At 40.2% G+C, this 519,944-nt stretch overlaps 3 protein-coding genes and 1 long non-coding RNA gene across 9 annotated transcripts; 2 read left to right on the forward strand and 2 right to left on the reverse strand.

Annotated features, from left to right (window-relative positions):
* Window positions 1–11,389: 11,389 nt before the first annotated feature.
* Window positions 11,390–84,763, forward strand: GPR39 (G protein-coupled receptor 39). Its single transcript, XM_085067068.1, has 2 exons — window positions 11,390–12,627; window positions 83,234–84,763. Exons 1-2 carry the CDS (start codon window positions 11,760–11,762, stop codon window positions 83,755–83,757), a joined length of 1,392 nt encoding a protein of 463 aa, XP_084923194.1. The 5' UTR covers window positions 11,390–11,759; the 3' UTR covers window positions 83,758–84,763.
* On the reverse strand, window positions 82,462–98,329 carry LYPD1 (LY6/PLAUR domain containing 1). Its single transcript, XM_085067069.1, has 3 exons — window positions 98,192–98,329; window positions 96,924–97,061; window positions 82,462–84,357 (listed from the first exon to the last, which is right to left on the reverse strand). Exons 1-3 carry the CDS (start codon window positions 98,241–98,243, stop codon window positions 84,122–84,124), a joined length of 426 nt encoding a protein of 141 aa, XP_084923195.1. The 5' UTR covers window positions 98,244–98,329; the 3' UTR covers window positions 82,462–84,121.
* Window positions 98,330–99,580: 1,251 nt separating this feature from the next.
* NCKAP5 (NCK associated protein 5) lies at window positions 99,581–477,161 on the reverse strand. Of its 6 annotated transcripts, XM_085067071.1 has the most exons (21): window positions 450,866–451,024; window positions 450,005–450,120; window positions 430,461–430,589; window positions 332,310–332,383; window positions 293,079–293,142; window positions 270,197–270,330; window positions 228,501–228,591; window positions 214,416–214,565; window positions 192,993–193,061; window positions 186,514–186,552; window positions 181,972–182,091; window positions 162,641–162,745; window positions 158,983–159,171; window positions 154,664–158,502; window positions 153,785–153,962; window positions 149,561–149,639; window positions 130,694–131,008; window positions 128,371–128,507; window positions 126,815–126,944; window positions 124,060–124,247; window positions 99,581–101,197 (listed from the first exon to the last, which is right to left on the reverse strand). In XM_085067071.1, exons 3-21 carry the CDS (start codon window positions 430,527–430,529, stop codon window positions 100,916–100,918), a joined length of 6,252 nt encoding a protein of 2,083 aa, XP_084923197.1. In that variant the 5' UTR covers window positions 430,530–430,589; window positions 450,005–450,120; window positions 450,866–451,024; the 3' UTR covers window positions 99,581–100,915. The 6 variants fall into 6 exon arrangements, with proteins under 6 accessions (XP_084923197.1, XP_084923198.1, XP_084923199.1 ...); XM_085067072.1 differs by lacking the exons at window positions 450,005–450,120; window positions 450,866–451,024 and adding an exon at window positions 477,043–477,161; XM_085067073.1 differs by lacking the exon at window positions 450,866–451,024 and having other exon boundaries at window positions 153,785–153,905; window positions 450,005–450,259.
* LOC146434899 (uncharacterized) lies at window positions 314,446–317,596 on the forward strand. Its single transcript, XR_014853306.1, has 2 exons — window positions 314,446–315,880; window positions 317,183–317,596. It is a non-coding gene; the product is annotated as an uncharacterized LOC146434899 (long non-coding RNA).
* Window positions 477,162–519,944: the final 42,783 nt, after the last annotated feature.

Consider the following 519,944-nt stretch of genomic DNA (forward strand, 5'->3'; position numbering starts at 1 on the left):
TGAAATCCAGCTTTGCAATTTTTGCTTCAGAATTTATACTGACACTTCTTTATCATAAATGAGATACTTACATACCATCCTTTTGGGCATTACAGAATACATCAGGATCAGAGCTGGTGCTGAAAACACAGCCCATGTACCACTAAAACCAACCAGATTTTTCCTAGCACTGTGCTCATGTTAGCTGTTCTGATAAGGTAAAACTGATAACACATTTATTGTGTATTTTGCTAAGTCTGTGCTTCTGATGAAGTGCTCTGGAGTTGCAGCATAAAGGCTGCAGGATTATTTCAGCAGAACATGAAAGTCTTAATCCTTTATTGCTGCAAAAGCAAACAACTCTCCTGATGAGCAGCCTGAGCCAGAACAAGAGAGCACAGAGAAGAATCCTTCCACACAGAGTTACTGCAGTGCTTGGGTAGCACGTTACCCACATGGACCTCAGAATATGTTTATTTCAAAGTAGGAGGAGTTTAGTACCATAAAGTAGAAATCTGACACCTGCAGCCTGCATTTCTCTCTTTGCATTCCTACCAAACCCCAGGAAAACAGATTCACACCTGCCAAAGTACCAAAAAGCATCCAGCACAGCTAATACACAGCTAATACACCAGTTTGCTCAAATTGCAAATGATTCATCTTTTCCACACGCTGGCTTCCTACTGCTTGGTCAGGAATAGTAAGGAGATGTGGGGGAGCTGGAAAGCTCATTTCAACAGCTTTTTTCATTCATAATTCAGTTGGGGTTGGACCCAAACCCGGTGAAGAACTGTTGCAGTTGTTTGCAGTAGGATTGTAGTATCCAGCCATTTACTATGCAGAGAAAAGCAGGGCTTAGAAATTAAACTCAGCCATGTGATGCGATGGAATATTCCAGTCAAATCACAGCCTAGTCCTTCAGACCCTATTCAAATGTTAGGCTGTTTCCAGGTGAAGACAGCAAAATTGTCTGTAGTGGTTCAGAAGTGTTCAATGAAGTTTCTTGGTTAATATCACAGCAGGAAGACTTAAACAGGTTTAAAGCAGCAGACTTAGAAGTCTTGCGCTTTACAAAACTGAAAAGAGGATTTTTGAAAGGGCATCTCTGGCCTTGTGAGGCTCTTTTAAAATCATGAAATGTGGGGTGAAATAGCTAATGTAATAGCATTTTCCAAAGATTTAAAACACTTGACATGAGTAAGAAACGATACTCTTATCCTTACACTGGCAAAATAATGGAAAAATTAATAAGGGATTTAAATGATAGAGATTCAAAGGACAGAAATATAATAAATGTTAATCAGCACCGTTTTTTCTGAAAAATATAGCTTATGCAGCAAACTTGATTTTGAATGAGATTATAAATGTGTTGATAATGGCTGTTGTGTAGATATTGATAATATTTTTCTTATATTCTGAGGAAAAATTTTGCCTTCTGCAGGCCTCAGTGAAACATGCATTAAAAATGAGCTAGCAGATCTCAAAAATGAGATATCATTGGCAATTATTACAGAACTCTTAAAGTGCTCCAGGGAGGTTGGTTGGGGGAACATTAAACAAAATGTAGCAGATCGACTGATCAGCTCTGGCTAATCAGGGGCTGGAGCTGGGCATCCCCTCTGGGAGTCAGGAAAACTTGGAAGTATTTCAAACAGTTCAAACAGCATTGGAAAATACTGAACATTTTCATCAATGATTCAGCTGCAAGTACATGGATTAAGGCTTGGGGCAGTGGTCAGCATGAGGGCAGGATAGCCCAGTTTGCTCTACAGTTTATTTTAGATAATTTGAGCCCATGCACAAAATGGAACCAATAGACAATCTGTAAGGGATGCTTCTGCAGAAGGGAGAATTCCACTTGAAAGATGTTTTAGGAGATTAACTGAAATTCAATGCAATTTTCCAAGGTGACACTGTAGCAGAAAGGAGGAGGAGGAGGAGGAAGAAGGAAATGTTAGCTGAGAAACAGCTGACAAACCTGGGAAGGTGTCTCCCAGGTGTACCACCCTGGTGAGGCTGAAGGCAGCAATGCTTTTCATGGGAAACCCTGACTTGAGAGGTGTAAAAAGTTGGATTCCAGGTGGAAAACAAACAAATGTGACCAGGGCCAGATATCCTGGTAGAAAGAAGAAATAATCAGGAAGACCACACACAGGTGACAATACTGGAATAGACTGTAAGTCCTTACTCAAGGCTTGTTTAATTTAAATTAGAGCCACAACAAGAACTAGAGTCGGCAGGCAGAAACCAAATAAGAAGCTGTACTCCCATTTTAATGAACTACAAAAAGAAATGATGATGCCTCCATCTCTCGAGGTCTGTGGGTGAAGAAGGATGCAGATATCACAGCCAAACAGAAGAGAATTTCCTCACTGCGGGGAGACTGGGGGATTGTCATGGGATCTGACCAGCCTGTTCCCTTCTGATCTTCAGTGTAATGAACCTATGAATGAAAAAGCACAGCTCTTATCGAAGGCAGTTAAATTTTGCCTAAAGTTCTGCAGCATAATTCCAGGTTTTTGAAAACTGAACGAAGTTCTTGGTTCTGAATACAAATCTTGCATTACAGTGTTGCTGTTTGCACACATCACAGAGTTCTTGAGCTATTTAATCCTCATTAGTGAAGCATTATTAATCCACAACACTGAAGGACAGGAGGTATAATTTAGAGAAATCCTTATGGGAAGGATCTCATAGGAGATAAAAAGGAATTAAAGTGTTTCCATGGGCTAGTAACACAAATCATGGCATTCTAATGCAGTTATTCTATTAATGTTGTAAATTTAAAATTCTTCACAAGAGTTTTGGGTTCCGATGGGTGCTATACGGTTAGGGAATAATTTTCATTTTAAACCTGTGTTGTATCTAACCCTGGTCTGTGGAATTCCCATCTTGTTTGCTCCTTAAGGCTCCCAGTAGTAGCAATGAGTTAGAGAACCACTGAACTGTTGAGCTCACTATCTTGGGGTTATTTTCTTTTGTACTCACCAGCAGTTTAACCTGTCAAAAACAATTATTAAGCAATTTGTAACAGAGTAGAGATGTAAATGGTCTCAAAAACTTATGACTGAAAAAAGAGCAACAACTTGCTAGAGCTTGCATACTTGTAGGAATCCATATTAACTTGTTTCCCAAGGGTTAGAATACTTGAAAATATTTTGGAAGGTTAGAATAGTCAGGGATTATCAATCTGGATCAAAGGGGGAAGGCTTTACAGCCATCTGCTCAAGGAGAGAGGGAAATCTCCCTGCACATGCTTCCTGCATTTCACACAGAACCAAGAGGAGTCGTTCTCAGGGATTCATCCCAAATTCCCAGGGAAGGATGTGATGCCCCTCAGTCTGAGAGGCTGGATCTGCCATTTCTTACAGCTTCCATGTGAGAGGTGCAATGCCTTGGAAACAGCAGTCTCCATGAGCAATGCTGCAATCAAAGTGGGAATAAAACAATGGTGTTTTTCGCAGCACAGACATGGAAAGGGTACAGGCATGATACTCAATTCCAAAATGTTTCAGTGTGGGAGGAAAATTATCTCTGCCAGTAACAAAGGGAGCAAATAAAAGAGCTTGTATTTGCACTTAATGAAAGCAAATGGCTGTTTTGACCACATTTAGTGGTTCCTCAGCTCCTTCTCCCTGGATTCACCATGCAGTGGAGTTAAAGACATCAAATACTTAGATTTAAGAGTGACATTTATTTTTATTGCAGCACTTCATAACTTCCAGAGCAGCAGCCTCCAGTCTGGGGCTTCCTACAACCCCTGCAGTCAGCCTTGACCTCAGTGTTGGTAGGAGGAGACTTTGCCATTTCAGGGCAAGTCTGCTGAGCCTAGTCTGAATAAGAGAACAATTCTCCTCTGCACTCACCAAGCCCCAAGCCTGTCTCTTGATTTGCTCACTTCTTATTTCCTCTCCTTTACCAAACTGTAAATATACCCCACACAGGAGGGTAGGATGTTCATGAAACTGCACTATCCTGCCCACTCCAGTTTTCCTGGGGAAAAAGTGCTCTTTGGCTCTGTCTCTCCAAGCATATTCTTGGGTACAGACCCTCTATGAAGAATTTATTTTGGAGATGCATTCTGAAAATTGGGGTGGGATCCAAGTCCTGCACAGGCTCCAGAGCTGCAGTGGAGCTGCAGAGTCCCCGAGTCAGTCATCCACCTGCAGAGTCCTGTGCAAGCCTCACACAGAGTTTGCAAATTCATTTGTAAACTTAGGTTATATTGACATGTAGACAAAACCCAAGACCAACTCTAAAACTTGCAAACACTTCCACACAAAACATTTTCCAGGAGACCTTCCCAACTTATCATCCCTTTAGGATTTTGGTTGATGTTTGACAGTTCCAGTTTTCTTTTTTTTTTCTTTCTTTTGCCCTAGAGAGTCTTTTCTTCCTGTACACAAGTCTGAGTTAAAACTTTGTATTTTCACAAATTCCAGTTCCTTCCTTCTGTGTAGCAACTGGAGAGACCATCTTTCTCAGATAGTGTCTCCACAAAATTTCTGTTCCTTAGCAATTGTTTATTTAGGAGCAAACCAGGCAAGTCCATTCTGGAAGAGTTATTTCCCTTGACCTAGACTCGAGTCCTTTATTCATCTGAATGGATGTCCTGTAAGACCAATGACTCTTGAGCAGTCTGTATTGCTAGCTGGCTTCTGCATGCAGTGATTCTTCCTGATAGCCCTTAAGTCAAAGAGAAGTTAAGACTGGAATCTACAATAACAAAGAAAAGTCACCCAACAGTTGGGCAATCAAAGCAGCATTCACAAAATGTGTGGGATATGTCAGCTGATGCACACACAAAGATTTTTAAGTGCTGTCTCCACACTGTGTTTGTGCTGGGAGCCCTTTTTGTCAGCAGAGAAAAGAGATATTCCTGGGGCAGCAGGAATATTTTATACATCTTCTTCAGGATGGCATCGATCAGACCTTGGTTCCAGTGAGGAAGATCTTCCCTGCCAGCAGGCAATCCTGAGGTGACAGTGTCAGATGTCAGAACAGGCCTTGTGGCAGCAGGTTGGCATTTCCAGCTGTCTAAAGCATATGTTTTCTTAGTAGGAAGAGTGTGCCATGGAACAAAGATAAAAACTATTGTCAAGAGGGGTGGGGATGAGGGGGAGAGAATTAGAGATTCAGAGAGAAAAGAGAAAAAAAGGCATAACTAAAATATTTTCACATTATAGAATTCATGCTTCAAAAAATATATAAAAGCTGTTGGATTCCTACAGACAAAGGAGTTTTTGTATTTTTTTTAAAGAGCTCTACTTACCTGGTATGTGAAATAATAATAATTTATTGATCATAGGTATGTTCTGATAGGTGATCCTGTTGTGCTTAAACAACCACTTGCACAGAATATGGTACCACACAAACACAGCTGAAATAAACAGTTTGGAATCCCATTTCCCATTTTCTCTGTTCAGTTTAAGGATTTAGGTCTGCAGGACAGTGACCAGCCACTTCCCATGTCACTGTTTAATAGAAGCATTTCAGGAAATAAAGGAAGTTACACAGCAAAAGTGAGCCACACTGTGCAGGAGCATCTGAAATAAGCATTGCAAGCAATACAAACCTCAACTCCGAGGTAAAATGTGTGCTCTAAATTTAGATCAGCTCATTTGCACATTTGTTTGTTTTATATATTCCTTGCTTGACTTACATTTATCAATATAGTGCTAAATTGCCAAACAGTCCCATTACACTGCTAATATTTACCTCTGCATTTCAATGACAGCTAAAATGCAGTGAAGAAAAAATGCAATCCTCCATGAGTCAACACTGAGCTGGTAACAAAAAATCCTGGAGCCAAATTCACCTGGTGCTTTTGCTGGGAACAAGAACTGAAGCCCTACATTCTGGTCACATTTCCCTTGTGGCAGAATTTACATGTTTTACTTAGAAACCTAGATGTGGCATCTTCTATAGACATAAATTACTGTATGATATTAATTGTCCTGCTGTATCCAGAGGTGATTGTTGCTACCTGTTGCAGCCCAGATCACAGCAACAGGCAAAAAACAATGAAGTATTAAGAAATCTCGAGATTTTTCAGGAGACCAGGATTAAACCATCAACATCTTCAAAGAAGATTCCCTATTGGTTTGTTAGCAAAAAAAACCCCGAAACAGAAAACCACCAGCTCTGAACTGCAATGTTTTGGTACCTGCATGTGACAACAATTTCCATAGATTATCAACCTTGCAGATTTTTAACAAAAGTTGTGGAGAATTCAGGATGTGAGATGCATTTTTCCAGAAGTTCTGTCTCGTCACTTTCAGCAATTAACTACATTCAGAGAAAGAAATCTCAAGTTTTTTTTCTAGGGCAGTAGCATAGCAGCATCCAAAAGCGTGAACCTCTGTTAAAAGACGAGCTGGAAAAGTACACTGCACAGAAGAATTACACTTAAAATATGGTGTAAGGCACTGACTGTGCTCTCAGATAGGAACTTTGAATTGCATTTTGCAGCCATTAACATCTGTTTGGAGAAGGTGGCAGTTTAGAAGTTTCACAGAGAAAAATGGGATTTGAGTCATTGTGCTGGGGTTGTGCCCCAAGGCTCACAGGGGTGATTTGTTGAACCAAATGTTGTGCTTTGGTGCCACTGTGCTGCAAACAGAAGGGAGTCTGATGGATATTTCAGGATATGGGTTCAATACAGTCGATTTGTGATTATTGAGACACAGGCTTAGTGTATGTGTTGGTTTTGATTTTAAGTGACAGCTCCTTTGTCAGGCCTGGGATATAAATAGACTCATTTCCTCTGGTGCCTCACTCCCAAAGGATGCAGGAAGAACCATCTCATTTCAGGAAGCTTGCTTTGCTCCCAATTTCCAGCCTGTCTGATCAGCTGCTCTCCATTTGGGCCCACAGCTAGTGACCTCTTGGCCTGCTAACACCTATGGCAGTGCCAAGGGACAGAGAAGTGCATCTTTCCTTGCTTAACCCTTTCACTTCCTTGCCAAGCAAAGAGCTCTCCCACCTAATCACAGCAAAGCACAAACCTCCTGGTGCATTTGGTTTATTTCAGACAGAGCTGCAATTGAGTGAAGGCTTTAAAGCTTTAATGTCTTTAATTTACCAGGCAGATCAAACAGCAGGTGGTGTATTGTTCAACAATTCCAGATATGACTGTGTACAATAATTATGTGTTTTGGTGCTGTACTTGTGTTTTAATTATCATGAATTAACATCAGTTAAAGACACCAGAGCAGCCAGTGAAGACCTGTGTAAGTGCATTTATTGCTCAGCAGTCTGGGAGCTGCAGGTTGTGTGAGGAAGTTAGCAGAAATCCAGCATGTTGGTGAGGAGACTCAGGTGTTGCTCAGATTTTCTGTATCTTGGATAAACCATTTGGTCTCACTGTCCCCAGTTTCTTCTTGTGTTGCTTGCCAATTTGTAAAACACATTGCAAGTAGGGAAGTGCTTTCTCCTATTTATTTGGACAGAATGATTTGGAGCAGAGATCTTTTTCACTGTGTGTCCTGGAAGCACTTTTGAAATCCTTTCTCCATCCTCCAAATAAGCAAACACTCACAGTTTTTTCATTATGGTGTTCCAAGAGGATGTCATTACCACAGGTAACACTGCACATTGCTGAATTAAAGATGGCAGCTTTCCACATGCCACCTTTGTGGAGGTAATCTAATGCCATTAGAATTTATTATGGATGTTCAGGTTACAGAGCAGATCCCCTGCCCAGCTTGCATAACCCAATCTCTTATGCTGCCAGAAGAAAAGGAGTCAAGCAGCTAACAGCACAATGCTTGTTCAACAGCTTTGCCCAACCTCAGATTCTTGGGGAAATTAATAAGAAATAAATTTCACAAAGAACTTGTATATATTTATACTATAATCTTCCAAAGAAGAAAAATATAATTCAAGAATAACTCACCAGAAGAATACAAGGGGATCTTAAGGGTAAAGAGGTTTGTTAGATTCCAGAAAACAGAAAGAAGCCTTCAGTTGTCTGACAGCAGTCTTTAATTATTTAAATTTCTAATGAAAAATAATTTTAAAAGCCAACATGAGCTGTCTTGTACAAATTGATTTCTTAAAACATTTAAAATCATTTGGACATTTCACTTTTGTCTGTGTTGCTTCTTCCTTTCATTTCCCCAGCACTTTCCCCTCTGTCTGTGCAGATCAGAGTAGCTGCCTCTGCAGAACAGCAATCTCATTTTGTTTACTTTGTGTTTCAAAGAGAATTGAACAAGCCCAGGATTCGCTTTCTCTAAAAAAACACTGGCAAGACAAAGGTATCACAGCTATTCTGGGGACAAGAGGTTCGTTGAAATGGGGAATGGTAAAGACTGGGAGGAAAAAAACAGTCAATGTGTTTTTATCTGAAAAAAGTTAATCCTTTTCACAGCCTCATTTTCTTTCCTTTCGAGATAGCTCTCCTTTTTCATTTAGGTTTTAGAGTTTTTAAGCTAGGGGAAGCAAGAAACCGAGATATTTTCTTTGTTCCTGTCAAGTAGCTTGAGCAGTTTGAGAACAGAAACCAGTCAGAGCAGTGTGATTAGCGTAGCCAATTAGGGTGGATTTGCATATTCACAACACAGCTATCGAGAAATAATTCTGCAGAGATAACGCAAGTGTGGCAGTGCCTGTCTGCCAATCAGAGCAGCCTGGCACTGTGCTGGATGGTAATTGGGAAATATCCACATATCCACAGGGTGATCCTGCAGAGCTGGCACCTCGAGCAGAGGGGGAAAGGGCGCTGGGAATGTGGGAGCAGCAATGGGAATGTTGGAGCAGCGATGCCCCTGCAAGCTGGGAAAGGTTAATCTGCAGCCCATTTACCCAAAAGCAACAGCATCTGTGAAATTAGTTTGTTTTTCCAGCATTCATTGCAGCTACAGTTTGTGCTACCTGCCAGTTTTGGGGGCCCAGCCTCATCAGGAGTTTGGGAGACCTGGATTTAAGGAGCAGCTGGAGAGGACTGAGTGCCTTGCAGCTCCTCCTGTCCACAGGCACAGCAGGATGGGTGAGCTTTGCAAGGGGTACAAGGTGAGCTTCATGCAGTGGATGGATGGTAAACCTCTGCTTTCTTCTGCCCCAAAAGGCTTTTTGCCAGGGTGTTTTCCAAGGAAAGGCAAGAAAGCAAACAGCCTCCAGGAAACCCTGTACCTTCTGCTGGGGCAGGTGATCACAGCAGCTTTATTATCTCTGAGGGTGAAAAATCACCTCATGCACCACAGCAACAGCAGCCTGTGCTCCATCTCTGCCTTTCTGGCTCCCAGCACTTGCCATCTCTTACCAGCAATGCAGCACTGCAAGGATTTGGGTGAGCATGGCCTGGCCAGGGGAATGGCACTCAGAGCTGCACCCCCTGCCCATGGGATCTGCATCCTCAGGAGGCTCTGCTTTCTTACCAAGGCCCTGACAAGTGATTGGCAGTGTGCAGCATCCGTGTGTGCTGATTTCACACAGAAATACAGTGGCTTCTGTCCTTAATGCTCCTGCCTCCCCTGGGTGCTGGCAGCTGAAGTAGTGGTGTGCAATTGCAGCAAACTGGGTCAGGAGGGACTCCCTGGAGCATTCTCCCAGGTGCAACTGCACAGGCCTCAGTTGCTTTCAAAACTGCTGTTTCAAAACGCAGAAATTAACTCATGGTATTCACTGCTACAGGATTTCAAGGAAAATTTAACAAAATCCCTAGAATGGGACCATTAGACAAATGATAAGTTTATAAATTGGTGTCACATCTACTGGGGTAAAGGCTATGAGCTCTCGACCTCTGTGCCACAAAGAGGCATTAAGCACATTTAGATGTGGAGAAAGGTCTCCCTCCAGAAAAACATATCTTTCCACAATCACCCATGATAGGCATTTTACTCTGGAATACTCACTCCTGGTTTATCTAGTCCAGTAACCTATGTAAGATTTTTTTCTTTTTTAATGCTCTCAGTCTGTGATTATCCTCAATTGTCTCTTTCCTTGCTATCCCTTTTGTGGCACCAGCTCTTTATTAGAAACTTAATAAACTTTGTGTATGTTCTAAAGATAATATTGAAAACGTAAAATTGTGTTCTGCATTTTATAATTGGTGTGGAAAGAAAGGGGGAGATCTAATCCTATTGGGCCTTCTCTTTTGCTCTCTCTCTCTCTCTCTCTCCCTTTTCCCTTTTGATGGTAAGAAGCAAATTTTAATTAGCTTCATTTCCACAATTCAGTCATGCATATGTAATCTTTGTTCACACTTTTATAAAGTAAAATTAAGTGAAAGAAATGGGGTAATAATAGAAAGCTTGTCTGAGCAGAACAAATGTGAATTATCAAACATAAGGAAAGATGACTGGGACTACACAGCTTGAAGTTCTGCAAGGTTTGAGGTGATTTTTCTGAAACGGAAATGCATAAATAATATACAGAAACAGGTGCTGATTATCCCATTTTGGGCATCTTTTGTTCATTATATACTTGGGCTGCTGAGGTACAGTGATAACCACAGAATGTGAGGAGACTGCTTAATAACAACTTCCTAATGTTTCTCTTTTATCACGAGCTGCAAGTGCCACATGAGCTTGTCTGGTTAATAAAAATCACTTTGTGAGCCCACTGTTCTTAGATCTGGTATTGGAGCAGATCACTGTACTGGGCCTCTCTCTATTACAGCTGCAAAGGCTGTACTGCCGCTTTGCATTGTAATTTAAAGGTTTCCTAATCCATATACACACCCTCTAATTAAATGTTTCCAGGGGTTACCTTGGGAGCCTTCAGCGCTATGGTTTGAAACTAAAACTAAAGACCACATTAAATTCTTCCCCCCCGGGGTGAGACACAGGAGGGGGAAGAACATTTGCATCCCTGCTACTCAGATTTTTTGAAAGCATGGGCATGACTGGGATTACTGACTTCATTATTTCTGTACGTAACTTGAGAAGATGGAAATTTGAAGAGAAACAATCCACGTGTCTAAATCTAGAGCTCATCTTGTTTTATAACTTCTGAGAAGCCTTGTCAGAGACTAACCAGTTATTTTAAGAAGCTACCAGTTGACTAGCAGCAGCTGCAAACCAGAGGCTCCTGTTGATGTAAATCACTCTGTGGCTGCACAGGCTCCACAAGCAGCACTGCAGATGCTGAGGTCCTCATTAGAGGAAGTGTGATGTAGTGAAGCATGTGGGCACACACAGTAGTGAAGCCTGAAGCCCAGGGAATGTTAAACTCATGAGGAGATACCTTCTCTTCAGCGCCTTTCACACATTCATCCTGACAACACAACCACAGCTTTAGGAGAAACTCCTCTTCCTGTGACAGGAAGTGAATTTCAGACATGACGGGCTTGCTGTCATTTTTTTCCTCTCGAAACCTGCTGTGCTGTCAGTGACTAAGGATAGCCCAGATTTTGGTTAATGGTTAACAGAGTAGTATAACCTCACAGACTCTGACTTCCTTCTGCTGGGGCCAGGAGCAAAAGCTGCTTTGCTTGCAGGGGACAAGACAGGGGTGGAAGGCAGAGCAGTTCACACCGTGAAGAGCTGGAGAACACAAGCTTCACCATGTGGAGAAAGCAGGAGAAAAATCCAAAAAGAGTAGGAGGTGTTTGCCATAAAGAAAGGTAAGAGCTGAAACACTTTCCTGTTCAGCTTTCTGACTCAGAGGCTGTTGCTCACAAACCTGCAGGTGTGGCTGGTTGAGACACACTCATTACACCTCACTGCTCGGACATGTGTGGCTCAGGGAGAGGGGCAAAGTGAGAAAGGAGCTGTTTGCTGAGAATTGAAAGTTGGACGGGGCAGGAGAGCACCTCCTGCACCCTGGGACTGCTCATGGCAGGACAGACACCCTCTTCAGACTGCTCTCATCTCATTGACCACAGCCACGTCCCAGAGTTTGAGGTGGCTCTGTGGGTCAAGATCACCTTGGCCTTGGTCTATATCTGCATCTTTGTCGCTGGCCTCTTGGGCAACAGCGTCACCATCAAGGCCACCAGGATCCTGCAGAGGAAAGGCTACCTGCAGAAGGAGGTCACAGACCACATGGTGAGCCTGGCCTGCTCCGACCTGCTGGTCATCCTGCTGGGAATGCCCATGGAATTCTACAGTGCCATCTGGAGCCCCTTTTCTGCCCCCAACGGCAACATTGCCTGCAAGCTCTACTACTTCCTCTTTGAAGCCTGCAGCTATGCTACAGTGCTGCACGTGGCCACGCTCAGCTTTGAGAGGTACGTGGCCATCTGCCACCCCTTCAGGTTCAAGGCCCTGTCTGGACCCCGCACGGTGAAGCTGCTCATCGCCTTCAACTGGGGCACCTCTTTCCTGGTGGCTCTGCCCCTGCTCTTCGCCATGGGCACAGAGTATCCCCTGGAGGTCATCGAGGGCTACCAGAGGACGAGTTCCTGCGTCAAACCCACGCCCAGGCACTACCTGCCCGAGCTGAAGCACAACATGACCATCTGCACCAGCCTCTCCTCCAGGTGGGCTCTCTTTCAAGGCAGCATCTTCAGTGCCTTCGCTGTGTACATCATCGTGCTGGCATCTGTCACCTTCATGTGCCACAGCATGATGAAGGCCCTGATGATCCACAAGAAAGGGACTGTGGCAGTGAAGGGGGGACAGAAGCACCAGCAGCAGTACCTGAGGAAAAATGAAAGCTCAGAGGGGAAGAGCTCCAGGAGACAGATCATTTTATTCCTGGGTAAGAGCCCTGTCCCATTCTGCCTTCCCTCCCTCCTCTACCTCCTTTCCACAAGGAAAGAAAGCCCAAAAGCCTCTGGTTTATCTCACTAATCTCTCCCCAAGGGAGAACATGGTACGAAAATGGTACAAAAGAGGGATAATACTTTTGGTTGTGATGATACATTTTAAGAAGCCTGATGTTTCTGTACGTTTTTGATTCTTTTTGTCATTAGAACAGGTAGGAATGAAGGAGAAGAAAAATCCATTTACTGTCTATTCTTTCAGTTTGATTTTATTACGTGCTTACATGCAATAATATGGATGACAGGCTGTTGCAGCTTGACCTTTGGGGTAGCATTAGGCAACAGTTGCCTGGATATAAAGCAGCTCTACTCGGATGTTTTCCTGCTAAATTCCAAATATGAGTGTATTTAGTGAGGCTGCTGATGGAAGGGAAGACAGTCTTGCAAGATCTGAAGCTTGTCTCTGTCTGAAGGCATTTCCCTGTTAATTCAGGATGCTCCTCAGAGAGTTCTTAGTCTCAGCAGTTGTGGCAGTCATGCATCTGAGCATTAAGGAAGCTGGACTGGAGAGCTGATTTGGTCTCACAAATTGCAGTTGCCCTCTTTGATTTTTTTTCTTCTCCTCTGCTTTTATTTGAAGGCCTGTAACCCTGAAATTATGTTTGATTCTGATCTCTCTCACCACATTCATCAGACAGAAAACTAATCAAGCTGTCATTTCACCAACTTGGAATCTTTCTGGGCAGTGATCCGTGCAGTCTCCACGTTTGTTGATGCTCTTAGAGGCACCCTTAATCATGCCCTGGCTGCATTACTGCTGGTTCCTGGTTTGTTGGGCTGCTTATTATGATACAGGATATAATAAACGAACCATCTAGAGAAGGAATGCACAGTAGACCCAAAATTTCTGTGTTGCTTTTTGGTGCTATGATTGATATGGCAGAGAAGGACTTGAAATTTGTGGGTCTGTCCACTTCTACAACTTTAGGCAGATCAGATTTTGTATTACCTTTTTTCCTCTCTTTTAATTTTTGTTTTCCTGAGGATTCTCTGCTTCCTCATCTAGTCCTGCTTTTGCCAAGGTGTATGGCAGGTCATGAAGCTGCTACATTACCACAGCTACATTAAAGCCCAGTCTGAGATCCAAATCCTGGCTAAGTTGAGAGGGGAAGGTAAATTGCCACGACTTTTCTTCCCCTTCTTGATTATTCTTCTTGGAGCTCTAGCATGGAATAGCTGTTTGCAAAAGTGCTGAATAAATTAAAGCAGTTTCTTTGCCCTTTATGATAAGGGAATTTGCCACCCAAATTCCTCTGTACTCTCAGCTCTCTGGAGACAGGAGATACTTGTGTGAATTCCCCAAAATTATTTCAGTGGCAAGACTCTTAATACAAGTCTTGCTAATTTACTTGGCTTGGGGAATAAATTAATAAACTGAGGAGGAAGAAACTCGGGCTTGCATTTCAGGGAACAATGCAAAGCAATTTAATTTGGAGATTTCATAAGAGTGATGCTTTAGGGCAGTTTTAACCCAGAAGAAACGAACGTATAAATTGTTTACAAATAGCTGAATTTAAATTGTGATTTAGAAGTCCTCTTTGTTTTTCATTTAACAGATGGGTCAAATTAAAACCAATACTTGCACATTCGCAACATATTTCACTTTTAATGTGAAATGTAAATGACAGTATATAGCATCATGTCTTTGTACATCTAACAGCAATAAAAACAATTTAGCATTTTCTTCTGGTTGTTAAAAGTGATAAGTTCTATAAAACGGAGATTAAAATCATAAATCTCTGACGACGAGAAAAAGCTAAGTAGAGGATGACACGGGGAGGAACTAATGCTTTTTTAGTGTCATGTTAGTGTGTGGCACTCGAGAACATTCATGAAAATTAATTGTAAATGTTGAAAGGGAAAGATTACTTGCTGTAGATGGTATTGATACTTGCAGGATGGGCTCTGGATGGGGTGACACCACTGCAGAAACTGGGTAGCTGTTATACTTATGAAAACACTTGGCTGGTGGCTCTTTGATGAAACACAAGCTTTTAACAGTATTTAAAACCACATTATATAATTCTATTATAATAATATAAAAACCAGTATTTAATATGCTGACCCAGCCTGACAGGGATCAATTTAGGCTTTGTGGTTATTTGATCTTATCTTTCTCCTATGGCCATGAAGGCAGTGACAACCTAAAAAGTCACCAGGTGCCACTGAGGGCCTCTTGCTGCTCCCACACCTGAGCTGAGGTGAGAGAGCACTGAAGCAGAGAGCTCTTAAGAAAGGGTGAGTTTGGAGAACTGTATGTCTTGTTATTATAAATAATATAGGTGGGTTGTAGGAAACAGAGAATGTAAAGGATGGATTCAGTAAAAGAGAGTTCCAACTGGTGCAATAAGTATAAATATTACAAAAAGAACACACTTCTGTAGCAGAGAGTAGGTTAAAAATCTTTAGGAAGTGCTAACACTGGGCAAGGGCAGCAGTATGGGACAATCCTCCCCACAAGCTGCTGGTGGGAAAGCACCACTGACCGTGGCTACAGCCTTCCTCATCTGGTCGTTATACCAAACCCCATCTGGACAAAAACAGCTGTGTGGTTAGTCAGCACACTGAGTCTGACTCACCTGAACTTGCACTCTACAACAAAGTGAGTTCTGACTATCCCTGCTGAAAAATATATCACTTCTAAAGCTTCTGTGATGTTTCCCTTGGCAGCTTCAGTTTTTCTGCTAAAAGCCTTGATCATTTTGCATGAAGCAGCCTCAAGCCTACCACAGTACAGACATTTAAATAAGAGTCCATTAGCACTGCTACATCCTCTTTCTTTGTATTATACTCTTCCAATCTGCCCTTTGGAGCAACACTCCTCTATTTGCACAGCTCCATTGCATGGGGCTGGGCATGGTGGGTGCTGTGCTGTCTGCCAGTCTGGGCAGCACTTCTTTGTCTCCTGACTGTGATAAACATCGTCCATCCTGAGCTCTTCCATGCAGAATACAGAAATATCAAAGTAATCTGGCTGCTGTGGAAGTGTTGCTGAAGGAGCATTAAAGCCCTGCTGTGGCTGCAGCATTCAGCAGGAGCAAAGCTGATGCTGGACCTGCCTAACTCAGGGTCCTATTGGTACCAGCTTGGCACTGTCAGCTCCCCTGGGACATGGGAGGCAGGAAATTCCCACTGCTTTCTCTTTCCCACCTCTACAGAACTGCAACTTTTCTGCTTTGGGACCATCTGATGTAGGATAAATTTTGCCTGGACAGCAAATATTCTTCAACTCCTTTAATAAGCAGGCTAGGGAACTGCTTATCATATCCTATGGCAGTGCCTCCTTTTGAGAAAGGCAGTGTAGTGGTGTTTTTTGCTTTTTTTTTTGTGTGTGTGTGTTTTAACACCTAAGTATGTCAAATACACTGAGTGTCAACCTGAAGGTAGTGGCAGTGGTGGTTTCCTGTGATGTGGTATGGTACAGACAGCTTCAGGTCTGCTGGTGAGTGCCACAGAAGGAAATAAGAGTCCCTAAATAAATAAAAAAAAATTATAAAAAAAAGAAAAAAGAAAGAAATGGGCAAAGGGTAAGGGATGGAAAAGCCAGGCAGGAGGAAGTCAGACCTGACCAAGGCCATGCCACTTTTTGGGTGGCTGTTGTTAAAACAATGCCAGGCTATTCTATAACAACACCAAAGACTCAGTAAACACCATGAACAGCTGTACCAAGCCATAAGCTGAATCCACATAAAACCTTGACTCAGAACTTAAAAAGATCTCTTAGAACTTAAGATGGAGCACCATTTTCTTCCCATATACTGCTGCTGGCAGTTTAATGCTTTGCTCAGAATAAAGGTATTGTGTGTAGAAATAGCCTTTCCAAAGATCACTAAAGAAGTTTATTTTGTAAGGCACTTGGCAAATTTCAGGAGGCAAATTACTTCAGAGTACTTCAGGTAGTTGTGAAAAATACATGGTTGTCATCTAGATATGACTCAGGCACAGTATAACTTGACAATGGTAGGACTTCTGTTACAGGAAAATTAGATGCTTCTTCATAGGCTGAAATTTGGCTGATTTTTCTCCTTACTGAAAAAGGTAAAGATTAAGGATAGAACAAAAATGGAAAGAATAATCTAATTTATGAGTTTTCAGAACACAACTCCAGCCCATGTTCTTTAAACTCAGTTTCATTGACTCCTCTTGGTTGATTTCTTTAATTATTCCATCGAGCTGCCTTTCTTCAGGCACTTTGTTGGAGACATGTCTGAAGATGAATACACTGCAGGCTGGATATGAGTTTAATTTCTGGTTTTATGATGTTTCCATCCATATGTTTTCCTGAGCAGGGCTTTGAATTACACAAGACAAGTAGGAGACTCAGTGCACTGTGAGGGCAGCAGGGGCAGAGCAGGGAACATGAAACCCTCAGACCAACAGACCAGGGCCTGGCCACTCAGCTGGATGGGGCATCCTCCCTCTGTAACTAGTAAATTTCTTTCTTTTAGGTCTTGCTTCTTGGAAAAATGATAAAAGCAAATTATTTGCCAGCTGGTGTTGGGTAAAATTTGCCTTCCTCTTCTCTGCAGAAGCATTAACCTGGTGTCCACAGCAAACCCAATCAATGCTGGTAGCACAAAACTGAAGCTCAGCTATTCAACAGGTGACAATAGAAAGGCTGCATTGAGGGATAATGGCTTCTCAGGGCAATTGTGTACAAATAATTTCCTCTGCAGAGTGGGGAAACTTCTGTCAGTTAAAAAAAAAATCCCCATACATAGCCACAGTAAAATAGACTCAAGGCAAACTTCCAAAATCCAGACATCTGTATGTTCAGGTTTCCCACACAGCAATTTAAAAAGGAGCACAGGGAGAGCCCAGCATAATTTTCCTCCCTATTGTACAGAAAGCAATTTATCCACTCCTGCTTTTAGCTGGACTCATGTAATAGAAGATTGTGCTTTCGGCATAAGCAGACAGTCCTCCTTTCCTCCTACGCCGAGGGATGGCAAAACAGCACCTAGAGAAATGGAATCGAAGAATGGGGTCTAATTGAGGCCAGCACCCCCAAGGTATTTAAGACTTTTGTAGTTTTAATGGAAAAATCAATGCGTGATTACACTTTGCATTAGAGTACTTAAAAATTGCTTCGGCATGAAAAGTCTGCAGCTTTGAAAACAACCTAACCCTGCAAATACTGTACTCAGAGGACCAGATTCACCACTAGGGTAATCCACTTAATTCCCCATATATGATATCTTGGCAGATGTGGTCTCTGGGGACACCTGAGTGCTGTTTTTGCACAAACCCATGAGGACAATGAGTGCTTTACTGGTGCTTTGTTAAAGTCGTGGCCACACTTCTGTCTTTCAGCTGATGCCTACAAGGAACCTGGTGTTTCACCTGGTCTGTAGGGACCTATAGGTCTTGGTTCTTTGTGCTCCACCATCTGTGCTGCCCAGAGAATAAGTGCACAGCTGAGATTTCTGGCGTAGTTCTATCCTATACTTGCAGCTGCCCGAAGTCTTAAAGCCTCATTAAGGACCATTACCCGTGTTGGCCTTAAACTTAATATTATTAATCTCTCTCTCCTTCTCTCATACAAGCTGCAGGTAATAAACCTAGTGGCCCTTGGCTCTTCTGGCACTGCAAGGTGTGTGCTAAGAGAAGGAATTAGGGAAGTGCAGCCACCATCCCTCACTGTGGCAACGTGAGCAGAGAAACAGGCAGGGAGCTGCTTTTGGGAGCTGAGGACTGGCTGTGTCACCTCAGCTTCTGAAAAACACACTCTGTATCATGGAAAACCCTCCCTAGGACATGTTTTCTTACAAGCAGAAGCCTTGGAAACTGTCTCTTTCCTCAGGGTGGATAAAAAAGCAGGAAGATTTATTTGTATCGAAGTGGAGAAGCACAGATGTTGCTACAGATGTTAAGTGGATTGAGGGAGACAGCCCTCAAACAGAATAGAGCAGCCCTGCTTTAGGGAACCCTGCCCCATCAGTCTTGGTCTACCACTCTTATTCTTTGGTCAAGAGACATTGTCTAAGCATTAATTTTCCAATTTCTCTCTGTTTCCTTGCCATCTCTTGTGAGCAAGATGCCATCTCAAACATAGATTGTTCTTGCAGCTCCTCAGTTTCAGTAGGTAGGAGTTATTTGTGGGAAGTTCACAGAAGATTTAATGGAATCTTCACCTGTGAAAGCTAAATGCATTATCCAATCATCTATTGTTTCATATTCAAATTATACCACATTTCTTGTAATTAAATCTTTTGTTTTCCTCTCTGATGTTGGGACCATTATCTTTTAACAATGATTGCAAGCCTGTGAATTTTAATGGGGAAGAACTTTAGTATCTGAGCATTTGTTAGTAAAGCTTTGTTAGTGAAGCTTTCAATTTTGTTATTTATTATCTTAATTAATGACAGAGAGGGGTCGAGTGCTCCCTCAACACATTTGCAGATGACACCAAGCTGAGAGGTGCTGTTGATATACCTGAAGGACAGGATGACATCCAGAGGGACTTGGACAAGTGTTAAATATTATTTTCTTCTCTTGCATTGTTGCAGGTGAGTTCCTAAACCCCTGAGAAGAAACAGTTAATATTTCAACTTCTATTTGGCACAATGTGCTGTAGCAGTTCTTAGCCTTTTTTTGAGGGCATCATAAAGCTTATGCTGCTTAGATGAGAAAGCAGTTATCCTTCTGATTTCTGTTGGGCATGTGGATGAGTAATATCAAGGTCAGAATATTATGGATTAAATGAGTTTGCTGAGAACACTTTAATCGTATGAATTGTGACTTACAAGGAAAGGTGAAACTGAGAAAGAGGTCTGGTACTGTTATGAGCTAACTTTTCCATGTTTCCTCTTAAGCTGTCTGTAAGACTCTCATTGTCCCATTAACTCTCTCTTCAAAGCATTTTTGTTCTTAGGAATTTTTAGCATAAGGAATTTAAGTTGAAAGTGCAGCATATGAGGTTAGAGTTGGGGATCTGTCAGCAAGTGAGTGCTGTTACAGAAGCATGCAGGGAAAGTGCTCAGAAAACACTTGACAGCCACCTGCAAACAGGTAAATGTGTGTAACAATTACCAGGAAACTAAACTTTAATCATCAATATAAAAAAAACAGGTGTGCATTAGGGAAGATAACATTTCTTAGCTATCCATCCTTGTCCTTGGTGTAAATGGCTTTCTTTTCCCATGTTTGATTAGGCAACATCTGCACAGATATTCAAGATGTTCTGCTCCAATCTCTAGCTGAACCTTGCAAAAGAGCTCAGCCCCTTTCAGAGAGTAGAGGGAATATGTTGTCCCTGTTCATGCAGCATTTCTGCAAATTCTCCTCGATTTGCTCCTCCACGTAATGTTGACAGCTTGCCTTTTGTTCAGTGTAATGATTGTCTTACACAGCCAAAAGAGAGGCCACATCATGCTCAGTCTTTTGTTTTCGTGGTGTGTCTGGTATGGTGCTGCTGAAGGTGATTTTGATTTGAGGAAATATTCGAAGACTTTCTTGATTGCTCCTTCATAACCAAATCCCTGGAGTTCACTGTATATGTATGCCTTCTATTAAATTGCAGTAATTTCAATTATTCTAGTCTGTTTACCATAAGGCCCAAAATTTAAATTGTGAAACTCACTGTTGTGGAGGCCAGATGTAAAAATGAGCTCCTAAAGAGGTTAAATCTAACCTTGAAGGATAGTGCTGCCAAGAATGAAATATAATCCCCCAAAATGTAATAAAAATAAAAACAATATAATATAATTGTTCCTCTTCCTGCAGATGTCTGTGTGGGATCATCGTAGAGAGAAATTAATGGGCAGATTAGTCCTGGGTGTGTCCCAGTATGTCTGCTCTTAATATGAAGCTTTCTGTATGTGCCAAAAAAGGCAAGTAATCTGTCTGCCTTCAGCTAGGTACAGGAACACGAAATTTTTAAGATGGTAAAACAACAATTTTGAGTAGACAAGAAAAAAAGATGGATTGAAATGCTCTCCCTCAAATTTTGGTTACTTTTCCCTACACCTCTCTGCCCCCAGTGCAAAAACTTTTCAAGAGAAATAAGGTATTAATTTCTGGGTGTGTTACTTATCTCTGTTTTGTGTGTGCCAAAATGTGTCTCATTTGGTATGTTGTAGTACTTACTGATTTTTTAATTCCTGTGCCTCACATCCTCTCTGTCTTCAATAAAGACAACTTGTGAGCTCCCTGAGTTTGAAAATAAAGCTGACATTTGTCCCATAGAGGCACTGAGAATGGAGATCCTCACCAGCTGGATCCCTTAGTAATGCTTAAGGATATCTAAAGAAGTGAAGCTCTTGAAACTTCTAAGACTGACCCAAAAATCAGAAAAAAATTTTAAAGGTAGCCAAAGATTGCAGTACATCAGCAACAAAGTACACAGATATTCAAACAGTCTTTCTTGTGAGCACAACTTTTAACATGTCATGGTTTAACCATTAGATAAGAACCAGCCTCGTGTGGTGAAGGTCAAACAGAAGTCAAAAGCAAACATGCTGCTGCTTGCCCTCGTCCTTCAGACGGTGAAATTGCTAAAAGCCTTCTGACTTTCTGTCACAGGTTTACTCAACAAACCTCTCTGATTGCTTCAAAGAAATGCTTGTCTAAAATGGGTGAAATGGGTTGTGTCACAGGTGTTCACAACATGGTATTTGAGGGCTTGTTTTGTCTTGAAAGGAAAAATACTTGAGCTCTAGTGTTTGCAATGATGACATCAACTTCTGCCAAAATGTGTAAAAGCACCTACTGGCATTTTCAGACATACAGATACTTTTGAAACCTTGGATGGTGATTCTAGAGGGCTAACTTACCTACTGAAGCTTAATGGTTTAGAATATATCTGTTTTTAAACTTGAACTTCTGAAAAAAATACAATGTTTAACGACCCATGTTGAGGTTGGAGAAAAAAAGCTATTCAGGTGACTGGAGAATGGGGAGACAAATCTTTAACAGAAGTTAAAATGAGGTTGTATTCTTTAATATAAATGAAGAACACAGCTGGCTCTGAGTTATGGGTAAGTACAGCTGGGGCAGTGAGTGCCAGGGAAAGAGGAAGATCTGGTTTGTGCCCTGGTTTGAAAACCTTGCCAAACAGATTCAGAAACACGTGTCTGCAGAGTGGCTCTGGGCACCATCAGCCTGATCTCAGTGTGCAGGGAGCTGAGCCTGGCACTCCTGCAGCACATGTTCAGACACTGCCCAAGGAGCCCAGCCTGCTTCTGTCAGGTTATGGCAAGCAGTTTGCAATTGCCTGTGGTTGCAGAGCAAGAAATTTCCCTCCAGCAGGCACACATCCTCCTCCTCAGCTTAGAGACCTGAGTCTGAAAGTTGTACTATCCTTGATTAAGTCTGAATTTACAGAGCTTTAAAGCCATGCTGAGTATTAAAAAGAAAAAACAACCAAAAAACAGCAATAGAAGAGCAAAATGAGAGAGTTCTCAAACTGCTGACTGCTGGTCTGGTGGGCACAAAGGGCCATCACCCCTCAGCTGGAGCAGTGTCTGTGCCTGGGGAGGTTAGTGACTCTATCCCTCTTCTTGCCTTCAGTGCTTCTCTAGAGCCCTTTCTTAAAGCATTTTCCCCACCTAGTGTACTTGGAGGCAGCCTTGGGAGTTCATTGTTAAAAGTTAATGGAGTCTGGAGACTGAGGCTTTCCATTGGCTTGATTCCCTTCCCTTTCCTTACCTCCTGCTCATATACACATCTGCAGAATTCTAAAAGGCTTTTTGATAGCGACTTGGAATTCAAATGTCCCCTTTCTATTTGTCTTCTGGCCCAAGCCAACATTTAAATGCATTCTTTTCTATTACAAAGAACATATTGACAATTTAGGAAACATTGTCCTACAGTGCAAACACTCTGATATTACAAAATATTGCCATGTTCTGTGCACTGATCTAAATGAAAGCGTTGGCACAAGAACTAATAGGTCTACAGGGGCCATGAATGAGCACAGAGAGAAATGAGAAAATTTCTAATCATGAGAAGGACATGTTCAGGGACAGTCTTCCCAAGCAGAGAGCTGGACCTAACTTATTCCATTTTTGGGGTATAGAATGTGGTCACTTCCACAAGTCGGTGGTTTGGCTGCCTGTGCTGGAGTGGGGGCATGTCTCTGGCCACAAAGACAAGGCTTCCACTGGGTTGGAAGGAAAAGGTGATGTTTGTTGCTCCTTGGTGTGGCCTGTATGACTGTATCCTCCTTAGAGAGACTGCAGAATGTGCATGGAAGGTGCAGCCAGCCTAAGCAGGCTGAACATTTTCAGATACCTTTCACTTTTCACAAAAATACCTTTTGCCTAAAGGAAACTTCGAGAAAGCTGGCCTGGCACCACACAGGTGGTGCACATCCAGATCCCTGCCTGTAAGTAAAGGATCCTTTCCCTGCTGTTTTGGTCTCTGAATCAAGGGTGAGACATCCCTGTGCTGCTCCTCCTCTTGCTGCCCAGATCCCTCTGCCAGGCTGCCCTGGTGCCCTGCAAGCCCTCGTGGCTGTCAGCCTCCTGTGCCTGCTGACTCCTGTTCAAAACCATGCCTCTGAGCCCCTATCTCCGGGAGAGCATTGCTTTAACCTTATCAAATGGAGGTGAAATTTAAAATGGCTTAATGTTTATTTGCTGACAGGCAGGAATGTCCTCTAAATTGACTGTCACAGCTGGAACACAATGCTGTAGGACCAAACCATAACTTTGTGTTGGCTTTCAATGAAACAATGTTAAGTTTGGGAAGTGGGGATATTATTTTAGTCTCCCTAGATATATAAGGATAGCATTCTCATTTTGAAGTTTTATACAATGAAGCTATATTTGATATTTGCATAATTCAAATAGATGAAATCCTCAAACAGGCACAGAAGACTTGATTTCATTAACTTGGGATGCAGCCATCCCCATCTTTCATGCAAATGGAAAATACCTTTCCTGTAAGTATGCTTTAAAGATTCATTCCTTTCTCTAATCAAGTGGTGAAATCCTACCCACAGGAGCCAGAATTGATTTCTTTTCCCTTCAGACTCGATATCACCTTATTTGGGTTAACTCCTGTCATGAAATGTGAGGTTAACCCTTCTGTGTGCTGCCAGTCATCTCCATGCACTCCTATTTGCTGCTCCAACACGCTGGAAATGCTCGTGGTGCAGTTGTCCTGCAGATGTAGCCATCAGCTCAGGGAAGCTCTGAGACTTCTTGTCAGCAAGGATCTATTTCCCCTGAATCCCTGACCTTGAGAGCTCGTTTCTAAATTTCCTCCTGGGCCTTGGATGCTGTAATTGATTTCAGTTGTTTTGGTTTCAGTCTGTAGCAATCAAGGTGAAGGATTGCTCCCGAATTTGTTAAGATGTCAGGAGGAAGGCAGCTTGCCCACTCTGCATGGACAGTGTCAAGGAGCTGCACTGGGCTCTGCAAGCCTTCCATGGTTCTGGTTGGGAATGGAAATCAGGCAGGAATGCTTCTCTCTCAGAGCTGGCACTTGTGCCAGGGGCCTCCTGGGGCATGAGACAGCTCCACTGCATTAATTCAATTTAATAGGCATCAGTGAAAAATTAAAGGTGTTTGATGTTGGTCCAAGCAGTCTTAGGGAATAGTCCTTCTCATTATGCAGTCTGAGCCCTGGCTGGGACTCCTCTCCATGGCAGGGTTTAGGTGAATTTCCCTCTCTCCTTAAGACTGAATTGCCTGCATATCTTTGTATGCTATTTTCTGGTTCACCTTCTTGGTAATAAAGCTCTGCATATTATTTTCTGTCTTTCAGATACATCACTTTTCACTTGAATTGTCTTATATTAGTTGAAACTGATAGCCTGACCCCTTGGCCACTGTGCTTCATTGAAAGCAGGATGCTCTGCTACATTCTAGTGAAGAACTGCCTTGAAAATAACAAAAAAAACCCCAAACCAAAAACAAATTAAACCAAACCACCCAACCAAAACAAAACACCCCTCTGCCCCCCAAATTAAGAACCACAAAGACAAGAGGAAAATACGTATTTTTCTTGGATGTCTGGGATGCTTAGTTTTCTTGTTCTCTTTGCTTTAGAACACAAAGCAGTCACTGGGAAAGGTTTTTTCTCGCTCTGAAAGTGAATTTATGGTGTGCTCCTTGCCTCTCCTGCCCACCAGTCTGCCCTGCAGAAGAAATCGGTAGGTCAGCTGCTCTGAACGGCTCAAGAGAAGGCAAGATGACCTGGGTTTTCCTTTTGTATTAAAGGAATATTTTACTCTCTGATTGGCACTGATTAGCAAACCCTCCCTTAAATGTACACATGGTGGTTTGACCTTGGCATGCAAGCCCCAGTACCTGGAGCCAGCTCAAAGGAAGGGAGATACACCATCTCTGCTGTCCGCAGGATTCATGTGACACCACAAAATGTGTTTTTTTGACACCAGGGAATGCTGAAATGGTCTAGGTCTACACCCAGAGATGTGTATATAAACACATTTACATTGTAGTATTGACTAATTAGAAGTAGCCACTCTCACCAATCCTCTTGCCACATTGCTGTCACTGAGCAGCAGGGTGGAATTGTGGCTGGTTAGGTTTAGTCTTTAAGCAGAATCATGCACATTTTGGAAAAACACCTGTCCAGCAAAAGCTCCAATAGCCTGGAGTGTGGGGCAAACACCATGCTTGTCAGTGTTCACTGGAGATCATTGCAATGAATTCAATTGGGCTAAAAACATTTCAGACTTTAGGTGACAAAAATATTGCTGGTGAACTCTGCTGAACTCTGCTTTCAAGTCATTTCAGGTCAGGAATAATTGCCATCTTTACATCGCGATTTTCAAATTCTTTATCCCTTGAAGCAGCACTGAGAAAGCCAAGTGTCCCTAAGGTTCAAATCTTCTTGATTTAATTTTCTTACTATGTTAATATATTGATGGTTCTGATAATTTTTTCTCAATGTGGTTTTGTAGAGAAAATTCTGAGGCATGAAAAAATCTGTTTAAAGTGAAACTTCATGCTTTTGATCCAAGGACTGATGTTCTGTGTGAGGAATAGAAACAAAAGTCTCATGATAACCCCTCTGCTTTCCTAAAATAGAAAACCTGCTTAGTTAATGAATATAAATGAATGTACATTCACTTCCTTTTTTTTTGAGGTTACTAAAGCTGATTAGCATTAGGGTACCACAATTTATTTAAAGCAGTTGAGTAATTATTCTGCTTTCTATCGTATGAACATGCAACTTATTTATTAGTAAAAGTTTAGGGCTTTTTAAGTGTATCCTTGAAATAACATTGGGGACATATCTTTGTCATCATCTGGGTTTTAAAATAAGTATTTTACAATAAGTAATTCTGGTATACAGACAAAGAAGGAAAATTGGTCAATGCTATAGATATTCAATAAACTGTGATGCATCGTCTCACAGAAAAAGACCTAAAATCCTTAGGCACGAAATAATGTATCGACAATTTGTGTTTACACAAGTAGAATTCAATATTCAGCATAATTAAATTAGAAATTGATAGCTTGAGCCAAAAAAAAATAGTTTTTCATATAAAATTTAACACGGGTGAAGCCACTTCACTTTAGTGTGACACCAGGTGGATCAGAGTTCTTTGGCTGAGAGTTTTTTCCCAGCAGATCATCACAAAGTGACTTGTGTGCTTTGGCCTTTCCTGTTATGTTGGGCTAATGAGAATTTATTCCCCACTTGCCTGTAGAGACTGCCACAGCTTCTGCTGTGTTGTTAGTAATGCCAAGCAGGTTAAGTTGCTCTCTCTAGGTCCATCCTTGCAAAAATTGCCTCTTTTCTCTCCAACCACCCATCCTCAGGGTGTGGAAAGACAGGCAGAAAAGTGAACTGACTCTGGCTGCAGTCAGAGGTGTCCAGGAGCTGGGCAGGAGTGGAGATTTTTCAGGCTTGTTCCTTGTTGTCCCTTCTTTAAACTTTAATGAGCTGGCTGTTGGACAGAAATACCTTTAACCTGGTTAAAAGTTATTCACTAGGTTTACATAATTTAAGATATAGTTGGAGTCTTCTTTGGGCTGGGAGCTCTTTAATTCCTCATGCTTGGTAGTCTTCCCTAAAAGCATGTAAGATAGTGTGTGGAGGAAAAGAAACAATGAGATTCTTAAGTACAATATTATTATTTTAAATGTAGCAGCACTGTTTTAGATTAACTATCACTTGGGCACGAAAATTCTATTTTGGGATTAATGACTAAATCATGGACACCTCTAGCCAGAACAAACGGAGCTGTTGATGTGAACACCCAGAGTTTCAGTATTGGGTCTGCCTTCCCACAGGAACAAGTTCTATGTAGGTACCACACTGCTTAAAAAACTGGGGGAAAATAAAAAAGAATCTGCTCTGGAAGCTTCCCTGCTAAAGCACTTGAAACTCATCTAAGGAGTATTATGGGACAGGAAAAAAATTCTGCAGCTGGTGAACTTTATGGCAAAGTTGCATTTCATCCTCAGACCAGTTGTAAAAAGACAAGTTAAAATAAATCTTCTACATTTTGCAGATGTGCAGACAATTCATGAATAAAATTTAAATCTGCAAGCAACCTATTATGCTATAATAACGAGTAAAAAAAAATCAAAGCACCCGTATGCTGCTCATTTAGAACCACCAGCTTCTGAAAACAATGACATGAGGCAGCCTCTCCTAACTTTGCAGAGGCAGTTCTGGGTTATAGAAATGTGGGTACTTCAGGGATGTAGTTTATCTATCACGTGGCAGTATTTTGGAGCCCAATCTGAGACCAGGGGCCCACTGTATATCAAAGAACAAATCATTTCTATGTCAAAGCATACAAAATCTACGTAGTTAGAACCAGAAAAACTGGTGAGAAGGAAATTTGACATATAGAGTCAATATTCTCTAACTCTTATTAACAGAGCAGTTATATATTAAGTGCATGTACTAAATACTTTGAAACTAGATAAGAAATGTTTATTTACAGCAGAAAAGTGGCCCAGCTGCTTCTGAGAACCACAGGCTCCATGACAACTGTGTAGCAAGTTTTAGGCAACTCAGTTTTGCATTTCTTGAAAATGCACATGCAAGGATCTTCATTATGAAAACAATTATTTATTTTTTAAGAGCCCAAGATTACCAGGAGCTCCAACATGTGTTGCATTTTTTCAGATATTTATCATGGGCTAGTAGATGAAAATGAGCTGCATTAAGCTGTCAAAGGCAGATGGATTGGAGTAGCAAGAAGTGCTGCTGGTAGACATTCATTGTCAGCCACCTCTGATGCTGGTGTTGGAAGATGAAGAGGATTATTTGCACCAGCTTGTAGCTGCTCAGAGGAAAAATAACTTCTGTGTATTTGCAGATTAGACTAGACAAAGGCTTTGCTTCTCTGAAGAAAACTCCTTAATATAACTTGTGCTGAGGCTCTGAAGTGCAGCCTGTTTGTATTTTTCCCTTGGCAGTGTTACAAAACCTCATCTCTCCCTGATCTGCATTTGAAGAGTCTTCATTTTTATCTCTTTTAGATATGGGACTTTTCTGCTTTAAGCACTTCCTCTCTTTCATTTGAGCATGGAGCTGTTGGGAGGCTTTTTTTTTTCCATCTTGAGGCAGAGCAATAGTCCAACTGTTTGCTTTGGAGTGTCCCTGGCTCGTCATTGATGGGCAGTTGTATTTCCAAATGGACTGACTGCAGCTCTCCTGGGTGAGTCTATTTTGTCTGATTGTGTCTTGGAGTAACTCAGGGACAGCCTGCAGCTTTGTTTGTTCATAGAACTGCACAATCAGACACACTGGTGCATTAAACTTTGTGCTTTTAGGAAGGTAAACATCCCGTGGCACGCGGAGTGTAGGCATTATGGAATCATGGAATCATAGATTATCATGAGCTGGATAATTTCTAACATGTAATTTCACATGAAAAAGAATTATTTGGAACGTGATCAAATTAAAAGAGCAATGAAACTGCCCAGTTTAATTCAGGCACACATCCCTCCACAGGAACAGCCACGTTTGTAAGTGATGTGTCACTTTAATGCTTGCTGCACAACCAAATATTTTTGACACTTGAAAAGACCATCATCTGATGCTAATATTGCAGGCTTTCTGAGCCCATGATATCAAGATGTGAAGAAATGAAGCTAAGACCTCTCCTTTCTTTCCCTTCTTTTCTCTACATCTCCCACCAATTTTGTCAGTTCTAGGTCAACCAGCAATGAACAAACATGTGGGATCTCTAAATGGCATAAATGCATATAGTTTACTCATGGTGCTTGATTTGCGTCCAAAAATGAGTAATTAAACAATTTTTGGATACTGATGTTCCTTTTTGCCCTACCTGCAATCTCTTTCTCCCCAGCTGGTTGAACAGCAGTGTGTGAGTATGTACCTGCAGATAATACAGGAAATTTCTTTGAAGCCTTCCCTGCCTTTAATTTCATAGTTTATTTGTGGAAAATGTGATTATATAGGCTGTGATTTCATAGAATCATGGAATATTTTGGGTTGTAATTGACCTTAAAGACAATCTCTTTTCAACTGCCTGCTATGGGCAGGGCACCCAGTACTCGACCAGCTTACAAAGAAAGCCAAAAATCCTTTGATTTTCTGTGTGCTTCTCTGGAATCTCTCCAAGAACTCCACATCCTTCTTGTGCTGGGGCTCCAGGGCTGGATGCAGTGCTCCAGGTGGGATCTTGTGGGAGTGGATTAGAGGGACAGAACCACCTCCCTTGCCTTGCTGGTCACGTTTCTTCTGACACAGCCCAGGATGCGGTTTGGGCTTTCTGGGCTGGAAGTGCACATTTTTGGGTCATTTTGAGCTTCTCAGCAGCCAGTTGACAACCAACTCAATTTGACAGAGGTTGTTTTCCCCTTGGATGCTCGTAAGACCAAAAGTGATTGCCAAGTGTCCACCACTTTATGCTTCAAAGACAACATCCTCTTTGTAGCTTATAAAACTCTATAAGCCAGGAATGTATTATGTGCATAAAATCTATGGCTTTCTCTTACATCCCAGCCATAATAGGTTTTTTATGGCTCTCATGCTCTTCCTCCAGCAGGCAGGAGAGTTGCCTGAAAACAGCCCCAAGTGTGTTGACCAGAGGTGTGTGCACAGCCTGATTGAAGAAGAGCTAATCTTGTCAGATCTCTTGTTTTGGAGCCCAGCCTAAGAGGACTTTTTAATTCTCTGCTTAGAGAAAGAGATGCCAGCTTCATAAAGCCGTATTACTCCTAAACTGTTGCAGATGACGATAATCTGAAACACAGTAAGTATTAATAACAGAAAGCACTGGACAGGAGAAGATTTCCTCTATGGGAAATTGCCCATCCACAGCATAGTAAAGATTTTATTCCTTTCATAAGTCAGGATTCTGAGTTCAGCTAAAGCTTTTACAACTTCAAATTTTTATCCCCCCGTCCAGCTGCTTCTGTTTCTTTTGGAGAACCAGTGAAGGTTTTTCTTTTTAAAACACTTTTGCCAATGCTTTGGCACCTCACACCAAAGTGTGTGCATATATTTTGCTTTCAATATGGCCAGGCTTATGTATTATTTAACTTGCTTGCAATTAGGGTTCTAAAATGATAGCTACTTTCACCCCTTCACAGTTATGGAGCAAACAGCAATTTTCTCCCTGCTCAGTGGTAGCAAATTCTTTTCCTATTTCTTCCCCCAAATCAAAAGTAAATAGGATTTAATTTCACTCCCCAGCCCCTACCTTAAGTTGTTCTGTCCCAATGGCACCATCACTATGATTATATTTAACAAGTTTCGTTCTTTATACTCTTTGAAATAAACATGTTTGCTAGCAATCACTGCTAAATCTGTAGCCCTTGCACTCAGAGACTTTGCCCTCAGGTTCTCTGTGCTTTTGCCACAGAAAAATTGGACAAGAACTTCAAATGGTGTAGCTGGAAGAAGAAGGAGTACATTCCCAGTATCTTTTTCTTTTCTCTTAAAAAGCAGCAGAAATTATTTCGGTGACATGCAAAAAGATTTGTGTTGCAGAATAGCTGGAAAGCAGGTTTCCCTCCATTTATATTCATGACAGCTTCCATATATTCAACTATCAAAACCTATTATGAAGAGCTGTATTGTAGTGTAGATAGATTTTTATGCTTGTCATAATACAGATCTATAGGTAAATTTGTCAATGATACGTTCACTGTCATATTGCTGTATTTCTTACAGAAAATATTCTTAATGATACCAAGCTATATATCCTTACCAAGTGAAACTGAGTTCGTTTGGTTGCTCGGTTTTAAGAAGACTGTTTTAAATTAACAGGGGTTTTTCAGTTTGGAGCAAATATAGAAACACCACATTTGAACTAAAAGTAATTTGCTGGGCTAGTTACTTTCTACATCCTGTTTTTAATAAGGTGTGCACGGTCCAACAAGCTTCTTTCTGTTACTTCCAGTGCTAGATTTTTCCTTCTTCCCATTTATACATGACTTGTACAACCCATGTTAGCAGCTTATTCTGGAATGAATTTTAACAGGTTGATTTAAAACCCACCCTCCTCAATTCTCATTTGAGCTATAGGTTTGAGCTGAATGACTGTCTTAAAAATCTAAAAAAGAAAAAAAAATCTCTGTGTATTTTTGGTAGAAAATGTCCTGATGAAAGGAGTAACTTCTTCAGTGTTTTAGTTCTCTTCCTGTCCTCCCTCCTGTGTTTCTCCATTCCCTGTTACTAGCTGAAGTGGGGCTGAATGTGGGGTGACCAGGAAGTTATAGGGAGGGAGCAGGAAGAAAGGGAAGGGTGGTGGGGAGGGAGGTCACTCATTTTTTCAAAACTGATGTTCAGATTTGTTTCCTCATCAAACAGCAGATAGCTATACCAATTTTTTCTTTTTAATGACAAAGGTTAAAATACAAATTATTGTTTTCCTTAGTTCAGCATTTGGGAAAATGAAGCCTCAAGTATATAAAGAAGATAAAGCCAAAAGGTATTTTCCCATCTGCAGCATCAACATTTGAGGTGTCGCCAGTCCCTCCCACTCCATAAATAGCAAACCCATCTAGGGCAGAGAGAAGGAAGAACTGAGGGCACAGAGTTGTTTTGGGGCTCTCAGGGCTGTGTCACATCTGTGGTGACACATTTAACTCCCACAAATACACAGTAATGTCACTTCTCACATGCACAAATCCAGAGCTCATCACCTGTGGGTACCACGAATCACTGCTGGTATCCTTGAGCTCTGACTAATTTCCTTTCCAAACATGAAAATGACATCAACCATTGACAAACTGAATGACAAACTTGGTGATGTCAAGAAGGAAAAGAAATCCAAGCTGAAATATGTCTCTCCCTCACGAGGAAAAGCCTGTGAGAGTGCTGGGAATGCCCCAAGCCATACCAGGAAAACTCAGTGCGTGCAAGTGGGACAGCTCAGCCAGCACACAGTCACTGAATGCTGATTTGTCCTTTGGGTGGCTGGGGAGACACCCAAAAAGTGCCTCTGTGTGAGAGGTGAGATGAAGGAAAATGCAGTTCCCATCACACGGGGCTCTCCCAGGGACAGGGGCTGAGCAGAGTGACCTTTCAGTGCAGTGACCTGGCAGACCTGGTTCCAAAAAGCACCTCTTAGTCCCCTTGAACCCCAGGCTCAGTTCTGCTCACTGGATGCTGCCCATACAGACATCAGAGATACCTGTGCAGTGCTGCTAAGAAAAAGGTACTAATCCAGTCAGAGAAGCCTTTTGATTACATTTATCTGGGATTTTTCAGTGTTACTCTTCCCATATTGCCCTGCAGGTTAAACTGCTACCCCATGCCCTCTGTTGTTCAGCTCCAAGTAGAGTGCATACTATAGCAACAGCATTCAAGATGAACCCAAATTAGGTCTGTGTCTGCAAGGGAGACAAAATAAAAAGAGCTAACTAGTTTAATTACTCCCCATTCAGATGTAATTCAGTTGCATTGCACTAAGAAAAATAAACGCTGCTGGGATGTTATGAGACAATTAGCAAGATAATGGAAAATAGTTAATATCCCTCATGTCTGTGAAAGAATCCTCTCCCCCTCTGCTTCAGAGTAGCCTTGAAAGGGTTTTCTGAATTGTATTTTCAAGCGAGAATAGCTTCTCCCTTTGGAAATACTAACAAAATGCAGTCACAGTGCAAAATGGTTATTTACAGTCTGGAAATCACAGAGTTTAGAGAAATCACCTTGGTCCTGAGGCAGCCAGAGGGTGCAGATGCAGGTGCTGTGAGGATGCTCCTCTGCTGGGAATGAGGAGTGGTTGCTGCACTTTCTCACCAGGCAGGTTTGATTCTGCCCCGTGTTCCCTTGCAGGCACATCCAAATGAATTCTTGGCTGCAGTAGCCACTCCAAATATTTCACTCAAAATGCTTCACAAGTATCTTCCTTTTTTATGTTCAAGATTGAGGGCTTTTTCCTCTTCCACTGTCACAGCAAGGTTAGAACAGCAAGTTTGCCAGTAACTTGCCAGTTTATGTTCCCAGCATGTCTTGCCAGCCATAAATGCATTTGCCCCTTGGTTTGGGGTCTGAGACTCAGGCTGTGATCCCAGCTCCTCTGTGGCCCCACTGAGTGACCTTCTTCCAGCTGTGCACTCTCCCCGTGCCTCAGACACTTCTGTTCCATAGAGATAATAATTTCTGACTCTTTGCAAGTATGTTTTATTTGCCACAGTAGAGTCAATTACCCTGGATTTTGCCAGGGTGAATTACCAGCTGCCAGCACCCATGGGCACAGCAGGGTAAGCCTGAGCACTTGTGAGGGCATTAATGCAGATTTCCTCATTTCTCATGTTTTGAAGTCCTTCCCTTGGGGTTAGGACTTTGGGGTTTTTTTAGTCTCTTAGATGTGGAACTCCTATTAAAAGTCAACTGCCCTGTGCAACTTGATAAAAAAAAAATCCTGTTTAATGTGAGATTAGTTTAGGCTTTTGTATCTGGTTTCTTTGGGACTCTAATGGCAGCCTGAAAAAGAAAATCACCCCTGAGAACGTCTGGGTTTCACATAAATGTAATCCAATTACCCCAGTCGAGGCCATGCAGAACTATTTGGTCTGAGGTATACATCAATCTAGAAGAAGTACAATATACTGAGCTGAAAAGAGGGCAGATTGGGCATATTTCTTAATAGCATAACACAATGCAATTGCCAAAGGAAAGGCAGATGCTTCTGTCCCACATTACGCAGAGCCTGGACTGAGTAATTTCGGGGGGAGGCGGGAGAGAGTGAAGTCCTTGCAGGAAGGGATTTTAGAGGTATCTTCCCTGGAGGCCAGTTTTGTAAAGGCATACCATCTGGTGCATTCAAAATGCAAAAAGATTTGTTCTTCAGAAGTCTGAGCCAGGGATAAAAGTCCATCCCTGCCAGGGATGGCTTAGCAGTATCCAGAGAGAGGGATGAGTTTTATCACAAACAACGAGAATCTCCTTTTCCTCCGCCCTTAACCTCCAATTCAAACATCAAATAGACTGATCTGACTGTAGCTGCTGGTTTCTCTAGTGAAAGTTTCTGATGTCCTTGCTTACTGTGAACTGAGCAATGAACTGTTTCATTACTAGTTCTGCTTTGCTTCCAGGCACCTTCATTTTACACAGAGGTCAGAAAGGGGTTAAACACAAACGCTGACATTATACCAGGCAAGGTCTGAGCTGGGACTCAGAGTAGCTGCTCCTCCCTTGCATGCCTTCAGCAGCAGCCAGGCTGAGCACTGTGCTGCAGGAGCTTCTGGCTGCCCTCAGCATCAGCCTCAATCCTGGCATCTCTCAGGCCTGAGCTGCAAGGATTGAGTCTCCTTGCAGAATGAAGCTGTTTCTGCCCTGTGCCTCACAGGGTGGATTCCAAACTGCCTGTTGGAGGAATGGGTGGCTGTTTAGCTTGCCTTGGAGACATTGCTGGAGCTGTTGGAAGCTCTCAGTGCATCCCTGTCACAGCTGCAGCTCTCACAGGGGCTGGGGGCTGCAGGAGCACCCCCTGGCTCATCCCTTCTCTGAGCACGAGCTGTTCTGGGCTACAGCATGCTTAGTGCTCCCTTTGGGTGGGCTCAGGCTGGGCACAAACTGACCAACAGGATGTGCTGAACAAGTAGAAGTTAGGATTTTCCAACAAAAGATGGTGTAATCACTGAGTAAAAAGACATTACTGCTTCATGCCTGAATACAGGGCATGTGATCACAGTCCATGGCTCCTGGCATATCTCATGGCTGCAGGCTGAGTTTCCCTCTGGAAGCTGGGAGACATAAGTCAGCAATATTGAAATACTGAGAAGTTATGCTAATTCCTGGCTATTAGTGCTGTGTACATCTTTGCCTGCACTAAAGCAGCAAAACACACGCTGTGGGCTGCATGTGCTGCAGCTCAGTGGAGCTCCCAGGTCCCAGCTATGCTGTGTGCACAGGGATGTGGTTCCCATGGATGGAGCTGGTGTTTTGGCAGCTCTGTTCCTTGCTGTTCATCTGCAGAGCTTCGAACTTGTCTTTATTTTGTTAACTTTAACATGCAGCCAATCGATGTGCTCGTGAGATCCAAGTGCTGTCAAACCTCTTTCAGATGTGGCTTTTGGGTCTAATCAGGTATGAAAGTAAAACCAACCTCAATCAATTACTTTATTTAAAAACACGTCTTATATTGGCTTTTCTCATCCTGTCTGCCAAGTACAAAGAGCCTGTACAACCTCATCTTCCACAGGTACTTCTGCAGGCAAGAAACTCTGAGAAAATAACTTCTAGACTATTCCTTTTAATTTCTCCTGCTTTTTCTCCAGGTTTATGGACAGACTTTCCTGTGTTTTTGTGGCTTAATAGCTTTAACCTCATTGCAGTCCTCCCTCAATTTGGGCACCTAATGTGTAATATCATGGATCTCAGAAAGCAATAACTCACTGGAAAGTTCTTCCTCACGCCCTGTGGTTAATGGGTGCTTCAGCCTTGAAGGAGCAGGCAGGGTCCTAGTGGTGATGCTTTGCTTTGTGTTCCTTTTATTTGTTCCTTATTGATCTCTGAAATGCATTTGCTGCACTGTTATTGAGTTCTAAAAGCTCCCATATGAAATGTGCTTTTGTCACTAATTTTGTGATGTTTTCTTGGTTAAGAGCTTACCTGGCTATAACTACACTTTCTAACAGTGGCCACAGCTTCTGCTTTGCCCATCTTATTCCTGTCTGTGGAAGAAGGGGCAGCACAGGAGCAAAATCTGTTTTCTTACTGTGATAATTTATGTGATCAGGAGAATTAATGCAAAATAAATGTGTTACATTGGAGCAGTGGTAACAGAGCCCTTGCATTGTCCTTTGTGTGGCTGTTGTGAATAAACCAAATTGTTTAAACTGGGGCTTTCTCCTGGTGACTTGTCCTTTCCTACATTCTCTGTTCTCTCTCTTGCTTGGAGGATCTTTGTGAACTTGCTAGAGCTTGAGAGCTGAGGAAAGCTTGTTCAAATATAACTTGTATGGTCAGGTTAAGGAGTGCTCTTTGCTTTCTCTATGTCTCTGTTCCTCTTCACACCTGCCTCGACTGATAGAGCACTGTGCCAGTGAGGCCAAAGGAGAGTACTCACTATCAAACTTGGAAAAATGTATTAAAGCTCTCTGAAAACCTATTAAAGGTCAGGTTAGAAGCAGTGTTATTCTTCACCTGCCTATTCCTTTTAAGCTGTTTTCTAACAATCCATGTTGTAAATATCTCTGACCCAGAGGAGTGTTTCAGGTGGAAGCCAGAGCAAAAGAAAAAATGTGGCTTCATTTAAAAGTCTCCCAGGGAAAAAATATGTTGACCATTACAGCAAAATGCCAAAGCATCATTAAGTGCTGTAAATATCCTATTAATAAAACACAATTATTTAGAGTGGTCAGCCTTCATTTGCCTTGCTATGGGAAGGACATGTGATTTAAAACTTTCTTTTCCCTCTGTCACCTTGAGTAAAGAGGACCTGGCGAATTAATGGTGAGATGGTGAAGGGGAGAACTGGGGAGAGAGGGTGTTGCTAGAATAAATTACCCTGAACTTCCCACTTTAGAAGTCAGCACTGCTGCTCTTTGCCTTCCTTTTCTGGCACCATTTCCTCCTTAGCACTAAGGAACCCTCCAGAGGTTCAGTGAGGGCTCAGCACAAGGGTAATCTGCTTTTTGCTCCTTTTTTCCCCAGGATCCTTTTGAGGGATACAGGGGCCTTGAGTCATTTCAGCTGCTAGGGTCAAATTTCCCTTTTTTCTCTGGGGTAGAACCCTTCCAGAAGTCACTGAACTGTTGTTGGCAATGAGCAGGAAAGGTGTATGGTGGTGTTGTGAGTAAATGCCAAGGCTGTAATGATAAATCTTCCCTTCTGTCTCATTCCTCCCTGGAAATGCTTGAGACAGGCAGGACATTTCAAGTGTCTGTAATTGAAGGCATTAAGGTTTTACTCGGTTCTGCTTAAATCAGTGGGCTCAAGCATATAGTCTCCTGCAATTATATATTGCTCCATGCTTGATTTTATGGTTCTGCTACCATAAACTTTTGCTAGAGCTTTCTCAGGCATAAGGAAATCTGAAATGTACAGATCATTAGAGGAAGTATTGAACCATTTGCTTGTAGAATAGACATAGATTAACTGGGAATGGATCAGTGCACTTTTATCACGTGGCATCAATAGCAAGAGTGAACATTTCTTTGGGATAAAGAAAAAGAATAACTGTTTGTAGTTGCAAGGAGATGAGGGGCAGCTTGAGAGAGCATGGTGTGAGAGGTACAGCCTGCATCCTCAAAACAGAAGTGAATATTTGAAATATTTCACTTCAGAAGGGAGAAAGAAAGGCACTGAGCTGCACTTTCCCCCTTCACCTGCCCCGGTGCTGGTGACCTCTCTGTCACCAAGTCTCTGTGCCCAGGTTTGGTGCAGGGAGGGAGTTTGCCTCCCCTCCTTCCTCCACACTGCAGGGATCAATTCAGAGGGAGAGTCCTCAGCCCGTGTTTATTGAGCGGGTCAGACCAGGGGATTGTAGCAGCTCGTTCTGCCTTTCTAATCTAATAACCTGCTTTTATCCAGTTACCCTCTGGACTTTATTTTGAGCTACTATTCGATCAGAACACAAACAAATGATAGAAACCCTCAATGACAGCATGCCAGAGGAAACGCTACAGAACCAGAATTAATTGGAAATATATATTCCAAGAGTGAGATATGGACCTTTTTTCTAATAGACTTAGACTTGGATATTATTACTGAAATACTGGCAAATTCACACATCAATGTAAATTGTCTTGCTGCATCTGTCAACAGCCACCTAAAGCAGTAATAAAGGCAGAATAGCTCCTCATAAATATCCAATATCCTAATTATCAGAGCTTGACTTAACCAATGGCAGGGTAATAAAAAATGAGATTTTTTGATCTTTTGCCATGACAAATGCATACTTTATTCTTTGAAGAGTGACTGCAGTGTCACAACTTTTGTGGCAAATAGAGCATGAAGCATATTGTCAAAAATATGGTTAGGGAATATGAAGCCACTAAATATTTTATCTTCCTGGCAATGTACTAGGAGAAAAGTATAAACCTTAAATCTATCAGGTTCCTCCTCCCACCTCCCAAACTGTTTTAATAATATAGAAATTCGAGTTCCTAGAGAAAAGCAATGCATCCATTTTCCAGTGTACTTTGATATAGTGAGCACTATGAATTCTGTAGTATTTGCATTGGGGTTTAAAATGTCATCAGTGTATATCTCAGAGAATTGTTTAGCAGTCACACATTATGAAGGTCTATTTCTTCCCTCTTTACTGATCCGTCACAATGTGCTGGCTGGATGCAAACCTCTCCTGGCTGGGTGTCCAGGGCTGGTGAGGGATGGGGGGCCAGGAGAGGTCCCAGGGAGGGACAAGCAGTCACATCTGCTGTCAGAAAGTGACATCTTTCAGTCTCTGCACACTGTCACTGAGTGAGCCATTACACTTGGAAGAGAGATGGATGGAGGCACTCCAAGGGTAGTGGGATCCATCAATTTTTTTCCCTCCTGTGGCCACTGCTGTGGATGGGAACACATGGCTTGCTCAGTAAATTGGTGACAATCAGTATTCAAACACTGGATCTATACTGAGCACCTGGATAGATGCTGTAGTTCACATTTTAATTTGTTTAATTTATTAAAACAAAGCACCTTTTTACAGTGTAATCAGGATATCATCCCACACTGAGCCCTTGACTGAATCCTGATGTTCACCTGAAGCTTGTGGAAAAGTGCTGATGAGAAAGTGTCAGGGTCATAAAGCAGTTTTCTTCTGTTAATTCCTAGGTAAAGGGAAAAGGGGATGTGTGTGCAGAGCTGTCATGTGAGGGCTCCAGCTAGAATCTCCAACTTTCTGCTCTCCTAGAGAATGGATTTTCTGTTACACCAGTGATGTGGCGACAAATTATTTCAGGGTGCTAAGCCAATTCCTCCTTTATAAGTAGGAATCTTTAGACATAAATGCTGCCTTTTCTCTCCTGGGTTTCCTTGGGACAGCCAAAAGGAAGTGTCCCAGCCTCAGCCCACCTGTGGCTGCAGTCACAGCCTGTGCCAGTGATGGGGAGGAGGGCTGGCCTTCCTCCTGGGGAGGACAGACAGGGCTCAACTGGTGTGTCACTCCAAATGTCCAAATCCTGTGCATCCAGCTATTTCTTGAGGAGACCTGGAAGCAGAAATACACCATATACAGATCTTACTGGTGAACTCTGATCTTCTGGTCTAGAAATCTAAGTGTTTGGCACAATGGTGATGGCATAAAATTACTTCATTCACTACACTCCACGTGGTTTGGAATAAAAAGGACTTCATAAATTATGTTTTGACAACAGTGCTTTTTGGGAGGCTTCCTTACAGGGACTGTTGCTTTTTTGATGACAAAAGCTTACAGATCAACGTGCATGAAGTGGGACAACCCAATTTTTCAAAACTTAGGTAAAAAAAGCTTCCTTCTCCTAACACATCACTCATGGTCCGAGTGCATTCACCTCTCTATTTTAAAGCACAAGAATGCACAACAGGCAGGACAGCACTGAGAGTACATCCTTTAGAAAGGATAGTCTATCATCTTGTCTCTGGCTTTATACTCCCTGTTGAACAAATCTGCCAACATGACACTGGATACTGATGAGCAATTTGTATGGTTATAAAAATATTGGCAGTGTTCCATTGTTTTGCTATTTAATTCTTAATTTACATTTTTAATGTGCTGTGTCCTCATTCATATTATAGGTTTTACTCTTCTGTGTACATCTATAATAGAATGATTTTTTTTCCTAAAAATTAATTATGAATACTAAAGAGCTGTTACAATTGCACTGTGTTTGAATTAAGGACTGTGCCTGTCTTTTAAGATATGCTTCCTTAGAGCAGAGTACATTTGCATGGGACAGGGGAAAATGGAGTAGGTACAGAATAGGTGAATTTTCAAGTGTTCTGCCTGAGCTACAGATTGTCTTCTAGTACTCAAACTGGGAAAAAGTGTAATAAATGATGAGGACTGAAGGCCTAACCTCTGAACGGCCTGTCTCAATGTATTTATCAGTTTTCCCTCCCTCCCTCCTCCTCCTCCCCAGTTTTTGATGAGGAGGATGATGTGGATTTTTGCCAGCCCAAGGAAAAAAAAAGGGCTTAGCAACAGTACCTTCACTCTCTGTATCCAAGCAATGTTTTTAAATTGCTGTGTCCAGTAAAAACTTCTTTACTGGACTATGATTTGTGCTAGAACTGAACTGCTGGTAAATGGTTTGGTTTCCTCCTCCACAACAACTTGCCCACAGAAAGCATCCTAATATGTGTGTATTTTCTGTGCTCTGTTCCCGCAACACATGGGCTATTCAGGGAGGCAGGGAACACCACATCTGCTGGTGGGAACAGGGGCTGAGCAGTGGGAGCTGGGACCACCCTGTCCTGCCCTGTCCTGCACTGGGGAGCTGCAGAGGCATCACCTCCTGCCTGGGAAAGCAGAGCTGCAAACTGCAGGGAGATGTCTGCAGGCATTTCATTCCATTGAACAGGCTGTCATTCCCAGTGATTAATGGCTTATGGAATAGCAATACAGTGAAATCATTGACAGTAGGTTTAAAGTATAGTTTAAGGACTCTGAACCCAGAGAAATAACAGCAATCAAGTTTATGTGGCACAGGCTTATAAACCTGCTGCTGTGAGGAGCTGGTGCAAAACACGGGAAGAGAAAATGAATGTGTGTGCACAGAACACCCCAGTGCTGCTGTGCCAGTGCTATGCTTCCTGTGCCCTCAAAAGCAGTGGGAAGACTTATTTCCAGTGCTCTGCTCCAGCAGAAAGCTTTGCAGTTGCCATGAAAAGTGTGAACTTTCAGGAGTGCTCCCTTTCCCCCAGTGGGGACTCTGTGTGTCCCTGGGTGAGCACAGGCAGCAGCCCAAGAGGGTGCAGCAGGAGCAATTCTTGCTGTGTCATCACAGAGGGACTTGGAGAAATTCACCAAGAGTAGGAATTAGACTGGAAAAAAGTTTTTACATACATGTGCAGACCCAGGCATTTTTATGGGGACTGATGAAATTGGGGTTGAGATAAAAGGGCTACAGGGAATGGGAACCAAGTTGTTCGTTGGAATTAAGACTCTGCATCCTGGGCAACTTTGCTTGGATCACTGGAGATCTGTGATGCATATCTTGGACCCTACATGCTGTTTTTATGGATTTATATTCTTAGCTACTTGTTTAATGTTTTGTTTTCTTTCACAATGAATAGTGACAATGTTGCTAAAAATAGAAGGGTGTGTGGTTTATGTCCAGATTTGGACTTCTCTTTAATCTACCAGCTTTTTGAAGGCAATGGTGGGGAAAGAGCTGGGACATCCCCTAACTCATAAACAAGAGGAATTTGCCTCTTACTTGATGGCACTTTATTTTTATGGTTTTGTGCTAAACATCTGTTTATGAAAAGAAAAAAACCATTATCCAAGAGAAATTACACAAACCCCAGTGGAAGCCTGTCCTCTCCTACATGGTCCCATATAGCCACACTTTTTTTCAGAAACATTAATAGATTGTTTAGGAATTTTTGAACAGTGCCTGTTTCGGTGGTTTTCCTCTTGCAAGCTGTGCAAATGTGCAGTGGGAATTGTGAGTGGGAGAAGAGCTCTTGGCAGACCTGCTGCTTTTGGGGCATTCCCAGCTCTATTTGGGGAGGGATGGGGGGCATTTCCCCTCCTTGCCGGGGTGAGGGTTTGCCAAAGGAGGCGAGGATAAGGAAGCAGGGAAAGCTGAGCAGGCACAGCCGCTGGGAAGGGTGAGCCCAGGATGGCAATTGCCGGCAGAGCTCCCGGGAATGCGATGCTCCTCCCCAGGCAGCGCCTGGAAAGCATCCAGCGCTGAAGGGAGATGCAGTGGGAAGGGTTTATACCTGCTGCTTGTGCTTCCTGCAAGAAAACATATTGGAAACGCCACCCCCGGCTCCCTGGACAAACACACTTTAGCTTCCTCAGAGCTGCATAGGGTGTAATAAACTGTTACTGCAGGAAGTCTACCCAGTGCTTTAGTTTTAATTCAAAAGATGTCTTTAATCTTCCTGTTGCTTTGTGTAAGTTGTAAATTACACAGCCCTGCAGAAAATTATATGTAAAGTAGGATTATGATTCTCATTTTTATTTTGAAGCTGGCTCTGCATGGTAAAAACCGATTCTCATGGTCACTTAATTTTTCATTTACTCTCTGATTTGCATTTCGTGTATTAAATTCCTTAAAATCTGGGCAGATTATTGCAATGTGGATATTCCAAATTTATTTATAAGCAAACTAGCTAAACAGATGCTGTAGACATGAACTCTAAATGACCATGACTGTTGGGCTGGCATGCCAGAGGCTGTTCCTGTGCCTGTGCTGTGCAGAACAAGAGCTGCTGCGGGGCACAGGGTGCTCAGTGCTACAGAGACCACAGAAAGTGGCACCCCCACATCCCCTGGAGAGCTGGGCAGGGTTCAGGGAAGGTTAGGAGTCAGAATTTGAAGCAGCACTGCAGACTTCTGTGGGCAAGCAATACTGTGAGTGAAGAGGGCACAGCAACACAGATGTTCTGAGATGGAGAATCTCAGAAACTTGAAATTGGCTGTAATGCCTGGTGGTGGTGGCACTGCTGGGACAGGGCAGTGGCTTGATAATGTTTGAACTTTATTTGAGTCCTAACTGAGCCCTGAATTCCTCTGCATCCTCAGTGTTTGCTGCTTTGGAGTTTGCAGTGGCTCTGGTGGGGGAAGGAGGATGAGATGAGTGAGCTGAGGGGCAGAGGATTTTCCTAAGTGGTGAACTTGAGGTGGGAGTGGGAGCAGAACACCAAAAATAGGGGAAGGAAAACAAAAAATCCTGAGAGGACATCATCCCTGATGCTCCAGGATCCCTGCAGGCAGCTGTGGGTGGCTTGGGTGGCAGAGATGCTGCACTGGCCAGCAGACACATCCCTCTGGAAAGTTCAGCCTCTCCCTGCTCTTGCTTTCCAGCTAGCATTGGAGTAACAGCACTAACTGGGCTTTTTATTTAAAATGACAGTAAAAACTGTCACCTCCAGGTACTGTGCAGTGCCAGTCAGTTGCCAGCTCTGTTGGACTGCAGACTGGGTGCTGTGGTGCTGTGAGGGGAAGGAGGGGAAATAGGAATAGGAAGGTCTCAGGAGGACACAGGGATAACTCTCAGCAGCAGAGCCAGAGGGTCCCAAACCGCTCATGAGAAATCTGGCAGAGACCATTCCTGAGGTGGGGATGGATCAGGGTGGTTCTGCCTCAGGTGGCAGAGGGAGAGATGACTTTTACATCTGTATCCCAGGAATATGCAGTGGTACGAATGGCAGCGAGGAAAGGAGGAGATACAAGGAGGCTCATTAGGACAGCAGAGGAAGTGGGGGAGATGAAAAGGAAATAACTAATTGCAAGAAGAGGAGAAAATTCAGCATAGCACAAAGAGCACTAGCTCAAGTAATGTGAAGACCTTCAAGTGCTTTCTGAGATTTTAATCTTAAAGTAATATAAAGTAGTGCACTATTTCACTGCTAATGTTGAGTGCACCTTGAATGTTTCCTGACTGTAAGGGATTTCTTTTTTCGCCCCCTCATAGATTTTGTGTTGAGTCTTGTATTGTATTTGAAGGTTTTGTATTTAGTCTTTCCCTACTTTCCTCTCCCTTTTTTTCTTCCTTCCTCAACCCTCCTGCTCTCTCTCTCTCATCTCTCAGTCTCTTTTTCTAATTTAAGCTAAATTGGTTCAGCTGTTTTTGATTTATGCAAGCATGGGGAAAATATGTTTTTCCCATAACTTCAGAATAAAATATGTGCACACTCATAAGTCTAAGCTGGCTGGAACTAGCAGTGTCAAATTAGCTTGTTTATAGCCCTCACTGGGGACTTTCAAGTTTTTGGAGAAAATTGATTCCAAGTTTTTGAGTTCTGTATGCTCTGGAAGTCAGCGTTTCCATGTACACACATTAGGAGGGGTTTGTTTGATTTTTTCCTCCTTCCCCCGAAGCTTTTAACCTGAATCAGCTTTGAGCCTTTAAGCATGCATTGCTGGGAGACTCTTACATTCTGCTGAAGTGCTAAAGCACTTTGGTCACACATGGGTGCAGAGACTAGCACGCTTTTCTCCCTTCTAAATAAACGTGTGCAACAACCAAAATGCAGTGGGGGAATCTTGAATAATGCAAGCCTCGTGTTTCTAATGCATTGTTAACCATGGGAAATGGTGAGTTTTCAGAATGACTGGACTTGTTTCAGAGACTTCCACCCCAGTGTTTCCAGCAGCTGCTAAATGTCGATTCGCTCTGTAGCACACAGCATCAAACAGGTGCACAGTAACCTGTCAGTGCTTTAAACGCAGCCAAGCGTGCCACCCTGTTGTTCCTGCGTGCTTTTGGGGAAGCCCTGTGGGTACCAGCCTCCTGCCTGTCCCTGGGGCTGAATTTGTCACTGCAGGGCCAGCCCTGGCCTCAGCTGCCTGGCCACAGCTCAGACCCTATTGCTCTGCTCTGGCACTTGGGCTCGCTGCTGGTGCAGATCCTGCTTTACACAAGAATTGGCTGATGTTAACTCTGGGAGGGCTAAAAATAACAAGCAAATTAACCTGACCACAAATCCCCTGCACAGCTTTTTAGCAGCTCCTGGCCTCCTTGCTCAAAAAGAGCTGTGCTGGGTGAAGACCCTGTTCCTCCCACCGCTGTGCTGCCAGCAAACAAATGCTGCTGCCCTCCCAGCCAGCTCTGCCTCTTCCAGAGTGATGCTTGTGGGACCACAACCTTCTGAATGTTTGCATTTCCTTATTTATGTCTGCACACATTACTTCCTCCCTCCTCTGCTCAAGCTGATCCCTGCCTGTCTTCAAGAGCAAGCAGGTGGTGGTACAAAATTTAATAGGGACCCCTGTTGACACAAAACTGTTCAGAGCTGTTCTCACTGCAGAGGCAGCAAGCAGAGGAGTTGAAGGCTCTCTCTCTCTTCCTCACCTCACTACTCTGCTCCAGCCATTGAGTGGAAGCCCTGATGAAGCCCCTGCCCCTTTCCTCCCCACAGTCACCCAGGACAGATGAGGCAAGAGGGGAGGATCATTGCTGGCAGAGGAAAGGAAATGTCAGGCTTGAGATAACTGCTGAAAACCCCTGTGAGGGCAAAATCCCTAGGGAGGATGGGGTTCAGGATTTGAGGGCACAGAGGGCATGCAGTGGGTGCTGGACAGCACAGCATGTCCCTGTCCATGCACACTTCAGAGCCTGATCCCAATCCCTGAGGAAACACCTTTATGCTGCAGCCTTTCACTGAAGTGAGGGCATTTCTGTGCCCAGGAAAGGGATCCAATTTTGTACTGAGTTAATGTGCTGCATCTCTAATGTAAAATCTGAGAGCTGAACTGTGGCTTGGAGAGATGTTTCTTGAAGTCGTGCTGGGTGTGTTTGATGCTTTCACATAACAGCAGTTTTTGGTAACATGTCAACATCCCCTGCTTCTGTGCAAAGTGACCAAGGGCAGGTTTAGATTAGACATGGGGGAGAAGTTCTTCTCTGTGAGGGTGGTGAGGCACTGGCACAAGTTCCCAGAGAAGCTGTGGATGCCATCCCTGGCTTCAAGGACAGGTTGGATGAAACTAGGAGCAACCTGGTCTAGAAAAAGGTGCCCTGACAGGGGACTTGGAACAAGATGATCTTTAAGGTCCTTTCCAACCCAAACCATCCTGTGATTCTATGAAATGCATCCAAAATCACTCTCTATCATCGTTAACATTTATCATTGCTAATGAAATTACTTACTTAATCATTTTAACCTTGCTGCTACCCTGGATAAAAGACCTGCGATGTATCTGAAAGGAATAACTACACATTTGATACAGTTGAAAAGATAGCACTAATTTATTTTAGTCTGATTTATGATTAGTGCTGCACTGCATGAAGCACTCTGTGCTGCTCTGTACATCATTTAGGGCCCATAGGATAAATAATTGCTGGGCTCACCATCCCAGAATCTGCGTGTCGGGCACTGTGAGTGGTGTGATTTCAGTTTCCAAAAAATATGGGTGTGCTCCCACCATGGGGAGAAAGTCTGAGAGGGTTGCAGCAGGGTGGGGAGAAGAGACCAAGGGGTTTCTGGAGTGCCAGGTATCAGCTCCACTGGAATGACAGAAAAGGCTCAATCAGGATTTCACACTCTTATTTTCTTTTAAGAGAAGTCACCTCCAAAATCTTTCCCCTTTGGCCACCAGAATGCCTGCTCAGAGCCCAGATTTCCCCCCTAAAGATGCTCAGGATTAAAAACTGCCTTTTTAACTGTGCTGGGCAGTGGTGATGGTGAAATGAGATACGCTGCATTATTTTTGGTTCTTAATTTCAATTTAGGATGGCTTTTTCAGCTATACCTTAATCACGTAGCACGTCTCCAATCTACAGAGAGGACTGGTTCATTAGGATAATTAGCAGCCATTAGGAGTATAGGATAATATCACTATAAAGCTGCGCAGATGTTCTGTATTCTTCAGGTCTCTGTCAAAGGAGGAAATTTAACATATGTCAAGTCCTCTCAGTGATGAGTACTTTATTCTTATAGCATATAGGAAGCTGGGAGGGCTTCATCAAGCTAAACTCAGAATATTTTTTCCTTCCATGTTTTCTAGCAAAAAAGTTTCTTTTCCAAAAATTCAGTGATTTTTCTCTCGCTCCATTAACTGTCCCAGTATTTGGACTCAGAATATAAAACCATGAGTTCTCGCCGGTTGTTATTTCTCACTGAATTCCAACTTGCCTTTTTGTCTCACATTTATTCAGGCTGTGGTCATCAATTCTGCATTACACAAACCTGTCTAACCTGTCATATTTTACTCCAATAAGTGGAAAGGATGGCTCTGTGCAACTGCTCCCATGTGTGATAGCTGTGACACTGGGACTGACCTTGTGCACACACACCTCCAGCCTGGGACAGCTGTCCCCACCACGTGGGCACATTTTGAATGAGACTTATACCTGGGTGACCCCTGATAGTTCTGGATACATCTAGGTCCTGGTGATTTTATTCAACACCTTCAATGCATTTTTTTGGTTTTTTTAAAAAAAATTCATTTTTTAGGAGAGGTATGGCTGCTTTGTCATGTCACAGTACATTGTTTTAGGTTACACTGTGTAGATTTTGCCTCCTTCTCTCAAAGGTGTGTTATGAGGTTGTTGTCAGTTTAGACAGCATCTCTGAAATGGATTTCCAGATGATTTGAATGGATACCAAAAGGCATTTTAAGTCTTAATGTTAGATTTAATTCATATCTTTCACTCACTCTCTCCCTGGCTTGAAAGATGCTTTCAAAATGCAGAGCTCTGGTCCTATATCTGTATGATTGGCACAAAGATTTAATAATCTCTTTTGTCTTTATGGCAGTTCCATTTGTAGCAATTTAAGCATCAGTCTCCAGTGAGCCTGAGTAAAAAACTTTATTTAATATGAGCCAGCTAAATATAATTTCCCATTTCTTTGATCTCCACTATTTTAATTTGCTTCTTATCAGGTACCTGTAGGGCTAATAGATACGGTTGATGGTGTGCTGCTTACAGACAGATCTCATTTGAGCTACATGGATTATTGTTGGTGAGATATTGCAATATTCCTCTCATTATGGCTGTGGTGGTATAGGTTAGAGATGCTGTTGCTAACAAACACCCTGCAGCTGTTGTGGGTTAGGGTTTTGCTTCTGAATGTCATTCCAGAAACTTCTGTAAAATGTAAGGAGAGGATTTGATGAACAACATGTGGAGCCGGTCCCTATTGCTAGGTACCTCATCACCATGATGAGGAAGGTGAGAACATTTTGCCTTTTGCCCTGCAGAAGCAGCTGGGATTGCTGGGTCAGGATCAGCCCTCCCAGGCTGCCCTCTGCCCAGCCCAAGGTGTTGCTGTGCCTCTCTGCAGGGCAGAGCTGCCCCAGGGTTATCCCTGGATATTTGTGGTGCTTAGTCTGAGCTGTGAATTGCAGACAGAGCATCCCTTCTTGAGCAGCAGAAATGAGATAGGAACTGAGTGTGACCATCAGGTATCCTAGCTGCCTGCACTCACCTGCCTGTCTGCTCAGCCAGGGTCACCTTTTGCAAACTGCATCCTGAAACGCCTTTATTGGAGGCAGCTGGAGAAGAAGGGAGTATCGAAGCCCCCAGCTTTTCTTTTCTTTTCTTTTGCTGCATCACTTGTTACTAAGAGCAGCAAGAGGCAAGTAGTGCTGCAAAATCCAGAGAGGAAAGCACCTCAGGAGCAACTGTGAAGAGCAGGGTGGAAGAGGCAGGCTGTCTGGATGTTTTGTGCTATTGTCAGCACCCACTGGAGATTTAACCTGCTGCCTGCATCTCCCTTTGAAGATGAGTGTTGAGAACTGGTGAGGGGAGCTCAGTGCCTGTGTCCTCCTCACCCATGCAAACCACCTGAGCGTGTGTTTGTAGAAAAAAGCAGCCCTTCTTTCATGCTGTGGATTTTGGTGCTTTTGCTCTGTAGTCTGATAAGGACCTCGGTGCTTGTGAAGTAGAGATCAGGTGTGCACATGCACAAGTACATTATACTAATTAGAGCCAATTTGAAAACCAAACTCTTCTGCACTATTTAAAACACAATAAACAGCTTTGCTCCCTACGTGTTAATCATCTCCTGCTGTTCAGCCTCTGAAGCTAAACCCCTCTATTCACTTCAAAACACTCTCAGTAACCAAGTGTGACATTGCAAAAAGGATTTTGAGGACTTCAGTCTGGGAAATAGCAGATGTGTTTAGGAGAATGAAATCACCAAGGTCTTTGGAACTACAAAGAAACTCCAGGCAAGAGGAGAAGAAATAAAAAAAACCCAACCCTAGTCAACACTAGTGGACATGCTCTAAAATTAGCAGGAGGGGAGGGAGAGGAGGTCTGTGCATGCTCAGCCATGTGCCTGTGTCCTTGGGGAGGAAGCTGGGGAGGGAATGGCTGTTGCTTTTCCTCCCAGTCCCAAGGTGAGAGCAGGCACATCATGCTCTGGGTCACTCAGGTGAAAGCTGTGCACTCCCAAGACATTCTGTCACTGCCAGGCAGTGAGTTCTTTGCTGTACAGATGTTCCTGTCCCTGCAGCTGGGGCTGTGGGGAGCTTGGACCCTCCAAGGGGTGAGGCTTGCAGGTGGTTTCCCGAGGCAGAGGGAGCCATGGACTCTCTCCCAGGCTGGCTCCAGCTCTCTGAGCCACTCTGGAGATCAGATTCTGCCACGCCATCAGCGCTGTGAGATGGAGTGTGTTATTAAGCTGAGCCTAGACATAAAGAAAGGGTTGAGAAATTGCTACAATCGCTGACCCATGCATTTATTATAACTGAGTCCATTAGCCTTAATTTTATAATTTCTAAATTAGCTTTTCAGATTTACAAATGGCCTTAATTGCTTCGTGGAGGGAGTTGGGCTTTAACAAAGCTAAATGACTAAAAACTGTATCAGTTGCATCGGAATCAGTGGGTTTGTTCGTAATATAATGCCACCAATTTAGATCAAGCAAATTGTTTAGAAAATGCATTGTTGAAGCATCAAAGTTACTTAAAGCCATTCTAACTAGTAAGAAGAACCCCCAAACCTCAACTGGAAGTTTTCCCAAGCAGATTCCTTCCTATGCTGAAGCCTCTGTGCAGCTTAAGCACCAATTTTAAGCACAATTTTAGTGCTCACAAAATGTGTTAGCATGGAAACCTCATATTATCTCTCCTGACTAATGCTGGCCTCTCTATATAAAAGTTCTCACCCAGAATTTGGGGTCACTCTCTGGATTTTTCATGCCAATCTGTGAAGAAAGTTCAATATGGATATTCCAATCGTCAATGTAGCTTTTTTCTGGACCTGATTGAAGGATGTCCCAGTTTCTATTCCCACATCCTGGTGGGTGAGGGATGTCTAGATGGGAGATGTTTAATCTAGAGATGCATATCAGAGCTTTTGGAAAACATGTTCTTAGGGGACAGTGCTGGACAGTAACCAAACCACTAATGTTTATTTATTTGTAGCAAATCTGGTGCCTAGAAGAAGGTTCCTTCAGTCCATTAAGAGAGGTGAAGTGGTTTCAGAGGGCTGATGGGCTCTGCCATGTGGAGACACCTGTAAGGAACCAGACAATGAAACCTCAGTTGCCTTTCAACTTTTCTTTTTTTAAAAATGCATAGAAATGTAAAAAAAAATAAAAGAACCCAAAAAAACCCCATCACTTTTAAAACCTTACTTTCCTTTGGAGTGTATTGCTGAGCCTTGAATTCAGTCCAGCTGGCACATTGCCTCAACTGTCTGTTGCTGGTGTCCATCTCCTGACAGGAATCTTTTCCCATTTTCTCCTAATTATTGAGAAACGCCAGGCTCCAGCACTGAAATGCCTTTGATGTTAATGACTGCAAGGTGAATATTTTAATGTTTTCACTGAAATTTTGATGTTTGGCCTTCTTCACAGGTGGCATTTCCTGAAGGCACTGTGAAGTGTCACCGACTATTCAGGGTCAGCTGCTTTGGTCACAAAATTCCTGCTGTACTGAACTTCTTAAAGCAAGTTGTCAAGGCTGTGGTTTTACTTCTGAATGCTTTTATTCAAAGTAGGAAGGGATGTGAATTAGAAGTTGTAGTTGTTTCATCTTTATCTAGAGGAAGTAAATTGAGGGGAGTAGAAAAACAAGGGTTGAAACGTAATTTATTCGAAAGAGGAGAGAATTTTGTATATTTGGGGTTATTAATATGCAGCAGTGGTGTCTGTGCTTGAGAAGAAAGTGAACACAGAGACTTCAGCAGACAGCTCTGGTACAACATGTGACATTCTAGTATGTTTGATTGTCAGTAGTACTCTGTGACAGACATCAAATTGGGACAGGCAAGACCAAATTACACATGTTTTTCTGTGAACATTTCTTTTCAGGTCTGGGTGCTTTGATTGAAGCTTAGAAACTGAACTCAGGTCTAAAATAGGCAGCAACAAGAGGTATAGCTAGATTAAATACCTTCTTCCCTTCCACCTTCCATTTCAGAATACCAGTGCTTTTCTCCTCTGCTGCACTATGATGATCTCTCTCCACCTTTGCCCACCTTATAACCTCAAAAGAAAACCTCCTCTATGAATAATTTGATGGTGGAGGTATTGTTGCAGATAAACAGCAGAGCCATGCCTGTGACCTAGTCTGAACTCCCACATTATTGGCTATTTTGAGCTTGAGTCTCTCTGGCTACATCAGAAATTTCCCCTGTGACTGGACAAGCTTTTCCTGGAGAAAGTTTCGTTTAAAACTATACATATATTTCTATAAAAACTTTGATTTAATACACGATTTTTCCAAGGTCAGGAGAGGAGAAAACAAACCTCACATAGAGGATCCTCTGGAGTTCTGGTCCCAGTGGGGCTTAGGTTATTTTCAGAGAATATGGACCTGCTTAATGTGATTTTTATTCTTATCCTCCAAACAACTTATTTTTTTGCCTACTCAGTTAGTTATGAATCTGAAATACCTCTGAGAAAAGAGGGAATATTAAAAAAAAACCCAAAGCCAAAACACCTCAGACAAGTGATGTGTGGATAACAGATAATATTTCAGAGAGTGATGATTTTAAAGGTGTCACCCATGAATTGCAGCATTCATGGGCAGGTGAGCTCTGCTGCCCTTCACATTTGTGGTGCTACATCACTAAAAACAGAGTCAGAGGGAATTGAGGGAATCTTTACAGGAGGAGCTGGCTCTGCTGTCACTGTACCAATTTCCACTGTCTAATCTTTCACCTCCACAGCCTCCATGAAATTCTACAGCCCCCTTAAGTGCAGGATAGCAGCTATTTCCCAGTGTGTAAGGATGTGTCCCAAACCCATTAAATCTTTCAGCTCATTTTTTTCCTGTTTATCTGTTGGCCTGGAGGTTATAGCATAAATTTGTCCCAAGGCTACTGAAGGCCTCTTCAGCTACAAATACTGGAAGGAGTCTGAGAGTCCATTTAAACTGTGCATGACCCTTTTGTCTTGGTCACTGACTTCATTTGGCTTGAGCTTTGTTTTATTTTTGTTAAAGATTGCAGTGGTAGAGGCTATAAATATTAAAGGTTTAGAGAAAAGGGAAAGTGACAGGACACAAAGGGTCTCATTCAGGATCTGTAAAGACCAGAAAGGCAGTTTCCTCCTTTTTTTTTTTTCTTTTTTTCCCCTTTTCCCAGCAGAGAAATGAGCAATAAGAAAAAAAAAAAATCGGTGGACTTCTTGAAGTTTTACAGTACTCCTCCCCTGAGTAAAAAGCATGTGCAGAATTCCAGGAGTCTGAGCTCTGACCTGTGGGCACTATCACGTGAAGATGGGAGAGAAATGAATACAGGTGGTATTCATGACATAGCTGGGAACAGCCTGTTTGATTTGCAAGCAGTGGCAGCACAGATGGTAATGCTCAGATTGGATGCTTTGATGGGATGATTTGTGCTGCATCCTTTGATGTTTGATAACAATCAACACCCTTTTATATCTAATAATATAGAAGCATCAGCCACAAGCTGTGATTGAATCCTGGTGAAGATGAGCCATAGGGCTAAGCCCATCCTTCTCCTCCTCCCTGCAGCTCTCCTGCCCTGCTGAATCTCCTCTTCCCAGCCTGATTTGTGTAGGAATTTGTCAGCTTGGAAGAGCTGGGAGTGTGGGTTTGGTTTCCCCATGGCAGCTCTGTGAGCTGGAAATCTCACAATAAAAGAGGGAATTTTTGTATCCCAGCCAGTCCTAGATCCACTGCACCACCATGCAGAGGAAAAACACCTCAAAAAAATATAGCGTCAGGTTTTTCCAAGTCTCACTGAAGTTCTCAGGTTTTCCAAGTTCTCTTCAGTGAGACTTGGAAAAATCTGACACTGTTTTATGAGGCACCAGGGGTTAGGTGCTCTTTGGTATCCATCATAGAGGTTTTTGGGGAAAGGAAGAGCCCCACCCTGGATGATGAAGGAGCTGAGTCCATGGATATGAGTTCATTTCAGACTGGGGAATCAAAGCCATGGTGCCCCAGTTGATCCCATGCCCTTGGTGATGTCCCTTGGTGTCTCACCACACCAGGGCTGGACACCTGAGCTTGGAGAGGCTTTGCAGCTCCTCTGTGGCACCAGCATCAAGTGTTACAGGCTAGAGAGACCCTCACTTTCAGCTCTCCCAGCTATTTTGGCATAAAAGTCTGCCAACCATAATTTTTGAGATTTTAAAATTTTGGATTTAAATTGAGCACTTGGTTCTTATACTGAGAAAGTAGAGGGGTCCAAGACAAGTATTTCTGCCAGAAACCCATGACTTGTAGAAGACAGAACTGCAGCTAAGCTGCCTGCAGCCTCAGGGGTTTCACCTTCAGGCTTCTGAGTGATGAGGCCAATGTGATCCAAGATGAGTGTTCCTGACAAATTGGGAAAATGGTCACTTTTTGTGGCAGTGGGGTTTTCTCTGGAGTATGGTGGTGACTTTGGGGGCACTCAAGAAAGGGATCCCCATGGAAATGATGTCAGGGTGAACACAGGGATGGTGCAGTTTGGTTACATCAGAGTATCAGGATTGCCTCCATATTTATCCCAGCATAATGAAAGTGGAGAGGGAATGTGAATTGCTGTCTGTAAATACATCGGAGAAGTAAACACCAGGGAGAGAAGGGAAGGAACTAGTTCAGCTAGAGGACAGTGCTGGCACGAGAACAAATTGGTAATAAACTGGCCGTGAATAAATTTCACATGGAAATTAGAAGCAGATTTCTAATCAGTAAAAAGGTGAGGTTCTGGAAAAGCCTTTCCCTGGGATTTTGGGGGCAAAGCCCTAACTATTTTGCAGACAGATCTTAATCAATTTATTAATGTGATTGTGTGATGTGGTTGTCTGTAATATCAAGGAACTGGGCTCCTTGACCCATACATCCCTTTAGTGCTCTATTCCTGCATGTTATATTTAGTAATTCTCTCTGAATTGCCAACGTGCACTGAGCACAGAGGAATGCTGTATTCTTGAGATTCAATTCTATTTTTCAAAAAGCGTATCAGACTGTAAATGCACAGGGATGAGGATAGCACTGGGCACCTTTTTATTTAACCTACTTTAAAATTAAAGCTGGGTGCTAAACGGCTTTAGTCACTCAGAGGATATTGGCCATATCTCTCCACACTCCATTACTAATTTAATTTCTGAAACTTGTGCTTCCGAGAAATATTGGCTGCTTAGGACTGGAAGTGTTAGAGGATATATAATATTCAAGGTTACTGTATGATTAAGGACAGCAAGCTGCCATCACATACTCCAGGTGTTAGCACAGCCCTGTCCACGAAAAGACCAGTAACTAATCATTACTCCTGCTACTTCCCACAGTGGTAGACCCTTCAAGAAATAGAGAGAGCAATCTCTTATTTAGAAATTGTTTTAATGGTTTTCCTTGGAACATCTGGAACCATCACTCTTGGCTCCCTCCCTTCTGATCGACTGATTGACAGGTGCAATGGAAAAAGGAGTTGGCTGCTAAAAAAAGCCCCAGACCCCTCTGTCTAGTTCTGTGCTTGGGAATGTGAGTTTTAGAATGAATCCTGTGAGACTGATTGAATGTGATTGGCATCTGCCACTGGTACAGTGAGGAAAGACCTCCATTCCCCACGGGGAGAAAACCGACACCTTGCAAAAAGCTATTCTTTTCCCTTCATTTGTCATCTCTCAGACTTCTCAACAACAGCTAAATAACAGGAAACAAATTCTGTATTCTGAGTCTGCTTTCTGAAATGCCAAAAAGCAAATCAACTGCCTGGTTCTTCCTAGGGCATGAGGTCTCAGAATTTAAGTCAAGCTATGATGAATATACCATAATGCTGAAATTCCAGCAATGATTACTCTGTAAACATTATAAACAACTAGTCTGAGGGAGTAATTTGTTTTGCATTGAACAGAGTGCTCTTGTTGTGACTGTCAGCAGACTCCAATACTGATCCCAAACCTCATTTTTATTTTAAAAAAGGTGTAATAAGCAGATCAAAGAATGTGAGAGAAGAAAGAAATCTAAATAGAACCACACGCAGGTTCAGAAAATATCCTCTGCACGAAGGATTTCCAGTCATGAAATGCAATTTGTTTATGTAGGCTTTAAAAGATTCTGTGCATCTTACTGACTGTTGCGTGCAGCAAAGCTTTTTGCATTTGATCATTGAATTCTGCTTTGCACCCCAGTGTGGTGGGAAGCACAGAGTGGCAAAGAGCTGCTCCTGCTGGCAGGTGTGAAAGTGCAGGGATAACGTTCATACCAGTCTGTTTTGTGTCTCCAGCTGATAACTGCCTCAAATTTTGACAGAGCTCAGCTCCATCAGGTCTGTGACACGTCTGCCAATTGCCTGTGCAGCACACACAGAGTGCAACTGCTCTGCTCAGGGTGGAGGTTGCTGGGTTGGGGCTGTGCTGGCAGTGGGTGCTCAGAGCACTCTGAATTAGCAGCTCCATTAGCAGGGAGGAAACAGTAATCTACTGTCAAAGTATATTGGCTCAGTCAGTCTCCTGCAACTACTGGGGATTAGCCCCAGATTTCTGTATGTTCTAGTACCTTTAACCAAATTATTGTTTTTTGATGTTGGAGTCTGTTTTTCTTCTAGCCATGGGGAAGTGTTAGGAGGGAAAACCAAATTACATTGTTTTTTGCATGACTTGACATTTGGAGTGCATTTCCATCTGATACTCTTATTCTCTGAACTGTATGAATGACTTCATAAAATTTATTTTGTTAGGCATGATATGCAAATGCCTTTTTTTAAAAGTCTCAATTTTTCCAGCAGAAGAAAGGAAGTACATTGAGATGCACGCTTAGGACTCAAACTGGAAAGCAATCTCTAAAACCATAAACATATCTTTTAATGGAGGCACGACTCATTTCATTACCTGCCAGACCAAATTAATGTGTTGGAGCATTTCTGTTTGGTGATGCTGATACTACTCTTGAGTCCTTCAGTATCTACTCTGTGCCCTTTGCAGCCTGAAGCTCCAGCAGCAGTAAACTGAGCTTGTGTAAGAGCCCAGCTGAGGGATTTTGACACAAGAAGTTATTTCTGAAAAACATGATGTTGAGCTAATCTACCATGGAGCAGTCTCCCGCTGCAATGAATTTTCCCTGTCCCCTGGCAGAGGCTCGTTGGGGAAAGGGAAATAGTGGGTTTCAAAGGGTTGCTTTGAACAGGGGGGAGAGGTGCTGCTGCAGGGGGGGTAGGGAGAGGATCATGGGACCACAGCTCTGCTCTGCCCCACATCTGTAAATTCCCAAGTAAGAGGTCTGCCCTGGAAAATCTTAATGGGCTTTTGATTTTCAGAGGGAGAATAAGCAGAGAGGGGCTGAGATTTCGCTTGGCCCCTGGAAATGAATGCTGGAGGACAGTCAGCAAATGCTGTAAATCATCTGTCCTTGGAGGCTCTGTCCTCTGGGTTGCTGCTGCTCTAGTTAACCCCAGCTCCTTGAAGTACACGGATTCTGTTTTCATTTCAATGGTAACAAGTGGCAGTATTACAAATGTGCAGCACTGAAGCTCACACAGCCCTGGTTGTATAACCAGGTGCCATGTTGTAGGTATAATGATGAATTTTAAAAAGGAATGGAAGCAACCGAATACTGCAGGAATTTCTGTAGGGATTTGAGTGATTTCTGGAGTAAGCTGAGTTCAGTTTTGCAGATGGCAAGTGTGAGGAGACACCTGGGACAGAGCAGGAATAGCTAATTAAAGGCAAGAAGAATATAAGGAAACCTGGTGCAACGGGCAGAGGACATGTGGGCTGCAATGTCTCATTTCCTAGTGAGGAGTCAGTGCTGAGTAGGAACAGACTGCAAACCATGTCCCAGCCTGGCATCTCATCTCAAAATCCCTCCAATCTGGTGTGAGGGAGAAGCAGAGAGGACAGGGGCAAGTTGTTCTTCTCAGCATCTTGGGAAAAAGGTCTGTCAAGCTTTGGAATGGATGCACACACAGCAGAGCAATGTTTGCTGAGGCTGGAGAAGGAACGAGCAGTGTGACCTGCATAATGGGAGCCCAGGTCAGTCACTGCAGTCAGGGAGGGTGAAGCCCAGGCTGAGCAGCCCTGCTGCAGGCAGGACAGGAGGCTGAGCAGGGCCAGGGAGGTGGGCAGTGAGGCAGCAGGGCTGGAAAAGATCAGCAAAAGAAGTGGTGGTGAGAGGGGGACTTCGGTTTTTGCTCCAGCCAAACTGCTCACAAGCTGACAGCTGGACATCCAGGCAGGGATCAGGGAGACAGGCTGAGCCTCTCGCTGGGACTTGCTGAGACAGGTTGGTATTGGAGAGGCAGATTTGAGTTGTCAGCTCTGAAACACAGCTGAATTTGTGCTGGCAGCAGAGGGGGGACCAAGCACCAATCTATGCACCAGCCTATGTGATCCTACAGGAAAGAAGGTGAGGAATTAATTGTTCTGGTGATTAGACAAAGAAAGAAAAAGAATCCAAGAGTCTGATGTAATTGGGGGTGTAGAGTATTTTCCATTTAGCAAAAATCTGTACTATTGAAAATATTAATTTTGCAATTTTTCATGCTTCAGATAACCAACACCCTCACACTTGGTAGAAGAACACAGAATTCAAAAGGAGTGTGCTAACCTGAAAATACACTCTGCCACCAAAGAGCTCTTTTCCATCATCATCAAAACCAATATGGCACAGATAGAAAGGCTGTGGACAGAACTTCAAAACAGACCTGCAGAACAAATGCTTTCAACACACTGATTTATTGACACCAGCTACTGTGATTATTTATCTTCTGCTCACTCGTGCCAGGGTGCCTGCAGCAAACTTGGTGGGCTGTTTATGCAATAATGGAGATTTTCTTTTCATATAGTGGGATCTGGAAAAGTGGAGAAGAGGGAAATAGTGTGGTTGGTGAAACTCCCAACCACTGCTCTACTGCAAGTACTGCAGTCTAACATCAAAGCCCGAGGATGTATTAGCAGGGAGGCAAAGATCACAGAGTGCTGCCAGACCAAATAGCAGCTGCACGCAGGCAGGCAGGCTGCTCCTCTCAAAGCTGTAATCTAAAAACAAGAGAAATGCCCCTGCAATGACAAGAGATATATTTGTCACCATTCTGTGGTGACACGACGAGGCTTTTAGCAGTGGCATGTTGTGCTTGCAGCCCTTCAAAATCCCAAGCCCTGCCTTGCCTCGGGTTATCTCTCCCCATGCCTGTACCCTGAGATCCCTGCTGTGTTTGGCAGCTGGAATGATGGTGGGGAGATGGAGTGTGCTGGGATTCAGGGAAAATTCTGGGTGCTAAACCCTGTGCTTCACTGCCACAGCAGCTGCCAGGCTTGTGTGCTGCAGGGATCCACAGGGAACCAGTGCACAGGATAAAGAGAGGGAGTGCTCCAGTGTCTGTGCAAAGTCCTGCCAGAATTCCCAGAAAAACAGGGCAGATGGGTGATCAGGAATCCTAGGCTGAGCAGGGCTGTGGCAGGATGGCTGGCTGAGCTCTACCTTCCTGATGCTGAGCTACCCAAACCTGAGAGGTTGAAAACTCCATCAAAGGTGGGACAACAGAGACCAAGACTAGCCAGAGGCTGCAAGAGAGTTTTAGGCTAAATGTTATGTCTTTGGAAGCATCATTATCTTCTCAAAGATATTTCTTAGAGCAAGGAATTCACAGAAACCCAGATGTTTGCATACAAATCAGTCTGTCCCAGGAAATCAACAGGAAATAAAAGATTTGTTTAGCATTTTTCCTTCTGACCCTGTTTTTCTGCGCAGGCACGATTGCTTGGAAGGGCTGCAGAGTGCTTAGGTCTCCCTTGCCACAAAACCCAGCATCATTGCCATATAATTAAACAAAAGTACAGCAAAAATGTTGCCAAATTACCTTGTGATCGTTTTGTTTACCGGGGAGGGAGCAGAGAAAAACCTGTGTAAAGCAATCACTTGGGCAGTGCTAAGAACTGTGGGTACGTGCAGAAAATGAATGAAACTGTCATTATTAGCCTAATGGCTGCATGGCTGGAAGATTGCAGGAGTTTTTTCTATAACAATGCCAACTGCTGTCTTTATTTACACTATCTTAATTTTTTTGTACCTCTTGTTATGGTTTCTTTTATAAAGACACATATGAGGCTCCCAGCAGCATTAGCTCAGGGACTGCTTTTTATATTTCCCATATGCAGTTGCAGACTGCCATGGAAACAATTCTGGTCCAATTGGAGTACTTTTTTTTTTTTTTAAATAACTTTCTCCTGGGTCCTCGGGTTATTTTTATTTTAAATATTTTGATGTGTGGGAGAAATATGTATAAAAAGTAGCACCAATTGACTTATGGAATGTAGTTTTAATTAAATTGCAGACACAATATCTGCTACAGTACTAACAAACTATATTATTAAAGTAATAAAAGTGAAAGAAAGAATTTATTGAGGACAAAATAGAGGGAAAAGTGAGCAGGAAGATAGGTAATGAAAGGCAAGTAAGGGCTTGGCAGCCCTCTACAGGGCAGAGTGGAGCTGGCAAAAGTCCAGCTGGAATATGCTCCCCAATTAACCTCAATTCTCCACTTTTAAATTCAGACTGGATCGCAATATGACATTTCTCTGTCATGGGTGTTCCTCTCGCTGAAGGAATCCCAAGCAGGGATTTTACCCTGAACGGCGAGCGTGCAAATAAATAAATAACCCAAAAATAAAATAAATAAATAAATAAATAAACAAACAAACCCAACTGCCACAAACCATCTCGGTTTTCAGGACTACAGGATATGCTTTTAATGCCCGTGTCGGAGCTGGGCGCTCAAGTGCAGGAGCTTCATTAAGGCTCTCATTAGCACTCTCTGATTCAGTGCCGCAGCCTCTCCCGGGGAGCAGCTGCAGGAGGAGCAGCCGGGCTCAGGCAGATGTTAATAACATTAATGTGGGAGCATTTGGTGCTGCTCAGAGAGGGAGATGGTAAAGTAACTGTGCTGTCTCTTGCTGCACTTAAAAAGGAAAAAAAAATAAAGTAAAATGCCAGCGCGACATAAAATAAAGCTATTGGCTCGGAATGTTTATAGTCAGTATTTATGGATTAGTGCAGTAAGTTGGAAAATCAAACACTGCTATGCACACATGCAGACCCATTCAATGAATTATTCAGGAAGATCTATTGTAAAGTGCTCCGCTGACAAGGAAAGCAAACTGATGTTCCAGCGAGTTGAGCTGAACCTGCACCTCCTGACCTGCCAGCCTGGCACCATGGACAGACCTGAATTCTGCTTTCCTGAGTTCTCTGTGCACTGCTGGTGGCACGAAGGAGCTGCAGCTGCACCTTGCGTTGTGCTGGAAATCCTGCCAGGAGTCAGACAAATTGGCACCTTCTCCAGGAGCTAGGGGAATGAGCCAGGCTGCTCTGCTTCAAAACACACCTGCGTGGCTCCACAGGTGTGGATGTGAGAAGCATTTGGTGCATTTGCTGCACTGAGAGAAAGAACCAAAGTCAGCAGGAGAAGCAGCCTGTTCATATCTCAGCAGTGCTGGGGGCGTTCCAGGCTTGTGGATGTGTGTTGGCCCATTCGAATCCAGCTTGCTGTGAATTTCAGCCTTTCTGCTATGAAAGGTAAAACTGATAAGTTTTTAGAATTTTCACCTACTAGGCTTCTTTGCTTTTGTCCTTTTCCTGCGGCTTCAGGAGGTCCACACATGGGTCTCTGGCTGGTGCCTGGTGTTGGGAGAGTTTCTCTGCTCCTGTTTCTCACTCACTAAAATCACACCAATGTGGCATTAGCAAATTGTGCCTTTGGACAGCACAGGACAGCTTTGCCCGCAGTAAATGCTTCTGAAGGGAACAGGACTAACCTACTTGAGTAGTTTAAAAAAGTGTGTTGACTTTTAATAGAAAAGTTTTGTATATGGTGCCTTGTAAATGAAACCAAATTCTGGAGTGGAAGGTGGTCTCAGTGCCTCTGGGCACACGCCAGGGCTGAGATACTGTGTAATGGGCACCTCTGCACTCATAAATAAGTGATACATTAATTTTACATGAACTGCTTAAAGCTAAAATAGGTTTTCACCCCTCCTTGCCTGATTGCAGTATTACCACCTGCCTCCTCTTACTCACATGGGATAAATCTTCACTTCTGGCTTTCTGCGTATGCTTAAACTTGTGAATTTTTCATGCTATTTACTGTGGGGTTGTTTTCCTGCTCATGGTCTCTGCTAAATACTGATACATTTTCAATTATTTTTTAAATCTGATAAAGCTTTCAGCTAATTTTATTTGAGCTAATAAGCAATTCACCCGTCAAAAGTGTGTTTTCAGATCTTTTATCTGGAATGCCAATCTCCATTGCAAATGCTGCTTTCTGCTCACCCGCTGAGGCTTCGCACACCAAGATGATGTGCAGCACAGCTGAGTGACTCCACAATTGTAGACTTGAAAAGTGTTTGGTCCAGCACTGGGCAATTTTTTTCCCCCTCCATATCTTTATATTTCACATTTGAATGTATCACTGTTCTGTGTTGATATCACAGCATCGCTTTGTACCCACAGTCTTTTATTGCTGCAGCTGAAAGGTGCCCTTTGGGTTGTGATGTGGTGACAAAATCCAAGGTTCTCTGCAGTGTGTGAGGAGGACTGGAGAGAGAGAGATGTGGAAAGCCTCAGCTCCTTCCTCCTGATAAATTCACTCTTGATTTGTGCATCACTTTACTTATAACCTGTCAGGAGAGGGCTTGGCCAGAGGCTGCCCTGACTGAGCCAACAGCAAATTCCCCAGTGACATGGATATGCTTGTACTGGCGTGGGGTGAATGAGTTTGTTTAATGAAAATCATGGGTGTTTCCCTACTTACTTTACCAAATAAAGTGCTCTGACCTTCCTCATCACTCTTGCATGGCCACCTTGCCTCGTGCCACAGCTGCAAGAGCAGTTTGAGTGCACCACACACATGGGATCTTTCTCTGACAAAATTTTTTAAAATTTTCTTTTCAGTGTTCTGTAATTGCTGAGTTAAAACAAGGGCCAAGATCCCTTCCTGTGCCCTGGAGCAGTGGGAATATTTGTGTCACCAGGGTGCGCAGGTGGCACAGAGGGGCTGGGCTGGGTTTCACCAGTGTGACTTTGGTGTGTCAGGAATTACCTGCTGCTTCTGACACGTCCAGGGACCCTACAAAGCATCATTGCAGAGAAGATTTTTACTGTTGTACCAAATCCCTTGGAAGCTACTTTCTAATGGAAACGATAATGAAACTTTAATTATGACTGGGCTGCTTGGTTCCCTGAGCGTACACATCCCATTAGATGGTTTCTGCTAAGATAGTGACATCTTTCCAGTTAATTTCCAAGCATATTTAAAAAAAAGAGAAAAACAAAGAAAAATAAAAGATGCTATTACCTGTGACATTACAACTGTTGGTATTTTTTCTGGGTTCATTGAAATTTTGTTGGCATTAATCAGAGGTGTGACCAGAGACTAAGACAGTTACTTGGGTTATAGAATTGAACAGAAATATTTGCATGAACCAGAAACACGCTTTTGACGAAGTTTTGTATTTTTAAGTTGTAAGGAATTTTTCAGTACAGCAGAAGGGCTTGATCATTGTTTGGGCAGCATGCAATCCAGGTTTTATTCAGGTGATTAAGCATATTGTTCCCATGTGACTAGTAAAGGAAAAATACAGTTCAGTCTTTCCTCACTTATATCTGTATCATCATCTCGTGCGATAATTTTGCAAAAAAGGGTATTTAACATATTTTTAATGGATGAGCTGTTCCATTAGCTTCAGTTGCAGGCTCTGTGGGTAGCACTAGCCATTATTGCAACCCAGAAACCTGCAGCTGGTACTAGACTACATTAACCTGTTCATGAAGAAGATTACTTTTAGGGCAACTACAACCCCTCAGATCTTTTCTGCATGAGAAATCGGTTTGATGGTTTGTGGAATGGATGCAGATCATTGTGTGTCTGCAGTGACAAACAACACAGGATAATTCCAGGTGTTGTAATCTGACCTTTCCTGGCACAAAGGGCATATGCTCAGCTGGGTGTCCCCTGGTGACACCTTCTCCTTGGTGGTTTGGACATTGCAGGGCTGTGAGCATGGAGGGAGGAGCTGGCAGAGGCACAGACAGGTCTTGGGAGGAATTCTTCTCTTCCCCTCAGCACTTTGGGGTGTAACCAGCTCTGTAACACAACCAGCAATGCCAAGCAGCTCTCAGACAGACACCTCTGCGCACTGCTGCTGGGATGCAAACAGGCAGGGCAGCCCAAGGCTCTGTCTGCTCCCAGCATGTCTGTCCAGGGAAGAGGATGGCAAAATCCAGGCTTTAGAACTCAAGTCTTTGTCCTTTCCTAGGTGGACTTGAAAAAGAATAATAATAATAAAAAAAAAGATGCACTCTTTCTGAGGCTACTAGCTAAGAGGGACAGGAGAGGCCTTTGCAGCATCACAGCACTGGAAAGTTAGAGATTTTTCCCTGTTGATTTTTGAAAAGGGGAAGAAAAAAGGCAGCCACTCCAGTGCAGGAGAGTGTAAGAAAGGACGTTGTTCTTAGTTTAAAATAGCCCCAGAAAGCAATTACTCTTCTTGTGGGAAGTGCAGGATTCCTGGGTACTTCTTAAGCCTGTCCTGCAGGTACAAATGTGCCTTTTAAAGTTTAACCTGCTCTGTGAATCCTGCTGGGAACTCCGTTTTCTCTCCTTGGCTTTGTTGCTGTATCTCCTGCTTGTCTGTGCGAGCGATGCCAGATTGCAGTAATGAAAAGTTGATATTACAACTCGGAATAAAACCTTCTTCCCTGTGCAACGCAAGGGGCTTGCTTTGTAGAGATGAGGTTAGCACCTTCAGCTCCAGCAGTGCCCCTGAGTTAATGATTATCATATCCCAAATGCAGAGCTTGAGGAGTGAGGATGGTGCCAAGAGGAGAAGATGCTGGAGGGATGCGCAGCCTTTGACATGACAGAATACATCATGAGCTGAGGGCCAAATCTGGGATTTTGTGCCCACAGCAGCCTTGGTGTTACTTTGAGCACTTTCCCTCTGCTTTCATTTCAGGTTTTTATTCCAGCCATTAATTTGTATAAGATGCTGGGATAGGGAGAAGCAAGAAAGTGTAATTCAGCCCAAACACCTGGCTCAGGGGTCAGGCCTTTGCTTCTTGCTGCTAAGCAAAGGGGCAGAGGAGTTAACACATGAGCCATGGGACAAGGCAGATGCAGTGTTTCCAGGTGTGTATTACCTGTTCAGTGCATGCCAAACCCAGCATGTGAACAGTCCAATCTTTCTGTATTCGAAAAATTAAAAAAAAATTTAAAAATTAAAAAAAAGAAGAAAATAAAATTTTAAAAAAGAGAGAGAGAGAGAGGACAAAACCCCTGTGTATGCTGCTCAGGAGAACATTTTAACATTGGCATAGCCAACATGTGTAGATTAGGAAGATGTTCATCATCTTCCTAATCAGCACTTTCCCTAATGAGCTAATTGGTGGCAGCACGAGGTGGCTGTATGGCATTGGTGCAGCAGTGGCTGTATGGCATTGGTGCAGCAGTGGCTGTAGCTGCTGAAATCATCTCCCTGCACAGCCCCACATCCTCTCGTGGTCTCAGAGCCCCTGCTCTGCTCCCTGTCTGTCATGCTGTGTTCCCACAGCTCCATCAGGGCCTCTCTCCTCCCTGCCCCAGGCCCACAAACAGGCAGCTGTCTCCCCTCTGTGCCTCCTGTCTGCACAGGCAGGAGAAAAGTCGATGTCCTTCTAGACAGAAAAAAATAACTCAGTGCCTGACAGTCCATGCACAATGGATTTTATGTCTGCAGCATCTCAGGAGTGTGGGATTTTGTCATCTCTGTCGTTCCTCTGTGAATAGAGCAGGAATTTGGGGAGAAGGGGCAGCTGCAGGCTCACCCTGGGGTGCAGGAAAAGGTGGGGAGGTGCAAAGTGGATCTGCACACACCAGGTTCTTGCATTGCTTGTGCAGAGCCAAACCAGGAGATGAATGAGGTCTAAACAATACCAGATGGGTCCAGAAAGGAGAGACACTAAATCAGAGAGGTTCAGAAGGGGAGAGGCCAATCCCCCCTGCCTGCAATGGGGTTGGTACAGCAGGGACTGTCTCTACAGTGGGCATGCAGGGCCAGGTGGGGATGGGGCAGAAGCTGGAGCACTCCCAGGAGGACTGGTGGCCAGCTCTGAGGGCTTTCAGTGCCCTCAGTCCTCCCCTGTCACCCTGTCAGGGATGGCCCTTCACCCATGGGGCAGTGGGGATGTGCTGGGGGTGCCCCTGAGCAGTGCAGTCCTTGGCACAGAGCCTCTCCTTTGCTCCACCACCACCCCTGGGAACAGAGACTGATCCCAAATGAAAGCACTCTGTTATTTTATATGTATTGGAGGATTTATCATTTAATAATTTTGCCCTTAACATGGTACTGTTCATCTCTATTCATGATCTCTGGATTTCAAATGAATACACCCTACAGAGCACGAATTTACATGGAAATTCTTACAAGTCTGGGGGGAAGTGCACTTTGTGTCTGCAGCTTGAATTTCTACTCCAGAAACTTCCTTCAAACTCCAATCTGTATAATTCCAGTAAAAAATTAGTACCATGACAGATGAATTTTGTTTCAAATTAGACTCTAAGGCCCAAGCTTTAGGATGGAGTCAGCTTAAGATCTATAAGGTCTCACTACCTGATCTTTTGAGCCTAAATCCATATTTAGACATTTACCCCATGCCCTGTCCTGCCCCACACACAAGCACCAGCATTAAAAATGCCTTGGCACCAGCAGCCTTCCTCCTCTTCAGGGAACAGCCTGGAATAGAGAAAATCTCTGCCAAAAAAAGTGCACATTTTATTCTATAACCTCTAAATTGCAATTTGGAAAACAAAGAGCTTCTTCTCTGGCTCCCTAAAGCTACTGTGAAGAGAGATATACTTTGTCTTACCGAGGCATCTAATGTTATCTACAGTGTTCATGTTTTCAATTGCAATGTTAGTATGGGATTAATGGAGAAGAATTCCAGCCTATAGGTTAGGGAGTGAGCAGGGCAAACCCACCCAGCTTTCCAGGGAGGCTCCACAGAGCCTGCAGGAGCCTGATTTTAGAAGTACTGTGAAAGTGAAACCTGATGAACTGGAAGGACAACCAGATTACAATGCAGGGAGGACCAAGATTTTGAATTAAAAGTGTGTATTGGTGCACAAACAGATAAAAATAACCAAAGCCTCTTCATTTGAGAGCTTGCAGAGGAATAATGTCTTTCTAAGGTATGCTTTTATAAGCATTAAACAGTTTTTGGCACTCGTGATAATCACAAGGTCCAAAAAATGAAGGTAGAAAATTGCCTTTTTCTGGGAAAGAGCACTGTTAATATTGAAATCATTAAAGCAGCCAAACTGTGTGAAGGGCATCTTTATTCCCCTTTGGCACATCATGACTTCACTTCGATCTGCACGGTTTTCTTTGTCTAAACCAGCTTTGATCAACTCAATTGCACAAATTTCTCCAGGCTCCTTCAGCGGTAAGGATGTGTGCTCTAGGCTGGTCACTGGCAACCTGTCCTTATCCACATGACCTTTATGATGAAGAAATAAGGTTTAGAAATGAGATTTTTAGGTGAAGAAATAGCATTCAGGTCTCTGTGGATCAGCAAAAGGACGTGGTTGTGAATGCAGCCTGTCACTGGGGCTGCTGAGTTTATTCCAGCCAGCAGCACGGGGTAGCTGCTCCTTCCCCTAGGAAGGTACAAAATGTGGGAAATTCACCCCTTTTGGAGAGGAGATCCATGAAGAAAGGACTGATGGAAGTTCTTTGACTGCGGGCTGAGCAACCCAGGGCAGGAGGGGAGGTGTCAGGATGCTGTTTGGTCCCTGCAGCACCAGCAAAGAGAGCGATGGGTCTGTAATGGGAACAGTGGAGGATTCAAGAGGCACAAAACCCCACCTGCTGTTAAGGGCTGGGTAGAGAGGAGGTTCAGCTTGGTTTTAATCTCCTTGAACTGTTGACTCCTCATTTGCCTCCTTAATTCAGGAGCAGGGTACCTCATGTGTGGGTTGCTGCACCTTTCCCTCCTATCAGCCCAGGGCAAAGCAGAGAGCAAGCAGGGAAGGACACAGGAGACATTAAAAACACTCTGGCATGCACATAGAGTAAATCAGGGTGTTAAACAAAACCTCTGCTCTCAGCTGGCTAATGTTTCAAAGGAAAACATTTCAAACGCTGGGAGAGATTGTGCAGTTAGCCGGTGATGCAATTACATGGCTGTAAGCTGTAGAAACTCTTTCAATGTGGCACATATTAAACCTTTCAGAGGTAGTGCTTTGATTTTTAATTTTACGCTGTTGGCAGGCAATCAGGGTCTTTAATAGTATGGGGGCCAGAGGGAAAATGTTTCAAAACAGCAAGGATCTTATCATAGTGTGCAATTAATGAATAATTATTAAAAACCAGAAATAGCTGGAAGAGCAGGCAAGAGCTGGCAATGCAATTCTCTGGTTTCAGGCCTATAATGAAATCTCCAGAGAGCGAAGTATGATATGCAGCTTTGTGCAATTAAAGCTGGGATATTTTCCCCCTAGTTGAAAGATCAGTGATCTTGAAAAATATACCTGTCACTTGAGTTTGTTTTCCCGACTTTTAATTGTCGTAGCAAAGCATTAACACATAACAAATGCGGAGACATTCTTCTGCAAACTATGGATTTTTGGGATTCTTATTTTGAAACAGTAAGATTTTGATTCTTTAAAAAGAAAAATGTTTGAAGAGAAGACTTTCAGAATGGTCTGGATGTGTTAACCACGAGAGAGGGCTGCAGTAATGCTCTGCCATTGCTCTGGCTGGTAGGTTTGTCCAGGAAGACAGCAGAGCTGAGAAGGAAAGATTCCATTCCATGCGGACATCCACATCTTTTTGATGCTCTGCCACAGGACAGTGCTTTCTCTGTGATGCTGAGGGAATTTTTTACCACCTGTGGCATCTTCCATTTCAAATCCATTTTAAAAAGAGCAATGAAGAGGTGCAGCTATCACTGTATGCCACCACTGGTCTTGTTTTTCTAATCAAAAGTGATCTTACAATTTTCATTTTCACTTGAGGAGTATAGGACTCTCCTGCTTGGAGGTGGGAACAACTGTTTTGCTTTAAAGCTGCATAACAAATCTAATAGTTAAATGTGCAACATTTGTGTTTTGCCACTGGAATCCATTAGCCTGTGGCACAGCAAGAGGGCTCTGCCATGCAGGCTTGAAGATGCATTTGCCTGAGCAGCCTCTTCTTTTGAGTACTGAATCACATTTGCTCACTGCTGTTTCATTATATATGAATTAAACACAGGAAAAGTTATTTACAGCCATCAGGCATTTCTACATACAATGCTGAGAGGGGTTTTTCTGTTAGCTGTGAGCTGTAACAGCTTGAATTGTGTGTATGTGTGAGTGTTCCTTGGCTGCTCACATCCTGGTCCCTGTCCCTGGTGTCACCCTGTGGGATTGGCACTCTGCAGGAGTGGAAGATGTGGCACCCTCCTGTGCTCTGGTGCCTGACTGCTATTGACAAAAACAGACTGAGAATGACTCCGAGCCGTGCTGAAAGGGGGAAAAAACTCTCTCAGTTCCTTGGAAGGCTTTCTGGCTTGAGCACACTTTTGCATATTTATTTAGACACTTTGATTGCCACGGAGCATGGCAGCTCTAAAGAACTTCACGAGCTGGGAAGTGCTTCTTGAGAAACAATTAGATTTCCCAGACACATTGCACTGGAAACCAATGTCACTCTGGCAGGGAGGATGCCAAGCTGGCTGGTGGAGGTGAGTGAAGCCTGGTGCAAATGAGAGGTGGCAGTTTCTTGAAACTGTTTCTACGAGGCAGGAGTCAATCCTCAGCACTGCACCTGCTTTCTTTGTGCTGCTGTTTTGTTTTCTGGCCACGGGGTTTTTTCTGCTTTAGTGTTCTCCCAACTCTGATGTCCCTTGTTTCTCCAGGACATTGGTAAGCTCAGCAAGCTCCAAGGAGCTCTTGGGTGAAGTGCTTTCTGTTTTGAGACCATCACCAGCAGCTTATCACTTGATTTATCTCCTATTTCCAGGTGTGGAACTAAAGGTAAACTGTCATTGTAAATCACTTATTCAAGCAGAGTGAGTGAGCAGTGCACAGTTTGCATATTTCAAAACCACTTAATTAGGAAAAAAAAACTAAAAAAATCCCTTGTTCTGTACAAATGTACAATGCAAATCCTTTCTCTTAGTGCTTCAGATGGGAAAAATGTTCTTTTGAGTCCCACATGTCTAACGCTGCTGCTCATCTTGTTACAACAGGCTTTTAATTTTGTCCCTGGGACCAGATTGGGAAGGAGCTTTTTTTAAAGCCCAACCCAGTATGTATCTCAGTCAGGGAAAGAATCCCTGCCTGCTGCTGGCACACACACCAGCACTGACACCTCTTAACCCAGCTTTGAGCCTGCTGACCACACTTATTTATTTTTTAATTAAAAAAGGCCTTTTGTCCTCAGTCATTGTGTAACTGCCCTTTTCTGTCCCAGTAGTCCTAGATGAGGTTGAGCTCTGTGTCTTCCCTAAAGGTGTTCTCTTCTGACTCTTGTTCAAAATCTGCTTCCAACTGCAAATTGTGCTTTTGCATGACTAGACCTTCTCCTCCACCCACCCCTGATTTCCTTAAGCCACCTCCATGGGAAACAGAATCATTTACTGGGTCAGTGGGAACAACATTTCCTTGTGGCATGCTGCTCTGAAAAAATAAGATTCTTTATACGATCACTGCCTTCAGCCCTCCTCTCTTACCATCCCCTCTTCCCTTCTCCCATTACCCTTTACTGCTGGGTGGCTGCACATGCAGCATTTGCATCGTGTCCCTCCCTCTGCTCTTCATCTTGGCAGCCCAAATTGCTCCAGCAACCTCAAAATTTTGATCCGCAATCATTTCGCTCCAGTAGCTCATGGCAGAGCACAAACCAAGCACTCCCTTTCTTTTCAGCTCCTGGTGTTACTGATCTCAAAGCAACTCCGGAGCTGAGAGGTTTGGGAGGAGCCAGGTGCACCAAAAGGCAGATTAAAAATTAAAGCTGGAAGAGACAACATCCCTCTTGAGATACCATCCAGTGTTTTTTTCTTCCAGCACTGGTCAGTTGCTATTTAAAAACAAAGTTATAAAACCACTATCCTGTTACAAAAAGAAATATCCCCTAGAAAAACAAACCAACAAACAAGCAATAACATTATCTTTTAATTTAGTGGTGTGATTTTTTTTTCCGACAAACATGGTTTCTAACAGGCCTTTCTAGTGTGGCTAAAAAAAACATTGCATTGTACATAGGATTTTCTTGTTCAGATCAATTTGTGAAATTTTCATTTGGTTTCAAAGTGGTTCATTTTGTTGAGGCTTCATTTTGTTCAGACTAGCAACTCAAGAGGTTTCCTGTAGCTTAGAGAGATTGCTTTTGAATTGGTGCATTATTCAGCCATGAATTGTTTCTTTAGTATATGAGCAGCTGAGTGGGGCTTTTATTACAAATATGAATTTCAGTGCAGAGCAACTACTATTTTTGCCAAATAAAGAATGTAAAATTAGGCACAGGTCTTCCTACTATGCTGAGATGCTTTTCCACACTCTGTGCATTGGGTGTTTTTTTAAGTACTCAGCAAAAAACTCCTATAGGGCATGGTAATATGGTTGACTGCATACAGGATTTTTAAAATAATGCAGTTTAATGTAGAAATGTGGCTACAGCAATAAGAATTGAAACGGTTTTCCTATTATCTGGAGATGCAAGTAAGTACATTTTGGTCTTTGTGATCAGCTCCTAATTAAGCAAGTTTTCAGCTGCATTCAGCACCTGATCCTGTTGTGAAGTTCCAAGTGAGTGTAGCAGGATTTCTGCAATCACTGAGGTAATGAAGTGGCTCAGGGTGGCAGAGCAAGTGCAATTCCAGTGTTTCACACCAGCCTTTTAAAATATGGTTTTCTTCTGTGTTGTTTCTTGTTGTTTACCAGTGTACATGATTGCTTTTACCCACCTGGAATTAGTTTCCATCTCTGCAGGATTTTTTGTCCAATAAATTAACTTGGGTTTTTGGAAAGCAGTAGGAAAGAAGTGCCTGGGTTTTGAAGATGCTGTTCTGGATTTAGGGAGATGCTGGAGATGGAATATTCTTGCAGCAAATCAGGTGACATTATTTGCCTAGTGTGGGGAGTAAATCAGAGACCTTTGTGTGTTCCAGCTGCGTCAGTAAAGAGATGGAGGATCCCATCAGTGCCCCAAAGCAGATCTCCTGCTCTGTTTTGCTCTGACAGCTTCAGTGCTGCAGACACCAAAGTTTTCCTTGACTTCAGAGGTGGGAGAAAGGGTTTGGAAGGACATCCTGCCACCCACCACACCCAGGGGTCATTGGAGCACCAAGCCCTGGCTCTTGGCTCTCTGACTTTGAGGGGAGAAGGGTCCATTTTTTATTGTGATGTTGTAGGAAAGAGCTGCTTGTCCTTTGCTGTATGACTCACTGGTCCAAGAAGTTTATTGCCACGTGGGAAGATGATTTAGACTTTTTCATTTAATCTTTTGAATATTTTAAGAAAAATTAGCTCTATTGCCTCTTGGGGGTTAGAGTTTCACTCATTAGGAGGTAGAAACCTTACAAAGTTCAAAAGAAGATATTTGAAAATCTCTTCTCAAGATATCTTAGTTGATAAGTCTGAGTAGAAAAACTTATTTCAAAGGAAGAGACCATTCTGGAAAGAGGACAAGAAATTAAAGTCCAGTGGATATAGCTGTGGTAACAGGGGCAGAACAGCTACTTAATTATATAGCAATGTCAGAAGCAATAGGATTATCTATTTCTGTCATGGTCTGGGTCAAACTGAAGACCAGAAGTTGAACTTAAAGTGCTATATAAATGCATAGGAAAGTTCCCAAATGCTTATAATCGCCCTCTCAGTTGCTGTGAATTCTGATATTTAATGATCTTCTTTCTCTCTTTCACAGTCATATTTTTATTATATGTGAAAGGGTTATTGTAGGTCTTTTCACAGTGATCCTGTGTGCCCACAGCTGGAACCAGCTGCATGAGGCTGGAGGAAGAAATGTAATTTGTAATTTACAGTAGGGAAGATTTAGGGTATTCCAGAAAACACCATATTTGTCACCAGATTCCAGAATTCACATTAAAAATGGCATAACTGAATACATTGCTGAATCTTGATTCTTTCTCTTTGTTTATAGGATTTCCTCCAAAAAGCACAGTTTTGTTCCTATATTTTTTCAAAGAGAGGGCTAGAGCAAGCTGTTGGGTACTTGGAGCTCAAGCTTCATTCGTTTTCTCAGGTCTGCAGTAATACCTTATAGTTCTTAGTGTTTCTTGGAAAAGTGCTACAAAAGATAGAGAGAGCTGCGTGCTCCAATTCCACGTGGAATACTCTGGTTAGCTGTGGATTCACCTCAAGGAAATAAAAGAGAGTCAAAAGGCCGGCAAAACTTACCCTGTGCAGCTTGGAAAAAGAAAGCAGCACACACTGTTTTTGTCTGAAGTTAAAAATAATTATAAGGGAGATTATTTCAAATAAATGAGCTGACATCTTTTGCTATAACTGAGATCCAAGGCTGAGATTGCACTTGAGGAGGAGAGGAAGAAGCACTGCCTGACGTTTGCTGCGAGCTGCAGCACCTGAGACATTTTGGAGGTCCCCAGCAGCTCCTGGAAGCAAAGTGCAAATATCACAGCACAGACATCAGGCTCCCAACCAAATGGTGTCCGTGTGCTGGGCAAATCCATGCCCAGGTGTTTACCTGAATGCCATTTGCAGAGCACATTCTCCTAAGCTGTGGGAGACTTTGAATGAGGCTGCTGCCAAAGCTGTGGTGAGGGAGGAGAATGCTCTTTGTCTTGTGTATATATTCCTTGAAAAGGCTTGAGAAAGGAGGATTTGACAGGTCTGCGCTCATTACAATTCTCTGGACAGCTCCAAAATGTAAATAAAAGGAGGTTCAGGTGTTAGCAGAGAAGAGACTTTGCTGCAATCAAAATACTACAGCTCCCTGAGTAGCCTTCTTGGAGGGAGGCTGCAAACAAGCCCTGTTTGCCTGGGACATTTTTCTTAGAGCAATTTCAACGAGCTTTGCTGCTACCCAGGGGTTTGATCCAAATAATCAAAGGTTAGGCCTAATTTAGAAAATAAAGCTGCCTTGTTGCTTAGCATTTATTTTATGTGTCCCCATTAACATGATAGCCAGGACACCATTCAAAGAGTCAGGCTGGAATTCAGCCTCTGCTCAGCTGCAGGGCTGGGATCACCACTGGGGATGGCTGAATCAGAGATTCCTCCTCTCCCCACCCTTCCAAAAGATACCACCATGAAGCACCTCATTCCTCACCCTCCTGCAGGTTGTGATGGTCACCATTCTCAGGGACAAAGGGGAGCAAAGAAGTGGCCTTCAGTGTCAGAGCTGAGCCACTGAGCTGTCAGCCTCATGCCAGCGGTGCCACAGCTGCCTTGTGAATCTCTGCTCTTCCATTCCCTGGCTCCTGCTTCCTCTTGCAGATCTGGGTTGGTGGAATTTGGATAACTACACATAATTCTGATGGCAATTTGCTTTGGTTTCTCTTCTCACTTAGGCTGCTGAACATAAACTCCAATTGCATTTGTTTTTGAAAGCAGCTGGCAAGCATGATCATGCTACCATTTGTGCATCAATAATTCCGTTTTCATCTCACTCACTGAAATACAGCAAGATTTCTTCATCTGCAGGTTTTTAGTACAAAAATCCAACTTGTATATTGGTAATACATCTCTCATTTAGGAAGAGCTTTGCTGATCCCCCCATGATCATCAGTTCCACATAACATATAGTTAAAGCTTGTCTTTCTGGCAGAGCTCACAAGTATCTCATGTATCTGCTGAGCTAATACAGTGTCGTTCTGTATTTGTATTCTGCAGTTGATTGTCCAATGATTTCTCCTGCTGAATTGCAATAGATGAGCTGTTTAATGTTGCAACGGCTCATTTTGTAATGTAAAAACAAAAAACCTCTCAATTCCAAATTGTGTTTGCTAGTTAGGATGCAGAATTTAAATGAGATTTATATGGAAGATGTATTTTTCCCATTGTTTCGCCAATGCAGAAGGGAAACAGGTCTTCACTCTTTCTAAAAGAAAATCAAAGCAACCGTGGTAAGAATTTGTTTTGCAAGGAAGAAACATCAATAAAAACTAAACCTCTTCCCTTCTACACACTTCAGTCCATATTAGTGAGTTTTAAAAATACTTTCTCAATTCAGAAATAAAAATTTCCAATCAGCATGTATTTCCTGACAGCTGGAATGTTAAAATTCCTAGAAATGAGTATTTTAAAATATATTTATTTTATCCTGTTGTGTCTTCTGGTACTGAGTCTAGAATATTTCCACAATATTCTTGATCTTCTTTTTGCCAAATTAGACCTGATTTTAAAGGGCCTTTTATGTTTTACTGGGGAATTGTGCTGGTGAATGGCAAGGATGCTGGATTTTGTCTTTTATTGACAAACTGCACGAGATGGGCACCTTCAAATGCCAAGTTGGTATTTATTGTACGTTCATGACTGTTTACACACCTCTGAGAGGGAAGGCACCCAAGAGGACAAGGGAGCATAGGAAATTCTGCTGGCTTTTCTGTTTGGGGGCAGCTTTGATTCTGTGCAGTGTTGGTGTCACAGGCAAAGTACTGTGGTGTCCTGATGAGTGACCTGAAAGACAAACCCACACTCAGGGGCTCCCCACGTTGTGGGGGTGGCACTGAATTATCCACTTTCAGTATCACAGACTAAAGCAGCATCTCTGTGTACAGTTGTGCATTTTTAGGACTGAATTACAGAAGATGAGGAACTCTAAGGTAGAGTTTAACCTTACAGTATCAATGCTGAAGAGCAAGATAACCTTCTGGCAGTTTCTCTCTATCCCCCCCCAACCAACCCCTGGACACCAAACCCAACACAGAGTATTAAACTAACATGGTTTCCCCAGGTAGGCTATGAGCATGTCTGTTTTTTAAAAGTATATCACTGCTCTGCAAAATGTCTGCTGACATTCAGCAAGGATTCTCCTGTCATGAAAGTTTTTTGACTGTTTTTAGGTTTTTTTCTGGTGTTTGTACTGCAAAATGACAGTATTTAAAAAATATTTGAGAAGCAAAACTTGACCCTGCTAGGAACTGAAGATAATTGTCAGACGTTTTAAATTGCTAAGAAGTAAAACTGTTAACACTTGTGTCCTCACTAATTATGTTCTGCATATCTGTGTTCCCCTGGCAACTTCTGGTGCCTCTGGTACCACTCTAGCTAATGGCTGTGGGCTCTGAGATGATGGTGCAAAGCAAAAATAGCTTATTCTTCTGAAGAGCAATGTTTGCCTTTCCTTGTGGAGAAGTGTGTGATGGAATCTCCCTAAGCTTTTATGTTTTAGTGCCACAGAGTCGGAAAAGATTTTGCAGAATGGAGCAAACCTTTGGGTGATGCTGAATTTTCATCCAGAGAGAGGGATTTTGGGTGAGCTTTTGCATCTCTGGTTTGACTCAATGACACCACACCTGGGAGAGCCAGACTGGTCTCAGTGATCTCATGGCACTCTGAAGGGTATTTGAGGGAGGGAAGAAGAGATACATTTTGGTTTCTGCAGCACCTGCTGGGACTTGTTGATGATTTCCATAGTCACCTGTGAAATGAAGTGTCAAAAGCAGCAGCAGGGGATTTTCTGATGCCATGGGGCAAACACTTGTGTGAAATTCCTCTTCATATGCCTGACAACTCTGGTTATCTACAGAAGCTTTAAATAAAATAAAAAATAAGCTCCCTGTGTTGTCACTGCCCCACACTCGATCACATTGCTCTTTTGAGCAGAGAATGGCCACTTACAGGAGGAATTCATGCATCACTTTAGCCTTTGGGATTTAGTGAGACTCTTAATGGTGGCTTCAGTGGGAAGAAAGACAACTTTCTGTATTTTTTAAAATCTTGCAGGTTTGGTTCCTTTATTGCCCCAAGAGGCAGCTTGTTTTTCCTGGGTACCTTTCATTTATTGCAGCAGTTGATGGGACAGCACTGTCCTGTCACCCGAGTGTGCTTGCTAATGAGATGTGGCCTCACTGCACAGCAGCCCTGAAGCTGGCAGGAGCATAAGGAGCCTGAGATGGACCCAAATGCCTCTGAAGGCTATGGGAATTGCTGGTCCATTGGTTTTTCGCTGGAAGCTGTTGACAGGATGGGATGTACACAGAGCTGGTTTTCAGCCCTTTGTCCCAGGCCATATGCTTAACCCTTCCAGCAGTATTTACAACCATAACTAGTTGGTTGCTGCCTTCTGTTCCATTCAAACCCGTTCTGAGAAAGGCTGTGGGGTGTTTGCCAGAGCCTCTCTGTGAACACTTGGAGATTTCCTGCCTGTGCTGGTGGTAACAGGTATTGTCTCAGTACCTCCTTTGCCCCTGGTTTCCCTGCAGAGGCAGGAGCAGGGGTTTGACCTGTTTTTTTGTCAGTGGCACTCATGTATGTGCTCTGTGAGGGACAAGGTTCCACAGCAAGGGCAGAGAGCTGCTGATGTGCAGCCATGGGGAAACTCCTGTTCTCTGAGCAGCCAGCCCAGATCCAGTGTCAGAGCCCAAAGGGAGCCTGAGGATCTCCCTGGTGGTTGGAAAAACTGAAGTGGAAATCCCTGGGAGATAGACACTGGCCATACCTTCTCATTTTTTCACCCTGTAGTTATTGCCTGTGTAGGGCTAGTTTAGTTACTGCCTTCTTCCCTTACAGGGAAAGATTTTTGAGAGGCAAATCTGTGATTATGAAAGTTGAGGGTAAAAAGAAGAGAATTCCTGAATAATTTGAGCTTATACAAAATGCATGTGGCAATGCATGTATTGACTTGTTTCAGTGAATATCAAAATTTATTGTCCCTTGAACTAAATATTGACATGGACAAAGCAATATCAATATTTATCTCTCAGGTTAATACATTTTATATTCTCCTCAACGTACATCAATATGTGCTTATTATTACTCTAATGTTTGTCCTCCAGCGAAAGAAACTTGCATGTGGTGGAGAGGGGCAAGGGAGAAGTTTATATTAGTATTCTTTTCCTGTTTTTAATCTTCATCAGAAGTTTATCCTGCCCATGGAGCACAGTGCAGCCCTCATTCAAGCAAAACCCTCACTGATGGCTGTGAAATTGTGCACTGCATACAGATTGATATGGGGGGCTTTGGGAAATGGGAGATTAATGGTGATGAGAACACTGCTAAGGGCAGGGAAACCACCCTTCTGTCTGATAGACTTGGCAGTGCTTCCTGCAGTGACTCTGTGGCCAAGAGCTGCATCCCTGCCCACCCAGGGGACACAGTGTGGGGCACAGGGGACAAGGCTTTGATCTGAGATCCAGCTGGGAATGGTTCTGCCTGGGATGGACAAAGGCACACAGGTAGGTCTGATAGGAGTCCTGGGGCAGGATTATCTCATGCCTGTGTGACATGTGGCACTGTCAGCGTGCCAGCTGGAGCTGCATTTGTGGGCACTCTGTGCCATTGAGATCCCAGCAGCCTGCCTGGGCCTTCTGCACTTGGTGTGGGCAAGAGTGTGGCCATTTCTCTGTGTCTGGAGGATTATCCCTCTGATCTGTCCCATTGCCTTTTTATCCCAATTTTAGATCTTAGAGAGCAAGGCAGAGGTTTCCTAGAGAGAGGATGAGAGCAGGCTGTACAAAAAGGTTGCAGGCATGACAGCACTATCACAAGACTAATTTAGGATATACAAAGGACTTTTAGCCCATGATTTATGCTCTACAGACTCTTTCATGTGGAGATACCAGCTCTGTCAGAAATGTTGCAATTGCCACAGAAGCCTTGAGGAGACATCAGTTTCCTCTGTGGATCTTGCTTTTGAACCTCCTGACCTTAAACCCAAGGGAGATGATGGAGGAGGCAATGATGAGACTGGGAGCAGAAGTAAAACATGTGTTCCTCTCTGCCACCCTCTGCACACCTTTGTGTTATCAGCAGCTCATTGCTGCTGGTCAGAGACAAAGATGGGCTCAAGTCACTTTTTGGACAGCGGCTGACACTAGATACTCACCAGAAGCTGTTAAAAGCTGCAAGATTGGATTTGAAATCCAACCCAGCTGCTCAAGGAGCAGAGAAACTGCTCCAGACTCTTACCTGTCAGAGGAAGAAGCAGTAGGAGATCCTTGAGCCTGGAGAGCATGGAGGACAGTCCCCTCCTCGAGGTGCTCCAGCACTGAGCTCCCCACGCCAAGGCAGAGCAGCCTGCAGTGCCATGGGGCAGCAGCCACTGGGACATCCCTGCCTGCTTTCTTTGCTGCACTGACAAGCCAGACTTGCAGCAATGGAAGGAACAGCTGCTTGTAAACTGACATTTCAATGACAATCATCAGGAGACAGCAAGCATATGGCAGCTGAGTCCTCCCATGCAGGGAGCTGCAGCAGCCCAGGCACGGAGCAGCTGCAGATGCTGGAAGGCAGCGCTGCATTGATCTGCAGTTGGGAAGGTCATTTCAGTGACTGAAGGCTGCATTTCATGCCTTGGCTCTTCTTAGAAACTAGAAAGACCATAAACTAATGCCTTATGTCCTTATTTGTAGCAGAAAGCAAGATTTTCATCCTGGTTAAAATAATAAATGTAACACAAATACAGGAAAAAACTCCACCTCCTGAAACATTTGTAATTGGTACTTCAGCCTTCACCTTTTTTCTTCCCCTGAGTTAGTAGTGGCTGATATTAAGACCACTGAGGCCCTGATTAGTGAGAAGGTATCTTTGCTCATGTTTTCAAAGACGTTTGTAGCAGAATCCAGTAGGGACCAAGTGCTTTCCTCATGATTAGCACTGCTTTGTGATGGTAAACTTAATAATTAAGAGAGGTCTTATTTTCCCCTTTTGGGACTTCTTGGCACTTCTGGTGCACTGTTTGAAGACTTTGTGACTAAGCATTAGTGTCATGTTGTGCCTTTGAGCATAGTCAGGCCAAGTACACAAAAGTGAAACAAACACTAAAAAAAGCTCTTCCTCTGAACCAACTGCATTTCTGCCTGCACTTGACTCACAGCTCAGGAACCATATGCTTCTATCCCACTGACAATTGCCATTTAAATGTCAGTTTACAAGCAGATGCTGATAGCCCACCTTTGTGTCATTAATTAAATCACAGAGAAGCAAAGTTTGAAGTCTAACCCTACTTTGGGCTGACTGGGACAGAGCAGCAGCAGCAGCAGCAGCAGAATTTGGCAGACCTTGAGCCACCAGGATGGTCAGGGTTAAGTGCACAGACAGAGGACTGTGTACCTCAGGTCACTGACAGCCTCAGCTAAGGGGCTGTGGCAGCCAAAGGAAATCTGTTGTTGGCACTCTCTGGAGGCAATTATGATCTTGTTGACAATTTCAGGCTCTCTGGGATGCCTGGCACTGGTCAGGATAGAGGCAAAACATTGGGTTATAAAACAGACAGATTTAAGTTCTCAGGTGCAGAGAAAAAAATGAAAATCTATTCAATAGAAGAATTGAGGGGAAGGGGGGAGAAGGAAGCCCTCTCTACTCCACCAGACATCTGCACGTATTTAAAATCCTTCCCAATAAAGTTCATAATGAATTTAATTCAGTCCCCTATGGCCCAGAGGAATGCTCTGAGTAATAAAAAAGTATTGCTAAGGGACAAATGACTGCCAAACTCCTATTCTCTGCCAGCGATGAATATTTATACTACTGGCACTTAAATGCTAGGTTTATTTTACTACATAAATGATTCTTTGTCACATATTAAGAATTAATACTGTGAGATTGACTTTTCAGAACTTAGAATAATGATTCCCAAATTTAAAGTGTTGTTAAATTTGTATGGGTTTTTTTCAGACTAAAATAGTTGAATGTGGTAATTCCTATTTTGGGGTAAACTGTTTCATGGCTGGTTTATGGATTTGCTTTTTAATGTAGTTTTAGTCAAAGATCTTTTCATGTCTTCTTTTTTTTGTTTTGTTTTTTACCTTGAAGTATCTAAATCAATGTTAAATGAATTCTAAGCTCCTGCCCTTACTTAAAGGTTGAGATGTACTCAATTACAGCAGATAGCACAAGGGCTCCTGGCTTCTGATGGCTTTTTTCTAATGCACTTCTGATGATTAAGTCGGAATGATTCAAATGTGAGTTGGAAATTTCAAGCACCAGTGATGGAGGTTGCAGAACCACAGTATTACTTTGTTTATAAACATCATTATTCCATGGAAGATAAATCTCTGCTCCGTGTCACTTCAGTGCAGTGGTCAGGAAAATAGGGGGGAAAAAACCAGAGCTACTGATTTTTTTCTCTTTATTCAGAAGGAGTGGAAGGCAAAGTTGGATATGAGCTGAGATGTGAAGAATGATTCCTATCAGGCAGCAAGCTCAAGGGAAAAATACATCAGTGCTGGTGTAAGACGCAGTCTGGTTTCCATTCGAGCTGCTGAAGGCTGTTTCAGCACCTTTTGGCACTTCAGAGTACCACACAAACTCCTCAAGCCCTGTCCAAGCTCAGACTGACAGCAGCAGTGCTGAGCAGAGACTTCCCGAGGTGCTCCTCTGCTGTGCTTCCCTTCGCTCCGTGCCGCCGTGCCAAGTGTGAAAGTTGGAAAAAATATTGTGAGTCTGTCAGCATGTTTATTTGCATGGTGCATCTCCTTTGAGTCAACAAGCGTCTTTTCAAAGTGTAAAAACGAACAATTAGTCATCCCCGGAAAACAACAGTTCTGCAGACGTCTCTTCCCACCCCCCAAAAGACAAACCTCGCTGTGCTGCACAAGGGCACAAGCAGCTCATTTTTCACTCGCTCTACACACTACCAAATATTCAGCTCTCCAGAACAAAAGTGTCTAAAGAATATAAGGGAGTATCTTAAGCACTTGGCAGTTTGAATTAAAAAGAAAGGTCAATGCCAAGGAATTCAGATAGAAGCAAAAAAAAAAAAAAAAAAAAGCCAGACATCTCAGAGCTCTGCAGTTGGGCTTTAAAACTGAATACATGCATTGTTTGCTCACAGTTTTTCGCAGGGACATTCATAATTTAGGAAACTATTAATCAGCATGATGAAGTGCCCTGTTTCTAACCAAGAACAAAAAAATTGCAACAATACAGCTTATTTTCTTTTCACTTGAAAGAGGTCTTCTGGTAAAATTTGAGAATTCCACAGATTTGGGTTTGTGAACTTTGCGTTGAAGTTGCACCAGAGAAAAAGCCCCAGTGAAGCACCAAAATCCTTCCACTGCCTTTTTATAAGGATCATCACAAGTCACTGGTCAGGGGGCTTTATATTCTTTTGGCCTGTGCCAGCACTGCTACCCCACATTTGTTACGCTGATAGCAGAAAAAAAGCACTGAAGGCTACAAAAATCTGCAGGATTATTACAAAATTCAGATCAGCTTTCGACAGAGGCACAGCAGGTACTGAAAAGTGAGGCAAGGCGGTGAGGAAAAGCAGAAAGCAAAGGGGCAGGGAGGGGACTGTGGGAGTGAGAGTAAAGAGGGGCTGGGGAGAGTTCTGGTAGGCAAAGAACTGAAAATGGCAAAGGTGATGGATTTAGTCCTGGTGTGCCAACAACCGCCCTCCAGGGCTTTTAATCCAGAGCTGGAGGTTTAGACTTACTGCTTTCCCACCCCAACAAAGTTATTGTGAGGTTAAGTGATTACAGAAGCAAGGGATCCGAAGGACAGCTTTCATTTGGTAGCTCACTCAGGGAGATAAAAAAATTCGTTAAAGTAATTATCCCTTTCTTGAAAAAAATTAATTAAAAAAAAAAAGAAAAAAGGTATTTCATACCTTTTCTTTGCTTGGGGGTACTGGTGGAGAGAACATACCCTGATGGAGCTCTGGCAGTTTCAAAGCTATGAAAAATCTTTCTTCTATTTTCTGCCTCCCTTCCCTGCTACATTCATATCTTCCCGCTAGTGAAGTATCCTTTTCCTGGCTTCAAAAACCAGTGTGTGTGCTATTTCAGACTGGCATTGCTACAGTGACCTGCTCAGTGGGGCAGTCTGGCTCCATCCAGAGGGGTCAGAATTAAAAACCCTCTGTGCTGCTGCTGCTCAGAGCAGAGGTCAGGCACTGGATGGGGTTAACAAGGTAACACAGAGGGAGAACTGCCCCACAGGACACTCCTGCCGTGGGGAAGGATGGAAAATCCTGCCAGCCCGCAAATCCTGCTCCCTCCAGGCGTTCCTGTAAGGCACGGTTCCTGCAAAAAGAGAAGCAAAGAGGGGACAGTGACCTGGTGCATGCCAGCACTGCTCGGTGGAGGGGCTGGGGAGTAGCAGGAGCAGGGATTTTGTGTACCTGGGATGTCACACGAGGATTTCCAGCGCTGACACGCAGCAGGAGCAGCAGAGGATGCCACTGAGGAGCCTTGCTGCTCCATCTCCTGCCTGGGAGCAGCCAGCTCCAGCCACTGACACGTTCCTGCTGCTCCTGTCCCCGCCGCACCCTGCTGAACACGCTCCACGCAGGCAGGATTTTCAGACATCCACCCCTTTTTAATGCCATTAGTGATGCAGCAACATGTATTTATATTTACATATAAATACAAAATGGTCAGATACCACAATTTTTTTTTTAAGCATAATTTACAATCTGAAACTGCTTACACTTTCATGACTAGGCTTGGGTTTTTCTCATTTACATTCATCATTTAATTCCACTGGAATTTGATTTTTAAGAAAGCCCAACATATCTTAATTACCGTAAAAAGATCCATACACATTTTACTTAAAAATAGCTTCTGTAAGAGGAAATCTACCAAAAATAACACGAAATATATTATTATGCATACAATTTCTTTTTTTTTTTTGTAAAGTACAAACAAGAATCTGATCTCTTCTGGGTATTGCCTGATCTAATATGGCTATAGGTTCTATTTATTTTGTTTGTTTTTCAAAGTAAAGGGAAAGACAGAAGAAATGTAAGAGCACAAACCAAAAATAAAAATGCATTCTTTCCAAAGACACAGATGATCAGAGAAAGAACACTTTGAAAACTAATAAATGACAACAGGTACAAAGAAACACCATCCAAGCGCTATGCAGTGTTTTGTCTGAGCATGTGCTGCAATGACCTTGTAACAGTTATTAAAAACAACAAACAAAAAATGCTGCTGGCAGAAAAAACTGTCAAGCAAAACACTGAAAAATTGGTACCATTTCCTAACAAGTAAGTGCAGAACTGATAGCATTTGACATGTCTCGCCCCACGTTTGCAGACCTTTCTCTCTCTCTCTGCCCGCAGGACTGATCATCGCAACTCTGGCGATCTGCTGGATGCCAAACCAGGTCCGGAGGATCATGGCTGCTGCCAAACCGAAGCAGGACTGGACAGTGCCCTACTTCAGAGCCTACATCACCCTCCTGCCCATCGCCGACATCTTCTTCTACCTCAGCTCGGTGGTGAACCCCCTGCTGTACAACATCTCCTCGCGGCAGTTCCGCAGCGTGTTCCTGCAGGTGCTGAGCTGCCGCCTCACCCTGCAGCACGCCAACAAGGAGAGGTTCCTGCGGGTTAACGAGAGCTCCGAGGCGCGCAGCTCCCGCTCCCTGAGCCCGCTGCTCTTCGTGTCCTCCAGGCGCGGCTCTTCCGCCAAGCGCAACGCCAAAGTTTTGCTGAGCACCTTCCAGAAGGAGCCCTCGCCCGGCTGCAGCCCGAGGGAGGTGGGAATTGCACCAGCAGATCCCAGGCTGGACGCGGTGACCCTCGAGGATGGCTCAGAGCCCGGTCTGAGTGCACAAAACGGCCTTTGTGAGCATCAAGTATGACTTCATAAGGCAAAGTTAATGCTTAGCCATGAGCTTAAAAACATGGGAATTCAAACGGCCGAGGAAAGTGGCTACAGCGCAGAAGGAGTAACACAGATGGATTTGTTTCCAGTTATGCAAAAAGAACAGGAGTTCTGTATCCTGCTGGGATTTTTAAGTGCACACTGGAAATTCAATCTGCTAACTGAACTCATTAGCTGACAAAAATATCAGCTCCTCTTCTCCACACAACCACTGAACTTCCCTCGTTGTTGACAGGGATTTGGAAACAAACAGAAAATAATTGCAGCGTCTTTGAAGAAAGGAGGACAAATTGTGTCAGGGCAAAAAAAAAAACAACAAACCAAAACAACTTGCTTGAAGTTTAGCAATACAAAAACAACAGAGCGAATTTAAGCAGCAGAAGAGTGGTTATCACACGTGGCCTGGGCACCACGGCAGCATTCCCCCTCTTCTTGGGCCGGGGTCCATTGCAGAGCGGAGTGTTGCAGCAGCTGATGCAGACAGAGTTCACCTTGCCAGGAGAGCAGAAGGACTGGTAGCCAGCAGAGGCGATCAGACAAGCTGCCGACGAGGCGCAGGACTTGCGGTACATGATTCCTGTGACACACAACAAGGGTTACTGCGTTTGATGGGAACAACTTGCAGCAGCACTCGTGCTCAAAACTTCTGCAAAACCCTGTTTTTCAACCCCAAAGCAGTGCTGGGGCTCAGGGCAGAGCCCTCAGCAGGGACAGGACAAGCAGCCCTGCGCTGCAGGAGCACCACAGTCGCTCTGCTGTGGATTTCTGTACTTCGATTCTGGCTGAACCAAAAATATTACAGACTTAATTTGCATAATGTATATCAAATGATGCATTTTATAACTGGGATTCTTCATCTTTCAGAATAAACTGTTTGAATAGCTATAACTGAAATGCAATTAGTGAGAAAATTAGTTTTGTTTCTATTGCTGAACATGTCTGAGTTAAGGTGTCTAAGTAATTACAGCTTTCTATGCTCTTAATTTGTCTTTTGAGAATTTTTTTCCTTTTCTTGTTCCTTTGCCACACACAGACAAGTTACCAAGAGTAAAAAGAGGATGATTATCAGCAAAACTTTCATCCTCCTCCCTCCCCTTTTAATTTTTTTTAAAGAAGCACTAGAAGTACTTTTCCAGGTAATCTCAGTTCTTGCTTGTCTTTGAAGTTTAATACCCTCAATAACAAAAATTTCCATTTCTATAGAAGTGTCTTTCTTGAGTTGAAAGCCTTCCCTTCTTGAATGTAATTTAAATTAATTTTAATTAATAAGCTAATTTATAATTTCTCAAATTGTCTTCAACTAAAGAAAATACATTCTGATGCACATAGCTGTTACTATAACATGGTTTATAAAAGCCTTAAAATACACAGTTGTATTTTCTTCTGTCACAGGGGGAAATATTTACGGCAGTTCCATGTCTCATTACTCCAAAATTTTCCTGCAAGTCATACAGTAGGAATTATGTCTTAGAAAAACATACACATAATAGAAATAGATAATGGAGGTTTGCTTGCATGTGGTTCCAAAAAGAGGTTGGGATATTCCTAAGGCTGATAGAATCCCCATTCCTTTTCAATATGGGATTTTCAAAATGTTTGGGTGTTTTTCCTCCTGAAAGCAGTGGAATGGGAGAATGGTGCATCCTGTGGCATGACCCTGGAATGCTTTTAAATGCACAGTTATTGAGACTTTCTTTAGAGGGGGTGAGGTGGGAATATGACCTGCAGGTACTGAAGGTACAATACCTGCGGATACTTGTTCAGTCCCCAGGCACTTAATAACCACTACAGCACCTTCCTGGTCCAGGAGAAACCTCTGGAAAATGGCATCAACCCTGCAACTCTGAGTGCTGCAAGTAGCAGCAGAGCACCCTTTGTCTGGGCTGAGCTCAGAAAGAAGGATTTCCTGTCTTCAGAGACTTTTAATTAAAGCAATCCTTTTGTTCTGCCACAACACTGCTGCCATCCCAACAATGCAGGGGTTTCCTTGTTTTGTGTTCTCCCTCTGCAAATCTCAGCTCTGAAACGTGTTTTTAGGCTATCTATCTCGTTAAACTTATGAAGAGAAGCCCTCAGGTGAGTGTTAAATCTTTCTCTGTCTCCAGTGAGCTTCAATCAATCAACACAGCAGGTAGAGCCTTTTCTCAAGAAGGAAGAGGAGCTGTGGGCTGATCTCCCTGTAACAGCAAAGGCACACAGATCAAGCAACACAATCTGTATTACTACAGTTTGCAAAAAGAAGGGAGTTCTGTCTCTGCTGACAAACCACTGCTGTCAAGGAGCCTCAGTGCTGCTGCTGCTGATCAGCTTTACAATACCCAAATCTCAGCTGATGTTCCCCAAAAAGACCTGGTGCTTTGTCCATGTTCCTCCTGCAGTCTTCCTAGAGCAGATATAACCCTTCCCACGGCTACAATCAATATTTTCCCTTCCCCTTCCCTCTTGAGAAAGGACTCCTCTATTCAATTAAACCATTCACAATGACTGTTCTTCCTAATCACACATCTCCCCATCATGTATTATTTCTCTGAGCTACAAACACCCACCAAACTCAGCCATTCCTCAGTCTTCCATATGAACAGCAGTGAATTTGACTTTCCCATCAAAGCTCAAGCCTCTAAAAAGCTTTTGACCCTGGCACATTTCCTATTCCCATTATTTTATAGATCACTCTCTCCCTGCCGTTTCCTTTTCACAGGTTTCCTGCAAAGCCCTGTTTACAATTTGAACTGGTGATTCGTTAGTTTGGGTCCCTGAAATATTGCAATTTGCACAGATTAGGAAACTAGAATTGTTCAGTGCTGTGAACAATTAGATGATGCCCTCTGAGCATGGTTTTCACCAGGCAACACTAGGAAACCCCTGCTGCAAAAAAATCGAAGTCCTGCAGCTTAACTCCATGTGTTTACAACAGATCTGTTCTCCAGGATCAATTCCATAGAACAATCCTGAACACAGTATTCCTGCACAGACCAAAATTTTACTACTCAGAGTTTCATGAACAGATGGACCATGTTCACACCTAAATAGGGAGAATAATCTGACTAGTTGCAAAATCCCCTTGTAACGCTTCTCCAGTGGCTTTTCTGTTAAATGCCTTACAATAGGAAATTTCATGCCCATATGATTTATTCCAACTGCCTGCTCTAGTAATCTAAATTTTAAAAAGATTTTTTATGTAAAAAACTCAGCATTTCCATCAGGTTTTCAACAACTCTTTTGCTTACAACATGCCCTTCACATCCAAGCATTTTTTCCTAAGTACTGATAGACTCTCTTGATCTCACAAACCACCTGCTATCACACTAAGTGCCTTTTATAAAGCATCAGGTATGAACCAAACTTGTTCAGCACAGAAAGGCTGTGCTGTCTCTGTAGTTCTGCAGCATCCTGACAAAGCAAACATGTACAGAAGTTGGTGGGGAAAGAGGGAATGCTAGCACTACAGGAGTGACATCTTTAAAACACTTGAGCTGTGACTTCACTTACTCTTACACTTTCTTCCTATCATAACTGTGGTGGGAAATAAAACAGTACAAGTGACTTTCATGCTTTGATGGCAGGGACACCATGTCCTGCCTCCAGCAAACAGGACAATGGGCCCCAGAAAGTGCAGCTCACCCTGAGCTCAGCCAGGACAGCAGCTCCTCTCTGGGTTCCATCCCGAGATCTCTCCTCAAACTCCTCCTTTGCTGCATTGCTTTGCCAGTTCCAGGATGATTCCCCAGATCTCCCTGAATCATTTGCCACCAGCAGGCTGAACTGCAGACAGTTCTTCAAAGTGGTTATCTGCCTCATAAGACTCATACCACAGACATAACTGCTAATTACTGGGTATTCTTGCCTGAGCAATCAGCTTGATACGTTCATTAACATATCACCCTGAAAAATAATTGCAAACCTTTCTGGAAGCTTTGCTTCTGCCTCAGATTGTTCTGAGTCGCTGGCTAGGCAAGGAGACTACACATTTTACTCTGTTTTTACTGAGATGGGGTCATTCCCAGCTACCCACCTTCAACAACTGACTCTAGTGATCAATTAGCATATTTACCACTACTTAATTAGTGTATTTATTGCCCAGTTACTTGATGGATGAGTACAGAGTAATTTTTCCTTTTTCACAGATACAGCAGACCTCCAGCAGCAGTTTGGGTACTATAAAGACGTTTTACTGTGAAGCACCAACTAGTGACCAAATGATTTTCCTTCATTTTGACTTCAAGGTTTGTGGGATGCAGTTCAAATACTTTCAAGAAGAGAGGGGAGTACACAGAACTACAACAGCTGTGTGATAACATGCCAGAATCCCACACCCTCTCCTGTCATATACACCCACTACAACTATGTTTGTTTTCAGGGGGTTTTTAAAGCAGATTTGGGCTTAAATTTGGCATTGGAGATTTATTTCTAGACTAAGCAACTCGCCCATTGTTACACCTCTCTTTGCCCCTCAAGTCATCATATATTTAGGCAGTGTCAAGGCCCAAACTGCTATTTCTGTCTTATTCCTTGCAGTGAAGGGATGGGTGTAAATCTTAAAGCTTTTCTATAGTTCCTGCTTGCAATATGGGATTTCTCACCTAGATCCAGTCTAGTCTTTACATCTGCACGCTGGCACTGTTTTGGCCACAGGCAGGTGCACTCTGTCTTGACTGCAACAAACAATTCAAGCAACAATTTCTTCAAATCCAAAAGTGAGTCTTCTTCCCTCTACCCTGTCTGCACAGCCCAGTGCATTTCTCTTGAATAACAGCTTAACTTGTTACTAGGACAACTGAAAAAGGTGACATCACACCTACTTCTTACACTGTCTCAATGCAGGATCCAAGGTTTTTCTCTCACTGATTGAAAAGCATGTTAGTAGACACCTCTGATTCTTCTGTGCCAGGAGGCATAGGCAATAAAAATGCTGTGTAAGCATGACGCTCCAACTTTTGAGAGCCAACCACAATTCAAGCAGAGTGTAACTTCAGTCTGCACCTGCACTCTCAGGAGTGTCCTTCAGCAAAATGCACAGAGGGTCTCTGAAGCCAGAATAGGCAACCAGGATATCACCTCCCAGATCAGTAACCTAATTTCCAAAAAAAGTCACCTTCCAATGACCCAGCTAGTCTGAAACTGCTGTCTGCAATGGCACAGCTCAGCACAAAACCACAGCTTCATCCCAGGACCTCATGGCCACAAAACTCTCCTCTCTGACAGCCAAATTGCCACTGTTTGTCCAACACTAAGATTTCCAAGCCAGATACTCCCTGATTATGTGGTCTGCGACTCACAGTCCACTTTTTTCAGGAAAGCTTTTTCTACACTATTCTGTCCATAACCAATTTCCCAGGCATGTGTAAAGTCAGTCTTGTGCAGCTCATTCCACAAACTGGTTTAGCAAAATCCCCTGTGTGTGCTCTGAGTGAACCTGCCACAAAAATCCTGTGGAGCACAGCAAGAAGCCTGTGTCCAGCAATGAGGCATCCTTGAGCCTTTCCAAGACTGGTGCAAGAACAACATGTAAACATGTGGACATGCCTTTCTAAGGAACATAAAATATAAATGTGACTATTTCTGGATTTCACCACATCAGTAAAACTCAAAAGCGGGCTAACATGATACACAAATAGGTTTGTAAATTATGTTTTTTAATTTCTATATCAGGTTTTATGCCTGTCTTTTTATGGCTTCAGTGGTTTTGCTGTGATAATTATCTGTTCCTCAGCTAGTACCTGTTCACACATATCACACAGTGACAGACTCCAGAAGTCCTGTTGTGATTTGCTGGTTTTTAGAAAAAGTGATTATAAATATTTTATCTAATGAAGTCCTAAATATCTCAGAAGGTGACTGAATATTGAAAAGCAATCAATCATTTTTCTGACATCGTGCTTCCCCAAACAATTGTCGTTTTATTAGTCAGATCATGTTTTTATTGGTTTAAAATATGAATTAAGCTTCCTCAACACACAGCCTTTCAGCTATGCCTGTAAATGCATTATTACAAAAAAACCAAAAAACCCCAAACCCCAAATAATTTAAGCAAGTGTAAAGTATGATCATATCCAACCATGTTCTGTGTGTTTCACTTCACACTAACTTTTCTTATCCTTGTGAACTTAAGAGAGAAAGTTGAGGCGACAAATGGTTTAAGTAATTTCTACCTTGCCAGAAATTTTACAATGAAGTTTTCTAATCACCTTATAAACAGCTACTCAAACACTGTGAGCTACCATGATCAGTGTTTTCCAGACCAAAATAAAAAACCAAGGCACTAAAAGTATGTGACTTGAAATCTATTGCAAAGCTATGTGCACACCTCCTGATTTTTAATCTTGTGTTTTAGGACTGCAGCTATTTCATCCTGATCCTCCCTTTGATGCATTCTGTGGACAAGATAAAAGCATATTCATGCCTTAAGGCTCTTACAGAATATACAGTTCTATTAAAAATAAAACAAACCCCAAAACCGAAAATGAAACACCCCCCAACAACAAGCCCTACCTGGTTGACTTAGCTTATTTTCATCATATTTTTTAAAGAAAAATTAGTATCACAAATCCTCCATGCATTTGGGCACTTCTAAAAAGTTGCAGATTTTTTCCAGAATCTAGCAGGAAGTTTTGACAATAAAACCCTGGCCTCCTCACTTTCCTTCTGACCCTGACATGACACCTTGCAGAAATTAAATCAGCTCAGGAGAAAAACTGGACAATTGTCAACGGAGAGAGGACAAGGGTTTAGATTACCCTGATATCTTTTTTGTAAGTTGTGCCTTCTAATTCTGGTACTAGAAATGTGACTCAAACCGGTGTTGTTAACAACAAAAACCATCACAAAATAGTCTTTGTCACTGCTTGCAAAGCTGAAGCACAGCATTAAAATGCTTAAAAATGCACAGGCTGAGAAAGTGAAGTACAGCTGCTAATGGTGGTGATATTAAATATTTTTTAAAGCCACAGGGGGCTACAAATGAGAGGTCAAAGCTCAGCTTTCACCTGCAGATCTAATTTTTTTGTTTCCTACTGTTCTTACTCGATTCTCTGCTCACTATTGTGGATGTACAGTCAAGCACTAAAACATACAATCTCCCCAACTAAGATTGCTCACAGCCTTCCATCCTCTCCTCTTACCTGATGCAAAGGTATCAAGATCTAAATGTCCTTTTCTATCAAGATCTAAATATACTTGATCTTGTACAGACCAAGAGGTGAACTTGGACTCAGTTTCCAGAATCCTGTATGAGCATTTTTCTTGACAATCCTTACGTGCTGAGATGAAGGGAAGCCACAGCCCTCACGCCTTTACAAATGTTAAAATGCTATATTCCCTTGCAAAAAGTCACATAAATAATTTTATACGTGAATAGTCTTGCTGCATCCTTAATTAATGTCCTTACCAATTTCAATGGAGTGGCTCAGAGATTGGCACTTGCACACCAGAACTTTGGAAATTCATTCCACTTTTATAATTTTAGCTATTTTCATGCTCAGAGTTTTACAGCCCTTTTAACTTAAGGGTAGGATCTTCTTGGCTTTTTTTTTTTTTCTTTTTTTCCAGTTTTAAAGACTTATGGTAATTTGGCCAAACAGATTTTATCAAGTGTTCAAAAAAAAAAAATCCTGACTACAAAGGAAAAATGGAAAAAAACCAGTTTGGAATATTTAAAGCTTGCTTGCCAGTTTTGATAAGGTCACTGGGAGCTAAGAGGAGTGTCAGCGTCAGGCTTCAAGGTTTGGAAACACAAACTCATTTGTGTGTGAAATGCAATAGGAGGGAGGTTTAACAGACACCAGGCTGTGGGCACTGTATCATCACAAAATTCATTTGTATATCTTTCCTACAAGCCTGAGAAATAAAATAACATAAAAAGCTATTGTCCATGTCCTGTGAAAAATGAAATTCGCTGGACCAGATACCCCATCTTCCTGAAAATAATGCAGCCTTCATCACTTCTGCACTTGGATCTTTGTCATGACTTTCAAGTCATAAACTGCTTGAACTGTTAACTCCACTGCTGCTTTTTTATATTGAAAGGCAGTCAGAGCAGCAACTGCTGCACGCTGTCATAATTTCTCCTTAGCTGACAAACTTAGGTCAGTTCATTCCATAAGTGGCTGGAAGTCTTCTGAGAAACCCAAAGATTGGGAAAAAATTACAAGTAAGGAAATGGCTTTGACATTTGAGAAAAAGTGTTTCTGAATGGTAATGTGTCCACAGCTCCAAGTTTTCAGCACACAGTGCAAATTAACAACATCCATTGTAAGTCCTTTATTCAACATCAAAAGTGAATTGTGTTTCCAATATTGATATTATGTCTTCATTTCATTGGGCACCTGCTGGCACAATATATCATGTAATAGGTACCAACTGTCCCAGGCGAAATTTTTACATATTTTTTTAAATTGTCAATAATGATTTATTATCTCATGCTTTGCTTTGATTAAAAAAAAAACCAAACAAACACAAAACCAACAAAAAACCCAACAAATTCTGTTATGTTGATATGCTTTGACCAAAAAAGTATAGGAAAAAAACAAAAATCTACCACTAACTCAGTGGATGTTTCTTATTGTTTCTAACTGGATACTGCAGATGCAGTGACTTCCTATAAAGTTTTAATGCCTGCAGTGCTTCTGGCAACATTTAACTTTGTTTGCTGTTTTAATCACTTTGTCAATAAGAGTACACCGGAGCATAATTTCCCTTTGATACAAATATGAAATTAATATTAGCACTAATGGATTCTGTACATGAACACAGAATAAAGTACATGTTTCTGTAATCCTTGGCAGCCACACATGAAGCAACTCAATCATGGCAAAACCAAATAACAATCAACTAGAGAATTTACCACAGCCCAACTCATCATACAGTGTAGCCACTCATAAAACAAATGACATACTGGAAAAAGTTCAAAGAAGTAGATAAAGTCATAATTCAACACTGAAACGATGATCTTGCTCATAATGTCCCCATGCACTACTTTTAAGCAAACAATCACAGCAATTGTTTTAAATACAGTGCAGAATTAAATACTATGTAAATACATTAAAAGGGCCATTGTAAACCAAGCAAGTAAGTGAAGTTTCTTACTGCAGATTAATAGAATAATTGGATTGTTTCCCAATTTGCTTGCAAAGGAAAACTCTTGATATTTTAAAGTATTGGCATTGCTACTGTGGATCACTTATTTTTCCTCACAAAAGTTAGCACAAGTATGTTCACAACTACATTAGAACAGAAGGTGTATTGTTCAAAACATGCATGTGGGCAGCTTTACTTGCAGAGTTCCAAGAAATTTAGTCTGGCTACCTCTCTGGGCTGACTGTATCATCCTTTCTGCTTTATCCCTCTCTGATGTATTCACATGGCAAGTTTCATTTTGCCTTAAGTAGGTTTTAGATCAGCCTTTATGCTCAGATAGCTCTTCCCTTCAGTAAAAGGCAAAACTACCATTACCAGTATGTTTTCTATGATATATAATATACATAAAAGCAAATACACGTTATATACTCATCTATATATCAACCAAGGTGTTTCATTTGATCCCAGTACACTGTGGGATTTCTTTGCTCCTACATATATTCTAAAAATGAAGGAGCACTGACATTTCTAATTTAAAAGTCCATAGACTGGAAAGAGAGAGACAAGTGGGAGCAGGGAATCTGCCATGGGTATTTCCACAAGGTATCTGCAAGCAGAATTATTGTAAGAACTTTGATCCTTTGTCAAACATTCAATTTACAGTTTTCCAACACCTGCTTATCCAGCTGAAGAATGCACTAGAAACTTATCCTTTACATTAGTTTCTGTGGGATAAAAAAATTTCTTGATCGTGTCTTGAGTGCCAATTTCCGTTCTCTTCACTTCTACCTCTAAAGGAAGGCTTTTCCATTTTTAAAAAATATTTAATTAACAAATTAATTTGTAAGATTCTTCATCACAGGGAAAATACTGTCTTGTCCTGTATCTGCCACTGGAACAGAATGCTAATAAACATAAAGCCTTTTCTAGCAAAATTTTTAAATAAAACTCAGCTTAAAGTGAGAAAAATATTTTGCCATTTACTTCTCAGTTCTCAATTCACTCTAAGTCCTCCAAAGGAGCGAATTTCTACCTGATACAACAAGCAGCTGAGATCAGATGCCTGATGCTCTAATTCAAAATAAAAGTTACTAACACCTGCTTTCTTAGCTGCTCACATCAGAGGCTGCCATAGGAACAGCCATATTTTGAGCTCTGGGGTAGCCACATGCCTGAGCTGTTATTTCTCACCTGAAGCTGTTTCTCCAGAAGCTGAGATAATGTTCTGAGAGAAGCCAGGAACATCTAAAGCACTGATTTTAGAGAAACTGAGGAGGGGTGGTTTGTTCAGCTGTGATCAGGCATAAGAAACTTTTTACTAAATAAATGGGAAGAACTGCACGGAGTTGTAATTCTCCACCGTGAGTGATTTCTGCTCCAGGGAGTTTAATCCAAAAACGAAGCTGAGCCGCAGAGCTGCCATGGCACAACTCCATCACACCAGCAAATTCACATGGAAAAGAGTCCCTGGCCACAGGCTGGGACTGGATTGTAGGCACAGCACAGAATGTGAGCCTTGAGAGCCAAACTCACAAAGGAATTTATCCTGCAGAGGAAGGGTGGCTCTATCAATGGGCTGGTTAGCCACTCACACCATCAACTCCATCTCAAAACAATGCGTTTAAAATCAGGTTTGAGAGCACTAGCAACGCTTTGCTCACTGCCACAGCTATGTTTTATTAATGACAAAAATGGGTTAATCTACAAAAATTGCACTCCTTTGACTGTATTTAGTCAAGAGGAAAAAACTTTAATTATGAGATTGTGCTGTCAAATAAATGCAAATTCACATCTTTCATATTCTGGGTTAAAAGCTCGAACTCAAGTCTATTATAAAGTAAAATCAATACTTGAAACATTTCAGCTTTCAGTAATAAGCAACAACCAAAAGGATCAGGTTATGAAATATACTGGTAGAAGTAGAATGAATTATTAAATAAAATTTGGGAGAGTCAGGCATTTATATGGCACACATTTAAATATCAATTAGGAAGAAAACCAATAAAGGATGATGAACTGAATCATCTCTGTTTTACAACCAACCCTCTCTAAAATTGACTGAGGGTAACAGAGAAACTCAGCTTGCAAAGTAAATTTCATTCAATTTGAAATAGGTTAAAAATTTTAATTTATTAACCAGCTGAAATTTACAATCTCTAAGCTTAAAATTAATAAGAACTGCATTTATAGAAGTAAATTAAATAGAACAGCGGCACCTGCTATGCACAGCATGCTAGTTACCTCCTAAAGGAAAAATCCAAGGATCTGCTCAGAGGAAACATAAAATTGCACAGAAAAAAACCCCACCAAGAAGTTTAAGAGCTTCTTATTTACTCTACTGCAAACCATTTCTTCATAGGAGTAATGGCAAGCTATGCATCAATGAAAAGAGCTCACATCTGACTTTTTTCTACATCTGCTACCACATCTGGGGCCACCCAGATCACCACAACATCATTTCTAACCTATTGAAAGTTCTACAGAAGCTGTAGAGTGGAGATAGCAAAGCCTTCAAGCAGTCATTTGGAGACACTCAGGTTTTAAAAGTACCTTGCAAGCCGTAACTATCTCACATCCCCACCACCCTTTTCAAGTGAACTTGAAATAAAATACTCCAGTAAAAAATAATTTGAGACTAATCTTCCTTTAAACATACAGATTTTTTTCCTACACTGGAGAGGTTCTAAGTATTTCACAGCAGCAGTCACTGTGGATGGTGTTACCCAGGATGAAAGTGCCAGCAGTTCAGCTAGTTGTGATGTGTAACAGCAATTATTATTTATCCAGGACTGATTACACAGTGACCTGAAACCAGCAGCACACGAGGAGCCAGCTGACTGACAGCACTTGGAAGAGGGGTTTGCTCAAGCCAAGAAGCATTGTTGCTGTTCCAGACGGATGACTGCACACATTTGCTGGGCAGAGAGGATCCTGCTGGTCCTGGAGGACTTGCTGGAAAGGACAGCCTATGGATCTACATTACCAGCAGAACAGCCCCTTGCTCCACAGCTCCAAAAGGAGCAGTTCCAGAGAGCAGCTTCCCCTTAAATCAGGGCTCTGAAGCTCCAGGCTGCCCTCTGCTCCCAGGTTTGGCACAGGGCTCATGTCCAGGCTGGGACTCACCTGGGAGTTACTGCTCCTTGTCCATTCCAATGCCTGACACCATCACAGCTGCCTGCAGCTGGAGCAGGAGGTTCTGTGAGCTCTTAACTCCCACCAGCACCCTTCCTGCCATCCCACACAGTCCTTTATTACATGAAGTTCTTGTCTTCTCCTCCCATAGAAAGCTACAGAGCAACACATTAGTCTAAGACCTGACAGTTCTCTCTAAATCTCCAATGCCTTCCACAATGCTGGATAAAACCCAGCCATTTATATCAGCTCAAAAGACAATAGAGGCAAGATGCAGAATCTCAGCTAATTTCCTCTTGGACACATTGCTGTCCTAATATATTAACTTTAATGTTAACTGCAGTAAGGGGAAAAAAATCTCAAAAAAATGGTATGGCAAATAAATCCATTTCTGCCCTTCTCTTCCCTCCTAAATTCCCCCCCACCACTTTTCTTTTTTTTTTTTAATCCCTTTCTCTCTTTTGCTTGATGGTTTCTTTAATGGATGAAAGCAGATATCACTACACTTTCCTTCCCTTAAGATGAACCTTCAGAGTATATAAATTGCTTGAGTAAATAAAAGAAAGGAGGGAATTACTAATTTAATGCTCTTCTATCTCTTGAGGGAAAAGCCCATGTAATTAACTGTAATGAGATTAAACTAACTTGTTGTTATTAATTTCCCAGTGCTGGGAAACTATATCAGAGACCCAGAAAGCTGTGTATTAACCAGCTTTATCAACATTTGGCTTACATTCTTCAGTTTTTACACCAGTTTTAAAGGAAAATTATTAACTTCATGGAGTTGCAAAGCCACTCAGAAGTGCAAGACATTGAACCTGGTCCCTTTAGGAAGGGGCACGAGATTCATCTGCAGCTGAACACCATGAATGGGTGGAGCCAAAAGCAACAAATGCTACCTAAACCAAATGGACAGAAAAATAATTATTAAATTCTTACCAAAACTTTTTTCCATTACTTCTTTCTGACACATATCTTGAACATTCACTGTACAATTCACGATGAACTCTGGAGAAGAGCAGTCATTATTTAGCTGGAATTCCTCACACTGGTAACACTGTATTTGCAAACCCAAACCTGGAACAGACAGAGATTTGTTCAAAATCACAGAATGCTTCGTGTTGGAAAGGACCAAACAGATCACCAAGCCCCTGCCATGGGCAGAGACACAATCTGCTAGACTGGATTGCTCAAAACCCCATCCATCCTGGCCTTAAATAACAGCAATAGTATTAAAAAACAAACCAAACCAAACAACAACCAAACACCGAGCAACACCAAACAACCAACACGCGCCAGAAACCTTCCTTCTCTTTCCCTCTTGGCATTTTGCTGTTCCAAGCTCAACAGCCCAGCCAAAGCATCCCTTTGACAAACACAAAGTACAACAAGCGTGCCGCCCGTTCAGCTGGAGCCAAGCATCGCGGGTTGTACTGATGCTCCTTTCCGCGGGGCGGCCGCTCCGGCGCTGGAGACGCTGCCGCCAGGAGGCGATGGGCACCGGTATCGCCACGGGTACCGCCACGGGTACCGCCACGGGTACCGCCACGGACACCGGCACGGACACCGGCACGGACACCGGCACGGACACCGGCACGGACACCGGCACGGACACCGGCACAGCCCGCCGCCGCTGCCCACCGCCCGCCCCGGGGCTCAGAGCCCCCGCGCCCCGCAGAGAGCAGCCCGGCTCACAGCCACGCTCCGGCTCGTATCTGCGCCGACGGGTTTACTTAGCTACTAATTAATTACAAATGATTTAATTACTATTTTGCCATGCACAATTAAAGCGGCGGAGCATCCCTCGCCAGCCTCCTTTATCATGCAAACGAGGCGCTCCGCCCGGCTCGCCGGCTGCGTTCCGCAGGCGGCTCCGGCAGCTCTCGTCCCACCGTGGGCATCCCCGGGCCGGGCTGGGCTGGGCTGGGCTGGAGCTCCGCTGGGAGCTGCGGCCGCGGGAAGCCCGGGTGGCACCGACCCACCGCCCGGAGACAGCGCCGGGGCTGCGGCTCTCGCCGCGGGCAGCCAGCTCTGGGCACACCGGGCTGGTGGCTCTGCGGGCAGCGGGCAGGACGGGCGCTCCGCTGCCCCCTCCTTTCGAGCGCCCGGCAGCAGCTCCGTCGAGCGGCTGCGAGGGAAAGGAGTGTCCCGGTGCCGCGCTGGCCGCGGGCGCTTTCGGGGGAGCGGAGCGGAGCGGAGCCCCTTACCTGGCGCCAGGCACAATCCCCAGAAAGTTGCAGCGAGGAGGAAGAGCCGCATCCTCCCGGAGCCGCGGCCGCCGGGCTGGCGTGCAGTCGCGAAGGGGCATCAGAAGCAGAGATGCAGCGGAGCGCCGCGCACTTGTGCCGCTTCCCCGCCGCCTCCGCTGCGGAGCGGCGCCCCGGGAGCAGGCGGCGGAGCCCGCCCTGCCCAGCCCCGCGCCGCGCTCCAGCCTCGCCGGAGTTGAGCGCTGAGACTGGAAGAAACTGTAGGAGAAGCGAGAGCTGGGGGGCGGCTCCCCCCTCCCTCCCCCAGCACCATGTGATGCCGGCGGAGCGGGGCGGGGATCCCCGCCAGCCCCGCACTTCGGCGGGCGCGCCTGGGGACGGGCGAAGTTCAGCGAGGGAGGGAAGCCCCGCACCGCACCGCACCGCACCGCACCGCACCGCACCGCACCGCCCGCTCCGGCTGCGTCCCGCATGGCATGCCGAGGGACCCCGCGACCCTCTGCCGCCGGGGCGGCTCTGTCACATCCCCGCCCTCCTCCTGCGCTCCGCCGCGGGGCTCGGGCGCAAACCCCGCCACTCGCCCTGTCCCTTTGGTGTCCCCGCCCGCCCGGAGCGCACAGGTGGCATCCGGAGCGCGTCCGTGGGGACTGCCAGCCCGGGCCCCCTGCGCGGCGCAGCTCGCCTCCCACAAACGCCCCGCAGCACCCGCGTCCCCGGGAGGCAGCGAGGGGAGGCGCGGCCCCGCCATTCCCTCCTCCCAGCCCCCTAAAAGGGAATTCAAGCGTAACAAAACGGAGGGGAAAGGCCGCGGTGGCCGCGTACGTGCCGGAGCGGCGGGCAGACCCTGCCTCCTCCGCGGACACACGGCGGGATGGGCGGGATGGGCCGGAGGCGGGGGAAGCGGGATGGGGCGGCGGGAGCTGGCGGTGGGATGGGGCGGGATGGGATGGGGCAGGATGAGGCGGCGGGAGTTGGGGTTAGGTTAGGTTGGGGTAGGTTGGGATGGGGTGGGATTGGTTGGGATGAGGCGGCGGGAGCTGGGGGTGGGATGGGATGGGATAAGATGGGATGGAGCAGGAGAGCGGCCAGGAGCCTTCGGAGCTGGGCAGCACCCGGCGTGGGGAGGGCAGGGCAGGGCAGGGCAGCCCCGGGTGCTGTACCCACGCTGTCCGTGCCGGGACCGAGCGGCTCGGCTCCTCTCCGGATAATCACGTTATTCCCCAGCGATCGTTCCACGGCTCTGCTGCACGGAAGAGTTAATTAAGCTTCAATCGCTGTTCACAACCCCAGCGCCACGAAGGGCAGCTCGGTGGGCACTCCCGGATCCCAGCCCTGCACACCCAAGCTGTCACAGCATCCCCTTCCCAAAAACCCCTCCGCAGGCACAGGTAGGCAAGAGAAGTTTTATTTACCAAAGATGTTTCGATGAAAATTTCTTAAAAGTTGAAAAAGACGATGCAAGTTTACGGCTGAAAGGACTTAAAATATAACAGATTGCACAAAATATTAACACTGATCATACAATATTTCAAAGATTAACAAGCATGTGCTAAAGAAACTGTAGAGTCTAGAAATACCCCAAATATATCTAGTTTACAATTGCTGTACAAAAAGCAGTTATAAATACTTCACATCTAGAAAAAATACACAGAACCTTTGAAATAGACTTTCCCTTACATATAAACAACCTCTGTAGAAAAAAACAAAAACACCCAATACAGGCCAATCCCCCCACTCTGAGATATGTTTGAACTAGTACTGGTTAGCACCAACATCTTATCGTAGTGTGTCACAAACAGGAGTTGTTTTGTTTTTTAAAAAATAATTGTAGTGTTTAGAATTTACTTAAGACCAAACAGAGACTAGAAAAGATAACACAGTATGGTACATTCATAATTTGATGCAAAATGAGTACAGAGGAGGTGGAAGTTGAAAAGCCATGTTGCAGTCAGAAGAACAGGGAGGTTTATGTGGTTCTCATTCCTACAAGACTCCTGTTTGTGTCAGCAGTGAATTGCTTTGACCCTGATCTTTCAAACAGTTATGTGCATGATTGATGAAGCCAATGCCAGCAGTATCAGGCCTTTTAATCTATTCATTTTCCTGCCATGTCAAAAGTCAAAACCCTTTTGAAATAAGACACCTGTTGTGAAGTTGTAATAACTGAAATGCGTGTTTCCCTAGAATACCTGTATGGAATTGCACTAAAAGTAGAAAATAAAATATGTTTTCTAAAAGGGAGTCTGTGGAAGTTTATTAGAGACAATCTGGCAGGCTCAGGTTTATGGTAATGCAGTGTTTCTACATACAGTTTTAAGACTAGAACAATTATAACTCTTTTAAAAAAAATCTACTAGCTTTTCTTGTTAATATTAACACCAATTTCTTTAAGTTAGTAATCTGCCATTACAGGAGCATAGCACCAATTTAATATTTATTGCTGTCGTGTATCCCTACAAATAAATTTTCCCAAGGTATTTACAACTGTACAAATATTCACAAAAGTGCAAAATTAAGACTTTACTCTGTGTGTTTATCGTGTTGGGTGTGTCGAGTCCCACACACCACCGTGATGCTGCCCTGCCTTATTGCTGTGAGGTGGAGCTCAGAACACCCTGATGTGAGCACAGTGAGCCCGAGGGTGAATTTTCAATCACAGTCTCCTCTCTCACTCCACGCTGGCCTTCAGCTCCATGCCGTGCCACAGCCCACTGGGAAGTGTCCCTAGACGTCGTTGGAGCCTTGGCTGGTGCAAGAGGAGAAGCTGTCATACAGGGAATCACTCAAGGATTCCAAATTGTCCACATCCTGCCGACCCGAGCTGCTCAAGGAAGCTGCTTCCTTCTTCCCATTTTCTTCCTTTTGTCCTTCAGCCTTGTTCAGACAGTTCTTCTCTTTTTCTAATAAAAGTACGTTATTGCTGTTAAATTTATTGAGAGACTCCAGGGAAATTTTAGATACTCTGTTCTGGGAATCTTCTTTTGTTTCTTCGGTTTGCTTCAATTTCTGTAAAAGTGAGGGAAATATCAGAAGCATATTCCTTAAAAAGTTATCCTATTGTACACCATTAATTACCATCTTTCCAAAGTCCCCAGGGTGAAAGGAAATAGATTGTTAGATGCTTAAATAACAGTTATGATTAAATAGAACATTAGTGTCCATTTTAGGATAAATCACAACTTTAATGATTCTGCTGAGATGAATAGGACTCCATTTATGTAACACTCAAGTGCTATTAACAGAGTCCTAAGGAGCAGACCCTAGCTTTGCCTGTTAAATATCTCCAGCATCCTTACAGTAATTTACATCTTCTCCTGTACGAATATTTCAGGGGAATATGTTTAAACAGGTATTTGTTAAAGTAGAATTTAAAAAAACCTACGAAACAAGTGTGAAGGAGAAAACAGCATTTTCCATAAATTAAGGATGCAAATGAAACTTGCTGGGGAATACCCTCACATTTTGCATGTATAAGCCTATTGATTTCCACAGACCCAAACCCTCTCTAATGGACAAGAAAGCAACGAGACAGGAAATTCTACTGAACTGGGCCAATCCCCACAGACCAGAATCAATCAGATATTGGCCAGGCCTTCTTGGAGAAGTGTAATTCTGTGGGAACACTGGACAATGTATTAGCACATCATATTAAAAACACACAGTAGGATTGTACCAGAGTAATTGTATCCCTTTGTTAGCTACAGGTATTTTCAATCAGAGATCTGGCCAAGAATCATTAGGGAGCTGTGTAGGGAGCAGCTCAATAAAAATGACCTGCTGTTCATATACAGAGTGTTTCAAAATCTGGGTAACTAACTCCTCTCACAGATCATATTAGCAGAGAAATACGGGATAGCAGTCAACATTTTACAGTCAACATTCAATAACCTCCTGGACAGATAAGATTCAAGGATTCTGAGATATGCCATCAGAGTGCAAAGCCATTCCTCATTTTTGGTACTGCCATCAGATGGCAAAGACAGAATCAGTAAATTACTGTAAATCCAAGGCATCAATATTTTTGTTTAGCTAGAAAATGAGATGGCATTTAAAGCACTCAGAAGATACAGCTTGGGCAGATGTGTGGATGCTGTGGGTCATTACATGTGCACTTGTAAAGGGTCCTTAGAATTTTCTGAACAATTCAAGCTTCAAGTCAGTCAAATGTTGCACATGCTGTGCTGCTTCTGCTTGGGAATCTTTGGCAAGAGCAAGACAAATTGTTGCATAGTTTGATTGCTTGTTTTGATGGCTAGTTAGATAGAAATTGAAATGCCAGCCCAATGACTGTTCACGCTCTGATCTTGTCACGTTTCATAAGCTGACAGAGCATGGATTAGATCACTATTTTTGGAACATGTTTCAAACAAACTTAAGCAAAGCAACAGGAGACCCTAAAGTCTTAGTAGATGAACATTTTCTGTTTGGTTCATTAATTAATCTTGAGTCTAAAAGGTTTTAGGGAATGTTGTGTTGGATTCTAATTATAGATGACAGTTAAAACTAAGGTCTTCAATATCTGTAATTAAAATGTTTTCTGCAACAGAGGAACATAACCCTTGGTAATGGGAATGAATGCAAATTTAGGACTCTATAATACAAATTTTTCACAATTTCACCTTAAAATGTTCTTCCTTTGCCCTCATTTAAAATACTGAAAAAGTTGTTTCGCTTCTCTGTAGGCCAGATGAGAAAATCCTCAGCCATGGCATCAATAACACACGTTAGCACTTTTTGCTTTTCAGAGTGCTAAACCTAAAATACTTTATTGTATGACAGACTAAATGATATTTCTTTGCCTGTAATTTTCCCACTTCACAGCTTTTCTTTAGATAAATTGAATGTGACTACTTAGCACAGACTTGGGACTGCAGAACTCAATACTGGAGTTAGTAAGGCCTGTGATAAAACTCTTATTGATTCAAATGGAGCCAATTTCAACTCCTGGGCAGGAGGAGCACAGACATCTGGAGAATTTGCAGGACAGAGCATCACAATCAGAGGAGCATTTTGGCTATCCCACTGAAGGATGGATTTACACCACAGGACAGAACAGAATTCTTTGGTATATTCTGCATATATGCAGTATCAATAATTTTTTAAACCCTCCAAGCACAACCTAGACTACAATCCTACTTTAATTACACCCTAGATTCTCATTTATTTTATAGACTACATTAGAGAAACTGCAGGGAATAAAAGTACTCTACAAATTTGAAGCAAAAACATTGAATCAAGTGAAATTGAACTGAAGCCCTGAATTGTGAAACCTACAGTGAAACCTGTAGACAAAAGATACACTGAGTAGTGAACAGTACATCCTCAGAAGTAAGTTATGGATATTTTTTGTTCTTTTTAGGTGTCTTAGTGCCCAGTTACATCCTTCTTTAAAAAAACACCAAACTTTTCCTTTAAAACAGAGAAGAAAACTCACGAGCAAAAATAAAACTTTGAGCAGAGATATTAATGTTAGAATCTGCATAATCAACAAATCATTTTCTCCCACAATAACACAATTATGTACATTCTGAGGCTCAAAAGTCATTGGTCATTTCTTTAATCTTGATGTGTGTCAGAACAAATGTTAACCCAAGTTAAGATTTTTTTCTCTAGTTACTATAGATACAATTTGTAAAAAATTACCAAAGAGTGTTTATTTAGATTAATCCTTAAATAGGTTTCTTATTATTCATGGCAGTCACAAAAGCTGCTAGATGAATCAAAAGGCAAAAGCAAAACAACTATTGTTAGAATTGTTTATGTGGTTATGTAGCATCTTTGGGTTTTTAATGTAGATTTGCTATTGAGTGCAGCAGAGTCACAGGTGTAACAAAGAACCAAGGTTAGCCCAAAGACGTTAGCATTGTGTATTTTAAAGTAATTAATTAATGCATTTGAGAGTCACACTAATGTGACTCAGCAGCTGCTTCTGTTTGGAACATGAGGAGGGAGTGTTTTGCATCCACGAGAACTGGGGGAGATTTGGTAAGAACTACAGAGAGCACCCAACCTGAGTCATGGGCTCCAGTCAGATCTCTCCTCTGTCAGTAGGGACTTTCTGCACAGTGAACAGGTGGTTTTGTCACCACAGGACAAAGAAAGACTTCATGATTTTGCTCAGTGCTGCTGGAAGAGCTAAGATGGGACCAACAGTACATGCTTGCTCTCTCACAGGATTGTTTTCAGCAGTAATGCTTAAAACCATTTTAGCCTGAAGGTGTTGAATTTGCTGTTGACTATTCTGATCTGTTCTGTAAGGTGAGTGCTGCATTTGGTGTGGACACTGTTTTCCTAAGTATTAATTTAAGGGAAAAGACAAACACATGTTGTCAGAGATTTTGGTCTACGAGGAAAAGATAATAGAAAAAAAGAAAGAAAGGCTTAGTGCAAACAAAAACTGTGATTTTCACAGAGCCTCTGTAACAGCTCTGGCCCATCACCCTAAAGCAGATCAATGGATAGCTTGTTTTACTTACCCTAAGTGTATTTTTGTATAGAAAATCTGTACTGTTATGGCCTCAGGGTATGAGGAGCACTTCTTGTTCCACTCCACTGTGCAAGTGGAGAACTTCCCACCTCTAAAGTTTCTTAGCCACCCAGTATGGGGTGCCCTGCACCACCTGAGAACAGTGCCCAGCTGTCAGGAGAGGAGAAACTCCTTCTGACACACACAGATATTCATCACGAGTCACATCACTTTGAAATAAACTCATGAGTCATGAATCAGAATAATGTTTCCTCGCTGGCAACATCCTAAAGGGAATAACTAAAGCCCATTAGTGATGTAATAAAATCTGGCATGTCACTTCAAGCACAGCAAATTAAGAAAACAAAACTAGCCTGCAGTTACACTGATACATTATAAATAGGTGTTATTTCTACTTTAATACATCAAAGGAGGTTTTCTCTAAACTGTAAAAATGAGAGGTTACATGTGGGCAGAATGCCTGTTCAGAGCTGTGTGATCAAGGACCATGCAGAACTGTATGAATGGCACCAGGAGTGCTCAGGTGTGATGGGGAGGAGCAGGGAAGGGTGGCTTGGTTCAGAAACACAAAGCAGCAGCAAAGCTATTTCTTGTATGTGCTAACACACAGAAACTCTGATTATCTGGAGGTCTGGCTATGCTTACAAGGCAGAGCCTGGAATTAGCAATGAACCATTCTGCAGGATAAATGTATTTTCCAGCTGTCTAAGTTTAGTTAACCAGCACTTTAAAGGGCTCAGAATCAGTTACAAAAAAGAATAAAATGAACTTTATTTATGTCTCTCATGCATTGGGCAATTTAGTTTTTAGATTAACAGAAAAGCAAGAAGGGCATTGCTTCAAGTGAAGTATAACTGCAAAACACTATTGGGTAAAAACAACAAAATTGCTATGAGAATTAAATATAGATCAACAAAATCAATACTTAATTGTATAACTCAAGGTCCTCCATTTCACATCTGATCTCTAATAGAAGATACAAAGTATGTTCCCTTTTTGTTTTTTTTAGTTATTCCTCATAACTTTATTGTGAGGGAAAACAATTTTCTAGATTTTTACCTTTTACAAATTGCTTGTTACTTTGTCTGCATATGCTGAAGGAAAATTTGATCCCACAGAGCCACTATTTCTCATTTTAAATTCAGAGTTCTACCAATTTAGATATCCTCTAACTCCTGTAACTGCTTTGTATTGATGACACCATGGGTCTAAGTGGGATTTGCTGTTGCAGCATTACATAGGCTGCTCACACACAAGCTGTTTGGTGGACAATTTGAATATGTTCACAGCTCCTTGCAGGGCAGGTGCAAGGAGATGCAGGGCAGTTTTCTGACCAGAGATGTTCTCATCTAGTCAGAAGGAACTTCTCACTGAATTCTGCTTTGTCACCCCACCGTTTGCAGTAGAAGTGTCACATGAAAAGGGTTGGGCAGTGGCTGTCTGTCACCAGCCAGGACAGAACGCCATGCAGCTCTCTGTGAACAATCTCCAGATCTCATTTAACATCAGGTGAACAAGTAACACTGCAGTGAAAATAGTGCCACAGCCACATCCAGGCAACTACAAAGGTGAAAGCTGTAACTGCATGACCTCTGCTGCATTACAGCTCAGCTAAAAATGTGATGTTTGAACTTCTTTCTCTTTAAAGCATAACTTTAAATAATAAGACTTTCTCTCCATTGTACATTGTCAGAAGCTTTCAACTATTTTCTGGACTGACAGTAAAATAATTTCTGAAATAATGAATAGTTTTTCTTTTTTCTACTTGAGCAGAAATCCCCAAATCATTTTGCTGCAGCACACAATGATATTCTCAGAGACACACCATCAGATTTCCATGATAAACAATAAGTTTCAGTTTCTTTTCTGGGAGAAAATGCATTGCTAGGAAGCATTTTTAAGTTCATTAGTCTGTTCAGCAGTTGATAGGAAAGCCAGATATACATAAGTATGTATGATCCCCTGATGGCATTATGGGTCATCTAACAATGGCAATGTAATCAAAGTTTACCCACTGCATTTCAGAGTATAAAAATCTACAAATATAGCATCACAAGGAAAGCATTTCTCATGATCCTGAATTGTAAGTAAACCACCTTAGACAAAAAAAGCTGATGAGCACGAACTGTGTACGATTGATAACTGCAGATCTGGACAAAACAACCTTTCCCTAATGAACAGGTGGCTGAGGAGTTGAGACTTATGTTGTCTACAGCTTGAATTTTTGTGTGGTTTAGGAGTTTAGTGAATTGGGCCTTATGCTTTCAAAAGCATAATTTTCATAAAATGATGAGGTGACTCAGTATGTTCAGCATTCTAATGCCAAGATTACCATCCTCACACATGAATATTTTCTTGACATGACAAGAGTGTTTGACCTGATTAGGTTTGTACCAATTCTCTTTGAACTTTTGCATAATTTAATAAGCCAGGATGTTGAGGTCTGAGTTCCCAGGCTTTTTGCCTTCTATTCAGTTACAAACAGAATGGCACAAATGTGGTTGTTTTCTCACAGTGCCTCAGAATGGCCATGGGCTGCACCAACTCTGCATGGACAAAGCTTATTTAAAAAGCAATAGGAAAATACAATTCTAAGTGGCAATACCTTGGAAAACGATAACAGTGCTGGTGCTCAGCCAAGTGTGTTGAGGGGATGTATTAAAAAGAAAAGCAATTAAACACCAGTGCTTTCTCCAGAAGGCAAAGCAGAGCCTCACTCTGTTCACATTGGCAGAATCACCAATTTTGCTTCTCACAGAGGGAATCTACCCACTAAAAGCAATGCTTAGTGCAATCAGAAGCTCACCACAAGGCATTAAGGAAGAAATATCCGTGGTGAGAAAGGAAGCTGTTACGCAGTTTTTAGAACCTGATGGACTGAAAATGAACAAGAGATATATAGGATTCACTTTACTTCTCAGAGACCCTTTTAGCTTCACTTGTAGAGGGAGTTAAATAGCAAAATTTTTCTAGTGATTGAAAAAAATCACAGTGAAAGAAAGTCATACTGAAAGGTAAGATTGGTGACAAAGTTATTGAACTTTGCTTAGCCATTTGAAGGTCAATACTCCTCCTTGACAGAATTATATGAAAGGTTATGTTGCAGTGATAACCCAATGGTACTGGAAAAATGCAGTCCTAAATAACTTCACCATTTCAGTCTTCATCAGACTGTATTTCACCTCACAGAATTTAAATATACAGGGGTTTGTCCTATTGAATTAGTTTTCCTTACCTTGATGGAAGAATGGCTGATTGCTTCAATAAAGAAGGGGTTTCATACAAAAAAGGGGCTACAATTTTATCCGAGACTAGAAATTTGGAAGGTATTTTTAAAATTGAGATACTTACACAGAACTGAATCAAGAAGGGGAAAAAAGTATAGTTCAATAATTTATTTTTTTTAAATCCAGTACCAAATGCAGTTCTTAAAGAGATAGATTCTATCTCCCATTTGACTGAAGCAAAAAAAATCCTCTCAAACTCGGTAAATGCAGGATTGTACTCATATAACATATAATCTCACTGACATTTTCAGTAATCAGAGTAATTTTTTTTGTATGGCTGAATTATTCTCTGACTACTGTTCCTGAGTATTAGCTGCGTTCTTACCTGTCTTCATCTTCCACCTTTGGCTTTTTTGAGTAAGACAACTTATTTTGGTAGTTACAAAGACACTTATCCCCCTCTCTCTCTAGTGATGCCTCAGTCACCCGGAATACTGGAATTGGAAAAATGGAATTGCACTCCAAGACTCTACTGCAAAAGGTAATTGGAAGTGGGCAATGATTTTCTTCACTAGTAATCCTGTCTTTTGTGTACTGGACTAGATTCACAGTCTGTGACTATCCAACTGACCTGTGGGTAAAAAGACAGAAGGAGTAGGTAGAGAATCACAGAATAATAGAACAGTTTAGGTCAGAAAAGACCTGCAAGATCATTGAGTCCAACCACTGAAGTGGCAAGATTATATGGCAGGATGGAGAGCAAACCAGCAGTGTGACAATACCACGTAGAAATAATTCTCCCAGCTATGAAGACTGGCTGGTTTTATGCATTAAGAGGGCTGTGCTGTCTTGGGGAGAGTTCAGTGAGTGTGAATCTCTGCTGGAGGACCTGAAGAGGAAGGAAAGCAAATGTCCCTTCTTACAAGTTTTCAAAATGATTCAGAGAGGTAGTTTAAACAAAAGAATGAGTTTCACAGCAAATGGGTTTTTTTTACTTTTAGCCTCTGAGGAGGAAGGAAATTTGGGAAGAGACAAACAATCTTTCCAGACCCATCAGTTCCCCCCTGTGTGACCACAACACTTGGCCACTGCAGAGAGAGCCTTCATGGCCATGGTGCACACACATCAGAACTAAAGCTCCTCCAAGCTCTCACCAGGAATACAGAGGTCACAGTTTTGGAATCTGGAAGTAGGGTCTTCTTCATTCTTAAAAAATTCTGAACTAGCATGCTTAAACCCCAGTGCAACAACACAGGTTATTTTAGGAGCTTGAATTTGACATTTCCCTTTCCACTACAGATTTAATTAACTCTCTACATATCAGAGATTTTTTAACTTCTAACAATTCCAACCAAAACCCACTGCCCTTTCTTTCCCTTTCAGTGATACCTGGCCTCTGAAAGGCAGGAATGAAACCCTTTGCTCTGCACCTTCCCTAAGTGAGGGTTAGGGGCTGGGGCTGGGCAGTGCTGTACTGGTAAATGCTCCTGGAGGAGCAGGGCAAGAGGGTAGAGCCCAGGCTGCCTTCCCAGTAAATCTGCAGCAGCCTGAATTACATGCATACTGTTTTCTGACCCTGTGCAATGAGACTACGAAAGTTCCTTTGTAATCAGAGAAAACTGGGACAGGACAGATGCAAACAATAATGCTGGGTTCACAACTGCCCCTGCCACCTCTCCAGCTGATGTCATGAGCTGCACAGCTTTCAGCACTGAGTCGAGCATACCATGAATTGCAGATGGAAACCTATGTTTTAAGTACATCTGCTATCAAATCCTACATAACAGTACAGTTATTTACATGGACTTTCTAAATTTATGCAAACAATTTATCTCTGCTGTAGGGCAGAATATTTCAGGGACAGTAGCACAACACGCACAAAAATCCGATGGAGAGTTTCAGGCACAGGCTGCAGAACCAAATTAAAGTGGAAGGATAAATCCTCTCTTGCAATTTTTAGTTCATTTCAGTACAGCAAGTTGTATCAATAAAAAGCCTATAGTATAAGTCAGCTAGAAAATAAATGCTATGAAGGATGTTCCATTTTATGTTGTTTGAATTTGATTAGTGATTAGTCCTGGCGGTTAAACCACATGGGAACAGTAATCAAGGTTTCTCTACTGCGGTTCTGTAACAACTGGAAAACACTGTTGGCTCATGTCCTATTCCATGATGGGATATTAACCTAAAATCTAATTAATATATGAATGAATTACGTTTCTAGAAACATACTATATTATAATCAATTTTAAGTGAGTTCCTAAGAGAAGATAAGATGAAGAAAAAGCTGTAGAATTACCAGAGGCTGATAAATTCTGTTTACTGTGACTGATGATTTTTATGGAGGATAATTTTACAATCCATCAAACTTTTGTCAGTTCAAGAATCATGCTGCCAAACGTATGCAGTAAATTAATTTTTAAATTTACATATTTATTAAAAATCTTATTGAAAACAGCAGGAAGTAAGCCTTGTTTGAATAATAAAATAACTTGTTATTCTTCTGGAAAGAAAACAAAAAAACCCCAACCTTCTATTAAGATGATTTTATAGCAACGCAATAATTATAAACAACTACATGAATTAGTTAACCAAACACTGTGTTAAATAGCCAACCCAAAATTAATCAAGAATTTAAAAAAAAAAAAAAACCTGTTGGAAGATAATCAAGTAAAAAATGCAATTTAGAAGCTAAGAAATTCATGGCTGAGTTTCAGATGTGCTGGAGGACAGGTTTTCTAACCTAGGCCTGTTGGCTGGAGCTCCTGAGCAGGAAGGGATGCCAGCAATGCTCCCATGCAATGACCACAGCCAGGTGTCCACTGGGATGTGGGATCTTTGCTCCCTTCCCTGCTCTCACCTCAACTGCTGCAGTTTCCTTTGGCAGCTCCTGACCCTGGGGCAGCCACTCACACTCCTAAAACACCTCATTTGGGTGTGCAAAATGCACATTGGGGTATGTGATGGGAATTTGAAATTCATGTCCTAAATGCTGATGGTCGATGATGGTCCTTTTCTTACTCTTTTTTGAGCATCCTTTGATGCTCAGAAAGAAACTATTTCTCTATTATTAAGAGAATTAAGGATTTGAATAATTAGAAATAAGAATTTAGAATTAAGCAGAGCAATGCTGGGCAACCAAGATGACCACTGCAGGAGGTGCAGATGGAAGTTCCTAGAGCCAGGAGATTTATAAGTGTTGAACTTGCCTCCTCACTGAATTAAAGCACTGATATCCATTTGATTAACATGCATATCATCTGGCTGTGATCCGAGGGGAATTTCAGTTAATTTATGGATTTAGATGTGTTTGCTTCATCTTTTAGAAACAACTACATCTGTTTCTGGTCAACATCTATCTATCTGGGATAGATGAGAAGCTCTATCCCACTTGGTGGCTCAGCCAGGCATACAGAACGTGTCCCACTGGGATCTGGCAGAAGGCATCAGTGCTTGCAAACTCTGTGAGGGGCACAGCCTGGAAACTGAAAACTCAAGGACAAGTGCTGGACAGACCTTTGCCTGTCCACCTCCAGTTCCCCTGGATGCCAGCAGAGTTCAGGTTAAGCATCTGACAGGATCTGAAAGGCTGGTGAATCTGGTAACTCTTTGTGCTGAGCCCACCTGGGCTAGAAAAGGCCCTTTCTAGGTTGTGAGGTGTGATTTTGGCAAGGCTTTTTCAGAGAAAGGAGGAACAGTGAAAATGTATTTTGGGAACACTGGTTCTGTTGGTCTGACCCCCCTCATCTGGCTGTGAGAAAACCTTTGTTAGGAATGACTGAAGAAGGAATTTGGTGTGAAGAAGCAGAATAGGCTCCTGTTCCTACAGTGGCATTCCTGCAGGGACAGAATAATGGTTTTTTGGGTTTTTTTTGCATTGATTTTGCTGCAATTTGTGTATAAAAAAAGAAAAGTGTGAAGTGCTAGCTGCCACATGACTGGATTTGTTGGACAAATGCTTTAGGACGTTTATTGACCTTAGCAATACAGAAGTGTTAGTGCAGTATCAATGCTGCAAAGTGCAGTGAGATACTGATGATATTGAACACATTCCCATGCCTGAACCACAGATTGTAATATTGTTAATATAATAGGCCACTAGGAGGACTAAAATACAACTGGAATTCATGCAGACACACTGCAAAGCTAATATACATTCACTTATTGAATGTCCAAAGATGATATCAACAGAAAATCTGGATGAAAATACAGAATAAAGCAGTTGCCAGGCTCTACTAGTGAACGAATAATTTGAAAAAAAGTTCCTGAAAATGAACTGGCATTTAATATTTATTGGAATACAAAAAAAAAAAAATCTTTTAAGTGTTGATTTCTTCAATATCTTAGACTATTCAGGATTCAAACACTTGTAACAATGGAATAAAAATTTCCTCCATGCACAGACATGGTTAGGAGCCCTGTGTGGACAGCAGGACTGCTGAAGGTGGTAGAGCTCTGCTTATGAAAAACTCTCTGCAGGATCAGCGGGTGAATTTGCTTCTGACATTCTGAAAATTCCTCATCAGAGGAGTGATGTGTTTATGGTTAGCCCTTGTAATGCAAGATCCCATCTTGAGCAAGAATGCTTGATGAGAATATTAAGTGATAATGATTATTTGCTTAGTGCTGCTATGGGGCCTTCAAAGCTCTCAAAGCAGCCTGCTAACAGTACTAGATTAAATTCCAAATGCAGCTGGAAGGTATTATTTATATTCTTTATTTAAAAATGGGGAATTTAATAGCAAGAGAGGTTTAGCAATTTGGACATTAAACCAGAACATCATCCCTATCTCCACAGTCCTGCACTCTTGTCTGCTAAGCTTTTTGTCAGTATTTGAATAGTTTTTTTCTTCATTTGCAGGCAAAAGTACTCCATGGAAAGACAGAGGCCTATTGTTCTCACTAGGGAGCATCTGAAATACTCTTCCACATACAGGACCTGGCATTTTATCCACTGAATGTGGTAGTTAATCAAATGTTTTGCACTGACTTTAGTAGAGTTTGGATCAGACTCTTGATGCATTAGAGAGATAAATTATTTAACTTACTGAGTTCCCCTAGAAACAAAATATTGAGCTGCAAACAAAGCTAACAAACACCAAATGGGATGCCATCTGCTGCAATGAACAGAACATGACCAGTTCCCCCCATGCTTGAGATCTCTCCAAAATACAATTTGAAATACGTTTGTTAAACTCCCAACTGTCTCACAGAATTGGCTTAGCACAGGTTAGCAAATGCTAACGGCAGCAGCAGCAACAGCAAGGCAGTGATGTATCAATTGGAGTCGTGGCTGATTTCATTTCTATTGGACTGTCCTGTGGAAGCTCTCAGGGGTTTGTGCTGCCCAGAGCCTAAAGAGATGTTTGCCTTCATGCCCTGTGTCCTCTGGCCTGTGGACACTGAGTGGTTTCTCCCCCTGGGTAAATCTGAATGGTAATTATCCATATAATGCTGCATTCATCAATCTGGGTTTTCTATCCTTTGACATCCAGGCTCCATGCCTACTGGAGAAACAGGAAATGGAAGCAAAAGCTCTACTTCCCACAGATATCTCCCCCAGGGAACGGCACGAGACAGCTGAATTCCCAAGTCCAGAGCATTCCCTGCTTTGCAGGAAGTTTTTGGCTGTGGAGGAGAGAGAGTGGGCTCCCCAGCACTTTCACAGGAACAGAAGGACAGCGCTGAGCTAAATGCAGAGTGTGTGACGCCTGTGGGTGACATCAGCCTGAGCCCCCTTTCCGCTTCCCAAACACACTCATTGGGCAGCTTGCATGGAATGGGAGGGAGGAGCTCAGCAGTATCTGCCTTGGAGAACAAGGCACAAGGAGAAATGTCTCCACATTTAAATTTCCTGCCCAGCCAGACACTGCATCTTCTCAGATCACAATAAATGATGAAACACCAGAGCCTCCAAAGACAATTTAGTGTTTAGCAGTCAAGCAGGAAGGCTCCAGCCCTCCCATGCCACAGCTTCTGGGTGGTGCCTGCTGCCCTTGGCTTGCTCTGCTGCCTCTGTTGTCAACACCATGCTACTAATGATGTCATAATGCAGCTTCCTTGTTTTCACAATGGATTTTATCTGTAGAAATGCTGTATTATCAATGCTGAGCTCTCTGTACCCTGGCTCATTATATAGTGGCTCTAGGAAACATTAAAAGATAGGATGATGTTCCCATAATAGAAATAGTAAAAATACTCTGTCAAATTATGCAAATGGAAGTTTTAGCTTTTTCCAGTTGCTCATACACTAATGTTATGGAAAATGCAATAAAGAAATGGATCTAAAAATATGAAGAACTTCATTATGATATGATCTTAATGGGAACACAGTAGGACCAGATTAAAAATGCACAGTATTTGGCCTTCCTTTTAACCTGGGGAAATGCCTGCTGACGTTCCATGTCATTGCCCACAAAGCCAATGTACAGAAGCAGGATGCCACAGACCACAAATCTGCCAGTTAGAGGGAGAATAGGTAAACCAATTTTCAAGCAGCTATGTAAATGCCTTGATTTTCACAGGATCCAAATAACATGAATTGGTCAGAGATATCAGCAAAAGCTACAGACTTGTAGCACCTTTGAAAACGGGGCAGCTAAATTGTCTAAATATCAATTTAGGCACAGCCACTAAGAAAAGAAGCTTGGAAAAAATCTGACCTTTATTTTTAGTGATTAGAGGCCATAAAAATTCTCCTCTTAGGCTATGCAGAGAAAAATAATTCTTGTGAGAGCAGCCAAGAAACATGTTTTGTCTGTTTTCTTACTTCTGCTCCTCAATTTCAGGCTGAAAATCTCTTACATTTCAAATTTGCTTTTGATAATAAGAATCTGTCTTATTATGAGTGTAACCAACAAGTTTCCCAATCTGGTAACTTTTTTTGTTGGAACTAATATCATTGACTATTACTGCATACTTAACATTTTAATTTTATAATCCACAGCAACACACCCTATTCATATTTAATTTCTTCATTTCCACCCACTTCTGCTTTAATCTTCATCCTCCCAAACCCATCTGAGGCCTTGTCTTACAGTTTGCTTTACAGAGCATTCAGTAACCCATAGGATATGTGCATATGTAATAGGATGTCAGAAAAATCACTTTAAAGTGTTTGACTGGCAATTTTTCAGATAATAATCGCTCGGGATTTGATTTGCTCAGAATAACACTAGAGTAGCTAAGGGAAGTTCTTCAGGCTAAAATTTTTTATAGTATGTAAAATTTTTAGTGATCTCTATTAATGAGGAGTCAAAGGATGGAGAAATTGAGGGAAGGTGGCACTGATGGGAGCAGAGCCATCAGGTTGTGTCTCAGTCACTGATGGATTGATGAGCAGCTCAGGCTGGGAGGACTCTGACATGTGGTATGAAAACTTGTTTCACTCTTCTTAGCCTTTGTGAAAGATAATCAGACATTTAAATTATGTAACTACATCTTATGAACTTCCCAAAGTTCCCTGTGTCACTTGTTGCTGCTGGATCTGTTAAATACTGTTTGTTTCTCCTACCAAATACAAAGATTACCTTTCATTAAATTGATATGAATGCTGCAAAAGCCTAAAATTAAAGTATTGGGGCTTAAAAATACAGTAAGAGATAAAGTATTACACTTTGGGATTTGCTATAAAGCAGACTGTTTGAATTTGCAAAAAATATTTACCAATACTTTTCTTAAGGTTTCAGAGAATCTGTGTGTCACACTGCACAAAATCTAGTATAAATTCTCATTTCAATAAAAGGCAAATCACTTTTGGGAAAGGAAAGCAGCTAGTGGAACAAACTAGAAACCCCAAAAATTATAGCAATATGTTTTTTGTCAATCTTTGACATAAAATTTGCCTTCTTTTCAAAGACCATGGTGATTAGGATATTATTGTCATGTGCATATGGAAATAAAAAGCATCCTCTTAAAAACAGAAATAAATTGCTAACATATTCTCAGTATATTGCCACAATTCCTGCTCCCATCAGCTGTGTAACTTACTCCTCATGCATTCTCCTTGGTACAGAACTCTCACACTAAAATATCAGTCATTTCCCACCCTTCTCTGCAGGATGTTTAAGTGCTTTATGCAAAACATATCACTGTTATAGATGGGGAAGGCAAGTTTCAGCTGGAAAAACAATTCACAAAAATATTAAAGCGTTATTCATCTCATTTAACTCTGCTAATCACATGCTCCTCTTGGAGTCAAAATATTTTCCAGCTTCAGAAAACAAACAGCTCACTGAATACTGTGCCTTACTGCTCTTATCTTGATTGAGTCAATCCAATGTTTATTGGATCCAATCTATTTTTTAGCTTTTTCTTTTATCACTAATATAATTTCTACCATTACGGCAATTACACTATCTCACATGCTTACTAATATTCATCATTTGTAGTTTTTAATGTGCCCTGAATTCCATTTTAGACCACAGTATTATTACAATATTCCAATTCGACACTGAGAGAAACAAAACCTGCAGCTTTATTTCCAGAGATGGGGGACTGAAGAGAGCCTGGTTACAAATGGCAGAAACACGAGTGCACTTTGGGCCATGCTGCAAATCACATCAGCTCCATCTGTCAAACCTCTGACAAACAGCCCAGAACATTTTCCACTCGGGGAAATCACGAGCAAATGATACCTTCATTCCGTATGTACTTTCAGTTCTTATTAGACTAAAGGACCTTCCTACTTACACCTAAGAGCCCCTGTGCCTATGAAATGCACATGTAATCTCCAGTTACACAGGCAAATAAGTGTGTTATTTGTGCTGGGGATGTGTCTGCAGCGAGCAAGGGGGGTGAGCAGTGACCAAATGAGTTGGGGTCTTACCCACACCCTGCTAATTGCAGCCACAGCCCTGCTGAGAAGTGACCTGGGGTACCCAGGCCATCAGAGCTGTGCCAGGACACTAAATTAGCTCTGTCCAGCTCTGCCCAGCTCTGTGCTGCTCTGGGCACTCACACACAACCAGCTTTGGGCCAAACCTCAGGGACTCCAGCAAAGGAACTGCAGGGCTTGCTGCGACATCTGGGCAGTGTGTAATGTGGTTATGCAGCTCCCACATGCCGAAAAGAGGAGCTTTTCTCTCTGTAATTTGAAATTGCTTGCTGAGATGGTGGGATTTGGGGTTTCTGCTCCGGTGATCAAGTTTTTCCACTCAGAAAGGGCAAAATTCTCCCCTCCCTGCAGTGCCAGAGGGGTTCAGTGAGCACAGTGCTCCAGCTGTGGCCACAGGACATCTCGGGGTGTTGCTTTAAATCAGACAAGCCCACACATCTGCATCTGGCCCTTGACAAACCCCCAGGCACAGTTCAGTCTGTGCTGTGAGCCATTGGGGTGTTCAGCACTCTGTGTCACTGTGCCACAGGCACTGGAACTGCACCTCCATGCCCAGAGATGCTTTAATTCCTCAACTTTCCTGCTCTCCACTTCCTCCACATCTTCTCTCAGACTCACATCCAAACCATTCTCCTGCTAGCCTTGCACACACCATGTGTTTTAAACGCCACACAGCCTGCTCTGCTGCGCCAAAGACTTTCTGTCCCTCACTGATACCCAAATACTCCTAAAACGATGTGCTCAAAGATATTTGAGTTAAAATGTCGCCACCTACCCATGCCCATAAATACACTAACCAAACATAAAATAGCCTTTATGCCAGCTGGAGGGCTAGTCAGAATGGGTTTTGTGGCACAGCACTGAAACTACTGAGGCCATTAGTGCTAGAAGCAGAGCTGCTTCAGCACATAACAGCTTCCAGGTTTTTTTTTAGGGTCATGTTTTCCCTAAAAATGTCCCTTGCATGCCATAAAAAAAGTTATTTTCTCTGGTGGAAACTGCATTCCAAGTGTTTTGTCTTGCCAAAGACTTCTAAAAACTCAAGAAAGTTATGGAGAATGCTATCGTCCTCCTTGCTGAGCCACTCTCCATTGCATAATTTTTTACTAAAACTCTCAGCAGCATAAGAAACCTCAGCAGTTTCACCTGGAAGGCACAGGGAGAGAAATGAGTCTCTGTATAACTGCAGCTTTTTACTGTTGCCAAGCCAGTTCCTCAGGCTGGCTGTAAGGATGTTCTTCCACACCACACAACATTTCTCTTAAGTGCTGCGTGTCAAGTGAGACTTTGGTCCCAGAAGACTGCCTAGCTAGGCTTCAAATTGCTTGTTTTTCTGTCTCTTCATTTTATTTTTTGGGGGCAACTTTGATGGCAAGGTATTAGAAACAATAAAGAGCTCATTGGGAATATAAGGCTTGGAAGCAGATCTAGGAAAGTGAACTTGTCCTATGGAGGGGAAAAAACATGCAGATACAAGTGATTTGTTGATGTCTGCAGATGTCTTAGCCTATTTCTAATTTAACTTGAACTGAATCAGACTTTAGGCTAGAAAGAATATGTTTAATTCGGTATTATTCCCATGGGTGATATGGTCAAATCTGTTTTCTTATCAGACCATGCTCCTGTGGTTTTTGTCACTTATGTTGTCAAATACTCCTAAATAATTCCCCTGCAAATAGGTCTTGCATCAACTTGGGCAACTTCTCAGTCCTTGCTTTGCTGGCACAAGTATTGCCTCACTCACCTGAGGATCAAACCCCTCTGATCACACAGAAAGGAAATCTGGCAGCCCTGAGCCTGCCAGTGGGACAATTCTATTGAGGCAATTTTGGCAAATGGAAATGTATAGATCCAAGGTCCCCATGAGGCCAAGCTCAGGGATCACATGGTGGTGCTGAGTTTTGATGTCACCAAATGTTTACCTTACTAGATCACCTTCCTAAACATACACAATGATTTGCTATATTTACTCCTTATGTGAAAGAAAAGCAATAACCTTAAAACACCAGAGATGGGTCAATGAGCCTGCAGACTTATTCCCCATCCATGGATTGCACAGTGGCAGTTTCTTCCTCAATATCTTAGGTTCATCAGGGCTAGGAAAGCAAATAAAGCTGATTCTCTCCCCTCCTCATCATATTTCTCTCAAGCCTGGCAAGAAAAATAGCAAAGAGGAGGTGAGGTTTCTGTGCTTGATATGCAGTAAACTAAATTATGCAATTAGTACACAGAAACCTGCTATCAACTAATTTCTGCATTTGATCCAGCCCATTAGATGCTTTCTCTTTTTGACAAGGAACCTCTTCTACCTTCCATTACTTTCTAGCATAATAATTTGTAAGAGCTGCTTCAAACTCTGTATTTGCAGTGACACACACATTGTACAAAACAAGGTGAGACTGAGGTCATCAGGAGCATTTGCTGCTTTTCTCAGGTTGTAACATGACATAGGTGTTGCTGTCACCAATTTACAGACAGCAAAACAGATCCTGCTGGCCCAGCTGAAGCTACTCTTATTATTATGAAAGTAAAAGGGAAGTAATTTTTTAGTGATCACTGGAGTGTGCACTGAGATGTGGTTTCACTCCCTGAAATACAGAGGGTAGCTACAAAAGCTGATTTTTACTGGTTCCCTGCAGAGAAAAGTTTGGAGCAAAGTTCATATTTTTAGCTTTGATTTGAAAGTTTGGTATTCAGGATAAGGCAGCTGCTGGTCAGGGGAAAGGAAGCAAGTAGTTCCACAGGGCAATACCTCCTTTCCACTTTAAAGTCTTAGGATACAGCTCTTCCCAAGTGCTAATTGGACCAAAATCATTATCTTAGGATTTTCCACATGTGATAAGCAGAATCCCTCCCTAAGCACACCTGATAATGTGAAAAAAATTAATTCACTGTGAAAGCAGAGTGTACATGGTCTCCTCAGAATTACTTCAGATATTTAAACACGGAGAGTCTTTTTAAAGAGAGACTTAATTCAAGAGCTGAAGAGCTTCTCTCCTTCAGAGAGAGCAAGGCACCTTCAGAAAGTGTCTCAGAGAACCCAAACCAGGCACACAAACTTTTCTGGCACATTCTCCAAGACCTGCCCAAAGAGGTGAACAGTGCAAAGCACCCAGTGTGCTGCCAGTTCATACCCTAGCTCTAGTCTCACAGATCTCTGCAGGCAATGAGACCCAAGAAGCAGCAGCTCATGCCTGTATTTTCCCCCTCACTCTCGTTCAGTGCAGCCTGCAGAGGTGTCTGGGCTGCCCTAAGTGATGCTGTAATTCAGCTAGGCTGGAACACCCTCTGTAGCATCAGCTTAATGCTGGGAGATCCTCGAGGATGGCAAGTGTTGTGCAATTACCAGACTTAGTCTTGTTTCTAGTCCTTTCATGGATATTCTCCCGTGCTAATAGGAGGTTTGTGAGCACAACAAGTCCATCATATAGCATTAACTCCCAATCAGCTTACTCAGCTGTAAAATCCTTCAGTTTATCTGTGAATGCCGCCAGGTCAGTCCTGTTTGTAAGTGCAGCCTAAACAGCAGCAACATCTCTAATTTTTCCTTTGCCTGTATTTGCCAGCACTCTCTAATGTCTACTCGAATTTCCAGACACGGTGATTTGAGCATTTGATCTCCTCTGTGAATCATCTGTACCACACATATGAGCTCTGCCATAACTCCACACTGCACAGAGAAGACTCTTTGGTTAAATGAATGCTCCAGTTCAAGTGCCCACGCAGTTAGCAAGGTAACTCAGAAATGTCAGATTTCTTATGTATCACATCATGTCTGGGGGAAAACTAGAGTAATTAGAAACTTTTGATAGCTTCCAACCCCTTCCATAAGGGGTCTTTCCTTTAAAGTGCTCAAGTCATGTTTTGAAACACAAGCAAGCCTTGATGGTGACTTGAGTCATACATGGGGACAGCAGAGAGCAAGAAGGGCTGTATTACAGAATAGAAGTATGTGATGGCTGGTTAAGGACAGAGAGAAGTAAACATATTTTTAATAATTCTCTGCGAAAATAAGGATGATTAAGTAATAAAATCTTTGACCAACTCAGTTACTTCTCCAAATGGTTCCTGTTTGATTATAAAATATGCTAATAAACCATGGGCCTGTGGAAGGGAAACTTATCCTGTTTTCGGAATTCTTTTAAGAAAAAAGTCACTTGAGCTTTCAAAGTCTAAGCAGTGAATTAACTGATAAAAAGTGTAATAATTTTCTCCTTGCCTGAATGTGGGAGCAATCATGATATTAGCTAAGTGTTTAGGGCACTCCCTTGCCTGCTGCAAGGAACAGGAACAGCTGTTTAATGCAGGGCTCAGTGAAGTTTCACTGACAAGGTGTCTCCCATGGGCTGACTGCAGTGGACTTTGGATCAGGTGCTGCAAACATTGTATTAAATCAGAGGAGTTGCCATTCAAATGAAGATAATTCATTTCATACACATAGAAATTACTGTTTCTTGTTTTGAGAATTCTACATGAGGAAAATACACCATGGTTGTTAATTTAAGTGAAAGTTTCCTGCTAACAATTCAATGCATTTTATTCCTTTCTTTGAAATCCTGATTTGCTTTTTTTGTCCGAAATCCTGCTGTGTGCCAAAGCATGACATAATTTCAGAATGTGTTTTTCAGATCAAAATAAAAGTAATGTAAAATTGGTCTTAATGCTAAGAGAATTTAACCAGGATGCTGTTTAAGGCTGTAGCAATAAGTATTTTTCCTTTCAATGTCTAAAAGCCCTTTTTGATTCCTCAAACTGTCCCTCCAGTGTCCCTTTATCACAGTAATTGCCCGTCAGTGGTTTCTCTTCTGAAGCTCCTGTATAGCACTTTTTTTGCTGCTGAAACTTGCTGTGTGTAAACTTTGGAGGTGATGCTGGTGAAAGCGTTGGTTGAGAAGGAGACAAATCAAATGCCAAGTCTGGGCTAACAGAGCTTCCTGAGTGCCTCATTAGAGCCCCCAGGCTGAACCAGCACCGTCCTGGAGCTGTACAGCCCAATTTAATTGGGCTCAGACACTGTCACAGCACACTTGCTCTTCGACAAGCACTGTAAACTCATTCTGCCCATCATGACGCTTTTTTGACACACATCTCTTGTTTGGTTTTTTTAAAGGCTTGACAAACACCACTTGGGAATTGAATGCAAAGCCTGTACGATTTCCTTTTTCAAAATGCCAAATATTCTGCACGAAAGATGCGTTATTCTCCTCTCAAAATTTGTCTTTTTTTCTCTTTTTATAGATTTGTTGGCCTCTCTGGTGTCCCCCTCTTTTCGTGTGTAATGTTCCAGATCACACAGCTCTAATTTAAACAGACTGTGGATATTCTTAGGTTGTACAAACTACAGCTCAGAAAAATTTGCTGTGCTGGTTCCAACAAGGAGTTCAGGGCAGCCTGCTTTTCATGGTTACTTCCTCTCATTTGTCATTCTGAAAAGTTTAATCCTAATAGGCAAATCTCTAGTGCTTTATTGAGCTTTTGCTGTTCAGGGAGAGGCAAGGCTGTTTGGAGAGCTATTTCAGATCCTTGAAAAGTAAGCTCAAGAGCTCCCCAGCATAATGCATGAAAAATGCTGGTGCTGGCTGAGCTACACCTGATGCCTTTTAGTTTATTGATGGAGTTCTACAGGATGCTAAGGGCAATTCAGTGGGCTTTGGTTAGGTTTTGAGGCTGATTGGGCACATTGCAGAGATGTCATATTCAAGGAATACATGAACAGAATTAATTAAAAGTAGATGCAACTCTGAGTTACTTTTCTATAGTGGAAGCAAATCTAATTGCTCTGTTAATAGCAAAAGACCTTGGGCTTCAGACAGCAGAACTGTTTTTTATGGTTTTTTTAATATATATATCTCTATATACACACACACATATATAATTCATCTCCTATGCATAATTAAGCTATGAATTTCTGGATGTTCAAGATGGGAAATTAAGTGGATGCTCAAATTATTTTCCTGCATTTACCCTTTTCAACACCCTTCTGCTGCCTTTTTTTCCTTTTTTTTCTTCCCAGCTATGAAGCCAGATTATTTAAAATTGTTCTTTCTAATGTGACCCAAACACACTAAAACTGAATCATATTCCAGGTACTAATAAAATTTGGTTGATTGGGAAATGAGGCACATACATTTCAGGATTTTTCTTTTGAAGTTTGTGGTCAATTTAATATTCAGTTAAGCAGGACTTTCATGCCAGCAGAAATGGAATAAACAGGGGCCACTGCCATTTTGTTCTTCATATTCCTTCTGCATTTTTGGTCCAGATTCCTGGAAGCTCTAAGACTCTAACTTTGGTTAATCATCTCTGAAGTTTCAAGGCACAGTCATTTTCTGAAAGGGAAAACTGGGGCCTGGGAAGAGATAAAAATTCTTTTTCATCTACGCACTACACCAGTAAGTGACAAACCAGCAGCTCATTCCTTATTTTCTGCTACCACCTTTCTTTATAGTGCAACACACCCCAAATGTGCTGAGTGCTACACACAGAAACCAAAGAGTTTGTGTCTAAAAAGAAGAGCTGGTGAAACAGACTGAACACAGAGGCAAAATGATTACACTGGATCATGACTGGGTGTCTCTATTTTCAAACAAATTGGCTTGTTAGATCAAAGGAGGGAGGGAAAGAAGTGAGATGATGAGAGGAGAAGGCATGAGAACAGAGGAGGAAAACAGCAGGTTGAAAAGTTCCTCTTCAGGGTTGCTGAGACTGTGTGATGTCAGGTTCAATACTGTTAGAGACAGAAAAGCAAGTGGATTCACATGAAGTAAGAGGAGAAGACAAATTTGTTTCAGTTTAGCATCAAGGTCAACCCATCAGATCAGAACTGCTCTTCATCAAAATAATGTATAAAACCACCATATCTGGAATTCCAGAGCTAACACAAAGATTTCAAAAGAGACCAGAAGATAAGTGACTTCCACAGCATAAATTCATTTGCATTTTTAGGAATACTTCTTCGGAGTTCTAAGTCATTTAGTACATATTGTTCTGCATAAACTATCTAATGATATAGAAGGAGCAGCCTTAAAAGATAAATTCTGTGTTTACTTGCTAGCTTTAAATTTCAACTCCTCACTAATGGTGGAGTGCAAGCGTTAGCCTGTCTCTACTTGTCAATTTTGGAAATCTAATTCTATGACAGGTGAGCATTCAAATGTAACATTCTGTTCTATAAATATTCAGATCTTTTCTGCAGGTCATGTTGTTTTTAAATCTGCCTGGTTTTAGTAATCAATCAACACACTGAGGGGAAAAAAAAGGGCAAGTAAAAATAATAATGAACAAAATGAGAAGTAATATAAAAATTACAGTAACTCACACTTGGGCTCTCCTTGCCCTTGCTGTCTTTACTGGAAGCTCCACTCAGCTGCTCAATTAAACTGTAATGTGTTAATTGTTCAGGTCCATCCTCTCCAAAATGGCCATAGAGACTGTGTTGGTATAAATCCAAAATCGACATTGGGCTCCCCAAAAACGACCTTCTCTGATTTTGTTTTTCCTGCACAGCTGCACGAGATGTAACAAATAATATCATTATGGCAGTCTACATAGATTTAAATGCAATTTTACAATTTTTAAATGTATTTCTGATGTTTTTTAAGGTATCTGAAATTCAGTGCAATAGAAACATTAATTCTAATTCTCCAATGCATATACAGGAGATGTTTGAGATGGAGGAGATGGTATCAGAGAGACAGACTTAATTTGCTTTCTTTTCAAATTAAAGACAAGATGGTTAATTTGGGGGATCTTCCTACTTACTTAATTATTTGCAGTAGGTTTTTGTTCTTCTCTTTTAATAGACTTACATGGCAGATGTGCTAAGTTCCTTTAGCATATATTTCAGTTTGACTGTACTTGATAGTTCTTTCCTTTCCACTATATTTTTAGTTAATGAATATAACAGCATAAAAACTACACTAGTAAAAAGGTTCTATAATCTTCTTATAGATCCTGCTGTAGCACAACAACATTAGGAATAAGGCCTCAGCTTCCAAAGTCCAAGGCTGGAAAAACTCATTCAGAAGAGCAAAACAGAAATAAAAAAAATAATTCTGCAGCTTTATGAAAACAACACACAGGAGACAGATGTTTATCTGAACAGTAAGCTTCTTTCCTCATGCTTCTTGTTACACAAACTTCAACTCTGTCTCATAACCTACAGCCCTAGGAGAGCATCTGCCTCCAATGCCTCCAACAGATAGAATCCAGATCAGGACAAAACCCAATTTGTGAGAGTGAAATCCAAACATTTTCATGGTTGGAAGAGAAGGATCTGGGATATTTGGCATATTCCCCATTACTCTACTGACCTTCTCTGTAACATTGGGCACTGCACTGGGAATCTCATGCTAAGCCTCTATGAAGGTCTTATCCTTGACTTTTAATAGCCTTTGCATTGGGCACTCAGTCTTGCTGTTCCCTGCTCATAAATGGAAAATGAAAATCACTCCAACATTATAATTGTGCAACCAGTGAGTTTGGGGACTCAGCTAATAAATGTAATTATCTATTCAAATAAAACCATTCTCTGAGGGTTGGTTGGCTGGAGCCCCTGCCTCAGCCTCGTGTGGATGTTTTGAGGTCATATCACTTGTGTGCATAAAGACCCTGAGAGCTTTGAACACAGAATGGGATCAAGTATGGTTATTAATACGATGTGAGAACTGCATTTCGAGAGCACAGAACAGAAATCCTGGCTGTGAGGAATGACCACAGCAGAAATACTTATGCAATAATGTGTCATAATCTTCTATTTGTCTCAATCACAATTGTGTATTTTATTATCTTACTGGCTCAAAAGTGAGTCATATACACAAAATTAATGAAACTCTAAGTAAAATGGTCACCTCAAGTCATGATTAGATATCATTAACCTTGGAATCTGCTGCCATTTAAAGCAACTAGTAATGCAATAAAATCCTTTTTTTTTGCAAATTCTGATCAATACAGGGAAAAAAGCTTGTTTACCTCTCTAAAAAATCACATTGCATTAAAATATGATTTGCAAAAAGCAAAATCTGTAAAAAGAAGTGCTTATGGGCTGACTAAAACGACTTGCAATATTTTATACAGCTTAAACCCACAAAGCTGCAGCAGTAATGTAAATTAATGGTCCTAGCTTCCTATTCTGCTCTCTCCCATGGAACCACAAGCAATGGATTAGCTCTGAAAAGGCCAAATGTTAGAGCCCAGCTCCCAGCAGACACTGAAGAGTACAGAATGCAGCCACCCCTGGTGATTTCCATGCCATTGTCAGCGTGCTGATGGTGCTGCAGGTGCAGATCTCTGCCAGGGCAGGCTTGGGGCTGCACAGGGGATCAGCTCTCAGGTTTTTCAGTGCTGCCAAGACCTTGCAGTGGCCTTTGCACCCCAGAATTTCCCACCTGCAGAGGATCCATGGGCTGCAAGGCAAGGACAGAGCTGCCCTCCCCTCACATCTGCACTGGAAGGTGGCTGGAAGCACAGCAGGCTGGTGGGCAAGACAAGCCAGCAATTTCTCGGGTTATTAAACACACAGAAAACTATTATCTCAAGAACTTCACTTAATGTATTTTTATCTGCTGGAATTCAGTAAATTCCAAATTGCCATCAGTTCTCACTAGAAGCTTTGGTACTTGAAAGCTGCAATTTATACACAGAGGACAATGAGAGAGACTTCACTGGGGCACCATAACCAACATCACCTTGATACAGAGGCTGGGAAGCTGTGGCCTTGATCAATGCATAATTTCAACTGGCTTTGCAATTAAAAAGAAAAAAAAGAAAACTGTATTTATAGTCACCTTTCGATATTGCAATAATGGAATTATTTTTTACATGCACTGCAGAGATTTATGCATAAAAACCTACAAGTTAAGCCCCTAATGGCAAAAACTGTGGAAGAGGGGAAAAAGCATATACACATAATAAAAAAGCAAAAGGTAATAAAAAGCTAATGGAAAATTAGACTGAAGAAAGATTTGGGGTTAGAAAGTGAAAACTAGGCAGAAAGTTCAATGAAGGACACCATCTGCTGCTGAGTCAGAGTGGAGATGAGGGACATACATCTTTATGTACAAATTTTCAATTACCTTGTCTGTTGTTCTTTGTTAACTCCACCAGAGTCTCCTCTGGAGTTCTGAAATAACTGGATTCGTACTCTGGCTCTGGCTCACTGTCAGTGCTGCTGGCTGAGTATGTGCACACCCTCAGAGCTGTGTCCTGCACAAAAAAAGGATGGCAGTAAGTCAGACAGTGCAAATATACCAAAATAATGCTGAAGATAGCATTAGGAGTAGCACATTTTATACTCATCATGCACTATAAATAGGTGTTTCAACTGGAAGAGTCAGCATCACCAATCTAAGTAATTAAAGTATTACTTAGACTGGTAATATACTGGCTATATTCATTATTATTACTAAGTATTCAAGTAAGTAATCATCAGTCTGACATGGAGGAAATAACACATTCTTGTCCTGCTAGGTCCTCTGAGACAGTCTGGCAGAAACAATCCTGACTTTTTTTTTTCCCACTGTAACATTTTCAATTCTACCAACGTTTCAGATAATTTTATCCTTCAAGTTCAATTTTAGAACTTCTCAAGTATGTTTAGGACAGTCTGTTTGTAACATGCAAAATTATCACACCACAAATGGTTTCCTGCAAGCAATTCTAGAGACTGTTAGAAAAGCCAGTAGACAATACACATGCTCTCTATACCAGTAAATCCTAATTTTTTCCCAAACTCATGTCCCTTGTCCTGGTATTTACATGACAGCACTGGAGAGCCCTTAGCTCCCAGCTGATTCCTTTGCCAGTTCTTTTCAGGAAACAACAGTATTTTCTTCTGGGAATAAAGAGGAATGCTGACAGCTCTGGACAGCTTCTCATCATGGAAGGCCTGGAGGCTCAAACCATTCAGGAGCAGCAGCTCAGTACAAAAACCCCACAAAACAGGCAGGGGGAAGCTAAGCCTGATCCTGCATGGACAAATACCACCTACTCTCCCTACCCCAGCTGCCTATCAGTGGCTCAAAAGAGGATTTAATTCTGTTTCTCTAAGAGGGACAATAATTTCCCCATCTTGCCATCCAGGCTGCTGTTTTCAACTGATGTAGAAGGACATCCATTTGTTAGGAATCACACACTTGTGGAGAGGGAACCAGAGCTGAGGATATCTGCAAGAGCCAGGGATTGCAAGCCAGCTGTAGTCCCAAAACCCCACAGAAACATGTTAGAAGAATATTTTCCCATTCACAATACTTTCATAGCACATCTGCTCAGACCCTCATAACACACAGCCATAGAGACAAGGAAACCCAGGGCTGGGGAAAAAACCCATCTGAATCTCATGAAAAGCAAACAAAAAACTTTCTAGAAGAGAAGAACATGGCAAAAGGTCTCAATTCCTTTTCTAAAAGTGCCTTTGAGGATTGTAATTAAAACATGATTATAACCAGGGGGACAAAGTAGGTGCTGCTTACTGATAAATAATGAGACAGCAAGTGAAGGGTAAGAAAGAAAATGTAGCTGTTAGATTGTTAGTTACTCTTTCCACCATATTAAAAACACTGGCCATTTCTGACACCTCTACACTGACCACAAGACCCATCTCATTTAAGAGATGCCATTTCTTAACTTATACCTTTGTTTTAGTAGTTTTCTTGGGCGTCCACTCTGGAAGAACTTTTCTATTTTCTACAGTCTCTTCGGTGTGTTCTAATGAGGCAGAGGTCACAGAACTTGCTTCTTGTTCACTTTGCTTTGCAAGGTTAATTATTCCTGAATTAAGGGAGACATTATTTTAATTCTAGGTCTCATCAGCATCTCCATGATAGTGTGTCAATTATAATTCAGGAAAAACTGGGGGCAAGTCGTGATACTTTCATTATGTCAAATAACATTTTCCTAGTCAAAGGAACAAGTTACTAACTTACTGGAATAGTTCTAACTAAAGTGTCAGAATTTCATCCAAATCCTTTTCCAGTTAACAAGAGAAGAGGAAGGCATGAATTTAAATCCCTTCATTAGTTATAAAATATATACCCTTTCAACAAAGGAACAACATTCAATAACTACTTCTAGGCATTGTAGGATCCTCTCTGCTATTTTATGTTCTCAGAAAACAATCTTTTAACATAATTATAATTGGAAGTACCTTTCTAGCACAAAGCCAGCTTTTTATTTGCTATATTTGCACTATGCAAAATCGGAACATCAAAGAAGATATATGGTGCATATGAAATAAAGTGATAATTGTAATTTGGATGAGAAAGTGAGGGAGAGAAGAATTGAATGAAAATAGTCTAGTAAAGAATGAGTTGACCCCATCATCTGATGTATACTACTTTTTTGTAACATCTCTTCATGACAATTTAATTAAGATACAAACCTTACAAGGTTGGTGCAGTGAATATTAGCATTAAGATCAGAACAATCTTACTGCTACTGACTTCTTATGAAGCAATTCAGTGCTTGCAGTTTGTGTTCAATTTGTTATAATGACAGTGTTTAATCACAGGCTCTACTCTGTAACACACTGCTGAATTGAGGTCACACATGTGGCCATTCAAGCATGCAGCACATAATCTATAACTAAGATTTCTCTTCTGAATTCTTCTTAGCCGTACCATTAATTAACAGTACATTTATTAAAAAAATACTAAGTATTGAAATATCTTTTATTTAGCTTTTATTTGAAAAAAGCAGGGAAGTCTGCAATAAAGCATACAATGTGTGTTTGCAGTCTATTACCATTACAATGCTGCACTGGGAATATTGCTAAATCAACTAAGTCCTAAGATGTTTAATTAAAAACCTTCTATTATGCATCCTATGAACATATAAGAGAGACTTCTTTCCTCCTAGGCTCAATATATGTCAGCTCATTAGCAGAACATATATCTGATGGCCTTAAACTAAGCTCTTATTTGATATTTAACCTTGCATGCTAATTACACAGATTCTCTCTTTTATATATAGATAGAGTGATACAGATTTATGCAAGTTAAATATTCACAACTTTTACAGGAGAAACAACTACACTGACAAAGTGCTAATCACCATAACCCCAATGAATAAGTGACATTGCATTTGGTCAAGATAAAACAATGTCCTTCTCAGTTAAACTAATCACTTTAACTGTGTTTTGTGCTGTTATCTGTCATGCTGACTGTGAAAATTTTCCTGCTGCAAAATGCTATATGATTTCTAATGCTATTAACATATATATTAATAACTCAAAAGCCTTCAAACATTTTATAAATAGTCAATGTTTATGTCTATATAACATGCACAGACTTCAATGGAACTAGTTACTAATACAAAGTTATTTGCTGGAGCTTTGATGGATTGCCAGTCCTTTCATACCTTTGTCAGCTTTTGTTTTATACCTTAAACACACAAGTAGCTTGTAAGTGAAAGTCAGGTATTTTATGTTCATATATAGAAATGTGTTTGTATGATGTAGTAAAGTAGTGAGAGCCTTGTTTGAGGTCAAGGCCGTATATTCAGTGGGACAGAATTTATGCATCGAGGCCAAATGGGTCTTTAGTTCAAATCCAGTATCAAAAGCAAGCCTTTATGAAAATATCTCTTCTATGTCACAACACGGCTGTGCTTTGTACTTTGTACTTTGTGCAGTCTGATCCTGAATATTGCTGAACATCTGTACTCTTTTTCAAGTCAACTTCCAAGGCTGGCATATGTTTTTTTCTTCAAGAACTGTTCCTTGAGAAAAGGCTTTAAATACTAAACTCATTTTTCTCTCTGAGATAAGCATTATGTGTAACAAAATTTCCACATAGCTCAGGTCACAAACTTGTTAACCTTATGCATTCATAAAAAGAGTATTTTCTGCTCCGCATTTAACATTTCTGTTATCAATTGCTATTATTACAGGATTTCTGCTAATCAAAACAGACGCCAAGGCAGAAATAATGTGATTTTCAGTGCAATTGACATTTTACCTGAGGAAGCTGGTTTGGGAAGGCGACTCTGAAAAGGTCGTATCCCTTTGGCAGCCATGGCCGGATCAGATGTTGAGTGACTAATTACGCTTTCCACAGACTCCTGGCTCTTAGCTGCTGAAGGCACTTCTCGCTCAAGAGTTTTGGCTTTTACTGAAGGAGCTGACAGAGGAACTTGCTCAGATGCTGCAAAGACTCCTGTTTCCAAGGTGGCTTCTTGCTTAGAAATGTGTCGCCCCGTCGATCGGTTCCCCGAGTCAGGGAGGGGGAAAGTTCCAATCCCACTGTCCAGCGTCCTCATCTGGCAGCAGGACTCTAAGGCACAGGAAATCAGTGTGATGGGGTGAAGATAAAGGCATTGAAAGTCAGTGAAAGGACCTAGGGGGCAAAAAGGGCCTCTTAAAGGGAAGGTTTCAAGGCAAGGGAAACATTTTGCTGTTCCCTGTCACTGGTGTGTTTTCAACACTTTATCTAACTGAATACAAGGAAATAACCCTGTTGGGGTGCAGGGAAATGAAACAACAGGTGCCAAAACATTGACATTGGCCTGCTTCAGAGTAACACTGGGATAATGGAGAAGTGGGACAGCTCCTGGAATGTGGTTACAGATGGAATTTTAAAATCATTTAGTTGAAGGCCCACAGAATGTCTGGAGAGTACTAGTGTGAGGGATTGAGTAGTGTAATATATTTCTTCCAACATAAACCCACACTACACAAAAGTCTGGCCTCTCTGTATCTCTGTTTTGCTAACTGTTTCTCATACAAGAAGGTGTCACCCAAAATGCATCATGTGTTCTTACACAAAATTAAGATTTACAGGATTTCTTAGAGATATCCATCTCTCAGACCATCCTTGGATAGCAACAGCCATGCCTTTATTCACCTTGTTAAGCTCTGCTTCTGCACATCCCACTTTGGGTAAGTGTACACAATGCCAGGCAGAGATACCTTCAGTACTTTTGTTTTTTGGAAGCAGTATGGTCCCACACATAGATAGTGCACATTGCTATTGGAGCGACCAGGATTCACAGGCACCCCCTGCACTCCCATCCTCTATCAGTTTCCAGAGATTTCCTTTTGTTTCTACAAGGGGCAAACAATGCTGAAGCACTGTGATGGGAAGGTCCTTCTGAGAGCTATAAACACCAAGGAGAGAACCTCAGCGCTAATGCTTGGAAAATGAGCATAATTTAGGTTAAATGTCTGGAAACATCCCTTGACAGCAAGATCTTAAGTCTGTGGCAGACACTCCCTAAGGAAGCAGAGGAATTTCCTTTGCTTTGAACAATTTAAGGCTACACTAGATTAAAGATATACTGCAGTGAACAATGGTACTCCAGCAGGAGATGCAGAATATGGCCTAATATATCTTCTCCATCTCTATTTTCTGTGTTTCTGAGTATTGATTTTTTTTATGATATGTCCATTTGTTATTTAAGTCTGTTGTAGTTAGCAGTCCTCTGTCAAGTAATTTTCATTATTTTTTTCCTCTGCAGTGTTTCTAATACTCTCAGAAATTCGGAAAGATTTCTCCCCTACGGGTTTTGCCTCTTTGTTTTTGAACCAAGAACATTACCATGGTCCTTCTTGTTAAATATCTTCATCTCAATGGGCCTTTCTTGATAACAAGTAAGAAACTACTTACAGACAGATTAAATATGTATTTCTATTTCATGGTTTTTGTGAAAAGAGAAGCAGCCTATATTTATGTGGTTCTCATTACCTTATCCTCATCACTCAGGATCAAAGAAGGACTGAAAGTCCTGCTGAGCACCTGCACCTTCCAGGGCCTGGCTGAACTGCAGCAGCAAATGCTCTAAGCATGTCGTTTAAAAGGGCAGCAAGTGACTCTGATTTCCCTCACACAATTACTGCATAACAATAATTTCCATCCATAGGTAAAAGGAGGTGAGGTGTGGAAGCCATGTCTAGCTAGAACCTACATTTTCCATCACATTTCTGAGCTAATGTGTCATAATGATTTTAGAAGTTGCTGGAGGTTTTCAAGGAAACGGGAAAAAAACAAAAAAGAGAATTGTACTTGGTTCTGCTCTGACAAAAGGAGGTATCCCATCTACTGAATCCTCTTACTTTGGCTATACTTCCTCTAACTTTTTTTGTTGTTGTTTTTGAATAGCAAAATACCTAGATAGAAGTGGGAGCGCAGAAAAGCCAGTTAAAATGCCAAGTGTCTGCCCTTGCCATTTTCTGTAGATTTCAAGCTGAAACAGCATGTTAGATCATAGACAGGCAATGCTTCAACTCCAGCCTGCTGGTGAGAGAGTTAGCAAATAAAGCGAAATATGGAATAAGGAGGGACTTCTGTTAGTTGCCTCCTGACCAAAAGACATCTGTGCAGTGCTGGTTGTGTTGGAGAGGCAGAGCTCTTCAGCAGAGACATAAACTGAAAACATCACATAAAACCCAGAAGTCTGAAGAGTCTCCCCTCTCTGTCTGCAAGGTCAATGTGAGACCTGACTTTGTAACCATTTCCACAGGGACTCTGAAGGACCTTGTGGTGGTGTTTCCTTTCTGACCATTCTCTAAGAAACTAAAAAGTCATTCCCTCCTAGTTATTACAGGGAAATAAAGTGGGATCAAAATGTATATCAAACAGCAAAGCTACAGCTTTTGCTAAGGGAGAACTTGGAGATGGAAGCTTTTATCTTCTGAGGGAATGTTTCTTAAAATGACATATGGATTTCTCTGGCCCACAGTTACCTTGTGTACATCTAGGAATGAACTATGAAAGCAATGGCAGAGAATCAAAAGAAATGAATACTGAGGGCCAGACTTCCAAGAAAATACGGTCTCCTGATGTTTCCAAAATAATGGGGACAGTGATAGAGGAGCACACCAGCAGCACCAGATTTAATTAAAAGGGAAAATAGTTTTAATCGATTATAGACTTCCTTCATCTAGACTTTATCCGCAAGAAAGGAAGTACACCAGGTGGAAAACAGATTTTTAAAACAGCTCACAAATTTTTAGTTCTGAAAACCACAAAATGGTCTGGTTTTCAAAGTGCTCAATGCTCGCAGTTCCCACTGTGACACTTAAAAACAGATTTTTGGAGAATTCTGTGACTCAGCTATGTTGAGCAATCCTCAAAAACCTAGTCCTAAATCCAGAGTACACCACAAAATTCTTTGTGGATGTTAATTTTTCATTACTGAAAGTAACTAATTCCCCCCTAAAGCTATATAATACAAATTAAAAAAAGTATCTTTCAGAACAATTTGTATTACTGAATGAATGAATACGCATTATCTTGCATTGGTTTTAAATTTTTATGAAGCAACTGCAAAATAAAGAATACGTTATACAACCCAGTGACAGCTTTCAAACAACTTCCTGGCCCATCTGATTTCATCAGCTGCACTGACACTTCAAATTACTGTTATCAGCCAGAGCTGCACAAGACTACATAATGAAAATATGTAAAAGTTAAATCTCTGATGCTGTGACAGTACCACTCAGTAGATGAAAAATGACTCTGTGAAACATTAAAGTCTGAAAAGAGTTATACACGAGCTTAATTACATTTGCTTGAGAATTCTTCCTGGTATACCAGCCAAATTCCTTGCCTGTTTCTGGTTTTGTTTTTTTTTTTTTTTCCCTCCTCTTTCTTTACCAGGGGAGAAAGAAGCTCACAGAATAGTATTAGTTTTACAGTGGACACAGATAGACTCACCATCAGCCATTTCTCTGAATAATCAGACTAGAACCAGCCTGAAAAACTGAAATAGCCCTTTCATCATGAAGATTTGTGTCTGGACCAAAAAAAAAAAAAAAAAGTCCCTAGAAGTCTTACTGTAGAGGAACAATTCCAAACTGAAAAGAGAAACGAGGAAGAATTTACAGATATTTCCTGGAGGTCAAGAAACTCCTGACTGCATTGGAATCTTTGGATGACAGGGTGTTGTAAGAGCTCAGAGGAAAATTTGACAAACGCCTTTAATGTTGAGAAGCTTCTTAACCACTGGACAAAAGGAATTAACACTGCACAGAGAGTTTTCTGAACATTTTCTGAACTACTTGATAATTTTCAAATGTATTATTTTCACGTGCAAGTTGGTCATGCAGTTCATGGCCTAAATCAGCTGGCCAATGCTTTGCAATGTTGCACCATCACTGGTGCTTTACCAACTTTTTCTGTGATCAGTAGATCACCAAGGTCTCTCCAACATGGAGCCAGCACCCAAATTAAATGCAATAAAAAGGATCTGTGAAAACTCCTCACCACTCTGAGGGTCTGGGCAAGAGGAGAATAAAAAAGGGACATAAACTCAGCCTGGCAGATATCAGCCATCAGATCGTCACTGAGGAAAATAACTATAGCAGCTCATTCTGTAGGGTTTTTTTCACATTTTCCTCTGAAACGCAAAAATTAAAAAGTTAGAAGTAAACATATCCCACTGATAAGAACTGACAACTTAGAATTCATTGAAGTATTTCAGGGCATTCTCCTGAGCATAGATAATTTAAAAATGCATCTTAAATATCAGCAACAAATCATTAAACCTAATTATTCTTCAACTTTTTTTTTTTCATTTCTTCTGAAAGACTTGACACAAACCAATCAGAAACACATCACTTCTAGCTCAGAAACCATCCTTGGTACAAATCATTGGAGACTGGAGGAGAATACCCAGGGAAGCTGAGTGCTGACCCTGCTTTTGTGTTCCTTCACAAGAGCTGCTCTGGGTCACTGTGAGGGCGAGAGGAGCTCTCACTCCGAGCTGGTACCATGCTGCTTTATGCTGTTACTCAGCACCCTTCTCTGCTCCTCTTTTTATACAATGCCTGTGAAAGGAAAATCAATTTGGGGGGAAAAATAAAAGAAAGCATAGAACAGCTACTGTGAAGGGAATTGCTTCCAGCACAGCACAAGGAATGTGAGTCCAGCTGAGGTTAAGTCCTACACTGATGGTTGAAAAATAGGGTATTACTCCAAATAAGCAGTGGAGCAAAATCTGTCCCACTTGTAGATTAGGGACTTAGTCTTTCTAACCTATGTTGAGTCCTAGCATATACTGAAGAGGTTTCATGAATTTCATAAAGCAGAAGACATAAGGTGGTGATGTAGCTTTTAAACACAGCTTCTGATTACACTTTTCTTCAATAATGTGAAAAGATGCTTTTGCTAAGGGGGATATAATGCCACATGTTATTGCAAACAAAACTTTAACTGAATAACTGGAGAGTGTTTCGTAATGTTTCTTCAGGTAAAGTAAAGATTCACATTCTAATGAAGTCTTTTTATGTTGAATCCTAAATGAATTTCACAGATGCTTAGTCTATTCACAAATCACATTCAAGTCTTTCTTTACATAGGGACTGTTACACTGCTAAGAACTCTTTAAAATAACTCATGGTTATTTTGACCAACCTTTTAAAACAATCTGTGAGTTTTCCTATGATTCTTAAATCACCCAAAAAAATCCTTACAGAAACCAGAAGCTCCCAAGTTTTGCCCAGAGAGCTACAATAAGGCATCAACCAGCAGGTGTATTAAACAGGTATATGTGCACACACAGTATCACCCAACATGGTCAGGCAATTCACCCACTTTGAATTAAGCACAACAAGAGGAGACATTTCTGGATGGTGGCACACAGGGAAGGACTTACAGGTCCAGAGAGGAAGTAATTATAAATTAATAAATATAAAATAAATAAATATAAAAATAAATAAATATAAAATAAATAAATATTAAATATTAAATATTAAATAATAACTATAAATTCCATGTTGTAACTGGAATTTTGCCTCTCTACTCACTTGTGGCATGAGTGAGAGAAGGCAGCTGTCCCTTAGTGCTGCTTGGGGGGATTGAGACTTCAGAAGCAGCTCAATAACCTCAGCCATTCCCCACCATGATGTCACTAATGAAGCTCACTGAGGGATACCAGATGCAGTCACTGCACACAGACCCTATTTCTACTTTGAATGACAAATAAAAAGTTTCTGTTTGTGGGTGGCAAAGTTACAAAAGTGTTTATGTTACTTAACCTTGATGGCCAATCTATCTTGACATTAAAAATAAACAGCAACAGAGTGGACGAAGGTGTTTTATGTCAAAAAGATCGCTTCAGGGTTTCTAGGTTTAATACTAGTAGCACAGAGACATATTTTCTTTCTAAGAAGCATCCCACCTCATGAAAAATGTGGAATCCTCCCCTGTGCTCACCACTACAGCTGGTTTGAGATATTCCTCACATAAATTTTCAAGTTCTGGCCTACAAAACTGTACATGATTGACAGAAATTTCAGCTGAAATCTTTAAGTAACCACCAGAATTCTCCACAGAAAGCAGGCATTTTCAGGAAAAAAATATCAGTCAAAAATAGCTCTGTATCAAGAACAGTTTCTCTGGGAAATTTCCAGCAAGCTGTTTTCAGAAGTACAGACTCAAGCTTTGACAAGTTTTGAGAGGTACATAACACTGAACTCCTCTCCAAGGAGTACCCAGGACATCAAAAATGAAAGGACATAGTTCCCATCAGTAACAGAATACGAAAATTCTAACAAATTACCTTTCTTTGCATTAGAAAGTTCAAGAGTTTCCACTAAGCTGGCATGGGGAACCAGATAACATAACATAACATAAGCATTTCTTCTGAAACACAAAGGGAGTGTAGCTTTTCCTAGCATTTTGAAACATGCCAAATTAAAAATTAATAGATTTTCTTTTTTTTTTTTTCTTTTCAGAATAATGTTTCAAATGTAAATAGGTCCTTGCAAAATTCTTTCAAAAGTTAATAAACATCTTTAAGTTACATGTGGCATTGGCAGGAAGAACTTAAACTACAGATGGCAAAACAGATCTCTTTATTTGCACATCCTTCTCTTCATCTGCAATGCTAAAGCAACCACAAGAAAAAGAAAATGTATTTCTGCCAAATCAATGTCAATTTAAAGTAGATTATTCCTTCTGGGTTTACACTATAATTTGATCCAATTGGTCAAAGATGAGTGCATTATTGTTTTCTATCTAGATCTGAGATAATCAGCAGGCAAAATTAAAAAACCCAAAGGTAAAACTAGAAAAGACCCAAGTTTTCACAGCTCATCACTGCCCTGGGCACTGCCCTGGTGATGTGGGATTATTTCCAACATATACTAAGGAAGGGTAAATGGGAGGAAACTGTGCTGTGTAATTTTAAATTATGGAACTTCATTCACAGCTACTTGAATCTGGGATTAAAATTCATGCCTATTTATAAAAACAATACACAAAATAAATACAGGCTTTACCAATATATTCAATGTTCCTTCTATTTTCTTCCTAGTCACGTTTTATTTTCCAAGAGGCACAAACTTCAATATGTCATTTATCCAATAATTTGTCAGTTGTCTTCACAGTTTGCCATGACCACAATCCCATCTGAAGTGCATTTTCTGAGTTGAAACAGATAATTGCTGCCTCATTTTAATTCCAGTCCCATCTTAAAATACATTTCTACTAGTAAGTCAAAAGATGAGTTTTAATTATTAGTGAATACTAATGATCTTGTACTCCAATTTAGCAGTTATCTATGGACCTTTTTTTCCCCCAACAAATGCTTCCTGTGCTCCTCCAGGCACTTAGATCTGCTCCCTGCATGCTTGTAATGGTGGCAAGCTATGTGAAATAGGGTAGTTAGAGAGGACAAAATGAGCTGGAAAAAGAACTTTGATAATTTTTTGAATTTCCTACTCCACAGCTCTCAGCTTCTATTAAATACAAAAGTCTACATTCAGTTTTCCTGTTGGGGAAGTCCCACAACCAATGGCATCTGGAATTATCTCTCTTGTATTATGCTGTTCTATTTTCTTTCTAAAAATCTACTCAGTGTTCTCAGGAGACAGGATATTAGGAACAGATACAATTTCAGCCCTACTAGAAAAGATATATTGAGACTTATAATTCATTTGAAGAGCAACTTGAAGCTCTGTATAAAAGGTAATTAACTGAGGTCCAGCTGCAGCCTGGCTGTCAGTGAGACCAGCCTAGAAATTCTTTGGGGAGCTGTTCCTCTTTTCTGGTTGTATTCCCCCTTTGGCTTTACATCCACACTGCCAACCAGCCTTACAACTTCACAACTATCTTTGAGAAGTTATAGATGAGTAACAGCTGAGAAGAAGGAGAAGTGCTCACATCTCAAGCAAGGTGTGAATCTGAGGTAAGCAACAGGTCTGCTGTGATGCAGAAATGTGGCTTTCCCAGGCTTTTTCACTGAGCAAAGCCTTCTGTTTCCCTGAGAACCCTGAAATGTGAAGATTGGGAGCCAGAAATTGCTCAGTCTCAGGAACATCTTCCTGGAGAAGGCTCATTCAAGCCACGGAAGGATGCTTCCCTTCATCTGCCTTCCTCTAACAGGAAAGACACATCCCAGCTCTCAGAAATCCTACCTGAAAGCAGCAAAGCCCAGGAAAGGATGGTTTGTTATTTACCCAGCTGCTAAGGGCTGTCTCAGCCACGCCTTTTCCATGTAACCACAGACCTTTAGCTCTCTCTCTTTATGCCCCAGTTCTTCACATGAAAACACAGAGATAATCATACTTCTCCATCACTGGAGTGCTGCCATGAGGATCAAGAATGAGGATATTTGGCAGCCAGTGCATAACCAACCTGCAATCCCTCCCATGGATAATGCTTGTGCAGAAATACCTTCACTCAGCTCTTCTGGAGGTTGCTCAGGAATTAACAGCAAGCTGCAAAATACTTCCAAGAAGCATTAAGATTGGAGTTTTGCTGATATTATTAGAGGCAGCTGGTTTATTTTAAGAATAACTGCATTAGAGCACAGTTAGAGAAGTGAAGAGGTCACACTCAGCATCTCAGAGACATGGAAACACTGATTTACTTGCTGTTAAGCAACTCTCTTATAAATTGGAGTTTGGTTTCACTCAAATTGAGATACTTACTTTGATTTTCTATTCCCAGCAGATAGGACTAGGGATAGTGCTTTAAGCATAAATGCTGTCTCTGGTAAACATGGACCAATTTCTAAGTGCATGGGAGGCTCTGGGTTTTGCAAATGCACTAGAGAACATACTATATTTATTTTGTAACATCACTGCTTTTTGTTTGTTAGTACAAAAAAATACTGAAATTAAAGCCACATGAATATTAAACAAAGCTTTAAATAATTTATTTTTAGCTTTGCCCTGCAGATGGCTTTACTTAAGGGTAGTGCTGGCAAACACTTAAAAATATACATGCACACCTGAAACAGACTGATTTTATTTCTTAATTAATGAAGTGAAAACTTATTAAGAGAGTGAATGCAGAGAGCTTTGAGTAACTTTTAGGTGCACTATAATCCTTCCATTCTGGTACTGAAGTTCAGCTCCTCCAAACCAGCTGAATCAATGTGGAACTAACTGCAGGCAAGCAGGAGCTGGTAAGAAACCATCATAATTTGTAGCCAGAAGAATGAACTGAGATTTTTCCTTAAGGAAATCTATTTTTTTGCATAAAATGTATGCCATGTTACATGGTGCTACAAAAGCACCATCACAAATTAACAGCAAATCACTGTGGTTAATGAGGAAGTGTTGATCCAATTTGAAACAAAGTACTGCACCTCTTTTCCTGTTAAGGAAAGGAAGTAGAGAAATTATTCACTGTAAATAGATTGGTTGACTTCTTTTTCCTAACAGTGAATTGTCCAAACACTGAGCAATAGAGTTCACCTAGTATTAAAAACTATGCACTAATTGAATAGGTATTACTTCTCTCTTGGAGTGATTTTTTTGGAGAGTCTGTTTTTCTATGATCTGCTGTGGTGGCTAATTGCATAATCCTATGTCAACAATTCAGGTATCAGACTGAAGACAGGAAACAAAGCTCAAACTCAATTAAAAACATTAAAAAAATCAGGAATAAGCCTCCTATCCTCAGAGTGAGAATCTGGAAAAGTATAAGCCGGCACAGCTCAAACTTAATTGATAATTCAGGCAAAAATGTATTTTTCATAAAAGTTCTACTAGATTTCACTGTAGAAAAGCAGCACAAACTCCCTGTGAGCACAGATGAAACACATGTTTAAAATAACTCAACACATCCTCACTCGAAATGCTTTTCAGTTTGCTCAGTTGTACTTCAGGTATAGGAATAAATGGGAAATGCATGACTGAAGCTTCACACACACATCCACAGATGGCCTTTACCAGGAGTAAAAAACATGTAAAGTAGAAAGTTTCAAACAGAAGGACTCACACTGCTATAGAGAATACCAGTGTGTACTATCCTGTAAGAGGTAGGATAATCAGGCACAGTCCTGAATTGAGTGATAAAGATGGATATGGATTGGGCTAGACTGTAAAGCACTGTAAATCAACACAGCAGCATTAACTTCAGAGTCAAAGAACCCAACAATCCTGTTTAATTGACATTTTAAGCCTGAACGAGACCAGCAGATTCTCAGTATTTTGAATAATAATTAGACTGTATCCTATATATAATGCATAAAGAGCCACACTTCGCATTCTAGTGATAAAATTTGGTATTTCTGGGTGAATAGATGTAATGACAAAGAAGGAAATTAACAGCAAATCACTGTGGCTAATAAGGAAGTGTTGATCTAAAATATTAATTTTCTCCATGGAGGGAAGACAAGCTAGACAGTAGGCTGCAGCAGTGCTGTAGAAGAATTGGCAATTAGACAAATGCTATGTGTACTATCTTTAAAGTACAAAGAAATGATTTGTCTTTGCCAGACTGTGAAGAAGGTAAGCTGACATAAATTAGAAGACATTAATGGATGTTAGTTTCTTATTATTCACATTGGCAAGGTTCTCCATCATCTTCATGGAATACAAGTATCAACTAGAAAAACGCATAGAAACTTTCACTCTGTTATCATAGGCTCCTCCAGACCATTATTTCAAAATCAATCCCTGCAGCAATGCCCAAATGCCAAACAAATCAAGCATGCAGCACAGCAGACACTGTTCATCCCATTTCTCGTGGTCCAAATCCACATAATGCCATTCCTCTCTAAGCTTTCTGTCCTGCAGAGAATCCTGTTCACCTTCTCAACCATACAAAAACCACGCAAAAAAGCATTTATTGTAAAAAAATTCCACTGAGAATACACAGAGCAACTCAGTGGAAGAAAAGCATATTTAGTCAGTTTTATGCACCAGTGTGAGTATTTCTGATGAGCAAGGCCTGGAATGGTAATTCATGCTGTTGCACACTACCCTGGAAGGGCACTCAACAGTGGGACCACACCAAATCTCCAGAAATATGAATATTGCAGCACAGCAACAGGGGACTGCTAAATATTGTGTAAAGTCTCCCAAAGCAATGGCACATTGGTCAGGGACAGATGTAGAACAATATCCCTGAAGATTTTGAAAACTTGGCTCATGAGGTCTCTGAGCAGGACTTCCAGCCTAGGGGGATGTTTCTATACACAAGTCAGTTGCTCTTGCAATGCCCACTAGTTATTAAACCAGATTTCCCATCTGTGATGATTCATTTTAGCTGCTCTCGTTCAGAAAAGTAAGTAAACAACAGCCACAGGTAATTTCAATAGTGTTGAAGGATCAGAAAATGAAGATTTTGGAATTCAAAAGGGGAAGAATAGTGCTTGATAATTGCATGAAAATGTAAATGCTTTGGGGATATTACATGGAGGCAGCAAATGGCACGAAGTTAGAGGGACTGACAGATATTTCAGTGAGACAAATGGAACTGCTTTTTACCCAGCTGAGCTCAGTTCTAACTGCACTTCACACATGCCTCTGCCTGTACAGTAAGACCACGATAGATAAGATTGTGATGGCCTCTCACATCTTCCAGGACACTTATGGCACTAGATCTTGAGGCTTTTTTGTTTTTATTTTGTGGCTTTTTTATGAGCAAGTTTAGATCCCAGTGTTTCTAGAGGTGAGCAGTTAATTTTACTATTTATTACTCCATCATTGTTCTAACAATTGGGAACCTAGTCCTCTGGATTAACAGCCAAGCTGGGAGCTGGTTAGACAGGGCAAGAGAGCAGGTTTTTAAGTTGCCTGCTACACCAAACTCCCATTTCAAGGCTTAGCACACTTGCTCAGAAATAAAGGCAGCACCTACAGATCTAACACCTACCTCTCAGATTCAACATGCACACAGGGCTTGGGAAAACAGCTTTGTTATGATGTGCAAATAAATCCATGTACCATTGCTCATATAGGGGGTACATGAAAAATCTAATACTTTATCCCAACTTGTATCAAACAGAACATTTTGCAGATGTGAAACAGGAACAGGCCCAGGCTAGAATGGATTCAGAGATAACTGGTTTTGCTTGAAGACTTTTATAGACAGCAATCTCATGTGTAGAGACTTCTAGGCATTCCACAGCTCCGCTGGATGGTGATGGGGAAGATAAAGCAAACAATTTTCCTTTATCTGAAAATGTGTAAATGAATGATTCAACTGCTATATCAGTGATAAGATGATTGCTAAATGGCTCTTCTCAACTTCTGTCAATGGCCTGATGAAAGGAATTAATGCTGACAGCAATAAATTGTTTTCTCAGGCATTGAGACTTCATGGCAAGAGAGGATTTCTTTTGAGGTCAGAAGACTGTATCAGTTGAATATTGTCCTTCATTACATGCACTGGAGGTGCCCAATGATTTCCTGGGCATTTCAGCAACTTGTGGCTTATCCTTTTGCCTCTCCAGTGATGTGGATCACCTCTCTTTACTGAAGGCACAAGCTGTAACAGACATCAGTTTATTCACCATCTTTCCTCTCTCACTTATCCTGTTACATTTATCTTGGTAATCCATTACAGACCTCACATCATCTGCCAGCAGGTTTTGAGGGCTCCTGAATGTAAATGGGTTTGCTCAAATATATCAGACTTAATGGATATGCTTTAGGATGATGCATGTCAAATTTAATGGATTTACCACATTAATCAGGCTTGTTTCCTTCACATCTATTTTATTACCCAAGAATGAGAAAACATGAATTTAATAGCTGTTTACTTAGTACACCCCAGTAAAAACACCCAAAGTTTTAGTAGTTTACAAAATGGTGGACAAAACCAAGTTTTTGGTTTTGCAGAGTCCAGCATTTTTTCCCTCTTATTGGAAACTTGGTACAAGCTTATTAAACAAGCAGAAGGACTGCTATTGTTTTCATCAAGCTTTGGAATAAGACATCAGATAATTTATATAACTAAGCCCTAAGAGAAAGTACTTTTAAGTGGCCCATTCAGAAATGAAATTTAAAACATTATTTCTCAGTTCCAGTGCTCATCAGATGTAGATTTCAGAAAGAAGCCAAGAGAAAGAAGGGAGATGTCACTGGAGCAAGGATCTGTTGGTTAGAAGTGGTTATTGGTATGGACACAGAAAGGAAGGCTCTGAGTGCTAGTCTGGATTTGTGGGGAGTCCACACAAGTAGCAGAGTGACCACCACTTTCAAATAATGCAGGTGAACAAACATGAATAGAAGAGTGAGAAAAGAAAATGGATCTATTTGTGGGGAAAACATATATAAAAATCAGAAAGAAAAGAGCAGCCAAAGACAAACAAATTTATCTGGGGCACTAGAAAGAATGCAGCTCCTTCTCCTCATACATGAAGTGTGGGCTTTTTTATTACCATATATATAATTTCATAGTATGGCTACTGGGGGCTGAATAAAACAATATCAGAATACAAAAGCCAAGGTTATTGTCTCTAGTATTTGATACATCAATACAAACAGTTGTAATGCTGACATTTCATTTTAAGTCAAACCAATTCTATCTGCAAAGTTACATGTTCCACCTTTGCTATCAGTATATCTATAAAATTGCTATCAAGGAGCTAGCAGCTTACCTATAAAACTTGCTGTGAAGGACTTTCCTGGTTCCTACTGAAAATAGAATTTGATCACTTTGCTGCATATAAACCTTAAAGGAGGGGGTTTGAAAACACAATGCAACATATAAAATACCCACTACACTTCCTCTGTGGAACATGAAACATCTAAGAGATTCAACTAAATGCTCTCTAAAGAACACAAATCTCAAAAAAGTTGCTTAAAAAAGTTTCTTCCTTTCTCTGGTTTCTTCCTTTTTCTGACCAGATTGCCTTTAAATTACGCTGCAAAACCCTTCTGAAAGGTTGTTCTTGGAAAGCAGAAAAAATGAAGATAAAGCCTGCCATAAGGCAGATGATTATCAAGAACTTTAATGGAATTGAGTGCTGGGCTGCAGCAGAGCTACAAAAGAATCCCCTGACCTCAGTGTGTGTTTCTGTTCTGGCACAAAGCAGCCAAGTCTACAGAGCACTTGTAATGTTGCTTTGGTAGTGTGGAAGCCCAACCCTCTACCTATAGGGCTAGAGACTTTCAAAACCATTTTAAGTCTCGGAAGGCATTTGCTCTGTATATCTACAAGGTTCCCATTTAACACTGGATGAATGCATTTCAAGCAAACTGACCTGGACCTCTAATGAAAATTTGACAAAAATTAGTTCTAAGTCCTTCTTCAAAGTTTCAAAAATTCTGGCTACATTTATCTTCATAATCTTTGCCCAGCTCTGAATTTCAGTTGAAATTCTCCAAACAAACAACAGGGGTCAATGCACAGTGAGGTAATTTCTTTCCAAAAACTGTGAATCTTTCTTCTTTGGATTCTAACCCCAGCCTGCCTCAGGGATTTAACTTCCCACACAACTTCAGTAGGAAGTACCTTGTGCTTCCAGTGAAGCAGGAAGTGCCAGTAACACCCAGATGTATTTTGGATTGCTACCAATTCCCCTCTTATCAAGTATTTGCTCTCTAGAGAACCCACAAGCCAACTGCAGGTCTATTCAGATTGCTAAAATTTATTTTATTTTTACCAGTGATGTTATTTTGATGACAAAATCCACCTGCAGTGATGTCCCTGATTTCAAAACTCAACAGGCTTTTATTAGACATTGAAACTGGCCTTTTAGCTCAATCAGTGATATATTAAATATAGTATTTGAAACCATAAGCTTTCCAGTTCAATAAAACAATTCCTTTAGATGAACTGTCCATGCTCCCATGTACTCCCTGAGTTTCAGTGCATTAGACCAGCAGTGTTTGTTTGATTCACTTATTTTGCTAAGGACAGAATGACTGCTGGAAACCCACTGTGGAGAATAAACATATTCACACATAGAAATATCTGTGACAAAAAAAGAAATCCTCTTTCTTTGTATTGAAACCTGAGTATAAATTTAAGAACAGACTTGAAACGTTCTCAGACACTTCTCACCAGCCTATTTATGCTGAAGCTGTGTTTTGTGTGAAGCTTGAGTATATCATTAGAAAAAAGCTTATTCCATGCTGACTTGCTCCTCAAGCGAATTCACCACCCATTTTGGGTAACAAAGAGAAAAGGAAACTGGACCCAGAAAAATTATCATCATGCAACTTTCAAACTGGGGATTGATTAATCACCAGCACCTTGCTGTCTGAGAAAATGGCACATTCAGTCTTTCCCTTCAGCATCAGCAGACATTCATACCAACACTGAAGAATGATATAATTATTGCCACTAAATTTCCTGCTCATTACAGATATATTCCCAAAAAGAAAACAACCTGTTAATTTGTATATACCCAAAATAGTGTTGCTGCATACCCTAGTATTCCCATGAGAAGTTGTCTGCAAGAATGAATCCTCCAGTAATTAGCATTTGTTTGCTTGTTCCATGGATTTTTGACTTTTCCCTTGAAGCTGTTTATCAATGAAAATCCTGAATGCATTATAATTAACACAATCACACGTTTCCAGGAGTAGCTGCTAATTGAAACAGTACTTGAAATACGAAACATTGAACTTTTTAACAAACGCTTTGTTCTTCACAAGATGTCCAATTATTACATTCTGTATGTAAAGGTGTCATCTGTAACTGTCTTGTAAGTTTTTGGGCCACTGTGACAATGAGGAAACTCAAGACAAATAATGACACTTCTACTCCCTTGGGGGGAACAGAATTCTTTTCTTTGTAAAATGAAGGTGCCTTTTTTTTTATGTTTACATGGGAACAATACTGTCAGGAGCCTGACACATCATCTGTGTGTTCAAGAAAGGAATTTTATTTATAGGAATGCTTGAAGACCCTGCTGTACCTGTCTGAGCTGGGAGTCTGTCATGACATGAAGGGGAAGTCAGTCTTTTTATTATGTCCTTCCTCTTACCAGGTACTTTAGCATTTCCCACTTCACCCCTCTTTGGAAACACAACTGCTTTATTGCAAAGGGCTTGAGGAAAGAGCTCTGAAGATGGCTGTACCTCAAAGGAATACTCAGGGATTGTTAGGTGTGCTGTCTGTGGGGTTGGGAGCACTGGTAGCATCTGTGCTGCCAGGGCTACTCTTGGCTTCCTCACTGACACTACAGCAAAGGCATCCAGGCTGTACCATATTCTAAAAAGCTTTCAAAATGTTTTAAATATATTTTGGAGAACAATACAGCACAATATAAATGACTGCTTCCTATGGAAATGATCATGTGTTCCTGGGACACAAGTTTATGAGGAGGGAAATTGTACATAACTGGGCATTGTTGCTTTCTTTCTATTTACCAAATCTGAAGAGCCAAGAACAAAATACTTAAATTGGTTTAGATCAGCAACTGAAAATTAAAACCCTAGCAACAGGTATTTTACACATTCTTTGATTCCTACCCAGGAGTATCTCATTATTAGAACATGATGAACCAGAATTGTCTCACATGACACTGAGCTAACAGACTGTTATTAGTATCTTGTTTATTAGTTAACTGGGCAGGACTGATGTCAGTTTAGTTATTTCAGTGACATCTACAGCAACACATGTTTTTCCTGCTATATAAAGAGCATTTTCCCTGCTTAATCATAGAAATCACATCTTCTATACATTCAGTTCTAAGTCTGTTAACAGTTTTGAACAAACCCAGTAGAATAAATGCATTTAAATACAGCTAAAAACCCACAGTGAACTTTGTTTTCTTAAAACAAGGAGGAATGGGCTTAGGTAACCCCAACACTGCGAAACTGTACCACCAAAAAAAACCCAAAAGCCTCCACCAGGACATGAACTGCCCCTTTGATCAGACTAAGGCTCTGGCTCACCATCATGTGCATTTACAGAGCAATTCCTCCTATTATACCTCCTATATTATTTCCCTTTGCTTCTGAGAAGCCAAATTTAGTTCTCTTACATCTAAGGTAATCCTCCACACCAGTAAGTTCCTCATAATCCTCACAAGTTCTTCCTTGTATACTAAAAATCACAGGCTGAAGAGGGAAATGTTCCAAATGTTTCTGAAAGCTGAATAGATTTTCAGCAGGGAAAAAAAATCAGTATCTTTCTATGAAAAGCTTTGTATCAGAAAAATGCCAGAACATCTATAAAGGAATTTTAAAAGAATCTGACAAACTTCTCCATAACCACTATATCCTGTCAGAAATTCAGATTTAGTGCCTGTGGGAGGAGTAAAATATTAACACTCTCAAAAACCACCAGCACAATATATTACAGGACCCAAAACAAAGTAAAATATCAAAGTATAACAATTAGGCCTCAGCTACAACCAGCAATTACACCAATAAACACCAAGGATGCTCTGGAGTCTTTAGGAAAAAAGCTCTGCAAATAGTTGGTTTTTTTCTTTTTTCTTTTTTTCAGTATCTAGATTTAAAAATTAAATTGAAACCTTTCACATAATTCAATCTAAAAGCTTTGAGAATTTTTGGGATGGAGGCAAAGTAATTATTTCACCATGAGGAAAAATAATTTTGAACAATCTTAAGTGAGTTATTCCTCACTGGGAAATTTCTGGTAACAGAAAAGAAGTCCTTTATCCTCAGAACGAGAGGCATGTGTTTCTGTTTGCAGGGCTAGTGCCTATCCATTCACAGAATGCATTCAGAGTCTTAAATTGTACAAAGTTCTTGTTATTCAGGTGCTGTCAGGGAGCCACGTTATGGCTGAGTTCTCAGAGAGGGAAAGGTTGGGGGATCTTTCCTTCAGGTAACACAGCCAGAGTTTATTTGTCTGAACTGGGGACTGAAAGGGCTCTACAAGTCAATAAAGCATGCAAACATTGTCCTACTGCCCAAAGAGAAATGTGTTCTGACATGATACCTCTGCTTGGACCTGCTTGCTGGGTTGGCAGTATTAGTGAAATGGAAGAGATTTTGGATAGAAAACACAGAATCAGACTTTATTTTTTGATAAATTTTTTTTACTGCAGTCTCTCTCTGCAAAGGGAGCTTGCTAAAGGAGAATCTTTTCTGTTCAGTTCCTTATATGGGTGACACACTGCTCTGATACACACTCCAGACTTCTGGTTTGTCCTCCATTGCCTATTAGATATTTTTTCAGGTACTGAGATTAAAAATTACTACAGGCCAATCACAAGGCAGGGGGGATGGTCCAACCCTTCTACAGCAAAAGCAACTTAATTTTCAGTAACAGCTTCAAGGTCTTCTAAACAGACACGTGTTTGCTCCTCCTTGTGGTTTGCTTTATTAAAGTAATTATTCTGCTATGTAGCATTTTATTCTGAATTTTACTAATTCAAGGCCAGATGACAGAGTTGCAGTATATCAGTATTACTCCCACTGAAAATGTCATGCACAACAAGCCTTATGTTAAGCTATTATATGTAACCCACTGGTTTTGGAGGCTGGAATGATCTTCCACACCCACATCCCAAGGCCCTCCTATCAAGCATTGCACTGACCCACAATGGTAATGGTTTGTACTCATCTGTCATGCATTTGATAAATCTAGCTATCCAGGAGCTAAATGAAGGCTAAAGCTGACATAAGGGGGCAAACAAATAAAGTAGTGAGAATTAAACATGTTTTTTTTCCCAAGAACTGACAGCAATAAAACCCAGTGTAAAATATAATTTTGTACCTATCACATGACTCTGACATGTAGTCCTTGTCATGGTGTCCTCCTCTTCTTCTTGCAGGTTTTCTGTGACTACTTTAGCCTGTACATAGTGCAACAACAAAAGTGAAGAACATCTGTGACTCTTTTTATGTTGCTTCATGATAACTACAGAATATTTTTCAGAAATAAATCAGAGTAAAGCTACAGGGCATCTAAGAGTGGAATATATAACCTGTCTTATTCTATGAATGATATCTGAGGATAACAACTTTAATTTCATTCAAAATCACAATATGCAGCAGTGAAAAATACCCTTGGAAGATGCAATTCTTCAGAATAAAAGCTTAATATATTCTGTGGTATCTCTTTAGTTCAGTTTGCAAACACTGAACTTTGGCATTTTAATTTCCACCTCTGTTTAAAAGCATTTATTAGCAAGACAGAGAGAAAAGAATCATTTAGGAATGCAGTGCACTCTCTGAGCCTTTATATGGTATTCACATTTGTGTTATTCAAATCCCTCAGATATTCTGTTTTATTCAGACAAATATGTATTTTTGCCCTGTTATTTTGCACTCCTATTTATCTGAGTACCTCCCCAGCATGCAGTGAAATTCCCCTCCACCACATGCCTTCAGTGGCCACAATTCAGGTCCAGGGACATATTTTTCTGCCATGCTACATGAATCAAACAGGAATAACGATACTTCCAGGGTGATGAGGGGAGGAAAGGCAGCACCACAGAAAAAAATTGCTTTCAATATCTCAGAGATCTTAAATTCTTTGCTAATCACTCTGCTGTTTTAAACTGCTTACAGCACACTCTGCATGAAAAGAGCACATTCTGTATTCTAAACCACTAGAATTTATCATCATTTGCATGACATATCTTCTATCCCAGGGTAAATCCTGGCTGGGTTACACAAGTAGCCCTATTGACCTCTTGTGTCCAGCCCAAGTAAGACACCAAAGACTCACTCTTTGGTTTGCAGAAGTGCGTTTATAATATTTTAATCCTGGGAATTTGATTACATCTTCTCTTTCTTCCCAAATGCCTCTCTCCAGGCTATGGCAAATGAGGAGGCAAGTGATCCTTTGGCATCCAATTCTGGGAAGAACATTTTCTCACATTTGCAGGCTGCATGGCCAAGTGCTGCTGTGACATTTCACAATATTGGGACAGAACCCTGGGTGTTCCCAGACACACAGACTGCGCACACAGAGTGTGACACAAAACTCCCAGTGTGTCTTGGTTTTGGTGCCACACTTCCACCTCACAGCCTGAAGCCTGTGGCTGTTCTAAACCACACAGGGCTGTAATAAAATCACAAAGATGAAACGAAGCAGCGCAGCACAAAAATGATTGTATCTCACCTTAAGCTCTAGCCAAGGACATGAAAAAGTACTGGAGAATGTGGGATATCCTTGGTGTAGGCTAAAGTATTATGCATTTCTGCTGGCTGGCCTTTAGAGCAAAGTGCTTTTTTGATGAACACTAACGGGAAGTGTATCCCTCTGAAGGTGAATGCACAAGGCCACCATTGGTAGAACATTGCTTTTTCCATAAATTCAGTGGCAGTCCAGCAATAACATTCTTTGCATGAACAGAAATCAGAGGTAATCGGTGCATATGTTATGGCATAATAGTGCCTCAAGTCTTTACCTGGCACATCATAAGAAAAGTGATTTAATCATCAAAAATTAAATAGCTTTTAAAGGCAAAAACTTGCTCGAAAATTAATGTTAAAAACTGTTCTGGCCAGGATTTAAAGCAGCAGTATATATCTGATCTGCAGTTTGGAATTACAGCAGCTCCCGCACTGAACCGCATGACTGAGTGCACTTTGCATTGTTCAGAAAAGAAAAGAAATCTTCCTGGTTTGGGGCTTTTCAAAAGATTTATGCTGTTTCCTCCAAAAGCATTAATTTTGCCTTTTTATGAGCAAAAGAAATGCACAACAGGCCACTCTACTGCCTGCGACTGTTTTCAGTCACAGCTGTCTCCCAGCCCTTTGCAATCTGCTTCAAAGTAAGCAGACACCAAAGAATAACTGGAAATGATAGTAATAAGATTCATGAACTTTGAATTTAAAGACTTTGCATTGTTTTTCTTTTAGAAGTTTGGAGGACAAGATGAAATATCACATATGAAGGAATCTGAAGGTATATCTCTTTCATAAGTTAGCATTAATAACTGTAAGCACATTTTAAATCTCATTATTCTGGATGTCCTCAGTCTTTTGGCACTAGATATTTCTTTCAGGAATTAAGTGCCACAGTAAACACAATATGAAACTCAAAAAAATGCAGCATATAAATGTAACCTAATCTTCAAAAACAATACAAAACCACTTTGTTTCCCTCCTAACAAAAGAGTGTATGGTGTAGCAGAAGTAATGCCTTTTCACCATGACTAACATGTCCTTAAAAACTAAATAGCATAATTAGCATTTCTCCATTATTTACGTACATTAAGGACAATCTTTGTAGTTCCCTCATAAAATGAAGTGTGTATCTTGAAGATATACTTAAAAGACTATTATTGCAGCATTTAGAAAGACTTCACGAAATGACAGACAAAAAAAGCACAGCAAATTATTACAGCATTAGAAAATAATAAGTTAGAAAGAAATTGTAGAAGCGATGTGTGGAGTTTTTGTACTTCTGTACAGTGAAGATATACCCTAAGCTGTCAGGACCATATTAAATGGGGCATAGTTAAACTGAGTGGCTCTGATAAGGGGCTCTGCTTTGCTATCTAAGTTCTAGATCAGTTGGATTGAATTTCCTGCATATTGCACATTTCCAGACTTTCATTCTCTCTCTTTCCTTTCAGTGACACTACAAGGACAGCCTTAGATATGCTTATAATTTGTGGTTTTATAATGCAGGAGACATCTACATTTTCAAAGAAGAGATGATACCAGAGGAGTCAGGAGGAAAGTTTTCAAACACATTCATTTTGCATTTGTTCCCTGTAAGTTTAAAAAAAATGACCTTGCAGATGTTCTCAGGGAAGATATCTGTATTAAAGTAAAAAAAAAAAAAAAGAAAAAAGAATAAAATGTCCTGAATTTGAAACCATGTATGGAATGCCTTGACCTCAAGCATCCTAAACATCAGCCCTAAGCTAAGGGCTTTTTCAGTTCCCATTATGAAGCTTTTTGCAATGTTCCCAGAGAATCTGTATTTCAGATTCCCCCTGATGAAATAGCTGTATGTGCTGCACTTCAATAACTCAGTTCCATCAGAGCAACAAAAGTAATAGCCTCAGCTTCACATTAAGTATTACATTTGGCACAAGTTTCCAGACTGTTTGTTAAAATTGTGGTTATGATTAATAATAATCATAATAATATGGACAAGACAGCTATCTCAGAAATGAGAAAAGAAAGCTATAGGGTTAAAGCATCTCTGTTCTCCTTGTGCTGGACTTTAAAACATCATGGAAAGGCCCTTGCTAGGCAAGACATTGCTCATTAAATTTTAAGGTTAATTAAAAGCAGCTTCACAAGGAAGGGCATCCCTTCAGCCTGACTTTAGGTTACAGTCTTAGACTGTGTGAACACTTCTCAATGCAGTAAAGTTAATCCAGAACCAGAATCTAGCAGCTAACAGAAAATTAGATTATTTTTCTTCTACATTGCAACATTCCTCCTCTCTGGGTAAATTAAATGATCAGGTACAGTTAGTACCTTATTAGAGTATAAAACTAACTACAGGGCATTTACAGGAGAAATTTTAATGGCGAAAAGGGAGAACAGGTCTGATGTATGTTTTTGCTTTTGAACATTCCCTCTTAAGTGACAAATATTCCCAAATGTGGTCAAATACTTTGCCTTTTCCACATCAGCAGTGCACTTTTTAGGCTTAATGACTTCTATAATGTTCAGAGGAATGTTCAATACTGGCATGCAATTTTCTGGGAAAGGGGGGAAAAAAATAAAAAAAATAAAATGGTCCTATTATTTCAGTCTCCTACAGTATGATTATAGCATCATTGTGCATGTATCTTCCCTGGAATTGAATTGCCAGCAGAAGCAGTAGGATCTTCATGACTAGCTGTATAATGTGGCCTATAGTCAAGCTGACAACTTTTGTATTAATTCACAATCCTCTAGCTACACAAAATCTTTCTATCTTATAGATAAACAGTTATTATCCTGTTTGCCTGTAATGGCAATAAGAAACACATCCAGAAGTTACAAAGAAGGTAATAATGTTTTCACGTACTGAAGCACTTACCAGGGTCTGATTCTGCATTTCCATATCAGCTTTTGTGTTGCTGTTTTTCTTGTGGTTTCCTTGAGAGCTGATAGAGTTGCCACGAAGAGAGGAGCCCTGGGAGCTGCCCTTCGACACACTCCTGTAGGAAACATTATTTGATCCACTTTCTGTCTGCTGAGCTGCTTTCTTATCAACTCTGCAGGTAGAGAGTGATTCCTCTGATAAATTACATTGCCCTTCTTCAATCACTCTACTTTCCCATTCCTTTAATGTTTAAAGTAACCTCTCTGTATCTTTCTGTCTCTAGACCTTTGAGTGATAAATGTTTCTAACTAGCCTTGATCAAACCTGTCACTTGCAATTTCAGGTAGTATATCAATTTAGCCTTTCACATATAATGATTTATATTATATTTGGGACTGCTGTGGGGCAAACGAGAAAACACAATATACCCATTGCTGAGTTCTTCTGTGACCAAAGGTTGTGATAGCTAGAAATGTAATTAATTCTGACAAGTTACCAAATATGTGTTTTCTGGTTGCAATTCAGGAAGATGGAATACATTAAAACATGTATCTAATTACCCTCTATCTTTACACACTATCTGCCTAGATCCTTGATTTCTGGAATCATTCAAATTATCAACTTGGATGTAACTCGCCTATCTTTAATTCTTTAATTTCAAAGACCAGTGGTTTGGTTAACAAAGTAACACGAACAAAATTATCATCTCATTGCTAATGTTTTTTGTTTTTTTTCTGTAGAGATTAAAGTCCCAGCTGTGCACCTATTGTTTGCTACTGTGCATTCTTAGCACAAAAGAAACATACATTGAACTTGGCATCTGTAAAGCTACATGGACATCAACACATCCCAAATTGTGTTCTGGAGATTTACCTGTTTAAAAGCTCTCTCATAAAACTGTCTTTTGGAGAGTAGGCAGCTGTGGTGGAACCTCTGACTTGGTCACACTCAATCTCACCAGGAGGGTCTTGGGAAGGTTTCATAATTTTGCTCTCCATGGCTAAAATGTCACTGTTGTCTGTTTTCCTGTTAATTTCATTTTCTATTTCACAGTGTTGCTCTGTTTTCTTTTTTTCTTTTCTTCTCTCTAATCTTGCCTGCTTAATTCCAAATCCTGAAACTTTGGCATCCTTTTTTTCCACCTTAGTTTTAGGAACATCAGTTTTCCTGCTGCTCAGTGCTGGGAGCTTACTCTTTCGGAAGCCAAACCAACTGGCTATGGAAGGCCCAGTCTTTTGTTTAGTCTCCACAGTGGGAGATTTGGTTTGTCCCTGACCCTTTTGCATGTTTTCTTGGATGCATAGCATGACTTTCTCCTCTATTGTAGGTTGCAGAGATGGCGAGCTCAAAGCATCATTAACCTTCTCAGAGGTTTCTGCTAATTTTAAAGACATTTGCTGTCTTCGTGACTTTGTTGCTTCCAGTTTATGAGGACATTTTATTCCGTCAAAGCTTTGGAAGGACAAAATTTGTTTGGAAGATACAGTAGCCGAGGCTTCTAACTCCAATTCTGCTGACAGAACACTTTTTTTACCTAGAGCTTCGTGCTTAAAGCTTTCTGTGCTTTTCTCACTCTGCACAGAGAGACTGCGTGCATCCTTCTGGGAAAATGGTTTGCTTCCATCACATTTTGAAGCATTGTGAAACGAGTCTGCTTTTGGAGATGATCTGAAGGGCAATTTGCTTGGGCTTCCATGCTGGCTATTGCAACTACTCGTATTTCCAAGAGAGCCTTGTCTAGGATAAGAATTTTCTGTGGGTTTAGTGGTATATAAAACAGCCTCTGGTGTCACTGCTGCCCCAGGAACAGCCTTGATCTGAAGTCCTTCCATGGCTGAGTTCTGCCTCGTTAGGGAATTTCCTCTGTCAGAAGTGTTTGTAATAATCTGAGTTCGTACTTTCCCGAGACCTTCTGTGGCAGGGGCAGATGGCTTCTCCCCAGTGTGAATGCTGAAACTCTGACTTCGAGCTTTAGCTCCGTTCATGCCCAGAGCTGGCTTCAGGTGTGACTTGTTGCTGGAAGAAACAGACCTCTTAACTAATTTGTTTTCTAATCCATCTCCTCTGTCTACCACCAAGTTGCAGTTTTCATGCGAATGAGCTGATGCTGTATCCATATTAAGTCCCACAGCAAAATTATTTTTTACCTCAGTGTCAGACTTGGAGTCCTTTAACTCTGCATCTGCTGCACCTTTGGTGGTTTCACACACAGACTGACTTGGCTTGTACTTACTGGAACTCACATTACTTTTGGAAGCTGCATTTATACTGTCTTTTTCCTGCTTCCCTGGTACAGTAGAGCTCTTGCGGAGAAGCTGGGGAGATTTGACAAATAATTTCAGCCCTACGGGCAGACGGGTTTTCATTCCTCTCTCATTAGAGCTTGGAGTAGCATGTGCAGCATCGCTGGCCTGAAACAGTGTTGACGGGAAATTGTTTACCTGAGATAGCAAAGGCTCACTTGTGCTTGTTGTGTGACATTGAGGAGTTGTGGGGAGAATGTTTGGCATCTTTTGTAGCTGATCCAACCCGCTGTCACTGGAAATATTGTTTTTGCTGGAATATGTGTCTTGTGAAGAAGTTGTTTCCTGTGATGGACAACCTAGAGAAAAGGACCTGGCTGTTTGAAAATCTGTGCTGGAATATTCACGATTCCTATGGAGACCCAGCTGATTAGGGCTTTTTGGGCAGACTTGCTTTGTGGAAACTTTGGAAAGTCCTTGGCACGCACTGTGGGATTGCTGAGATGTGCATTTATTTTGCATAATTCCTTCTGCATTTTCTTGAAGGTAAGATAATTCAATTTTGGCCCCAGAAGATACATTTTTTGCTTGCATTTCATGACTAGATTGATTATGAAAGCCAGAGTTCACAGCTCCTTTTAATGGAGATGATTTCAGTATATTTTTTGCTGTTTCAGTGGGACCAGCTCCTCCTATCTTTGCTGCTAGAGGTGGAGAATTAGCATAATTAGGCCGAATCAATAGGGATGTTGACCTGCCTGGAGGAAGGGGTGGGGATGGAGACCGGGCTTCTACAGCTGCTAAATCACAATGAAAGTCTCTGGTTGGGGGTTCCCCATAGCTACTGGGCTCTATAAGGTGCTGAGGCAACAGTGGTGATGCTGGACTCTGACTCTTTGGATGCTTTGGCCCCTCTGCCCTGCCTGGACGTTTCACGTCGGGCAGGGAGTGGGCAGGGGGCTTTGGAACCTGAAAGTCGACTTTTGAGTCAAAATGACGAGGTGGGCTTTGTGCCTTTTTGAATCTTGAGAGCTTTACAGGTGGCAGAGCAGGTGATTTCTCAAGGGCTGTGGGGCCTACTGACAGAGGTACAGGTGCCTCCCCGCTCTCAGTCATCACAGTTTTTTGGGGAGAAAATTTACCTCTGCTGGGTATTTTAGTTACATTTGGCTTTTGATTGATTCCTGCATGCACAGTGGAGCTTGAATTTGCCTTGTATGATGCATCATACATTGGCTTCACTAGTTTTTGTCGCGAAGTGTTTTGCTGTGTCACTCTTCCACAGCGTGAAGGTTCACCACAGGTCAGGGGGACAACTGCGTTTCTATTCCCTGTGTTATCTTCAAGAGTATTTTTCCCAGTTTCATCTTCCTGTCTTTCTAAAGCAGTGTAGTTTCTCACACTGGGTCCTGGCTGCAAATCAGCTCTTCCCTGAGGTATAAGTTCAGTGTATTCTGCACTGGATGTAGTTTGTGGCTGGTTGATTGAAATCTCATTTCTTGTTACAGTGACAACTCCAGTTTGATGTGAGCTGAATTCAATTGGCTCACCGTCCTTAGCATCATATATTACTGTAATGCACTCTTCAGAAGAGGTCTTTTTTATAACCTTTTGTTGTTTAATGAAATTACATGTCTTCGGCCTAATGTCTGAGTGAGCAGGTATCTGGTTCTCTTCTTTGTCAGTAGATACAAACTGGGAATTTTCCGTGACTTTGAGCAAGTCAGAAGTGTTTGAATACTTCTCAGGAAAAGGAGTTGCTAATAAATCTGATGGACTTTTCTCATCACTGCTTTCTATGTGCAATTCGTCCAAGACTTCATTGTCATCAGTGTCTGAAAGCTGAAAATTAAAGTCCTTCCAGCCCATATTAGAATGGCTTTGATTTAACTGTAAGCCAGGCAGCTTTGCTCTGGTGCCTGATTTCACTTCTGCCTGGAATCCACCGACAAAACTAGTCAATTTTTCAGGTCTTTCCTCTGAATCAAAAAAAGAACTTCTTTCCTGCAAATGTTTCCTATTAGGATCCCAGTCAAAGAGACTGTCAGAAATGCTATGAGTTAATTTGTTACAATAGGTCCTGCAATCTTTGCTTGGTACTTCCTGCAAGAGTAAGGATGAAGAATCATCATCTGCATCATCATGTGAATCTGAATCATAGGAGAAAGTTTTGTTGTGTTCAATGCAAATACTTCCCATTTCCATTGGCTTACAATGAGCCTGTTCATTATGGCCACATTTAATTCCAGGGGAATATATTCCTTCGTTGGAGTTCATGCAATCTTTGTAACCCCATTTTGATATTACTGAAGGTGGTTCAAGTAATACTTTTTGCTTCTGCAATTTCTTCAGCCCTTCTAAGATATGGTTTTCCTTGATACGAGTTGGAGGTAGATCATCTGCAGGACTTGAGAGGTTGCTTGGGAGCGAAGAACCAATGCTTATTCTTTTATCCCATCTCACGGATGACTGTCAAAACAAAATAAAAATCACTTGTGTTACTCACAAGTGCTGTCAATAAAAGTGTTACCATTTTGGTAAAGAGATATAGGAACTGCATAAGGGCATTACATTCCATTCTTTGCTATTTATAGCAAAGTTCTTTTTTATTAAAGGATTTCATAGTGGTGTGAAGGCTTCAGTGCATTAAAAACCTGGAGGAAGAACAATATGAATGGAAGGATTAAGATAAAGAAGAAGAGCAATTTGGACTATGAAAGGCAGAATAAATGTCAGAACAAATGAGGAGACTGTAAGCAGGCTGGAGTGATACAGGAATTGCTAAAAAAATCAAATGTGAGGGGTGACTTAGTGACAAAGCTTAGTGACAACTGCTTTCAATATAAAAGAGAGAGGAAAGCAAAAAAACTTCTGAAATAGTCAGCTTTGCAATTAATCTTGTTTCAAATTAATTTAAACTAATACATGAAGAAAATTAATTTGATTTACCCTTCTGCTTGTCTTTCCATCATTCCAAGTGTAGGAGGAACCACTGGAATATTCACTGCAAGCACTTGAGAGGGAGAGTTCACTGCTACTGCAGCTGCTGCGGGGATACAGGCGGCTAGATCCTGTCATATTTAATTGACTCTGGCATTTCAAGGCAGGTATGCTGGATTTCACATTCTGCTGGCACTCCTAAAGTATGAGAAGAAATAGAAATATCTTATGGGCAGAAAAAGATCATTTAACTTCCCCTTGATTAAGAATGGCAAAGAGAAAGCAAGTAAGCTACTTACACCTTCCTGCTATGCCATTTACTGTCTGGTGAATTTAATACAGAGAACTAAATTAAAAATTGCTAACAATTTCATTTGCCAGGGGGAAAAAAATCCAAAATCCTCAATGTTTTTTTCTTTATTCCTGAACTAGTATTCCACTCTTCTTATGGTAAAGATTATTCTGAGTCTATTTGAATTATGCTTCATATATAAGCAGCGTGCTCCAGTAAGATACAGAAAACAAAGTTATAAGAATACAAGTACATCTTGACAACTGCATTATAGCCCCACAATGTAACAGATGAGGCTGCACACCCTGGACAAGGTAAATTAATTTAGTATCCCGAGCAGAATGTCCACTGAGAATGGAATCTCTCCATTACAGTCTAATTTTGGTTTCCTATCTAGTTCAAAGCTTTGTCTAAGAAACTCTCTGACGTAGGACAATCCATCTTTGTGTCGCTTGCAGACAGCTGAAGCCTCTTGCTTATGCAATTTATTGACACTTTATGGCTGCCTTTAGTACTCGTGTAGTTATCACCCCTCTCCAAATGCAATTTCAGCTGACTGTGACTAAGTGCCAGCTTTGAGGAAGAGAGTAATGAAGAGTAGATAGCACTTTAGGTAAAATATTAAACCTCTGTAGGAGTAGCTAGGATGCCTTTAATTTGTTTTCAAACTAATACTCTTGAGCCTAACAGTGTTAAAGCTCCTTTAGTGTTAAGTGCTTGCACTATTCTCCAGTTTTCCTTACAGAATCAGACATCTTTTTAATTACCAGGAACACCAGACATGACTACATGAAAAGAGGTTGTAATGAGGTGGGGGTCAGTCTCTTCTCCCAAGCAGAAACTGATAGGACAAGAGGAAACAGCCTCAAGTTGTGCCAGGGGACGTTTAGATTGGATATTAGGAAAAATTCCTTCACCAAAAGAGTTGTCAAGTAACGGAACAGGGACGTGGTGGAGTCACCATTAAATCCTTTTAAATCCTGGAGGGATTTAAAAGCTGTGCAGATGTGGCACTTGGAGACATGGTTTAGTGGTGGGATTGGCAGTGCTGGGTTGATGGTTGGACTTGATGATCTTAAGGGATCTTTCCACCCAGTGGCAGGTGAAAGGCTGGATTTGATGATCTTAATAATAAAGGTCTTTTCCAACCAAAGTGAATCTATGATTCTGTGACACTCTCACAAAACTTCCCTCTGGATTTCATTAAGGCAAACTGAAACAATATTTATTGTATTTTGTGTGTAGATATCCCTCAAATTAATTTTCCTTAAATGAAGAATTTACGTTTACGCTCAAGAAGAAACAAGAAATATAAAGTTATTGAACCCACAAAACAATTATCAAGGCTGTGTATGCCCTAGACACAGCTTCTTCATGGAAATCTCTGGAAAAACACTGTTTGTAGGCACTTCTCATATATTGACATGTTTGTTGGCCTTCTTCTAATTTCTTCCATTTATTCCCCCATGTTCCTCCCATTTATTACTACTAGGGTTGAACCTTTTTTCAGCTGAATGGGAGAGAGCAGAATTTTTCCTGCTGAGGAGTTCATCAGTACAGCTGTTCATCGCTCAGCTGACATCACAATGTTCTGGTTTTGACAAACGTAACTACAGGGCAAATCATTATTCTTTGTCACAAGCAAAACCTATGAATGGGAAAATCATTCAGAGGCACCAAGAGCACATTTCACCTCTGGGAATTACTGGTACATGTTCCCCTAGGAAGTCAAATGGATGTAGGAGGAACTGCCTTTAAATCCAGTGGTTCTGGGAAGAATACAACTTTCAGCATCACAGGCAGGCTGATGCCTGTGGTTTTGGATCCAGAGCAGATTTTCTTGCTTTGTTGAGACAAAATAATCTTTATTTCTCACACTGTGGTTCCCCTGGGAGAGCCCTGGCCGTCAGCTTCCTTAGCTGGGGCAGTGTCACTCCTGCTGAGGGTGACTCTACAGAGCCAATGGCAGCAGCTGTTTGATCTGGCTATTTCTCTGCATTTCTGCTCTGGCATTGGGAAAACATGTGGAATTCCTGCCCTTTACACTGGGCTGTGTCCCAACCATCACAGCATTCCAGGGAAGGATGCCTGTAAATCCTCTCCTCTAAGAATCTCCTGCAGGAGGGAAGAGATCACAGCACAGTGACAAGAATTGCTTTCCTGTCATCTTCAGCTACTCTGAGAGCCTCTCCATCCTCTCATTTTGTTTCCTTTGCACCTAAGAGAGGAGGAAGGTATTTGGTCCTACAGTTTAAGCAATGGAAAAAATGAAGATATCTGAGCAAAGCAAAGAACAGTATATTCCTGTAATCATCTTTGAGAGGAGAAAATGTGCAAAAAATATCATGCCACTCCAGATTATGAAGTAGGGTATCTGCTCAATTTCTAGATTGCATTCAGATCACTTAAGAGAGTGAAATTTTCGCCTGCAATTTGCCTTTATTCTCTAAATTATCTAAGAAAGTACTTTGAATAGCATGTTTATGATGCATTAATTAAATGCATTTAACTTGCATATGGGTCTATTAACTGACATGCTGAAATTTTAATTTTTTGTAATCATGACTCTTTAGTCATTACCTTTAATGAAATTAGAGTAAAAATGCCTGTATGTAATATTATAGTTTAAAAATGTAATTTTCACTAGAAATCAGAGAAAATTGAAATAATCAGACCATTAAAGACACAAAACTCTGTATTAGAGCAACTTAACCTGCAGGCTTAATTAAATATAATGCAAAGAGTTGTTAGCATTTTTGTGAACCTTTGAAACAATGCCTTTTCATTAAAGTACGTATTACAAGGGAGATTACATTTTTGTTGACACTACTATACTTCAAGATCAAATGCACACGCAGGTTCAATGTTCTGTTCTTGTACTCTTTGTTTCCCTGTATGTGATTTTTGTTTTTTAAGCTACTTTTTCTCTTTGACAATGAAACATGAAAGCCACGCTGGTGAACGTTTTGCCAAATAAGCACAAAGCTCACTCCGTCTGAGAAAAAAATGCAGAGCCCATGAATTTTTAAAAGTTCATACATAATATATCATAAAAGTGGGATGAATAATACGGGGCACGGGCTTTAATAAAAAGCTCCTTGACCATTTCTCAGAGATTGTGAGATGTAATCAATACCCAAAAAGGTGTATCGAGGACACTGCTAAGATTTACGCCTTTTTTGCACACAGTGACACTATCTGCTCACTATATCAACTTGGGACACAGTATTGAATTTCAGAGAACAGAAGGAAGTAAAAGTATTGTTATCTGCCTCAACAGTGCTTCAATTCAGAGATCAGCTTTATGGCTCTTCCCTGACACCAGCCCTGCGAGGAGGTTCCAGATGAGGCTGCAAGGACAGCACCAACACTCACGTGCAGCTGAGCATCAGCACCTCGAGCTTGCAGCAGGCTCCGGTTTCGTTCCACTTCCGACAGCAAATCCCCAGATGAGAGGTCCAAGATGCGTGAATGGAGTTTCTGGGGGGGGCAGAAGGGAAAGAGCAAAGCATAAGCATTTGTCAGATATGCAGCAGATCAGCGTTTTTAAAATTCCAAACTCTGCTGTTAAATTTCAAGGGAAGTGAAGAGCCTGAGGTAAAAGAGGATTTGTTCTAATTTCAGATGTTGTTTTTTGTGCTTACTTTGTCCAAGACTTCCTGTCTGGAGGACAGATCATTCTTCATCCCAAACAAACTCTACTTTTTCTTCTAGTCACTGCTTTGCAACTTATCATTACTTCACACACAACAATAACAAATGAACACGAGTCCCACCACTATCCATACAGTTTGACAGGGTTCAGGAAAAAAGCATAAAAATGAACTACAAAATTAACATTTATAAATCAATCAACATGTTAATGTTGTTTTATTTACGAGCTGTTACACCTTGAGTGAATGATTGCAAAAGTGACCCTATTTTTAACCAGCATTGATCTGCTGAAGGCCTCCTCTGCACACATTTTAACTCAAAGTCATTAATGTCATCTGTTAGGAACAATTAATGTGAATAGAAAATAATTGCATCAGGGAACTGGGGACTCAGAGGATTTTGTGCATTAATATTCACATGCTGTTCGATTATACACACAGCTCTTTTCTCAGCTTTGCTTGGAAGGATGGCTAAGCTTGTGCCTTTCCCTCCGTGTTCACCTGGACACTAATTCTAGGGCTTTCAGTCTGCATTAAGCCTGATTTGTTTTAATTGCAGTTTCAATAAAATCCATGATTTATGGGAATGCCTTGGCCAATGACTTCAAAAGTAGAAATATCTGCAGTCTTGTTAGTCCTGGGCCAGCACACCATGTAACAGGCAGTATGGATCTGACTCACGGTCCATTGAAATCAATGAAAATGGACTAAAAAAGTAAACCCCCCCCAAGAAAAGGACTTTGGATCAGGCTCTTTTCATTTTTCCCATTAATTCTCCAGTCTTGCAACTTAAGAGACAACATTTGGAGGAGCAAATGGTGCAGACCCCACCAGGGGCTTTGCCAGGGGGCTTTGTGAGGGATGCAAACCATGGAGATTTGTGGAGGCTGTGTGAGCACCCCATCACCCTGCCCACCCAAAAAAGACTGGCCAAAGAGGGAGAAAGAATCTGTAGCCAGAAGAGCCTTTCCACAGTGTAGCAGAAGTTGTCTGCAGGGCCCTGAAATGTGAGTCACACAGGATCTTACACACAGCTACTCCCCAGCCTGCTCTCTTGGTACCCACTGCAGAAATTAATCTGCTAGAGAACAAAGCAGGCAGCCATTCCAACAGCCTCTGTTATCTGCATGCTCTGCTTCAGGCATCTATTCCAGACAATCTAGGAAAATTTTTTAAAAACTGGTAATTATAAATTTGGGAGTCATTTCTCAGGAGTTACATATTCATCTAGGTTTATTAAGGAGGTACTGCCTGTTGCAGAGAGATTTTATGGAAAATATTTTCAATTATCAATATTCTGCATAAATGTATTTTGTTGAATAGATTAAAATGCTGCAAGTACTCAGTATCCAAGATATGTTTCATTATAAATATTAACTACATCCAGGCTATGTGGTTTCTGACATCAGTGATGCCTGATTATTCAGCATGCACCTTGCAAAGTCCTACTACCAGTATTACTGTCAGGTGTTTGTTAAAGACTTAAACTCCAGGCAAAATGCCTGCCCAAAGTCACAGATTTACTGACTTTGTACATTTGTTCCTCTTGACAATAATTCCAACTGCATCACTGAGCCACCAGAGAATTTCACTGTTTTCAGACCCAAGAGTCACTGGTGCTATGAACAAGTGGTTTGCAGACAAATTAATTCTTTTCTCCAGTGAAAGCAGTCACCTGAGATTTTTCAGTGGAAGTTACAATAGTCAGATCTGTGCACTGGAGATGATGACTGGGGACATCTGAGATGGGTGAACATTTATAGTTGAAAACTTATTTTCCCAGGGAAAAAAGTATCCTAGAAATACTGTTATAGGAATCTTAGTTGTAATGCCATCTTCCCATTTTTCCAGCAAGGCATTTAAATACTCTATGACTTAAATGGGAACATATATACATTTCAATAATGGAAACAAAATATTCCCCTACAATATCATCCAATGGAATTTAGTGTTACAGATTACAGAAACTGTGTCAGACATAGGAGCAGAGATCAGTCCAGCCAGAACAGGCAGAAATCAGAAACTATTTTGTACCAGCGATCAGATGTAGCCCAGGACAACATGCTGGCAGCAGCTGAGGGGTCTGGGGGTTCCTCCCCAGTGGCTCAGTGACCAGAGGGGCTGAGCTGCAGGGGGGTCAGGCTGTGCTTGAATCACCCTTGCCACTGCTGAACTCCATGACTCTATGAAACTGCAGCAACAAAGGCAAATCAGCAGACTAACATGATTAACAAAGAGGGAAAGTGTGCTCTCAAGATGTATAATGAGATTATATTTCTGTATCAAATGAGATCATCACGTTGGGAATATTCCTCCCCACACATATGCAAATAAACTAACAGAGGTGGCCAGCACAATGACTAGCATTAACAAACAGCATAATAAAGTTTGAGGTCATTAATTAAATATAATCACACACCACTGAGGCAAGTCATCCAATTACAAAAGAAAAGCATAAGAAAAATCTTTCCCTTTCATTTATTTTTCTTTTTCCTTCTCCATTGTCTAATTTAAAAAAATGGTGAAAACTCTAGTATTTGTTAAAGAAACTCATTAATGATGCATTTAAACTCAAGTAACAGATTGTGCTGTGTTTCTTCATTCTGATTTCTTCTCAGCTACACAAAATGTACTGTGTCCTTTATGGTTATTTTCAGATGACAGTCACATAACTAGATCAAGGAGTTACTGCTGCCTTGAGAATTGTACAGTATTACAATCACTGTTGATGCTATCATGACACAATGCAACAAGAGGCAGGGCACTGCACAGAATGACTTCCACAGAGGAGATCACATCAGTTTCAATGAATATTTAAATATGAAATTGAGGAGGTACAAATGTAAATCCAAATTATATTCCCCACTTGTTGGTGCCCTATATAATGATAAGGGGAAACTGGGCAATACTTAGAGGTGGTGGGAGCACCTGGGAAACAGGCAAGCATCAGGACTGCACACCTGAAAATCCCTATGGAAGTGAACACAGCATGGACTGGGCCAACTTCCTTGGAAATTATCCTGCACTGAGTACCACAGGGCAGGTGGGGACTAAAAACTCAGTAGCATCTTAGCTCGACTGGACCCACATCTCTCCAGAAAATGTCTCCTGAGAGAGCAGAGCAGAACAAGAAGGGCCTCTCTGCAGATTCCTGTGCCCAGCAGCAGCAAAGCTCCTCCTTCACCTGTAAGACTGATGCAGAAAAAGCCATGCCCTTTGTAGCTCAATGTCAAGATCAACTCCCACAACCCACATGAAAAATACAAACAAAGTAATTGATAATTTAGGTGGAAACCTATTATATCAAGTGCAATAGGAAATACAATTATCTGGCAGGCAGATAACCAATCCATCAACCAGCAGGCCAGTTCCCCCTCCCCCAGCAGCATTCCTATCAGGACTTTCTAGGAAGATAAAAGAAGGCTACTACCTGCTGGCACAAGGCAATATTACAGACAGACTCCCCTAACCACTGTGCCTCTTGACTCTGTCTCTGCAGACTATCTATCAGTTCCCATCTCCTTTCTGAAACACCTAATGGTCTGCAGCATTGCCAGAACAATTTTCAGTGAATTATGCCAAAGAGTACACAACTCTCCAATACTGGGTGAGTTAATTGCTATTAAATCAATTGGCTTTGCTTTTCTCACATGAGCCAAAGTCCATCATTCACAGGAAAAAAAAAATTCCCTCTCTAGGTACCAAGAAGGCATTTTCATCCAGCTGCTCCATGCCAGAGCTGTAAATGTCTGTTTGGTGTGTGTGTGGCCCTCTCCTGTCTTTGCTGGTTTCTGGGGCATCACAAACCTGAACAGGCACACTCTGGCTGCTTCCCTCTATAGCCCAGCCATGAAAATTGGGCTGGCAGGGAAAACCTTCACATTTCCAGCTCACCACAAAGACAGCAGGCCACAGAAGGGAAAAATATCATCAGGCGAGGTATTTATATATTATTGGTTTATGTAGACGTATTTACATATTTTTGTTTACATAAAAGTATAATCTTTCATTAAACAAAATCTTGGGTTTGGTAGTCCTTAGGTACATTTCAGAGGAAAGGTTCACCTGGAGATAAGAGAACATCCTTTACTGTCGCTGTTGAGCAGCTAGCAGAGTAAAGAGAGCACCAGTTCTCAGTGGCAAGAAGGAATGACCTTTATTGTTTTGATTTCATCACATATATAGAGTTCTTAAAAGTCACCCAGATTGGTCAGTCAGAAGCCTTCCCCCAGGCCTGATTGGCCAGGCCTGCACCGTCCAAGTTCTGGGACACTGTTCCAACAACATCCAAACTTTATCTTTATTTATAAAACACAAGAAGAATTCTCATGGGAAAAGCCTGTGCTAGCCACACTTTACCTATTCCACCAAAAGTTACCTAGAGTTGAACATTCACTGTTCAAAATACAAAGCGTGAACTTCTCATCCATTAAATATCCTGGAATTAAGGAGAAAACTAGGTATTGTTAAGGAAAAAATAGTAAAACCTCTGAAAGTAGGAATCAATTTTGCCTTTAGACAAATAAGAGTTTGCAATAAATTTGCTTTTGACATATGGAAATTCTGCCTTCTAAAGAGAGCAGAACTTGTAGTTGTCAACAAAAAATAGTCAAATATGAAGCAGAAGTGAAAGCTGCAAAAAAGATGCTTCAATTTTCTTTAGTTCTAATAATCACAAACATAGGAAATGTACTTGCAATTGTATACTGTCCACGTACAGCAATGCCTGATGTTTTATTGTATATAATCAATATCACAAAAACAAAAGTATAATAATTTTTTCAGCTCTGGAAGTTATATATTTAATAGAAAATTCAGAACTATGTCCTACTTTCCTACTATTCACTTCCCATTAACAGAAATTCATGGCTACCACTGTTTTAACTTGGTAGTAAATGAAAACCATGTCTAGTGAATAGCACCCCTGTCCGTGCCAGAGAGGTGGGAATGAGATGAGATTTAGGTCCCTTCCAACACAAGCCAGTCCACAATTCTATGAAAATTATTCATTCTCCTACAGTTGGGCCATGTTTAACCATTTACAGGATTAGGGCTAAAACTGGAGTGAGAAATTCACACTCTTTGACTGCTTAAAATACTCCTCTCTTATGCAAAATAATTGGATATTCGTCACTTAGACCTCTGAAAGCTACAAACAAAGCTCTCACAGACAAGAACATCCAAACTTGTGATGTTAAAGCTAAAGCACCTGTGGCAGGATGTTTCCCCCCCTCCCCAAGCTCTCTCTCCCTGCTTGCTGGCTGGAGATGAATGGCTCAGATTAAGTTGATAGCTTAATCCAGGCTATGTAGCTCTGGCGCCTGGAAGTCAAGGTGAGACACAGAGAATGTGAAAAATTTTTAAGTGACCACAAATCCACACTCTTTTCCCTATAAAAACACCATGAAATCTCAGAAAGGTAGAAGCTTTGCTACATGGTCATTGGAGCATGAAGTAAAGTCTTCTCCCCTGGGCTTGGACGCAACCCTGTGGTTACTTCCCTGGGATTGGGTGAGGATACTAATGTATTCCAGCTCCAAAATTGGATTTGGTGAGATCATTGGTTTCCTAAATTGTATTATTCTGGCTAACTTATAGGTACCTTTCTTAACTTGCATTATAGTTCAAGCAAGCATTTATTAACTTGCATTTTTTGAGCTATTTTTATAGTTCAAGCAAGCTTTTACCCCATAATTGCATTTTAGCTATTATAGTGCTGCAATTATGCATCCATTGTGTGTCTACGTGTGTCAATCTGCTCTCTGTTTGTATGTTTGTTATTTTCTGTGTCTAATAAATGGTATTTTTAGACTAATCGGCCAAATATCAAAGAATCTTGAGAACGGGACTAAGTCTTGGGGAACTAGCAATCTTAAAGCCTGGCAAACTGCAGAAACTCATAAAGCTCCTGTCTCCCATGCAAGACAGCACCACACTAAACTCTATTTTCTATCTCTCTGTTGCTCCAGGTATCATTTCCAACAGACCCAGCGTCAGTGAAGTTACTTGGTATTTGACAAAAAGCATGGAACATTTTACAGCTCAGTCTAAAACAGGCAAAGCAGCTCTACAGTCTTACACCTTACAACTTGATTTAGCACGAGCATGAACATTGTCTTTCACATTTAAAATTCTGTTCTTAGGGCCTGTCTGCCAGATTAACTCAGTTTGCTCTGTGTTCTGCCATAAGGGCTCTCAGCAGCTTTAGCACAGGAGAGCAGCACCAGAGCTGCTTGGTTTTATTTTTGGTGGGAGGAAAGGGTTAATGCACAGCAGGTGAGCCCCAGGATAACTCTTACAGTGGTCTTAGCAAACAGCTGGAGACTTTTATTACAGCTCTTTAAAATACAGGAAACAATCAGAAACATGCAGTATTGCTCAGTGGTGATAGGAGGAAGTGTTGTACACAAGTGAATATTAAAGGATTAACTGCAAAATGCATTTCAGTAAGCTAAATGAGTTCTTAGTACAAAAAAAAAAAAAGGAAGTTTTCAGCTGGCCATTAAATTTCAAGTGAAGTGCATGGATTTGAATTTTCCATTAATCTAATAAAAACACTTCCATGAAAGTTCTAATTTGATATTTTTCATCTGTTTTTTGTTGTTTTTCCCCTCCTACTAGGCACACTTCTCTAAAAAACCTTTACAGAAGATGCTAGACTTTAAATCCAAACTCGGAATTAACAGTGGTTTGCCAGTTTTGCTGGCAAATCCTCCGGGTGAGTTTACTGAGACTTAAGGCAACATCCAAGACAAAGTACAAGGGTATGATAACAAACATTTGTTTGGAAGATTAGGGTGCTAAAACTACATCAGAAAATCCTGCTAGCAAGGCAATTCCAGCATAAAAATTAAAAGAAAAAAGGTTTCACTTGTGTCTGTTGCAGTTTCCAAGCTTGCAGATCTCCATTACTATTGAGCCATCTAGAGATGGCAAAACTCACTGAATTAGACCCAAAGTAACTCAGAAGGCTGGAAACTTACATTCCAAGGTATAAATTGGGAGGTATTAAGCAGGTATTTGATGTATAAACACAAATAGCATAATCTCTGAGTATTCTTCAGAGAGTTGACAACATTAATGTAAGACGAAAATTACTCCTGTTCCAATTCCTTAGTTTTATTAATTTTTACAAACTGCTTTAAATAAAAGTCACATTGAAAGACACAAAGTAATCCCCTCTGATCCTAGTCTTCATTTTATAAGTCTCTCAGTGTTTTCAAGCTCTGAGATTCCAAAGTGTTAATTCTCATTTTAATAGCACTATGGTAGGAGTCTGTAAATATTGCAGTAATATGAAAATGAGCTAATTTAATTTCTTAGGAAAATGCATGTATAAAGTTCCCTGTGGTTTGTAATTACCGTAAAGTCAACAGTTTACATCAATGACCCAGTAATCAGCTACTCAGAACGTGAATAATTAATGAAAAAATGTTTTCAATGAGCTTGCAAATGGAAGACTCCTTGGAGTATGGGGAAACAGCCGTGCTGTGAGAATAGTGCTGTGCAGGAGCTGAGCCTCTTATTAAGTACATATTTGTATTTTGCCTCTTATTTTTCTAAATGTCCTCCCATTGATCTAATACTACTTAGTATGTCAGTTCCACTGTGCTAAATGAGGGCCAGAACCATGCAGGGGCTGAGAATTAGGGCAACTCCAAAGAGTGAAGGGCAGGAGTCCTGCATATCCTGACACCTCCTGTTACACTCTCCACAAACAAAACCATTTTGTTTTTAACACTTCAACGTTGTCAGAATCGGTCTAGGAAACAACTTTATGCTGAAGTCCTGCAACAAGGAAGAGCTATACCATTAATCTTTTCTGGCATGTCCTACCCATGCTATCTCTGCTTCAGCAGTAAAAAGGTGGGCTGGTTTTTATTATTTCACTGTATTTAAGAAATTATTTAATATAAAAACACAGGAGAAAAGCCTCACTTCTGCTACAGTCGTTGCATTATCAATCCTTATATGATTAAAAACTAGTCACTAAATTCAAAATGCTGCTAATTTGCTCATACTGTGACAGTCAGTGACATTCCTGGTAGCACAACATAATATTGGTCATTGCCTTTGTAATTCCTGCAGCTTAAAATTCATTTTCACATTCACTTTCTGACTATGCCCCAAAATAATCTAAAGGAATTAGGCAGACCTCAGTACGATCTGCTTATTGACACTTATGTTGATCGATGTTGGCTCTACCAGAATTGGAATCTAGAGATCAATTCCCTTATTAGATTGGTTCTCAGGGCTGCCATGATCATTTTATCACAGGAGCTGCTTCCATCAGATGCTGCTTTATCACTTTATAATGGGATAAGCTGAAGCTTTCCTCTGGCATATAGCTGGAAATGATAACTGTCTGAAGTCTAAATATTTCTTTCACAGATTTTCAAAAGTATCCTTATTAAATGCATAGGTCTGTTTTAAAAATGATTTTCAACTGAATTTCCTAACCTAAGCAGCAATAATTTTTGTCCACGAGAAAATTCCAGTTCTCAAGGTGTTAAACAAACCTCAATGCTAACTCTAGAAAATGTCCTATTAATCACTTCCTTCTTGCTGAGCCTACGACCTAAATGACAGAAGAAAAGAGGCTAAGAATGAAGATATGTCAGAAAAATCAAAATGGTCCCAGGAACAGTAAGCAACATTATATGGACACACAAACACATGTGCAAACACTCCAAAAAAGCACACAATACATACACAAGGTTTGTCATCAGAGCTTTATCTGGTTTTGAAAATAGGCAGGGATGAGGTACTTTTAGTGAGAGTAGTGTTACAGCTCCTGTTGAGAGAGGAGTTCATCACATTAATTTAAATCTCTGATAAAATAAATTAGCTTTTTTTATTGCCAGGTTGAACTATAGGGCTATGATTGTTATGTATTGCTACAATCTAAGCCTTAATGGCATTTTAGCCCTGTGGTGGTCAAACAGAAACCATTTCAAACCTTCTAAAGGCTATTAAAACATGTGCAGATGTCTGGAAAATTAATACTATTATCTAACGCTAACCTTTTGCCTGTAGGAGGAAAAGGAGAGAGAAGGCTCAGGGAAGATGTTTTAGATCAATACATGGCAACCCAGGAGGGTAAGCTCTGTTTCACAGGGAAGTTCATTGGCTGTGAACAGGGGATTGAAGTGAGCAGATTCATCCTTATTTGGATTTCATTGAAATCATTCCTTTACTCAAAAAAAAAAAAAAAAATTAAGAGAGATGAACATCATTTTTACAATCCTTCCTCACTGCTGTTTCCCAAGGTCCAGCAATCTAGACACTGGAAAGGTTCATTCATTTAAATGACAAGAGTACAAATTTGTCAAGGTTAATGTTGAACAAGCCATATTTTCCTTGCCTCAGTATTATGCATTAAAAGGTTTCTACATTCCTCCACCATCTTTTTTTTTTCTTTTCTTTTTTTCCCTGTGTGCAATATTGCTGAAATGTCATATGGATTGAAAGGAGTTTAAAAGTAGGAGAAGAGTTGCAAGAAATACCTTCATTGTTAGTTTAAGGCTTTTACATACATATTTTCTCTCCAACTCTAATGCATTGTTTTTGTCTCTGACAGAATAATATCTAACAAGAAGAGACTTTTTTCTTGAATACCTGGATACAAGATACTTGATTCTGTTCCTTTTCCTCAAAGCACTTACTTAAAAGTATGATTTAAAAGGAATAAGTGGGTAGATTCCCACCTGGTAGGAATTATTGGCTTCACTTCTACTACTGACATGAAAAGAATTTCTGCCAGAACAGGAATCTTCCTGTTCTTCCCAAACTTGTGCTGATTTTCAGACATATAGCTTCTAGAGGGTCACAAGCATGCATTTCCAGTGGTATTTCATTCTTGAAAGTCCCAAATCTGCCCACAAGACCTCCAGATGGCAGACCAAGTTCTGCAGTGTTGATCCTGACACACCAAAATCACAGGGCTGTTGTGCAGGACACAGCAGAACTCTGAGATGACCTCAATAAGCAGCTCAGATCTTGGCTCTAGATTTCTGGAATTCCACCAGCCTGTGGTGGAGAGATGAGAAACAGGGCAAGGATCTCAGCTGCAAACCCTGTCAACAGCAGTCTCTGATCAGAAGCTGTGCCAAGCAGCTCTTGATTAGGAATCTGTGCCCTTGTGAATTGATCCTTTTTTCACTGAGGATAAAAGCAGGGCTTAGGAGGTATTATATAGGAATTTCAAAAGGGATCAGCTCCCATTTTGGCAGGAGCTGGATTTTAAGAAGAGCTCAGCACAATGCCTGAGCACTTGAAAGTCTGGTCCCATGGGCATGAAGGACCTAAAGGCCTAAAGGAAAGTTTAATTCCATTTGTTATTCCCCCAGGAACAAACTACCAGGTGAAGACGGGTGACAGGGCAGAGAGTAGCCATATTTCCAATTATTGTCAAGATCTCCTAGGGATCATTTAGTGGAATAAATCTAAGTGAGCCTCTAAAATACAATGCTAATCTCTGATTCATGCTCACACTTGCAGTATATATAATTCATAATAATTGTGCCTAGACCTGTGCCTGTGCCTGCATCTACTGTACAGTACACTGGGCTTATTTAGAGAAAAATAGTTAATGCTAAGTAATAGCAACTTAAAGAAAAATATGATTGAGCATTTCTGCTTTTAAAATACAACTGAATATAAAAATTTAGGAACAAAACACTACAAAATTAAGTAGCTCATCTCTGAAATTGTATACCAGAAAGATGAGCTGACGAGTGGGAGTATATTTGAGATTTTTAAAGCACTGATATTCATTCATGATGCCATTACTTTGGCAGTCTGTTTTCCGTACTTCTAATGCAGTAAGATGGAGTTTAATTCATAATGTTGAAGATGCCCTTGTGATGCTCACAAGACACAGACAAATCACTGCCCCTTCCTGCATCCAAAAAAAAAAAAGTGACTAATGGAACACAGCTTGCCCACATCTAGGGAAAGAAAGGAGCAGGGATACAGTCTAAAAATACAGGAAAAACTCAAGGCTGTCAATATCACATTGTCAAAGATTTAATGACAAAGGTAACTTTTCCTTTCAACTCATCCTTATCAAGAGAGATACTCAGATGGTAATTTAAGAGTTAAGGCACTAATGGACTCTTCAGTTTCACTGAGCACCTCGTGCTGATTTTATCTTGCAATACAGTATTTCACATTCTCAGCGAAGTCAACAGAGATTTAGTCAATAGTGTCATGGCCTTTGGATGAGAATTTGAATCTTACCAGTATCCAAACCATCATTAAAGGAGATAGGTCATTTGGGAAACAAAGGAGAGCATTAGTAAAATTCAATACTAAAAGATGGGGTTGGTTCTGTAGGTGTTCTATGATTCATTATGAGTAACATTTTATTCTAATTACCAACCCTTTCTTCTGTCTGCAGTATCTGTAAGAATATACAAAAATTATGAAGTATATCACAGGAAAATTATTTCTTTTCATAACAGATGGCATCAGAAAATACCTGTTGAGTTATCTGATGTGCTTCAACCCACTTAGCATAATGTTAGTTTGTTTCATTTGATGGAATGTGTAATTTTACATTACTAGCAATTTACTCTGACCTGATATAATCTGAACAGCTTAAATGTTATGGAGCAGAGTACTTATTGGCACACCTATTTCTCAGTAAAAGAGCCATAATTCTGTATTGCTTCACGTCTTCAAAGTGCCACTGCACTTAAATAACAGTAACAAAGCCACGGCAATAAAGTAAAATATAAATGTTTTATATGTATTGAGTGTAATAACAGATTAAATGAATCCTTTATCTATTGTTATTTGTTTCATATATGCTTTTTCATAGTTATCCTTCCTTTAAATCTCAAAGTTTTAAGAAAATAAAAATGAACTACATACTTAGGTCCATTAGTGCAATAAAAAGAAAATCATAGATCTATAATAATAGAGGTTATAATTCTGTAGTGCTTTAGAATTTCAATAGATTCCCACTTTACCACAAGACAGAGCCCTTTAAATCTTTGAATTAATTTTATACATTCTTTTGGTATTTCATTGGAGAGTTACAGAGTGTGAAATATGCACCATGAGGAGAAAACAATTACTCTGCACACCTGTTGTTCAAGCTGATGCATTTAAGCAGAACTTGCCGTGGCTACTATTTCATTCCACTGTGAAATCCAAAATGGGGGAGGTTTAAAAGCTGACCTGGTGGTATGAACTTGTGCTTTCATATGTAACACATGGCTTGTAGGTACCACATCCATACTGTAATAACATTAGAACAAATCCAGGCTCATTTCTGCTATCAGAATGTCCATGAGAAGGACTTTTTCCATTAAGAAAGGAAACCTGAATGAGTGACTCTTGACTTAATACAACAACTATATATTAAAAAAATAAAATTGCAAACTGCAAAATCAGAAACATATCAGACAAAACATGGATCTGTTGGCCACACAAAATATAAACACATGAGTAACTCAGCATTTTCACTAAATCCACAATCTGGAACACAGGCTGTCTCTAAGCAGCCTCTGTTCTTACACTTGACCATTTCTGCAGGGATGTACATGGAAAGTTGCTAATACATGTTGTTAACACATCCAACAAACAGAGCAGGCTGAAAGAGCAGCCACAACATTAAGCATTGTTGTAAGTTAAATATAACTGGAAAGGAATGGAATAAAAAGCATGTCTTTTTAATGTTTATTACAAATGTGAAGAACGGGGCAGGTTTGGAAAGGAATACAACAATACTCTTTCCTATTGTCAAATTCCTTCCATTTTCCTTAAATTTATTCCCATCTGGAATATTCACAATGAAGCAAAAAACTTGAACAATATTCTTGGACTTAATTACTCTGTCCACATATTTGCTTAGGGTTTCAAATGCCATATTGAATTCCTGCCATCATGTGGATCATCACTGATAATAAAAATCTATGCACAGAATGAAGAGGAATTGTTGGTTCACCCAGTGTCAGTTGTTTATTTTTCTTTGTCTAAAAATAGGCAGTAAAATCTTACTTTTGTTGTCCAAGCCTGTCACATCAGTACAGCCCCACCATTCTCCTGACATGTACTCTGAAATACTCTCTTTGCTCTTGAGTAATGCCTATACATTTCTTCAAAACTTAAAAAATATTGCTCTCCTCAATCAAAATCATTCATAAATACTTCACCAAAGATCACTTGTGGCTTTCCCGAAAATTATTTGCTCATTTGATTTACTGGTTTTGGTATCACTGTAGCAATTTATTTTCATCAGGATAATGGAAATGGCTCATTTTTAAACTTGGTAGCTGAAAATTATCTGTTTAAGATTGTATCCCAGAATGTCCTGTTTGTGTTGATGTGGAAAGCCTTTCAGTGGTTTTCTGTGGAACCTCTCCAGGCTAGTTAAAACACTTGGACAGAGGAATGCTGAGCAGTTGGGGGTAATTTTCCTCTTAAAATCATTCTCATTCTCATCAGAACTACATGCCCTGGGAGCTTAAGTTAATGTTTTGATTTTGTGTGAGAGCAAATTGGTAAAAATTGAATTGCTGAAAGAAGGGACAACAGTCTGACATGAAGGTGAATCACGAAAACACAAATTACTGATGGAGCAGACCTCTGAGGTCAGTGGATGTAAGTCCCTCATAATAAACCACTGTTCTCCATGGAGCCTCTCACTGTGCTTTGCTTGAGTTTGAACTGTTGTGAGGGATATTGCCCAACCTCTCCTCTCATCCCATAGTCTATAACAAACATTTTGGTGCTCTTTTACCAGCCTGCCTATCTGGGAGCTCCTTCCAGGGCTGGCTGCAAATCACCACCAAATTCTTTTGGGTATTTTGCTGCTGCTGTGCATTCAAAACTAGAAATCATATGGCTTAAGGAGATTAGATGGAATTTCTCCAGAGGGGGAAAGTTTTCCTTCCTTTCCTCATCATTGACTTTTTGGTCACCCATTCATCTAATCAATTGGCTCCCATAAATATTTTATCTCTGTAATATTTCTTCAGCATATATTTGGAGCTGCAAACAGGGCAAGTAATAAATATGGTTTATAATGTATTATTACATGTTGATGATTTAAGCTGAGATGAAATACAGATTTACAAAGTTTTTTTTTTCTGTCTCCTCAGATGTTATTGGAGAGTGAGGACATGGAAAAAACAGGAAGTAAATAACAGTTTACTGAGGTAATGCAAGACTGGAAAAAATGACATCACCATCCTCACATGAAGAATGTTCCTTTAATTTGTTCTTGAAAGTCTCAAAAACCTTGAGTGTTCCCTGCTAGATTATTATCTTGTTTCCTTATACACAAAAGCATTCTCATAATTTCTCACAGCTACCAGGCTGAAGCCTCTCTCCTGGGCTAGGATCTTCCTAACAGTAACTGCACTTTGGTAGTCTTGACCTGGAGGAATCAATCCAGCAGGGCTACAGCCTGAAATCTTTTGAGAACCATAAATAGAGCAAAACCCACCCTTACACTTCTTTAAGGGGGTCCTGATAGGAATGTAATTCTTGGATAAAGGTTAATGGAGTAGTTTAAATTTAATACATCTCAAACATGCTTTACATTTATGTGATCACCTTCTTCTCTGTTGATACAGCCCTGGAGATTGTCTTACCTTGTAAGCAGTATTCAATTACTGCTGAAGCAATTAGCAGATCTGGAATTAATTTCTCCTTCAAGACACCAATCCTGATTTCTGAGTAAGGAATTATCACTACAGATGCTGCCACACCTTATTTATGTTTGCATGTTTACAGAAGAGAAAAGGACAGAGTTTGTTCTGGAGCTGGAACTTTCCTGAAGGTTTGCAGAAAGGAGTGCCCTGGCAATCCAATGGATACAGGGGAAAAAACGTGAGGTAAGCAAATAAGCAGGTCAACTGCAGGAGTTTCACAACTCTAAACACAATTTGCTGATCTTGGTATCAAGGCTGCTTGCTCCCTCAAGAGCCTGCAGGCACCTGGCTCCTGGGAGATGGGAATTCTACTGCCACTCAGCACATAACAATCCACTTACTGACATGTACTTTGGAATGCTGACAAGCTCTTTCCTACCAGTGTGTGACCATCTTTAGTTTTAATTTCAAACCCTCAAACACCTACTCCCCAAACCACTTAACTATTACACATCTCATTGGTGTACAGCAATGCAACTTCACTTTTAACCTCCTGCATTCAGACTTCATCATGGCTAACGATGTCTGGAGCAGAGGTCAGGCTCTGAGCACGGATATTCCATCTCCTTTTGTCAGGTATTAGGGCAATTAAGTGCCCTCTTTTCCCTCCCATGCATAATAATGTCGTTGGTGCAATTTACCCCTTCCTGCTAAGGTGTAGAACTATTCCATCACAGTCTGTGCAGCCACACTCTGCCTTGTACATCAGGGCAGAGCTGTCAGGTTATTCAAAGGGCTCATGTCAGTGCAAGTTGTAACCAAGCAATTATTATTTAAATTGACCTTCTGAGAATTCAGCTCCGTGCTGCAGAATTTTAGGCAAAAGTTTAGATGTGAAATTAAACAATGTGGATGGTCCATGAGTAATAAATGTAACTAATCCAGGCAGAGGAACACAGGGAGAAAATAGATGCTTCAGGAGACCTCCCTGCCCAGTTCTCGGGTTGATAAAGTAGAATTTTTATGATGGAAATAAAATGGCAATGAAAATATAGTTTAAGATCAGGGATATTGTAAATCTTATGATTAGAAATATTATCTTATACTTTCCCAACTATGAAAATTTTATTACTTATTTAATCAAATAAATCAACTCAATAAATTTTGCTACTTGCCACTTTTTCATCCCTTTCAGAGAAAAATCTGGCATGGTTTATAAAAAAACCCTGTGACAACAACTGTCTGGGTGAAAAGTGAAAGCAGGACTTCTCCCATGGGAATAATTCATCTAGCAAACGTCTTGAATTTGTGTAAACAGAGACACATAATATCAAAAATTTTAAAAAAAGGGACATTTATCAGAAGACAACCCCTATTCCTGTCTTACCCTCTCAGCATCCTCCTATATATCACCTCCCCAGATTTCTCTCTATTTATTAGTTTTAACTATTAATTATTTTAATTATTTTCCTCTATGCAGCTTCAAATCTTTGATTGTTATCCCCAACTATTTCTCCCACTTGCAGAGGAAATACAAGGTGGGTCACTAAAATGGAGTTCCTGGTTTTCTTTCCCAAAATCCTCTTCCTCTGACAGGCAGAACTTAACACCTTTTTAGCCACCACATTAACAGAGGAAAATTCAGGCTGCTTGGGCAGAAGCTACTCTTTTGTGCTAGGTTTTAAGCATAACTTGCTCTTTCTCAGATGGTGCTGACACAAAACACTTTTCCAAGGCTTCATCATTTTAAAAAAGCTGTCTCAGAGAGATTTCCTGAATATTATAAAACAACAATAATGAAGATCTGATATCGAAGACATATGAATCAAGTATTATTTGCTTGCAATGGTGAAATCTACACTTTAAATTTTTTTAATTATTTTAAAATTACTACACTTATTTTTAAATTTTGTTTTAAAAAAAGAAATCTATATTTCTGTTGAAATTTGAGAAGTCAAAATGTTTATAGTTTAAAAATAAGTTTACTTCGTAACACAAGAGTTTTCTAATGTCAAATATGGAATATACAACCAAACAAGAGAGGCTGATATACAGAAAAAGTAGCTAACACTACTTATTTTTAGCTTGTACCCTCTACCATGGCATTCTTCGAAATTTGTCATTTTAGTGAGTGTGGCTCATCTCCCTAGGATGAGATCAGCATTAAATAAAATGTAACTGTATAGTATCAGAGAGCACAGGAAAGGTGAAAACACCACATGCCCCCCACCCCCAGTTAGTAGAATTTGCCCCTTCCTTTGATTGGGGTCAGGATCTAACAGGAATGTCCTTAAGCACAGATTTATAACTTTTCTGTAGAGTGACACATTTAAACCAATATTTACCTACTGCTCTAAATCTGGGCTGTGTGCACTTCCAAGAAGACATAATGCAAACTGTTCTTTAATTTTATGCAGGCACACAACAGTATTTGCTCAATTTCAGTCCTAAGAAAACACCCTCAGATGTTACAGCTCAGGCTGCAAGATCACAGACTATATGCCATTTATTTGAGTTTGGAGTATAATTAGAGGACAACTAAATTTTTGGAAACTCACTGATTTACTGTTTCGTATGTTTTGGATTTTTTTTTTTGGTAAAAAAATCCATATGAAGTGTTTTAACAGAAGTTCTTCATTTTTTAACATGCACTGCAACTTGTTCTCTGTTTTTTTTCACCTAGGGGGTTAAAATCTATTGACAGCAAGAGAAGGGACATAACAGCAATTTTGCTCCAGGGAGACCTGGACTTTCTGAATGAACTTAATTCCCTTTTGTCCTCAGCCAATAATGACAAATCAAGCGAAAAGAGGGGAAAAAAATCTATACACATTAGTTCCTGCCAAACTGTGCAAGAACAATGATGTAAAATAGTTTGAATCTCTCAGGAAAACCTGTTAGATCATTTGGTTCTTTCTTCCACCTGGTGCAGGTTCATCTCTTTCAACTTCTTTCAGAGCTGCTGCACAATCCAGTTTCAAGGAACTCAAGTCAAAGCGTTGATCCCACTTTTCAGATGCTATCTAACACTTCTGTAACATTCCCAGAATAACCTGGCTTTATTGTTGTCACACAAGGAATTGGGAATAGGAGCTGTGTCTGTAATAATGGATGTGCAGCGTGTGACTTCTGTGCAATCTAACCCCAAGATAACATCAGCTGGAGTCAGACACTTTGGAAACAGGAAAAAGAAAGGAAGAAAAAAACACCCCAAACCAGGAAGAAGGAGCAGTTGATGCGACTGGCAAAAGCAGAAGTGAGCACTAAAGATCCACGCTGTGGTGGATGTGTCAAAACTCTGAATGGATAAAGATAAATCAGTGCTCTGCACAGGGCTCTGTGAGGGATGAACTAGGAAAGAAAGCAGGGAACAAGGGACAAGGAACAAGAACCCAGAATAGAGGAAGTCCTGAGCCAGCAATACCCAAACCAACACAAAATCAGAGATGGAACAAGAACCTGAGGCAAACTCAAGAAGCCAGATCCTTGTGACAGTGACCACTGCCTGTGCTTTAGAGCTCCACAGCAAGTACAACTATTTGCTCTCACCATAGGCATCTCCTTGCCTCTACCATCAGCTGTGAGCAGCCCATGTTTCTGCAGAAAAAACAGCCCAACCTGATGAGAGTTAGCAGTTCTCAGCTGCTGAACAACAGCACAAGGGCCAAATTCTCCTCTGACATACAGATGCAGAGCAGCAAGGATTTTAGACACACATTTAATATCACTCATGTAGCTGACATGTCCTGTAAAGTTCTAATTAGTCCTCATTTGCTCTTCTCCTAGCTCATGGTCAGATTTGTTGGAATTTCTGCAAGGCAATTATGCTGCTACAAAAGGATGACAAAGAGATGGGTTCATTCACAATAACAGACATTGCCAAATGAAGAAGGATCCTGAAACATTCCAGAATGGCAAATGAGTGAGACATGGGGCAATTGCATTCTCAGCTACATCCTCCCATAAAATATTGGCAAAAAAAAAAAAAAATCCCTCTAAGCCTGTGAAAATGTACTTAAACCCTTGCAAGTAAGCTGAAACCGGGACAGTATCACATATGGCAAAAGTTAAATAAATGGGCTGTCTTCTCTCAGGAAATTACACTGTTCACCATCAAGCAGGATGTTAAGGAATACGAGCTTCTCCCCTGCAGAGGGATAATGAACCCATATCATTCCATTTATCATAGCGAAGAATCACCTAAAAAAGTAAGTTACTCTGCAGGTGTGCTCCTCTCTCCAGATTGGTATGCAATATCAGGGCTCACTGGCACATATTTTCAGTTTCAAGGGGATCAGAGTATAGATAACAGATATTCTTCTAATATATTAAATCTATCAACTGTCATTTCCCACTTACTGACATAACCTTAAAAAGAAGAGAAGTATTTCATAATTGTAAGAAATGGCAAGCTCATAGCTTGCTTCCTGCAAAGGCTATTTCCTACCTGAAGGAGGAGGTCAGAAGCTGGTTTGACTTTCTGCTGGAAAAGCACACTTAAAGTTCGATTCTGTTGTTCCAGATCAAAAACTCTCATTTTCAGCTTTATACATTCCTCCCTCAGACCCTGCAGCACAAGGGGGAAAAGAGGAGGATTAGAAAACAAGTAACAGAAGCACTTAAAAATCTCTAAGTAGTGTCAGATACAAAGAAGGAATAAATACACAAAAGTTTTGTCCCTCTGCACTAGGCACTGGTGAGGCCACACCTCGAGTGTGTTGGAACAGGTGGTGGAGTCACCATCCCTGGAGGTGTTCCAAAGCTGTGTAGATGTGACCCTTGGGGACATGGTTTAGTGGTGGGCTTGGCAGCCCTGTGGTGGGCTAATGGTTGGACTTGATATCTTAAAGGACATTTCCAATATAAGCACTTCTATGATTCTATGAAAAAAACCTTAAAACTGCCCCATAGAAGCAGAGGTGGAGTGTAAAACCATTAAAGCCACTAATGGCTTTCAGATACAGCTAAAATCTATCTATCTATTTATCTATGCATCTATCTACATATCTATCTATCTATCTATCTATCTATCATCTCTATCTGTCTATCTTCAGTGTAAAACCTGATTTTCCTGGCCAATTGAAGGAATACAGGATTCCGTCAGAGAGGGGATTTTGTAGAGAGAGCAGAATCTGACACTTAGCTTCTCAGCATATTTTCTACAGCTGCCCATTTAGAGCAGTCTCCTAATAAAGATTACATATAAAAATAATAAGCTGCAACCATATCTGGGTTGGTTTGTTTGTTTTTCTAATTTACATCTCCAAAACACTTACACTTATTTAAATTTAGGACACTTGCTGCCCTGTGGTATTGCCTAGCTCGTATTACTTTCCACCATACAAAGGTGGAGAAGCAATCCTCAGCACCGCCATATGCTGTCCTGTCAATACCATTAACAACATGATGACCTGGCTTTGTGAGAAAACAACTCAGAGGGGCAAACTGTAGTCAGATGTAGCTTAAATTTTAGCCTACAGTTGCTCTGCTTCCTGCTGTAACCAGCAGTGAGGTTGTAAGAGGTGAACACACAATAAAACATGTTCATCTTGAGACTCCCAGGAAATTGTAAAGATCTTTTTATGCATATCAGATTTTATGAATGCTGGATGCATGCAGTTATCTTCTGCTGATGGTTTTATAACATTTGTTTTAGGTGGCTGTCAAGTGGCTGTTCAACTGAAATTGCTAGAGCCTTCCAACACGACCCTCAAAAAATCTGGAGGCTGATGATTTCTACAACCCTAAAGCTTTGTTTCCTGTCAGGAAAACCTCTTATCCCTGGACTTGCACAAGGCATTCTCTATTAGGAATAGAGATTGCAAGCATGAAGACCCATCATTATCTGTCGTTCACAAATCAGAGAATTTAGAACTGAGCTTTGGCTGTTACAACAGTGCTTAACATTTCAACACTACTCAGGGCACTGAACAGGAAAAATGGTTCACAGAAACTAATAGTGTAGAAAAAAGTTAAATCTTAGCAAGGCCTCGGCTCAAAACCTCCCTATCTTACAGTTTTAAAACCATAAGATTTATGTTTCAAACTTTAGAATTTCCGTAAAAAAGTGAAATATAAGATAGTAGATTACCCACCCAGCTGCTATAAACCCTGCCAGTGGTAATGCCACACATAGCCCAGAGGAGAAATGAGGCACATAAAGGTAGCAGTATTCTGGTAAAATAAAGCCTGAGTTTAGAAACTTGAAGTCCTAAAATTACCAATTAATACAACTATCAAATGTCTGAAGCATATAATTCCTCTCCTGTGGCCAAAACAAGTAGCTATTAAGGTAGCAATCTCCCAAATATTTAAGGTACTCCTAGGGTTTCACTGTTGTAATATCTGAGCATCTCTCTAGCCTTGCTTTAACTCTTCCCTATGAAAAAGACTCGCTTTTCTTTAAAATGGGATCCAATGCCCTCAATAAAGTTCCAGAAAAACACTGTTCTCCCTCTGAACAGGCCTCTTCCTGTTTTAACTAACACTTAATTCACTTCTTTTTAATTTAATTGATGAAGAGGGAGAAGAATTTTTTTTACAGAACCCAGAATAAAAAAGCAATCTCCTGAATACACTCCTATGGAGTATATTAATATCCAAAAAGTAGATACGCAGGTCACAAAATGACTTAATTAAATGGTTTAACTCAAATTTCAAACTGCAGATCCAGGTCTTAAATGGAAAAAATAATGTAAAAAATCCAGTTCTCAGAAGTCCAATCAGCTATGTTATATGAGAAGTCTGGGTGCAAGGAGAAAGCATGGATATTTTCAGCATCCTAGCATACAGGTTTGCCACAACTAATTTTGTTGGATGTCTGACTTCTTACATTTCCTAGAGGCAAAATTTTCTATTAGTAAGAGGTAGAAAATCCATTGAATTTTGCTACATAAAATTGTGAAATTACGCTGTGTGGCTAACTCAGCACAAATTCAATTTAATGTAGTTCCTCCATAGCCACATCAAAAAAAAGTCTCTCATGTTAGAGAAATTCTATATGTATTGTAACAAATGACATACTTGAAAAGTGAACGTTTAAGACTGTAATTCTGTTTCAAGGATTCAGTGACATTGATAAATCACTCAAGCTTTGCTCACTCAATTTGTGTCACCAGAATCTCTCAGTGGGATCAGAGTCTTTCCACATCCCAGCGAGTACACAGCGCTTTATTCGTTGCATTACAGCATCTACTTAATTTAAGCAAAAATTAGTCCTTGAGGGACGATTGCAAATTCACAGCAAAGCCTACGCAGTGTGTGCTGCTGTACAGAATCACTCTTCTCCCTTTTCTGAAAGCTCTCAGCTTTTCTTCGTGTCTTGCTCTGCTCCAGAAGTGTGTTATCTCTCTGTGGCATGACTGACTCTGTCTTGCTGCTCAGCTGCATGATGGTAGATTTATCTGTTTACTGGTTACTATTTGGGTTCTGATATCTACCTTTTTGGGACTGGTGTGAGGAGTGCAATTTCCTCTTCATTGTATGCTATTGTGTTCCTTTCTTTTCTTATAAAAGGCCTTGTATGAATGGTGTCAGGAGCACTATAACAGCTAATATTCATTAGCATTTAGAGAAGTACCCTCTTTCCTCTTTCCATGGATATTAAATTAGCCGTTATTACTCAGTAATAGGTAAGCAGCTGTTAAATCCCATCAACCCTAAGTAAATCACTTTATTAAATGTATTCAGATCTATTTTTATTGTATCCTTTGGAACTCCTTGGTTCCTATGGGTTTGGAAAGATTCATTACTGAGGAAGCATGCAGTCATCAAAATTCCTGACACCTTTGCAAAGGGAATCAGGAAGCTCCTCTCTCCATTTGGGAAACAATCATAATATTCCCAAACTAGAGATTAATGTATTGAGGTTAACCCTCTGTTGAGTATTTCATCACATATGGTTTTATAATACAAAATGTGTATGAGGTTTTTGTGTATATTAACATGGGAAAATGCCTCCATTTCCATTAGACTGAATTGGAACACAGATTTGGGATTTTTTTTGGAAAACAGCTGAAGTTATATTTCTAGAAGGTGTCCCAGCAATAGCTCTGCAGTGCTCTGATGATGCACAGACCTTACTCCTCTGAGTACACAGAGAAACTCAGCACAGGCAGCAGCAGGGCAAGCTTCCCTGGATGTCATGGTTTGCACAAATCACCTCTGAGCTACACCACTTTCAACTGCTGGGAGGCAAGATCCTCTTCTAGGGTAAAAGCCTTTGTTGGACATTTAAAAATCATGGGATGAGCAGTGATACTTTCAACGCTGCCTGTGCCCCTCTGTCCCCACTCAGCCCTTTGCAGGGAGTGTTCTGAATGATGTCCTGCTGGGTGGAATGATGTCCATCAGGGAGGCTTTGGAGAGGGTCCCCAAAAACTATTTGCATCTGGAAAGCTTTTGGGTGTGTGGCAGAGGTTTTTGATCATTTCAACTTGGTGTTTCTTGCTGCATTTTAAGAACATTATTACTTGTCCTGTCATTAAAGGTTGACAAAACAGTTTATATTCTTCTTTGCACTAGCTGCTTTAAAAGACTGCATTTATGTCTCTTTCCAAATCATCTTTTTAAAACTAAATGATCCAAAGCATTTTAATAATGCCACATCCATCAAGTGGTCTAGACCTCAAAAAGGATCATTCCATGAATACTGAAGTGTTCATAGCTTATTATTATAGATCTTTATATTTTCTCTTTCCCTCTTTCCCCCTCAACAAAATGAAATCATGGAAGCATGTTTAACCCCAAGACCACTTCAGATGTGACTTGATACAGAACAGATCTTTGTAGAAGCCATAATGTATCTTTTCATTGTGCCAGGTTTGCAATTACCCTACAAGAATTTTTCCTGTGCAGTACTTCCCCTGCTTAGTAAACGTGTGAACATAGTTTAAAAAATGTATACAACTTAAGATTACATACATCTTAAATAAACAATGAATATCTGCAAGCTTTAAGTTACACCAAAAATACCCGAATCACAACTTACCTTTTGAGTAAGTAGAGCCTGAACAACCTGATTAGCTACCTGAAAGAAAAAAGTGAACAATTTTAAGTATGTTATCATGTGTGTTTATGCATAACAATACCTTCTTTTGTGACCTGTCCTGGTTTCAGCAAGGGCAGGGTTAATTTCCCCTCAGGAGCTGTTATAGAGCTGTGTCTTGGATTCAGAATGAGAATGGTGTTAATAACACTGATGTTTTGGTTTTTTTGCTAAGTTGTGTTTATCCTAAGTCAAGGACCATTTTTTATCTTGTCTCATGCTCTGCCAGTGAAGATGTTCAAAAAGGAAACTGGGAGGGAGTATTGCTGGGACAGATGACCTGAACTAGCCAAAGGGCAATTCCACACCCTAGAAAGTCATGTCCAGCACATAACTGGGGGAATGACCAGTAAGGAAGCTGTTCTTATCTCAACACACAAGTTTTATGTTGATTCTCCTCCCCACTCCATCAGGGTTGAGCAAGTGGCTTTGTGGTGTTTCATCTCCATCTGGGCTTACAACCACCACAGTCCTTTTTTGGCACCCAGTGTGTGGCTCAAAGGGCTGAAATAAGGACAGATCCTACCAGAGTGTGTTAAAAAATTATTATAAACATTCATTGTATTTATTTCACAGTTGCCAGTGGCTTTCCACTCCACTTTCCATCTACAACCACCACCAATTCTAGCATTTTCAGCATTTACTAGTATTTTCATCAGATAATACAAGTAAGAATACATGAAATACACATCAACTACTTCTGTGCTAGTCCTCATTATAAGCAAACGTGTATTGTATCAATTGCAGTGTGACATGAGGGACACTTGGTTAACTTCTGTCATCTCTTCTTTGCAGTAGATTAAACTTCCCCAGTTCTATATGCAGCTGGTGTGCATCAGCATGGATTGACTACATTCACTAGGGTGGATTTTTACCAGCCAAGGATGGACTCCCGAATGTTTTCATGAAGTTTAATTGTTTCTTGATTAAATATTGACAAAATGGTACATCTATCATGACAAGCAGAAACCATAAAGTGCCACAGAAAATTAAAGTACCTACTGTCATTGAAATGTGGTTGGAAGGCATTCACCCCACATAGCATAATTGACTTGAATGAGATTACACACCATTGATTAGCAGAACTATATATTCAACAGGGAATTTTTGAAGTTATTTATTTTATACATCCTTTCTAATTTATATTTACCAGAAAGGATAGGGGGCAGTGAGGTGGAAGAAGGAGGGAGAGAAAGGGAGACTGAGGTAAGATTTTCTGTTGATGCTGTCTAACTTGAATGTTCAAAACCATATATGCACATGTTATCACAAAATGTGAAGATTTATCCTTTTGCTCCTGCATTTAGGCAGAGCAAGTAGACATGCCTTTCCTTGAAAAAAAGAGATTTTTTATTTGGTTTACAGAAATAATAGTAAAATGTATGCAGGTATCACTAAATCTACATTGATTCTTCTTACCCCCCCATCACTGATGTGAACTCAGCTGGGAGAAAAGAGCTGCAGCAGCTAATTCACTTCTGTAAATAATTTAGTTCTGTTAGATCCAAAAGTTACATTTGATTCATACTCATAAAATTGCCTAGTATCAAATTTTTTTTCCAAGCTGGTCCCTAACTTCAGGCAGCCTTTGAAACAATGCTCCAAGAGAATAGCTCTATACATGATTTAACAGAAGACACAGACTAATATTAGAACAGTAATAACCAACAGAAGTAAACATGCTAGGGGTTTGAAAGCCCCTGTGCCTTGCCCTGCAGGCTCTCAGGCTCTCCATCCACCACTGTTCCTTCTGGCAGGTACTTTAAGGTCTGTTTGCTCTACCTGAAAATTGAACAAACCATAGCGAATACATTATTTCTTTACTTTCTGACACGGAGTTACTTTCCCAAGGAAGAACTAAAAGGTTCTTTGAAGTGTGCACTAGTCACTCACAACAGCATAGCCTACAAAATGACTCCTACAGCTTTACATATTGTACAGAGGAGTGTAAATGGCATAATATTGCAAATGGGAAAAAAACTGAACCTGCTGATGCACATATGACAAATTTTCCAGCTTTTGAGTGAAGATAGGTATCTAAATGGATGTACCTGCCAGTGATCCATAGCTCCCATGGATCTCAATAAGATATGTAACCAGGTTCTTTAGAAAATGTGGTTATTTTTTTTCTATTATCTAGCAACTTGGCAAACTGTGTTGTTATTACCATTCAAGATTTTCAGGTCTGTATTTTTGGTATTCAGCAGGAACAGAGGTGGGAAGCCTTGAGCGAAGTGTTCTGCAGTTACTAAAATTAATTTAGCACTCAATAAGTGGAATCATAGCCAAACGTTTGCATTTCAAATGAGGTTGCCATTCCACTCCTACAGCAGATGGAAATAATCTGCTAAACTCAACAATCTACTTCACTTTAACTTACAGGTATCAGGAGACACCATGGATGTGAATGAACAACATGAACCAGCTCCACAAATCTGACAGCCACAACTACCAAAACTGTGGAAACTGAGACCACAGAAGGCAGAGGAATTGACTTCTGAGGTGCAGAAAATGTGAAAATGTGAAGTTCCCACTTACATGAGGCATAACTGTGGCTCAATCCCGGTAAAAAGCAGGCTGTAAAATGACCTGAGATAACTGCAGTTAATCAAGGTGAAACAAGGAATGGAACAGAGCTGGCTGCTTCCTTGGTCTGCTGTTCTGCAGAAGGTGACACTCCTTGCTTGCACACTGCCTGCCTTTCCTTGGAACTTAATAGCCAAGATCTTTAGGTGATGTTTCCTTTTCTGGATTGCAGCAAAAGAGATAAAAGATCTAGCTTCGCTTTTTCCTTAGGTAATTATGTTTACAAATATATGTCATAAAGTGGTCATAATAGAAAAGGTATAAAACAATGAATCAAAGAAAAGAGACCCTAATGCAACATCTGTTATGCCTTTTACAAATACTGAGATTTTACACAGCTGCCTTTAATGTATGATTCCATATGCACAAAGACATTTCAACTGTACTAAAATAAAAGATTTATCTTTTATTCAAATCTTAAAAACATAATTTTTTTTTAAGATAACTCTGCATTTTTGATTAGGCAATTCTTGAAACATCAGCAAAAATATCAACTACCCTACATTGCATAATTTCCTGCATGTAAGTATGGTGAAGTTTGACAGAAATCTCAGTTGGCACAGTGATGTGAATAACCATGACATTGCCACCTACCAATAAACTGACAGCTGAATTCCACAATAGGAAACTGGGATTAAGCATGTTAACCTCAAAGCCCAAAGGCACAGGAAGACAATCCTGGGGTTTGCATTAAATTTTTCAGCAACAGAAAGACACATTTATGGAGGGTGTCTGAAATTAAAAAAGCTCCTTTCTTATTTATCAAGTACTGGAACATTTCAATGACATCTTCTTCCAAATACTGTTCCAAGTTTTTTACATTTCCACTTCAGAGATGAACAATTATTTTAAAATCAGTGAATAATTGTTAAAATTCATAAAGGACTCTGCTCAGCTTGACCCATATGCTTTTCAGATTTAATCTCTCTGAACATTTGAGTTTCATTGAATTTTACCATGAAAATGATTACAGAGCATGCATTTTTATGTCACAGTTGCAGGCATTCATACAATATTAAATGTAGAGCATTACATGAATGAGAAGTACTATGTAAAATAACTGATTTAAAAAAAAAGAAAAATGAGAGAAAATAATGGCAAGCACAGCTTTAAAAACCTCAGCTCTGGTATCTCTTTGCTACAGACAGACAGAAAAATCACACAGGTATTTTTACTTTTTTCATATTCAGCTTAATGGCCACCAAGGCCTGAGCAGAGAGCACACTGTCCTTGTCACATTGCTGTGGGGCCCGAGGGACCCTGCAGGTGACACTGCCAGGGTGACCAGGTTAAATGGGGCTGCAGTGCCCTGGGCAGAGCTTGCCTGTGCCAGGGGAGAGAAGCTGCAATCTGAGGCTGCTGAGTGATGAGTCAAAGATGGCACTGTTCTCTCAGTAGTTATCAAATGATGTTCCCAGGCTCCAGCTCTCCCAGGGTCTGTCAAGGCTCCCAGACAGGTAGCAAGAGAATGGCCAGGTGGTGGCTTGGGAGGGAAGCACTCCTGGTGCATCAGCCCTGGAGAAATTCATTGCACTCACAACTAATTTGACTGCAGGGGCAAAATTAAAATAATGGCTGCAGTAGAGACTCACATGCTGTGGTGGCAGCTTTAGCTGTCTCAGGTTGGGGTGCAATCCCAGCCTTGTGTTCCCAGAACAGCTCTGCTCCTCACTCCAAACCTGCCAGGTGCCCCTGAGGCAGTGGGGCTGCAGCACAGACAGATGCATGGCTGCTCCTGAAATACATCTGCTCCTAAAAACACCTTCTGAGAGCCAAACTAGGGAAGGTCTGGAGAAATTTTCACTTTCAAGAAGAGGGGCTGGTGCAGGATGAGTTATGAACAGAGCAAGCATCAGACTTAAAGAAATTTTCAAGTGGAAATATTTTAAAATATTTTCTAAATCTTAATGGAAAGCATTTTATTTGCTTAAGATCTCCAAAGATCACAATTTCTGTCTGGAAAGGACTTTTTGTGACATACAATCCATCCTCAGAAGACTCTGGTTGGAAGTGAAGGTTCTCCAATCATTGTTTTGGTTATTAACTAATTACATTTATGTCTCATCTCCTATTCTCTTTATTGTTACTATAAAGAATGTGTGAGTTCTCGTGCAGCTTCACCAAAGGACTGTGCTCAGGTGGACTCTGACTCAGGACTCCTGCAGAATTTGCAATTATTAAATATGGTTTCCTTGCCTCAGTTACTGGCAACAACTACTTCATCTCAGTGACCAGAAGGAATTAGGTCCAAGCCTGTGTCAGCTAAAACAATTCTGGTTGCAGTGCCTCTGCCAAAGCATTGTGAAAAAGGAACCAGATAAACAAAAAATAAAACAGGGAAGCCCAAACACACAGAAGGTGAGAAGCCCTTTCTCCTGAAAAAGTTGACACAGTGAGAGAAGATGGATACAGCTGTGATAATACAGAATAATTGAAAGCAGCCAACGTAATGGTGAAGATAATAAAGTTCAGAGCATAGCTTGATATAATTATATGATCTTTAAGCTGCAACAGTGTGTGAAAAACAATCCTGGGTCAGAAATCCATTACGTTACTGCAAACAGAATAAAAGCATGTTTTCTGTCCTTATAATTTGCATGGAATGTTTTGCTGTTATAGTGATTTACTCATTTCCAAAATCAATTATGTAAGCAGATTTTGTCCGAGACAATCAGAAAACAATTTTACGTCAGGCTCTGTAATTTAAACTGAAGTTAGCAATTATATGGTAATTTCATCCTTATCACTAAGATATCCAGATATGGTTCAAGTGTGCAGTGGCAGCAGTGGCTCAGGCCAATGCAGACAAAAGCTCTGCTCATCCCCCAGAGCCACAGATCACAGTAAATCCCCTGACAAAAATATGCCAGTGGCAAAAGAGTGGAGTTGCTGGTGAAAATCTGGTGAAAATCTGCACTAAACTGGAGGTTTCTTGTACCAGAGCTGTATTGCTCGTGCCGCTAACACTTCAGTAAATGTTGATTAAAAATTTAAAAAGCTGGTGGGAAGCTGGGATTGTCATCTGCCCTGGGTGGTTTGCTTGCTCACGCACTCTTTTCTCCAAGGTACAGCTGGGGTTCTTTCTGTTTTGTTTGCATGTCAGCTAATTACTTATGCCACTACACATCCTTATTATGGAATGGGTAAACGATTTTTTTCTAAGCAACTCTCCAAGCTGCTAAGAGTTTTAGGACTGCTTTAAACTCAGGCATGTTGAAGAGCCTTATTTCAGGATAAATGGGAGGAACAAGTAAGCATCAGTGCATGTGTGGAGAAAGCTGCATGCAATAGGAGATGGCAGACACCTCTGGAATGCAGGCATTGCTGGAGTGCTCAGAGGGGTGAATTATATTCTAGCTGTGACTGGAAGCTCTGATCTAGGCAACAGCTAGGAAAAACCAGCATTAAAAGCTGTGTATGTAACCCTAAGAGGGAGCTGAGACACAAATTCCAGGGTTTTGGAATGCAGCACTTAGGAAAGCTGGGGGACTCTTGATGGGAGAAGCCACAGCCACACTTGTTCCACTTGAGAGAAAAGGTGTACACAGCACCTAACAGGCAAACTATAATCTCCTCCTCCTAATGAAAGCAAACCAGTTCTGGGTATTGGTCACAGGGATAGCAACTTTTCAGTGAAGAGGTGTGGTCAAAACAGGATTTACAGCAAAGGTCATGGAGAACAACACCTTTGACTGCCAGACACATGTTCTTGGAATTAACAGAATGAGGTAATACAAAAATTGCAGAACAATGTCAACCTTGTAAGAGAGGGAGAGACTAATTTGTCTTAATTTAATTATAGTAGCAGATAAGAACAACCTTTTTATCTACCTTACCTCATCGAGACATCTTTCATACTGTTCTCTCTGATTTTCATTTTCCAGAGCCAGTGCTGAATTCTCTGCCTAGAGTAAAATGGAATAAATAAGTAAATATGTAAATTAATCAAAGGATACCTTTCCCTACATGACAATTCATAAAAATTCTCAGGGGGCTTGCTTACTGTACTTCTTCATGATCCAGAACAAAATGCACCATACAATTTATTTTGCTGCAGGTTGGTGCTTTGAGTAAAACCAGAAATGACATTCATTTATGAGATTATTCATACCATGCTTTACAATTCAGAACAATATCACAGCAGATATTCCACGTATGTCCACCAGCTCATCCTGTCAGGTGCAATAGAGTTGGCAATGAAACACCATAAAAGATATTGACACATCTTCTCTTCCTCTCCCTTTTCTGTTCAGAGTGAACTTGCTACCTGAGAAGCACTGGGATGCAAACAGAGGCAGCCACTAGCACAGGGGAACAAAAGCCAATCTTATATAAACTTTTAACTGTGGCAGCTCCTCACCAGCCTGGTTCCTGCAGTGGGGAACACCAGGTGCACTGGTTATTCCACAGCTAATTGGTGAATTACAGCCTTTAACTGAACCAGATAAATTTAATTGCCTTTACTCACAAAAAAAAAAATCCTATTATTTCAAGAGTGAGAGGTATTTTGCTATATCTAAATGCAATCTTGACTTTTTTCCTCTTACATATGTAATTTTACATATGATAAAGTTTCCAGTATAGTAGGGCCTTTAATCTGTCTTTAATTTTCATCATGCTCATATTTTTGCATTGTGAGAACTTCAATATAGCACAATCTGGTATGTAAATCACAATAAGTCAAAGTATTTTTCTATATATATCTGTATTGACTTCAGGATTTCTTACAATACTGGAAAAGGAAAATCTCTAAAGTGTGATGCAGTTTCATCAGAGCAAGTTTCAACTAGTCTTCTGAGAAAATAAAGCAATATGTATAAAAATCTATGAGTTAAAACTGGCTCTAGAAATCTCTGTCTCCTGTGCATAACTTCACATCACACAACCATAACACCAAAATCAATACATTCCCATAATTGCAACTATTATGCAATTTACAGTACTTGCATTACTTTAACCTTCTGTCAACCTATGAAACTTAAACAAATGCTGTTTCAAAGGAATTGTGGTTACACAAAACAACAGCCATAAATATAGTTAACATTTGTAGTTTTAGAGGAAAATTCATGTCATGTGTTGTATGGAAAGACTCTGTGGAAAGATGCACAGTTCCCTCTTCTTTGTTAAGAGAAATCAATGATTCAACAAAATAAGAATCCCAAAGTTTACCAAAGTAAATTCATTAATAAATTATTCATTAATAAATTCATTAATAAATATTTCAAATTCAGCTGAATCATAAAAATAAGGCTAGGAAGCAAAAGCACACATAGACCATTATCCAGCATCTTGAAAGAGAATGAAGAGCTAAAGTGCGATAAGAAACAAGGGCATGTAGAGTTTACTTATTTAAAAATCTAAATAAGCAACTGTACAGAATCTGTGCTTTATCTCCAGGGTACAATTAAAGCCAGCAAAGGTGGTAAAATGCTCTGCATCATATTTTCACAATGTCACCTATGAATGGGTTCGACATATGGCTATAAAAAGTCTATGGGTGATCCTGCAGAGAGCACTGTGAGATGAGGCAGCGAAAAGCAGCAGATGCAGAAGTGGCAAAGGAGAAGAAGAAGCTGCAGAAGCAGCAGTAAGAAATCACAAGCTGGAGGGTAAATAGTCCTCCAGACTGAAGAGGCCATAGTTTGCTTTTACAGGCACATTCTTGCAGATTGATTGATAAAATAAAGAGAGGTTTGTTACATAAAAATATGTTTCTGACTTATAGATTTTCAGATGTTTTCTCTATGAATATCCCCCTAAAATGCCATCCAAAAGAAATTCTTACTGCTTTGAGGCAATCACTAAAGGATTTGTCTGCACAGACTTTCACTCACACATGTTGATATATCTATGGATCTAGTTTTTCATTTTCATTAATATAAAAATATATGGTATGATTTTATCCTAAAATGGTTGGGGCAGACTGCTTCCACACAGAAATACACAGAGAGCTCCCCATGCTTCTCTTACTCCGTATTTTGGAATGCTGTAAATGGAATGATAAATCTTCTTGGATCTGTTCACTGAATCTCTGATTTCAGAGAGCTATTTCTTTACAAACAGCCTACCAAAATTAGGAAATCTAAACTTGACAGCATTATAAATAAATGCTACATTTCAGCTCTTATCAACCCGCAGTGGAAACATCTGTATAATAAAACCTATTCTCACACCACTGACTTTAAAATTGCAGTGAAAGGATATAATGCAGGCAGTGTTAGCTTGACTTTTGTGCTTCTTGATTGCCAAGCAAATCATGCCTATTTATTTGGCATTTTTGTAATGAGGACTAGACTAGAAGGGAACACTTGACTGACTTTGCTTAAGAATCTGTGCCAGTTCCCACAACATGGGAAAACCAGTCCTTGATATACTAAATCACTCTATATTGCAACCAAACACTTGATAATAATCCTCTTTCTCCTGAAAGTATTCATTTGGAAAATTTGTAATAGCACTTACGGTCTCAAAACCCTGCCTCCTAATCCAAACCTTCATTTATTTAACAGAAATCACTGGGTTTTGATGGTTTTGTAAGGCTGCTCAACTTTTGCTCAGAAGGATCTGCCTGCCTCTTGCATTGTATATTCTGGCAATCCTTTGCCAGTTAAGCAAAGTGCATCTCCTTGAAGGAAACTGTTATTAAATCTATTTCCAGTTTTCTTTTCAGGTCACACTTAGAGAAGGCTGAGCTGCAGTAAGAAGTGCCCCTCACTCCTCACAGTTTGAAAGCCATTGCACACTTGCAGACACCCAGGAGAAGTGAGTGACACTTCTGAGCCCCAGTGCAACCTCTAATCCCATCCACAACCAGGCAGGAGACTATGCAGGGAAAACAGAGCTTGCTGAGAACAAGCAACTGAGAGTCCTGAGAACAGCACTTTCTGAGATATTCACTGATTTCTATAGTGATTTCAAGTTCTAGGCATAGCTGGGAATTTATGGATATTTTATATCACACGTAGAAATGAACAATCACTCTCTGTCCCTCAGCCTGGCTAACACTAAAAGTGATGCAGCCCAGCACACATGGAACACTCAGCAGCTCAGGGTCACACACCATTTCTTGGGGGGACAACTCTCAAAGTACAGCAGCATTCAGTCAGCCAAAGTAACTGTGGCATAACTTACCAACAAATGAAACATCAGTACATGTTCCTTTTGGATCATTACACATTCAAGGATCCCAAAACGTCAAAACAGATGTCCTTCCCAATTCTGATTTGGGAGAAAGTATTTTGCACTTTCTCTCCAAACAGTGGAAAATTTAAAGTTTTCAGTCATGACTTGGATCATGCTAAGCAGCCTCCAACTTTCTGAATTAGAGATGACATTGTTCTGAATTGTGAGATTGAGTTCCTGGAAAATCAGTTTGAAAGGTAAAACTTCAGGCTACTTTAACAAAACAGAGACTGTTTTGAATTGATAGCACTGCTAGTATATAGTCATTATGAGAGACTTTGTCAACTGATTTTAATTCCTTCCTCAGGATGAAAACCATAGCCCTGCTAATGATAAAAATTTTTGGGTCAGCTAATAGCTTTCTCTCTCTTCCATGGATATTTTCTCCTGTGGAGCAGCTGTTAGCACAGTTTCAGAGTTAACAAAAGGCTACACACCTGATGCTTCTACAGACAATCCTCTGCACTTTTCTAACCACAATGAAATTAATTAGAACACTGAATTTTCTACTAGAACTCATGAATAAAAGAGAAGGTATTACTCAACCATTGTATTGTTGAGACAAAACAAAAGGATGAGAGGAGGAAGCGAGAAGAAAGCAGGGAGTATTATGCATTTTTCACTAAGGGAAGAAGAGATCACAGAATGGTTTGGATCAGAAAGGACCTTTAAAAATCACCTAGTCATGGGCAGGAGATGAAGGCCTAAAGGTTGTACATCTAGTTAGCAGCTCAGCATGCTCCGAAGGTATCATCAATAAAGGTCAAGAAGAGCAAAGTTATGACAGTGAACTTTAAAATCCCTGACAGGATGCTACAGCACAGTTACCATGTGCACTCCTTTGTTATTCATACCCAACTGCTTGTCCATTTCTGGAAAGCTTTATTGATTTACACACACACTCGTTTGTCATGCCCAGTGCAGTGTATTAAGAGCTGTCCAAGCACTTCAAATGTACTCAGCAGTATTTTCCTGCTTTCAGCCTCTGATTCTGTATACTTTTGTGGTCACTGCTTCCTACAGCACATGAGAGGTCAAAACCTCTTTGTTGGCAAAGTAAAAAGTGATGCTGTTGCATTTTTTCCTTAGGTCCTTAAAGCATTTTTGGTAAGCTGCTGTTCTAGGAAGAGCTTACTACTTGAACCACCTCTGTGTCTTTGGTCACAGGGAACTTTTTGCATTATTCTGTCCCTATACAACAGAAAATTTGTCCTTCGAAAGAGTAATCCAACAAATTGTCAGAGAAAAGTTTAACACCATACTCATGCTGGCCAGAAGAACAGAAAATTACATTTGTGCTTTTAAATCAATGTAATTGTAGCAACAAAAGCCTTAATTTAATTCTAGCACCATAACAGCATTTCCACTGGCCACTTTCCAGCTCCTTTTATATTAGTAAAGACAGCTCTCTTCTAGGAGTAAAATGAGGAATGCACCTCAAGTCCACCTGTCAACATTTGGATGTTTCCACCTTTACACTTTTTTCACAACAGATCAACACTGGGCAAACTCAGAGTGTCCCTGCTGAACAGCTCTGTTCCCTGGCCCACATCCCCAGGATATTGAGACTAGGGAGTGCTATCTACTGAAGAAATAAACAGTGACTTTAGTGGCATAACACTTAAGTGCATTTTTTTTCAAATGCCCTAGTCTTAACTGTCTCTTCTGGATCATGGAGATGGGAGAAAAAAAACAAAACCAAAAAAGAACAAATTAGTGATATGATGACAGCCAGGCTTCTCACCCTTGCTTCAAAACACTTAGCCTTCTCAGTTGCATAATTTTCTGTTTTATTTTTTAATAGCCTGTTATATTTAACCCCACTTAAAACATTTGACATATTTTATCTGAAATACTCAGCCACTGTTTAATTCCCATGCACTTCAAACATGGCATGAAAGTAATACATATGTGATGTTAAATAATAAAACACAGAACCTTACAACTGCCAATTATAATTCTGTCTATAAAAAGGCCACATTAAACCTTACTGGGCAGCATTGGTGGGGATCATTTTTGCAATTCACAACTTCAATAATATTTTTTAAAATTCTTTACTGCTACAAAATTATATTAGATCTCAAAAGTAGTCTATCACCCATGCTCTGCTATAGCTGTGCTGCCATGGGTTTGTAGACTCACAGAAAGCACTACAACCTTCTAATGTATGCTAGGAATCAAGAGATATTTATCCAACATCAGGAAATTAACCACTTGAGGTTAAAAAAACCCCTTGGGTTTAAATGTTGCTAATAAAAAGCAGCCCAAGGTCTATGCAGCTTCTTATGATGCCTCACCAATTATTGAAGAGCAGATTTATGTATTCATGAATTTAAACATGAATTTACTCAGAAATTATGTAACAGCTTTAAAATGTGTGTTGATTTCATGCTGTCAGAGATCAAAACACAGAACTTGCTCATTTATCTGCAGATTTTTAGCAGGTTGCAGGAAGATACACCCACCCAGGGTCCTGGATGGGGCTCATAACCACAGAAATTCCTCTGTGAAATACATTTACTATTTTAAAAATTTATGTTCCAAAATTGGGGGATGGAAATTTGCAACTGGTCCAAGAATGGCAATATTTGTCTTTTTTTTTTTTCCTTTGGTTAACTCTTAAGTAGTTAAGAATGAGAAGCCTTTAAAACGTTCAACATTTTCCTTTTTGCCACCACAGAAATATTTGGAGCTGACATTTTAAGGAGAAGGTTAGGAATAGATCTAGCAAAACAGCCTGCATTATAAGCACAGCCTTATCTTCAAGCAAATAAACACCTAGGCTACTACTAACAGATATATCAATAACAGTGTTGTATGTTCACCTGAATGCAAATTGTAGAGAACAGCAAATTCTACCTGTATTTACAGAGATAATAATAGACTCAATATTTCCACTGGTAAAACACAGACAATAGAGGACTTTGTACAAATGGGTTGAAATTATGAAGGATGTACTTTTTTTTCCCCAAAAATTCTTCAAAATGATCACATAGTAAAACATTTTTGAGCATGAGGAGTAAAAGAGAACTGAAGAAGGAGAGACAGGCAGCAACTGTATTTGCTAAAAACATGGTCTGTGTAACACATATACATTTGACAGAGCATAGAAGAACAAGCATGGAGAGCCAAAAGCCACACCAAGGCTCTCACCTCATTCTTTTTTTTTCCACCCCCTACTTGTTTTAAATTATTTTTTCCCTTATGGAATTGCTCTCCTTAAGAACTGAGTGGCAGACTTACTGTGCTTCCCCATGTAATACTAACAGGCAGCTATTTCTTCTACCAAAGAACTAAAAACCCCTTGCCAGTGATGAAAAAGGGTCTGAGATCCTGAAACTCTAAGTCAAACTTAGGTTCCTACAATTGACACAGGCAGATGAAGGCCAGTGGTGTGGACTTGATTAATCTGGAATGGCATTTGGTGTTTAATATTGTCTGTAACACACACCTAAGTATCTTTGCATTGAAAACTCTTACAGGAGCAAACCATATCAGATTTGGTCAGCTGCATTTGTTTCATTTTTTCTTGCAAAGGGAAATTCTAACTCTCTGAAATAGTACTTATTTGGTATTATTAAAGACTGGTTGGAAACTATTGACTGTCTGTAAACCTAGCACTGAAGCTCATTGAAAAACTTACAGTGCAGTCATTTTCAAAGAAAGTATTTGTTTTGCTTTGCAAGGAAGCATTTTGGAGATTTTTAGCAAATTTAGAAGTGATGTTGAAACCAGTAACTAAATTTTGGCTTTGAATCCTTCTGAAATTTTACACTTGGCAACCACTTCTCAAAAAGTTTTTAAAAGGTAATGTTTCTTTGATTTTCTTTGTTTTAAAATTCATATATTGAAGAGAACTCCTATATTTTAGTACATTTTTTCAAGCATTAAGAAAGGCCACTTCAAAATTTACTGTAAATGAGTTCTCCTTCAAAGCTGGGCAGTTTTGACCATGAGCTCCCTGACACTGTGACAGTTTTGTTCTTGCTGTGATTCCATTATCCACACCTGAGCAGCACACTCAGCTTCAAGGTTCATCTAATGTGGAGGTTGAAAAGAATAGAGCATTTCAGATCTGTGTATGAAAATTAATCTTTGGGAAACTTTATTCCAGCAGAAAGCACTTCTTATTTTTCTCCCACTTGTCTAGCTGAGGTGCTCAGAGCAAATGCAAAAATACTATTGTTTATTCTTGGCATTGGGAAGTGGCTATGGAAAAAGAAGACAAAGGGACAAACTGCCTTTAGAGGCAGAAAACCTTGAAATTAATTATCAATAAGACAAGGATTACATAAAGAATATTCAGGATTTTTTTTTAATTTCTAGAAATTCTATCTATCAAGAGCAGCTCTTCTTCTCTACAGTAGCTTTTATATGTTTTTATCTAACAACATTGGACTGAAAATAAAATAAAATTTCACAGGTCAGTGCAAAAAAAATGGCTTTAATGCTGTAACTGGTACTTCTAGGCTGCTCAATGCACCTGAACTGAAGGGCTGCCCTTAAATTATAGTAAACAGTAAAAATTTGGAGCTCAGTTTGACACTGTCTTCAAGGCACACCAACCTCCTCCCCACTCACCCATTCCACTCCCCCAAGGAAATTAAGCAACTGAGTTTTCTCATAGGGGTTGATGATAGAAACAAAATATTCAGAGCTTTACTGCAATCCTGCTTTTTCCCCCATGTCATTTAATGTATAATCTACATCACAAATGTATCCCATACCCAATTATTTTGTATCTCACTGGAAGGTAAAACAACAGATGTTTTGCTCTGGCTTCAGAGAAAGTGGATGCTGCATATTTATCAAGAAATATTTTCTCCTAATTATTTATCCTAAGTTCCTTCATTTAATTAAAAAACAAAAATAATTATGAAATAAAATGATTTAAACTGACAGACTGGAAAACACTGACTCCATACGCTTAAATGTCACATTCACTGGCTGGGTGATGAGAACTCGTCGTTCTCTGCTATCCAAGTGGGAAAATCTTTTTTTTTCTTCTCCAAAGAAACACGTATGACTTTTTCTGAAATGGAAAAAATAAAATACACAACTGGTTTTCCATTTTAAAAAATGTCCCTTGAGCTTTTTTTTATTTGAATTCCGAGAAAAAGAATGACTTTTCATTATTAAATAATGCAATAGATTTAAAAAGTATGTGATGGTATAATTGATACCGCCACAAAGTATTTTTAAACATAATAAAATATAAAATATATTCTTTTCCTCCTCCTATGCTGCACCATTTTATGCTGTTCCTTTAAAGTCTTCAAGTTAAAAGCTTTCCACCACAATAAGCTATTAATGTCGACTGTTTCACAGTTCACAACATAAATTTATAACAAGTTTTTCTGTTTTAACTACACGGGAGCACTGAGTTATTCCTGAAGGCGACGTTTCCTGCAATTCCACTCTCCTCACCAGAACTCACCCATAAGTCATCCGCCCCAGGTATTTCCAAATGAACTTCTCTTGATGGCTTCAGTTATTTCTTTATTTCTTTATTTCTTTATTTCTGTCCCTCCCAGCTAAGGAGTCGTGAAGCCAAGTGGAGCAGGACAGGTATTGCTGCATCAAATACCAGGTAACATGCAGCAATTGTTTTGTAGCCAGTAGCCAACTCCTAATAACTGAATCACAAAATTACTGCTCATTTCTCGCTAGCCGAAATGAAACTATTTGCAAACATCACCTTGTTTCTCCCGAGAGCTTTGAACGCTTTTCTCTTTTGTTCTTACAAGCACAGCAAGTATTGGGCAATGCCCCTTGTTCCTCACACCAACATGTGCCTTCTGCTGTGACATTTGTTAAATTGAAAGCTCTGATTCATTTAATTTTTAATCTTTTAGAGAGAATTTGCAGAGTAATTGTATTTGACCCAAAAGAACAATGGCCCAGGCTCGAATTCTGACTTTTAAAAGATTCAGCAGATTGGAGTTTTGACTTTTCTTCTGCCCTGTGCAGACAGTGCTCACTGAGAGAAGATGGATGTGAAGGGATGAGGATCCCTTGGAAGATCAGAATGAGTTCTAGGAAATGTCTCCTATCGAGCTGGCTGACATCAGCTCCATCTGTACTGGGTTTTGGCTTGGATGAGCTGTGAGTGTCCTGATCCCAAGGGAATTTTCTGATCATGGCACCGAGCAGGCAAGAGCTCACACCATGGTGTGGCCTTGGATGCCATGGGATGGGTTTTCTGGAGTGAAATGGGAAGAGGAGCTGCAGCTGCTGCTGGCTTTATCTGGAGCTCAAAGTGACTCCCCAAAATGTACACAACACAACTCTGAGGATCTGCTCCTGTCAGGCTGCAGTGCCCCCAAGGCAGACACACAGTTACAACAGGCTGCCTTCCTAAATTAACAGGGAAGCCCTAAGGAAGTCAACTGCCAGGGCAAAAAGGTATCCCACAATAGCAAAGTAAAAGAGAGGCCTGTTGGGAACTTCATCCTGCACACAAGAGAGATGTGCCAGAGGCACTTCTCTGCGTGGATATTTTTATAGCTTTGTACATTGTGAAAACAGAAGATAAAAACCTGTGCAGAAATATATACATTCCAGCCAGCTATATGGAAAACAATTTCTATTGTAATTTTATATTATTAAGTGCCACTGTGTTATATTAAACTCTTTCTCAATTATTTACTTAGCCTCACTCTTCAGCATATACAATTTGCCTCAGATTTTGTTCTTCATGCTTACATTTGTTGGCAAACTACGTTCCAGGAGATCCAAGAAAAGTCTTAGACTACAACTTTGGAAAAATGTAGCAAACCTGAAGTCCTTAAAAACCAAGGTTTGGCTGACAATAAAAGCCTCACATTGCACACACTTTAGGTCAAAGTTGATGGGATTCAGTGGTGTCCCAGTAAGAAGCTCAGGCGTGAAAAGCACAGCAGCAGCAGCAGCCCAACAGCCCAACCCCAATCTGCAGAATGAGCCAAATTCACAAAATTCAACACAGCTCAAGTGCAGCCGCTGGAACTGCACCAACCTTCACGTGTCTAAATTTCATAGCCAGATACAGTAACATCAGAATCAAAGAAGAGGAAATGCTGCTGTTATCTTATTCCAAGCTCCTGCTCAAGAGCAGGATCAGTGATTAATCAATTGGCCTAAAGGGAAAATGCAGAAAATAGAACAAAAATAAATCAATGTATGAAATACTATCCAATGTCACATATACCTAGAATTGATCACATTATTGCTCTATCAGACTGGTCTGCTATTGGGGAATATTCCTGCCTGTCACTAGCAAGGCAAATCACTTGCTCAAAAACAGGAACAATTCTCATCTCTGATTTCTATTCAATGTCTCTGTGAAAAATGCAGGTTTTGCCTAGGACTAACAAAGTTATTTTTTACAATGAACTAAGAATATCTATTTTTACCCATCTAATTGGGTGAAATTTTGTGTAGTTACCCTGAGGCCACTGCAAAACGCAAAATATTTGACAAAAATAGTATAAAGACAACCATCACTGGAATAGAAAAAACCCCATATTGTGCCACAGAGCAAGAGGAGCCAAGAGGAAAGCACAAACTGCTTCCTTAAAAGTGAAGTTATGTCAACACTACCTGCAAAGATCTGCTAAAGCTGGCTCAGGCTGCTCATGCATTGTTCTACTGGGGCCAATACTCTGGTTTTCAAGAAGAGCTAATTAGCTGAAATGAAAGCTATTCCATGCTGCTACACTGCTTCTGCCACCTGAACTCCTTTGCATGGCAGGGCATTACATAAAAAGATGATGCTGTTTATAAAGCTTGCAACTGAGCCTTTTTCCCCAGTTTCACACCTCCTACCTTAATGGAATCAAATTTATGCCTGGATGTGTGTAACAGCAATCTCTGCATGGCACTGGGGAGATGCTACAATGTCTAACAATATCCTTTTTGTGATGGTACAGCTCAGACTTAAGGCTACAGAAAGAATGCTCATTGGTATTTAAGAGAAAGAATATTACAATGGTCATTATTGGTAACAGCAGTTAAAGTATAATGACATCAAATAGGACTGAAGGAAATTATCAAGGAGGATAGAACAGACTTTTCTCTGATGCTCTTCTAATGCCTGAATAAGCAAATTCCATAAAGATCAAAAGATGAAAAAGGAGGAGGTATTAGAGGCACATAAGGAGAAACTACATCTGTTTCAGCCCCATGACCTCTTCACTGGAAAGCCTCCACTCATTTCCAGCTTACCATTAACTGGTAAGAGAAATGCTAACCAAGTCTTGCAGCAGGAAAGATGCAATACAAGAAAAGATTTTAACTTCTGTTTCAACACACAGCAGTCTCACATAATGCACAATCCTCACACTCATTTCTCAACTGATCTGAAGCTGTTGCTGCAATAATTTTACAGAGGATTTTGTCTAGCAAAGAAGCCAATATGTAAGTACTTTTTAGAGTTTAACAAAAAGCTGAATGAAAAACTCAGGTCTTGCTTGCTTCCTCTATTTTAAATAACTTTTCCTGAAGAACTTAAATGTTAAGACCCAGATGCTTAAATTTAAAAATAAAAACAGAAGGATTTTTCTGGAGGAACAGACCATTTGACTGAAGACAAGAAGGAAACCTGCAGGCTTATTAAAGGCAAACAACTGTAATCACCGAGTACTTCTCCTCTCGTAAATAATTTCCAAGTCTTGGCCTTGTTTGAGCACACAATACCCAGGAGAGGAACAGGAAAACCCATGAATCACAAAGATGGACGAGCACTGTCACCACAGTGATGGAGGGCCAGCAGGGATCACAGGTATTCCTGTGGGAAGGGAAGAAACTCTGCCCTCTAGATGGCATTATGTGCCTGGAGATCGCAGATGGAACTGGAGAGCCCTGCCAGGCAGTGTCACCACATCTCCACCTGCACAGGAAACAGAGGGCAGGAGGAGCAGGCAGCTCCTGCTTGGTGTGGGCAGCTGAGAGCTGGGCAGGGACAGCTTTAGCTGTGCCCCAGGTGTCACACATGTCCCAGGAGCTCAGCCTGATGTGACAAAGAATGGAGGATCTGGCCCCATATGGGGGAAGGCAACTTAGCTGGAAAGAACGGGCAATATGCGAAAACATATAACAAAAACCAAAAACAGAAAAAAAAATTATGAATAATCAAAACCCTCCTTATGAATAAACAAAACTCTCCTTGACATTTAATAGCATCTGAAACAGACAACTGTATGCTAAAATGTGCATGTAGATATCCACATCCATGCATATGAGGTTATATGTATCCATGTAGAGCTTTTTTGACTATACACTGAAATTTAACACTTAGTGAGCAATCAGGTATCTAGAGAACCATCAGCAAAAGTCAGTTTCACGCATAATGGACTGATGTCAGACTATTCCACATTTGATTTATCTATCCTCTCTGTATATTCATAACTAATCTTAAAATCTGTGCTTGTCACCATGACAGATTAAGTAGACTTAAAAATAATCGTTTGGGTATTTTCTGCTGTGGACTATCAAATTAGCTGCATAATAAAGCCAGTGAATATCGAATTTCAAGAGTATGTTAATCATATGGATTTCACATGTGTAGTTAAGCATTTCCCAACACAGAAGTCAACCCTACAGACTAGAATTCAGCACAGTGCCTGTAATTCTAGTGTATGAGTGTAAATACACCTGCCCAGAATCCCTGCTATAATCTCTAATGCTGTATTTCTACAGGATGAACAAAAAAGACATCACTACCAAATTAAGAGTAAGTGCCTCACCATTCAGACCTCATTACTGTTTAAACATTTTCAAAGCCAGTAAAGAGAAATTAAAAGAGAAATTATCTTACTACATAAGAGTTGTAAGGGATTAACTGGGATTTCCTATGCAGCCAGTGGAGAACGTCCACAGTATACTGTGATTTTTAAAATCATGTTAGTTTGAAATGAACCGCAACTATTTATTTAGTTTACGAACTGCAGAACTGTCATTACTGTCAGCCAAATTGCATGCATCAGTATGCAAATTAAAAATACAGGGCGTGATTCTAAGAATCTCTGTCACATGGAACCTTTCCTCTGAAACAAGTGAGTAATGAGCAGGCTCCCAGAAAGGGTTTGTGCAGAGCCAGGCCCAGAGTGCTCAGCTGAGAGAAACTATTTATAAAACTACTGAGTCTCACTCTCCGAAATGATAGATGTGTGGGGATAAACACAGCCACCTCGATCTATAACACAGCGTTGGAAAATCTCATTCCATCCAGCGAGGAGAGAGGATTTTCAATTGTACCACACGTGTGCCTGATTGCTGAGAAAGGGAAGTTACATTACCTGCTGATTATCTGTGAGAAGGCAGCACACGTGGACAGAAGGGCACTGGAAAACTATCATTAGATTATAAAAGGCAGGCAGAAATAGCAGATTCCTTCCCTGCAACCTGGCAAGGACTTGTGCAGAATACAGTTAACATTCATTGCAATAGAGGAAATCTGACAGGTTTAATGAAAGCAAGATGATTTTCCTTGACTTCTGTGACTTACCTTTTCTTCACCACTACACCTACTCCTCAGACCTTCTGGCACCAAATCATTATTCTTGTTGCTATATGCAATACTCTGAACTACCTAATGACTGCTGTTATGTCAGCCAGCTAAGTACAACAGAATTTTCTCTGTGGTACACAGCTGTAAGGAAAGTACCATTGGACCGAAACTTGGAAAATCATAGAAAAAAATTAATTTATAACCTGCTTTTTACAAGCAATATATGTAATTCCATTTGGCTGTGGTAAAATGAACATTAAATGCTTATCTACGTTCTCATTTGTTTTGATAAAAATTCCAGATCTCAATATATTGTTTTGAGGATACTGTAGTTTACCTATAATTTTCACAACTGCATGCACCAAAATTTAGGGAAAAAAAATCACCCCTATAGGTGAACTAAAGGCTATTCTCAACTAAATAGTCTCAATATTTAGTACCCTGACTAAAATATTAATATGAAGAAAAAAATTGCATATAAGAAAGTTTCTCCCACCAGAAAGGTGTTGGATTCACGGCCCTGAAAAGAGTATTTTATATCATTCTATCTTGAAAAAGAACAAGTCAGGAACAGCTTAAGTTACTCACTCTGCCTTTCCTATGTGCCTTGTACCTCACTGGGATACACTGATGTGTGTGAGGAGCACTGGAATATGTGAAGCTAGAAACTTCATTAAGTAACTCGCATTGAAACCTGTTTACTGCATGAGCAGGCTGAAGGAGAAAAATTGTGATATGCAGCAAAATTCACAAGTGGGGTATTAGGTGATAACATGGTTAAAACAATTAAATGCTGTTTTAAGACACAACAGAACTGGAATAATAGTTGAAATGCTCTGTTGAGCACTTGGCTGAATTAGCAAATTTCAACAGATTACTGTTTCATGGTATTTCACAGTAGAAAACGGAGTTGATGTGGAAACTTTTACCTTTTCAACATGTGCCAAAACCTCAGAAGCTCTGCATGTTGTGACCCAAAACATTGAACCTTTGAACCACTGCCATGGTGTGTCATAGGGGATTGCAAGTCAATATTCTTTTATTTTCCCTTAGACTCAATCAGAAAAGAAAACAATACCATTTGTAACTCCGACTAAAATTCCCAGGAGGAAAGCATTTTAGAAAGCATTTTGAGCTTTTGTTGAACTGAATAGTGAGAAAAATGCAGATATGCATGGCCTTCCCCACACCTCTTGCACCAGTCATGGAGACAATGACTTAATGTTCAGTTATTTCTATTAAGCATCCTCCCATTTCAGGAGATGGAGCTGTTTGGTGGAACAGTGGATCAAGCAGTCTGTCTCCAACAATAGCAGCAAATGGTTACAGCAATGACAAACAGAGTCAATCTGAACAGCTCTTCTTACATCCAGTGGGCAGAGCTATTTTCAACACCCCTGTTGTAAATTCATATCCCTACTAGATCATCTTGATTTTTCCACACCAAAAAGGATAATGCCACGAATTTCAACTGGCTTAGAGGAAAAAAAAAAACATTAAAAGAGAGAGAAAAATAGAAAGATCAATATTTTACATGTCTGAAAGAAATACATCCTCTTCTCTTAAATACTCACCACATACTAACTGAATTGAACTGTCTGGCCAAGAGAGGTTTCTATTAGTTTTCATCTCTATGAGGATATTATTTCCATTAACATCCCAACAGGTAACTCTGTGCCAGCTGAGGAACCTCACACCCTTGTGGGATGGCTGGAACTACAGTAGATGAGTTCAAGCATCAACAGGTTAAAGAAAACACTCAGCTTGATAGCACTTGTTCAGTTTTCATTTAAAATTTACTCAGTTATTGGAAAGCTAAAACACTTTGCCAATACTGTTATCTGCAAAGAGCTGGAATAACCTGGGCTGTTTTTGAAAGCAGTGATGCAATTCCGTGCTGATTCATTATCAGCCACCGTGTAAGTTTGGAAATAAGACTTTCCCCTGCCTCATTGTCTGATCCCTCGCTATAAAAAACAAGAGAGTTCTTAGGCACAGTTCAGAAAACTAATTATAAAAGTCTCCTACTGAAAAGATTTAAAAGTAAAATAATCCAATAATTAGAATTAAGTAGGTTGGTCTTTGGTGACAAATCAACATAATGAATCTAGTTACATGGATGGCCAAGGCATTGGGCTCAGAAGAGGCTTCTGGCTGAATCAGACTAAACACATTGGCTAGAACAAGACTGGCTGCTACAAAAATTATAGAATGTTGCTACAAAATATTTAGAAGTTTCATGATTTTTCTATGCATCCAAGTTTCCTATACTCCAGTGAATCAGCTGACTTTCAATAAACAAGAAGTCTTTCCTCACAGATATTTTCAGAAACTTGGGCTCTTCGCCCCTGCATCTGGTGTGTTTCTTTTCATGGAAAAGAAAATAACTATCAGTTTTCTTACCATTTCACGTGGCTATACATGGAAAATAAAAAATAAAAATAAAAAAGAAGATAATATAAAGAGCAAAATAAAAATCACCAGCATCCCAGTAAAAGTTATCTTTTCAATCCACTCAGAGGAATGATCTACCAGTCTCATATTTCTTTTTTATAGTTCATAGTTCATTGCTATCATGTCTTTTTTCCTCTGCAGAGTAGTAAAAACATAATATCGGAAATACTTGACATACTTCCTCATTTGTTTAATGGTGATGATACAAGGGAAATTACCCCCCTAATATATTTGAACATTTAGCTTATTATCCTGAGTGAGTTTTCTCCCAAAGCTCAATTTATTGAAACAAAACACATCTTTCTGTGATGAACTGCAAAGGGTAAGAGGGCAAAATTCTTTAATTAAAATTAGAGTGGTTTCATGATTCCACCCCAGCAGATACTGCTTCTGCTGCAGCTCAGTTTACTGGAACTTTCATTGAGTCTCACTCACCCGCAAGCAATGAGATTTTCACACATGAATTAGGCTTTTCATTCGATAACTTCAAGGTTTCAATCTAATGCTACCCCAGTGGTTTGCTGAAAAATGCAAGGTTGGGAGCAGCCCTCAATCAGGATTTGTTGAGGCCAGGAGAACTCGTGCCCATTGCAGAGGGGGAAGGGGACATTTGGCAAACCAGGGGAACCTCCTCTTTGTTGGCAATGTTCATTTTATTTTCACTGTAAATGCTGTGGTTTTAACAAGGTGTTAGCTGTGCATCATCCCAGGCTGTGCTGGATAAATCACCTCTTCTGATTACAGATGTTGTGCCAGGGCACAAATCTGGGACTGTTAAACATAGTCCCATTCATATGGGACCATAAATAGTGGGACTGTTGAGGATGCAGGAAACCTGCAGCTGAGATGGGAACTGAATCCATTCTTCCTGAGTCTCCATCCAATATCTACTCACACTCCTCTTTCCTCTTGAAGAACTGGGAGGACATGAAGTGCTTGAAAAGACATAACACCACCAACAAAACTCATGCACCTTACAGAATCCCTTTCTTACTGTCAAAGCAAAGTCCAGTACAACTTGCATTAAGTACTCACTGGTCATTTAGTTTTGGGTCAATCCCAGACAGCTCACTTCCTTCATGATCAGCCAAAAGCAAACACTTTCTAAGAAAGCTGCACTGCTGCAGTTGCAAATTAGGAAGTCCAAAAGAGCTGGAACATTTCACAGAGTGAGACACAGTTAATTCATACTGAATTACCCTCACTGCATAAATGCCTGTGCAAATGACAGACTTTAATAAGCCTTCAAAGCTGACACAGTATTTATCACTGATTAAATTTTAAAAATCAAAGTAACTATAGCTTTTACAGACATGTTTAGATTAAGACTGACATTAATGCTGTATATCAGTTTAAATCACTTGCAATTATGCAGGTGCTTGGTGCTTGTATTTCAGTCATGTGAGGCTCAATTGGGGCAGAGAGTCCATAGCTCCATGCTGAATAACAAAGCTCTGGGACACTCTTAAGGCTTTTACAGACACTGTTTGTCTAATGTAGAATATTCTTAAAGCTTTCCTCTGTGAACTGTAAATGCGTAAATTTTTCTTGCTGGTAAAAAGAAATAGAGGACAATCTTGAAATGAAAATCCATATAACACCTAACATACCCAGGAGAGCAAATTAAGGCTTTGTGAAAAATCTCCAACTTCTATGTATATGACTCTGACACAATATAACATTATTGTTTTACCGTAATTGTGAAAATTGGGAAAAAAACTGGAATTGCTGTATGGGGGTTGATGCATGTCCAGAATAAATTATATTTTTTGTGCATTTCTGGCTAAAATTAAAAAAAAAATCACAATTCTTCTGGTGATGAAAGCAGAATTAAAAAAAGGAGATTCCACCATGGAATTCATATGTTATTCACCACATTTCATTAATATTTCATTTTCTGAAGCACTACAAATGCACAGAGAAAATATCAGAGAATGTTTTTTTTCTTTGTAAGAGTTAGAAGGCATTTGATCATAACTGCTGAAGTAAATTAAGTGGCATTTCAAAAGCAGCCAACTAAAAATGCTGAAGGCACAAAGGAGTTTTGATATCCAGGAAATCACAATTAATTTCAACTGTGTAAAATGGGATACAAGATGGTATGAACCATTTTTTATTTGTCATCTGTTTCATTTGATTAGAAACATATGGTATTTATCAGTCAGTAGAGTGGAAATAGAATTTGCTGTAAATGATAAAGGATGTGAAAGAAATTATAGGGAAAAGGAGCAATGGGAGAATATGTATAGATATCTCTTATCACAGTATATGATAGCTTTCACTTGGGCTGACTACAAAGATACTTTATTATACTGATCTGTACTGTTCAGTGAGAAAATTTCTAGGATAAACAGTAGTTAATAAAACATAAAAGCTATTACTGAAATTTATTTGGAAATACAACTGACAGCAAGGAAAAAAAAAGAAATGTTAAATACAATTCCCATGATATGGAAGCTATTTAAAGAAAGTTTTCTGTGAAAATGAAGTCTTGCCCCTTTTCTCATTCTTAGATTTCCTGCTCCATATCCAACTGACCAGGATGACAACAGGTTTTGTCACATTCACAGAAATTCCTGAAGAAAACCACCACATTCCTGACATCTACCATGTCCAATAGTCCAGGAAGGGCAGAAACAATTTGTTTCATGTATGGAACAGGAATTATTTCCCCATATAGACATTCCAAGTAAAAGAAACTAAATAATCTGTTATATTTTACATGTACTGGCTGCAATACCCATTTATCCCTGAGCTGGTGGATACCCTCTCTATTTCATGTGATCAGCCAAGAGAAGGTATTAACCAGAACAAAAAAATTACAGGCTGAATCTAAAATTTTGTAGAATAAAAACATCATATCACTTGTGCACTGTCACAGACACTTATATACACGTGCATAAATCCAAATTTATAACAAATGTGCTTTTATAGAGGCTTTAAGAGAAGCTGACCCAGTGAACACTTGGTGAGGAGGAAGAGGATGGAATAATTCTACAATGCTCTGACAAACCAGCTTGCCATGAGCTACACTTGAGTAACAAACAAATTAACAGAGATATCAAAAGCTTTCTTAATGAAATTATATTAATAGGCATTAATGGATTAGGTCACACACTTTCACTATTATTTTTAATAGCTTCCCTTTACAGGCACTCTTCATATTCTAGAGGGCACAGATGGAGGACCAACTTTAGTAAACACTTTATTAGCTTTTCTGATTTCATTAATTGTGTATGATACAGTAACATCTACTCATGTAAAGTAAGATTAAAGATCCTGACATCCACAGCACAAAAAAACTAACAAACAGTAATTTTTTGTTCCTTTCGAGGTAGACTAATAAAATATTTAGAATAATTAGTCTGAAAATAGTAAAGAATTAGAACTGCTAATTGCATAAAACTTTAAAAAAAAGTCTCTTAATTAATAAACAATACAGTCTTTGACATGACAATTTATATTCTTCAAGAGAAAAAGAAAGCAGAAGTACATAATGTTAAACAACACACAATTAACAACGCTTTGTTTTGATTATATTGGATCACAATTAATGTTGGCCCTGGAGTTCATCTTTCTACTTTGATAGTTCCTTGCACTGCCTATGTAGATCAACCCCTGAAGTATTGGCATCTCTGAAGTGTGGTTTTGAACAAGGCACTGCACAGCACTGACAGCAGGAGGAGAGACATCTCCAGTGCCCTTCCTGGGACAGATCCTGCCTGTCCTTAGTGCCACATCTCATATCTGGGCAACTTGCCACAGCTGATAAAGGCTCTGACATTATTGAACACCTTCCTACCAACTGAGGACATAAGGAACTGCAAATGTCATGCAGACTGATTAAGAATGAGGCAAAGCAAACAGAAATCATGCATATTTTTGTAATAAAAGACCTCAAGGAATCCACATTCATTCCCCTTCAGCAGATAAAGCAGGGCTATAGAAAATTGTACATTTTTTTGAGTTTTACTGCCTTAACAACTTAGTAGAGTGTTTTTTCCCAGAGAGAAATTAGAGTTATTTAACATTATATGTGTTTATTTTACAGTCTAAGACTTTAAAGTAAAATTACAGAGACTGCCTACACCTTTCAGATTTCAGATCCTGTATTTAGATCCAAACATGACTCATTGTAACTGTTCATGTTTTACTTTTCACATAGTCCTCAAGAACAAAAACCCAGAGTTTTACTCTGATTAGACTACAACTCAACCCAAAAATATCATGAAAAAGAGCTTAACAACTTAAACAAAACTTCAACAAAAATGTATAGGCCCAGTGATAGATCTTTGTCTACCAATACCCTACACAGACAAAATGTCACTCACATCATTCTAAGGCATTCATTTATCCATTCCTATAGTGCTACTTAGATGCTTGAACAGAAGAAAAGTGAGGAAACACTTATAAGGTCAAAACCATGATTTTGTAGTAGTTGATAATTAGATTAAAATATGCAGTCTGGTTTTTTCATAGACATTGAAGCCCATGCTTCTATCAAGGAGCAGAAAATAAGTTTGTGTATATTGTGGTGACAGTTTTACCTGCACCTTGTAGAAAGAAAACTTCGAAACTTTTCCTCCAGTTAGGAACTACCACAAGGTGCACTATTTTGCAGATCCTCATTTTCCAGAAATGCACTCAAAATGTAGAGTGTGCAGTTCTCTGCGTGCTCTACAAGGAAATAGATTTTCCACAGCCCGGCAGTAAAAAGGCCCAAGCTCTCCCAAGCAAGCAGTCCAGCAATTAAAAATTGAGCAATAAACTACAATGGAGCAAAAACTAGTTTTATGACAGTTGTTAAACCACCTATATTAGTCTTGCAATATTAATAATTGAACCAAAAGGAGTAAAACCAATTTTTCTTATTAAATGGTCTCAAAGGAATTAAAATAATGTATTAAGTTCTTTTTAAAGATATCTGATGCTCAGCATTAGAGAGGGAGCTTTTCAGTGGTTCTAAGCTTCTTGTTCATCCTTGGTAAATGAATTGTAAAAAAAATACCCCATAACATGAAATCAGGTGAACTGTGAAAGATTAGATTAATACTACAGGGTGATTCAGTGCCAATAAATGAATGAGGCAGGGGGAAGGGTGGTCTTTTATGTGTGAAACTGCTGTGCTTCTTACCTCCAGAGCTTTCAAACGCTCCAACAGCAATTTTGTTTTTTCTTTTTCCTCCTCAGTGCTGCTGCTTTCACTTCTTGAATCTTCATCTGCCAGCGTGCGAATTTTTTCCATGCCTTCTTTGCATCTCCTACTGTCTTCTGACAGCTTTTCCTGAAATGATTTTTTAAAAATGTCATTACTCACAGGTGCAAATGAAGTTAACTATGCAAATACCTTCAATTCTATCTTGTATATGAATGGAAAAAAAGGCAGAGCAAGTTGCTAGTGACATGATTAAAGGACTAAATAAGTGGAGTCATGAAGGGTCTGTGACACATGCTCTGCCAATTCTGCAAGGGTATGCACAGCTAAACTGCCACATCCACTTCAGATTTTTAAAAAGCAGAACTCATCCTTTCTCTATTAACTTCCATTCTCTTCTTTAAAAGCTGCTATGAAAACTGAACAAACCAGCTTTCAATGGCAGCATTTTGCCACTGAGAGATAAAGCAGTTTATTGAGGAAAAGCTAACATATGTTCATGCCTAATGTATTTCACCTTTCCTCATCTAGAGCTAAAATTTTTATTATTAAATAATGGGCTGAGAATCAAGCTACCACATGAATACTGATTTAAGATCTGCACTAGCATATAGCTAGAGAGAATCAGACTGACAACAAAACTTTCAGAAGTGCCCCAAAGTCAGCCTGAGTTGTTATCAGCTGCAGCTGCTGAGTGGACTGTGGCTGCTGAGTTTTACAAGAGGTCTGGAAAAATGGTAGGATTGAGCAGTGACTCCTGCTAGCTCTGTTAATTGTGTGTCTGAGCTCTCTGTTCACAGAGAGAGTGAGACAGAGCAGGATAAATATCAAGACTACAAGCAGGCAGTGTAAAACATTTCCCAAAATGACAAGGCAAGCATAAGGAGCAAATAGAGAACTGCACAGGTATAGAGAGTGAAGCACCATCTGAGCACAACACAGCAGGGACAGCTCTGCCTTGCAAACCACCTTCCCTAGCTGTGTGAGCAGGTGCAGTGTGACAGCTCATGGGCAGACTGAGAATGGAAAATGTAGGTAAATCAACATTATATTCTGGGTGTCAACACAAATCTAGAGAATTTCTTTCAGTGAGCATCTAGTCTTCTTCGTGTGCTTTTCTGATAATTCTTATGTACAAAGGCTCATATGTTCATGAGCTTTGAATCAGCCCATAAGTGAGATGCTTTCCCCACAGCTACTACACAACATGCACTCTGTCTAAGCACAAAAGTGTGTATTTAAATAAAGAAATTATCCAGCTTTAATAACTGTGCAAATACAACTGTTTGAGAGTTAATAGCAAGGCATTATCTTAACTAAACCCCATAGACATAACTGAATTAAAAATCAGCAGTCTGGATCACATTCACAACAACGTCTTTTTAAAACATTAACTAGCTTAGAAATTGACTACTACTATGCTAAAACTTTAATCAAGAATTAATTTCATATGACATGGGCTTAATTACTGAGCACCTTTACACAAACCATGAAGCAAAGATGCCATTCTGAACCTCAAAACATCAATGTCAAAGAGCCATTCCATCACATTGCCAACATTAGTGCTACCCTGATCACAAAGGAGCAATAAATATAGTGCTTGGGCTTTATTTTTTCATGCTTGCAACTCACTGATGCAACAATCAAATATCTGTAAAAGAGCCATTAAACCATTTTTGCTTCAAGTTGCCCCAAGGAGTGCATTGAGATAAAACACTTCAATGAACTCAGGGGAAAGAAATGACAAAGGCACATCTCTGATGCAATTCAAATACAAACTATTATTTTTAGGAGGGAAATGTGACTTGAATCGGATGTGGGTACCAACAGGAGAAAACACAAACAAATGCACAGGGTCACCTTTACTGCACAAACTCAGGGCAGCAATTTCAAAGTAAAGAGGGAAGCAGAGGTTATGACATTTCATCTCAGAAAGGTGAGTAATGCAACTTCTCACAGAGTAAATCCCAGCCACATAAAGAAGTAACCTGTGCATCTTCTAATTACAAAATCTGATGAACTTTGCACACTAGTGGCATAATCAGGAACACACATTCTGTTTTACTCTGATGTGCACTTGAATCCCCCATGACATTTACTACTGTAACCCCTGCCTCAGGGTTGAAATGCAGCTCACATAGTTCCAAAAGTAGTTTATTTCTGTGTAATAATAAATGAGTTTCAGCATTTCAGCCATGGAAAATGTGCAGAACAGAAGAAAACTCTTTTAACCTTAGAGATTGTGCTTAGGCATGCCATGTGCAGAGAGCACTGCCCCATCACATCCACCAGTTCCACCTGGGTGATGTGAGGTAGAGTGAGGGTAGAGTGGAAAATCCACACTTCAGAAAACAAAGAAAACATGTATTTCTAAAGCACCCTTTGTGCTAAATGTCAAGTCCCTAAAGAGAGAGGATGACAAAGGCTTTTGGACTGACAGAAACCTCTTGAGTGTGCAAAATCTGTAAATATCAAAGGCAGCTGACTGCTGGGGGGATGGAAGGGGCAGAGACCTGCAAGAGGAAATGTGCAGCTCCTGTGGGATGTTGGTCAAATCCTACAGAGAGCTTTGGCATGAGCACACTGAAGGCAGCAAACAATGGTGTAAAGCAGCTTACTCCTTTTTTCCCTGCAGTCCTACACTGGTGTTACCTCAAATAAAGATCGCCTTTTGCCACCCCTGAACAGTCTCTGCTCGTGCCCCACAGTCACAGGCAGGCTGTGTTCAAGCTGAAAACCAAAATCCTGCCCAGGTCTGAAGTCCAGCAAAGGCAGAGTAAGTGCTGTCCTGCTGATCAGTGCAGTTTCATTTCTGTGAAAGGGCAACAGATGGAAATGGTGCTCTGGAAAAAGAGCAGTAATTCTGCTCTGGGTCTCCCCAGACCACTGAGTTTAAGATACATGCCTGTACCATGAGAGGATGCAAACACAGCAGCCTGATGAGAATTCTACAGTAAAGGCTCATCTACTTCTCTAATGCTCTGTGTCAACAAAGAGACAATAAAAATATTAAAAATTCAAGTCTTACTGGAAATAGGATTATGCTGCTCACTGTAGACTCATTCCCACAGAAATTAATGAGAAACTTACAACTGAGTCCCACATTGTGTAAGCTCCTCAAGCTGATTTAAACTGTCATTGCTCTTCTGAAACCAACAGTACTTCGAAAACCTAAATGGCATCCTGTCCTGACCATTATTTCTAAGTACTCAGTTTGCTCCATAAATCAAACAAGCAGTCCACTGATGATGAACCCTTTGATGACACACTGTGAGCCCTGTGGCCAATGGAAAACAAGGGATGGAAACAGTCCCTGCAAGCTCTCCAGGATCAATGAAAAGATATAAATCACTGAAGACATTGATCTATGAAGCTGTACAATGCAGTGGCCTGACTGAGACTTATCAGAAAGCTGGACTGCAGTTAGCTGAACTAGGAAATAGCAGTATAACATTCCCTCTTTCCACTAATAAATAAAGTAAGAACAATAAATTAGGAGAGCAGGAAATCCACCTGAAATGGCAAATGATCATTTACTAGAAATTGTAGAATGTAAAGCCAATCTTCTCTCTCTTCTCTCTTCCACCTCCCTTTCAGAATACTAAACAAGAAAGTGTTTTCACTATTTATAAACAGAGAGTAACTATAGTGATAGAAAAGATCACGTGGAAGCTTTCAGAAGATAAGAGAACAAATTGCCTATTTCAGAAATTACCTCTTCTTCATCCCAAGAAAGGCAAAAGGCTGCTAACCCTAACATTAGTCATTGGGATGTCTTTCCTCTAAGAACTGACAGCTTTTAAGGAAAAGTGTCAAAGGGATACTTAGCCAGCTATTTCTTAACCAGTGTTATTTCAGAAATTATCTTACTTTAAAACTTTTATTGGCAGTACCATCAGTTGTCTGTCCTTTGCCCTTTCTTCTTTCTAAGATGCTTTCTAGGGATGACACTGCACACATTCACACACAGAAAAAGAGAGGGGAATAAAACCAGCTCACTTTAAAATATTTCAATTTGCAGCCATGAAATTTCAAGAAGAGTAAATGCCAGAAGATGTGAAGGAAAAAAAAAAGGTAGCTGGCAAAAAATACTCTAGAATTTCTTTTTTTTTATAGTGAAACTATGATTAGGCACTGGACAAGGAGTTATAATAATACAAGACAGCCTAATCTAATACTGATATAACTGGATTTAGGCTCTAGAGCACTGACTATAAACAAGTCATCTTTCACAAGCACAAGTGACAAAAATCTGATTGAACCAAATAAGAATTAAGAAAAGATCAACATCTTTGAAATGCTGATTTTCCCAATGAGTGTTGGATGACATCAATTGGTTGTCTGGGAAGAGATAAATAATAATTAGAGATGACATCTTTGCCTGTAGAGGCTAAAGATCATTTTCATGTGATAAACACAAGTCCTTCAGAGAAGTGAAGTTTTCCAGATGCAGTGCAGTAAGGATCCCTCAGATATAAAAGATCTCTATGTCAATTTTGAGTGTCAGATTGTGATGCCTGAGTGGGATCTTTTCTAAATTCCTTTTAATTCTTCAACTTCGTAAATTTATTAGAGACAAAGGTTTCATAATGGTAACAAATTCAAATTCTTCTGAAAGTCATGCCTGCAATTTTCCAGAAACACACTTTAATCCCACATTAATCACCCAAGCATAAAATATATATAGGATATATAATTAAATAGTGCTTATGACTGCTCATAACCACTTATTTGAGGGAAAAAAATAAAAAATATTCGCAGTGTAGCTATTACTTTTTCTTATAGAGAATAAGAATATTCAGTGGTAATAAGCATCCAAGAATCCAGTCTGTGTGGAACCTAAACTATGCTGATAATTCAGCACCTCAAAACATCTAGTGCTTTCTGTGGTATGTTCAGACCATCCACAGGACCTTCTAAATAAGATATTTACTGAGCAGCTAGTTTAGATTGCAGTGACTGTATGTGGTGATCTGAGTACACTACACTACACTTCTAACACTCTCTCTATAATCAAGGCAGACTCTTCCCTCCAAACATAAACTGCAATTTACAGATCCATACACAGAATTGTTTATGTTTGCACTGCTTTTGGCTGGGGTAGAGTTATTTTTCCTCACAGTAGCTGCTATGTGTTTTGGATTTGTGCTGCAAACAGTACTGACAACACCAAGATATTTCCTTACTGCTGAGCTGTGCCTACAGGAACTCGAAGCCTTTTGTGCTCCTGACCCACCAGTGAGGGGCTGGGGGCACAAGGAGTTGAGGGGACACAGCAGGGACAGCTGACCCCAGGTGACCCAAGGGATGTCCCAGAACATCTGGCATCATGCTCAGCACTACAGGCTGGCCAGCCTCCACTGCTCAGGGACTGGCTGCACATCAGTCAGTGGGGAGTGAGCAATTTACATTTGCATCACTTCTTTCTTAGAGTTTACTTCTCTACCTTTGTTATTTTCCTTTCCATTACAATTTCTTGTTGTTGTTTTTGTTATAATATTTCAATTTCTAAACTACTCTTATCTCAACCCATGAGTTTTCTCACTTTTACCCTCTTGATTCTCTCCTCCCCATCCTGCTGGAGTGGGGTGTGGGGCTTGGTTGCCAGCTGCAGTTAAACCACAACAGTGTATTTATAAATTGTGCAAGCTTTTCTTTGCAAGGCCATTCCAATCCTGATGCATTCCTAGATGATGTCTTTTCAGTGCTGTTTCCACTGCAGACCTCCTAGTGTTCAACACTATTCACTGTGAGCAGTATGAAATGAGAATTTCTAGGCTGTTGATGAAGATAAAAACTGCAGATGAGGGTTTATTTGCACTTTCATTAAAAAAAACAGCCTCAAGCTAAGCACAAATAGCTCAGTCTGACTGCACAAGCTGAAAAAAAGGCAGAAATTGCTCCAAGCACTACTGACTTAACATTCCAACAAGGTTAAATTTGCTTTCCAATGGCACCTTGCTCCTGTTCTTCCCCCACTATGACCTCTTTTCCCCTAATACACCCTTTGAAAACTCGCAGTATCTTCTGATATGCTTCATAACCTATTTCATTTAGCAAAACCTGAGATGTGTAAAAGACACATGTTAAGTGTGAACAGTGTGAAATAATTGATGAATTCTCAAAGTGTATCTTCCATGATTCTCAGTAGAGTAATAACCACTGACATCACTGTGATTTGAATATGTCTTTTCCATATGTAACCTTAACAAAAAAAAAATTCTTTATTTGCTAATGGGTATCCCATTAAACACAATAACCAAGGTCTGAAAAAAACCACAAACGAAATCATAACTATGCAAACAAGTTAGAATATAAAAAAAAAAAATTCCTGCAACCAAAATTATATGCAATCTAAATTATCTCCAAGTCCACAAATATAACTTCTGCTTTACCTCCCTTACTTTTATCTATGTATTCAGCTGTTTTCTCTTGCTTTCTTTTCTCCCAGTGGAAGGAGAGACTAAAATATAGCCTTGCTTTAGATAGCACATCAGTAAGTGTAATAATAATATATTTTTGTTTAGCTAACAGCTTTTGTTCAGAACAAGCTGACCAAAATTGAAGGAAAACAAAGGAATGCAACATATCATAAAAGTTTACAGAAACGTCCCAAATCGTTCATGATTTAACATTACCCTTGTCAGAAAAACATATTAGATTCTTCTTTTTCATCTCTGGATTTCACTTACAAAGCAAGCAGAGCGAGCAGCAACGTTCCCCAGATTAAATACATGTGATGGATAAGAGGACCAAGTCCATACTTTATGTTTCTGATGTGTGCCTCCTTCCACCCACGTATCAATCTAAATGTACTCCACATTATTCTCCACCCAGAACACTCCTCACCACTACAAGCTATCACCCCTGCTCAACAGTTCTGCAGCAGCATTAATAAATTTCCCAATGATGCTTTTATTGGCCGTTGCACGCATCAGAAACACATAATTCTTTTGAAAAAGTTCAGATCAGAAAGGAGTGTAAAAGCAGAAAACCTTCAGAGTGCTCTTCAGGATGAAATGTACTTCTCAGATCAGTGAGAGGAGATGGCAAATTTCTATTCTCTATCCAGTTGTAGCCAATTTCTACTCTCTTAGAAATTAGTTCATTATAGTACCATTCTTAGGGCAATAATCTTTCCTTCCAGGAGAGCAATATGTAGCATTTAAACTTTTGCAAAAGGGTTTGTTGGTATTAAAGTAACTACACTTGGCTCAAGCTTCAGTATTAAAATCCCTTCCTTTGACTGAAGTAGGTATAAGCCAAACTATTCTGAAATTCAAATTCAGTAAATTTTATGTAACAGCAATGAAGGAAGAAAAATTACTCTGGATTTAAATTGCTAGAAATAAGTCAATTTTCTTTCCCTAGTATTTTGGAATGAGAGCAATGTATGAACTGAGTAGTTCTCACCATAAGCAAAATTGCAGAAGCTCACCTAAGAAGTTACCTGTGGGATTAGGAAAAAAAATATTGGTACATTATTACATAATCAGGTAATTTTTTTGAAAGTGCCAGAGAACAGTTTCAGGTCTCCCAGTCTTGTCAGGAAAACTTCTGAAAGAAGATCAGAATTCATCTTCATACAAAAATAAAATGTAGGAACAATCATTCCAGATTAGATCAAAACTCCAACTTTTCAATTATGTTATTGTGATTCAGATTAACTATCTTAACTTTTCCTGATCAAAAGAGCACTTTCTTTCCAAAATAAATTTGCTGGTGTACTGTTAAGTGTGTTATTTTATTAAAATAATTTTCAAAGACAGAATGATTATGAATTCAGCATAATCTCCCTATTTGCCTCAGAAAATAAGCAAAACTTCAGGTTTTTTTTTTCAACTAAGCAAAATTTTAGGTATTTTTTCAACTTTTTAAAATTTAATAACTAGCATTGCTTTCTGCTGATTTGAAAATATCAAGGAAATAATGTCAAAATGCAGAATGAACAGCATCTTTTATGGACACGTGGAAGTAGGGAGAGAGCAAACCACTTGACCTAGCTTTGGAATACCAAGAAATACAAACTGGTTTTGCAACTTCTCTGTCCAAACACTTCTGTCACCAGGCAAGAGACTGCAGTAAATTGTCTCAATTATTTCTTATTCCTTATCCTCACTGAGAAAACACAAAGGATTTCCAGACAAGGAGCCAACAGTTGTCCCTCACACACAAAGACCCTGCCATCTCTCCAGGCAGCAGGGAGATCACCTCAAAACTGGCATTTGCTGTAAATTCCAGGAGGTTATTCCAGTCTCTGAGACTAAAGCCATGCTGGAGCCATAGCCTTTTGTCTCAAATACACCCCCTGAACCAGAAAAAAGGCAACCAGAAAAACACCATTAAGGGCAGGATGAAGACTTTTTAAATTTTTTAAAATATTTTTTTCTTTAGGAGTAGTGAACTAGTTCATTTATTTGGGGAAAGTGAAACATTCATGTTCAGCAACGTATATGAGTGACTCTTTTGTGGATTCACTCTGAAAGTTAGAACTAGAAGAAAGATACAGCAAAAGATAGAAACACTGCATGGTAGAGGGAAATGTAAATCTAGAATTACCCTCAGTATAACACAATGCAGTACCATCAAATCAGTCAATCTTCACCTCTGGGTACTGCAGATACACAGAGGATGTGTGATGGATTAAAGTGATTGTGCAATGGCACCTGCAGACTGTGAACATGTAGATCTGTATCTGGGACCTCATCTATCCTTCTGCAAACTCAGTACTTTGAGGATTGGCATTGCATTCTCAAACTAAACTCCTGGTGGTGAGGAAGATGGTCAGAGCCAGGCAAAAACTGTGAGTGACTGGATACAGTCAAAGACCAGCAAATACGTGGATAACTCTTGAGTAGATACAAGACATCTTTGTTTTTCTTTCTCTTTATTTTTACTGGTACTTTGTTGTGAGTTTTAGCCCAGCTCTGAGCAACCTGATCTACTGGAAGGTGCTCCTGCCCGTGGCAGGGAGTTGGAACAAGATGATCTTTAAGCTCCCTTCCAACACAAAAAATGTTGTGACTACATGATTCTGGGAAGGGAAGAACAACTTGTTTTTTGGGAAACAGGCACACAAATGGCACATTTCACTGATGAGCCTTTGCTGTGTTAAATACAACTCCATCGCTGTGTTTCTGTATCACAAACAACCAAAAAGGGAAAACTCTTTGCACATAAGTTCCTTGCAAAAAACCCGAAGTTTCAAACAGTGTCTCAAGAGCACCATCACCCTCTTTTGGGGGTAGATAATCCCACCTCAGTTTTGTTAAATATTTATCAGGATCTTTGCATAGTGGTGGAAATCTACAAAAAGCCATGAGCTATCACTTGTTGCTGAGCTAGCCCTGGGTTTCTCTGCATGGAAAAACAATCCAACAGCAAATGCAATGTCCTTGACAGCTCAGGATTTCCAATGGAGCTCCCAAGAGTGCAGATGGCTCCTCTCTGTCCTTCTCTGTGAGACACAAATCTGCTAATATTTGCCTAGTAATGTACTCCTCAGTAGCTTAGGAGGCTTGGTTCATGCAGTCCCCTGTGGGCACTTCCACTCCAGAGACAGATGTTTAATTTTAAGGATATATATCCTCTTTCTGCAATAGAAGTAAGCATTAAAAATCCTACGTGGATTTTAGCTAGGGAATTCAACTAGTGCTTTTTTTTCAATTCATGGCCATGCCCCATCTATAAAATGTTACATATAATTGGCCTGAACAATAAGCTTGTATAATTTTGTGTTAAGATAAAATTATATTGCCAATAGTTACAGTTTTTCTTCTCATGAAAGAGCTGTTGACACCAACGGCTGTGCAAATTAGAAGTGACAGTCACAACAACTGTTCCACAGTTGAGTATCACAAAAGCTTGCAAACAAGAAATTGGGTTGATCTGGCCAACAATGCCACCTGAAGTGTGCCTGTGTCACTTGTGTATGGTTTTACCTCCCCAATGTGACTGCATCATGAGCTTTAGTGTTCACATTGACAATTCCAGAATCATAACAAATTGGGAACTTACAACAAATTCTCTTCCTCATTTGTTTTGATCATTCTACACTGACATGAAGTCAAAATCAGTTAAAAACCCCTTAAAGTCTTTGAGTGATCTGTAATCAGGTAAGACTACTTAGAGTATCCAGTATCGTGATCAAACAGAAATGTTTTTTGATGTCCAAATCACAGGAGCAAACTCAGGAAGGAAAGTCTGTGGGGTGCTTGTTTTAACATCTGGGGTTCAATAACTGCACGCAATTATTTCTGGGGAATACATGAGCTCTTGCTTTGGCCTTTCATGATCTTACTTTTAGGTGGTCAATGTCTTTTGGGAACACCATAAAGCTCATACATACTACAGCCTTTTAGTCAAGAAAACTTTAAAGTAAGAAATATGATGGTTCATGGCTATTCAAATAACATACATTCTCGTCTACATTTATGAGAGCATTCATCATAAATTCCCCCTATTATTATGTAAAATGATAACCAAGGAGAAATTTATTTACAATCCTGCTTCTTAATTCATACCCCCAAAAAATATCACAGAACTCATCTGTAAGTCCAGCAAATTAAAATCCCACAGGGACTCTAGCTCTATGGAAAGTTAGAGTATTTTGCTTTAAGCAAGAATACTGGCAAGACCTAACACAATATTTCAATAATATTCCATGCTTTAGACTCTACCTTCTTATTGCTATTATTCTAACGTTATCACTGTACAACATTTGAAGTTCATTAGAAAGGATATTTATTCTGGAGTCAGGCATATTGGTATTATAATAAGAACTCAATTGCATACATCCCAGAACAATAATTAGATTTGTAAAAAACAAATATGTAGACAACGTTCAATAGATCAGAAGCATTTACTGCGCAGTTATCTTTTATGACTATTCAGATATTTACTTCAACAAGCTTCACACACTGAAACTAACTCACCACAGTGTCAGAGAATGTGGGACACATGTTGATAAGTCACACTGGTGATCACCTCATTTGTTGCCATATGTTACAAAATGCAGGGGTTGTGAATCTGCACAAAACCCCTTACTCTGCTGCACCAAGTGATCATACAGTTTGGATCACATCCCAGTAATCACAGAGGAAAGGTGAGATTCAGAATGTGCTCTGCAAGGTAACTGACTGCAGAGGATGCCTTTCAGAACAATGTAGGTATTTATACAAGCAGTAAGGTTCCTCTATGTATATGAATATAAAACTTCATTTATACTTCCTTCACAAAAATAGGTTGATTATATGGTTATCATGTTCCCAAAAACCTGAATCCATCAGTGTTTTTAAGGAACATTAGCTGGGTTTTACATTCAGGTTCTATTCCCATTTGTGAACCACCCTTACAAATACATCAAAAAACTGCCTAAGCACATTTGGAAGAATACAAATGCAATGCCTTTGTTGCAATATAGATTTATCTTGACAAATTTGGATACAGCACTTAAATAAGATTCATCGCGGATTTACATGGCATGTTTGCCCATGATTTCCACACAGCTGGTTCCAGTAACATATTAATGATTCATATAATGATTCTTTTTGTTTTTTCCAATGTTAAAATGCTTTGTAAACATTCCAGAGCAGAGGTTCTTTGCCAAGGAGCTGTTCTGAGGAGCCTTTCAGGTATGAGCTGTGACTGTGCCAGGTGGATAAGAAGCACACAAGTGAATCCATCCCTGACCCACATAGCAGGGAGCCATCCCAGGGCAGGAATGTGCTGCTCTCCACCTGAATGCAGCCATTCCTCCAAATTCCCAGAAAACAAGCCATTTGCTCAGAAGTTTGTCATAAAAGTGAACAAAAGGGATCTGAGGATGAATGACTCAAATAGACATTGAGGGGGAAAAAAGCCCACAATGCTCACAAGACAGCACAAATGTTCTGTATTTCTGACCTGTTTTAACAGTCACAGACTGGTGTGTGATGCAGCAGCCTAGCTATTCCTCCAGGAAAGGAAAACCCATTGCTTCTGAGTCATGGATTAGGAGAGGAAATTCATAAGCAAAGAAGATTGCATACTGGCAACGTGGAAGAAATGAAAATGGCTAAAAAACAAGCTGACTGATACCATGAGTGAAAATGTTCCCAGGGACAACAAGAGAACAGGAAGGGAAGGAAGCTGTTATGCATTAAAATAATCCCAGAGAAACAGGTATAGGGGTGTTTTAAGGTCCTGGGACAGAAACAGCTTCTCTCTGCAAGAAAGCAGAGCTCCAGTTTGAGGAATTTGCCCCAAATACCACCCTGCAGATTCAAACACAACCTTGTGTCCAGAAAGAAGGGAACAAAAGGGGTCAGTTTGATAGGTGGAGGGGGCTGTTTGCTAGAGCTGAAGGAAAATGAAGAACTGTAGTCAACAAATGTCTATATTAGCATGGCCCAGAAGCAGAAAAAAATAAGACCATACCCAAATTCTCTCTTTTTCGAAAAATTAAGAAATAAATAAAACAGAGTGAAAAAAAACTACACAGAAATGCACAAGCATCGAAGTTGGAATGGCTACTTTATCTCCCCTCTAGGAAAGCAGCACACAAAATCTCAAATTTCAAAGACTACATAGCCAATTTTTTTCCAGTTTAGTGCCCTCCCCCCAAAAAAAAAAACTAAGAACCCCCAAACCCTCAGTTCAATGAAACAAAACCACAACATTATTTTTCTTTCCTTTTTGAGAGTGCAAAAACAAAACCCAAAGAAGCTGAAACATAATTTTGGCACCCCCTTCCTGGGGTTTCCACAGTCAGACAGCACAGAGAAAAGCAGACAATAAAATCATTCCAGATGTCTGTTATGAACAGACAGACAAGTAATCCACCTGGAGGAGAGACTGACATGAAGCCACTTCAGAGCAACCACTGTATGGTGGCAGGAGTGAGCAGGATGTATGGATTTAAGCCCTGCAGTACAAGAAGGGAACTGAGTTTCAATTTTGCACCCCAAAAAGATAGTGCATAAAATAGAGATGCCTTTGTCACCAGTTTCTAAAAGCACAATGTTCTATTGTAACCTCAACAAAAAATTTAATTTGTCCTGAAATTAAATTTTACAGGCTATCATTTTAACAAGAAAATTTGATTATATTGAAGGTTAAAGTAAAAGATTCATTTCTCTTCAACCCAAGCTTAAAATGAACATTTAATTACAGTGATAAATACTCTTTAATATACATTTTTGTTTAGCTATATTTCTGTATTTTTGATCCATCAGCTGTAAGAATGGATTAATATAACTAGAACTTTTGAAAAGTGTTTTATCTGATGGATCACTACCTGGTATAGACTTTAATATATTATTTCAGTATTTTATGCTTTATAAGATTGCTTATTCTGCTTAAAAAGATACAGCACAGGACTGACTTCATCAAGTGTTTTTTTTAAGAATTCATTTGTCTGACATTTGAGCAGCTGAGATGTATCTCACTCCAGTTTCCAGACTCTTAAATTAAAAGGTTTTCTACCACCTTAGGTGCATTGTTTCCAGAATGCAACAGTATATTAGGAAACTGTGAAAGTCTTCCTTTTTATAAACAGACCTGGTTCCCTTTGAGAAGCCTCTAAAATCTTTCTCTCCTAAACTCTGTCCTGAGAAACTCTCTGCCTGCCCCAGGTGAGGGTGACAAAATGCACCTGCCACAAGCAGGGATATGAAACTGTGAAGCCTGATATGGATCCCCACATCCAATAAGAACATGAGTGGATAAAATTATCCATCACAATCTGAAGGTCAAGTTGTCAGAAACACCTATGTTTACTAGAGATGCTGGAATATACGACTTAAAATATTAAGTGCTTTAATAAAGGCTTCAAAACTAGTTTCTTTGTCTCCTGTGAACTATGAGGAGCAACAACTGCAGATAACACAATGAAAATAAAAGTGAAAAACCTTCAGCTCTGGTGAGAAAACACCTGGGAAAATGTAGATGGAACCAACTACCACTTACAAGTATTCATAATTAATAAATAGCAGAAACAATGCCAGACCCATTTATCTCAGTAGTGGGATTTTTCTTCTAAAGTACTTTTCTACCACAAGAAAACAGGTAATAAGTCACTAATACCTGATATACCTTCATGATATTGACAGTTCCTTCTCCATGCTGGCCTGGTGATCCTTGGCTCTGTAGCAGATTTCTCACTGTCTCCTCCATTCTAGAGAACAAAAATATTTATAAAAGTCAACTGCATGGAAAAAATTCACGAGTTGCATTCAGTGTTTTTGTTCCTTACAAGAGCCTAATGCATCCATGGCTACCATGAAATTAATATTTAAAGACAATCCTAGCCTTGTAATGTTCTCATGCTCCCTGTTATGAATAACACATTAAGGGCACTCTTTCATCTTTTGAATATGCACAGTAATTAGTTGTATTGTTAAAATCCTACTGGAGCTCCCTTACAAAAACTAAAACCAAATGTGTGCAAAAGACATCACCTTGTTAACAGTGCAAACAACACCACGATAAGATTATTGCCATTTAGGAAGAGTCAGATTAAAAACCCCACACCCAGCAGAGAGGTTTGTGCAGTTCAGCCAGGCTGTCCATGGCATTATTGGTGTTTACTCTCTGGGTTATGGGTGAAGTCTGTGCCAGGGGATGGTTTATAGGGGCACAGCTGCTAACACATTCACCCTTCTCTGCCCTCTCAAACAGGTGTAAAAGCAAGGTCAGGCTCCAGTCTGGTACCACCATCTCATGAAAATGCAATCAACTTCAGCTCCATCACTGAAGGAGGAAAGTTTGCACTTCCACTATAGAAGGTGTTAATAGACACCAACAAAAGCCATCTTTGATCTACTGACATTCATCAAGAATGCTAAAACTGATAATAACACTAACCCTGCTGAATGGAGGCTGCTCAGAATAAGGAGTTCTGCTCCTTCCCACAATAGGAACCAGAAAAGCCACCTGTGAAACACTGGTCCCATTCCAGGTGGACCAGAAATTAAAGCCCTTGGGCTTAGATGTCACCAAGACTGACCACAAATAAAGGGCCTGGGAGGAGGGCTGGTTTTAGCTACAGGTAAGAGGAGGGAAAGGACCAAATGGCAGAGGAGCAGTGGTGGAACAGCACAAAGACAATGGTTTTAACAACCAAAAATGGTGAGTGACCATTCCAGCTGAAGGTCCCCATATTTCTTCCCAGTCATGTCCTACACAGATTGTCACCCTGTACAGCTTCTCCTTCAGCCACATTACAACAGTTCTCTCCCTCTCCTATTTTCTGCTCTTTTCCTTTCAATCAGTCTCAGTCCCTTGAGATGGTTGGAAAAACAGCCCAGATGGAATAGGGGCTGGAGAAGGGAAAACTGCTGTGGCACAGGCATAAGGGTGATGCAAAAGCAAGATAGAGAAAGGAATACCTTAAATCACACTGCCAGCTACACTGTATATTAAAACAGTGACCTTGAAGAAAGTGCCAGTATTCCTGGGCATATCAGACCAGAGACTGCCTGCTGTTGTTTATTTCCACTGTGTTTAGAGAAATATGACTTCTGTGTAGTATTCCTTCCAAATGAAATTGAGCAGAAGAATTATTCACAGCGTATCACAAATACATATTTGTTTATTTCTAAGGTAACAATCCAACGAGACAGAAAATATTAGCTAACTGCTCTGGCCAAAGGCCAACAGCATTATCTTTTATATGAGCCTTGGAGTCTTTCTGTTCTTTCAGTCTTATCAGAATGAACGGCACTGGCTAATTCAGCAACAATGTGATGTTATTCCAGGTTTTCTCCTTTCAAGTCAGCCCACTGCACTACTTTGCAAGAAGCTGACACTGGGTGTTCATTCTACTCAGATGAGCACTGACACTCTACTTATTCCTGTGATGTTATTTTGTCATTGATGTGCAGACTTCTACACTGCCAGAATGCCCATAGAGTAGTTTGACCATCTGTTGACCAAATGTGCACAAAACCAAGCCAGCTCTAATCTCTAGTGCAGACAGTGGTGCTGTTTTTCAGTTGCAGATTGGAACCATTTCAGCTCATAGGCTGACCTTAATCAGATGCCTTTTACATGAAAGAACAAATCATTTTGGTTCACACCATAAATTCCTGTGCAGTCCTCACTGAAAGGTTTAACTTCTTAGCATGCTCATTGTTTCATTTTTAAATTAATGGTGTAATGGGATTCTTAATTATTGTGTTTATCTATGCAAATGAAGTTCCAACTCTAGTCCTCCACAACACTCTTCCAAATTAATAAACAAACAAAAATGGGAGAAAGAATAGATTCAACCAGCACTAAATCACAGTTTTTCTATTTAGACCTAATAGTATTAATGAAAATAAAGTCTAGTTGCATATTACTATGCTCACTTAAACCAGCTCAGAAAAATTATGAATTCTTAAGTTCAATAGTCCTTTAACGAAATATCTGAAAAAAGAAGAGAACACTACTTTCTGACAAACAGGGAGGTGAATTATGCTTCCAGTCAAATTTAAAGCCCTGATGGCTAGTGCTCTTGCAGTTTGTAAGCTGCTGCTTCATCACTTTCAGCCCAGTTGTCCATTTTTAGGAAGAACCAAACATGGTACAGGAGGATAACTGAGACTTGTTTCTTATGAGTCAGAGTTTTTGATGCATGAATTAATGGCATCTTAGTACAAAAGCAATTGTTACATTATGATCTATAATACTCTCCACAGTGACAGTACATGTCGTAGCAATTTAGTGCAAATCCTATTTAAAGAATGCAAAAAGAATGGAGCCTCTATAAATTTAGCTGGGGATCCCATGTTTTGCTCCCTGAACAAGCCTTCCAAAGGGCATGTAAATTCTGGAAATGAGGTAGAAAAATTATGAGCTTTATGAAAAGCTATTTCTACACATCGACCTATATTTCCCCCCCTTTCTGGTAACCACAAAAGGTTATCTGCTCTTATTTTTAGAGCTGGACCCAATCCAACATCCAGCACTTCCTGATCACATTTAGGATAGTTATCCCCACGCGTGCATTCTGCCTTCTTGCTGGACTGTTTTGCCAAGGATTCTCTGTATCTTATATAACTACCAAGCTGTTAAAATCTGAAAAATTGGTCTCTAAAGCTCATCACTTCTGAGTCTACATTCTTCAAGCACTATTTAAGAGCATTTATTTTCCCCTTTCTTTTGAATTTTATTTACTGTCTATTTGTCTGAAGCATTTCTCATAGTGCCATTAGATTTTCTGTTACATCTGTCATTTGAATGGAAAATTGTCACTTTCTTAAAACACAAGTGTTCCTTTCAAATGCTATTTTTTAAAATAGCTAGGGTTTTTTTTAGGGGAAAAAATAAATGAAATAAATGAAAACCATGTTCAACAATAGCTCTTTAAGTTTCTTGAAAATATTTCGGTTTAGAGTAGGAGAACAGATCTCCACCAGTCCCAACCTACATTTAGGCTGAAATTAGGATGTTTTTAATCACTGAAAAAGTGAAACTCTGAACCAGCATGCCAGGTAGACTAACAGGGTGAGAAATACAAACAGCCTTAAGCCACAATTGATTCACTTATGAAATTAATTACACATCAGGCTCAAGATCTGAGGACTTGAATTTATGATCCACAAGTTCTTGCTGCTATTCCTCCTGAACCAAAATCATTCCTACACTTAAAATATGCAATTCATCCTGTGCTGTTGAGAAAATAGCAGGAAATTAATCCAATTGCAACGGATAGTTATTTATTTTGGCTTTGTTTCTGAGTATGCTTCTGGGCAAGAGGGCAAGAGGGCAAGAGGAACCTATGGAAAAGAGGAAACATCATTCCCTGCCCAAGGAGCAGCCCACAGTGCACAGATGCTCATTTGTCCAAGATTGCAGGAGGAAGCTTCCTGTGTATTTTGCTTCTTGATGTTGTGTTTCTGAGCTCTGCTGCCTCCCTCTCCTCCCGGCCTTGCTGGTTCAACTCCCAGCAAGTTCCAGAGCAGAGTTTCAACCAGGCCAGGCTGGGCAGACCCTGCTGAGGTTGACCATCAGTACAACCTGAAGCTCCTAAATTTCCTCTCAGTTTCCTCAGGACCATCACAAGCAGGCACATCTTTTGTGCCATCCTGCAGCAACGTCAGGGTCAGAAAACCTGCCTGCTTTGTGCCTCTGCCAGCTCTGTCATAAACAAACACTGTCTCTGAGCTGTGCTCTGCTCAGCCATGTCCCACCCAGCCCTGTCTGCAGCTCTCCCTCCAAGGGACAGGCAGCATGGAGCTGTTCCACCACTGGAAGCTACATGACAGTTTCAACCTCTTCGCCCCTGACCTACTTCCTTCAAGATTTCCCCAGGCTGGCAGCTACCTTTTGCTAGGTGCTATCACCTTCTCTTCTCATCATCCTCAAGCTGCTGTGACAGTACTTGGTGGTTATTTCAAATGCAAGTCACAAGAATTCCTTCAGTTTGATACTGACTTAGTCTTATAGAGCTGTATCCAAAGGTTGCTACAGAATCTTACTGCAGCACTTGAGATTTGTTTTTCAGCATTTTCTTTCTCATGTCATGCACCACATGCAGGATTCTTTTTAGTCCTAGAGAAAAATATCAATAACAGATCTTTATCTTCAGCTCAAGTTACTTCAGTGTAGTTAAAATTCTCAGGTGGTATTTTCTTCCAGCTCTTATCTGTGAAACAGTGAAGCTTCCTGTCTCTCTCCTGGGCAGTCTCCAGTTTAGGTCTCTTGACTTCTATTTTTAGTTATAGATTTCCTTGAGCTGTGGTCTGGGTTTTAGCTCCTGGAGCTGTCTCAGCCCTCCCTACCACCTGATGACAGATGAAGGAGCAGGTTCCTGTGGGGTTTATCAGCTCTTTCAGCTCTTGTTCCCCCGTGAACCAGGTGGTATTTTGACCAGCTGGAATTTGGTTCTCTCTTCTGAGAACGCAATCTGTCTGGCCTTGTGGCAGAATTCTGTGTCTCTGTCCAAGCCTCCCAGCTCTCTCTCCAGTCTCATACTCCAACCAACAAAGAGCTTCTCTCTGACTCAGATCCCAGATCCATGTGTTTTCCTATGTGTTTGTAATTTTGAGTTTCAGGTTTGGAGTTCCCTGTATCTCATTTCCCTCACCACTCTGAGCAAAGCTGTGCAAGGGATCAGGTTAGACTTTCTCCTAACAGCAAATTCCTCAAACAACAAAAAGTCTTCAAAGTAAACAAACACACATACACACCCTCCAGCTCCTGAACAAATAAAAAAAATCCATATTTTAGGTAAGGCACTTGAAACAGGGAAAAATATCAAAGTGGCTTTACAAGATGTACCAGAAAAAAAAAAAAGAGCTCATCAACAGCAGCTCCTGTTGGCTGCATCCTTGCAGGAGTCTCTTTCCTTCTACCTGGTTTCAATTAAATGAGTGGCTGGCTGAGCTGCAGACACTGCTTACTCCCCTCTGTCTCCAGGATTCCCATTAGGAACAGCCATGGCTCCCTGCTCTCCCTTGTCTCCAGACTGTGCAGTGTCCTGCCAGCCACAACAACAGCCTCCACACCCTCAGCAGGCTGTGGTGCTCCCCAGGATGAAGTGTCCCCCTTGCCAGGGCTGTGTCCCAGCCTGCTGGCCCCAGTGACCTCCTGAGGAGCCCCTGCAGCCAGCTGTGAGCCCCTGGCTTCAAGGGAGGGTGGTCAGGAGACAGGCACAACCTTCTCCAAAGAATTTAGATATTGGAAATGGATTAAAAAAAGAGAGAAGTGAAAATAAACTTAAAAGAGAACCGACAGATGGGAAGTGCTGGGGCTTTAAACCCCAAGGGGTTTTCAGCTCTGCTTAGGATACAGCATTGGTACAAGCCTTATATAGCAGTGAGCTGGGTGAAGCCTGCAGAATGCTCAATATCCCCCTTTAATATTTCAGTTGGAAAATACAGTCATAATATCCTTCATAATAGCAGCAGAAAGGTGCACATATAATGTATAATTTATGTTTATTCTTTCTGTTCATCAGTACAGGTGTTTATCAATCCAGAAATATCCAGGCAAATCCTCGTCCTGCAGCACCATCACTGCCCTTTCCCCAGCACAAGCCCTGGGCAGTTCAGCCCTGTGGCATTTGCTGGTGGCAAATCCAAGCTGCACAAGCCATGCTCTTCCCACATATTCATACAAACCCCTCTTTCCAAAACACACTCAAACCATGCTTGACCTGTTGCCCAAAGGGCAGCTCTCTGAGGAAGAGGAGCATGGTAAGTATCTTGTGTGTGATGAAGGCAATTACTGCACCACTCCAAACTACACAGTACTGAGGCTGAGCCCAACCTGTGCTTTGTTGAACCCCTGGCCATTGAGCCCAGTGGAAATTTTCAAGGTATCCCTAAAATAATGTGAGTGTGTGCCTTGAGCAGCAGATAAGGAGGGTAGAATTCTGAAAGACCTCAGCGTTGGCACATCTCTGCTCCCACACAAGTCTGAATTTTGTTATCACGCAATGGCAGGCCTGACATTTCTCTGAAACTGCTCTAGCTACCATCTGAGCCAGGAAATGTTGGAAGTGTTTCCATTGTCTCTCTCAGTCATACAGATTTCACTCATCAAACTTCTATCTACAGCAAAAAGCTTCTGAACTGCAATAGAAATCAGTGGTAATGTTTATTTCTGTGTTGACAGATAGACAAATGCCATATGGGCTGCATGGGTGTCTTCCATCACCAGCCTTGTATATGGTTTTGCAAGTTAGACGCATGGAGAGCAAAATCCAGTCCAAGACTAAGCCTTGCAGAAAAGCTGCTCACCAGCAATTGAAAGGATTTTTCAACTGGAAGGGCTGTCCTTCCTACAATTCCCCAGTAACATATTTGGGACCTTAGGACAGGAGATATTTTCATTAACTATAAGTGGATGGAACCAGGCACATACAGAAAGTTAATTATTGTGTCATCTTAAACATATGCTCATAAGTTCAAACTATATTCATGCTGGAGGCACCAGAAATAGTCACGACTAAAAGCTTCAGAAAAAATTACAGGCAACTACACAAACAGACTGCAAATACTTCCAATTTCAAATAATACTGGGGGTTTACTTTTTTCTTCTGTTCTACATTTTAAACAAATATTTGTTTTTCCATATTTGCAAATGTTTACCTAGATGGAAAGATATGTCTATCGATTTCTCCAAATACACATATTTAATTTTGCATATCAGAACCCTGATACGGACCAGCCATTATTGTTTTAAGTCACTTCCAGAAATGCAAAGCAGCTCAAAACTAAAAAGCTCTTGTTCAATTCTGAGTCACAGCTTCAAGGTGGTACCAAGACCACCCTCACAGAGCTGCATAAATTTCTGTGTTCTGTCACAATGTCATTTCTGAATTTAAGGACTTTGAAAAACTACTGATGGAGTCAATGGGACTCTAGATAAAGAAACAAAAAAACCCCAAAGAAAACCATTCAAGGAACCATTCGTGGTTTGGTATAATAACCTAAATCTTAGACCAAAAATCAAATTCACATGACAGTTCCAGCCCCTTCCTGACATTGCACTGCCAACTGCAAAGTCCTGCACTTGTAACTACACAAGACCCAAACATGAGAGGAAACCTTCCCACTCTGAACTGGGATCCCCCCAAAATGGGTCACCTCTGATGTTCACAAAAAACATCAAGAAACAATGTTCTGGTTCCCAGCCATGAGATTTGCTTAAAAGCACTTTTAAAGACAACAGGCAGTCTTAACAAATATAATTTCTTTTGAATTTTTGTACTTCAGCATTTTCAAATTTCAGCTCAAAAAGACTACAATAAGAAAAGTAAAAAAATGGAGATTTTCAAGTCAACTGTGACTTCCTGAAAGCTTTTAAATATAAGATCAGCAAAGATGGATGAAATGTGCAGGAATACTCCAAGTGATGTTTGTGTTACAAATAACAATATGATAGTAGTTTAATTCTAAGGGGAATAATGTGCTGCTCTAGATATATCTAAAATTTATCTTTCCTTTTTTCTCCTCAGCAGAGAGCTTGCTTTGGATCTTCAAATAAACATTCAAAACAGAAGTCTTCAGGAGCAGCTGATGCCCTGATGTCACTTCTGTGTGACTGGGACCATCTCACACAACAAATCCTCTCCAAATTACCAAGTTAGGGGATGAAAAATATATAAATAAAATGCTTCCAACATGTTTTGCCCCAAAGTAGATCCAAAGTGACTGCCAGGACAGTGAATGCCAAGTATCTCCTCCTGAGCATAAGGAATGCCTTTTTCCAGGTGGGTTTCCTGCAGCACCACCTGGAACAGCAGAGTTTCCTATTCCAATGGTTCCCAGCTCAAAGGGAGTTTATCCTTCTGCAGGACACAGGCAGTAAACAGCAAAGTATACCTAAAGAAACCTCAGATGTGCAAATAATTACTTTAGCAGTCTAATTTTCAGGTGGTTAGAAAACACCAACCAGAACAGGTCATGTCAGAGATGTCAGAACAAAAGCTTTGCGGCTTTATATTTCCAAATCACAGCAGCAGAGCAAAATGGCCTAAACAAGTAATATATGGTTAGAATAATGGTCTCCAAGGGCTTAATTACCTGTGTCATTAGATAGTGGTAGTCTCTCTAAAATTATATTGACAGCTTTTCTACAACCAAGCAGCTGATAATGAGGCAATAAAAATACATGACAATGCACACAGAAGAGTGCTGCAGTAGCGTCATAAACAGCACCATCAGCTTTGATACCAACAAACAAGAAAAGCTGCATGAAACTAATTGTAAACAAAAAAAGCAAGGACACCTATTTTGTCATTAATAACTTTTCATGTTCTCCCTTTCTGAGTGTGTGCAAGCCTATCAAAGCAAAAGAAGATAAGAAAAAGAAGGGAAAAAGAATAATATCAAGGTGGAAATGAAATGCAAGAAGAAAAAAGTAATAGCTGCATTAAAAAAAAAGAAAAAGGCAGGGACACTTTCATGCCTCTATGTTAAGTGCCATAAAGCACTCCACCATCTTTCCCAATTCTGTCACAGCCATCATCCCTTGTACGATGTAACAACAGGAGAACACAGCTTCAAAATGCTAAATGTGTCACTACTGAAGCCCTTCTCTTTAAATTCGATTATCCTGGAGACAAATGGAATAAATGCAGCTGAAGGTTTCTGTATGTAGGATTTGCACTGAAATGTACAGAAATATTTGCTGCATGGATGTGCTTCCACTACTGCCTGCTCCCACTTAGGAGAGAAAGGAGAGAAAGGAGAGGATGGAGAAGAAGAGAACACCACAAGACGTGAGGATCAGAAATAAAGACAACATGGCATAAAAGATGTAAGAGAACTTTGAGGACAAAAAAAAAGACATGAAAAATTTAAGCAAGAGGTAAGATGACAGAAAAGAAAAAAGTGTAAGAGCAACAAAAAAGTTAAATGTACAGAGATGACATGTGAAAGGAGGTCTAGACATCTCTAAGGTGCAAATGTTTAACCATTTGTACTGCATTGGTATTTCTTTTGAGAACCAGGAGAGCTATTAGCTGATCTTCCAACAGGAGACCATTGAAGAAGGGCTTAGAGAAGGATTTTCAGTGTAACTACAGCCCTAAGTGGAGAATCACAACATCACTCCCTCCTCCCCGTTTGAGCACTCATTCTTTAATCATTTGTCTTCAGCACAGCACGGGATTCATTTTCAAACAACTCTGCAGGATTTTAGCCACGCAGCTCCCATTGTGTTTAATGGGAATCCTGTGGGCACAGCTCTGTATGAAGCTTTCAGAACGCTCTCCAAAAATCTCTAAATAATGCACTAGTTGTAGGACATGACAATAATGAAACAAAAGTTAGGTCATTTACAAAAGTAGTATTTATTGCAAAGCTCATTAATATTTCCTATAGGGATTCTTTTCCTCTGTGAAAATATTTAGCATGACTATTTAGGATTTACTTTTTCCATAATATCTAAAGCAGAGAACAAAATCAACTCAAACCACATTTGCTTCAGAAAGGAAGATTCAGAAGTTAACACATCAGCCCAAGCTTCAAGAAGCCTCTCTTCAAGACTTCCCACTGTCATAGGATACCTCTGTGGCTTTGTTTCATATTTTTCCTCTGAAAATTGACTTAACAGTTTCTATTTCATAACAGCTTTACGATGATTATAAATAACAGTGAAGCACTAATCAAATATTCATCAGACAGAGAAGAAAAGCTTCAATATCAGCTCCCTCTCTCCCTTCAAGAGGAAGGCTGTTCCTATGATGAGGTCTGACATAACTTGAAAGCTTTGGGAAATGTAAATCTTTGCCATCCATGCTCTAGAAAGACAAGTCCTTCATTTCTGTGCTTTCACCTTTCACATGCAGCATGCAGAAGAGATCCATGAAGATACAACTTTAAATAACTTTCATGCACCCAAGGAGTAAATCATATTCTATCACACTCTGGAATACAAACCATACTTGGGCACATGGAAAGTTTCAGGGATTTCCACTTCAGGGGACAGATCCTTAGCCTTCTAAACATGTGCTAAGTGGAGCAGCATCGCTGCAGAGAAAAGGCTGATACATTCACTAGGCGAAAGTTAAACACATTTCTAGCTTCAGAAATTAATATTAGATGTAATATAAACATCACTGGTTTACTATAATCTGTTGCCTTATCCATGAAATTTGTGCTGCCGTGAAAATGTAAGATCACCTCAGGAATGAATATATTTATGTTAAGATACCTGAAAATCTGGCTCAGCAAATAAAATCCTTATGTTGTGAACTAGATTAGCACTTTTTTTTCCTGGACTTACAGAACACATACTGGATATGGCAGTCCACTATGAGAACCTCAAGAAATATCTGTAAGACACAAAGTTCAGCATTTTGCAAGATTCTGAGTTTATGTCAGTGGAATTCATAAAAAATAGATGACTCTAGAAACTACTGTGTCTACCAGTTTCAAACTGCACCAGCAGGAATTATTGCAGAATTGCCTAACTTTGAGCACAAGTCATTCCATTGAACTTAACAGTTCATTTCATGGAGTCAGAGCCTTTGTGAGTTAAGTGAACAGACAGCATGTATTTTAGCTAATCTGGTGGAAACAAAGCTTCACAAGCCAGCCTTGCTAAGAAATAATTTAGTGGTTCTCCTGAGGAACTTTTCTTCCCCTCTAAGCAAGAATCAACACAAAGAGAAAGACCCCTTTTAATCCTTAATTAAATAGTATAAAAAGTTGAAAGAAAACAATCATTATCTTATAATGCACCATTACAATGGTGGAGACTGATTTCTGGAAAAGCAATTTAGATACCCATGTCCAGGAGGGGAAAAGGGCAATAACAACAAAAAAACTCAGAGTGATACAGAAAAGAGAGGCTGGGCTGGACATGTTGGGAATGAATGTTAAACACTGAACAGCAGCACCTCACATTGCCAAAGCTTTAAATATTCCACTTGTTTGCAGAAAGGAAGGACAGTTTACCTTCATCATAAGCAAAACACTACATAGGGCAGGAAATCTTGTGCATGGCAGGGGATTCCCACAATGAGAGAAGAAGGGGTGCCAGGTCCTTTTATATCCATAGCTGGGCAGGTGGAAAAGTTGGACTCAGGCAGTTCTACAAAAGCAATACAGCCTGTGGGCACAGGGGACAGTTCAGACTCCTGCTTGCTCTGTTAATTTTAGCTCTCTTTTATGACACAATTACAATAATTCACTCAGGTTTCAATGTTCTGTAGCGATAAGGAAAAAAAGATTTTTATTACAGATGTGACCTGGAGAGGCCAAGGAGGGCACAGAGGGCAGGGTGGGCTCTGCAAACAGAAACCAGCCTGGGCCAAACCTCCCTAGGGGCTCTGCACCCTGGAAAGCACAGATCTTGCCAGCCTGAATGGCTTCAGATAGCTGTCAGGCATAGGAGGCAAAAGGAAGAATAAAGCAAGAAGGCAAAGATCCTATCCCTGCTAAAAATCACATCCAGAGCAAACAGTGGTTGTAGTGGGTCTGTCTGCTGGTTGTCTCCACAGCAGACAATCCTACCTGACACAAATGCAAGCAGTGCCATCTTGCAGGACTTCTAATGCTGGCACTGAGCATAAAGCTAAACTAAAACGAAACTGAATTACTTTAGATCACCCACGTTCGCTTTATTTTTAAATTAACTGCTATAATAGCAATTTGTAAATTATCCATATTTGTCTGTTTTATTAGTGTGTTCTAAACAGCATTTTTATTTCAAGATTCTTATAAAATAAGGATGCTGGCAGTCTTTTTATTAGCACAGTGCTAGCCCAGTATTTTTATACCTTTGTTAAGCTCGTTGCTAATGATTCACTTCAAAGTAATTTCAGAATACTACAATAAAGTGTAATAGATTTCCTTAATCTGCATCATCTCAAACTGTAATTCACTGATGAAGCCACTAAACACAGAATATGTTCTGAGAAATTACTTGCCCTGGAAATGGCATAAACTAAACCTGCTAAAAAAAATAAACTTACTGTTTGGAAATGTAAAAATTATAAATCCAGCAATATTTGGAATTGCTGAAGGAATATGGTAACTCATTTTACAATAAATGCCACATGCTTCTTCACACAGACTTTTTTTGTTTTGCTATTTACACTGATGCATCTTCAAATGAAAAACAGCCTTATGGGAGGAAGGGAGACAAATCAACTGGTGGGGTGAACATTTTCACTGTTTGACTCCTAACATTGTTTGCTAAAGGCATATCTTTTAGAATTTGAGCAAATACATCTTGATTTTAGGAGGTTATATCTACACCTGTTTGAACAAGTGGAAAGCTTCTGGATTTTTAATTCATTTGGGAACAAGTCTTTCGGTCTATCACTGATGAAAAATTAAAGCAAGAGAAAAAAGCTATTGTTAGCTTAAAATGTAAGCAATCAACTTATTTTACTATTGAGTATAATTTATTATTTATCAGAGGCGGCTGTTGTCAAGAGAGTTGTTTCAAGCATCTGCTTACAAACATTATCAAAACACATACAAACTGGAGGAATTCAAGTGTTAGCATTAAGGGCTGAAAAATGGTTAATAGACCTAAAAGATGGTATATTAACAGTAGTCTGAAGGAAGAATGCACCTCCAGCACAAACATGTCTTTAATAAACAGCAGTTTTCAACTGTGAATATAATCCCATTTTCCTGTATTCCACAGAATGCCTGACAGTAGTAAAGCTTTAATGTTGGACAACCGAAAAAAAAGACATCCAAAATAATTTGGCACTTCCTACACTCTGTGTTTTGTCCTAAAAGCTTTCTTGGTGTTGGTAAAAATAAAAGGCACAGGAAAAGTGGGCAAATTGCCTAAAGTCAGTTGGTCAGAAGGGTTCAAACCTTCTTTCATATTTCAGTGAAAGCAACACCTGGATGGGTTAATAATTTAGTCAGAACAAAACCCAACATCCCAGCTTAGTCCTTTGTTACCAAACCACATCAACTATACTCTGCCTCCTCTTTTCTGTAATAATGTAAAGGCATTGTTTTACATCTTACTCCTTTATTTAGACACAATACAAACTCTATGGTTTGCTTTAAACGTGCTCTGTAATCCCAATATTTACATTACAAGCAGTGTCTAAGCATTAATTTTTTCTGTGACTTTCCCTGGCATATGAACAAAACACACAGAACAGACACAGAAATAATAAATGAGTTAATTATTTGTGCTGTCTCAGTACAGATACAATCCCATTATGAAATAAATGTACATTAAGCATTACTGGGAAGATAACAAAAAGTGAGTTTTCTTCTAAAGTTTGGAGAATTTTTTTACCAATAAAATCTGCAAGTTAGTGTGACAACCTCAACCAAGTCAGATGCATTTCTATTTGCCAAACTGGCTAAGATTTACCTCAGTCAGAGCAAGAGGGCAGTCACTGCAGAGAGGAAGGAAAAGCTATGGATGGGTATGAGCTGCACCCCAGATTTAACTGCTATAAAATTCACAGACCTCTTATGCTTGTCATACTCAGCTCTTCACATCTCTGGCTGGATATTACTCCTGAGAGCTTCTTTTTGGTTGAGACATCCTGAATGCCAAGTTCTTAGTTAAGGGGAATAGCTCAGAGAAGTGATGCAAACCTACCAACTTACAAACTTACAAACTTGAGGAGTGAAAGGAAACTGAAGCCACTCAGCTGCCATAAATCAGTGTGTGAGAGAAAATCCCTACACTTGTAATGCTCAGGAGGAAAGTACCATCTATATTCTCCAATAAGTTAATACAGAATCACCAGCTATGAATGTTTTGGGGAAAAAAAGTATCATCTGCTTCTGAACTGGGCTTTGAAAAGTTATAATCAGTATAGATCTAAGATAATGAATATTTTATGATGTAATATTGTTCTGGGTTAAAGATACTTAGCTTTTGAATATATGAAAAAATTTCACTTTTTAACAGTCGAAGAGATATTTCATTTGGCAGTGGAAATGAACAGGTTACCTTCAGAGTCCAAACATACATATGGGAATGCATATATAAAACCTGTTTTAAAAAGATATTATTACCCATTCTATATGAATGTCTAGCAATATATAAATGTGGAAGTATTATAAATGTGCAAGTCTGATTTTGAAGAAAAATATTCTTAACATTGCAATCTATTCAAGTTACGGAAGTTGAACTTAAACTTTCCTAGAGGACAGCAAGTTCTAACTGTTAATTATTTTTAAAATACCATGGGAAAAAATTTATCGATGTCTATTTTTTCACTCATGTTTACTTTGGGATGAAAAATTTTGCTTGAGGTTTTCAAGCCATGCAGACTGCACAGATTATACTGAATTACAACACTCATGCTTTATTAAAACTCACAAGTATATATACTAATGAATGTCATCTCATATAAAATTTATATATTTCTGCCCACACATTGCATAAAATTGAGATAAAATGCCACATATATAAACGAATGATAGCTAAAGTTTTATGAACTATAAACACAAGGTCAGTAGTGCTTCACTTCTGCAAGATAAATTTGACATTTGGACAGCACTGTGAATCACAACCAGAACTGCAATGGCCAGGGAATATAAACTGCCTATTAAAAAAAAATAAACAAAAAATACAGCAAATCACTCTTGCATGGACTTCTCAAAACACTGTACCACCAGAAGCTAATGCTTCTTTCAGCTACTGCTGAAACTGTACCATCCTCCAAAGAATCATGAAATCCTCCTCTGAGCCAAGGTCTTTCAATATGATTTTCAATCCCATTTGTATACAGACTTAGCATATGACCTAGCAAAATGAATAAGTAAGAATTCCCCCAGTGGTGTCCATTTCTGCCACTGTTCTTTTTTTCAGGAGGATCTGTGCTCAGCACCATAATATTGACATGCCTTCCTGTGGCAGTGTGAAATAATTCTGCCATCCATTACAGACAGGAAAACACATTCACGAAAAGATGTACTTTAAATGAAAAGACATGCACATTAAAAACTGATTTAATTCCACAAAATATATTTGGGTTTTTGCTTGACTTTTTTTTTTTGGGGATTATGTCTGCATTTAGGTCTTTTTATATCACGATTCAACAGGAGTTACAGACAGGGAAAGCCACTCATTAATGTTTTTTTAAATAATTGCCTGATTCAGGCAACCTCCTAGAACACAAGTTTTAGAAAAACTCAGATTAGGTCCTCAACTTTCTCCAATGGGTAAAAGTTCAAAGCTAGAGCTGGATGACTGAATGGGTGCAGTTTGGTGCATTTGAGCAGAGTTAGGAACTGGTGAGTTGTGCTTTTATTTCGTTTTGGTTTTTAAAAGAAGAATCTTTTCACTTTACCTTTGGTACTAAGGAGTTTCATTGCCATTTTGATGGAATGTTATTTACGCCACTACATGTGCACATTACCAATCTGGCTCCAGGGCTTCCTCCCTGGTGCCCTATTTTTAAATCTCTGCAGAAGCTCAGTCCCTGTGCTAGATTATGTGTAGTGCTGATACTGCCACAGACATGATAGGCAGATTTAATTTACTCAAATCCCAAGCTAGCCCAATTTTTTTCATGAACTTAATATTCAATTAAAGGACAAAAATAGCAAAGAAGGCAGAATTCCCATGAATATAGTTTCAAAAATTCTGCTGGACAGTTTTCCTTAAATATTTTGACTGCTTCTCTTTCTACAGTTAAGAAGATGGTATCTCAGAGAATTAGCACTGCTTTTACAGGAACTTATGGCTGCACTTTCCTTTTATCTGAGTTACTAACTAACTGAATATATTCACCACTATAAAAAGCAAGATTGGTGATCTTAATGCCATGTTTTTCTAACTTTAGAGGCAGATAATGCATGCATATGTTACTTAGGAACATGTAATAAAAATCTATTAATAAAATTCAATAACATATTCTCCAGGAGATGCTCTGATGGCCTCTCCTCCATTACCCTAAAGTTTTACTTTGAATATCATTTTGTTGATCACTCTACTATTATGGGTCCAGTCCAATGAACAGTGGAGCACAAATTTTCAAAGTTTACACATTCACACCAATTTAATCAACAACACACACCAGTTTAAGAGTAATTCACAAACAGAGAGCCTTCTTTTATTGCTGACTTGTTTTGTTCCATACATTCCACGTTGAACAGAAATATGCAGAACCCATAAAGGAGCACTGCAGAAGTGATCACCAATACAAAGATGCACTACGAGGGTGAAACCTTTTCTTCTCTGTTCAGCTCTCACTTTTATAAGCAAATATTGATTTATTGAATGTTAAGGAACAAAATTACTAAAACGGAAAAAAAAATTAACTAAATATGTTTTAAGATCTCAAACTGCTCCACTTTTGGTCCATCCCCAGTCTGCAGTCACAGATTGCTACACAACCTTTGCCAAGGCCATTGTACACAACTACCCCCAGAAAGGATAAATGGGATCTGGAATTAAGTGAATATTGCCGAAAACTATGATAAAAGATGACATAAGCACTCCAGAAACACTTCCTATACCATTAATTTTTCAAAACTGACAATTAACAGAGCCATAACATCGCCAAATTGCAAGGAGCTTTAAAATTACTGAAACCTTTTGTATCTACCATCCTTGTGGGGACTATAATCAAATAAATTCAGTTGTAATTACATGGGACTCATATTCAATTTGATTCAATTATTTGGAACGTGTGCACACTGCAGGACAGCCTCGTTAAGATGGCTCAGCAGTTTGTTTTCAAATGGGACCGGTAAGTCAACATTCACGATGAGCCATCACAAAGGCTGCCCATCCACTCTAATGGCTCAGAATAATCAGTTATTACAGCCAATTCCAAACACTGCAGAACACAAAATAAAACTGTTCTGCAGTTGTATTACAGGAAGATCTGATCTTGAAAGCAAAAGAAAGACACCGCTGGAAATTTTTGTTTCTCTCCTGCCTCCTACTTGTCATTCTAACACTACATTATTTGTGGGGATGCTATCCCTGTTTTCCTCGAAGAAAATGGACTTCAGGTTCTCTGGATTGCTACAAGAAGCACAGTATTGCAATAAAGAAGAAAACGATGCTTGACCTCAACATCAACAGCAAGAGGTTGACTTTGGTATGCTGCCCATCTGCAATCCATTAAACAGCAATGTCTTTCTACCTGGCTTAAGCAAGAGTACAATCAAATGCTGCTCACAATAAAATTCTTCACGCATGTTTGTTATATTTTTACTCTTCTCCCCTTCCATGCCTTCCTCTCCCCATCTTAAACACTCTGTTTCTCTCTTTTGGGAATTCTTGTAAAGCAGGAAAAAAACTGCTACAGAATAAACAGTGTTTGTGATGCATTAATGTGATTACGGGAAAATTTTTAGCACTTAAATAGATTTTTTTTCCTTTTAATCTTGGTATCTGAAGAGGCAAAATATGCTTCTTTTTCCACTATCAGGGATATTTTTGTAGCATCACAATCATTATCATATTAAATCTGCTGGTTCGATGGCAACAAATGCAATAAGACCTGAGGCATGAACAGGAGCCCATTGTACAGAAGCACGTCTGTGAAGGCAGACACAGCTAAATCCTGGGGTTCAGTGGTAGGTCAGTACAGAGCTCTTTCCAGTCCAAGCAAAGAATTGAAAAAGAAATCAGCAACATTTGAAAACCTTGTTTTAAATCCATATTTAAAGTATATTCTGAGTAAACCCAACTTTTTAATGGGATCCCTCTCTCAGAAGCATCACCAACACTGTCCATGTATTGTGCCTCCCTCCATTCGTCACAACAGACACCTCCCAAAAAATTATTCATCCATTCATTAATTCAATTATAAGTAAATTTCACTTAGAAAGAACAACAAAGAACAACAGTTATTTTATTTTCAGACTAATATTCACATAGCAGTAAGACGAGACAATCACAGAATACTTCACCCAGATTCCCCAAATCATCAACACCCCTGTGCTGTATAACCTAGTTCTTAGATCTCAGTTTGGCCAGCTCTTCTCTAGAAGTTCTCAGCTCATTTTCCTATCCGAAATTTTCACTTTTTATTACTTGAGTCATTGGCTGGGAGCCAAAACTGAAGTTCTATTTTCTCCCTTTCCTGCAAAGTGTTGGGAGGTCATTTAGTTTCCACAAGAGTGGCTGTCCTGCACAGAAAAGAGATTGAGAGCAAAAGCAGAAACTGTGGGGTCTGACTGAGTTCAGTGGGACACAACCAGACTCAGGCTGATGCTTCAAGTGATCTAACCTCACTACCAGCTTAGTAGTAATGAATCTTGTAAAAACAGTAACTTCTATTTAAAAGAGGAGGAAAGTGATATGAGTTTATGTCTTTCAACTTGCAAGAATCGAAAAGGAAGTATTTTAGAAGGACAAATTATTTACAGCAATTTCTCCACTGCTTATGGGTTGAAATTTAGACATTGCATCTTCCCCAATGACATGGGGAGTTAGGACCACAAATTCAAAAAATGTTCCCAGATCTGCATCACTGCTGCACATCAAAATTTTGTAACACTTCTAGAAAGCAACACACTGTAAAGTAGAAACACAGCAGCTATAATTTTGTTTAATTTTGACGGCTAAGTGTACCCAAGTAAGGTTTTTGTGCAGCAGTAACGTTACCCCAGTAAAAAAATGTGGGAAAATAAGGAGATGTTAACCAAGCACTTGCCCCAAGAATACTGTAACATACATAATTAATGAGGTTCAGTGGTTCAGCAGGAATACTTAGCTCTTCACTGCACCTATCATCTCTTGTTACTATTCATGTCGTTACTTAGCTGTAGGTCACTCAAATTCATTTTCCCAGGGTAATATTATAACCTTGCAGGTATTTGAAGCAGACATAATAAAACAAAAAGGTTAATTGTGCATTCTGTCAGGACCATGTGGCATCAGGCCATGACCATCAATTGCCTGGTAAATCTTATCTCAGTTTTCTTTGCTATTTAAACTCTCCCCGGCTGAATGATAATTTTTCATTGTCTAAGCTGTCTAAAGGGTAGGTTTCAAAACAAAGTTTCAGGTTCTTTTGCTCATGCCTTGGTTTAACATTCTAAAAGCCCTAATTTTGGTAATGCTTTGTATACTCTTACAGTTCACTAATTTCCTAATAATTTAATACTATTTGCTCTTGTAATTTAAATATATTATGAGATTAGTCTTCCTTAGTATATGGCTACAACTGAATGCATAAACCATCATAAGCCATAATAATATGAACAGAAAAAATTATATTCCCTGCTATCAGCAATCATGACAGAATGAGGCTTGTGCACAATATCAAGAAGGCTGGAATGCTGTAGCAATTTTCTTACTCTTTTGGTGAAATTCAACTCATAGAGGAGAAAGTTCAGCCATGCCAAGGACAATTTAGAACTTCATCAGGAAGATCACTGTGAGTTGGATTCTAAGTGAGCTTATGCACCTGAGACAGAGCTGAGCCTGATTTAGGAAGGCAGGAGAGCAGCACTAAAGTCATCAAAGAGACACTGATGTGGTGGGTGCACTAGGAATACAACTATCGCCTCTGCCAAGGACTCAAAGTGTCTTAAATCATGGTCACAGCAGCCAAATGATGTGGGGAGAGAAAGGTGATGACCTTTTGTGCTGCAGCTCCATAGTTTGAACATATATTGAGCTACAGGCCATGGCCACTGTGAAGAACAGCGTGAAGGGTCTCAAAACTATCAGTTCCAGGAGAGGCGTGGGGCAATTTTCATGGACCCATGCAAAAGGAACCAATTCCAGAAGGATACCAGCTTTAGGGGAAAAGAGAACATTCCATGAGGAGGCCATTCATGTGCAGGTTGGAGGTCAACCTCCTGAAGGACAGCAGAGCAGCCAGAAACCCTCACCCTAAGCCCTGTGTAGAGACTGTGTCTTCCAATTCTGACTCAGGTGCTGCTTTCCTTGAGTGCTCAGAAGGGAGGATCCCCTACACCATCATTTCTTCTTCCAGCCATTTCAAAGACAATTCTGAGCAGCTCAGCTGTGGCACTCGTTGACACACATGAGCTTTATGAAGTGACACAGTCTGTCCCCTCAGCTCTAGCTGCTTTCTCACTCAGCATGAAGACTTTTTGAATCACCCTTCAGAAGCACCTTTCTCTGTGTGTCACAGTGGGAACCTGAGCACCTGATTTTGGGGTTTTTTTGTTACCTCTGCAGGTTTGTTTTTATTTCACTTGGAAGTCCTTTGCTTTTTTATATTAACTTTCAACTATACAACAGACAAAGCGCAGAGAAAGTGCAACTGATTCATGCCTATGTTCCTCAAAGAGGGCAAACACTTTCTTACTCCATTTAGTATGATTCTGTGCATGCAGGAGCAGCCAGGCAAAGATATTAGTATTATCACTCTGTTCCAGTAATTAATAGCAACTCCCCTCACAGCTCTGATAAGCTGGGAAACACATTTCATTTCTTGTCCTTTCCTACTCATGAAATACTAATGGAAGAGAAATAGGTACAGGACTCTCACTGTGACCTTGTGTTTGGACTGCAGCTCCTTTAGAGTGACCCAGAGACAGCATGGAGCCATTATGAGTTTCCAGCAGTAAATGGGATGGGACACCCACTAAAAATTTAGAGAGCATGCAGCTCAATGAGGCATTTCACTTCTATCACAACACATTATTAATGCCAATTATAGCATGAAAGATGCTAATGCGAGGTTCTTCAGAGACCAGGCAAAAAACACAGATCAGTTCTGGAGATAAGGTTTGTCTGGTTTCCAGTTTCCACACCCAAGCACAGACTGATCTGTTGAAATTTTTCAACCTGTTTCTTTCCCTGTCACTTTCATAAGGTTCCTAGAGCTGTGAAAAATGGAAAACTAGGCACAACCTTCTCTCTCCAGAAGAAGAAATAGCTAATAAATAGGATAAAGACTCAACAGTACTATTGTAGACATATTTTCAGATGTAATTTCCATAACATTTCCTCTTCTCCTCTTACTCTCAATGGAAGAATGACACAGACATCTATGAGGAGCTTGGAGAGGGGTGTGGAACAGGCAAGATAGTGGTGCTAAGACACTGCTGGCCAGAGAGATATTAATGCAGCTTCATAAAGCAAAAAGTCAGTGTGTGTTGAGAGCAAGGCTTATCTACAACAGCAAAAGGCAAAACCATCTCTTTAGATGCTGGCAAAGTTTGTGGAAAGAAATGCACTTGTCAAGTGCTAGATCTATACATCCCCACAAGACAGGACATGAAATTTCAGGGTATCTTAAGAAAACTGTCATTAGCCCAATACACATAAAAATCATATAATAAAGGAACAAACACGTTCAGTAGTAAAACCAAGTTAATAAAGCAGAATTTTGTTTTATGTGGTCTATTACTAAAGACCATCATATGAAATTATGAGCTTAAGATAAAAGTTCTCCCAGGGGTGTATTTTTATGCTTTGTTCAGTTTGTTTGTTTTTCAGCATGTAGATGCTGATCATCAGCGTGCAACTTAAAGGATGAAGGAAAAAAAGGAGGATTTTGAAAGAAAAAGCAAAATAAACCTTTTAAGAAACAAATTAGGATATTAGCTAAGAACATGCTGAGTGAAAACACATTTGAGTGCCATGTGTTCTCTTGGTGTTTATTTTGCCTGTGATTTCTGCTGTATGGGAGCCATCACTTGCAAATCAATCAGATCAGATTTCTGAGAGGATAAAAAGTCCCCTTCTAAAAAAAGCAAAGAGAAGCTTTTATTAAAAAGCAAAACAAGACAATAGGGTTTGACTTTCTCACTATATAACTCCCCTACCCAGTGCTTATGATCCCATGGAACAGATCCAGTGGCAGAGGAACTGGCCTGGGCTACACTGAGCAAATCCAGATTACTGGAAGGAATCTTACTTCAATACCTTGGTATCATAAAGAATATGAGATGAAAAAGCTGCTGAAAACCATTTAAATGGCCAATAAGATTTGAGTAAAAGAAATTCTAGTAATTTTAATTATACCAGGATTTATGTTACAAGTGTAAGCAGCCAAGGAGAAGAACTTGCACAAGACAAATATGAAGCTCTGCTGAAAGCAGTGGGAGCTTTTCCACAATAGAAAAATAAAAAAGAACAATATCAGATATTTAGTACTGACATCAGGCTCATGTGCAAAATCACAAGAAATATTTGAGATATGATTTTCTTTTACATGGCAAAGCTTTTGCTTAGGAACTCCTAACAAAATGACAGTGGGCAGCAAATTAAATGCTAACTATGTATTAGCATAACTTACTCCAACATCAGCTGCCACATCCATCCTCAGCTGGAAGACATCTCCTTTCCTCACTTGCAACTTCCTCTCTTCACTAATAGCCACAGGGACTGTTACAATCTATATTCACATATGTCTTTCAGCACAAAGACAGGATTCTGAAGTATTATGAAAGGTTGGTTTATGTGCATGTTAATGTATGCCTATGAATTATGTAAGCGCAAAGTGAGCCAAAAAATACATCACAGAGTATCTACCTACCTTTACTCACATCATGTCTTACAGTGTGGCTTCACAGGAGAAAGGTGAAAGGCAAAATTCACACCTTTTAGGTTTTGACTACTCTTAAGTAGCTTCATATCTTTTTGCTTCTATGTGTCTGTTGGCAAAAGAGGTCTGTCCTCCACTACAGGGGGATTTTCAGTCTAGATTAATTACTTATCAGATCCATAAGAGCAAAACTTCAAGAAAAAAGCTCCCAGTGAAATGTGAGATAGCAGTATTTTCTCTTTATGGTTAAGAATCTTGGTTTATTTTTCTCCAGTGGTGCTATGATTCTATCATTCAATTCCTTTATCAACAAATACCTTCCCTCTGTGTTTCTTCTTGGAAGCTATAAATGAAGCGAATTCCCTTTTTAATCTCACATGCTTTCAGTAACAGATACAGCCATGTATCTGTCTCTGGACAAGTTGATAATGCTCCACAAAATCTGAGTGTGCTAGGACTGCCCATCTATACCGAACTAATCTTCAATTTCAGAGTTTAGAATCACAGCTAGAATATTTAACTCCAGAACCGCAACAAAGATTTCTTCTAACCATTCACTACAATGGCAAGAAATCTGATGACAAACTTTATAGCATTACATAAAATATTTCTCCTTTTTTCAGTTTTAAGTGGAAGTTGGGAATTATATGCAGATAAGGTAATGCCATCCTTTTTATTTCTTCTCATGTACATATTTCAGCAATTACAAGTTACAGGTGTCATATAGCCAGGAATGGAAAAAAAAGTGACATTCAACGTTTGCTTTTGGTTTGTGGGTTTTACCCTTTCAATTAAAATAGTTCTCTGAAGACGTCTCTACTTGCTTGCCTTTTAGAGTCATAGAAGCAGATTTCCTGAATAACTGGGAAAGATTTTGTATGACTAATTGGATAAATTTGGATTTCCCCTAGATAGTCTCCTCATTTTTGGAGCTGAAAACCATCAGTTGTGTTTTGACAGAGGCTTATGGTCAATGAAGTATCTCCTGAGCACAGCACTGCAGCGTGCAATGCTTAAACACCAGATTTTATACATGGTAACTTCCCTGCAAGAACAAAAGATATCTGTGATATTTTAAGCACATGAAAATTCATCACTGAGAGAATTAGGTTTAAAAATGAGTACCCTTTATGCAGGCTTAAATAATGATTGAGATGACAGACTGCAAAAAAAATGAAATGCAAACTTAAAACACCAAAACCCAGAACATTCATAAAATAGCCTTAGAATGGTGGTATCAAAAACTGCCCTATTTATACGTCCTTGAGTTGTAAATACAGATAAGTTCTTTTAAGTCTGACATGTGAAAGCTTAACACATGAGAGCTCAAACTGAAGAAAACAAGCCTACATAGTGACTCCTGTCAGAAACCATTAACTTCACCTGCCAAAAAAAGCCACTGTTGTTGCTGAAACAATCCCCAGGAATACAGTTCACCAGCCATAAAGAAGGCTGCACACTTAGCACAGAATTTCTCTGTTAGGATTTTATGCAGTGCTGAGACACACAGGAATGCCTATAGATAAATTTTCCCATTTTGCTGCTGCATTACACTAAGTGGGTGGAACACACCCATGTAAGCAGCACTGCTAGAGCTGCTCTGTGACCAAAATTGCCTTTAGTATTAAATTAACTGCACAAGTTGAACTTGAAGGGACTGATGGGGAAAAATATAATTCCTGGAATTAAACATCTTATTGCATATTTTTACACCAAAACCTGCCTAACAAAAGGGTAAAAAATCCAGCTGTAAGGAGCCTGCAGTCTAAACAAACTTCTCACCATCTCACCTCAACTATTTTTGCACAGGACAGCACGTAAATAGAAGATGTAAACTTTTTTCAATATCCCCAGGTACTCTATAATACCAAAGTTTGGTTTGTTTTTGTTTTGTTTTAAATTTTTATCAATTGAATCACCTCAGAAAGGTGTTTAACCTAACGAGACCAAGAAAGGAAATAGCCCAAACCTCTACATCAATCTTGTCTCCCAGAGTACTGGCTGTAGACTCAAAGGGGGATGAAGAGCCAGTGTTCACATAAAACGTGTGGAAAACATTCCTGGTGTCATCACCAGGAAAATACACACAGCTACTGATAGATAGATAGATAGATAGATAGATAGATATAGATAGATGATAGATAGATGATAGATAGATGATAGATAGATAGATAGATAGATGATAGATGGATTCAGCTAGCTGATATAACCAGAAATTCTGTAGTTCACAGCTCATTGCAGTCAAGCTGATCTATACAAAACAAGCAGTCTACAAAACATTAGATTGGCCTAAAAATTAATTACACCCAGCAGGAAGAATTTGATTCATCCAGATTAGTTACTAAAATGCCTGCAGGGGGTAGATATAATCTTTCCTTAGAAATGAATTAAAGATACTATTCCAAGTGTCATGCTTTGAACATATAATCAATACTCCCATTACCAAAATTTCCACTGTGAACTTCCTTAAAATAATATCAGCCAGAACAATTTTGAAATCAGAAAGAAGAGCTGACAGGAGGAAAATCTACTGCTGCACATGACAGAGGCACTCAGGTAACCTCAGTGGATATAACTAACTCCACTGCAGCATGCACACATTTTCCAGCTATTTATTAGGAATTACACACTATGGAAGCTCCAACAGACATAGCAAGGTAATACCACCTGCAGATGAGAACACTTACACTTCATGGACATGATGTTCTACAATAAAAAAGGCTCACAAGGAGTCTTCAATGATGTTTAACAACTGCTTTTACAACTTCAATGCACAACAAATTTGATTATCAAACTGACAACACACAGTCCACCACTTAGAAATCTTACTTTTTTTTTAATATTCAGCTACTCTTGTCTTTTTCATGAGGCATCCATCAAAAAGATGCTAGAGAATCCAAATAAGTAAAATCATAACGATGACTTCATCTCTGATCCTGATTATAGTCTCAATTAATATTGCATTATAAGACTTCTGGTAGATTTGGGCTAGAAATTTAAGCTGCTTGAAAAATAAATAAGTTACAAAGCCACAGATTTTCTGTTTCTTACAAAGACAGCACTGCACTGCATCAAGAATGTCTCATTTTCTAGCAATCTCTCCTTACATTTTACAAACCTGTGCATTGTGTCTTCCTAGAAACCAAGGATTATATCAAAGCTTAAAAACTCAGGGACTTAACTGCACAAAAAGAATTCTGCAGTTCTATTCTACTTCTGTGATGACTAAATTGAGCAACTTCAGACAGTGGAAGCAAGAAGTTAAAAAAGAAAGAAGACAAAAGATGCCTAATACTGGGTTTATGAGTAACATTTTCTTCCAATGGTTCACAGCTATGCTCTCTCTTTCATCATTGTTCTAAATGATAGTCCTTAAAAGAGCAACACATAATTGAGCAACAAAAAAAATCTAAAAAATGTAAATGAAACTGTAAGAGCAAAAACATATTAAAATTATAAATACTATAGATGCTTAATGACAGCTGTAAATTTGTCTCTAAAGAAGGCAAACCTGCTAAAGATCCACTCTAAGGTGCACATGAGACAGAGCTGGTCTATGTGCAGTCAGTTCTCAGAAGTCATTGTCATGACAAGTTTTTAAATAATGGGAATTTAAAAATTTGAGCTAAAATGGAGAGGAAGGAAAAGACCGAAGACGACTACAATTTGGATATTAGTTTTTAAGTCAACAATAGCATTATCACAACCTGCAAATTGACAAGATTAAGAAAGCTGTCAGAACACTTTTGCTGCAATGGAACTAGCCCACGACAAATCTATGAAACTATTATAATAAAAGTATCTAAATCATGGGTAAATTAAATTTGTGGCTTGCATAAATCACACATTGCTACATATCAGTGTTATATGCTTTCCATGGCATGAAAAATGATGAGATTTCACATAAAACACTGAAAGACAGAACAGTTCTTCTGACCAACATTCCAAGTTCTCCAAAAGGGGTCTAAAGACCTCTTAAAATTAATTGCACACAAGTGTGACCTCTATCAGTATAAAATCAGCTTTATGAATTTTACTGTACCATTCATCCTAAATCCTCTCCGACTTCACACAATCAATAAGAAAAGTTTCTCCAGAAAGATGCAATACCTGCAAACAGCCTCTCTTAGCATGAAATAAAAGTCAGGCTCCAGTGCATAGGCTCTGCTGGGGACACTCCTCTTGTGCACATCCCAGGACATTGCCAGTTCCTTTTCCTGACTTGGACAAATCACTTCTCACAAAGGGCTACTCAGGAACTGAGCTGCTTTTTAAAAAAGCTTTACCATGGCCCCACACTGAGCAGAGACTCTTCTGCATGAAGCCTTCATGACTCATACATTTCAGATCAGTTGCACAGCACACAGGACAGCAGAACCACCCGTTCTGTCTGCTGCTCTGCTCCAAAGTCTGCAGAGCTCCCTTTCCCACTTGCTGCTGGGGAAATCAGGCTTTTTCTTCACCACATGTTAGCCACTGTCTGACCTACATCAGGAAGAAGAATGAATCTTCTGCTAATCCACATCCTAATAGCCAGACTTTCTTAAACCCCAAACAGGAAAGCCAGGCATGCGACAAGAAAAGCGTTATTCCTGCCCCCACCTTTCATTAATATTCTTGTTCCTCAACTTCTTTTTCATATCCCTTTTTTCTCTTTGCAAAAATACATCAGAGCATATTAATGACATTTCTATTGATCTACTGTGTTCAGAAATTACAAAGCTATGATCTGCCATTACTCTGTTTATCAGAAAGCGAGGTATCTCTCTTGCAGTATTTAATACAATAAACCTTTTAAATCAGCTTTAACAGAACTCAATCAGAATGTGCTTGCAGTGAGTAATATTCTGTACAGAACCTGCAACTTGTTTATTGAAATAGCATCATCTATGCCACATCAAATTTTGAAACTTAAAATTACACAGTGAATTGATTTTTTTTCCCCTTTCCAAAGGTTTTTAATCTGATTTGGGAGCCTGCAGAATTAGACCAGGTAAGCAGAGCTTTCATCTTCTCAATTAGTAAGAAGACTGGTGCTGACTGAAAACTTCACTACATGAACAGGCACCTTTGGAAATATGTGACAGGTACTTTTCAATTTAGGGATTTTAGAAAATGTATTTGTAAAAGGTCTTGTATAATCAGTAGCATACTGGTGGTTAGACCATGTAGCTTGGAAATTCAGACAGAAAAAACATTTTCCTGACATCCAGTGACACTGTTCTCATCCGGTTACCCCATTTTCAATCTTCTTTAGTATTTTTAAAAATTAATTTGATGCTGCTTAATAGGCTTGATCAACAGCTACTTCCCTTTGTTTTTCAGGCAAGCACCCAATGCCTGATGAAGAACTCAATCCTATTACACACCTTATGAAGTTCATCAGAGTCAAGATTGGGATCTTTTGTCTCAAGTGTGACACTGCTTTACTGAAAAAAAAAAAAAATACTTTGCAAAATGCTATGAATTCTACACATGAGAAGTCTCATGTATAAAAATTTACATATATGTATGACAAACCAATTTGTTTTTCCTTTCCTAGTATTTTCTTCTGCTGCCTTCACAGGTACATGAAGATGGGGACTGAAATCCACATCTCTGAATTTACCATTCTCAGTTCTGGAAAGGGAGACAAGACATCCCTTTTTCTGCTCTGTTCCCTCAGCACTGGCTGCTGTGGATCTTTTTAAAGGAGGGTTAGTTGGCTGGGTCAGAGCAAAGGCACACATTTTCTGTGCTATAAAATCCCTGTCTCAGATCCCATTTCACAACATAACAGCCCAATTTTGATTAATCACACCAGATTCAGGTGGACTGTGGTCTTTTGTTACTCACTCATTAAGAGCACAACACCAAAGCACACACTGGATTATTCCAGAGGTCCACAAGGCAGATTTTTTACAAAATTACATGTACAACTACTTTGAAAGACATCAGGTCTGACGATCTGCCACTGAGTATGGGGTTAGAAATAATGGGGTCACCAGCCACTTGAAACATTTTTATGGCTTCCATTAAATGCAATCTGTCTGTGAAAGACTTGACATCTGTTTAGAGTTCATTTGTGTCTTTTCATTTGAACATGTATCTTTCTTTCACCTGCTAGATGGACCAGATTTTCAGTTACCAAGGTTTTCTTTCAGTGTTTTAATACTTCCCATCCTATTTCTCAATGCTATATGTAATTTCACAGCAATATTAATTAGTGAATTGCTCAAAATTTCTCTGTTTGCTTAGCTGCAAAACATCACTATTTTCATTTAGAAGACAACAGAGGAAACAAATCCCAAGAGATTTTGAATCATTTTCATAATCTTCTTTTTAAAGCCAACTGATTTAGATACAGAAAAACAAAGAGTGAAACATGTTTACACAAATGTTTCTTCAGGTCAGAAACAGAAAATGTCAAGCTACATACACTCTGAATTATTAGATCATGTTGTTTATCAGACTTGTATCATCTTCTGTAACATGAGACACAACAAATCTTTACAAATCTTCTCTATTTCCGTGGACCAGGAAGGCAATGAGGCTGTTACTCCCACTTACTAAATTAACGTATTTTTCGAATGTAGATTTTAAATTTCAGAAAGTACAATTATTTCTCCTTAAAGGCACTGCTTGCCTTCCTAACATACTTTGCTGAATGTCCTTTCTGCAGGATGTGCATCCTCCTCACCAAAAGCAGTGATAACCCGTGAGCTGGTGTCAATCCTGACCAGCAGCCCTGCCCTGAGGAGCTCCCTGCATGGCAATCCAGGGAATATTCCCTGGGGAAACAGGAAGCCTTGGAGATACACTGATGTGGACATTAGTTCTGGTGCTGTGTTACTCACTGAACACTTACACTGAGCTACCACCCCAATCTGGACTTGCCCTTAAATATTCTGGTGGGACAAGGAGTGTCGTTTTCCCTTTTAATTTATCTCTGTATCTTCACAGGCTATTAGTTTAGTGTAAAACCAGCACTTATCTTGGAAAATCACAACAAAGCAGGTAAATCAAGCTCTCAGAATGCCTGAAATGTACTCCTGTGTGTTACTTGCATTACTGTTACTGCTATGTACACACAACACGCAGCAGCAGATGCGTTGGGAGGTTTAACTGAAAAGTTGTTTAAATACAAAACATTAAGAAATAAAAGATGATACTCATTTTTTTTTTATTTAATCCCAATGCATTTCTGAAATTGAGAGCAATATCATTTACAGAACAACCAGCAATGTTTTAGGTTTGCCTGTGTAGCAGAAATAAACAGAACTAGCACAAGAATTGGCTGGCGCTCTTTAAATGTTAAATTAATCTCAATACTGCAGACATAAATTTCTGTTAGAATTACATAAGAATATACAGAGACTAAACAAGATGCTTAAAATAAAATATATTCTTATCTACTATATTCATGGGATAAAAAAAAAAAATACTGGCCCACTTCAACTTAAGCAGCAGAATGAAATCACATCCTCAAAGGAATTAGTTAAACAGTCCTAATCCTTCATCTTCTAAATCCAGCACTACCTCTCAGACTTTATATTGTTTAATCTGAACAGTGAAGAGGACCATCATCTAGCTCTCTGAGCAACATGATGATTAACCCTTCAAAAGGAGAACTAAGGCACAGACTGAAGACTAAAGGTGATTAGAGTTCCAACACCACATCAGGATATTTAACTAGAAATGTGCCTCATCACATGAGCTTTGCCAAACAGCAGATATCAGCAAATATCAGCCTTTCAGGAATGCAAGAATTATAAAACTAGCCATTCAGAAATTCTGCTGGGTGTTAGTCAGTATGTATTTGTAAAATGAAACTGATAAAAGAGCAAACATGCATAAACTGAGCAGTATTTGTCTGTACTGCAAATAAGAACAGTTCAGTACAGAATAGGAGTGCAACAGCAACAGTTGCACACAAGAAATATTCCACAGTGGGCACAGTGACATCATGGAAGGATTATGTGCCACAATTGCTCCTCACAAGGTGGGGCATGAAGCCTCTTGGCCTAGTTATAGACATAAAAAATTATGGGCAACACATGCCTATCAAATAAGTGGAGCTAGTAAAAAAAATAGAGAAAGTGAATTAAAGTGGTTATAGTATGAATTACAAATTATTCTCCACCACAGGCATGTTGGTTTGTATTTATAACTAGATTAATATCCATATTAAAATGTCAGATTATTGTAAACAAAGACTGTATCTTTTAGATTTACAGCATTATTAACTACTCAATAAACTTCCTAAATTGGAGAAGAGGGTTTTGAAGAACCTCGACAAAATAATGAAGCAATGACTTTTTCTCATTGCACAGCATTTCATTTCATTAGGACTTCATCAATGCCAACAGTGCTCCATAGCATGTGCCAACCTAATGATAAAAGGTTATTTCAAATTTTCATATACTCCAGATGGCACTGATTCAGAAAGAATCTCACTCTTTATTTCAGCAGGATTAGGAAACCTCTTACGAGAACCTCAATTGACATTTCTCATCCTGCCAGCACTACAATGGATCCTGAATGTTCCACATTGCAGTCGCCAGTTTAATTGTCTTATTACACACTGCTTGAGAATACACATATAGCACTGCAATAAACACTAAATATGCCACAAAATATGCAGCACAGGGCTCACACTGAAATGCAGGCAAGTCTGGAATAGGAAAATATTGTTCATTATTATGCATTGCTATAAATTTCAGCTGAATGAAACCCAGAATATTTAAAGTATTTTTACAAGGACACTCATTAAAGTACAAAACTAGTGAAACCAGTCACCCATTATTCTCCCCTTTATACACTGAAATCGTCAACAAATATTTCAGAAACAAATCCAAATGGCCTCTTTGAAACTCAGTATTTTTTTTACAATCTACAGTAAATCCACACCAATATAAGAGACCCTCCCACTATTCACTACTGCAGAGGCTTAGTCAAAATGAGCTCTTTTCTCAGTGAAGGGCTGAGACCAGGATGTAAGAACAGAATTTGGCAGACATTTGCCTTTTAAGGAAGACCTTGACAGCTGGATTGCTTTGTGTTTTTTCTCTGCAGAGCTTGAGAATAAAAGCATAGCAGCAGCAATTTGCAGTGCTTGAGAAGATGAAGAAATCCTTTGTCTTTAACAGAATTGATAATCTGAGATACACTTGCACTCAACAAGCCAATGGGAGGGATCTCCACTGCAGACCACTTTTAACACAGACTCACTGTAATTGTGACTGTAATTAAATCAGCCAAGTCCTTTGGCTTTTTAATCTACTGACTACCTTGCTCTGCCTTACCTGCCTTTTATAAAGCAGTAGAGTTGGTCAGAATTTTCTGTTTTCTTACTGATGTTTTTTGTAAAAAGCAATATACACAAAGGCTTATCATCATTACATGACCCATAAAGGATCAGCTTTCTCATGGTTAGCAGATACAAACTGCAAGGTATCTGCCAGATGAAGACAACCAGAGCACAGCAATAAAGCCACAATCAACTCAGTGACTACAAAAGGGCTTTAGGATGAAGAATGGAACTTACACCTGAAGACAGAAAAATGTTCCTTCTGATCAGGTAAGGCAGTGTCTCAAGCCATGCCACACTCATTCAATTAATAGCCTGAATCTTGCAAACACTGATAAGGGTACTACAATTTAATAATCTAATCCGTATTCCTAGAGCATGAAAACTCAGTTCAAACCACACAATTGGCTTGGATTTTCAGCTCAGGCACAATGTACAGCAGGATGTGCTTTCTTTGCTATGTACTGGCATGGAAAAATGGACAATTAAATCGCACAAGTATAGAAAAACAAAAAGGAGGATTAAAAACACTTGCAAAAAAAGGTATGTCAAGTTCTAAAATGCAGTGCAACTTCCTGTGCCAAAACAAGGCTACAGAAATCGCTGTTCCTTGCAGTGCTAAGCCTCATGATCTCACATCTCCTCCTAACCACTTTTCTTATGACAAATGCAGCTCTTCCTTGACATTACACTTCCTTCCTTCCTATCTGGAGTGGTGGTGAAAACCAAGAAGAATAAAATCCCTTATCTTCCTAGAAAGCAACTGAACTGGGATTCAGTTATCATGAAACAGAATGATGCAAAAGAAAAACCTTCTCTAAGGTAAAATGCAAACTAAGAGTGTGGATCAACAATCTAAAAGGCTAAAAGTGATCTCTACGATGTGACTTCTTCTGAACAGGATTTGTAATTGCTCTGCATCCTTTTGCAGCATACCCTTAATTATCTGGCTGTCACAAGAGGAGCTCATTGTTTCATGCAATACAGTATTCTACTGACGTGCTTTGGCAATGTTCTCAGGATTACCTATCTGTAGTTATTATACTGCATGCTTAGAAGATGGATGTTTTCTGAAATACATGTTTAATTAATGCTATTTAATACACAGTTTGACTGGAGGGTAGTAGTGCCCAATTCATAGAATTTGAGATTATGGGGTGGGCACTACACATGGAATTAAAAGACATTAAACTGAAACAATCATTCAAATCAATCTACATTTGCTTACAATAGCTGCAAACTGAAGCACACATTATAACCAAAGATAATCACATTAAGATTTTTGGCAGTGCTCTACAATAAGAGCTATCTGAATAAGAGAGTAATTGTTACTAAATTGTAACAGAATCCCTGTAGATTTAGGAGTTATAACCATATTAGTCATATAAGTTCAGGATGATTAATGATACTGCAAAAAAATCAAGATGGTAGCAATTAACCCTCGTCAGGCAAAGCCCACTTTAATTACTGAGGTCCCTTCTTGCCATAAACCATAAACCAGAGACATACCTGACTCTTATTGTTTCATTTTTAGTTCAGTTATCTGGCACCTTTCAGGAGCTGGTGAGGATCTGCTCCACCAATTTTCCTTATTTATTTGAATAGTTTGAATCATGTCAGATGACTTAAAACCATTTGTCCCTCAGAGTTTCATTCTGAAGAAGGGAAATGCCTGTTCCTTTCCAGGGACATTTCATCTGCTAAGCCTAGATCTAAGCAAGGGAGAATCAGAAAAAAGAGCTCAGAGTTGTCCTTGCTGACACTGATGGACTAAAACCAAGCATCTTTTCCTTTTTAAATCACATTTTTTCCTCTATATGACATATATCAAGAAAATGAACAAGCAACATCCATGCAGCTGAAACAAACTTCTTAGGCCTTCAGGAAATAAATCCCTGAGGACAGACCTGGAGAGCATCTATGAAAATGTAGTATCAGAGTAAGGCATGAATAATTGGAGAAACTAGATCTATAAGCCAATACAAGGAGAACAAATTCCATCCTGTTCTCTTAATGTTTATCATATACCCTGAGAAGCAAAACTCCACAAAATTTTGCATCTAGTATTATTCTATACATCTATTCAGCTTTAATTATATTCACTGCAACCTTTAATAATTATATTTGAAATGTGTGCATGGAGGAAAACACACACCCAAAATGTTTTGGTAAAAGGATAACATTAAAACTAATTTTTTCAGTTGCCCTGCCCAATTTTGAGCACTGAAAAACAAATGAACTGCTGCACAGCTTGTTACATTAGAACAATACAGTGGAATAATTACAAGTTCTAAGATAAAATTAAAATTACCATAATAATTCTCCTGTGAAACAATCCAATCTATGCAGACTACGAATTGCTACTAGGTTGAAAAAAATGCATTACCACCTCAAGTCAGGCAGATAAATAATTCTATTTTCATTAGTTAGGGTGGATACTTAAAAGGTTGTGCGGAGCAGGGTGAAAAACTGATTATATTTGCAAATTATGCACTGGCCACATTCAAAGACCAGCTCTTTACTTGCACACCAGCATTAGAAAGCCAGTTGCACAAATTGTGAGTAAAGATATGATTCCACAAAGGTTTCTCACTGAGGAGAGCAAAAGTCCAATCTGTAGGGCTCACCTTTGGGTACAACAGCTGGACAGGGATATCTTTGTGCCTCTTTTCCCACACTGGTGCTTTCACCATTTCCTTTAGAGTACTTTTTAAGAAAAGCCTTTCCTCCTCCCTGCCTCACATACACATGAAAACCAGAAAACCTCACTTTAAATCTAGACAAAACAAATTATTCCTCTATTATTCTGCCCAGAGAGACAACAGTCAGGAATCCATGATCTCTTTTCCACAAATCTGTACCTCCCATCTATTTAAGGCACTAAGCTCCCCAAAAGAACTTGAAAAACACTTTTTAATGAGAGGTGAATCACAGAATGTTTTGGGTGGGAAAGGACTTTAGAAATCATCTACTTCCAGCTCCCCCACCAGGGACAAGGATGCCACCCATGAGACCAAATTTACAGAAGTCACACCAGCATCCTAATAAGGATGAGCACTTTTCAGGATCAGATTTTATCTGCTTGCAATTAAGATCGGAGTGTAAGCTCCCTGGTTTAGTTTGATGTAAAACCATAAAGGTAAAACTTAGGCTCAGTCAACCAATGAACCTTTGAAGATTCCAATCATGTTCATAAAAGAGAAGTATAACTATGAAGATCATTTGATTTTATGTCAGCTTTTTAATCATAGTATTCCCTCATGGTTTAATTTGCTCTGTACCTACCACCATTAATCTGAATGCACACCACTGCCCATTAATGATACATTTACAGTTTACAACACAAGTTTTATAGTTCAGAAAAATTACTAATACAAGCCACCTCAAGCATCTAACAGGAAAACAACCACAAAAACTGTGATCATAAACCCACATTTCTCTCTGATCCATTAGAAAAGAGAAACAGTCTATAATCTGCAATTGCATATTGAGCATGGGTTTTCAATCATGCGACAAAAGAAACCACAAGTCTGAAAGGATCAGTAAAGAAAAATGGGATAAATTCATGTTGTTTGGGTAGCAACTTAAAGCTAATCATTAAATCAGAGGATCAGCCTTATTTATATTGATTTTAAATGTGTGTGTCTGTTTGACTTTCCAGGGGAAATACTCACTTTGAAGGAATGAGTCTCAAAGTGTGGAAATCTCATGTGAGAGGAGCACAGGAAAGACCACCAGCTGTGAAAGGCACATGCAATGGAGGTTTGAAAACTCCCCTGTAACTTCCATATCATGAAGGGATCATTAATAAAAGGTGCCATTGTACAACACTACAGGGTAGGACAAGAAGTCAAAGAGAGGAGTAACTGGGTTGGTGTGGAGAATAACTCTGCTGGACAACCCTGTGGCTCAAACCCGACTCATGCTTTTTAAAATAGCCTTTTATTGTACCTGAGTCATCCATGACAGATCCTAAGGTAACACTTGTTCTTTGCTGGCCTTTTTCTCACCTGTTCTTACCCAGTTAAACTTCTCTAATCAATTTACTGGGACATAATTTCCATTTACACAGATCTGTTTGAATTACTGGGTTCAAAAAGGTAAATGGCAATACCGTTTCAAAGGTGACTCTCCACGGCATTATTCCACTGTAAGGATTTAAAACCTTTATCACCACACTGCCTGTGTATTTCCTCCACTTCCTTTTTAATATTCTTTTATTATACAGATATTATGAAACATAGATAATTTTTTAAAACAGGAAGATACGCAAACAATATGAAGCAGGGAATTTCCTATGTCTGAGTTCAGAAAGATGAGTAAACTAGACTTAGAAGACTTCTATCCCAATGAAACAGGAGGCAGAATATCATCTCATGTCTGAGAAATCAGCAAAAGGCAATAGATGCAACCTTCCAGAAATATGATGCATACTGTGAGCATAGAGACAAACACAAACCAGACACAAGATTTCCTGAGAAACCCCCATGGTTTTGCCTGTGGAAGATAAAATTATCTATTTCCTTGGTCCCTGTGCAAGAAGCTTTCAGCAGCTAAGGGCTGTCATGTAACACCACGACATGATTTAGCAGTGCATGGGGGTACAGAAATTGGGCTGGCTCCTAATGTGGCTTCAGTGCCTTCAGAGCCCACAGAAGATGGAGAACTGCAGGTTCCTCCCTGTGCATCTCGACTAAAGCCTGGAGCAAAGCAATCCTTTGCTCTCTGAAAGTGCCGCACGGGTCAATATACATCATGCAATACAGTTTGCTATAACTTCTGGTCCTGGCATGACTTCTGTGTTTCCAGTTTACCCTGGTTCTTCAGTCCTCTGCAGACACTCTGAGCTCATTGCTTTTGCTCTTTCTCAACTTCAGTATGAAAATATTATTTCAACCTGATGGTTTCTAATGTGAGAATGAGATTTTGTTTTTGAAGAGAACTGAGACAACACACTCATTGTAGGTATTTCTCATGTGTATGCATTTTCAAAACCACCATAATCATACAGAGAACTAAAGAGTGGAAAAAATTAGGTCTGGTATCAAAAATTAAAAAATTTCTGGTTTACTTCTTGTTGATCAAACAACAGGAAAACAGCCCAGAATCTGAGTGGAGTCAAACTCCATGTACACCTCAGGGCAATCTCCTCTTTGGCCTTAATTTCATTAGTTTAGTAAAGCCATTCCTTTATATTCTGTCAGATGAAAACTATTCACACAAAAGTTCCCTGATCTTAGTGCTTGACAGAGTAGCTATTACAGATGAAATATCTACCTAAGTGTTGTAGATGCACATAAATAAAAATACTAGTATACTCACCCCAACAGTGTTAATCTACAAGAAACTTCATTGTTTAACTCTCTCAATTCTAACCAAAAGACAAGATCAATATTCCAAAAAAAGAGCTCCAGAAAAGCAGCATCCACACCATGTCACCTTAGAAATTACAATGTGATCACTCAACATCAACATGCCGATGCAATGCAAAGATCTCCTTATCACAGCTGTGATGAAAACAGTTGCCATTCCCACTCGCCTGTACACAAGACAGAATGGAGCAAGGGGAATTAACAATAATTGGAAAAAAACGTGAAGGATGTGCCTAAACCAGCAGCCAACCAGTCCTTTTATGCCAAGTGTTGCAGTAGTAATTTTTTCCCCTGTCAGAAGCAACAGGCTTAACCCCACAGTCAATATTAATGTGAGGGGAATAGACAGTCTAATGAGAATTGCACTCATCCCTTTCACAGGAGCCTGGCAGACCAAACAAGGACCATTTCCTACTTTTCCAATAATATCCATTCTTAAAACCCTGAGGCAGTTTTCCACTCACAGATACTGATACCAACAAACAACACAACCCTAACTGAAAGAGTTTTTGAAATTTACCCAAAAGGGCTTTTAAGATTTGATAATGGGCTCTTCAATTACTGTTTACAGATACACTTTATAATAGTGTTTATTGAATTTATTTCATTCAGACCAAAATAGTAATCAGAGTAACTTAAGTAAAGCTACCTCTTTAATTGCTTTAACACTTAATCCCAGTTTAGTCACCTGAACTGTATGCATTCAACAGCCAACGAGTTCTATTGCTTACTGATGTACAGCAGGGAAATGCAATCAATTTATATTGTGTCTATTAGTGTGCTTTTTAGAATGATACTATAAATCACACCTACTGCTGCGGGCAGAGTTGTTGCATTTCTGTTCCTACAGCTGTAGGAAAATTGTGAAAGTAGGGAAAGCACAGCTGAAACCAAGAACAAGGAGGTAAATGTGTGTTTTCTTTTCTAATGTCCAAGATGTGAGAAGTTCAAGGAGAAATTAATGTTAAACTTTATATGAGCGAAAAACCCCACCCAAAAATAAACAACAACAAACACAAACAACACCAACCAACCAAAAAAAGAAAAACAACAAAAAAACAAACATACAAACAAAAACCCCAAAAAACTACAAAAATAATTAATCTAATTTATTCAGAACTAGATAAAGAGGCAGCAGACACAACACTAAACCTAAATAGTGAACCACCATGGCAGTTGCCAACAACAAAAATGGGAAAGTCAGACTGCATGGCACTGCCTTAGCAGAACCTGGGCTGATTTGTTTTTACAGGCTAGGTCTCTGTGCATGTGAGCAACATGCAGCTGTACATTGTCATGCCAAAAAGAGCCTTTTGGAAGCTAACAGCTGCAGCAAAGTAACAGATCTCAGTGGGTTTAAGAAAGAAAACATCAAGTATTTCAACTCAAGGTGAGATTATACTAAGGCAATGCAAAGATAACGGCATCCAACTGCAGTGTGAAAAACCAGCTTTGGTATTAAATATTTTTCCTGCAGGGCTTCTTCACATCTCAAATACACTCACCTCCAATACAATTAAAAAGCAAATTTAAAACCACACAGACACACAATTCTGGAAAAAAACTTGGTTTTAAAAGCCCTTTCAGCAGGTATCACATATTTATCAAACTAACTACTGTGTCACTTTAAGGCTCTGGCAGATTTATACAGGTGTTAAGAAAGAGAACTTCGATTTATTTCAGACTACTAGGCTGAAATATTGCTTACTTGGTAACAACAGAAACGTCAATCAATAAGAAAACCCCTCACCTTCTGAAGTTCTCAATCTCACACTATATGCTTATGTGACAGATTAAGGTTTTCCCACAATTTCATTCAGGAATAGGCAGCATTGCTCTCCTGATTACAAAGGTCAACTTGCAGATTGCTACCAACTATTATATTTCATTCTTTCAATCGTAAATAAAACAGTTTGAAATGTAAAGAAATATACGTAGAAATGTCTAGGTAAATCCTTTCAGTTCAGGAATTACACATATTTAAAAGATTTATGCTCTAGTATATATTCTTAGATTAGTCTATCTATATCTGAAAGACAGAATGTTTGAGCCCAAAGTATCATTCTCTAGTCATCTTCTTCCAAAGTTCTTCCAATTCACTTGATTTTAACATTTCCCCCCATCACCATTTATCTTGTTCTGTTTAATTGTCATCAAATTAAGAAAAAAGTATTGCAAATCCTTCAAACAATACAAAATCTCTAGGCAGCACAAGATTATCCAGCTTCCAGTTTCATTATTTGTTCAAGCAGGGTAAGAAAAAATATACTAATTTAGCAAGAAAGTCTGTTTGCATATGCAAACATCTTAATATTCTACTAAACATGACCAAAAATAACCTTTAATATTCATCATAACAAACAGAATGTTTTAAAACAAAATGGAACATTTAAGTGACACATTCTCTTCCTAGATCTATACTAAAATAACACCACAGCCTGATGAAGCCAACAGGAGTTTCCTCATTGAAGTAACAGGGGCAACAAGTTGCCATTAATGAAAAGTGATATTTAAGCTTGCCTTCAAACAGTTTAGCCAACGTGCAGACAGCCTTAAAAAGAACATAATGCTGATTTAGATGGCCTTCACCTTTCTCTAAATCAGAGGGACAGACATAAAGAGACAAACAACTTTAATTCAAAGAGCTCGCGTCCCTCTGCTTCTCCACAGACCAGAGCAAGCTCAGCTGCAAATAGCAACAGAAGAAAAAGAATGGATTAATTTGAAGATAGTGGACTTCAGGGATCCTGACTAATAAAATAGATATTCTTTTCAGAAACACGCTGGAAATGAATCAGACTACTGCAGTTCCACAGGAATAATGAAGAGTTTCCCTGAAAAGATCTGAATAGGTAACAGTTAAAATTTTCTGAAGGTACTGGGAGCATTGCTCTGGAGACTGGGTCCCTCTCACCCCTTCTCTTCTTAATCACAGCTCCATCACCTTCAAAGTTAATTTCCAAGGTTTCTACCTATTGTAACAATAATACTGTTCTGAAATCAGGACCTCAGGAAATTCTTCCTTAAACAAAGATTAATGTACAATAGAGCAAAATATTCTAACCAGGAATACTCATGGGGTGGATTTGTTTTGTGTATATTACTCCAGGAGTCTCATCAGAATAAGTAAAATTGAAACCAAGGATCAACAAAGAGGAACAACATAAATATAAAGAATAAATATCCTTTGCATTTTTATTGGAGAATTTCAGAATAAACTGAACATTTTATGGATTTTTAAATCGTTTTTTTGAATTCTGCAGAGAATTAATGCAAATTTTCTGAACACAAAATAACAGAGGAGAACAAATTTTATTATTGCTATCAATGGTTTTGCAGTGTTGCCTAGAAACCCAGATTCAAATCAGAGAGGCAGCATGGCAAACACTGAGGAAAAAGAAAAAAACCCACAAAAAATGCCCAAAGCAGAAAACCCTAAAAACCCCAAGAAACATAACCAATGAAAAAAAATAATCCTCCAGGTTTTTTTCACCTTATTAAACTGAACTTGAGCTTTTCAACAATTCAGCAAGGGAATGAGTTAATATTCAGTCTTGATGGAAAGTATACAACATGAAATTCCATCGTCTCTTTTGATTTTTTGGATTGTTTTGTTTCTGTGCATGTGACAAAAACCATGAAAAAAATCTGATGTACAAGATCTCATCATGCATCATGAAAACAACAAATAACTCAAATCCTTATTATTAGCATATGAATGGTTGGTGTTAATCCCTGTTCTAAGCTGGTTCTCTCCTAAGTGGAGCTCTGTTCTAGCCCAAAGCTCTGGCCCAGGCAATGTAGGAAGAGATTTGAAGCCTTTCCAAGCAGGATGAGTTTGTCCAAAGCTGCCAAAAGGCTTCACTTTTTTTCCTCACTTTATTCAGATTGATCAAACCCATTCTTGTTTCACAGAAACAAACAGCCACACACTGACTTATCAGCAGCATGCACTTCTTGAGAACTGAAGACCTGCACTTAGAAAATTATTGGGAGTTCTGGCAAAAGCAAAATCCCTGGAAATGAAAATTTTCACCATTCATGATGAATTCAGTGGATGATGGTGTAAACCTTTTAAGCATTCCAACAATCATTTAGCCAGGAGCATGTGGTGCTTACACAATTTCAGAGGGAGGGCAGTTTTTGCCTTAGATTACATCCATTCAGGTTATCAACAGGTCTGAACAATGTTTCTCCACCAAAGTATGTTCTTCCCATGTTTTAAGTGCAATTTGCCCACACAACATACCTGGAAAACTGTTCCTGCAGCCCGCGCATCTGAGCCCTGCTCCGCTCCGACTCCAGGGTCACCTCCCGCAGTCTTTTCTCACTCTCAAGCCTTAAATGTCTTTCTTCCTCCAACTCATGTATCAGCTTCTCACGCTGAAACACCATAAAAATTTATGCATTAATTTTACACATAAACCACACTTTTGGGGGAAAGAATTGAGATTTAATCTGGGGAAAACCGTAAAAAAGTTAAAATAATTAACCTACTAATCCAGTCCCGTCGTTTTTGTGCAGCAACGTCACAGAGAGAAAAAGTCTTTCAGAACATTCCATCACACTGAGCTACCCCTCCTTGGCTCACTCATGGATGTCAGCACATTGAAAAACAAACACCAACCCTCTCCTTCAAAGCTCTTTTTCTTCACCTCCATTCAAAACAAATGCAAAAATTGTATTTGAAATCTGTGAACTATCTTGCTTGAATGCTGACATGGGAAGCATGGAAAACCATGGAAAACACCATGGGAAACAATCAAGAGGATGACTTGTCACCCATCCCTGAATGTTCCAACCTCACAAGGAGGAAAAGAACCTGATTCTGCAGCCACTGGTTTTCTTGTTTTGGCTGAGAGGAGGATCCCTATCAGTAGAACAGAGTTTATTTGAATTTACTGAATGAAATATTATGACAATGAATATGTTTTTAAAAACTGGGTACAAATCAGACCAACGAGAGCAATAAAAGTGTCATTAATTTTAATAACAGTTCTCAAAGGCAAGGAGCATATGGGTGTTGATAATTCTTAAAAATTAGGACCCAAAAACCCAACCCACAACACACAGCACTACCTGGATAAATCTACATGTCATGGCCTAACATTTTCATTTAAAAAAAAGAAAGAACATCTTCTAAAGGGCACGTAAAGATTTTTAAATCCTATTTCAATACTGACTAAATATAATGCAAGAGGAACAGGGAAATTAACCTAAAAGTTATAAAAAATGCTCTTGCAATTAAAAAAATGTATTTACAGCCTTTCCCATGTGACCCTGTTAAACGGAAACAAAATGAAATTAAATTTTATCCTTGTGAATTTAAATGAGATAACAAGTCAATAAAACCCCCAAGCATTTTATGTGGCACTACATTCTACCCTGTCAGGGATGGAATTCCAGTGTCTAGGAACAGGCTAAGCCATTGTAAAGCTACAGTGGGTTCACCACCCATCTGCTTTGTGCCTACAGTGCAGGGAGATTTGTAGCCTGTCAGACAGCCTGATTTAGTTCCATGTCTGACCTAAATTTTCATGACATACCTGCAGAAATTTATACAAAAATTATCTGTACAGTTTCATTAGTAAATAAAAAAGGTATCTTAGAGATAAGTCATTAAATGGGGGAGGCAGGTTATTTGTCCAAATCTCGCAGCTATAAATCTTACTGGATAATAATTTACAATAGCAGTAACCAGGGGACCAAAAATATGAACATTGCCAAGTGGAAAACGGATCTTAAAGACAGTGATAAATAAGCAGATGCCACAAAGGGAGGCTGCAAAGGTTTAAATGAAATATCTATATGCTTGTGAAAAAATAGGAGGAATTACTCAGAAAACAGAGGGGTTCTGTCTGGTTGGCCATATGTAATATCTGGAAAATAAAAAACTTCACAACAAGAAACAAATTACTGGCAAATAAATACATTGTTCTAACTAAATGATCTAATTATTGTCCTTAGTGTTACATAACCATGTCCTGCCAGGTAATAAGTAATCCTTGGTTTCTGGCACAGGAGGAGGAGCAGAGAGTTCACACCAGGCAGAAGATACACAGCAGTTGTACAGAAGGCTCACAAAGGATAACTCAGGCTAATGATATGGGGAGAATATTCACAGCAGTCAGTATTGCTCCAGCTTAGATATTTATCAATGCCAATTCCAAAATGATGCTGCCCCAGAAACTCTTGCTGAATGCTGTCAGCATCTTCTCTTGTAAGGAGGTTTCATTGCTGCTAAAGGGACATCTAGGACCTCCTGAGCCAGTGGGTAACAAGGAAAATGACATAAAAGAAATATAAAATTACCACCTAGGACTTAAGAAAAGCTTTCAGGAGACAGTAGTGTCTACAGAAACTAGCTTAAAGCCAACTATGCAGCTGTCCCTACACAAACTGAGAAGCCACCTTGGAGGAAACTCAGGTGTTACTATGAGCACCTGAGCGGCCAAGTAGACCCAAAGCATCAGGCTGTGCCTGAATCCCCTGATGCAGTAAACCTTAACCAAAACAATGGACTGAGGACCAGAGATTCAGCCATTCCTTCAGTGGTCATTCAGCACCATGACAGTCACAATGATCTTATTCTGACACAGCAACTACTCTGCTTCACTTGAGCACCGTGCTCCAATCCTCAAATAAATCTTCCTCAGGGAGAATAAATCTCCATGGGGTGGGAGAGACAAAAGTTGACACTCAGGAAAGCAGATGAGTATCCTGTTCTCCACCTCATTGCCAGGGTGTTTTGCAGGTTGTTCTCTGCTCCCCTGCCTGTCCTGCACATGGACTGTACCTGCAGGCACAGCCACACTCCTGCTCATCACAAACCCACACCTTCTAGAGGAGAACTGGAGAGAGAGCAGAGATTCACAAACCCTGAGTTCTCCCTGCAGGTCAAAGAGCTGTGCAAGCTATTTCCAGGTTTTGTCTGCCTCTTGCTGACAGGTCAGCAAATGTTGTTGCTGCCATTTACTCCTTCTACTCACGTGGGGAAGTCTGTGTTATCCTACACAAAAAGAGCCACACATCCACATGGGGATTTTTTCTTAAGAAGAAAGAATGTAGGTATTACCTTAAAAAAGTACTCTTAAACAAGCAACAAATTTGCATTACAAGAGCAATAACATGACAGGAATGAAATCCCTAAACATTAGGAACTTCTGGAACGAGCTAAATGTCCAGTTCCAATTCAGACACCTCACAGGCAGGAATTACAACACAGTATTAGTTATAAGAGAAGGTGCTGTTGCTGTACAAAACTCCTGCTCCTTTCAGGTTTAGGGATGAACAACAAAGCAGCCACAAGGCTACAAGACCAGGAACAAAAGCACTGACCTATGGCCCTGAAATCCTGGATTCTCTTCCCAGCTACCAAGATTCTCCTGCATGAATGGGGCAAAGACTTTCCCCTGGGTGAACTGCACAGCAACAACACCTTCAGCCCTCACTGCTGTGATTCTTCACCAAAATTTATTGGCAACCTTGCAGCACTTCTGCCATTTCTCACAGATCTGCTTTCAGCCAGATCACAGACATTAAATACTGTGAAGTGGGGAGAAAAAGGAGTAAGAGACTGTGGCTAGCACAGTTTTTCCCATGGGAAGTTTTCTTGTGTTTTTGTAAATAAAGATAAAGTTTGGATGTTTTGGAACAGTGTTCCAGAACTTGGACAGTGCAGGCCTGGCCAATCAGGCCTGGGGGAAGGCTTCTGACTGACCAATCTGGGTGACTTTTGAGAACTCTATAAATGTGATGAAATCAAAACAATAAAGGTCATTCCTTCTTGCCACTGAGAACCGATGCATTCATTACTCTGCTAGCTGCTCAACAGCGACAAGAGACCACCCACACTTGGGAAGTTTTCAGTCTGCAGGACACAAAACTCTCAAGTATACTGCACACAGAAAGTAGCTCCCAGCAGTAGTGACCTTATCTACCAGAAAAGAGAACTAGATTTTTATTCAAACCCAGAAAATCCATAATGAAGTGTCAGAAGAGAGAAGTGAGCCTAATGTACAGAAAGGCCAGGATTAAACAGAGATTTTTTTTAGACTTTTTTTCTCTCTTGCAAGAAGAAAACATATCCCTGAACTTTGCAGGAATTTTGTGCTGACATAACACCCTTTATAAGCTCCTCTGTGCTAACCCCACTTTATTCCTGTGCAAAAAAAAAAGGTGTGTGGGAAAAAATGAACAGAACTGGTTAAAGGTTTTAGAGTGAATATAAGCTTAACAGAATTACCATGCTGTGTGAAGAAAAGGAAAAAGAAAAGGATCATGTGAAATGGATCAGTTCATTTTAAAACCAGAAAAACCATTGTCATCTTCCAATGAAGTTATATGTATTCCCACTTGCCAATTCCTCTTTAACTGCAGATTCTTCTCTCCATGAGCTCTGCTCAAACTATTTTTCTCTGCTCCCCCTCCTTGCCTTCTGCAGCACAGCTGTACCCTTCTCCTCTCAGGAGCATAACCTTTACTTCATTCTTCCTTCCCCTTTTCAGCCTCTCCAGAGAGCCTGACTTTCATCACATCACCCAGTCAAACTCCTGATAACTTTCCAAATAGGTAAAAAATTCATGTGAACAAACTAGAGTGGAAGACAGTGTTAGCAAACTCTACTGATACTTTCGTGCAAGTACTGGAATATTTTAACGTGGAACAAAGTTTCACAGGCTGCTCATTATGCTCCTGAGCCAGCACCTCCACTTCAGCGAGCTCCTTGCTGTGTAGCTGTAGAAATGTTCGTGTCAAAATGTTTCATTCCTCAGCCAGGCAGGGACATGTACCACACACATTAAGTCATCTTCTAAAAGTTAAGGAAGGAATTCAATCTGAGCTACTCGCGATCAAAACAAAACGCACGGAAACTATTTATAACTGGATTGCAAGTAACGCATGTGTTTGACAGAAAAATATGATTTGTTCCTCAGCACACCATGAAGAGACCAAGAGACACTATTTATTCTCAGAGCTGCTGGTTAATAACTGTGCTCTTGGTCTCAGGACTGACTGTGCAGCCACACAAGTGTCTCCCAGGAGGAGCTCAACCGTTTGTGTCTTCTTCAATTCACTTGGGATGTGTCACAAATGTCAGCACCTGGCTCTTTCACATTCTCCTGAGCTGCAAATGTCTTGTGTGTTGGGTGAGGAGGCAGGAGCGTGCACGGGGCAGGTGGCAGCCCTGGAAGGCAGACAGCAGCACATGGTGCTGGGGGCTGAGGAATGCACAACAGACCTTTGCTTGGGAACAGTCTGACACCAGCACACCAAGGGAATGTCAGGCACAGCGGGGTTTGCCATGGGAAGGCTGACACCTTTCCTCCTTCTCCTTTCAGGGCTATTTCATTGCTAAATTTAAATCTAGACGTGGATGACACTAAAGCCTTCCAAGGCAGGGACTTGGAGTTGTAACTCCTTTACTTGTTACTGCTGGTGAAATCATCAAACATCTCATCAGAACGGCAGGACCCACTTCATGACAATACTTCTCACAGAAGTACTTGGTGATTTCTCCTTGTGAGGGTCAAGCATTTCAGTAACTCAAGCAGATTTCTCATTCCAAAACTCTCCATCTCCCTGTCTCTATCTTGGTGCAAGAGCTTTTCTGTCATTTTTTGTCCCCCCAGGTCCCGCTGAGGAAGCAGAGCAAGAACAAAACTGACCCAAGGCTGAGGTCAGCCCACGTCACCAGAGCATTTTATTTTTTAACTTTTTGATTTATCTCTCAGGTAAAAAAATCATACCACCATAATCAATAATTTTATCTATATGTTAAAGGAAACCGTGGCTGTGAGTCAAGATTTAAAACTAAAGATGAGTGCAAGTGAAGGTGGTGGGGTACACATGCCACATACACACAAACTGGAGGAAATAAGATTCCTCCAGTCTTGAATTTCCTCTTTGCCTCCCCAGTGCATTGTAAGAAGGGGTTTACTACGGTCCTACTAATTATGCAGATATGGGACCACTATTTTTGAAAAAAAAAGTCTACATGAGAATATTTAACACGGGCTTAATGTTGCTCAAAATCAGGCCACTAACCTTCACATTAAATTTTTAACAACTATTTTAAAGCATTTGCTAAAGAGGGTCACAATTTCTGTGTAATTAATATTGATTTCAAACAGATACTTTGCAATGAATTTAAATGATGGGAAGAAAAGACTAAAATATTTTTTGGTTTAGAGTTTGAAGTACCGTTAAGTCATCACTAACCTAAACTGAGTATTTATGTATTTATTTTTAATGCATTTCCTGATGCTATGCCTCTGATACCTTGCCATAAAAGTCATAATTTAACAGACTCACAGCCTGGTTTACAACACAACACAACATCCCACGAGCCAGAGAGAATACAACCACAGAGCAGACAACAATGACAACTGAATGAAGCACACTAAAATTAGTTTTTCTAGCAAGTCACTGCCCAGTACTGTTATGAATAAACATGCATATTCAAAGTATTCAAACCCACTATTTTATCACCCTTGTATGCCCTTTTGAAAGACTGCTGCAGGCAGGAGCCATAGAACAGCCTGGGACAAGAGATGAGAGAGGGATGGTGAAGCAGTTCCATTTTTCAATAATTAATTATGAAATAGTAATTGAAATTGAAAGTGGAATTTGCAACTTGGCCTCCCAGTTGGTTTAACAAAGTAACTAATTTTTTTTATACAATTAATATTTAATTCCCCCAACAAAATGCATGGTGATCATAGCTGAGCCCCAGCTGCCCATGGTCCAAGCAGTTGGGGAAAGGAAAGTGCAAATGTTCTCCATGTTAGAGGTAGTTTGTGAAAACCTGTGTTTGGGTCCTGCAAATCAAACAGGTCAAGGAGTCCAAGGTGGTTCACCCTCATCTCTCTTATACAGAAGGTGGCTGAAACCTCTTGGGTGAGATTTTCACCTCTCTCCAGAGGCAGATGGACCTGCTTGTCTCCCTCCTGCAAAGCCCAGTGCTCTCCCTCCAAACTCCCCGTGTGCAACCTGGCCCCAAATCCAGCACACAGGATATTACAGTCCTCTATCTGAACTTATTTCACTCACAAGTGACAGGAAAGAAATGTGACTAAAACCCAGAGAGCACATATCATTTTTTATTTCATCGCGAATTGCACTGGGTACTGTATTTTCGTTCAAATTAAAATGAGTCAAACTTCAGTGTCCTTTGTTTGCTACTCATCGATCCCTGTTAAACCAAATGTTTCTCATCGTGTAATCAATACTTCTCTGCAAAAATAAACCCAGGCACTGACAAACAACTTTGCAGAACATTGCAGCATTCCTTGTAGTGGACTTTGTCAGCAAGAAATAACATTACCCCAAAGAATGAGGGGAAAAGAAGTGCACTGCTTATTGTGCTTATTACAGTTTTTACAGCTCCTTACAGCTGAGTCATTTTACTGAAGAAAGACTTATTAAATTAGCCAGCTATTGAAAGCAGGGCTTTCCAACAGTGGCAGTTAATATGCCTTTGTCCCTTGTTACCATTTCCAGCTCTCCTGGGAATACTGACAAATACACTTAAACACCCAATGCTTTCCCAGGGATGAGGTTACAGGTGTATTTAAAGCTCAGTGAAGCATTAAAGCGAAAATAGCAATAACATAAACTCTTGGGGGGTTCATGGAGGGACAGGGAGCCTTATTTCCACGTCACTTCAAAATAAGAAAGTTAATGTTGAGGCTGTGAGGCTGCTTTGCAGTCAAAATTATTTTTCTCATTTCACCTTTCACCTGACACAGACTTGTACTACACAGGCTAAGGAAGAAATTTCCTCGATTTATATTAAGCCTCTACTTTTTTCCCCAATCAGTTTATGATGTAACCATTTTCCCTAAATTTATTCCTGCTACAGCTTTGCAACAGTAAGATATAAATAGTATAAAAAGCAGTATCCTAATTATAGGCTGGTATCTTCTAGTTTTCATACCAGTAAGAAAAAATGATGGTTCTTTAGAACAGCATTCTGCTCCCAAAATGACAGGCTGCCCAAAAATCCTGGGAAAATCTGACACTAAATAACTTGTTTTATAATTTTCTGCCTCGAAACCAGTTAAAATTAAATAATTTTAAGCAAATAATTCATTTTCCACTATGAAATTTTCATATGCCAACATATCTGTCTCTTTGGCTTCATCTCAGACTAGCACATGTATCCCATGACTTTCAGATGTAAACCTCAAGCTTTGCTTGCCTCTAAGATGAATAACAAAATAGGAAATGCATATTGTTATTATTATTAGTGATATTTGGTGACAGTAGTTTACACACTTCATATTGTTGGGTGATAACACTGCTCCAGAGCAATTCAAGGAAATTAGAAACTGTTTCTTGGTGTAGTTACTCCTGAACAAAACAAGATGCTAGCTTTCATTGTGCACTAGCTCAAAATTGCCACCATGTGGAAGGACAGCAACTTAATTTAGCATTATTTATACTGCATTGATATGGTTTTAATTGCATCTGTGCGCCAGAATAACTGCTGTGCTGAAGCTCCTTTATCATTGTGAGCCTACAATTAATCTGAATTAGGCAGGCTATTACACCAGCAGTACTGTATATATAGCTGGAGTCGTGATAACATTTATTTTACAAGGAAAAAAAAATAAATAAGTCGTAAAACCTTTTGGTTCAGAGCTGGATAGTGAGCACCACTGTCTGCCCATCCCCTCCTGAGCTGTGTGTGTGAACAGTGCTCCAAAAGGGAGCTCTGACTGCCCAGTAGCCCTTTAATTCCGTGAAACACCCAATGACAGCCACACAAAACTAGAGTCACCTTGGGAAAAGAAATTAAACACCAAAAAATCTCCCTCACAGTCTTCCAGAAGTCAACAGACTGAAGTGAACTCTGTGAGCCTCTTTCAGCTCCTGTCCTGGAGGGGTGTAGAGAGAATACTATCAGTGAACCTCAAAGTCCCACATAGTCAGGTCATGATTTCTTTTTTCTTTAATTAGGAATCTTTAAATGATAACACTTTTAAAAATGAATTTACAAATGTAATTGAGCTTCTAATAGCTTCTACAGACAGCAATTAAAGAAATCTCATTTCTCTAAATTAAACATAATGAAATGTTTTTCAAGTTCAAATAAAAACTTGCAAACTCTATTAAGACAGATAAAATCCATATGAATACCTAGTATTCAAAAGTGTGAAGTCAAAAACTGTCAATACTAAAATTAGAGACAGTGGGACTACTAAGTAATACAAGGAAAAAAACATTCCCTGAAACATCTCAGATTAAAATAGGTAATTATAATTTCAAGCCCTTTGCTATATGCTTTTCTTGGTAAGGTGACTTGCATTACATTAAGATTTCTAAGTAGACATAAAGTTGTTTATTTAGTTTTTTATACCAGATATATACAATATCTTCTTACTAGAAACAAAGTTTTATAACCAAGGGAACTTGTTCACAAAGAGCCTTTTCTAGTTCAGCTGCAAACAAGCAAAAACCCCCAGTCTCTGTCTGTGTTTCCTACTTGTTTGATTTCACAAATTTTATTATAATGGTGTTTGAACCATAAAAGAGCACAAAAAGGTGTGTGTAGAGAAGAACTTGCAGGAACCAACCCACCTGGGCCAGCAAAGTGTCAGCTGTTTGATTCTCCTACAATTTTCTACCAGATCTGCAATTCCTGAACATTTCCTGAAGGGACAGCAATGTAGCAGCGCAGAAAACAGAAGGTAAAAAGTTGTCTGGCAAAACAAAAGTTCCAGTTCACAGAAATAGAACTGAGGTTTTGCAACTCGAGTTTTTCATAAGAAAAAATTATATCTGTGAATAAATAAAATTGGCAGCAAAACATGAAGTAGTAACTCGGTTCTAGCCTGCATTTACATGCCTAAATACTTCACAGATTTTGAGAGTTCAGAGCTGAATGTTCCACTGATGACAGACTGCAAACCTCTCAGTCACTTTCCAGTGGGGTTGTTCACACAAACAGGCCATGGGAGTGAACTCTCCACTCACAAAAATAAGACATAAATGAACTCAGGGCCAAGAAGAATCCAAGAATATGTCTGACCTCATAGGATATTGTCTATATTCGGTAAGCAGAATCTCCCTCCTGGATCAGAAATCTTGCAGCAAGGGCCAGATGATTTGTGTGTAGTTCTCTCAAGCACAAGTTCTTTGGACTTTTTGTGACCTTCAGCAACAGCTGTGCCCTGTGTAGGTGCATGAGATGAGCCTTAGGCCACACGGTTTAGGGTAGTTTCCACATTTGCACTAGCTGAGAATACATTTAATTTTTGATGTGGCATCGGTTTTTTTATAGCTAAATAATAGGTATTTGCTGTCAGTTTGGATGAAATTTCAGGCTAAACTCAAGTAGGAGTTTAGCCTCAGTTTAGCCTTGAGCTCTGAAAACCAGGGTATCCCACAGCTAAGAAAGATCTGCCAAGGGGTTTTTAAAAATCAGGCATTTTCCAGGTCCTGTCTGCATTGCTTGGAGTGTCTATAAAAGATAATCCCATGAACTATGGCAGACAGTGGTCAGCTCGGACTCAGAAGATTTATTTAAGTTCCTTTTAACCACGTAACAATATTTTAATAATCCACTATGTGAACAATACTGCAGAACAGTACTTTTTGCATACTTGCAAATGGCTATGAAGGCTAGACAGCAGGGGAGAGAAGTGAATGGAAGACTATGAATTCACAGTCATGCTAGACTTTGATTTCTCAAACATTGATGCCTGTCCATTTAAGGGAACTTGTTACAGTGGAATAGTGCCCAGCAGAAATAAAGCACAGTCTGGGAAAAGGCAGAAGGGACAGGTAAAATATTCAATGCAAGGAGATCATCACTCATGCTACCTGGTATGGACTTTAACCCATGGAATCCATATGAAGGAATGGTGTTTTCACTGCTGCACTCTCTGAATTTGCAGTGAAGGGACACAGACCCAGAGCCCGAGTGACAAGGAGGGCTCAGCCACCACATCTCTAGACCCAGCTGTGCTGGCAGACAAGGCCACTGCCCCAGACTGATCCCTCCTGCTCGGCAGCTGCAGGTCACCAGCCTCCCCAGGCAGCAGAGAACTGCCTGAGGCTCAGCACAGAGCAAGGCAAGGCTTACCCGAGCCCCCAGCAGGGCTTTGCAGTAACCTGGCGGGTGGTGCAGTGAGGCAGAAGATGGAGCAGCAGCATAATCCCAGCCTGCTCTGCCGGGGTGACAGTCACCCCCAGCAGGGACACAGGCACATCCTAAATGCCTCCTGCTTATCTGCAGAGCCTGTGCCTGCCTCCTCTGGAACTGACCAACGTGGCCTTTAGATGATATAAATGGTTCTTTTCTGAAGCACTGAATGCTCACAGAACAAATGGGCACAGGGCTGAATCGGATCTGTGGTAGTGAGATAGGAGTTCAGGCAGCAGGATAAACACAGGATAAGCCCTAGGAAAAAAACTTCTGAAAGTTTTATTTGGTTTTAATGGATTGGTCAGTGGAAGTCTGGTGCTCCAGAGCTCTGGGATTTACTCACAGGCTAGATAGTATGTGTTTTTCTACCCTGATGCTGGGGAGTGTTAGGGCTTCTTTACTTTCTGCAATTCTCATTAATGTGTTTGTATTTCCTGCTAATTAATAGGATATCAAGGAGTTAACTGAAATAGATCTAAGGTTAAAGGAAATCTATGAGGCTGAGAGAAGTAGACCTTAACCATGCCAGTCATGAGCTGTGGCTCAGAACAGTCTGCAGTGCCATCAGACCCCCACAGATCTGGCATACACCAATATTTCCATTTTCACACACACTCTTCTATTTGCCTTTCTCAGCTGACACATTCAACACCTCTGGCATCACTACTTTGCTGCTAGCTACCTTTCCATACAGCATTTCTTTTCCTCGGGCTCTTTACAGAATTCCTCATGAACATGTCAGATCTTATTACACTTTTCTTGTGTCCACTCATAGAGTCCATTTATGGTTGGTAAGTAACTGCAAAAAAGATACCTTATTTACTCAGCTGTTCCTTAAATGGTTTCCAGAGTCCTACAGCTTTAGTTTTCTGACAAATGTGTCTCTTTTTCATATTCACCCCTCTGGCACTGCAGGCACTGCCATAGGCAGTAGGGAAATGCTGTGGTTTTTCTGTTAGCTGGCACATCTTGTATGGTATTTTTAACAGAGCTGCCACTGCAAAATCTTTATTAGTGCTGACAACACACACACTCAGAAGAACTGACTCAACTTTCAGAGGCCAGCCTGAGTTTGAAAGTCTGGTACCTGGCAGAACACGAAAAAATAAAATAACAATTTTTCACGCTGTTTTTAATTTGTTCACTGGTCAAAATGGAGTCATTAAAATACTTTGTCTCCACCTGATATAATTTTGCAGTATCGCTTTTCAGTAACACGTTAATTTGAATTTCTGTTTGTGTTTCCAGAGGCCAAATTCAGCTCAACTCTGAAGTGACACTCCTTTAGTGCCCTTTTCTTACTGGAACAGGTAGCCCAGATACTTCTACCGCTGAAGGTCAAAAACAGATATAAAAATTCTGACACTTACTTCTCTGGTCTTCATTTCCACATTAGTCTTTTTACACAGGATGTAACTGTTTTATTGGATTTAACCCTAGTGTATCCTAATCTATTAATTGCACATGGTCACATACACATCTCATTTAAGACATTTAAAAAATCTGATTTTTTTCAGCTTAAGAATGAGTGTTGACAATTGTATTAGCTTCATATTCTTGAAGAGAAAAATGTAAATATGTTTCTTTTTCTACAAAAAATATTAACTACTATAACCAAGGAGTGCAGCTCCCCCCTCTTCTGCCTCTTCCACCTTCAGCACTAGTTGAAAAAAATCAGCAGCTATTAGGCTGAGCAGAAGCTCTGCTCCTGGACAATAAAACACATAATCACATAATTAAAACTCAGGACTTTCCACATGTATTTTCTACCATGTAGAGCACTGAGACAGGAGCCAGGAGAGTCATTCTGCATTTTTTGGTACATTTTGGCCAGCACCCCAAGGTTTCAGATGACTTCCACACATAGCTCCCTTGTTTTTCACTGTGGCAGAATCTGTAAAAGCAGGAGAGTGACTCCTCTGCCCAGAATCAGGGCAGCTCAGTGAGGCTTTAGAGGCTCCCTGAGTCCCAAGCATGCCAGTCTGGGTACAGCCCAGTGTGGGTAAGCAAGCTCTTTGTAATTATATAGTCTTTAAGCTTTGGCAAGAAATAAATTCTGCTGCACATTTGCAGAACAGGAAATTTGCTCTTCATCAGTGCTTCTGGGGACTCCTGCAATATATTACTAAAGCAAACAACTCCTGTCACTCACTCAAGCCATCAAGTTTGACATCAAATTCAATACAGGAGAAATATGAACAAATTTGTCTAAATGGGGCTGAGAAGAACCACTCTCACTGCAAAAGACCACACAAGCAGAGCTGGGTTCCTAGGAATCAGGTGCACAAGGGTTTGGTTCAGCTCTTCAGCTGCTGTGGGTTTTTGGGGACCAAAACCATCAAGTACTGCTGGCCCTGCTCCTGCCCAGGCGTAGAGCTGTAAGTCAGAAGCTGCATGAAGAGAGCAAAACCAAGAAAAGCTTTTCCATCCTGTCTCCCTTTACACATTAAACACATTTCCAGAGCTGACATTCTTGTTTCCTGCGCTTCGCAAGAGTATTTCTGCTCACCTGCTTGTGTTCCTTCTCAAGCTCTTCCTTCTGATGTGTGTTAGATCACATGCAGTCTTCACACCTTGACTTCCACTTATCTCCTCCCACCTGTTTGTGAACACGTTTCCCTTATCCACTGATGGGAGATACAAGCACTGGAAAGCTGCCTTCAGACTGTGAGAGCTGACAACTCTCAAAGTCTAGTTTTACTATGAAATTAATTTTCGACTTCTCATTTAGTGCACACTTTTCTGACGATATCTCCTACATCACAAGTTTTCCCTTTTGAGGTGGTTAATTATGAATGACATCAGGAAATAGTACACAACTCAAGATTTCCAACAGCCACCTGGAAATTCTGACCTGCTCCTCTAGAGACGTCCACGGAAAAAGTTTCTTAAATGGAAAACTGTGCCAGCCACTGCTGCAGGGCACTTTTCAATACTTACCACCAGGAACAGGATGTTCCCAAGAGATAATGATTTTTCTCCAACACTCAGAGAGTATTTCTAAATAAGCAATGTCACCATGGATGCCAATCACAAATGTGCATCGTAAAGATGTAATTACACAATGACAGTCATGTGAATTGCACACACTGAGCCAAATCCCCTCTCACTATTCATTTCAAGCCCCTGGGCTGTGACTATTCATGGCACACCAGCACTCCAGGATCCAAGCACCAATCAGCACTATTTAGAAGACCCTGCTCTTCCCCAAAGAGTTTACCACCTGCACAGGCAAACAGACAAACTGCAGAAGTGTCAGAACAGAGCTTGCTTTACAAATTAGCAATTTAGATCAGAAATTAAATCTTTTCCAAGATTATAAAGGATTTAGGTGGCAAGGGTAATTACAGACCTTGTAGGACACCAAAATTAGAGAACATAGTGAAAACAGGTTTTTAAGCACATGATTATTTAAAGTCACACAGCAAGGTACTACACAGAAGGCACAGTTTGGAGAATGAAGGAAAGGCACTTCCCAGCCAGGTAAGGCCCTGTATCAGACCTGGCACTTTCATTAATTTCCAGACTAACTACTGAGTGCGTCATGCCAAGCGGTATGGAAATAACACAATCCAAACATCACAGTCATTCCCACAGTCTAGACAGTCTCCTCTTGCAGGACATGCAAGCAAGTCTGGTCACCAGTTCCAGACTTGGAAAACTGTGTCATGAGATCTTCATTATGAAAGATCCCGTAGAATATCAAAAGATGCCTTATCACAATGCAATGGACACGGAGCCAAAACAAACAGAAAGTGTGTAAAAGCAAATGCCTGACAAAGCAAAAACTGAATTAAAGTTTGTGAGACTGGAATTGGGAGGGAGGAGAAAGGAAGAACCACAGTTGCTTAAGCTATATGGATCTGTAAAAACATAAATATGTTTAGTACGGGAAGATATTATTTCCTTACTACATTTTAATATTTCTTTTAAATCTTGGAGAGAAGTTACAGAGAGATGCCATTATGCTCTGCCAAGAGAAAAACTAAACAACTAAAAAGCTCATAGGACTTAAAGGCACAAAGAATATTGACAAGTCCAAATCTTGCTCAGATGAGCTGTAAATAATTTTCCTGTCTACCTGCAAAATGTTCAGTGGTCAGAAACAGGCCAAGAGTTTTTCCCAGTTTCTGCTGTCTCTCTTTTATTCACCCTCAACAGATTATTTTCTGTGCCTACATTCATGCTGCATCCCTGCCCAGAGGGAGCTGGACAAGCCAACAGAACCTTACCCTGCTCTCCTGGTGCCAAGTGGTTGTGGATCAGGGCTCCATGGCCCAGATGCTGAACAAAGGCTTGTTGCAGTGAGGAGTTTGTACTCTCACATGCAATTTAAAGCCCTGCTGGAGCTTACTCGTTCCAAGGGTCAGCACTGACTTCACAGAACAAGCTCCAAGAGCACTGCATGAATTTAAATAAATGGGAAATTAATAAAAGCAGTACAACTGAGCAAATACCCTTGATATATAAATTTGCCCTTCCTTATACAGGAACTTTCTGTCCCTCCTGGTAACCTTTTCTCCTCCACACGGGGGAAAAAAAAATCAAAATTTTAAATATTTTTTAAAATTTAAAAAAAGCCTTAAGAAGATAACATAATGGATTTTTCTCTGTTCTCCAAACTAGCAATGGAAACAGACCTTTTACAGAAGCAGTTGCTGGTAAGTATTGGAAATTGTACAGTAACAGTTCAACTACTGGCCACCAAAAGATAAACCAAACAAACTAAGACAAACAAAAAAAAATCTGTTGACTTCTTTTGCTTCTTGTGATACACTAATCTACCAGCTACTTCAACAAAAAAACTGCAACACCAAGTATACCACAGCAGTTTCACTACTACTAATCTGTATAAATTTACCTTCCTAGTTTGCATAAAATTCAAAATGTTGGCCCAGAGCACACATTCACCTTTCCTCTTCAGAACCTCTGTTGTGACCAATTCTGTCCTACCTGAGATCCCCTTTTTTGCTTGAGCTAAAACCAGACCATAAATGTCCTGCCTTTTCAGCCTGCAGATTGGTGGCCCTATTCAGGTCACCCTTGCAAAAATATTAATCCAGTGAGTGCGTGGCTTACTCGAGTCAACTCCTGCCATTGCCTGGAGGAGCTCAGGATTGCAGAGCTTAACCTTTGATATGAAAATGTCTGCAATTCACTGTTATTAGTGCATGGGAGCATCACTCCCATTAGGCGCTGAGGTATTGCCCAGGGCAGGATCCATCTGCTTGCAGTCACAATGCAGGATTTGCTTCACGCTGGAGCCAACTGCCACTCCGATATCCCATACAGCCATGGATGCCATGAGACTGCCTGTGCCCTTTCTGTACTTGCACTGCCCTGCCTTTGTTATCTAGAAATGGCAATTTCCACTGCAGGGCAGTTTAGCTGGTATGACATGCTTTCTACAGATTGCCTCTGTTTTCCTTTCAGACCTTACATAAACGCATTTTGATGTTGCATTTCCTTCTTTTTCCGTGTTCAGTGATTTTTACATAATCCTGCTTGACTTTTTCTTTACGTCGGCTAAATACTTGCTGAAGAGAGAGACACCACTTCGGTGAGTTCCAGCTGAGGGGGAAAAACTTATTTCCGCTGCTCTGGATGCAGCGCTGGTCTTTCCGTGCCGGTGACAGCGACAGGAGGCAGGGAAGCCGCGGGTGGAGCATCGCTGCCTTTGGAATGGCGAGTCCAGCAGCCCCGGGAGTGCCAGGGGCGCCTTTCCCAGGGCTGCAGCGCCCTCTCCTGGCGCACGGGAGGAGCTCCGGGGAAATCCTCGTGGAATCCTCGTGGGATCCTCCGCAGTGGAATCTGGTGATGAACCGCGCTCTGGAATTCATTAACCACGCCAGAGGAACCCGTGCTTCGAAGGGCGGCTGCTCTGAGCAAAGGCAACCAGGCTCTGGTTGGAAAATGACTGCTACTTTAGTCCTAGAGAATCCTTACAGTCCTTAAACCTTCAAAATACAGAACTTCAAAATATCCATCTATTTGCCAATTTGAAGCAAACAACAAAAAGTACCCAGGACACGAGGTTTAATTTTAAAACCACTGAAGACAAAACGGCGAAGTTGTGAATGAGGACATTCGGCCTAATGAGGTATGAAAAACTAATGAGGTCCAGGAGCATTAAACCAGGCTTGTAAAGAATTTCAATGATCATTATCGATGCTAAAACTACTACTAATGTCACTGAGTTTCCATGAGGGTTGCATGATGAAGTTTCTCAGAAAAAGGAGCCAGAGAGCAGGGCTAGCTGAGTATAAATACACAGTGTCACAGAGAGGACAGCACAAGGGGCAGATTGCTTCTTTCGGGGTTAGGGTATTTAATATTCAAGGAGACATTTCAAAACAGCTACTTTGCCTCTCTCTCTGCTGCTTTCGAATTAAAGCACAGATAGATGCTTTCATAGAACGTAAGGACCCAAAATGTGGGAAAGACAATTTAGCCTTTTGCGTCTCATCTTTAACACTTCATTTATTACTAAATACCCTCTATTTTTAAATGACCTGGGTGCTCCTGCAACAGCAGCCTTCCCCCTGGCCGGAGGGGATCACAGGGATTCATCACGCCAGTGACAGTGACACTGAGTGACTCTGTGCTCGTGGCAGGACATTGTGCTGCCATCTGTAACACCCTGGCTCGAGAGCAACCTCAGCATTCCCCCTCCTCCCTGCAAACCTGATGGTGGCCGTAGTGCAGATGTTGGGAGCTGGGGCTCTGAGCACGCTGGCCCTGCTGCTGTTCAGAAAGCTCCCTGCTGGCTGATTAATGGGGCAGCATTAATGTCAGCTGTGCTGCTGGCCACTGAGCAGGGATGGTGGCCTGAGCCTCGGTGCCTGCAAGAGCTGAGCACCAGGAGAGGTGAATGCCGCTCCCAGGAGAGGCACAATTCCCTACAATCACTGGCTGCCTCTAGAACTCTGCATTTTCAGCTTCCTCCAAAAAAAGAAGGAAATTTGGCTTTCTATCTCCATTTCACTCAGCTCAACAAAGCACCATCCAGCTGGGGGCTGATCTGCTCTTTCTTCTCACCAAAAACTAGCACCCACGTTAAAAGCCTGAACTTGAGCGAAAGAGCAAATGACTGAAACTACACACAAACCCCCTGGGAGTTTGGAAAAGCTGAGAATACAGGCAAACTTTAATGCAATTTCAGTCAAGAGCTTTTCTGCAGTTCAACACATCCATCTCCATGTGAACACTCCAGTTTGGCAGGGCTTGATGAGAAGAGGCAGATCTTTTCAAAGCTGATTACAACTTCTGTTTCAATCTGGAAACAAGAGTGGTTTGCACTTCCCCTGGTTTTCCAAGAGGCTGTTACATATATATAAACCCGTTACATTTAAGAAAGTTGTAACAAGCAGAAGTGACTCAGTTCCTTATAATAATGGGACACCTTACTGACACTGCGAGGTTTTTTATGCCTCTTCTTTTTTATTTCTTCCACTCTTTATTTAAAAAACTTGCAGCCTCCACTGTTTTACCGCAAAAACTGTTTGTAAAGCAAGAATTGTGCTGATCGCATCAAAACTCATTAATATAACTTGTTTTTCCATTATTAGCACCATCTGAGCCTGTTGAAAGCCTTAACCAGGGCTTTAATTTTTCCACAGAGAGCTTTAAATTAATTAGTGGTTTACATGCTAACAAAGAATCTGATACATTCATAAATCAATCTAATGCAGGAGGATTACCGGAGGGTGGAAACCTATTCAGTGGGGACCTCACATTCACTTAACATGGTGTGTTTCCAACAAAAGGGTGCAGGTGTGGAATAGATGGGGACCAGGAAGAGCCCATGATAATCACTTTGCATCACTTAGAGACGCAGCAGGACTCATGGTAAATCAGAGCCTAGGGCCGAGCCTAAGTGAAACCCACGTAGATATAAAAGGCAATATCATCCCACTTTAACCTTCACAGCTAAATTGCCAGAGTGGTACAATTTCTTTTATGTAGGTTACAGGCCACTGAACTAATGGAAAACAGGGTTGAATTAAAGGTCTTGGATGGGAAGGGCAAACTAACAAAACTGTATAACATAGATGCAAATAAAGATATGGGGGAAAAAAACCCATTTTTTCTCTGGGTAACTATTAAATTAATCCAAGTTATCAAAACACTATGTAATTGTGTATATTTTTTGTTCATTTTACACTTTTAAACTAGTTTCTGCTAAAACAACACTTACTCTGCCACAAGACCTCTGCCATGTAAGTGTGGCAGCATTTTTCTCGTATTTTTCCAAACCTGGCACTGTTCACTGCTAAGAAAATTTCACAAAAATGAACACTTTTCCTGGTCATGTTTTATGTCCAAACGTGCAAACTCGTGGACTTCAAAAATAAAAAATACACTTGGATGACTAATGTGGTTTTCAGTCTTTAGTATGTTTTGAAATAAACTTACTATTTGATTTGAAAGCTGCTTATTTTAATAATGGGATCTCTGTCACCACAGACACCTGCACAGCCCCTATCAAATGCAGTGAGAAGTGTACACAGATGAACTGCTCATCTCCTTTATCTTTACAAAGAGTCATCCTTGATGAGTCAAGAAGAGATGTGACTAAGAAAATTGTGAACATGTACACTATGAAATTAAAGACTCTGAGTGACAGGAAGAGCCAAACAGCAATCTTGGCTCAGTGCTGCTGAAACTTTCAAGGGATGGATTGGCAGTAAGTAATTCTGCATTTTGATAGTGAATAATCAATATTTACTGATGGTGGTTCATAAAATAAAGAAACCTGAGCAATTGGCAGGTATTCAGCCTGAATTATTCAGTTCACAGTCAAAGTAAGTCATAAATACATACTCAATCCAATATATGAGGTATCAGATTTTCCATATAACCATACGGAAAAAACATATTACAAGATTATTTGTATATTTGTGGTGATAAACATTTCTCTTGAAATGAAGTGTCATTTAATCTTCTGTAGGACCCTCCAATAACAAATCAGTCAGGCAAAATGTAACTCTGGGGCATATCAAAAGCCCAGTTCTCTTGGGGAGCACTGTGGGTCCCAAACACAGCACACAGTGCCTGATCTCCAGCCTCAGAAAAACCTCTCCTCATAAACAAGCATTTCACCATCACTCACCAGATGTTATTGATACAGATGCACAAACCCCTTTTTTGAGCAAAGACACTACAGTGTAAGTAGCTTCTACAGCACATGCTTTGTGTTTATTTGTCATTGATTTTGTGTATGTGTCCACCTTGCTGCAGCAATTCCTGTGCTGCTGGGTGAACCTGAGTGGGAAGGACAGGAAGAACCCACTGCACCACATCCTTCCAGCACGCACAGGGACAGGGCACACGTTCCCTGCTCACCCTAAAAATGAGTGTGCTTTACATAAAGTGGTCACCTCCTACCCTCGTGACCTACTGTGACAGCAAAACCCAAACAAGTTGGTTTTTTTAAAGAAGCAGGAAACATTAGCGGGTGTTACACGAAGTGCCATCCTGCCTAAGCCGTGTGTGATGCCCTGCACAGCTCCCGGGATGCAGGGCAGCTCCCTGCCTGCTCACACTGCAGGAAATGCTCTCCACAAGACCGAGCGAGGCGCAGGAGGTGGCACTAAAGGTGCCATGTGCTGTCACCTTCGCCCTTCCCGAATGAAGGAGCTGGCTCCCTGAAAACCTTCACGCCAATCTAAGCGGCACAACAAACAAAAAGGGGGCGAGTCAAGGCGATTAGCTAATTAGTGATTAAATGAAGCTGTGGGCTGTCAGCGGCAGGGAGCTGCGGGGTGCCATGGCTTTGATGGCGAGTGCAGCCGGTGACAGCGCAGCCGAGCCCCGGGGCTGGCTGGTGGCCCTGCCCTGTCCCCGGGGGATGTCCGTCACACCGAAAAGAGCAGCACACGGGCTCGGCACCCTGCGGGCAGCCTGCTGGCAGCCAGCACCGCTCCCGAGGGAGCCCTGCCGCTTGCCAAAGGCTTGCTCGCTCAGGATCCCTGGCCGAAATGTCGCTGTGAGTGTTTGTGATGTGCAGCCGGTTCCTCTCTGCACGCCCTGGGAACGCAGCTACACGCCTTTCCTAATCCCTGGCCTCCCCTGGGCTCAAATACTCCAGCCCCTGGACCCTTGCTGCTCTCACTCTGCTCGCAGCCCTGCAAGTTCATTAATGTTAATTAATGACTGCTGTGTTTCATATTAAAATCACCAGCTCTGAGCGCTGAGACACAAAGAACTTTCCATTCGTCAACTGCTTCAAAGCAATCGTCTCTACAGGCGCGCTCGCTCTCGGCTCTAGTTGCAGGATAATTGTGCGTATTAACCCTCAGGGAGAGGGGAAAAACTACCCCGTATTTACCCTGGGGGGACACTGCACCCCGGAGAGCTACCTGTCAGCTCCTAATGGGTTACAACACTTGGCCTCTCAACAAATTATACAGAATTACACCCTGGTTAGCAGAGAGAAGTGTTCTATCCCACAAACCCGCAGTGAAAGGCACAAGAAGTGTCTGATGCTCAAGGTGGGTGCACATACCAAAAACCTGCCCAGTTGTAGAAGGTTAATCGGTATTGCTCATTGCATAAAGTCTTGGATTATCCCACTAAGTATATTTTACACTCAATATGTTATATTACTGCTATGCCTCCAAGGGAATGCTAGTTTAAAAAATAAAGAAAATATTTGAAACAGAGTAAACAGCTCTTCCCATATTTTGACATTTATTTACACTGAAAACTAAAATCCAATTGCAAATTCAATGCCTGATCTTTGCCATTCTTCCTCAGGCAAAATTCCTCCTGGAGGCAGCAGGAGCTTTATCTCAGTCACAGAGTCTTGAATTGCAACTTCACCTGATAAAAGTTTGTTCCTCCAGGACTTCCGTGCCCATTCACACATATTACCCTCAGGCCAGGCTTCCCAGCTGCTTCAACCTCATCTCAAATGTCCTTGCAGCCAACCCAAGCCACACTGCAGCCATCAAGGGCAGGAACATTGGGGTGGAGTAGGGATGGGAGAGGGCAGTGGCTCCCACAGCTCAGCTGGGCACACCTGGAGCCACAGCGAGAGCAATAAACTCAGAGCTCATTTCTCCCACGTGTCACTAAGGTCCCTCCAAATCTCACCTCATTGTATTAATCCCTAACAATGTATAAATGCACTCACTGGAGGCAGGTGGGATTTTAAGGACTCTGCATCACACAGCTCACAGAGCATCCAACTCCGCAGAGACCTTCTACAGCTGCTTCCCACTAAGTTAAACAAACTTGGGACCAAATTATTTATTTCACAGCCAACTGTGCAATGCACTCAGATCAGTGGCACTTCCATGTATGTTGAAGGGGATAGTCTGGATTTTAAGGTTTTTGAACAGGACTGTTTTATCCCATGGAAGCTTAAGACATTTTATCTGAAGACAGGGACAAACAAACTCCTTAACAGATGGGAACAGTTCCTGAGATATTAAGTAATTAAGCACACTCAGCACATGTTGGCTCCTAAAGAAAATTGTTTTGAAGAGATAAGGCACTCTATAAATTGAGGTTTGCGGTTAACCAAAAATCTGCCATTTCATCTTTTGCTCACAAGGCTAATCTCATGAATTGGTACATGAAAAATGAAGATACAAGGAGCATTACATGATTTACAAAATTATCAGATTGAGGGGTTTTTTTAAGCTTCCATGCTTGTGTTCTTCCATTTTTCTGTAGTTGGCTAAGATTTAATAGGCAAGAGTTAATAAGGCTTTTTGATCTGAAATTGCCTTTCTCTGCTTGCCTTGCTTCCAGTTCTAGTAAGGACCATCAGCAGAAAAATGAAGCAGCTCTTCTCTACCATGGATTTCCAAGGGAGCCAAGCTTTGAGTTTCCTGACATTTATGAATACATCATTGGCCACCCTTTGCCGTGTCCAGGACAGCCTTGCTGCTCTGGTGACCACCTCTCAGCCACACCAAACATGCCTGAGGCAGTAAGGGAATCACTGCAAAGAGCAAGCACAGCTTACCATGGCTCCTTCGCTCTTACTCTGGGCAACCTCCCGCTGCAGCCGAGCCACTGACAGCTTCTCCCTGCGGAAAGAAATGCGTGTGAATGAACAGCAGCTCATTTTCCACTGGCTCCCCCATCGGGGTGGCATTCCTGCACATCGCTGGGGTAACCCCCGGCAGGACCTGCTCTCCTCCCCGTGTTCCCCTGCAAGGTTTAGTGGCTGTGTTATTGTTTTGTTTCGTGGCAGTGTGACAGAGCTGTCAATAAATCAACGGGATCCAAACGTCATTTGCTTCATTCAAACAACAAAGTAGCTCATCATGCCAGTGATATGGAAACAGGCTGTGCAAATCAGATTGTGTTATTTATTTTCCTATAGCCCTGCACATCAGCTTTATTCTGCACCACATTAACACATGCCAGAAGGCTGTTGCATCATCAGTAAATAGATGCATAAAATTGAAATTAAAACCATCTATTCTCTACCTAAACACACTGTGATGCATTTTGCAACTACTGAATTACCAGATTTTTTTTTTAATTAGACTTTTTTCATATGAGATACTTACACAAATGATTGCCTCTACTCAATTAATAATTAATCTGCTTAATTAGGGATTTGGCAATCACAACACATTTTCAAATACACTGAAAAGTTGTAAGAAAGGAATGAAAAGTAGTGATTAGCGTACATTGAAAAGCAAAGATATTTCACATTGTATGGGCTGGGGAAACCCCATCCCCCAAAAACCCACAAAGATGCCAAGCCAGGGCACAGGTAGGACCCAGGCTCTCTAAATTCTCCTGTCATTGACTGAGTCACTCTCATCCAGCATGAAAAACTAAATGCTCCATGATATTTTATTCCCAAACTTGCAGAAAAAAAAAAAAGTAGCCTTTAAACCATTTCTCAGGAACCATTCCTGACAAGGAAAATCTGCGCATGCCTGCCTAATTCCTGTGGAATGACAGCACTCCTGTCACTCAGCCACAGCTCAGTGCACGCTTGGGTCACTGAACCAGTTCCCCCTCTCAATTTCAGCAGAAGATGTGGTGTTTAAGCTAAATCTCCCTGCTGGTCAGCTGCCCCCACGTGCTCTCTGCAGCCCACAGCATTCTCCACACAGCCGACAATGGTGGTTATCAGATCAGCACCAGGCATTGCCAAAATCCTGATCTGTAGACAGGGATGATGCTGAAACCACTGAATATCAGCAAAAGTTGAAGATGATACAGCCACAGCCCTGTAGAAGTAGTGCTTGTGTTCTCCAGCATGATATCAAGATCCTCTTTGGCACATGTGAAAAACTGAGGAGTGGCATTAGTCCAGCATTGATGGCTTTTAGCACAGGTGTCCTAAAAACAGCCCCTAAAACACATGTACCACTACCCCACTTCCTTGCTCAGATACTATCACAGGCAAATTTCAAAACTGGTTAATCCTATTTTAAGGATTTAGTTCATCTGCTGGAAATAGCCCCTCGCATTTTTGCACTGCTTCAGTGCCCTAATATGTTCTAGTGGAAAAAGCAAGTATTCCCTTTGAGGAGGTTTTGACCTTTTAATTGCAAAACAAATGCCTAAAGATATTTTATGAGAAAATATGCAGGGGGTGGGGGGAGAATAAACAAACAAACCCCCCCACAAACCCCTCCTCCATACACTTCCTGTGAGTGGTCTGGAGAGATTTATTTAGCTATGCCTCCTACATCAGGAATACTCCTACTTCCCTCTATCCGTGTTAACTCAAACATGGAATCAGCTCCACATTTCTGAAATTGTATTAGAATAAATTCCACTCAAGGACCATTTACAAAGAAGGCTCCTGCAATGACACCAGGTCTTCCCTGTCTGGGTGAGGATCCTGGCTGAGGTTCAGGATGGTTTTCATAGAAATCTTCCCAGAGAAGGACAGCAAAGACTGGCATTCTCAAACTTTGTTTGATAGCATTGCTGCTGTTAGGAACAGAACCATTTTTCAATAGCAGAAAATGAAAAAGAAACCTGACTATCATGTAGGAGAGGAAAGAAAAGTGCCATAGTGGGTACAGAAGAGCCATCTGTTCCAACAGTGTCTGCAAATACTCGACTCTGAGGCAAGCAAGCTCTGTGCTCTCTCTTCCTCCCTCCCACCTGCACTCCTGGGTGAAGGAGCTGTTCACTCACAGCCAGCCCATGCTGATGGTCACCTTCCCCTGGCAGGACGTGTGGCAGAAGCTCAGCATGGACCACAGTCATCCCTGAGACTGTTCCAGGGAGCTTTGTTAGTGATGCACTTGGCCCATTGCCCACAGGGAGCCCTTTGCCACCACCTCGACACAAACACCCCCGCTGTGATGGGCAAGGAATGTGGTCAGACTCCCTTCACAAGCCAACAGCATTTAAAACTAATTTGCAGTGCTGGACGTTTTCACATGAGATAGATGACAGGAGAGAGCAAGGAGCTTCATGTCTAAGGATGACCAAATAAACCCTCTGGTTATTATCCACCATCTCAGTCAGTTCTGATTAAGGCAGCACCTTCAGTGACTACTCATAACCTCCATTTTTAACATGGTGTTACACTGAATAAACATTTTACTATGACTGACCTGCAAAAATAATAAGCTTTTAGCTGCTTTAGCCTTTCAGATGTTTCAAACGCAAAGAACATTGGACATGCAGCTTCAAAGTTAATCTGTTTTTTTTAATCTTTGCTTTTAACCAGGAAAAAACAGTAGCATCACTTTGTTGCTATATGGTTTTATTTATTTTTAATCAAGCATGTTTCATCCCTATACCATGATTAATTAACAAAGTTAATTAGCAACTACAGCCAACCTGCAAGGAAACAAAATCTTCTCAGGGGATTTAAAAATTTAAAACATGCTCATTGAGAAGGTCTCATGTTCTCTTTTGAAAAACCTCCAAATGATAAAAGGTTTACAAAAATGCTCTTTGAAAGCACAGTTTATGCTCTTAGGTTTGAATATTTGTATTGTAAGTGGCAAAATTCCCAGCCAAGGACTTTGCAAAGAAATAATTAAAGAAGCCAAACAAGGATCCAATTATATCCTTTCCAGATGGAACCAAGCACACAAGTAGTCAGTGTGTGGATGGAAGAAAGATACATTTCAAGTCTCAATATCAGCGGTAGATATTACAGTAGCTTGTTCTAAAAAACAACAGTTTGAGGAAAGCCCATTTAGTCCAAGAAAAACATAAATGTGCTAAATAATTCTGCAAATTCGGAACTCTTCTTAAACCAAAATTTCTCCTTCACTCTCCTTTCCCATCAGGTTCGACTCATTCAACTACCAGACAAAGGAAACCCTGCATCACCTGGCAGTAGGAGCTCAGGACTCCTCCACAAAACTGTGCTGCTCCAGCTTCTCCCCATCCACGAGGACAAAGGCAGGGAACTCAATTTAGTCACAAGCCCTTACCTGTCCCTAACTCTGAACAAATGCTGATGCTCTTCCTGATGTGGGAACACATCTCCTCAGATCACACACCACAATAAAAGCTACATTGGATACATGAAAGGCTCCATTTTTCTCAGTTGTTCTTTTTGTATTGCTACTTTACATCGATACAACAAACCTAAAAACTCTAGCAGTGAACCACAGCTTCTCAAACTTCGATCTTCATTTTTATTTGGAAACCTCGCATTCAGAAGCTGTTAGATAAAGGGGTTTGCATCTCCATCTAACAAAGAAAATATTACTTAAATTAACTTCTGAATGAAGTGAAAATGTACTAAATATATCCATTTGCAAAGACCTCAGCTGTAGAGAATCAGGATATATTTTAAGTGATAATTAATAATTTTACTGCTTTAATGAAGAAAAGTAGTTTTATCCTTAATGAAGAACAGTCAAGACTCAAAAATAATAGGAAATATCTTAGAAACATCACCTGAAACTGAAGCTAATGCCTCAGCAAACCTCATGCCCCATGATGCCCTGGGAAGAGAAGGGTTCTATCCACCCTGCCCCATCCTCTCCTGTCCTGATTAGCCCCACAATCTGCCAGCATGCATTGACAGCTCTTGCATTTTCAACAAGTGTCAACACTGACATTTGAAGATTTCAAACTTTTCCTATTTTCTAAGTATTACTTCTCTACACAATGAAATTCAATAGGTATGAAGCTCCCAAGTTACTCATTCTTTCCTTTACCTGCCTTTTTTTTTCATGAACAGGAATGTATTTTCTTCATGTTTCATCCTGTCTTGGAAACTTGAACTCTGAAGCAATTTCATTTAGAAGCAATCAGTCCTGCATCATGAAGTGAAGTCCAGCCTTTCTTGTCATTTTATAACTGTCACTATTTGTAAAGCCAGAAAATCACCACTGACAAATTCAAGCTTTGAAAACACAATGGAGATTTGTTTTATTGTTGGTGACTGTGGCCAAGCACAGTGGCCAAGCTATATGAGAGCGAGTCCTTCTGTCCCTTCTGGAGGCTATGTTGGAGCAGAAAAATCCCAACCAAGTTTCCACTGTACACTACTGCTGTGAGATTCAGAAGGTGAATAAATACTTTGTTCTCATGGGGACAAAGCAAACAGAAAACTGACAGACTCAGAAACTGAATTTGCAAGGCCTCCCAAACCTCCTTGTGCCTTGGAACCACTCCTTCTCTTCCACCTACCAAAATTACTTCTCCTTAGCTTTTCCCCCTACATCATAACTTGTAACCAGAGCATTGTTCTTCCACTGAACCAGAATAAACCACAACTAATCCCCATTAACCATGGATTAAACACAGCACGGTGCTAACAACTGACCAGGGGCAGGGCTCTAGTCAGTGCACAGACACAGTTTGTGCCCAGCTTCCCTCAGCTCTTGCTTTTCCAGGGAGGTTTCCCATTCGAGTGCTGACCAGGCTTGACCCCATCGAGTGGATGAGATGTGACAGGGAAGAGCCCAGGGTCGAATGGCTGCAGAGAACTCAGCGCCTCTTTCAGCTCCGATTGCAGGCGCGCTGCTCAGCGATGCTCCTTCCCCCTGACCCTGGTGTATGGTGACAGCACTCAGTGCTCCATAAATGTCACAGCACTGGGGAACTGGCCTGGCAGAGCCTGCCAATAAAGGAGTCATCCTGCACGAAAAAATACTCGTAGCAAATTTAAAGATGAGCGAAGCGCGGGCTTTCTTTAACTGCTTTCACAATAACTGCGAGGACTGGAGTTACAATAAGGGAAGTACTAATGCTGTCAGGCAGAAGCAGGAAAGATAGGATGAGCTACCAGCAAGGAACAGGCTCCTATTCACTGCTAATTTATTGGTAATAAAAGATAAGCCTACAGAAAATATAATTTACATTGAAATTCTCCTCTATAAGACATGATTCTGCCAAATCCAGACAAGCAAAACAGGTAGTAACTTATCTCAGCTGTATTTTCTTTGGGTGACACTAACAACAAGGAAAAAAAATTATAACTATAATCTAAAATAGATATCAGCAATCCTCATGGGCTCCTCACGGGCTTCTCACCAATTTCCAGTGGATTTTCATGTATATTAATTCGAAGAAGTTCAAAGACAACCATCTAGTTACTTTCCAGAAGTGTCCAAACAAGACACCAAACACAAAAGAAATGCCATGGAAGGAATCATGGGAAAAAAGTTCAGAAAGGAGGAGGCAAAGAGAAGAACATCATCAGGGCAGAGCCTTTGTAATAAAAGCAAAAACATTGGCTAAAAAAAGTGGGACAGTCATAGCAAAGAAATTAGAAAGGAAAGGTTATCAGGAGTCCCTGGCAGATTATCCCCAAATTGTTTCCATGACAAATTGCTCTCCCAGCATGGGCACCTGAGCAGGGTGATTGCTCTCCTCTGAACATGGGAATGGGCAGTGATGCATTTTCAACATAAGCATCCTCTCTCACACTAGCAACCTTTGTTATTTCATCAATATTTATTGCTTTCAGCACTGAAATTATGAGTGCAAGGCTGTGCACTTTAATGATTCACTAGTATTTCAGACAACATTTCAAATGTATCTATTCATAAATATATGTATTTATCTATTTATTAATGTTGGAGTGCCTTCTTCCATAATTAGCACTGACTCCACAACACTGCCCACCTTTCAAATTTTGTACATATTTAGGCAAACAAACATAGTTAAGGAGGTCTAGACCCAAAATTAAAAATGTTGGGTTTTTTTCCTCTTGAACATTGAGATGGTTTTAAACCATGGTGATGTAGAAAAACCAGCAAGTGAAGAGCAAAAGCTTCATAAATGCAGACCCTTAAATAATTTTCATTAGTAGCTGTGAAATAATTAGAATTACAAGAAATAGAGCCACCAAGCAATAGATGGAGATGGTATCAACCATCACAATCAATGCAGTTTCTTGACTAAGAAAAAAATAGGAAAAATAAAGCAATTTCTCCCCCATTATGCACATACTTAGTTGTAGGATAAAAGATTATTGTCTGTGTGAATCAATGCTAAATCATTGAGATAATTATGAATTATACCAAGCAATCATTTTACACATGTCCTAAGAACATTTCACTTTATGACCATCATTTATGAAATTATGCATTCAACTGCAAATTTTTTCAGCTGTATTCCTCTGAAGCCTTTCTTTTGATCTGAGATTTCAGGTGGAAGAAAATGGGTGTGGGAAAAGAGATGAATTTTTCTAGAAAGAAAAATGGAAGGAAAAAACTCCATGTTTTCCTAACCATCTCTAAAGTCTGCAGAGAGTAGTGAGAGACACTTACAGAGTTCTTTTAAAAAATAGCCCAAAGACAGAGCAGTAAACTGCAGCAGGCAAGGGAGTTACACCTGGCTCCCAACCTGAATGCAACCTCAAGTATGAAACACCAAAACCTAAGTGCTAAGAGACACCAAGTAAGCAGCACTAGAATACTGAAAAGTATAAGTTTTCACATTACAAATTAAATAGTCCATGCATAATGTATTTGCATTTATCCGAAAGCAAAGTTAAGGTTTTAGCAGGGCCAAATCCTGCACAGATTTGCTCTCTGTTAAAACCTCTCGATTCAATATAGTCTAGTAAAACTATTAAAACCCACTACTAAAACTAAATGAGCACTGGATCCATCCCACAAAAACTGTTATTATTAAAAGTGGTGCATTAACCATAAAGCTTACTGTCTCTGTTCTGAGAGCCACACCATAAAGTATAGAGCAAAAGCAATTTGACAAAATCATACTGCTGGAGTTTGGAATTTCTTAACATAAGTGACTGATTTATCAATTTTAATGTTCCAATAACAGTAATATTTATATTTAATACTGTATTGTTTCAGCCAATAAGTTGCAATCCAAGAAGCACACAGTGGGAACTTGTACAATTAGGCAAGCTGCCGAGTTCTCAAAGAATTATCATCACTGAAAATCTCAGTGTTCAAAAAGGAAAAAAAGAAGGAAAGGACTAATAAAAGTCAGTTAAGATTATTAATTCAGTAAAAGGAACTTTACATCACAATATAGGCAGCTGTTGCACAGAGATCCCCATCCTTTACTAAAATAATTATCACTTGCTCTTTTTTTCAGGTGCTACTTTAAAAAAATATTTTACACTAACAAAAGCCTGTTTAATGAAAGCCCTTAAATGGTAACAAATTTCTTCCTGAGGACACTTTCACAGTACAAGGCCTCCCATCTGCACTTTTCTAATTAAAACATACTCTGGTGTTTATCTGCTTTTTGATAGCATCCTCAGAGCCACCATATGACCTTCTCCAGAAAAGGTCAGTATGAAAAACAAATTGTCCCTCTTGTACCTTGCTAATTCACCTGATCCTACCACAGCTGTATATGGTCCAGGAGTATATGGACCAGAAACTTCTTTATGGCATGACAAGACCATAAAACAGGTTGCTAAAAACTTCCCAGTTTAGCTTGATAGTGCAGCTGAGTTCAGAGTGGGTTAAGAAGGAGGCACAGGGTCATTGCTACATGAAAACGTGGCTATGGAGAAAGACAACAGTGTAAGTCACCACCTTTTAATCCCTCTTATTTCCAACACACACAAACTGCCACTCTTCATTTCACAGGCCCACAAGATGCTTTTTTTGGTCCTAATCCCCAAATACACCTGCTCTCTTTGCTGGAAGCACCAAAGCTGGTGACATTTGGCTGTTCAGCAGAGCTGACGTGGGCTGGCGACACATCAGTCACCAGCACAAGGAAGATGTTGCTTCTAAATGAGCCAGGTTTTTATTTCTGCGACTTGTGACACTGAAACATGCAGAAATGTGAATAGAGAGTCTTTGCTTATAGAGCTATCAATAGATTAGTTCTTCAATGCTCATTCAAGAAAGAGGAGACAGAGCAAGGGCCAGATAGGAACCACTCTCTATAAGGACAGCTCTCCCATCCTGCCTGCCCTGAGCATGTCGTTCAGCACTTCTGCTCCCCTCCAGACTTCAAGCCAGCTGTAGGTTGTGCACAGAGTCCCTGTCAGGGCAAGCAGAGCTGATCCTCCTCGGTGCAATTGCTCCTAGCAGTGTCTCACAGCTCGTGAGTAAATTCTCATCTTTCTGTGTTTGCTGTTCACTTTTAATCTGGGTCAAGCCATTCTCTAGACTAGACTGAGTTTCTGCTCTTGTGTCTCTTGTTGGAGTATTCTGGATGTTTTGCAGTATCAGATCCTTACAGCATACAGATTTATACCATATTTATTGTATTGCTTACTTGTGTTAGTTTTGGGGGGTTTTTTGCTAAGTAAATATTTGGAATCCAGACGATATCAATCTCCTGTTATATGATGAATTCTTTGGTTTGTGACCCAAACCCCTTCAGCCATTTCTAGCAGAAGTAAATTATTTTTTCACTGAGCCTGGATGTAAGACGACCTTGGAAAATGAAAAACAAAGGAAGAAACAAGGAAACAAGGTTTTCTTTTTGCAAAGGACTTGGAAGTTGAGCTAACAAATTCCCCCAATCACTTTTTCCTCATATATATTTTTTCTCTGGAGATTTGTCACATGGGGATGATGTGCAGTGGAAATTCTTTTGAAAGGACATGCATTTCCCTAAGGGGTTTTTAATGAGAATTTATTGCTCATGAAAGATTCAGGATTGGCAGCACTTCAGTCTTCAGTTAATGATCTTTTGTTTATTAACATAAAATGCATCACACTTAACAGGAGTGTAACTTTCCCAACCAATGCATCAAAGCACAAAAGAATTCTCACTCCTTCCGTCTTATCCCCTGAGGCTGTCTGAGAGGGTGTTAGCTGAAATTTATATGGTTGTCCTCTATGAAAATGAAGTCAGAACTCTTGTTTCACGTAAAGCTGAAAATCACGGAAACAATTTTTCATAACCAAAATTACCCAGACATAAGCCAACAGCAAGAAATGTCAGTACACTACTATTGCTTCTCACAGTGCCTATTCCTTCCACACAAATATTTTACCAGAACCAGAAGGTCTTTGCTTAGTCCTAATCCTAATTACTTTTACATTCTGTGGGTAACATTCATGCAAAGTGATGATTCCACATCCTGGTACTAAATTACCATCTTCAGAAACTCAATGAATTTGCAAAAGAGTGATGAAGGCTGTTAGGCAGCTGAGTCTGTAAACCAGAAATCCCAGAAACACACCCCTAATCCACCTCTTGGATTTTTATGGAAATAAAAAGGCAGAAATGCATTTCTTCACCCTCAAAACAAACAAAAAGAAATTTAAAAAGGATGAAACCCGTGATTGAAGGAAAATGGAGTGTAAGGTACAAACCCTAAATACATTGTTTTGGACACTAAGCTCAACCAAACTCTTAGATCCTGCTTTCTTCTTAACTAGCTTTCCTTCAGCTCTGCCCAAGAGATACACCCAGTTCTCATTTGTTTGTGGGAATGTTTAGAAACATTTTCCTCCCTGCTCTCTACAAAGCCTTTCACTTTTGCTCTTACAGTTCAAAGAAGATACCTGATTTTGCTTCAATACTGACTGACCTCTTACCTCTGTTTTCCACTCCTTTGTTCCCAGACCATCACAACAATTCCTGGTATTCTTTGTAATCTCTTTTTAAAGGAAGGTGTTACACAGTGTGATGTGTTTCTATCCATCCAGAAAGCCCACAGCATGAGGACTTCTGGTTTTCTTAACAGGCTGCCCTTGCTATGCCTTTTTTCTCTCTGAGCTATATTTATGGCAAACTCTGTAACCTTCCTGGTGTCACTTATGTCCTGTTCTAATTGAACACTAAAATACCTTGCAAAAATAATGTGGATGAGAAACAAGATCAAAATGATTTCATGCTGTGCTCACTTTGCTCACAACCCTCTCTTGACTCTATTTTTTTTGCATTTACACAATTGTTCAATATTTAGATATTCTGGTACAAATCACTAACAAATCTGCAATGACCTTCCACTCACAGAGAAAATACACAAAAGGATCAAAGTTGGTCAGAAAGAGTCCTTTTCTTTAGTGAATAAATAGTTTCCTTTTTGTTTTTTTCCTGTAATCTCATTTTGCACCCTCAAGAGTACTGTTCTGGTAAGACCCAGAAATAGTGCTCAGTCAGGTGGACACATTTCTGTTGGGAACTATCTTCATTTTAAGGCCAAAGCAGCTGAAACTCAGACCAGGCCCCTGCAGTATTTTTTTCTGTTGTACGCCATCACTGCTCTCCTTTACCAAACCACCTGAGATACAGGAGAATTTCTTCTCACATCATTTTACAGAAAATAATCTGAACAGTGAGATTACACTTCTGGATACAGCACTTTTGATACAGCCCCTGGAGGTGCTTTCCAATAGGACTCTCAGCAAGTGACAGATAAAAAAAAAGAAATAACTATTTTCTGAGAGCATTTCTTGAATGTCTACATCAAACATACTTAAGATTTACCAACAGGTAACAATTGCACTTAGTTTTCAGTCGCAGAAATGTGATGCTGTTTATTGAATGCAAAGATTTTGAGACAGAATATAATTCTGACTTTCCTATAAATTTCTGTGGACTTGGGTAAGCTACTAGTTTTGTGAAGAGAAAAACAGATGAAAGCTAATAAGAGGGATTTTTTTTTTTTAAATTTGAAGTGATGCTGTAACAAACTTCCTTGGAAAAAGTTATAAACTGCTGGACTTTCCCCAGTCCTCCCCCAGGCTAAGGAATGTGTTTCAGTGTGCCTTAAATTAATGTTATCTACACCACGTCTCACCATGCCAGAAACAAAACAAGCAGTATGCTGAAAATCACTTTGAAGTATCCTTCAGCAACCCAACACAGAAATTCATATTCATGCAGCCTCACAGCAATAAAATCAGTTCCATGCTAATGATATAATTGTTTCTTCTATCAGTCTGTCTACAAAAGACTAGATAAAGTCAAAGGCAGTGGCCTCTGGCTGATTATGTGTTTTGACAAATTAGATGATTAACTGAAACCTCAAACCCGAGCTCTGCTGTCTCAGTAGACCTAGAAGAGGAGAAGAAAAGCTTTGCTTTTGCAAGGCCATGGCTCTACAGGGAGCTCAGCCCAGACTGAGAGCACTCCTCAAAGAGCAGTGTTTGCACTGAGCACACAGCCTAATTCCAACAGAGAAATTACAGCTGTCACTTTAAATAATGGAAGCAGCATTTGGTAATATATGCAAAATGCTTTCCAACATGTTCATGTAGAGATGGAGAAACTAAGTTATCAATGACACTTTTACCACATAATATACCAGTGTAACACTTAACAACGCTGAAAATGAAATCCAGATATATCAGTGGGGCAATGACAGTATTTCTGTATTTATGAGGCTGTTTAAATTCACATACAGTCAAATCACAACTAGGTATAAAATAGGGAATATTGAATAGCAACAGGCACAAGATCCACTTGTGTTGCTCGAGCTGTTCTACTGAGCTCAGTTAAAAAAATCAACACATGGTGCCCTGAACTTGCCTCAGTACAACATCTTCAAGCCCTGCTCTCTGAATATTAAATGAAAAAACATTACCAGGTGAAATTTGGGTGCTGCCTTATCCTTTCAGTTAGTAGAGCTCAACAAAGCTGAGCCACAACTGTTACTTAGAACTTTTCCAGATATTCATGATGGGACTGAAAATGCTATTACAAAAAAGCATACTGTTGTCTTTTTACAAGTAAACACAATCTAAGAAAATAGTTTTCTGTTTAAAACCTGAATCAGGAAAGCAAATACCTTCAAGAAACCCCAGACAAACTAAACCCTCTTGGGGCATTTTGAATCATTTTCCCCAAAGACATCAGCCAGCTCTGCTCTGTGAAGGAGGCCAATTTCTCAAAGCTTAAATAGCATCAACTTCAATGGAAGTTGAACTTCGGCAAACAAAACAAGTCATTAAAAGATACGGATGAATAAGGATTAAGATGTGTTAGTGTTCAGGCATTTCCAAACATATTAAATGTAGATTAAGAAATACTAACTGTCTGAAGTATTAAAAGGGAAATGTTTTCAGTAGTTCAAATGTCAACCAGACACTTAGGCAATTCTACATTTCTCCAGTTTCAGCAGTAAATAGTATGTTTTGAAATCATCTAATGTTTGAATAAAGCTCCTTGCCATTTTCCACAGCAGATGTATTGTATCTGGGTAATGAACTGTGCTCTGAAATAACTTATTACAGTCATCACCACAGCCAGCTACATCACCTTTGGCAGATAGCAAAATAAAAATCACACAGTGCTCACATAGCATCACAAGTATTACTTCATTTACAGAATCAGAGAAAGCTCCATTTCAAATCTAGGTATCGATTATTTCAGAACTTAATTCCCCAGTCAAAAGCTGTAATAAGAAAATAAATCCAATAAAGGGCATTTTCCAATTAAGTAAGTGACCCTAATCTTGATTTTAAGTTACTTTGATATTAGAGATCATAAAGTAGAGCCACACTTTAAGTATCCAGATGATTAGAGTAGGAATTTAAAGCATGAATATATAAAATTGGTAATTAATTTTGTAGGTAAATCTCCTGCATCATTACATGGCCATGCCTTTAGCATATATAAGATCAAAACATCTGACAGAAAATTCATACATGGGCATCTTGAGTTCTTTCTGCTTAAACCTAAGGTTTACCTTAATTTCTTTTCCTTCTTTTAATCATAAAAGGGTCAGAATGAGGCTGCAACAAGCACCTACATAAATATTCACCCACAATAACCAGCGATTTTCTTAGAGAAAGCCAACAGAACAAACTCCTACATTCCCAGTTTCATTAGCAAAATTGTAACTGTAGCTCTTCACAGTGTTTTACAAGAGTGCATAGAGAGAGGAAAATACTTGTCTGTACAGAATATGTGTTACTAACAATCTAAGTTGCTGCACAGGTGCTCAGAGCTGCTCCCAGCTCAGCAGATCAATATCTAGGAGAGGTTTGTGTTCACTTTCCTTCCCAAAGGTCCCCAAAGCAGAACAGAATTGCTTCTCCTTTTTCACCAGGCAGCAAGAACCAGACGACTTTGATACACTAAAATACTTCCATGTTGACACATTTTCCTTAACAAGATATTGTCTTAATTAGTTTCATCTGCCATTTGGAGGTTATCTAGAAGATAAGGATTTTTTTAACGAAGCAGAAAAAACCCATATGTTTTTCAGTTGCATATTATTCCTTATAATAAAACCAGTACCTGCTCATTACTGCACATCCCACAAAACCAGTTTTCACAGTTGACACTGAAAGCTGTCATCATCTAATTTCACAAGGAAATGAAATGCTAGGATATTTTTCTGTGCAAAATACCCACATATTCATCCCTTCATCAAACACTTTGGTGAGAAGGCATGACCCAGACACAGAGTTCTTGCTCTGCCCTGCTGCTGGCTCTGGCCACAAAGGTAAATCCTTGCACCAGCAGCACTTCCCAGGCCTCTGTCTGCAAAGCTTCTGGCATCCACACAATGTCCCAGTGTGTTGGAGGATAGTACAGCTACATGCTAAACTCAAAATTATTTTAGTCAGCATGCTGCTGCTTTTTCCCCCATCTCAGATAAAGATAAGGAAAGGATGGAAAAGGATAAACTCTCAAGGCACATGAGGTCTATCAACAGGTACTTTCCCCCAGCACTGTCTTGTGAAACAGTTATGAAAAACTGTACCTACATACACACAGTGCTTCTGTATGCACTTATAAAAACTGTGTCTTTGTTCAAAAATCCTGAGCTTCCAATTTCTCAGAATTGCAAGTGACAGATAGAGAAAACAATTTATTTTCTAGATAGGTAGGGAATAATTTTCATTTTCCCTTACATACAGGTCATGGTCTACAAGGTTTCCCAAAGACATATTTTTTTAAAAGCAGCAATATCTTTTGGAACATTCCCTGCAAAAATACCCATCAACTTTTCTTTTATGAGGAAAATGTTTCTAAGTAAATGCGTGCAAGTACCTGCTAGTGTCAAAAGTATTAATAAAGAAAAGTATCTAAAACCACTAGAAAATGATGCCCATCATACCAAGCAGTAATTTAAGACTTTAAACAGGCAGCCAGATGGCTGGTTTCAGTCAGCCCATTTCCACTGACATGTATTTAATCAGCTGAGTTACCCCAGACAAACAAGCAGCCCGGATCTCTGGGAGCAGGACAATGCTGGAGCAGGATGGCTGGAGCTGGAGATCAGCAGGGTTTAGAAATGACTTCAGGCTGGGGCTCAGCAGCCCTTGGCAGCCCAGAGGCTCAGCCTTGCTCCCTGGGATTTGGGATCACTCAGGCACCTGCTGGAAGCCCCAGTGGCTGAGCAGAACCTGCGGGACATTCCTCCAGGGCCAGCCACAATCCCCCAGATGGGCTTTTAATTACAGTCCCTGTTCTGCTGCCTCCTGGCAGCCTGGATCCCTGAGCCTGAGCGCCAGCAGCCTGGGGCACACAGCCCCTCTGCCAGGGCCCAGCTGGCCAGGAAAACCAGACAGGGAGAGCTGCACTGGCAAGGGAGGGGAATCAAATGCTGTCCCTGACACAAAGCAAAATTCCCTCTGACACTTCAGACTTTCAGTCTATTTAGGTCCTCTTCAGTAGAGACCTCCAGCAACTGTCACACTCTGGCTGGACTCTTTCATTTAGGTTATAAATCTGCTCCTTCCTCAATGGTCAGAGGATTTTCCCAGGAATTCCCTGGCCAACCACCAAACAGTCACACTGAAGGCCAGAGCCATGCTTTAACCCATTTAACTGTACCCCTCAATGCCTATCCACTCTATGCCTGTATTAATTCCCTCCACATCCTCTCCCCCTGTATTTTCACAAAGCTCTCTGCTTGTCACTAGGATTTTAACACTGCTGAAGTCAACAAATTCTCCCAAATTCTAATACATGTGTTTTGGTGATGGCTCTCCTAAACAAACTTAGTTTGATCCTGAAGTCAATGATAATGGTCAGAACCGTTCAAGAACATCTGGGTACTGTCCCTGGATGTCACAGAAGAGGACAAGCCTGGGGAGAGCCAACATTACAATCTCTAAAGAGGTTAAAGCAGCTGGATCAGTAACTACAGAGAGCTGACAGAGCCACTCCCGTTATTTTACCCAAAATGAGAAAAGGTGTCATAAATTTTCACAAATTGCTCAAATATTACAATCTGAGTACTCACTTATTTCTACCTCAGCATTCTACAGGAAATGTGCAGTTTGAGCTGATAATAGAACCACGTTAATGACTCCCAGAACCAGCCCCAGCTTTGAAACAACGTGCCTTGAGCCTCAGTGCAGAAAGAAATGAAGACATTCCCCATGCCAACCACAAGAAATAATCTCATACTCAGTGCTTACTGTTACACAACATACTGCTCTAGTATTTACTGCCCTTTTTATGCTCTTCTGTACACAAAAGCACAAAGTCTTTATTTTAAACTAGTCAAAGTTTGAGAGCCTTCCTGAGGGGTAAGGCTTTTTTTTTCCCTCTCATTTAATTTTTAAAAGGAATTAAAAATCTAGATCACAACATCCAACAACAAACAACAGTGGAAGTCAGTGCCAGGCTTGCTTATTCTCAGAAATAAAGTTGAGCAGTCTCAGGACCTTGTCATTTGAGCATAGATTGCATTCTGGCATATCAGATGCTGCAGTAATGGGATTTTGTAAATCTGAAATGCATTCATATTGTGTACATAAAGAAATCTCTTGATGTTTCACTTAGTTCAATGCTCTTTTTCATCATATGTACCAACCCATGCCCCCCTGCGTTCAACAGCTAATAACCAATACATCTGATGAAAATTAATTGTCTTGACAGCTTGCATAAAAACTATAAAGGTGCAAAGGAAAAATGCTGTGGCAGCATTTTCTTTCTCTGTAGGACAGTAGCTATGGAAACTATCTTCAGAGGCCAACTGGCTGCCATCCCAGTGCAGCACAAAAAGAAATCAAAATGCTACTTTTAGAGGGTTAGTGAGTGGCACCAGTCATAATTATCAACCTCTAGGACATTGCTGCACATTAGCCACAGCAAAATATTTGTTGTTTTTGTTGGGAGCAAAGCTGATATGACATTATAGCACTGTTACAGACCTGGATAATACAGAGTCTTATAAACTGTCCTCATATTGATAGTTGTTATTATAACCTGTCAAAAAGAGCATAAAAACATGTAAAAATAGAGATCTATCTAAAATCTCAATGTGCAAACCATCCAATCTCCTAAGAGAAAATACTTTATGACTTATTATGATGGAAATAGTCAGGTAAATACTTGCAGATGAAGAGGAAATCTCTAATCTTATTTAACTGTCACATTTCACTAACTGAAACTTATCCTTTCTGAAAGGTTTTATCCCATATAGCTAGCCTGAACAAAAGCTATGATTTCTAATACAGTCTGACAAAATCATCATTTTTTATGAATGCTGAGAGATTCTGAAGGATTTTTCCCTGAAAAGGCAAGACACAAAGGAGCCAGAGGTTCATTATTGCAAATGCATGTGGCAACTTTCACTGCCAGCCACAGAGGAATTCCTGTGGAACTGCACTCACAGGTCATTGATGAGACTCAAACTTTTGAAGAAATATGTCTTTGATCCAGAACAGTATTCAAAAAGTAGGAAGATTTCAGTCAACTAGAAACCTACTCATAAAGAAGAAGCTGGAGTATACATACACCTCAAGTATCTACACAATTCCACCATTGCAGAGGTTGGTATTTCCCTCAACCATACAATTCTGTGACTCTGTGGTATTCCCCAGTGGATAATCTCTCTCTCTCTGTGTATACCTTTCTCCAGTTTATCTGGAAAAATCCTTCTTTCACACCAGCAATTCTTATTTAAATGGTTTATGGAGACTACCCAGGAAGGACAGAGCTATACAGACAAGATTTTTGTTCAGTCAGAAGCCAAATTCTCCCCAGTGCCACATTGTACCAAGGCTCGGTGTGGCCTGCTTGGGGCTGCAGAAATGCTACCTCTTGAAGGATTTAACTTGAAAAATTGCACCACAGTTTGATGTGCACCACAACACCAAACTCGAGTGTGCCTGAGGCACTGGGCTGGCTCTCAGCCTGTTATCCTGGTAACCTCTGAGCATCCACAAATCAGTTACAGCCTCATTAAAAAATGTCTATGCCCACTGGCAGAGAATAACTGAAAAATAAGGCGTGTGCCTAAAATACAGGCTATTTAGACAACTTTAAAATTCAGTTTAGCTCACAGATTGCAATCCCTGTTATTCATGTATTACTGTATCTCCATCCTGCCGTTTCCACTGAGAAGCTGTGATCCATCTCCTCCTTAGCTCACAAGGATCTGCCTGTAAGATCCAGCAGGCTAGGGATTCACAGGAGGCTCTGCTACTGCAGCCTCATTTTGCCTGCTGCAGATCCTCTAACCCAACTGCTCCACTGGCCAGCTCGTTCAAACTGAAGCAAAGCAGGCAATTTTCAGGCTTTTAAACTAACATGAAATACTATAAATAACAAGTAGGTCAAGACCGTGTTTTCCCCGGCATTTTCTCTTGCTCACAATAAATGATCCAATTCTGACCCCTGCAGGTCCCTTGCCAGGGTGGTACAGCCATCCCTTTTGGGGGGACAGGGAGAGGTGGCACAGCCCCACAAGGGCAGTCCCAGGAAAAGCTCTAACATTATTTTCCAGTCACCCTGGTCTGTCTCTCTGAACCTTAGCCACAACCTTCAATAGTCCTTCAAGTGCTATATGATTTTCCACAGATGAAAGCTTCTTTCTCTTACAGAGGAAAGAAGATGTTTAAGCTGTATTTACTGAAGATCTAGCAATATATTCCTGTTCCTTGTTTTTAATAAATTTGCAGTGTTGAGCAGCTTTCTCTATGAAGCAGCGGATGCAGTCTCTCAGAAATATGTATTTACTTACACTATATATTAGACAGTCAAAGAAATAAATTAAGACCTTCAATGCAGTTTTAATCCAAATTATTTCACTGGTTGACTGAGTGCCTCACCATTTGGAAAAGGAGCTTTCACATATCCTATCCAGACCTCACTGATGGGACAATTTGTAACAGCACTGTAAAAGAAAAACAAGAACCCAACAACAAAAAGGGGCAAGTTTTCTGGAGGCAGAGAGAAATTCACTACTGCTTCAAATGGGAAGAGAAACCCAGCTGTAGGGCTGTGATTTCACCCTGTCATGTAGGAGCTCTGCATCTGGAATATTGATTGGGGTGACTGGAGGGAAGAGGACCATGCCATGCTTAGATCCCCCCAGTGGCATCAATAAATCCATGCCTGGCTGGAAACATGGGTTATATTTTACATCTAATAACAGCCCTTGTTAATTTACCTGTCACCTTTACATAGTTATATCAGCAGAAAACTGCAGCAAAACACACCAGAACTATTTATTACATGCCTCACACTGAGGTCTGATCCAGCTAGTACTAAACAAACCAACTTATGGTTCAACAAACTTGGATCTGACTCCAAAATATGTGGTCCATGCTGCCACCATAAAAGAGGAGATTAACAGAATTGAAAGGATGGACAATAGGGTTTGTGTGCCAAAAGCCTGACTTCTTTTCCTGTGTTAATCTCATAAGAGACATCCATGACTGAAAACCTTGTCTTGCCTACTGTCCTTAAGACGATCACAGCTACATGCTGCCGAGTGAAGATGTTAAGGAGATTAATTGAGGCTCTAATAATATTTATCTAAGTTTTGCTCAAAATATCTCTCTTAAAAGAGCCTTTACATGACAAGGGAGAGATAAACTCACATATTGATACGTCCCAAACTATCCAGCTTCCACTCTCACACAAAACCCAGAATCAGACAACAAAATGCACAGTAAATAATAAAGCATGTTTTCATTACTCTGTGAAGCAAATCCATCAGGGACCACTGCCACCATCTGCTTTAATGGTGCACACTGCTTCAATAAGAGCATGGGTTTTAAAGAAAAATATTTTTAACTAGCTATGAAAAATTTGGTTCTTTCTTTGATGCAAGTAGCTCTACCCCAGAAAACAAGGTCCAGTAAAATAAAAGATTTCTGACATCTGTTACCACACTTTCTCTCCTACAGTTTTACAAATTGGTTTTACCCCTCACTGAAATATAAGCTGTTGCAGATCTTAATATCTGTCTTCACTCCTTCTTTCACACTTTGCAACACCTGTATCACGAATCTCAAGACTGAACAGGCTGTTCCACTGCATTTTTAAAATTCCTCTAGTTCTGACACTTTCCTAACTCAGCTTTTCAAACTTAATAGAATATCCCGTTGCAGTTAAGTATTTTCTGCCTTTGATTAATTCCTGCAAACCCACAGTTCTCTTCCTGAACACAACTTCACCATTTTCTTCTGAGAGAAGCAAATCAAAATCCAAGACAGTTATTTCCTTCCTCCTCACCTGCTAAGATTGTATTGATCTCTCAGTCCCTCCTCTCCCCCGGTCACCTTTCACAGGTCTGTTACAATCTTTCCTGATTTAAAAACAACAGCCATCCTTGGTTTTACTTCATTCTCTGGAAACACTGACCATGGTCTACATTGCCACTCATCCTCGCCCTTTTTCACCTACATCTTTCCTATCAAAACACCAGAACCAGGGTTTGAACCTCTGTGAAGCTGCAATCTCAGGAACCAACTCCTAAGTCCTCACCAGGGAGCCACAACAGCCCACAAATCTTAACTCAAACCAGGAGATGCTTTACATGGAGTCCAGAATAGGAAACCTCGGGATGTTTTAGGAATTTCTGGGTTTCAGATAGGGAGTTTGGACAGAGGCAGCCCAAGGTTCCCAGGTGATGCCCATGTCTGTAGGCTCCTGTTACCCACCATCACAAATGGGCTGTAACACACAGTGCCAGCCTCAGAGTCTCAGAAGTTTAGAAGCAACTTGAGATATCCTACCTGGTGAGAATGTCAGGCTTTGAGAGCAAATACAAGCCCTGACATCAAAACAAATTGTCCTAGGTTGCAATGTAGATGTATTTAATATTCTATTACCACCAGCTGTGGGGCACAGGTTGTTATCTCCTGCTCTGACTCACCCCTGATAACTGTTAATGAGCTATCAAGAACCAACCCCATGACTCCTGGAATTATCTCATCCTACTGTGAGATGCTCCACCCAGGAGGGAGGAGCCAAGCATTCCCACCTCGATATAACCTGGCTTTGAACTACACAAGCAGCTCCCGTCTGCTGGATTCCCAGAGGACAAGAGCTACCACTGGACCTTCAGGTGGAGACCAGACCTTCCACAGGATCACTGCTTCAACCTAACTACTTCACTTGGACTGCTGCCACCACCCTGACTAACAGGGTGTCAAGCTGTATCTGACTTTTTTTTTTCCCCAGTTATTTTTAATTTTCCTATTTAATTGTAATTCTGACTTGTTATCTCCCACTGGTTTGTTTTCAAACTAATACACACATCTATTCCTGCTCTCTGACTAATGATTCCTCATTTTTCTTTGTATCCTGCAGTCTAAATCCCTCATCATTTGCTGAGCTGTGTTTCACACATACAATGTGAATTTTTGGAGACACACATTCTTTGTGATCATATTTTAATTCATTAGGTACATCTGCACTGGCAATTTAATGTGAAGAGGGGCATTTTCTCAGTGAAAACCTGACTTGTGCTGACATTCAAAGTCTTGGGCCCACCACTCATGACGGTGTGCCTTGATTCCCCTCTGCAGCTCTGCTCCAGACAGCACCCTGAGCACCCCAGATATAGTACAGATCCAAGGTCCACAGATGTTGACTCCATGCTGCATGCCCAGGATGAACCTCTGGTACAAACTCTTGGGCCAGCTGGGAGATGGAGGTGTGCTCCTGGACCCATAAGGGGTCACAGCAAATAATCAAGTATGTTCTCATTTGTGTCATGTCAGTTGATAATACCAATGCTCCTTGTCTGGGCTCTACTGCAGTGACAAAGCAAATGGACACAAAAGTTATTTAACAAGAGAAAGCATTGAAAAAAAAATTTAAAAATCAAACCCTAGCTACATACTACAACACTGTAATTATTCATTTCCATTCGGTAGCATTGAAAATGGTGACTGGGTAATTTATCTACAGGACACAAGCTCTAGCAGAGGTAGATAATGTTACTCGAGAGAGAACGCTGCAGCAAAACTTAGAGCAAATCGTTCCCATGTTAAGTACTACAAACACCCACCTAGAGCTTAGATACCAGAGGCATTCCCAGCAGTCCCCTCTACTACCACATGTGCTATTTACATGAAAAAATATTTTTATATGCTTGAAAGTTGGCATGTCAGATTCCCATTAACACCACCAGGAATGACTGCAATTCAATCTCATGTTCAGTAGCCACCAGGAATCAGTTTACTGCAGATGCCAAGCAAGCCAAGACATAACACATGGTTACTGTGGCTCCACTGGTAGTTCTGGTCTTCTCCCAAAAGCAACAGAAAGATGCATTTATTGCACTGGGTTTGGCCTACATTCCCCTCTGACCACATTTCACACAGGTGTGCTCTTAGCCAGGACACTGCTGCCCTTCAGGGTGCAGTAAGTCACTGCAGTCATGATTTTATAAAGTGCCAGCTGGCTCCTATACCTGACACCAGGAACATCCACTGGAATGCAGACATACACAGAGGGCACGGAGAAGAGGTACACAGGCAATCAATTCAAAGAAGGAGAAAGGGAAAGAAATGGAAGAAAAGTTCTGTAAAGATCAATGTCTGTTGCCACAGAAATTACTATTTATGGCAATTAAACCTGAAATTATAATTTGAAATGCTTAAAGCATATAGCTTATCTTCAGAAAAAAACAAACACCCAGAGTAAGGATGTGGTATAGTCAGCCACAAATTACTTTGTCATCAACTACACAATGGCATAAGGATTTTAGCTTCCTGTAGTGGCTTAGACCAAGAGCAAGGGTAAAACCTTGGCACAGAGAAGAACTGAAAGGATTCAAGTGGACATAATAAGAGAGCAGCTGCATTGTCTATTTAGAACAACACAGGCCATCAGGAGCCATGAGCCATTTGAGAGGAGTTTATACACAAAGCAAGGGAAGTTATTAGAAGGTGGAACAAAGATGTACATGGATAGCAACTGGTATATGTTTGGCTCAGACACTTGGAACCATGTGGATTTAAGAGAAATACTATAAAGAGAGGCAGGGAAAAGAAGAACACTTTTTGTTCTTTCACAGAGTACAGCAGTGTTGAGAGCTTTGTTTCTGTAATACATCAAACTTTCTTTTCCACATCTTGGTTCTTCCTTCATGATCTTACTTGCATTCTGATTATTCTGAGGAATAATTTATGTTTCAGATATGAACCACCAGTGCACACACCACTGCAAATGACACAGGAGTACCTGACTCTCCTTCATGAGCCGTTAATTTCTGTAAAGATTCTCTCTGAAAAAAACCCACTCTTCCTATCTTCATTTCAAATGGTAAGTATAGAAGAAAAATAAATTCTCAAAGAAACAGACAACTTGAGGGCCTCTGACATAAGTCTTGCTGCAGAACACCCAGTCGTTCTCTTAATGCTTAAATCATTTGAATATATCAAAACTGTATGCATATTTTTTAAAATTCCACTCACATCAGCTTGAGACTGTATCCATCATCTAATGTCCTAATACTATCAATTCTTTGGTCATTCCTAGGAGTTTACATTATATGAGATTTAAATATCAAAGTTAGAAGCAAGAAAGAGAATTTTGCTGCTGGAATAATCCCTCCAGACCTTCTTCAGAATGGAAGCATAAATGCAAATCCTACCATCAACCTTCTGGTTGATGTTTTTATACAAATATTATTAAATTGCCTTTTCATCCTCTGCTTTCTGAGCAGTGGCAACTCTTCATTACTGCTCTGACAGCCTCAACTTCTCCATGGTGCAGTTTCAGGTGGAAAAAGAGGGCTCAAACCTCCATGGAAACATCAGCCAAAAGCAGGAACAACATGCCTGTGTCTTAAATACCAGTCCCAGTTCCACCACTCTGTGTGATTTCGTTTTGCCTAAATAACCAAGCTAACAGCAGGTACTGAATTGCACTTCCTGAGAAATGGAGCAAAGCAAAAGTGGATTGGGTTGGTTTGGAGTTTTTCTACAGCACCTCTTTGCAAGTTACAAGTTAACAGATACACACACACACTTAGCTTGGCATGCAGAACAGCTTATCTATTTCAATGCTGTAACTCTAAGGTTAAGCAGGTGTCTAACCGGTGGCAAAATCAGGGTCTTAAACGGAAAATTAATCAGTGTAAGAAGTGGACTTATGCACAACACCTGGCTGCTGCTGGGCTTATCTTTGTAGGGATTTATCTGTGGAGACAAGCAGTGGTGTAGCAGTAATGCTCTACAACAGTTGCAACCAACCCTACATGGCACAGAAGAGGAAAAGTTAACCATTAATAATAATTGTCACAGAAATGGATGTTCTTCGCTTAAGAAAGAGTGTGACAGGAAGTACTACAAAGAATACATTTGTACTTCAGCAAGAAAAACTTGTCAATAAGTGGCTGCTATGTGTAATTAACTGAAATAATGAAGATGGGAAAAAGCTGGAGTGGGAATAACTTTCCTAGGAAATTCTCTAAAAAAGAGACCAGATTGAAAAAAAGTACAACATACAATATTTCTGACCTAAAGTGTGTAATCTTCCTTTCCATGATGTTCAGTGAAAGGGAAAAGTAAATGAGAGATGCTGACACCCCTGTGAAGGTTTTATATTTTTCATTTCCATCAGAGCTCTGCACTGAACATCCAATCCATCCTCCCTGCTCAGCACACCACTGAGCTGGCGGGACACACCATATGGCTCACTTTAACCGCGTAAATTGTGAGCTGGGACATGAATGGGGCTGCTCCACTGACACAGTCCATCACCAGCTCCACAGATTTGGCAGAATGGGGATTACACCACACGCTGCAGCTGCCCCAGGAACAGGCAGAGCTACAGGCAGGAGCAGCACAGCCAGGCTCCAGCCTGGAATCCACCAGGTCACAATGAGCTCCGTGAGCGCTGTAACCTGGATGGCTCAAAATTTTATTGCTTGTAATGCAAGGGCAACGTAATAATGTGCTTTTCCATACTGCTTCCCTCCACAGCACGGCAAATTTCAAGTTCTAAAATAAACATGGAAATCCATGGCAGCAGAAACCTGATGACATTTTTACTCTTGCTACTGGCAAGCCCCATCTAATGCCAGTGGTATTAATCCCAGTGTTCACTAGCAAAAGGAACTAAATCCTGGTAAATTCAACCAAGGGCACTGGTTGCTTTATGCTGGAAGGGAATACTGTATTTAGCTTATATGATTTGTTTCTTCCTTTAACAAGAAATGGAAAAACATTTGTGGTATTCACAGTAAAAGAAAAAAAAAAAAAAGTATTTTTGGTTCATCACCAATGACCAGCACAAGAATGCACCGAAAAAAGGTCCTCAACATTATGATTACTGCCTGGTTATTCCCCAACCACATTTAAAACTCTAGACTGCCCATTCCAGCATTTCAGTGCAATTTTTATTGACCTACTAACCTGTAACTCTGGGAAGCCTGGAGCTAAGAATGCAATAATGGCTAGCAAATACAAGTCTCCAAACAGAGTGTAATAACCTTAAGTAAACTACTGCCAAGCAAAAGTCCTGCAGATCAAACAGTTCCCACGAAGCCTTATGCTATTAACTGGCAAAAGAGTCCCATGATATCTCCATAGTCATGCACAATAACAGAGCACTGCGCTTCTGTTTACTTACATAGCTTATCTACAATCCACTAATGTATACAGCCAGCCCCTCCGATGTAAATCACTTCTCTATTTCATGTTACTTCCCTTGTTAAAAACTTTCCTAGCTTTCTAATGATAAACAGGGGGTTTGTCTGGAATATCTATTTCCAAGGGATGGACGCTGGACATTGGCAAAATCGTTTCAATAAGGGACTCAATTTTATATCGTTACATGGAGAAAAAGAATTGCGAACATGTAAAATAAAGTTTGCAACAACATGGTATTTATGTGGTTCTGCATTTTTCCTGCTGCGAGGCCTGCTTGCATTTACTCTACCTTATTTCTGTCACTGCCTGGGTAGCCCCACCTCGGGAGATGGATAGTGGATCTAACACCCTACCAAAGCCAAAGAATCAACAGCCAGAAGCCTCATGGCCAGCAGTGGGTCACTCAACACTGCATTTACCTCACGCCCTACTGCTTTGTGTGCTTCAACTCATTTCAGAAAGACCTCTTCTCTACCTAATGCACTTCTTCCGTGAGGACCATCTGCATCCAGCGATCAGTGCAAGGTGGAGGGGGTCAAGCCTTTTAAACGATCAGGAGTACAAATAAAACAGAAATAAAACTCGTTAGGATGCTCCCGCCAGAGGCACGGAACGGCAACAAAACCTGCCGCCTCTGAAGCAACAGGGCTCGAATGCAGAGCCCGCGGGCTCCTTCCCTGCGGCTCAGGGAGCAAAAAGGCAGGAAAAAGCGAGTTGCCCTTCTCCCCGGCCCAGAAGGGCTGAGCCCCGCGGCGGGGCGGTGCGGGCTGCGGCCGAGCCGGGCTCAGCCCTCCGGCAGCGCAGGGAGCTGGCTGCAGCCGGCGCTGGCCGCGGCACGGCCGGCGGGGCGGGGAAGGAAGGGAGGAGGCCGGGCCGGCGGCGGGATGCGGCGGCAGGTGCCTCCCCCGCCCGCGGGCCGCGCCCGGCTCCGCGCAGCGCCTCGGCCCCGGGCGGGGGAGCGGCGGGCGCCGCCGGGGCGGGCGCGGGGCGCCGGGGAAGGGGAGGAGACGGCGGCGGCGGGGCGGGCAGGAGGCGCGGCGGGCAGGTGAGGGAGGGAGGGAGAGAGAGAGAGGAAGAGACGATAGGGGCGCGGGAGCGGCCGCTCCTTACCTGGGGCGCGGTGGCGCATCCTGCGGCGGGCGGGGGCCGCGCGTCCCGGCGGGCCGGGGAGCCCCCCGCCGCCGCCCCCCGGCTGGGCAGAGCGGCTGCCGCCCCCCGGGCCGGCCGCCCCGCCGCCGCCGCTCGCCCGCTCCGCTTTGTTCCGCCGCGGCGGCTCCCGCTCCCGCTGCCGCCGCAGCCGCGGGACGCGTAACATGTGCCTGGGGAGGGCGGGCGGGCGGCTGCCCGGGGTGGCACTTTCGGCGGGGCGGGGAGCGCGGCGGCCGGGCCCCTCCGCCCCCGGCCCCGCGGAGGAGCGGGGCTGTCAGATCCAGCCCATCTGCCGCGATCGCAATCGGTCGCAACTGAATGGCTCCGGCAAATCTGCGGCGGCAGCAGGGGCTCGCCGCGGCGGGGGGGTGGGGGAGGCCGGGCCATTGTCTGCGGCGGCCCCCGGGTGCCCCCGGGCTGGGGGCGGCGGGCGGGGGCTGCCCGGGGTGTCCGGGAGCGGCGCAGCCTCCGCTCGGCGGCGGGACCGGCAGCGCTGCCTCTCCGCCGGGGCTGCCCCCCGTGGGATCGCACATCATCGTGGGGAAAACCCTCATGCTGCACAGGGTGAAATGCTCGCCCCGAGTCGGTGCCGTCCCGGCTGTCCTCGAAAGTTAGGAGAGAGAGAGGGCACGCGGCGTGGCGAAGCCGCCGGGATGAGTTGGGATGCGCCAAGGGACAGCGGCTGTGCCCATAGGGCTGCAGAGGACCCGGTGTGTGACACACAGGTGAAACACTTCAGATGGATGCAGGTTCACAGGCATGCACGGCACGCTTTTAAACCTCGTAGTGTCTGAAAAAGCTGTTCCAAAAGAATCCCCGAGAGCTTTGGCATCTGTTAGTCCAAAAATAGCAAGTAAAAAATTCTTACTGGTTAGAAGAAAATCTGCCTGGTACTTGATCCAGTTATTTGTAGATACAGTGTGTGTAAGAGAACTTAAGGTATGGTATTTGTGAGACAACCTAAGTGAAGAGTGAGCAATAATTCAGGCGGGATTTCCCAGTTTAAGGAGAGAAAGTAAGAGATCGTGGAAACAGGGTGAGAAAAACTGACATGATGCAAATGAGAGACAAGTGGGTATGCTGGAGCAAAGAGACTGCAGGAGCCAGGGTGCCAAGTTAATCCTCATGTATGGTACTGAGACAAGAATCGAAAGGTGGAGGTCTATCTGAGAATCAGAGACAAGTACTGGAGAAGCAAACCTTCAAAAACGAAGGTGGCAGGAGTTTTTCTGGATTTTGAATTTGGAGGTTTCTGAGCCGAGGAGCTCAGAAGAATGAATAAATCATTGGATAATGCTCAGATTTTACTTAACAGATTGGCTGTGGCTGAAGACAGTGCAGTAAGTTGCAGAAGGAACCTCTTCCTGTGGTGGTACAGAAAAGAGTCTTTGCAGCTAAATATGTTGCTCTTGAATAAACCCATAGCCAGGATTCTTAATACAGATTTTCTTCCAGGCTGGCAATTCATTTTTCCAGTATAGAATGGGAACCTCCAAAATTACTTGAATCTGTCAAGCTTGTGAGTTTGTCCTTTCTAGGACAGCAGCTTACAGAGGCACCTTGCTCTCTCCTGATCATAAACAATTGTTCAATTTTCTGAGGGCTGATCTAGAGTCCTGAGCTAGTCAAAGTCCTTGGGTTTAATTAATTGCAATGGGATGAAGCATAAAGTCTGTACCACACTGAGCCAGAGTAAATGATACAGTGATCTTAAATACTACAAAACTCTGTGACAGAAAGCTGCAAAACAGCATGAGACAGGAACTGAGCATCATGGCAGACAAGAGGTCATCTGCAAATCCAACAGAATTTGGGGTCTCCAAAGAGATTTTTGTCTCCATTCAAACACGATTTCATCATTTAAACAATGACCCTGTAGCAGTCATTGAGTACTGAAATAATGTATGCTGATGTGTTTTAAGTGCTCTTTTGTGTAGGAAAACACCTTGAGCAACTCTTGGGAGAGCCAGTTTTACCTACAGAGTACAAGAGATGTTAATTTTCTGTTTAAATAGAAAAAAAGATCCCAATAAAATGTACTCACACAATAATGCCTGTTACTTGCACAGACAACCTAAACTGCCTATCCAGATTCCTCTCTAATTGATTGAAACTGCAATGCTAAATGTTTTCTGAGACTTGGCTAATGTGCAAGTGGCTGCACTGGATCTGTCCAGAAGGTCTGTGTAGCTGAGTGTCATTTCTCTTCAGTGCCAAACCCCAAATATCCAGGGGAAGATCCAACACTTTGCCACTCTCCAACCCCCTGGGAGCTCAGGGATCTCCTGACCCAGGCTTGCCCTCTGCATGTTTAGTACATCTCTCTAACTCCCTTCCATGACTGTCTAGTCTCTAACTGAGCCCACATACATTTTAAAATCCATGGTAGCTTGTTGCAGATGCTCTGATCCTTGTTTCCATGAAAAATCTCTTCCTTTCATTTGTTTTTCAATGTGCTGCCTGTTTTCATCCGACAGCTTGTATTTCTTGCATTGGAAGAAGCAGTGGACACAATCAGCTCCTCTCCATACTGCTCACATTTTAGCTCTGTCGTTTCCCTGCCTGGGTTACTGCTTTTTCAGACTGAAGAGTCCTAGTTGTTCCATAAATGAAAACCAGCTCATGCTTCTGATTACCCTTTTCTTTCTTCCCCCAAACTTAGCCACTCTTTTTTTTTCCTGAAGTGGAAGATCAGAACAGTGAATGGTACTCAAGATGCAGTAAAATCACTGGCATAATCATGGTTCCTTCCTAAGTGTGGTACTGCAGATCTTAAAATACTATCCTAGTCAGGGTCAAGTCTTTCTATCAAGCCTTTAAATTATTGCATAGAAAGTTTCTGTTTGAAGACCACTTCTATCTTTCCATGATTCTTTCCTGAATTCCTAGTGAAAACATGGAACTGTTTCACCAAATCTGCTAGATTAACTGGGAGTAAAGGACTAAAAAAATTTTTAAAAAAATACTGCCAGTTCTCTAATTATTTTCAGGCCTGAGCTTACATTCACTGAAATCAAGAATGACAGACTTGGTCTCCTACTCTGTAACTAGAAGTGATTTAGAATTAAAAAGAACCAGTATTTATCTACAACTTAAAGCTATAATTACAGCTTGAAAGTGTTTTTAATGCATATTGAGCTGCACTGTATCTGACTGCTGAGATACTCTTCTTCTGCATCTCTTTAAGATTAGTAGTATCTCAGTTTCATACACAGCAATAAGTACATGTTCCAAATCATTAATTATTTCTTGTCCCTAGGCTTGCACAATTTTGTCTAGCACAGACATTTACAAGATAATACAGCAGTCTTCAAACAAAATTCATGGCTTGGCTTGCCATTGCGTCAGAGAGATAGAAAAAAATGCAGTGCTCGTACTTCAAAACACTAAAATGAAGTAGCTGATAGCATTATCTCAATACATTACTGGTAGCCATAGTTTTAAATAAACCAACCTAACAGCTGGCACAGGGAAATGCAATGATTTAGGGGATTTTTTTCATTTTCTCAAAGATGCCAAGCTACTGTTGGAGGGACAGATACTTCGTAAAATGGTTTCTGATTCTCAGCTGGCATAATGTGCATGTGGAGGTGATGTACCTCTGCTCACTGCTGCATTCTGCAGCTCTTCTAGATGGGAGAGACCTGGGAAAGAACAGGTATGTCGGTAGGTTGGGAGTGACTGATTTGCACAGTTGTCAATAATGCCAAATCAACCATGCAACCTGTAAGACAGTCTTTGCTTCACAGAGAAACTCCATTCTTAAAAATTTGGGAGGGGAGGAAACTTCCAAAAATGCAGTTGTTAAGCTTTACTCACTCCTTGTCCTTTTATTAATAGCTATATATTTGCTTGCACAGGATGTAGGCTGTGTATGGGTGATGTAAGAGCAGATTTTCTGATTTTCTGCTGTTCTACCCAGAGGTTACTGGCACTTCACACCAGCGGTGTTCCGAGGCTCTGTTGAACACGAGCAGGGTAGAAATCGCGTGAACTGACGTCATTTAGAGAAACAGTTGCTCTTTCAGCCTGACACAGGGCACTGTTCAGCGAGACCTGAGGCAGCGCTGCCCTTTTGAGGACTTCAATTCAGCTCCAGGGAGGATTGCCTGCTCGCCCGGGAAAACTGCCAGGCCAGGCTATTGCACAAAGAGCTGTGCAACAGGAGCTGACAGGGACACTCGTGGAGCACCCTGTGCTGGCAGGAAAAATCACTCACTGCAGGAGATGGTGCAGAATAAACTGGTCCCCAATAACCGTGCTGGAATTTCCCAGTACAGCAGAACTACAGGAAGACAGGCAGTCTGGCTGCTGCCTTGTGCTGATGTGTGTTAGCATCAGCTCCTGCTGCTATTGGGTGCGTTCAAACCAAAAAGGATTCCATAAGCATTTCCTCTGGATCTCAGTGGAATTCAAATTTAGATCCTTCGTGGGAATTCTGAGTATGTATTGAATTGGCTGAATAAAGGGTCAAGTGCTGCCACTTGCAAATTTTCACCCTGAGGAACGGAAGTGAAAAGAAATCATGACTTTACTGTCACAGAGAGGAGGACAGCGTTTGGCCGTTAAAAAAAAAAAAATTACAACAGTGTTATTAGAGGAAGAGAGAAGAGGGATTGAGAGTGTTTACAACCTCTGGTGTGTTTTTGGACTAATTCCTCCCAGGGCTTTTCAGGAAGATAAGTACTTCCTTGGCATTTGATCTCTCTTTCCCAACCAAGAGGAGTGGAAGATCATAAAAATACAGGAAGCCTTGTAAGAACCACAACATATGTACTTGTGTCTCTCGAAAGGGCTTCAGAGGCTCTTGGCTTGCCTGGCAGAGGACTAAAAATCTACTGAATGAAAAACAATAATGGGTTTATTACAGCATTTTTGGGAACTGAACTGGGAAGAATTTGTAAGGTAGTGTCAAACTTCCCCAGTACTGGGCAGTAGAAATATGTGCTGGTTCTGGCAGGGTGTGGAAGCAGATAAGCTTCTCTCTCTGCCATCTTTAAAGGTGGTGCATAAATGACAGCAATAAATAGCCTGCAAAAGCTGGCATCTCCTTACTGCAAAGCTGGAGATCAATCTGGGTTTTATATTTTTTGCTTATTTTATTTATACTTTCTAGATTCTGCTTAGCTAATCAGGGAGTAATAAAACTAAGAGCCCTGTATTTTGCAAGCTTTTATTAAATTTTGAAAGTCTCGGGGGAATATCTACATAAGCAAGAGTTTGCAAATTCGGAGCTATGCAGATTTAAGTAGGAAAAAATATGCTCATGTCTTTAATATGTGATGAATCCTGCTTTATATTTGAAACCTTGTCCCCAGTGGAACCCATTACAATAATGTTTATACGGGTTTATGCTATAAATGCATGATATTTTCCCTACAGCAGAATACGTTGGAATTTACTCCTAATGAAAAAAAAAAGTGTGAATGGGTAATATCCCAGAATCTGGATTCCTATAGGCATAATTACACCCTTTTATTAAGAAATGAAGCAATGAAAAATGAAATTTGTTAACATAAAGAGGGCTTTGTACAGCAGGCAGAATTGATAGGAAGAGCACCGTGAATGTCCTGCACCAGTGTGAACTGGAATGCAGCCAAGTCCTACAGAATTAAGGGAAACTGGATCTCCAGGTGCCAATCTCACAGACAGCCTGGACAGAGGTGCTGTCACAGGAAAAAGCGGGAAGATGACAGTGATGGATCAGCACACAATTAAATAGCAGGAAGGAGTGATGTCACAGCAATATTTTGGTTGCACAGGTGTCCTCCTTTCAACTCAAGCAATATTTGTCCTGAAACAGGCCCAGCCAGATGACACAGGATCTGCATCTTTGGTTTTCTCTGTGTGAAAAACCATTGCATCAGCACAGGGACATGCATGGACTTTAAAACAAACTGCCTGGAGAGAACAGGACAGAGCCCTTCTCTCCTGCTCCCCTTCCCTGCTCATCCCCTGACAGAAAACATAATTTACTTTGTACCTGCAGTGCCCAGAGCCAAGGACAGGAGCTGGAGGGGACACTTCCAGAGATAGGACACCTCTTGCACACCTCATCGTGGTGGGAACTGTAGACACAAGAAAAGCCTCTCCCATCACACAGCATGGGATGAGATTGCCACCAAGCTTGTTTTGAGCCATTTAAAGTTTCAAGCAGTGATGTGGGACTTCATCCCTCAGATGGGAGTGAACAGCCTGACAATGCACAGTGCTGTGACACGAGAACACAGCAAAACTCTGGCTTGCATATGGATCTCTTGTATAAGCTCCAGTTACTTACTTGTCTTTGTTAAAAGGGAATTATATTATTTATTTTTGCATCTTTGGGGCTGAGGAGATGCAAACTTTCTCATTTTGGGTGGAACAATGACTCCCTGTTCTCACTTGGGGTCTTAAACTGTTGCTTTAATGTAATTTAGAAGGGAAAAAAAAAAAGGTTGAGCATTACAGAATGAAACAGAAATGCTAAACTTGATTATTTAATTTCTCCTTCACAAGTGAAACTCATTTACAGGGAAAGGTGCTAACCCAACTTGCATGACTTCATACACAATTTCTCCCTGGCCTCTTCTACATCAGCCATCAGCACAGCCTGTTTGTAGACTTCATTAGTGAAAGAGATCAGTAAGGTACCATTCCTTTAAAAATAAAAAATGCCTAAATTCTCCAGTTCTTCCTAAAACCCACCACCCCATGCAAAACCCCATCTCCTAGCCTGTGTCTGTGCACTACTCATTTCTATAATACATTTTGACATCCTGTTTTTATAAGGGCCTGCATTCTCAGTTGTTGCCTCGATGTAAATTCATAGGTTTTCCTCTGCCAAATAGGAGCCAGGGCTCTGTGTAAGGATAAGTTGTTCAGTCCTAGAGAACACTTCAGGGAAATGCCTGAATGTTACTCATAGAAATTATTCTTTGCTCTGTGAATAAAGCCAATAACATAATTGGGATTATCTGAGGAGTGAAAAATGATTCAGTTTGAGTAAGCAGGGCTGTGTGTGGACATTAGCAGAAGAGTAAATTCAGCACCAAATAATAATAAAGAGGACTACAGTCAGTTTCCATTCGGAAATGTTTGATTTCTAAAGGAGAACGAGGTGATCTCAGAGCACCAACATCAGATAACTGGGTGTTGGTTTCTTTAGATTGTTGTGTTGATCTGGCACTTGGTTTCCATGTGAGATGAGCAGGTGCCCTGAGGTTTCCCCATGGGGCAGGCTGTGGGTCACTCTGTTCCCCCATGCAGCGACGCAGCAGTTGTGCAGCGCCAGCGCTGCTACCTGGGCCAGGCTGCCCTGCAGGGGACACACCAAATCCTGCCACTCACACTCAGCATCAGACAAAACCACTTCAAAGCAGATTTTTCTGTTCCTGACCCTGAATAGCCACTACAGTAATATGTATATCTGCATACACAAAAGCGTTTGTTCTTATAAAAAATCTAAAACAAATGCAGAGCCGTGCCAGGATTATACATTTCATTTCCCAGCATACAAATGAGGAACTAATTTACTCTGAGCTGTTCATGCATTTTGCTTTTAACAAACATCCATATGCCAAATAGACCTTCCATGTACTTCCCTGCTGGAGTTTTTTTTCCTTTCAACTTGGTAGGGAACATTTGTGATCCTTATTCTCCCAAATATATCTGAAGAATATATTTTGCTCAAGGCCTTCTATTTTATAATTTAAGAGAAACAAAATCAATTCATGACTCTGGCAGCCTCGCTATTATGACAAGCATACATCTGTGCAAAAATACCCCAATCCCTAATTAATTACAGAATGTTATTAACATTTTAAAATTTAACAGTGGTTAATTTATTTAATTTCATAAACACAGGCATATGAAGTTACTTTTTATGGACCACTTTTTCATCTTTTGCCTTGAGTTTTGAAATCTGGGTAATTTAGCAGAGATACAGAGATATTTGCTTGTATCAAGATTATTTTCTGTTCAGATGGTTTCCAGTCTTTTATGTAATGACTTCAATAACTGAGGCTTGACACTTCACTCCTGACTCATGCAGCACTGATGAGCAGTGTTAATGGGAGTTTTTTCCAATTAGAGGAAACAGGCTGAGAGTCATGTTCTTTAAAATTAATACTTTTTATGAATGTATAATGCCAAAATCATCCCAGATCATATTTCTCATTTAGCAGAGCACATCAAGTTGAGCTTAATTTTAAGTCAGCTTAGTAAATACTCCACAAAAATATGCCCTGTCAGAGTTAAAATGGCTCATTGCTGAAAAAGATTTATTTATTCATCTGGTAAAGAGCTGCACATAAAATTACTACCAACTTTAATCAGATGAGGAAAATTATTTTATACAACTAATTAGTGGAACTAATAAAAAATCTGAGCAGGTATAAACTTCTGTGAGGCATTTATATTTGTTTGAAAGACAGTGATCAATCTTGATTTGAACATTGAGATAAATCCTCAAATAAGTTTCTACTGCAACTGCAACAAGTGTTACAGCAGCTATTGAGCCTTTTCCTGTGGTTACACATTCAGCATTTATTGGGGACTTATACAGTCCACCAGGTTCATTTGTAATCTTTAAACTATCCTCTCTTACTTTTCTATGACCCTATTAAAAATACAATTTAAAAGGCAAACAGTAAAAACCTTGCTTTTCTCTATAGTCGTTATTCAAGTTTCTCTCACTCCGTTTGGTCCTGCAGAAGTATCTTTCAGAGCTGTGCTGTGACATGGGCATTGTACTGAGCAGCCAAAGGAAGCAAGTGGTTCTCATTCATAGATAATACAATGGCAGTGCTTTTTGTGACCTGTAACTACATCTGTGCTGCTCACTGAACCATCCACATTTACACTCAGCTGGAGAAAAGCCCATTTGGCCAAAAATAAGATACACTTTTAATTGGTATCCTCATGTGCATATTTGAACACCAATCCTCGGTAGCAATGCTCATCTGAGTGGAGCTGTGAGCTCTGTTATGCAACTTGGTAGCCTTGTAAGGTTTTTATCTACATTTCTGTGTGTTTTTGCACACATATAGTCACAAATTAAAAGCCTCAGCTTCAGAGAGATATATATGTTACAATGTTAGTTGGAAGCATCTGAGTACCTGTGGTGACTGAATAACTCCTAATTTCCAAAATGTAGTTCTACTCTACCTCATTCAAGTTCCACTTCAAGTACTAAGGAAACTGAAAGGAATACATCAGTGTTTGCATGGATTTTGGAAATTTATCATGTATATCCAACTGTAGATATGTAGGAAAAAAAAAAACAAAAAAATGCCACCCCAGCAAAACCAAATACTGATGAAGATATGAGAGGCAGGCTTTAGTGGCTAATAGCACAAAACAACTTTTTGCTGGCTTTATCCATTGCCAAGATGGTGTGACCTGACAGGTGGATCAAGAAGCAAAGTGGAAGGAAGCCTCATGCTCTTACCACACCTCACCTCACCACACCAACCTCTAATCATAGACTACAACAACAATTTTGAAAGATAATTAATTCCAAATACAGTCTATAATTCATATTAGCATCATAGACCAGAGGCAATGTTTGTTATGAGAAACTTCCAGGAAGGGATAAAATGGAGTTTTTGGCCCCAAGACTTCACTGCTTACACCTTCTTTCACCTCAGACCAAGTTACTAAGCCCTGGCAAGAAAAAGATGCTTGTGCAGAGCATGGCCTGATTTAGCTGGGGTAGCATTTGATTTTTTTTATCAGCCTTCATTACTGTAATATCATACACAGGGTTTTTCCTTTGTTTGCCATGCAACTTATTCCCCTAAGATTAGTCTTTTTCTAGTCAAGCAGTTTAAAGCTAATCACAGTTGTTATTTTAATCTGTGCTCTCCATTAAGAATTCTCGCAGAGCTATTTTGCTTGTTAGCAATTAAGGCTTCCCAATGGAAGTTCATGATTACAGGAAAAGCAACCTGTTTAATACTTGGCACCTCTTTAGTATTAAAACCAGGAGCACAGAAGCATGCTAATGCTGCTGATGAAAGCAGAGCAGATCTATTTAACAAACTCTGTTTTGAATATACAGCATTGCCAAAACGCAATGCAATCCTCATGTGCATTTCTGGTCCCTCCCCTCTGTGTTTTACATTACTGCAATAAGGTAAGCAAGTGCTGTTGAACCTTCGTTAATTTATTACATATTAGTCATGTCTGAACTGCAGCATATCCTCATGTTTTCACCAAGGCAGACTGAACTCTTTGTCCTGGTTCCAGTAGCACTACTAATAAAATTCCCTGGATAGATCTCAAGACCAGCATCTGACCTTTGCTGATTCAGGCAAGCACCCTGCGCTGAATTATTACTCCTTTCTTCTGTTAAGAGAATTAGTAATTGCTGCCACTGATCTGTGTGTCAAGACTTGAAAATTATGATCTACTGTTAAGTCAATAAGCAAAGACTGCAGGAGCAAATTTGTGTATCTTGGGTTGATTGTCTGTCATGTGATTCTGCCATAAAAATTACACATAGTAATGCCCATTAGCTGAATTAAAGCATTAAATGACTAGGTAAGAAACAACTCTGCAGGAGGATTCCCTACCCCTGACCCAATTCTCTCCTGTTAAAAGTTATTTCCAGACAGGATAGGGCAGAGAAATCCAAAATTATATATATATATTTATATATATATATATTTTAACTGATACATGGAGGTGCACAACTACTATTGTGCGTCACTTCCAGTGGTAAATGTTTGTGATTTCCATTGGCAGGGGTCAAATCTGTCTCACGTTGGGTAAATGTGTTTTGCTCAAACCTGAGAAATAAGGGAACCACCGATAAGTCAAATATGCCATTGTTTTCATCATCCTTTATGTGAAAATAACTATTGTAAAATGTTCAGCATAAGAAAAGCTATGTCAATAAAGTCTGCATCTTCCCAAAGCAGTGAGGTACCTTCACTTGCTGTAGTCAAGGTTTTAAGAACAAGGCATGTGAAGCTGGGGTAGAGGTCTGCTTTAGTGGAAAGCTGTAAAACGTGACCTAAGCACAGCCAGTTCTCCTGGGACAGCAATTACAGCAATAAATGTTCCACAGCAGATGCTAATGCCATGTGTAAACAGTCATCCTCTAAAGTGAAAAGAAATTTTGGCCCCACATGTGTTTTAGGGTCCCATTGTACGAGTGGAAATAGTAAGGAAATGTAAAATTGATATGCACACCATGACATTGGGTTTAGTCTCCTGTGCCTCAGCCTGATGACCATAAATCTGTCCAGGCTGTGAGTGGGGCTGGGGGAGCTAAATGGGCACAATTTGTGAGTGTCACTTTTATGGGATCGCCCCGAGGACAGCGGGGCTGTCGGTCAATGTCAGGTTCAGCACCCAGTGACCCACTGGCTTCCCATCGTGCCTCTCACAAATCAGGGGCAGAATGGAGTTGGAGGAGAGAGCTCTGCTGATTTATTAGGACATCTGTCTGCCTCTAGACAGCCCAGCACTGCCCCTGTGTAGTGCCAGCCATTAGCATAATCCTCGCCATGGAACTTCTTAGAGATTTCAAAGAGGGGAATAAAGTGTTCAAAGGCTGGGCTGAACCAGAAGGGGTTTTTTTTGTAGTGCTCATTACAAGTCTTAGCTTTTTATGCTGACGCCCCATAAAAATAATAATAAAAATAAATAATGTTAAAAATAAATTAATGTTTTTAGTTTTCCACCACCACCAAATTTTCAGAACACATCTGAATGTCTGTTTATAATAAAATAAAGTCACTGCCCCTGCTACTGTTAAAAAACTTCTTAGTATTTTAATTTTTTATTATCCATTTATATTTAACTACACTAGTGTCATCTGCATATAATGTTATCACCTTCATTCTTACAAAGTTAGTCTTCTGAATTCTGTAATGTTAAATGAAAACTTCAATTTTTTTGGCTACTTTTTAAGAAAAGCAGGAATTAAGCACAAACTTTCTGAGTTTTTCCTATAAGGAAGAGTCAATAATCCTATAAGAGTCAATTTTCCTATAAGGAAGAGTCAATATCATAATGCTGTAAGCTACAAATGCCATGATACTTCTTTATATTGTATAGGGAATATAGGAAGTTTTTGAGGTGCAGAACAACTAGTATTGGCATGTGCAAAGGCACTGGTTTTTCGTACCTGAGAGACATTCACCTGAAAAATCAGACAGATCATTATTTCTCCCTTGATCAGAACTAAGGTGAAATAGGTTTCAGTCTATGAAGATTATATTATTCCCTGAATATTTGTTTCTATTTGACTGTGTATTTAAAAGGACTGTCACTGTTCATATGTCTTCAGGGAAAAAAAAAAGAAATATTGCATTAAAAAATTGCTGTGAATGTTGAAAGAATTTTATTGTTGGTATTATTTCATTTCCTCTGTATTAAATGTTATGTTGGATAGGATTTGAGCAGTTACCAAATTTGCTGTAGGCAGCATAGAAACACCCACCAGTGGCAATCCCTGCTCTGCTTAAACCAGACTGACATCTGGGCAACATGAACAGAGAAGGAATAGAAAATCTGGACTATCTAGAGCACTGCAAAATTGTAAACCTGTTTATTTTTGTTTTGAAACTCTCAGTGGCTCATGCTACTATGCTGTTGTTTTAGCTGGGATTTGTGTGCCATTCAATAAAAACATTTATATTCAAGGATATAAGACAATTTCTTAAATTCAGTCCAATTAAAAGAATCTGAAGTAGAGTTAACATCCACTGCCTAGAAACTATAACATGAAGAAACCTGTGCATGTGTGTAACTGCCCTGATTAAAAAGGGCAGGATTCAACTCGTGTGTGCTGCCCTACTTATTTCATGAGGTAAGATTTGGTAGCCTGCAAAGAATTAAAAACTGGAGAATCTGAATACCCAGTCATTCGTGTGAACTCAAAAATGAAAACTACAGATTGCAGTATCTTTTCCAAAATAGCAGCATAAATAAATATGTGTGTGTACAGTACTTGCCTCCATAAATTCCAGCGTTGTTCTTCCAGCTGAGTCACTAAATGCTCTATGTACTTGTTGGAGTCCATATATTCCTAAAGAAAAAGTTATAAAAATATTAGTTTTTCAATGTTCAAAGCATTTGTAAAATTTTGAGTGCAAACCAATCAGAGTCAGTCTATGGAGTCCACTTTGAATTTGCTCCCCAAGTTGTCCCATGTACATAGAAATCACAGGGATGTAAAAATCTAGATTAAATCCACATTTGGATTCATATGTGAACAGGGCAGTAGCCCAATGCACTTTTCAGAGATTATTTGAGGGGAAGACAAGAGGCACTGAGGATACACAAGCAGCACAAATAAATTAGCATACATATAAATTCATATCCCTTTTCCAAGCCCAGAATAATCTTCGCTGGATCCAGACTGAAAAATAACTTCCCAGCAGTGCAGTCACTCTTTTGGTGCACATTTTGTTTACTTTAGATATAAATCAAAGTGAACGGAATATTTGACTCAAATATTTATTTCATGGACAGTATGAAAAATACTATAGCGTGTACCCTATTTGAAAATGAAGCTATAACTCAGCTCCTATATTATTTTCCAGTCCAACTTTTGCAGATGCAATAACTTGCAATATCAGCTATATGAAAGTTCCTGTACTTGTGTCTAGACAGAATTTCTGATAAATAATCTTGACCAGATGAACAATTCGGATTTTTTTTCTATTGAAGCCTATTCTTTAAACTCAATGCAAAGAGATGATGTTTATTCTCAGCAGAGAAATCTGTCAGTAATAGAAATACACCACCTCATTTCCAGGAGGAAGGCAACATCAGTGTTATTTATATCAAATACTTCAGAATGAACCCAGAGAATAACGTGATATAATATGATATATTTGTATGACAGCAGTACCAACACAGTCACATTACTATTATTCTGAAAGCCTATCAGTAATAATATAACTCTCCTGAAATATCTCACCAAAGTAAAAATATGTCTCAAACCTCATACTGCAGGAAATAACAACTATTGGAGTACCACATGGAAAAGAATCCATCTTCACTTTCTGGGAACAAAAGCTCCATTTTTATAACTCCACTGTTTTACCTTTGGGTTCATCACAGAATCACTCTGTGGGGTTCTGGTTTGTATTAGAAGTTGTTTCTTTACTATGATTATTCTTTTGTGTACAAATATGGATTTTTGTTGCAAAGTAGTTGGTTCTTCTAAACCATTTATCTTCATGACCAGGAATCTGAGACAGCCACTGCAGGGGCAGTACATCTTTGTGTCTTTTCAAGGTGAAGATAAACCTTAGCTGATTTTAATGATCATAATTTATATATAAATGTACGTCTTTATTTTTCAGGACAGGAATTGTTCCAAGTCTTCTGTGTTTCTGTCCACAGTAATTATTTTCTTGTTCAGAGAGAGAGAGGGAGAGAGAGGGAGAGTGGTCCTGCAAAGGCACAAAGAAAGGTCCCTTGCCCTGTTCAAACTGCATGGCTTGAAAAGCTTTGGGTATTGTAAAACTTTACATTAAACTTTGTGCTTGCCCCAAGTTTAAATTTCATTCTGACTGCTGTAAGTAGAAACATCTTGTAGATGTTTCTTTCAGAACACATAAAATAATGGAAATCCTGAGAAGCATCATGAACTTCATGGCAATTAAGCAAGAAGTTTCTTCCAAGCTAATTCTAATAAAGTCATTCTGCAATACACATATATTAGAGTTCACAAAAAATAACACTGTAAAATCTATAATGATGATTAGTTGCACTACCAAGTTCTTTAAAACAAGTTTCCTGTTTTGCTTTATATTTTTTACTACAATGAATCTAGCATAAATTAGTATTAATACCTTTACATCTTTTTAATGTAATATTAAACAATATTCCTGATTTATTCATCAGTGCACTTTGCCCTTCAGGCAAAGCTAGGATCAGCAGTTTTATTCTGCATAATTCTACCATGATAATATACAAGCCTCATTCTGAAGCAATTTTTTTAAAAATATTTTCTGAAAATAAGGACAGTGGGGAAAAAGAAAGCACTGTGTTTATCCAATATGACTTCAGCCTTAAAGTTTTCCTGTGACAAATCAGAAACATTATTCTGTTTCTCTTTAAAAACCTGCAGCCTGGGAGTATGTGATCTGTCAGTGTGCAAAAGTGACGTAAAAAAATCAACCATGACTTGATGGTGGCTAGCAGCACCTCCTTTCTTCTGGCACATTCACATGCCAGCTGTGTCCACAGCAGCCATCTGCTCCAGACAAGATCTCTGTCCCCAAGCCCAGGTTTCTGCTCTTTTCTCTCATCAACTCTCCCAGTAAGACGAATTCTGCAATCCCTGGATCAGGACCCAGTGTTATCATTTTGTCAGTGTGAAGCAAATAGCAAACAGTCACTTGAGATTTAGAACAACTTCGTGATTTAGAATAACTTGGCACATTCAGTGAGAGCAGAAAATGTGAGGAAAACCCCAAAGTAATCACACTGGTTTATGGTTGGACTCCATGACCTTAAAGGTCTTTTCCAGCCTAAATGATTCTCTGGCTTTATGCTCAACACAAAAATATACACAATTCATTAAAGCACTTCACAGTGCCCAGTAGATCACATCCAGAAGGGTAATACAAGTGTTTTGTAGCTTCCTTGGAGCTCTGCCATATGAATGTTTGTGCCATGCAGGCTCTGAGGAGCATGGAAAACTGTGGAGTTTGAAAAATCACATGAAGCATCATTTTCTGGTTTAAGGGTAAAAGTCATTGAGGCTGACACTTTGGTACATATTCTAGATACTATGAAGACAGACCAATCAAATGGGAGAGAAAGGCTCTTTTTAAGTAAAGAAAAGTAAAAGCACAGCAGCCCCAGGGTTTCAAAAGGGGGTTACAATTCTTCACGTTCCCCCTAGAACGATGGACACTGAGCATCTGCAGAGCAGGAGGGGGTAAAGCTGTGTAAGGCCAAGTTAATATTTCTGTAATAATGCAGCATTTTTCATCTGAAGTTGGAGACTCCAAATTAGTGTATTTATGTACATTTGGTGATGTTACACAGTGATTGTGCTGGTTGTAGAATTGCCATCCATGCTGTTATTCACTACTGAACTAGACCTCAGCAGCCTGCAGAGTGATGGCTCTGCTTGGAGTCCCACTCCTACCCCCAGCCTTTCCTCACAACTTGCTGGATTACTGAGGAGCTCATGGATTAAAATAAAAAATTAAAAAAAAAAAAAAAATCCCTTTTATAATAATGAGTGAAACCTGTCCTTTCTGAATGAGTTAGCTTCCAGCCATGAGAAATTCACTCCATCTATCCTCCTGTGATGGCATATAACTGCACTGTTTTAAGGAAAAAACCTTCTTTAATATATTTAAATGCAGTAGAAAATCTTTCTGCCATGCGGGAGGAGATGGCATGCAAATGTCACAGCAGCTCATCTAATTTAGAGAGCATTAGAGAATTGCTTTACCCGAATCGTTGCTGATTTGAGTTGAAGCACAACCCTAGAAATATACCTAAATATGGTTTTTTTGACAGAACTAAATATCTCACTTTGCAATGCTTAATTGTTTTGCTAGTTTTTTAGGATTTTATTTTTTTTTCTCTTTGTTAGCTGGACGGCTGTCAGGAAAAAACAGGGAAGAGAAAGGAAATGAAGTGCCTCCACTGAAGCCTGGGATCCACTGCTCGTATTTTGGTTGCTTACTTGGGTATTTGTTCTGGCCTATCCCTGTTGTTGTGCTGGGCAGGGTATCAAAAATTAGCCAGCACACAGAACATTTTCCCATCCATTGTTACAGAGCAAACCCTCAGAGCAACCTTAGGTTCACAGCACAGGAGTCACTTGCTGGAAGCTGGAGGTGATAAATTCAGGCCAAAGAAATAGCACATAGTCTCTGCCTCTCTCAAGGAACTTGCACAGCTTGGTATCAAAGAGACTTTAATGAGCTTAGCGAGATGTGAAAAGGATTAAGGATACCAGCAAATCACTTGATTACGTACTTAATTCAATAGGGCTACTCATGTGCTGCAGGCTCTGCTGTGCTGCACTGGGCAGTGGGGCCAGGGGGTGGGACTGGCCCCTGCTGCAGCAGGGACACCCCAAACCCCAAACCCAAACCCACACACCTCAGCCAGGCATGTGGGGACACGGCCACTGTCCCCTGCTTCAGCAGGGACACCCCAAACCCCAAACCCACACACCTCAGCTGGGCACATGGGGACACGGCCACTGTCCCCTCCTGCAGCAGGGACATCCCAAACCCCAACCCCAAACCCACACACCTCAGCCAGGCACATGGGGACACGGCCACTGTCCCCTGCCACCGCTCTCCTGTCCTGAACAAGCTTCCACAGAAGGGCCTCATGCATGAGCTGTGCAGAGATGGCTGAGCTGTGCAGAAAGCAGGGAAGCTGGGACAGACACTAGGCTGGCACTCATGCTCCTGCAGATCAGTTTTGAAGCAGGGCTGGGAGGTAAATCCTGTTCAGCCCTGCAGAGCCCAAAAAAAGCTTCCCATTCCTCCCTGGCACATCTAATCCCACTCCTGGTTTGGTTAGGACAAACTGTGCAAAGAGCTCTAGCCCACTCTTCCACAGCACTACCCCTGGATTCCCCTAATATTTGTCTTTGGAAGGAGGCAGGAAAGCACCAGCATGGATTCATTCAGGCTCCTGTGCTGCACAGAGGAAGATGTTGGTCACTGGGGAGCAGAGAAAAACTGAATTAACAGCCTGATAAGTGCACAGACAAGTTCCTCTGAGAGTCTGGAGCCATCCAGCCCTGGAGACAGGGAGCTCCATGGAGAGCCCACAGTCATCTGTTGCAGTTTGGGAAGTCACGTTTTCACAGGGAAAGGTTATTAGAAATCAAACAACAACAAAGCTGTCTGCAGCCAAACAGCAGACTGTTGCAATTAGGAAATGATGTTAGCAAAGCAACAAGGGGGACATCTAAGCTGTTACACTGAGTGTGGAGACACAAGTCATTTTTGAAGGATCTTGGAAGAGTGCCCTGGGGTAAAGTTTTAAATCTAGGGAGAGTGACTTCAGAGAATATTATAACTTTTGTAAAGTATTTATTTTTGTTTTCATCCTGCTGCATGAACCTCTGATAGAAAATAGACTTTTTTCCAGCAGCCAAAGAGGATACATCTATATTTATATATATATATGTATTCTTGTCTTGACGATGTTTTTCTTATCCAAAAGCAATATAAGTGAGAATTGAATGAGCTATCTGTTGCACACTAAAAAGAAATCAGATATAAAAAAAAAAATAAACCCCTTTAGGATTAGTACTTTTTCACTCCTTTCAACACCATACCTGGCTAGACTGCTCACCTTTGGTCCTCAATAGAAATGAAAGCTAAACATTGTGGCTTAAAAAAATAATATCTTTTAAAACTGCCATTATTGCTAATTTATTATTTTCCTACCTGATTTCAACATGTGATTATAATTGTCAGTTTCATTAAAAACTCGCATGAAAGTGTACATTGAGAGTCTCTGCAACGAGCAGAAGGCTGGCAAGATCCCTTGTGCACATTACACCATTATGGAAAAAGCAGTAATGATTATTTTAATAAATATGTTGAGCAAATTTCTTAATTGTTCAAAATCACTTAAGCCTCAGTGAACAGTTCATATTACATCTCAGCTGCAGTGATTAAAACTGATTTACCAATTCATCTGAAGCCAGTTGTTTTCATAAAAAATCAGCTGGGTTTTCCTCCTGATGCTGCTTGGCTTCCGCTTTGCACCCTATTAACTGGCACCATCCACAGACAGCAGCAGAGTTTAATAAAGCCTGAAATAGCACCAGCTCGTTAACTGACAGACAGATTCTGCACCCTGTGCTCTCTGAGGACAGGGATAGCTCTCAGAGGAATGCCAGCCAGATCTGCAACTGGCGTACGGAGCCCTGCTGCATTTGGGTTTTTGCCACTTTGTCCCTAAAGGAGTTGAGGCTCTGGGATAACAGTGTGGTTACCCTGCTACTCAGTGACACTGATGGTTGTGTTCTTTCCCCACAGGGAGGAGGATGGGGAGTGAGAATACTGCAGTTTTATGGTGTCTTCCATCAGCTTATAAAACCCTCTGTTTCCAGTAAGGTATTTTCTAGGAGCAAATCTCCTGTCTCAGGCAGGCATGTGCAGGAGAAATGTATAGACCAGATTTTGCAAGAGTTCTTCCCTGGCTTAGCAGACCATAAGCTGGAAGGTGAGGAACAGATTTAGTTGGAACCATCATCACCACCATGCAGATTTCCAGGTGGTTGGCTGGTTTAGGTAGTTGCAAACAAACCAATTTTTATTCTATGCAAATAAGAGGCTATAGAAATTTTGTAATTTCTGCTAAAAATTGAGCAAATTATTCAATTTGGCTGTAGAAGAAAAGTAAACCAGACATTTTGTCCAACAGGCAAATCCATGCTGCTTTTAGCTGATTTTCTTCCCCTGAAAGTATAAATCAGTAAAAGCAGATACAAAGCATTACCTGGAATTTACTAGAATCATCTTGAAATAGAAAAGGATGATATCATAGAAGGAAATTTTGCATTTATTGGTGATCCCCTAAGTCATGGATTTTTTAACACCCATAACAGCTTCACTGAGCAGTACATCAGAGGTACTGTCCCTACAGCATCAACATCAGCTGGGGGTTGTCTTTAATCCGGATGTGGGGCCAAAACCCTCTCCATAAAGGCTGGATATCCACCCAGCTATCCCAAGGATTAAGTGGCTGGATAGGGCCTGACTGTGAGTGGCAGGCAGGGAGCAGGGACTGCAGCAGGTGACAGTGCTGGTGACAGTGCAGAGCATGGGCTGTGCTCACCTGTGCAAGTCCCAGAGGAAGGAAAACACCAAGAACTCTTTGAGCTTCTAAACAACCAAAAAAATCAACAGGACCATTGGACCAGCCAAAGATTTCATCAGGAAATAGGAAAAAGCTGCCTTTTGGCCAGGAAAGAAATGAATATGGACAAGCATGTTGTACCAGAGCACCCTGGCCATGTTTATTGGGCAGGTTTTGGGCTGATCTCCCATTTACTGCAGCTTATGGAAAGTTCTTGTCCTCATTGAGTATAAAACCTCTCTGTAAAGTGAAATAAAAACAAATGGAGAAAGTGAGGCTTAACATAGTGGTACATGTGAGAGCTCTTGGTTGTTGGAAGTTACTGATGACCATGTGTAAGTTAAGGAGATGTCAGAGAGACACAAATGTTTATAGCTCAGCAATTCCACAAATGAAAAGGTGACAGTGCTATTTAAGGCAACAGGAATTTGCCATACAGTTAAAACAGGCATTCAGAGTTTAAAAAAAAAAAAAAAACAGTGCAAGATGTGCAGATTTTATGAGTTTGCTGCTACTCAGTGTGTATATTTACATGAAATAATTAGCTGCAGTCTTGTTTATGTCAAATCCAATTTGCATTAATAAACTTCACCCAGCAAAGACTCTGATGCTGTAAGAAGATGGCCACAAATGTTAGCAGCCTTAAAAATGCTGAGTAAACACTGGAGCATTTAATTAATCAATTTCTGACATTACCAAGTAATTACAAATCCTGAATCATTTCTTCAATGTTTATTATGAATATAAATCAACCACAACACATGGAAGAACTGCTGGTGGGAGGCATTTGACTTCCGTAGACATGTGGGACTTGCATGTGACTCCCACTGTCCAAAGACAGGGAGTTATAACAAGGATAGAAAAACATTCATAGGATCTATTGCAGAGCTGGGAAAATGGAATTCTAAGGTTATTACAGATGTTTGGGATTCACAGATAAAGACACTTCATTCTCTGACTGTATCAGATTTTTTAAGTCACTTGGAATAATCATTGTCATCCATCCAACAACAAATACCTCAAGACCTGAAGTTTTCTCTATTTTTAGTAATTGCTTTGTTATCACTCATTCTCACATTTTTTCTGGCAGCTTCTGATGAGGAACAATGTACATACATATAAGTCAAGCCTATCTTCATATGGTTTTATTTCTACTTACAAAAAACCTAATGAACAGTAGATGCTCATTCATTCAATCATTAAAAGTCAATAGCAAAAATTATAAAATATACACTATATATAATCACAGGATGGCCTGGTTTGGAAAGCACCTTGAAGACCATCTAGTTCCAACAGCCCTGACACCTTTCATGGGACCAAGTGGCTCAGAGCTCCATCCAGCCTGGCCTTGAACACTTCCAGGGACTGGACATCCACAGCCTCTTAATATCAAATCTCAACCTACTCTCAGTTTGAATCCACTTCTCCTTGTTCTGTCACTCCATAATCTTGTAAAAAGTCCATCTCTGTCTTTCTTGTAGCTCATGTATATGAAATATCTAAACATATGTTTAAAAATCCAACACAGTGTTATGGCACATCAATCTGATGATCCCAAAATATGTCCGAACATCAATGAACAAAACAAGGTGAGAAAAGCTTTTGAGGATTTCTAGCCCCTACTCGAAGGAGAAGGGCAACCTGAGGTTTAGCAAAACCCACATTAGCAGCCTTTTAGGTCTGTTATGGATGTAAAGCAGGGAATGTAGAGACAAGTAAGGAGAAGGTGATGTTCAGCACCACAGGCTGGGACTCCTCTTCCAGACAGGTTTGGCTTGCTTTCTCCAACCATCCCTCTTTTGTCCACCTGCCACCATGCTCTGCTCTAGCCCCAAATATTTTCACACAGAGGAGGGAACCACTTATAGCACATTTGGAAAATTAATCTCTCTGTTGACAGCTCTGTTTGCAAAGTCTCGCCTGTGCATATCTATAGTCAAGAAAAAATTGTCTCTGAGTTAATAATGTAGCATTGCTCAGAAAATATCAGAAGCTACTTCCAGCACTCCAACCCTTCCTGGTATGCTGAATTTAGTGGGACTACTTACATCCATCCATCTCATCTGCATGATACATAAACACAAACACACAGAAAAATGACAGAACATGCAAATAAATATGCTCCTAAACATCCCCTGTTCATTTTTCACTAAGTGCACAGAGAAAAAAGAAATTAATCAGAAGCTAACACACAAATTTACCTCTGCATTTTCATAGTTTATTACAAAAAAAGCAGGACCTGTGCTCACAGGGAGCTCTGTCAGTTCATGGTCTGCCTGAAACACATTTATTGTCACTGGCATTACCAAGACTTGCAGCAGGGTCAGCTTTGGGTATTGTCAGATTGTAGAACACAAAGGAGTCTAAGGCATGAATCAGTTATAAACTGTTGCCCAAATCACACTTTTTCTTCAACCCACTAATTTCCATGAAATATCCAAGAAAATAAAAACATTCATTAATGCAACAGGACTGGCCCTGCTTTTAGGTATTTGAAGGTGGGAAAATTTTAAAAAAAGAAAAATCTCTGCAACATGTGATGTATTTTCTTGTAGGTAACTATTCAATTCCATAAGGGAAGAAGCTGGACTATTCTGCAAAGCAGGTTTCTCATAAGGAGCTCACAATTCCTGTGCAGGACAGGCAGGCAGCACGATGGAACCTGACTTTCTGGGTCAGGGGATTAATCATAAGAAGTTTGGCATTTCCTAAGTGGTGTGTAGGCTAGACAGCATCATGTGATCCTGGTTGGAGATAAACTTTTAGTGTGTCAGGGATTTAGTGAAAGTGGATTTAGTGGAAGGAAAATGTTTCACTGTAATGGTAAGCTGTAAGCAGAGGGTTCAGTGAAGTCCCAGAAATGAAATAAGAACTGGAACATTTGTGTCAGCAAACAGCATACAGGCATTCACTGACTTTGTGAAGGCCTGTTAAATACCTAAGCCAAAGCCGTGCCTTTAGTTACAGACACTAATTCCCAGTAAAATCTGGGTGGAACAGAAAGCACAAAAGCACTGCAAGGACAATTCCTTGTTGGGCTGCAGCTCCAACCCTGTCATCCCCACCAATGCTATGAACACTCTCAGCCATGGGTTCCAGGCTGGGATAGTAGCAATTTGCACTGGTAAGATTAAAACCCCATGGGCTGAATGGGAGATGCCCAATGGCACCAGGAGCACTGCTGGGGTGCATTCCCCAGGGTGAATGTGGATGCCAATTTTTGAGTGTATTGTGTAGAGGTAACTGAGCCCAGCACAAAGCCTTTCATAAAATATAAATTGGTAGTTTTTCGTCTTCACTTATGTTGCAAAGAAAAATGCCCCCTTCCCATATATAACAATTGTATTAATAATCACTATTATTTTGTGCTTTTATAAGTGATCTGATGCACTTTTAATGCTTTGTCTCCTGAACACTTGTGATTCCATTATGCCATGTGCAGTAGCTACTAAACAAATATAATGATGCTACTCAATTTAACAAGAATCTATTTCCTTTTCATAAAATTAAAGTGAACCTTTAATTTCATTCAGCGTTATAGAATTCACGGGTACAATGTAGTACCAGTGAAATCAGAGCTGCAATTTAGCTCCTGGTTAAAGCTAATAATTTTTCTGCTGTTGAATATTGCTGCACTGAATTGCAGATCCATCTCAAATGTTATGTGCCTAAAGATATTAGTTACAGTTATTGCAAAGCATTCTGTTTATTCAAATCAGACTGAAACAAATACAAAGTGTAGCATAAAAGGCTGGAAAATATTTGCTTAGATAAATATTCATCGTAGGCTTCTATGCAGGATATATAGGGACAATTCAGATTACATGATAGCTTTTTGTTTTATACACCATCTTGCCAGTTAGCATTCAAAAATGTAACTTTAAAAATGCCTTTAATTTTATGTGTGATATACAAAGTGATATACTTAGCTGTCCATGTTTCTTACACATGAATCTTTCAATCCACAGGGAACTTAATAGGAATTAACAGTGGAAATATAAGCGTAAATCTTTATATTCCTGGTAATATAATTTTGTCGTTAACTGCAGCTTACTGGAAAAGTTCTTTGCAATATTTAACTGAATTACATTTTAAAGATCTTTATCATCATCAACTGGAAAATCTATGGCAACAAGTGATGAGTCCTTTTAGTGTACCTGCTGCTCTGCTGCCAACTTTGTGATGCTTAGACAGTGTTTCTGTCTTGGGAACCAGAGGCAGAGACACAATTTCCTGCAGAAGCCTTGGCTCTCGTTGTTCTCAGACAGAGAGGGCAAATTAAAAAACCCACCACATATCAACCCAGTGCCAAAAAACTTTTTTTTCACGAGGTTTACATCCCAATTCCAGTGTGCAAGGGTGCTATGGTTCAGCTTCAGCTGGAATCATGCTGACCTTGAGGGAATTAACTGAGAGCATGTCAATCCTAAATTAACACAGACGAGATGCAGAAAGTAATCAGGTTTTCCTCTCTACAGTTTATGGGTGATTTTTAGAGTAATTGGACCAAAAGATTTTCAAACATTGTTTTAAAAAAGTGTCATTTGGGGATAGTAATTATTTTACATAAACACTCTGGAATGAACTGGCCTCTTGCTATTATCTAGCATTTGTTAAGCATCTCATGTTTCTGAGTATTCAAAACTAGTGGCAATAATTGATGTACAACAGAAGGGCTGAAATACTGCATCTGAGCTGTGTAGGTGCTCCATGCATGACTCACAGACAGGTAATTGTATGATCTTCTCAGAGCTGATGATTTAGATTAATTTCCATAAGCCTTAGGATATTTGTGTGCATAGTCTAAATCAGAAATACTGAGCTTACATTAAACCACAAGAGAAAAAAAAACTCCAAAACCACTTCAAGAAACTTGAAAAGTTAAGAGAGGTTCCAGCCTAGAAAGTGTGTCTTTCTCTTTCAAATCTGCATCATCTACACCAACATGCCCTTCATAGGTATTATTTTTGAAAGACATGATAAGTGTTGAAGGCTCTGCTGTGCCCCACAGCTCAGGCAGGGCAGGTCTCCCAGATACCCAGTGACAATTGAAGGCATTTCTCAGGTCTCACTCCTCACATAGAGAGGCCCCACCAGGTAAGTGTGGTTTTCAGGTTTTCCAGACATCAAGAGAGCCATAAAACTGAGCTGCTGCCCCCACCGAACCGTGCCTGGGTAATGTTGCGTGGCTTTGCTGTGAGAAGTGCTGAGCATCTGCAGGTCTCATTGGTGCTGCAGAATTAAACTTATTCAGGGGAGAAAAACCAATTTCCAAACTTTAGATACAGCCCTTAATCATTCATTTAAAAAACATTTTCAGAGCCATCAACTTGACAGTATCTAAATGAAAAGACTCTGAAAATCTCTTGTTTTCCAACAGGAAATGTGTTCGGGGATTGGCATTTCACATGTATAGAGAAATTTACAATAATCGTGTCCTGATGACAAGTCTAGGAAAGGATTTACATCTAATAGGAACAATCTAATTTATCTTTCATACAGTAATACCCAGTGGCTATTGTGAAGATTTTATTATGAAGGAAATTAAAGACAACACAAGAAAATTAATGTTTTAAGAGAAAGTCTTATGGTCCATTTAACTCTTCTTTTGACTGTCCACATAACATAATGAGTTAATTTGCTTCTTTTCATATGCTTGAGTGATAGAAATAACACTTTTCATAAATCATTACAAAAGCTCTGAGAAGAAAAGCAAGCTAGTCGGCATAAAGCTTTTGAATTACATCTATATAAATGCATATCATGGGTACTTCTGCAATTTCTCTCTTGAAGAAAAAGGGCTTACACTGAATAACAGCTTTCCTCCTCTTTTCCTTTCCAACATTTTTTAGTTTAGACCAAACACCTCACTATAGAATGGTATAGTTTGTAGTACAGTTTGTAGTACAACAATTCCCTCTTTGTGTGGGACTCAGTGGAAATTTTGTCACAAGTGTCACACCGTCACTGCTTGGATGTGGAGACTGTGGCACACTATGAAAGCAGAGCAGGAAGGTGCCTCAACACCTCAAGATTGAAGATTTGGAGGGAAGCACTCAAAGGTTTTGCAGGTGAGCAGAGCCAATTCTCTTGTCTCATCTCCCTTTCTTCCAAGTACACTTTTTTAACTGAGCCTTGCAAAAGAAAATTATTCCACCCAAAGGGTTTTGTCATAGCAGTGAAGGTGTGAGGGCCTCAAAAGAGAAGGTCTTCATTCACCCGGGATGTGACTCAGGCCCTAAACCTGGCATCCCAAACAGTTCTCCTCCTGTAGCCTCTCCTGATGAGGATGCTCAGAGTAGGATTTCAGACAATGCCTAATCCTGCAGTGTTTACTTAAACAAATATCCCAGGGCTCAGTATGGCCTGGATCTTTCAGTCCGGCCACTTTTTGCCTATGTCACTCCAGTTGAAAGGAGAAGCACAAATCACAAAGGAATCAAAACAACACAGTGTTAGGTGGGGCATTTAAACAGCTAAAGATGTAGATAGGCACCTAACGAGATTTTAATGGGAATGTGCTCATTCTGCTTCCTTGGAGATTTCTAAAATGTCTCTAGACTTTTGGTAAATTTTCAAAACTGTCTCCCCATTCCTTCCTGTGTATCCAACTGCTTTGCTTTTTTTCTTTCTGAGAGGGGGAGGGCAAGGAAGCCCAGCATATAAATTCCTTTCCTTGCATTCATACTGAATAAGGTGAAGAAAAATTTCCTCTGTACATATTTGAAAGACACAATCACTTATGTGGATAGCAGAATTCCCCCTTATATTACTTTGCATTCACGCATCAGATGCCTGGGGCCAGAAGGACATGCTGAACATGAGAGTATCTGTCTAGCCACAAAGTAAATATGGTGCACAGGAGGATTAAGACAAGGCAAACGAGTCTGCTGTTTCAGACTGCAAAACTTTTCAGGCTCTCCTGCAATGCCAAAAAAGTTAAGAATTTCACAGAGATTGTTGGACTGATCTGCATACCAGGGGAAACTGAGTCACTGAACAAGTCCCATTCTCTGAGTCACCCTGGCAAGGCCATGGGCAAAAACAAGACATCCTCAGTCCTTCCAGTCCTTTATCCTGTTTACATCCTAACCTGACATCCAAACCGTGCCAGGTGTGGTTGGGCATCATACTTACACACACATGTACAAAAAAATCAGCTAATTCAAGAAGTGTTCATTTAGTTCAGATCCTGTGACTTAATCTTACAGCCTTGAAAACTGGAGAAGCCCTTTCCATAAGAGAGTCACACAATCAACTCCAGAGACATCTCAGGCACAAGAGATCTTTTGCTGCTTTGGCAGATTGCACTGCCTGTGCTAATATGTGTCAGCTGATCAGTCTCAAGCCATACTGGATCATTTTATCTTTCAAATTTTGATGAAAAAGACCTTTAGATTATTTGTCTCCTAGAATGCCCCTGATTAGAGCTTCTGCTTTCAAATCCAATACTAAATTATAAATCATGGCAGAGTTTTCTGCTTTCCACGAGTCAATAATTATTCATTTAGCCATGATTAGTGCTACATGGGGAAAACTTGTTTAAAAAAGGCAGCATTCAATTCTTAGCAGATATAGTACATCATAAATGTAGCTTGGAGATGGAATAATGTGGAGATATACTATTCTCCTGGGAGATCTAAGGATTTCTTTCACATCTAATTTTTAATTTATAGCACTGATATGCTCTAACTGCTTTATTTAAAAATGGTTATGCACACCAAAGACATGAGGCACATATTAATATCTATCAGGAGGAAATTCTTGAACATGACTGCAAAGTCCAGAATTATTTTCTAACATATAATCTATATGGGACCACTAATTAGTTTCACACTGGTTATTTGTGTGCTCTCAAGGCTTTGGGGAAGTTTGCAAAACAGGTTTCTTTCCAGTGGATATCACTGTCATTCCAATGACACCTGAGTACAAATCTCAGCTGGATTTCACCGTTTTACCACCAAGGTACATCATTCTTTTCATCACCATGTATTAGCTCCCAGAGAGGCAGCCAGATGTGGAGCACAGCTGTACTGCTGTTCATGCCTTTGCCACCCCAGGGTCAGAAGAAAACCTCAGCCTAACAAGGCTGCATGGAGGACTGAGTTGGAAAATGAGCTCCAAGTTTAGGCTCTGTGCAAATAGTAACAGGGAAAGGGGTGCAGGGTGATATAGTCAAGATATGCTACACACAGCAAGGAAAAAGAACACAAAAGAGCTCCCACCATTCTCTGAATTCAGAAATTTTCAGGTAATTATTATTATTAAATAATAAAAGCACGGGACTTGCAGCTCATGAAAAATAAACATAGATCTGTCAATTAATGTTTTAATTTTGTGCACTTAGAGGCTCGCTCATGCCTGCAAACATCTTTCCCAAGACACAACTGGTGACATTTCCCACCTTCTCATCTATTTTCCTCCTGTTGCTCATGTTATGACTAAAAGCAGCAGGCTTATATTTTTCTCAGTGGGAAATATGTCACCTGCTGTTGAAAGGAAAGCAATTATTGTGTCCTCGCTAAATCTTGGGCCTATTTGTGTAGAGCTTTAGAGCTTAAAAATACAAACATCCTGCTCTGTGCCAGTGTAAGTGGTTAGACACTTCAGAATCCCAGCTGGGATCCCCCTGGATGTCACCTTCAGTGCCTGTTAAGCACAGGGAAAGATGCCAAAGCCCAGAGCCTTTCCCATAACTGTGTCTGATCACTGGAAAGCAAAAGTGAACCATGTGCTCCCAGCTCCAGCACAGGACACCTCAAAACATTATGTTCTCCCTCTCCCCCCTTACTCCAGGACTCAGTTAATACTTTTCAGCTTTCCTGAAGCAAGATTAATGTCTGCTCTGCATTTGTGCAGTTGTTTTCACTCCTTTTGTGTGTTTTTATGTGGCTGTAAACCTGCCTGACAAAGGGACAGGTATTTTATTTGCACTCTGTCAGATGCTCTTTTTCTGTGCAATCTCCTGTCATCAAACAGAAAAAGTCTCAGAATCAAAATCGGAAATAAAACAACTGGACATTTACATTTGCAGTTGGCCAAAATCAGTGAAAGAACCAAACTCACAAGCGGTATATATATATATATATATATATATGTATATACACACACACATACACACACACATGAAAGGATGAAAGGAAATAGAGGTCCATGCTTAGAGACAATAGTTCTTAATATACCAAGTTTGTTCCTCATGAGTCTATTGCTATTTAGAATTTTTTTTTTTCCCATAGAAGTGAAGAAAACCTATGTAAACACTTGAAAAGGGCAGAGGTATGGCTAAATATAAGAAAAAAATTAATCTTCCACTCATTATGAAAGGAAGTTTCTGACAGTACTGATCAGTGTTCTAAGATTTAGGGAAGACCATCTCAAATCAGTTGTAGGGAAAGGATCAGCAGCCTCAGTAGTGGGCATTATTTCTGGTAATAAAAGAAAAAGGTTCCCAATTTTTACTGACATATGATCCTAGCCAATAATAATAACAGTCCTGAAGAATTATTTTCCTTAACACAAATTAAAGTTAGTTACCATTTAAAATAGGGATCATCTACAAACACATTTGGGAGGCACTGTCTGTGTAATAGTGGGATTTTAGAAGAAAATACACCTTTAGACACATTCTTGTTTCTAACAAAGCATGTTAGCTACAAGCAGCAAGGCCATTTTTTTGTATGCAGCACATTTAGTGCTTCATATGAAAATATTAAAAGAGAACTTTCAATTTATAGGTATTTTCTATGTGTCTTATGTTAACCGTGTTGGATGGAGGTCTAATATGTGTTTACTCAGATAATAATTATTCTCATACTTTTACCAACCTCTATATCTTAACAAAAACACACAAATTTTCGATGAATGAAACATTAGGAAAAATGCAACCCTATGAGAGCTCACACTGGGTAGGCAATTCAGATCACAGTAGTCCTTCAACAAGTGAGACACCTTCCCCATTCAGACACAATGTGCAGGCTGCTCCTTCCACAGCAGCTCAGAGCCAGTCACCTATTGATCCTGCTGTTGAAACATTGTTAGTGGTGAAGATAAAAACACTATTTAGTTTCTGATAGTGTTTGGCAGGATTCAGAAATGACCTGAGTCCTTCTCCAGTTCTGAAGGCTGCAGGTGACAGGTATTACCCACCAAACAGTGTGCAGCATCCATTCTGTGCTGCAGCTTAGCATTTCAATCTGTATATAAAACATAAAATTATGCAAGGAAAACTGTGTGAAGAACACTCAATTTGTGCTGCCTGTTAGGAAAAAAAATTCCAAATTCTCTTGGCAGTGTTTTGTATCATGGATAGCCTTTCCTCTGTTTTGTTTTACCATAAGTGTACATGGTGTTCCACAAACATTCAGCATATACTTTCCCAAATCCACCAGTTCCTGCTGGCTGAGAATTTATCTGAGGTAAAGAAGGAACATCGCATAATAGAATAAATATTTTCCTTTGTGTGATCTGCTAGAAATCAGGTCTTCTAGTTTTTGAGGAAATTGAAACACTCTGCATATGCAGAGGTAATTGTTCAAAATTGCCTGGGAACTAAACTGGTATTTAACAGCTTGACCTATGAAATCTTTCCTAAGGTGTGATACAGCATATGGTCTTTGCTGAGATGCACCAAAAGATTCAGTGATAATATAAATATAAGGCTTATTCCTTTCCAAACAATTTTGGATATGAGTTGCCAAAATCTATAGCATATGGATGTATTTTTATTTCATTTCATTTCATTTCAATTATTTATCTTCTGTTTCTCTTTCCCTGACACACTTTGGAAAAACTGACTTTGCATTCCAGAGTCAGTATTACACCCACTTTGATCAGTGAATCAGACAATTCAGTCTGGCCTGTGAAAGTTCATGAGAGTCACTATGGCTCTTGAAATAGCACTTTGTATCCTCAGTTTCTAACTTTTTATGGCCTAATAATGTTGAGTCACAACGAGTATCACACTCATATCTACGACAGATTTGTACTGAGACTACAGAAGAGAAATACTGTATTTCCTTTCTTTTGTCAGCCATGGCTGAAACTGGTAGCAGACCTCTAATCCTTTCTCTATGGGCAGATGGCCGTTTGATGTATGTACTCATCTACAAACAAAATTCAGAAATTCATTTGGCTTTATCTTCATTCATTATGTATTATTGGTCTCCCTTCATTTAACATCAAAAGTGTGAGTAAGAGGACTGCCATTCTTTATATTAATTGTTTGGTTGATTATTCATGAATAATAACACTTAGAATTTATACAGTTCTTTACATCTCTAAATTACTTTATAAATCTTGGTTCACCAAAAAAATCAGAGAGTTTTTACCAGAACTTACTTTCTAATAATAATTAGAAAGGAATTTTCCAAAAGGAAGGAAGCCAGTGTCACAGTGTTATTTGTTAAATATTTAGTGGTTTGAGGCACCAAAGAAACTGAGTGCATGAGCTTAGATGAGGTTTTGCATTTCACTCTCATGTCATAAATTCTTCACTTCAGCATACACAAGCAGGCTGCAAAGGGGATGAGAAATGAAAGAGTAGGGACGCATTATGCCAGTGAAAATTAATTCATTGAAGGATTTCATACCACACCTCCTGTTGCCTGGCTGCCCAGAACAGGTCAAATATGAAACAACCTTCTCCTGTGTGGGGGTTCTATCGAGGGCTAACTTCCCCCAGTTGTGAGGGTGAAGACAAGCCATGGATAAATTGCATCCCCATGGTTCTCCATACTCCATCCTGGAACCTGCTGCTGGTGTTTGGGAGGTTTCTGTTAACCAGGTCAGGGCAATTGTCTCCCAGGTCAATGTTCCCCTGTTCCACCTTATAGAAATTACTGCACAAATTTTCATTGCAAATGCTGCCAAATCACCCAAATAAATGGCCATAAATAATGAGAGCAGGGACTCAAATGAGCACACTCACAAAGTTATAGATGTCAACAGAATTTCCATGTAACAAGAAGGGGAAAAAACTTTGTAGAACACAAAATGGAGTGACATATCTGAGTGGCTATGCAACCCACAGGTGTTCCCTGTGGGTGCAGGAGTGCAGCTGGCAGCTTTGGGTGCATTTTATGCTGACACTGAGTGTCAAGAACTTTGTATTATTTCATGTCAATGAGAAAGTTTATATCACCTCAGTGTATTTTGTAGGAATTTTTAAGCATGGAGTTTATCCAAGTTGTTGTAAGCACAGCTTTTGGTCCAAATGAATCTATTCTCCTTTAAGCAGAGCAAAATAATTAGAGATTGTGCATCTAAATGAAGGCAGTTTATGTCTGAGAAGCTACCTAGGTTTGTATGAGAACAGATTTTGCTGAAAAAAACCAGGATTATCCTGAAAATGGTCACTATGTCCCAGGGCATTTTGTGGAAATATGTCCATGGAAGAATCCTAGCCCTTCCAGCAGGGAACTAAACCCACCTCCACGCCAAGAACAGATGCACAGGCAGAACATAAAGAGGCCAATGCCTTTCTCAGTGCTGAGCCTCCACAATCACCAGGGCTGCTGCCATGGACCTGCTGGGTCTATGTGTTGTGACACATGTCAGAGCCAGCTGTGCTCCTGCCAGCTCACATTAAATACCACTGACTCTGCAGCTATTCTGCCTCTGCCCTGCACAAGAAAACTGACTATGAAAATCTGTCTTCCATGGGACTGCTCACCTGAATGTTACTTATTGTTCAAGTACCTGCCAGGCTAAAAATGCCAGAAGCGAAAAAAAAAAAAAAAAAAAAAAAAGAAATAATATCTCCATGTCAGTTGTACAACCAATGTTTTAACAATCATTAACCCAATAAACAATTGCAGACTTTGAAATGTGCTGTTGAAGTGAGGCAATTAAAAGCAATGGTCCAGTGTCAATGATGGCTTCTAGGAGCTAAATGAAATAAATAAAGCTATTAAAGTAAGTGGGTGCTTAACCTCAAACCTTCTCATGATGTTGGGTGTAGCTTAGACCATTTCTGCTAGTTTCCAAATGACAATGTCATTGCAGTAAATTTTTTGTCACTAACCATCCAGAAGTCAAGATGACTCCAGTGATGAAAGGCAAAATGCAGCCTCATACCTGCAAGAGTAACCAGCCTAGGCTGCAGCTGCATTATTTTGTAAGCCTTCCCACCCAGTGAATCCTGCTGGAATTTGAATTAAATGCAGTTACCACAATGCCATCACACCCCCATCTTCCTTCACATGGTGACAAGCACAATGTGTTATTAACAAGGTTAAAAGCAAGCTGGAGCAGCAAATAAAAAGGCACACCCTTACCTAACCTTCGTCCATATACCTTTTTTGTTTATTTAGGAGCAGCTTGATAGGAAACCAGTTGGAAGCTGCTACAGCAAACAACCAGCCCCCCAACAATAACAATGTGTCCTTGGTGAACAACTGTCTGATCATTTATATTATTCAAATAGGTAAAACAAACCACTATTTTTCACTTGGACAATAGATTTGCCAGTATATCCAACTGATCTCAGAAATCCTTACATTGTAATAAGTAATCTTGTTATTTTATGATGCAAATGAGTGTCTTCAAATACATGAACAGAAGAATTTGTTTATAGAAACTTAATTTGCAGAAGCCCCCAATGCTACCTGGATTTTGGACAACTGATACTGAAGTTTTCAGTCTGGGTATAGCAACTTGGAACATTTTAAATGAATGTGATTTGTCTGTTTCCTCTATATGTTACAAAAGTCAGGGTATATAAGGACAGTCTAGATAGATAATTAGACTTTGGAGTTATGGAATGGTCATTTTCTTGAGACTAAATTCTTATTTCTTCCACGGGGATGATTATATAAGTAGGAGGGAGTTAGGGGAACACGGAAATTAGAGATGACTGCGAATTTAGGGCCATTTTTAGTCCCTGCAGGGAGATTCTTGTCCCATATTGGCAGAAAACTGCAGAAACAGAAACACATCTGCAATCATTTGTAAGATCAGGACTTTATACAGTTTTCTAAGGAATACTGGATTTTCTAAAACCTTCAATCTTTCAGGTTTGGATATATTTCTCATCTTCTTTGTTTTAAGCAGATTTTATTGCCACAGTAGTTAGAAATGTCTTGTGGCATTTTGAGGCACATTAGCCAAAAGCCAAGTACTGTGAAAGTCTCATTTCTCCCTGATGGCTGTTGGTGCTAGGTTGAATATTAACACGAAATAAACTCCTATGTTTAAAATAACTAGTAATGATTTAATTGACAAGAAATAACTCAGGTGTCTGATTTCTGTTTTGCTTGATGGAAAATTTGGTCATTGACTCCACTGTCAGCAAAATGGTTGAAACAGTAAGACCAGTAGTGATAGTCATGCAGCTCATCTGGAGCATAAACACTTTAAAATGTTTACCAAAAATGTTTTGATTAAATAAAAGTGGTTTCCATTAAATATAACTATGTATTTCATCCTTATTGTAGTTAAAGTGAATGCATTAGACTCTTGACAACACAGAAGTGGCAATAAATGAATGAAGAGCCAATTTCAGCCACCCTGACATGATTAGTCTGTAGCACAAACTGTGCAATGTATCAATTGCATTATGATTTGCTGGAGAGCCTGGTATGTTACAGAAATGACAGATATTTAGGCTCCTGTGCATTTTTTTGCTTCGTTTTAAAACTGGTCCCCTAGGCTTTTGCTTAATAAAAACCAAATATGTTGCTCTGGTTGTAAGTCATAAATAAGCCTGGGCTTGGGTCAGGGCTAGCAGGAGGATCCTGGGCTCCAGAGGCAGAGAAGGAATGCCAGCATTTGACATCCTGCAGTTTTTGTGCATGACTTCATGGGGCTGGCTGGGTGGGTTGGTGTGATCTCAAGCACTTGAACAAATTTCCCTGGGAGCTCCATAGGAGATAATAAAGTGCAGACATTCAGAAAGAAACACTGAAGGCAGATCATCAGGGTCTCAGGAGGGACTTTAAATTTCTCAAGAGAACCCTGTTAAAAGTGAGCTCACCCTTCACAGCTAACCTCTCCTGGAAGGCTTTTAATCTTGGGCTGTCCCCAGACTTCCAAGCAGAATAACCTGACAGCCTTTCACGTTCCTACATTCCCAAGGTATTATGTGCCAGATGATCTCTTCCCATTTCTTCAAACTAAAAAACATTAACGATTGTGATGAAGAGAGGACAGAGATTAAGAAGTCAAGGTCCTCTCTTTTCAGTAGTACTGGTCTTGCAGAAAATAAATTTTACTGCAGGATTTTGGGAAATACCTGAGTCCCTTAAACAGCCATTCAATTCCTCTTGGGGTTTATGATGTTTAAAAGGTAGACTAAATACAACTAAATTTTACCTTTTATCCAAGAATTTAAAATTTTCTGTTCATTAGGAGTCACCAATACATAGTGTGCTTCTGTCTCCTTCCACCAGGACAAGAACAGGGTGGACAGGAGTACAGCACTGGATCTGCCTGGGCTGCTGCCATTGAGGGAGCTGGGGCTGGCAAAGAGAAGGGGGATTATTCCTAGAAAATCCCATTTCTATAAGCTCTGTCACTGCCAACAGCGTGAGGTAGATTTGGGCTTAGGCAGGAGGTGCCAGCACTCCTGGGCACTGGATCCATGCAGCTCTTTCACTGAAGGCTCAAGATTTCAGGAAGCTCAAACTGGCCTCAGGTTTAAGGAAAGAAATAGGACCTTTCATAAAATAAGGGGAGAAATCAGAGACCAGTATTTGCCTGAGGATTGCCTCAATCCCCTGCTGTCAGCTCCAGAAGCAAAGTCTATTATTACACCTCTGCTGCTGCCTTGAACAAGTTTCTACAGTGTAAATGAAAGATTCTTATTATCTGCCCACAATGGTGATAGAAAAGTTTGCACTTTGTCGGAACAGCTCGCTGCTCTCAATTGCCTCATCATTGATTTTCTCCAGACCATGCCTCTCCTGTCACACCACAGACAAAAAGCCTCTTTCCACAGAGTTGCTCCAGATGCAATGAATTTTGCTGCTGCTGCTGCAACTCTCCTTATCCCAGTGGAAATTTGCAGAGATGGAGTCAATGGAAAATCCTGTTACCTTCTGCTTGCCAGCTCTGCCATTTGCTTCCTGCAACCTACCCCACTGTGCTCACTGAGGGCTTGATTTCTCATCAGGAAGGTAAAAAGCCATCACAGAGGGCAGAGCAGAGGGAAGATGAGACAGGGGGAGTCCATCCACTGGTGGCAATTGGCTGTGTCAGATCTGCTCAGCTGCTGGGGAGAGGTGCAGAGCACACAGGTGAACAGGTGTCAGTAGGAAACTCTGAGTGAGACAGCATGAAAAGCTCACAGGATAAATGGGATTACATTTTTAAAAGCCACTAAGAGCATGAACCCTATAAATGTATATAAAAAGTAAAACATTTCACTCCATCCTGCCTAGGCTCAGCATTTCTTTCCCACAGATATGACAAAATTAGAAACACATTTTCAGAGGAGGCCTAAATCCCAAATAGATGTGTGGCCTTCAGAAAGGCAGCTCTGCCCCTACAGCCTTCTCATTTTCGTCTGAGCAGCTGTCTGCTTGGCCAATTAGATGTCTGACTATTAAAAATCTAATCTCGAGGAAAATGCTGGGATTCATGCAGAGTGGCTGTAGAGTTCTCTTCTCTCTCACAGAGCAAAATGCACACTCTGACACCAACCCATCTGCCTTACAACACAGATATGCAGTTTTTGGTTCCTCTGTCTGTCAAGCTCAAGCCAAACTCTGCTTCCCTCCAAGTTGAAGTGCAGTGATAATAAGAGCATGACAAATTGATCATCTGCTGTGGCCAGTGCTTTGACACTGCTCTAGGAGCAGTTTGGATTTGTTGGGAACATGAGATTAAAGCAAACCTGGACTTTAAAGACCAGATTGAATCGGTTGCTGCATCTGCAAAAACTGTGTGATTCCTGCCTGGTAAATGTGGGCTGTTGTTTTCTTTAGCTGCACCCACAAAATAGCTAAAATCAATTATAAAGATTATGAACTCACATAAATTAGTTACAGTTAATCAGCATATGAAAGGTTTGCATTGTACTGTGATCAGTAATTACCAGATATTTCAGATTCACTCGTGTGACTGTTACCTTATTGTGATTTATCTGTGTGTGGATAAACCAGTTCAACACAGGGTAATCCCAATGCCTGAGAAGTGGCTCAGGGTACACCTTTTCTAGGATTAACCATTATCTGTTGGCCCTTTTGTGCCTAAATTAAAATTAAATTAAAATTAAAATTAAATTAATTTCAAAAAATATTTTTAAGTAAAACATTTATTTCATAAGGCCCCCTTAAAAACATGCATTAGCATTAAAGGGAACTGAGCAGACAGGCTTGAGCCTATGCCACAGCAATACAGTGGTTTAAGAAAAGTGGTTTAATAAATTATTTAATGCTTTATTGACTGTGGGTTTTTGGGACTGCTTAGCATTGCTTTGCCTATTTTTGTTTCATTTTTGAAAACTGCTGTGTCAAAATGGGTGCACATGTGAACTCAGGTAGCTGGAACAGGCTCTCCCCTGTTTCCTCACACAGCCTTTGCTTGTTAACCCTCTGTCATCCTCTGTACATGATCTGGTATCAATATGAACCCTCCTTGTATTAACCTTCAGTTAATACACCCAGTGGACAGCAGACTCCTGCATGGTACCACAGTGGGTACAATACTGCAGCAGAGCAGAGTGCTCCTTTACACACTGCCCCATTCCCTTCTCTGCTCCTCCTCTTCCATCCAGGTAACTTTCAAACAATTCTGAAATAGTTAAAGTTTATAAAAACATGTGTCAAGACAACCAAGATAAAGGAGCACAGAAATGTAGTTGAAAAATGCCTTTATTTGGCAGACCTGCTGAAAACCTTTTATCATAATTAGAGCTGCTGAGGAGCTTTATAACTATTTTCCACATAAGGTGGTCATAATATTTGAAAAACAGCAAAATTCCTGTGTGCTTTTTGAGCTCTGACATAAAATGACAGGAAACACAACACCTACATCATTTAAGCACCCTGTGGAACACAATGCAGCATCAACACAAAACCAAATACAAAAAATAGAAAGGAATTCTTTCATTCATATAATCCTCAAAAAGCTGCATAAGACAAACATAAATATGTCCTTGGAAGAAAATGACAATATTTTGCCCATCCTCAGCTCTACCAGCTCATTCTAAAGCATCTTAGTAATGTCCATGAATGATTATGAATGTTGTCTTAGATGGTTGCCCATTGCCCTGAAGAAAATGTTTATGACCTGAATAGATTAATTATATTCTCCCCTTAAATATCATTCCTTCAGGACTAGTTATTGTTGAGTGTAAATGTGCCACTTTATATGCAAATAAAATGGACTGAGAGTGCAATAAGAAGTTCAGCGTATATCTACTGACAAATCATCTTATTATGTTTTTTATTAGCAGACAGAACATCTTGTGGTAGGAAATGTTAATAGACTTTAACAGGATGCACTGCTTGCTTCCTTGTTTCTAGGAAATCTTAGTCAAACTTTCAATCATTTTATCATAGTCATCTTTGCTTCACTTGAAAAGGGTTTTAATTGGATCATAAGAGAAAGTGATTTATTGAATGCAAGAAAAAATATCTAAAACTCATTAATACCTAATATTAGTAAAACGATTTAAGAGTAGTGACATAAATTAAAAAATAGGCGCTAATGGAATCTTGAATGCTCTATTAAAATTATTCAAAACAAATAATTCATCAATTGATATATCTGGAAGGTACAAGGGCAGAGAGAGGTCTCGGTTTGATTCTTACTTGGGAGTTTCACATAGCATTAAAAATTGTTCCAGTAAAGAATTATTAATGTCTCAGGCACAAAAAACCCCATGGATTAGGAATGATGGTCAGTTCTTGGTCTAACTTTTCTCCTCTATGAACAAAAGTGGGAATATTCAATAAGGCAAATTAGCAAAACCAAAACCATCCTTAGCAATACCAAAGCCATGTCTGCTATCCATGTGATCTGGTTTTTGAGGAAGATAAACTTGGAATGAAGTTGCTTTAAATATTGAAAGTAAGCATTATCTATTCCTATGGCTTAAATTTGTTCTGGATTGAAATAAACATTTGAATTTAAATTAAGCACATAATATTAGCTGAATGGAAATACTTGAATGAAATTTTATGGATTAGTTTAGTATATCTTCTCCAATATTTTTTCCAAATTTTTAATTAATGTAATTATACCAGGTGTTTTTATGGCATTAGTCAAAATCGGCTGAAATCAACCTGACTGAGTTCAAAAGAGCCAGGTTAAATGAGGTGCTTTGGATCAGGCCATGATAATTAAAAGAAAATCACCATCAGAATGATTTAATCATAGATACGTCTTGACACAGAATTATTGCCCTTGAAGTGTGAACTTAATTATTGAATCTGCTGCTGGGAATCCTCAAATACCATTAAAGCTCCAAATACTCAGGGCCTCTGAGATTCCCCCACTTCTGAGATGGACTGGCTCCAAAAATGGGATCACTGGGTTCATCAGCATGGGAATACATAAACAGAATATATAATCTGTGTGTTGCATTTACATTGCTGACATGTTCAAAGGTGGGTTGGCTGTTAATTTAGGATTCTGTACAAAGTACCTGAGGCATAGGAAGAAATAAAAACCACTGCATTCAGCATAAAAAAATTAAAAATTTTGCTCTCTCATTCCCTCCCTAAATCCTTGTGCAGTTTTGAAAACTATGAAAAAGTCCTTCTTTCACTAGAAATCTGCTCATGTGGAAGACATTGGCAATCTTTGAATTCCAAAGAACAGATAGGTAATAAATAGATAGACAGATTGATTGACTGATAGATTACATATAGATTATTTAAATATAAATAAATAAATAAATAAGGATGATGAGAAAACTGCCCATAATATTTTTAAGGTCCTTTTAATCCATCTGTCCAAACAGACTGAAACAAAATTTGGGAAAAAACCCCAACAACCAAGACCTCCTTCATTTAGCTCTTGCATGCCAATTCACAACTCAGAGATCATTTTCATAGCTGTAATAATCCTATGAAAGTGGGATAAAACTGCTGCTAGCATTCCTCAAGCTGTTGTGGCACTATCAGGAACCTCTATATTATGAGGAGACATTTGAGCCCATCATCTGCAATTTCCAGATAATACACTGACTTAATCACCACTCTCCACAATACAAAGTAGGCAATCTTTCTGTCTTTTGTTCATTTTTTACATCTGAGAACAGTTGTGTTTCAGTCTTCTATACATCATCTACTCCCACATCCGTCTCACACTATATAACTGTTCTTTACAATTCCTGCCACGCTTATTTTTGTTGCTACATTGAAACCTTGTGCATAATTATGGGAGGTTGCTATGGAGATTAAGGGCGATTTTTCATGAGGAAAATCTATTGTGTTTGAGATAATTCTGCACAATAGTGACTGCTCTGAATCTTTCTTCTCCATCACCCTGGGGATTAGGAGAAAGTACCTGCCAGGATGTTCACAGCTACAAACCAAACAGGGTTTGTAAACAGAGAAGTTTGTGCACTGCTCAGAGGACAAGGATGTTCCCTCTTTTAGGCAGATGGAGATGAACTGGTGCAAGGTGATGATGATGTCCATGGTTTGAAGAATGCATCAGAGGAATTTTCAAAGTGTCTATAAAATTCATTTGACCAAAATATCTCCAGTCAATGCTCATGATGGACATCTGGTATGGTTTAAATTCAAACTAGATACAACTGTGTGGACAGAACTTATTATGATAATTATGTCTACACCAGTGCTTTGAAACATTAACTTCTCCAGCCCTGGCCCTTTCAGAGCTGGGCAAGCTCACTGTGATTGATCACTGCACATCAGTCACAAGCAATCCAGGCCATCCAGCTTGGGCTGAACAATACTTAGGGGTTAACACAGTTTTCAGCCAAGGTCATGGATTAGCCCTTCCCCACCCCAGAGGGCATCTTCCCTCTTTCCTCAGCCTTGGACTATCCCAGAAAGAACACATATTTGCATAACAAGTGGACAGGAAAACACAAACATGCCAAGTTTTTCACCATGGAAGACCCAACTGAAGAAGTCACAAGGATTTGGTAGGAAAATCTCTCCCATTTCAGGCAGAGGAGTTAGAGCAAAAACCCAGCAAGTTTCTGGGAGCAGAGAAACATGCACATAGAAACAGGATGTTCAATTGCAGCTGCAAACTGCAGTTCAAGGAGCTGTTTTATAAAAGGCTGTTTATGTGCTCCAACTCCAAAGTAAAATCTAAAGCCTTGGGTAGTCACAGACTCTGCAGTTCAGGACATCCTGTGGCTGCCACCAAGATGGGACAGGTGTGATGTGCTTTACTACCCTGGTAATGCTGGATGGAAAGGAAGGGGCCAAAAGTATAGAGGCAGAAAAATAATTAGATCTTCAAAAGCTTCAAAACATTCATCATCCTCTGCTACTCCTTCATTTCTCATAAATGACCCTTATCATTTTCCCACCCTTATACAGATCACCTTTTAAATTTTATATTTATGCAATGACTGATGAATATCTGCTGGCCTAAGCAATTCTAAAATCACCAGTAATAGGAAAAAACATTAAGATGCAGCTTGTAACAGAAGGACAAACACACCCCGAGGTGTATGTATCTTGATGCAGAGCAGCTGCTGGCTTCCCCACATAATCTTGCATTAACCTACTGCTCAGGACTGCTGCCTGTGAGCACAGGAATACATCTGAAATGGAGACTCTTTAATTAAAATCTGGCTTTCAATAAGAAACTACTACAGCCAAGCCTTTGAAAAAAAAAATATGGGTATGACACCCTTTTACTCAGTGGTTTACACTTCATAAGCAACAGGACTTTGAAGGATTCTTTGGTATCTCCCATCCCCTGCACTGCCCTCTTGCCACCCAGATTTTGATTGCTGCCCCACCATGCTCTGAAGGGCTAATCTGCTTCAAAAGACACATAAAGTGATTGCTCTGACTTTGGTGACATAAAAAAAAAAAAAAAGAAGAAAAAAATCTAAGTTTGCTCTGGTGGTTCATAATGTTGCCAGAACCCTCTAAGGAATTTACAGCTTCATTATGCACTGCTGGGAATACATTATTCTATATATTGCTGATGTTAAAATGGTGTTAAATAATACAGCTTTTCAGTATTTGAAAAGCTCTTCTACAGCACCTTTTGAAGGTAGTTGATAAAAAACAGTCAGGTAAAGCCAATTACTGACTTTAACCAAGCTGTTACACTACTTTATGCATTTTTAAGCTTTTTTTTTTTTTTTTTTTTTGGTGGTTAGAATTAACATAGAAGTCTGGAAAACTTCTTTTAAAATAAGAATAAATGAGAGAAAATGAAGGAATGGTGGTTAAAAACTCAACTATGTTGTTCAGGCATACAGGTTTGGAAATGCTGCATACAAGAGAACTGTGCAATTCATTGCCTCCCAGATATATGCCAAAAATTATCTCCAAAAGAAAGGGTGAGTAGAGGTGATCTGGAAAGGGCTTTTAATCTGTGTGATAAATTGCCAAACGCCATTACATTTAATGAGTCCCATCAATGCAGTGCTGGAATAGCAGGAATAAATAAATAAATAAATAAATAAATAAAGCCCTATCAAAAAAGTGGTACAAACAATTGCATGAATTAATAATAAGAATCCCATTAATGCATGCATAATTTAGAGAAGTTAATGAAGCCAATTTAAAGTTTTACTAATGTATATTTGATTCTGTGAAGTCTAATTTTCTAAAGAGGTCTTAATGCTCCTTTTCACTATTTATTCCCTCGACCCGCCCCCCATTTAAGAAATGAGCTCTTCTGGAAAAAAGCATGAAATTTAATGGAAAATTGTATTTTCTGCAGGATTTTAGAATTGTATTGTGAATCTCTCATTCCTGTAAAACATTCAGTGGCTTAAATACACAAACCTATAAGAAGCACAGAGCTACCATTTACATCTGTGACAACTGAGAATCAAGTCCATGCAGACCTTGGAAGCCTGCTAGAAGGATCTATTGTTTCCAGTATTCAGATCCTATTACTGTCATTTTATTGCAATAAAAAACCCTTGAGGAAAAGCTTCATATTTGGCCAAATGTTAAAGAAATATTCAAAGGGTAATGATCATGTATATACATATCTTCAGGAGATTTTTACACCTTAGCATGTTCATACAGGCAAACAGATCTATCTTGATCTGCAATGGACAAATGAGTTAAAATTCTCCTACACTTCTTTCTAAGCAGCAGACACTATTTGTGCATTTCCAAGAAATAATTCCTGGTCACTTGATGCTTAAAATAAGTAAAAGAGTGAGTTGTGAGCATAATTTAAGTTATGAACAAGATCCATCTACACATGATTAGAAATAATGAAATCCAAGTCGTGGGTAGTTCTACAGAAGGGAAACAAGAAAAATGTGTTGATTGGCATCAACATTTATTTGCAGAAAATATTTGTTGTAATTTTCAGGTACTGGCTGTGGCAAATGCACTTTCTCACTGCCCTGTGAAGTTTATTTGGTGGGGTTGTTTTCAGGTTACAGTGAAAGGGACAGTGTCACTCCTGCTGTTCCTAGGGAAGCTGCCATCCAGGCTCCAATATTTGTTCCAGGCTGAGTGAGGACAAAAAGGAAGATTCCTCCAGGATAAAAATCAGCAGGTGGGTGATGTGCAGGTAGGTAATGAGAGGACCTTGCATGATCACATTTGCTCTCTGGCTCTAGGTTTACCTCCTGTCTATAACTAATTCTCTCAAACTGGTTGTTTACAGCTGACACTGGAGCTGTCAGAAATTAGAGATCTCACTTCAGCCCCAATAGCAAGTGGGATTTTTATTAAGGGTCTGCACTAAGCAGGTCTGGGGAATGTTCCTGCACATCACCTTTGGTAATTCTGGTATTTAAGGTATATTTATAACCTCAGTGTTCCACTCATCTCCGAACAGGGCGATTCAGGTTTTTTGGGATTCAGGTGCCTCTTGGCACATCTCACCAGATAGCACACTTGTAGGAGGCTGCTTTTGGTTTTGAGGCACTTTAATCTGTGAAACGTTTTGCAAAATGCACAGATTTTTTTATTCATCTTTTCTTAAGTAAATTATGGTCTGAAAAAAAAATAAAAATAATATTAAATTTGAAATGCCAAAGATATACAATAGTTACACTGAAAGAGTGCCAGAGCTGAGTGAAGAGGGCAACATGCTATCCTGCAAGGAATTGGGCTTCACGATCTGACTCTGCAGAAATGACATTTAAAAGCCCCTGGTGATGTCTGTTTTAAGTTGCAATGCAGCTGACAGTGATGTTACCAGCTGACATCAATCACAGATCCACTCTATAACAAGGAGAGGACTCACAGATATGTGAGTTCTCTTAAAAGCACAGACCAACAATATTGATTGCTGATTTTTTCTCCTCCTCATGAGGTATATTCAGCTATATTTTGAAATTCTTCCACTCAGTAAGCATATTAGATCCCTTCCTTCTTCTGTGCAGCAAATAGTAATTTTTTACAATGAGAAATATTTAAGAAAATGGAAGATATGAGAAATTGCTGATGAGCATCCTATCTATGGCAAAGGCTGTGTGCTTAATATCTACATTTACATTTCCAGTGTCCAGCATTTCCAATTAGCTACATTTGTGGAGGTTTTCTGCCAGATGACAAAAGTTTATGTTGCACTTACGACTCCATCATACCTCAGTCTGAGCCAGGGCACAGCACTCTAGTATTGTTTCAAGTCCCCAAAAAACCTACTCCTGATTGTCTCTATTCAACCCTAGATCCCCAAAAACTGACTATCCCTTTCCAAAGAGCCACAGCACTGTTTACCTTGTCCAGCTGCTAACCAGATACTAGAGTTCTACTTATCCTCTATGGCATGAAATTTAATTCAAAAGGGTTCAGACCCATCCCAGCTCTCCTCCCTCATTTCAGCAATATTTTCCTCACTCAGTTGCTTGCAAAAGCATAAGCTCATTATGCGCTGTCCAACACTCATCAGAAGATTACTGTGTATTAATTTTCAAACCTAATATTACATTTCTTACTTGTGATAAAGTTTCTCAGAACAGAGAGACACAAATTACTTTGGAGTGGCAATTTGTAAAGAAGATTAGTCTGGCAAAGTGGATCTGAAGAGTTTGTTTCTAATTATTTCCATAAATGAGCTTTACAGGAAATTCTAATAGGAACTTCCAATAATCAAGCAATTCATGCCAAAATAAGCTCTAGTATTCTCCACCTTTAGATACTACATTTATTCCATTAAGATCTGTAGACGTTGTGAATAACACGAGAGTCCTAAAGTAACAATGAACATTTATTTTATTATCCAGTTTATAAAGTACACATATCATGTGCTTGCCTTCAGATTCCATTTAATTATGCCTTATACCTAAAGGAGTTTTATCACATTAGGTGGACTGTGTTACGCATCTGTGATCAATTCTAAGCATTATTTCACAGCTCAGTGCTTTGAGCACAATAAGGAGGAGCTAAAGGCTTTGGCTATCATTTTGCATATGCACAAAAGTTGACCTGGAAAAGAGCACAGCTTTTAATAACATCTTGTAACTTTTAGTTTGCTCATGACAGAACAAGCATTGTGGGCTACATCATCTTGCCTCAGTATCAGCTTTGCAAGCCTCAAAATTACAAGATCAAAGTGGCAGCAAAGAAAGCTGCACGTCACCCAGGCTCAGCCAGGACCCTACACCACACATGCACCCTACTTACAAAATATGCACACACTCACACACTCACCACCTCTATTGCCATCTGAATTACACAGTGCTCTAACACAGCAACCCAAAAATGAACATTTGAACTGCACTGAACTCATCACGTGCTCACCACAAGGGATTTTAGATAATTCTTATGTGTCCCTACCACATGGAGGTATGTTTATATCAAAGGACAATCTCTGGGAATGGCCACTCTGCTCAGACTGACATTTCCAAAGCAAGGTTCGTGTTGAAATGCCAGCTGCAATGTGGCACCAAGCACCTGGTGGTAGGCAGCCCTGTTATCCTGGAGGTGACAGCCCTGCTGATTTGTGCCTGGCACTTCCCAGACATGAGGATCTGAGGGCAGTGATCTCATTGATTCAATATTTTCTGACCAAACTCAAGATTTTTTGCCAGTCAGGACTCCAGTCATATTCTTTGATCAATGGGAGAGAAAGTATTGCTACTGTTGAGTCGTTTGGGTTAATTAAGAAAAATTAATAGATTACATCTATTATTCCCTTGCAAGGCATAATAATTTTGTCTTCAGTGATGCAGGCCAGATTGCTTCATCACAGCAAGCAGAAAGAACAAAAGAGAAAGAGAACAAGCTGCTGAGACTCATTAGTATCTCCTATTCACATCCCATACATGCACATATGCCCACTGACAGGTAGGAACAAGAAATCTTGTAAAACCACTCAGCTGCAGCTTTTTCTTCCCTAAATTGCAATCTACATGGTCCACTCCATTATCTTACCCAAGAAACCTAGGGCATATAAAAGGAGAAATAATAAAGTATATATTTTATCTTTCCCTTCTCATTCTACAGGAGAAATAGCCCAAGTCACTGTGTGCCCATTTGTGTACTCAGCTGAGCCAGCAGAGTAGGTTACATGTGGAATAGAATTATTGATTTAAATCTAAAACTAAGGGAATAAATCTGACCTTTAGTTCTGGAAAGAATTGATATTATCTTTATTTTGTATTCTTTTTACTTTACATGACTCCTGGAAAAAACACAAATTGTATTTCCCACGGTAAAATGTAGCTTCTCTCTTTTTTGGGATGCAGCTGTTTGGAAGCTGTTTGGGATGCAGGTGTTTGGAAGGAGGAGAAATCTCAAAAGTAGCAGGAGCCAGGAAATTGATGGTTTTAAAGATGAGGGTCTGAGACTTTGGACTGATCTGTCTGCTCAACAGAGAGTCAGCACAGGGAGCAGAGAACCAAGACAATGCCCACAGTCTGTCTGTCAGGACTGGCACTCCACTTGTAGATTTTTCAGTCTATCCAGCTTCATTCCTGCATGCAATGGTCTGCAATAATCAATATTATGAATCACGGATGTGTACACCACCCAGGCCAGCTGTACTGCCCAGCAGCTTTGGTGGCAGCCTATCCACTGCTTGGAGATGAAGCTCCAAAATTAGCTGCTCGAAAGCACTTCCCACAAGGGCACAAAGCAGCCCCGCTCAGCGGAGTGCAGTTAAAAGAAGAGGTCGTCGTGCTGCTGCAGAAAGCATCAATTGTGCATTCATCAGTCCTGCAGCAGCCCCTTCATGCCTGCCAAGGCTCCCTCTGTGCCCCTCTGTCTGCCAGGCTGGGGAGCAGGAATGCAACTCAGCTCACAAACAATGAGTTTAGGGCTAACGAAGAGCGCTTTGTTGAATGCTCCTTTTGATATAAGTTCAACCATGGTCAAATTTGCTCACAAACAAAGCTGAGGGGCTAATAAACACACTGGAGAGAAGAAGAAAATGGTAGTGACCTATAATACCAGGACACACGGAAACTTGCAATTATTCCATGCTTTGGAGTGAATTAGCAGAGATAATTAGTGTAAAGGGGTACTGAGGAAATGTTGATAGGTTACACAGAAGTCTGGTGATATTGCTCTGATATTCCACACAAGTGTGCCATAACTGTGCTGTCACTGCCAGGAAGGGCTTTGTGAGATTTTAGGACAAAAAAGCAAAGACATGGAAAACAAACAAACAAACAAACAAACTCACAAAAACTTACTGGAAAAGGGGAAAGAATTTCAGTGGGACATTTCAGCTTCTGCTGTTTGTAGACTGACACCTGATTTGTCAAGGGGAAACAGCCCAAATGTGAGCTGTTGCTTTATTTTAGTGCCATATGACCACCATCACCACAACTGGGAAGGGTCTTTCAAAAAACCAAAGGAGCTGAAATACAGAACCTTGCCCAGTGCTTCCTGAAGGGGGGCAAGAACTTTAAAAGAAGTGGAGAAACTGAAAAAAATCTGCATTTTCTGTAGTTCAGAGAAAAGTTTGAGGACTTTTTATCATGGGGTACTCTTGCAATAAATCCAACCTTACACTGCCAAAAGGATGTTAAATCTTGGTATTCAGCAGGAATTCAAGAACTACCTACTGACTGCTTGTTTTATTTATTTAACTTTCATGGGAAAACATGTAAGGCTGAAGCTTTTGCAGCTGTGACTACAAAGGTGCATCATTCATGAGTTTTCTCTACCTGACACAAGTACAAAGGGCATGGAGCATCATAGATGTTAGAGTGACAAAGGGACTGAGCTGATTTAAAAATTATTTCATTGTGGAGACAGAGTAATAATTTTCTTTCACTTTCACATAATGAGAATAAGTTTCATAACAGTTTTTAGTAGCTAATCTACATTTTATTACTCTCTTCACTAAATCTGAGGAAACCTGTATCTTATTTTAGTGAAAATTCACTGTAGATTATGGTTGCTTTAAAGTTATGTGATGAAACCCAAAATCAGACACAGTGCTGGAGATTTTCCACTTAATTTCAAATGAAAGGTGTGCCAAGCTCACAAATGTTCCTATAAAGACAGTCAAGCAAGTGCAGGACAATAGAGCATCTGAGTTTGTTTGTCACAAATAACTAAAACCCCAAACCAATCAAACTTGTGTTCACATAAAAATCCAAACAGCAGTTGGAAAAAAGCTCTGTCACCCTTCTGATTTGTCTGCCTGCTTTCCCTGAACATCTTTTCGGGGTACTAAGAACAGCCAAAGTAATGTGCTTCCTCTATCCTGCACCAAAATGAGTTGGACAAAACCTGCACACAGCTTTTTTAAAAAGCATTACATGGTTATTCAATATACCTGCATACTTGGTTGCATTAATTCAGATTAGATAAGAAATATGTAAAGTCAGTCAAGCTATTGCGCTCCTCTGGAGATCACATCCTTTGTGCAGACTGAAACACACTAAAGGAGATCTTCATTGAAGGTTTTAAGACAGGCCCCCACCATGACAATTCAGCTGCAGATCAGTGCAGTCTGATTTATTTACTCTAGAAAATAATCTTCCAAGCCTGACTCAGTAACACAGATTACAGCTGCCTGCATGTGTTTGAAATACTGCTGGAAAAGGTGAAGAGATGACTTAGTGAGTGCCTCCATAGGATATCATCAGTAGAGTATGTGCTGCTACAGATACTCTGCAGATACTCTGCTGACACTCATCCACAGGAGAAGAGAATTAATTCATCATAGATTATTTTTATTAAAAAGTGTCTGATTCTGCACTCTCTTGTTATCCAGGTTAGAACAGATCAGTGAACTGACAAACACAGCCAGGACATCCAGATGTGCCTTTCTCTGCCAGAGCAAAGCCTGCCTGCTCTGAAACCTCAGATATAGATATAGCCCTTTCTTGAGCAGAGACAAGCTCAGTAGATGTCAGGAAGACATTGTCCATGAGTTAGAACTCTTGGTAGTATTTAAAAGTGCATATTTTAAAGTTGGATTGATACATCCCTTGCTATAATAAATAATATGTAATTAATTAATACAGTAGTCACATAAATGCACATTTCAAAACAGTCTGTGGTACAAAAGAGTTCCCTCACCATTACACAGATATTCCATCAAGTGAAGCTTTGTATATTTAACCTGAATCCCACAGTACATGCTATTCATTATTACAGTCACATAACACTTGGTAATTAAATCCTTCACTGTGTGACTGAAGCACTGCCACCATCACTGATGCACAGGGGATCTATGGCCATCCAACCAAAGCAACACATATATCCTGGTGGGACAATTCAAACACATGACAGTTGGCACCTGGGCATCCAAACCCTCTGGTCTAACCAATCTGAATACCCAGACACAGATGAGACAATTCCTCATTAGGTAACTTCTAAGTTTTCACTTGATCTTCATGCTAGGAAAAAATGCAACTTATTGCAGGCCAAGAGGATGTTCAAGCACAGACAAATGTAATACAAGCTGTGAGATGAAATATGAGAAGTACTAATTGTTTTTCAGTGTAGAATCTCTTTTATTTCTGAGGATATGCTGACAATTCAGCTAGCCCAGACTTAGGAGATGGCCACCTTGAATCTTATTTTGTATTTTCAAAGACACACAGGTCCATACAGTGACGCCCTTGACCTCAGCCAAGGTCAAACCATTGCCAAACCTGCAAGAGGTTGATGACTTCCAAACCAACAAACAGCACACCAAAACCAGAAATTGTCATTTTAGTCTGGTGTCCTTTGTGAGCTTCATACAACTTAGGGTTTCATTTGACCTGCTTTGGAGGGTTGTCTGGGTAAAAATAAAGCCGAACAAACTCCTCTAAAGCACGCAAGGATGCAGAAATCAAGGATTGCTCCACATGCAGAGCTTCTCACTGTGATGAGCAGAGAAGAAGGGTCAGACTCAGGGCTCCCATCCCACCCTCACCCTTCTCCCCAGGGGAGCTCATGTCCTCTGACACACTGCACTCCTCTGTGCTCTCTCCATCTCTTTCCTTTCAATTATCTTTGTAAATTCTGTCACTTCCTGCTATCTTGCTGTGCTATTTGTGCTGGGCTTACTATTTTGTTTACATTTAAACTTCCTCTTCTTTGTAACTCCCTGGATATATTTACATTCACACCACAGTGTAGTCCCTGCCTGCTCCCCGGGTGCAGAGCAGCACACTGGGAAGCTCTGCAGGGCTTCCTGGCTGGGGGGGAACAGCTCATTGCACTTCTATTTTAAACTTGAAGTTTGCTAGTTATCTTCAAGATAACATCAGATGCTGACTTACACGGATCAAGGAGAAAAATCCAGTTCTCCTTCATTAAAAACACTATTCTGCCTGCAGCTAATATACTGTAGACATAAATTTGAGAGCTAATGAATGATATCTCAAGGACTCCAGCTTTAGCAGAGAGCATTACTAGAGTTCTGTCACAAAAGTAATTTCTGTCCTTGCTGAATCCTGGATAAACAGAGGTGTTAAACCCTGGAAAAGCATTGAGTTTTTCATTAAGCTGCCACCATTTATTTATTCCTGAAGAAGAGTTTGAAAGAGTCTAACAGAGTGTAGGTCTAGAAGCTACTCTGTGGAGTGGGGGACCAGAAAACGTGTGACTACATTGTGTAATTAATGGGGAACCAAGGAAATTATTAAATAACATATGAAACAATGTCATTAATATGCCATGTTATTTTCTGGTCCTAAACCAGCAGTGTTTTTGACTTCACATCTTCCTCTGCACAGATCCACTTGTGGCCTTAATTCTGCTCACTGGAGATCCTGATCACAGCCTTGTGCACAGCACAGAGAGTAACCACTGCCAACAATCTGTCTGCCAGAATGCATTCTGATTTTTAAACGTGGTTTGTCTCATTTAATTCCACGTTGCAACCACAAAAAGTAACTGAAAACTGTTAATCAGAGTGTAAAGAAAGCACAGATTAATGTCAGGCGAGAACAGAAAACCCTAGTGATGCCAGTGGGATTTTCTATCCTTGGTCTGTCTTTGCACAGTATATAACTGACTATGTATGACATCTAAAACACAGAGCTTTGGCAAATAAAAGACTTTCCACTTATAATTTTCCCACTCTCCCTTCTTCTCGTAGTTAATTATCCTATAAAAGGAAGATTTATTGAGGCATATTCCAATAAATGCTGTGCATTAGCTATAGCTATATATATCTTTAACATTTCAATCCTTGAAGTTCTGTACGTCATACAAATCTTTATTACAAGACCCCAAATCCACAGTTCTTTCACCAGTTATTCCCTCACTACAATCCATGAGGCATTTGCCAAGGTTAAAACTTAATTTTATGGGGCCCCAGCCTTAAATGCCCTTTTGGAGAAAGGAGCAGGATTCACCCAGCAGTTTCCCCCTTCCTCCATGAATCTCTGTGGGATCTCATCCTTGTGCTTGCAGTCTTGGCTCAGGTGGCAGCAGGAGCTGAACCAGGCATTTCCCTACCTACAACATGAGGCATTACAGAGCCTTTCTTGAGGGGCAGGTTTTCAGCCCAGAAACAATCAGAGCAAACGTGTCATCCTAGGCTGGTGACAGGAAGGTGACATTGAGTGCTGACAGCCAGCTGAAAGGTACAACTCTAGCTGAGCCTTTGATTTATCCTGGCCCAGGAGAAGCACTGGGGAGCACTGCACAGCACAGCAACCTACTTCTTATCTTGACTTTTGTCACAGGTGGGTAGGTTCAGAGAACTCAGGGACAAACAACTCAGCTACCTGAGAGATTTTCTTCAGGATTATAAAATTCTAATTAAGATTTCCAACAAAGTTATCAAAAATATGGGTTAAGATGAAGTCCTTGCCACCAAGCATGACAGAGTATTAAAATATTACACAATGAAGCATAAACAGCAATGTGCTTCATTTGTCCATTTACTTTACAGTCAGCTGAAAGAGTATTTAGGTCATTACATTTAACATGCCATTGCATTAACTCATCTCTCAAACAACACAATATCCAGACATTAGCAGATCTGCTGGGTTTCTCAATACCTCCCTGGGATGATACAGATGTTGTGGTTACTCTAACAAAATATTTTACAGAAATACACACAGCTCTCTGTGTTGGTGACTGATGGTGGGACAGTGATATCAAGCAAAGAGTTTTGGCTAATGTCAGAAAAGAAATTTCAGGTTGTCAGATTTTAAAAACAATCCCACAGAACTGCAGCCAAGACCTTGAATGAGAGAGCAAAGAGTACAGAACAGCATGACAGATAAAAGATAACAAATGCCAAGTGTGAAAGGGAGGTGGCTGAGCAGAGCCTGTCCAGCAGGAACTGGAAGGGCAGTGCAGCTCCAGCAGCTACACCCAGGAACCCAGCAGTGTCTGGGTACAGCTGTTGGCATTGGGAACACTTGGGACCTTACACTGCAAGGGCAGAAAAGTAAAACCAACAAAGTTCTTGAGAACACGTTCTATAAAACAGAGGCAAATCCAGGATTTAGATGCTGAGCGGAAAATAATTCAGAAGAGATTTCCCTGTCTGCATTACACTTGTCTGCTTCTGAGCATTGTTCCAGCAAACATGCCAGCAAAGGGCTGTTTCTCCTGGTTCAATATTGTTTTAAATTAGGGGGTTTTTTTGCCCAGATCAGGTCTCTCTACCTGACCTATTTCCTACAGACTTCCAAGCTTCTGTAGAACAGACTCGTACCTCACACTACTTCATTTTACTGCATACAAAACCTGAAACCACTGCTCCTGGTAGAAGGAATTAGGAAATTAATAATATTAGTACCAAATTTCATGAATACATTTATATATAGTATGTGAAGCAAAATTTCAGTGTTGAGAAAAAAGATGTAATATACTTAAGTGCAGGTGAAGCTGGGCACACAGGGCATGGAGCACACTGTCCTTGAAGTCTTGAAGGCACCAGCAGTGTCACACAGTCCCATCCAGCAGGAATCCAGCAGAGCCCACAAGACAGTTTGCCAGCTACCAAAACACATTTAAAATCCCATCTCCAGCCTTCTGTAGCTTTTACAGGGAACATCCACCTTTTAGCAGATGCATTCACTGAGTGTCTTTTTTCCCCCTGTTTTTCCTTTAATTCTTTCCATCAGTGTTTTCTGTATGCGCCTTATTAAGTTCTGGCATCAATTAGTAAATATTTTGCCAAACAGATGTTTGTTTAAAATTATTGGGGAACTAGATTGATTTCTATGCCTGTGGCTGTGTACTCTAAATAACTTCTCTGCTTTTTGAGTATTTACACATGAAAAAGAGAAGCACAGTAAGGAGTTGATAGTGCTGGAAATGTCTGCAGTGCTCACCTGACCATCAGCATGTTCTAATGCCAGAGGGAGAAAAACAAACCCTTTGAGCCAACTGGACCTTAGTGCAGAATATCTGAAGGCTTTAGCTGGCCTGTCATCCTGTGTGCAATCCAGGCTTTTCTTTTCCCACATGTCTGGCAGTCTGCAGAGAGACCATATGGAATCCCAGCAAACTGCATATGGGAAGGACATGACTAGCCAGGGTGAGCACAGGGAAGGGTCAGACAGGCTCTGCCTGCTAGTTGTGACAAGAGTTGTACCTGCAAGGTGCTGCTTGATTGTGTTCCATGAGCTAGACAATAATTCACAAAGCCATTCTTTACCCTCACATAGAACATAAGGAGACCTTAGTAGAAGCTAAGATTTATTTACAAAAAATAAATAAATAAAATCTTCCATGATTTTTATTTTCAGAAGTAAATTTCTTTTACTATACACTGCTGAAACACTGTTTCTATTCTTGCTTCTAAAAACACATAACTCTTTCCAGAGTTTCCTATTAATATCCTTTGAAGATATTCAACATATTCCACATAATACATGTTTTAAAATATCATTTTATGTCATATCTTGGAGCCTGAGGAGTGGATTACATAGGAGAAATGAACACAGTAGACAAAGAAGTTTGAGAAGGATTCAAGTCACATTTCAAATCTAAAATCTCCAAATTGGATTTTAAAGCCCAGTCTCAGGGAGGAGCTACCATGCAATTTTATTTCTGTCCTAGGCAGGGCCAAGGATCAGAACACAATCCAAAGAAAATATAAGTTGCAAGATTCCTTCTTCAAAATTCAGCCTGAATTGAAACTATATCCTACACAGAGATATTATCATTAGGGGGAACTGCACAGTGCTGGAATATCAAGAGAATGCAGCAACTAGATCAGTGTTGTATTACTGCCACAGAACCAGGGACATCCCAGGTTATTTATGGGAAGTTGGCTGGTTCTGTACAAGGGTGACTTACTGCATTGATGGACAATCCTGCGTTTCTTTCCATGGCAAAATTCCTTTCACTGCTCAAGGGAACTCTACCAGAAACACAAAATGTAGCTAAACAACTGTTTTCTGTAGCATTTGCAGGGAGAGCCTGATGAACCTCCTCGTGTCTTACCCAACTGTGATTACATTATACTGCCTGATTAGGTTGAGTGGTTATTAATCACTTTTAAAGCCAATTTGTGAACTTGGCTTAGAAGCCTGTTCTTACATCTTTGCTGTTCTCCTTGGCTTTATTTAAATTGATAAAAAAATACCACGAAAACCATTACCAAAACAGATGTTGTATTCTTTTTCAAACTGGCCTGAATACTCAAACTACCTTACCTCATATGAGAGGCTTTACATGCCATTTTTTTCCAGCCATTTAATCAAAACGCAAAATTTCTTCTCCTTAAGCTTCTGTTTCCATAGTTAAACAAAACCAGACACCAAAAGAAGCAACTTCTAATTTTGTAAATCCCCATTCTCCTGCCAAACATTTGGTTTAGCTCAATCACACAGAGTAGCTCCAGGGTTTTCCCTCCATAAATAGGAGTATGACATTAAGTGACAATGCACTGAAAAATAATATAAGTCTAATCATTCCAAGTTAAGGTTCCTCCAAAATACAATACTTTCTTACAAGTCTCTGAGATGCAAATTAAAAGTATTTCTGGATTTGTTCAAAATGTTCACCTCCCTAGCAAACATCTTCTCCAGCTACAGTGAAACAAACAGCAGAATCAAATCAACTTCATTATATTTATTTTATTCTGTAACCTCTGGGCCAGATTCAATAAAAGCTCTATCTGATTTTAGTCTGTGTGACAGAACATTAAAAAGACATGCTATTTATTTAATTTAGCACTCACTACTTTTTTCAGCAACGAAAGATAACTTCCTGCTGACTCTTGTTTACTATGACTTATTCATGGGAATTGTGCTTTAAATAGCTGAAGTCCATAAGATGTCAAAATCTGGAACTTGGGCTGGAATGCACACAGATCTTATTAATTAACGAGGCCTGGGAAAATAAATGGGATAGAGAAAATACATTTGGGCTCTGGATTCAGCATGAGAACAAAGTCTGCACTCAGATTCAAAGCCAAATCAGAGCTAATGTTCAAGTATGCATGGAATGAGGTCCCTAGCAGAGCTTATTGTGAGATTTCTGCTCTAACTGACAGAAATCTCCTGATATTTCCTTCATTTTTAGCAAACTCAGAGCAACTTTCTTGATTCCTTGGTCTCTTTAGTCACCTTTATTTGGACACAGGGATTTGTATCACAGTCCTACAAATTTGAACCACTTCTCTAAAATGATCAGGCTCTATTTGGGAGGAATGTTCTCTCACAGAATTGTTTGTAGACCAGATACTGTTCCACCATGTGCTACACGTAATAAGCTCAGTTCCTTATATTGCATTGGATTCCATTTCTCCCTTCTGAAAAACTATATTCAGTTTGGAAGCCTCTCCATGTGCAGAATTCCCTCCTGGATTAACGAGGCTGATGTCAGCACTGTGCAATTCTGGGTTAAGCCGCAGTAACTCCCCTGATCTCAATAAAGCTGCAGCAGCACAAAACTCCAGTAATACAAAAGTGAGTCACACCCAGGCAGCTCTACATGTGGAAGGGTTCTGGATGTGCCCAAAGAGTAACCAATGAAAACTTTTCATTTTTCACCAAATGCTGGCTGCATCATTGTGAAACATGGGTCCAGCATGCCAGGGTACACTTGGAAAACTCACACAAAGCAGAAAACCAGAGAACTGCTTTCAATGTTAGAGATCCATACACATTGGGAATTTGAGATACCAAAGGTTATCGTGTTGTAAGGTAGCAAAATTGATTAAATATTCCTGATTAGATGAAGCCACAGCATATTAATCCTTAATCAAACAGTGTCACATATGGCTTTCTTCTCACTTGGGTACCTTGGCTATATCACCATGGGCCAGGATCCAAGTTTTTTATCAAGAACGTGCTTGTGATTTCTGTCTAAGAACACAGCCAGGGTTCAGCCTTGCTCCCAGTGTTTGCAGAGCCAAGTGATGCCCATTGGACATCAGTTTGCATATATATGTTAGACTCTCCTCTCCCCATAACTCCTTTCTTTCCCTGCAACATTTCCTACAGAGGGACTGCTAACAAGAAAGAGTTCAGGGACTTTCCCAGCTTTAGAAGCAAACCCATAAAATTTAATGTGCCCAGCATTGTTCTATTTAAAGCACTGGTAAATGAGCCAACAAACTACTGTCCGTGAGCATTACATCACGTGTTGCCACATTTCTCTGAGGCTATATAAAGCTGTGATATGTTCACTAATGAATTGTATGGTATGTTCAGGCCATATGGCTCCCCGGAACTGTACAGAACAATGCTGCAGTTATGGGGTACAGAACAATCACTTTCTGACATGTACATCATCATGTGCTTATGAAATGTCTCCCAGGGAGACCACATGTTAAAATAAACAGTCAATATTTTATTGTTCGCTCTCTTGTGTGCTTGTTACAATTTGGTTTATGTTTTATTTGTTTATAAAACCATTTGTGCTAATAACCCAACCATATTTTTTATTTCCCTCTATGCCCTAATTTCACTGCTGCTAGGGCAATACAGAAGAGATGATTGGCTCCAGTTATTCTGTTTCAGAAGTTCCAGCTGCTGACTAATTACCTTGTCGGAAAAGCAAACACGGCTGTTTCTCATATCTACACTACATTTTCTTATTTCCAAATATGAAGTTACAGGAATCCAAGGCAGTTAATATGTCAGGTTTTATTTACATAGCCCTTCAGTTATCATGTGGAGCAGCATCTCTGCTCAACCTTTTGGATTATGGAAGGATTTTGTTGAAAGACAAAATGCTATGGAATGGGTTAAAGTTTGTATATAAATTTAAACAAACACAAATAAAAAGCAGAACACTTGGGCTATCTCTGTGCATTATGGTAAATGAAGCCATAATCTCCTAATACCCCTGGCGATGAGGTCTCTCCATTAGCTAATAGCTGGTTTAAAACACAGTTTTATAATAATTCTACCAACTAAATAAACATTTTAAAATGAACACACACACACGTGTGCACGACCATTCCAATTTACAAGGCAGAAAATGTACAGCATTGTGTTTTTCAGTCATTAAATTTTCAACAGTGTAAGCCTGCATGCAACTGTGTGACCCATAATAAAAATACCCCCTTGAAGTTACAGCTAAAGCAGCTTTGAGGCACCCACCCAGCTCCCTCACCAGGTGAGCTTCCTGGGAGAGCAGACCTACCTTTAACAGCTGAAGGAATGATAAGCCATGCAGGTCATTAGCTTGGGCTGGATCTTTTGGGTTCCTGCAGCCATCCATTGTGGGTGTGAGAATCCTGCCTGTGCTCAATCAGAAAAGCAAGAGCGTGTTCTCCTCAGCCTGAGCGCTGCTGCCTTTCTGCTTCTTGTCAATATTTAACTAGTTTGTCAAGTTGGATTATATCTCCTGTCCTAAATCCTACTCCTTTAATTCAAACTAAGTGGGTGTGCTTCCAAGGCAGCTTCTTAGTCATGTATTGATAGCTTATCGAAGTCGTTTGTTTGGCCTGGAAGGTTTCTTCCTGGATGATGATTATTTTAATGCATAGGTGTCATAAATATGCCAAAGCAAGGCACCAGAGAAACCACCATGGTGAACAAGCAGCCATGATTTCTGTGCTCCACAGCAGCACCCACGGAAAGCAAGGGCTTTGGTGGATTTGCAGCATTTCTTGATGACTCTTGGCCACAGAATGAAAATGTCACTCACAATAATCGGAGGAATTCCAACATATACACACTTTTCAACACACTAGTATAAAATACAGTGTTTTTTCAGACATTTTTTAAAGCAGAGGCTGAAGGAAGTGCTTCCTTAGGGCTGATCCCACCCTCAGATGTGGCTGCAGCTGCTTTTTCCCTGCAGCTACTCCAGCATGGCCAGAGCTGTTTTTGCTGTCTGCAAACAAACCAGTTCTGTTTGACTTGCTGAAGATGCAGCTACATACTACTGTGAACAGGCTGGTATGAATTCCTGTTTTGTACCACTTATGTACATTTATTTGCACGTTAAGTGTGTCTCTTAGGCACAGGCAATCTGCCAATACTGTTCTCAATGGAACACAATTTTGCATTCCAAATTAAAAGCTACTAATAATACCAAGCAGCAAAAACAATGATGCAAAACCTGTAGAGTGCTTCAAGCTACAGTAGTTAACATTAAAAAGTCAATTATCACCAGCTCACTGCAATATTTTGTCTCAGAAAGTGGATTTTTTTTTAAAGAATGTTACCTTGTTTTAGTTTGATGTGTTGTTGCTTTGGTTTTTGGAGGGTTTTTTGGGAGGGGATTGGGGCAGGGAATGCTGACTTCTTAAACTAAACTTTGCCTGTTCCAAAAAAAGTGTAGGATGCAAAAAGGCTACAGGTTTCAAAATATAAGATACTAATATTCCTCACAGATCTCTTTTTGTATGCTCTTCTAAGATTTTTCACAAAAAAAAAAAAAGAAAAGAAAAAAGAAAAAAATGGATATTTGGAGCCAAATAAATCAATTCAACCAAATGATGGAAGAAATGAGATTCACGCCCCTTGCAAGGAGCAGTAAAGGTACAGAGGATGGAGTCTACCTAACTGTAGTCCTCAGCTGAACTTCTGGAATTTTGTGTCTGCTGGGCAATATTTCCCCTGTCCTTGATGATACAGATTGTTTACATCCCTGTAACGTTCTTTAAAGTAACCTCATCATTATTAATAACTAAGTCAGATCTGAAAACATCTCTACACACACTGAGTTCCCATAATAAGTTATCAGATCGAGATCGCTGTGTCACTCTGCCTGACCCAAAGGCTGGTGAAGCAATGGGAAGCTTTCCTGCTCCTTCTCTGACCTTTGGGCTGGGCAAGGCTTCACCAGCACAGGAGGCACTCAGCATTGCTTAGTTCCCTTCCTGTAGCTCTGTCTCCAAGAGAACAAATCCTCTGTTTCAGGGTCACTGTTCAGGGGCTTGTCCAGCATGACATGCTTTCAGATCACCAAAAGCTGGCAGAAGCTCACATCTGCCTTTCAGCCTCATGGGCACTAACCCCCAGGGGACAGCTATCAGCCAGCGAAATTGTATGTGCAATGGTTGTTCCAGATATAAAAGGATTCTTAACCTATATACAATCTCTTGAGCAACTTAACTCCCCACCCCCTTCCCCAGTGCTCTCTGAAACCCTCAGCCTGCCCTGAAATAGATGCTGAGCCTCAAACAGTCAGAAGTGATTTTGCAGTCTGAAATCCAAACCACGCACAATTGGCCTCTGAAACTAGTGGAACAAATGCTACTCTCTTGCAGCAAGATATTTTTGTCTTTGATAAATATTAACTGACGTGCAATAGTCATAGCCAAAGCAGCTGACCCATATTTCATAACTAGTGGAAGTTTTCCCTGCCACTATCATTAGAAGCACTCAGCTGCTGAGGGCTGTGAGCTGATCCTGCTGCAACACTCTTGCTCACACCAAAAACTATAAGATCACCAAACACATTGCTGTCTGTGGCCTTGACAGGAGGAAATGGATTGGAGATCACTCAACAGAAGATTTTAATGTGGCTCTTTACACCCTTTTAATTGGTTTAAAAAGGAAAAAGTGGAAACACCACAATTATGCCATATTAACTGTTATTTTTCTCTGGGGAAACTCCACAGACTCACCACTATCAGCACAATCACGGGGAGGGAGCAGATACTGGGTAAGGGGAGTTTTGTCACAGGGATATTGTGTGATAGAGCTCATCTGGCTGCAGGGACTACAAGAGAACATACAGCAATTGGTCATGAGATCACCTTTGGTGCAACTGAATTGCTGTTTTCAAGAAATTACCACTGGATGTAACTTTAGCGAAAATTATTTAAGAAGTGAAATCTGCAGATCTCAACAAGATTGCTTGACATCAGAAAGTTGTTAGAAAATACTAGATTCCTGAGTTTAGAATGTTGGGGTTTTTAATAATGAAGCTGAAACATTAAATGTTTTCAGGGTTGTGTTCAAGTTCGGGTGTTATCTGCTTTTTTGAAAATAAATAGATTCAATGTTTGCAAACAAAAAGAGGAGTGCAGAAAACCTGAGACTAATCACAATCTGCCTAATATTTTAAGTGATAAAATATAGCATGAGCCTCAGAAGAAAACACTACAAACCTGGTACAGGAAAATCTTTGTTTACTTAATGCAATTCTGACTCCTTATTCATTATTTATTTATTTAAGTATTGCACGAATTTCCCCAGCCAAGCTGTTGGGCTTGCCAACATGAATAGCTTTCCACATCTGCTGCCAACTGATGTCTCCCCTGACGGTATTCAGAGCTGAAGACCAAAAATTTCACGTGGAGCAGAATTAGCTCTTTAATAAATGGGTCTGTGGAGCACTTCAGCATAGAATAAAGCAGCTGTTTCAGTGGTCATGGGGCTTCTGGCAATTGTCTCCAAAACTTGCCTGTGCCACAGCTCATCAAGGAGTTACCTGCTGCTTCCATCACAAGTCTCCATTTTTGCATTCTTAAATATTTTAAGCTAAATGGGGACCTTGAAGTGTATATTTATGTCACTCAAATTCTGTGTTGTTTGGGGAATGAGACTAAATTCTAACTTTAGATCTCAGTGAAAATTTGTCATGTTTTTCTTGAAACCCACTGAAGCACATTCAGGATGTTGCATGTGCTTTGGGGAACATTTCCTGTACACACTGCAACAAATGGAACTCCCAGATTCACTGATGCATCTTAGACATGTCAGCCGAGGTCTTACTGTCTCACAGGGACTGCTGAGCTAATTCTGTCAAACTCCCATTGCCCCAAGTGGAAATTTGTCCAAAATTAAATAAAAAAACCCTGCGGACCAAACTCTGTGTTTGGGTGAAAAATGAACTGTCTTGGTAGCTGCCACATTTGTGTGCCAGGAATTGTTGTGTGGGATTTTAAAAGGTGCTTACTTTTGGCCTCTGTTCCCAGTGAAATCAGTCAGTGATTAAACTTCCATTGACCTCAGGGGGAACAGATTTAAATTCACATTAAACATTTTAAAATCCAAGTATGCAGGTTTTACATATTGGACAACATACATTTCCAAGCACTGTTATAAACTTTTTTTCCCATCAAATGTATTGGCAATGCATCTTTTGCAGAAGATGTTGGAAGAGACTGAAGAGGTACAATTGTTTTTCAGTGTCACTTAAATAAATTGAGTATATTGCCACGGGCTGAATGAGAAGATACAATTTTTTATAAGCTCATAATATTTGCCTTTGTCTCAGAATATCTTAGAATTGTTCATTAAACTTTGAACAGTGTACAGCACACAGCATCTGACTTAACTGTCGTGCCAACACTGCCATGTCTGCCCCATCACACAACAAACCAAACATGACTTTTTAATGAGAACCAATAAAAAATGCTCATCAATTATTAAAGTTTTCTTTTCAGTGTGTATGGCTGAAAAAAACATATAAATGAAAATATCACTTCCTACATGTCACTTACACTAAATATTTTGGTTTTCTTATAGGAGGCCCAGCCATCCCAATAACTTGTTTAGGGCATTGTTTGACAACAACAGTTCACTTCTTTAGGCATGAAGGAATTCAAAACCCTCACTACTGTGCAACACCCAGCTATGGCCTTGGGCTAAAAAATAAATACCTGCTTTTCACAGAATGCATTAAGCAGCTCAGCATTTCCATAAATAAATTCTTTCTCCATATCCTCTATTTTGATCTTTTCAGCAAGAAACAAAAGGTCTCTGAAACATTAAATACTTTTGAATGTGGCAATGTTAATAAAGCTGATGGCACATGATGTGGAGAGGGTAATTATTCCTGCAGCCCAGCATTCCCTCCCATGAGTGGGAACACTCTCCCTGTGCAGCTCCCAGTGACCTGAAGGTCATCCCTCTCTACAAGGACATTTGCTACAAGGTCACTAAGCTTTTTTTAAACTGAAGAGAAAACAAGGAAACTGCTTCCCTCCTCTGCCAACTTCTCTTCAGAGCATCACTATGTCCCTTTCAAACTTTTGCTGCCTCCTGCCCAAACTATAACCTGAACAGCAGAAACTTCTTTTATTCTTTGCCCTTCACTGCCTTCCATAAGAAGGCAACTTAACTTTCTCGAGGCAGAAAAGACCCTCTTTCGACCTTACCCTTAGTTTTTGCTTCATTCATGGATGCCAAGGGAGAATGATGAGGAAATTTGTTGTTTCCTTCTCCCCCGCCTCATTCCCAGTCACATCTCCCTCTTTCCCAAGAGCAGTCACAGCAGCTCTTGCGAAATCTTATCTCCTCAGAGCCTCACCCTATACATCCTATAGTTCCCTTATCTCAGCCGAGATAACAGCCCAGCCAGTGCAGTGGGTATTAGCTCATTCTGGGGTTCTGTAGTGGGCCTGGGGTGAGTGTGTCACCCAAGAGCTACAAACACCATTTCCTGTGCTATCCATATATTGAAACGCTGGAAAATCTAACATCCAAATATTGGCAAGCCACGCTTGGCTCAGTGTGAGATTGAAAGAGATCACAGCCCAGGGAAGGATGGCTGCAGGCCATAAACGCAAATAGCTGTGCGATTAACAACATGTTATACCCATAAAATTTAAATCAAACATTGGTCAGCTGAAGGTCATTAGAGAAAGAAAGTCCCTTAGTTCTCCTTTAGGCTGCTCTGAAAGGCTGATACTCACCAGTGGGAGGTATGGTGGACTAGGAGGAAACCACACAGATTTAAAAAGGTTTTATTTCGAGAAAAAGAAAATGGATTTGCTGAGCATTATGGTGAGGCCAATCAATGCAAGCAAAGCAGTAACAGACTATTAATTACCAGAAACAACAAAAAAAAAGCCTTGTTGATTGGAGTGACTATTGTCAATACATATCACTTTCCCAGCAAACAGAGAGAGGACTCGCAGCACAAACACTATAAAAAGGCCAAACTTTCTAGAGTGCTCTGGATCCTTTGCCAGCTTTTGTAAGCTGAGTTCAAGAAATGTGAAACCCCTTACTGTCAAAGGGCTGCCTGCTGACTGTGAATAGTCACCTTTGACAAGAGCTAGAGGGGATGTGGAGGTTGTTTCTAAAGCCTTTAACTCAGAGCTCCTTGGGGCAGGAGAGGAGGCTCTGTACTCAGTGCAGGTAGCCTCAGCTGTGCAACACATCAGGTCACTGTGGGAGGAAACAGTTTCTGAACAAACAGATCTTCATTCGACCACTGTCTCCTGCATGAACCAAACCAGGCTTGCAGGCAGTACAAATTCCAGTCCATTTTTCATCTCCACTGCTGGATGGGTGGGAATTTGCTGGATTTAAATAAAATTGAGAAAAAGACAATCCTTGACAAAATTGCCTGTGACCAAGTTATGCCTTCTGGATCAATATTGGGATAAAAGATTATAAACATTACCTGGTAAATTAATTTAACATTACAAACTAGCAAAAGAAACTCAGGGAGACTGAACCTTTTGGTCAGAGTTGCCCATCACCATGATAGCTACAGAAAATGAAATGCTGATGTGCACTTGAACAGCTGGAGAGAAAAGTAGTTTCTTTGGGAGGTGTTTGAGCTTGTGACTCTTTCAAACTTTATCAGGGAACTAATTTTCCTTCTTAGCTACCAAACACTAGGAAAGATTTCAAAAGTCCAAACCTGGACAACTGAGAAACATCTATTACACTGGGCCCCAGGGTATGATGGCAGAATGTCTGAAAAAGTCTGAAAGTGCCTCTATGCTGAAATGACCAAATTCAGTACATTCACATAAACACTCAGGTAAGTATGTTTATATTTATGAATGGTTTATATTTCTGAACATATTGGTATTGCATTATCTTCCCTGGCTTCTTTGTAAAGTTAAATGGAAAACAAACTAATACTGGTCTTTGTCTGGGAAGTTTTTCTGATGCTGACTTTATTTATTTGTTTATTGCCAAGCAGAAGCCTAAAGGATGTGTAAAGTATCTGTTGTGACACACAGCACTTCCTTACCAGATCAAATCTAGGTCTCCACAGACAGCAGATAATAGCAAAAAAGGGGAAGTGCAGATGGAACTCACACTAGAATTAGAAAAAGAAAGGATTTAAAGCCGAAGGATTTGAGGGAAAACATCCATTATGAGACACTTCACATTCACCATTAGGCTGCCCTTGGGAGGAAGAGAAGCAAGAAGCTGTAAAACAGGGTTTTAAATGGGCTTCCTGGGACTTGAGGAACCGCTAGACCTCCATTAGACAGACTTTTGACAGGTCTCCCCGTTAGCATATCCTATATATAAAAATAAAAACGGCTCCAGCTGGCAGACTATTGCTTCTATGGCAGTGTAGATCAAGACCACTCAGAACTCTTTGAAGAGTTTGAAACCAAACTATTTTCTAAAACCACAGGAAGCACACAGCACAGATGTGGCATCTGTCCTAGCTTGGAGCTGGGTAGTGACAGCTGCCTTCTCTCTGCTCTCTGCTTGCTTTCCTGGGAGGGCACATGAGGATCTGGGACTCTCAGGACTCAGAAAATGAGAAACTATCCCTGCACAAAGCAGAGGGACTGAGCAACAAGGCACACATGACAAATCTCAAATGTATGTTTCCATAGCCCTCTTTTTAAAGCAGTTTTATAATTTTTGGCATGGTATTGTTATCACTTTTCCTCATTCTGACCATGCAGATATAGAGTAGAAAACTGATGATTCCAGTCAATTCTGCTAAATCTGATCCCTGTTTTATGAGGTACTTTAGCTTCTATTCTTCTCATCCTTTCGGGGAAGACTCTACTCTGATTTTTTGCAAATATTTAGAGAAAACTTGCAGCAGGACAGCTTCCACCATGTCAAGAAATGGGTGTTGGAATATTGCTTTGTCAAGTCAGAGAAAAGGGCTGATTTGAAGACGATTAAAGACTGAGAGCTTGAGAAGCTCTGAGGATGGAATATACTGTTTTACACAAAAAGTGTTCCCTGCTTAGGCTATCTTGTTGTTTTACCAGATTACAAAGGGTTTTTGCCATGGGCAAAGGCAGAAGGAGCAGATTGAGCTCAGGGAATTGATTTTAAATAAGGCTGTACTGTCTTAATCTCTTGTTTCTAGAAGAAAATCCAGCAGAAGAGAGATAAATCCATGACAATGAAAATACATGCATTATACCAGTATTGGTAAAGTACATATTTATTCTTGAATGTCCTTAGCAAGCTTAATATGAACTGACTTTAATAAAGGAAATATTTGCATTCTTGTTGATCACTCATGTATGGATCTGCATCCTTTGCTTTCTACATTTCAGCCTCCAAAAGCAAGCAGGAGCACTGCCTTTTCTGCATGTTTTTAAACAGCAGGTTCTTTGCAACACCCGAGCCAAACAGCAAAATGCAGCCACAAAAGGCAAAGCTGGATAATGCATCACCTTCCCCAGTGGGTCCTACCAGTAACTAATAAATATCCAAGAGCAGCAGCAGCTGAGGTCAGAAGAACACTGATTTTTCCAGCTCTCCAGTAGGGAGCCCACAGAACTGCATGGGGCAAATACCTGCTTTTCCTATGGGTCACTGGCAGGGTGCTGAGTGAGGGAATGGGAATTGAGTAGAGGCTGTCAAGGGCAGTGAGGAGTAGCAGTTAACTGGCTGCCTCCTGGACTCTGAGCCTCAGGAACATCCTCTGGGTTCAGCAAAAACATTTCAGCGCATTCACAATTTGTCAGGATGGTAACACAGGGTTCAAACAGGGAGATTTGTTTGTAAGTAAATTCTTGTCCCACTACTACAGCTGTGTCAAGCCTGGTGCCAGCTGGCACTTGAAGCTGTTCTACTGCCAAAATTTGCTGTCTCCAAAGCAAATGGGAACGAGCCAGCATCCTGTGGATCTCAACTGTAAGGAGCCATCCAAGACAGAATATAAGATGAGCTTGCAGAAGAGACTGGCCATCTCCATAGGAACAGTCAGCTCAGAGACACAGAGAGAGTGAAAAAGAGAGAGGGAGGTTATCCCTGTTGCATAAACAGTTCATTTTTGTCTCCTGACTAATATTTAGGATCAGATTCTCCACTGGGATAAATTAGAACATCTTTAGCTCTGTGTTTGAAAAAAACTTGACATCATTGTATAAACCATATTATTTGAAATGATAAATCTGTTTTCTTTGCCTTACAGTTTAAGAGCCTCCAGGCTATTGTTTTCCAGGCTCTTTCCAACATCAGACAGGCAAGAGACTTAGTCACACTTCATCTTCATGCAAATGGAGACCGCATGTAGCTCCTCAAGTCTGGGCTACAGGGAATGAAAGGAAAACCTTGTACCCAACAGCACAAGGCAAGTAACAAAACCATAAGAAATAGTGGCTGCAAAGTCTGTCCAACTGCAGCTCACATCAGTGATTTTGTGCCAGCTGAAGACCCAGCCCTCAGTCTAAATATTGACTCTGTTTGGTCTCCTGGACTAAACAAGAAGTTTCATGAGGCATTTCCCAACCCAGTAGAGTTTGGAGAGCCTGAAGGCCTCCACTTCAGACTTTATGAGATCGAATTTGTGACTCTATTTGAGACTGCTGCTGAAAACACTCAAAAGCTTTCCTAACTGCTTTAAAATTTGGGGTTTAAAATTTGTTTTTATATATGCTTTCTGCAGCAAGTACAACTTTGTTAGTATTCTCCAGAATTGCAAGGGAAAAAAATTCCTGCCCCTGTAGTCATACCTAAAGCTGAACAAAATATTTAAGAATCCTTTTTCCTCTCAAAAAACAAGTCATTTATCTGATTTAGGAAATGGAAATCAATCTTTACTGCTATGCCTGAAGTGAAAATTGTCTTCCACTCCTCTGAGAGCTTTAGTTTTATTTGGCCAATTAAGTATGTTTTGTAGGAACTTTGGAAGAAAAGGCAAATCACAAGCATTTGAATGTTTATCAATTTCTTTCCAAAATATGGCAAGATTTGCAAAATTTGTATCTTTTAAACATTAAAATAATAAAATGATATTTCTGTAACCAAGGAGAAGGCATTGAATACCCTTTTCTGCAGTAGATGTGCAAGATCAATCTTACTCCAGGACTATGAGCATGGTAAAGCACATATCTTTGCCTAAGAATTTAATTTCTTCAGTCTATTTTCATCTCCACAGTCACCAAAAATGTGAATTTTCTTTGACACATGTTCTCTCTTAAGCCTGATACTCCATTTTCAGCACAACGCCTGTGCTGCAAATTTTGGAAAAATCTTATCCCGAACAATTGCCTGTTTTTCTCTGACACTGAGTTTGATGGCTCTGAAGTGCTTTTCTGGATTGCACTCTGCTCCTTTAGAGGCTCTGGCAGTGATATGTTGCTGCATACACTGATGTAGATCACATCAATATACCATCCTCTGCTCTCTTCATGTTTCAGTAACTGCTGAAGCCAAGGCAAAAGGTCTCAGTTAATTACTTGCTTCCTTAAAGGGTATTTGGAAGATCACAGAAAGAAGACAGGTATGTTATTGTTAGCTATAATACCACTTGCTCATTCAAAGGCCATCAAAACCTCCTCAGATCAAAGTTCCTTACTGAGAATTCACACTATGCTGTATCCTAATGAGTATAGACTGGGATCACGAGTCCTCAGGGCTCAGAAAAGAAAATCACCTCTTTTCATCTGTAACCTTTTATTGTTGCTGTTGTCCTTGACTACTTAACTCTGGTATTAAGTGCTCTTGTGCACCAAATTCCAGCCTCCATTTACTAAGGGCTTACCCCATCCACCAAAAGGACAAAAGCTACATTAGCCCCAGGATCGAGAGCAGCCATGTACGGTGGGAATTTCTTTCCAATGGGAAATACAAATGCATTTTTCTACTCCCATTTTCAGTCTGCCACATCTGCCTGTGAGAGGGTCCTTTCTGTTCACCCAGCAGTGACAGCAGTGAGAGTGTGTCAGTCCCTCATTCAGTGCCCAGATTCTGGAGTAATGGACATTGCCAGTGGGGACACACTCAGGGAGTGCCATCTGTGCTGAGGGAAATTGCCTACATCAAATGGATGGGGGGAAATGTGTGTCATGAAAAGGAGAAGAAAAATTTATCTGTTTTGCAAGGCTATCAAGGATTTCAATAAAGGGCAGTAGATGCATCGCCTTTGATTAGCTCATAAACGCCAGTATTACCATTCTGGGGAAATGAAGTTCTACTTAACAGACTCTGCTCTTTCTCACAGAGATGGGAGGAATTTATCTCTGATGGCTCCTCACTGAAAGCAAGCCATCATTTATACCCCAAGAAATACTAGGATAATGAAAAGTGCCATACACAGTGCAGATACTTCCCCCAGTTTCGTTTTGGAAGCTTATTAATTATCAGAACTTTCTGAGAGGTTTGTAAATCAGGAGATAGTCTGCTTAAATAATCTGTGAATGTATGATAATGCTCATTATTTTCAGAGTATGGAAAAACAAGTCTGTGGGCAGTCCCATCACCACAGCAGCACTCTCTTTTGGTGTCCCGAGTGTGTGAGGATCTCCAGTCTGTAAACATGACATCTTTTCTTGTATTTCCTATTAAATAATGCAAAGCACAGTGATAGTTTGCAGGGATTCAGCAAAAGGTCTTTATTTTATAATATTTGTGCCCTTTTAAGCCACTTATTTGCACTTGTCTTGTGAGATGTGCTAACTTGTAAGAAAAACACACAAAGGCAACAAATGCCTGGAGAAGATTCACAACACAAGAAAATGCTGAAGTCTTCTTAGGGATTAGAGAGGCACACCCTAAAATAAAGAGAAAAAACTGCAGCCTGTGCCTTCCCACAGCTCCTCCCGCCCATGAGCCTAAGCCCTGTCACCACAGGGGAACGAGCAGCTTTAGAGGGCTCACCACCTTCCACTTTCCACCCAAATCCAGCTGGGGACACGGGGTGTCCCACACACAGATGCAGTTCATAGATTTGTGAACCAGCTGGAAAGATTACAGTCCAATAATTTCACAGGCAGCTTGGTTGGAGACAGCCCAGAGGGCTCATTCACTTAGGGGGAAAAAAAAAGAGCAGGACTGACTTCTGCAACACAAGTATTTACAGAGGCAGATCGCAAATCTAGTGGTTTTAGCTGCTCAGTCACGGGGAATGACTTGGTAAGGCCAGAACAAAAAACAACACTTGGGAAGAGCTTAATTTCATTGTCTAAAGGTTTCTCTGCTGGGTTCAACCAGGCCTGCCCTCGGCTTGTTTAGGCAGCTTTTCTTGGTAACAAAAGAGTTTCACACTCCAGCATCCATGAGAGATACAATTTTCAGATGCAGTGACATGACACAGCCCTGGCACTGGCCCTGCTCTGTGCAGACTGAATGTAATTAGGTTCTGGTCACTGGGCTGTGGGCAAACACCAGCCTCCAGTCCACACAGTAATTAATGACAGCACAATGACATCCAAAATCGACACACTTCGCACTGGGGAAGGGGGAGGTTTGGAGGTTAGAAAATTATGTTTTGTGAGTTTTGGAAAAGCTTGTGGTACAACATTGAAAGCCACAAATACTCAGAATGATCATTCCAACCTGAGGAGCTGCAAAATAAGCACAATTCTCCTTTCTGTACAGTACCAAAAAGAGTACAGAGAGTAGCTCACCCTATTTTTAGGTTTTTCATGCATTCATCTCTATCCCTATCTCTTCTGCATCACTTCCTGAGCTTTGCTAATTAGTGCATTGAGCCATACATGTGGATACATAAATATAGCTTAGATATAAAGACCTTGTGGGTTTGAGTTTTAAAAATATCCCCAAAAATAGATGGCAATTGTGTCTAATAGGGAGCACTGTTCTTCATATTTCCTTCCTTGCCTTCATTTTGTGAGTACAATATAAACAATGATTTTACCATCATAAATAATTCAAGTCATTCCACAAGATATCAGTAATGTCAATTAGACGTATTTCTTCCCATCAGTTAGAATTTCCTGTTTTCTACTATGCTTTGGGAAAAAAAAGAATTCAGTCTTGATGCATCAGGAATTGAAAACACATCTTTTCTCATTCACGGCTTTTGGAGTTCACCTCGTACACCATGAGCCCAGATTCACAGGCTTGTGCTTCCCAAAATTTGTATCTTCATTTCACAGTGGCATCCTGCAATTCATGCAGGGCTGGACAACCTATGGTTTGTTAAGAAACCACCTTAATTCAAGTCCACTGGGCCCCCAAGTGACATATGTCCTCACATCACTGGCCCTGAAAAATATGTAATCCATATTAAATAAAGCCTCGAGCCATTTGCAATAATATTTTCTCGGTTTTAAAAGGTCATTAGAATGTGAGAAAAGGTTGAGGGAGAACTTTTTACAGTGGATAAGAATAACACAGCACAGATGTAACATTTCTGGTGGATGATCCACCAGGTCTTCGCAAACATTAATTAAGGCTCACATTTTCCATATGAGATAGGTAAACACTGTGGCTCCCTTGCTCTCTGATCTGTAAAATAAGGCCAATAAAAGACTTGTGACTCATAAGACATCGGAAGAGCCAAGAGCAAAATTAAAAAAGCCTTAGCAGCCAGCCCACATTCTAACAATGTGAATAATTCAGTCAGAGATGGGATCCTGTGCTCTGCTCATGCAGGGTCAGGTTCTGTTTCCCTCGCCAACTCCAGCAGAGTCCTGGATGCACTTGACTTCCAGTTTTGCATAACTATAAATAATCTGCTACATCTCATTCTTCCAGACTCCAGTCATCTGTAATTTCCAATATGACTTCTCTCCTCCTCCTCCTCTACTGCACTGCTTTGATGCTTAACCCTTTGGTTCTTTTCTTTGCAGCATGATATTATGAGAAATCTCTGTAGAAAGGGAAGCTGTGAACCAAATGATGAACATGTTCAGCTTAGCCCACAGTTGAGAGAAATTGAATGTTAACAAAAGCCAGCAGGAAAGTGTTTAAATTCTCCCCTCTGTCCTCAGACCTGAATAGCAGCAGGGTGTAAGTGGTTCACGGACATTGTACCTCTCATCTTCACCATGGGATGAATTTCACTTAAACAGCACAGTCATATCTCACAGCTTTGGTCTCCATTCCTACCTATTTTCAGTTCTGAGGTATATCCAACAGAAATGATACCTGATAATAAATAATAAATCACACTTGTGCTAGCTTCCAAACACAGCTGTGCACCTACAGATTCAAAGCGCTGCACCGAACAGGTGGATCAGAGAAGAACACATAGAATAAAGATGAAAACATAAACAAAAGAAGAATCAAGCTCTGTTCTCCACATGTTCTATGCTGTTGGACTTTACATATTGTATAAATCAGACAACCAAATTACATCTTTCTATAGTTGGTCAAAGATGTTCAAAATCCTGTCCCGAAAAGCACTTGGGAAATGAATGCACTAGCAAGTTGTTTAGGACAGAAGTTTCAGCTAAGAAGTGGAGGTTCACAATCAGATTCACAGTTTAGAATTACATATCCAATTGTTTAATCTGAGGCCACATTTGCCTAGGTTATTGGGGAAAACATATTTTATTATTTTTAACTCTTTGGGCCAACAGTCCTCCAGGAAAGAATTCCACTTTGTTCTCTTTGAAACACTAACATAGAAATTGCTGGAAATTTTTTATCTGCAGCATTTGTCCCTGATGCAAACACATATATATTTGTCAGCTCTGAAATTATATTCATTGTGCAGGCTGTCAAAAGAATCAAATTGATAGTGGAAAATGGTGATGAAATAGATATGAATCCTTCACCTGAGTATCAGGCCACAATGAGCTCTCCAAGCAACACCACCTATTTTCATGACCAGATGCATTAAAATTTATCAGTATTTGTGTCATTTTTTGAAATATTGTGTTAATATCTACGTTTCACCATGGAGTGCCCATTTGATTCTACACAAATTCAGTGTGCACTGCTGAGGGCAAAAGAAGGTCAAGTCACCTCTTGACCTGTGCTTGAAAGTCCTGCATCATTAATGAGATGAAAAAAGAAAAGACCACATTTAGGCAGGTGATCCAGCAGAATAAGTCTCTTGATCTGGAGCCATGCAGTTAATTCCACTATATCAATATTTCAAATGCATCAGGTTCAGGGGAAAATACACTTGCCAAAAACAACAGTTTGGCTTAAAATCAAAACCTGTAACCTGCAATGTGTTAAGTGCCAATGTTCTTGGAATGCTTCCTGGTTTTATGAATAAAACTTGCACTTTCAAGTGCTATCCTGTAACCAGGATAAGAAGAAATTTGTAAAATAAAGGACTAAAATGCACCATACCAGATGGATTGTGGCTTAAGAATGTAAATAAATCCAGAGTCAAATAATTTCTCATAAAATATCATTTCAGAAATCTGAATGAATGACCTAGACAAAGGGATGACTTGTATGTGATAGTAAATAGGCTGGTAAAAAATCTAAAAACCCACAGGTTTCTTTAAGACTGACAGCACTGGAAATCCTGAGCTATGCCAGGCCAAGCAGCATTCAGTTTATTCAGACATAACGTGTTCTGGGACCTGAAGAGGTGTCTTTTACTACAATGCTGGCCAAGCCTAACTTTGCTTTTTTCAGTTGAATATTCACTGAATATTACATTTTACTCAGGTTTTTCTTGTCCTGATGTGACAGTTCATCACAGCTGCCTACCACTGTCAGCATCTCATTTCTCCAGACAGTGAGGCCAGAAATTCATTTCAACAGCCTGAGATGAAATGATAGAAAGCATAACACCCAGAATGCTGGAGATATCCCATGCTTGGGAACCCAAGTGTGGTTTGGGCAAAAATTATGAACTGAGGAGATGCCACTGGAACTGCCAATTTTACTGAGCCTGAGATAGTGATTCCTGAATGGGTCTCTCCCTCCCTTTGTGAGGAAGGTTCCTCACTTTGCACAGAATACTTAATTACCCAGAAAGATTTTCTTGTTCTGCAGTGGGAGATTCAGCTTCCTATTCCTGTACCAGTGGACAGTTAATTATTTATACAAAGTAGAAAAGAGTCAACAGAAGGGACTGTGAATGCCCCATGAACAGAATGACCTATTGCTCGGAGGCTGCGATGCTCCCGAGGCAGAGGAGAGAACTGAACCTCATAAAAGCAGGACAAAATCATCTCCTTCTCCCTCGATAACAGAGGTCTTTTGCTGTTTTGCTTTTTTTTTTTCCTTGAAATGAGAAGGAAAATTTGACCCAAATTCACAAGCAGTTTCCAGGTGACTGAACTTTCCCAGAACAGGTAACAAAGCTCTGAGATGTTACATGCTGTCCTGCTGGAAAAACTTAATGGATTGTAGTTGTACCACAGGCAAAGGAACCACAGCCAGCAACTTCTCAAAAGCAGGGGGAAGAATTTCCTGTCACTGAGAAAACACTAAATACTTATCACCAGGATGTACTTTTGCCAATAAAGGATGATCAGATCTTGAGAGTGATGGGAATCCTTCCCCCCCATCATCTAGAATCTTGTTTCTCTTTCTGCTGCATGAAATTGCTACTAATCCCTTTTGCTAGGATTTTTATTTGGGAGGGCCAGTTACTGATGCTGTGTAAAATGTGGGTTTCAAGCAGGAGAATAAGCAAAGATTTCAGAATAGGAGTCACCTTAAACAATTTTTTTTCAATACATGGTGCATTAAAGATGTATTTTAAAGGTTTTTGAAGGAGAGATGTATTTTTTGGCTATTGATATGTTTTTCTGAAGAGTGAGGAAGACCTGGGAAATAGTGCAGATGTCTTTCAACACCTCTCCAAGCAGAGTGGTGAGTTGGGTTTTACACCAATAGCAGGTCAGAAGGCAAACTCAACTCTCCACAAGAGGCTTGAGAGGTAAATTTCCCAAAATCCATTGAGAGAAAGGCAAAGTAATGCAGGACCACAAAGTAAGAGATCTGACGAGCCAGCAAACAGGAAAATGAGTCTCTCCCTTCAACAGACTTAAACTAATGTTTTACTTCTAACCTTCTTAACAGATTCTATGATTCTATGGTAATAGATTACTATAGATTCTATGATTACTATGGTAATAGAAGAGAAACCAAATTGACCTCCATTGCTCTAGAATATTTCCATATCTTAAAATGTGACCAATTTATTTAGTCCATTTTTAGCTCTGGGTAAAGCCATGTTAATTAGCCCTCGAGATAACAATATGACAAATATTACCAGCAGTCCTCCCTATTCCTCCTAGACAGATGTGAATGCAGACAGAGATACTTAAGAAGATAATTGCACCCAGCTCTTTGTTCACTGAAGAAATCCCCTGCTTGAGTTTCAGCTTCCTTCTAGCACAGAGAAGCCCAACAGAGCAGCTCATTGCAGAACTGGGTAGAACCATAAATAATCTGTACCATTTATTTTGTTTGCCTCACTGTTGCTTTCGTTGTCCAATCCCCAAACTATATTCTTTATTTTGAAGAAACAGACATCTAGAGAGATGCCCCAATCAGTGCTTGTCTACTGTGCAGTGTGCACATGGGCAAGATATTTTAATGACTCTGGTAACCTATCATACTATTCCAATCATAAACCAAATCAAGAGGGGAAAAATAGATAAATGCATAAGGTGATCAAAGTCAGGCAAAAGAACTATACTTTCTCAATTCTTCCCATAAATACAGAATATATTGAACAATAAAATAATAATGAAAAGAATTATATTCTTTTTTTAATAAAAACACTTCAGAAAGAAAATATTTCCTCAAAATTTTTTTTGTTCTTTTACTTTGTGAATTGAATGGTCATATTTCACATTAATATAATTAGGCATCCATTTTCATTTTAGTCCTACTGACACTGGTAAAATGCATCACTCTTAAGATGAACATTGTCTAACACTCAATACAGTTTTGTAGTTTTATTGCCCCCCTGCCCTTCAGCATGAAGGGCACAGGAGAGGAGGAGATCTCCTTTCTTCAATTAAACATAAAGCTATTTCTTTCTTCTGCAGTCAGTATTTTCTTTATGATCTCTCAGATAAAGATGTGGGAAACAGTTTGTGTCCAGATTTGCATGGCAAAACAAAGCACAGTGTGACTACTGCCGAGTCTTACATTCCTCTGTGTGTCACAGTGAGTGAACTTAATTACGGTTCATTAACTCCAAATCCAGTTTCTCATTCATGTACCCAACAGTGTGGTATCAAATCATCTCTCATAACTTCAGCATGATGCTCTTAAATCGATGTGGACTTTTTTTATATCACCATACCCTGTAGTCCTTGCGTTTTTCATGATATTTATAAATGGAAACACGGCACATTATAATTAATGCTTTCAGAAGCTAGTTTTGAAGAGAAATAAATTGGGATTATCAAATCTCTTCCCCAAGGACAGAGACAGTCTGATTAAGTGCTTCCAAAAGTTCCTGTTTGATATCTTTTGCAGAAAATGCCCTGCTGTGCCTGCCCTCTGGTTATTAGTTTCACCTGTAAACAGTTCACTGCCACTGCTGACTTCCCTAAACATCTTCTTTGTACTTCAATCTGCATTTTATGTGAACTCTGGAGCTATTAGCCACTAATATCAACAGCATTGCACAGTCTAGGAACATTTATTGGTCCCCTGCTTAGTTTAATGTTTCTGCCTTAGTACCATAATATTATTAATAGTCACAAAGTACAATAAAAGAAAATTAAGTGTTTATTTTGTTTAGGCTTTCGCCACTTTACCTACAGCCTTTTTCCATTACATTTGCACATAAACGAGCACACACCACATTTTTTTTAGTGCATCTAAAAATCAGGGTTTAACACCCCTAATCATATTCTATTTTCAGTCATCTTTCAGGCCACTCTATTTGTTATTGCAAGTGCAAGTATATTATGGTAAATCTGTCTATATATTTTATAGAAATGGATAGTCTGCATTTAGTAGCTATTCATCTTGCTGATAGACTTCATTTGCATATTCTTCTCTTTCTTTTGAAACAAATATTTTGAAAAAAACATTTCATCTTCAGTAGAGGCATGACATATTCTGCAGAACAGAACATGCTCACATCACATGAATTCCAAAATAGCCTGTTTGCAGCTTGTGGTACTGCTTTATTGTTCGCCTCAGTTTCATAGTTATAAAATGAAAATTGAAGTTTTAATGCCTATTAAGATCAGCATTGATTCTGACATATTTCAAACTGATGTGCATGCGATCCAGAGACAGTCGCCTTCCCAGAGACAATGAAATTCTGAAGTGTTCACTTTCCCGAGGAACATTGGCCTCCACAGACAATGCTCTGATAAAAAATGATCCAAGTCATATCTGGCCACAAGAATATGAACCAAAGTGCTTCCCATGGACACACACAATTGTGCATGAGAATAGCGTTAACCGCATTCCTTCCAAAGACCAGCTCAAGTACATATTCCTATTAAAGGAAGTAGAGGGTGGATAAAATTAAAGATTACACGGTTAACGAGTATGTAAAACTGCAGCTGCAAAAGCCTCTTTCTGTACGGGGCAGGCTTTGTGCAGAGCCCTGGTGGGCACAGCCCAAGCTGCTCCTCTCCCACTGCGTGCCAAAGGCTGCCAACGGCTGAACAGTCAGTCCAAGAGGTACCAGTGGGGAAATGGAACATAAAGTAACACTTCCTTGGGTTAAAATTTAACCAGGCCCATAATCTCTTTAGCAGAGAGATGTCAGTTGTTTTCCCTGTCCAGAGAATTGCCGGTTCTGCAGAACTTGCACAACGGCATACAATGGCAGTGTGAATTATCACAATCACAGGCAATTTGCTTGTGAAAGTGCAGGTCTAGAAAAGCCTGAAGGGCCCAGGTTTCCCAAATGGTCCTTGGAGGGACCTTCTGCCAGCCTGGCACAAGTATCTGGTGTTATTGGACTCTCCATGTCAAATCCAGCTCCCTGTGATTAAAGTGATTAAAGCTTAACACTTCTAAACGGCTTAATGAAAGACAGGAGGTGGCTTATATTTTTTCTGTCTCAAATTTTTCCTGTATTCAGGGGCTTAGATTATATTCCAGCAGTCCTTGCACCACAGGAAAGGTATTAGGTTCTCTATTCTTTCACTATGAATCCAGATTAATAACTCCAAATTCCTGCTCCCTGCAGACCAAAATGCAACTCTATGAAATGCATGCATTTGTTGGGCTATAGTCATTTGTACACATAACTAATTATAAAGTAATTAGTATTATCTCAATACATCTAAACAGGCAAGCAAAGGAAGACAGAACCATTTATTATAGTGACAAAGGGAATCAGCATTTTCTTATCATGAAAATGCAAGTTATCTTGTTTTCTAGTACGTCGGTGTAATTAATCACCGTGTTTAGCATTCATAGATAATAACACCCAGTATCTGCTTTGATGAGATACAAACAAGCATATTATGAATCACTTCACATATAGACCATCCTAATTGCTAAAATTACTGTCTTCGTGTCTGTTGCTCCTGTAGCAGCAGTTAACAAAACGTCTCAAACACCAGCTTGCTTTGGCAGCCAGTTTAGCTGCTGAGCTAATATGGCATTTTTCATTCTCATTATGAACCATATTCTTCCTTTATTTACAATTGCATCAAGCCAGAGAAGTCCAGGGGTGGTCACTGGGTGATGCAGGGCATAAACAAGGACATAATCAGACTTTCCACAGAGGATGACTGAGGGAGTGAAAAACACTGTCAAATTCACTAGTTCACTAATCTCACCTTAATAAACCTCTTCACTGAATGGAAAATAAAGTGAAATCTTACTTTTACCTTTAACTGAGTAAAAAAAAATAAATTAATAAATAAGAATACTGTTATCAGTTAATTGAGATTCTTTTCAATTATATAAATACGACTGACTAACCTTCAGGGCTTTTCATTAACCAGAGTTCATCAATTCTAATCATCTGACTCTCAAACACTCCAATGGCTATGCCAATGTAATTACAAGTTGCCAATTCTGCTGACAAAGTTCTCAGGTTACAAACACAGTTATCAATGCAGGATAAGTAATGTTGTGCCACACTGATTTCACTTTCCTGTCACATTAAATGCTTAACTGGTGACAGATTTTATTCATTAAATCAGTCTTCAAATATGTACTCAGTCATTATTTTTGGTTCTGAACCGGAAGCAGCCACCGGTTCCTAATCCCACATGATATTTTATCACAATTAATAAACACAATTGGAGTTATGGTAGGGTTAATCTTCATCTTCAATCAAAATAATTGAAGTTTAACCTTCTGAGGATAATTTGTTTGACCCCATCCCACCAAAGACATTCTGCTCTACAGATTGTGACTGAGGGCAGAAGGACAGTCAGGGTGTAAGAAGCCAATACAGCAGTTGCTTCAGAGCATCTTTCCTGTTGCACTTATATCTAAATGCAAAATGTAAAGGCTGCTCATCACTACAAGATGACTTTCTAGTTAAATAATATATTTCCTGCCTACAAAATGTGCATAAATTCATTTAAAAAGTATATAATACTATATGTTAAAATGACTAAAAAGCATTCTACAAGCCTGTGCAGCTGCAGACATCCAAGCAATAGCCAAATGTTACACACTGGAAAAGTTTCATTGATTTCCATCAGAAGAATACAATTATCTTCTTGTTAAAATTTTTCACTTCCAGAGTTGCCACAGGATACTTAGGAATAAGTTTTCAAGAAGAGATATCCCCTTTTTCCCTTGCATTCAGCATTCTTTATCTTTTCTTTATAGATCAAGAAAAAAGAGAAAATCTTCCACCATTTGATAAAAACACCTTACAGCAATGCAGTTTGTGACAAAGCACAGAATGAGTTTCAAGTATCAGAAAAGGGAAGAACAGCCAAACTAGGTCTGATCAAGGGCTCTGAAACTGGCCAGCAGAAGCTGACAGAGTGAAAATGTTAAGAGCATGGCAAGCATATTGTCAGACCTTCACAGAACACTTGCAGACAGTTCTAGTCTCAATTTCTTCTCCAATAATTCCTAAATTCAATTTTCTTTCTTGAGTGCTACTGAAAATTGAGCTGACATTTTCATTAAACTATCTATAGTAACTATAATGCCTCATCCGTGAACAGTAGTACTTAGTTGCCATCTGAATATATTGAACATATTGAATGCTTATCTAATCACCAGCCCCTAGAGCAATCACAATTTTAAAAATTAAAATACAGTTATGAAATATAGCTGAGCAATAAATACATCCATAGATCTCTTGGTTGCCTTCAGATATTCAAAAGCAAAAAGACAGAGACATTCTAAGAATTTTGAGGGTTTGGCTTTGGTTTCTGAGGTTGGTGGCATTTTTCCCACCAAAATCACAGAGGGGTCATTAGAATTATTAACTCATGGGTAATCCCTGGCTTTTTGACTTTTACACAGTTACAAGATAACCAAAAGGAAAGCTAGAAAAATATAATTAAGACCTGACTTGCCAAATATTGTTGCTCATGAGCCACTGACATTACGTGTTGTTCTCTTCCTGCTCTGCTTGCAGAATTTCTTTTAACAGAACTGTCAGATTGTGCCCATATTGAAAGAAAGAACAATAACACTAATTCACTTCTATCTTGTAAGAGTTGCTAAGCAAACTCATACTGAAAATTTATATCAGCACTCAAGCTTGCCAAGAGTAAACATGCAGCTGAAAGTAGGCAAGGTTTTTTTGTCTTTTTAATTTTCACAAATAAATTACTATAGTAACTACATAGGCATTTACCTATACTAGCTTGAGGCTGTATCAGCTCAGGTCTTATCTGACAATGAATCACTTTGTATTTTTTTTGACCTAGTGCCAATCCTGCTCAGAATGTCTGTAAAACTATGCTGGAGTCAGTAAAGCCTTGAACTTGCAGCACATGCTTTTCTGCATGCTGCAAACAAGCTGCTGATGTCAATGAGAAAAGACACAATGAATAAAAAGAGAAATACAGATCAGGGTTTGTAGGAGGAGAGCCTAGAGAAACTGCTTTCGACTCATAGATATTTGATATTCATTATAAATGCACATTCCCACATGCATTTCAAGAACATTTGACACTTTGTAAACCACATTGCTCAGGAACAAAGTGCAAAAGCTGCCCTGACTTAGCACGAGTCCATGATACAAGTGCATGGCAAATTCAAGAATGCAAGCCTGCCCTCAGAATGCAGAGCCACTCTTTTTCCACACAACCACCAAGTTGATGCACATGTGAAAAACCCCCAGAGAGTCATATTATCCCTTTGATGTTTCATCGTTCTCAGTTGGGCTGTCAGCAAATGCACACTGGAAATGCTAGGCACTGAATTTGTCAGCAATTAGACAGCAATATTGGTTAAAACCATCTCAATTCTCAGAACCACTTCTTCCCACAACTCATACTTAATGACAAATTCTGGAAACTCCATTCAATTTTCACTCAGCTTAACAGGCAGTCACCCTCTGAAGTGCCTGGGAATTGTTTTTGAAAGGGGGCTCAACAACAATGTCAACTTTTGGCCCAAAGTCAGCTGGAAACAAGCCACAAGCTAGACACAGATGGCCTGTAGGATACGCTTCCAAAGACCTTGACAAACTTGAAATTAAATTTTAATTATGTCTGTTCAGCTTGATTTATAATAATCGTCAATATCTGTGGTTTGAAATAACACGTTTTACAACATGATCAGTTAGAGAAAATATTTTCCTAATGACTAAAGGGAGGAAGAGTCTGCATTGAGTCCAAGAATTATATTATCAATCTTATTTATTATTTTTTTAAACCATAACACAAAAACATTTAGGAGACACCGATCTGAAATTGGGGTGAAAGGCTGAGGAATAGTATGTTTTCCTGGTTTTGCAGCAGTCAGATTTAGAAGTCTATTCCTGCACACATGAGATCAGCTGGGGTCCCAGGAGCTCACAGAGATAATTAATGGCATTTGATATGCTCACAAATTTTGAAGAGTCCCTAGAACCATAAAAATTTTATTGGCCAATTACTCTTTTTTAATAATTATGTGCCGAGAGTTGATAATTTATACATTTGGACAAAAATTGTTGTGATGCTCTTCACAAGTAAAGCCACAGGTATTTACTACTGCTGCAAGTCCCATTAAAATATTCATCTCTTTTGTTTGCTTTAGAGTTGTATGGGAAAGTTTGCTTGCAAAAGTGGGCTTTCAAGTTTATCTGTTTTGGGGCAATATTTCTGAAATAAACTGCCATGACTTAAAAGATACCGGGCTCAAAAACTCTCTTTCTCAGCTGTGTCAGTGGTTCTTGCCTTCTAGCTATGGCCACTGGCTCAAGCTGTGGCTGTGCCATAAATTTGCTAAACCAATGCTTCAAGTTGCTCAGAAATCATCTGCTTTCCTGCTTTGAATCTATTGACAAAGAAATTATTGAATATGGTTTTAAACAGGAGGAGTAAAAGTGTAGATTACAAGAGCAACTCAATCGGTGTGAAATAAGAACTGCTGTGCTAGAGAGAAAAATAGATCCCAATAATGCCCAGCAGAGGAGTGTTTAAGGGTCACAAACCACAGAAATATTGCAGCTACTGTCCCTGTGATGAGTAAATGGCTCACCAGAAACAAATCCCATCACTTGAAACTACTGTATTGGCAGGTAAGTGTAAGAGATGATGCACAGATCCTCAACGGGTTTTTTCTCCCTTGTATAAAATGAACAATGCTGATACACATTTCCAGCTGGATTTTTTTTACAACGTGACCCTGAAATTGCATCTGCCATGGGTCTGTGAATTCCTGGCTGTTGCTTGATTCCTTCTTACCAGCAGTAACTTCAACTGAAATGATATTATAAGCTTTGCAATTTTGTACTCTTTATAAGGGTGACCCCCTGTAGTATCTCTTCCCTAATAAACTATTTGCTTTTCATAGCACCAACTGGATGAAATATTTTGCTTCATACATCAAATCTTGCCTAATTTACAACATTCTTCCATTTGGGCTATAAATTAAAATTACTGTTGCCTTTCTTTTAAATAAATAAAGTGGGTAACCCCCTGAAACTCATGTACAATGACAAAAGACAAGCACTTTTCAACTTTTCTGCATTCTACTCCTCTACCATACAGTTCCTAAACCAACAGGTTTCCTCTCACAAGTCCTTCACTCGTTTAAAAACACAGCTCCAGAAACTCTACATATCTGGAAGTCTGTGTATTAGACTTGTTGATTTTCTCACACCCTGTCCTAATGCAAAGTTTCTCCTTTAAAAGCTACAGCACATTATTCTATAACAATATTTTCCCTCTCACCCAGGCAGCAGAAACATAAGAAAGTGATGTGGACCTCGGTGAGAGTTCACTGAAAGCCACAGGAGGCTGAAGTCTGTGGCTCAGCTCAGGTCCAGGCCTCCCAGTGAAGTCTGATTCTCTGCCTCTGAAAATAATGCAGCTTTATAATGTTTTTTGACATCTTCTTCTCAAGCAAGAAGCCCAGTTACTGTCCCTGTTTGTGCAGCACTGGCTGCTGTGATGGGTTGCATGGGGCTCTCAAGTAATTCTGCCCAGAACCTGTCCTCCCAGAGAGCAGGAAGGAGTTATGCCCAAGATCACTAAATCAGAGCACAGACTCTTCTGCAGCCTCCACAGCCATGAAGATCCTCCTGGTTCCCAGCCTGCAAGCCAAACCCATGTTTAGGAGGCTGAGCAGGCAAGGCTTAACCAGCAATTCAAGGAAACAGAAACTGTTGCTCTAGGAGATGAAATCTGTAACAGCAAAAGTATAAAAATACTACTGAATATTGTAGTTCCACTGGGAATTTTGGGGGAAGGGATCAGTGGAACTTTGAGGACAGTGGGTAGGGGAAACAGACACACTCAATTTGTGTTCTCTGGTCAGTGCGATTTTAGGACAGGTGACAAATTCAGGGCATTTGGCATTGCATTTTCTAGATCTGGGATAATGCCACAAAACCTGCATATCATCCAATATTACAGGGAAGCTTTGTGAGAATTATCATTTAAAGTAGGGGGTTTCTACAGAAATTGTATCTTTAAATGTACATTCTCACAGTCCAAGGCTATTAATTCAATAGTCAGCTTAATCCTTTGTAAAAATGATACAGCAGAAGCTACTATTTGAATACAAATAACATTTTATGTGAAGCTAACCCCCCCAGGAAGGAGAGTAACTAGCAGATAGTTTTGCATTCATTTGATATAATTATGAAGTCGTAGGCTTGATTGAAATAAAATCTGAGAGATAAAAATTTGTTTGGAAAAAAAATTTCACCTTCTTACCAAAAAGAGTTATACAATACAGATTTTAAATCTTCAACTGCTTGACATCTTCCAAGCAAAGATGGTGTTGTAATAGAGCAATGGTCTCAGGATCTGTAGCCAGAGTTGAAAACAAATGATAAAAAACTAAAGGTTTCTCAAATGCATGTTGATTTGAATTTTTTTAAGTGCAAGTTAAAACATCTTTCCAATCAAATCATTACTCCTCTGCCATAAGCAATATTGAGCTTTTTCCAAAACAATTTCCTAGTGAAACATACCTAGAAAAGGTAGGTTTGATGTATTCCATATTACTTATTTCCATTCTGTAACAGACAACAAAAAATGATACAACTTGTGCCAGGTACAGAAGGGGAAAGCACATGGAAAGAACTTCAGTGAAGAACCTGGACCAGAGCTGAGTGGCATCCCCTGACACAGTATGGTTCTGAAGTGCAGAGTCTTTCAATAGAATGGGGTACAAAATAAAATCTAAACCAAATTAAGTCTAAAAGGGAAGAATGGCTTTGGATCATTTGAATGGTGAAGGTGAGTGAATGTGATGTGTGCTGTGATGGCCCTGTATTTATGAATTAATTAATTACTAATACAGGGCCTAAATGCCATAGGATCTGACGTTCCAGGGACAGCTTCCCCCTGACATACATCATCCTTGCTCCACACATTTCCTTTTCTTCGAGGGAATACCCCACTCTGGGATACTTATCTACAGAGAAGAACCTAAAAAGTTCTGATAAACCCCACTGGAAATCCTTTAACACAATACAAGAGCTTCCATTGTGTTTTTTGGGGGACTGAATTTATCAGTGAAAGCACAAGCCAATATCATGGCTCCTGCCTCGAGCCTGTGAATCTCTCAGAGCAGCAGCACATCATTGCCTCAGCATGGAAAACACACACAAGAAGGAGCAAGGCTTCTCTTGGCCTCAAGTGTCCATTCCAGATTTAGCCTCCCAGGCTGCTGGCCTGGCGTCAGGCTGTCAGCTGCACAGCCTCAGATGGTAGCCCATGCTCCTCTGCTAAAGCAGTGCCTGCTGTTCCCAGGCAAGGGATGCTGTATCTTTACTGGAGTTACAAATTATTGGATGCCAAAGGACCTTCAGGCAGGAGTGTAATCATAAAGAAGAAAAAATAGATTGGTTAAAGCTTGATTCAAAATTCATCTCTCTCAATTAGACTCTGCTGTGTTCAATGGAATTACATCTTTTAAACACATTGAATGCAAATGCAGAGCTCTTCAGCACAAATAAAAAGTGATCTAAGTAATGCTGAATTAGTTTTTAAGGTGTGGTAAATAACTTGGTCAGTTCGAGGTGAGCACATGATTCCTTCAAGACCACAGTAAGAACTTTCTATTACTCTTAAATGTGCTTTGCTCCTCTGTCTCACAGCTACATGGATAAGTTTAACAGCTGAGTGGAGCAAACATAACTGGGAGAAAGAAGGACGCAGAAAACAGCATCTCTGAGTGCCTGGCATCCCCTCCACTTGTGAGCTGAATCCCACTTGACAAAACAGAATTACTTAATGCCAAAATGGCTTTTCTGACTCCCAGGAGCTCTTGACTCACTGTTCTAGCCTGCACAAAGGGTAGCACAGCCAGACACAGATGGGGACTATAACTAGCACAGGACCATGGCAGCTGAAGCTATACAGTCCCAAAGAAAACAAGATTTCCCTGGGTTTCCCTTTCTCTTATCACGTATCTCTTCTCTTCTTCCACCTAAAAATGGGAAACAGATCTGGGGAACCCAGTATCCACACAGATACATTCCCATAGTCTTGGAATGCCATCCCTACAAGAGCATGAAGATTGTAAAGCACAAGAGAATTTTCCATTCTGTCATTTCTGAGGCCTTTTACTACACACTGTAACACACAGTGCAAGAAGGGCACCAGAAATGAGGGATTCAGAGACACCAGAAATGACACTGATGTGTATTTTCCTCAGTATGTGGAGAATCATATTTCTAACACACAGAGGAACAGATCTGTAGAGTGGCTCCACACACACTTTCATTTGATTTTCATTTCACCCTTAGATATTACTATTGAAGCATTATCAGTCTAACAGACAGGTTTTTTGAGCAATGGTATCTCTTCTAAGGATACAAAGTCAAGGCTTTTGTGGCAAAACGGCTATTTTTGCAAGTAAAATTAAGTCCTTTGCCACTTTCATGCATACCTTGTGTGTATACAAGACCTTTACCAAAATATATGCCTCTCCTTTTGCAGAGTGATTTCTTCTTTTGTCAACAGTTCTCACAGTGATTGCTGAGCAGAGGATAATCTAAAAAATTTAACTTCAACTTTCAGTTTTCCTAACTTATACAATCACTGCAGTCATGTCTCACCTGATATCAGTTGACTATAAATGGGTTTCCTTACCTAGAGGGCAAGCAAAATAGAAACAGGAGACAGAATATAACATTTCAAAAGAAATATTATAGCCATTAGTTCCACAAACACACTGTACCTAACTCAGAACCAAATTCTGCCCTCAAAAAATGATGTGTCATTTATAATTATGTGTCTGTGTGCACATACAGAAAGTGAAGGAGACAGAACATGAGAGGACAGTCTAGTCCCTGGATTTTACAAAGGCATGCCTGCCTCAGGTGTCTGGATGTTGTGAAGATCTATTATATTGTTATCTTTGTTTAACAAGACTTAGAGTGTATTGCAAATGGAGTTCATCAACAAAATGAATTATTTTACAGAAATAGTTTGGGTTTTTTCCACACTGACTTATAATTTTAATTCAGAATGCTTCTACCAGCTCTTGCTGTCAACATTGGTTAAAATTAAACAGACAGGCAGGAGAGCAGGAACAATTTTAGCATTCTTTATATGATAAAAAATGTATAACCTCAAAATAGCTAATAGAAATTTGGCACAATTTTCATACATTGCAATTTCATTCGAATATGATTCACAAATCCTCATGGGTTAAGTATGACTATTTCTGGGATATGGAAAGTCTAGCTAGAACAAACTCCTAGCTTTGTTTCTGTGCTCACCCCACCCCTGCCCTATAGCTCCACTTTGAACAAAGTTCCCATTTCAGGAGGTTTTCCACCATTTATGCACCTTCTCTTTGGGAAAGGCTATTTCCCCATGATATGTTAATGGCACAATCCAAGATATCCCACAGTGGATGTAAATACTGCAAACAGAGATTAGCAAGAAATGTCTAAGCATGCATTTCAGAATTTTCCCATGCTGAACTGGGAAATGCCAGGGACCTTTATAAATAAATGCATTTTAGCAAGAGAACTCATCTGGTATTTTATATCTTATGAGAGTCAGAGAATCATATTCTCTTATTCTACTAGATACAAAACAAAGTGAAAATACGTTGATCTTAGACTCATCATGTGGTTTGCACTGGTTGGGACAATTCTCACTAAGAGTTTCCCAGGTCTTCTTTGGAATACTTTGCTGTCTTGGAAAATCCATAGTTAAAAATCAAACTTTCCTTCTTGAGTTTTGGCCCTATAGTGAAGAACATGATAGAACAATTTGTCTTATTTCAAATGTGCCACTTTTCTGCTTCCTATTTCTTTTCTTTTATTCATACCAGATCACCTTGACCTTTGATGGATCAGTTTGAAATTTCCATTGGGATTCTAAAAGCAAAAGCAAAGTAATATATGGCAAAGATAATACAAATAGCTCTGAAAATGGCTGGAGGATCAGCACAGTGCTGATGGGGTGGTGAATCAAAAGATGCACATTCTTTAAGGTTTCATTGTGACAGTCCTGCATTGAAGGCATGAGAAAACTCAGATGAGTCACACTGTGTTATAACATTTATCATAAAGCAACGCTATTAATGCAAGCAGACAAGACAAGCCACAATCTGATGTATTAATCCAGAGAGAACAGGAACAGATAGATTTTCTACAAACCAGCTCAACCCAAAATAAATATAAAAGCATCTTTGTTCTTGGATATGGCCCTCTCATTCATACTATTCATATTTTTTTTAGAAATTCTTGGTTTTAAATTAGTGTTTTGAGTACAGCATATTCCTCCAGCCAAAAGGTCAAAGAAATTTTAAAACTGGTACATTTCTATTAAAAGTACAATAGCCCTTCCCTCCATCCCAAAAGTCATGGAAAGGAGAGGAGCTCAAGGCAATTGACTGCTGCACCAGATGGTGGAACAATTCTGCCTGGCTTCTTCCCTGAACTGCCCTGCTTCCCTTGCTGCTTTTCCTACACTGCTTCCAGCTATTCTGCACACAATCCTTCCACTGGGCAGAATGAAAGTTTGTCCGTATGTCAAAATATTGGTAGCCACTTCTACCCAGAAAATGGAAGTGACACACCATAATGATACCCTGTCCTCCAGAGCACTCTCACAGGAAAGCTATAAACCATCAGCCTGAGGATGGAACTGAGACACAGCATTAGCCACACTAAAAGCACAGCCATTACTGGAAGCAGATTCACAGCATTACAGAGCTGAATAACAAGGAGAGGTAATGCCAGGGCATGACACTAAAATCCAGTTCCTGATCCTTAACCCTCTAGAACTGCAGAAGTACTAGATTTCATAGGCAGCAGGACCATAATTATCCTGAAGTCTGACCTCCTGAATAATGAAGGCCACAGAATTTTATTCAGTAATCCAGTCAGAGGAGGGAACTAAAAAGGGATGCTTGATTCTGCCTGCTGAAGTAGCTCTTGAGACTAGCTGTAAGGTTAAAAGGAGGATATCTGCTTGCTGCTCCATTCCAGACAGTGAAACCTAGGTTAACTCTGTACATTCCATATTTTAAAATGGGCAGATTTTGTTTATAAGTTTTTATGCTCATTTATCAACTCTCCCAGGCTGTATCTGAAAGCACAGAGCATTTGCCCTAAAGCCCTGAGCTAAAAGCTCAAACTTGGGTTTGCTTAAACCAAAGTCCACAGTCCAGCCCAGTCCTGGAGCCTTCACCAAGGAGATGAGCCAATCCCTTTCACCATCACCCTTCCAATACACACTTTTCTATGCTCTATTTTATATTTGTTTGCACAAACATATGCCGTGAGCTCAGAGAGTCTGTCAGCAATTCACAGATGGCCACATTCAAATAAGCAGCTTTGATAAAGATACCAGGTCTGACTAAAGATGTTAGAAATCTCTAATATGACTTGAAGCATCTCAGCTTGGTAATGTGAAATCTGGGTTAGCCTTGTGCAGAGACAAAGGCCAGCTGCCCTATGAATTCAGTTTTATATTCTGAATTACTCTAATTCCTGACATTGTTTGGCAATTTGGGACTGATAGAATAAGCAAGCTGCATTATAATTTAATGCTGTTGCCAGATCTGATAGAAAATGCCACATAAGGGGGAGTGTTTATCAGAATTCTGAGGCCAGACCCAGCACCTGTCTGTTTTCCAGGGTAGCCCACATTGCCTGTTTGTCATGAACAAAAGCAAATTGTGTGTTGTTCACAGTTATAGAAACAGCAAAATATCAAAACATTGCTGGGGATGCAGCCCAAACTGCCTTTTCTTACTGCTGCTTTCCAGTTCTATATTGCCTAGAAACATCAGCAGGGAAGGGAGAGAAAATGGAAGAAAACAGCCTGAAAACAGGTTTGGCAAGGCTTTTGTATCTCAAATACTAGAAAAACAATATATAAACCTTGCTTCTAAGATTACTTTTATCCTTATTTCATGGGGATAAAACAATGCCAATTGAGCAGAATGATAAACAAGAAAACACTAATAGCATCAAATTTACAGCAGAGAAATCACAATAAAACCCACAACACTATCTCCTTCCTTCAGGAAAGTGCATAAGAGAAGTGCCAATGCCAAACTATCCAGAGCATGGGCAATTTATCACATGAAAATATTCACCACAAGGTGCAATTTGTCTGCATTTTAAGCAAAAGAAGAGTAGCCCATTGCAACAGATGCTACCCCAATTATGAGCCCTCTCTTGCAGAGCTTTCCTAATTCCCATCTGGGGGTGGTTTCTGAATCACTTCACTGTGGCTAGGCTGGGGACATTTGCTGGCTACAGGACAAGCAGGGAATTCCTTTCCCAAAACACCCAGTGTGTCCCAAAGCTGCAGTGAGGCTCTCCACAAGAAAACAAGACACTCCCACAGCTCTGACCTTTCCTTTTCTGCCCAGGCATCAAAATTCTACAAAACTCATAGCCCATGGTATCCCACAACCACCATCCTCCTTCAGTAGCCCATGGTGACAGTGGTGGTTCCTTTGGCAGTCCTACTTTATCAGGGGATTCCTGCAAAAACCTAATTTCACTTCTTTTCAGAGAGGCCTTGATGATAACTGGTCATGCCCCAGGCATCCTAATTTGACCAAATGATACATTCCACCTTATCAAATGTGCCTCCCCTGTAACTCACAGGCTTGTACTCCTCCGTAAAATTGTAACTTAATGATATTTAAAACACTGCAGTTACCTCCTTCTTTCTATGTGTGGAAATGCTGCAGCTCGACAAAGGTGGCTTTCCTCCCTCCATCCTGTGCTGGATGCACCCTGCATGTGCCCATTTGGCAGAAATGGCTTTGGGTCAATGGTTTATTAGCCATTTGTTTGCTGTTTGAAAGGCCCCACACCGCTGCTGGATGCTTTGTTTTCTTTTCCTGATTGCTTTTGCACACAAAGCTGTTAAGCACATGCTGATGGATCAAATGAAACTTTTACACACCTAAAAGCTTATCAAGCATGCCAGGTGAGGAGCCCGTGTAAGTTCCTGCTTTGTTCAGTGGTTCCTGTGCCAAACTGTCAGCTCTGTGGCTTCCTCTGCTTGTAAGATAGTTTTGAGTGTTAAAAAACTCCAGTCCCAGCCCATTTTTGCACCTTGGAACAAAACAGATCCTCCAAATAATCCCTAATTAATTTATATTTTGTAAACTTTTAAGAAAACAGGCACAATTTGAAATATATCTTCTCTCCTCAAGCTGTAGTGGAATTACCTGCAAATAAGCATTATTGTCTCGACTGGGTGGATTTAGACACAATTTTTACCATTTTGGCCTCCCATGGCTCTTGTTGATGACATGGCTTAAGCTTCTCTATTCTGGTTTAATTACAGGCATGTTGAATCCAAATACTAATCTCCATCAAGCATTCCATAGTTTCAGCTGTAATACATTAATATGTTAAATAAATACATTAAATAAATTAGATGGGGAAAGCTTCCAAATTTCAAGCTGTGCTCATTTACTTATTTATTCTATCATCAGAGGAAAAAAAATATTCTGAAGTGCTGTACTTGTTACAAACACTTGTCAAAAACTCTGGTTTAAAATACAAGTGCTCACAGAAACATATTATGAGTGCAATTTCTCTTCCTTCAGCTCCATCTTTTTAGAGGCTGAAGGTACAAGCTTTTGCAGCAAGGCCAGTCATTGTCTCTTTGAACAAATAGAATTCATTCAGTGACAGGTTTATTGCTTGTTTACCTCAGAATTATTTCCTACAGTGGGCATCATAGAAAACTGCAAGAAACAGAATATTAAAGGTGTTTTCAATTGCATGGTATGGAATTCTACAGCTGGAATGGTATTTGATAAAACAATGTTCTCAACTCCCACCATCACATCCAAGAAGAACGCTTGGATGCATGAGATAAAATGGTTGGATTCACGAGAAAAATTGGATTTTATTTGTTTTCTGTCAATATTTTCGGTTGACTAAAGCAAAGCTTGAATCTTCCTGACATCATAATTTCATTGTATCTCAGGATCTGCACAGAACTGAATAACTCTGCTTGCTTGAACTGTCAATGTTATTGCTTTAAAAGCTTATGGAAGCAAGGAGTGAACTGTAAATTTGACAATGCTGTAGGATATAGAAATGTTGCATTTAAAAACATCCCTCAAAATGCTTTTTCAAAATGGCAGCATTAGGGACAAAGGTCACATTTTTGACATTATTTACAGTCAAGTTACCCAGATTACTTGTGGAAAAAGCAGCCATGAGATTTACATCCACAATCACCCCTGACTGCAATGTGTGTTCTGGTGAAAAGGTAAGACCAGCTCCAGTGAGGAGAGAGCCTGAGATGAGAAACATTGGGTATTACACATGGCAGCATTTCAACCTGCAAATTCTCCAAACATAAAGAGTTAAGAGTCAATCTAAAGTCTCTCCCTAAATGCTGTATTTTCCTCCCCACAGCAGGAAGGGAGCTTCAGCATGAGAGAGCACTAAATCAGGGAAGAGAAAATACAAACTTTAAATGAACAAGAGATTTCAAGAGGTCTTAGAAAAGTTAATTCTATTTCCCACTAGAAAATGAGGTTTCTTACCTGACTGGAATATGAAAAAGCAAACTCTGAATGGTCTGTCCTTGTACTTTCACTGAGTATAATTCATCTTATCATTTCTCTGGCATTCCTTAAAACTGATTTCTGTGGGTGCCTAAGCAGCACTGCCACACCAGCTCTTGACTTGTCTCAACAAAGCACAAAACTGCAATGCCACACTGGCCACTTGTAGAGTCAAGGCTTTGGGCTCAAATTTATATATTTCCCCTGCCTTGGATCCTTCCATAACTCTCCCTCCCATCAAAGCTGAGCATCAGTAAATGAGAACAGTATATGCATTCCGTAGATAATCATCTGCATTTAAGTTTCAGATGAGCAAATCCCATCTTCCATCCACTCTGCAGTTTTGAAAAGCTGAACTTCCATGGCAGCAAGTCACCCCACAAAAAGAGCTTCACCATCAGCAGCAACATGTTTGAAGGGAGAGCTGAAAGCAATGCTTGAATAGAAAAAAAACGAGGCTGAGCTGGGGATGTTTAGGCAGGGGGAGTCAAACTCCATTCAAAGTCACAAAATATCAAATTCTAACATTATCTGATTTGAAAGGGATTTGGAGATTTTCGTTTGTTTTCTTTAAAATTATTATTTTGTTCTGAAGTTTTTAATTACCTGATATTTCTTAAAATAAAAAATTTGAAGAACAAAGAGTCCAATTAAGTAATCCCGAGACTATGAAACAAGCCAGGTACGTCAAGAAAATTCAAATTAACAATCATCTCAGGCTTCAAATCAAGTGTCAGTTTGTTCCTTTTTATTTTAAATTTATTGTAGTCAACATTAGTTAAAGCTGGAGACATTTGTTCTCTTGCTAATGATATACACATAACTCCCACTTACATCCCCTTGCTCTTTCCAATTAAGAACTTCTTCTGAACATTTCAGCTAGAAGGCTTATCTGGCACAGATTATTCACTGCATCATATGGATTCAGGTTCTTATGTCTGCAAGTTCTTTAGAGCAGCAATTTGCTCTTTGTTTAGCACATTTTGCAGCGTACGGTGCTAAACAAGCTTAGGGAGTGCTATTCACTGAGGCATGTTTGTGCTCAGAGGATCCAGAGCTGCCTTGTGCTTTGTTCCCTCAATCTGTGCAAACTCCCTCTCCAATGCAACGTGTAAAATCCAGGCTGCCTGTAAATCAGGCTGCTTCTTAAGGAAATCTTCAGACTAAACACACAGAAATGAGCAGGGCTGAGGAGCACTGCAGGTGGAAATGCAGCACACCTTATATCACCATGCGATTCCCTAAATACACACAACGAGCACCAGCTCATGGCTTATCTCCCCTGCACAACGAATTGCCTTCCTCACCACATGGCTCTGACACTTCCTGTGTGCACACTGGGAATGTTTAACACCAGCTGAGCAACCAAACACCACCAGTGCCTTGACTTCTTCAACACAGCTTGTCCAAGTTAACCATTGCATTGTTGCATTATTCCTTTACTTTTCAGCCTTATTGAAATGAATTTTTAAAGTATAGGCAGAATATTTTTCTTCTGAGCCTGTAAGTTTCCCCATCAATGCAGAACAGGTGATGTTTTATGAAAGCATCACATCTGTTTAGTTCCCAGCTCCATTCTGGGAACTCTTAGGCTCTCTGGACAAGCACAACAGATATAGGGTAGATGTGTGAGGGAGGTGAGAGCACTACAGAGCTCCCTCTTTTCCCCTTCAGGAGCCCAAGAAGGCTTTGCTGGCAAATTGCACATGAAAAGAGCTTTGTCAGGTCAAGCTTATGGTCAAGAAAAACAACACCATCCAATGTGGTGAATATCCTTCCAATGCAGACAAATATCAGGGAGCAACCTAGCGGATGCCATTTCACCTAGCACCACTAATGTGAGAAAGAAATCATTTCCTCCAATTAACTACAGGGAATCACCTCAGTTTCAGTTAAATGACTGTGGTTGTTAAGGAAATTGAAAATGGGTAATTAGTAATTTTCAGCCTTTATAGGTTTTCCCTGAAGGAAAGGGAAATTTAAGGTAACACATTTTATATCTTCCGTAACACTCATCCTCTTGACTTATACATCAGAGACTGAGCGAGGAATGTATAGATAAGACACCATAAGTTGTTACAAGGCCTGTGTAGCCAAGGCATGAAAATACTCAGGCTCTCTGTTGACTGTACAGGAGAGGACTCACAATACCTACAGATTATGAGATATTTGAACCTGGACTGAATCCCTGGTATGACTGGAAGGATACTTACACTGAGCACTTGATTCTGAAGTTGCTATACAAACCCAGAAATCTGTTCAAAACACTAGAAAAGGCTTAAGTGCTTAAGCTATTGACAGTTCTTCCCTTGATGGAGATCCATGAAAACCAGAGACAAGGGTATGCTGATGAGATTTCCACTGACAGAAAAAAGCAATTTCACTGAGCTACAGGGCCAGGCTCCTGCTTTCACTCAGGCCAGCATCAATCTGTAGAAACGTCACCACCTTGCCCCTCATGGCAATGCTTCAAAGCTGTCCTTAAACAGCTTTACCAGGAGGAAATAGTTCAGGTTTCTGGTCTGTTGACCTGATTTTAGTCACACCTACTTGACTGTTAGGCTCTTAATTACCGCTGATTCTAACTTAGTAAAAACTGAAATAGCTTGATTATCATCAGAGCCAATTTATATCACATAAGATCTTGGTTCACTGACTTTCTTCAAACGATGCTTGATTTACTCCGAAGCATATGTGAGTGAAATCAGACTTTGTCTCTCCTTTTCATTGAAGCTACAAGCAAAAAGCTTAAATTTGAAAAGGAGGCTGACAGAAAAATTTTTCTGTAATATGTAGATTAGCAAGGGAGGATTTGTGTTTATTAGCATTAATCTTTATGGCTCTTCCCTCCTTCTGCATGTCTCAACCTATTGTAACATCTAACCTGCTCTCCAAATAAACAAGAACTGGTTCAGGTTGCATGTGATCTCACAGTTGCTTCTGATGCTCCAAGATAACCCTAAAAGTGGTTTTACACATATATATTATGTCAAAGAATCCTTAAAGTTGAAAAATACTTCTGAGATCACCAAGTCCACATGTTAACCCAGCTCTGCCAAGTCTGCTGTCTCCCCAAATGCCACATCTGCTTGTCCTTTAGATACCTCCAGGGAAGCTGACTCCATCACTTCCCTGGGCAGCCTGTTCCAGTGCTTGATAACCCTTTTGGGGTCTTGTGCTCTAGAGCCTTCACCAGCTCCACTGCCTTCCCCTGGACACACTCCAAGACCTCAGTGTCTTGTAGCCAGCAGCCCAAAAGTGAGCACAGGATTTGGAGTGCAGCCCCAGCAGTGCCCAGCACAGGGGGATGATCACTGCTGGCCACGCTGCTGCTGAGCAGTGGCTAACATCTCCTCCTGTTAGTTGCCTGTGCCCATCAGTGTAGATGCACTTCAGCTGGGTTATTGATCCAACCACCTTTCTGAGGAGCAGAAGCCCTAATTTCTACATGACAATTCTCAGGCCTTATGTGGTTTCTAACACATCCCTAACCCTTGTGCCTTTGCTGCCTGGTGGATCTCCATCCCCTACCTCCACTGAAGGAACTCTCCAGCACACCATCCCTCAAACATCTGCATGTGCCTCCAGGCTTATGTCTAAACATGTGTTTATGTTCCCTACCTTGCCTGTAGGGATTGACATTTTCATAAAATTTTACATATGTTTGTACATGAATGCAAATAAGGGCAAGTTCAAAGCCCAAGTAGTGTGCTTTGTATTTTAATGAGCATTACAGGCAATGATAAAAATACCTATCAGTCTCCAGTCCTGAAATTACAAACTCACACAGTCAAAACAAGGCAAACAAGAATTACAAGGCTTCCCCTTATTTATTTGCAACAAAATTGCATTTTTTCTGCTATGTTTAAATAAGGTGCATCTCTGAGTTGAAATTGGAAACCTCTCTATCTCCAAAACTCTATATTTTAAGACGTTACCCAAAATATGCCCTACATTTTAACCTTAACGTGAAAAAAAGAAACATAATATTGGCTGCAATATTAAACTTAGTTTTATTTCATGCGTTTAAAGCACTGAACTCTACCTCTGGAATGTTTGTTTCTCTTTTAATTTTATAGGAACACACGTGACAACACACACATCAAACCAGCTGCCTCAGCTACCTGCAGTACCTGGATCTTAGTGAAAGGTAAGTACCAGGAAAGGACAAACTCTTCTGACTTTACAGGAGACCCTGTTCTACCCTGAAGCAAGAGATCCAATTACAGTTAGCACCATTAGCCAAGGTCAGGAAATTACTGAATACTATTAAAAGTTCGTCCACAGTATTTACCTCAGCAAGTTCCAGCAATCTTGAATTCTGCTGGCAGACAATGTATTGCCTCAGTTATTGCCTCTTATCTGAGATGGGCCCCAAGCTAAACATGTTAAGAAATGTTTGGATCCAAGGATTTGGGTCAACAGAGTTTTAATTCATAGTAACTCCTTGATATCTGAGTCTTATTGCTTCTCTCAGGCTTGTGCCTGAGTACATGTAGAGCCTGATGAGCACACCTGACTAAAAGCCCATCAGACAATATCACCAACCTCAGCTGATTACACTTATCACCTCAGCACTGCAGAATGTCACAGAAATAACTATTGGAGGCTAGCTTTATAAAAAGATTGGAGACATTTATGTTTGTAAATAATGCCTGTATCTCTGCAAGGTAAGGTGAGGCTCACAGGTAGGACTTTCAAATGCTCCTCACTGAGTGCAAGAAGAATATTCAAATCAGTACCTTGACCCAGAACCAGCTTACAGGGCCCTTATCTCCATCCCTCCTCTAGAACCCATGTGGGCTGAGCTTTCTGTGTGAGGGCAAACCTGACAGCACATCTGCACAGAGCCACAGCACTGTATGACTGTATTCTCAGTGAAAAGGGTGAAAACTAGAGGTGACTCCAACAGCAGAAAGCTAAAAGCATTGCAAGGATACCTTCATTATCTGAAAAAGAAGCATTAAAAACTTAATGTGAAAACTCTTTTTTCCTTATAACAATTGCTTTAAGACTACCTTGAATTCAGGCTCAAAGGGCTAAAACTCTTTGACAGAAGCCCACATCTTTGTGCACCACTTGGGACACAGTGAAAGAAAGCTGCAGGCTGTGTTGGACTTCCCTTTCCATGGCCTAAAATTGGTCCTGACCAGCAGAATGGAGTCATGAGTGACACTGTCCTTGACCCAAATATCAGCAACACCTCTGGTCACTAGGAGGCAGAGAAGTCAGCCACAGCATCCTCCTTAGAAAGGCCTCGTGTGACATGAGAGATTTGCCCACATGGCAGAAGTTACACCTTCACCCTGTCTGCTCTCAAACCCCTGTGAGCTCCAGCAGTGCTGGAATTGACTTTCTGCCCTACCCAGCCTCTGCAGGGAGTGGAGACTCAGATAAACTGTGAGCATCTTTCCAGTCTTGTCCCATCCCAAGAGGATGTAACAGCAATTCTGAACAGTGTATTTTTCAAGAAAGCACTTATGCTCTCTCCTTTATGAAAATGGAGTATGTATTTACCATTTGGAAAAAAGAAGAATCTCTGCTGAAAAAAAAAAACCCTTGTAATTATGACAAAGCAGTGTGAAAAAAATTAAATGTACTTATCATAAACCTGAATTTTTTAAATTTTAAAGAGTGTTTACTATTCCTCAATTTAAATAATTTTTTATCATCTCACATCTCTAAAATACCTAAAGCATTTGGTTTTTAATTAATCTTAAGATATAAATGAATTAACTAATGTAATTGCTCATTTCAGAAAGTTAATTCTGTACTCAAAGAGTAGATGTTGTAATTTTGGTACCATATAAACTATTCTTTATAGATAATAAAGTAGTTTTAATTATCAGATCTGCAGTAGCAAAGTTTTGGCAGATGAAGAACACTTTGATCTATGCATAATTACAAACCTTTACTTTGGTTTGATAGGTAAGGCTGGATTTCTATAGCTAGCAATTCCCTGTCAAGAACATCTTTGTAAGTGTGATTTCTGGACAGGTAAAGGCATACTGGTTAAGATTTTCAAAGGAGCTGGTGACTCAAGGTGTCTGAAAGTTTTCAGTGTCCCACTTAATGGGACCTTTGTTTCAAGATTTCCAACATTTCTTTAAACAAAGTCCCCAGAGTAGAATGCCCAAAGTAATACATTTGTAGTCATGAGTCAATTAACAACCAGCAGAACTACACAATTATAAACCAAAACCTTATAAGCATAAAACTGGTGAATGCAAAAAAAAAAACCTTAATTCCTTTGAAACCACACAGTCTCCATCAAAGGAGATTCCCAGGTCACTTAGGACTGACTCTGAAAGGAATCAGAGGTTCTGCACCAGAAGGAAGCAGCAACATGACACCAGCAGTGTCCAACTCCCTCAAGGACAGTAAGGGAGTGAAGCTGTGAGACAACCTCTTCAGTGAGATATGTTACACTCAATAAATCCATTCATACTTCACACAAACCCTGGGATAGTCCAGGATATGGGCATGTGGGGAGGGAAGCATATTTAAAATCTTTTAGGTTTAAACAATGCCACATTCAAAAATAATTCGCTGCCTTGTACAGGTGTGGTGTGCTGATTTCAGACACATTTAACTGAATGTCCTTTAGCACATACAGTGAATTTTGCACAATCTTAAGAACACCATGTAGCAGCCAATCTGGGAGGCTGTGAGCCAGCTACTGCAATAATTCAACTTGTGCTGTTATCCAGACATAAATCAAACCCTCTGTGTCCTGCTGAGACAGCAAGACCTGAGCTTTTGCTGAATTCCTACACAGATGAAAAAAAATAAAGCCTTGACAATGTAGCTGATGTGGCACTCAAAGGAAAGCTTGAAGTCGCAGATGAAACTGAGATTACAAGGTGGTTGGAAAGTATATAAGAATCCTATCAAACAGAACCACACAGGGAAGAGGGTTAGGAGGAACCTGCTGCTTTGCCAGTGACAACCAGCATGATTCAGTATCACAAGATGATCCAATTTACAAAGACACAACATGAGAGAAATCTCCTGTCCAACCTTCAGTAACAGCAGGAGAAACAGGCAGGACATGCTAATCGAGAACTAAAAAATGTCTGAATGAAAATATCTACAGAATAAATGGAGGACATAAGCTTGATTTTTGTCTTAGACAAAGGTACATCAGAGCAAATCCATTGAGCTCCAGGCATGTAAAAGACATGAATGAGATAAGATGCAAATACTTGCAATGTCAGATTCTATCACCTTTACCTACACAGAGCATGCACTTTCCTGACTGAGATATCTATGTAATCAGTGCCACTGAAGTTTCTGCTTAGTGGAGTGAGGCAACAGATAGACTGGAAAAAGGTAAAAGCAGCATCTTTTAAAGCTTTATAAAGCTAGTCAGGAGTTTTCTATAGACTATTCCAGAGGAGACTACAGTCTCCACAAGAAAATTCAGAATTTTTTCAGGACAATGACAATATAATTCTCAAAAATTAACAGATTTCCTTTAGGATAACAGAATATATTTAATTTCTAGGGACAATTTACAATAATCTAATTCACACAGACACACAAACACACACCCCTTCCTGCTAGAGCTAGGAAGTTTTCTGTTTGCACACTCAAGCATGGTGTGTTTAGGCAGAAAAAGATGCAACAAAAATGGAAAAAAAGTAAATTCAGTTTAAGAGGAGATATTTCCAACATGTGTAAGTAAAAAACCAATAACTTTAGTTGAAACCAAAGTGTCAAAACAAGAAAAAAAATTACAGGGATGAAAATACCTGTCCTGTCTCAGTCTAATGTCCCAATCTGAGAGGAATTCTGCATGACACCTTGCAAAGTCATTTGATTCAAACACTTGTCTTCCAGGAAAGGTCTTTAATAAACAGGTGTATTTTAAACTACTTACAAAGCAATAGAAACAAAAGAATTGTCATCAACAGTCAAATCTTGCTCTTTTTGACAGGGGCTGTGATTCATGCTGTAAAAACTTTGAAAGAAGTTAGGAATTAAATTGTACTTCAAAAAACTGTTTCAATACACTGTGAAGTAAATAATACACTGAAAACAAAAACAGATTGGCAGGATTTTGGAGAGCAATGTCCTGTATTTTTACATCACCAAAGACATGTTGGAGCCTTCTGAACAGTTACACGTTTGTTTGGGATTCAGTGCAAGAAACCACTACCCTGAAACCTGATCATATTGTGAGTTATCTCTGCCAAAACTCATAAATTCAAGCACAGAGAAAACATATTGAGTGTCTGGAAACAGTGGAGGTAATTTTTCCCTTCAGACCTACTAGAGATTTTCACTATAATGAAAAACTCTAAGGTATCATTATAGAAATAAGTTGGGAAACTGTTTCCCAGCCAAAATTACTTGGATCCGCTTTATACGGTGGGAAAAATACCCATTGAAATCATAAAAACTCTCTGGATTTACACTGTTAGCTTCCCATAAAGCCAGCTGTTGATACCCAATTATTTTAAATGCCTTGCAATGATCCCAGCTCATTTCCTATCTGGGTCACACAAGGCCCTAAAAGCCAAAGCACACAGGCAGGCTCAGAGGAGCAGGAGCAGAGGCAGGAATGAGCTGCCAGCAGAGCCATTCCCAGCAATTAGAGCTCAACAAGCAGCCACAGACACCCTAGAACAGGCAAATGTCTGGAATCAGGGTACCTCCCCTCAAATGTCCCTGCCTCCAGGGGTCCTGAGCAAAAAACCTATTTCCACTGCAGAGTTTTGCATGGCTCTGTTGACAGCATGAAGCAGAACATTTTCCATGGGGAAGATTTAGCCAGTTCCTTGGCAGCTTGGTTTTTAATGAGGCAACACTTCTTCCACAAAGGCAAAACATGTAGTGATTTAACCGAAACTTTCAGTAAGGCACATTTTACCTAAAGATCAAAATTGCAAACTTGTGAAGGAAAACATTGTACAACATCAGTTTTAGTGTGCATTATCTATCATAGCTATAGAACTAAATGAGCAAGGGGCCAAAAGTATATATATCATATGAAAAAAACAGAATTTTTTAGCTGGAAGTAAAATATGAAAACCTCAAAATCTTTAACACAGGCTGGAAATACTGGTTTGCAAACAGTTCAAAACTATAGCTTTGATTTGAAGTTATCTCACATTCACTGTGAGAAAGTGGACAACATTAGCAAAACTCAAGAACACAAGGGAAAGTTGACCATACTTACTTGTAAAACAAATCTGCCTGGAATTGCCTACGTATCCTTTAAGAAAGATTATTTTTTTTATTCCCTTTGTATATTGGCATGCATGCAAGTCTGTGAAAAAAAGTTTAGATTATTCCATGGATGCAACAATATTCAAAATAGGACATTTGAGAGGATGCCATGACTAACCTAGCAGGAGGTAGATTGACTATTGATTCTTGGTCTTGCGGGGTAGGGAATCATATCAACCCTATAAAACAACACAGAGCATAATTTTTCCTGTCTCTTCTCCCTAGGATTGTTTTCAAGTGGAATCAGGCAACTGGGAGAGACAGAGGAGACTTGTGCTTCTCAGGATGTGTGTTATGTTTAATTGCTGAAGGCAAGAAGCATTTTAAAAGGTTTGTCAATAAAATCCCTATTTAGTTAACCCCAATCTCTTCAGATCTCTTGTTACTGGCAGCCTTCTGCTCTTAACATCTGGGCATTTGGTGGCTTACCAGACCTAGATAAGGGTCCCCAGAATATCCATTTCCCTTGGTAGCTGCTTATCCCTGGCTAGTCTGATGATAGGCAGCCTTCGTGTCACAGGAGGCTCATAATCGTGTGGCACACACCCAGCGTGTGTGCACAGTGCCGCTAAATCCACAGCTCTGCGTGACCTCCCCTCTGCTGGGGCTGCACTTACATCTGTCACAGCTCCGCTCGCTAATTGGTGGGGCAGGGCAGAGCCAGAGAGCAGCCCGAGATGGCAGCCAGGAGCAGGAGCAGGAGCAGGAGCAGGAGCAGGAGCAGGAGCAGGAGCAGGAGCAGGAGCAGGAGCACACCACTCGACCTGCTCTGCCCTGCGTGCAGCCTGCTCCTCCAGGGGAGAAGGCAGGAGGCTGCTGAGCACCTGCCAGCTCCTCCCAAAAACTCTGGGAAGCAGAGCCTGCTGTGCACACAGCAAGTCGCCAAACTCCTCCAAATCAAGACATGGGGATTCATCCAAATACAGATCTACTCTCAAATAGTTCTTTAGCAAGATTTCTCTTTAATATGTCCCAAATATTAAAGAAAGCCAAGTCTCAGCAAGTTGTCTCCCCTACACCAAGATAAAACTATGACATTTTTCTTCCAAGCCTTGGCATCTGCAACTATAAACTACCACAAACTTCTCAAAGTTCGGTTTCTGGACTTTGTCAACTTAAACACTTAACACCATTTCTTTTTGTAACACCCAAATTTTGTATTGCAACATGCTGAACTTTCCTGCCTAAATGACTCTCAAAATTCATGCAGACATTTGTCTCTTGCTTTTTGCTTCATTTTCATTTTTAGTTCCTCCTCTGCAGCCAAATCGATGTCTTTAAAAGCTTATTAGGAGTTGTTGAGAATTTAATATTTTAATGTCAAAAGTCTGACCGTGAAATTACTGAGATTTTGTAGCAATATAGGCCAATTTTCCAGCTTTTTTAGAAGGCAACAGAACATCATTGCCCTCTGTTTTTCCCCAGTCCATCTGCCAGCTAATTTGCAGGCACAAGTAAAACCATCTTTTCTGTTCTCTGTACTTACTTTGCCTTCACTTTCGCATCCCGTTCTGTGACAACGAACAAGGGTAGATCAGCTGCATAAATTTCTCTTAAACCTTCTACTTTAACCTTCAAGCCTTGTGTTTGTCACTTTAAGTTTATGTGCCAAAGACATGAGAAAGCAAAAGCCAGCAGTTTGTCAAAGCATGATCTCTAGGGATGTGGGTACTGTTTCAGCTGTCACCATGTCACCCTATATACCTATTGATGTAACTTGTGATGTGCAGCAACAAATGGTAAACAATTCCTCTCTCAGAGAGCACTTCTGCCTGTGTTGGAGTCAGGGCTTTTGATCAATAAACCATTGAGGTATCTTCCAGCAGGAATATTATTCCAAGTGTTGCTCAGGAACAACAGGCTCCATGCACTATTTGTTTTCAGGGCTGTGAGCTTTTTATTTCTAGTCTCTCTTCAAGCATCTGCCTGCTGCTCACTGTTTATCCATATCTCCAGTTCCTTAAAAAGATCACTGGTTTCTATTGGTGCAAGCATTAGTCAAAGCAATAGGTAACACCTGTAACACCCAGGCACTAATTTCAGTTCTTTCTGTGGCATTGGTACCTAACAGAATAATTTCTTCAAGCTAGACCCAGCACTTAACTTCTTCTAAATTAATTCCCTGGGTTCACTGAGTCCTTTTGAAATCACAGCCCCTGTATTTCTTAATTATGAGGTAAGGTTTGCCAGGTTGCTCCAGAGTTTATAAATGGGATTTAGAGTAACTAACTGCTCTCAGGATGTCCAGGACTCTACGCAATTTTTCATTTTCAAATCCCTCTTCTGCAAATGCAATCCAAACCAGCCACCTGCACCACTGCTACCTGGAAGTGCCATCATCTGTCTTTGTTGTTAAAACTAGTGACTTTATGCTCTTTATCCAAGCTGATGTGGATTCTTAAGGTTGAAGAAGTACTTCTAGTACTCTAGATGTAGTGCTGTGCTGACAAACAATGTTCTTAAATCCATGCAGACCGCAGTTCCCCACCTTGTTAGTGTTAGTGATATGCTGATACAAAACATAAACATTGCTCTCCCATGTGAGTAGTTTCTCTTTTCTCCTCACCTCTCAGCAGTTTCTGCTGTAAACTGACCCATTCAGATGGCTCTTTTGTTCTGCCTAACACAGAGCTCTTGTCTCATTTTCACTTTATTAAAAATGCAAATGCAGACAAGTCTGTGCTCTTGGCACTACGTTTACAGATAGCTCTGTTTTCTCAAAGTCCGGGTGTTAAAGGCCCTGGGTGTGCACAACAGAATCTGTTCTTCTGTTTAGACAGCTTTTACACACTCCACCCACACTGGGGTTTTCTTTTTCTATAAAAGTTCCCATCAGATTTCAGGACAGTCTATTATGCAGACAGTTGATAGCACTTCATTTGCCCAGTCTCTAGAACAGATGTCCTTACTGACAGATTTGCAGAATTGTGTGATACTAACCTTACCGTGAGGAAGATGCAGAGTGGTTGGAACAAGATGATCTTTATGATCCTTTCCAACCCAAACCATTTCATGATGCTATGAATAAATTTTTCTTAGAATTCCATTTACTGAGCCCTCATGTAAATTCCATATCTTATAGTTTTCTGCATGAATGTGCAAACCTTCACCTATGCAGTTAGTACCATAACCTGTACTTCACTGCTGTTCTTTCCTGTATTCTGTGTTCTACCTCAAAATTCCCCACTTGTCACCTTTACTAAACTGTTCTCCTTGACTTACACTCCTGCTGGATGCACTGGATGTCAGGAATGCTTTATCTTGCCTCTGAAACACACCAAAAACTGTTTTTTTGACGCTCACATTCTGGGTTCATTTTCCAGTGCTGAGCTGTACTTTTGCAGTGCTGGATTAAACCCTTGGTGCAGGCTTTTCCATGATGTTGTACCCAGCTGAACAAAATTCTAAATTATAAATTAACACACAAATAAAAATCCAAGTTTTGAGAGGACTGAAAATACTTGCAGACTCAAAAGGAATTTAGCAGCAGTTTTTAGGTGGAAAAAATATTCAGGCTACAAAAGTTAGAACATTAACCAACATCTGACAAGGCAATGTTTTTAATGCCACCTTTCATTTCCATCTGCTGGATTATGTTATGTTGCATGGTGATGTCAGACACACTGACTGCCAGAGTCAACTTGCAAAAAAAAAAAAAAATAGTCAGGGCTGTTCCCTTCGCTGAATTTAATTCCCAGATATGAAAGGTTCCCCTCCTACCTTGCTGCTGCAGCACTTTTCCCAGCTCTGCTACAACGTCATGTTCTCTGTGACACCTTTCATGTGAAGATATCAAAGCAAGCCACAGACTCACACTAATAACACTCTAGTCCTGGCATACTTATGAGGTAAGAAATTATTACAACACCCAATTTATTGATGAGAAAACGGAATCAGAGTTTTGTTAATGAGAAAACTGAATTAGAAATGTATTAAACTGAGTTAGGAATTGATTAGAGGTGACAGATGTCAGACTTAACCCCTAAATTCCTGGCTCCCAGCCCTGGATAACACATGCACACTTCTCAGCAGTCTTCAATTCAACTCTGTTTTTGCCTGTGACACCAATCCAGCTGCAGGCAGATGAAGGTATTCCTCCCACGCCCCAGAGCAATTCATTACATTACACCCTACCCTTATTACAACAAAGTGCTGCCATTAAAGCCCATCCTACAGAGCCCCACCGGAGCGTGTGACCAGAATGAAAGCAGCAGGGCACAGTTCAGGAGCCACCACTGAAGCACTTCAACCACAACTTGCTTTCAGAAGTAAAAGCCTCGTTTTAAATAAAACAAAAACTTCTGCTTTGATAAACGCTGGCTGCTTCAAAAAGATATTCTGTTCTCAAATCTCCCCAGCTAAATGCCACCACAGCTGTAAGGGCCAACCACGTGTGTAGTCAGGCTGGGAATTATCCACATAAATAAAGAGCACAGCTTGAAACATTGACTTTGTCCTGATCAAAAGGGCCTGGGAGGCAACTGGACAGTTTGGATCAGGCAAAGGATAGGGCTTTTATTATTTTCAAAGAACACCCCAGTGAATAGAGTAGCCAATGTGGCCCTGGTGGCAGTGATATGTTCTAACACTCCCCTCATCCCACACAAATTACTTAAAAGCTTGGCTTTGGGTCTATTTACGGTTTCGGGTTTTTCCATTTTTCTTTTTGTTTAAGAACTTTTGTTGGGAAAACCTGAAATACAATAAATCCTTTCATGAGGCTTTTTAATGTTATTGCCTGTCTAAGCTACCTCCCTCACATACCAAATAACAAATTGCAAATATTAACAAAGAAATTTTCCCATATGTCTTTATTTTACCTGTATTAAGGAAATAAGTGCCTAAATTCTATCAGAGTACATTTTTTATTTTACTATGAATTTTCATATTCATTTTCTTTGTATATTCCAGTCTGAAGTGAATAAAGAACACAGAAAAATCCCTTTCCTACCTGTTCTTATCTAGTTTCATTCACTAGTTATTTTCAACTACATATGCTTAAATGCAAGATTCAACAGGAAAAAAATTATTCATGAAAGAAATCAAACCCATGAAATATTCACTCTCTTACACTTTGTAAAGCTGTTCTGTTTAACCAAACCTAAAGGATTTAAGCTACACGATAAAGCAAAATATTCTTTAGAAAGAACTGTTTCTCTTTCAACAGAAAACAATCTGACATGGGTGTTATGTGACAGCTAAGCTATGTATTCCAAATAAATACACTCCTTCAATATTATGAATTTTGCAGGTTGTTTTCATGCTAAACAGAAGTACTGTGGCAATAACAGCAAAGACTTTGGTCTTGACTTCTTGCACAGCAATCCACAAAGACACAAAATTCCACCTTGTTCTTCAATTGTTGTCTATCTTATCATCTTATGAACACATATACAATAAAATATCTTTACTAATGTCACAAGAACAGGACAAATGCAAATATGTTATTTAAAACAAAAAATATTCAGAGACAATCTTTAGTTCTCCTTTCTGCAACCAGTTTGATTTTCAGAGTTGTGGTGTTTCAATTGGAATCAATTTGCAGAAGAAATCTTGCTAAACCCACAATACAGTGGCATCACTTGTACAACAGGTGAGACAAGAAGGTAGTATAAAACTATATTGAAAGTGTAAAAGGTACACCCTCCTTGAGTGGTATGTTTTGGTTTTTAAATGCCAGGCAGAAATTACAAAGATATTATTTTTTATAACTTATTTCATAGGGTTACCTGTGAGAATTGTTATGAAGTTAATATTTTGTAACTGAATGTTTCACCTGAATACAAAGCTATAAGAACATCAATGTCACTGCTTTGCCTGTCACTGCTTTGCCTGCAAATGTAAATGAGTGGCTGTATAATAAATCTCTGTTGTGTTGCCAATATTGGAAACCTAAAGAGCAGTAACAGCCATTGGCCATACTGGAGATTTCTGGAATACCACCTGTGATATAATGATTAAAAGCTGATAGGGATCTAATTTAACTGAAGCTAACAGCAAGATGTCCCTTTGACCTGGGCAGCAGTAGCAGCAATTCCTCTGGCTTTTCTTACCCGTGCCAGGATTCCAGTGCTTGTTAAACTACATGGCTCCAAACTACTAATTTCCAGTAAAGCACTAATCATCACTCTCTAAAAAAACTATGCCTTATGAAGCACGTTTTATGAACATATTTGTGCACCTATATTTTTTAATTTTAAAACATTTATTTGCCTTCATTGTAAAGCTTATTCTCCTGAGACTCCAGCTGCAAGGCATAGAGTAGTATAGGAAACAACACTGAACTCTTCTCCTTGATCTGAGTGATCAAAAAGCAGTTACTGTGCCTGTGGTGTAAGAAATAGTGTTTTAATGGTTATGGAATTTCTCCCTGTTTGAAGGATGTACCTAAGATGGATCTTTCTTATCTGAAGCCTGAAACACATTGTTTGATGGGGCAGGCCTGAATACAAAACTCTGATGAAATTTATGGTCATATTTTAAAGGCCTAGATCTGTATTCTAAGCAGTGAGAAGTCATGTTTTTCTTCAGAAACACCTTTTTCCTTTTCTCACTCTTCCATCAAATACCTTCATAGCTTCTATACTCAGAGTCTAAGAGACGAGGAAGAAAGACAAAATTTTTTGTTGTTTTAAACATCTCTGTGCAACACTTGTAGATTAAATCATGGAAAAAAAACATTCCAGAAGATTACAATCGGATGCAGATGGGAAAAGTAGCAGAGCCAGGCAGGGTGAGGAATGTTATCAGAAACGCCTATTTGTATCTCATGGTCCAGAGGGCAAAAGTAGAAACATATTTTCTTTAAACACCCAGAAATTAGAATTCTTTCCAGGATATGATAATGCTGAAACTCTCCACCAAACAAGGAGAAACTGGATTTGAGACAATCAAGGCCAGATTTCCCAAGCAGAGTGTGCACTCCTGAATGCCTGAGAGGTTAAACACAAAACCTTTGGGAAGAGAGAAGACAAGACCTAAGAACTTACACAAGCAGGGGACTGGACTAAAGCATGGTGCTCAAACAGAATTTAGTGATACAAGAGTAAAGAAGATAAACATATATGAAGGCTACAATTAAGAAGAGGTATGCTTGAACAGGAATTTGAGGATAAGGGGAATACAAAGTGTTTTGTCTCTCCTGGTTCAATTTCATGGAATCACAAAGCATCCGTGTGACTTTCTACCAGGCTGCTGAAGGCACTCACATCTCAGGATGTCTCTTCCAATTTGTTATGAAATAACAGCTGGGAGTAAACAACAAAGTACTCAAAAGTCTGCCATTAAATGTATGGATTACACTCTGATTTAGTTACGCATGTTTGACTCAATAAAAAGCTTCACAGACCTGTAACACCCCAGTACAGCAAATGGATGTGTGCTCTGAGAAACTCAACAGGTGACACAACCTGTAAATGCCACCTGTAGCAGAAGACATTGTTTTACAGCTGGGTGATGACAGCATGATGGGTTTATATGCACAAAACATTGATACATTGCAATATCTCTTTTCCTCACATTTCCTTCAACACTTTCACACCAATATGGGCTATTGGTGTGAAATAACCACAGAACTTCTGTTGCCACATGTTGGCACTAACTCACTGACCTCAAGCCAGTGTTTGAAGAATGATTTCAGCTGTGTGCAATCTCCCACCCTACTTACCACGTGCTGAAGAGCAGGGAGGCAGTATCACCACCCCATATAGCCAGGGTTTCTGTTTCTCCTCCAATTAAGTCCTTCTGGGTGTTTTGATATGCACATAGAACTGATTATAACACAGAGCACTTTGGATGCTGTCACACACACTCAGTATTCTCAAAGTCATTGGCAAATGTCTCTCTCTACTTTCCCCTTACTGATAGAGAAGGGCAAAAATTAGACATAGTGCCCTACCTTGGCTATAAATCAAATTCAAATCTGCAGTAGGTATAACTAGAAGCCAGAAATACCTGGTTCCTTGTTCCCATCCACACAGTAGATCACAGTCACCTCAGGGAAATTAAAGTTTCTATCTTAACACATTTGGTAAAGGCAAAAACTAGTCCATTACATGGGTGAAAACATTTAGGGGACAACAGTACTGATTTACCATACTATGCAGTATCTTTCAAAATTCATGGCTGCTAGCATTTCCCTTAGCTTTTAGTACCCAGTTTCTATGAGTATTCTTTTCTCCAGATAAATATTGACAGTCTGTGGTCGATTGTTTGGATCAGAGCAGTACATTTTAGCTGCAGGATTTAGGCTGGAGTCTGTTTTGGGGGTGTGCATGCCTAGAGCTAATAAACAGAGGTTTAGGCCCTGGGACTAAACATTCTTCTGAGCCTACAAAACCTTTGAGATTCTGTTTATTTCTGTGTGCATTACACAAAGTTGTGAGTTCATACCAAACCTACCTTCTCTGCCCACAAGCTAGAAAGAATTTTAAAGTGTTGGGAGCACAATCTGACCTACTGAGTGCATGCAAGCTGAGAGAGCAGGTTTTGTTGCAGGCTGAACAGCCTGACAAGTCAAGTCTCCTTATCAGAGCCCTGAGCTGCATGGCCTCAACAGGGGCAGCTTAAACAGCTCCTCATTAGGGTCCTGAACAGCTCAGAATCTACTCTTCACTGCTTTTATTTCTCTCCAATTAATCATATTTTTCAGAACAAAGGGATTTAATTCATCAGCATAAGAAACGGTGCCAAAAAAAAGGACAGATCCCTTTTCAAACATTCTCTGCACATTCCTTCACTGCCCAGCTGATATCACCTGGGATGTTCATTGCAGCTAAGGCCCAAGGGAGAACAGAGTCCTTGAAGGGGTGGAAACTGGGAAGGTGAGACTGCTCTTCTGACCCCAGTAAAGAACACAGCAGACAAATTAAGAACATCAGTGGATAGACTGAATCCTGCTCCATGTTCACTGCTATTAAGATGTTGGGGGGCTTTTTAATTTGGAAAGAAAATTCCAAACCAAAATTTTAGCATAAGGTGAAGGAAACTACATAGTTGTAATAAGGAGTAAAATTAAGGTAATGGGGTTAGCACAGGTGTGACACTGAGGTCCCACAGTCACTACCTGTGTGTCAGAAGACCACCTCTATGTGTGTCAAAGAGATGGCACAGGGTTCCTTGGATCTCTCAGCTTTGTTTCTTTCAGTATTTGCAGACTGTCGTGCTGAGTGCCTGACATGGGCACTTTTATCCTCATACACAACTCTTCAGCATCTATGAGCATTTTCTGGTCATGAATCCATAATATTTCTCTAAAAACCCCTTGTTCATTTCTGTCACCCTTTGAAAATGTTAACTAAAAATAAATCCAGAACGCAATCTCCAATTAATTTGAATCCTAGGTACAGCAAAAGCAGTTGTTTTACAGCATGTGGCATTTATGCTTTTCTTTCAGTCAATATTAGCTTATACATTCACTATGGTGAACACATTTTTCCTGGTATCCTGATAAGCATTTCTGACTAGAGGACCTCAGCTACCTCAGCTCACACATGCTAAGTATGAAGCAATACAGGCTGATCGCACAGAAGCTGAGTAGTATTTTAATTACAAGTTTGTTATAATTGTCTGGATTCCTTCCTTGCGTAAATCCACCGAATTCAGGGGCATGTTTCTATATGATGACGGGTTTCTACCTAGGTTGTTGAAAAATTCCTACAGTACTTTTTCTCTGGAGAATCTGAATAATCACAAGACCTTGTGATGTTGTGATGAGTAGATAAACACCTTTAAGGTATACATAATTGCAAGTATTGTCTCTAAACAACTAAATTTTTATGACAAGACATATTTAGTAAATGTAGTAAATATTCATTCTTACCACAAGACTGCTGTCCAGAGAAAGTCTTTTCCCAAATTCCCGTTTCTGTAGCTGTCTTTTTCGCTCCATAGCTGAGGTTAGTTGTTTTCCTTTTGATTGACTAGAAATGTCAGGCTACTTTCAGCATCACTGAAAAAAAAACAAAGTGAAATATTTAAATGCATATTTCAATATCCTACTTAACAGTTACTGTCTTTCATCATTAACTTTGTAATAACCCAGCAGCTAATGACTTTGTGTTTCTAGTAGGCTGTGTTCCAGGAACAAATTTTCTGTGCCAAAAAATCTAAACTCTCCAAACAGAAATATTACCAATATGTTTGAGTTGCTTCTCAAAGGAAGAAAAAAAAAAATCTGTTGCAACTGTCTTTAGCATTACAACCCTGCTCCCATAGTCTATTTTGAACTGGGCTGGGAGCTGAATTTGCAGAGCCAATGAATTACCTGAGGCTGGGCAGGGGGAGGGAAACAGTTCGTTTCACATTAATTGCAGTTCTCAGCAAGCCCTGCTTGTTGGCCCATCTGTGCTGCTACTGTGATGTGCAAAATTTGGACCTAATTCTGAAGAGTTCTAAAAGCTTTCAACTCCCATTATCCTTAACAAGAGACAAATGCCCTCAGCACTTTCCTTAAGTTTTTAAGGTCAAAGATTCTGCTGTGATAATCAGACAGTCCCATTGCCTCTACAGAACAGCTAGGGAATTCAGCCCATAAAGCTACCACAGAGGGAATTAATCTTTCCAGTTTTGTAGGGTTTGGTAATTCCTGGCCAGTGGTTTCTACTAAAACCAAGCCACAGTTCCCAGGTAACAACTACCAGTTCTCTTCCTAGACGTTCACATTTCTATATGCATCTGAAAGCTTCAGCTTGAATTTTAAGATAATATTTAGTGTTTGTGATAAAGGAATATAGCCGAAGTTAATCAATTTATTCAGTACTTACAGAAAGTAGTAGAGTGATATCAGCACTCAGAATCTAGTGTAAATTAAGGCAGACAGATATGCTCATACAGAACCAGGCACAGAGGTTTTCTCCATAGTCACTGTATTTACTTTATCAGTCCCATTGACTTGAAAAACAAGGCTTGGCAAAAGATCTGTGTGTTTCTGATGCTTTTTGCTTGCTGTGAACATCACCTTGGGTCCCACACAGCCAGGTGACGCACAAATACCTGGGCTGTAGGGTAGCACAGCTGGCATTCCCAAAAGCAGCCTTGCACATGCCCTGCAGACACATTTGCATGCCTGTGGATGACTTGACTTCTCACGCACCTGTGAGCGATCCCATCTGTCGCTGTGGGGATATCAGGCGGATAAAACCATCACAGCTCTTTCCTCAAGTTGACCCCAAATGCTCTGCCACAAGGGCACAAAGGAGCCTGAACGTGGGCCAAGCACAGGCTGCCTGCAAGGAGAGCAGGATGCCCCAGGCTCAGCCTATGAAGCCAGCTGGAATTCAGAGGCTCCCAGAGGGCTCCACACTGGGATCATCGGGTACAGCGTGGGCATCACACTGGGACTACTCTTTTAAAACACTTTCCCCAGGGAAGTCATAATGGTCCAGCTACCAAACCATGCAGTGGTGAATTCAGTTTTCTGTTAAATAACACCTGGTGTCTCCTGCACTTCTTTTCTACTTCTGATTTATACTTATGCAAGACCAGAATTCAGGCCATTCTTTCTCAAACAGATAAAAATTAACCTATCTGTTCATCTAAGGAACACATGTACCTACAATGGTGGGAAAATTTGTTATTACACTGTGGTCATTGCTATCTTTTTGGGTTTTGTTCCAGTTTACCTGTAAGCCCTTGCTTGCCTTTTTTGTAGTTCCAACCCTAAAACTATACGTTATTTAATTCAGCTAGTAAGGAATCCCAATGGTGTGCTATCACATAATTCCCATTGTTTCCTGATTAGCAAGCAAAAGAAACACTGCAATAGATTTGAACAAACACAACAGCAATGTATTACTGCCAGAAATTAGCAAAAGACCTTATGTAATCATATCATTCTCCCGAGCATGCATCATGCCTGGAGAGTGTGACTTCCACCAAGGGAGCCTTTGTTGAGCACAGAACCACTTAGGAATGAGCTAGTGAGAGCTACAGTTGGAGCCAGTAATCCCTATGGAAGGTCAAGCACTTAATATGAGTTAAGTGCCTGAAGTTTCTGTCGACAGGTATTTGGTGGAACCACCCTGAATTCCAGTTTAGAAGTAAAACCAGGAAGGATTATTATTAATTATTCCTAGAGTTTATATGTTGCCCTGGGCACTTGAAGTGGATTTACTGGAGCCATAACCTGTGCAGCACATGGACCTACTCATGTACTGGTGCAGCAACTCCAGACCTGCTGGCTCCACTCCTTCCCCCCCAAACCACAGAAGCTCCTACCTCTGCATGTTACCTTTCACAGGCTGTCACACATCTCCCTGAAGAGTTAAACACCTAAGGCTAAACACATTGAAAGTTTTGAAACACAGGTAATTATCAGACAAGATAATACAATACATCACCTGTACCAACATATGTTGATGCCTCAAAGTACCCAACTCAGGAGGCCTTTAAAGAAAAATGATCCTCAGAGTGAAGTACTTAAGAAAAACAGAACAAGTTTCCATCTTGGAATGGTCATTTTTGTGCATCATACTGCTCATCACGGAGAAAAAAAATTACCCTCCCAGGTAGATCTCTCTTCCTTTGAGACCAAACAAAAGACTAACAACAACTCAAAATGGAGCTAACACATCCACTGGGAAGCTCAGCAGAGGAGAACAGAGTCCAGATGGAACAGTCTTGCAATATGAAAGTGCTGAGAACTAGTTTGCCCAATCATCAAAATATTATTTTTGTTACCAAGAGTGCAGACTGGAGGAATTTACCAGCCTTCCCTGGCCAATTTGCTTGTCAATATGTTTACAGCAGGGACCCCACTGATCAGCACTCAGACCCTGAGAATCCCACTTAACTTGGAGAAACTGTGAACTATTGCAAAGTCATGTCTGATTTATGGCGTCTTCACCCATACTACACTCACATATGTGCATTTCCAAATCTTTGGGGGCACGTCTAGTTTGTGCTGCAGGAAATTTCTCTGCTGTAGGACTCTTCCCTAAGGGGCAATAGAGTTCATCTCTGTTGGGCATTTGGGGGCAGGCACTGGGTTTAGAGGCACTTGGCAATTAAGCCTGTATCCTCAGGAGGTGTATGGGGATCAAAGGGAGTGCAGGTCCCAGATATTTGCTCAGTGTCTTCTCGGGTTTGCACTGAGCTCAGGGCAGAATTTATTGTATGGACACAGAAAAAACTCTCAGAGGAAGACCCAAGTGTGATCTTGATTCAATATGGTATCACCCTCACCGCTCAGGAAGCTAGCAGAGGCATCAGCTTGATTATATATCCTAAAGTGCAGTATTTTTAGTACTCAGTACAAGAATGTTCATTACTTCAGGAGATGGCTTGAAAAGTATGCCCTGGAGAAATGATGTGATTAACATAGAAAAGCACTCTCTAAAATCTATGCAAGAAATTTCTTGGATTATAATACCCTCTTCATTTCTAGTAGTAACAAAGGATGATTGATGTATATCGCTTTAGCTGATGAAAGCATACAACATTTTATTCCTCAGATAAGCATCCAAGATATTTTCAGGCAGTTTGAAACTGCAGTCACATTTCAACAGAGCTATGCCAACATATGCCAGCTGGGAACTAGCACACAGTAGATCTGTTTGGTAACTGGAAATGGACTGTATTTATTTTTCTCTTACAAACATGTGTAAATTTAACAGTTATGACACATGACAAAGATGACAGCTCTGCAAAGCAGTATCATTTTGTTTAAATTCAGGGCAGATACAATGCAGCCTCCCCACTCTTGGATTTGCTCAACTTAAGGCTGCCAGAAGGCAAAACACCCGTGGGGCAGCAAGGTATTTCCTCTCAGCAGCCAGCTTGCCTTTCCCAGGTGTTAACAAGAGGAGAGGATTTGGGATTTGCAAAAATCTAACTGCTGGGTAACAGAATGAGGCCAGAGTTATACAGTGATTGCCTTTAAATGCTTTTTCTACTCTGATAGTCTTGCCTGCTTGACAGCCAGACTTCAAGACTGAGAAAAAATAACCAAAACTGGTATTATCCCTCAGCAAAGAAAGAAGGAGGAAAATAATATCACCAGCATAGGTCAGGAAGCATCAATGAGAAAGTAAAGATCATCATCAGCGTAAATGTTAGTTAGAATGAACAGGTGACCTAAAGGTGAAAGATTTTATATCTCATTACCAATCTGTGGAGTGATGCAGTTTCATAAGAACCTAATTGAATTGAGTCTGTCATTTTGCAGCTGGGTTTCTTTTGCCAGCTCTGCTGTTAACACCAGTGTGCATAGGCTGGCTTTTGTTGTGGTCTTTGCAGGAAATGTACAGTAAGTACAGTTTATCAGGGCCTCTCAGAACTGGAAGAATAAAAGATTCCAGAAATAATGGGTGATGTTTATTCAACAGATCTATGTTCAGCTCCATAAAATCATTACACTTACCTTGTCAGGCACAGGCCAGTAAAAAAATACTAGGTTTACAATAAACAATTTTTTAATTTCCTTTGGCTTTTTGGGGGGATTGCATTTTTTTCCCCTAATGGCTGGGTGTTGTATCGCGGTCCGGTCAGGTTTTGCACTGCTGCAGCTGGGTATTCAAACCATTTTGTCTAGTCATTAAAAGGCAGCCATGAATATGGTTTCACTTCTGCATTCTTATCTCTCCCCATTATGGTACTTAGCTTGGTCATGACTTTAAGTGATAAAGTAGAAAAATAATTCCTAAATTCTCCTTCGAGTTGCTATTTCAAAATTCAACACTTGGGAAACAGAAAACTGCAGCGACATCAGCACTTCTGCAACCTGACACTTAGCTAAATGCTTTTTCTTTTGCCCCAGTGTATTCCACAGCAGTGCTGTGGGCAGGCCCTGCCTAATGCCAAATACTCCCAGGTATTTGCTGAGGCTGGTCAGCAGTTCATTAGCACTAATGTATATGTCATGCACTCACACCCACTGGATTAGGTTGCTATTTAGATTAGCAAGCTGCATTTTTGCAGAGAGGGAAGGGGAATGTGCCATGTGCCAGCATTAATGAGTTAATTAAATTAGAAAAATTCCAATGCAGGAAGCTAAAATGCTTAGATGAGTGGAATATTATGGGAATTACAAGACAGCAAACACAGCACTGCTGTACCATTCTGCCTATATACCCAGATATTGACTAGCTTTGGAAAGTTATATTAAAAAATGTGTCAAGTTGTTCAGAAAGATCTGGACAGAATAATATTCTTTACTAGTTCTTTTTCTGTTGTTGTTTTCCTGTGTGATAATTAATTTTGATACACCCCAAATTTCTTACAATCTCTAAAGCTGTTCCAAAGCTTATTGGAACTGAACAGGCACTGCCCAGGGTTAACTGTGCCCTGCAAGTTATTTTGTGATCCAAAACACTCCCAAGTCCAGTGGTCCTCTAATTCATATTGAAAACTGTCCAATGGTCATAGAATCACAGAACAGCTTGGGTTGAAATGGACCTTAAAGATAGCCTTGTTCCAACCCCCACACCATATCCAGGAATGTCACCCACTGTCCCAGGCTGCTCCAAGCCCATCCAACCTTGAACACTGTCAGGGATGGGGCAGCAACAACTTACCTGGGCAACCTGTGCCTCACCACCCTCTGAATAAAGAATTTGTAACACCTAACACAAATCCCTCTTCTTTTACTTTAAAATCATTCCCCCTTGTCCTACCACCATCTGCCCATCGTGCACCAGGCCATGATAAAGTAGCCCCACAAAGAAGTGTGGGAAGAGCCAAAGCCAGACAAGTCTCAGCTTTTACTCTGCCTTGGCAGGATGTTGGACCAGATGATCTCCAGGGTTCCTTTCCAACCCTAACTATTCCATGGTTCTTAGATTTTTTTATGATTTTTATTAAGCACAATAACACTGACACAGAAGTCGACAAAGAAACTGAGGGTTGACTCATTTGGGAGCCAAATGCTGTGGATCTCTCCTGCCCTTACCCACCCCTCAGAAGAGAATCAATAGAGCACATAGGATGGTCTCAGCTAATTACTGACTGGTGACCACTTGCCAGCAAAGAACAGACTCTTCATAGAATGTTCTAGAAATACAACATTTGAAATAAAGCATCTCAGCTCTAAATTCCAGCCTGTTTCAGCAACAGTTTTCAAAATAACTTTATGCTTCCTTCATGCAAGATAATTTTCCATTTATTCAGCAAACTAAACAACCAGTAAAGCTTTCTCTAGCACTGCTCCTAGGATTTAAACAAGTTAAGATTAAGGGCTTAAATCCAGCAAACCTATCAGTGTGCTCAAAATAATACCAGGAATTTCAATACATTGGAAAATAAAGAATATGGCATTAAAGATGTTATTACTACGACAGCTGTCAAGATGAATTGCATGAGAAGCATTTAAAAGATTTATATCTCAGTATCTCACCAGGTTAATTAAATGGATGCACGCATTCCTTTAAGAGGATAAGGTGGGTTGCAGTGACATTAAATGAGAGGGCACAAGATTACGTTCTTTCAGCATTAACAAGAACAGGTTGAACCAATATCATTTCCGTGTTCTGTAATAAGCATGATTCATCCATTGCCATTTTCAGCTCTCATTTTCTTTCTGGCAGAGAAAAAAAAAAGACTATGAACATTTCTAGACTAACATAATCAAAGCTTTAACCTTTTCAGTGTTTTCTATTTGGATTGGCTGTCCATTTTTATCATAGGATTTCAGGGCCATGCCTCAGGGAGGAGAGGAATCGCCAGTAAATTACACCAAAGAATGTTGGAAAGGTCAAAGGATTACCCTCCCCTGTTTGCTTTTATGGGACATATGAAGCATTCATATCATGCAATAAAATTATTAAGACAAAAATGATGAAAGATAAGCAGGCAGAACGTATGAATCTGTAGTCAGGACAGCATGGGGGGAAAAAAGGATATATTACACTCTTATCATCAATAAAAAACAGATTAGGACAATGATGTTTCTGTATCCTTAGCTTCTGCACTGAAATCAAATCCTTCAGAACACTGTAAGACCTGTAACTGAGAAAGAGATATCCAGCCATGACTGAGTCTATTCAGGCTGAAGGAAACATTAAATCCACAGCTCCCAGTTCTTGGCTCCATTTCTAAGCCCCTATTATTATATATTATTTATTAGCAAATACTATAATAAATTATGTGAAATAGGTTATTATGTGGTAAACATGGATACCCTTAGTCACTGAGCTTCTTTCAGCAGTGTGAGGCTGTTAACCTGCAAAAGGCGTGTTCTGAGCACAGCAACAGCAGCAGCTGCCTCTGGGGCTTTCAGCACACATTTGTCTCCCTTGGGAAGCACAGCTGAGCTTAGGCAGAAATAGTCAGTTCCAGGCACCTGCAGAAGCTGAACTCCAGGACCTGAGGAAGTTTCACTGTTACTATTCACAGACCTAAAGGTTATGTGGAGATTTTGAGGTTCAAAAGCAAATGCCCCATTTATATCCCAATAAAGACTCCACAGGCATCAACCAGATGTAACCTCTGTAATCTAGTACATCATTAATAGGGCTAATTGTTTCTCATGGTAAAATGGATGGCTGGCAGCAGAGACCCAAGAAGAATCTCAAACATTGAATTACAAATCTTCTTTAGAGGCAGTGGCATCCAGTTCATCTAATATGCAATAGCCAGAAAAATAAATGCAATTAAATCCAGCATCTGTATCAGTTTGACAACTAACTGGAGAAAAGAATTTAAACCACATAGTCAAGCTCTCTAAGTTTTGCTCAGTTTGATTTGCATTTCCTTCTCATTTTCCTTTCATTGGTATAACTCAAGAAAGTCCAAGAATTTCAGACCTACATGTAAGACCTGTATCAGGGTCTCTGCTGCAAACAATGGTGGATTGCCAACTCAGCTTTTGAAACTAGAACTACAAGCTCGTGAAATGTTCCTAAAGATCCCTTCCTCTCTGAGACAGATGCATTTCAGTCAGCATCTCTTTTGCCTGCCCATCTGTTGTAATCATAGTCCAGAGGGAGCACTAAAAATCATTGGTTCATTGTGTGCACTCCACCCCTTCCACCTGCACTGCTAAAAGAGATGATAATGTCCGCAATGGTCAAAAGATCCCAAATAAATGCAGCTCCATTTGGTCCTCCTGGCCAGCAGAGATTAAAGGAATGAAAGATCATTTATTTACTGTGGTATTCCAGCTCTGTGGATGTGAGGAATTGTTAAACCATCTTAACGTAGTGTTCAGACATCTGGTTTTACTCCACAGAGCACTGGGTAACACTTCAAAATGTTCACATGGCTCAAAGGAAAACTCCCAACAGAAAGTAAGCACTGTAAAAATGTTTCCTTAGTTACTAGTAACATGTTCAGCATCCAGCTCTGTGCATCCTTAGATAACCAAAGTCATCTGCATCAGAGGGAGTATTTCAGTGTGTAGGCTGCAGAATTTGTTTCTAATGAATCTGGGGCTTTGTGGGTTGTAACACTGTGTCTCACATTTCACCTTGCTGTACAGACACTCCCACTGGGCCAGGGGCTATCCTTACATTACAGGCAATAACCTCATAATGAAGGTATTAGTTCAATAACAGCCCAGAAAAGAAGCTGAATCAAGCTCCTAATCCCTTTCTGTCCCGTGAAAAATAAGGGAAGATAAGGTATGGTGAAATATAGGTCATCCCTCCATGACCTGGGAAGTGAGGAGCTGAGAAAGGGCTCTGCTCCTCTATTTGCGTAATGTGAAAATAGCTCCTCCACCCTACTACGACCAAAGCCCACCCTGGGGGAGAACAAGAGGGGAAAGGCAACACTGATCTCTTCCAGCCAAACCAGAACTGAGCCCCTGGCTTGAAGGAATAGACCAGCAGGGAACGAAGCAAGAGCACACAGCCTCAGCTGAGAGCACCAGGTGATTCCCACACAGACCTCCAAGCGTATTTTTTATTAGAAAAAAGTTCATGTATTTTATTTTTCCATGCAAATGCCTTCAGAGTTCTGTAAATCTGTGCATTAGGACAGCTATAGCTACAGCTGTGGGTCCTTGAACTCTGCAGTCACCTCTGTTCACTGCTATGGACAAAACATAGAAAGAGATGAGGTACCAGAGATGAATGTGGAGGTGCCAGAGTTAATTTAGCTCCTCTAAGGATGGGCACTGAAATCCTTCAGCTGGTTCTTCACCTTTTCAGGCTTTACAGAAGTTAGGAGTCTACTCTCATTTCAGCTGACCTAACATCATCCAAGGATGACCCAAAGGAATTCAGCTCCAGCTCCCATGCACCCTTCAGCAGTGTCTGCTCTTCATGGTCACAGCAGAGAGGGGACAGGGTACAACTCAGCTCTACCACCTTCAGGGTTTGTTTTGTGGGATTTTTCCCTATATATCTATGAGAATACATAAAGAAAACTCCAGGGAGATATCCCAGCCAATGCAAGTTCACTTTCTTCTTACACAGCAGAGCATGTAGGACTGTGGGATATCAAGACCATAAAATTGAAAGGAATTGATACACATTGATTAAACTCCATCTTCAGCTTATGGCCAAGAAAACTATGATGGAAACATTAAAAATGAATGATGTTCTGTCTTCATACATATTTTCTTAATGGTGACAGAACACTGCACAGTGTTGGCATACCAAACAGCCCTCCACCTTTTTTATCTCTGCAATTCTAGAACAATCTCATCTGAATCACTGAATTCAGTTCTGGGCCAAAAGAATAGAGACAAACTTTATGGAATTCAGACAATAGCAGCAAAGATGATTAAAGTATTGACTTGGTGGGGGGAATGATTAACCATTCCCTTCAGAGCAGTTTTAAACAGTGACAAAGAGGAAACTAAAATGGGAAGGAATGACCATCCCCACCAGTTTGAGGGACATATCCTAACATGAGAGACAGTGAGACATATATTAGGTTTATTGACAGTAGGTTGAAAAGAAATAAAGAGGTGGAAATGATGCTGAGTATCTGAAGAAATTACCTAAAGTGAAATCCAATGCAGAGAATCAAAGGGACACTTGTCACATGAAAAAATAAGTCAAAATGAAGTACAATAAAAAACACTGAAAGTGAGGATGCTGCCAGAAATGAGATGTCCAACGACCCTGATGGGGAAGAAAAGAGCCTGCTCTGCCTTTTTTTCTCAGTATCTCTGTGCATTGCTGTGTTTCATCCACATTAGAGAAAATTAAAAGCTTTTGCTTTTGGACAAAAAAGTGTTACCCCATCCTTCATCCCCATGCCATCAGCTGCTGGCACTGCTTATTCCAGTTTCTCAGTGTGAAAACTGCCTGTCACACACTGATTTCTAATTTTTCCATCTGCCAGAAATGCAATAAAAATGTAAATTAAAAAAAAATTAATGAATTTCCTACTTAAAAGGTTCATAGCTCTTCTATGTTTTATGTCATTCTCTCAGTCTTTAACTCATCTGTGCTCAGTTCTACTGAGTGAAATGTCAGTGAACATATAGGCTGCCATCACAGATAATAATCCAGCACTCTGGGATTATGGATACAGCACTTTGGGAGTATGGATCCAGAAAATATTAGAAAGAAAGGAGCTATATTATCAAAATATTTTAGTCTCTCACATCTGTCCATTTTGAATGCAAAGTAAAAAACAGTTCAACTAACAAAAATGGCACAAAAGAAAAAAAATCAATAACAACCAAACCCCCCCCAAAAAAAAAAAAAAAAAAAAAGCCCCAACCAACCAAACCAAGCTACTGACAATTCCTAAGTCAGTTATTCACTAAAATCTGAAATACATCTTTTCTTGCAGTAACAACAGTTGGGCTGGCACAGAATTTTTCATCCACTTTTTCCTATAGAATTCATGTAATGTCTCAAAATGGGTAATTTTTACCTAGGTTATTTCTTAGCAGTAATTCTGTGCAGATTTAGATAAAGGCTTTAAGAGTATAGTTTTTGCACCTCCAGACTTGCAATAACCAAAGTTATTCAATATTAATATTTAGCTCAAAATTCAGCTGGTAAACAAAAAGTATTATTAGTATGGAAAAGTGTTAATACACTTGCATGTTCTAAATGATCCACTGTGAATTTTATAGCACATTTTGAGACTAAATATAACCTTTAAAAGTACTTTTTTTCTACATAAGGCTTATTAATTCAGGGTGGAGTAGGGAAAAAAAGTTTTGAGCATAAGCAAAGAAGAAAAACATCGCACTTAGTTCATTTTGGGTAAATCCTCAGCGTTCACCCATATTTTGAGTTGGAGATTTAGGCTGATTCACTGACTTCTCCTGTCTCAGTCTCTCCACTACTCTGTGAAGGTAGTAATATGTAAGTGTCATTTACTGAATAAATCCTCTTTGTCAAAGACTTTAATAGTGAAACTTTCTATTAGTGCTGCTGCTCTGTGTCATTACTCTTCTCCATCTACCAGATGTGCACATCACTATAAACTCAAACAGGGGAATAATCCTCTCTCCAAACTCTGCGCTCTGCAGTGGAAAACACTCAGTTTTCATTCACCTCTTTGCTACTCTGTCAAAATTAATTTGATAGGAGAAATTCAACCAGAATTGAATTAAACCCAACAAAGAAAATATTCTGCCACCAAAAAGCAGCTCTGTAGGTGAGACAGATATCCTCTACTCCCTCCACTGATTTAAACCCATCTTCCCTGCAAGGGAAACTAGGAAGCATTAGAGCAGCATTAAAAAAAATTAAAAAAATATTAGAAGAGGCCCCTTTTATTCTTTAGTAGTGTGGGAATTAAACACGTTAGTGCAGTCTTTAGTACTGTTCACCTTTGATTTTTCTTGTTGGCTCACAGTAACATTACCTGGAGCTACTGGAGAGAAGAGAAACTCTGAGTGGGACTCCAGGAAAGGGAAAAGAAGAAGGCAGGTAGTGTCTTCATGGGACTTCTTGCCTAAGGGTCTGCCCTAAACACACAAGAAAGTTTCATATCCTTCCTCTCTTCTTCAGTAAGGATCCTGTGAGTTAAATCTCCACCTCTGCTTTGCCTCACACCTGGCTGTGCCACCTGATCTGAGTATGGTAGGAGCTGGGGGGTTCTAACCTCAACTGCTGCTGGTTAAGTTAGAGACCTCAGGAGGAGCCTCAGTTATGCTTCCTAGAGTTATATAAACTCTTCAACTCTGTATCCAAGCTCAGAATCCCTCCGTAACACATAGGATCCAAACCTGGAATTCAGGTAGGGAGGAATAAATAAAATAGGTAAAGCATAACTTGTTTTCACACAGACAGCAGCCAGGAGTAAAAGTGAGACTTTGATGCTTTAGAAGGGGGACAGGACCCTTCAGTAAGATTTGCTCCCTGCCAGGAGCAAGGAAAACCCTGCTAGGTTTTTCCCTAGGCATGCCTTCTTCTGCACTGCCACACTGCCTGTGTACTTTACAAACCATTCTGTTCCCAGGAGTGCACTCAAAACCATCCCCTACTTGATAAATTCTTATCAATGTCTTATTAAAGCCTTCTCTTGCAACAGGAGAATTTTCTGGAAATCAAAAAGAAAAGCTATTCACTTGAGTAAAGATAAATTGGGAAATATAAATGACAGAACTGGTTTCCCATGAACATCAGAATTCATTCCCAATCAATAACGCCAGGACAGAATTGCACCTTAAGGAAAGGAATTCACTAGTTTTAGAAAAGCACATAATTGAATACTAGACAAGTTTACAGATTCTCGAGCAGAGAGACAAGGAGAATAGCCAACCTGAGGCTTTGCAGATTGTGCCACTGTTGTCCAGTCAGTAATTTGGTGCTCTCTTTCATTTACTGGTGTAACCTCAAAAAGCAGATTAAGATCTTGGCCTCAAAAGTTAGAGTTACCAGCCAGTGACATAACAGAGCTGTTTATTAAAGTGTTACACCAGGTTTCATTTTAATATTTTCCTTTAGCAGCAGATGCTAAAAATCCTTGATGGCTTAGCTGAACTTTTAGTAATTTCTAAGTGTTTCTCATACGTAACTGCAAAGAGCACCTGGGCCTTTTACCCCCAGCATAATATGGGGGATTAAAAAGGTCTGATTATTGACAATTGGGATTTTAGCTTTTCACCTCTGGATCAGTGTTTCAAACTCAGTTGAGTTTGATATTAAATAAAAATGATGTCCATCAGCTGGCTGCTCAGTGACCTCTAAGAGATATTACAAGTTGGTAGTGGACAGGTGTCTATATGATTAAAATACACTTTGCAAGCACAGTTGGCACCCTGGAATTTTCTTATTACAAATCTATAATCTGCTCTCCCCAGCTCATAAATGCAAAGTATTCAGGAGCATTGAGATGTCATTTAAAAACAAGGAGGATACAGTGGTCTTTGCTCATCTCACAAAGTACCTCTGTTTCTAGAGCAGTTTTGAGTCCTTGGACAAATGCTTTTCTGCACTGCAAAGATTATCATTCAGGCTATTAAAATTCATTAATTTTATGTTAGATATCAACACTCAAAACCAAATAAAAACCTAGAGTGCTGTAGGTCCTCTCTCAAAATCTCACAGCCAATACTACGAATGGCGTTCACTGTGAAGAGAATATAAATACACACAGCACCAATAAACTAGTATCACACAGGGTATCTCCCATATGCATTAATCTACATTAATTGAATCAATATTCCCAGATATCCACATAGGACTCAAATATTTTTAGTAGCAAAAAACACAAAAAAGTTTTTCACAGGAGAAGGTAAGCCCAACCTCAAAATGAGATGGTTTTTTGACTAGGAATCAAGGCAACAGCTTTGTGCTTGAGTAGGACTGGGGGATGGGCAGGGGAAGCATCACAATATTTTATGGCTTTTGAATAACCAAGGCCATAATTCGACCCCCAAGCCTTTAATCTGTTTCCCTTTAACCCATTCAGAGGTTTTGTCCCAGAACACACAAGAAAATATTTCCCTTTTTTTTCTCTTTCTTGTACCAATTTTGAAGAAAGCAAGGCAGAGTCCTTCAGACTTAGGCCTTACAGCAGATGCAGTTTCGTAGAACTGTGAGACTTTCCAGACCTATCATAGCAGTTTTTGTGGACTTGTCAATTACTCACATCTGTGTCAATGAAAGCATAGGAAAACCTTGCACAGAATCCAAATGACCGGGAAGAACTCTTGGTAGAATCAATCCCCAGCAGTTTAAATACATGTGCAAGATGTTTCACCTCTCTGAAAAGGAACATTGTTTGGTCTGGCCCTGTTCAAGATGCTAAAAGATTTATAAGAACATAAAACAACAGTTGCTAAGCTTGGCACTATTGTGCTGAAGGAAAAGGACTATGGATCCATCCAAGAGCAGAGCCCTCACCTCAACACGGGAACAAAACACAGACAGGATTAATTAGCTCAAGAAAAGAGTAACCTTAATTTTGTAAAAAAGCGAGATGAACCACATTAAAAAAAACCTGTTTTCTAATGATCCTACTAGGAATGTCCTACTACAAATTTCCTCCTACTAGGAATTTTCTTCTTAAACTGTTTCCTCAGCCACTATTTCCTCTGCGAGTGGCAACTGAAATATAGGGACAAAACTACTGCAGAGCAACTCTCAGGATTTACCCCTCTAATCTCCAATTTAAGACTCATTAAAATGAGTCTGCGTTTTACATATATTTTAGATTGAATAGTTAAAAGGAAGAGGAAGAGCAGGAATGTGTGCAATCAAAGCAGGCATTCATGCACCCATTTTTAACACGTTTTTCTCACATTGTCCAGCAGAACAGCTATAACCTGCTCAAACTGAACCACAAACACAAAAAGTTAAAAACTGAAGACACTGCTGTTAACAAATTGCAGATGCATGAGACTTGTCCAGAAAGACCTCACAAATCAGCAATGAGAGGAAGAGAGAGCAAATCATGCAGAAACTATTTAATCAATGAGTAAAGACAATTATAACATCTGTTAATCTTTTGTGTAGGTTATAATTAGATGCTGCGGAGGAGTAGCCTTTAAGGGGGAGGCAGGGAATCCTTTAACATCTGCTAGAAGGGCAAACACTGTGCAATAAATGACTTTAAATGCAATCAGCAAAATGAGAGCGGAGCAGAGTTCACAAAAGGCCTGTATAAAAGATTGAGGATAACAAAATATTTTGCCAAAGGTCAACTCCTGCAGCACTAGAGCCTGAATAATGAGTTCTAGTTTATAGGCCACATCAAAAACAAACGTGATTGTACCTCTGAAAAACAATTCTTTTCTCATTTGTGTCATTATAGCAAAAGCACATGCTGCTGCTGTATATCACGTCAGCCTAATGACTTATTAGGGATCTATCTATCAACCTTGAACAATTTAGAATAAACAGGTAGGTGTGATGTATTTTAGAGACCTGAATTCAGTCTGATTAGACTGACACAGAACTGCCTCGTACTGTAAAAGTGATGTGATTCTGATTTTAAATAATTAATCATTCAATAGCTTCTAAAAGATCTAATTATTTACTCATTTTGCTGTTGAAAACAACCATATGCTTTAAGCTGCTGCTCACTGAAAATGTGAGTCCAAGAGAGAGGTATTTTATCCAGTTTAACACGGCCCTCTACTGGCAAAATAACCCCCCAAAATCTCACCACCATGTACCATTTTGTCAGATCATTTCAAAACAGCAGAAAAGATCCTACATTTTTAAAGCAGTTACACCAAATCTTAGAAGATAGAATAGATAAGAGCATTAGGAATTTGCATAAATTAAGTCATCACCTAATCTCTCCAGAATTCCCTTGAGAAGAGCACTACTTCCTCTCACCCACCAGATGCAGCTCTGGCCATCACCAGAGCACTGAAGAAACAAGCCAAGTGCTCATATCTAGAGGACTAAGTCATTTTAGAAGCAAATGCAATCCTTTTGCTCGTGCCAAGCTGTGCTCTGTTCCTCAAGGAGTGCCACTGATTCCCCGCAGGATCGATGCACACATGTGATTGCAGTTTGCACAATTAGGTAATACTCAGCACAGGCGAAACAAGCATAATAGAGCCCAGCTGCCAAAAGGATACTGTTTGAAATACAAATGCTAACTAGCACCAAAAGCAACTTCACTGCAAAAGAATTCCTGCTTCCTTCTTTTCTCCACCATTGCTGAAAATCCACAGTGGTGATTCAATACAGCTTCAATCAAAGTGAAGCAGACAATGAAATTCACCTCTGCTGTTGTGTGTGGTAATTAACTCTTCCTATTTTTATTATGTCTGAGCAACAAAGAAACAAAAGGATATGGCAAAGTATTGAATTTAACAATTTAGATAACTATGAATTATAATAATCAATTAGCACTGTCAAAGAAAATAATTTGTGACATGCATTTGATTCTGTCCAGACCTATTGTGTGCACATGCTATCCAAGTGTGGTTTGGCTCTGGAAAACAAATAGTGTTGTCCTGTGGAAAGCTTATCAAACATGCAGTTTAACAGTGGCATTTGTTCTTGCTGTGTGTCAATATTAATAGACCATATTTCAGAGACATAATTTTTATCCACTGCTTTATAATCCAACTTGCTTTTCAGGGTCTGCATCATTCATAGCCCACAGACAATGTTACAGTCTGTTTCCAGAAACCATTGCTGCTGTACAAACCACATTTATCTGATCCACCTGAACGCCGAGCAATGGGAGCATAAAAGATTTCCAGTGTTTTTCACCTAATAGCTATCTAACTTTTCATCCTGAAAACATCATGCCTAATTTATGTAACCATCAGGGAAAACCTGATGTAATTCAGGTTCCTGCATGCTACACGAGTGGTATCAGTAGACAGTACAGAACAGAGCATTACAAGTGTTAATGGCTCATGTTCTACTTACATTGTACACTTATCCTGTTTTAGTAATAAAACTGCATATTACATGCTTTAACTTCTGAAGGCATTCTGGCAGCTTTGGCAGGAATTTTTCTTCAGCATAACTGCAGTCCTGCCAGGAGCTGAACACGTGCAGAGCCACACACGAGCTGCAGAGCATCCTGCTGCATTTGGCCCTGGCTGCACAGTGCTGAGCTCCTCAGCCAACTGAGCTTCCCTTTGGCACCTTTGTTCCCTGTCTTTTATCCCAACGCCAGTCCCACTTGTCAGACAATGACAGGCTGGAGTCTGCTCTTATTCCGTTTCTTTTCAGATGGCGAGAAAGCCCAAAGAATTGACATTCTCTTGGCAATTGTCCCCTTTAATGCCATCCCAGAATCTTATCAGATTATACTCTGTATCCTTGGGCAGAATTCTCAGGAAAAATCCAACCAGGGGATCCCTTGGCTGAAAAGTGAGCTCAATCTATATCCTAATTTGCTATGTTGGTATATAAGAAAGAAAATGTAAATGTGAGAAGGAAAATGCAAAAGAGAAAAATGAAAATTGGATGCCCACGGGCTCATCAGGTTTTGAGAGTCTGCTTCTGCTTTTAAGGTAATTAGCTGAAGATTAGCTCATGACTGAAGTGGAATTGTACCCTCCTACTTTACATTTACTGGGGCAGGATTTCTACATGCGTAAATCTAAGCCTCTGAACATTTGTACACAATTCATGTACAAAAATACCACAGGAACCCATCAAGTTTTCTTAAAAATAAGTAAAAATCACATTTTTCAGCTTAGTATTTCCACTTAAAATTAATTTAAGTAATAAAGATAAGTGGAACCTGAGTAGGGTTTTTTACTCTCACTTTGTTCCAATATTTTGAAGATTTTGTAGGTATTTATTTGCCAGCAATATCTGAAACTTTGCAAGTGTAAATTATCAGTTCACAACAATAGATCATCTTTATTGGCCACAAGGTGACAGAGGGAAGGAAATACTGGCTCACAGGAGTCAGTGATAGGGGTCAAACCACCCAACCTTAAACCCATCCCATCGCCCCAAAGGAAAGCCTCTATCACAGCTCTCTGCCCTTCACTCCTGCACTTGGTGGGAGTTTCTGAGAAACAAAAACATCTTTTAAAGTCCATATAAACTTTTTAAATCCTATTTCTGAAAAAAAAGAGGATGAACACCTGAGGAATAAAAACATGCTCTTATTTACACACTCATTTGAAACACTAAAAGCCTTTGCCATTCCCATGACATTAATGCAGAGCTAAATTTAGGTTGGTTGCCCCCACCCCCCAGGAGAATATGCTTCAGTTGCAAAGACAGAACCACAGCTCCTAAGCTGCACAGTGTCTTGACATGCCAAGCCACATTATAGCATCAAAAAAGAAGAGCTGGACATTTTAATCTGCTGTAGAAACAGGGTCACTTGAGAGGGGCATCTGCAGTTGTAGCCACTCCAACCTTAATAAGAAGCCCCAAAAAAATCTGTTGCTGGGTGGGACTGAGAGGTCTTGTAAACAAAGTCAGTAGCAAGCAAAGCAAACCAAAATCTACAGAGCTGGTAATTCAGGAGGAATCCTCCAATTCCTATCTGATTGATTTGTACTGACTTACCCTCCTATACTCCCCAGTCATAGTTTTCTGATTTCAATCCTCAGAAATGTGCTTTGTTTTCACAAAGACAGATCATTCAACAGAGGTAAACAGTAATAAAAAGTTCCTCATACACAGTACTGTGATTAGGTTACGTCCTGGAAAAGCCACTGTAACTGAAATTGCAGTAATTTAAAATGGGCTTCTGGTGAAAGATTGAAATGAGAAACAAGAGACCTTGGGTTTGTTACCAGCTTTTGAAGTGGGTAAACTAAATTTTAATAAACCACATCTATGGCCAGTTTACTCCTCTGTAAAACGCAAATAATTCCATGCCAATCACAGCTAGTTGTCCTGAAAATTAGTTAATCTCTGGTCAGAAACACAGTTGTGTCCCACAAACAGCAGGAAGCACAGAGACAGCTTTTTCACAGCAGCAACCAGCATGCTAGTTTTTCTGCTCTGATGTTTTGGGATTTTTCGTATTTCTAACATAAACACTCAAAAATTGCTGTTTCTCACATAACTGACAATTCATTCTATCCAAAAGGCATCAGATTTCAAAGCAGTGTATGATTCTCTCTTTTAAACTTACACACCTCCAGAACTTGAACAAGGGCTTAAAGTGAAAAGTGGTCAAGTTTTGTTTTAAATAAATGCCTGCATAAGAAGCAAAATATTTTTTCAGGAATACTGTATTAAAAACTACAAGGAATTTATATTAAAAATTAAAAATCTTGAATATTCAAATCAATATCATTAAATTATAAAAGAACTATCTTCAGACAGCCCACATTTTGTTCAATTAATGACAGCACTCAGGAGATTTTAAGAATCTGAAAGTTTCATCACTTAAATTAAGAGAGAGCCACTTCAGTGTAATCTCATACAAACAAAAGCCAGAATGAAGTTTTCATTTGTCCTGAACTGCAGTCAGATGCATGGCTGTAATTACTCCTAACAGCTACATACTTGCCACTCTTTTAATTAAAAGAAAACTACAAATAGCAATGCTGACACACTCCTAGAGAAAATAAGCTTTACAGAGATGATAAAAACACCAAAACAGCAAAAGCCTTACTTGCAGCAGTTCAGTCAAAACATGCCAGCCCTGGAGAACTCAGAACCGTAAGAAGTCTTTGCAGTCCAGAAATTCTCTTGAGTTTATCCAGTGTTTATTTATCAAGCTTTAAAAGCCTGTGGTTAGAAGAACAGAGTTAGCTTTCTACACCCTCCACAGCACTAAAGTCCTTCAGTAAGAGCAGACATGAAGTTTGCTGATAGTTGGGTTTGCTGCTGCTATGTAGTTGCTCAGTACTTGTAAATACAAGCTCTGTGGACAAAGTCCCAAATGACATCACAGGCAGCTGCTTATTGTTGAGTCTTTATTAACCGACTGTCAAAAAAGAAAAGCGAGGAGGAAAGAAAAGCCCAAACTATCTTCCCTGCAGCACAATTTGCATCTTAGTAGGAGTTGCAGTGCTACACACATAAATACTTCTGTTTACCCAACTGATGTTTTTCTAGAATGAATAAACAGTGTTTGCAGGGAAAGCAGAAAAGTAAGAAAAACTTAAACAGCTACACCACGTGAAGAGCACAGGGAGAAAAAAAGAAAAAAAAATGCCATCAGTGCCTTTTTCACAGTTTATCATTGAATTCTCCTGATTCTTTTGTTTATTTAACAATAGGGGTGCAAACCTGCCTGGATTTTAAGGCACAGATCAGAGAACTTTAGTAGGTTGAAATTAAAGTCTCAACTCATTCCTAATTCTAAAAGTTACCAAATTACAAACTATGAACTTTGCAAGGTTTAAGACAGCTCAACTTCCCTAACAATATGTTTTGAAGAAAACTCTTACTTTCCAAAGATGAAAACAAGAAAGCAAGAAGCAGCATCAAACATAGTTATTCACAAGGTGCAAAGGGTATAAATACTGACCTGTCCTTCTCAGAGTAGACTACGTAGCACTTGGAGCTGAAATTCACACTCAACTCCCACCGAGGCACGGGGTGCTCACTGGAGAACTTGTAAAGCTCCTAATCTGAATCTCTGTCACAAAGTTCCTGCCAAAAGAGAGGGGCTGGGACTCTGTGCCTTGATTTCTCACAAGTCTGTCCTTTCAAGTCAGAACTTCAAACGCTGGAAGAGCACAACCTAGGCTTGTGACAGAGTGAGCTCTCTTATCTGTGCACGTTTCCACACGAAGAGGTTCAATATTGGAAACACCTGGCCACTCACATCTAAACACCCTAAACTGTTCCACAAACAACAAAACAAGTGAAACTTGAGCTCAGGGATGAGCTGAAGCCAAGTTTTCACTGCATTTTTAATTGCTGCACATAAAAGCCTCAACCCAAATTCTGCCTGTATTTACAAAGAGAAAACCAATCTTGGGTCAGATCCTTAGCTGCTGTAAATCAGGCTAGATGCAATTACACACCTGAGCAAGAGCAGTCAGCTGCAAGCTGAAATCCTGCTTTAACCCTGAAAGAGTGCCATTAAAAACATTTGTGTGACCTTAATAAGAGTGTCTGATTTTCTTGGTGCTTGCCCTGAGTGGCAGCAGTACCCTGCTGACACAGTGGTGCTGAGTTCATTGGAGCTGCTCATGTAGGCAATTGCTGCCTCTGCCGCTTGCTGCCTCTAAAATATAAGTTTGTACTTTTGGTGGAGATCTGTTGTAAATCCCCTACATTTATTCCTGTGGCTAATCAGCTGGTGGCACACAAGAAACACCACACTGTGTAACTATCTGTTATATTTACCTCCCTGCCTCAAACACACAGGGCTGCATTCCTCTTCCATTGCACTCAATAGGGTTTTATATCTTCCTCATTACAAACTGGCTAGTCTGATCCAGGAAGTCTTCAAAATACTTTGAGGATGAAGTGGGCTATGGGAGTAAGAAGTACTAACACATAATATTGACTCAGATGAATCTCAAACCATACAGCTTTAGTTCCAGCTTCACAAGTGCCATTTAAGCAAACAGGAACAAGGCCCTGAGCTTGGATTTACAGCTCCATAAGGCTTCAGCTTATTCCATCAGGAACAAGCCCATAAGATCTGCAGAAGAGTTAGATTTTGCTTAAACCTGTTGCTGATTTACAGTGTGCTTCCTCAGACCAAGGATAAGATTCATTTTGTCCCCCACCATTAGAAGTATTTATAAAATTGCAAAGCACAGGTTACATTGAAGCTCTCTTGATGAGCAAACTACCTTGCTCCAAGACACTAATACAGACAAACATGTAGAAGAAAGGGAGTATAGAATCATAAAAGAAGGAAACCACTGGTTTAATTGAAAAAGCCAAGTGTATAATGAAATAAAAAGGACGAGCCTTAAGGAGAATTGCAGCCTGTTCCCAGGAAGATTTAATTATTTAGCAAAATTTTGCGCTTACCAAACTTCCTAGAGAATATTAATGCATTTCCAGGCTACACACACCTGTGTGAGCAGGACCAGGACAGCACACACCCAGCTCACATCTCTCTGGTCAGGCAGCACTGCAGAGGCACTGACTTGAGTTGTCAGAAAGCAATTTTTCTGAGTTTTTCAGAAGTGGTGGTTATGATAAAATTAAATGCACAACAAAACAAGTACTGAGATTCATGGGTTTAACCAGAGAGTTATTCTTCCCAAGAGGAGAATTGCCATGAGGGTGGACAAACAGATTCTGCATTCTTCAAATTACAGCACTTATTAAGGGAGTGGCCATTAGCTCACCCTGTCAGTGCACTTATCCATCTAATTTCTATTCTAAGTCATCATAAGCTATAGCTGCTGGCTGTACAGATACAACTTATTTTTGGAAGGAATGCCATAGCTTTTGCTAGAACAAAATTAACAGCAGAATTCAGTTCTTGACTAGCTTCAGGTTGAGTGAAAAGATAAAGATGTCAAAGTCATGAGCTGCAGTCATTGCTCCTGCCCTGATGTGCAGTAGGCTGAACTGATTCTTGTATCTGAGGAAATAATTCAGCTTTGTACTGCCTCGTTTTTGATGAGCAGACAGGTAAGATGAGACATAACAAACTGATTTAAGTACACGCAGGTATTAGGAAAGCTTGTCAATTAACCTCATACTGTATAGCCAGGATCTCTTAACTACCCCATGTCTCATACCAATGCAAAATCCATACTATCTTCAGGTTCACTGTCCACATTTGACTTGCCTTTGTTATTAACTCAGAAAACTCCTCCTTGTTGAAGAAGCTGAAACAAGGACATCTCCACAAAAAAACACAATAGTGGTTTGGAACTGAGTCACCTAAACTGCACCTTTCCTGAGGCACTGCAGGAATCCCTGCAGTTGGGATGTGCTTGTTCACTTCTTACCAGCTCAGGAGCAGAAAACAGCTCCAACCCAGGTGTCTCAAGGTTCACTCTCTCATTACAGACCCATAAAGCTGCAGCAGAGGTGATCAGCCCACAGCCTGATGAGTTTAAATGCACATGGGAAGAGCTAAGAGCATTTTCCTGAAGGGATGTCCCACTGTGCTGAAAGTCCTGTGTGGTTCAGTAGAGCTTCAGGAACTGAGCCTGTGTAAAAGCCTTGTTTCACTCTCCAATACTGCTCCTGAGGCAAGGACAGACAAGCTGACAGGCTGTAGAGCAATTTAGTATAGGACAAAATTGCAGGACATTAAAATCCCAACAGATTGTGATATAATATAATATAATATAATAATATAATATAATATAAAATCCTTAAGTGTTACATTTTTATCCCACAGTAAATACTCAGATCACCGGAGGGCAGATTAAAAAAAAGAAAATTTAAGCAAATTGTAGGCTGCAGAATTTGTCCTCCTTGGAGTTGCACATGGTTGGAAGTGTTGAGCTGGTTCCTCAAATATCATGGAAATTTCTCCAGGGTACCAAAGAGCAAAATGTTCTTTGAAAATTACTTTTCTGCTTACTTTTGCCAACACAGTTAAGTGTGTTTTACAAAACATATACTGACAAGGATGTGAGGTGTCACAAGTTAACACAGTAAACACTTTTCCGGGGTAGCTGGCTGAGAAGATAAACAACTGACAAGCTGAAATAAGTGGAGAGAGTAAAAGGAAGGGTGTGAGGGTGGTGTATGAATCTCCTCAGATACTCACTGTCAAAAACTGGCCTTCAGTTGAAGCAGTTTGATCAGGCTGGTAAGCTTTTGATCACAAAGATAATTTGGTTTTTAACCTTGCTAGGTGATTTTTCAAAGCTTTTTACCTCCCCTGCATGTCAAGAATAGGGAGAAGGTCCTTAGCAAAGGCAGGTTTTACTGCTGGAGCAAACAATAGCTCTCTCTTCTGTCATATTTATGAATTTAAGCTTCAGAGAAAGCAGCAAATAACATATAACAACAACAACTGTGTTCAGATTGGCCATTCTGCTACATGCAGGGTTGGGGATATCATCAGTCTGGTTTGTCCTTTCCAGTTGTACTCTCCATGCCTGGCACTGCCATGCTCACCTCTCCAAGAGCTCCCAGACAGATTCTGTAATGACCAATGTGCACCTCAGCAGCTATCACTCCTGCAGCTAAAATAATGTTATATTCTACCTCCTGGAACAGCATCTTTATATGGAAACATTTACCCTAACTCACATCCTACACTATGGGAAATCCTGTCCTTAAGTGTCAGGATGAAGCCTTGACACCTTGTTCTGACACATCAGAAAAAAAAAGGCTGAAATGAAATGTTTAATCTAGCCTTTTCAGATGAGCTGAGAGCTAAAATGAGCATATACGATTGTTCCTGCCATAGCAGTGATTTGCAATCAATTTCTAAATCTTTTTCAGTTCCATAATTTTTGCTTCAGTAGAATTCTATGAAAAGCATTCATTGGAGAAAATTGATGGGATGTCTTTAAAGAACATTGCCTTTCACTACAAATTGCCCCATTGTAAAATACAATATTAGGCAAATCATAAAAAGTTTGTTTTGAGTGTTTGCCATTTGAAACTGGAAGAAATAGGCAGAAGCTGGATTTTTGAATTACAAGGGAACTCAGAAATATTGTAAATGCGATTACAAAGCATAAGTACATAGGACTGTCTCTCCTTAGTTCCATGCGTTAAGCCACTGTTTCTTCTTTGCCTTTCCTGTTGTTTCTGGAATCAAACAATTGATTCAACCACCAGTGACCTTATCCAGAATTAAATGAAATCAATGACATTAGTAGATTCTGGAGCAGGCCCAAAACCAATGCATGTTCAAGGGCTTTTCTATATCCTTAATCACACAAGTAAACCTCTGCAAATTCAGATTCCAGTGGATCCAGTCATTAAATCACTTCTGCAGTGTTTAACTGCACATATGGACAGGGATCTCCTGCTGGATATTGCAAGTGGTCTCTATTATGAGCAGAAGGTTATTCCCATAATCTATTTCTGATGAAAGCATGCATTTGTCCAGGTGTCAGTGATCCAGCAGGGCTGGCAGCTAGTGGGAAGGCTGACTAATTTGCACTCTCCTGCTGCCTCTTCGGACATGTCGCTGTGTGTCAGCAAGCAGAGGTAGCGGCTTGTGAAACACACATTCCTCTGATGCAAGCATCTGGCTTCTTGGCAGCCAAGTCGTGACAGGTTCTGCGGCAGCTGGGATGGCCCCACGCTCTTTCAGATTGTTAAATAGTCTTGTTTTTCAGCCTGCCTGTTTGTTTTCCTGCTGCACTCCTGGATGGAAGCCCATTTGCCCTTTTAATCAATGAACTGGCCGTTGGATTGGAGTAATCAGCCACATTTTTGTGCATGTCAGAGCAGAGATTTTTGCCCAGAGATTGCCAGCTCTACATCCCTGCTATCTTGACTCCATGCTTAACCTTGTCCTGCTTCATCCTGATACCTAACACAACAAAGGAAGGATCCTCTTCCCTAGCACAGAGCAAGCACTAGAACAGCATTCTTCATCCCTCAGTCACAGATTTCCTGGATTCCATTGCTCCTGCTTTGTTACAGGAGACAGTATTCAGATGAAATAAGGAATACAATTTATTTATTTCAGATGGCTTTATAAACTGTCCTCCCATGTGCACGCACCAGATGGAGATAAGAATCTGGCTGGAAGCTTTAGCCTTACACTGTGTGGCACAGAGGTAACAGCACATCAGATTACTGAGAGAAAGAATTCTTCAGAGAAGATTCCATAAATCTGAAATAAATTTTATTTAAATTGCCTTTAAACATATTATGCAAATCCACAACATAACGAGCAATTCCGAGTAATTCCCTCAAATAAGTGAGCACATGGCACTACTAACACCAAATGTGATGACACAGTATTAAAAAGGAGTTCTCACAGGGATACCACAAAAATCAAAAGCTATCATCTACCTCCCAGCCATTTGTAAGCCATCTCCACCTTTTCCCTCTAAATGATAATGTTTCTCCTTTTTTCCTATGTACTGCTGTTTGTGGAGGGAAAATAATGAACTGATTTGGACAGGCTATATATTCCCTTGGCAGGGTTTTACTCTTCACTCCTGTGCTTGCCATATGAAGCTCTTTCTGTGAGAGCTCTTTCTGCTCTTTCTGCAACTACTGTTATTTCTATGTTCACCAGAAGAGAGAAACTATGCAAAAAGGCCAATTCCTGCCCTGCCACAGAGAGAAGAGGGAACAAATCTTCCCTGCCATCTCCCTTCGTGTGTTCCACTGATCCTTTGATGAGGACCTAGTAACAACCTGATCAGTCCTATCATCCATCGTTTGAAAATACACACACACTCAGTCTGTGATTCAGTTCCACTGGCCCAAAGGATGCCTGTGGAAACAAGACATCCATGTCACCATGAGCTCCAACCACACCAGGTCATGTGTACCCAGAGTGACTGAAATCAGCACTCAGTACCACCCTGTCCTAGTGAAGTAAGAAAAGGACAGTCCCAAACCATTTTGAGATATGTAACTATAATTTAAAGTTCTCTTTGGGTCTTTCCATTCCATCTTCAAAGTAGGACATGTAAGAATTGCTTCCAGCAGATGACTTAGTAAATGAGAGCTGTAACAACATGCCTGGTTTTAATACCATATAATTCCATACTGTGACACACAATATAAATTGATAAAAACCCTCTCATTTTAATGAATGACTGTTATCAACAAGAGTCTATTTCAAATGCATTGCCAGTATTCTGGGCTCTTAACACCCATAAAATCTGCAGGGAGTTGATCTATGTCACAGGTAAAATATTTAAGGGTTAAGCAGCTTGCTTAAAGCCCAAGAAGAGCCACCAAGAGATTAAAGTCTAGGAATTACTGCTCCCAGCACTGTCAGTGGAGCCCTGGACAATACCATGAAGTCTTATTCAAAGTTACTCAGTGCAAGTCCTCAAGCCTCTCAGCTCTCCTCTTGAAAAAATCCTGGGTTGTTGTTGAAAGCAGCAATACACTGTACACACACAAGGTTTTCGACAATATGCTGTGATTACTTTAAATCCGTGAAATACAACAACTCGTAACAGCTAGCAAGACACTTTCCAGAAGAAGAGACCAAAGTGTCTCTTTGCGAAAAGGCTGATGGAAAAGCAGAAAATTATTTTTGTGAGGAGAAAGGTTTCTTAGTCTTCCTGTAAGATAAAAAACCCTCCATTCTGTTCCTCTGGATAGAAAAGGACAGGTATATCAAACAAAAGCTGTTCTGGTTTACCACACTGCCTTCTCCACTACAGTGCTGAAGATTTTATTGCAGACTATAAAGAGAGGAAAAACTCATCTTGTAGTCATATAAACACAGTGAACAACACAGAATAAGTATCAATTACTTTTGCAAGTTTCAATGATAGCCTCAAACCCTGAGGATAATTTCAAATGGTATGATAAAGACTTCAGTTAGATTAAAACATCAAAAGCAAACTAGCATTCAAAACCAAACAATTCTGTCTCTGCTATGGAAGTTACAATAAATTTTCTGAACTGGCAGATTTCCCTCCTAGCTGTTCAGCTGTTCCTTTCCCACAGGTAAAATAAGTCAATCTGTTTGAGAAGACAATTTGCCACCCAGCTTACTTAATGCCACACATTAAAATTAAATGACTGACTAATTTTGTTGTCAAAGAGCTGTTTTAATGAGAATCCATGGTTAAAAGAAACAACCACAATGGGGAAATAAAATCAGATGGTGCTGACTTCCATATGAATTAGATCTAAATAAAAGAACTGTCCAACTTTTTGCCTCTTTTTACATGGAACTTTTCTCAAATCCTTCAACAGGTCCCTGCATACATGTCATTCCCGATTTACTTAAATCCCATGATCCAAATTTGGCTCAGTGATGTTAGTACAAACACAAACATGACTAACAGAAAACAGTAGATCTGTGATAAATTTTGATTCATCTGGAATTAAACACAACAAATTCTTGCAGCACACTAGCAAGCCAATGTAGTTGCATTTTCCACTCCTCTTGTGCCAACATATGTGACTATGGAAAGTGTGTGGCAGTGCTGGTGCTGAGTGTGTATTCACACAGTGCTGTGCAATGCCTTCCAGAGGTATTTGAAGCAGCTTTAAATGAGTTCCTTTGGTTCTGGAAAGCAACTTGGCCACATTAGCTCCCTGCACGGAGCCCAGCACAGGAAATACCCTCAGCAGAGGCCCATGGGACCCTCTGTGTCACAGTCCTGCCCCAGCCCAGTGAGCAGGTTCAGAGCCACCTCAGTCCTCTCCACATGACACTGCCCTATGACCACAGAAGTATTCATTTTGCAAGCAAAAGTGTTCATTTTGCTTTTAGAAAAAGACAGGAAAATCCTTTACCTTCACAGTGTAAGTCACAACCTGAAAAGGCTTTCCTAGTCATGGTGTGAGCTCATTTGATTCATTCTAGAACACCATTCTTAACTGAAAAATAAAAGCTGCTCTGAGGTTGAGTACCACCTTTGAAATGGTCTGTGGGAGCAACAAAGCAAGACTCACCTTGCTTTTTGATCAAATGAAGGGCTAAGGCTCAGGCCACATCACTGCCCTATACCTGAGAAGGATCAAGAAACCCAAGTGCATGCTGACCAGCACTGCTGGGGTCTGCTCCATGTTCCCTTAACTTCAAATAATCTTAGGAATTCAGGTGAGCAACTCAACCCGTTTTCAAAACTGAGTGCCATACACTTAGCTTTCATGGATATCCATGTATTAATAACAGGGATTAGCTGCCACTAGCCAGAACCACTTGCTTACAATATTTGGAATATCCTAAAAATATGAAGCCTTTACAGTTTTAACTCAAATATTCTTGCTCTAGTTTATGTTCTAGGCTGCTTTGCTGAATGATTTGGGTCAAGTCTTGTGTGTTGACCTAGAGGTCAGTCCTGGCAGACACATGGAACAGCTCCACTGATGTCTGCCCTGCCCTGTTGTTTCCTTATCCCTCCAAAATTACAGATACAGCACTTCCCAGCATACAGAAGGGTACCTTGCTCTATATGAGTGGGTGTAACCAGTTAGTGTTATGTGATGCCACAGGTAAATGGACAATGTCTAAGAATTCTAAATAAGGCCCACTGTGTTCATTGACTCCATTTCCTTTCAGAGCTCTTCCAAACATCCCAGGAGTCTGAACATGAAAAATTTCTGCTGTGCTCTAGCTTTGGCACATGTTTTTAAACAGATGGAAATTATTGTTGTGCAGCCTTAGGACATATCAGGATCTCTTTTTGTTTCTGTAATGAGGCCCAATTAATACCTAGGACTTTCTGCCACTCAAAGGATTTTAAAATATTAGGATTTCAGCCAGAACTGTAATGCTGACGTGTGCTTTTATGATATAATCTCACTGTAATTACCTAAACCAATATCAACATAATAAGTCATTCTTATTCTATAGGAAACTTGGGTATTCCACTGTATTCAAAAAATGCCTACTCTTAAAGACTTTTCTCACTCCCTTTGCAGGGTCAGCATTACACCTCAGTGCACTTGCAAATTAGAGAAATTAGAGTAATTATTTTGAGCTCAACAATCTTTAGGTTGGTCTCCATGAAGGTTTCACTGCAAAATAAGACAGGACAGGACAGGACAGCTGTCACTCTGTGCAACCTTACCACGTAGAAGGCATTAGAAATATCTCCATTGAGAAATGGTGTAGAATAGCTATTTTGTAGTCATTTACTGCTAATTTTGTAGACAAAACCCTAAAGCCAGGTTTCTATTTTTAGGGCTTATGCCTTTAAGAAGCTTTCACATAAAACGACAGCAATGAAAAACTTTATTTACAAAATATTCACAGATTAATACTTAATTATATCTTATTCACCAAGCAGGACCTCCAGGGTTACCATCACCCCTGAAAAAGGTTATGAATGTTTGAAATGCCTACAGTAATTTTTGAGCTTTTTCTTGGTCATTAGAAGTTTGCACTGAGTATTTCACAACTCCTGGCAAATGATAAGGTGACACTTAAATTTAGAGTTCACCTTTTTCTCCTTTTCCACCTGCAGCACTGGGAAGCTCCTCTAATAAATATCAGCATCTCTGCTGAATCCAATAGGACTGTTCACCAGCTGTGGTTTCCAGCTCTTGCCCAACCTGACAATTTCCACCAAAATTAGCAACCTAACCATCATACTTGAGACAGATTAAGACTGAATTAGTTTGCCCAGATGCATTCCTAAAGACTAATTTACAACCAGAACTAAACTGAATGTTACTAAAACATAGTGAAATTAATGTAAATAAGCTTGGTATCTTCTTTCCTCTCCTCCCCTTCTCTCCTCAGAAATATTCAATTAACAGATAGATGGCAAGATAAAGAGTAAATGCCACTGTAAAGGGTGCTACGTACCAGAAATGGTAAATATAATGACAGGAGTTGGTTTACTATTACATGTATGATTTTAAAAAATATATTTAATTACTACTGCCAGAAACTGTGCTAAAAATAGGTTATTGAGCTACATTTTTCTACATGACAGATAAATGTAGGAATGCAGCATTCACAAGGAACTGTTTGTACTAGGCTCTGTATTTCCTCTCCACCCAGCAGAACTTCCAGAAGAACATCATACGAATTTTGCAAGTATATCAAGGAGATAATAGACACCAGAGGCTGTAAAAACTGGAAGATCATAGACATGCAAGTATATGCAGGTGCTACAAGCAAACTACATTTTCTTCCTGCCAAAAAGGCCTCTCTAATCTCCAAGCTGGTGAAAATGTCCTCATTGCTCCAATATTTTCCCTGCAGCCACAAGAATTTTTTAAATACATATGCAGCCATTTGATTTTATCCCCTAGAAGGACAAATCCAGCAAGTGACAGTGTCCATCAACTCCCTTGAAGGGTTCATACATTTAATATGCATCTTGCAAATTAGCCTACATACTCAGGCTCTCCGTATAGTTATTAAAACCCCACCATCCCTTTCCAAGAAAGAGAAGGGAGAACATTGATTTTAGCTATTCAGGTATAATTCTCCCTGAATCGAGTGGAGAGTCAAACCACATGGGGACATTAAATGATTTCAGGTCACTGCTACCCTAGATCATCCCCACAGAGTTAGTTTAGTTCAGAAATGTTTGGTGTCAGGGGCTAAAACCACAGTTGCTCATTACCCAAGCAGCTGCTTAGGATGAGATGCCCCATGTGTGCTGGAGCAGGGCTGTCTGACACCGAGGCACTCAAGCCAACATGGTTTTAATTTACTCAAAATAATGGAATCGTCATGCCTTGTACACCTGAAAGAATGGCCCTGCTTCCATGGGGAATGGCACTGTTTGGTGCTATGAAGTAGAAAACCACTTGTCCCAAACAATGCCAAAGCAGGGGCTAACAGCTCAGCTCCCACTGCCTCTGCTGTTCCACACCTCCTGGCCTGGATTGGTGGCCCTTGGCTTCTCCAGAAAATGATAAGAAGTCGCCTCAGAATGATTAATGTCACATCTTCTGACTGTGAAGTATTCCTTTTTTACAGATACCTATAGAAAACTGTTGCCCTCAAGCTGGCATACTCTGGAAGCATTTTTGAGGAAAACATAAGTGTTAGGAGCAAGACAGCAGCAGAGACACTTCCCAAAGACAGATGTTCACCTGGAATATCTTCCATCTGAGTTTATGTCAGTGCTCAAGCCCTCTAACCTGCCACCTCAGCTTCACAGAAATCTTCTCTGGGAATTACACAACGACCAAGTGCCTGCACCTTACCACAACACTTACTCCTTGTTCTAGAATTCAAGCTTTAATTAAAAGTTTCTACACCTTATGCCTGCAAGGAAAATTTATCAAAACACAAGCAGAACATAAACCTTCAACCTATATAAAGCTTGAGACAACAGCTCAGAAATTCTGTTTTTCTTCTTAGCACAACACTGAAATGAAATCACAGTATTTCCTAGAGGCAGCTTCACTGAGAACACCGGATTTTTAATAAACATTAAAGTGCAGTTCTTGGGGGGATTTTGCTATCCTTCCCAAAGCAGCCTAAAAGATTTTTGCCTTTAGCCTGTTTTCCCTCAACAATCCCAGAAGAAAACCTATACTTTTCTGCTATCTAAAACATATTTAAAAGCACGATATTGACAGACTATGATAAATTTTACTGAACAACAGTACTATGGATTTATTTAGCAGAGCTTTCCAACAGGCATGTATTGACACATTTGCTTAGGCAAAATCTCCCTCCTTCCAAAAAAATTTGAGCTGCAACCAAGAGTTTCAGGAAATGCTTCAAGATATTGGGGCTGGGCAAGAACCCCCATGGGGGTACAGCTCTCATCTCATCAGCCTCTGTGTCACAGATATTGGCACAAAACTCCCTCTTGTCCACATATTTAACGCCACAATCAAAAGCTGACAGAATGACTGTTGATGCCCATGGGAATCCATTACTTTCCATGGGATTTGGGCATATGTACCACGAGCTGCACCACACCAAGCATCAGCAGAGGAGAAAGGCTCCACAAACATTCCCAAACATGATCCAAAGCCACAGGGCAAACCTCACCCTGCTTGTGGCTCATCCCTACCGTGCAGTGCTGCCTCAGACTGCACAACTATAGCTCCCAGCCTGCAGGAAACAGCAGACATTTCAGTCCTGGCACACTGTGGAGGACATACAAACCCAGGTTTGTTTTAGGACAAACCCACAGGAACAGCAAGGCATGGCAGTGATTTCACAAATCCACAGCCATTCTTTGCACAGCTTCTCCTTACACCGAGCCCAAAGCTGCACAGGGAGCTGTCAGCAGCCACAGTCCCTCTCCCCATCCCAGGAATGCTCTTCTGCCTCCTCCCCTGCTCCCCATCACAGCTCAGGGTGACTCAGCTCAGCTCCCAGGAGGAAAATCATCCCTGCTGGTCACACACATGAACTCTATCTGTCCATAATGATACACATGCACTCCTGAGAAACCGTGAAAAGGGGAGGAAGAGAAATCCATGGGACAGAGATGGACTGGCACCCACAGCCACAGCTATCCTGCATTAAAACAAAGTAACATCCTTGTGGGTTTCCAGGAAATAGGCTGATATAAGATCTTCCATTGTATGTCATTCAGTGCAGTGAGGGGTGCTGTGCTTGCACAAAGTGCCCCCAAACTTTGCATATGGGTTTTATTCCTTACTCTAATGAAAGTAATAGAGCTATTAAACTTTCTTCATACAAAAAACAAATTCACCTTCTATACTGAGCCAAATGTATTGACACTGCAACCCCACTGGTACCCACTGAAGAGGGTTATAGTAGGCAGCTATTTTGCACAATCGGCTTTAAAGTCTCAGTCACCTGTGCACTATCACAAATCTCTCCAATATTTATGGCTTCCAGTCACTCACCTAATTAGTATAATAGTGCCTTCATGGGATTATATGGGTAAGAAGAGGAAAACAATAGGGAATACAGTGTTTCATCACCTCTCCTACCTTAACTGATCACCAGAGATTGCCCCTTACTCCCATTTCTCTTCCTTCATTCTTGTTCAGGGATGAATAATAGTGTTCAGTGGACATAATCCTGGAAAGAATGGAGCTTCCTCCACCATAGAAATTCTGCTTTTGTAAAATGCTTCAAGCTGCTAAGTATCCTTATAACACACAAGTTTCCAGTTCAAAGGATACTGCTCAGCCTCCACAATCCTCAGCTCCCATACCGGAGCTAAGAAGAAGAATTAGGCTCAGCTCTACCTACACCCTATGCCAGAAACAAAAACAAAAACAAACAAACAAAACCAAAAACAACAAAACAAAAAAAAACCTTCAGTGGTGCTCACTTTTTTCACTATAAATACATTTTCTAATCCAATGTTCCAAATCACACACATTCAGGGGCTGGTTGTGTGCAGGGCCTGATAAATCCTGAGCCAGTTCAAAATTAACATGCACTGGTAAAAGATCAGTCCATGAAAGTGAAAGATTTGGACAAGTGGGAACAGCTTCAGTTTGTTGTTAGGGCAGTGCTTTGTTGCACATACAGACCTGAACAGCTCTGCAACCAAGGCTGGTGCAAAGATGGGAATTCAGCTGAAACATGAGGAAGCTCTTCCCACTGCTACCGGCGCTTACGCAGCTGCCATCAAAGAATGCCTCTCACCTGAATTCTTTCAAGACACAAAAATAAATTACCATATGAGTCACCATTTTTGAGGTTTCTTTTACTGAACAAGAGCACACACAAATATTTTATAAGCCACTTTGTGCAATACAATTTCCAGTATTTTGCCAAAGACCCAAATTACTAAAAGGTCCACAGGCCCAGGAGATGCTCCATGGCAGGGAAATGTTTGTGTTTTGAGCTCCACCAATTCTACTGACCAAGACATATTGTTGTAACCACTGAATGCCTTGGAGGATTAAAGAGTTAATAAAAACATAAGAAACTGCACAATTACGTAAAGTACAATCTGTCACTCAGATATTGGAAATGGACTATGAAGATGTCAGTATAAGTGCATGTACTTATACACAGAGAACACTTTAAACAGTTGACCATGATTTATACATGCTGCAGCTGTCACACACACTATTTCTGACATCCAAAGAGCCTATGCATACTTTCAGTGGAAGAAATTTCTAGTTATTTGCCATTTTGTAGAACTGTAAATCACATAAATGCTCATATTATTACCATGTGCTCTGACAGTTTGCATCAACAGACCATCTTGGAAGAATTACAGTGATGAATTATTGACAGTATCTCATGTAGCTAGCAAACATTTATTTGAAATGCTGTGGTACAAAACCTGCCTCTTTCTGGTCTTGAGATTGACCCTAATGTATACTGCAGCATACAACAAATAAAAAAATATATAGCCTGGATGTCAATTTGTGATCTCATTTTTATCATTCAATGGTTCCCATAAAGATTGTTTATTATTGATGTGAAATGCTGGAACCAAAATATCCTGTAGCTGGGAGCTGGAAGTCTCAGTAACTGAGTCAGAGTGACTCTTCTGGCCTTCTCTCAATATGCTTTATTTCTTCTATTGGATAAACAAACAGTCCCATTCTGTAATGACAACATAAGCCAGGATTTTCCCATATTGTTTTGACAGATGTTGTCAGGGACTGATTACAAAAACCTGTACACCTAGTAGATATTTATTGCTGTGATTGTTCCATAATGTAACTGAACTACATGCAGAATAAACTAATGTCATAGGAAGCTGTGCTAATTAAAAGCCTCTGACTATGGAAATTAAACTGCAAAATAACTTTTCCAACTGCAGCAAAACTATTTTTAAAGGTACTGGAGATAAAAGTATGTTATTTACTACATTGTACTAATAGGGCACAGAAAATGGTGGATTGATTACTAAAACACCTTAGTCCTTGGTTCAGGCACCTTGCAGGGGAAGATCAGGTCACTTTCCAATATCTCAATACTCCAAAACCCTCAGCCAGACCAGCCCTCAGCTGACTGCTACTTGGCTCAGCACATTCAGTCCAAAGTTAGTCTATTTATTATGTTTTTGTGCTCTGTTTTTACAGGTAGGTGGGAAATGCATCAAAGCTGGTGGGGCTGAGTTATAAACAATTATTTTAAAGGGTTTTCTGGGGTTTGTGTTGCAGGAGGGTTGGGAGAGGATGCTGTTTCACTGACCATACCCATGCATTATTTTTAAAAAATGAATAAAAGTAGATTGAATCCCTGCTAAAATTACACATAGAACTGTGAAACAGTATGATTTTCTATTATCAGGTGTTAATGTGCCCTTTGTAAGTGTGAAAAGGAAACCCCAGGCACTGCACCATCACAGGCCCTCCTTTGGAATGTTGCTTTTCAGGTCTGCAGCCCTCACCAGCCCTGACATTTTTTTGTTAAATAGGAAAACACAAAGTGAGTACCAAGAGGACAATACTTTTTCCAAGCTCAGGGAGAATGAGGGGATATCCCAGTCAAGATATTTGGACCAACCAGATAGTGTTTTTGGAAACCCAGTTGATTAATAATTCTGGAAATTAAAAAGAAGTATTTCTGCAAGACTGACAAAAGAGATATTACATCGTTTTGCCTTTGCAGAATGAGGCACTGCACATTTCATGTGTACAAGTGTATTTCCTCAGTATTCCTGTAGATTCTACAGAAACAGACCTGCATGTATGTGTGCATACACACTGAGGGTAGGGTTGACAGAGCAAGTACAGATAAAAGGGTATCAACACCACATTGCACATTTGCAACAACCGAATCCTTGTGTGGTTGGTTGGAGGAAGATCCTAACATGATATCAGCCAAAAAGTCTAAAAATGTTCAGTGATCAAAAGTTTTCACTACTGTCTCTAATAAAATACTTCCTTCAGTGGAAAAAAAAAAGAGATTTTTTTAATTAGCTGTAGAAATGTATCATTTGATTGCTTTTCTTCTGTAGTTTACCTTCAGGTGTGTTAAACAAGCCCAAACCTGAGAATTTTGCATTTTTTTCTATTTAGAAGTAACTTTAAATGAAACATACAACTGGAAAAAAAAAAAGGCTTAATTCTTCACCATGGTGAAGAAAATTTGAAATATATTCACACAATATAGTGCAGTTAGCATCCAAAAGGTAAAGTATTTAGGTGAGAATTAGAATACCTTAGTCTCTCCAAGGAGACATGGTTAGTCTTTCCAATGACAGGCTTTCCTGGGTATCAAGAGCAAGATCCAGAGCCCATTTTAAACCTTGTAAAATTTTCCGGTAATATACATTCCTATTAGACTGATTTGATAGAAATCTCACAAAAGTGAAAATAATCGTCTCAGTTATCATGTGTCTTTTCTTAAAATCTTAACTTTCCTCATACTAAATACACATCAAGAGCATTTTTTCAATAAACACAGCACCACCATGTTGAAAGCAATCCCAGCCTGGGAAGGATTATGAACTGTCTATCATCCCTCTGTGCCCTAAGTAGGGTCAATAAGTCATTCTTCCCATGCACAGTATTATGTAAGAAATTACAAAGGGGCCCTATTTAGATGACCTCCTTTCCTTGTTTCATATTCTAATTGTCCAGTTAAAAAGAACACGTTGTCCCAGCGGAAACTTTAGGAACAGCACTGAGTGAGAAGTGCACACGGGAGCACTTTACACGTGCACTCCGACCTCTCTTGACACTGCAGATCCTTTTCCAATTTCCAAAAGTTTCCAGGAGGAAGCAAAGGGAGTCAGGTCTGTGTATCTGATGTCTCGGTGACATTTTGCTGAGATGAGAGTTCACTGGGATTTGCACATCTGAAACTCCCTCCAGGGAGCCTGGTGAAAGCTATCAGCCTAACCTACTTTCAGGATCCCATGGAGTAATTCTGTTCCAAGAGCCAGCGGCCACTGATGGCAGTGGGAAGATGCAAAGGAGTGCAAAGGGACCTCAGCCCTGTAGAACACAGTGAGGCCTAAAAGCCACTCATAAAAATGAAACACCCCACGAAGTTATTGAAGAGAGAGATCTGATTTGAGGAAAAAGGCAGATTTGGGGGGGGATGATATTACTGAACTAACACAAAACCAAAAAAAATTGCCTTCAGATGAGAATAAAGAAAAAGCTTTATTAAAAAAAAAAAACAACAAAAAAACCTCAAGCAAATTTGAAAAAAACATATTCATTCGCCCTCCAATACCTTTGAAATCAGTTATGCTTCCAGCTAAAAAAAAGGTCTCATTGTGAGAGATACGTGATCACACTCATAATATTTCTAGCCATAGGTTGCATTAGATAATTGGAAAATCAGAGTTACCTGAATTGCAGACCTGAAGCCGCTGTGGCAGAGCAGAGGGCTCTCCCAACACATTCATGCACCCCCACACAGAACTTTTTAATGATGTCCACTCACACAGGACAAGCTGCAGGTGTTTTCTCCTCTCTCTTATTTTTTCTCTTGTCTCACACCACAGAGTCCCAAGGACTATCTCATATATTAGTTTTTAAAGCCATCAGCTTTTCATGCCTCCTGAATTCAATTTAAACTTTAAATTTTATTTGATTGAAGGGGCATGATACTTAGTGCCCCTGTGAAGAAAATGAAGACTGTTAAATCCATCAGCAAGTGATTCATCTTTCAGATGAAATGAGCACCACTAGGAAAGAGTGGAATAAAACAGATCCTCACAAACCAAAACAAGTAGGCATGATCTTTAATTTAAATACCTTCCTTTGCACTGTTCTGGTCACCTTCAGTGATTATTACTTCCTGCATGCAAGCAGAGCACTGTAAACCACAACCAGTGGGTGAAGGCAAGATGCCAAGGAAGCAAAGTAAAAAAAAAAAAGGCAGGAGAATTTCAGCTTTAGTGACAGAGGATGTAGCATTACTGATTGCACCACCATCTTCCCAGTGGGTTATATACAAATGAGGACTGGCAAAGCAAAGGTGAGGTATCCTTGTAACAGATACACACAAGATGGGTCACAAGCACTTCTCCCAAAGTTTGGCCCTGTGAGTGCTGGTTCCAAACCAAAACGTGTCAGCCTTTCTACAATCAGACTCTTCAGCCCCTTCATGTAATGCAGCACAATTCATTTTACACAGTGAGGTGAGTTGCACCTCTCCTTTTCCCTCCCACACCTCCCAGATCATGTGAGAGGAACACTCTCCTCAAATTCACTTCCATGACACTGTAACTAATAGACCTGACCATGGGGCTGCAGCAAAGCTAAAAAAGTGCTGTTGCCATAATTACTGCAATCTAATTGTTCCAAAGAAGAACTAGTTGTAACTCTTTGAGGCTGTCAATGATTCTAGAAAATAATTCTAGAAAAGGTTTTGCTTAGTTTAATCTACACAGCTGATGACTCTTCCATTAAAACTTTCTGTACATTATACACAGAGCTCCACAGATTTATTTCATATCTGTATAATGTTATTCATAGAAATTTGTCATTTGAAATTATTTTAGACATAATATTTACAGAATTATTTCAGTAAGAAAGCTTATTGCAGAGAGATTCCAGTTTTGACTGCTGAAATCACTTGGTCTAATCATTTATGGGAGTAAATAAATGTTATGAGACTTCATGGAGAAACTATTATCCAAATTACTGAACAACAACAGAAAAGCCTTTATTATGTTCCAGGAATGCATTTCTGGCAGAGAAAATAACATTTGTATACAATGTCTTTTTATAGATTAGGCAGGAGAAAAATGCCTGCATTGATGTACTGCGAGCTGCAGGGATTTTTTTCTTTCCTGAAGAATTACAAGTGACATCAGTTTTCGAAATGTCTGAGGAGAAGAGAACACACTTTGTTAAAAGAATTCCAGCTTTTTTTATTCTGATAAATTGTGTACTGAGACAAACTTTCCCATTGTTTATTGTTTGCCAGGTCATGGCTCTGGTGTAAAGAAAAAGTGCTTCAGGCTCTCAAATATTCCTCCTGAATAATTATTTTATTGTTTTCTCTTGAGCAAAGTGGCAAAATGACCTGACTGAGATTTGTAACACCATTTGCCAGGGGCTTGAAGCTTTTGCCTCCAGTGCATTAAATAAAATTGTGAGGTCACAGCAGACAGTTCTCAGGATAGTTATTCCTGGATCATGTTGGTTCAAGCAATCCTCTTCAGTGGCCGAATATGTTGTATAAAAACTAAGCAGTAATCACAGGGATTCTGCAAAGGAAAACAGCTTACAGGATTTTCCCCAGGGTGGTAAGCAAATGCACAGTGTGGAGGGGAAAAAGAAAAGAGCCAAGGTGTTGGGATTTTATAGTAAATCTCTAGAGACTTCTACTTGTTCTTCCCTTCATCACTCTGTAACAGGCAGAGTTTTGGGCTACACTACTGAAGCTCTCTGATCCATCAAACAAACCTTTGCTCTGAAATAAACATGAACTTCTTTCCAACTTTTTTGATTCTGACTGTCAAAGTATTGGTGCTGGAAGCAGCAGCAGCAGCAGCCAGGCTGGGATGAATGAAACCTCCTGGGGAATAAGACATTAACCAACACCTGCAGTACCACCATGGGACTTCTTGTGTGTCCAGCACCTGCACCACAAAGCTGCATCCTCGGGGTGCTAACAAAGCCCAAACAAAGCTGCACCTAAATTCTGATGTCTTAAATCATATTAAAGAACAAGTTAGTCTCTAAAGCCAACTCAGTATGTCGCCAAAGCATATTCTTGGATGACACCAACTGTCACAGCTGCATTGAGGCTCAGCTAGTAAGTTCAACAAATCCCATCTCAGGATTCATTCCAATGATAAAAAATATAAGTATTTGCTCATGTTTGCTCTGCTCTCTGCTCTCCGCCTCCTTTTTTTTCTTTTTTTTTTCTTGTATATGAAGGAAATTGCTTTGTAGGGCAAAAAACCCCTCAAATTAAATGTGTTTAACAGCAGTCAGCCTGCTTGACTTGCAGCAAATCAACAGCATTACCATTAGAGAAAACAGAAAATGTCTTTACTCACAGCACCTGTGAGGAACTCTTAGCGACCAATGAAAGAAGCACCTCAATACAGATCCTCAATTGAGAAGGAAGCTCAGAAGATGAGATAGAAGGCAATCTCAAAAAGCCAATACAAACTTCAGAGTAAGAAATTGGGTCCTGAAGAAATTATAGTGCATGGCTCATGTTGCTAGAATAGATCTTGTTAGAAGTACCCACATCTTGATTCAAACACAGTCTTTGTGTTGCACAACAAAGCCATAACATTCCCCAGAGAAGCCTCTGTCCTCTTCACCCTATCTCCTTTAAATGAACAAAGAATCCATTTAAACATATTTACTTTCAAAATTATTCAGTTTTGGCACTCCACCACAGCCTCCTGAGGGGACCAGCAGCAGTACAGGGGCCTTGCTTTCTGCCTTCATAAAGCTCTGTTGTTGAGAGCCAGTCCATAAAGTATCCTTTCAATTTTTCCTGTCAATAGTGATACATCACGTTTGTATCACACACATCAGGCCAGGCAATCACAAAGCCCTTTACCAGACATTTCCCAGAAGAGCTGTAAATGCACATCCCACCCATGCACAGATATCCCCTCAGCACTGTGTGTGTGGTACCTGCACAGCCCAGGTGATGCCTCAAACCTCCCAGCTGAGCACTTACCCAGCCCAGCTGGATTTAGATTGATAAAGAAAGCAGGATTACATTATTCTCTGCAGGATTTTGTAAATCATGAAATTTTATACTCAAATATTCCTCGCAACATGTATTCCTATGCTACAGGACTGCATATTATGCATGCATTTATGTTAAATAATTCAGGCCAAATATATGTGGCAATACTAAAAGTAAGGTGTTAGGAACAAAAATGGCAAGGCAGAAAAAGAATCAGCCCTGTGTTTCTGCACAGGTGAATCAAGGAGGTATAAACTTTTTTTTTTAAATTCATCTGCACTAAGAAGCATAGCAATAGTTGTTCCTTGTACCTGATGATGTCAGAGAGTGTTGCCAAAGGTAAAAAATGTTGCTTTGAATGTGAACATAGTTCCAAGAATGCATTTTGCCCCCATATAATTTTTTGCACTGGATCAGTTTCATATTTGAGCTGTACATAGTCTTTCTAGACTGAAAAAAAGAGGAATTCTACAAGTACAGGCATTATTTTGATAGTGTCTCTGCATACATCCCCTATGGGCTCGGAGGGGTGGAAAGAGTAGGAACTACACAGCTACCATTATTTTTCTCTGGAAGGGTGATTTGGAAAGAATAAAGAATTGGCTTTTCCTTCAGGACCAGCCACAAAACTGAGCCAGTGTGGGTGAGAGGCTGGAAAACAGAAGTAAATTACTTTTCTTCCAACAAATGAAAGAAATAAAGGCAATTCCTTCCTTGGAGCAATCACATTTATAAAAATTGGTGTCTAGAGACACAGTCTGACCCTACAGGAGCGGAGCTCACAGTAATGAGTCCAGCTGCCTATCCAGGCGACGTTCTCCTGGGTTGATGTGACAAAGACAACATTCACATGGGCTACCACAGAAGAAATCATATAAAAATTACTCTGAATTCCTGCTTAGTGGTTCTTACCACAGAAGACAGGAAGGGGACAACTCCTTGACTTTGGACAGGAAAATAACTTTGGTCCTGCAGGCAGGGTGTATGTCTGGAGCAGTAATTTCATTAAGGCCCAGGATCCATTTTGTGAACCACAGCTACCTGCACTGATCATCAAGGCCTTAAAATCTCATTTAGGTGTGATATCCTCATTTATCAGCTCTAGTTACCACAACAAGACTAAAGTTTTAGACTACTGCCCTGAACTGTCCAATTTTGGAAAACTAAAACACAGTGTTCATTAGAATTGCTTTCTAGGAAGGAAAGGATTGTCAACAAGTTCACCATGTGCATGATGGTTTTATTGCTTAGGTGAGAGGCTGGAGAGCTGCCTGTTGTGCCACCAACAAACTGTGCCAGCAACTCTAAGAAGGTTAATCTCAATTTATCCACAGGCTCTAGACTGGCAATGTGAGGCTTAAAATGATCTCTTTAAAGACTGTCAAGAGAGAGATTCACCACGGGGCTGAGAGAGAGAGGGCTGCCACAGCTCCTACAAGCTCCCAGATTTGAAGGACAACCTGAATCAGCATTGCCAGTCCCATAGCTTAGGTAATTGAAGGACAGCTCTCAGTTTATGCTTCATCACTGACTGTTGATCATTTTTCCCTGACTAGTCCATGACTATTGATCATTTCAGTTATCCTTAGCCATAAAACTGTAGCGTAAAGAATAAAGAAGTTTACCAAAAACTAGCTCCACAAACACTTACAGGTGCTCACACAGTCCAGCCAGCAAGAAATCTCCTGCAATACACACAGATTTGTCCTGCTTACCTTCTACTATTTCCTCCTGGAAATCATTCCTACCAAAATGATACTCAGTGTGATACACACATCTGGTATACATTGCTCTTTCATTTACGTTTTCCACTGGCCATGTGAAAGGGTGTACCTATTTATATTACTTTAGTATTTCTTCTCTTCCTCCATCCATTTATTACACAATTTCTATGTTTGGTAATAATTATCTGTCCTCACAACAACTTCTCCCCCAACTTTCCTACGGGTGATCCATGGAAAATACCAGCCAAATCAATGACTAAAATAAGAAAAAAGAAAAATTATTTTTAAAAAATCCTGCAAACCAAAAAACTGCAGTAGTGCTTCCCAACAGGTTTCATTTTGTAATAACAAGCATGCCCGAAGGGCAAGGGCAATCCATGGTGTGGCCTTGTGATACCACCAGCAAGGGACATAAAATACTGTCCCATAAGAGAAGAATGAGACAAGAACTGGTCACCTTGCTGAGGAACAAAGTTTACTGTTTGATGAAGGTGTAGAAATACAAGAGCGGTTCTAGCTGCTTTCAGCAATCTCTCTATAAAGACACAGTGCAGTAGCTGCACTTGCTTTCTTTTCACAGGTCACATGATTATGAGCAAACTATCAGACACAACTTTGGTGTAAATGATAAATTACATTTGCAATCAGCATCAGCAATTTTCACCTTTAATCGGGAAAACAACCACTATCCTTTTGGCTTTCTTAAAGATGTTTTGTTCCAAGTTATTCTGGTGTTTGGCAAATCTCTATAAAGACCATTAGACCATTGTCCACTGAGAGGCAAAATGCTGACATTCAAATCCCAGTCTACTACTGCCTCACATGTGAGGAGAAACCAAGACTGCTGGAGTGATAATGAGTTTAGGAAAGAACTGTGAAAAATGCACTAAAAGTACTCCAAGCAAACACAATCTTCCCCCAATCTCCTATTGCAAACAGCTTCTTTCCACCCCTGTGGCAGGAGGACTGTGGAGCTCAGGAGCAGCTCCAGTGAGCACGGTGGAAGACAGAGCAGTGCTGGGGAAACATGGGTCCTGCAGCTCCTGTCACAGAAACCAGTGCCCAACTTCAAAGTTACCAGGGCTGGCACAGGGGAACAGCTCCCTCAGGCCAATACCTTCATTTGTACCTTGTCATACACAAGGCATCATCAAGGATTAAGATGCAGCACAGCACAAAAAGCAGAGGCCTCCATCCTTACAACTATTGGAGAGTACCATTCACTTGGGAAAAATTCCCCCTCAGCCCAGGTAGAAGGGATTTTGCTACTAGCTAGGCTTCGGGTTGGGTTAAACTTTCATCTTTATCCACTAATTAGCCTGATATCCCTCCACTGCTGTACACATCCCTTAAACATGGGGCCAGGCTCTGTCCTCCAGAATTGTCTGAAGCACCAGAAAAATCTTAAATGAAGGAATAGTAAATCCTACCTAAAATTAATAGATGTTTTAATGTAGAAACCCAAGGGCACTTCACTGTTCAAGAAATCAGAAGAACAACCATTCCCCAGTCCTATGGGCAGTATAACCATTGCAGACTCCATGTGAGGCTTTTAATAAAGGAGAGTATATATTCAGATACCCAAAAATTTCAGAGTTTGACCTGCCAAAGACATGAAGTAGTGGTGGCTTTTACTGTAGCAGAATCATTGAGTAATACCCCCCAGGGGAAAACTCCAGGCAAGTTCTCATCTGCTTGCCATTATAAATTATGTAGACCCTTCAGTCGGACTTATGTAATTTTCCCTGTGGATACTCACTGAAGTTGTACAACTTTTCAGCAAGTCATTCTGGGGGAAAGCCCAATAGAAACCTGCCTGTGTTTTGGCAGAATTTAAGGGTTAATATCCAAGGAAACAATCCAGAAAGCCAGCTTTCCAGAGGATATTTAGCCTTGGGGACACCTAAAAATTTTTAAGTGTTCCCAAACCGTTCCATCCACACCTGTGCAGAAGTGCAGGGCAGTTTGGAAGGATCCTTACATGGCTCCACCTAAGCTCCCCCAAGCTCCAGAGCCCAGGCAGCAGTGCCTATAGGCCAGAGAGCTCCCCAAAGAGACACTCGCTCCCTGATTAATTGTGCAGCAAAGGAGGCTCTAATTTGCAAATATCCAAGCCCCATTTAGCCTTGGGGACAATGAGATCAAGAAAGAAATATAGAAGGCTAATGCATCCTCTGCACCAGTTTGTTTGACCACTTGCTATGCACCTCTCCTGCTTTCCTTAAGGTAACTGACAAGGTTACTGATAATTGATAACTTTAAGGTGATATGAACCACTGGACCTGAGGGATACATCCATCATTGCACATATGCAAAAAGGAAAAGTAAATGACATGAAAAATGTTATTGTACAGGAGGACCTAGATTCATCTTTTGATTTATACAGAGTCAAGCCTGTTTAAGTCAGAGACTTAGTTTGAAACAAGTTTTGTCATTGTTAGCCCTGAGATTCCGTTAAAAAACACAACTAACAGCTGACTTTTCATTGAGTATACATTCAGTTATCAGCTTCTTCATTTACCAACTTTAGAAAGGGGTTATTTTGTCTTTTTTAATAATAAATTATGTTGTACTGTTTGTCTGTAGATCTCAAAACTGAAAAAAATATGTCTAACTGTTGTTTGCACCCTCCTGTACCCCAACTGCTTTGGGGTTTGAACAAAACCTTTAATGTTGCTATAGCCCAGGTGCTGCTAAAACTTATTTTATGAGTACTATCTATTTAACAAACACAGAGACATGTCTATTTCCATAATACTTATTGCTATTAACATTAACCCTAATTTTGTGACAGTGACTGGTGATCACCTGGACTTACCCAAAGAAAGTAGTTTCAATCTTTTCAATAGGTTGCCCCCTCTAATAATTGTCAATAAATAAGGGTATTTGAAAAAGAAAAGCAATGCCTCAATTCATAGATTTTTAGTGTTGATTCTCTTGAATTTTTCGGGATGAACTCCATTACATTTATTTCCATAGTATATGTGTACTTGCATTTATGTTTCTTGACAAATGTCTTTAAAATTTGATTTTATAATTGAATTGACATTTATTTTGGCAATAAGCTTAGCTCTTATGAGCCTCTTATGAGTCTTTGGCACATGTTCTGTGCTACTTTCACATTAACAATTAACAAGGCACATTTAACTGAACCCGTACTGTTTCAATGGGATCGGTTGCTAGAAACTTTGCAGGAATCTTTACTCAGAGTTAACAAAAGTGAAGTCAAAATGGACTGACTGACTAGGATATGTAAGAAGAGGAAGCAATCAGGAATTTCAAATTATTTCATATTAATTTTGTGTGATAAGATACAACACAGGTAGAAACCAACACTTGCTAGTTTTGGAAAACATTTTTTTTCCTATTTCATTTGTCACTTCCAGATTCAATTAAGAAAAACCTGAGGTAACACAGGGAACACTTTTGATTCACCTGATTTCAATGATTTGTTTTATACCAAAAGAGTAAAGACAGCATCCTCGGACAAAATATTGCATAAGAAAAAGCTTATTTGAACTGCGTATAAAAATTTTGTTTCCATTTCTAAAATCAGCACAATGATCTACTGAACAGGTTAAGATTAAATTTTTCAAAGGCATAGGAGAGGCAGAAAAATTGGAAATCGCACTTCTAGGCAGATGCAGGCACGAGAATAAAATGTCTGGAAAGCACCAACATTCAAATACAGATGTGTACTAAATAGACTGTAAGGTTTCTGCATCTATAGGACACATTATCCACAGTGGCTGCACACAGCAACTTCCTGGGCAAAGTCTTTCACCTATTTACATGGTCTGTTCCATCAGCCAAGCTTTTTCCCAAAACATGAGGTTAAATCAAAAGTGTTAATGGCATCTTTCAGTGCTACTAGCTGTAAACCTCTTTTACAATAACATTTAAAGCATTAAACAAAAAAAATCTGTCCTTACTTACAAGGCAAAGCAGAAAAGGAAGGTCATTCATTACACCCCATTCACTATTTTCTGTTTCATTCTGTAAATATTATAGTGCTACTGAGAGAAAATATAATGTCTGAGGTTCTCAGATCTTCCTTCAGAGTTTCAATCACTTGCTTCCCAAGAAGGGGTTTAACAAATACCACACTGTTCTGTCAATATTTGTATGCAGCACCACATAGGGCAAGCTGCCAAACTTGCATGGTTTAAAGAGCCAAGGGTGGAAAACTGACACCCTAACAAACACACTCCAGGCTTTGTCTCTTTTAAGGTGGTGGTAAAAGTGTCATCTTTGCTTTCGGAAGGCTCTTTTGTTTGCTTGCTCTACTTCTCCAGAAATGCAGTACTTAATAATCGCTGTTCACTAAACTTCAGGGATTTGTTTCATGCTCAAACATTTCTTACGCAATTATAAGCCTTTTGCTCTCCACCAGCTGCACTTTAAATGTATTTTAATTGGCTGGAATTTAGAAGGAATCCATTTGGCAGTCATTTACATTTGAAGCACGCCCCTAGCAGCTGAAACAGACCCCAGAAGCAGCCCGATTACTTCATCAAAAGAAACTGCTTGAATACCCTCAACTCCTACATAACTACAGTGAACTCCATTATATAGGTGTGGTGGTGTAATTAATAATTCTCTGCTAGGTTTTTGCTTGTACTGGGACCAGAACGGATTATCAACTGATGCATTTAGAGAGCAGTCTCAGGTTTACAGCGCTCAGCATTAGTTTTCAAACATCACTGTCTTTCCAGAGAGGCCTTTCTTGTGCTGTTTCTCTATCTGATGTAGCAGCACTGTGGCTCTAACACTGGTATTATTGTTTCTATACTTGCAGCACAGCAAGAATGTCACCAGCTGGATTTTTGTGTATAATATTATTTTAAAAGCTTCTAATGTGCTAGTTATTTGTGGATCAAAGTATAAACTAAGTTTAGGACAATACATTAGGAATGGCTCAGTTTTCCATTTCTCTTTATTTTTGGGCTCCTAATGTGTATTGTAAGCCAAGTTTGCAGACCTTGATTTAATGTAGTAAGTTCGCCCTGGCCTGCAGTTTGTAATGCAGAGGTTTAAGAGTTGACAGCAGTAGGGAGAGCTACCAGCAGCTGCGCAGAAAAAAAGAATGAGAAGACGTTAAGGAGAGCACCACAAGAATTCCCACTGTAAAATGCAGTATTTAGGATGAATGTAGGGACATTAACAGGTCAGATTTAAAAACAGAGAGACATTCCAAGTGGTGCTGATTGAACGTGTGGTATCTGAAAAACCCAGAGCTCTGCAATCCATGAAAGCTCCTGTGAAATTGTAACTGCTTGAGAGTTCACTTATCATCAGCGTGCCATGGAGGATGAAGGAGCAAAAGAAAAGGGATTATTCTCTAGCTGAAGTACAATGAGAACTGTTTTCTACATTTAAAAGGTGAATAGTTCTTGAAGTGAAGTTATGACAATACTTGCCACCTACAGAGAAAAGCAGCATTTCAAGTGCATTGTATGAAAAGGAGAAGGATTAATGCCACAGAGAGAGACCATTATACCATAGAAAACTGCGTGTTTTAATAATTTGACTCCATCCAACTCTGGAAATTTCCATAGTTAACTGGCTTATATTCCTAAGAAGTGGAAACCTTCAGTGTGCTTAGTTCTTAAGGGAACTTACTGGACAAAATACTTTAAAAAATCCTGAAAACATGCAGAAATGGCCAAAGCAGATGATAAAACATGAGAAGCCAAATAATTTGTTATCTTTCAACCTCCTTATGATACTTCACTGAGAGACACCCAAACAGCTCTCTAGATTCTGTTTACATTGTCATGGTAACCCAGTGTAACATGCTCACTTAATGTATTTCATCCTCAAACATATTCATGATATAGAGGAATATTCTTGCTTTCTTCCTTTTGAAGGTGCAATGCCTATGACCAAGCTAGGACATGACCCCAGCTCCTCCATGCCTTTTTCAATCTATAACTGCCCCACGTAGAGACACTCACGGCCACAATCCAGATCAGAGCTGACTCAGGTTAACAGCTGAGAAGCACAAGGAAGCATCTTAGATCTTTGACAGCCAAAGGAAACAGAAGTGGGGCCTTAAATCCAGAATTCTTTCGCCCTCGTCCAAGCAGAAACAGAAGATTAGAGAGCCACATACCTTTGTCTCATCTGTAGCCTACCAAAACAGATGACAAAACTCCAACCGAGTTCAAAAGGTGATACGGATGGGAGAAGAAGAGAAGAGGAGTTGCAGAACTATCTATGACCTCAGCTATAAATCAAAAGCAAATCCTAAATCATTACAAGCAAACAAAATACATCATATTTGAATCCTTACTCATGCATCATTGAAAATCTCAGGGCTTTGCCTACGTGACTTTATATGTTTGTTTGAAAAAATATGAAATCTTCCTGATTGAAGGACTAGAGTGTAAATATCCGAGGGAGTATCAATAAGAATGGTGTGATGGATGACGAGGAGTTCTAGACAGGAAGGCAAACGACAACAGGCATAACAGCCTGCTCCTGTCCTCCTGCCTCTGCAGAGCAGCAAGCAGCCAACTTGGGAAGAGAAAGGTCAGCACACTATTCATGCTGTCACTCTGGGAATCCCCTGTGTTGTCATGGACTGCGTGGTGACAGCCATGAAGCCCTGATGTGTCCTTGACTCTTATAGGACACCGAAGACAATTGGCCATTATTTAGCTTCAATATCTATCTTCACCATTATTTAAATGTGAGACACTGGCAAATGTTTCCAAAGAAACAGTGCTGGTTTGATTTTCTAAAGAGGGGGACTGATTTATTTTCAAGCCTTATCTGAGATTCGAGTCACAGCAACAATAAGCCTCAGAAAAGCTGTACACTAAACTGATTTTCTGGTAGCAGTTCTGCAAGAAAACCCTTGGATTGACAAAACTTAAGCATAAGAAACATTTACCATTAAGACAGTTAATAGCCCTAAGCACAGGGAAAAGGAAAAGCATTTCTTTGAAATTTCAGAAACTATAAAAATAGAAGGCAGAGAGAGAAATATGGATGCTATCAAAGGAAAAATAATCAATCCTTCAAATGCAGAGGCATCAAGCAGTAAAGAATACTTCCACCATGCCTAATGGCAATTCTTTGCTGCCTTCCTTCCCTAACTGCTCTTAGCATTCAGCTGGACAAGAGGAAAAAAACCACATTACAGTCAGACACACACGCAAAAATGAACTGTGGTAAAGGAGACACCCCACAGTGAATGAGAAGCTGATGTGCAAATTCTATGCACCAGTGAATCAGATTCCAGTCTAACAGAACCATCTTCAGGAGATGTATAAGGCTATTAGTGTAACTGATACCTGGTTGAAAATGAAGGAAGTGAGGGGGAGGAGAACACAAGCATGTAGGATTTATTAAAACAGCAGCCCAGCAGAGTCCTAGTGAAACATATCAGAAATTGTGAAAATGATGTCTCTATAGAAGACTGTAGGAATGTCACCTAGCCTGCATGCCAGAAATCAGGAAGTTGAAGTATTAAAATGAGGCTTATTGCAACCTTTTGAAAACTAGGTGAGAGCACTGGCCACTCAATTATTTTCTTTAATCCAGAGGCTGCCCATGTGAAACGCTCTGAAGGCAAGTAATTGGATGATCAGGCTCACTCTGGTCCTAACTGAAATAGGCAGACAGAAGGAAAGCAGAGAACAAATTGCAGCCTTTGTTCTCACAAAGTGGGATTATCTCTGTACATTTTATATCACTTTCTGCCTCTCCATCTTCCTTCTGTAGATTTCAAGATTTTCAAACCTGCACAGGCAAGTGTAGGATAACAGCAGAGTTAAGTTCCACTGACCTATAATACTTTCCTAAGCATCACCCAAAAGGTGTCACAGCAAACGCACAACTCCCACCATGCTGTGGTGGATGAGAAGGGATGGATCTTTATGAAAATACATTTCCCTCTCTGACCTTCTTTTGAAATCTGCTTCTGCATCCCTCGCCCTCTTCCTTCAGGGAATTACATCCAGTTCAGCCCTACACACATATAGGGTGTATCTTCATGAAGACCATATAAAAAACTCTGGAACTCACAGCATGGGTGCCAAGTCCTTGGCATGATTATACTCCACTGCACCACTCCTGCTCCACTGCACTGCTTATCCATGCTGACATATCCCCAGTGGAAACAGGCCTTAACAAAACCATGACCAGTTATGAATGTGTCTTATGCTTCTGAATAGCAACATTGAGGCCTTGTAAACAAAAGAATTTATACAAAAGATATCTTATTCTTTTTGGATGGTGGTGAGTTGATTACAGAACCTTGATGCTGTGCAGTAGTGGAATGGGTGAGGAAGACAAGCACTTTCCCTGTGCATTAACACCTCACCTTCTTGAGAGTAACAGCAAGGGGTTTGGAGATGTTAGAAACCAAACCCCTCCTGTGCAGTGAGCAGCACTCTGAGAAATGCTTCCATGCCATCAGTCTACTGGGAGTTCAAATGTCATCTGTCTGTGACCCCTTTGAAGGAACAAAATCCCTGATATTGGAACAGGAACACAGGGCATGTAAGGGAATAGCAGGAGCTGAGAGGACAGACACCCTTTGATAGATCGGTTCCCTAAAGATAAGCCACATGCATTGTTGGTCTGCTATCTGCTCCACACACTCCTGTGATAAGCTATTTGCAGCACTATTACATTCTTCTAAGTAGGCCTCGGTGACAAATATGGAAAAAAATTCAAAAAATAACAGTTTGTGTACAAGGTTAAATCCATACTATCAGCAAAATTGGCTAGGCACAAAGTCATACTCAGCCTTCAGATAAATTTGGAAGCTTATTATGATATTTGTGTCCCTGGGCTTCTTACCACAAGTTCTCCACTTTTCACCTCAAAATAGTCTGACTTTCCTGTTGCCTCATATCACTTGAAAAGGGAAAAGATATTTTAAATATGAGTTTGGATTCTGAATGGATGGAATCATATGCTTTGCAAATCTCTGCTGTCAGAGAAGGCAGTGATCTGTTCATGAAGAGGAGAGTAAGACCAAACCTGCTTGATACAAAAACTCCAGATCATTCCTTTGCCAGAGCATGGCCTCAGAGTTCAAGTTTTCAAGGCAGAAGACACCAAAGGCTGTGGGATAATGCAACCAACTACAAACAGGTCTGGACAACATAATTGACTGGAGGGCAAAAGTAAACAGGGGTGGAGCAAAACAATCCAAATTATGCATCCTGCGTGGATGCGCATTCACCTTCAGGGGAGTCAGTCTGCTGTCCTGGAGATATGTCATCTTCAAGTGAACAATATTTACTTTGATGCATAAAGACAAATGTCATTTTCAGTTGCTGCATGCTGGCTTACCTTTTAACCAAGCAGATTAACATGTCAAGCTGTGACAACTTGAAAAGGAATATAAAAGTATAATTGAAAAGTGATATATTTTAAAAAGGTATCAATGTGTCACTCTTCCCTGGTGGAAAATATATAACACCCCATTGCAGATATTTAAAATATTTAAAACAATCACTGCTATTCTAGGAGTTCTCACTGAGGATTAAGTTACAAAAGTTGGGGGGGAACACAGGGAAGTCCGTGACTGTTCATTCTTATTACTTTTATCAGCTTAAGTTTCCATTAAGTTAATAATTAGGTTGAGGAAGACTAATGGATACTTGGCACAGGATATAAAGAAGCTCTAGAAAACTGAATGTTTTGTTTATGCACATTTCTAATAATCTCTTACTCATAAGCTTTCCCAGCTTGTAATAAAATAATGCCTGAAAGTTCATTTCAAGGACATTATTTTCAATAAATATCAGAAGCTATGACATTCTCATTAGTTTAATTAAGATAAGACAACCTGCAAAGAGCAGGTGGTTTTTAATTAAACTATGTATTGGAACAAGCACTGAATGGTAATGTACAGTGTTACCAGTGACACTGGTAAAATGCTAATTTTTGGGAAATAAGGTTCTGATCCAGGACACCAGCTATACCAGCAGATCATCAGCACCACCAGTGCTGGAGAATTTCAATTTCAACACAGAATTCTATTATTTTCCTGTTATGGTGGAAAGTTCCAGATCGTACTTTAATCACTCAAGTTTTCACCACTACTTCGCAATTATTATAACAATGCATATATTAATAATCTTGTTTCAAATATTCATTTAATAACAGCAATTGGAACTTTATACAGCATTAGAGGATTTAGCATCTAAACCTTCCCAGAAGGCAGGCATATAGTAAATGACATGTTCTCATAATGCATTTAGGTACTGTATAGTTGGGACGTAATTAAAGTAAGACTTAATTAAAGCTTTTCTCCTCCAGAGACAGACAGGTAAAACATAACTTACTGTATTCTCAAGCACAAAAGAGTCTAAAATTGTCTTCACAATTACACAACTGCAGACTCTCAGTACAGCAAATGAGATATACAGTGACAGTTGGGAATAAGTGTTGTTTCTACCTCTTCCCATTTCAATCTGTACTAATGTCTAATCCCTTGAAACAAAGCAGTCAAGTTCTAGTCTGCTTAGTATAGAAAACTTGACTTTTGTAGCTTACTGCTAAAAGGTTGTATAGGTGATTCTGCTTATGCTTTCAGTGGTGCACCACAAAAATCCACCTGGGTGGAACCAGCCACTTCAAAGTGTGTCCTTGGGCACATTACAGAACTTTCCTGGTTAACAACTCCTTTTCTTTGTGGCAGTACTCACCACTTACTGTCTGTAGGTATAGAAAACAGTGCATCCAAGAAGCCACTGCATTAATGAGCACTATATAAACACAATGGTGGTCGCTTTATGTCTGATGTGAGATCTCTGAGATGATAGTTGCCCTCAATGCCCAGTGTGATGCTTGAGGAGTGACTGAAAAGAAAAAAGAAAAAAGAAAACAAACAAACCAACAGAACGTGCTGAAGTCAGGACTCTACATGAAGCCACACATTGAACTTGAGTCCTTCTTATGCCTGAAGCACTGATTCAGGGTTCTCTAGAACTCTTTCTTCTTACTTCTATTCTAATTTGGGCCTCCATGTCTCAAAGGTGTTTGGCAAGAACAGTACTCTGAAAGCCTCATGCAGAAAGCTCCCAGAGGAAGCAACCTACTCCTCTGTGTCTTCCAAAGAGCAGCTAAAGTGGGCTAAGGAATGGTGCCACCAGTCAGTATTTTCTATATGAGCACAGAGCCAGGAGCAAACACCCAACCCAAAAGCTCTCCTACCACAAAGGCAGATCTGCCCCTTCACAGCACAGAATTGCTGTCATTGTCTCTTCTTTCAGTTCCTTGCTCTGCAGAACGGGATTAACTTCACCTCCAATTACTGTGGTAGAAAGAGGCAAGGAATTCAGCTATGAAATCCTCTGCTAGAAGCAGTTACAGAAGCTGAACATTGTATTATTACTTGAGAAATATCATTCTTTTAAAAATCAATTCTAGCCAAGCTGCTGTAATAAATTTTCCTGAGCATAGGTGATTTTTAGCAGAATTTTCTTTGTTTATAGGGACATGGGAAAGAGAGTGGGACAAGGAGTTGCAGCATGACTAGGAAACAGGTCCAAATTTTCTGAAGTCACAAAACTAAAGCAGGACACACAGCTTTGTAAGATCCTCCAACTACTTCACTTTTCAGAAGCCACTGAAGCTTTCTGAGCACAGCAGAGAATGATACAGCCAGTTCTCCTGCACAAAATAATTGTGGTTGAATTCTGAACAAACAGACCTCTGTAGGATAGTGCTATTTACAATTACTCAGATTAGTGAGCATGAGCATATATAAACACTCCAACCAGAACAAGAGTATTTTGGTAAATGAACCAGCAAACAACAGGAAGAAAAAGGCAAAATCATTGCTGATAAAAGGATGAGAATAAAACAGCCAGTCTGGGAAGAAGCAGCAAGTTTGGCAGTTCAATTTATCTGATCTGAAATTCAGATTTGATGTATTTTTTCCTTCTCCACGTTACTCCTCCATTTTCTTAGGTGGTATCGTATGGGCAGCTGAATTTACTCTTCTGTTTCTATTTCCTGGATAACAATAAGCTTTCACCAGATCAAATCTGATTTGTGCCAGCACAGCTTTTGCCCTGTGCCTCCTTGACCACACAGCCCACAGATGGGCTTTTTCTAAGTTCAAAATAATATAATGGATTACTTAAAGCATCTCCTGATGACAAAGCACTTTTAAGCATATTCATGGTACAGGACTGAGAAAGGACAGCTGGACATCTGCAGGAACAAATGTGGGGTTTGTTTATAGCCAGAGTTTGCAGAGCCTCAGCAGTGATGCTCTGAGTCAATGCCTCCTCAAGCTACCCAGGTCAGCCCCATGTGTGCTGAGGTCACATTAACCCTTCTGCACTTGCAGCAGAGATTCAAACACAGTGCTCCTGCAAATGATTGCTTACATCAGTTCTCCACTCTATAAACCCTGTACTGGGGTCTTGTGCTGGTAGCACACTGATAGTGAATCAGACTCTGAGAATTTGACGGAAGACAAGCACTTAACTTTTAAATATACTGCCTAGTTGTGGACTTATTGAATCTAAATAAACTGCATGTCTAAGGCAATTTTCTTCCTTGCATGACAAACTTTAGTTGCTTTTAATCTGATCCCTAAATAGACCGCTCCCATTTGCATTTAGCCAAATATTTTGCTGTAAAACTTTAACAAGGGGAAGGATGATTCACCTGAATTATAGCTATACATCTGCAGTAACTGTTTGTGAGGATGCTTGGATGCTCAACACACCCATGGGACGGCTTGCAAAATAATCCACAGGAATGTACATTAGAAAAACACAGCCATAAACACAGCAAGATGAAGGTTTGACTGGGAACCAGTCAGTTAAAACAAATATTTTTCCACTGAGTGATTAGAATCACAATTAAAAAGTATTCTCTTCATGATGAGGTACATGCATACAGTTCATATAAATGAATTTTTTAGCCCTTAGGTCAGTAAGTGCATTCTTAAAAACTGCAAGCAGAAGGGGCAGATAAAGAGCCTGAGCTCAGGTCAGCCTTGTATCACACACGAAGATTGATTGAGGCAGAGCAATTGCAATAACAAGCATTTCAATCATGCCCTAGGCCTCGCTAGAAAAGCGCTTTTAAAAGGCAACAATAGAGACACTACTGCTGATACAGGAAAACTCCAGTGTGTATCATCTGGATCTCCCAGATGCTAGGCTGTGCACTCATGATGGATTGACTTGTCTATACCATGAGAGCACGTGGGAAACATTTCATTGTTCTCTTCTTCTGCCACTATTCTTTGGGCTCAGCCCCCACAGTAATTGGGCACGGGGCTGCATGGGGCCTCAGTGGCATCACATGACTTCTTCCCTGAACTATCACCACCATGTTCTGGTTATTACTTTTCTTCTTAAAAAAAAAATGTACAGGTTTTGCTTTTCATGACTCAGAAGGCAGCTGAAAATGAGGATGATAAGCCTTAACAACCCTAGCAGATAAAATGTATTTGATATGCTATTTTTATTCTACTGTCATCTTGCAATTAAAAGGAAAGATTTGCCACCTCCTTCTTCCCAATTAAAAATCTCCAGATGGAAGTTGACTGGACAGACATGCTGTAGGGGAATAAGGAGTTGTATTCATCCAAGCAGACAGCAATACTTTTTCTCTACAGCACCAAAGCAGTAGTCTGCAGGTGCAGAAGGAGAATTTACAGGGATTCAGCAATATTTTTATATACAATAAGCAAATGCTGAATGGAAAATATAGTAGAAGGAGGATGCATTCATTTGGTCAATGATCAGAGAGACCCCAGCACTACAAATCACTGTACAAGGGATGCCACAGCTTTGCAGCACATTGGTCTTTGAGGATCTCCAGGTTGTCTGAACTGTTTCCATTCTGTGTTGTGGGATGGATTCTATCTGTCGTAATTCCTATTTATTCTGTCTGTACAAGAGCAAAACACACATTTGTGATACTTGGTGTCATTTCATAGAAAAAGGTGCAGAAAAGCTGACCAAGTCGTAGAATAGTAAAGTTGATTTGGGAGAGGAGAGAGGAGAAAAGGCAATGTTTTTTACAAAAGGATGTTGAAGCACTGGAAGACTGCTGCAGCAGAAACCAATGAGCTGAGTGGAAACTAGAACTTTAGTAGAGGAAAAATGGGCTGTCCAGAGTTGCATGATGCAGAGTTCTGCTCCTTCTGCTCCATCACCTGTATCCATGTCACCTCCTAGCACAGAAAGGGCAGAAAGCCCCCTCAGGGCTCAGGGTTGCTGCTGATTTAAAAATAGATCTTCTAACCTGTGGTTTGATAATTATAAGCAAAGAGAGTACAATTTGTTAAGTTTCAGGCCAAGTTTAGTCATATTTCCACAGCACAGCAAATCCACCTACCCCTCTGGCAAGAAAATGAGAGATCACAGAATCAAGAACAAACATGTACTACTGGAGGATGCACATTACATTTTTAAACTCAGACACTTAAAAGTTTTCACTATAATGCAGTTAATGATGGGCCAAAACCCCAAAGGTTTTTTTATTCTCCTTCCCCAGCTGTCAGCTTCAGCTACAGATAAAACAGAATCCTGGTTTAAGCTTCATAGATAGAGCCAGCAAAACATGCAGAATTTTGATTATTCCCACAAACACTGGTAAATTTTTTACACACAAGACCATGGTGCTTCTCAGTGTTCCTTTTAATTATCATCTGGTTTACAAATAGAAAAAGCACCAAATTCTTACATTTGTGCCTGGGAAATTTAATTTTTTCCATAAACCTGTGAACTTGGCCTAAGAGTCAAAGGCCTTAAAGCAATTGTGGCCAACTGAGACAAGAGTTAGTGTCCAGCTGGTGGATGGAAAGCAGCCCCAAGTGCACACAGGGGTGTCACCAGGGATATTCCCAGTAAGTGGACTGGTATTGTTTCCTTCTATTGACTTCATTACCCACTTGATTTCAAACAACATGTGTAATACAGTTCTGGAAGCAAAATGCTCATATTCACATTGACAGAGCTTGTGAAATCCGTGGAAATTATTATTTTTACTAAAAAGCAGAAGAAAACAAAACTTCTGACTTTCTGAAATTATGAAATTTACACCAAAACCAAGATGACAAATTTATGTGTCTCAGCATAAGATCTGATAGCTGATTTACTAATTAGTTCTGAGGGATCATAGAGAATAAAATCACTTCCCAGAGATTAGAACATGAGTTTTGGACAATGAAAAGTGTATCAGCCATACGTTTCTCTAAAGTGTTTCATTCATCTTAATATGCATTCCTGTCCTCTTGCTTCATTTCAGCTGGAAAAGAATCTGGTAAAATATGGTCTATTTTTTATAGAAACTAAGCAGTGAAATAATTATTTGCTGCAAGTATTACTCAGGACTGAATATGTAGTCTTTTTTTAAAAAAAATGTGGTTTCAGATAAAGACTATTTTTTTTTCATTTTGTAAATACCAAACCTATAAAGGAAATATAACACAGTTTTACATTTTACATTTTACATTTACATAAATCTTCAACTACACGAATGCTAGTGTTCTTCACATTTAAAAAAAAAAAAAATTAAAAAAAAGGACAGGTTATTAAGTGATTTAAATCACAGCAGAGCCTTTACAACTGACTCGACAACCAGCTGTGAAAAGAGCCAGATTCGAGATGAAATGGACTGTAACATATTTACAAAAGAAAGTAAGGAACATAACCTTCGACTTTCCCTTAGGCCTCATAAAAGAGGTTCAGATATGATTTAGGAGACCTGAGGCAGGAAGGTATCAAAAGCATAGCAGGCTTATTTGATGAAAAATAAAAGGAAAAAAAAAACATATAAACTCCTCAAAATTTAGTTACTTGAAACATTTTCGGCTCAATAATTTGCAACTAATTACATGTCTGTCATCCTCTCTTCTTCCCCCATTGCAAACAGTGCAGAAATCTATTACTATATTGATGTGATTTCATGCAAAGTATTCTTAAAGAAGGTAAAAAAATTTTAAATTAGGAGTACTCTTTGCAGTGAGTTTAGCGAAACAGGAACTAAACAGGAGTGCTGATCTATCCCTCTGGCAGTGAAGTGAAGTTCAGACCTGCACCAAAACTCTAATCACCCCTGCAAGAATGTTTCTCAGTACAGTGTGAAAAACTGAGGGGAAACTAGAGGGGAATTCACAGTTTACTTAATGACAATTTAAGTCCATTTCTCCATAATATTCACCACCTCCTTAGTGCCTCATATGATGCAGAAAGCACTAAAATGCAAAGGTTCCAATCAGCTTCCACTGAAGATGGGCCTTGCAGCCTTTTCTTTACGGTAAAAAAGGTATTTCTTGTATCCCCATCTCACCACATGCTCTCATTCCAGGTGGGCCTTTTGCAGGTCTGCTTGATGGTTTATTTGAGTTTATTTCAGTTAGCTTAATGTCACTGTCTCCATTTCTGCTTCACGTACACAAAATTTCACCAGACCCATGTTACCCACAGCATCTTCCTCCCTGTTTCCAGTTTACCAGACACCAACACAAGCCTTCTGAAAAACCTGATGCCCCATAAGATATTTTTATATTTAGGGAAGAGAAAAAAAGAAACTGAGAACCAAAAGGAAAAAAAAAATCAGTCAGGTGCTCTGTGAATCATGGTGTGGTTTGAAGTCTGAATTCCTTAATAATAATGTTTTTGCTGACACATACTGTTTTTATTTGCCTTCAGAACTGTCTGTGTTAATAATGAGTAATGCCACTTGGAAAATATTTACATTAAAGTATTTATTCTTATGTCACAGGCATAGATAGTGTCTTTTTTAAAGGGAAAGAACAGCCAGGAAATGACTAATACTGCAGCCAGTTTTATTGCGCTGCCCTGGGATATCCTACCAGAAATCTAATACACACACGAGGGCTGTGACTCCAACCTCAGCCACACCACTTGGGAGACACAAGGCTGGAGTAGCCCTCAGGACCTGGACACTACCATTCAAGTCAGTCAGACACAAACCTTTTAGAAGTTCCCAGCACAGTGATGCTTTTCAAAGCCAGTCCAGTGTGGCCTGCAAACACAATTTAGACCCGTGCGTAACATTTACAGGATGAACTAATACCACAGGCAGAGAACTATTTGCCATATTTCTCTAGTACCACACCATTTTCCTGTATAATCCTAAACTCACTCTACAGAGACATTCTCATTTGGGGACAGAGAGAATGCAATGCACTGTAATGTGGGTAAAGGGACTAATGGTCTCTTCTGGAAGGACTATCTGTGGAAAACAAATGCAATAATTAAGGGCTATGCTGATTGATTTTAGATATGAGGCAACAGGGACCACGTTGACTCTAAACTCAGAATCATGAAGACAGAAAAGCCCAGGAAAACGCTGAACTGGGCATTAGCCATTAACAATTAAGTCGGGAATCCAAAATCAAGCTTTCAGACTAATTTTTGCACCTTATAGGAAAAAAATTTGAGAGAGCAGGACAATGAAAGTAAAACAGAAGAACCCTTACAGAATGCAATTCCTACCAATTATTGTCTATAATAATATCTAAACACACTTTTTAAACACCAGTGTGCATTTCACTACAGAGTTTGTAAATTACACAGTAAGGTAAGATTAGAAAGATCTTTACTGATGCCTTTGTTTGCCAAAGCATCCAAGATGCCTTTGAATCAGTTTAAAAATACTCAGTTGTGTGTAAGAAATACAACAGCATCTCTTTTCGTTAGGTTTAAAAGTTAAAGTTTAAATGGTCTACAGTGGTTTCAAAGCTGTCAGTTGCAACTGAATATATTCTTCTGTAAAATTGTTGCCTCTGTTAAAAATCTTGCACAGAAATTTTTCTCCACTTGGTGTTTGCTGTAAAAGGCTGCCCAGTTCAGGCAGAAACAAGCTCTTCTGAGAAGGTGGGAAATCAAAGTTAAATAGCATAAAGAGTGGACCAGAAGGGAATTTCCCAATGATGGAAGCAGGGAGTTAGGACAGTGCAATATCTGCTGAGCAGCAACAGCAAAACGTTTCCCAAAGTTATCAAAGTAGGCTGTAGGCAAACCCACAAGGCTGAGGTGCTGAATGTGACTCTGCCTATAATATTGATTTAAAACCAAGAACAGAAAAATAAAACTGAAAAGAACAGAATAAAACCTTACCCTCATCATGTGTTTTGCTTCACAGCCGTATCCAAAGATGAACATCCCAGGAATTCTGCAAATGTCTCCCTAAATTCCTAACAGAAGATAAATATCTGCTGGGGCTGAAACAGAACCAAGCAGATAAATATTTCAGGTTGAAAATACCCAAAGGACTTTTCATCCCTTCAATATCTCTTTGGACTCTGACAGTGGGAGACAGCAGTGAAATTCAGTGTGAAGCAAAGCCACGTAACAGAGCCACAATTATGATTTGCCTTAGTCTCTAAAAATTCTGGCTTCCAAACACAGCAGGTTCTCTGTTTGCTTTGCATGACTGAAGGAGAAAATCCAAACATGATACATCACTTTCCCTTTTGAACTTGCACTTTTAAACATTTCCAACAGCCTGTGCAGGAGGCAATCAAGGAACTAATGAGATCGCTACATATGGCCTTTGGATGTTGTGGCCATTGTGTGCCCCACAAGCCACAGTGCCTGCTGTACATCACTCCTTAATGACATCTGTCCCCTCGGAGGACACCCCACCCGGCAGCACCCAGGAGCTGCAGAGCCAGTTGTCTGTGTTGTGGCAGGGGACAAAAGGTTGACGTGGGCACTATTCATGCAGCTCTGTGACAGATTGTGCAGCACAGCATGGGCTCCTGGCACCGTCCTCTGCTCGAAGGGTCCTCCTGAAGGGAGCTGGGCAGAGGCAGAGTGTTTTCCCATCAGTTATTATCATTTCTAAATTATGAATGGATTAAGAGCGCAGAAAGCTTGTATTTTGTCAGTGCTCCTGCCCACAAGCCCTCTGAACTTTTCCTGGTTGTTTTGCAGACGTGGAGAATTCTGCCTGTTGTGCTTAACCTGTACAATGGCCTGTCTAACACCTGGGTTGTTGGCAGGTTGTTTATTTGATCACTTATCCATGGTTACAAAGCACACCATCACATTGTGCTACCTTTATAAATGTTTCTAGGCCTGTTTTTCAAATCAGGTGCTATGATTTCCAAAAGTGAGCAGTCCCCAGTCCTCTTAGGTGAACCAGAGCTAACAAAAGTACAGCCCTGACTCTCTAAACCATTGACAGTTTGCTCAGGAGATGGATGGATTTAGCAAAGCTGGAAAGCATTGTTTCCAAGAAAGGTGACACGAGACAGATGCTAGTCATATTCCTTATATTTTTTTCCCTGAGACACACAACTGTGAGGCTGAATTTACCTCTGCCATGTTATAATATGCAAACTCTTGTTTCTCTGTCTTGAAAAAAAAAAAGCTATTTATTTTTTCTTGGTAAAAATATACAAAGATATGCCTGAATATTGCCACAGGCACCTTTAATGAAGATTTAAAAGACATTTCAAATGGAAACCCTGGCAAACCTTTCCTCCTCCCCAAAACAATCAACTGCCAACAGCAAATATTTCTGCTGGCAAACACTTTTCTGCTCTATAAAATTCTTCCCTATTAGGAACCTCCTTCCCCAAAGGCCTGGTAAAAAGGGTTTAGAAAGCTCCATGATTATTGTCAAGTGGAGGCTGCACTTTGCCTTAGGGCCAGAAGGGACCATTAGATCATTTCATCTAACACCTGCATTAAAAAAGCAAAAAAAAAAATAAGCCCACACCACAATAGAATAACACAAAAAAAGCCCCAGAATTTCACCCACTCACTTCTGTATACAGTCAGCAAAATGTGCTTAGTTAGCAAATATCTTCCAGAAAGTCATTCCTTTGCCCTTGATCATGAAGAAATTGAGACTCCTTTCAGCAGTGTCAGCAGTTTCCATATTTTTATCTCTATGGAAAAACTACATGATATATCTCAATAATTACTTCCCAGTAACGAGCTCCCCCTGGTCTGGTACTGCTACCTGTGTTTGGGTATCTCCCAAACATCTCCCTGTGAATGCAGATTCTACATCTCATGGGGATGTACCTGAACAGTAGTGGATGTTATTGTGCAATATTGAACATATTAGGAACTTAGGAGCCAAGTTGTTAAAAGGTTTGCTGTTTGCCATCAGTAATTGCGCTGTGCTGAATGTGTAAGGTGGACATATGTTCTATGAGTATTGACATATGTTCTGTGGGTATTGAGCCTAAGCCTGAATTTGGAGACAGGATTGATGTTGAACTACATTGATGTACCCTCATCTGTAAAGTCAAAGGACTCCAGCTGTTAGAGCTTCTGGGTATGGTTTCTATGTTACCCTTGCTTATTCATAAACCTTGCATTTTTCATTATACAAAAATAATTCTTAGAGCCAAAACCAGAGTGAAAACATATTTCACTAAATATTCGTTTTTAGGTTATAAAATATTTTAAATTTCTAATAAATTCATATCTTACTACATCCATATTAAAAATCATATGACTTTCAAAGAAAATTTATGTTAATAGCTTATGTATTTAACATTATAGCACATTACTGAACAGTTTGCTAGAACTTTACGTTTATAATTCATTACACGTTCTTTGCCTACCCTTGTTTGCTGGAACTTTTCCCACTCGGGGAAAAAATCCAGATTGGAGTTTTGTTCTCTATTTATCAGCATATGATTATTTTGGCTCTGGGTTTGTATAGCTATGTTGGTTTCCTGCAGTATAAAGAAGAAAAGACATTTCTGCCTTTTTGAGAGAAATTGTAATGCTAATACAAAATGACATCCATTGTCCTCATTAAAAAAAAAGATAAAAAATAATGAGGAGATAAAAGGAGAAGCAGAAGTTCAACCAGGAATAAATCCAACAAAAATGGAGGAATGAGAGCTTTGGAAATGGTAGGTATTGTGCCACAGAGTGCAGAGTCAGCACAATTAAGGCTTGTTTGGGTACACATGTGACATCACACTGAATCGCTGTCCAGCCAGGGAAGAACCTTTTGTGGGATTGACCTCCACAGGGTCAGACCTGACACCCAATAAACAGCTCTAATGTGCAAACTCTGTTCTGTCTGCTGTGAATGGTTTCACCAAGAGAAGAACTGAAGGATGATAAAATCTGAAAAAATCTCCCCAAATTACACTCTTCCCTGGGTGATAGTCCCACTCGCTGGTTTGTGCTGTTTGCCTACAACAGCTGTAAAGATTTCAGAACAACCAGTGCCAGTACTTCTAACTTTGCATCCTTGCCCATCCAAAGATAAGGAAGTGCTTTGCAAACACTAGCTCTTCATCATTTGGGAAAATCCATTCATCCTCAAACACCACCCATCTGAGGCATGTAACAGAAATTGCTTTCTCCAGCACTGATGCACATAGACTTTCTGAAGGAGAAATATAGATGAACTTTTATACACACAGCCTTCTTATCTCTGCCTAACATCATCATACGCTTTTTCTCGTGTCAAAAACTATGCTAAAAATCTGCAATAGGCAGATGTTTTTACTCTGAAAGAAAAAAAATATATTAAAAAAAGAGATTTACTGGTTTACTACAATTTATGGAAGAAACTTCATCATTATAGAAAAGCCTTCATCTTTCATAGCTAGGGGAAAAAAGCCAGCATCATTCTCTGCTTTCAGATGCCTCCACTGGGAGGCATCTCTCAAACTCTAGATAACACTGGCAGGTGTGAGATGAACTCCAGTCTCCTCCAGGAGTGGAAGAGGAATTGAAGCTCAGACATTAGGATTTATAAAGTTGCTTGAGGAAAGTAACTGCAATTAGAAGACATATGTTTAAAACAAATCTTAGAACTTGTGAAAATCTGCAGGGCTGAGGCACCTACCTAAGGCTAAATATATGCTCAAGTACTTTATTGATTTAGGACCACAGTTGGGAGGGAAGAGTTTCTCCTGAGAGTAGCTCAGGCTCCCGAATGTCTGTCAATGAGGAAATAAGAAAGTAGATACACATTTGCCACTATTGAGGTTCTGTTCTAAACAGCCTGCACTGACTAGAGACTTACAGCAAATCTTGCTCAAAATCATGTTCTAGCTGGAGAAAGAAGTCACTAGTATAAAATTAGGGACTCAACATTGGGAACACAGGATGATCCTGCTTCCTTGTAGTACTAAACAGATCATTTCTGCTGATCCTGTTAGAATTCAGTTCAGTATTTTTAACACAGCATACTAATTCCCCACAAACAGCTAGAAGACGAACCAGATCACACTAACCCATTTACATGCATAGCAGTTGAGATCTCAATGGATATCAAAGCATTTAATAAATTACAGCCCATGATAAACAGACAAAATTGATGGTGCACTGTGTTCCTGGACAGTGCAGAAAATCTCCCACAGCTTCTTCCAGGAAGATAAAATAGCAGATAGGTGGTTTATTCCCTCTAGAAGAGTATCAGCTACTTATCCAAATTATGAATAACTTAAGGTTAATTTCAGCCTTGTTGCAAACATACACACATGGATCATCAATATTAAATTGTTTCTAGTTGCAGAACCGCAAGTTATTATCAGATACAGTATATAAGCAGAATAATCTCCTCTTAGCTTCATAACTTCCCCTCTGGCTGGGAGTTTGTGGGTTGCACGAGGTTATGTTTCTTCTGAGATACAGACACACAGAGAAAATTTTGTTATTGCTGGGAACATAAAGAATAACCATTATTAAAGATCCTGACACAGGTGGGGAAAGTGGTCTGTTCTGAAGTTCAAGTAACTACAAAAAGCCCCTATCCATGAAGAGCATTCAGCTAAACTATTAGGACCATATTGTCTCCATTCTGTCTTAAGTTGCCAATTTTCTTGTACTACCGTCTTAGAAATATTATAGCTCAACTGAAGTGATCAGAGCTCACTGAGCACAGATCAGCTGTGGATTAAAGATGAATTAAAGTTTTAATTTAATTAAAGGTTAATTAAAGACTGCGCATAAAGAAATCTCCAGACCAAGTGCCTGTCATCCTATCTGAGCATGGCTATTAAAGTCATTTTTACAGCTTTACTTTCAGATCTTTATACATAACACCAGTGCTGCAATTCCTCTCCGAGTCTTTTCAAAGTGCTAATCCACTGTCTCATTTTACTGTTTTTCTCCATCTCCACGTTTGTCAGACACAATTTATTCCTTATGAATCAGAAATAGTAGGTTTTGCCAGCTGATATTTCTCCAGATGTTTTGTGATCTCACATCTTATTAATGTCTCCAGGATATTGCCTGCCAGTAAGATTAGGCACATAAACCTGTAATTGTTTGTCTCTTGCCCTTCCCAATGGCTCCCATGCTAGCAGGTCTCACCAGCAAGGTCAGCCAGAGAAGGCACATGTAGAGCTGTTCACACGTCACATGCAGGATATTTTATCACTCATTCAGTGACCACAGTGTTTACAATTTTATATATTGAAAACATATATCTACTGGCACAAAGCCTGCTAATCCAATGGAGAAATGGGAATGAAACAGTTATAAATAAAGAGAGGAGAAAGGAAGAGGGGAAGATGTTTCCCACACCTATCATTTGAAATCTCATCATTGAAAGAAAATCTCTCTCTGTCTTGCAAATACTCTTTTGTGTCTGGTGGATTGCAAGTTGCTACTAGTCTTCAGGTTATACCCTGAAAGGAGCCAGAACAGTAGAAAGTGCAAGATGTGACAACAGAGCTGGCAGGAATCCAGAAGATATGATTTCTGTGTAGATTTGATACAGTTTTAATATTGGGGATAACATACTTGGGGCTTTGGTGTTGAGGTCTTTAGGCATTGAAGTTGTATTTATTCTAAGCTTTAATGCACATTTCTGTAAGGGTGGTGTCATTGCCATCTTTGCAGCTGCCTTAAACAAGGTAACAGTGAAACAACAGCATTGATAACCACAGAACAAGGGTCAATCCTTGTGTCCTTTGAACTGAAAGACCTGAGGTACATTGAGAGAGAGCGTGAATGTAGCAGAAAGTTCAATCTGAATTGTCTCCTTATAGAAACATTGCTGGCACTGGAGAGCTACACAAAATCTTCATCTTCTGCTGCTGTTATTCTAGATTCAAGTTTGCCCAGATGTCATTAAATGTTTTTCTTTCAAAATCCAAGACTTTACACAGAGTACAAAACAACACGTCTGTGATTGTGCAGATGATTCCCCCCCTTCTCTCCTAAATGTTTGAAACCTCCAATCACAGGTATCTCCCTACTAAACATCATTGCTACTGGCCACACAATTTGGTTTGTTCATTCAGTATCCAACAAGGGAGGTTATTCCGTTTATCCTAAAGCATGCCATCAATATTTTTGAAAAATATGTTAAATGGAGCTTTACACTGATTACCCTTGAGCTTCTGTGCAAAACAGCCCTCAGAAATTCCTTCATATCTTCCTCTCATTTTCTCAGAAGGACTGACTGTTCCTTGATGACACTCCATCACCTACCACTGGTAGTCTTTACCTCTCACATCCTCTTTAGCTGGTTTACTGCACTAGCTTATCTCTCCATCATCCTTCCTTTCATTCACATTCTTCCTCTTATTAACCTCCCCATAAAAGGGTCTGCTGTTTAGATCCTCTTGGAAATTAGCTATCTGCAACTTTCAGGCTTACCACCAGGATCATCTCCCTCAATAGTCTCAAAATTAAATTAGAAATCCCAGGGCTTTCTTTGACTGCCTTTCCTCTCCACAGATATTTCTGTCCACAAGGCTTATTAAGTGCTTTTTCATAGCAGCTGCATGATTCCATAAATCCTGTACCCTGTATGCTTGTTTGCCTGTATGTCATGTTTTCAAATTTGATTTCATCTAATGCCTCCATTTCAATCTTCCTTATCCTTACCAGAAAAATAGAGGGAGATGTCACCTCTTTATTTATACAAGCACTAAAAAGCTCATATAAACCCTCACACACAAAAATTTGCTGGCTTGTAGTACTTGCTGGACTTCTGGTGAACACAGTCTGTTGTGCTTTCAAGGCCCTCTCCCTCAGACAGATCCTAAATAAACATAACCTGTGACCACAGGCAGGAAAAAGGTGCCAAGGCTGACAGGAAAAAAAAGCCTCCAGTAATAAACCCTGGAGAAGGACTCCACAGACAAGCAGCTGCTACAGGTTGATGGCACCATACGACATAAAAATCTGCTCCACAGAGAATCTTTGTGCAATCCTCTTTTCTAATGCTCTTCTCCCTCTTTTCCGTGGTTAGAGACACTGCAACATCTTTCTGCTCCTCCTGTTAAAATGTGCTTGTGAAGGATCTTTATCCAAGGTGAAATCTTGGCATCAGGAAAGCCAAGTGGCCATTAACATCAAAAGGAAACTAAACTTTGCCCAAAGGTTCCTTAGCCCAAAGGAGCAAGCACAGTCATCTTGTCAAGTTTCTGCGTGCAGAGCTGGATTAACTCTGTAGATTAAGGCACTCTATCATCTCCTGAGTATTTACAATTTATTTCATCTAATACCAAGTACGAATTTTGTAACTAGCTATTGCATATTAGTCTCCTTCATTTTTGTGATTTATGTTGCTCGTCTCTTGGCATCCACCTCGTAACATAAATCAAGCCATGTATAAAAATCATTGCCAAAAAGAAATAAGATTTATGCACAACTCACAGTGGTCACGCAGCATCTCTAAGTGTAAAATATGTTCTCTAATCAGTCTAAGATGCATCATCTTTCCCATCTCAGAGCTCTAAAAATATACATTATATTGAAAACCTATTCACAGTACTCCTCAAAAGCTGCAGTTTAAACCCTAAGTCAGTTTCTGCAGCCGGAAAACACATTTTTGTCCTAACTTTTAGGAAAGAATTATTACTAATAGAATTCAGTGTTCTTGAGGCACAAATTAAAGGTAACACCTGATAATAAGTACTTTCATCATACCTTATGTGATTCACAATGTTTTTTTCTGAGGTTATTGTTGTCTTTATGTGAATGTGATTACTTTTAGAATTACAGTTGTATGTAAAGTCTGTAAAGACAAAGAGAGCTGTATCTACTATAGAGGTAAATATGAAAAAATGTCAGTGCCAGTGCTCTCTAAAATGTCTCACTGAAGAGTTGCATATCATAAAGGGTAAATTTACCTTTACTAACAGTTTTGGTGTATGAAAACATTTTTTTTATGTTTCCATAATAGCTAATTGCATTTTTTAATTCCTGATAAGCTTTTTTCCTGGTGTTTTTTTTCTTTTAGAGCTTCTTTAAAAGTGTTCAAAACTCAACTAAAAATGCAGGTAAAATCTGTTTAAAAAAATTTTAAGTTACACTCTTATAATATTTGTGGAAATACAAAGAACGCACATTTTTCATGCTAAAAAAACTAGAATGAAGTCATAGACATACAGGATCAACAGTTTTCAGCAAAATCATCCTTCTTGTAAAATATATATATATCTCCCACTAAAGAAATACAGCTTCAAATATTTTATTCAGACCTGTCGACAGATACAGGGATGGAAACACTCTGTACCCCTCCTCTAGGTACTTCAGTGCTATTAAAAATGTAATTCAAGAAGCATAAAAAATGAGCAAGAGAGACCTCTCGTTTATCATAATCATTAATTAAAATAAAAATAATATCATTTATATAGACGTCTAGCTGCTGGATGAAAGACATAGATTCTTTGACAAAATTTCCACCCAAATTATTAAGAGCCCTTTTCAAGGGCCAGGGAATAGATGACAGCCTTTCTCCACCATAACACTTTCTCAATTTAGTAGACTGCTACGACATGTAATTATAGATATCTTGGGCGATTCTGTCTGGATCATTTTCAGTTCACAAACCTTTTCCTATCCTAGATCAAATTACCAGAGAGATCTATCCCTTCTTAGGGGAGTTTAATAGCATGGTTTCCATCTAACCTAGACACCTTAAAAGCCCAGCTGGCCACTTCAGCCCAAATATCCTGCTAGCCTGTGCTGGATCCCTGTATATTTCTTTGTGGGGCTCACTGAAGGCTTTGTGGGGTTCAGGACTGAATAGGGATCTCTCTCCAGCTGATTTCCAGCTCTCATTCCTAAGCAAATGTCTGGTGACTTCAAAAATAACACACTCATGTTCTATGGCCCTGATGAGGTATTTCATTTCCACAAGGGAAATAATACAGAAATAATGATAAATTGTCCAATAATTCCTCCAGAGGGAATCCAGAGAGAGAAGACGTTGAAGAATTTAAAACCGAAGGCAGGACATGCAATTTAACAGCAGAATGGTTTTGTTTTGGAAGAGTGCATGTGAAATGTTACTGCTGACTGTTCTTTTTAACTGAGTTACTTCTACTGAGAATATTGGCTGGAAGTAGCAGTGACAAGTAAAATTCTTTAAAGAGTGCTGTGGCTTTCTGAAGCTCAGTGGGGCATGTCCCTGAAAGCTGGGGTTACAATCTTGCAGCGCGATTGCAGAAATAAACATTTGTTTATTTAGCATGTCCCTTAATCACCATATGAACCTCAGCAGGCTGCTGAGGTCCAAGAATTATCCCAGCTCCTGGGGACCTGGATAACAAATTACATGAAAGTTGGAAAGGTTTTCTGTGTGTATTTGTCCAGCAGCACATGCACAGCACCTCATACTGATGTCTTTCCTGGAAAGGAGAAGAAGAGGCAACCCTTACATCTGGAACATTATTGTCCTTCTCAATTTGAAAATCATATTGCTAAACTCCAGTAGAAATTAACTGTCTTTGCTGTCACCTGGCCGTGCCTCATGACATTTAAGTACAATGTGAGATGGACAGTGAAAATGTTGGATAGACTGACATCCGTGCCAAGCCTCCCATTTAACTTCAGAAGGGTCAGAATTTTAGCTCAAATCTCACTGAGATGCTGATGCAACACCAAGGTCAGCCCTAAAACAATCATGAATTACTAAAAGTAGTTGATTTACAGAATTAAATATTAATATGGTCAATGCCTTCCAAATGAAACAGAGTGAATCACACTAAAATATCTAACCCAGACAAGACAGAAATGTCAGGAAAACTTCAGAAAATTCAGCAATTATCTTTGCAGCATCCTTTTCCATTCCTGTTACTTTGCAATTGTAAACCATATTTCAATTCATTCACACATAGCCAGCTCAAAACACAGTCCAATAACAGCTCCTTGCCACTGTTCTGCACAATGCCAGGAAAGGAGAACTGATAAAAGAAATACTGCACATGGCTTAACTTAGACAATATGGGTATTAATTTCATTCCATGGTATATGTGTACCCAACAAAGCAAACCCAAATAAAACTCAAATAAAACCTAAAGAGATCAGAGATAAGACTTATTTCAGGACACAGGGTACTGTAAGGTAATGCAGCATTAAGAGAAAGACTCCTCGTCCTTTTCAGTCACCCAAAAGTAATTCCTCTCATTCTCATCCACCTTAATAGAGGCCACAGAGCAGATGCAATGACACTTTGCAAATTCTCTCCCTTTTTGAATACTGAATGTTCTGAAAAACTATTTTGTTTTAAATCTATTTTTTTCCATCTTTATATAAGGCAATGGTGCTGGGGCACTCACATGCCATTGTAGCTGGAGAGAACTGCAAGCACCTTTTGTGAGCCTTTTATCAAAAACTCCTTCTGATCTTTTGTATTTTTATATCAATGCAAATTGTCTAGGAATACTCTAAATTGCTACTCATGCTTAATGTCTTCATGCAATTCAGCACCAAATATACCTCCATTATGTATTCAGAGCCTGGAATTCATTACTAAATGCTATTTACTTCAGAAATAAAGACACTGGAAAGACCTATTACCTGGTGTGAGCTTTTCTGCAGGGCACTTATCTATGTGCATGTAAGCAAGCAGACATTTCCAGCATCCCTTATCTGTACCACTGACACTGCACAGTCTATTTAGGCTTCTGCAGGGGGAGGCTGATGCCTCTCTGACAGGTTTCATGTGCATAAGAGTAACCACTGCAGTGATGGCAGGATGTCAGGTAGAAGGAGCTATTACTGACTCCTATTGTCTTGGGTTGCAGACACAGCACTCTGAGCAACAAGCCTAACATTTTACATTTACAGTTTAAAGTGGTGAATCACTTTATTCGTTAACATACCCTACTTTTTTGTTATAAATTACATGTATAAAAGACTGCCAGAAATGCCTTTTAAATGAAAGATGTTCTTGCTGTTTTTTCAGGTCCATTGTATGATGTTTTGGTGCATTTCTGACTGGCAGCGCTCTGTGCAGGGGATTTAGGAAGAGAGGATAGACTGTAAATGGTCTAAAAACCCCTGAGAAATATGGGACAACTTCATTGTGGACAAACTTCTATTCATCCATTGAGTGTAATACAGTGAGTGACAGCTTATACAGAACTTGGCAGGCTTCTCAAACAGGGAAATGAAAGAAAACTTTTAGCCTGTGATGAGCTTTATGACAGGGCAGTAAAATCCTAATTGAGATACACTGAACCATACAAAGGAGTTTGTATAATACAATACAGGTTTAAATGAATAGACATAGTCATAAGAAGATGAAAGAAACTTTCTTTAATGACAGATCCTCTGGTTATGTAGAGTATTAATTTTTATAATTTTTGCATTTGGTGATATTCTTACCTATTCTTGTCATGTATATTAAGCATACACAGATAAATTCTCGTATTTGCTGCTATTATTGTAATTATTTTGACAAGGTTTAATTGCACTAATCATTTTTAATTCCCCTTTTTATAGGAATACATAACATGGCCTCAAAACTTGTATCATCTTGCCTTAAAAGTCATGTTACCACAAAAATAATTCTAAATCTGCTGAAATCCAACAGATGTTTAGTTCATTACCACGTAGGGAGTGTGGAAATAGCTTTTACCATAGTTCTATTTCAATGCATCCTCACTACAGGATTTGGTATGGCAGGATGATTTTTATAGAAATTAAGTCAGCTGCAGCTATAGAACAGGAGATATTCAAGCTGAAATGAATAACTTCAGCACAGCTCAGATACTTGTGCAGACAAACCACCTGAGATGGTCATGCTGCAATTAAAGGATTCATAAAGGAAATAAAAATAAATCCCTGATGGCAGAGATTTATTTTATATCCTCTTTTGCAACACCCTGACAAGGTGTCTGTGAGGACATGAATGATCTGTTGAACTTTAGTCTCTCTCAAAAAGTGCCACAGTCTTTGGTCTGTATGAAACAATGCTCACATAAAAGGCTGTGTGAGCTAAAGATACCTAACTCAGAGCAGCACCCTTTCTGAAGTTAGAACAACCTGAGCTCCAGTCCCAAACCCAGCTCAAGTTTTGTCAGTTGATATTCTGTCCTCAGTGGTAATTCTTGAGGACATCTGCCCTGTATCCATCCCTGCTTCATCAGCCCTTTTGATCTCCAGCTCTGCCCCCTACTCTCAGATTTGTGCTACATGTACTCTACACCACAATCTGTGCTCTCCGCCCAGTTTTGAATCAATCACTCATGTTCAAAGGGGCTAGAAAATTATTTCTGAACTGAATAATGGGGTCCTGGTCAGCAGAAAGTTGAATATGAGTCAGCAGTGCCCTGGCAGCCAGGAGGACCAACTGTGTCCCAGAGGGTATCAGGACAGCATAACCAGCCAGGGAAGGGAGGGGATTGTCCTGCTCTGCTCTGCTTTGCTCTGGTCTGACCTGCTCTGCCCTGCTTTGCTCTGTTCTGCTCTGGGGGAGCCTCACCTCGAGTGCTGGGGGCAGTTTTGGGTGCCACAATAAAATAAAAACATTAAACTATTAGAAAACATTGAAAGGAGAGCCATGAGGACGGTGGAGGGCCTTGTGGGAAGCCGTTTGAGGAACAGCTGAGGTCACCTGGTCGGTTCAGCCTGGAGAAGGGGACACTGAAGGAAGATCTCCTCTAAGTCTTCAATATCCTCACGAGGGCAAGAGGAAAGGCAGACACTGATCCCTTCTCTGTGGTGACTGTGACAGGACCCCAGGGAATGGCCTGAAGCTGTGTCAGGGGAGCTTTAGGTTGGATATCAGGAAGAGGTGCTTCCCCCAGAGGGTGTTTGGACATTGGAACAGCTCCCCAGGGCAGTGGTCACAGCACCAGCCTGACAGAGCCCAAGGATTTGGACAATGCTCTTGGGTATTTGGTGTAATCCTTGGGGATGTCCTGTGCAGGGCCAGGAGCTGGACTTGATGATCCTTGGAAGTGCCTTCCAACTCAGCTTATTCTGTGATTCTGTGATTATATTCTGTGAAAAGAAAATTCAGTCAAAATTGTTTGTGGTGTCTCCACTTTCTGTTAGACCATGTAGTGGCTATACTTGATACTCCTTCAAAAACATTCTGATACACTATCTGGCTGCTATAAAATTGAAACTAAAACTGACTCCTGTGCCAGCACTCTCTGGTCAGAAAACATGAGACACAGATGTTGATCCTCCAGAGACCAGGCACAGACAGAACTAATGCCTGTCATTTTCTGGTTGGTAACATTTACCACAGTTCCCTTCTGTCAAATAATCCTTAAAGTTAGGAGTTCACTGTGTAAGCATATAATCCTAACCTTTTTTTGAGGTATTGCTTAGCCTCTTTCATCAGACAGTGATAAAGGTTCCCCTCCAAGATAAAGGATCACAGGAATACAGACTTTCTTGATTCTTTCATTTAACTTCTATTTCCCTATTGAAATCTGAGCTCTGGGGATGAGACAAGTCACATCCACTTCAATGTGTTTTGCTCTGTATGATTGTTTTGATGTTATAAACCCACATTTCTGACATATCTTTTAATTTAGTGAGTAACCTTCCCACCTGCTTGCCATCTGGAGTTCATACACAAATGCCAGTACTTGGAAGTAGAACATCTTCCTTTTGAAGTCTTCACTGAAAACTCCTCAAAATTTAAAATCATTAGCACTTTCTGTCAATTATGCTTGCATAAACCATTACCATTACCCAGGAGCAGCAACAGGATGAAAAGATGTATGCAGCTGAAAAGAGACCATTCTTCATTTGAAAAACTTCTACCTTACAAATACCAGGCTTGAACCTCAAGGCAGTTTTACATTTAATTTCAGAGAAAACAAGGAGTGAAAGGGTTAAAAAATCCAGGGACAGATTCTCACCTTGTCATTTGGCACTGCTTCAGTAATTTAAACAAATTTATTCGCTCAATATCAGCTGGTTAGGTAACTCTCGGTATTCAATAATTAAGGTATTACTTCCATTTTAGCATGGTCACAGTTTAAAAAAAGACTGATTCTGTCTGGGAGAGACAGACTGAAAGGGAAGGAGAGTGTAGAACTGTTTCCATGGCAACTCTTGAGATAACAGTAGCTGCCTACCTAGCCTAAAGGGATAGGTAAGTGAGACTAAAATATGTGTGTAAGAGAAGCACTTTCAAGGTCCTTTTTCAGTTTAAATACATAAATTTGAATTTAGGTACTGCCTGAAAACTCTAGATATTATGAATCCTATATGTTCAATATAAACAGTAAAAGCACATCTGTTTTACATTGTACTCAACAATTTAGGTGAGAAAATGTTTTCTGAGAAAAGCCTGGCATCTTTCCATGGGAGAAAAATCAAGACTATATCTTCCCTAGGTATGTTGTACAGGCTTTGTGTCATTTAAAGTCCCACCAAAATCACAGTGAAATAGACCTCCATACTACATTGCTTTTATTTCAGCTTGTAAGCAGTTGACTTAGAAGGCCTAAATAATTGTTTTGTGATCATTAGTCAGAAAATTCTTTCTGGATTCCAACACCAACATATTTTGCACCAGTGCCTTGAAAAAGTCCTGTGGCTGCAAGAATTTGAACAGCAAAGAAAGTCTAGGGGCATGGCTGGCAAAACCAGAGCAAGCAAAATTCTTGGAAAATATTGAGTAAAGAAAGGTATTAGTGAAGAGAGTCAGATGATATTAAAAGGGTATTAAAAATATAGAGTACTCCTGGGGAAATAAAGCTCAGAATAGATCATGGATAACACCAAGATAAGCTCACTCTCAGGGGAAATGCGCTAGAACGTCTCCCAGATAAAGGAACCAGGAACCGCAGTGGTGAGGCCAGTCCTAGGCACACTTCAGGATGGCTTAGGAAGAAGACTCTGCACGGCAGAAACTTTAGCCCAGTGCATTCAGACAAGCTAACACCAAACACAAATTCCTCAAAAGCATGTTCAAAGTTACCCTATGAGAAGTTTGGTGGTTCTGCAGTAAGGCTTCACCACCTCAACTTTGCCTCTTTTCAGACAGCCATTATAAATCCAATTAGAAACCTCAAATCCTGTGCAAATATTTGCCACAACTTAAGCAATTCCTTTTTTCCTGTGAGGGGAAGAAATGATCATCAGTTATCTCCAATCTCATGTCTTCTATACCACCTGCTGTTCTCATTTCTCTACTCTCAGCTGTTTCTAACTCTTTCTGGATGTGTGGTGCCCAGAGCTGAAGGCAGAATTCCAGCTGAGGCTTCAACAGCAGCGAGGTGAGCAGAGTAATTACATTTGACACTCCTCCTACAGCATTCTGGAATTATATTTGCCTTTTAACAACTGCATCATGTAGTTGGCACAGAGCTGAGTAGTCAAAGCCTTGTGGTACATATGTATTTGGTTTCCAAAAATAGAACAGCACTTTATTTTCACTTTAGTCTCTGTTCTGATGCCATCCTTCTGGATGCCTCATCCCCTTCCTGTTCTTCATTTAGAGTCATAACAAATTTTGTAACTCAGTTGCTGTTTCATTATCTAAGTTGTTAAAGTAAAATGCTGACCAGAACTCAGTATGCAACAGATCTATCTGGTCTGCCTCATGTTCAGAAGCCTTCCATACTAAGCCAAGGCTTAAGACTCAGACAAGTGAGCAGCTGGCTTTAAAAAAAGCCATTTTGTTATGGCAATAGAGTAGCTTACCTAACTGGCCTATGAGAAATGGCATTTGGAATTGTCAAAAAAAAATATCCTTATCTAAAAAGTACTTAATACCTCTCAGATATGGCAATGATGTTGTTTCCAACCAGTTGATAGTTCAGTTATTCTACCCCAAGTACATTACTTGTCAAAATAAAGTCTGGGTTGTCAGAATCTGTGAGGAATTGAAATTTGACTGGCTGGTCTAGTATCACCTGGACCTTCCATGCCTTCTCATTGTAAAGGAAACAGCTGGGCTACTTTTTCTCTTCTCCCCTGGGATATAATTGACAAAATCTTACAGATAGTCACTAATAGTTTAGAAATTACTCCAGTGAACTCCTGAGGTACTCTAGACTAAGCCAAAGGTTCATTGAGCTCTTTAACTAGAAAACACAAAACCCACCCTTTCCCTGTGCTGGCCTTCATGCCTATCCCCATGTTAAAATTAACTTCATGAAGTGTCTAATCATAATTAACTGTTTGATGAAGAACAAAACGAAGAAGGCATTGATTGCTCCAGAACTGTCTGCTTCACCCTTCATTTCCTCTCTTCCTATCTTTTTTTCTTTTTTCCTTATTCCCACTATGTTCACAGAACCCACTGGTTATCCTTTACATGCTTTGCAAGCAAAACATCCAGAACGTTTTTCACTAAATAAGACTAACATGACTGAGACTCAGGTAAGTGGGTAATTCTCATTTGAAGCCATAAAATCTTTTTTCAGGCATATCCCAAATCCTCTCTCTTGTGCTACTGCTAAGTGTCAGCTGTGGGTCAAGGAGATTGGAGTGGATTTCTGAAGAGCAGTTCTTCAGCTACCAAATAGAGTTCCACTCACCCAGAACCCACTGCAGAAAGCCCAAAGGAGATTTTTGCACTGTATAAAGTATCACTCTAACCTGGACCTTGTTGTTTAAATGTCAAAGCTCAGACTTAACCATTCCCTTCATCGCACTACAAAATGCACCATTTTCTCTACTGTCAATGGGATGAGTGGTTTCTACCACAGAATTGTAGGGAGAGTAAAAGTATTTCAACTTCCATTTTAGAGTTAGACTTCTTAAAGTTTTTGCCCTCTAGGATCCTTGTGAACTTGTTTCAATTTTTTCCAATACTCAACTACTACTGGTTTCTCACTTGCACCCAGTTCCCTCTTCATAAATTGTCAAGTAACTGCCTAAAGAGATTTTAAAAATCATGAATCCTCAGCAAAGATTTAAATTATTTATCATTGGCAGGTATCTGGAAATTAACCTGCATATGTCTGTCCAAGAGATACAGAGAAATAATATTTTACTGCTTGGGAAAAGCTTGCAGTACTAATGATGGAGGTGTCAGAGGAAAAAAAGAAAAGAAAAAAATCTGCTTGCTCCTTCCTTTCTTACTTCCTTGCTTCCTTCCTTCCCTTTCTCCTGTGATGACTTCAGTATGATTTGCCAACAGCCCATCTTCTCCAACCCACTGCAGATTCATTGCCCTGTTGAACCCAGCCAACAATCTTATCTGCAGCACCTTCAGCACCAGGCATGACAAACACAAATTAGCAGAACACCAACGGCATTTATCAAGTACTTACAACTCACTCTGTAAACTTCTATAATCAATATTCTACATTCTGTGTCTGTTCAAATGTAGAACCTGAAACAGTAATGCAATTCCTCATAAAAATGCTTGTACCAGCAGGTCCTGCAGATGAGGTTAAAAGGCTGTGAGTCTGGTCTCATTTGAAATATGAATATATTCAACAATTATTCCTCTATTCTTCACTCCTCTATTCTTCACTTTAGGTTATAAAAGGGAAAAGAAAAAAAAAAACCCATCACTATGTAAGAATACATAAATTCATACAGTTTTGATGGATATTATCATACTAATATATGCTCAGAATTTCTTTAGCAATTAGGCATTGTGCAGTCAAGAGCATGAGCACTGTATTTTCTTCAGGAGGCCTCATTTTCCTTCAATTTGGGCCTCACTCTCTCCTGACTCTGCCATGCTTAACAAGCAGTAATTACTACACCACGGAATAATTACATTTGAAAGCTTTATTTTAGTAACACAAAGTCTGATATAGCATTCCAGACCTAGATAAACCTCAAAGTGAGCAAAGAAAACTTGGGTAGGACATTTAATCTTTGCATCAGTAAACAGGGACTGAATGCAAAGTGCTATGAGAAGTTTTAAGAGCAATGAAATGCAGAGCTCTATTGGGGTTATGTTCTGGCAGTGCCTCTGAACCATCTCACACAAGCCTGAGCTGGCATCAGAACCAGGTGAGCATGATGCTCTGCCTGTGCTATTCATCCCACCCCAAACCATGGAACCCAAGTGCCATCAAAGCAGCAATATTGCTTCTGGGACCAAGGTGGCACAAAACCCACGTTGTAACAGGTCAATGTGCAGTGGCAACAGTGCAGTTTGAAGGGGTAAACTGTGCCACTTGTCAGCTAAGTGACTTAATGGATGCAGCACTTCAAATCTGTTCCCATGGCAATATAGAAACAGCAGTGACAATACAGGCAGTTTCCTCTTGTGCTCGCAGTACAAGGAGGAGAACAAAAACCTTTTCTCCATTTGAATGAACAAAAGGAGAAGCATTTTCCAGTCCAAACATGTAAAGCCAAAATTTTTCCCATGTCCTGACCACAGTAAAATTCATGAATAAACAGAAAAGACTTGCCAAAAAGGTCAAAAAACTTGGGTTTTGCTTTGTCAGACCAATGGGGGTTAGGACTGATTCACAGAGAACATCCTGCTCCCATTCCTCCTGAGCTAAAAATCAAAGCAGTGTTGGAAGAAGAGTCCCAGATGTTCTTTCAAAAGGGTGAATAAAGGGAGAGATAGCCCGTAAGGTAGCTCCAGCTCTGCTGACTCGTCATCATTTTCCGTTGTGTTTGGAAACAGACAGCACAGTAGAGGAAGCAAAGAGATGCACCACACAAAAAGAGGTCGCCCAGAATAACTTCAGTCCTGAGGTCAAACAAAACACAGGCAGTTATCACATGGTCTGCCTCAAAAAACCCAGCAAATTCCTAGACAAACAAAATTCAAACCAATTATACTAGCTGCCTCTGCTGCCTTAGGGATCTGTGAAGTTCTAGCATTGCCAACAGAAAATACCTCTTTAGCTCCTGACCTCACTAACCAAGGAGATTCTTTTGGAAAAAAATATCCCTTTCACCCAATTTTCTTAGTGTCTTGCATCACCTCAGTCTAGTCTGACTTAATCTTTGGAAGAGATTGCTTTTAGGAGGCCTCCAAATAAGGTGTTGAGAGAGCAGCAAGCCTGCATTTGTGAGGGGAATGCTATGGATCAGGGTACCCAGCTGCTCAGGTAGGTATCTCATTGCCTATTGCAGAGCCTGCTATTACTATTTGCATTCCAGTTGTACCTAAAAATGTCCATCAGCAGCCAGAATTCCATTCTGCCATGTTTGTACTTGCATGAATCTACAGCTGTCTCACACACATAGTGCACATGCTGAAGTTGTACAACAGGCTCTCCTGAAGGACGAAACTTGAAGATAATCCTTTTGCTAACAGTCCAAAGTCAAACACTTGAAAAACTATTGCAAAACCTTGCTAAAGTACTTGCAGCAGTAGTAACAAGTTTGTAGGAAGATTCTTGAACCACTTCCTATGAAACAGTAGATCCAGAAATTAGTCAGAAGGCTGACTGAAGAACACAGATATTTCATAGCATTTTCCTTAAGGAAATACAGGAGTTTCAAAAGGAAGCAGATGAAGTCTCAGAATTAGCATCCTGACTTGCAGTGTTCTGTAAACTTTTGCTGTCATCCCACATGCCATCCATCACCTGTTGTCTATCTTCAGAGGCCCAGGCCAAGTTTCCCTGTTTCTCCTGTAGAGTCTAGGTAGCCTGTTTCCTTTCTTTTCCTGATGGTTTTGTCATTTAGAGCTTCATTTAGGCCTTGCTGCTGTCATCATTTCAGATCTAGAGCTGGCAGCAAATCTAGACCAAGGCATAGCCCAAGTGTAGAAAACCAAAGTGAGACAAGGGATTTTGGAAGAAGCAGTAAAAAAAACATTCTGATTACACTCTCTGTCCATCTCATTAAAAAGTCCTTTGCCTGCCTTCCTTATTTTCTTCTCCTCAGCATCAGTCACGAAGGAGCAAGATCCAATAATATACATCCTTTCAATGAACATGCAGTGTTGTCACTGTGCCCTGAAAGCCAGGACACTGCTTGGGCAGCTGCTTCTCACCTCGAGCTGCCTGACACAAAGTTGAGCACTAAAAAAATGAAGGGCTCCAACAGAGGAGATGCAGGTCTCCCACTACCCTGCATTTTAATTAAATAATACACAGGATTAAATGGAACTTAATCTAATTCCATGGGAAACTCACACCAACTCCATGGGTGTGCATCACTTGCTAGCAGTCAGCACTGTATGGATGTCTCTTTTTATTAATAAATGCTGCTCCATCCCAGACACTGTTTGTGTGTCTGTCTTCCTTTCACTCTCAACATGTGGCTTTTCTAATCTCCTGCCCATAAACCCTCAAAAATCCATCATTGGGGTATTCTGAAAGAATTAGTACTGGATGTCTTTGCACATGTAAGCTGCAATATATTCAGTCATTCACAATACCTTCTTGAATTTAACCCAGCAAATGAGGCTGTGTATTTTTTGTTAATATTAATGAGACAATTATTTACTTTATAAAGGACACAGAGGCAGCTCCCTTTTTGTGACAGCACTGTGCCAGCCCCAGCTTCTCAGCCAAAAGGAATAGTCTTTATACCCACTGTGATCCTCAGTGATGAGAATTTGGGATGTTCACTTTTGCAGTGGTTTTCTAACTGCATGAGCTGAGCGTGGTTCGGGCTGTATTTGGTTTCACACAGAAGCAGTGATACTCTATTCCACTTCATCCCTTATGTAACATTATCTGAACCAGGGGAACTTAGCTGGCCCAGATATGATTTATATATATGCTGTACAGACTACAGCAGTGATTTCAGAATAAGAATATCACAGTGACCTTGACATGCCTTCTGTTCTCTGTTGTTTTTAGCAGTTTTAATGAATACATCTTTCTTGAGCAAAGGATCACGATGTGGTCCTTTAGATTACCCACCTAGATGATGGCTTCCAAATTCATTTTAAAATCACAGCAAATGGATTTAGGAGTTATTATGAACAATTCAGAGATGGTGGCTGCCGAAAGCCTGATTATGCTCCCAGCCATCATTTTTCAGACATGGGGAAATCTGTTAAAGTAAAGCTCCAATTAGGATGCTTGTGTTCTTTTAAATTAATGTTTCATTTCAATTTTGTTTCCTAGTTCCTCCTGTCATCTTCTGAGAAATACATGTGTTGAAATCATTCCTTTGATGAGGCACAGACAAGAAGCTTAGTGTGCTTTGATGTGGAAAAGGAAAATGAGCCCTTTTTGTTTCTATGGAACCAGCTTGCAAATCAAGGAATGATCACAATCGCTGTAGCTAATACAGGGTAAGCCTAAATATTTTTCTAACCAATAAAGAAGGCTGGAAGGTGCAGCTTACTCAGAGAATTATGACCAACCAAGTAAGGATGAGACCTTCCACAATTACCTGAGCTTCTGTTTTCAGTTTTTTCAAAGCATCATGAAGCAATGAACTAGAACAGCAAACAGTGTGTGGACAGGGAACTCCACAGGACAGAGCCATGTCAGCTGGACACCAAAGACATTCAGACCTCTAGCATTTGACTCCAGGTATGTGCAACCTTTATGTCTCTTAACTAGTCAGCAGCAGGACTGAATCACAGTGGCAAGTACCTCTTTGACTGCGTTTGTTATTCTCACTTCTCCATGCCCTGCATAGACAGGAGAAAATGACTGAGGACATCCAGATCACTTTTACTTGACATATCCCAACTGTGCAGAGAGAGCAACTTTGACTGTGGACAAAATACAGTTCCATGAGCTGTAAATGTACTTTGATGTGTGAACAGAAGAGGTCCAACTGTACAGCCACAATCTCCTCCTATAAATACATGTCCCTTAATTTCATCTTTTAGAAAAATCAGAGGCAAGGCTCAAAATGGCCTCAGAAAAGTCAAGAACAAAAGTATTTTTGAAGCCAGTGTGAAAAGGGTCAAGTCTACTCTCTACCCTGCTGATGCAAACTGGAAATGGGAATTTCAAACAATGTTAACATACTGAAAATTGTGAAACTTTGTCTATCTAGCTAGCTTCAGTAGCTGTCAACATAAAGAAAGTGCATGCTCCAAGACTTTGTACTTTCTGACCCCACTGCATCTAGAAACATTAGCAATTACATCCCATTGCTGGATCTGGTTTTCATATACAGCATGATGCTTCAAAGTGAAAGTCACATTAAAAATGGATTAGATTAGATGTGCTAAGTGCAGCATGCCTTCAACTCCCATGGACTTCTGTGAAAAGGGAAAGTACAAGCACTTTGCAAGAGATGGCCTGTTGTGATGGGCTGCTCCCCTCTTACCCTTTCAGCAATTTCTAGTATGTATTCTGTATCAGTAAAAGGGATAGCTGTTACTGTTATTATGAGCTAGGGCATATATTACACATATACTATTTATTCCTCAAATATTCTGTTCAAAAAAACCTCTACTGTTAGTTTTAGAATTGGAAGTTCCCAATTCTGCTAAGTTTTACTCTTCTTTGATTGCACAAAGTAGAGAGATGGCTGCTACTTCACTTTATGCGACTTGGGAATTTTTTATGCTTTTTTGAGGAAGTTTCTTCTAGGTCACTTCCATGTACAAAGTAGTCTGAGAATTAATAATATTAATAAAAATGCACATTAATCAACCAATTCATTTTTAAAATACACTCTTAGCAAAAGGTGTCATAATGAATGATGCATTGTCACCCTGATTCCACAAGCCACCTGCAGCTCATCATGAATCTATAAAGCAAACTCTTCAAAGAGAGAATGACAATCTTCAGATCCAAAAATACAGCTAGAATGAAAGCAGAAACATCTTCCCTCCATTGTGAGTCTGTTCCCCTGCAAAATAAGAAACCTGGAGCAGCTACATTTGGGGAGCTCTCATGTTCCTACTTCTGATTACTTTTCCATTTCTTTGATCTAAAAAATCTCAGCCACTGGGGACTAAACCAATCCAGGAGATTTACATGGCTTCTCTGTTCACTTGTGGGTACTTATCACATTCTGTACTGCAGGCAGTTTTAAAAAATTCATTTTAATTTCATTCTGAAAAACACGGATGATGTTACAGAACAGACATTATCTGGAATGACTGCATCTCAAAACCCCCACTGACCTTGGGATTAAGAAACTGAGATTATGTTCCTGGCTGTGCCACAGATCTATGTAAATGGCTTCAGTGCTGGGCTCCTCACTCTTACACAAGTGCATCCCTTTTTTTTTTTTTTTTTTTAATGCTGTGTATTCATTGCTAGAAAGGGCCCAAATTAGTAATGGTGCACTTTTTTCAGCCAAACTTTTTTCCTGAAGACAATTTCTTTTTCTGAGAGGAAGCATCACTGCCTCTGCCATTGCAATGCCCCCAAGGCCTCTGCAGAGGAAGGGAAATGGAGATCTGCAGATACAAAGAGCTTACACCACTAAGAGAGGACTAAACTTGAGCTGTCTGCCTCACATTAAATGATCCTTTCGGGTAAAAGACTCCAAGGCAAAGTTACAGAATGCAGTTGCTGCTGTTGGCATCTCACAAACTCAGCTACCCAGCCATATCCTGGCCTTTCCTGCCAGGTAACCCATGAGGGAGCACCTTAATCCCAAAGAAAGACATGTTTGCAAACATCTTCAATGCGCTGGCAGATGCAGAACTCAATGCCACAGAAAGGAAGGGTGTTAGCAGGAGCGAGTCACAGCATGTGTGCCATAGAAACAGAAAGTCTGTATTTTACCTACCTGGAATCAGAAAATCCTTCCAGTACACTGCAAGACAAACTTCTGAGAGTGACAAACAAGTTCTGATGTACTTTTTGCCTGCCACTCTGCCATCTCCTACAAGTACACAGAGACCCCTAGCTGCGATTTTGCTTAGGACAAGCATTTGCCTGAGAATGCCATTTAATATCATTTTAATTGAATAGTCAGGTTTCATTTTTAGCAGGCACCACATGAAGCCACAAGACTGTATAATGCTATTGTCCTGTACAGAATACCTGGCCAGGTCTTACAAATTTCCATTGGCACAACTTTGTCAATCATCTGTGCAGTTCTCCACTGAAACTTCTTGGTGGAAAAGTAGCTCAAATATATATTATTCCCTGCAGAAGTAATCAGAACAGCCTGTCCCTGAGCAGTATGATTATCTGCCTCAAAGCCCTGTGAAAACTGACGTATCATCAGGCATTATTTGATTCTTTGGAGAGACACACTGGGAAGCCCTTTAAAAGTCAGTTATCAGATCTTTTATTCTTAGACAAAGTGCTGACTCCCCATTGCTTTCAAGTTACTGAGCTCACAGGCAGTCCTGAGGACAGGATGTGCATAGCTCTGGAAGCACAACGGGCACAGGTCTGGGGTTGACTGCACAAGGAGAACAGCAGGACAGCTGTGGCAGGGCTGCCCTCAGAGCCAGCCTCCTGCACAGAGAGCTGCCAGGAGAGAGCTGCCTCTCTGCTCCTGCCAGATGCCTACCCCAATGCCACCTGTGCCTGGCCACACAGGTCCCTGCATGCTCAGGCCACCTTCTCCCTGAGGGCTGCCCAAGGCCAGACACAACACATGAGAGATATGGCCAGAGCCAGGCACAAGCTGGGACAGGTTAGTTTTGGGGACAGTTTATTTGTCCCCTTGTTGTTCCCACCTCATGGTGCCACTACTAAGATTCCCCCTTCTCTCTGTGGTCTTGGAACAGTATTTGTTGCTCCTCTCTGGACAAAAGCAGGTAGTGCTGCTGATTCAGCAAGGTCATCCTCACCCTTACACTTTCATTCGTAAACTGATTTGTGTGAACCCCAAGAAGCACATGATCATGCAGAAGTGGTGAGCTGTCCCTATTTCTCTGTCTGAAACAAAACAGAAAAAGATTTTAAATAATTTATAACTTCATAGTATCAGCATGTTCAGCAGAAGAACTGCTTAGGCAGCTGACTCACTCAACACAATAATGAGCTTTTGGCCAGGTGATAGGTTATGTTGAACCTGACCAGATCAATGTGAAGAGGGAAAAGCTCAGCTTATTTGAGTACTCCATCCTCTAAATGTACACAGCAAGATGTCAAAACGACCCACACTTGCCCTGTGAAGGAAATTGAAATTAATTCTAGCATATTATGTTGCCTTTTCCTGTCCATCTTGCTTTCTCTCACTTATGCTCAATGTACTAGGATTTTAGTAAATAGAAGGTAAAAAAAAAAAGGCTGAGACCTCATTACAGCTTGTTTCTAAATCTTTTGCCACTTCAGTTAAATTCGATCCATTTTCACTGGTAAAATATCTTTTGGAGAGGATCAATAGAATGATCAGCTGAAATACTAACTCTGAGTTCAAATATCGATGGGCAAATCTCTTTAGCAAAATATATGGGAAAATATGTACAAAAGGCAAATGAGATTGTGCTTGAACATGCTACTGAAGTGGAAGAGATATGGAAGCTGGACAGGGAAATGGCAGATTGTAGTCCTGTTCCTGTTGCTCACATTAAGATGATCAGAATCAAATTTTTCCCTAAGTTAATACAAAATCTCAATATCAAAGTGACTTTTGTCAGGTTCCCTATGGAAAGCAAACTCCACAGGGGGAGCAGGAGCACCTGGGCAAGGGCAGCCCATCAGCTGCTCTACACTTTCCCCAGGAGTCTGTTTTCACTCTCAGAAATCCCAGAGGAGCTCTCTGAACCACTTCCCATTTAGACACACACAGCTGTGTACCACACTCCAACTCATGAGCCATGGCTGGAGATACCTGGGCAGGGAGGAGAAGAAGGACAATGCACCATAATGCCCAAGAGTTTTCCCACTGCTGTAGTTAGGGACAGGGAAACACTGAAAAGAAATTAATTTACTATATGTGAACACATTCAAAGAAGAAATGTTCCATTAAGGACAAGGGTAAGATGCACTTGCGTTTCAAAGGAGATAAATCTATCTTCCTAAATTCTAGAGTGTCATGAGGGGGATTTCCTACCAGCTCTGCCTGGCATTTACAAGAAGTCACTCATCTGACAGAACTGTCCAGAAAAGAGACAGATCATGGAAGTGCTCAAGTCACAGAAAAGAAAGCATTTTGAGGTCTGAAAATGGAAAGTGCTATGGCACAAAAGTAGATATGCAGGACAGTGGTTATTCGTCCTCTTTGCCTTTCAATAAGACAGCTTTCCAGATACCCAAGCAACTTCAGAAAATAGTTTCAACAGTTTTGACTGAATGTACAGGATAGCATTATTGCTTTCCTTGTTAAAGAACAATAGAATATTCTAAAACTATCCATTAAAATGTGATCAAGGCATAGGTTAGAACATCTCTTAAAACAAAGCATTTCTTAGTTTCAGTGCAGCCTCCAAAAATGCTCTCATAAGATCCCAGAAAATGAATAGGCACATTTAGGCTAATACATAACTATTTACACAACTTCTGAAAAGTGTGGACTGATATACAAGGATTGGAGGGCTGTAAGACAGCACGTCATCACCCTTGCTTAACAGACGGAGATTTAGAACTCTCATAAATTTTTAATTTAGAAGTTAAGTATAAAAAGCACGTGTAAGTAGAGTGACATAAGGTTTGGGAAGCAGCTGACAGCTGCTAGAAATTCATTGTAAAGCATATGAATTTTGACCTTCCCTTTACAGCCAACTAAGTTATCAGCAAAGGCCAAGTATTTGCCATTCTACTTTTTCCTGCCTTAGGCTACAAACCTTAATGTTATCTCAATACTCATTATGAATTCATGCGCCTCATTAGGAATAAATAGGGAGGGAAACACGAAATAGGCACTTTAAGAGCTATACAGCATTTCTCACTCTGCGAGGAAGAATGCCAGAGAATTTTAGAGAGCTCATTTACAGTGGGCATCCACCAGCTCTGAAGCAAAGGTCACTCCAGAAACGCAGCTTGTTAACACCTCGGCTGTAGACCATCAAAACGCCGCTGAGGAAATGATTTCACAAAATAAAGCTCGCGATTCCTTGTGCCGCTGCAATTGCTGAGTGCGGCATCCACCCTGCGCTCCCCCTGACGGCCCGGGAGCCCAAGCGAGCTCCGCGGGACACGCAGGATCCCAGCGCCGCTCGGAGCCCGCGGCGTTCGCGGGGCTCTGCTGACACCTGCCGGGAGCCGCGCTCGGCATTCCCGCCCTACCTGCGCAGCAGCAGCCTCCAGCCGGGCCTCGCCCGCCTTCCCCCACTGCCGGAGCGGCCGGGAAAGGATGGGAGCAGCTCGCAGCCGAGATGCCGCGGGGCTTCACCCGCCTGGGACAGAGGCAGCCGAGCCACTCGGGTTCCGACACACCCCGACAGTGAATTTCCCTCTCAGCCTTTGAGCGGTTCAGTGAGTGACGGGTCCTGCCCCTCTTCTCATGCATGCAAATCAGCACACAGAGGGGTTTATGCCCATTTTTCATTTGGAAAGGAACTAGAAGACTATAAATTTGTGTCAGTCCTTCTCCTGTTCACAACTAGTCATAATTTTCATTTACTGTATGTCCTATCCTTTAAAACAAACCACACTCTGCTTTTCTAGTTTTTCTAGCTATCTCCTGGTTTTGCTTGAGAAATGCACTTTTCCAATGAGTGACTTGGGAAGGAACTCAGGTGGAATAATGTGGTGAGTGCCCCGGGTTGGCTGAAGCCCCAGCCCCATGGAAGCAAACAACTCCAACGGGGTTAGGGCAAGGGAAAGGAGTTTTGACTTCTTCTTCTATCATTAGATGTGTAAACCAATCCCAAACAGTAAAGCATTTTTCTAAACACCAAAAAACCAAGAAATAAATATAGTAATCTGCTGCTGTGGGTTTGGTATTGAAATGCTTAAAATAATTGAAATCAATGAAAGGTGTCAAATTTAATAATAGAGCCAGGAAAACACTGAGAATTTTATACTGGACTGATTGTCTGTTTTTTATACCAAGTTTTTAATTTATTTTTAAATAAATTATGCTCCAAATTACTTCTGTACTCCACCTCCCCCCCCAAATTATCCCTAAGTGTATTGTTTCAGATCAGCCCAACAACACTGAAAGCTGCCACAGAGCTGCCAACACACTGCTCTAGGACTGGTACTTTCAGCCTCCTCTCTGGACCAGATTCCTGCAAGGCTGCAGCTCTCACAGTTTGTCTGAGATTCATCAGGATGAAAGGTAGCAGTAGGATTTTAATGGCAATTGCACTGAGGCAAGGCACAGACCAGAGCTGAAATGAAGCATTTTGCAACATTAAAAAAGGGAAAAACCCCTCGAGCATATTACTTTGAAGAAAAATCCAGTGCTGTACAGGTGCACCAGAGAAAAGAGATGAACCCTTGTTTCCACTTTTAAAAGTTTCCACTTTTAAAAATTCATTTTACAGAAGGGGTTAATGTGTTAAAATATGATGTTTTTTCCAGATATCTCACTGGGAGGAAAGGGATTTAGAGCAAAGTGAATGCTCTCTGGAAAGAATTTTAAAGGCATTTTCTGTCAAGAGAGGTTTGACATGTTCCATCTTCTCTTGCTGCTAATGCACACACACAGAAAGTGCTTGGATAAAATTGTGTCAAAACAGCAATGCCAGAACAAAGAAGGACTCTCTGCAGAAGACATAAATAGCACCTGCAGTGCTAGATAAGTCTCTTATCTAAACCTATTACTTACTGCTGCTTTTACTGTGGAGCAAACAGCAAATCAACCTGGGAAGTGGCATCATATCATTACCCAAGATGGCAATGATTGACCTCAATTAAATGATTCAGCTGAGGTCCCCAGTTAGAGGTGAAAAGAGCCATGTTTGTTTTAGTTCATGTGTCTTTGTAATGAAGAAACAAATAGGTGATGAAAGTCCCCTTGTAGCGAAGTCTCTGTTCATTTTTGGCACTTCCTCAGAGACACCTT

This window comes from Lichenostomus cassidix, chromosome 7 (genome assembly GCF_008360975.1).
Source record: "Lichenostomus cassidix isolate B80296 chromosome 7, HeHo_3.0, whole genome shotgun sequence".
NCBI classification, from domain to species: Eukaryota; Metazoa; Chordata; class Aves; order Passeriformes; family Meliphagidae; genus Lichenostomus; species Lichenostomus cassidix.

Bases quoted from the DNA above. Each gene is read 5' to 3' on its own strand.
- NCKAP5 (XM_085067072.1), bottom strand. From the start codon at position 430,529: ATGGAGCGAAAAAGACAGCTACAGAAACGGGAATTTGGGAAAAGACTT. The intron at 186,553-192,992 runs GTAAGGTAGATA...TTTTTCTTTCAG, and splicing joins ATGAAAGATGTCTCGATGAG to GTAGCTAATCAGGTTGTTCA. The intron at 162,746-181,971 runs GTAGGAAATAGC...TGCCCCCCCCAG, and splicing joins CTTCTGACCTCCTCCTTCAG to AAACTCCATTCACGCATCTT.
- LYPD1 (XM_085067069.1), bottom strand. From the start codon at position 98,243: ATGCGGCTCTTCCTCCTCGCTGCAACTTTCTGGGGATTGTGCCTGGCG. The intron at 97,062-98,191 runs GTAAGGGGCTCC...TGTCTGTTCCAG, and splicing joins GGGATTGTGCCTGGCGCCAG to GTTTGGGTTTGCAAATACAG. The intron at 84,358-96,923 runs GTAAGAATTTAA...TGTGTGTCACAG, and splicing joins AGTAATGGAAAAAAGTTTTG to GAATCATGTACCGCAAGTCC.
- GPR39 (XM_085067068.1), top strand. From the start codon at position 11,760: ATGGCAGGACAGACACCCTCTTCAGACTGCTCTCATCTCATTGACCAC. The intron at 12,628-83,233 runs GTAAGAGCCCTG...CTCTGCCCGCAG, and splicing joins ACAGATCATTTTATTCCTGG to GACTGATCATCGCAACTCTG.